Source organism: Dipodomys merriami, unplaced genomic scaffold, assembly GCF_024711535.1.
Source record: "Dipodomys merriami isolate MVZ:Mamm:240054 unplaced genomic scaffold, mDipMer1.0.p SCAF_12, whole genome shotgun sequence".
NCBI classification, from domain to species: Eukaryota; Metazoa; Chordata; class Mammalia; order Rodentia; family Heteromyidae; genus Dipodomys; species Dipodomys merriami.
In genome coordinates, this window is record NW_027202493.1 from 32,732,762 (window position 1) to 33,166,021 (window position 433,260).

The 433,260-nt window shown below is 40.8% G+C and overlaps 2 protein-coding genes across 6 annotated transcripts; one reads left to right on the forward strand and one right to left on the reverse strand.

Annotated features, from left to right (window-relative positions):
• Nucleotides 1-57,108: 57,108 nt before the first annotated feature.
• Cbr4 (carbonyl reductase 4) lies at nucleotides 57,109-71,249 on the forward strand. 2 transcript variants are annotated; one of them, XM_070016509.1, is made up of 5 exons: nucleotides 57,113-57,354; nucleotides 59,505-59,625; nucleotides 60,697-60,833; nucleotides 62,445-62,579; nucleotides 69,051-71,249. In XM_070016509.1, exons 1-5 carry the CDS (start codon nucleotides 57,213-57,215, stop codon nucleotides 69,227-69,229), a joined length of 714 nt encoding a protein of 237 aa, XP_069872610.1. In that variant the 5' UTR covers nucleotides 57,113-57,212; the 3' UTR covers nucleotides 69,230-71,249. The 2 variants fall into 2 exon arrangements, with proteins under 2 accessions (XP_069872611.1, XP_069872610.1); XM_070016510.1 differs by lacking the exon at nucleotides 62,445-62,579 and having other exon boundaries at nucleotides 57,109-57,354.
• A 6,996-nt stretch (nucleotides 71,250-78,245) lies between these two features.
• Palld (palladin, cytoskeletal associated protein) lies at nucleotides 78,246-412,089 on the reverse strand. Of its 4 annotated transcripts, XM_070016513.1 has the most exons (23): nucleotides 411,966-412,089; nucleotides 401,125-402,090; nucleotides 273,868-274,046; nucleotides 265,708-265,774; nucleotides 261,323-261,428; nucleotides 258,982-259,056; nucleotides 254,272-254,413; nucleotides 253,511-253,534; nucleotides 242,556-242,675; nucleotides 239,942-240,284; nucleotides 111,865-112,497; nucleotides 104,683-104,818; nucleotides 101,129-101,227; nucleotides 99,653-99,703; nucleotides 98,179-98,400; nucleotides 96,671-96,820; nucleotides 88,636-88,730; nucleotides 88,180-88,312; nucleotides 84,817-85,024; nucleotides 81,980-82,145; nucleotides 81,322-81,455; nucleotides 81,074-81,120; nucleotides 80,342-80,429 (listed from the first exon to the last, which is right to left on the reverse strand). In XM_070016513.1, the coding sequence occupies exons 2-22, from the start codon at nucleotides 402,012-402,014 to the stop codon at nucleotides 81,107-81,109; spliced, it is 3,987 nt and encodes a 1,328-aa protein (XP_069872614.1). In that variant the 5' UTR covers nucleotides 402,015-402,090; nucleotides 411,966-412,089; the 3' UTR covers nucleotides 80,342-80,429; nucleotides 81,074-81,106. The 4 variants fall into 4 exon arrangements, with proteins under 4 accessions (XP_069872612.1, XP_069872613.1, XP_069872615.1 ...); XM_070016511.1 differs by lacking the exon at nucleotides 81,074-81,120 and having other exon boundaries at nucleotides 78,246-80,429; XM_070016512.1 differs by lacking the exons at nucleotides 81,074-81,120; nucleotides 99,653-99,703 and having other exon boundaries at nucleotides 78,246-80,429.
• Between the last annotated feature and the right edge of the window lie 21,171 nt (nucleotides 412,090-433,260).

Below are 433,260 nucleotides of genomic sequence, written 5' to 3' on the forward strand. Positions count from 1 at the left end.
CACACACACACACACACACACACTGGTCCTAGGTCTGGAACTAAGGACTTGTGCACTGTCACTGAGCTTTTTTGCTCAAGGCTGATGCTCTACTTTCAGCTTTTCAGAGATTAATGGGTGGGAGGTAAGTGTCTCATAGACTTTCCCTCCTGGGCTGGCTTCAAACTCCAGTGTTCCCAGATCTCAGCCTCATGAGTAGCTGGGATTACAGGTGTAAACCAGCACATTATGGTTTTGTTTACCAATCCAGAAACCTTATTTGAAAACCTTACAGTTCCCCAAGAAGCTTAAAGTCTCCAGATACTCCAGATACTTCCTGGGATCTTACAAGGTTTTGTCTTAACCTTTTTCTCCCTTGCCCCTCTTGACAATAACATTCACCCAAAACAATGTGGAGAATATTGCCAAGTTATCTACTCCACAAGTAGCAGGCCTGTATTAACTACATGATAGCCCAGAGGGCTCGACCTGGCACAGAATATAATCCTTAGTCTATGATGTTACTCGTCCATAATAGTTTGTGGGTTCTTGGGGAGACGGTAGTTCCTGGGAGTCAAATCAGTGCGTCCTGTCTGCTGAGTAGTTGCTCTACCATTTCAGGCACCCTACCATTCCATTTTTGAGTTGTTTGTTTTCAAGATAAATTCTTAGTTTATGCCCTGGCCAGTCTGGATTGAAATCCTGTTTGTACTTCTCTTTGTTGTTGGTGTGACATGTGTATACCACTGTACCTAGCCTTTGGTTGAGATGGAGTCTTGCGAACATTTTTGTCCAGGCTGATTTATGAACTACAATCCTCTCATTTCTTCCTCCCAACTAGCTATGACATTACAGGTTTTAGCAATACAAGTATTTTTTAAAGTAGTTTCCTGCCTTTTTTGCTGGTTATTTTGGAGATAGAGTCTCTCAAAATTTTGTGCCCTGGCTAACTTCTATGATCATCTGGATCTCAGTCTCTTGAGTAGCTGGGATTTCAAGCCTAAACCACCAGATCCAGCTCTTCAAATGTTAAATCTCATTCCCTTAAAGTATATTGTAGTGACCAATACCTTTCTAGGTCTCATTGCATTTAATTTTATTCCAGTGATAATAGGCTTTTGTTGTTGTTGTTGTTTGGGGTTTTGTTTGGAACTGTAGGCATATGCCACCATGCTTAGCTTGGGATGGCATTTTTATAACTGCAGATATTCAGGTGGATATTCCAATCCATAACTACATAAAACACTAAAATATGAGTTTGGAAAGTTCTTTTCATAAAGATTGAACTTTTTATATCCATGTGGAATTTTTTAAAGTGTGTTTGAAGCAATTAAAATGTGTTCTTATGTAGACAGAGTTGCAAGCCGTTCTAAGAGAATTTGCCAGCCTCCATTAAATATTTACAAAAGAAACTACCCAATGTCTAAGTTTGGAAAGGAGGATAGCCTTCCCTTATGCTCTTTCCAGACTATAATGGGGGAGTCCAGTGGATTTGCTGTACCCCACCTCTAAGTGATTAATTATCTTTAGGGCCAGGAAAGAGCTATCACTCAGAGTGGTACACAGCCAAAGTAAATGGACCGTTTTCAAATATTCTCTATCTGGATTGTAAATGAACATTGATTTCCTTTGTGTTCCATATTTCGTTAACCCTTGAACAGTGTGGGTTTGAATTCTACAGGCCACTTATCCTGAGCTTTGGAGATTTGAGACAATTTGAAATTTTGCTAATACAAATCACATACCCTAGATATAGCAACCGAAACATAACATTAGCTGTGTCCTGAATTCATATGTATGTAGATGCTAATCTTCCACTATTTACTATCATAAAATAAATCTGTTAGTTAAAACTTACCAAAAGTTACACAAGCACAGTCATAAAGATGCAATGTTAAGTTGTAACTGCATTGTGAGGTGCCCGTGGCTCGGGCCTGAAATTTTAGCTATTTCATGGAGGCTGAAATCTGAGGATCATGGTTCAAAGCCAACCTAGACAGAAAAGTCCATGAGATTCTTACCTCCAAATAACCACCAAAAAGCCAGAAGTACAGTTGTGGCTCAAGTGGTAGATCCTTAGCCCAAAAAGCCAGAAGTGCAGTTGTGGCTCAAGTGGTAGATCCTTAGCCTTGAGTGAAAAAGCTAACGGTGTCAAAGCCCTGAGTTCAGTACCAGCACACACACACACACACACACACACACACACACACACACACACACACACACACACCACGTAACTACCTAAAGTTGACTATAGTGCATGCTATGTCTTTTAGTGACGTCAATTATTGCAAATAGCTGCTTGAAATCTCCCCTTAAGCAGTTCTTTTGAGTAAATTGTGTAAGGCATTTAAAAATGATCTGCAGTTCTTGCATATTAGTCACAGTTTATAACACATGTAAACATATCATCTGTTAATGTCAGTCAGCTGGACACTATGGCATAAGCCGATAATCTCTGAGAAGAGGGCTTACATATGTATAATATGGTTTGGAGGAAGTTAAAAGTTATACTCGTTTTTTACTACAGGTGGAGGCAGGGCTGGTACCCCTAACACCTTCAATTTGTTCAAATGTCAGCTGTAATAACTTTCTGATTGGCTATTTAGGCTTCCATTGATCCAGACTCCAATGACTAAGGAAGGGAACAACGGCAGTTGACATTAATCTTTCAGCCAGGATTCAATACTACTCTTACAGGATCAGACTGCTTTAATGGTACTGTTAAGTCTCCAAAGATAACAGAGTTATTTTCACTACAATCATTGAGCCAGGTGCCATAGCCCTTAGGTGAGCAATTTGGTACCAAGTGATCTTTGACCTTGAAACCAAATATTTCAAGGTCTAAATCTTGTTATAATAATACTAAATCATGAGAGTCTTTGGAGAAGGCCTTCCTAAAAATGACTCAAAATCAGAAACTAGCAGGATACCCAGGGCTCATGCCTATAATCCTAGCAACTCAAGAGGTTCAGATCTGAGGATCAAAGTTCAAAGCCAGCCTGGGTAGGAAAGTCCATGAGACTCTTATCTCCAATAAACTACCCAGAAAGCTAGATGTAGAACTAGAGTACTAGGCTTAAGCAAAAGAAGCTCAGAGACTGCTCCAAGGAGTCTCTCTGTCTCTGTCTCTGTCTCTCTCTCTCTTTCACACACACACACACACACACACACACACACACACTCTCTCTCTCTCTCTCTCACACACACACACACACACACTCAGAAATAACATTAAGGAAAAAAGGTTGATAAATTCAACTACAAAGAAATTGGAAAGCCAAGCACAGTGGTTCGTGCCTGTCATCCCAGCTAGATATTTACCCAGAAGTGTTAATGGGATCTTACTCCAGGTAGGGGACTGGGCTAGGGACCCCATTCAAAAAATAACAAGCCAAAGGGACCAGAGATGTGGGTGGCTCAGCGGTAGAACACCTGCCTAGCAAGGCCTTCAGTTCAAACTGCAGCACCACCAAAATGAGCAAGAAGCAAATATCTATACAACAAAATACCATAATCTGTCAAAAGAATAACAAAGAAATTTCCATAGCAGCTAAAAAGGCAATTTCCTTTAAGAGCACTTTTATGAATAAAAACAAAAATCCAAAGTAACATTAGCCAATAATTTGTGATAGAGACTGCCAGTTGCCTCTCAACAGACCTTTTTCTTCTCATGAGCTGTTATCTGGGTAATATGTTTAGTTAAAAACCTGATTTTCCAGTTTCCCCGAAGGTTAGAATTAGCCCTGTTAATAAACAGGTTTTTGTTTTGTTTGTTTTGTGGGGTTTTCTTGAGACAGTGTCTCACTGAATGCAGGCTAACTTCTAACTGTGGATCCTCCTATCTCTTAAAGCATCTCTGCTCCTTACCTTTCTCCTGAGGGATTGTAGGCATGAGCCACCATGATCAGTTGGATTGGGGTTTTTGTTTTCTAGACAGGTCTTTCTATGTAGTTCAGGATGGCCTTGAACTTGAAATCCTCCTACCTCAGCCTCTCCAGCTCGTAAAGATGAGCACCCCACACCTGGTTCTAAGTTCTTGCTGAAACAAAAGAGAGCGGGGTGGGGGGAGACTTCTGATCCAATTTCTTAGGGGGTAGCACATACCCTTCCTCCTTTTATTGTTTCTTCTTCAAGCCACCCATGCAGACAATATGGCTATCCTCCAGCCACTCCTAGAGACAGAATGACATATGCAGGCCGTATGAGGAAGCTCCCTCAGTGGTGAAACTGAAGTAGATTGGAGCGAAGGGGATATTTAGGTCACTGCTCTTATTGGGGTTCCAAGGATGGATAGTTTGAACAATTGGAGAGCTATTGAGGTGGTCCTGGTCCCTAGCTACCTGGTACCCAGTCCTGGAATGACTAAGGAAGGGGAATGCTGGGATTGACACATAGAGAAGGAGTATATGGCTCAGAGTTGCTTGGTCTACTATCAAAGGCTTGCTCCCCAACGCAGCCCTCCGTTATCTGTAAGAATTGGCTAGTCCCTGAAGAAACTGTCTCTCCTCAGCCTGAAGGGAGTTTTGTGAGCTACTAAAATGTCATAACATACAGAACCTTCTTAAATATTTGTAACACAAGCCATCAGGTGTCTCTAGAGGTGGAAGAAAAAAATAAAGCAGCCAGGTGCTGGTGCTCACACCTGTAATCCTACCTATTCAGGAGGCTAAGATCTGAGAGGATCCCAGTTCAAAGCCAGCCCAGGCAGGGAAGTCCATGAGACTCATCTCCAGTTAACTGCCCAAAAACCAGAAGTAGTGCTGTGGCTCAAGTGGTAGAGCATTCGCTTTGAACTGAAGAGCTCAGGGACAGCGCCCAGGCCCAGCGTTCAAGCCCCATGACCAACAAAAACAAAACAAAAAGAAAGCAATCACACGCGAAGGCTTTATGCCAGCCTAAACTGCTTATCTCCAGACACCTATGAGAGAAGAAAGGAACCCCTTTAGCCGAAGGCACCGGAAGTCTGACCTCTTACCCACGACTCACCAGACTGGTCCCAGCCTGTCTGTTAGAAGCCTTGCCAGCTCTTTCTTGAGGTAAGTGCACGCTAACTGCAGGACATATTTTTCTCCTTGTTTATAGTAGGACAATATAGGAAACGACCTGATGTCCCCCAGTAAGAAACTAGTTAGTTTATTTATATTTTATATGCCATGCTGAATGTGCTTACACTGACCGAGAAGGGAACTTTTCATTTCAATTAATTTAGATTTAAATAGCCACTGTGGAAATTGCTATAATACTGGATAGTGTATTTTTAGGGACTAGACATTTTTTTCCACCATAGTAGTTGGGGTTGACCCCAGAGCCTCACACATGCTAGGCAAGCGTTGTGCCACTGAACTCCATCTCTAGGGCCTTTATTTTGAAGCAGGATTTCACTAAACTGGCCTTGAACTTGCAATCCTCCTATCTGAGTCTAATAAATTAAGATTATAGGTATATCCTACCTTTCTCAGCTCTAAAATGTTTTGAGAGAACACTCAAAAAACATGTTGTCTCTCACCTGTAATCCTAACTCAGGAGGCTGAGATCTGAAGATGCAGTTCAAAACCAACCCAGGCAGGAAAGTTCATGGGATTCTTATCTCCAATTAACAACAAAAGGTCAGAAATGAAGCTGTGGTTCCAGTAGTAGAGTGATAGCCTTGAGCAAAAACAGAAAAATCTCAGGGACAGCACCCAGGCCCAGAGTTCAAAGCCCCAGACCTGGCAAAAAAAAAAACAACAACAAAAAACAAAAAAGAACCCACCAAACCATAGTATTTTATGTAGCTCCATAAGCACAAATGTATACATTAAGAATTGCAGAACTTAGGAAGTAGTGTTGTGGCTCTAGTGGTAGAGCGCTAGCCTTGAGCACAAAGATGCTCAGGGACAGTTCCTGGCCCCTGACAAAAAAAATACAGAACTTAGTTATGGCTCAAGTGGTAGAGCACCTGTCTAGCAAACATTGAAACATTGAAGCCCTGAGTCTAATCCCCATTACCATAAAAAAGTAAATAAAGGATTACAAAACTTAAGTCAGGAATTCTACTGGATATGTAAAACCACAAAAGTTCCTGACTTGAAGCAATAGGGAATATTTGTTGTTTAATTTCAGATTGGTTTCCTCCTCTGATTTCTGACATGCAAAAAATGATTCTTGGAGAGAATCAGATATAGACCACTGACATCCAAGCAAGCAGAGATTTACCATTCTCTGGCCACATCATCTCTATCAGTCCAAACAGTCACTGTGTTCTTTAATCTATTAAGATCACCAGAGTGAACACATGACTCTCAATGCTGTTAGGTCGATGATCAGATGATCCTACTGTGAACTGAATGGACATTTTCTCAAGATTGTGGCTCACAGTGGGGGAGACTGACTCTCCAGCCCTCTAATTAAACTTGAAGTGACATCTTGGGAACAAAAGCCCTGCTTCTTATTCCCCACCGCTAGAGCAAGGTCAGTTCAAGTCCAGGCCAGCTCCCCCCCCCCCCTTATCTTTCCAATCACATCTAGTTCATTTCTTTTGCCAGTGAAAATTGAAAGCTTAATGGAATTACCTACCCCCCTTTTTTTTCTTTTAAGCACTCAAGAGTGCTACATGACAAAAAGCAAAAACGTCCTTTTGAGTAAAACCAATTTCCTTATAAATTATATCACAAAAGCACATTCAATAAATTCCCTAAAGGCAGTGATATAGTAAAGACTGATACCTTGCAGCAGCTCATTCTTTAATGCAAGCTAATTCAACTATCCCCTATGGTCTTAATTTGTGATTCTTCTTTTTCCTTTCCAACCAAGGTTTTGTAAGAATTGTTAACAGCAGTTCCGGTTATGGGTGTAGCTCAGTAGGGCATATGTTTAGCATGCCCTAAAAAAGTTCAATCTCTGGCTTCAATCCTAACACAAAATAAAAGAAAAAGAAACCTGATTCTGTTTGCAAGTTGGGGGGTTGTGGATAGTGGTAGGATTCTACAAATAAAAGTCTCCTTTTATGTTTCATATACAAAATAAGAGCACTAATCAAAGTAGATCTTTTTTGCAAAACAAACAAACAAAAAAAAACCTGCTGGCTAAATTTAGACTACTCATAGTCCATGAGAATGCTTTGGCTGGGGAACGCTCTCTAAATAAAAATGAACACAGCTGGGTGCTGGTGGCTCACACCTATAATCCTAGCTACTCAGGAGTCTGAGAACGACAGTTCGAAGCCAGCCATGGCAAAAAGAATCTGTGAGATTCTTATCTCTAATTAGCCAGCAAAAAGCTGAAAAGTGGAGATTAGATTAAGTGGTAGAATGCCAGCCTTGAAGGAAAAAAAGCCAAGTTTCGAGGCCCGGAGTTTAAGCTCTACTACTACTACTACTACTACTACTACTACAACACACACACACACACACACACACACACACACACACACACACACACACACACAACACACACACACAACACAACAGTAACAAAAAATTAACAGATCTGATGTGCAGCGGTGGCTCATGTTAGGTTGGCCCCAGGACAGTAAAGAAGCCAATAACAGCCTACAAGAATACCAGTATGAGGCAGATGTGAGCACGGCTCTTCTTCCATCCTTCAAGGGAAGTACTAGGCGCCCGCACATCTGGGGAAGTGCCCAAACTGAAACTGGCTGACCACTCACCCCCGTTCTGTGCTCCACTACCCCACACCATTACTCTTTCCCCTGTCCCACTGTTCTGCCAGCCCCCCCTTCCCCCCTTCCCCCTCCTCCCCCCCCCCCCCACCCAGCCACCACGGCACAGTAGGGCAGTTTCCATAGATAGTCCTCATTGCTTAGTCTACATGGGTAGCAATTATGGGATTCCTATGATGTGGTGATGGTTACAAAAATCAAAGTCAGGCTTAGAAGTCTACCCTTTAAACTGAAATGTTTCTTTCCTGTGATTTATGTGCCCAAGACGGATTGTGGGTTTGGCATACTATCCATCAGTCTCTATAATCAAAAGCAAAGTGAGTGGAGATTTCAACAACAGGAGATTGCTACAGAAATGTCTCACGGAAGTAAAGCTATAATAATGTCTCCCTGGGCCATCGGACTCCCTCCAGGGACTTGGCTGAAGACACAGATTCAAAACTTTGAAATTAGAATATTAGCCTTTGATCTTGAACTAAAAATGCATTTTATTTATTTATTTTTGTTCATCATGGGGCTTGAACTCAGAGCCTGGGTGCTGTCCCTAGGCTTGTTCACTCAAAGCTAGTGATCTTCCACTTTGAGCCTTAGCACCACTTCTGGTTTTCTGGTGGTGAATTGGAGATAAGAGCCTCATTGACTTTCTTTCCTGGACTGGCTTTGAACCTCAATCCTCAGATTTCAGCCTCCTGAGTAACTAGGATTACAGGCAAGAGCCACTAGAGCCTGGCTAAAAGTACTTTTTAAAATTTTTCCTTCCCACACTCAGAGTCTGGGCACTGTCACTGAGCTTCTTTTGCTGAAGGCTAGTGCTCTACCATTTGAGCCACAGATCCACATCTTACCACGGTAGCCATTTTAAAACGTACAGTCCAGTGGCATTGAGCACCCACCTCCAGAACTTTCCATCTCCCCAGACTGAAACTCTGTCTCCATTCAAGAGGAACTCTTTCTCCTCTTCTATTTTCTGTGGACTTGGACAGTCGTGGTATTCCCTATCAACTGTATGGAAAATGAACTATGCCACTGTGGGCACGGATGGAAGGGGGGAAACTGGGGAAAAGTAGAGGAAGGGGTAACATTGTCCAAAAAGAAATGTAATTATTGCCTGACTTACAAAATGGTAATCCCTCCGTACAGCACCATAATAACAATACAATTATATTTTTTAAAACTTTAACTTCTTTTTTAGCGAAAAGAGCAAGAAACATGGCTCCAGTGGTAGATTACTTATTTCGCAAGTACAAGGCCATGAGTTCAAATGCCAGTACAATCGAAAACTAAAAAAAAAATAGATTAACCATCACACTGAATAAAGAGTCCCAGAACTATCACAAATTTTTTTTTTCCTTTCCCTTTGTTTTTGGAGAACAGGAGCAGGAATAAGTCACACATCACAGAAGAGGTTGGCAGTCTACATAGCAGCACAGAGAGGAACTTAGAAAGAACCTTGTATTTATTTCCCAATCTTTTCTCAAAGAACCAACAATCCCACTGAATCCCTGAATGGGATGTTGTATCTGACTTTCTGAAAGAATTTGCTCAGAATGTTCTGGAAACAAACCAAGAAGTTCTTGGCAGTTGTCCTGACCATTATTTTTCCTCCTCAGCTTTTTTTTTTTTTTTAAAGATTATTCCTCTTCAGGAAAAGAATGCAAAGATCTCGTAGACCCAATCAAAGTTGAAATGAAATTTCTGTTTTTGCTGTAATGTAATTGTGCAATGACGTGTAAATCCTGCTGGCAGATCATAGAAGGATTGACATGCTGAAAAGGAATGTCTCTAAACTCAGAAAAATCTCATTGAGCACAGTGCAATGTTTCATGTATAAATATGACGAAGTTTTCCAATGCTGATTTTTCTGGAGCAACATAAGATCATTTCTGATCAGCCACTTATCACCCCAGCCCACTGTGCTGTTCCTATAATTGTATGCAGAGAACTTACATCCTGGTATGAGTGGCAATTATGGTAAGTGTTTGCTGCTGTGAACACTTACAAACATCTCCATTTGCTATTTGGATTCACATCTTGGCCAGTCATTCCCTTTATGTGATTTTTCTCTCTCTATCTCTAATAACTTTTTTCTGCTTCTTAATTTACATCTCTCCTTCTGGGCATATGGCCACGAGGGAGGAAGGAAACACACATTGTTTGTGGGGTCTGCAGTGCTGGTGATGTCTATTAGCTCTGCTGGTGATCCTTCAAGATCAAGAACACGGGGTGACTTTCAAAAATGTTTCTTTCCTCACAGAACAAGATGGGAAAAAAATTCCAAGATTGGTTGTTGTATTTCCCCCTTTCACTAAAAGGACATCCTGGGAGTTAGAACAACCCTTTGCTGATCCTCACAGCTAGCAAGTACACACAGAGGTAGTACACACCTGTAATCCCAATACCCAGGAGGTAGAGGAAAGAGGATTGCAAGTTTGAGGCCAGCCTGCTCTACTGAATGAGTTTCAGGTTAGCCTGAGCTGCATAGCCAACTCTCACTCAAAAAACCAAAATGACCATACAATACAATACCAAAAATATGGCAAGTCTAAATGGCTCATTTCCTGGTGCAAATGTATGGAGACCAAAGATTGGACTGGGAGATCAATGGGGAAAAAAGGATATTAGCTTATGTGACTCAAGATCTCCCCACCTCCCACTGTCTGCTGTTATTCCTGTACTGTGAAAATCAGTTATTAAACATAACTCTGAAACACGAAGGGACAGTCAGAAGTGTGGCTGTGTACCAAACCATGAAGCATTAGGCAGGTGGAAGGGAGGTCACGCTCAGATCTGCTTCTCTCCTGGTGGGTAACTGTCAAGCTTCTTGGAGCAAGGTTACTGGAGGGAGGAGGGAAAGCAACTGGAAACTACCTGGCTCTTTTGTAATTATTTATTAAGAATGCAAACCCTCACAAGTGCAAAGTCCACGAGACCCTTAATCTCCAATTAACCAGCACAAAAAGTTGGAAGTACAGCTGTGGCTCAAAGGATAGAGCGCTAACCTTGAGCAAAAAAAGCTCAGGGACAGTGCTCAGGCCCAAGTTCAAGCTCCAAGACCAACACACATGTGTGCATGCGTACACACACACACACACACACACACTAGTGCAAACTCTTCCTAAACATTGATGACAGTATTCTTTGAAATGACGCAGGTAACTCAGATTGGTCATCTTTCCTCAATCTTTTCACTACATGTGATGATTGTTTATCCTTAAAGAGGGAGGCTTGTGTTGCTTGATATGGGAATGAAAACGCATCCTTTTAGAACGGTATGTCCTCTGCTTCAACCCTTTGAGAGAAAGGAAAGGGTGGAGATTGCTTACAGTTGCTTGGTTGGTTCTGACAACGTCCAGCTTCACGGCTTAGGATAGGTGGGGAGTTGTTGGTACTGAATAATCTTGGAAAAACAATGTGGCAACATTCTATTTGCAAATGTTCCAATTGCAGTGTTCAAAACTCACCTTCTAACCATGCTGGGAATGCAGACATTATTCTTCCTGGGCATTTTAATCCCTACCTTTCTATTTGTCCCAAAGATTCCTGGCAAGGAGCCTGGACAAGAGATTGTTCTCGCCAGACTCCACGCCACGTCAGTGTGCAGGGAGAGTGGATTGTTGCGGATGGATCTGACCTGGTGTTAGTGAGTCAAATGGCACGAAGTCCCGAACTCAACCTTGCGGCCCTAGTATGCAGGGGAATTCAGTATATCCCCTGCAGAAATCAATTCCAGTTTGTACCACTTTAAAAAAAATTACTAGCTTACATGAATTATACAGAAAGGAATTTCACTGTTAGGTTTTTTCTTTGTAAAAATTATATTTTTAAGTAGTGAGTTGTAAAAAGGAGTTTCCATTCAATAACTTGGTTTTAAAGTCCAATGCATCTTCATCAATACCACCACTTTCATCTTTCTCCATCTCTCGCACTCCAGCCCCTCCCCTCAGTTTTCTTAATTTCATAGGCTATGAATTGAATATCGGGACTGCATTCTCCACTCCTTCCTCTCTTCCTTTATTGACCACCCTTCCCTTGATCTCCCCCACTACCTTGCGAGTGCTAGTTTCCTGGTGTTCATGTTGCTGGACTGTGAGTTTTTCCTAAGGAATTAACCATTTGCATTGTCCCCCACAAATGCCATACTTGGGTTCATATGTTTGTGCACACTTACATGCAAACCTCAGATGTGTTTACTTGTACACTTAGAAATTCAGTCTAGTTTTCACATATGAGAGAAAAGGTGCATTCATTGGTACATTTCTACACATTTAGAATACATTCCATTCCATCGTACTCCCTCTATCTGGTTGATAAGCTTTATGAGCAGAGATCCTTTTTAAAAAAAAAAAAGTAAATAGTATCTATGGAATTAAGAAACACAAAGCCACAAGAAAAAGGAAAAAAAACCGTAATTTTAATTTTCAAAAAGAGAAACAAGGCAGGTTGTAGAAAATGTAGTTGGGGGAACTTGAGGTGAATTTGACATAAATCCTTAGTGTAAGTCCTGAGGAGAATTCTGGTACATGGTTTCTGATTTCTTAGAAAATGTAGCAATGATTACAAACAGCGGTGGGTGAGTTAGCATGATCTGTCATTCCAGTTACTTAGGAGGGTGAGACAGAAGGATCATAAGTTGCAAGGTACCTTCCCCTCCCCCCCCCCCCAAAAAATGTGTTGCATTGCTAAGAACACATTGTGTCAGGGCTGGGAAGGTAGCTCAGTGGTAGAGTGCTTGCCTCGCATACATGAGGCCCTGAGTTCGATTCCTCAGCATCACATAAGCAGAAAAAGCCAGAAGTGGCGCTGTGGCTCAAGTGGTAGAGCACTAGCCGTGAGGTGAAGAGCTGAGGGACAGTGCCCAGGCCCAGAGTTCAAGCCCCACGTCCCACAAAAACAAAACAAAAACCAAAACTGTACCAAACTGATTCCATCTTTTCTGACAGGATTATTCCACAGACACACTTAAAATGAGATTCTGACATACTGTAGAAGTTGAGGATATGGTGGACCAACGTGTCGCTTGCTGAAGAAAACAGAAGAAGAAACAAAACTCAGAAGAAACAAACTCAGATTAGTTTAAGCGAAAGGATTTCAGTTAAGGCTATAGAGCAGATTCCAGACTCTCCCAAAGGGCTAGAAGTAACCAAGCCTGGCTTATCACAAACTACACCGCAAAATCAGCTAGCTGGTCTTCGGAGGACCAGGCTGCTTATTAGTGCTGGCATGAAGGCCGCACCATGCACCGCTAACACCATTAGCCCTGATGTCCTCCCAAATGATAGGAAGCTGTCCCTTACTCTGTCAGATTGGACTCCTTCAAGTCCCAACTTCTTTGCATCTCCTGCTTCGAAGCTCAGCACCAGTCCTGGTGGAATCCAGAGGCTCTGCCCACATCCTAGAAACAGAGGGGCAACTCGAAGGGAGTGGCTACTATTCTTTACCTTTTGTAGTGGGAAGTGGTGTCTGCCTTCTAAACGACTCATAAGGCTGGTGAGTTTTTTCCCTAAATTTTTTATTGAAAGACAACATACAGAAAATTACACAACATCAGCTGGCCCATGTCTGTTACCCTTCCTACATAGGAAGCTTTGATTGAGAGGATTGAGGTTGGACGCCAGCCTAGTAGAAAAAGCTTACAGGATTCCTTCTCAACTCATAGCTGGGGACAATGGCATGCTGTTTTTCATCCCAGCCACTTTGAGAACCACTTTGTGAAATAGATGGGTTGTGTCTAGGCTTTGGCTGTACAGGACACAAGACTCGATCTCAAAAAGTAACTAGTGCAACAAAAGGTTGGAGATGTAGCCTATACTAGAGTGATTATCTAGCAAGCATGAGGATCTGAGTTCAAACCCCAATACTTATTTTGAAAAGAAAAGAAAACCACATAAATGCTAAGTAGAGAGCTAGATTACTTTTTTTTCCCAAAGTGAGTAGAGATGTAAAGCTTTTACATGCAGAGAATCTAAGGCTGTTAATTCTCCCTGATAGAAAGGGGTTCTGCGGTGGGGCTGACACAAAGAATAGCTCATTTTCTTTTTCCAGGGGCTGAGGGGTAGGGTAGTGGGGTAAGTTTATAACTAGTGAAGGAACTTAGCCAAAGTTTGCTAATTAATTAATCTTTTTTAATCTAGGAGGTTTTTTTTTTTTTTTACTGGCATACCATTGGACTCTATGTTTTTTGTGTGCCACAATTTTTTTCCTCTTTAGCAGAAGGTTGGCTGAAGACCAAAAGTAAGCTTATTGTATTTTCAAGGTGACACAGAGCTAGTGTGGAATGTTAACACCTTCAAGGGCAAAAGCAGCATCCCCAAAGAGTTCTGAAAATCTGCACCTATCCGCCCATATTACAGGACAAAAACGTCCCCGTTCCGTGGGGGACTGGGGTACACGCTCAGTGGTAGGCCCTAGGTTTGATCCCCACCCCTATAAAATAAAAATAAACACAGCAGACTCTGTTTGGGGGTTATAAAAAATCCGATGACTCAAATACAGAGCTGCCAAGAAAGCTAATTAAATCTCAGGCTGCTTCATGGACAGGTAGGGTTAATAGAACCAAGTTTTCTCCCTTGATCTTTACTGGAGAGACCATAGCTGAGCTCTGTGCCAGGCAGAGTGCCCTGATGCCCACCAGGGAACCTGGTGAGTTGCAAGATATTCAGAGGGGTCAGCAGGGTGGCACCTGAATCCCGAGACATAGGAACAAATGATAGAACAGAGGGAGCTTGGCGGGAATAAGATAAAGGTAACACAGCTGTTTGGGAGGCGGAGCCAGGAGAGTCATTTGAGCCTTGGAGTACAAGGTTGGCCTGAGCAAACAGACTTCATCTCCAGAAATTTTTTTTTTTTTTTAAGTAGCTAAGGGTATACCTCATGTCCAGCCTTGTACAGTACAAGGCCCTGGGTTTGATCCCAACAATGTGGCGAGGGTGTTGTTTCCAATCATAGAAAGAGTTTCCACATGGGAGAGGCATCAGGAGAAGCAAATTAGCATCTTCAATCTAAGAAAGACTTTTAAGTGAGCAATCTGATGGCTGAAGTCTGTGTGGGAGAGAATGAGTCACAATCCTGCGAGGCTCATCCGAGAAGAGACTGGTAGGCCAGCATCTAAGGATGCTATTGAGGGACCTTAAACCCCTCACAGTCAATATACTGTCAATTTTTAAAGATTTCACTTTTTAAATGAAGATATAAGGCATTATTACGAGGTAAGAATGTTAGCTTGAATGTACATGCAAACAGTTAAAGAAAAAAACAAAAACAAAAACACCTGACAGGGTATAAATTAGACTTTGCCAGAGAATCACGCAGACCTCTGGGTACAGAGAACAAAGAAAGGTGTATTGCCGGGAAAGGGGCCGCAAGACTCCTTCTCACAAGGGAGAAGTGAGACTCTATTGTCTGAGATGATCTATAGAACCTAGGAGGTTTCGGAGGGGCTAGGAGGGGCTAGGAGGCAGAGACCCCGGTGTGGATGTGTGGGCCAAGGGTTTCATCATGGCTGACTAGGATTGATGGCTGCTGCCCAAATAGTAGATAAGGGGTCCTGCAGCTGCCCAGACCTGAAGGTCACTCTAAGGGGCTCTTGTTGCCTTCTATGGTGGTAGCTGCCCCAGAGAAATGCCATTCTAAGGTAAAGGGGGCTGGTGGCTGATTATTTACTGCCTTTACTACATGGGCCTAGTGTGGCCTAGGAAGGGAGCAGGCCAAGCTGTGGAGAGGGGAAGGGGTGTACTAAGCTATGGGAAGAGAGCTCATTTCTCTAACAACACCTGTTTTTTTTTGAGACAGGGTTTCACTAGATAGCCCAGGCTGGCTTTGAACTCTCAATCCTTCTGTCTCACTCTCCTAGATACGGTGATTTTTTTTTAATTAATATAAAATTTTGAAAAAGGGATAAAATGTTCTATGGATGATTTGAGGCTGAGAGTTTGTGTAGGAACTAACCCAGGAAATTCAAAGGCAGAGAGAGGAGGTTCTTTGGGGTAGGCCTTCATAAAGAGCGAACAGCACAGATTTTTCCCAGGCCTGTTTCATTTGGACTCTGTGAGCGTGGGCCACTACCACAGAGAAATAAATTGCTAGCAGTTTAATTCCTCTCTTAGGGAAGGATTCTGAGCCGAGCTGGGAACCCGCCATCAAGGGAGCACTGTGTCTTCTGGCCTCCCACACCAGCCCTCGGGGCAACCAAACTAGACAGCCTGTAATCTCTCATTTACTCTCCATTGAATACTTGGTCTACACCCAATTCATAACAGGACGTCCTCATTTTACCTACAGGGTTAGCAGGGCTTTTCTCGTTCTCTTCCTTCTGAGTTATTATAGCCTTGTGGATCTGAAAGCTCAGCTTCCTCCTAAGAGAGAGGAAAAAGGACTGAACTTACCCCCCAGAGAAAGCAAACAAAGGCTTCTAGTTCTGGGGACACATAGAGAAACACTATTGCAGCCTCTTACCCATAGACCAGGAGATAAATAATTCACAGGCCTAACAAAGAGAAGCACCGGAGTCACACAGGTTGAATAATACCTGGTAGGCTGTGTCTGTGAGGTTTCTAATCACTGAAGATGGCATCTAGAGTTACAGCAAATGCTGACTTAAAATTTTCTGCTTCCAAAATGTCAGTCCAATTCAAGAAAAGAGGATTTCAAAAAAAAGTCAGTACCAGCCAGGTGTTGGTGGCTCACACTGGTAATCCTATCTACTACGTAGGAGGCTGAAATCTGAGGGTCACAGTTCGAGGTCAGCTGGGGCATGAAAGTCTGTGAGAGTTTTGATCTCCAATTAACCAGCACTTGAGCTGTAACTCAGTGGTAGAGTGCCAGCCTTGAGTGAAAAAATTAATAGACAGTGCCTAGGTGGAGTTCATGCCCCAGGACTGACACAAAAGCAACAAAAAAGTCAATACCATGCTGCTTACCAGATTGTTTACTATTAAGACACCATTGTTTGGACAGTGTTGGGATGACTTACATAAGGGGCTATGGCATGTCTCTCTCAATATTTTCCCAAATTGGATTTCTGTAAGTTCAAACAGTTGTCTGTCCATCACCATGCAGGATTTGCTCCACACACTACCACCCCGCCCGAGTGGGGACCAAAGTGTGCACTAGCTCCAGCTCTTTCTGGAAAATGAAGTGTATTCGCATATAACATTTTCCTGTATACTTTGAATCCTCTGTAGATAACATATAATACCTAATGTAATGTAAATGCTATTTAAATAGTTGTTATAACGTAGTTTTAGTAATAACGGCAAAAAGAAAAAGGCTGTATACATCAAGTACCAAATCACCTTCCCCCCTACCCCACTTTTTTGGGGGGGAGGTCTGTTTTCAACACATGTTTGTTGGAATCCATCGATGTGGGATCCACAGATGTGAAGGGCAGACTGCTGTGCTTATGAGCAAGTGTCTAGTGCTTGTCCTGCTGACCACGCCCCCCAGATGAGGTGGATTTGCGGCTACAGGCAGTTCCTGTACTGGAGCATTATGGGGCAGAGAAAAGGCTGGGTCAAGGTGTCTGTCCCTGCAGTCATGCATCCTTTAGAAGTGAACGCCTATCATGTTAGGATGTGCTGACCCCAGGCTTTTACTGGCATCTTAAAACGAAGACCTTGTGGAATTCAGAACAAATCCCACCTCTTCTCACATTACTTTTTCAAGTCACTGGACTTGAGATGTGAATTCTGTATCTGCTCACTACCTCCCCCAAAGGCTAGCTTTGGGCTGTTTCTACTTTGTACTTAAGCAATAAGTATCGTCGAATCCATGGTGGTAAAGCCAGTGATTCTGAGATGGGAAAGGAGCTCTGTTTAAAAAACTTAAAAATTAGTTTAATTTTTGATAACTCACTTGACTCCACACCAAATAAATGAAGATCAAAATGTGGGAATACAAATCAAGCTGACATCAGTCTAGTTTGTCCCCATTCAGGTGTGGCTTAAGAAAAAGCAGATGTCTCTACTTACATAGGAAGTTGCTAAGTTAATAGTGTTTGTTTTGACAGAACTGGGATTTAAACTCTGAGCGCTGTACTTGCTAATCACGTGTTCTATAGGAAATGCTAGTTGTGACATAATGAGTAAAGACATCACATGAAATTGCATATTGTAAAACAATCTATTATTTTACTCATTAACTGCCCACTGTACTTCTGTAAGATTTTATGCTCTCCTATGTTCTTGAGATGTCTGTTCTTTGGTTATCTTTTATAAAGACAGCAATTTCATAATTTCCTTTGCTGGTGTTAGGTCTGCCTGGGAAAAATGGTCTCTTTCCCTTTGTTTTCCCCCTGTGCACACATGGCCCTCCCTAGAAGTCCCTGCCCTGCACTTGTAACCCAGGTAACGGGCGCACCTGGGGGCAGTGGGTGGTTCCCCAGGCTCGGAGGTCATTACTGTGGCCGCACCTCCTTCCTGCCCTTGGCTGCAGCCATACCTTCTCCCCGCCCTCTCCTTATATAACCAATCTCCATGATTAGTCCTCCCCTTACACTCTTTGTACCCCTTACACCCTCTATTTCATGCGGGCTGGCAGTTTGCCTCCCCTCAATAAATCCTTTTCTGCCTGAACCATGTGGCAGTCTCCTTTCAGGGAACCTTAGACCTAGTCTTTTCTCTGGCAGGGTTGTTTGAAATTTGCTTATGTATAGTTTAAAGTATGATAGTACCATTGAACATTCCAGGGGTTGTGTTTAAATGTGGGATAGCCTCTCTTCGAATTTCCTTTATATGTAAACTGTAAAATGTTCCCCCAGACTGGCTTCTGCCTCCGTGTATTTCAAACCGTTTCAGGTTTACAAGCCATATATTTGTAGTGTAGAAAACCATTCCTCATTTATATCATAATGCCAGGTCATGAGGCTTGGGCACCATGGCTGGCAGTTTTCTTGGAAGCTGCTTCTATATCAGGATGACTAGCACTATGAAAATCAAATAAATGAACAAGTGTCTTCAAGCCCAATTAAATGGATTCCTCACCCCACCCTACCCCCTGTAGCTGGATCTCCAAAACACTCAGGGTCATTTCCAGGCCACCAAACCCAGGAAGTAGTAGAGTGCAATTGAGATGATTCTCCACCTGAAGGTAAGCTACCTATTGTATATCAGTGTTAAGGGCCCTCCTAGGGGCTTCTAGATGAGAGATTGTCTCTACAATCTTAGCTCCATTATACTATGAATGTTCCTTGACCCAATATTGCTCTGACCCCACAGAGCCTATCCTAAGCTGAAAACCACCCTAAGTCCCAAATGCATTGCGTACACCTAGTCTTCCAGACATTCCAGGTCAGCAGGCCGGGATGTGACAAGTGACTGTTCCCTGGGGGAATCGCACATCTGGAAGGACAAGCCAGCCATTTTGAGAGAATTACAGAAGATTTGGAACCTGGGGGAGGACTGGCATTTCAAATTCAGTGTGATTTCTCCTAATGTTGTATAGCAAGAAAACAGAGAAGCCATATTCTGAGAGGTCAAATCGGGAGTTTTTATTAGCTGTCCAGCAACCACAGGCAGACTCTTGTCACAAAGACCCGTAGCCCTGCAAATATACTTAACTGTCAGAAAACTGAGCCATGAAAGATGGAGAGGAAAGAAAGAGCAGACAAACAATACCAACAAACCAGATCAGCTCCACTGGAGAGCCGAAGTGGGATGCCATGTTGACCTGGAGGAGAGCCAGGAGACAGAGTATGAACATTCAGGAGACACGTGGCATGGAGTAAAATGGTGCCTGAGCTGGTCTGGACCTACATAGAGTCAGATCAGGGGGCAGGGTCTCAGGAAGCTTGAGAGTTCAGGACAGAAGACTGCCAGGTAACCTATTGTCCAAGTCCCCTCCCCGGCCTCTAGGAATTCAGACACACCCATCCTCTGGAGGGTGGGACTTCCCTGCCTCTACCATGAAGACAAGATGGCACCAGTTAAACCCAATACTTTATTATCCACCACGTGGCCAAGATGGTGCTGGTTAAATTCAGCATCGCTCCTTCACTAGTACATCTTGCCTTCAGATCCATCAAGTGAAAATGTTTCATCATGAGCTTAGCACTGTTGGTTTACCCCCATAATCCAAGCTTACTTAGGAGACTATGATCTGAGGAGTGAGGTTCAAAGTCAGCCTGGGCAGGAAAGTCCCTGAGAATCTTATCTCTCATTAGCCACCAAAAAGCCAGAAGGAGAGGTGTGGCTCAAGTGGTAGAGTACCAGCTTTGAGTGGGGTAGCTAAGAGACATCTAGGTCCTGAGTTCAAGCCCAAGTACACACACACACACACACACACACACACACACACACACACACAAGTTTCACATACCAGTCTTGTCCCTGGCCACATCTGTTGAGGCGAGATGCTTAACAAAGGCAAAAATGGAATTCTTACTGAGAAGACCCACACAAACGACCTCAGGTCAAAGACTTACTGGCTATGTCACTCTGAAGGAGAGGTGAGGGGTGGAGCTAAAGCGCTGTGAGGCACTCAGAGAAAAAGACAACAGAGACAGAGACAGACAGTGCGCATACTCTGCCAACTCTCAAGCACCTTCCCTCCCCAGTGCCTGCAACAGTCAGTTCACTCTCAGATACCTTAGGGGCCACCGTGACTTTCAAACCCTCAGCTTTTTGCTTTTGTATTATTTTATATTTCTACTTTGTTTGGCTGGGCAAACTTGGTGTTCTGTGATGGATTTGTGCACCAAATGGTGCACTTAAGTAAATCGAAGATGCAGTTGCTCTACCAGTTGAGCCATCCCCCCAGCCTTGTTTGACGTTAGTTATTTTTTCAAATAAGATCTCCCACGCTTGGGTGCTAGATGGACACAGGTGGAGAAACACATTTCCTGGGAGCCCCCAAAGATGGCAATGAGCTGAGGAATTACAGTTGTTACTCATTAGGGTGTATTTTACTCTGCCTGGAAAAGTTAATGAGTTTCACTGTTGCTACCAGGAAAAGCCCTCGGGCCCTGAGAGATGTTGGTTTGACAGTGGCTGTCTTCTGTAACGGTCATTGGTTTTATGAGCACCTTAGGAACCACTAAGGAGCATGAGAAATATACAGAACTGGTTGTGGAGCTACTGAGATAAAGCCACACAGCATTGGGACTTCTTAGGAAACATTTCCTGCCTGATCATTAACGCCAGGATGATGCCTAAAAGGTCAGAATGGAACAGTGGATACCAGTGGTGCCAAGCAATCATGGTGTGCTCAGGACCATTTTCTATTCAATGCCATCTGCATTTTAGTAGTGATGCTTAAGGAATTACTTCTCTTTCCCCCTTTCTTCCTCCCTAGTTTCTCTTTCCTCTGAATTGTTGCCAAGAAACCAGAGTCATATAATTTCAGAGCTGGGAGCCCAGGGAGAGAGGTTAGGAGCCTAGCATGGACAAATCTTGAAAAAGTGTACACAATCGTCAGTTGTAGAGTCTGCCCTTAATAGTTACTAGCCGGCATTGGCATGGGTTTATATTAGAAAAAAATACAGTTTTCTGTGTCCCACATAAGCAAGAGAAAACTTGGGAGAAGGAAGGTGGGTTGAATTTCTAAAGAACTCTGGGTTTTTTTTGTTTTGTTTTTTGTCGGTCATGGGGCCTGAACTCTGGGCCTGGGCCCTGTTCCTCAGCTCTTCAGCTCAAGGCTAGTGGCTCTACCACTTGAGCCACAGTGCTACTTATGGCCTTTTCTGCTTATGTGGTGCTGAAGAATCGAACCCACGGCCTCATGCATGCAAGGCAAGCACTCTTCCATTGAGCCATCTTCTCAGCCCAAGAACTCTGTTTTTGTTTTGTTTTTGTTGGTCATGGGGCTTGAACTCTGGGCCTGAGCACTGTCCCTCAACTCTTCAGCTCAAAGTGAGCGCTTTACCACTTGAGCCACTTCTGGTTTTCTGGTGGTTTATTGGAGATAAGAGTTCCACAGACTTTCCTGCCTGTGCTGGCTTTGAACCGCGATCCTCAGATCTCAGCTTCCTTAGTAGCTAGGATTACAGGCATAAGCCCTACCGGCGCCCGGCTAGAACTCTGTTTTTTATTTGATACCAAACAGATCTTAAGAAATATTTGTTAAGATTTCATCAGAAGTGGTTTTTGTTTGTTTGTTTGTTTGTTTTTGTGCCCAGCACAGGGGCTTGAACCCAGAACCTAAAGGTTCTTGCTTAGCATTTTTGGATTAAGGCACTCTACCACTTGAGCCACATTTGAAAGATACCTCCACTACTGACTTTTTTTGCTGGCTAATTGAAGATAAGATTAGTCTATGTGGGCTGGCTTCAACCTCTGATCCTCAGATCTCAGCCTGATGAATAGTAGGGTTATGAGCATAAGCTACCAGTACCTGGCCTTCACCAGCAGTCTGAATGGCCAGAGAGCATCTGTGGAAAAACATCTGCCAGGATGGAAGCTTTGAAAATTGGAGACATTTGCAACTAACAATTGTTGGGTCTTTCACCTGTTGCTGCTTCTTTCATTATATATACTATTTTGCTCTAAAATTGATTTTGATCTGATATCTTGTTTTGAGTCCTTGTTTTACCAAATCCAATATTCTTTGGATAAATTGCAAATTGGAGAGCCAATACACCAATCACAGCTGAATTCTGCTATTCTTCAGCCCATTGGTTTTTGTTTTTAACTCTGACATTGCGTATGAGGCCCTAGAAACCATATCCAGGATAACTAGTCAGAGAACACAAGGACATTACATATTTGGAACCTGATTGTCTCACATTTCAAATGCTTTGGTTTAGCGAATAGAATGCATCATTTAGGTTTGCCTCTAGGCTCTGCAAGCTGGGACACCTTCCTAGGATACACATGGAGAGGGGATTGATTCTCCCCTAAAGGGGAGTACTGAACAAGTTCAGAGGAGACTGAAGCTAGGCCTGACTTGGGCTCTGTTCCTATGTTCCCTCCTCCTCCTCCTAACATACAAAATAAAAAGTAGTAAAGAGAAAATGATTTCTGTCATAGTGACAATCAATATAAATAAAAATGCATGCTGGCAAGTAGGCACCAGTCATGGCACCAAGCCATTTTGTGTGCTAAGATGAGTACAAGGTCATAAGGAAGAAGATAGCTGGCTCATTCTTATAAATTGTCCAGGAGGGACATTGCATGGGTGTGGGGGGGTGGGAGGGGAGTGGTATATAGGAAGTACAGACTGGAAAAGGAAGATGAACTGGTAATTGTTCAGGGCTTCTCAATCTTAATGAGAACTCAACGATGTTTAGCTTCAGGATCCCAAGAGGCACTGGGACCCCTCGACATCTCAAGAAACTAAACAATTGACAATGGCATATATGGTTAAAAAAAAAAAATCTCTGCTCACTCATGTTCCAGAGTGAAATGCTTTGATGGAAATGAAGCAAGCAGACTTTGGGAGGTCTGGTTTTAGGGGTGGGGAGTGGGGAGTGTGTTTCAAGAGCAGAATGTTACATTTTTAAAAAATTTGTTCCAGAAAGTTCTGGCAACTTGGTACAACAAATTTGATCAGCACCATCCGTGCGACCTGTCTCAGTAATGGTGCCATGCGTGTGACAAGGCTGCTAAGCAGCTTGTGTTTGGGGGGTGTGGAGGGAGGGAGATGACAGACACAGGAAGGAAAAACTGAGAACATTGAAACTGTTCCTAATTGCACAGAGAGCTACTTAGCAGCTCTGAAGAGTGCTTGCTGGCTGCCAGAGGGACGGATCTGCAGGCTTGTTATGTCATCTGACAGAAGAGATAGTAATCTTGAAAAGCCTTGCTGGGGAGAAGAGAAACACAGAGCTGCAAGGGGGAACAAACAACGATTCATTTCTCCTCACTGAGGGGTGGAGAACCCCCAAGGAGATTTTGGTGGAACTCTGGGAAGGACTGTGTCCCCAGTAGGGGTGAGCTGTGAGCCACATGCAAACGGTGTGCAAAGCCTTGCAAATCAAAGGCCAACTTGCTTCAACTTCTGAAAGATAATCAATCAGAGAGGATTTCTACTTAGCTTCTGGCTTGAAATAAACAGCATTTCCTCCTCCCCGCTCAAGATCGAGTATACTTGTAGACGTTTAGGGTTTCACTGGGTGTTCCCCAGAAACACAACTCATAACTAGGGTACCAGGTCAGAGGCCCAACTCCAGGTCTGGCCATTCACCCCCAACCACACAAGAGGCAAAGTAAGCATTGCAGCCCACCTTCTCAGGGTATAGACTTGAGCTTTAGGGTATACTCAGGAAGCCATGGGACAGGGAACAAGATGCATGCATAATTAAACAGTCTTAGTTGTAGGTGTGGTCAGGAGGTCAGAGGTGTGGCCCAGTTGGTCATCATTTTAGGATTAGGCAGTCAGGGAGGGGTCAAGATAAGAAAGTCATTCATTGCTGAGGAGTAGTTCTGACTTGTCAGATATTATGCATCAATCAATCAATCCTGCCCTCCCTGGATTCCAAGATGGATGCAAGGTGACTGCGAAGAGAACAACTCAGAATAAAGACTGATGCAAAATGGAGGCAGAGTGCTAAGCTTTTAAATGTTGCTTCTCATTAACTTATGGGTCTGAGTGATGAGGCCATACTTTGTAGTAAATTAGTTTCTAAGTATACATTCTGATCTTTTTCAGATTTGCGTTCTGGTCTACTGATTCTGTGTGTGTGTGTGTGTGTGTGTGTGTGTGTGTGTGTGTGTGTGTGTGTGTGTGTGAGTATTAGTACTGGGACTTCAACTCACGGCCTCTCTATCTTGCTTGGCTTTGTTTGCTCAAAGCAGATGCTCCATCATTCGAGCTATCTGCCTCCACTTTCAGCTTTTTTGTTGGTCAACTGGGGATACTCATCAAATGGAGTTGTCCTCTAGGGCTGGCTTTGAACCTCAATCCTCAGATCTCAGCCTTCTGAGTAGCCAGGATTACAGGCATGAGTCACTAGCACCGGGATTTCTGGTGTACTTACTCAGAAAAACGGATTTATTGGAATATCGTGATCATCACACTGAGTAGGTGATGTTTAGCAGACAGTGGTATTTCTACCATAAGACTGTTGGAAGAAGAAAAGGAGGTCGGAATTGGTCAGCCTTAGAAGTGTGTTGGGAACCTGAGGAGATGCTCTGGGTTTGACCAGAGGAAGGAAGTGGTTTGGGGGAAGTGGCTTGGAGGAGGAGCCACTCTTCCTTCGTGTTCTCTGTGTTTTCTTGTACTATAAGGAGGATAACAGTCCCTGAGACTCACCGCACACTCACAAAAGCACCATAGTATTACAGAACATAGGACCCTGTCCTTACAACCAAGTCTGAGCAGGGCACAAAGTAGGGGGAGGGGACAAAGAAGCTCTTTGGTCACTGTGCTTTGAGTTGTAGTTCTGACTGTGATATCCTGTGGAATTTTAAGTCCCCGTGGCGGAGATGTGACTTCCTGAGCTGATGGCTGATCTCAAGGGGACTATTATAAACATCATGTGGCCCACAGCCCAAGAGAAGAATTATTAGGTCTCTCCCAATCCCATGACCTCTAAGGGTCTAGTCATTCGCTTGGCCTTTTGTTCTTAGAGGACAAGAACTTTGGAAAGCAAGGTCGCTTCTCATTTCAGAAGGTCATCTTCCCAGACATGCCAGAGTTTCCACATCCTGGTCTCCTACTCTGTCATTCACACACACACACACACACACACACACATACACACACACATTTATACACACATATGCATGTATATATATGAAAGTTTTATTGTGTTTTATTTTTAAATGATGAACTAATGTGTTTCAAGCATATATCAGAATAGAAAATAATATAGCAAGCACCAAATATCCCATATCCCCCACCCAGATTTTTTTAAAGAACATATTGTCCCATTGTATCAGATATTTTAGAAAATGTTGCTAGAATTAAAAACCTTGCAAGTCTATTTTTAGTGGAGGGAAAAAATCATAAACAATCTAACACTAAGTACTTGCTGGCTCTCAAAGTAACTTCCTTTGAGACTTCAGATAATGGAAGCGTTGTGGATGTCGGCATAAGTACTAAGAGATCTGCCCAACCAGAAAAAGTTCATTTCAGATTTTGAACAAATCTCCCCAAGCTTACGTTGTGTATCATTTTCTGCTATTTTGCCAAATGTCCACAAGATCAATGCCCATTCCAGTCTCATGTCAAGACCCGAGGGCCCCCTCCAAAATAAGAAGTGCTCACGGTTTTGCTCCGTTAAATAAGGAAAGATTACTAGATGTTTTTGGAAAGTTAAATACGTCTTTAAACAACATTCAAAACATTTTTAACATCCACAACAGCTAACCCCTTGGAAAACTAAACATGAATTTACCTTCTAGACTATTTAACGGATTATACAAAGACATCTTTCCTGAATTTTAGTCACGGATTTCCAATTTAATTCATTTCCACTGGAGTGTTCTGTGAAGGTTTCAAGCTTGAAATGCCTGAAGCCAAACTCATTTTCTTTCCATCCAATTATCTCCTCTTTCCAATTGCCTCTCTCCCCTTCACCATGAAACATACCAATATTCTTCCAGCCACCCAGATTCAAAGCCTTGGAGACAGGCTCAGTTAGTTCCCTTGTTTCCTTTGTCTTCATGATCCTGGTATTCACTAAATCCTGTGGAATCTTTCCTAAAAATATGTCTCATATCTGTTTATGTCATTCTAATTTCACAGCCACCACTCACGTCAGGCTATTTTTCACATTAATGGATTGGCTATTGTGGTCTAATATTGCCATTCCCCAATCCATTGTCAGTCTCAGATTGATCTTCTCAAACAAAGATTTCACATGATTCTGCTTACCAGATATATACTCAGCGGTTCCAAAATAGCTTTCCAAAGACAACTGTCCATTCCAGAACCTTCAATGTTTCCCACCATCTTTTATACACATCCCCCATTATTATCCCACTGAAGCCTCCGTCCCTAGCACCTGGCTTTACTCACCCTCTCTCATTGCTGTGCTCTTTTTCCTTCTATCTGCATCTTCCTTCCCTTCTTTCATTAAGTGAACCAGCTTCTATTGGATGCCTAGCATGAACCAGATCATATAGTAGGCCTGGAGTACTACGGCGAACAAGCTAGAAGCAGCACCTGCCCTCATAGATGTTACCGCCTGGTAGAGAAAACAAAAGAATACACAGGCAATGGGCATGCCAGGCAAGACAGAAAATAATATGGTAGGAAAGACCAGGCTCTCAGACTCAGGCCTGGGGATCCAGAACAAGCTTTCCTGAGGAAGAGACACCCCAGTCACATTCTTCATGGTGAAGAGAAAAGGCAGGAAAGCAATTTAAGATGGAATTATCCTGCTCAACTCCTATTCATCCTTCAGTTTCCACTCTAAATGCAGCCTTGACTACCCAGGTTGTGTACTGTGACAGGTTAGTTTTTTGTGTTGTTTTGGTTTGGTTTGGTTTGACATGGGGCTTGAACTCAGGGCCTGGGCACTGTCCCTGAGCTCTTTTGCTCAAGACAAGTGCTCTACCATTTTAAGCTGTAGCTCTGTTTCTGGGTTATTCTTTTTTTTTTTTTTTTTGGTCCGGTCGTGGGGCCTGAACTCTGGGTCTGGGCGCTGTCCCTCAGCTCTTCAGCTCAAGGCTAGTGCTCTACCACTTGAGCCACAGCAACACTTTGGGCTTTTTTCTTTTTGCTTATGTGGTGCTGAGGAATCTAACCCAGGGCCTCATGCATGCAAGGCAAGTGCTCTACCACTGAGCCACCTTCCCAGCCCCTGGGTTGTTTATTGTTGATAAGTGTCTCACAGATTTTCCTGCCTGGGCTGGTTTGAACCATGATCCTCCGATCTCAGCCTCCTGCCTAGCTAGGATTATAGGTATGAGCCACCAGGGCAGTGACAGGTTTAAAGTCACACTGATCCAAATTCTAACTGTGACCTTGCTCCATGGTAGTTGTGTAAAAGTTGTGTAAAAATTGTTCATAACAGTCAATCTCACTTGTGTGGGGGGACAGGAGGGAAAAACTGGGAGCGAACGAGAGAAGGGGTGACATTGTCCAAAAAGAAATGTACTCTTTACCTGATGTAGGTAACGGTAACCCCTCTGCATGTCACCTTTATAATAACAATAAAAAGAAAAAATGTATGCAATAAGAATAACAGAGAGTCAATATAATCTTCAAAAAAACAAAAAAAATACTATGTACTGAAGAGAGGCAAACATTAGGAAGATGACAATCCAAGGTTGACCCTGAGCAAAAAGATGAGCTCTACCTGAAAAATAACTAAGAAGGCTAACAAGGGACCAGGGCATGGCTCAAAGCATTTGCCCAGCAGGTATGGGGCTTTGAGTTAAAAAACTCCAGTGCCACAAGAAAATTAAGTTAAAAATGTTAACCGCACATCATTCATTCAATAAATACTTACTAAGCCTAGGATCCGAAGACTCTTCTTCATGCTAAGGATGTACCTGTGAATATGACAGAAATCCCAGATCAGGGGCTGGGAAGGTGGCTCAGTGGTAGAGCGCTTGCCTTGCATGCATGAGGCCCTGGGTTCGATTCCTCAGCACCACATAAGCAGAAAAAAAAAAAGCTGGAAGTGGCGCTGTGGCTCAAGTGGTAGAGTGCTAGCCTTGAGCTGAAGAGCTGAGGGACAGCGCCCAGGCCTAGAGTTCAGACCCCACGACCAGACCACCCCCCCCAAAAAAGAAAAGAAATCCCAGATCTATGGCTTTTACATTTTCTAAAGAATGATAGAAAATGAAACAACTATAATTGCATTGGGGTTGTGATTGTAGTATGTTTATTTATTTATTTGTTGTCAGTCTTGGGGCTTGAACTCTGGTCCTGGGCGCTGTCTCTGCACTCTCCAGCTTAAGGAGAGCACTTTGAGCTACAGCACCACTTCCAGTTTATTTATTTTTGATAATATTGGGATTTGAACTCTGGGCCTTTGGTTCTATCAACTTGTTTGTTTGGCTGGTGCTCTATCACTTGAGCTATGCCTCCAGATCCCCTTTTTTTCTCCCTGAAAAATCTCATGGACTTTTCTGCCTGGGCTGGCTTTGTACATTAGCCCTCTGGATTTTAGTCTCCGGAAGAGCTCAGATTACAGGTGAGAGTCATCAGCTCCTGGCTCTTGATTTATTCTTTGACTATTTGTTTGTTTAAACACATGGCATTGAGAACCTTCTAGGCCCCAGGAATAGAACAGAAGACAACAGACAAAAATTCTTGCCTTTATGACTTACATTCTGGTGGGAAAAGACAAGCAACAAGATAAGAATGGGAAAATATACAGATGTTAGTGTAAAACACACACACACACACACACACACACACAAACCCTGAGTAGATGTATTCAAATATTAAACAAGGGAGGCCAGTTATCTCTAGGGAGAGAGAAGAGCTGATGAAAGATGTGGAGGAAGTCATGAAGGCAAGCCAGGAGAACAGAGGACGAGAAAGCCAGGAAAAGATGCCAGGATGGGTTGGTGCTGTTGTGGGTAGAAGTGGGTGAGGAAGAGAGCAGAAAGAAAAGCTGATAGGTAAAAGTGGCAAGGCAGGTCACCCTGAGGGTTGTTTTAATGACTTTACTTTTTGTTCAGAGCAACATGGAAAGCCAGTTTGGCAGAGAAAGACTGTGTATTTCAACAAGATCACTCTAGTTTCCATGTCAAGAACGGTTTAAAGAGGGAATAGGGCAGAAAGTAGGATAGCAGCTGTAAGGACTAACAGTGGCTTGGACCGGGGCAGTAACAATGGAGGAGGGAAGAAAAAGCAGCATTCGTGTGTGTGTGTGTGTGTGTGTGTGTGTGTGTGTGTGTGTGTGTGTGTGTGTGTGTGTGTGGCCTTACAGTTTCTAGATATTCTACCAGTTTTGGATTTTAATTTTTTTTTAAAGGCTAGGATTCTACTTGTTGAATTAGAGCTCTAGTTATGGATGTGTGTGTGTGTGTGTGTGTGTGTGTGTGTGTGTGTGTGTGCATGTGTGCGTGTGCAAGTATACATGGGCACGTGTCCAGTCCTGGGGCTTGAACTCTGAGCCTAGGTGCTATCCCTGAGCCCTCTTGCTCAAGAGTAGCACTCTACCACTTGAACTACAGCACCACTTCTGGCTTTTTCTGTGATTCATTGGAGATGAGTCTCGTGAACTTTCCTGCTGGTTTCGAACCATGACCCTCAGATCTCAGCCTCCTGAGTAAGTAGGATCCTAGGCATGAGCTACTGTTGCACAGCTTCATTCTGGCTTTTTTTGGTGGTTAAATGGAGATGAGTGTTTTATAGACTTACACCCCAGTGCTGGCTTTGAATTGTGATCCTCAGATGTAGCCTACTGAGCAGTAAGGATTACAGGTGTGAGCCACCCGTGCCTACCCTGGATGTGTTTTAAAAGCAAGATGAATGGAATTTAATGTGTCAGGTTTGGGATACAAAGGAAATAAAATTGATTCCAAGCATGATGATGCACGCCTGTAATCACAACACTTGGGGAGTCTGAGGACGGACGTTTGTGAGATAGCTCAGGCTGTATTGTGGGGCTGTCTCAAACAGTTTCCCATCTACTCCCCAACAAAAGGGATAAAATTAATTCCTTTTTTTGTGTGACATTTTTAGTGAGCTATTCATGGCCATCTTCCCATGCCATTAATTGCACCTGGTATACAGTAGTTACTCACATACTGACTATATATGAATGGAATTGCTCGTTTACAGAGTTGGGGAAACCTCTGGGATGACTAGGTTAGGGAAAAAGTCAGTTCAGCTTTTGAGACGTTGATTAAGGTAAACCAGCAAAGTTTCCCTGCCAAGAGGACAGTTGAGTAAAATCTTGAATGAGACATGAGTCTTCTGGCATCTTGACCGAACCATAACTTAACTCAAGAGCACAGCACAGTGCAGGGCCAGAGTAGCTCAGGCCAAGTCAATTCCATTCCCTATCCATTACAGTCTCCTTCGCTCCAAGGGATTAGTGACTGATGCTTATTCATTGTGTAGACTGTATCTCATCCATTGTAGTTGGTAAATTCTATTCACTTAAATGCATGAAAGAAAAGAATAGGCTACACTCAGTCATGGAAACTATTATAGTCAGATTCCCTTTCTCCTTGCCTTCCAAGGAAGAGATCTGGCCAAGTTGCTCTTGCATGTGTAGGAGGGAAATAGAAGGTCGGTATCCTCCATGCTCTCAGCAATGGTTAACACAATGTGACATTCTCCAAGTATGGCGCCCCCTGCAGCAAGATTAGCAGAGACAGTGGTAACAGGAATTCCTGGACCCATTCCCAGATCTCATTCTGAATTTCCAGAAGGGGAAAACCGAGGTCTCTCTGTTACAGACATGTCAAGTGATTGCTTGGAAATTAAAGTTTAGGAACTACCGATACTAAAGACGATGACCCTTCATTGACATTTTTCCTCAGAGGCAGATAATTTCTGGCCATGATGTGGTGAATTACAGCCACTCTGCAATTTTATGGTAATGTGTGCTCATCACCTAATCAAACTGCTCCAGTTGAGTTAGATCCTGGCTGGCTCGATCCCCACTCGCATTGTCAGGTGATTGCTTCAGCACAAGGCCCTCTGCCAAATACCTCTCAGCTGAACTTTGTAGCTTGAGGAGAGTCGGAGAGAACACAAACACACCACATCTCCTTATGTGTTTAGAGTGTGCAAACATTGAATACCCTTCTACCCCACCATCAAGAAATAGGACAGCGCATCCATTCATCAAAACAAAAAACTTCTCAGTTTCCTCTCATTGCATGACCAGGCTATGCTGTGAAGTGGACTATAAGTCATAGGATGGCTTTGGCCACCATTTTTAATGAGCCATTCATGGTCCATCTTCCCATGGCAATAAGAGTACAGGACATACAGTAGTTATTTGACTAATTAATAAATCCATTTCACTTCCTGAAGGGAAGAGCCAAACTGACATGCATTTCCATCTGTACAGTATCACTGTTTTCCTGTAGTTTATGCTACGGTCTTCACCCTACCAAGTTAAAACTACCCCCTATATAAATCTATGCAGTTTTCACTTAACATATAACTTTCTGGTGACCCCATAAAAAATTGGCAGAAATTCTTGGAAAGGATGAGATTGTAATTGGTCTTGCGGGGGACCCTTGGAGGGATAAATTTCACATTATTCATGTTTCCAGATGGGCCTCAGTCCTCAGGGCAGTCATTCCAGAATCTTTTTCTCAGCATTCAGTTTACTCCAAGAAATATAAATAGTGATTTAGGACTTGATTGCTCCCACAAAAAGCTCCCCTGTTTTAGGGTAGGGTGGGAAGTAGGGCAGAGGGGAAGGCAGCTGGGAAAACAGGATGAGGAGTTGGAGTCCTCAGGGAGGGTCCTGTGTGGAATCAAGATGCTGGTCAGCATTGCCTGGCTAGAAGACCAGGGCTGGGCATGGGGAAGGGCAGCAGGTATCGGCTAGAGAGGGAACTGTCCATAATCGAGTTTGGGAAGCTGCGCATAGTCATATGCCTTGAATGATGTAGATCTTGTGGATTGATGTGGATCCATGCCTACTTTTTCCAAAACAGCAGTCCTTAAACGCCAAGGCCAGTGACCAAGGCCACTCCCAGCTAGTTGGAGTGCTGTACTTCTAAGGTTTAATCATAGTATTTCACTTTTTCTCTTCTTTTAGCTCGTATTGGGCTAGTGTCTTGATACCTTCAACATTTGTGTGTTAGGCTCTGTGCTGAGTGCTGGGAATATAGCCACGAACACGGATGTGAACCAAGTATAATTTGGCCAGTAAATTCTCCTCCATTTCATGGCCTCCCATTCTGGCTCTTGGAAGACATTTCTTGAATACCTGCTATTGTTGTCCAAAGGGAACATTCAGAAGAGGTAAATCAGGGTAAAATTTGTAAGAGTTCTCAGCGATGGGTGAGTGGAACCTTGATATAATAAGGATATTAGGATATTATTTTATGATGAGAAATCATCCAGCCAAACACACATTAGGCATTCAGTTCATGTAAGGCTTAATCAGAATTTCAGGATGAACTTGATTAGATGGAAATTTCATTGTGGAGAGCGGTAGCAAGGCTTGCCCGGGTTGCTGCCCAGTCTTGGAACTGTCATCTTTGCTTCCACTCTGGCTGGCCAGGCTCTATTTTTCCATTCAGCAGCCACAGAATTTTTATCAGGACTCAGTTGGAACCCCTAACACCGCCTTCCTGTTGCAATCAAAATAAAAATCTGGCTTTGTAGCGACCAGGGTTAACATGGCCCTCGGGTCTGATCCTCTTCTCTCTGTGACTTCTCTTGGAAGGAGCTCTGGCCTCCAAGTTCACCTGGAACTCTTTCTCTCTCTCTTTATCTTTGGATGCCTAGATCCCTTCTTTTTTTTTTTTTTGTCGGTCGTGGGGCCTGAACTCTGGGCCTGGGCGCTGTCCCTCAGCTCTTCAGCTCAAGGCAAGCGCTCTACCACTTGAGCTACAGCGCCACTTCCGGTTTTCTGGTGGTTTATTGGAGATAGGAGTCTCACCTGGCAGGTCTTTCCTGCCAGGGCTGGCTTTGAACCGCAATCCTCAGATCTCAGCCTCCTGAGTAGCTAGGATTACAGGCGTGAGCCACCAGCGCCCGGCTCTTATTTTTTTTTTCTAGGACTCAATTTACACATTTTCTCAGATCCTTCTTGGACCCTATCTTAAGTAATTGTATACCTTTCCCCCTATAGCATTTCTATCTGTGGAGCATATTTCATGTTCTTCATAACAGGAATTATATAGCAGGTTATTATAATAAATGTTTATTGAATGAATGAATATACATCACATTTTCTAAACACCCAAGGGCTTTCTAGAGATATCAATGACTCTTAACTGACTGCCAATGGCATGTTTGAAGTCCTATTTGAAAACACAGTACGTGATACAGAGATCTAGTGCCTGGTGTTAGCACAGTGCTTGATAATTTTTGTTAAATTAACTTTAAGGATATTAGTACCAAACCAGTGCCTGGAAAAGAAAACAACAACACATGTGAGTATAGAATTCCATTGTCTGTGCCAGACAGTGGAATAGAAAGAAGAATAGAAAGGCGATTTGTTACAATATCAGCATCTTTTCCATATTTCCTGGCTGGAGATGCAGAGTGTTAGCAAGGCCCAGGAAGCAAGAGGCTACCCAATAAAATCAAGAGCCCCTAACAGCAGCAGGGCTGCTCAAAATGTGGAAGGGTAATGGTGCGGGACCTTGGGCTGTATGTCTTATTGAAACTGAATGTTGGTGAGATGGTGCCATTCTGTAAAGTGGTTCCTAGCTGTGTCTGCTGAATGGACAGCTTCCCTGTTCACAACTGACAATGAGAAAATGAAAGCTTCCTCCTGTCATCATTTCTTTTTTTAAAAAAATTCTGGTCACACATGAATAACCAATTGAGTCTCGGCAGCTAGTTAAGATTCATATTTTCCTTGTCAGGTTTTTAGCAACTGTGACAATCAGGTTAAAACCTCTCCCCTCTCTTTGCTCCCAGTTGGCTAACTAGGTAGCCTTATTTGCATTTCTTTATGTATATGTTTTATGTATATATTTTATTTGTCTATATATAGAGAGACACACACATACATCTATGTGTGTCTATATATCAAGGCAGCACAGTATGAGAAATTATATATTATCTTTACAGATGTTTTATGTTTGAAAGCAATTGCTCTTAGATAAATACAGATACATAAACAGTTTGCATGTATCCAGCCTTTTTAATGACTCCCTGATACAGATTTTCTTTTTCTCAGAAAAATAACTGTCAAAAAGTAAAAAAAAAAAAAAAAAAAAAAAAAGATTAGTCAACCACTGGGAATTTAAAAGTTTTCTAATCCTTCTGGAATGGAAAGTTCTAGACATTGTGAAATAATTTTCCAGTCATATAAACTCATTTACTGATCTTCCAGCAGACAATTGTTCCACTGCCTCATGGGGAAAAGAAGGCTTATGGCAGCTTGGGCATGCTTTTATTTTCACACCTGTGAAACACCTGTCCTTCTACACCTATGATTTCTCAGCTCTGTTCAATGATGCAATTTCAGAACTGTGGAAAACAGCCTTTATGTTAATACATTAATACTCCCTCCCTCCCTCTCCTCTTTCTCTTTCTCTCTCCCTTCCTCCCTTCCTCCCCCCACCCCTCCTTTCTGCTGGGGCTTGAACTCAGGGCCTGGATGCTGCCTTTAAGCTTTTCTGCTCAAGACTAGCATTTACCACCACTTGAGCCACAGTTGCATTTCCAGCTTTTTGGTGATTAATTGGAGATAAGAGTCTCACAGATTTTTTCCTGCTCAGGCTGGCTTCAAACCGCAGTCCTCAGATCTCAACCTCCTGTGTAGCTAAGATTACAGGTGTGAGCCACCAGCGCCTGGCTTCCTTTGACCTTTTCTTTATGTTTCCTATTGGTTCACAACTTATACAGGAGTTCAGCTGAGAACAGGTGGCTTACAGCCACAAGTCCTCCCTCCCAACTGCAGAGAAATACCTGAGTGGCGGAATGAGGGGAACAAATGCCTTGTGGGCATGGCTGGTCACTGTTCTGTGCAAGGAATAAGAATCAGAGAGCAGGATATGAATTTCTCTCACCTCGAAGAACCTGGGAGAGATGGTCCCCTAAGGTTTATAGGAAATTTGTTTCTGACCCTCAGGTCAGAGAACAGGTTAGCATGAATTTTAATTGGCTGTCAAGTAATTGCTAATTCATCTTTGACTCTGGCAGAAAAAAATTAAATGTTAAAGAAATGAAGTTAACAGGAAGATTTTCTTTTTCTTCCCTCTCTTCCTCCCTCCCTTCCTCTTTCCCTCCCTTTCTCCTTTCCTTCCTCCCCCCTCCCTCATCTTGCTCGCTCCCTCCATGTGAGCACAGACCTCTACCTGCTCAGAGGCTAGCAGAAGAGATGATAAATAAATATATGGAGCCCGGGTATAATTCATTCACTTACCTTAAGGAAGGATATATAAGGGCATGATTTCAAAGAGAGCTGATGGAAACTGCTGCTAAGAATAGAATGGGATTACATATCAACTAAAAAGAACAATTGCTAAGTGTTGTGAAACTCCCTGGCTCACCCATCATTGGTGTGCAGCATCTGATGTCTGTCTTTTCATGGTATTTGAAGCTGAAAGTGAAGGAATCAGGAGTTTAAAGATGACGCCAGATGTTTCCAACAGGTGCCTGAAGGTAATGCCCTTCTGGTAGTGTGGTAACAAGCTGATGACACCCATCTGAGGTCATCGTCCAGCTCTCTGCCCCTTTTGTTCCAAATCAGAGACGAGGATTTGGGTTACTTTGGAAGTAGGATGAATCATTGCTGTGGCACTAAGAGGAAGATAATGAATGCTACTCATTAGCTTGCTAAGTATTCTCTGTAACTAGCGGATATTGGGTGGCAACTAAAAAGCTGAGGTTAATTATCTCCTTATTATGGATGAGTCTTAGTTCATGACCCACATCGGTGTAAGGACTGGTTAGCCCAGATAAATAGAGGCATACATACAGGCTAATAACAGCCTCAGAGATTCATGTCCTGTAGTTTGCTTCAACTTTTAGGGCTATAGCTTCCATCTTTTGTATAAATTAGTCACCAAGTCTGGAAACGCATATAATATTACTTTCTCATGTAATATTAATAAATCATTTAGTCTGTTTTTTTTTCTAGAATTTGATTGCCATACTGCAAACACTTCTGGGGGCATTTTTACTAAAACCCAACATTTTGGCAATCAATCCATTCCTTTGTTTCCACAAAGTGCCCCAGACTCCCATAAATTGGATTCCAAAGACTCTGCTTATGTGATGTGCCTCTGGTCTCAGATGATTGGACAAGAGGTGAACACGTGATCCTACTAGGTTCAATCAGATTCTTTTCCCCAAGAATAAGCATGTGGAGACAGTGAGCTAGTCTGTGCTAATGACTGGAATAGTCACAGATAAATGGGTTAGTTGTAGTTCAGCCATATCCAGCCTTCTTGCTAGAGAAAGCTGGAGTCTAGACTTGCAGGATGAAGCAGATGCACTAAAGAAGCAGAGAGAAGGTGAACCAGGAATGTGTTTTGGAAAGGTAGATGCTTTTAGGTCTCAAGTCTAGTCTTCCCTAAGGCCTGGCCACACTCCTGCCCTTAGTTCTTTGACTTACTAATGTATCTTTATACCAGGTCTCTCCTTGATGCTTCAGCATCTGTTAACTTGCTCCAAAGAGTCTTAATGGACTCACCCTCAGCTTTCCCAGAGAATGCCGTTGGCCATAAGGGTCAGGAGGTGCAGGTATAGGTAAGTATGAATCTATTGTCACTGTAGTGGAAAAAATTTAAGCTCATCCCCCTCCAGAATGGCACTCCAGCACCATCTTTAAACACAAAGGGCTGCTCAAGGCTCTTGTCCTGCAGACGAAGGAACATTTCTATTTCCAAATTTCTATTCCAAAATTGACCCTTTTATTTTCCTACTAGAAAAGGGTTTCTCCTAAGGTGTGTACAAAAGAATCTTGCTAACATGAAAAGCTGCTTCAGGTATTTAGGATGGAATTGTTCTTCATACCCTGTCTGCACTGTCCTTCCTAAAACTCAGCATGGAGTGTAACCCAACAGAACTGCTGCCTCCTCTCAGCTCTGTGTATAATGCTACCACACTGTATCTTATTGACCATAAGGGTGATTGTCCTGGTTTTTGAATAGTTAGCAACAGGGAGAGAGCAACACAACTCTGAATTTCAGTGTAATGTCTCTGGCTTATAGCTGGTAACTTTATAGGTGGGCCAGAAAGTGCACCTTCAAAATGGCATAAAACTTTCAATTTGAATGAGCAAGGTAAGACGAAAGGAAAGGAAAGACAAGAGGAAAGGAAGAAAGAAAAGAAAGGAGAGAAAAGGAAAGACTAACACATGGAATAGTTCAACCAGAAGCTGGTAGTAGGGAGTAAATCACTGAGTGAGTCCCCAAAAGTCAACGACCCTTTTGCTCTATAGCCAAGCACTTGGCCTAGCCTGGAATCTGAAAGCAATAGTGTTTGTGAGTGAGCACGGGATTGCATGATCCCATAGAATGAAAGCCAGAAAACTGTATTACCCATTGCTAATAAGACACACATTTGTTTCTGTAGAATTTAAAGTTTTTAATCCTATTGAATTTGTTCACCCAATTCGAGTGTGATATAGTCTCTGGATATTTAAAAAAATATTCTAAAGGCTTGTCAGGCTTCCATGCTTAAAACTTTAAGTGTGTGTGTGTGTGTGTGTGTGTGTGTGTGTGTGTGTGTGTGTGTGTGTGTGTGTGTGTGTATGCTGGTACTGAGACTTGAACTCAGTGCCTCCAGTCCTTGCTTGGCATTTTTACAATCAAGATTGTCATTCTATGACTTGAGCCACACCTTCACTTTCAGCCTTTTGCTACTTAATTGGAGATAAGAGTCTCACAGTCTTTTTTTGCCTGGGCTGCTTTGATGCTTGATCCTCAGATCTCAGCCTCTTGAATAGCTAGCATTACAGAATGGAGTAGACTGGTACCCAGATCGAATGCTATTTTGAATATAGACATGTTACAACTGGAAGATCCTGACCTCCCACTATATATGGAAATAGATCTCACTCTGAACTCTAGGGATTACTTTCAATATTGCAATGGCTGGTCTATTTGGATCACACCACCCTGTAAAGAACAGGACAGGAAGTGTCTCCGACTTGGTGTCTGCAGCTTGGTGCCAGCCCTGTCTTGGGGCACTGGAAATCATTACCACCTCTTTTAATTACAGTCTTTGGAAGAAGAGACTGAACCCCCTCTGATTCTGAGAAAGCCTGGCTCCTTTATCTTATTAACAATAACATATCCCAGTGCTCCAGTAATTATAGACCTATTCCTGAAGCAATCAAATTGCTTATTTGAAAGAAAGACTGTTTCCTTTCCCTAATGAATGGGGACAGCCATCCGAAGCCCCAAGGTGATATGTATGAATGCCCTGCTGTAACAATGAAAAGCGATTATAAATAAATGACACAGAGCTGCTCTGTTCTTAAAAATCACTGCATGATCGATTTGAGAGACATGTGCAGAGATGGTACTCATGAGATTTTGTTTTAATTATTCTGCCCGAAAGAAAATGATACTTTGTTCTTTGCTGGCGCTATTGTACAAAGATGCTTAAAAAGGCTTGGAAAACACTATCTTATTCATCTGTCTCAAACCACTGACACAGTTGCCCTCCTTTCCTTTAGGAGGGGAAACTGAGGTGCTGATGGATGGATGTTTATATTCTTAGGGTGGGTATTTAGATATTTATGTATATCATATCCAACAGATTTATCTCTGTCCTCTTTAACTGCTCTGAGCTGCTCTGATCACTGCTTGCACCAGAAATCCATCAAAATGGACAGATGCTAACAGACGGTTGTAAGGTCAATTGTTGATTGTATAAGCTTGCAACTTCTTCTTCATCTCTTTCTTTCCTTTTTTCCTTTTTGGTGCTAGTACTGGGGTTTGAGCTCAGAGTTTCACACTCTTGCTTAGATTTTTTTTTTTCTCTCAAGCCTGGTATTCTATCACTTGGGCCGCAGCTCTTCTTCTGGCTTTCCGATTTGTCTGCCTGGGCTGACTTCCACTTGGAATCCTCAGATCTCAGCCTCCTGAGTAGCGAGGATGACAGGTGTGAGCCTGGCTTAGCCCACTTCTCAATGCACTATTTAAATGAGGGGTGTTTGTGTGTGAGAGAGACTAGGTGGGCGTGCACACATTTGAGAATATGCATCTTGGTTTGGGAATCCTTTCCGTAGGATGGAAGATGGGTAAGCTGAGGAAATTTGGTTTCAGCTACTGAACACAGGACTGGGTGACTTTCACTAAAGCAGTTACAATTAGGCTGGAGGGGGACTGGATTCCCACAGTCCTGTTGGAATAACGGCTTTTAGAATGTAAAGGACAAACCTGGTTGCTAGTTGAAACATCACCCTCACCCCAACTGAGTCCTACAACTGCCCAGAATGGTAGTTTACGTGTAATATTTCTTTCAGGGACCACACTGTGGACCACCGAGGAAGCCCTTGGAAAGCATATAGATAAACCAACTTGGTTTTACCCTTTGCTATCCAGAAAAAACAAAACAAAACAAAACAAACCTGAAAATTAAATCCATTTGAAAGTCATAATGACCACACTGCAACTGTAAATTTCCAACATGATAAACCAAAGATTTCTCAGGTATTTGTATTTCCAGAGATTTCTTGTGCTGCAGTCTGAGGTTGTCCATTCTTCTCAGCTGGCCTTCTTGATTCGGAATGACACGTGCCTTTGTACAGCTCCTCGCCATATGACATTCATCAGGAGTTGGCAGAAATCCCCCTCCAAAATTCAGAGGAGCCTTGTTTCTGCTTACTTTTAAAAGAAGAGAACACGGAAGTCTCTGGAAGGGTTTTTGGAGCTTGGGTTGACAGTGTTTAGTCAACCTGTGAGTCACATTTACCACATTTTTAGCTAGTTCAGAAAAGCAATCAGCCTGGACTGGTGGATGATCGAATTGATTAAATGATCTTTTAGTTTTTCATTTTCTCTCTTCCTTTCCCCCTTCCCTTCTCTTTTCTTTTCTCCTCTCTTCCATTTCCCATCTTTATTCCTTTTACCCTTCCCTTTTGGGTCTTCTGTTTGTTTGTAGTTTTGAGGTAGTCTTGCTATGTAGTCCAGGCTGGCCTTGAATTCTCTAGCTTCCTGCCTCAGCCCTCTGAGAGCTGGGATTATAGATATGCACTACCATGCTCACATTCTTTGTTGTTGTTGTTTAAAAATATATTTTTTATTGTAAAGATACTGTACAGAGGGATTACAGTTACACGAGTAAGGTAATGAGTACATTTCCTATTGAGCATTGTTAACCTCTCCTTTGTTTTTTCCTCTACCATCCCTTCCTTCTCCACCTCCCCAACTCCCCCCACCACCCCTGCCCCCGAAGTTGTGAAGTTCATTTTCAACATAGTGTCTTGTACATCTCATTGCTACAATGGGTCAACCTGTATTCAGCATTTTGTTATTTCCCTTCCCCTCCCCAAATAAGAAAAAAATGTATATACAAGATGCAGGGCACCGGAATCATTTGTTGGTGATTTTTGTCATTATGTAAGCACAGCTCAAATCAAACAAGTTAGATGATCACGTTAGTGCTAGAGGTAGACTAAGGTGTGTGTGTGTGTGTGTGTGTGTGTGTGTGTGTGTGTGTGTGTGTGTGTGTGTGTGTGTGTGTGTGTGTGCATGCCTGCACATATACCCCAATCCTGGGGCTTGAACTCAGGGCCTCGGTGCTGTCCCTGAGCTTTTGTGCTTAGGGTTAGCACTCTATCACTTGAGCCACAGCTCTACTTCTGGCTTTTTGGTGGTTAATTGGAGGTAAGAGTCTCATAGATTTTCTTAATTGGGCTAGCTTGAAACTGCGATCCTCAGATCTCAGGTTCCTGAGTAGCTAGGATTACAGGCTTGAGCCACTGGTACCCAGCAGGTATTTTACAATGTGAGCATCCATATGGAAAATGGAAAAAGCATTAGGTGGAATCAAATGGGTTAAGCTTACTGAGAATTTAAAAAAGGAAAGGAAAGAAAAAGGAAATAAAGGGGGAAAAGGAAAAGGCTATTCCTATCAGGGAATGAAGTCTCTGCAGAAATTAAGTGAAGGGTCCCTCTGGGCCTTGGAACAATTAGCACTCAGAAAATGAGAGGCTAGCCTTTATGCTTCCGGGGATTCAAGTGAAACAGGTGTCCGCTGTCCCCCAGGACTCTGTTCTCTCATTCCAGCTTCTAATTTGTTTTGGATGCTTGCCTCTGTGGGTAGATCCAAACCCTTGAAAGCGAAAGATTTCAAGTCATCAGGAGCTTTAATAATTGAATTCTTGGAAAACATCACTTTTACAAGATTCCACCACATACACTTTCTGGAATGTTTGCCGCCAATGGAAAAACAAAACAAAATCAAATCCCAAACCAAACAAACAGATAACTCTTTCCTTCTGAAAAATGCAAGAACAAAGATGCCATATTTTCTAGCATGGGGATTGAGAAAGAGGGTATTTCTTGTTTTTCTGTCACATTACTGATTAAATCCTTAGGACAATGTGGGCCTGAAGGGCAGTGGCTCATGCCTGTAATCCTAGCTACGCAGGAAGCTGAGATCACAGTTCAAAGCCAGCTCAGACAGGAAAGTATGTGAGACTCTTACCTGCAATTAACTAGCAAAAAGCCAGAAGTGAGCTGAAGTTCAGGTGGTCGAGTGCTAGCCTTGAGAAAAAAGGCTAAAGAAACAATGCTTAGTCCCAGCACCAAAAAATAAACAGAATACAAGAAACATGAGAGATCATGAACTTTGGGAGAAGAATCTTCTAGATACCTGTGAAAAGGGACTTTGGCTCTTCCCAGTGTGTGGGGGCAGAAAATCCCATCTTAGTAGGGAGGCTACACAGGGAAGTGGCAAAGGGGAGCAATTTTCCCTTCTGAGAAAGATTAGGTTATATTTATGCCAGGATGGGTGTTATTAAATTGATGAAGGACAATCTGACAGAGTTAATTAAGGAGCCAGAGAAACAGCTATCTCCTGCTCTTTGTAGTGGGGCAGAGGGTGTGGGAAAGGTCTAAGTAGGAAGGTGTATACTTTTCCACAAGGGGCCCACAGCCCGTTCTTTGCCTTGAAGGGCAAAAGATTGTACAGATTTTGGAATGAGGGTTAGAATATTGTGTATTTTTAGCAGGTGGTGTGAAGATGTCTCTTGGGAAGAGACTTGCCTTTGGGGGAAACTGCCTCTCCCAGGTCCCTGGGTAAGAACTCAGCCTAAGTTTGGCTAGTCCAAGTCTAGCCCTCAAAGCCCAGGGTAGAGTGGTGTGAGTTTGTTTAATAAAAAAGAAGAAAGCAACAGAAGATGATCCCGAGTGCGGCTCTTCAAACATTTGGAATAGACCAGAAGTGACAGTATCTGGTGGGAGTAATATTAATTACATATAAGTCATTATTTTTGTACTAGTCCTGGGCCTTGAACTCAGGCTCTGGGGGACATTGTCCCTGAGCTTTTGTGCTCAAGGCTAGCACACTACTGCCTGAGTCACAGCTTCACTTCCAGCTTTTCTGGTAGTTAATTGGAGATAGGAGTCTCCTGGGATTTCCTGCCCTGGCTGATTTGGAACTGTGATCCTCAGATCTCAGCCTCTCAAGTAGCTAGGATCACAGGCATGAGCCACCAACCCTTGTTTATTTGTTTATTTGTTTAAGGCTCTCCAAGCTGAGTCCTGTACATGATACATCCTGGAGGGGGTGCAGAGCAGCAGTTGTGGGAAGGAGTTCTGGAAGCAGACTTCTTGGCTTTGGATTCCTGGCTTTGACCCAGACTCTCTGTGCGTCATTTGCCATGTAGTTAGCCTGTCTGCTCTACAGGTGTGTACTGGGGAGAGTCGCTATGGCTACAGAGAGTCCTGAATAGTACCATCCACAAGGGAAAGCTGGATCCAGGAACTGTTTAGTCTGTCTACTTCTGTGTTGTTTCCATTTTGAAGAGTGAGAATCATGAGCAAATAAACCCATAACTAGCTTCATGAGCAGGTGTGACCAGCAGAATTAATCCCTTTCTAGAGACTGTCTGGGGTCCTCCACTACAGTGCCTCTGTGTAAATTCTCAGAGGCTTCGAGAAGGATCCGGGTTCTCAATGCAAGCAAGCCTGTCCTGGATTGTTGTAGTGCTGGAGGCTGAACTCAGGATCTTCCAATCACCTGCGAGGCAAATACTGTACCACTGAGCTACACGCCCCAGCCGCCACAGTCTGTCCTTTCAATCTCAGTGGCACAGCCGAAATTCAGGCTTTACAATAGCTACCAAATTTGAACTTAAAAGATACTAGTAAAGAACCTGCTTTATGATTGACATTGAAATTAATTTGGAGAGCAAGCAGAAAGGGGCCTTGTGAGGCTTGAAATAAACAAAAGTGGAAGCAGGAGAAGAAGGAAGAAAGAGGGAAAAAGGAAAAGAAGAGGGACAAAAGCTGATCTTGGTGGCACATGAGGCAGAGAATCAAGAATTCTAGTCCAGCCTGGAGTACATGGCATGTTGTAGGCCAGCTTGGGATCTGTAGTAGGACCCTGTCTCAGAAAAAAAGCAAGGTCTTGGTGGGGAGAGCACTTGCCTAACGTGATCAAGGCCCTGAGTTTTATCCCCAGCGGTTGGATGGCAGACTAAATGCCAGAACTTTATTTAAGATGATTTAAGATAATTTATTTAAGATAAATTTAAGATGAAGGAAAAGAAAAAGGGAAGCATGAGGGAGACCCCCCCCACGTGATTGCAGGCTTTGGCTCTGAATGGTTCAAGATGAAAACTTGCCCACGTAGGGCATTTTGATCATAAAACCAATAAAGAACCAAGAGGAGCATTTGCCTTCTCAGATTTGCTTGCTGTTTAGTCCTATATGACATCAGGTCGAGGCTGCAGCATGCTTTACACAGCAAACATGGCCACCGTGGAACCTGTGCCCTTTCATGCTTCCTTTCAGGTTTTCCCTCCCCAGAGATGCCTGTAGAATCCTCTGCCTGGCCAATCTTTCCAGAAGCTTTTGACTTCGTTTCTGAATCTTGACACAGCCCCGAGCAGACTCCCGCGATGCTAGGATGCTATGCACTTGGGAATACTTAATGAGGTCTGGAAGTTTTGAACATTCCTGTTGATTCCTTAAGCAGAAGAAGGTGGAAATGCGAGCCTGGAACTTATGGCATGAGAAGAGCAATTCTGTATTGAACTCCTGTCATTTCGATGAGCATTGTTAAGCATTTGAAGGCTGACATGCCATCAGGCATGGGGGGAGATGGAAAGCCTTGGGCTAGTTTGATATATGTTTCCAAAGATCCTAAGACTGTTTTGACCTAATGAAGGCATTCAGGAAGGTAAACAAAGCATGTTCAAGATGGAGATTGTGTGTATGTGTGTGTGTGTGTGTGTGTGTGTGTGTGCATCTGATAAGTTCTCAGAAAAATTGAATGTGCTGTGAAGGATAAATTACAGTGTGATGCTCGTTGTCTTGTTAAAATGTCATGCCTCTTTCCCTGCAATCTACTTCTCCGTCACATCGAGCCAGTTGGCTGGCTCTTTCTAGACAATTATGGTGGTGATTTACTACCTTAATGCTCATTTGTTATTGAGAACGGGGCTGGGGGAAGGGAAATCACATTCCCATCTTCACTTGTCTCTTGGAGGGATGGTCTAGGCCTCCTCTGCAGCTTTAAACACAGCAATAGAAATTGGGGACACAGTAAAGTGTTTTCCACTGCTGTTCTGAGCTGAGATATAAAAGGAGATTTATTTGCAACAATCTGATAGAGAAAATTGAGTCCTGGGAATTGATGTCCTAGAAAGGCTTTTAAGTCACCCAAGAGTTACTATAGGATGTGAGTCACACAGCAAAATATGAGTCAGAGGAGGAGGAGGAATATGAAAATGAGCTCTGACATTTTCTGCAGCCTCTGCTAAAGATAAAGGATTGACTGGCTTGAACAATGTGAAATATGGTCACAATTATAATCTTTCCTGATCCAGTCTCGCCTCACAGTTGGATACCTTGAGCCCTTAAATTGATGCTGTAATTCAGGGTTGTAGTTGTTGTTGTTTTTAAATGCAGTTCTTTTGCAAATGTGATTGAAGTAAACAAAATCCCCACATCTCCCTCTTTTTTCAAAAGATTTAATCCTAGCAAAAAATTGCAAATAATTTGGATGTATCCTCTAGTATTTTACGTTGTATTTCTAAATACATGAGGCATGAGCCACCAGCATCTGGCTTCTTTTCTTTATAAATTACCCACACTTGGGTATCTTGATATAGTAACAGAAAATGAACTAATACATCTCTTATCATCATGTTCATACCTAGCTAGGAGGAAGGAAGAAGGCACTTTCATGACCTGGAAGTTATCTGCATAATTGTTGACTTAAATTCTATTAACTTGATCGGCATTAACAGCATTGTTCCACTTCACGAAAGGGATACTTGGAAGTACGTTCATTGTTCAAAAGAGTCACCTGATTAATCAGAGCTTTGACTGTGGGAACAGCATTGTAGCTACTGGAAAATTGTAGAACTAAGAACAATGGCTTCCAGATTTGGGGTCAGGAAGCAGTGCTACAGTTTAGGGCAGTGGTTCTCCACAACAGGCAACTTTGTCCCCCACAGGATAGTTGACAAAGCCTTGTGATATCATTGGTTGTCGCAGCCGCAATCATGTTCATCACGGGTGAGTAGAAGGTGGTAGATATTCTACAGTATGTAATTCAGTCCCTGCAGCAAAGCATTTATTCAGCTCCAAATGCTAGCCATGCTGATGTTGCCCAATTTGCCTTACAGATCTATTTTTATAAATCTCAGCCAACTGTATGTTAACCTCTTAGAAAAATTTCCAAGACTAGGGCCAGACACTGTTGGCTTACACCTGTAATCGTAGTTACACAGGAGGCTGAGACCTGAGGATCATGGCTCAAAGCCAACTGAGGCAGACAAATCTGAAAGGCTCTTATCTCCAGTTAACCAGCAAAAAAAAAAAAAAAGCCAGAAGTGAAGATGTGGCTCATGTGGTAGAGTGCCATCCTTGAGCAAAGAAGCTAAGTAAGAACTCAAGGCCCCAAGTTCAAACTCTAGTACCAGCAAGGAAAAGAAAAGACAGGAAGGAAGGAAGGAAGGAAGGGAGGAAGGAAGGAAGGAAGGAAGGAAGGAAGGAAGGAAGGAAGGAAGGAAGGAAGGAAGGAAGGAAAAAAGGAAGGAAGGAAAAAAGGAAAAGATTATTTTTTCCAAGAGTAGTGTTCTCTTAGAAGAGATTTAGATACTATCAATACACATCCAATGAATTAGAATTAGAACAAGTTTACTATAGGTCATTTTAACAAAGAAATGAAACATTACCTTTAAGATATGCTCCCACACCAGCCATCATCAACCCAGTTTGGATTCTGAAGATAAAGATTTCCTTCTGAAAGTTTTCCCAAGCTGGTTAATAATATATAATGTCCCACTAATGCAGAGGAAATAAGTAAATCTATTCAATTAAGGACAAGTGTAATTTTGTACAATTAATCATAGCCTTCTTTAGGAGAAATAAAAATAATTTGTTTTTAGTAGGAAGGAACCCATAATTATTCAGTGAGAGAAGAGAACCCATTCATTAATTTGTCGCGTTTACTTTGTGGCTAAATGCCTTGCCATTTCTTGCTGTGCATCCTAGGCGTGAAAAAGTGTGTGTTAAATCTTGTCATGTCGGTTCTGATAATCTGCTTTAATGATAGATTAAAAATGCAGTTTGGCATTTCAGGACATAAATCTCAAATAATCAACCTGAGGGAACCGCTCCAACATCCTCCAGAGAGGTTTCAAGCCTGAGAGGATGACACTTCTTAATAAACCCAGGATTAGTGATGTATCTTGTCACTGGTTCAGCCAGAAGAAACAAGAAAATGACCCGGCTGCTACAGTGTCCATTCAGAAGTTGTGTTCCATAAATCTCCCCAAATCAACTTCTGGAAATTGTCCCTTGGGATGACGGTGGGCCATGTGTCAGCCATACATCACAGAAGCCTTTTCTTATTTAAGGTTGTTGTTTAGAACCCAAGCATTTTTCTTATTGACAGAGACAGGCATATGTTGTTCCTTGGTTCCTCTTTTCCTGCATCTGAGACTTTCCTTCTAGAGTCTTTATAATCAGTTCTCTGAAAACTTCCATTTCACGGGAAGCCACACAACACCTTTGTATTTTTTATTTCATTTCTATCCACTATTTTATTTGTGTTTACTTATTTAATTCTAGGGTTTGAACTCAGGTCCTTGAACTCTTTATTGTTGTTGTTGTTGTTACCAGTCCTGGGGCTTGAACTCAGGGCTTGGGCACTGTCCTTGAGCCGCTCTGTGCTCAAAGCAAGCGATCTACCCCTTGAACTACAGAGTCACTTCCAGCTTTGTCTGCTTATGTGATACTGAGGAAGAGAACCCTGGGCTTCATGCATGCTATCACTCAGCCACATTCCCAGCCGAGGCCTTGTACTTCTGCATAGCTTTTTTCTCTCAAGCTCTAGCAATTCAGCCACTTCTAGCTTTTTTGCTGGTTAATAGGAAATTAAAAAAAAATCTTTCTGTTTTGTTCTGCCAGGACTAACTTCTGAGAGTCTCAGATCTTAGACTCCTAAATAGTTAGGCCACCAGCTCCTGGCAACTGGTGCTTAGTATTTAAGTGCTCAAGGAACATTATCTGGTCTGAGTTACAATTTTACTTATGTGTGTGTTTCCTCAGTGAATGATCTTCCCAATTCCCAATTCAACGAACTGACTTTTGGACTCTTGGATCCCTCGAGTTTTATGTCTGGCACTGGGATATTCCTGAGCTCGCAGTAGACTTATATTGTTGGAATGGTAGCTGTGGGCTGATATTTCACAGTTATAACTGTCATGCCTCTAGTTGAATCCTTGGCTTTCTGTGAAATTCACATGTTGCTTGCTGACTTGTTGCTTCATGTGGCTATGCTGTTTATCTGAAAGTAAGTCTTGGCAAGCGTGTAGAAGGGAGACTGAGAAATCTGAGAGACAGGCAAGTGAAGAGGGTGAGGTTTGAGATCTTCATTTTCTTTTCTTTTCTTTTTTTTCTTACTATCTTGAAATAGTTGTACAAGGGAGATTCAATTCACCCTGTCTATGTGTGTAAGTGTCACCCCTTCCCTCCTCCTCCTCTATCCCAACCCCATCCATCTCCCAGTTCTATTTTCCCATAAGTGTTTTGAGTATTATGACTATATTCACCCATTATTCCTCTCGCCATTCATCTGCCTTATCCCCCTCAGTCAAGACATGTTTCAGCTTCCTGGTATTCATCGTGTTAAACCTTTAATTGTTCAAAGGGGCTGCACCATAAAATCCTGCCCCTGTATACAACTATACTTCAGTCCATCTGGCCATCTTCATACTGCTGCTTTGTAGTTCTCATGGCAATATTTCCCTTCCTAACTCCACTTGCAGGGGTTAAGCGATAGCATCAAGAAGTAGTTTTGTTTTGTTTTTCTACTTTGAGACGGGCTTTTCTTACGGAGGCCAGTCTAGTCTCAAATTATTAGGTGTGTGCATCACGACTGGCTTAAGCAGTGTCTTTTTTTGCAGCTTGGATGCAGCAGAGAAGAAATAGAGCATTTGCCTCAAATTAGTCTCCTAGGGTTTCCATCACAGAAAGCCGCAGATGGGTGGTAAATAAATTTCTTTTGTCACAGTTTTGAGAAGCTGAAAGTCTAAGATCAAGATGTCATCGCGTTGCTTCCTGATGTGGTTTGTCTTCCTGGCTTGCTGACAGCCGCCTTCTCACCACGTCTTCACATGGCCTTGTCCCCTGGGTACGCGTGGCAGGGAAGGGGGATGTTTAAGAAGGAGAACAGAGAGGGAGAGAACACATTTTTGTGAGTATTTTTTAGTGTATTCCTTAAAAAACAATTTTATTATAAGGATGTCATTCCTATCGGAGGTTAGGAATTCAACATCTTAATCTTGATGTAAGAGAGGGCCTGGGTCCTTCAGTCCATAATACACATTGGCTCTACCTGGAGGCCTATTTTAATGAAAAGTTTTTGTGTATGGCCCAAGTGTTCTACTCTGTATTATTATGCCATCCAAATCAAACTGACATCTGTAACTGAGGAACAAAAAGTAACAAGAATGAATCTTCAACGTATCCACATGCCAAAGCCCTTACCTTGCAGGACGGTTAAACTAAATTGTCCTACCAGGAGAACATGCAAGAGTCGGAACTCAGGTGCAGTAAAGGTAGCCAGTCAAAAGTCATCACAGTGGTGCAGTGGCCCAGGCCACCCAGGCCTTGGAGACGGATGTGTTAGTCTGAGGAGCTGCAGCACCAGATAGGAAAAGCTCACTTAGGGCTGGGCAACACAGCAGGTGAGTAGGAGGCCAAGTGAGATTGTCTAGCCAGAAGAGCAGAGCAAAGGAGGCGCCACTCAAAGAGATGGAAATGGATTGGGAGGAGGCAGCGATCCAAGGGTTGAGGCCAATTTCAAAGCTAATCTCTGAAGCACTGAGCTCTCTTGTGTTCTGCTTGGCAGACCTGTTCGGTTGGGATCTGATCTGAAGTATCGAGAGCTGGCTCTAAACCATTTGAAAATTTGGGGTAGGTGACAGAGCAAGAGCTTCATAAAATTTCAGCCATTATGGTTTCCCATAGTCTTTCCCAGTGAAATGTTCAAATGAAGAGATCCCTCTTCTGACCAACAATCTCTTCCTTCATTGAAAAGTGAACCTTTAAATTTAGATTTTATTCCTCATGCATTAATTATTATATCTCCTAGTTAACCTTATAGCATACTAGTATTTTTAAAAATTATTCAATTACTTGAGAACATTATGTCCTCAAACAAGCCTTTTCTGACCTCAGCCCCTGATTATGCCTTCTCCTAACCATCTGTATTTCTCATTTATATGTCCTCTGGCCTTCGTAATTAAATAGTAATGGTGTGATTAATTGTTTAGTGTCTGGCTTCCTTGCCAAATTATTTTCTCAATGAACATTGGAACCAGGTCTATCAAATTTTTCATAACTTTATCCAACATGGGTTCTTGCCTATAGCAATAAATTTTTTTCCATGTGAGTTATTTCATCCGCTCATTTATCATCCACTAATTAGTTTGTTTAGCCCTTACAAGTCCCAGGATCTGTGCTACAATTAGGAAAACAAAAACCAGTGTGAAAAAAGTCAGCATGAGAATGTCTGGGTTCAAACAGTTATATGATTTTCATATAGAAATGTCTTAACCACTGTAGGGAAATACTCTTCTTGAGAACTCAGTGAAAGAGGTGGTTTCTCTTCAAGAATTTCTCATCTGAAATGGGTATAAGATTTTGAGTTTGACTTGCCAGGATCCAAAGTTCCTGGAAGTCAACTGTCTTTAAAAAAAAAAAAATCTCAGGATTTTGAGATAAAGATCTTGAATGAAATAGACTTGTAGACACAAAAGGACAGGAGATAGATTTTTTTTAAAAAAAAAAGGAGCATCACTCCTATGAGCAGAGAAAGATGGCTATTACAAGAGATGTTTGAGCCCTATTTTGATTGACAAATAGATGTCACTAGGAGACATGAGAAGCCTACAGAGACAGGGAAGTGTGAAAGAACACATTACTGCAGGAAATATAACTAGCTGAGGATGAGGGTCTGGGAAGAAGCTGGGGGAGGGAGAGTGGGGGTACAGAAGAGAATATTAAAAGGTAATCACATCAGGGAACCCCGTCCCCCCACCCCCTCCACCTTTACTTTTAAAGCCTGTGGTTGACTGATTCATGGACTAGCTAGTAATACCAGATTTGCCTTTTAGAAGCAGTCATCTGGGGAGTGTCTTTGGGAGTAGATTTAGGAGGCCAGTGAAACAACCATCTAGTCATTCAGATATCAGGAAGAGAGCAAAGGTGAGCAACAGGGTTTAAGGAGGAGGTTCAGGCTGGAGAGACGCTTGGGAAGAATCAGGAGGTCCAGGTAACTGATTGCATGTACGTTTGGGGAGGGGGGTGTATAGGAGCGTGTTGAGAAACAGGAGGAATACACTCTAGGATTAAACCTTGGCAATAGTGTTCAAAGAGGGTGCTTAGGTTAGGCATCTGTGGGCAGAATAGGCAGGGATGCGATTCATTGAATTAAAACTACTCAGAGGCCACAAGCCCCTCATCCCCCAAATGAAAAATACTGTTACATAAATGATAAAAGGACATTCCTTAGCACTTAGATTACACTGTAGATCGGATCGAATGCCAATGAGAAAGGCAACCTTGCTTTTTTTTTCATCACAAAAGTTATTTCTTTGCAGCCACACGGAGGCAGCTTTCTAATCTCTCTTGTTGAAATAAGAGCACCGGCTGTCTTAGATGAAAGGCTGGCCACAGAGAAGCTGGAAAAGGAAGATACACATCACTGCCCAGACTTCTAGGAGAGCATATGCCTGGCAGGAAAGGTGACAATTCATTTATGAAGCTGCCAAGCTGGGGGCCTTTAGTCTAGGGCACGGGGTTAACAGGATTCTCAAGTGATATTCAATCAAAATCAGAAATGTCTTATTAAAAATTTCTTGTACATTTGAAATCTCAGGCTTTACCAATCCTAGAATCCATGGAAGATACAACCCACTTAGAATTCATCGTAGATTCACGCTTCCTAGAACAGGGTTATAGGTTTTCATAAACTTTTTTATAACAATTCTATTAAGATATCCTCACCTGCTATATAACTCACACACTTAAATGCATGGTGTTTCAGTGCATTTTTGTTTAAAACTTTTTCGAATTTTCTGATTACACAATATTCAATTTATAATTAGAAAAATAGTACAAAGAATTTTTTTAAAGAATAGTCCTTATAAACTAATATACAAATTCAACGCAATTCCTATTAAAATCCCAATGACGTACATCTCTGAAATACAGAAAACAGTCCAAAAATTCATATGGAACAACAAAAGACCTAGAATAGCCAAAACAATTCTAGGGGATAAAGACAATATGGGAGGGCTATCCATGCCGAACTTCAAACTCTACTACAGAGCTATAATAACAAAGACAGCATGGTACTGGCACAAAAACAGACCCGAAGACCAATGGAACAGAATAGAAGATCCAGAAATAAATCCACAGGCCTACAGCCAGCTGATATTCGACAAAGGAGCCAAAGACATACAATGGAAGAAACACAGCCTCTTCAACCGCTGGTGCTGGGAAAACTGGGCAGCCACATGCAGAAAACTAAAAGTGGACCCCAGCCTATCACCATGCACCAACATCAACTCAAAATGGATTAAAGACCTTAACATTAAACCTGAATCTCTGAAACTACTGCAGGACAGAGTAGGAGAGACACTTGAACTAATAGGCACAGGAAGGAACTTCCTGAACAGAGTCCCAGGGTCACAACAAATTGGAGAGAGACTCGACAAATGGGACTACCTTAAAATAAAAAGCTTCTGCACAGATAAAGCTATCGCAACCAAGCTAGAAAGACAACCAACTAATTGGGAAAAAATATTTACCAGCAATATATCAGACAAGGGGTTAACATCCTGTATATACAGGGAACTCAAGAAACTAATCCCTCCCAAACCTAACAAACCAATTACTAAATGGGCAAGGGAACTAAAGAGGGACTTCTCAAATGAAGAAATAAAAATGGCAAAGAAACACATGAGGAAATGTTCATCATCCCTGGTGGTGAAGGAAATGCAAATAAAGACAACCCTGAGATACCACCTTACCCCAGTCAGAATGTCCCACATCCACAAATCAGCCAACGACAAATGCTGGAGGGGATGTGGAGAACGAGGAACGCTATTACACTGCTGGTGGGAATGTACACTCATACAACCACTTTGGAAAGCAGTCTGGAGGGTCCTTAGAAAGCTAAAGATTGACCTCCCTTACGACCCAGTCATACCACTTCTAGGCATCTACCCTGAACAACAGGAACCAATATACAAGGACACGTGCACCTCCATGTTTATTGCAGCACTGTTCACAATAGCTAGGATATGGAAACAACCTAGATGCCCCACCACAGATGAATGGATCCAAAAATTGTGGTATCTATACACAATGGAATATTATGCAGCCATTAGAAATGACAAAATAATGGCAATTGCAGGGAAATGGATGGAGCTAGAAGGAATCATGTTGAGCGAGGTAAGCCAAGAACGAAGAGACAAACAGTACATGGTCTCCCTGATAAGCGGATGATGAATCCAAAATGTTAGGTGATATGACAAAACTAACAGGACTTAAGAAACAAAGAACTCCCACTCATCTGGTTGAACCACTACTAAATATCCCCATGCTGCTGATCACGTGTATGGTATATAACATATGAACACCGTTATATATTACAGACTGTGATAGACAATTTGCTCCAGGAAAGTTAGAATGAACGTGTGACTTTAAATGAGCATCATTATTCCACAATACTGTGAATTTCCGGAAATTAAGTAATCACTTAATCACAATCAAAAAAAAAAAAAAAAAAAGAACCTTGGGGAAGGGAGGGAGGGAGGGGATGGTAGGGAGAAAACAATGGAGGGGGCAACAATGTTCAAGAGGAAGTGTACTCATTACCCCACTCATGTAACTGTAACCCTCTGTATAGAATCTTTACAATAAAAAAATTAAAAAAAAAAAAAAAAGAATAGTCCTTATAATAAGTCATTTTGTCTTTTGATTACTAGAGCCAAGAGACAATTATTCACCGTGGGTTTAAACAAATGTATGAAATAGGATCAAATTATTGTCACCAAAGTGACCTGTTTGTTGAAAAGATGGAAGCTGGACCATCTTGATAGCTTTCTTCAATGTCCTGCTAAGCGAGGGAGGCCCGACTTAATTAACACTCTTATGGCATTGTCAGGGAATGCGGGACCAAACTCCCAGTCAAGCATCCTGTCCACTATGATGTGAGAGGTGCATTCTCACACCGACAGTGTTATTATATTAAATAACAGCCCTGGGGCTTAAACGGACAGATGTGTTGAAGGAAAATCTCAACCTACCCATTTACCATCTATACACAGGGAGTAAAGGTGTTGAGAATTCTGAATGTCGCTTCACATCACATGTTAATAATCTCTGTGACAGGTGGCCCAAGATCTAAAAGCCTATATTGTTTTGTTAAGATAACCGTGGGTGGAGAAACACATAACCTGTTCTATACAAAATGGACAGGGTTGGTCTCAAAAATAGAATATCTTTACTTTTTCCTCAAAAATACTGCACGCCAGGAATAGGATTGGCATTTAGGCTGACCAGTAGATGGGTTATTTGTCCAAAATGGATTCTCCTTTCTGAGGTTGTCTGTGAGTGTGTAGTAGGAGAGAGGGGCTCCCAGACATCACTGCTTCACGCCCTGATACCACTGCTGACAAGTGGCTCTTAAATGAAGCTTTTATCTTCCTTTCTTCCAGAGTTAAGGGTCTATAAGGCTTCCCAGTTGAATGATGGCCTATGGTCTATACTCCTGCGCCATCCCAACTTTCCTGTCACTAACCTTCCTTATTGTTTGAGACATACAAAGCCTTATTCTTATGCCTGAATGTTTGCTGATACTGTTTAACTTTCCACTGAATTTGCCTTTATATAATAGATGCTATCCAGATAGCTTTGCTATCATTTATTTGTTCCTCCTATGAAGAACATTGTTTATTATAAAGCTTACTGTGCCCTGAGGAGGTAATGTTGCTCAAACCTCTTTGCTGCCCAAGCGGGATGCAATTACTTCTATTTCTGATGTTGCTTTGGCTACCAGGAAACGCAGAGTCACATAGTACTGAATAGATTTTTGGTTTTTGCAGTGCTGAGGATTAAATGCAAGTCGTTGCACATATGAGGAAAGTGCTTCATCAACTAGCTACATCCTCAGCTCTAGATTATCTATCTATCTATCTATCTATCTATCTATCTATCTATCTATCTATCTATCTATCTATCTATCTATCTATCTACCTATCTATCCATCTGCCCAACTATCTGTGAGTCACGTACAGGGATTTCAGTTCAACATGTCTAAATAGATTATTTTGTATGTGTGTGCCTAAATGCATTCTTTTTTTTTTTTTTTTTTTTTTTTGGCTGGTCCTGTGGCTTGAATTCAGGGTCTGGGCCCTGCCCTTGAGCTTCTTTGTGCTCAAGACTAGCACTCTACCACTTGAGCCACAGTACCACTTCTGGCCTTAACTGAGTAGTTTATTGGAGATGAGTCTTACAGATTTTCCTGCCCTGGCTGGGCTTGAATGGAGATCCTCAGATCTCAGCCTCCTGAGTAGCGAGGTTTACAGGTGGGAGCCACTGGCACTGGGCCTAAATAGATTATAATAGGAAGGCTTCATTTGTTAGATTTTCCATTGACCTTACCTTATTGTACCGGTCTTGGGGAAGAAGGGATACTTCAAGGTGGTCTTTTTGCCTTTTAAAATCACTCTAGCCAGCTGTGGGGGCATGACTGAATTTGAAAGAGGCAGATGAATGATGAGTTTGAGATCAGCCTGAGCTATGTAATGAGAGCCTATCTCTGTATGAGTGTGTGTGTTTGGGGAGGGGGGAGTCAAACATTACTTATGTATTTTTGCAAGCCATTTCAAATCCATTTTGAATGTAGATGGAATTTTTTTAAAAACCCTAAAATTAATGCTCAATCATCTTTTTTTTTGCTTTTTTCTTTCATTCCCCTAATCTCATCACACCCTTAAATCCAGCTTTTCTATTTATTCCTTCATTCTCCATTGACCTTTTCTTCCCTCAAGAGTTTTTAAATCTTTTTTTATATATATGCTTTTTTTATTGTGAAAATACTGTACAGAGGGATTACAATTACATGGGCAAGGTAATGAGTACATTTCTTATCAAGCATTGTAGCCTCCTCCTTTGTTTCCCCTTCCCATCCCTTCCCATCCTCCCCACCATACCCCCCCTTCCCTCAAGAGTTTTTGTGTTAATTTACGTTTGCACTTTACTAAGTGATTTTATGGCCTAGTGTTTCCTGTGTATTAGCCCTGTTGTTTCTGATTCCCTATCATGTACTGGTAGGGCCCATGGCTTATACTGAATCTAGTATGATCCTATTACAAGGTATGTTTTCTTCACTTTTAAACAAGCATTTATTTGAAAGCTTCTAGCCCCCAGAGCACTCAGCACACTTGTTTACTGGAAACAAGAGTATATAGCACATCTTATCTAAAAGTGTAGAAACTCCCTTTTTTCAAGAGCAGCCTAGGTTTGTTTAATTCGGCCCCCTCCCCACCTTTTTTTTTTTTTTTTTAAGACAGGGTCTCTCTATGTAGGTCATGTCGCCTTGAACTCTACCATCTCATTCCCCTCTTTTTTGGAGGTGGGGTGGGGGACTGAAAAGAGGTCCTGGGACCTCTTGATTGCTTAGACAGTTCTCTACCATTGAGTCAAATCTCCAGCCCATTTTTGCTTAGTTTCCCACGTCTCCTGGTCCTCTCCTCGGTTCCCCCCTCCCTGCTTCACACCCCTACTCCTGCCCCAGCCCGCTTCCCATCCCAGATCTAGGGTCGGAGATGCCCACCACACCAACTTGGTTATTGATTGAGATAGGGTCTAAGTTTTCTGCCCACCCTCCCATCAGCCGATCTTCACTAGCTGGGATTACAAGGCTGCAACACCGCGCGGGTACCAACATTCAACAGGTTTGGTCTGCAGCAAAATCCTGGGTGGACGCTGTACACTGGAGCTGGGATGCGCCCAACTGTGCTAACTCTGGGAAAAGGCAGTCTCCGGACAGCTCCGTTCAGAGCAAACGGGGACGACCGATCACCTGAGCTGTCTAAGCCATTCCCAGCACCCTGCGTGGAAAGACAACCCCTTCAAGCTCGTACATCGCCATCGCGCCGGCGCGTATTGGCATTCTGCGTAAAGACTACAAATCCCAGCATGCAGCGCCCCCCCACTTCCTTCCCCATCCTCAGCGGGCCGGGCTGTGGCGCCGCTCTTGCGGGAATTGTGTACGCACTGACGTTAGGCGTGAGGGCGGGGAGTCCGTGCGTGCTGACGTACTTTTCGCGCCAGTTTGCGGCCTCTCACGTGCGGAGTGCGACGCTGGGGCCTAGGGTCGCGTTCCTCAGCCCTCTTCCCTCCGGGCTCGCGACTCCAAGATGAACAGAGTCTGTGCGGTCTTTGGAGGTTCCCGGGGCATTGGCAAGGCGGTAGCCCAGTTAATGGCCCGGAAAGGCTACCGAGTGGCGATCATCGCCCGGAATCTGGAGGTGGCCAAAGCCACCGCGGGCGAGCTCGGGGGTAGGTGCCGAGCCGGGCCGGGCGAGCTCGGGGGTCGGTGCCGGGCCGGGCCGGGCGAGCTCGGGGGTCCGGGCCGGGCCAGGCCGGGCCCGCCGGCGGCAGTGTCGCCTCCAAGGCCGGTGTGGCTTCCAGGGCCGCGCCGAGGGCAGCCGTGCCGCCGCAGGCCCCCGGGCCCCCGCATCCCGCCCAGCCTCGCCCTGCGGCCCAGCCCTCGTGCGGTGCTCCGTCAGACAACGCAAGTTTCGGACCCCAGCTCGGCCTTCCGAGGGGCTGGGCTTACAGGCAGCTCCCCTGGCGCCCGACACCCCCTTTTTTATATCTATTAAGACGAGGTCTTTGCCCTGGCTGGCTTCAAACCCTAACCTTCCCCATGTGATCGGTATGAGCCACCGACCCCGGCCAAGTGAGGGGTTTCATCAGTGAAGTCCCGAGTTCCAAAAGCTCCAAAGGAATCATGTCAGCGTGGACATACTTTGGCCAGCCTAGGCCAGACATAACCATTGTTTTAGCTTTTTTTATTTCTTTATATTTTAGAGTGTTCCGATACCCGATTTTACTTCTGTTTGGATTTTGTGATGGAGACACCGCTTCAGATTTAAATTCGATCCTTACCTACACTCGTGATAACGGTATAATTCTTTCTGAGACAGTGTCTTGCCCTGTAGCCCAGCCTTGTGTTCCATGAGAGATTCTCCTGCAGCCTCTCCCAAGTTGTTGGGGGTCACAGGCTGGTTGGTACTAGAGCTGGCTCTAAACTATTGCAAAATCTGGGGTAGGTGACACAGAGTTTCATGAAATTTCAGCCATTAATGCTGGTTCATAATCTTTCCCAGTGAAATGTTCAAACCGAGAGTGTGTTTTGGGGGCACTTAAAATATTTTTTACAAGTACATGTTTTTGAGAGGTAAATTTTGCCTTTAGGAAGAAACATTTTTATTTTCTGTGTGGGTGTAATTTTAGTTTTTTTAATAGAAATATTTAACTTCCTGTATTGTCTCTCCAGATGGGCAGACTTGAATAATAGTCATTATATGAACAAGGATATATTTGTAGAGCTTAAGGAAAAGCCATGGGTGGTAGTGAAGGCTTTTAATTGCCACCCCTAGGAACAGAGACAGGAGGATTATGAATTCTAGTCCAGCCTGGGACTCCATCTGAAGAAACAAAAGGCTGTGGAGTGTGGCATAGTGCATGCATAGTATTCCTAAAGTCCTGAGTTTAGTCCCCTAGTACTATACTACAGAACAAAACTCAACTCTGTCCTTCATCCTTGGGGGCCGTGTGGAACAATTTAACCTTAAAGAATGTCAAACAAGGGCTGGGAAGGTGGCTCAGTGGTAGAGCGCTTGCCTTGCATTCATGAGGCTCTGGGTTCAATTCCTCAGCATCACATAAGCAGAAAAAGCTGGGAGTGGTGCTGTGGCTCAAGTAGTAGAGCACTAGCCTTGAGCTGAAGAGCTGAGGGACAGTGCCCAGGCCCAGAGTTCAGGCCCACGACTGACAAAAAAAAAAGTCAAACTAAGGAATATAAACCCTGTAAGAATATTGAATTTGGTGCATGAGTTCAGTGTTAAGGCTTTATATGAATCTTAAAAAAGCATTGTGAAATTGAAAAAGGCGCCCCACCCCGACTTCTAAATTAAAGACAAAGTGTAATTGTTTTATCTTTAAAGAGTTTAAAATGCTTTTAAGAAAAATTTTGTGAAGAGTCAGGGTTTTGCTGAATTGCCTAGACTGTCCTTGAACAACCAAAACAACCAAAAAACAAAAACAAAAGGAACAAAACCCAAAAACAAAAACTCCCTAATAACAAGAACAAAAACACACCTAAAAAACAATACCACTGAAACCAATTAAAAAATTACCCTTTTGGGTAAAATTGCCCAAGAAATGCTCATAATCTGACTTAGTGAAATTGTAGCCCCTTTATATAGCTCCTTCAAAATAAAAATATTACCCTTCTATAATGCTGCCCACTCCCAGGCTGGTTTCATTAGACAAGTACATGACAGCAAGAACCCATGATTACCTTTCATATCTAGGTTTAACACAGCTTTATTTTATAATAAGTGCTTGAAAAGTGTGTATTAAGTAAATTCAAAATACAAGTTACATTTTCTAAGTAATTCTGTTTTAACTTTATTTTGTAGGAGATCATTTGGCCTTTGGTTGTGATGTTGCTAAAGAACATGATGTTCAAAATACATTTAGAGAGATGGAGAAACATTTAGGCCAAGTAAATTTCTTGGTAAATGCAGCTGGTGTTAACAGGTTGGTCACAGATTTGAATAAATATTGAATGTCTTAAAAAAATCTTTTTAGTATGATTAGTATGAGTTAATGTCTTAAGCCATTTTTTACTTCTAATTGGAAGACAAAGTACATGTTATAAAATTTTATTAATCCACATATTTTTTCTGTTGTATTGAAATAAATGTCCAATTTGATCACTTTATACATTGTAATTATCCCCCGTATTGAATCACAGAATGTTTCTAGTACTCCAGAAGCTGCTTAATTTTTTCTCAATGACTACTTCTTTATAGAATTAGTAATTCTTTGTCATCATACATACGTGCTTTGCTTCTACATGAACTTGATACTAATGGAATCAGAGGGCAGGTTTGTTTTTTTTTTTGGGTCCGGTCGTGGGGCCTGAACTCTGGGCCTGGGCACTGTCCCTCAGCCCTTTAGCTCAAGGCTAGTGCTCTACCACTTGAGCCACAGTGCCACTTCCAGCTTTTTTCTTTGTGCTTATGTGGTGCTGAGGAATCGAACCCAGGGCCTCAAGCATGCAAGGCAAGTGCTCTACCTCTACCACTGAGCCACCTTCCCAGCCCTTCTTTTTTTAAAATATAAATTTAGGAGAAAATATTGAGAATAACATACAAGTTTTCTTAAGCAAGGTGAAATTGACAGTTGCTTAGGCCTTTCAAAATTTATTGGCTGCTTGTACTATTAGCAGTTAAGGATATTTCACATTCTAGACCATCAATTGTTATTTTTAGTGGCTATGAAGCCCTCTTTAAAAGGATTTTCCAGGTATTCTAACTCAGAAATAACGTACTTTTTTGGGGTGGGGAGAGGGGGGCTATGAATATAGTTTAATGGTGAGCACTTGCTTAGAATATACGAGGTCCTAGACTCTATCCTCAACATTGCCAAAAGGAAAACAACAGCAACAACAAACGCAGTATTGATAAAATGAAACAAAACATTATAGAAAGATAAATTATGAACAAAATCATAAAGTATTTCTTATACTGTATTTTAATCAAAATGCTGCATATATTTTGACTTTTAAATTTGTTTAGTTATTTACATGCCGTTTATCTTTTGTAGGGATAGTCTTTTAGTAAGAACAGAATCTGAAGATATAGTATCTCAGCTTCATACCAACCTCTTGGGTTCCATGCTGACTTGTAAAGCTGCCATGAGGACTATGATTCAACAACAGGGAGGGTCTATTGTTAACATTGGTGAGTTCCCACCTTTGTGGGTTTCTAACTATCCTGTTTTACTATGAAAACATTGAATCTGCTAATTTGTAACTTGCTTGAAACTTGGATGAACTTTAGTATTGTCTGTGGGGAAAAGATTTAATGAACTGATGGTACAACAAGAATCACAAATTTACATCCCTATGAGGGTGAAATGAGTGACACTGTCATGTATTAGTAAATGATAAAAATGTGTTAGATAGATGACCAAACACACCTACGTTCAGTGTCTGCTGGTACGGAATGGGTAGGACTCAGATCCAGTAGATTGCAAGAATGTGGTCCCAAGTTTTCCATCAATTTTGATTTTTAAGGGAACTTGAGTAATTTAGATTATCATGTAAAGCCTATCAAAATATGAACAAATTTTTTTAAAAATTGTGGATACTGTGGACTACACAAATAATTATTGCAGCTCAGTGGTCACTGATAGATCTAGTATAGAGGTTTATAGAGACTTTAAACTTCCAGTAGATTAGTGAAGAAAGTAAACTCTCTCTCCAGTCCAGGGAGAAGATAAACTGTGGAGCTTGTTCCTGTAGAACTTAGAATGCACAATGACTTTAAATTCTACTTCAGCTTAGAAATTTGAAAGTAGTAGCATGCCATTTGCCCTTTATTTTTAAGTGGTAATACCTTTAAAGGCCATAGAAGGAGGATGCTGCTGCATTAAGGCAAATGATCTAAAAATGTGCATTACCCTTAGTAAGAAGTGATGTATGACTGTATGTATAGGCACATATTATAACATTGGGCTGGTTATTCATGAACAGGTAGAATGTTTTCCTAAAGTAAAGTTACCTTATTAAGTTTAATGGGGTTCTTGCTTTATTTTATAAACAAGATTGATGGTGTAGAAAATTACTTCCCCACTTCTGTTTTATAGGCCTTTAGTTGTAAAAGTTGATGTTTGCATTAGAAAATAATCCTTTCATATTTATTAGATGAAGTCACATGAATTTTTAGCAGGCAGTACAAGTTATGATATATAACTGAGTACAAAATTGTACTTTTATGAAAAGTTTGTAATTAAAGCTTTACCAATTTAGCTCAGATTTAATTCAAATGAAGTGTCTTTTAGGTAGAGGTGCATACTTGTCTGTGGTTATAGAAACTTAACGAATCAGCCTTTGTTTTATTTTTTTCTGGCTCCAAACGTTTTTTTTTTCCTGCTGGAAGCTATTATAAGTTACAGAATTTTTAGTCAGAGATTAGAATGGGTCTCCTTCACTGCTTTTCCTCCTTTAGTGATACTGGGGATTGAAATTAAGGTCTTGGGCATGGTAGGCAGGTCTCTGCTACTTGACTACAGTCCCAATCCAGTCTCTCCTGTTTAATAGGTCAGTTTGTAAGCCTGATTCCTGGCACATGTGGTTTTATATCAGCTTATTTCAGGTTCCTTTTCTGTATTTGTCTGGAGGAGATTTGGCCTTAAATCTTACTACTAATATAACAATGGTTGGCATTCTAATTTTAGCATAGGATAAGATAAAATGGGTTTTACCTTTCTGTTTGGTAATCCTATTGTTTGAATTTTCACATAATCCTATTAACTAGTTTGAATTTGATTACTCTTCTTTTTTCTTCTAGGAAGTATTGTTGGTCTAAAAGGCAATTCTGGTCAGACTGTGTACAGTGCTGGTAAAGCAGGATTAGTTGGATTTTCACGTGCACTTGCTAAAGAGGTAGCCAGAAAGAAAATTAGAGTGAATGTAGTTGCACCAGGTCAGTGAACACTTTTATTATTAAAATAAGTGAATTGATGATGGCTTTGCTTTACAGAGAAATATGTCATTAATTCGTCCATTCATGGTAGCCATTACTTGATGTTTAGGCAGAATGGCTCTCAAATTTGTAAAAATAAGTAAGTAATGAACTGATGACCAGAATAAAATGCTTGTGCTTCATATTTTAGGTAAAACTTTTATTAAAAGTTTACATTAATCAGTAGGTAAAATTTTTATTTTTAAAACTTTGCACTGATTATGGGGTAATTTAAGATAATTAGAGATAATTTTTACCAATTATTTTTTTAGTTTAGAAAACTGTGACTCTAATACTCAGCATAACTTGCATTAGGTTACACAGCTAGTTTATGAAGAGCTTAAAAATAATGCTCCCTAATCCTTCCTTTCTATCACAAGATTTAAAAATTTTCATCCTCTTGTTATTGTGTTCTTTTAAACTATCTGGAACCTTTCACGTTTATGTGTTTGATAGTAATCCTGGGAGTTAAACTGCCAAGGATCACTTTTAATTTTGACCAATAGTGAAGCATTGAATTTATTTCTATAGGACACTTGAGTGTTTTGTACCTCTTCTTTTTTTTCTTTGATTGTTTTTGAGACAAGGTCTTGCTATGGAGCCCAGATTGGCTTTAAACTAAGATCCTCCTGCTTTAGCCTCCCAATCCTTAGGTTGTTCTAGTATTTCATAATTTTAGGTTGAAGAGCTTTTGTGTTTACCACTTGATAGAATCTTGTTGATCAGTTTGCTCAGAGCAGATACTACTTTAGGTGCTGTTAGGTGTTATTTTTTTCCTGGCATTAATTTCTCATCCTCCCCTCTGCACAAAATAGACATAGCAATTTATTCTGGTCAAGTTTATGATCTAGTATTTTGGTATGACCTTTATTTCTTTTCTCTCATAAAAGTGTCTGGGGTCATTTTTGCTTCTCCCAGACCTTAGAAATCTAAAGAGAGACATCTGAACCAGCAGGTATATTCAATAGGGCCACATTCCACACTTGATAATAGCTTTTGACGTCCTACTCTAAAATTACCAAATCTAAGATACTTCAAAATTTTATGCTTTTTGAATTGCTGACATAATACCACAGTGAAGATTCCATCCCAGACTTTATGTGATAGGTCATAGTTAAAAGGCAGGGTATAGAACTGTCTTATAAACTTACTTTGAAGCTATGTGCAGAAGGTACATATAAAACATAAATTAATTTCAGTTTTAGACTTAGGACCCATCCCTAAGATGTCTCATACATGCAAATATTTCAAATTTGAAAAAATCTGAAATTCTTCTGGTCTCAAATATTTCTAATAATAGCCTAACATCTTGGTATCTCTTAAATATAAAATCTTTTTTGTATATAAAAGTCTTGAAAGCCAAAGCAGTGACATAGTAATATGGAAAGGAGATATTGCTATTTATACCATATAGCTGGTCAAAAAAGATAAATGATATTTCCCTCAGATTTTATCAAATATAAGTTTTCTTTGGCCTAGAGCCATTCACTTACCGTTCATGAGTGTGAGTTTCTCTGTTCCTGTGGAGTTGATATTTTAAAAAGTGGGATAGGAGGCACAGTGTTAGAGCATTTGTCCAGCATGCACAGGACTCTGACTTTGGTCCTCTGTAACACATAGACACATGCATACACATGTACTTATACACACAATAAAGCATAGTGGGTACATTGTTACATATATACCTGATACTAAAATAGAAGTATTCTTGTTCTAAGTTGGTTGAGTGCATGTCATTTCAGGTTTTCTTGATTTAAGGAATGCTAGCTTAGTAGCTAGTTGAAACCTCTTAAGTGTTCAATAAAGTAATGCAGTAACATCATTTGTTGGACAGTGGCACCTGCTGGTAGTTTACAGTTTTTATAGTCAAGCCTTAAAGTCATTGTAATAAGTAATAAATAGTAAGAGGAAGAAGTAGAGGAAAACTTGCAGATTTTATAAAGAAAGTGAAAGTATGATAATCAAAGTCCTTTGGGCCCAAGGACAGAGAGCAGGAACTGGAAAGAAAGAAGCATAAAGATGGGTGATTATCAGTATCTCTCTTTTGGCCTATGGTAAATGTTGTAGAGACCTAAAGTGTTTGTAAGTAGTGCCTTGGGTTCTGAGTATACTAATAAATGAGGATTATGTGGTATAAAATAGCATTGAAATTTGGCAGGGCCCAGAGTAATTTATGACTGGAAACAAGTATCACATTTCATACTTAATTCTTGGTGAACTGAGACATATACACAAATTTTTGAAAGCCATAGATAGATTAGGGCAGAAAAACTATTCTATCTGATTCTGTGATAGCCTTGACACAATTGATGCTTATACATTTGTTTAAACATGTACAACTACATCCTAAAGAGTGAACCCTCATGTCAACCAGGGTTATCTTTTTTCTTTTTTTTTGTCGGTACTGGGGATTGAACTCAGGGCCTCATGTTTGTGAGTGTTGGTGCTCTACCAATTGATCTATGCCTTCAGCCTGGGGATTTTACTTTCTAATGAATCACTGAGCTCACTGGTTGTAACAATCTACCACCTTTTGATGAGATTATTAATAGGGAAATGGGGAGACAGTGAGATAAGGAGGTATATAGGAACTTTCTGTACCTTTGCTCAATTATTTGTAAACTTAAAATTGTTCTAAAAGATAGTCTATTTTCTAAAAAGTTTCAGATAATGATTAGATAAGTGCTTTTCATATCAGCCATAATCTAAGAGGAAAAAGCAGTATGATGAATGAATTCTTCCCATACTTTGTGTTTATGGTCTGAGACTGGGACTTAAGCTTGGTACCTGAAACTTTTCACTCATTGTCCGGTGCGCAATGAATTGAGCCACACCTTGTCTTTTTTTTTTCATCCTTCAGTGTGGCCTCCCATACTTACTTTACTTTTAGGATTTGATTGTAGTCTTCTGTAGTGGCTAGCAGCTGTCCCATGAAGTTTGTCATTCCAAGAATGTGTTTCATTCATAGGTCTAGGGAGAGGCTGTGGTAAGCCTTCTCTGATAAAATGATGTCTTTCTTTTCCAAGCTTTTAAGGTGGAGGAAAATTGTTCCTGGGTGGCAGAACATTGTGATTGCAGTCAGAGGGCACTGCCCAACTGGACAACAGATCATATTTGTAATCTACAGAGCTGAATCCTGGATATAATGATTAATAAGACCTCAGTAAAAGCTTTACAATATTAACCTTTTTATGTTCCATATATTTTTCTCGCTGGGTTACTTTGGAGGCCCAGTCTCTCCATAGCTCATGTATGTGTAGGATAGATCATCTTTCCATCTTTCTGGGGTTGTTCTTAAACCTGTTTCCCTATCTAAGCTTTGCCTTTAGTATGTCTAGTCTTGTTCTAGAACATTTTTCCAAGATGGAAACATGTACAAATTGCCTCTCAAAAGTTGTATAGCCTTACTTTTCCTCAAAGGACAAACACTTAGAACTAATATCCATAAGACATAGGGCACAGCATGGGTGAAAACACAGAGTAGCACCAGTACTTCATTGAATTGAAGCTATTCGAACCTCCAATGTAAGACTTTTCAGGGAATCTGAATTTTTAAACTAGAGTCAAGAAATCATGAAGACTACTTAATGAGGCATACTTTTCATATTCAGATCGTAGTATGGTGAAGCTAAAGGAAACACAGAGATCTTATCATTTGTAATCTACTTCATTTGATGATACAGAAACAACCATACGGTATTAGATAGTACATGATTTTCCTCAGGTGATAGCTTTAAAAATATTAATGGAGCAGGGAGCATAATCTAGTTTAATATATCTTAATCTAGTCATCATTTTACCTCAAAAATGGTTAGAAGTTGAGCCTGTAATTACCCATTACAAGTTCTTTTTGAAAACCATTTGTTGTGTAAGTGTCTGTTTAGATTAAAATGTATCTGATTTTTCTGCCCAAAGTTTTCAGGAAGTGTTCTATACAAATTTTTCTGGAATTCAAGAAGATCTTAGACTAGAGGACAATTGTATCATGAACCCATTGGGAAGATAACATGAACTTTTTAATGTTACGTTCGTACTTTTAATTCATTATAGCAGATGTGAGGTGAGTTTTTTTCTCAGGTACTTTATTTAGTACCTCTGGGGCACCTTTAAAATTAAGTGTGTACCAAGACAGAAAACTTTGTGTATCAAGAACCCACATGAGCTGGGCACTGGTGGCTCATACCTGTAATCCTAGCTACTGAGGAGGCTGAGATCCGAGGATCGCAGTTCAAAGCCAGCCCAGGCAGGAAAGTCTGTGAGACTCTTTTCTGTACTTAACCATCAGAAAACCAGAAGTGGTGCTGTGGCTCAAGTGGTAGAGTGCTCACCTGAGATGAAGAGCTCAGGGACAGCTCTTAGACTCAGAGTTCAAGCTCTACAACAAAGAGAGAGAGAGAGAGAGAGAGAGAGAGAGAGAGAGAGAGAGAGAGGAAGGAAGGAAAAGCATTTTAGGGTAATTGGATTACCTATTGTTTATTGTGGCTCTTCATTGTAAATTGTTTCACTTATAATTTACTTAAAATTCTGAAGAGTCCGGTTATCATTATATACATCAACTGCATCTTTTACTCTTTTTGTAAAGGTGAAAGGAAATCAAGAAAATGTTGGTTTTCACATCAGTAAGATTTTTTTTATAACAGAGGAAGCTATATTTCACAATATAATTTCATAGTGAAGCACAAATAATACAAAATTAGTTTTGTTATTTTTAGCCCTCATTACAAGACTCTCAGAAATGAGTACTGTGAATATTTTTTCAATAACTTTGTATCAAAACACAAAAAATTATACATCTCATGTGGACAGTTGGAAAAAATCAGAAAAGTATATAGTAAATATTCATCACCTGTAATTCTGGCATCTAATGATAATCAGGTGATAATGTTAATACTTCAGAAGTTTTAGTCATTAGTATATATATATTTTTAGTGATATAACTTAATTTCAGTATACGAATGTTATTTTTTTCCATTGTGATACATATTATTCTGTTGTGAATATCATGGCTTTCAGTTTGTTTTCAGTTTTTCCCCAATAATTTGTCACTGTTGTGATAGACTTTATGACAGAAAAGCTTATGATTATTTATCACAAGTCTGTGAGGAAAGTATTAAGGTTTTTATAAATGAAAGAGTAAATTACATAGTATTTCATAATAAACCAGTGGCCTAATTGAATCTTAATCTAGTAGTTATTTCCCTTTATAAACGACAGTATATTTAAGTTAATGACAGTATATTTAAGTTTGAATGATAAATTATTTACTTTAACATAAGCTAATTTGAAAAATGTTTTTGAAATTATACATTGAATTTTTCCTTTGTGAGACTTGTCTTTAGTCAGTTTCTTTGAAAAAGAACTTAAAATTTTTTTTGTCATGAGTAGCATTTGCTTTCTCTTTTAAAACCTAATGATCGAGGGATGGGGCTGTGGCTTAGTGGTAGAGTGTTTGCCTTGAATGCATGAAGCCCTGGTTCAATTCCTCAGTATCACATACACAGAAAAAGCTGGAAGTGGTGCTGTGGCTCAAGTAGTAGAGTGCTAGCCTTGAGCAAAAGAAACTCAAGGACAGTGCCCAGGCCCAGAGTTCAAGCCCCAGGAGTGGCAAAACAAAAACAAAAACACACAAAAAAAAACAACCACCTAATTATTGAGTAGTGAATAAAATAACTATTATGGGTTAAAATACTGATAAAGCATGAAATAAATAATAAAATACTGATTTGGAATTGTATTAGTAATTTGTATTTATATGTCTAGAACTAATGTTAGAAGATTTTCTTAATTGACAGTTCTTTTGTAGTCATTTAGAATTGACCAGTTAATATAAAGTACTTCATACTGTAGAACTTTACATTTTCTTTGCAAGCTTTATTGTATACATGTACCAATACCAAGTTAAATTTTGAATTTTTGTATTTCTTTTCATCAAAATTGGGTATCTCCTTGGTATTTTTTCTTAAATACATGAGCTTTCCCATCATGAGTTACCTTACTTATACCAAATGTTACTAATTCTTGTTGGAATTGCTAAAACAGTTATATGTCTACCTTTACAATCCCTTCCTTCCCTTAATACCACTTCTCATCCTCTACCCCAACCAATTGAAAATTAATTGTTTCAGTGAGCTTTTGGTTATACTTATATAAAGATATTGAACAGACTTACATAATAAAAGTTTACAAATTATAGATTGCCCAAAGGGAATGGGTCAAATACTTGGGAGTCAGATACATTAGTGGTCAATAAATATTCATTGAATTAAAGTGAAATAATTCATGGACCTAATTACTTAATTGCTAACAAAATCCTGTACTTTCTAAACAGGTTTATTAATAGTCTCAAATTTTCAGGAGCAAATTCATGACTATTTAAGTTGAGTACCTGCTCATAATTTACTCTTTTCCACTAAATAAATATTTCTCTTTTAGGATTTATTCATACAGATATGACGAAACATTTGAAAGAAGAACATTTAAAGCAAAACATTCCTCTTGGGAGATTTGGAGAAACTATTGATGTGGCACATGCAGTTGTGTTTCTTTTAGAATCACCTTATATCACAGGTCACGTTCTAGTAGTGGATGGAGGATTACAACTCACTATATGACTCAAGTTACTCAGATATAATGGTGGTCAGAATTGAGGGCACACTTTGTTTGGTATTGATTCGATACAATTATATACTCATATGGGTGACATTTGATAATAATACATGACGCTACAAATATTGTTTTCTATTTTTCTATGATTATGTGTGGAAAGAATAATGTATGACAAGTTGTATTATATCTAAAAGGTATGTGGCACAGATCTTTATAGGATGCCACAATTTCAGTACACAGCAAGAGATATTAACCAGTATTAATTTATATATTTTGTCTCAAAAATAGAAAATTGTGTTCTCTAATTGTGATAATTATTGGTATATCAGGTTGAATTTTCTAGGAATTAACCTTTTGGGCTGTTGGCAGAATGAGAGTATTTCTAGAACTCTGATTAGTTATCAGTACTTTAGCAAACCTACTGATATTAAACACATAGTTTTTGTTTGAGACAAAGACTCAGACTCACCCTGCTCATTTCATGTTTTCATATGCGTTTAACTTTTATTCACATTAAAAAAATGGCCCCAACTTAGATAAGGTGTGAATTTAGAGTTCATTTCCTTTTATCTTTCCCCTTTCTCCCCTCCCCTCCTTCCTTCCTCTCCCTTTTCAGATTCTTTTTTTTTTCCTTTGTACTTATTTATTTTTCTTTTTCCCTTTCAGGTTCTTGTTATGTAGTTTAGGCTGGCCTCAAACTCATAATCCTCTTGCCATAGTTTCCTGGATTAGAGTTGATTTCTTATAGTGATATTACTCTACATTGAACTACTGAACAGAAAAATCAGCAAATTTACTTAGGAGGCTCAGATCTATGGATAGTGGTTCAAAGCCAATGTGGACCAAAAAAAAAAAATCTTAAAGAGACGATTTCCAATTAGTTTTCGTGTGTGTGTGTGTGCGCGTGCGTGCATGCCAGTCATGGGGCCTGAACTCTGGGCCTGGGCGCTGTCCCTCAGCTCTTCAGCTCAAGGCTAGCACTCTACTACTCGAGCCAGAGTAACACTTGTGGCTTTTTCTGCTTATGTGGTGCTGAAGAATCGAACCCAGGGCTTCATGCATGCAAGGCAAGCACTCTACCACTGAGCCACTTTCCAGTCCCCCAATTAGCTTTCAAAAAGCTGATTGGAGATGTAAGTCACCTATTACATATAAATTCTCAAAGATGATGAGGATTAATCTCTAAGGTTTCACTATCTGGTACAGTAATGAGCTGTATAGATTTGTGAAGTTAATGAGTACATTTTTTTCCAACCAAAATATCAGGATAGTTAGCTTCTTAAAAATAGTATAAGAAGTTGGGTATAATGGGGTACTCGCGTAATCCTAGAATTCAGAAGGCTCAGGCAAGATCCTGGTTTGTGTCATGAGTTTGAGGCCAGTCTGGACAACATAAACTTTTACAAAACAGAATGAACAGTATGAGAAACATAATAGTATTTTATATTTGTGAATATAGGATTTTTTCTAAAATTTTAGAAAGATAAGTAATTATAAGCCACCACCAAAATATTAGATAATGGTGAGTTGTCTTTACCTGAAATAGAACGTTAATCTTTTATTTTCTTTAAAAATATTTTTTGTGTTTCTGGAGATTAACCTAGAGTTTAGCAGATACTTTCTGCTGCTACTGAGCTGCATCCTTAGCCTGAAAAGCATTTCGTCTTAGAAGAGAAGGCACAAACTGAATGTAAATGGTCAGACAGCATCCCTTTTGCACTGAATTGTGGGGAATAATGTAATATCTCAGAGTACTGGATTCATGTTGGTTTTTATTTACCATTTTTCAAAATGACTTAAATACTGCATTTTAAAAGCATCTTTTTACAGCTGGTCTGAAGTTGAACATTATTATTATGTACTCAGATTTAATTATACAATGAAAGTGCAATAATGTGAATAAACATACGAATGCATTCAAAAAGCTCTGTTCTAAGTTGTTTAAATAAGGATACAAGTGGACCGGTTGCAACAATGAGAAGTACAAGTTGTCATGTTGAAAATGAACTTTACAACTTTGGTGGGGGTGGGGGGGGAGAGAGTTGGGTGGGGGGGCCAGGGGAGGCTGGGAAGGGATGTGAAGGATAAACAAAGGAGGAGGCTACAATGCTTGATAAGAAATGTACTCATTATCTTGCCCATGTAATTGTAACCCCTCTGTACAGTATTTTCACATTAAAAAAAAAAAGCTCTGTTCTAAATCAGCCTTCTTTATTCCTAAGAAATATTCTTAATTCATCCTTTACTTAGCTAATATATTCAGGATATGTGAATGTTAAGTGGGAGTAAAGTTGGTATTGAATAAATTGTCTATTAAATACAAGGCGTGATGCTATACAAAATTTATTAGGCACATTTCCAGGCACATATAGAAACTATAATACTCAGAATACTTTCAAATGTAATGCTTGTAAGCTGGGTCTACTTGTGCTTACTCATGGCAGGCTTTAGTTCCCTTTATTGGACACGCTAATACTACAATCATCAATGAGGCTGATTTGACTTCCAAGTAAGAAGATTGCAATGGAAGAGGGCAGCATTTTTTTTTTTTTTTTTTGTCGGTCGTGGGGCTTGAACTCTGGGCCTGGGCGCTGTCCCTCAGCTCTTCAGCTCAAGGCGAGCGCTCTACCACTTGAGCTACAGCGCCACTTCCGGTTTTCTGGTGGTTTATTGGAGATAGGAGTCTCACGGTCTCTCCTGCCCGGGCTGGCTTTGAACCGCGATCCTCAGATCTCAGCCTCCTGAGTAGCTAGGATTACAGGCGTGAGCCACCAGCGCCCGGCTGGCAGCATTTATTTAAAAAGGAAAGAAAATAAAAAAAGAATAGCAATGTATTTCATTAAATTAATGACATTGAGATGTAGGTTGCCGATAGTCTTTAGGTGTGTGTATAACCTTTTAAACAGTTCTCCTCTTCCCCTACTTTATATCAAACTGGTGGAATATGTGTAGAGATGCTGAAACTTTGCTTCACATAGATGAACTGTCCATCTCTTAATATCTGCATTCTGTTTCTGAAATCACTTGCTAGCTCTTGCCTTAGGCTCAAAGTTTTAAAGCTTCATTAAATTCCTAACCAGAACACTCATGGATAGCTGTTGTCTGATGCTTAAGAACCCTTAATTCAGCCTTTGTTTACCATTAAAAAACAAACAAAAAAACAAAGACATTAATGCTAAAGTCAGTTTAAATTTTTTTAAAAAGTTGCATTGAGGTTTTAACATTTGTTGTCTTTTTATACTGTTATACATATTCAATTTGAATGGTTACAACTGCTTTTGAGAGATAGAATTATATAAGTTAACTTTGGGAGGATAGTTTGTGCAAAAATAATCTATATACTTTGGTTATCTAGAATAGAGGAAGAAGACTATAGTTTTACTGAACATTACTGAAACATTTTCCAAGCATTTTGAGTGGAAATATGTGTTGATAAAGATATTATACTACTGCCCTAAATTTGACAAATGTACTTTCTTCAAAATAGATCTTATTCAACAGTATAAATCAAGTTTTAGCAGATACAAGAAAACTGAAATAATTTCCTATATTCCATCAGACTATGATGGAATTAAATGGAAATCAACAGCAAAAGACACTACAGAAAACATTCAAACCCATGGAACAGAACAGTACAGTATTGAATGATGAGTGAGAAACTGAAGAATAAAAGGGAGAAATAAAAAAGTTCCTATATTCAAATAAAAATAATTTAGCAGAATCTTTGCAATACAGAAAAGGCAGTACTAAGTAGAAAGTTTTATAGCTATGATTGTCTACAACATAAGAAAAAAGAACACTCAAATAAGTAGCTTAATATACCTTGAATATACAGAAAAATAAGAACAAGTCAACCCCTAAATTAATGAAGTAAAGAAGGGCAGAAAGGAATGAAAGGATACAAAGAATCAGTGAAAAAAAAAGTTGGTTCCTTAAAAAAATAAGGTTGATAAAGCACTAGCTACTTTGACCAAAACAAGAAAAGGAGAGACAATGAATTTAGAGATGAAAAAGGGAGTATCACAACAAATATCAAATAAAGGATGATTAAGAAGTACTTGAAAAACCTGTACTAGTTCAATTTTTATGGAATTCAGTATGGAGATTCCTTAGAAACCTAAAAATAGATCTGTGTTATGACTCCATCATACCATCATTGAGAATATATTCCAAAGAATGTAAATATCCAAGGAAGATTGTGCATAACCATGTTTATTGCAGTACTGTTCCCAGTGTGGTTGAACCAGCCAAGGTGCTCAACAACAGATGTATGGATAAAAATGAGGTAGATATATACACAGCCATAAAGAAAATGAAATCCTCTCATTTGCAGGAAAATGGAAGGAATTGGAGAATATCATGTTGACAGAAAAACCAACCTCAAAAAGCCTACTGTAGTGATATTTTTGCTTAGATGTGGACATATTCACAGACATACATAGATGCAAAATACCTATTCACACAGAGATCGTAATTCTAATTATTAGGATATAGGAGGATAGGGGCAGGGGATTAAGAGAGATGGAGGTAAATAAATTTGAAGTACAAGGCATAAAGATGGCATAAGAAACCTCTATGAGAACTTTTGAAAAAAAATATGGGGGCAGAAAAAAAATCAAAGCCATTACTCTGCAGAAAATATAGTATATTTATGTGTAGAATATCCTAGTGAACTCGATGCAATTAATACATACCAAAAAAAAAGGCAAACAAGCTTAAATGGGAGGGGGGAGGGGGCTGGTGCCCACAACAAAGAGAGCAAATGAGGATAAATACGATCCATGTAGTCATTCGCTCTATTTTCAGAGTAAATAGAGTAATGAACACAGAGGAAGGAAAATAGAGTAATGAAACCTGTTGATGTAAGAAGGGGGAGTGCGGATGGGAAAGAGCCATAGTAGGAGTGAGCCCCCTCTCCCCCCAGTGTATGTCTTAAAAAAAAATCAGAAAAGGACCTAAGCTGCAATCTGAAAAGTAATTATGCTGTCTTGCAAGAGTATATAGCTCAGGGAATCCCCATCTTTTTTTTACATTGTGTAAATTCAGTTCTTCTATTTAGCAGTTTTATTAACAGTCATTTCCCATTCCTCAGAGAGAATCACTTTAATCTTGGGTTTACTTGGCATTAATCTTTTTAATTCTAATGAACATTTTTCTAGATTTTTGAGAATTAGGCCTCATCTTTGACTTCCCACTAAGGAGTTGAGGACTGATTCCGCTGTGATCAGCACATACCCCACAGTCCCCTAATTAGGATGTAACTATATTATCAACACTAATTTGTTAATCTCAAACAGTGATGCAACTATTCTTTTAGTATATTCAGAAACATTAGGTAATACGTCAGTTCCATATCTTGAATAAATCCTTCAGGTCTTCAGAGTCTCCAGGCTGCTCCATTCTTGACTCTTCTCCAGCTCTACTTCACAGTTATTTTGTGGGCTCTCTCTCTCTCTCTCTTTCTCTTTCCTGTCTCTTCTGTCTCTGTTTCTCTCTGTATTTCTCTGTCTCTCTGTCTCTGTCTGTCTGTCTATCTCCCTTTTGCTTGTGCTGGTCCTAGGGCTTGAACTCAGGGACTGGGTGCTATTCAGCTTTTATGCACACTCTGCTACTTGAGCCCCAGCCCCAGCTCTGGCTTTTTGGTAGTTAATTGCCAAATAAGAGTCTCACAGATGTTCCTACTTCAAATGGCAATCCTCAGATCTCAGATCTCAGCCTTCTGAATAGCTAGGATTACAGGTGTGAGCCACCAGCACCTGACTCTCCTGGCCTCCATTCTATGGATTTCCTTTCTTCTTATTCTTGGATGATGATGATGCTTTTATTTACAGAGCTGGGATTGAGTCCAGGACCTTTACATTCTAGGCAAGTATTCTGTCATTGAGCTTCATCCCCAGCCCCATGTTTCCAGGTTTATGCCATCATTGGAAGAGCACATTTTCTAGCAACCTTCTGAACAAAAGAGTGTGGGAGATAAATTTTTAGGAATAACAATTTCTTTTTCTTTTTTTTTGTCCATCATGGGCCCTGAACTCTGGGCCTGGGCACTGTCCCTTAGCTCTTCAGCTCAAGGCTAGCGCTCTACCACTTGAGCCACAGCGCCACTTCTGGTTTTCTGGTGGTTAATTGGAGATAAGAGTATTATGGATTTTCCTGCCTGGGCTGGCTTTGAACTGTGATCCTCAGAGCTCAGCCTCCTGAGTAGCTAGGATAACAGGTGTGAGCTACTGGTGCCCAGATAGCAATTTTTTAAAATAATGGAAACATAGTAGTATTTTTATGAGAACAAAAGTAAAAAGGGCAAATGGTATTGTGTTACCACTTTGAGAGTAGATTTGACCTTGCTTGCTCATTCATTCTCTCAGGGGTTCCTGGACCATTTTGAGAACAAATGTCATAGCTGCTTTTGTACTGAACTGGTTGCATTGCTCAGAGAAGTCTCCTGCCTGGAATGCTGACTGTCCACATTGCTGACCATCAATCAGTCTCTTGTTGGTAGTTTGGAGCCCATAGGGGGAAAAAGCTGAGCCACTCCCTCTTTCCCTGCTAGTGGCACAGTGTTCTGTAATCACCTGTTCCTGATCTGTCATTCCAGGAGCCTTGTGCTTGGTAGTTGTCTCCTGCACAGGGTATAGGAGAGGATGGAGTCCAATTGCTGTTTCAGTGTTGCCCTCACTTTGATTGGTGGAAGCGCCAAATACTTCTAGTTTGTCTTTTATAAACTCTGTTGTGAAAGTTGGATTGTATTTCAGTTGTCTCCATTGCTGGCTACATTTCATCATTTGTGTCTGCTATAAGTTTAATGCCGAACTTCCATCTACTTTCTAGTATGGCTCATCTCTTACAATTTTCCTTTTAGAAGTTTGCCTTTTTTTTCCCTCTTTTGGATTTATGTATTTAAAACAAATACAAATCTCTAAGTTTGTTTTTGTTGTTTGGGAACATGGTGGAGCTTAAAGCTTGATGACCCCGTGGTGCCATTTAAATGAACGTTTCTCTAGTGCTTTTTAAATTTTGAGCGAACACAGTATTTTTATGGGTTATGTATAGGGTTTGTGTCATGCTCCAATAATCCTTTTCCACATTGGAAAGATTCTGGTGACGTAATCCTGCATACTTGTAATACTGCTGAACAGTAATCAATGATAATAATAAGAAGCAATAAATCACTTAATTCAGCAAATCAAGAGAAGAAAATTCCTGAGGCCTCTTGAAAATTGTCTCATTGGCAGTGGAGAAGACTGCCTAAGTCTAGTTTCATGAGACAACTATAAAAGGCCAACTGCAATGGTCCTTATGCTGCAGGAGGACTATTACACACCCTATAGAGACTCTTTTTTGATGTTCTTTGAGAACATAGTGGATATATACACTAAGGAAGGAGTCAGGATACTGAACTTCATACACCAATGGTTCTTGAGCTATAGTGTGTGTCAGGGTCATCAGGAAGGCTTATTATAATTTAGATGCTGGTCTGTACAGAGTTTCATTCAGAGGGTGGGGAAGGGCTCAAGATTTTATTTATTTATTTTTTGTCAGTCGTGGGGCTTGAACTCTGGGCCTGCGCGCTGTCCCTCAGCTCTTCAGCTCAAGGTGAGCGCTCTACCACTTGAGCTACAGCGCCACTTCCGGGCTCAAGATTTTCTATTTCTAGTAAGTTCCTAATAGCCTAGGAAATCATACTTGAAGAACTTCTCCAAGAGTTGACCTTGAAACTCCCCCAAAGAAGGAATTAAACCAAAGGAAGTCACTTGTAGTATAGCAGCAAGTTTGTTGTTGTTGTTGTTATTGGTTGTGGGGCTTGAACTCAGGGCCTGGGCACTGTTCCTGTGGGGTTTTTTTTTTTGGCTCAAGTGCCACTTTGAGGCACCTCTTGTTTTCTGGTGGTTAATTGGAGATAATAGTCTCACTTTCCTGTTGGGCTGGCATTGAACTGTGATCCTCAGATCCTAGCCTCCTGAGTAGCTAGGATTACAGGTGTGAGCCACTGGCACCCAGCCAAGGCAAACTTTTTAATTAGATAAATTTTAATGTAAAGAATGAAATATTGTATATACATGGAAATCATACAGTATAGGGGACCAGAAATGCACAATTCTGGTCTAATTGAAGTGTTTCCTCAAAGCTCCATCATATAGCTTATGTAAAAGATAAAGGTATTTTCATTCAATGGAGGTTGTGAATCATAGTCACTAGCGTCGTCTCCCTCCTGTCCTATAGCAGAAAATCTTAGGGCTGAATGTATTGTTCACCTGTAGCAGTTATCTAGATATGAATACCATGAGCACAAATGCACCTGAGTGTATGTGTATGGATAGCCTCATTTATTCCTTGTTCAATGAATGTGCTTTTCTTTTAATTGACATGTTACTTTATTTCATGTACCCTGTAATCATGTCACTGGCTAACCTAATATACATATTTGTATGTGTTCCTACAACAAACTGATAGGGGAGGCAGAATTCTAAGCTGGCACTCAGTATCCTTACCTTGTGTCCTATACACACATACCTCCTCTTGGTCATTTAATCACTTAGTTCTGCTTTGAAGGGATATACTTACTAAGGATATAATTACTAAGATATGATTATTAAGATATTAACTATTAAGGTTCAAAATTTGGAGACTGTACAGAAGGGAGATTATCTGTGCGGGACTGATATGATCAGCTCTGTCTTTAGAAGGGGCCCGAGAGTTGACAGAAGAGAATTCAGGTGGGAGGCGGATCAGACTTGAGAGCGATTGTCATTGCCGCCTTTGAAGATGGAGGGGGCAGCTACATGGCAAGGAGGACCTGTGGCCCTAAGGGTAGGGAGCGGACTCTGGCTGAGGCTCAATGAGTCCTTCTATTGCATAGAACTGAACTTTATCACAACCATGAGTGCAGCACTTGACATTGTGAGTTGAGCCTCCCAGTATAGTGAGTGCACAGAGAACCCGCCATATCATGGCCAGACATTTGGTCTACAGAACTATGATCACAAAATGATGTTTGAAGTCTCTTGAAAGATTTTTTTTGCTAATTTATTACAGTAACAATAGAAAATTAAAACAACTTGGTCTTTTGCTTGACAAGGTTGCAACTATTATTTGTTAAATATTTATTGATGTTAAATCCACATTACACCAGCACAACAATCCAAAGTAGTAGGATAGCACTTTATCTATCTATATATATAAATATAACATAAAAGGTGGCAAAGTAATGCTAGTTAATCCCCAACCCAACAAATTAGCAAAAAAAAAAAGTCACATTCAGACAAATTTGGCAAGTAAGATATGACAGAGAAGTCATAATTCTACAATATAGCTAAGTCCATGAGACTCTCTATGGTATCTTAAGTTCCATATTAGCAATGAATATAACTGTGGTCAAAGAAACTTGTACCACGCTGCATAGAAAATCTGCCACCCTGTGCTCAAGCCTATTTATCACTTAAAACTCGGTTGGTGTTCTTAAAAAGAAATAGAAAGTTGTACATGTGAAGCTGTAATATGAAATATATGGGGTGGTTACAGTTATAAAATTATTTTTAAAAATACATATGAATTGAATAACTGAGCTAAGAAAGTCCAACACTTATAAATAATGAAAGCTATATATGTGTTTTGCGTAAGGAATACAGTGTTTTCTTTCCATAGCAAAGTACCATTAAGGCCTCATGTTTTAGTCTAGTTGGCCAAATTATTTTTTTTTTCCTCCAAGAGTTTTATTGCTTCCGACTTAAAACCATCAAGTCTGGTCAGAATCAAATTCAGTATAAAGCTGATGAATCATACACATTCAAAAAAGCAGAGATGCCTTAAAAAATTACTCAGCACCCAGCACCTTCATAAGGCAAGGTTTCAGGGCAGCAGAGAAGCGAAGTGAAGTCCTCATTTCCATCCATTGTATCTTAGTGCCAGTGGGAAAGACATATAGCACCAACTAGTTTCTGGCTCTCTTTAAGTGTCCATTTCCCTCGAGTGGACTACAGGCAGTCTCTCACTACTGCTACTCGTACAGTCTCAGCCCATTTTCAACTTGCTTTACTCGTCCCAGTTCCTCAGCGACTACCCACATTTCAGATCCACTGCCCTCTGTGCCAAACCTGCAGCTTACCCTAGATTCCTTGACCTTTGGATGGCAGTATTTTTTTTAATCTCTGTTTTGTGGTTAATTTTGGAGAAAACCAAAGAAAAGCTTGGCCTCTGCCACGTCTCCTGCCCCTTCTGCTTTTCTCCACATGGCTACAGTATAATTGTGCTGGTCGCTTTGGCCTTCAGCTCCTTCTGACTCCTTCCAAACTCATTGCCACCAAATACTATGCACCGTGGTCGTTTGGGTGGTCCTGATGCCTCTTGTGGAATGGACTGCAATACAGTTCTGTTTTATTCAGAATTGTTTATATTAATTATTTAAATTAGCCTTTGAATATGGATTGTGAAGAAGCTTCCTATCAAGGCAGCATGAAAAGAAAAGTACTACACAAAAGAGGTGAAGAATAAGGCAATTCACCTCACTAGAAAACTCAGGGTATGAATAACACTGAAGGCGTCCTTATGGTTGAATATAAAATAGTTTGCAAAGACAAGGCATTTTCTTGGCTCTCTCCAGCAGACCCTCTTCTCCGTGCACCCTTCCCTATTGCACTTGCGGTCTCCACCCTGCACTGTAGAGTCATCGTTGCATCACCTTAAACATTGCATCCCACCATGCCACATAGCACCCAGAGCTTGTGTTGAAAGGCACTTGTCGATAATATAAATCATGGCTACCTTGGGATAACTGATTTCCTTTAGCATTTTGGCATTTCAGACCACTTGAATCACAGCAATCCCAAATGTTTTGAATTGGACAAAACATGGTGTGACTTTTCCTGTGCAATGTGTACATTTTTTTTATAAGCCTCATCTACTTAAGCTCTCTATCAAGTAAGAAAAGATATTATTTTGGTGGTTTCAAAAAATTTCTTATAAGTCAATTTTACTTAATGTGACAGGACTACATTGGTCAAAGCAATGGCTGTTCCGCATCTCAGCTTTAACAAGTTTACAGGTCTTCACTTTCTACCAAGCCAGAATTCAGTGTCAGGTGAGATGGGTTGGCTTCAGGCTGGAAGGCGGCTTTGATGTCTAGCCCCTGGTCTGAAAGTGCTGCATAGCGACTGGCTGAGGGCCGTACTTTTCTTGGCTTGGTGGTCTGTGGCTGCTGGTGCCACTGGGCTGCAAAGGGAAGGAATAGATTTAAGAGTTGGACAGAGATATACTTGGAAAGTCTGAGATGTTTCAAATACAGACAGGCATATTAGGCATATCAGTTTTCACAAAATTTAGGATTTTTTTCTTGGTCCTAGGGCCTGAATTCAGGGCCTGATCAGAACTTCACAGAGCTAGTGCTTCTCTTTTCTTGTAAAGAGGAGGTCAAAGCTGAAAATAGTTTTCAGTCTTTTTCTAGTGGTTTCCTTGTGTCAGAGGATAAATGGCCAGTCTATAAATTCAGTAGGAATGGTTTCCTTTTTATAATTTAGGACGCATGTACACATATATGCACACCCATACACAAATCTACTGCCGAGCTGCTGAAGATGTACAAATAAGAAAAGCATTAAGCCACAAAAGAATGCATTCTAGCATCAGTGGTACACACGTTTAGAATATATTAGGACACTGAAAATGAGTATAATATAGGAAAACATGTTAAAAAAAAAACAGTTACTGGCAAAACACAGTAATCAGGAAAGGTGAAAAACACTTAGGCTTTTGTCTACTGCTCACTGCTCAGGAATTAGGAAGCCACAACTGACTAGCCAATGTAACAGAAATCAACATGCATATCTTGCTAATAATTCAGAGTTCCTGAATGATACTTGGGTGTTTGTTCTCCTGGTAGGGTTTCACTATTAATGGCGAGAAACTACAAATAGAAAGAAAAAGAACAATATGAATTTTTTTTGGCAAATAGAATTCTGTAGTTGTTTATAAGATAAAAGATATGAGATATAGCTTACATATACCTTTTTATAAGATATAAAGTCCTATAGTTGTTTATAAGAGTAGCATGCTTTACTGTCCAGTTGTGTGATTCAATGAATAAATGCAACAAACGCGCACTCACTGTAAACGTCCAGCCTGGCAGTACACGACACAATCCCTGCTTCATTCTTGGCTGACACAGTGTACCATCCAGCATCTTCTTTTGTGGCTCCCTGAATGAGCAGGCAGATGTAGCCATGATTATCCTGGTGCATGCTAGAGAAAAGGATAAAGCCATTAGGGCTCTAAATTTTTAAAAAGTGCTTTTAGACACGACGCATCATTTTTAATTAGGTCATTAGGAACAGAACTGCGCAAGTAGCAGACAGATGATAGGGCCATACTTATTCTAGAGAGGCTGCTGGCCATGAAAGTTAATGGGAGAGAAGAACAGCCGTGGAGAGGCTGAATAAATACATCTGCGCATGGATTCTTAGTGGACGACCTGCCTTTACAGAAGCCATCACAGCAACTGATTCTGTCTGTTCTTTTTTGATAGAAACACTTAAATGAAAACACTCTCAGGTTAAGTCAGAATTCGCTGTTATCAGCTACCAAATATAGCTGCCTTCTAAAAGCTTCATTCTACGTTTGGGTAAAGAGATAAAATTGTTTTTGATATACCAAACACATGACTTTTACACACTGATTTGCATCTGCACACATTTCTTTTTGCTCTTCATTAGGATCCACACAGTGTAGCAGTTAGAGGTGAGGTGGAGACACTGTGTGTCTCTTACCTTACTCGGTCAGTGCTGTGAGTGAGAGACTCATTTTCTTTCTTCCAGAATATCTGGGGCAGTGGTACACCTGCAATCCGGCACTCCAGTCTCACAGGGTAGCCATCAGCAACTCCTGTGTTTTGTAGCTTCTCAATAAACACAGGGGGTTTGTGTGCTTCTTTAGCTAAGAAAACACGAGACGAATTATCTATCAGTGATAGACAAAAGAGCATCACAAAGAACTCAGGAGCCTTTAGAAATATTGCTTGAAAAGCTCTATTTTATGATACCCTTTTTCACTTCAGGCAGTAAGATGGTCTGTCCGTTTCTTCTCTTATCAAACAAAGGTTTGTATGCTTCTTTCCACTCATCTGTTTCCTCAATTAATTCAAGGCTGATGGGCCTACGCAGTTCACTGGCCATCTGCTGTGAGGAATGCCTGACAGGCTGCAGATTTCTAAGTCACAGCTAGCATCTGCATACCATGCATGCAGCCTCTGCAATCCTGCCACCTAGTGATGATTTGGGGAAGGACAAGTATTTCTAGGACCGATCCACTGTGATTTCTTACTGCCACTCACTCAAAAGTATTTGCTTTGAAGATTTTGCACTTTTGTCACTCTCGATTGAAGTTTTAAAAGGTTTTAAAGCTCTTTGTCTAAAATTTTCTTCTTTAAATAGTGACCTATGAACTAGGATATGCATCTGATGCCTTTAAATTTCAGTTGATATTCTTCAAAAGAAAACACATATATTGGAAATTACACACACACACACACACACACACACACACACACACACGAAAGAAGCCATTCAAAAGTACAGTTTTTTACTTAGGGAAAAAGTTATTAATAACTTCTAATCACAGTGAATATTATTACCCAATGGGAGATTTTTTTTCTCGTGTTAGTGGTAAAAATGACTTCTTAAGACTGTATAAGGTTTAATTCTCTTTTGAGCTACCAAGCAATGCATTTGAGGACACAGTAAGCAATTGGCAGATATTTCAAAGAGGAAAAAAATTCTACCTGAAGTTTTCAGATGCCTAAGACTCTCCCTATTACCTTGACTTATGCAGAGGGTTGTGTTTTTATTAAATTTTACTTACTGACCTAGGGTATTTGGGAGAATGGGAACAAAAGTTCAAGTTATATTCTTTCTAGGTTTTAGTTTTGGAAGGAATAAAAAGAGTGTTTAAGTCGTAAGAACTCATCAATCAGAGCAGCACCATCTTGAAGTACTGCTAAGCAGGGTACTGGGTACAGGAAACTGAGCTTCACATATTTTTTATGATTTAATCCTTATAAAAATGCTGAGATGCATTATTGTGGAGAGCTGCGGGAGCCAACCAAAGATGGCGGGGCCGCATGGCACGGCCATGACCTAAGATGGCGCTGGCTTCCGCCTTCTGCCTTCCGCCTTCCCGACGGCGAGTGCTCTCTGTGAAAAACAACTCCTTATATGGCTATGGCTTGGCTACTGGCTTGCTTCCGTGTTTGCGACCCTATTGGTATTTGCCACGTGGCACCTCGGGATTGGCCATCCAGGAGGCTTATAACCGGAGTGCGTTGCGGGGTGAGAGAGAAGCTAGAGAAAAGCTAGAGGGAAAAGCTAGCAAACAAGGTTCCTGAATAAACTGCTTTGAGAAGAATCCCAGGTCGTGTCTTCCTTGCTGGTTGAGGTGGATGCGACACATTATAACCCCCATTTTGCATACGTGTTTGCTGAAGGTCACATAGCTAGTGGACACGCACTAGTGTTGGAATGGGAGCCAATGGCAAATTCATGGTGCACTGCTATCTGCTGATCAAGGGCTGAGACATACAGGTGTGTCTGTGTGGCTTGGGCCCTCAGGTCTGAGTTCTGAGGATGGATAAAGTCGGGAGGTACAATTTAATAGGAGAAAAACAAATAGCTTTAGTTTGAAGTTAGAGGAATGAATGAATGAAATTGGGAGGAATATAAAGTACTTTTCAAAACACTTAAAAACATGGCTAAAGTAACACTGCAGTCTACACAGCTGCCACATTTTGGTGTGAAAACCATCTTGGTTCCATTGATAGAATCATCATCCAGGATTGTAGAGCCAAGGACTCTGGTTTTATTTTCATTAAAACTCTTCTCGAACAAGTTCAGTGTTTGGAAGAATACTAGAGATCAACAGAGTTCTCTCCTCAGCTTACTAAATGGGGACCCTGATTATGTGGTCACTGTGAGGGCTGACAGATAATATGCATAAGTGTGCAAACAGGGGCACAACAAATAAGTATGATGTTTTGGTATGCCACCTTTTAAGAAAGAGATCAGACAGTCAGAATCTTTACTTAGGCATCTTTCTAAGGATGGCAGAAACTTTTCCACAAGTATATTTTCCATTTAGGTTCCTCAAAGAGTATAGTATTATATAAACACTTACAAAATTTCCCAATCACCAATTAGAAAGCAAATTTCGTTTTAATTAGACTCTGAGATTGGGACAATGTTGCTTAAAAATTTTGAAAGCACTGTTGAAAACTGAGTCTGCACAGCAAACTATGTGTAAGTATAACCTTCAGTTCTTGGAGCCTTTGCTGCTCTTTACCTATGTAATCCTGGTCCCATCACATATATACGAGAAGCCAGAAGACCGCCACAAGCCAAATCATATCCCTTCTTTACTGGGTCAGTGGGAGTAAGGAAAGAGAAATAATAATGGTTGCACTCTAGGAAGAAAAGTTAGTACATCTAGTTTGCAGCCTTCTAACAGGTCCTCAAGCTTGATTTATTTTCCATATTGGTGGGTGATGCAGAATTAGTTGGTGTGTATAATCTGACCTTCAGTGTGGGAATGGGAATGGACTTGTAGAGGAGCTTACCAGCAACCACAAGCTCCAGGCTGAAAGAGTTCTGTCCTGCTCTGTTGGTGGCTATACACGTGTAGATGCCGGCATCTCCAGACGTGACTGGCTCTATAATCAGCGAGTGCACCCCATTCTCACGAACGAGCATCTTGTGAGCACTGTCAGGGCGTATTGGCTTTCCGTCTAGTTGCCAGCTTAGATCTGGGGTTGGTAACCCACTGACCTACACCAGAGAGGAGTTCAATGTAAATTTCTCCAGCAGAAAAACCGTGGTAACACTGATAGCTAAGAACCTGGCATACAAGCAGGAGAGATGGCTTTAAAAATACCAGCTTCTATTATTCTTTGTGTATAACCTTCCCATGGTTTTCCTAAGTACTCTTATCCATTTCTGAACATTTACAAAACAAAGTAGAGATGAGTGAACTGGAGATTAAAAAAAAAAAAAAACAAACCCAACACTTTCTATCATCGTCTCATCCCACCCAGAGCTATAAAAATTCCCGGGATGATGTCAGCAAGGGGCTCCGAGCTCTGGAAATAGAAAGAATGTCCAGCTATAATAACAATAACAAATGCTTAGCTGGCATAGGAATATATTATAAAGCTCCTCATGGAGGAGTGACTATTGCTATGGAGACATTCGTTAATGCATCTATTAGCACACAGAACTATCATCATCATTATTATTATTATTTTGTAATGCTTGACACTGCATAACAATATGAAATTACCCAGCAAGCCATCACAACAAATTAGCATCACAATGGAACCTCATAAAATCTTAAGACCATGACAGTTGTGTTGACCAGAGATGAGACAAAAGGATATTTAATTGCTAATAACACGTTATGCTGGGGGAGGGGAGGAAGGGGAGTTGCCATCTGCCGGGTCTTTTTTTTTTTTTAAATAGTGTTGCCCTTGATTTTGAGCAGGAGAAAAGCTCTGTGAAGGAAGGCTTTATTACCTCTCTGTTCTCCAACTTTACTAGTGGGAAATTATATACAAAGGATGTCTGTTAGACTATGAACTCATTCCTTTGAAGGACTAGCTTTGCCTAAATCAGCCAGAGAACTCTCGAATTCCATTCCTGTTATGTGATGTTTATTCATTTATATACCTACAAGGTGTATACAAAGAAAAAAAATTAAGTATACTTAAATTGTGGGCTAAAAGGATAAAATTCTGGAAACAACAGTAGTGAGACAGCAGCTGTCCACTTGCTGCGCTTCTGGCTCTCCACACGTGCTGCTCTCCCCGTGTGTGGGCACCAGAGGTGACATGGAAGAAGAGACAGGCACCATTTCTGGTTGGGGGTCTAGGCCGGTCCCAAGACTAGGGGCACTGCTGTTCCTCATTGACTAGGGTAGGCCCTGGATAAGCAAGACTACTACAGACAGAGACCACAGTATTCTTATTGGGACAGATAGCCCAAGACCCTGGACACTTTCAAACCATGGACCTATTCCACCGGGTAGAGTTCTTCATGTTCAGGCAAAAGGAAGATGTCTGCTCCCTCTAGTCATGGACAAAGGCCATGTTAGGAGCTGAAGGCCAGCACAAGCCAGTCAGACTTTGAGCAGATCTGTGTGTGCTCAAGGCACACATGGACACGCAGGCGGGAGAAGAGCAGACCTGCTTGCTACCCAAGGGGTTAGAAGAGTTAATTTCCACTAGATTCAGTATCAAGTGAAGAATAGTGTCTATTCACTTTCAAGAATATAATCAATTAATTCATTATTATTATTATTATTGCCAGTTCTGGGGCTTGAATTCAGGATTGTGCTTATCACTCAGCTTGCTCACTCATGGTTAGCACTCTACCTCTGAAGCCATGCCTCCAGTCTGGTGTTTTGTTGGTTAATTCAGGATGGAAACTTGAGGACTTTTCTGCTTGGCTGGCTTCAAACCTCCATCCTCCCAAGTCTCAGCCTCCTGAGTAGCTAGGATTTACAGGTGTGAGCCACTGGCACCCAGTTATAAATACATGATCATTAACTATAGTCGCCATGTTGTAGTACAGATTTCTTGAGCATATACTAACTGAAATTTTGCATCCGCTGTCCAATATCTGACTAGTCTGCTCACTGCATTCATTCTACTTTTTGCTTCTAAACATTGAACATTTTTCTATTCTGTATATAAGTGAAGTCATGCAGTATTTGTCCTTTTGTGCCTAGATTGTTTCATTTAATGTAGTCTTCCAAATTCATCTAAATTGTCACAAATTACTATGTGTTCAATAGTGTTGTGCACATTTAAAATAATTTTAGTGTTGATAGACATAACTTATCTGTTTATAGACAGATATATTGGGTATTTTTAATAATGCTATTATGAACAGGGGAATTAAAATGTCTTTTGGGATATAAGATATTTTTAAGAATTTTTTTTTTCTGTATTCTTCTAGAAACCCAGATTTACAATCCCATGGAGGACCAGCAGAGGGAGCCCAAATATTGTTTTTAAAAAAGGCCTCATTTTTAAGACAGAACTTTGAAAAAAAGAAAAAACAGGGGCTGGAAAGGTGGCTTAGTGATAGAGCGCATGCCTTGCATGCATGAGGCCCAGAGTTCGATTCCTCAGCACCACATAAGCAAAAAGAAAAAAAGCCAGAGCGCTAGCTTTGAGCTGAAGAGCTGAGGGACAGCGCCCAGGCCCAGAGTTCAGGCCCACGACAGGATCCCCCAAAAAACAAACAAACAAACAAAAAAATAGAGGAAGTAAAAATACCTCATAGCAATGGTTCTGAAACATTGTGGCCTCATGTTATCTTGAGAAATTGATGTAAATTATAACACATAAAATTCTGCATATAACTTCAGAGTTTATACATCTAAAACACTGTTCCATAGATGAAAGAACATTGCTTTTCTTTTATAATTAGAAAATGGGAGGAATAAAGAGTAGATACAATGATATATCATTTTATGTTGAAGATATAATAAAGATCATCTAATAAAGTGATCACCAAATGATTAGAACACATTCAAAACACTCATTTCTTCAACAAAGTGAAAAAGGGACAAGTAAAACCTTCCAGTGATTCTGGAATATGGTTTGTTTGTAGCCTTCAGGGTAGATAACATATTAATATATACTTAAAAGTAAAGAGAAAGCATGATTTTTAAAAAAAACTGCACATACACTTTGAGCACATTTCACCCCTTATCTTGAGTTGTTTTTCCTTTATGTGGTACTACTGAGGAATTGAACCCAGGGCCTCATGCATAGTAGGCAAGCACTCTACCACTAAGCCACATCTCCAACCCCCTTGGAATCATCACATACTTTACATAATGTTCCCAATAGAAACTATAGAGCAGTGTCAGTGGGGGTGGGGAGTGAGGCCGTAGTTTTGAGGCAGTACAAGCTTACTTTGCAGTCCATTCTGCAGAGTTTCCCTTCTTGAACAGTCAGATCTCCGGGAGCCTGCAGGAAGTGCGGTCTAAAGAATCGCTCCTGAATTGGTTCGTTTTCATCCCCACTGTCTCTTGATCTAGATCGAGGCCTTAAAACAAGATACATGATAGTAAATAAGTATATACGAGTTATTTCCAGGCTTTTACTCATCTGTAAGGTGCCACATCTTGGTTTCTTCAGGTGTGGAATATGACCCTACTTAACTAATGACAGTGTATCTGAACAATCATGGCATAGATTGGCAATTGTTTGACCCCTCCCCCTTTCCAAATTGCAAAGGGGTGTAATACGTGCACCACACACCGAGTTTGTATTTACAGTCTACCTCCCACTTATGTTCACCTTCATGGTCACACCATGAGTCTAGTAGTACTAACTGGAAACACCCACGGGAAAGGACATCTGAAATACCTTCTGACGTGAGGATGGCCGGAGGGCGAGCGCGGACTGCGACCTCTTTGGTTGACAGCCTGCACCATTAGCCGTCCAGTACAGCTGACACGGCCCTGTGAGACACATCAGGGAAAGACATATTATCTGCTGTGCAGTCACTGACCACCAAGAAGCACCACAGCTATAGTCCTACTTTTTCCATAAGATGATTTCATAACAAGTCAGTGTGCCATTGGTAATAAAACCAACTTTCATACTCCCTGAAAGGCTTCACTAGGCTGTTTGTCTCAGTAAAACTTAAAAGAAGGATGGCCAATAGACACATGAAGAAATGCTCAACCTCCCTAGCCATAAAAGAAATACAAATCAAAACAACACTGAGATACCACCTCACCCCAGTTAGAATGGCTAGAATCAAGAACTCTAATAACAACAGATGCTGGAGGCAATGTGGACAGTGTTGGTGGGAGTGTAAACTTGTTCAACCACTTTGGAAAGCAGTATGGAGGGTCCTCAAAAGACTCCACATAGAGCTCCCCTATGACCCAGCAATCCCACTTCTGGGCATTTACTTGAATAATCACAAACAAGACCATACTAAAGCTACCAGCATAACTATGTTTATTACAGCATTATTTACCATAGCTAAGATATGGAACCAACCCAGATGCTCCTCAGTAGATGAATGGATCAAGAAAATGTGGTATATTTACACAATGGAATTCTATGCCTCCATCAGAAAGAATGTCATTGCCCCATTTGTGAGGAATGGAAAGACTTGGAAAAAATTATATTAAGTGAAGTAAGCCAGGCCTAAAGAAACATAGGTCCCATGGTTTCCCTTATTTGCAATAACTAGTATATGTCTGAGTCAAGCAGAAACGGTCAGGTAAGTTGATGTTAGGAGAAATGAACCCTAAGATAAGGACTAAAATGATTTTTCTTTCTTGCTATTGTTTCTAACATATTTATAAAATGATTTTTTTGTTGCTTTGTATGTCCCTCCCCCACGGTATAACCCCCTGTTTTCAATGTATTTGATGTTGGCATATTTTGTGGAGGGGAAGGAAAAAAACCAATAGTTTAAATAGGGATACAGGTGGACCCATTGCAACAATGAGATGTACAAGACGTTATGTCGAAAAACAAACTTTACAACCTTGTTGGGGGGATGGGAGGGCAGGGATGGTAAGGGGAAACAAAGGAGGAGGCAGAAATGTACTCATTACCTTGCTCATGTAATTGTAACCCCTCTGTATGGTATTTTCACAATTTAAAAAACTTATTAATTAAAAAAAAAGAACACAGATGACAAAGTCTTAGCTTGAATATTAAGTTCTAATGTTTTATCTCAGATGTTTTATCAAACTAACACATAAATCCATGATTCGCTTTTGAGGTTGAGGATAAGAAAGTACATGTTTAGTTTTGTAAAAAGAGCTTCATATGTGCAGACATGGGAGAAAATTTCTTTATAACCTGCTCTGCTTATTGAGTGATAAAATGCATATAGTCTGGATCTATCTAGCTTTCTTTTCTTGTGGAACTCAGAGGATACACCAGAGAAGTTTATGTTAACTAATAATGTATTGGTTATAAAAATAAATAATGTAGATTAAATTCAAACTTTAATCTTGAATTTGAACAAGCAAATATGAGTTAAATATGAACTTGAATTTAAGTTTTGACATTTTCTCATATACATGTATGTAAATATATAGACAGATATTATAAATATGTAAAATATCCATTCATCTTTCAGATGTTACAAGGGTTAAATGTTATAAGATGATCTTATTCTTTTTTTTTTTTTTTTTTTTTTGGTTGTGGGGCTTGAACTCAGGGCCTGGGCACTGTCCCTAAGCCTCTTTGTGCTGAAGGCTAGCGCTCTACCACTTGAACGACAGTGCCACTTCCAGTTTTTTGAGTGGTTAATTGGAGATAAGAGTCTCACGGGGACTTTTCTGCTTAGGCTGGCTTTGAACCATGATCCTTAGATCTCAGCTCCCTAAGTAGTTTGGATAACAGGTGTGAGCCACTGGCACCTGGCTTAAGATGATCTTATAAATAGCAAATATGTAACCATTCATTACTAAATTCATGAAAGCTTAGTACTGTTACTTAGTACTGTGTAATATATATGAGACATTACATATACATATACATATATATATGTATGTATATATATATATATGTATATATATACATATATATGTATATGTATATGTAATGTCTCATATATTATATATATATATATATATATATATATATATATATACACACAATATATATGAGTATGTGTTAATATGATTTTTAGGGGCCCCAGCCAGGGCTTGGCTAATAATCCCAATAAATTTTTTTTTGTCAGTCCTGGGGCTTGAACTCAGGGCCTGAACACTGTCCCTGAGCTTCTTTGTTTTGTTCAAGGCTAGCATTCTACCACTTAGCCACAGTGCCACTTCCAACTTTTTCTGTTTATGTGGTGCTGAGGAATTGAACCCAGGGCTTGGTACATGCTAAGCAAGCACTCTACTGCTAAGCCACATACCCAGACCCCTCCCCACTCAGTAAAAATTCTCAAGTGAATACATTTTTAACTGAGGTGTGCTTTTCCTTTCTTAAAGCAAAATCTCTACTTATTTTAACCAGTGTCTCCCCTTCTTTTCAGTGCTCTTTGTATCTTTTCTTTTAGAGACAGGGTCTCACTATGTAGTGCAGGCTGGCGTGAATCTCAGGATCCTGGTAATGTGTGGGATTACAGCCATCTGCCACCACTCTCAGCTCTCCCTGGGTTCTCTAACCCAGACACGTTCATATGACCATCTATAATTCTACTCACACTGCCTTGGTGTGTAAATTACTCTGTTCTTTACAGTTGAGTGATTTTAGGCAGGCTGTGTAATGTCCCTACTTTGTAGAATAGGGCCATAGGGTTAATACTTCATTATTTAAGATGATTTACATGAGTAGAGATGCAGAAAGCATGTACTACTGTGTTTTGCACATAGCAAATGCTCAAAATATTTAAACACTGTAGGGAGGAATATAGATGCAGTTATAATAACAACCAGATGATTGTTTTAACACAGTTGTTTTTTTCTGCATATGTAGTACTTTTAGCTCAGGAGGCAGACTTTGTAGAAGATTATCATGTGTCCTCTTTGTATGCCTACACAAACCTTGTACAGAGTGTACAGAGTGCTGGTGGCTCATGCCTGCAATTCTAGCTACTCAGGAGGCAGAGATCTGAGGCTTGCAGTTCCAAGTCAGTCCGTGTAGGAAAGTCCAAGAAACTCATGTCCAGTTAACCCTCAGAAAACCGAAAGTGTTCTGTGGCTCAAAGTGGTAGAGCACTAGCTTTGAGTGAAAAAGCTCAGGGACAGCATCCATGCCCCTGAACTCAAGAGAGAGAGAAGGGAGAGGGCCTCCAGGAAGCAGTTACTAATTTGACTAATATAAAGTTAGTGGCTAAATATATTGCTAACTAATATGCGACCAGGAGCATCTCAGAAGGTTTTGAAACTAAAAGTTACATAGTTTTGGCATTAATATTTGAAAAACAAAATCCAGAAACTGAAAGATAGTGCAGCAGTGTTTTAAAGTCTGAGCATCTCCATGAGAATGTCTGTATAGCATTAGCACTGGGGAGACAATCACACTAACATTCCCGCTCACCCTAGTGGGCCTCATTATTGGTTGGCTGTGGTGCTCATCATGCTGTTGTGCTTGCTTTTAACTTTCATATGTCTGTCTGCTTTATTAACCCACAACGACATAACGGAAGGGAATGTTTAAAGGGAAGCTTGAAATAAGCCAGGAAACATAATGCTAAAACAAAACACAATCAAAAGACTAACATTGTACATTTTAGATTTCACTGAGCTCTGTTACTTTTCTATTCTGAAGAGATCCACAGTTTAAAGCTGTAGTGCAAATAAGGTTGTCTGGCTACAGTGTTTCTATATTAAACATCCAGCTTGTAAAGATTACTTGATACCTCATGCAAGGCCAACTATTTACATAAAAGAAACAGGACATTTATAGTCATAGTTTATGAATTTCATTTGTGGCTACAGGTCTTTAGGAAAGCTTGCCACTTGTATACATCATGCAATTTGAAGAAAGAGCAAACTGCAAAACAGCCCTTCCAAATTCTTAATACAATACGAAGTAACTTAGCAACACAGCAAAACAAAGTAAAACATTCATGTTTAGATTCAGTTGTGTCTTAAAGATAGGATTAGAGTCTAAAATAAACTGTTTCTGTGATCCTCATTTTGGCCTTAGCTTTGGTGAAACACTGTACAATCACTCATCATGTTGCTACACTTTGTGCTGGTTTTGGTCTCTAATGAGTTGCTGGAACTGTACACACCGAGTCGGATACACAGTTCAGTGTGGACTCAGAGCTGTGTGTTTTATCCATAGAGGAATTTGAAGACAGACTAACAGTATCCAGTGTGTTTCCCTAAAGATTAGCCAGGTGGAAAAATACCATATTCTATAAAGTATTCTGCTGAATAGTAGTAGTTTTCTTCGGCTCTCATCCTTCTATTGACTGTTTTATGCAATTATTTTCCATGGCTCAGACAGCTCTGCCTCTCTGTTTCATTAGTGAATGAATTTTCCTACTCCAGCCCTCTTTTCTGCATCCTTTGTTCATTTTACTTCTGATAGGATACAATAGGTTAGTTGTCTCCCTTTCAAACCCAAATACTTTTAAACAGTGACTTGTGTCCGTTTCAATCCCATCTTCTTTTCTGAATGAGTAATCTGTTCCTTCTAGCATGTAGATGATAACTCACCAAACTTACATTTGCTACACTCGGACAGGCATATTCTATGTCCCAAAGTAGCACTACATGTATGTATTACATGTTAAAAAAAAAAGGAGTTCATCTCTTAGAATCAATAAGTAGAATTTGAATCAGTCAGAATGATCAGAAATTTAGACAGCTTTTACCGAGTGGGATAAATTAGAAAATTCTCTCACTGCAGGATGATTGGGGATATTCATCGATGTCATCCGAATTCTGCATGTCTCCCTTTATGACTTCCTCAGACTGCCTTTAAAAGTTTTCTTTTCTGTCTTTGGTAGCCACACCTCTTAATTACAATACTGAGAGCATTTAGTATTTGGCGCGGGGAACTGGTGTGATTCTGCATCCCTGAACTTCTTTAAATCCAGGAGACTTATCATAGTCACGTGATTAATCACCTTTGCTTACATCACCATTGGCTGGGAGGGATATTTCTGTTGGAAGGGCCAGGCTCCTTGTTACCTGATGTGAACTAGGCCATTTGTGCTAATGTTGTCATCCCTCCAAAGAGCCAGAGAAGGCCAGTCTGCTGCAATAGAGCAGAATCACTGCTGCTGCAGAGGGTGCTGGGAGCAGGCAGCCGCTTCCCAGGTTCCTGTGTGGCCAGAGCCAGCTGTGCTGTGGGCGTGGCTGGGTCTGCAGCACACAGCTCGCTCCACCCAACCCCGCAGCTGTGGCTGTGTGGCACAGCCTCTTGTGCTGCAGGAGGGTAAGGAAAGAGGCAGAGGTCACAAGACCACACACCAGCATCCAGTTGGGTAGAAATTCCACCCCAGCTGTCCTCAGAGCTCGCCAGCACTTCTGTGGGGATGGGGTACCTAGCACGAGCCTCTCCTCCCCAGCCTGCTTCCACAGGCCCTGGCTACGTCTTAAGACGGGGTAATAAGTTAATGACGTTAATGATAATGAGTAACACTAATTAAAAGAATATTGTGGGCCAGGAAATGGAACGCTTACTTACAGGATGGCTATCTAAATCCACAGCATTCTTATTTTCTAGAAGAGGAAACGGCATGCATGGAGAAGTGAGATACTGCTAAAGGCACATGGGAAATGAATGCAGAGTTAGAGTCCAAGTTGCCTGGTGCCAGAGCTCAGACCTATTTGTTTTGGGGGTGGGGATTTGTTTGTGCCAGTATGGTACTAGGGCTTGAACTCAGGGCCTGGTACTGTCCCTTAGTTTTTGTTTTTGTTTTTTTTTTTTTTTTTTTGCTTATGTGGTGCTGAGGAATTGAACCCAGGGCCTCATGCATGCAAGGCAAGCGCTCTACCACCGAGCCACCTTCCCAGCCCTGTCCCTTAGTTTTTTTTTTTTTTTCCTCTCTCAAGGCTGATGGTTTATCATTTGAGCCACAGTTCCACTTCTAGTTTTCTTGCTTGCTAATTGGAGATAAGAGTGTCATGGATTTTTCCTGCCTAGGCTGGTTTGGGACCACCATCCTCAGATCTTAGTTTTCGGAGTAGCTAGGATTTACAGTCGTGAGCCACCAGCACCTGGCTAAAATGTAACTTCTTAGTGGAGGTTATGATTTTGACTGTTTTAAAAAGTAATGGTTAGGTATTCATTGGTTATAAAATTTGCATGTCAAGAAAGCACATTGACCATGAAGAGTTTGCTTTTTGCTCTGGATAAACTGAGTTTCATTCTAATATTAATATTAGAGAAAAGTATCCTAATGTGATAATATTAGGATAGGATAAGCCTTGCACAAACTTGAAAAACTTTGTAATTTATTTATTTTTTGCAGAACTAGAGTTTAAACTCAGGACCTAGAGCTTGTTAGGACGGCACTCTACCATTTGTACCACAACTGAGAAAATTCAATTAAAGTATCATTTTTCCCCTATCCAGTTACTAACAAGGCTCTACCTGTCATAACTTCTGAGTTCAGGATGGTATGACTGTAAACTGAGTAGTTTATTTAAAGGGAGCAGTGAGATATGGAGCAATATAAATAGATCAAATTTTTTTAAAAGATGACTTTGGATGGTCTTTACTAGTTGTACAATAAAATTCTTAATTTTAGCTTTTTTTTTTTTTTGGGTCCAGTCATGGGGCCTGAACTCTGGGCCTGGGCGCTGTCCCTCAGCTCTTCAGCTCAAGGCTAGTGCTCTACCACTTGAGCCACAGCGCCACTTCTGGCTTTTTTCTTTTTGCTTATGTGGTGCTGAGAAATCAAACCCAGGGTCTCATGCATGCAAGGCAAGTGTTCTACCACTGAGCCACCTTCCCAGCCCTTAGCTATTTTTTTTAAAGTGTATGACTTGCACAAGTTCTGTGGACTCAGGAAAATTACTCTGTCACTGAACTCTTGAAGTGCAAATGAATTTCATATTCAGTTTTTGTGTTCCTTGTACTCAAAAACACATAAGACCCTCAGTAAAGAAGGCTTGGCTTAAATTGGTTAACATGATACATAGCAACCCCTGCTTAAATCCTGTACAGAATTGGGGTTTGATCCTAAATCTAAATTCAAATGTAAGAAAACTGTTTACATAATAACAAACAAATCCTGAATGCTGTGCAAGTTCTAGTCTGAATGATGCAGGTGAGATGCTATTGCTTTAATCTAGGCCAAGAATTGCACTGATGCTTGGGTATTTCTTTTAACATATATTTTTTATTTCTTCTAATATCAACTATCCATGCCTCTCTCTCTCTCTCTGTGTTTCCCTTTGCTTTTTTTCCATAGAACTTAATTCTACCTGGAATTATATAATTTGTTTGCGGGCTGCTTTTTTTTTTCTCCTTTACATGGAGTATAAATGATTTCCTCCATTCAGGTGCCTCCCCTCTGCCTTTCCCCACCCCCAACAAAACATGTTTCAGTTTCCTGGTATTCATTTTCTTCAACAGTTAGTTATTCAGAAGAGTTAGACCATGGAACTCCTCCCCTGATTATGTCTAGGCTGATTTTCTCCCCTCAGGATTCTGTCCTGTCTATCAGCACAACTCTAGGACCTCCATACGCAGTGCAGACAGAGAAGGGTCTTACAGCCGTGGAAGAAATGTCCATCCACGCCAGAGTCAGTCCTGTAGAATACTTGATGCAATAAGTACTCATGGAACGAAGAATTGTTCTATGTGTAAGAGCAACATGGATATCGAATTCGGAAAAACAGTTTCACGACTCAAAGAACTTCAAGTTCACCTTGTAATTAGACAGTTTCTCAGTCTAAACACCGTAAGCACTGGACACCAAAAAAATGCCCTGAGCTATCCCCTTCTTTACCTGAGGGTTGGCAGCCATGATGGTATAGTTGCCATCATCGTCGAGGGTGGAGGCTGCAGTGTGAAGGACACAGGTCCCGTCCAGGTCTCTCTGAATGGTGTAGTGGTCACTCTTTGGAGAAATCTGTTTCCCATCTTTAAACCAATAGATCTGTAGCAGGAAAGATTAATCACACATGGACTCTTGTACGATTTGGAGGACTGATAAAAGCAGTGTGGTTTGTGGAGCTGATCTGAGGGTGAGAATGTTACACGTGAACAGCAAGTTGATGTTTGTGTGGCTCTGGGGTTGGAATTCAGTCTGTGGGAAAGGTTGTAATGGTACCACATTCTTTCTAGTAGGGAGACTGCGCAGAATCAGGAGGATAGATGGTATAGGGCACTTTCCCTCTTCCATTTTTCTGATTCTCCTATTGGCTCCTTTACACTGTTAGTTAACCTTTGAGTCCTGGTAAATGTATTTCTCACTTCTGTATGCTTACTTCATGAATGTGAGTTTGTTTGCCACCCTCTACTCATCTCATAGTTTGTTCCCTTTAAAATTGTTTCAGCCTCCTGAGGGTTGAGATTATAGGTATATGCAAGCATGCCTGGCTCAGAAGTTTCAATCATCTTTTCAAACAGTGTACCTCACCTCACCTCACTTATTACAGTACAAGAAGCCTTGGTTTTGTAGGTTAAAGATTTAAATTTTTCACCACCAGTAAGGAACAGTACTTTTCCGTATAATATAGAGCACTAGGTTCAAGACCAAGTTTGTCCATTTGCAAGTCAGTCATTTGCAATTTGAGATAAACAATGAAAGGTAAACGGCAGAGGTGTGTGAGAGTTGTTGTCCTTAGGGTTTTCTCCCCGCCCCCCTTCTCTTCTCTGTTTGGTTCTGTCCCATCCATCCCGTGAATTCCCTTCTTTAAACCTCACTGTACTTTACCCCTCCCCACCACTCTTTAGTTTCTAAGATCTATGAAGATGGCCTTGTACCTAGAGTATTGAAGCATTTTATACCGTATTGACAAAGCATTGACAAAGCTGCTCTGCATTTCTTCTTTCTACCAGGTTTGGTGTATTTAGGAGGTTCAGTCCTCATCAGAAAGTACAACTCTTGGCATAGTACAGGTGTGTCCCCAGAACCGATTGGCTGGAAACTTGTTTCCCGGTGCAGCCGAGTATGAGCAGAAGTGAGCCAGCAAGGGGCAAGAGACCTCATGAACGGGTGAATCTCCTCAGTGGAGTGATGGATGCGTTATCTGAGGAGTAGCTTCACTGTAACAGTGACTGTCATGCTTTCTCTCTCTGGCCTTGTGGGAACTTTTGCTCTCTGCCATGAGTTAAGAGAGCATAAAGCCCTCACTGGCACCAGGCTTGTAGATTTCCTAGTCTCCAGAATAGACCCCCCCCACACCAAAAACAAAAACAACCCTTCTTTATAAATTACCCAGGCTTAAGTGTTTTGTTATAGCAGCGGAGATAGAGTGGGGCAGTTCTGAAGAAGTCACACTGCAGGCTCACCTTAGGCATGGGCTTCCCGGCCACTCTGCAGGTGAAAGTCACCGGCATCCCCTCAAAGATCTTGTAGTGTTTCAGCTTCATCTCAAAGAATGGCGCTACTCCATTCTCCACAGGCAGATCCCCATACTGAACTTCATCCCCTGATTCGTCCACAGGAGACCTTTCCAGTCTGTACTCGATTTCACTTATGAGTCTTTGTTCACAGCTGGAGACTTTGTATTCCTGTGTCAAACAAAGCAAGTTCAAGTGAGCAGCCACAATGCCTGTAGTACAGTGTGTGTGATGAGTCTTCTCTCCCTGCCCAATAGGGGATGGAAAAGGTGGGATGTTTTTATCACAGAGCTTAAAAAACATCATCGGAGCTCTGTTCAACTCAATAGAAAACAAAAACATCTGGCAGCAAGAATATATATTATTTCAAATTGTCTTCAAGTATCAAACAAAAAAAAACCAGATGAGTTTTTTCCCTTCCTCTTTTCTCTCATGGATAGTAGAGGTGGGAGTTGAAAGGAAGAAGGAAATAAGGCAAAGGGCCACGAATGCCTAAACTGTTCACAAAAGAAAACAGAAAGGAAACACAGCAGGGTAAAGCTGATGCTGGGCTGCACTACAGTTTTAAATGAAAATGGAAAAAAAAATCACGACATTTTCTTTACCCTCCAATGACCCCATCTGATATAACTTTCTCCTGAATCTAAAGCCATTTGGGAACCATCTCTTTAAAAGAAACAAATGTGGCCGATAGTTGTGTCAACACTTCCATTAGAAACATAACCGCAAAACCAAGAACCCATCAGCTTTTAGGGTGGACCCTGTTTTCTTACCTACAAAGTACAATGAAACTGCAGAAGAAGATATTCCCAGTAGAAAGTATTCCCTACTTGCTATTAAATAAGATGATTGTCACGGGGTTTACTTGTAAAAGAAATTACTCAACTCCTTCCGTTTTGGTTTCAGGGAAAGAGTACAATGGTCTGAATAAACTTGAACGGTGCACAAATTGTTTTTTTTTTTTCTTGCTTAGTTACTGTTGAATTAATTACTGAAAGAATTATTCACTTTCTTCTCTTAGAAAAAGTAAATAGTAGGCACAAGCTTTTTGTGATTTACAGTTCAGAGTAGCCAGGTGTGGTGGCATACATCTATAATACCAGCCACTTGGGTGGCTGAGGCTGGAGGATCCTTTGAGGATAGCCTGGACTACATATGAGTTTGGCCTGGGCTGTGTTACACAGTGAGACCCATTCTTAATACAACCACAACAAAATTTCAGAGTATCCACCTGTGCTGGAATTAAATTCGAGCTTATAAATAACTGGCAGGAAAAGTCACAGTGCAGCAATCTTATCTGATATTAAAGGAAAACCAATAGTGATCATCTATTTATAATGAACATATGGCAGTAGAGACAGAGACCCGGGAAGAAGGGAGAGCAGAGCACAGAGAATGAAAGAGAAGAAGGGGAGAGCTTAACCTTTTGACCATCCAGAGGACTCCCTAGAGAAGCAGGAGGAGACCCAAAGCCCTGCAACAGTAGAAAAAAAGAGGTGAAGACTCAGAAATAACAGGACAGAGTGTGATTCCTAATTTGCTTAAGTGAAACTTTTTTTTTTTTTCTGGTTGTGGGGCTTGAACTCAGGGCCTGGGCACTACTATCCCTGTGCTTCTTTGTGCTCAAGGCTAGTGCTCTACCACTTGAGCCACAGCACCACTTCCAGTTTTTGAGTGGTTCTTTGGAGAGAAGAGTCTCACAGGGACTTTTCTGCCTAGGCTGGCTTCGAACTATGATTCTCAGATCTCAGCCTCCAGAGTAGTGAGGGCTGCAGGTGTGAGTCACTGGCACCGGCTTTTTTTTTTTTTTTTTTTTTTTGGTCCGGTCATGGGGCCTGAACTCGGCCTGGGCGCTGTCCCTCAGCTCTTCAGCTCAAGGCTAGCGCTCTACCACTTGAGCCACAGCACCACTTCTGGTTTTTTTCTTTTTGCTTATGTGGTGGCACCGGCTTTTAAGCGAAACTTACGTGACAGGAATATTTAACCTTGAGAAGCTTTCAAATGGCGAAGGATGACCCATTGCTCAGGAAATGGGAAAAAAAGTTTCCTTCATTATTTAGATTTGTTTTAGAAGATTTTTTTTCTTTCAAGGTTGAGAATATAATAGATACTATAAAGTTATTAATATCAGAGCCATGACATTAATATTTTTGGTAGTAGCAGGGGAATGAAAATAACATGAGGTCTTTTGCTGGTTGTGCTTTGTAACTATATATGAAAGAAGACAAAGGCAGTCTTCTCTGTATGTAGATATTTCACTTTGGCTGCTAGTAATGATAGAATGAGATGTTTATTAGCTTATTCTAATAATATCAGTAGGAAAAATGTGTTTTTCCACACAAAGCATTTTTGCCTTAAAGCACAAGACAGGAAACACAAAAGGAAAAATAAATGATTAAAAATAAAATTAAAAAGCTGGGCGATGTTGGCTCATGCCTGTAATCAGAGCTACTCAAGAGGCTGAGATTTGAGGATTGTGGTTTAAAGCCAGCCTGGTCTGGAAAGTCCATGAAACTCTTAATCTCCAGTTAACTACCAAAGACACAGGGAGTGGAACTGTGGCTCAAGCGGCAGAGCATTAGCCTTGACCACAAAAGCTCAGGGACAGTATCCAGGCTCCAAGTTCGAGCCCCAGGACTGGCACACACACACACAAAAAGATGAAAAGCACAGTAATGCTAAGGATGATGCTTCTATTAACCACTCAATGCAGTGTCTGACGCTTCATACCTGCTCCAAAAATAATTAGCTATGAGGTTGATTGATGGTGTTACAACAAATACTTGCCAAAGCTAGGTACTTGCTTGTACTTTTCACAAAAGTTAATTTCAGGAGTATGGGGAGAACAGAAAGAATCACTCATTTTTTCCTAAGGTGTTCAGAGCAACACAGGGCCTACCTGATTCGCTGTTTCTTCTTCTGGCTCTTGGATATTGAAGACAGTTGCACTGTCTGCACCAAGCAATCGGCGTGCCATTCTCTCTTCATATGTTAACCTCTAAGCAAAATAGGTCACAGAAAATACAAACTTAAAAGAGCAGAAGTAGCTATTATCTTAAGAAAAAGAGTTAAAAAAAAACAACAGACATTTTCTGTAAAGATTTTCTCTTCTGCTGCAGACAGCTGTATATAAAAGCAGCTCTTCCTTTCCCTTGCTTCTGTGTTTCCTCCTCCTGTCCCTTCTGATCCTCAAGCTCTAACCTTGGGAAGCCGCCACTGACACAGCACAAATTTAAAGGGAATGATAAGCAACAAGGCAGAGATCCCATAGCAAAGATGTGCCATTTTTATCCTTAATGACAAATACAGAGAGAAAAAAGAGATAACCAAACAGCAAAATAATGCTGTAAAGGAAATATTATTTCCAGAGCCATTCGTAGGCTTCAGAATGGCTGAATAAGCTCCAAGACCAAGTGACAGGAAAAGAAAAAAATATCCAGAAGATAAACAGAAGAGGTCACTCTGACAGAGAGTTGCACCAGTCACATAACACTCTGTCTGGTATATAGTAGATGCTCAGTAAATACCAGCAAAGAATGATTGCACAGGCTGAAGAGGGAGTAGGAAAATGAAGACACCCACCAAAGATTAGGACCCAGTGGCAAACTGCCTGTCTCTCAGGAAGAAATGGCAGTGTTTTCACCTTCTGGTCGACATGGTAGAGTCTGTCAGTGCCATGTCGCCAGACTGATCTTTCCGTAAGTGCCAGCACTTTGGCTTTGTCACTTGGGGTCATTCTTATACTTGGGTGTGTGGGTTCTAAACTGCCTGAGACTTATGTATGGATGTGGGGGTAATGCAGAGCCCCACCTGCTCCCTTGGGTTTGATTAGAAATAGGGAGATGAGTAAGACAGAGTCTTAAATAAGTACAAAGTTATTTCTGATCAACTTCTGAATATTGATGCAAATAGTATTGGTTATTCTCTAATCAGGAAAGTATGTTGGGTAAATTTACAATTTCCAGTAATTGCTGGTTGTAGTTCCAGCTCAAACCGGGAAGTGAAACAAATCAAGTGCCAAGTAACCCTAAAGTTGAACTTATTTCATGAATAAAGCAAGGACAGGGACCAGGAGAGGGAGGAGTGAGTCTCTCAGTGGTTATGGAGTGTTGCAGTCCTAGAATGTTATTAGGCAAAGTCATGTTCTCACTTCTATTCAAATCAGGGAGTTTGTTTTTCAAAGAGATTAAAAAGAAAAAACAAGCTGTGCTCTCATAAAAAGCTTTCCTAATTATCTCATAGTGAATAGCACAAACACCAGGGAAAGCAGGGAATGATTCCCACTCTGTTCCTTGTAAAGGAAAAAGTACCCATTTGCTACCTATTCCTTTAGCAGAATGCACCTGCTACCATTAGAAGCCAGACTTACTTCATAGATTGGTTTCTAAGCTATATGCTATGTATGTAGAAATACAAGCCAAAATAAGTAACATTAGAAATGAACAGGAAAATCCCATTTTTATAAGGAAGTCTTACCCTCCTGTCCTAAACTCTCAAGTGTGAAAATCTATGGAACTTACTGTCATACTGTTTACCACTAAACTGATAAATATCAATCATGTACAATTATATGTAAGAGATAGAATACGTACAGTGGGAAGACAGGAAATATACACAATAGGGTTGAACAGTATCTTTTGGAAGTCTTACTTCCAACCACGAGAATCCTAGGTATATTTAAATAAACAACCACCCAGGGGGCTTGTAGAACTGGAGAGGTGACTTTACCTCCTGAAAAAGTTCTCCTAAGTGTTTGTTTTCATCTTTCAAAGGCTTTAGTTGACAGAACAGGGAAATGTTCCAACATGTATATTTACATGAAAAAAATCAGTTATTTCAGGGGGAAAATACCTTCCCTCTGTGAAGCAAAGGATCTTCTGTACCAGTGAAAAGAGTAGCACAAAATACATTAGAATTTTAATCTTCCTTAATCAGAGTAAGTAACCTAATAATTAAAATCAGATTCACGTCCCTATTCTATTCTCTACCTTTGTATTCAACACAATCTATTTTATATTCTTATTTATAAATGTGAAATGTATTAAAATTTTCCAGAACACATTATTAATGACAGAGCTGTCTGAGGAGGAGATTTGATACACAGAGGACTTTTCTTCTGCTACTGAAGAGCCATGCAGAATTTTCTGGTGCTTTTACAGGACGGATTCCTTCCCTTTGCTTGGGTAACCTTACTTGCTGGACTGGCTTTTCTCATCCCCTTAAAATACTTTGAATATGACAAGAAAAAATTGATGAGGAAATATGGAGTCTAATGGAGAAAATGTCCCATACATTTTCCACCAGATTTATGCATACATTCTATAGTTCTGCAGCCTTGAAATATACTTATCTCCCTTCTTTCCCTTCCCTTTCCTTCCTTTCCCTTCACTTCCTTTTTGTCTTGCTTTTTCCAGTCCTGGGGCTTGACCTCAGGGTCTGGGCACCGAACTGAGCTTTTGTGGCTAGTGTTCTGCTACTTGAGCCACAGCTCCACTTCCAGCTTTTTGGTAGTTTATTGGAAATAAGAATCTCATAGATTTTCCTGAACTCTGTGTGCCTCACTCTCAGCCTACGGTAGCATTACAGTTGTGAGCCACCGGCACCGCTCATACTCAGTTTTCATCTCTAGTTTAGTTGTTTAGTTTCATCTCTAGTTTAGTGGTTCTAGTTTTGCTCTGACAAATTGGAATGGGACTGTGGGACAGGTTCTACACTTTAAGGTTACTGAATCCATAGCTGGCTGGAGCTGGGGAGAAGGGGATTTAACTTCAGTGATGATTTCTCTAGCAAGTGTATTTTGAGTAGAATTCTCCTTGTGGTTCTTGAATTCCAATTCACCACATCAGTTTACAAACCATTCCAGTTCCAACGGCTGCCAGCCAGGATGGAAACTCATGTTTCTTTATCTTTTATATTTTGGGTGGTACTGAAGTTTTGAACTTAGGACCTTGTGCTGTATCGCCAAGGTGCTCTCCTACTTGAACCATAAATCCAGCCCTCTGTTTTAAGATATTTTTTAGATAGAGTTTTGCTCCCCTCCCCCCCAGCCCCCAAGACCAGCCTCAGAAAGCAATCCTCCTCTCGTGAAGCAAGGATTATAGATGCGCACTAGCACGCTCAGTTTATTCGTTGACATGGGACTCATTAGCTTTTTGTCTGGGCTGTTCTGGAACCAAATCTCAGCCTGATGAGTAGCTGGGATTATAGGGGGGGGGGTGTTACTGCATCCAACTTCTTTCCCTTTATGACAGGGTTATTACTTGGTTGCTCTTGCAAGCCTAATTAAAACTGCTCTTCGTTCTTCTAACTCTCTAAGAGGGATGTTGAGATTCAAGAAGTAGTAAATTAATCATGTGGAGGAATCTTAAGAGGCTAAGCCTTAGTGAATGAAAAGAAGAGGTCTTGGATGTGAGTCGCTACTATGTTCTGTCCCTGCCCTCCGCCTCTCCGTACCGGCTGGCCGTTGTTCAGGAGATCCTCCTTGAAGCGAAGTTTTCGTTCTAGATCTTGAATGACAGCATCCTTGGTGCCTTGAATCTCTTCATCGGAGGCGATCCTAGCAGTTCTCGCCGTCTTCTTTGGAAATCCCCTGCAGAGCAGAAAGCGCGGGCTTAAGTACCACACAGTGTTGTAAGCAAAATTTTTATCATGCCTTTAAAATTTTTTTTTTTTACTACAACTTTCCATCTGAGGAAGAAGAGGTGGGTTGTGAAGTCATCTGACAGATGAGGTTGAAGGCAGCTAGCTATTACTGGCACACCCAGTAATCTGAACAACAGAACCTATTTGCACTTCGATGGGGTGGGAGCAGCCCTGAGTGGAGAAGGCCCCGCCGTGTTTCTGTGGGCTGACTGTATCGAGAGCTGCGTGCTCAGCACGCAGGAGAATCAAAGAGGTGAATAGGTGAGTATCTAGGGCAAGAGGGATCATCTAAATGGAGAAGCAGAGAACTGGCATTGTAAATACAATCATTATGACGGGCATGGGTGCACACTGGGCTCTTTGCTACAGTGTAAGTTCTGTTGCCTGAAAAACATTTTTCAATGTATTTAACTCTTCTTGGGAGACCTAGAACTACTGCTCTGGAATATTCTATACAGAAACCCTTTATCTTGGTTTGGGTCCTTGAAAACGCAGGTATTTTTTATCATTTCAAAGCGTATAATTTTGATTGCTTTTGGATCCCCAAATAAAAGCCATTCTCTACTTCTTTTACTTAGAAGATGTAAAGAAGATTGCCAAGATTATATAGGTAGACATAGGGCTCATACTCATAAACTCACACTTTGAGGCCAGCCTGGGTTATATAGTGAGACTGCTTCAAATCACCAAATAATCAGGTGACTGTGGCTCACACCCGTAATCCTGGCTACTCAGGAGGCTGAGATCTGAGGATTGCAGTTCAAAGCCAGCCTAGGCAGAAAAGTCCTTGAGACACTTAAGCTCCAGTTAACCAAGAAAAAGCCAGAAATAGAGGTATGGCTCAGGTGTAAGCCTGCCAGCCTTGAGTAAAAAGCTAAGGGAGAATGCTCTGGCTCCGAGTTTAAGCCCCAGTACTGCAGGAGAGCGAGAGAGCGAGAGCGAGCGAGCGAGAGGGGAGGGAGGGAGGAGGGGGGAGAACTAGCATTAGAAGGAGATTTATGTGATTCTTTTTCCTTCTACCTCCATTTTTAAGATTGTTTTCTCTTGTTTGTAGAGTTCAAGATACTCATATATTCCTGGCTCTGAAAATCAACACTAAAATAAGAATCAGTCAATTGAAAGATTTGTTTAAGTATCAATTGTCCTCTCACAAATATTTACTGAGCCTCTAGCAAGCACAGTGTTAGCCCAGTATACCAGTGCAAATTCTGTTACCCCTAGAAAAAAGTAGTTTGGGAAGAAAAGTGATGTATTTACTTGATGTCATCATGACGTTTTTTTACTATATACTTGAAGTTTTCAAGATGGACTCCTCCCCACCCCCCTGGCTGCCCCCTGTCGGTCTTGGGGTTTGAACTCTGGGCCTGGGCGCTGTCCCTGAGCTCTTCAACTCAAGGTGAGTGCTCTACCACTTGAGCCACAACAACACTTCCTACTTGAAGTTTTATGACTAAAAATGAAGGAGAAAAACTTCATTACTATAATCACCATTACCTGCAAAGAGAACTAAATCCTAAAGTGTGATCCTTCATCACAAAGGGTTAGGTGATCATCTCCGGCTAGGAGTTAAGACCCAAACTTATAATACTAGTCCTAAGTGCAATGGGAGAGAAAGTGCTAGAAAACAATACTGGAGTCAGGCACCAGTGCCTCCTCATGCCCGTTATTCTATTCAGGAGGCTGAGATCTGAGGATCATGGTTTGAAGCCAGCCCAGGCAGGAAAGTCTGTGAGACTCTTGTCGCCAATTAACCACCAGAAAACTGGGACTCAAAGTGGCAGAGACCTACCCTTGAGCAAAAGAGCTCAGGGACACTGAGTTCAAGTACCATGACTGACCAAAAAAACAAAAAACAAAAAACAAAAAAACCCCAAAACTGGATAGAATGAATGCAGAGGACTTTGGAAGAGGCAAGTGTCTGAGACAGACTTTGAAAGATAAGGATGTTAGCTGTCAGTGGTTTAATGCTTGTAATCCTAGCTGCTTACGAGGCTGAGATCTGGGGTCAAGGGCAAGAAAGAGTCAGTGGGACCCATATCTTCAATTAACTCCAAAAAGCTGGAAATAGAGCTGTGACTCAAAGTGGTAGAGTACTAGCTTTGAGCACAAAAGCTCAGGGACAGAGCCTAGGCCCTGAGTTCAAGCCCCAGGACTGGTGCATGTGTTGTGTGTGCATGCCCATGCGTGCAAAGACACACAGACACACAGACACACATACACACACACACACACACACACACAGAGTCCCTCCTCCCCCCCCCCAAAAAGATAAGGATGTTGACAAGTAGTAAGAAGGAGAGGAAGGAATTCAGTCAGCATGAACACAAGATCAGGAGCAAGAATTGTTTTGTTATCACTTAGCTCCAAGTCTTGGGCTGTTGTGTGCTTCAGTGTCCTTCTCCGAAATGTGGAATTACTGGAAACACTCAGAGCGGGTGTACACCAGCACTCAGAGGAAGAATGGACATGCCAAGGCCAGCATAGTCCCCAGCATGGAAGGAAAGCAGAATCGAGGCTGGCCAAGGGGAAACTGAATGAATGAGAGGAAGGAGTTTTAAAAGATGTCAAGAATTCTTGACCAGAAGTTCCCCTAAATGTGCAAATCGCCCTCACTGACTGCCTTGCCAGTGCTCACCAGAGAGCTCAGTGTGGGGAAGATGGGGGGGGAGCAAAACTATGCCCCAGGATTTGCAAAAACCAGATCCTACCGTGGAGATGGCAGAGACAGAGAGGAACACAGGACCAAGGGCCCAGCGCATTCAGGAAGTGCCACAGTGACAGGCACATGAAGCCATGGCTTTATCAGCAGTCAGCCAACCCTCTAAGGAGGTGGCTGTAAATGCCAGGAAATTGCTGCTTGTGTATTGTGACACCATGCAAAGTTCCCAGGGCCAGAATGAGCCCTGCCTTCTCACACTGGTTGTGACCCAGAACCTCTTGTTTTTCTCTGCGAGCATCTCATTAGACTAGTAGATATCCAAAAACACTTTGGAAAGTTGCACTGAAGACTGAAGACAGGGTTTAGGGTTAGCATGGAAGGTTAGTGGTAAGACATCGAGACACAGGAAAGAAAAAGTCATTGTAAGTGTTTTTTTCCCCTTTGGTTTTGATTTGGTGTTTCTCCTGGGCTTAAACTCCGGGCCTGGATGCTGTTCTTTAGCTTTTCTACTCAGGGCTGGCACTCTACCACTTGGGCCATACCTCCATTTTTGGCTTTTTTCTGGTTAGCTGGAGTAAGAGTCTTACAGATGTTTAAAGCCTGGGCTGGCTTTTAACCACAAACTTCAGAGCTCTGCCTCCTGAATTGCTAGGATTATAGGGGTGAGCTACTGGTGCCTGCTGATATGTTTTTGAGACACAAGTTTGGTAACTGTTAATACTATGGTGGAGATGAATGCATGATACTCTAGTTTCTTCCCCAGATAGCATCTGCTTTTGATCAATGAACAACAGCTAATTAACAGAAAATAAAGGAGTAATGCTAACAAGAGATCCTGTCTCTTCATGAGACATGTTCAAAGTAAACTTTTACCCAAACCAGTAAGCAGTTCCTAACAGGTCTCCTACACTAAGTACTAAGTTTGCTCCTGAGCTGTGTACTCCGGCTTTAACAGGAAGTCACTTGCCATTTAAAAATAATATTTGTGTGGCTGGGGTTAAAAAGCTAGAACATACACAGCATCTAGAAGGTGAAACTGTCCAGACTTGGCCTCTATGAGATCCCAGGAGGGTTTTGTTGTTGTTGTTGATTGTAGGGCTTGCACTCAGGGCTTGGGTGGTGTCCCTGAGCCTCTTTGATCTCAAGCCACAGCACCACTTCCAGTTTTTGAGTGGTTTATTGGAGATGAGAGTTTCACAGGGACTTTTCTGCCCAAGCTGGCTTCAAACCCGGATCCTCAGATCTCAGCCTCCTGAGTAGCTAGGATTACAGGTGTGAGTCACTGACACCCAGCTCTGAATAATTTTGAATGTTGCTTTCCCTTGATAGAGTACTATAAGTCAATTCTACTAATACATTTCAGAAACTCAAATCTCCAGAGGATGATTTCAGGATCTCCAACTAAAAGACTTATTCTCCTTAAATTCAGTGAAATCACAAAAAATTCCAGAGTGAGCAAACTCCTTAACAGGTCAGCATTTAGACACTCTTTATATCCAAGGATGTAACATATTCACGAATGCTTACAAAGCTTTGGTGTTAGTCTGAGAGGGCCCTATCGGCTGTTATCTTTTTTGGCATTGTCTATCCCTAGCATTGTGGCCTTTGTTCTCTTGCTTTGTCCTCTGCTACCCAGCAATCAGAGAAAGAGACGGCACAGGCCTTCTAGAAGCAGCAATGGGTCGGGCTTCTCTTCTTCAGACTAAATGAGACCAATGCTGAACACATAAATAGAATGAGACAGAAGACACAGGATTGGTAAGTACAAGAATGGATGTGTCTGGAATTCAGATCTAAGATTTTGGTAAAACAAGGCAGATGGAAAAAAACAAAAGAATTTCTATTGAAAGATGTCTATGACAAATCTGATGAATTTCTATTTCCTAGAGTTCCTCATGCATTTGACATAATTTGACAGGCGTTTGAAAGTTCTTTCAAGGATGCCATAGTCACAGTAGCCCTGAAAGGGACACTATATCTTTGGTAAACGATCTGGAATTATTATGAAGGCCAGATGGCAGCATTTTTGCTTTTAATTCAGAATACAAATGATGGATCTCACAGTACGCCCGAGGAACAACTTTGAAAAGACACATTGCATCAAACCAAAGGAATGAATTCTTCAAGTGTGTGTGATTTAGCAATAGGAAAATTCCTTTGAGACAAGAGGGTAACCACACAGTAATGTCTTGCTGGGCTGGCAAAGCTAAAATCCTGCAGCTCTGCTCATATCGCCACTTTTCTTTGGTGTCACAGTGCTGAACAACTTGAAAGTCTGGCAACTGACTTTGGTTTAGTTTTCCACAGCCACAAAATCTGCATGGTTTCTCCATTAATTTTTAAGAAATGCCAGGAACTACTGGGCTCTTTTGTGGTGACAATTATAAAATAGTATGGCTGCAAAGCATGTCAAGTACTCGGTTACTTGAGGCAAACCCTAACAATGGATACCATCTTAGGCCAGTTTCAAAGTCAAAAATCTGAATAAATCACAGTTTCTACTGAAAATATTTTAAGACCAAGTGTCCAATCAGTGCCTTTAATTGATGGAGTAATCTTTGATCAAATTCTATTAGAAAAGATTGATTTTATGAATCTTAGATTGGCAAAAAGTGAGCTTTGGTACTAATTTAGTAAGAACTATCATGCCATCAACCCCTACTTTGTGAATTTTTTTTTTTTTTTTTAAGCAAGATGACTCCAGGGAGTGGGTGGGGTGGGGAATAAAGGCTCAAACAGAAAAGCCGGGGAGAAAACGGGGAGAAAGTTTCCTCAGGAAAGCTCACTGACTCAGCTTCTCAATAGAAGCTCATTAACACACTATTCCACTCCTTTATTTATTTAGTCATTTCAGCTGTGTTCTTTCCAATAAGAATTTGAGAAGACGCCAGCTTCCTGACAGAATTCATGCAATCAACATTTAGAAAGTGCCTAACAAGAGAAAACATCACTAATTGAAGTTCTCCCATGCACCTAATTAAGGCCAGATACAGCAATGCCTATCTGATGTGACATTAAGTACATATGAATGAAATGGTAGTGCATGCCTGTAATCCCAGTAGTTAGGAGACTGAGGCAGGAGAATTCAGAGAGCAATAGAAACTGCAGAGAGCTGGGAGCTGGTGGCTCCTGCCTATAACCCTAGCTATTCAGGAGGCTGAGATCTGATGATCATGGTTCAAAGCCAATTTGGCAAAGTCCATGAGACTCTTACATACAATTAACCATCAAAAAAAGCTGGAAGTGGAAGTGTGGCTTAAGTGGTAGCATGCTAGCCTTGAGTGACAAAGTCAAATGAAGAGCTCACCGCCCTGACTTCAAGCCCAAGCCCTGCAAAAGAGGACAAACTGCAGAGACCCACCCGGGGAACTCTACTGACCATCTACTAGCCAGAGAAAGACATGATCCCACAACCTCTCACTAGATTATACACATCCTAATTTAATTTGCATCAAATATGGACATCTATTGCCCCCCCCCCAATCATTAGATGTAGAATATAAAGGCTTTTTTCTGGACAGCATTTAGGTTTTTCTGTTTTAATTTTGTGGGTACTAGAGTTTGAATTCAGGGCCTCACATCTGCTAGGCCATAGCCCTGCTTCCGTTACTTTAACATCCCAAGTGTTTGCTTAATAGCCAGGTCACAGCAAAGCCACAGCAATGCAGAATAAAAGACCAAGGCGCAGGGTTGGATGGGAGGGCGTGCATTCTGTCCTCAGAGGTGATCGGATCTGTTTGGTGGAAGCGCCCCTGGCCGAACTGCCTAAGCACTGTCGGCCTGGGTGTCCTGGGTGGGACCGTGACATCTCAGGAACACCATCATTGAGTGCTCCACGGAGATTCGCACAGCCTCTGGTGACAGGATTGGAAAACCTTGCAGAGGGAAGCGGGTACCAGGTGAAGATGACCCTCGGGGTGGAGGGACCACCGAAGCCTCGGTGGGTGGGCTTGGGCGGGGCATGCGAATGTCACTTACGCGGGGTGACTCCCCTGAGTGGGTGTGTGAGCTTGGGGCGGGGCCTGCGCCAGTCACTCACACGGGGAGATGCCCCTGAGTGGGTGGGCTTGGGGCGGGAGCCTGCGGCTGTCACTCACGCAGGGGTGACGCCCGATTGGGTGGTGGACTTGGGGCTGGGCCTGTGGCTGTCCCTCATGCTGGGTCACACCCCTGAGTGGGCGGGTGGGCTTGGGGCGGGGCCTGCGGCTGTCACTCACGTGGGGGTGATGCCCCTGAGTGGGTGGTGGGCTTGGGGCGGGGTTTGTTGCTGTCCCTCACGCTGGGTGCGCCCCTGGGTGGGTGGGCTTGGGGCGGGGTCTGCGGCTGTCACTCACGCGGGGGTGACGCCCCTGGGCAGCCCCAGGGCGTTGACGGCCACGGGAGGTGGCTGGGACGGCAGCAGGGCGCTGAGGAAGGCGGCGGGCGTCTGTCCGTGCAGGCGGGCCCCGGGCGGGGCACAGGGCGAGGCCGGGAGCGGCGGCGGCGGCGGCGGCGGGAAGGCGTCGGGCACCGGGAAGGCCGCGGTGGGGCTGAGGACGGGCGGCGGCGGGGGCGGCGGGGACGGGGAGGCCGGGCCCCACGGGGCGTCGGCGCCGAAGGGCGACGCGAAGGGCGGCGCGGGCGCGCGGCCCAGCGAACGGGGCGTCGGGGACAGGGGCGACGGGAGGCTGGAGCTGCTGGGGCTGGAGGCGGGCGTGGCGTGGCCGGACGCGGGGCCCAGGTTCTGCGCGGCGATGAACTGCTTGGGGCGCGCGTAGTTGAAGGATCCGGAGGACTGCATGGCGGCGGCGCGGGGCGCCAGCGCGCTCATGGGCTCGGGCCCGGCGGGCGAGGCCGGCGGCTCGGGGCAGGCGGGCGGCGGCGGGAAGGGCGGCGAGGGCGGCGGCGAGGGCGGCGCCGGGGGCCGCAGGCCGGACTCCTGCTCCAGGCGGACCTGGGTCTGCAGCTGCTGCAGCCTCGCGGGGTCCCTGCGGGCGAGAGAAGGCGACACGTCAGCCGGGGTGCTGTGCGGGGTCCGAGCCCGGATCGTGTGCGGGGTCCGAACCCAGGGCTGGCATGCGGGGTCCGAACCCGGGGCTGGCGTGCGGGATCAGAACCCGGATCGTGTGCGGGGTTCCAGCCTGGATCGTGTGCGGGGTCCGAACCCAGGGCTGGCGTGCGGGGTCCGAACCCGGGGCTGGCGTGCGGGATCAGAACCCGGATCGTGTGCGGGGTTCCAGCCTGGATCGTGTGCGGGGTCCGAACCCAGGGCTGGCGTGCGGGGTCCGAACCCAGGGCTGGCGTGCGGGGTCCGAGCCCGGATCGTGAGCGGGGTTCCAGCCTGGATCGTGTGCGGGGTCTGAACCCGGGGCTGGCGTGCGGGGTCCCAGCCCGGATCGTGAGCGGGGTCCGAACCCGGGGCTGGCGTGTGGGGTTCCACCCCGGATCGTGTGTGGGGTCCGAGCCCGGGGCTGGCGTGCGGGGTCCCAGCCCGGATCGTGTGCGGGGTCCGAACCCGGGGCTGGCGTGCGGGATCAGAACCCGGATCGTGTGCGGGGTCCGAGCCCGGGCTGGTGTGTGTGGTCAGAACCCGGATCGTATGTGGGATCAGAACCCGGATCGTGTGCGGGCCCGAACTCCGGGCTGGTGTGCGGGATCCCAGCCTGGATCGTGTGTGGGACCCGAACCCGGGGCTGATGTGCAGGATCAGAACCCGGATCGTGTGCGGGGTCCGAACCCGGGGGTGGTGTGCGGGATCCCAGCCCGGATCGTGTGCGGGAGGGAGACCAGCTAGGGTGGGAACTTCAGGCGTCTGCAGCGCCCCAAGGACACCAAAGTCACTACCTTCCCCGGGCCGGGCGGGAGGGGAAATGCCACGGGGTGACCCACCCCGTGCTAACGCTGAACCGGAACCAGAACTAGTAACAGAGAAAAGGCTCCTCTTCCTCTTCTCTCTTTTTTCTAGTACCGGGCTCGGCGCCGGGCCTCGCTTGCGGGCTGGCTTGCCACGCTGGCACTCTCCCACTTGAACCAGGGCCCTGCCCCCGCCCCGCCGCCTTCCTCCCCGGGGCTGGGGTTACAAGGCTCCGGGAACTTCTGCTTTTAAAACAGGGTTCCTCACTTCTCCCTCTTCCCATTTGCAGCCTCGAAGAATTCTATCAGGAAAGAGTGGCAAGCGCAGTGTGCCCCCACCGCAGACGCCAGGCTTTCTTTTTCTGTAGATTTACTTTATTCTCTGAATTTGTTCTCTGAAAAAATCTTTTACTGCAAAACTATAGTAAGAAACAATTGCGAATCACATATACCAACCTCAATAGCCCCAACTCAAGCATCTTTACCATGTGTCCGATAAACAATGCTATTAATTTTATAATGTAGATTTCATCCCCCAAATGGTTTCCATTGAGGAGTTTGAATTTTTATTTATTGCAATACAAATAAGCAGCTAGCAGTTCGCTAGAACCTCACCTTAAAACAACAACAACAACAACCCTCAAAACCTCCCTGTTTAACGCCGGTCTCTGGCCTACATAGGGACCAAAGGCTGTCAAAAGCAATTTCAACAGAAGGCGGCGCTGTAACGATCAGCTGAAACAGGATCAAGTCTAGGAACAGAAAAAACTACACACCTGACTTCAAACCTTAAAAAAAAGGAGAGCAAAACTTACTTATTTATGAGCATCTAATCTTCAAAATAAAGCAATAAAAGGATTCACAGCTTCTGTTAAAAGGTAAAGACTTAGCTCTGTTATCAAGTATTGCAAGGAGGAACACCAGAAGAGTTCTGAACTCTTTCCTGACTTTTATTCCCTTTACATGATTACACTTAAACCCATGAAAAGACAAGAATAACTTCCTTGTGAACTGTGAGGGATAAAGACAAGGCACTCATATATTCTTAATCTGTGCAGAGCACCAACGAGTCCTAAGAACAAAGGTCTCTGTGGGGTGTGCGGGACTCAGTTGTAGCGTTTGAAAAGCAGCCACACACTGCTGGGTTTCACCAGGGCCCCCAAAGCTCCAGATGTCCATGTGGTTTGGGTAGATGGTCCAGCACATGTGTTCCTGCTTGGAGTATTTAGAGCTGGCACAGGAATAGAACTCGTAAAAACCACCCACCAGCTAGCTCTAAACCAGCACTCATTCTAAAATCCCCGAATGTTCCTCCCTGGTCTTCTGCCTTTTTTTATCTCTTCATATTTCCTTGTTACAGAAACACATTCTATTCCTTAAGGCCTCTCCCACCCTCACTGACGGCTCTACCTGGGATGGAAGCTTCTAGGAGGCTTTCCTCAATGCACACTTCCCCTACTCTCCCAGCTTAGACTCACAGTGGCCACTGAGCCACAGCTGTGTCTGGAGGTATTTTAAGCGTGGCCTGCGTCAGCAAAGCGCCCTCGGCTGCACATTCATGGTGTCCTGTGGCTGGTGAAGAGACCCTGCTGCAGGATTACAGAGTGGCTCCTAAAAACCCACCTACTATGGTTCTGATTTCCTCCATAGATCAGTGTACTTGTGAAAGCAGTAAACAATTGCTAACTCATATGGGCCTAGAGCTGGTGCTACTGTTAGTTAGGTGATAGTCCAAGAAATTACAAATGTACTTCAGAAGTTATTGAGGTGCTAACATGTGTGGCCATGAAGAACTTTGCTCTGAGTCTCCAGGTGAAGGATATAATATGGAGGGAATTGGAGGTTGGAAATACCAGGGAAAGGATGAAAATCCAAGTTAAGAGTTCTAACTAGCCCTGGACTGTTTATAGATTTAGTTTTATGACTCATCCAGACTCTCCCAGCTTCTTTTGTTCTCCTCTCCTTAGCATACTTTCAACTCAAAAGTCTAAGGATTTCCTCCATTGTGTGTGTGTGTGTGTGTGTGTGTGTGTGTGTGTGTTGCTCATAGCTGGGTTAGCACTCTACCACTTGGGCCACACCAGCCTGACTTTTTGCTAGCTAGTTGGTGACAGAGTCTTGTGGACTTTTCTGCCTGAACTGGCTTCAAACCTTGATCCTCAGCTCTCAGCCTCCTGAGTAGATCATAGATGTGAATACTACTAATGCCTGGCTAGAAATCTCCCAATTTTAATGATCCTTCAATTCTAAGTTCCTATACTCAAGGAAATGAAAATGACCAGACTTTCTGTTGTGCACATCATGGTCCACTTACAAACTGGAAAAGCGATTAGGAGTTTAGTGAGTAGAGGTGAGTAGCTAGGATCACAGCCTGAACCACTGGCTCCCAGCTTGCGAAAGCTTTTAAAGTGAAGAATTTTACAGTGGGACTTTGGTGGTTCACATCTAAAGTCCTAGTTACTTGGGAGGCTGAGATCTGAGAATAGAGGTTAGAAGTCAGCCCAGGAAGACAAATTATCTCCAATTAGCCAGCAAAATGAAATGGAGGCATAGCTCAAGTGGTACAGCACCAGTCTTGAGTGATCAAAGCTAAGCCAGAGCACAAAGCCTGAAGTTCAAGTCCCATTACTCCCTCCCTCCCCACTCCCTGGCCCTGAATAGCTTTATAGAAAACTAAAAGCCAAGATTTAGACTTGAGCCGAATAAAGGGAAGTGTAAATCCCAATTAATTTCCTAATCCAGCCATGGTTCCTGCTTTACCACATTAAAGCAGGCGTGGAAAAATTCACAGACAGAAAGCCTGGGCAGCAGAGGCGTATAGGCAGAGGCTGGACTCACCGCGAAGCTGTGCTGGCCAGAAACTCAGCTTGGCTGGCCACAGGCTGCGGGGGCTTGGGAAGGATGGAATGAGTACCATGTCTCATGGGGAGCAAACTTAGAAAACACCTTCCACATCAGAAGGAAATAACCACATCAATCCTGGCTACTTTATACTACAGAACTTTAAAAGCTGGGACCAATGTTCCACATCACTCATTGCCATTTTAAGTGGTTGGCAAAGGGGCAGCAGTGGCAGGTGGGGAATTGAATGGGGATTCTGGGTAAAGTGCTAGACAGGTTAAGAGGGCTCCAGCCTGCTCCGCTTCTTTCTCCTCAAAGCCAGAGGGAACCTACAAGGTGCCCAGCACTGATCGGACTCGTAACACACTGGGATGTTATTTTCCTTAATTTTTAAGGTCTCCATGGATTAGTAAGGTCAGAACCTAATTGTGACAGGCAGGTCAGCTCCCAAATCTTTGCATTGTGTGGTTCTCACCAGTGTGTTCAGTTAACAACAAAGGTTTGTGAAAAATGTTATGACTACATTATCACGTTTCCCCTAGAGAACTGCAACCCAAGTTCAAAATAAACGATGTGAGAAGAAACTTCTGGAAAACAACTTTTATGTAAATTGGAAATTCCCCCACATGTCTCTCTCGGGGGCAACATCTGGATTGCAAAAATTAATCTGTTCCCTGCTCCCGCTCACCAAGATGGAGTATTCCAAATTGTCTGGAGAAACGCTGGGGATCAGGAAGCTGGAGCACATTTGTGAGGGGATTATAAATGCCGTGTGTGTGTGTGTGTGTGTGTGTGTGTGTGTGTGTGTGTGTGTGTGTGTGTGTGTGTGTGTGTGTGTGTGTGTGTGTGTGTGTGTAAACGCTGGGGATCAGGAAGCTGGAGCACATTTGTGAGGGGATTATAAATGCCGTGTGTGTGTGTGTGTGTGTGTGTGTGTGTGTGTGTGTGTGTGTGTGTGTGTGTGTGTGGTGTGTGTGTGTGTGTGCGCGCACGCGCGCGCGTGTGCATGCTCTTTTGTTTGATGGTGTAATAATAGGGAAGCCTGTGGAGAGTTGTACAGGCTACAGCCTCTGAACCATAAGCTCCTCTCGTCCTAATATTCATAAGCTACGGGACACCCAACCAAACACTAAACATGGTGGACTCATGACTGTGAGGGAGGTGATGTACAATGTAACCCTCTAGCAGCAACTTCCGAATCTCATGATGTTCATCAGCCATCCTGAGTGGGGTGCTCATGATGTGGGCACTCACCCACTGGGTGGGATTGGAAGCTTTTAAGAACTTCCAAATGGCCAGGTATTGGTGGCTGTAATCTGAGCTACTCCAGAGGCTGAGATCCAAGGATCCAGGTTAGAAGACAACCTGGTCAGACACTCCTTAACTCCAATAACTCACCAAAAGCTGAAGTGGAGGTGTGGCTCAAGTGGCAGAACATCAGCGTTGAGGAGAAAAAAGCTAAGCAAGAATGTGAGAGAATCCTTGAGTTCAAGCCTCAAGAGCACGCATGCACACACGTATGTGAGACACATGTATACATACATAATGCTAACTAAATTGTAGGGTATAACATATTGATTTTGTGAACTTATGAAACTACAGGGCTTCAGTTAAGGTAGAAGTGATTCACTTATCCATTACTAAGTTGATCTCCAATTGTTTTATTTTTATTCAATTAGCTAGGCTTCAGTTTATACCTTTCTAAACAGAAACTGGATCGGCCACATAATAATACCTACTAAGCTGTTTAACACTAATAATACTGGCCTTTGGTAAACATATATAAATTAACAATTGAGAATGATCAGTTACACACTAAAAAAAAAAATCAAACATGACCCAAATGAGAGCCTGGTACATTGGGTTTAGTGGGTTGAGTGCAAAAATAACAAAGAACTTAAATTCCTCTAAGGTTAGGTGAGAGAGCAGAGATAAAGATGTGGATTTTTGTAAGAAGTATCGCAAACAAGAGAACGTAAAAATGAAGAACACGGACCACAGCTTAGGAATGTGCATGTACTTAACATGCATTACAGAGCCACATTCTTTGGTCTTTAATTCATTCTGGGCCTTTTGTACATTTTACTGGCTCGCTCTTTGGATGGCGCCAGAACTGAACACAATTAGTCGGAGTTCAAGGCTGAGTGCTCTGAGCAGTATCGGTACATGTGTGCAGTCTCTTGTAGGAAGATTTGCCCTTTGCATTTAGAATAAGAACCATGTCTGGCTCCACTACAGAAAGATGGTAGCGTTTTATGTCTTAACTCATAAAGTTGATCTCTGTTTAAAGTCATTCCCTGGACCATGAGAAAGAGAGAAAGGGAACAATTGCTTCCCTTTCCTCCTGGGAAATTCTCTTGACAAATCAGAGGATGCCTGTATCCCTCATGGAGCCTGGAGAACAGGGACCACCAGTCTGGGGAGGAGGGTGGGTACTAATGTGAACTGTTTCTGAGACGTGGAATTCCGCAGCTGGCTCCTGTCGGGAGATCTGTGCAGAGCACCTCTCAGACTGGGAAGAGATGGGCGTGGGAGGCGGTGCTAGGGACATTCAAGCCCATTCCCAGCAACCCTGAAGGATACAGACTTGTAGCCAGGCGTCAGCTGTGGAGGGTTTGTGACGGGCTGTGAGGACGCCTGTACTCGGTGCCCCGTGGATCCAAGGACCGAAGGATGGGGCACACGGTGGCCCTGGGGGAGGAATGTGAGGTCGGCTTCGACCCACACTATCTCAGCCTCCCAGCAAAATGCCTCGAATGATTTTCATTTCTACTGCTTCAAAGCCCAGTGAAAACAGCAGGAAGATATTAGCTGCTGATTCTTATAAAAACTATGCTAATTTAGTGGACATGAAAGGAATATAAACTGTTCTGCATGGAAAAGGTTTGGTATTAATCCATAACATAGACAAAGTACTTTTTTTTTTGTTTTTGCAGAAAAATCTGTTTTCTGCCTTTTTTTCTCCCTCTTTGTCAATGCTTGAGGCAAAAATCAGTGATCTCATTTCTAACTGAAACACTCAATCAAGAAAAAGCTCTCTGAGAGACAGATGTTGAGGCATGCTAAGGCCTTAGCATAAAACTTCGCTGAGATTTTAAAATGAGAGGAAAAGATGGGCAAATGCCTTAACTTCCTGTCTTAAATAAAATAAAGGATTTGGCATTTCTTAGTTTCATATGGTTATTGTTTCCTGAACTTTCGATTCCCCCCCCCACCCCTTTTTGGTGCTGGTCCTACGTCTTGAACTCAGGGCCTTAGCGCTGCTGTCCCTAAGCTTCTTTTGCTCAAGGCTGATACTCTGATCACTTGAGCTACAGCTTTACTTCCGGTTTTCTGGTGGTTAATTGGAGACAAGAGTCTGCCGGACTTTCCTGTCTGAGCTGACTTTGAACCAAGACCCTCAGATCTCAGCAAGGATTACAGGTGTGAGTTACCACTATCTAGCAACAATTGAATGTTTCTATGTGAGTAGTTTCAGAAAGAAAGCCACTCTCAGGCAGGGTGTTTTACAAATAGGAACACAGAGTAAACGAGATAGAGGTATGTCTAGGTCATTCAACTCTAGCTCTGCCATGAGTTATTTATGACCTTAAATAGTCCACTTGTTCCTCTGGGCTATTTTTCAATTTTAAAACGGAAATTTATGACGTAATTTTCTGAACGATTTTCAATAAACTTTTAGATTTTATGATCTGTCCTTGTTTAGTCCTTTAAGATTTAAACATGATAAACTAATTTTCAAGGCACGAGTAATCAATGAAACTAGTTCAAATATGGTATTAATTTGTGTGGGTTATTTATATGTGTACTTACATGTATGTGTGTATACTGTTTTTATAGCTACGTCATCTGATTTTGGAAAAATGTGTGAATCATTTTGGTAAACTGAAAGGCACTAGACAGACAGACTCAAATGATCCTGAGGCAAATCACCTAAAGGATGAGTTTGCTCTTCAGACAATCATCGGTGAATTGGTTAACACAGTTGCCTTTTTTATTTTTCTGCTTAAGAAAATACACTTATGGATTCATGCTTCTTAGAAAAACTTCATTTTGGGGTTCTGTGTATCTAGAAATGGTTCCTGGGGTTGGATGCACTTTTGCCGTCACCACTCTCCCTTTAACACACTGAACTACAGCATGTCAGTGACCATCATAGTATACTGCTCTGCTTTCTTTCCACCACAACCTTTTTCATCCTTCGGCCTGATTTTTGCTAATCTTCCAAAACTTCATGGAGGCCACTTTGATCAGTATAGAGATAGGTTTGTGCTGTGCTGGAGACCAGGAATCCAGCGGGGCTGGTGTCTTTCTCTGAAGTTCCTTGCAGCCGGTGAGGCTGAGTCACCCACCTCTGCAAGCTCTCCTCTCCCCTGAGGTCCCCAATCAGCCGTCCTGCTCATCCCACGTCCCATTCCGTGCTTGACTTTCTTCCTTTCCAGCTCTCTAAAGAAGGAGCCTCTCTCACTAAGGTCTAAACTTAGCTCATTCTCCTTTTATTCTCCCTTTGCATAGTCAACTGCTTCGCTACCCCCCCGCCAATCTCTAGCCCACACCATAGTCCTGAATAAATTAAGATTTGTGACCTATGTCTATGCCTCTTGAAACCTCACATGCGTCAAAACAAAGCCTTTCTCACCCCGGTCCGATTTCCCCTCTAACAGTGTCTAATAGTCAAACTTATTTCCACTTGTAGATCTTTTTTTACTTTTTTTGTTGTTGTTGTTGTCAGTCATTGGGCTTGAACTCAGGGCCTGAGCGCCGCCCCTGAGCTCTTTTGCTTAAGGCTAGTGCTCTACCAGTTTGAGCCACAGCACCACCTCCAGTTTTCGGTAATTAGTTGGAGATAAGAAGAGTCTCAAGGCCTTTCCTGCCTGGGCTGGCTTTGCCCCTCAGATCTCAGCCTCCTGAGTAGCTAGAATTACCGGGGTGAGCCGCCCACACTGGGCTTCTTCACATTTTTTGTTCTTCCAAATTGTCCTCACGGTTCCCCAAACTTCCCTTGGGCTTTCCTCCCTCTTGGCCTTTTCTGATGCCCAATCCTCTCTACGGAAGTCCACCCCTTCGCATTGCTCTCCATGTACTGCCTGCGTCTTTTTGCCGCCCTCCCTCTCTCTAGCAGCTCTTTCTGCCTCTTGCAAGTTCCTGCAGCCCACGAGGCAGGTGTGGCGGGGGCCTGGCAGTGGTGTGTCACCACCTCACCCCCAGCAGCCAGGTCACCAGAACCAGGCTAATTAATGTCTTTCGGAGCACAGAGCTCCGCTCACAGAGGCCGAGCCGCCTTCCATGGAAAACACGGAGCAGGGAAATATGTCTTTTAACAACGGGGGGAAAAGTACAGAAAGGTTGACTTACACATGCATATACTTATATGACCAGCAGTGCTGTTACGATCACCGTACTTAATATTCCTGGCTTTTGAAGAGTCCAGACTATGAAGTGCACCTCCCCCAAAGAGAGCCCTTGTGAACCTGGTCACACAGTTCCTAATTTGGCCTCGGTGAGGCCCTCTGGCATGTTCCAAGCAGTGGCAGCCTGTACCCGTGCCCAGTTTCCAGTTTATTTGGTTATCAGTCAAAAACTCACCACATTTCTGTGTGTCTTGGGGAGAAGTGGCTCGGAGATATTTTCGGTGCTTGGTGAGGATGGAAGGTGATGCTCTCCCTTCACAGGGTGCTCTTCCCACCACTACCCTGCTCCACAGCCACACTGTCCGTGCGAGCCAGCCCTGCTTTGTCCCAGTGTAAGCAGACTACATCCCCAGAGAGGAAACGGACCTCTGTGTGTCCCCTGTGGAGCAGATCATAAAGATCCAATGGGGGTGTCCTTCACAAGGGGAGGCGTTGGGGGCCATGTTGGTTTAGAATCTGCAGCCCTGATGTCTGCCTGCCCCAGAGGTGATGCTGATGTCAACACTCAGACTTTAGGTGTTGGGAAAGGGTTGCTAGGAGTTGTTCATGGCTGATAGGGAGCTGAAGAATGTGTAGGCAGGGACCAGCTCCGTCAGGAAGGGCAGTTATGACACAGGACGATGACACGGTAGTAAACATTCTCACTAATAAGTAAGGAGGCACTAAGCAGTGGGGAATTGAGCCGATTCCTCTTAAAATCAGTTTCCCCAAACTTCCACAGGTTGTGAGGACATCTGTTTTTCTTCTCTGCCCTGAGAATGCTGGTAGCAGCAGACTCCCTGCTGACCAGCCCTGCTGCCACCCCAGGCCTTGTGTGTGCTAGTCAGACCCTCCGGCCCTCTGTCCCAGGGTGGACACGTAACTCACGACTAGCCACCGTATGACTTCAGCAAATCATCCAAGAATAAGCGATCAGAAATAAATGATCCTCAGATCTGACCAAGCAAGTCACAAACCCTGTGCGTTTTTCTTTTTCTCTATTAAAGATGGAAGGAGAATGTGTTTCTTTGTCCTTTGACAGCTACCATGGGAGGCCATGTCCATAGAATTCAATCGGTCGTGACTGTTAGCACCACCACAACCACCATTACTACCACTACTACTGCTACTACTACTATCAGTAACAGTGAATACTCACTAGGTACCAAACAGCAGTAAAAGTGTTTTTTCGTTTCACCTAATCTTATAAAATTCCCTAGGCAATGGGCTACTTCATTTTCTCCATTTTACAGATGAGGAAACTGAGTCAAGGTCCGTAAGCTGCCTAGAAGCTGGAAGAAGTGGGGATGGGATCCAAACGGAGGAGGCCACTGGGTTACGGTGTCACTGATTTGTCTAGTACATCAGGACTTGTCTAGTACTGAGCATGAGCACTGTGACTGCTGCCACAGAGGACATGTCTGACTTGTGTCCCTGCCAGGACGATGGCTCTCACTCTGTCACCCTGAGTGAGTTACCAGAGCTTAGTGATTGCTTCAAACAGCCCTCCATAGACAGAGTCTGGCAATGTTTAGAAAGTATTTTACACCCATTCACACACTCACACACACACACACACACACACACACACACACACAACTTTAGGCAGTATGTCTCCTATGCTAAGCTTTAAAAGCTTTTACTGGAGAAAGTATAAGAATGTACAAGCAGCTTGAAGAAGTTAGTTTTCTGAAATCAAGAGATCAGACTTACACAGTTTCCCCTCTCAGTTTTGGTATTATTCATCAGCATCCATTATATTGAAAAACTACTGAATGAAAAGCCAGGTGCCAATGGTTCATTCCTGTAATCCGAGCTACTCAGGAGGCTGAGATCTGAGGATCCTAGTTCAAAGCCATCCAAGTTAAGAAAGTTTGTGGGACTCTTATCTCTAATTACCCAGCAAAAGCTGGAAGTAGAGCTATGGTTTAAGTGTTAAAGTACCAGCCTTGAGTAAAAAAGCTAAGGGACAGCACCCAGGCCTTGAGTTCAAGCCACAGTCCAGGCACTACACAACAACAAAACCAAAATAAAACATTATTGAATGAATAGTGTCTACTAAATACACTCATTTCCAGTTGTATAATGTTAGGTAGAAAGACAGGGAGATAAGACTGATTGATAAGTGCCTTTGACACTTACCTTGCAAGTAGAATCTGAATCCCAATTTCTGAGAATCAAGACATGACAGGACAGCACGGAGTTCTGTGGCACAGGAGTTTCTGCATACTGATAGATAATTCTCTTGTCTTTTAACAAAATGTTTGTTGTAGAAAAAGCAATGGACAGGATAATGCCTACAGCAACTGGAACGGAACTCTCTAAAACGGCTTTGCTCTTGAACTCATAGCTAGCCCTTCTCAGCACCTCTGACCACGGGGCTGCTGTGTGCTTTCCTTGGCAGAGGTGACATGCCACCAAGCATTTCAGTGGTCGGAATTTCTTTATTATCTTGGAAAAAGAAAGTTGGAACCAGTGCCCTTTAAATACTTAAAAACAAAGCTCCTCAACGCTATTAAAAACCACCAGCTAGTCTTTCAAAATTGCACAGCTTAATATTACTCACTGGATATGTGACTCTCTTGAGAGACTGTTGTCACAAAATAGGCTGGAGTTTAGGACTATTGTATTTTCACAGGCCAATAAACAACATCAATTTAAAAAGATGAGTTTGTTCTCCAAGTTCTATTAATGTAAGCCAATCACTGAAGTAAAAAAAAAAAAAAAACCAAACCATTTCTAAGTATATGATATAGTGCCAATAACATTTTCTGCATAGTTCAGTCTCGCAAGGGTGCATACATGAAAGGAATGCACAGTTGGCTCTAGGTATCAGAAGTCATTTATTTTCCCTTAAAGGTCAACGCTCACTGGTGTCAGTGTTAATAGCCAACATACACAAGCCAAGGGTTCTGTGGTGTGCATGCAGGCTTTGCCTGAGCACTGGGCTCTCCTTTGCACCCTTCATCCGAAGAAGGAAGAAGTTCTTGGAAAAAACTCAAAAAATGCACTTTGGCAAGCGCAAGAGATGTAGCTTAGCAGCCTGAATTGAGAGACTCGTGACCAGGGAAAAAGAACCGTACATTCTAAATGACTTTCACCCTTCTTAGCTTTTGACCAGCTAACCTTGACATTCCTTAGAGGCCAAGGGATGCGATGCTGTCATGACAGATCCGGACGACCTCTCCCCTCAGGAGACAGATCCAATCCTCAGCAGTAAATGAAGTCTACCCAAATGTGTCAGGGGAGAACGATAATAAATGAGGTTTCCTCCCTGAGAAATGATGAAAACCATCAAAATAATTCCTAGATGAAGCAGCCCAATTATCGAAAGTAATTTCTCTTCAGAAAAACATGAGGGTATTTATCACAGCCGCACAAAGTTTCCAACATGGTTATATATGACTGCGCATTATCAAGAGTCATTAATCTGGCATTCTATCAAATGGAGTTTTCCTTAATATGGTATTTATAACCCTTTCCAATGCAATCAAAGGCTGCACGGTCTTGGACTGCCTTTCCTCAGAAAGCTTTGTAGTGTGCACAGCTGTGGTTCTGAGCTTATTATACATGGACGGAATGAAGTGTGCTGTAATCCACATCTCGGTTTCGTGAAACTATAAGATTATAAGCATCGTTATAGCATGAAGAGAAGTGGTTTGTAGATGTGAATGAATGCAACTGCTCTTTCTATGATTAAAAACAAACAACAGAAAAAGCCATTCGAGTGAGTGTACTGTCTGTGATGATCTCCATGGTCGTCATGGAGACACATGGAGATGGAGGGAAGTTCAGTCATCTCATCCATGAGAGCAACAAGTTCAGTGAGGACGGATCCATGGGAGCCTGGGTTTGTCTGCTCTTAGTCTCTCATGTGACGACACCCAGCTGGGGACAAATGCTTCATCTTTTTAAGTCATTACAGACAAGGAGACAGAGAAGCATTCCAAAGAGCAAAGAAAAGATGTTCCCATCAGCCAGGTTCCAACAAGAATAGCTTTTTCCCTGAGGAGTGCAGATGAGAATGGAAGGGTGACACAGAGCGGACTGTCCAACAGCTGCAGACCCAGTGACACGGCCTCATTATTTCTGGGTGTGTATATTCATCCACCTATAACTCCATATAGTGGTGCCGCCATCATGCATATTTTCAAGTTTCAATAGAATAACACCTCGTAATCTAAGAACAATAATTTCAGGCAAAGTGCTATAAAGCTATTTAATTGCACTGTTAAGTCTTTAATTGGCCTTTCAAGCATCACCTTATAATGGGATGGTGGCCACAAGAAAAGCATATGTGTAATTTCAGAAGCACAGTCAACTCATACCAGGGAATAAAGAGTAGTAAGAACTTCTGTGGCTTGTGCCTTCTGAATATGATAAGATTAGTGTAACAGATGTTAGTACAGAAACAAAGAAGTTATGGCTCTACTGTGCTTTTATTTTTTTTTGCTATGAGTATTTGTGGATCTCTAAAATATATAGGAAGCTCTACAGAGTTTACCAAAATGTCCAAAGAAGCTCAAAAATCAACATTATTTATGATATGTATTGATGACCTCATCGCCTAGCCCTTTTCTTTTTGCCTTTCAGGCATATTGTGCTCCCATTTAAAAACCAAACAAAAAATTACCACCTCACATCAGCCTTCTTTCCTCTCTTGTCTTTTGCACTTTGGCTCTGCTGTTCCTAGAGAACGTTTTTTTCTCCTGTGGGGGGGAGGGTGGCGTCTGCCGTGTGGACTCGGGTAATGTTCCGAGTGTGTGGATATGAACACTCAAATCAAGGGTGAAGCTCTCTTGGGCCAGCACATCAGCCCCAGCCTTGGCCTGTGGGTTCTCTCTCCTATGTATCTGATTCTCAGCACTTCCTTTCGGACTCCTCAGATTCCAGTGGTTTGCAAATATACGCACAGAGGGGCTGGGAAGGTGGCTCAGTGGTGGAGTGCTTGCCTTGCATGCCTGAGGCCCTGGGTTCGATTCCTCAGCACCACATAAGCAAAAAGAAAAAAGCCGGAAGTGGTGCTGTGGCTCAAGTGGTAGAGCGCTAGCCTTGAGCTGAAGAGCTGAGGGAAGCGCCCAGGCCCAGAGTTTAGGCCCCACGACCGGACCCCCCCCCCAAAAAAAAAATAATGTACACACAGAAAAGGGTTTGATCTCCTCACATACACATCATCCATACCCTTTGGCTTCCTTGCTAATAAATTAGTGAATCTTGAGACCAAGAACCGTCGCTTGGCATTTATTTGCTTAAGCAAATATACAGATGAAGCAGATGTAAAAAAAAAACACAAAACTTTTATTTTGCTTGCTAGAGTTAAAAACAAAACAAAAATCTCTCCTAATGACCAGTCTTACAGTGCTCATTAGGCCACATTCCATATTTTAGCTACGTTGGCTATTATACTCTGGGAGAGACTAATTGTCATCAGGGACCTACTACCACAATATAACTTAAAGTTCACAGAACTCCACTCAGTTGTTTTCATTTCCCCAGTAATTACATTTTTTAAACGTAATACAAGTTTTAAAGAAAAATGAGAATTTCCTTAGTCATTTTTGATCATCAGAAGAAGTATTTTTATCAGAACGACAATCTTTTTTTTTGGGGGGGGTCCAGTCGTGGGGCCTGAACTCTGGGCCTGGGTGCTGTCCCTCAGCTCTTCAGCTCAAGGCTAGTGCTCTGCCACTTGAGCCACAGCACCACTTCTGGCTTTTTTTCTTTTTGCTTATGTGGTGCTGGGGAATTGAACCCAGGGCCTCAGGCATGCAAGGCAAGCGCTCTACCACTGAGCCGCCTTCCCAGCCCACGACAATTATTTTTATAGCACACAGTACAACTTACCCCCCAGTGTCTCATTTAATACCTAAGTGATCCAGAAAATTCCATATCTTCCCTCAACCCATCATCCTGTCTTATTTCACAGAATTAACAATGAAATGGTTGCACGTATGTGTCTTTTGGAACTTCCTGCCTGAATTCTAAACCCTCTATTCCCGCCCCTCTACCAGCCCAGGGGGGGGGGACATTAAGAGGGAGAGCTCTTTGTGGTTCAGGATCTGGAGTGGGGCCTGATGCACAGTAGGTAATCAATGGATTTCTTTCCACCAAATCAACTTCATTTCTACTATCAGGTTGCCTAAGCAGTGTTACTTGGTTTGTACATGAGCCGTGGTTTTCAGATGTGGAAAGATGAAGACGACCAGTTAAAACTATCTAATGTTTCTGCCAAGTGAGTTGGGGGTGTGAAGGTTTTATGTGTACTTGATCTCAGTTCTGTAGACCTCCAATGTTCCAGTATGGTAGCCACCGACCGCAGGCCTACCGAACATCTCAGCAGTGATTAGCCTGAACTGAGATGCGCTCCAGGATAAAATACACACCAGATTTGGACAACTCTGTTCTAAAAGAGAATGTAATCATCTGGCTTATAATTTTTCTATTATTTGCATGCTCAGATAATAGATTTGGAAAGTTCTAGGCTAAACTGTACATATTCAAGTTGATCTCACATGCACTTTTCCTCCCTCTTTAGGAGATTACTAGAAGATTAAAACTGCATTAAAAAAATGGGTTTCCATTTGTGGTCTATGGATGGTCTTCTGAGAAGCCTGCTTCTGAAAGTTCCCCAGCTTCTTCTCACAGCCCAACTCTTCTCCCACATGTGTATGAGGTGCACTACCAAGTAGGAACCTTAGGTTGGAGGGACTTGGCTTTTGGGGGGGACCGCTATTATGTGACAATGATGATGGACTGGTTCATGATGGCGGTGAACATTGTCCTCCAGTTTCTTACTCAATGTCTCATTTGTCTGCTGAGTGCCCAGCAAGTCATATCAGAACTGATTCTACAATTGTGTCTCTCAAACTCAGCCGCTCTTCTAGACATCTGCATGAGGACAGGCATGCGCGAGCACCTCTGTGCTGCGATCACGTTCCTCCTTCAGGCGGTCAGAGGAGAGTCCTTCACCAAGAGCTTTATTCTGCTCAAGGCACTCTATGAGGCTCTGCTTCTAGAAGGAAGTTAGTGCATTAGTAAGCATGATTGATCAAGTAATGGGAAGGAAAAAGACTCAGGGTAAAGGGCAGAAGTCAGAGCAGGCTTTGAAATGGAGAGGAATCTGAATTTTCTCTCATATCCAGGGAAAGGTTTGGGTGGGAACTATGGTTTTATGTTTCAAGTAGGATGCAGACTTTCTTTTTTTTTTTTTTCCTCCCAGTTTATAAAAATTATTACACCAGCAAGAAGGGTCAAAACAAAACAAAACGAAAAAAAACCCTCAGTAATAGTCTACTGTTTAAGACACGGGGGTTACTTTTATACTAAGTTGGGGGGAGTATAAGGTGCCACACAGAGGGTAGAGAATGCTCTTAAACACAGTTAGCTTTCCTGCTAAAGTCCATTCAGAGAAGTTAATAGAATTGTCTTAGCTAATGGGGTTACCATCAAGAATCCATCTTCTGAACCAGTAACCACTATGTCAAGGAAAAAAAATATGCCAAGTGCTAGACAAGATCACAGAAGATAACTTTCTTAATCCCCAAAGCCAAAGTCAAATTTTAGTCAAAGTATTATGTATGCCTCATCAACCTTTATAAAAACAAAGTGCCTAGGAAAACAGCTTGCAATGCATGGAGTAAATGACATTTAAAAAAATGCCTTCCAGTATTACTAACTTAGTCCGGCTAAATATAGTTGTCAGCCCACACGCTCTGGGGTACATTGGCCCCTGGAATTCAGCTAATATAAATAAAACAAACATGGGGAACCTGGCCCCTTCCAGGGGCATTACATCATTCTTCCATATTAGGACAACTTCTGCAAACCTCGGAGTTTGCTCTAAACAATTACAATGGAACTCTCAATGAGTAACTGCACAGGGAGCCACTGTGTTAAGCTACAGCGACTGTGGCTAGCATTAACCAGGTGCATTTAATCCCCAAAGAGGGGATATTTAATGTTCTCTACTGGAATTTAAAATTAGGACTTCCAATTTGCCAGGTAGGTGTTCTACCACTTGAGACTTCCCTCCAGTCCTTTTGACCTCCCCCCCCCCATGAAATTTGTACTCAGGGCTTTGGAATAGCTTGGCTTGTTTGCTTGCTTGCCTGACACACTAATATTTGCAATTTTGCAAATGGGATCTTGTAGATTTTTCTGCCCTGGGCAGAAAGAGATCTTTTGATCTCAGCTTCTGGAACAGCTAGGACACTAGGTTAATTTTGAGATAGAGTCTCATTTTTTTCCCCTGGGGACTTGGTCTTCCTATTCATGCTTCTTGACATAGTTGGGTGTCAGCATGCCTGTCTTTTTCTGTTGAAAAACCAGCATTCCCACCCCCACCTCAAATTTCAATCCTCCCAATCTCTGCCTCCCGAATAGATACATTTATAGACATAAGCCACCAACACCCAGCACCAAACAAATTTCTTAAGCATTACCTTTCCATGGATATAAAGAGCATTATTCCTTAGTTGGTTGGGCCTACGTAGTATTTCACTTGTCTTTCTTCTTGATATCAGGACTATTTTCATGAGGAAAACCAAGAAAAAGTTGAAAAGGGTGTTCTGGGTCTGAAGTCATTACAATGGGGTAATACTGTTGACAAAGCTAACACCAAATCCAAAAAAGTTTTTAAATAATCAGCGTTCAGATGCAATGGTCCTTAGCATGACATGCTAGTGCAGTCATGAAGGCCTTTCATACTCTGGGCTATGTGGCAGGCAATACATAACAAAAACTGATTTCTCATGATCCACTTCAAAATCAGATGAACCACACAAACTCTTCATAAAATGTGGAAGGCGAGGAACAGCTATTAGACACAAGAGTTGTGGAAAAAGGAAACTGGCCTGGAAAGTCAGAGAGGATGCTTCTAGTAGTTTCAAGTTTATATATCTAGATCTGTCCATTAGGGAACTTTTCTAACATTTACTCTTCCAAAGGAAAGGAAAACAAATATACCTGTATCTCTTGTACTCACTAAGTTGAGTGATTGCTGGAGCCATGGTTCAGGCAGTAGAGTACCTGCCTACGAAGTACAATGTTCTGAGTTCAAATCCCAGTACTGATAAATTATATGAGCCTAACTGTGGTCCTTCCTGTTTCCCACAAAGGTCCACTGCCCTGGGCTCCAAAGATGAAAGAAGCAACTACCTATGAAGTGTTTAAGGGTAGATGCTCAATCAAGCCTGCAGTGAGGATTAGCGATGAACATTCAAGATGCCCACATCTAGTACCTCTTGCCTAAAGGTGGACCCTTTTGTTTGTGTCAAAGAGGTTACTAGGCAAATCATCCATCTGTCCTGAGAAAAACGGACTATGTAGTCTAATGTTACATGGGCAGAGAAAATGACTTCCAAAATTAACAAAATTTATGGGTCACTAAGTATTAGGCTGAAGAAGAGATTAGAGGGATTAAGAAAGCTTTAAGAGCTGGCTACTAGCTGCTCGCACTCCTCATTCTAGCTACTCAGGAGGTTGAGATCTGAGGAATGCGGTTCAAAGCCAGCCCAGACAAAACTCTGGGGGACCCTTACTGCTAATGAACCACCAAAAATCTGGAAGTAGAGTTGTAGCTCAAGTGGTAGAGGGCTAGCCTGGAACAAGTGAAGCCAAATCTTGAGAGCAAGCCCCAAATACACACACACACACACACACACACACACACACACACACACACACACACACACACACACACACACACACACACACACACACACACACACACACACAACTTTAATGAACATTGCTAATTTTAAGTGAAAGCATTTATCTTTGGAAAAATTCAACCCATGTCAATTCCTGATCTTGCTTAACTTCCAACTTTCCTTTTCAACACTATCCTAAATATATTGTAAAGGTCAGTTTATATCACGGCCGCCATGTTTTTGTTCTTCTTTGCTCCTTTTCCACGGACGGCAGTGGGCCGGGGAAGCAGCGATGGAAAGGTAGGTGTGAGAGGAGTTGGTTTAGCGAGACTTGCACAGACAGAGCGGTTTCTTCCGACCCTGGGGAACTGTCCCCTGGTACGTTGTCATCGTAGAAACAGAGAAAACATGCCTATGAAAAATGAGCTTTAGTGGAAAAAATTCAAATGGCATTCTCTTTTCTTTGTCGTCTTTTCAAAATAGCACTCTTATGTAAGTTCTTTACTATATATAGTTGAGAGCGGGGAGCTGAGGCGTGGCTCGCTTAGAAGCAGTAGAACTTCCCAACACCGCACCAGCAAAGGGCAGCAGCCACCGGCCCTGAGCTCCAGGCTTCCTCAGCCTCTGATGTTGCTGCTGCTTCTTGCTTCTCAGCGTCTCCATCTATAAAATGGGCACAAGGCCTATTTCTGTCCCTAACTATTGGGGGTGCTTATGGAATCTCAGAGGACACCCGAGATTCTTTCTTGTTTGATTCACCAATGATTTATAACTCTCGTCCTATACCTTCAAGGTTTATCTGAGAGCTAGAATTCTGACATTCCAGTCTTGGCCATCCTACCATTCCTGACCAGTTTATCCAACCCAGGCGATTGTTTATTATCTGGGCTTCCTGTTGGGTTCTTGTCTCCACTGCAGTTGGGATCTCACACGTTTTGTTTGCCAATATATTGTCTAAAGCTTAACGGGTGGTCCGAGAATGGGTGAATGAATGATCAAGAAGTGAAGTAGCTAAGACCTGCCGAATGTTTACTGTGTGATTTTGAATAATCCGCCTCTCTTGTCTATACCGTGGGTTTTAGACATGCTGAGACAGGGCTTTGTAGAAGCCTGAACGAGCCCAGGGCCCAGCCAGGCGATGTGGTCTGTGAGCTGTGACAACATTTTGTTCCTCCTCCAGCAACGGACCATCACAGATCTAGTTTCGCAAGTCAGAATTCCAGGAGTTACCCCATAGATCCGCCCCCTGCCCCCATCTAAACCACAGTCCTGCCTTCCCTCTCCTCCACATCGCCCACGCTGTGTTCTCTTCCAAGCAGATCAGAATTTCAAAACCCACAGCTAATCTTGTGACCCCCTGACCTGGCTGTCCACAATAGCTTCCGCTGCACTTTTGGGATCCATTCCAAATTCCTTCACCTGGCCCACTCAGCCTGGCTGGCTGGCTGGTACTTCTTCCTTCCCTTGCCATTCTTCCAGTCCCGTACCACTGAGCATGCCAGTCCTCCTGGCTCAACACGGCTGCGCCCTTCCATCCATCCATCATCCATCAGATACCACTTCAAAGTCTCTGCCTGAGGAGGGCTGCTTCCTGCGCCTTCAGATCGCACGACGCCCTTCGTTTCCTGCTATCCCGATTCCCACACATTTCTTCCTAGCATCTGCCACACAGGCGCAGCCTGCGTGCCTTGTATCTGTCACCCAGGCACCCAGACCTGGAACGCCTAGTCTAGCTTCAATCACAGGAGACCCATTGGGCAGCAAACTGATAGAAAGACCATCTAGGGCCCCGCGGGAACTTCATCCCGTGGGTGCCCTTCTGAATGTCCCAGTGGTCTGTGGAAATAACCTGCCCATCACTCTTGTACAAGGTTGAGAAATCTGGTTTTATATGATCAGAGGCACATAGGCATTGAGCCTCTGGGTTCCTCCCCTGGGAGACCCTACCCTCTTTTGCTCTACGCTGCCCATCCCTTTTAAGGCTTCAGGAAAAAAAAAAAGAAATCTTTGCACACACATGGGAAAAGCCGGAAGTTCTGCTGGAGGAAGGAAAAAGCGCCCCGGGGAGGAACTCTAGGGTAGCCCTGATGCTTCTTCTCACTTTCTCACAGTTGGCTGGGGGGTGGGGGGGACTCCTGCCCCTTACCTAGCAAGGTGGGCTTTTCTGATGTTTTCTTTTCCTTCTCCCAAAGGGCTATAGAAATGGATTTTAGGAATCCGAAAAAGTCAATTTGATACTTATTGCAAAGCCTGATTGCGCATGCACAATTGGAATTACCAACAACAACGGTAGCAGAAGAGAAGGTACTGGGCGCCAAGCCCTAACGGCCTTGTTGTCAGCAAAACATAGCTCTGTGAGATACCGAGAGAGCCACGGCCACTGGAGTCACTTCAGCCAGCTAAAACCCCATAAACTAAAAGAAGCCCAGTTACCATGGCTCAAGGCAAAACCTAATGTGACTTAAAAAAGTAATGAAAGCGATTCAAGGTTAAAGAGCAACTCCAAAACTCTTTTCCTACTATGAACTTCAGGATGCTTTTCTCCTCCACCCCTTTCCCTCTGCCTTTGTGCCCATTTCTTCCCATGAATCTTCAGTGAAAACATTGGTTGAGCTTTTTACAGCATGCTGATTACTAGGCTCATGCTAGAAGCCTAGGCATGGCCTGATTGATGTGACACAAGCAGTCCAGCTAATGCTATATAGTGCTAAGTTTCTCCATTTCCAGGCAGCATCTAAATAATCTCTTATTCAAGAGGCCACATGGTTGCCTACACAACTGGCTTCCAGTGAGTGAGCATTAGAAGAGGACCTTGCTCCTTAGACACTTCACTTTCTGGAAGACCTTGCCACATCTCCAAGGGATCCGAAGTATGGTGGAGTGGTTCAACCTAAGACTATTTTGCAACTACTTAAGTGTTTTTAATATCACTTAGATACCTATCAGATGTGTATAGAAGAAGAATTGTTCAGCCTTCTAGCATTAATGCTTAGTTGGTGTTGGGGGATCCAGCTAACTTTTTGCCCAGGCCTCTGCATCCTCCTTAGCCAGGATTATAGGTATGAGTCCCATGTGCAGCCTCATTCATGGTTTTTGATCAATCGCCCATTAAGTAGAATGCTAAGGAATAAATCTTTCAATAGAAATGCATGTAGGATGAACAAAAACAAAAGAAAATCCCTAAGAGACTAGACAACTATCAACCATCCACTTACCAAGTACTTTATCCTGCCTCTTTCATCTTATATACTTAGGTCCCTTCTAACTTATGGAGGTACGGGGGAAAAGTAAGTAAGGTAGAGAACCAAAGCTGGTATGGGGCAGTTGGAGACCTGCAGGAAGGGAAGAGAGGATGCAGCTGAGGCGGAGACGAGGTGAGATGCTGGAAATGATGCCTGTGATGCAACCTGGCTGCCGCCCAGCTGGCCTCCTCTGAACTCGGCACTTGGTGATGCTTGGGTCAGATCAGTTCATTCAGCAGGGTGTTTCTGTCTGCCAGTGTATCTACCCGAGGGCATGCAAGAGAAGCAAGATTGAGAAGTTCAGGGTTCTTTTCTGCTTTGTTTTGAGATAAGGGCTTGTGACACGGCTAACACTGGCCTAGAACTTGCTATGTAGTCTATGCTGGCCGTGAACTTGAAATCCTCCTGACTCTCCCTCCCAAGTTCTGGGATTAGAGCCACGTTCCACTGTCTGCCTAAGAAGTACCATTTAACTCCTTCTGAACAAGACCTAGAAGAACTTATTTTAAATGACAGAATTGGAAAATAATGGTAGCAAGGCATTACAGGCTCATGCCTGCAATCCTAGCTACTCAGGAGGCTGAGATGAGATGATTTCAAAGCCAATCCTAGCAGAAAAGGCCTTGAGACTAATCTCTGATACATCAGAAAAGAAGCTGGATTAGTGTGATTGAAGTGGCAGAGCAACAGCCATAAGTGAAGATGCTAAATGAGAACATGAGACCCTCAGTTCAAGCCACAGTGTTGGCATAGAATGGAAGGAAGGAAGGAAGGAAGGAAGGAAGGAAGGAAATGAGAAGAAGAAGGAAGAAGAAAACAAGAAAATAAATCATTAGCAATGAATGATGTAAACAACAGAAGGAGATCAGCTTTTCCAGCAGTGAAATAGATTTGCCCAGGCTTTTCAGATAGGTTTGGAATGTGGGAAACTGTCATCTTTTAGAGGACATTTATAATGGATTTTAGTTAGGCTTCTATATACCATCTTAAAAAGAAGTCATTTTCCTCTTACCTTCTCTTACTTTGGGGTGGGAGTAGAGCTGCAAGGGGGCACCCTGGCCTCCACAGGAGCCTGGGAGGCTGGTCTCGATCTCAATTAGGAGGCAGCAGACTGTGACCACATCTGGGGCTGGCTAATCTCTTACATGGGGAAGCAGGCAAAACGCATTTCCTAGCTTTATGCTCAGATGCAACTCTGTCTGCACATAGTTCGATAAGGGATTTTATTGCTTTTTAAAATTAAACAGGTCCATCGGACAACTGGTAAGATATTTCTTCACTATATTTTAGGGCCTTACATGTTAGTAAATTTGCTCTCCCACCTTGTCTTGTGTTGCTACTGGGGCTTGAATTTAGGGCCTGGTCATTTTGGCTTTTTTTTTTTTTCCTCATTAATTGGAGATAAGACTCTTACAAACTTTCTTGCCTGGGCTGGCTTCAGTTGAGATCCTCAAATCTCAGCCTCCTGAGTAGCTAGGATTATAGGTGTGAGCCATTGGTGTCCATCAAGAAAAGTTAAAATGGGCTGGTTGTGAATTTATTAGCTACCTGGGAATCAGCCACATGGGGTCTGAATCTCCATGCTTCCAGCTAGTCTACATAGACACCACTGTTCTCTTAAGAATGGCTACAGTAGCATTTGCTAGTGAGATTTCCTATAAGATCTAAGTGAGGTGATGAATGTAAAAGTATATCGTTGAACTTGGCTGTCAAGAAATTTTAGTTTCCTTTCCCTTTCCCTCAGTACTGATAAATCATGAAGGTTAAGTTTTGTTTCTACTGAAATCATAACGACTTTTAAAAGCAGATTGTTTTTTCTGTGTCTGTCAGTGAATGTATTGTTACAATAGAAACAATCATTTCTCTTTCTTCTCCTTTTCCCTCCTCAAGAGAGTCAGCCAGAACAATCCCAGAAGTCACCTTAAAAATGCACCCTTCTGCCAGGAGCCAGTGGCTCATGCCCATAGTTTGGGCTACGCTGGAGGCTGAGACCAGAGGTCTCAAGGCCAGATCGGGCATGACGTTTGTGAGTCTTTTCTTTAATTAACTACCCAGAAGCGAAGCTGTGTCTCAAATGGTAGAATACCATCCTTGAGCACAAAAGCTAAGGGAATAGTGTCCAGGCCCTGAGTTCAAGCCCCAGTGTTATGCTTCCCGCTACCCCAAAACCCAGAAACACAAAACCAAAACATCCTTCTGCTGGAGTTGAGACAATGAAGCAATTCTGTACTGGCCTCTCTGAGAAGCAAACAACATATATCCCTAGCACTTAGCTTCACCCCGAGTCTCCAAGAAAGCTGGCGTTTGCACAATGGGCACGCAGAGGTCTGGAACCCATTACAACTCAGTTCCCCCAGGCAGCTGATCTCTTCCTCCGATGCTATCGGTTGCCAGGGAAAGCTACAGACAAAAGTCAACTGTTGCACCCAGATGGAATGTGGGCATGCTCCAGAATGTTGCAACCCAGCAGCGCTCATTTCTGTTGGGATGGGGGAGACTTTGGCAGGAAGGACTGACTCAGGATATTCGGCCTCAAGGGGAGAAATCTGGATACCCTGCGGGAAGAGATGCAGAACCGGACAGTACCAGACTTCCTAACAGGAGTGCTGCTACCAAGCAGGGCAGGAAATGGCCTTCTTCAAACTGATTTCTTTCTGAAATAGGAGCACCAACTAGGTTTTGACACTGCTAAAGTTTGAAAATGAAAGATATTCAGAAAATAGAATCTTGTTACTTTGGAAAATGTTGGGGATTCAGATAATTAATTGATGTAAAATGGGTTTTTCCCCCCCTTCTTTCTCCAATCTAAGCCTTTCCTTTTAATTGTTTAAGGCATGGTCCAAATGTGAATTCCAGATTTTCAGTTTGAATCCTACCAGTATTTATATTCAGAATTCAAATGAGTACAGTGCTAGGTTTGCTCATATACAATGTTTTTAAAAGTTCTCTTCTATTTTTTCCCCCCATTGGGACTACAAGAAGCCAGAGAGAGAAGAGAGAGGGTTGAAGGGAGAGGGAGGGAGAGAAAAAGGGAGAAAAGAAGGAAGAGAGAGAGAGAGAGAGAGAGAGAGAGAGAGACAGAGAGACAGAGAGAGACAGAGAGAGACAGAGAGAGAGAGAGAGAGAGAGAGAGAGAGAGAGAGAGAGAGATTCAAGTAGATCTATGTCTAAACTCGTCTGCCTGGCTCCCAGGCAGGGCTGGTCTCTGCCTACCCTGAGGAATTTGTATTTCAGGCACAGCACTAGTCACTCCCTTGTGCATCTGGCCTCAAACCTTTCCTTTTGAAGACCTGGTCAATGTCATTCAGGTGAACCCTAAGCCTGGAACACATTCAATACATGTTTGCAGAGTCAACAAAACACCTTCGATTTATTTGCTAGCTTTTCAAAATACTAGACTTGCAAGTATAGATTGTCAAGTATGTAGTATTCAACAGTACCTTTTCAATGTCTGGAATTTATTAAGAAGTTGGCAGGGAAGATATGCTGGGGGATGCTACAGTCCAATTTCTGGTTGCACAATTGTTTTTCACTGTACCTGTCTAATAAAAGTTTAGATAAAATTTTAATTCTCTGGGCTGGTAACGTGGCTCCATAGTAGTGCTTGCCTAGCATGCATGAAGCCTGGAGTTTAATTCCTCAGTACCACATAAACAGAAAAAGTCAGAAGTGGTGCTGTGGCTCAAGTGGTAGAGTGCTAGCCTTGAGCAAAAGAAGTTCAGGGACAGTGCCCAGGCCCTTAGGTTCAAGCCCCAGGACCGGCAAATAAATAAAAAAAATAAATAAATAAAATGTAATTCTATGGATTAAAAGGATCCTACAGAAATCTCAGGGTCTTGTGAGCTGAGGCACAGGAGTTCTGAGAGATTAGGCTCTAAGAGTGAGAAAAGGTGACAGGTGCTGGTGGCTCACACCTGTAGTCCCAGCTACTGACAAACCCGAACAACTCTTATTGTCCATGAATCAGCAAAAAGTTGGAAATGGGACGGTGGGTCAAGTGGTAGAGTACCAGCCTTGAATGAGAAAAACAAAACCAAAACCAAACCAAAAACCAGCAAGAGCTCTAGGCCCTGAGTTCAAGCCCCAGTGCTGGCCCAAGAGTGAGTGAAATCCAGCAGAGCTCAGTGCAACCTGACACGGCTAAAGCCGAGACATCTTCCAATTTGAGACTCATTTTCTTATATGTGTGTGTGTGAGTGTTTGACAAAGGCTAGACAATGGTTGTTTGAATTAATCTAGAATGTATACAATGCAGTTCAGAAATCAAAACTGTGGACTTTTGATTGAACAAATGAGTGGAGGAACGGACGCTCTGCACTTGAGCAGAGAAAGGTCAGCCCAGGGCGGCCTTCAACCACAGACCTATTCGATCACAAAGCCTTTCCTTTCCACGCCTTCACGTCCACGGGAGTTCTTGGTGGCTGTGCTGCGTGGTAAGCGTGCTTCACCTTGCCTTGGCAAGGCGTGCTAGGTTTGGCAGGGAAGTTTGATTTCCGGAATATTGTTTCCAGCCCAGGAAATGTCTCAGGTGGCTTGGTATGAGCGCACCATGCCCGCTCTTCAGGCTGGGGCTTGCTACCCACAGATGACATCATTTACTAATTTTCTCACTCAGGTGCCCCTCAGAAGCTCCTGCATTCAATTAGTCTCTGTTTCCTTTCCGAACCCCTCCTGTGAGCCTCCTCATGCCCGGGAATCCGCATTGCCTGATATGGTCGCTCCCAAACTCACGTGCGGAACCACCTTGCCTGGTAACATAGCAAAAGCATGTCTAATGTACATGTCAAAACCGCCACAGAATGGCAGGAATTCCTTTGTTGAAGCTTCATTCTCTGGAACAATGGGCACTATCATACCACACTATGAGCACAGAGCCTTTAGAATGCCTAACTGCCACAGGAAACTTGTTTATCCCAAGTCTAAGAACTATCTGAGACCCCAAAGTCAAGTGCAAATTAAAAAAAAGAAACTCTTTTTAAATTATGTAAGCTTGTCTCTCAACTGAGCTATCATGGAAGGTGAACTCCCAATCAGGCACAGCCTGTTTATTTGTTTGTTTATTTATTTATGATGACTTCAGGGCCTGGGCACTGTCCCTGACTTTTTTCTCTTAAGTTTAGTAGTGCTCTACCACTTGTGCCAAAGCTCTACTTCTGGCTTTTTTTGGTGGTTAATTAGAGATAGGAGTCTCATGGACGTTTTTACCCAATCTGGCTTTGAACCAATGATCCTCAGATCTCAGCCTCCTGCATAGCCAGGATTACAGGCGTGAGCCACCAGTGCCTGGCCTAGCTCATCACTTTAAGTGATCGCCTGTTTCCAATAAAAGTGAAATGGCTTTTAGCAAAATGAACATTACAGAGAGGGATATTGTATCTGAAACCACTCCTAAAGCACAAAAAGGATGAGCAGATTAGTGTCACCTAAAAGTCAGAAGAAAATCCAGAAGTCAGTAAGAAGGAAGTAAAAGGCCCCCAAGATTAGCAGAGCTAACGATGCAACCACACTTTGTTTCAAGATACTCAGTCTATCATATTCTTTGCCAATTTTGCAAATGACCAAATATTAACAATGTAACTGTATTATTCTATGGACGTTCTACCATTACTTTGTTTAAAACCCAGCAAGCCAATAATTGTTATACCGCACAGACTATGAACTAATTTGCTATCAGGGTAAATCTGAAATGCATTGTCCTTATAGATTATGAGACATTTTACAGTACAGTGAGCTGACTGGCGCCGTAGGAACACTGGACAAATATTTAAGAGTCCGAAGTGGTTCGCCTTCTCTTTCATTTTCAGATTGGTATTTGGCTTAATAAGTAACAGTCAAAATGATAGGATTCAAAAATAAATACATAGGAAAGCTGGGCTCCAGGCTGGGTGGAGAAGCCATATTGAGTTTCCATGGGACACTAGAAACACCAAAGAAAACACGACAGCCATGGGGCCCCATGGCTCAGTGTCCACCCATCTTGGCTGCTCCCTTCCTTCTAGCTGCTAGCCAGGGCCGGTGGCCTTGTTCCAGAAAGTGTCCTGCTGGCCACCCCTCAGGCACCCCTCAGATTCTTCTTCTGGAATTTCTTCTTTAAGAAAAACTGGTCCTTGCAATTTTAGTTTATTGTTTTTGTGTTGCTACCGGGACTTGAACTCAGGGCTTGGGTAACTGTCTCTTGGCTTTGACTCACCATCGTCAGACCTCAACCTCCTGAGTAGCTAGGATTACAGGAGTGAGTCACTGGTACCCAGATTGGTCCTTGCAAATTTTCAACATTTAGCATTTCCCCTTTCAAACAACCCTGGATTTTGTAATCACTGGTCTCCATCTGACTTGTCCAGAGTTGCCATCTGTGTTACAGATTTTGGAAACTTTTGCCCTGGCCCTTGGAGAACATTTTCTTGTGGTCATATCACTCTTTGTATCTCAGAGGAGCCTTACTGGGCTGAAAAGAGAAACATAGTTGGACTCAGGAGAGTCAAGTTCTACAATAACTGCACCCTGGGAAAGTTGCTTGTACACATTTCAATAAGCTCTATATAGCAGCGGTAAGAATAAGAACATTGTCCCAACTCAGTTTCCCAAATGGGAAGCCTAAATGTCCCAAGTGATATTTCTTTAATTTGGCGGTATGGAGGATTGAACTCAGGGCCTCTTCACTTAAGCTACATCCAGGTCCTTTTGCTTTTTAGTTTGTTTTCTTGATAGGATCTCTTGCTTTGGCCTGAACCAGTCTTGGACTGAGATCTTCCTAGCTTCACTTCCCAATCCATTGGGATTATAGGTATGTGTCACCACACCTGGCTTGTTTTTGTGATAGAATGTTGCTGGCTTTTTTCCAGGAGTAGGCCTCAAAACTAGGATCTTCCTGCCTCTGCCTCCCAAGTAGCTCAGATTACAGGTGTGTACCACCACACCTAGCTTTCCCAGTATTCTTAAAGGGGAACTTGGTCCTCACAGTGGGTGCTATACATCTCAACCTTGATATTCTTTTGATAGGTCTGCATGTAGGCTTTGAACCGTCTTTTAACATATAGTAGTTCCAAATAACTGTTTTAAATGAGCCATCAGACTATGTCCTTCCCTTGTACCCCGAGGTAAAGAAACTGACCTATGGAAAGGTTTAGCAGCTTCACATATCTGGAAGTTTCCCAGAGCATCAACCACATGCTGCAGAAGAATTCTGGGAAGACAGAAGATGAACCGATATGAAACAGTATAATGTTTTCTATGCTTGTGAGATGACAGCGCTTGCATGTTGTGTATAAAGAAGGGCCAAGGAATTCCGGGCTTGGACCACTGCCGTCTTATCCCTAGATGATTTTTCCTCAAAGAGATGTGCAAATTCCTGTGGACTACTCTGTCTTGTAAATGGAAGCTTCCCCTTGGGAAAGCCATGTCCAACTCCTTATCTACTGTCCCTGAGTGCCCGACTGTCACTTGCTTGGATGGATCTGCATCCTTTGGGCTGGACAGTGTGTTCTTAAACCCTCTATGTTACATAACAACACGGTGTGAGGTGAGACCAGTATGGAGTACATGTGGATTCATTTTGCCTCTTAATAGAAACCAAAAATAAATCTTTTGAAAAGCCCACATGTCACCTTCCATACAAACATATCCATTTTTAGTAATGAAGACAAGTAGAAAATGAGGCTTTACCAGGAAAAACCACACATTTTTCCAACTCCAGCTTGTAATCAATTCGTTTGTGGCTCTGTTGGGCTATGCTTTACTTCAGTATTCTGTCCCTGGACAGATCTGGCAGCCTATTACACAACTTAGACAAATAAAAGATTGGCTTTGCTTAAGCTTGCCATACAGAGCCTGATTTTTCACACTTTATGTGTTCTACTGTTTTCTTGTTCTTTTTTTGAGGCAAAGTCTCTGTCATCCAAGTTTTGGAAGTTTTCTTTAGAAATGGTCTCTTTATGTAGTTTAGCCTTGGACTCACTATGTAGAACAGACTGGCCTTGAACTTGAAGCCTTCCTGCCTCAGTTTCTCTAGTCCTGGAAATACAAGTGTCCACCACCACATTTGGCCAAGACTTGAAATTACCATTCTGTGTTGGTTATCATTCCCATGTTACTGTCCTCCACTGTGACACAGCCTGAGGTGTCTGGCTGTCTCCTGGGTTATTTCCTGGGATGCTCAGATCTACACTTGCCTTTACTCCAAGCAACTCCATCCGCTCCTGGCCTTCCATCTGTGAAAGGTAGTCCTGTCTGCCCACTCTGTGGCAGAGCTTGGGGTTAACCCTAGATTCCCTGGGTGCCCCTCCCTGTTTGAGGACCCACCACCAACCACCAAGACCTTTAACCTTCCCTCCCTTTATCCATCCACTCAGTTCCTGGGTCTCAGGTAAACGTACCTGAGATTATCCCATAGCAATTTCCGGAATTACTCTAACCACCCCCATTGGTTTTCCTGTTTCCCGGCTGCCAGCTTACAACTGGGCTCCCAGTTGTACGCAACAAAGACTGATTCAGTAGAGCAAAGGCATCTTTGCTGGCCTCAACAAAGGCACAACTTGGTAGGAGTGCAATGTGATTTAGGTGCCACTCTAGAATGCAAAAGATCAGACAATGAAGCATTCCTCCATAGCAGCCAGGCATAGAGTACAGTTATAGTATATTCTCTTCCTGCCTCAGACTCTCAGCTACCTGACGCAGGAAGATCACCTGAGTTTGAGGCCAGCCTGGCAACATACACGAATACACTAATGTATAAAAACTGTCTTTCATAGTCTTAAATCCAATTGATAGGAAGAGTGGATTAACCAATGAGTCAACTAGAATAAACTGGTACATATCTGCTACTTTAGAGTCCATATATATATACATACACACACACACACACACACACACACACACACACACATCAGCATTTCAGAGAAGGGACTGGTAGAATTGGGGATCAGATTTAGAGCAAGATAAATGTTCTACTACTTCAGGCACACCCTTAGCCCTTTTTTGCTATAGGTATGTATTTAGGTCTGTCACTTTTTTTTTTGTCTGAGTGAGAGTTGAACCTCAAACTTCCTCCTTATATCTTCCACAAAGCTGGGATTATAGGTGAATATCTCCATGCATAACTTGGATAGAGAAATTTCAATATAATCTCTGGACAAGTCTTTAGGAAGTTTGTCAGAGTAGTCAATGAAGAGACAGTGACTGTACATATATAACTTAAGAGTTATGTAAATGGAAGATAAATAACTCATAAAAGAGTCCCTTTCCTTAAGAGTAAACTAGATAAATATAGAATCCCGAGCGCTAATATATTGTGGGTGTGACAGGTAAGAATCTGACCTTGGATAGACCCCAAGGATATATTTTGTTGGCTACATTCAGGCTTCCTCTTTCCTAGGTAACTGTTACATATCTGCCTTCATAAACTGTCCCCCAAGACTCCCTTCTTGTCCACTCTGAGATGGTGACACAATGCCCACTCCACCTCTACCACATCCTCTGCCTTCTTCCCAGATCCACAGATGAACCCTCTTCGCTCTTTTAGGCTAATGCCAGGCCCTGTGTTGGCACAATAGAGTCCAAACTTCTCCAGGATGTCCCTCTAGCAGCTACCCCCAAATCCTCAACTCTCTGACTTCTGGAGAGTCAAGGTCAAGTCCTTCATGAGTTGCCCTTGATAGCTCTTGTCACTGGCAGAGTATTTCACTTTGTTGACTGCAAGACTCTTTGGCCTGTATTTTCTACTTTGCTGAATTGTAGTCCCAATCTGGCATTCCTATTCTCTTACGTGGCTTTATTTTTTCCTGGTAGTACTGAATCCATGTGAAGTTTATTGTAGTTATGGTTTGTCTTCTACATGGATATATACAGGGCCTACAAAGACAGGATCTTCACAATTTCTCCATTTGGTACATTGCTTTCTTCTGGTAGACCAGCTCCTTTAGCTGCATGACTGGGTCATAGGACTTGCTCAACACTATCTGTTGATTTACTGAGGTCCCAGCCCTTCCATATCTGAGGAAATGTGTGACTTGAAGGAAATCATATCTTATATTCATCCTTTCTCTCTCTGACAGAACTGGGGCTTGAACTCAGGACCTGGGTGCTGTCCCTTTGCCTTTTCCAGTCCAGTCTGATGCTCTACCACTTGTACCACTTGAGCCACTGCTCTATTTCCAGTTATTTATTTATTTGATGGTTAATTGGAGATAAGAGTCTCAGGATTTTCTGCCAGAGCTGGCTTCAAGCCTCATCCCTCAGATCTCAGACTCCTGAGAAGCTAGGATTACAGGAGTAAACACCTGTATCCAGCCAGCATTGATCATTTTTGAAATACATTACATGGAATTGGAGTAAGGATTAAATGATATAAAGGATTCAATATTTTCACACATTTCCTTTATGGTTTAAAGTAAATGAACAAATGGATTACACTCCACCATTAGCTAGAATATTACAATAATCTTTCAGCATCTCAGTTGACCATAAAGATGTCTGTGCAACCTCAGGTTGGTATGGTTTGGGGAATTTAGCATACTGCAATGACAACGCCTCTTTCTTTGTCTTCTGCCTACTATTAAAGATCCTATAAAAAGTCCAGTCCTGATTTAAAAAAAAATTGAACATATAATCAAGTAGTTCTATGTCTGGTCTAGGTTCTAGAGTAAGGCTTAGTTTAATAAGGATGCATTAGCAGTTAATGGGCAGCTCATGTAGAAAAACGAATCATCCATACGAGCCCCACAGGTGATGGCATCAGACACTTCCTCCCATTCCTCTCCGCCCTCGGTTGCTACAAAGCCAGTTGCTACCAGCCTCCTCCCCCGCCCCCCCAGCTCTTAGTTTCAGGGTGGGGTCTGTGTTAGTATACAGGACTATGAAAGGAAATTTATCTCTGTCCCTTTATTTTTCCTCTTGGGGTTTTAATGGAAAAAGAGAAGGCGGTTCCCTTTTGCTATTGTTGCTGGGATTAAATACCTTAAAAAGCTCCCATTGGAGCCCAGTGAATTTTCCCACAACAACCATATTATATATAGTGGCTCCGTTCTATGGTACTATTAATAAAGCAGAACGCTGTGGCTACCAAGTGAGCCTGGGAACCTGACCAGTAACTGTGACAGAGTTTCAGTGACCAAGTGTTCTGAGTTTGAAGGTTGAGTGACATAGATTCACACATAGAACCTAACACATGGAAAAGCTGAGGGGGCCATCTGTACAGACCTGATCATTTCAGGAAGATGCCATCCAGATTGTTATGAACAACAGAGTGTCATACTTAGTGGCCTTAGGAGACTATTTCTATGTGTTTTTTTTTGGTCGGTCGTGGGGCTTGAACTCTGGGCTTGGACGCTATCTCTGTGCTCTTCAGCTCAAGGCGAGCACTCTACCACTTGAGCCACAGTGCCACTTCCAGTTTTCTACTGGTTTTATTGGAGATAAGAGTCTCATGGGCTTTCTTGCCCGGGCTGGCTTTGAACCGTGATCCTCAGATCTCAGCCTCCTGAGTAGCTAGGATTACAGGTGGGAGCCACCGGCGCCTGGCTGACTATTTCTACTTTGAATGGATCCTTGACTCTAGATCTGTAATTCCAGCACAGCACACGTGATATTCATCTCCAAAAATTTGGTGAGAACAAAGGACCTGCTGATTATAGTTTATGTTTTTCCTGGTGCTGGTCCTGGATCCTGAATTCAGGGTTTCACACACTTGCTTAGTTTTATCATTCGAGGTTCACTGCTGTATCACTTGAGCCACTCTTCTATTTCCAGATTTTTGGAGATAAGAGTCTCATGGACTTTTTGGTCTGGGCTGTCTTTTGAACTGTGACCTGCAGGTCTCAGCTTTCTGAGTAACTAGGATTATAGGCGCAAACCACCCATGTACAGCATCATGGCTTTTTAACAAAGGCTGTTTCTCTTCTCTCCCTTCTCCTCCCACTGATGAGACTTGTGTCTATTACTTTTACTTGGCTTTGTGCATCTTCTTACAAGTCTATTTTTAACACTTCTATATTTCTAAAAATGCACAGTTCCTGCCAATAGAAACCAGAAAATGGTTACTGCTCATTTCTTCTGGCTGACACACCTTGTCTGCAAATGGCAACTGCTCCCTCAGGAGGAAATCTTTTCCATCCAACAAGCCTTTCTGCCTTCCAGCAGTCTGTGCCAGGCTGTGAAAATCACCAGCTTTGCTTGCCATGGAAGTGATGCTTTGGCAGTTGGGGCATCATCCCTAGAGTGAGAAAGACTCCAAGCTCCCATTTGCTAACCATCCTACATTTTCAGTTTGTTCCCTGGAAGTCATTCTCCAAAATACGCAAGCAAGAGCAGCTCACCTAACCGGAATGGCTCATGTTACCAATTATGGTTAGCCTTAAAGAACATAACAAATAGACAGCTCAGATCTGCTGTCAGGAAGAGATCTGTGCCTGACATCAACAGCTGGACAGAAAGCTGTCCTGTCACCAGCCACACAATGGTGTGTCTCCCTCCCTTCCACCTCCCTACCACTTCCTGTGTGCTCAACTCCTGTTATCCCCACGCCTTTTCTGTAACAATGGGCCTTGCTTTCTTCTATTCATTGAATCTCTTTGGAGGAAACCCTTTTCACCTTCCATCTGCAATTCTTTATCCTCTGATGTGTAGATACAGAGGTTCCCTGTAAGAGATCACTTGACTCAGTGCTCTCTGAAGTCATCTCTAGAGTCAGAAACTTGGGAAACTGAATGGATCATCTTGTTCTGGAGAAACCCCTTACCACCCCTACACCTTTCCTCAAGGTCTAGTAGAGTCCATTTCTTGCAGTATGTCACAAAAGAACATCACTGGCATGGCCTAACTGGTAAAAGATAATTGGAGCACTTTTCAAAGAAGCCTTCAGTGCTATTTTAATAAATCATTGTTTTAAGAAAATGTATGGTTACTTCTTCTGGTTTCTTGAAGAAGAGGCTTACTGGGCAAAAATATTAAATGGTAGGTTATTTCTGGAGTATAGTGAACTTTTAATTGCCCAAGGGTTATTTAGAGTTCCAGAAGCAAATGCTGAAAGAATAATAATATATGTGAAAATGCACACAAGAGATGAGTTCTTCTGATCATCAAGGATAACCAGACAGAAGGGGGAAAATGAAACATTCTTTGGATAACTGATGAAATTAACAACTTCCTCTTGAAATCAGGCTTTGGCATTTTGAACAGAAGAGATTCTTGGGTAATTTTCAGGAAGTGCTTTTTGTTTCAGTGATAATTAGTAGTTTCAACTTGATGAGAGCTACAGATTTCCTATAACCTGGGGAAGTGAATATATTGGTAAAAAGGAAGCAACGTCCACTCAAAAGTACTATAAGCAAAACAGACCACGACAAAAGTAAAAACCAAACCAAACAAAGCACTAGTTTTAGGTAAAAATTTGAAGATCAAGCACAAGGCCTGGTAATAAAGGCCTATTCAATTTTTCCCCCCTTTGGATATCTTTAGGAAGCTTAAAACCAATCAGCTGGAAACTTTATCTAGAGCTCCTAAGAATATAATGAAGCTTTACCAAGGCTACTATAAAGCGAGGCGTCTTCCTAGTGTCTACAGAGTAAGTAGTGTTCTCACTGGGAGCCACTGCAGACAGGTGAGCTTCGGAACCATTGCCTGCTACCAGAACGCTAGGATTCACGGACTTCAACAATCACAGAAGCCTGAGCTACAGGGTTGGCCACAGTGCTCCCCTTTCAGCCAAAGACTTGGTTGGGAGGTGGGCTTGTTTTGTTCCTCACAGTGCATACTCCATCTCTTCAGCAAGTTGTCTGGGGTCCGGCACCGCCCACTCCCATTCATTTTACTTAATGTAAGAGCATGCGCGCGCACATGTGCACACACCAATCAGAAGAAGAAAAAGTCTTCGGAATTAGTTGAAAAAAAAAAAACCCTCTGTGGGTGATTTAGCTCTTGTCCATTCTTACCAGGCTGGTTGTTTAACTGCCTGATTAAAAAAAAAAAATCTTACAAGCCCCCCAAAGCACAGAGGCACTGTCACACTCTTATCAGTCAGTATCAACAGCCTAGGGGAGAAAAATCAAATCCCAGTCCAATCTCTAGGCACTTAAGAGCAAAAGCCTGCCAGATCTTGGCTTGGGGGTGGGGTGGGGGGGAGGGTCATAAACTGACACTGAGAAAGATGCCACCTCTGAGCCGTGCTCTCCAGAAAGAACCCATCTCTGGGCTTTCCCTCTGGAAGGGGCAGCTCTTGGGCCAGTGCCCACAGAAGCCTTCCTAACCCCCATCAGGCAGGCTGGTTGAGGCCAGGCCTGGGGATGGGGGAGAGGAGGATGATGAGGGAGGCTCCAGAGTGTCCTGGCGACAGACCCTGGATCGGGGCGCTGCTCCCAGGCTCATTACCCAAGTCCCAGAACACCAGGGAGAAGGCTTGCCGGGGCCTGCGGCTCCCCGCTCCCAGACCCAGCTTGGCAGGGTGGGAAGAAGACTGCGGGTCCGAGGCTGGCTGCCCGCCCCTCGCCCCGCCCCGCCCCGCTCCTTTCTGGAGTCTTGGGCCCCCACGCACCCCGGGGTGACATAAGGCAAAAGGCGGGAAGCCCCCCCTCCCCTTCAAGGTCCGGGTGGCCGGCTTCCTTCGGGCCCCGCGGGGGTTGGGGGGGGGAGCAGAGGTCTGCACCCCCCCCACCGGCGGTGGGACCCCCCCCCACCCCCAAGTTAGGCGACAGACTTCCCAGGAATGGCGCCAACACGAGGAGTCCCGTGGAGAAGGCGAGGTGAGGCCTGGGGAGGGGCGAGGGCGCACCCCCACCCCCCACCCCCCCTCGGCTCGGGTGGGAGGGATCCTCCCCCTCCCCCTCCCCCAGCCAGCCGGGGGATGAGGTCATCCTCCCCTCCCAGCCCCCCGCAGCCGGGGGAGCCGGGGGAGCCGGGGGAGCCGGGGGAGGGAGGAGAGCATCGCCCGTGCGCGGGGCCCCGGGGAAGCCAGGGGGGCGGACCAGGCCGTCTGCAGCGGGGTGTGTGTGTGGGGGGGGGGTGGAGGGAGGGAGGGGAAGGGGTCCGTGGCCGGAGATCGTCCCGCGGCTCTGCGCCCCCCCTGCCCCGCCCCCCTGCGTTCCCCCCCCCCCCCGCCCTGCACCCCTGCGCCCCCGCCCCGCACCCCTGCGCCCCCCCTGCCCCGCCCCCCTGCGTTCCCCCCCCCCGCCCCGCGGCTCTGCGTTCCCCCCCTCCCTGACCCCTGCGCCCCCCGGGCTCTGCGCCCCCCCGCCCCGCACCCCTGTGCCCCCCGCCCCGCACCCCTGCGCCCCCCGCCCCGCACCCCTGCGTCCCCCGGGCTCTGCGCCCCCGCCCCGCACCCCTGCGCCCTCCCCTCCCCGACCCCATGCGCCCCCCCGCCCCGCACCCCTGCGCCCTCCCCTCCCCGACCCCTGCGCCCCCCGCCCCGCACCCCTGCGCCCCCCCACACCCCTGCGCCCCCCTCCCGCCCCGCACCCTCCCTCCGCTCCCTTCCAGTTCACACCCCGGCAGCGCACCCCCCCACCCGGCTCCTACCGTGGGTTCTCCAGGCGTGCGCCCCGGGCTCCGCGATCTCCCGTGGGCGCGGCGCGGGCCGGGCCGAGGGCGCTGCGGGCTCCGTGGCGCGCGCCGGGCAGGTACCGGCTCTATATAGCCAGCGCCCGCCGCGGGCGGACCCGGCGTCCGCTCAGCCCGCCTCCTTCAAAATAAGAGTCCAGCGGCGGCCTCGGGTCTGGTCTGCACCAGCCAGGCACCGGAGGCGTGGCTGGGGGGGGGGCTGAGAAGCGGGGGTGGGGGGGCAGGTTAGGAGGGTTCCTGGATCCCTCCCCACGCCCCTTCTAACGTGGTCCCAATCTTTGATTCTTTCGAGTCGCCCATCCCATCCTGGGAGAAGCCACGTTGAGATATGTGTGGCTTCCCTGGAACTTTAGTGAATGGATAACGGGAAAGAAGTAAACTTTTCTAAGCCGTTCAGAGAGGTGGGCTGACGGCTATGGATGATGTTCTTGTTTAATTCGGTGTTTCTTGTACAGACTGGAAAGAGGCGTCCTTGGGGGGCGTTCCGGGGGAAGGGAAAGTTCAGGAAGTGGCCAAGGGGAAGGGAGGACACTCTGGGGGTGGATTTGCCTGGACCAGCAAAATGAAATGTGCAGGTTCAGGTGGAAAAAGCACACGCCAACCCCATGCATGTTTCTTTCCTAAGAAAAAAAAGTTCTCGATTTCCAAAGAATATTTCCCCCATTTCCATGAATGCATTCACTCTGCTCCATGCATAAATGGAGCAATAAGTCTGGGAGTGCTTGTGGCCAGAGATGCATTGTATTCTCATTAAACAAACCTCTAGAACCAAGTTCCCATCCTTCCACCTCCTGTTCCTCTTCTGTCATAAACTGCTGAAGGCCCCAGTCACTTGTTTTAAACTTTTACACCCAGAGGATTTATGTACCACTATGTTAAAGCTGGAAATTGGGTTCCTTAAGTTCCAGAATTAAGGCTGGGTCCTGGTGGCTCATACCTGTAATTTCCTAGCTACTCAGGAAGCTGAGGTCTGAGGATCATGGTTCAAAGCCAGCCTGGGCAGGAAAGTCCATGAGACTCTCATCTTCAATTCACCACCAGAAAACCAGAAGTGTTGCTGTGGCTCAAAGAGGTAGGGTGATAGCCTTGAGTGAAAGAGCTCAGGGACAGTGTCCAGGCCCTGATTCAACCCCCACGACCAATAAAAAAAAATAAAAAATATAAATTCCAGAATTAATTTCTTATGACAAAATTGTGACAGGCTGTGGGCTTAGCCATAAATCCTCTCTCCACCTTAATCAAGGACAGCCTGGCTCTGTGAATAATCCTCTAGTAGCTGGGCTAGCATCTACCTTCCAGTTCTTCCGATCTGTTTCTCTTGCAAGAGTGTATTTCTTAACCATGAAGACACACAAGTGTCCACAAGTGAAATGAATGAATGGGTGAAAATGTATGAACATGTATTGAACCTACATGAGTCCCACTGTAGGCCTTGCTAAGCCAATGGGAGACAGAGCCCAGGCAGGGAGGCGTGGCTAGGAGGCTAATCATCAGGCAAATGCTAATAAACGCCAACTAGATTTGAATAGCTAGAGGACTACTAGTATAAGTGGCCTAGTAATTTGCTCCTTATTTTCATTCCTGATATTCATGACAGGGTTTTTAGGCTTACAATCCTAAACCACATTTGTGTGTGTGTGTGTGTGTGTGTGTGTGTGTGTGTGTGTGTGGTGTGTGTGTGTGTTGTTGTGGGGCCTGAACTCTGGGCCTTGGCACTATCCCTCAGCTCTTCAGCTGAGTGCTCTACAACTTGAGCCACAGCACCACTTCCGGCCTTTTCTGCTTATGTGGTGCTGAGGAATCGAACCCAGGGCCTTGTGCACGCAAGGCAGGCACTCTACCACTAAGCCACCTCCCAGCCCCTCAACCAGATATTTTCTCACTCACTTTCTCTTTGTCCCCTAATCTCTCTTTCTAGATGAAAAATGATGTGTGCAAGATATACAAACCAGAAACCAGAAATGAATGTCATTCTTTCATTTTACTCCCACAAGTAAACACTGTTAACTGTGTAGAGTATATTTTTCCAGGTTTTTGTATGCGTAGCTAAATACAGATGTAGAACATAGATTAGGTCATCATTACATATGATTCTGTAACCTATTTTATTTTTTTTAACTGGCATACCTTCTAGGCATAAGGCACTACTATCTTCAATTCAAAGAGGGCAATAGGCCAACATTTCTCTGGGTGTGGGGGAAAATTTTTAAAGTAGGAAATGCAGCCTTTCATGATGACACTTTGCCCTTTCTTTGAATTTGTAGTTTGTTCATCCCTCTGTCCAATGGCCTTTAGAGGGGGCGACAATGACACTGACTCCACCGGACATCAGGTGGCAGGTTGGCTCACAGGTTGCCATATGACATGGAAGGACAGGCTCTAAAACAATCTACAGACTTATGGTCTGTGTTACGAACTGTGGAACTCTGCTGCTTTCTTACCGACATAGTAATGGGATCCATTTGCTGCATTTTAAAATCATAGTTCTTACATTTTTGTGACTTTAGGGTATGACAACCGAATGCATGAATAGCCAACCATCTGTTACTACCCTTTTCAGGGTTTCCCATCCATGAGAAAGTGAGTGAAGGGCGGAAGAGAGGAGGAAGGTTGATGAGGGAAGAAAACATTCATTTATCAAGAGCAGAAAGATGAGCTCTTAGAGCTGCCATCTCTCCACCTGCCTTCCCCCGGCTACAGGTGTCCATTAGGATGTGCTCATGCAGGCCCGTTTTCATTTTCCAGCGTGGAAAGCACAGAGGACCTCAGGGGCTGATGCAAAGCGAGAACTATTGTAACGTTTTCACCTTTGTATTTTTTTGTATTTTATGAATGAAGTATGGAAGAGGTGTTCAGAGATTAGCAGTCAACTTGGGCAAGGAGAATTTCTGCCAAGCTTAAAAAAACACTCTAAGCTCTTCTGTACTGTAAAGATTTCATTCCACTACTTCCTTTTTCCATGTTTTGCTCCTCATTCCCCTTTAGTTCACATTCAAGGTTCTATGGAGGTTAGGGCAGAGGAAGTACACAGAGAGTAAAACATGTAGGCCTTTCCCTGCCCCATAGCTGTCCTCCTATGCAGATTGAGGGTTAAGTACTGCAGAGTGGCTGAAATAGGTAAATTCAATTTGTAGTAAAGCATTTTGCCCAATTTTCCAAGTGAGTTTGGGGAGATGTGGAACGGGTGAAAGTAATACTTAGAATCATTACTTCTTTTTCTTATTCATAATCTCATAAATGACAACAGTGAATGGTAGGTAGTTAAAAGCTAAAAGGGCAAAAAGAATAGAAAAACAAATGGTATTCAATGAACATGGTGGAGTGAAATCATAGATAGATATAGATACAGATATAAACATAGACAGGTGTGTATGTATGTACTTGGGATAAAATAAGTGCCAACAGTTTCATATATGAAAATATAAATGGTACATGTACATTTAATTTATTTATTTTTTTGTTGGTTGTGGGGCCTGAACTCTGGGCCAGGGCGCTGTCCCTCAGCTCTTCAGCTCAAGGCTAGTGCTCTACCACTTGAGCCACAGCGCCACTTCCAGTTTTTTTCTGCTTATGTGGTGCTGAGGAATCAAACCCAGGGCCTTATGCATGTGAGGCAAGCACTCTACCACTGAGCCACCTTCCCAGCCCCCACGTGTACATATTATATGTATTTATATTAGAAATAACATATTCCATGAAGAGGTATATTAAATGCTATGATTTAGCCACATCTACTGCCGGTAGATACTATATGCTATCCTATAGATGGTTTCTGAGAGTTGTTTTATCATTTGTAAAGTAGAGGTAAAAACATTAACCCTGGACTGCCGCTGCAAAGATATTCTGAAATGTCAGGGCAACAACACCATGTTCGTACAGATGAAGTGTGCTTGCGTGTGTGTGTGTGTGTGTGTGTGTGTGTGTGTGTGTGTGTGTGTGTGTGTGTGTGTGTGTAGTAGGGAGAGAGAACATAGAGAGTTCACAGAATTTACTCAACCAAACAGCTAGCTAGAGGAACTGTGATGTCAGTCATCAATTCTAGAGTCCAAATTCCAGGGAATATAAGATTGGAGTGAAAAGTATATGTGCATAGAAAATTGATAACCTAACGCTCACTACTAAGATCTTGGTTAACAATTTATCACTGCAAACTTTCTGAACAATAATATCTGCTTGACCCTGAATAGTTCTGTCAGCATCTAAAACATGTCCTGCTGGGACATGACTCATTACTGATTATCCTTTTCCAAATCAAAATGGAAGGCTGACCTCAGATAAAATGGTTCATAGATTCCACTAGAATTACTAGTATGTTACTAGAGGGAGAGCTAGAAGTAGGAATTTGCCTTTTTAGGTGGCACTACTGAGTGAATGATTCGTTTTTTCTTTATATATCTATTTGTTTATTGTAAAGATACTGTACAAAGGGGTTACAGCTACATGACTAAGGTGATGAGTCCATTTCCTATCGAGCATTGTTACCTCCTTTGTTTTTCTGCTACCATCCCTGATTAGTTTTTTTATAATCGCTTGACTGTTTAGTTTAACTCTGTTCTACAAAGGAAACTTGTAAGCTTATAAATGTGGTGACAGATACTTGACAAAAATGCGATCATGAGATTAGAATGACATTTCATGCTCATCTCATGGCAGCTGACTAGGTGAGATGAGCAGACATTTTCTCAGCCGATTCTCCTGGAGCAATTACTTCTGGTGACATGGAATTGGATGACATATGTCACTGGGCATTAAGAAAACAGCCAGATGAATTGTCATTATCTGGAGGACCTAGGAATCCAGGAAGTAAGACCACCTTGGTGATGGCATTGCAGTGGGGTTAGCATCTTGTTCAGAAGGATGACGTGAATGCGGAGGAATGCACGGGCTTCAATAGGCTGCACGCATGGAGGGCGCTATGTTTACAGAAGGATGGAGTCGGCCTATCTTCCTAACTCAGATAAACCTGTCATCTCTACAACCTGCTGTAGTGTGAACGTCTCCCCCCAAAGAACAGACTGGAAACCAAATCTCCACTGCAGCAGTGTTGGGAGGTGGGGTGTCATGAGGGTGTAAGGAATGGATTAACCCTGATAGACCAGTGGTGCATTAGTTATCATGGTCCAGATAAAAGGATGACTTTGTGTGCCTGCTCTCCCTTCTCTCGCTCCCTCTCTCCTTCAATGTTTCTTTTCTTTGTTGTTTTCCTTTCTTTTTTGTTGGTTGTGGGGCCTGAATTCTGGGCCTGGGCGCTGTCCCTCAGTTCTTCAGCTCAAGGCTAGCACTCTACCACTTGAGCCACAGCACCACTTCTGACTTTTTCTGCTTATGTGGTGCTGAGGAATTGAACCCAGGGCCTCGTGCATGCAAAGCAAACATTCTACCACTGAGCCACCTTCCCAGTCCTCTCCTTCAATGTTTCTGACTCTCACTCATGCACAATAGCATAATGGTGCCCATCACCCATGATGACCCGACAAGAAGGCCCTTAGGAGATGCTGGGTCTTGAACGTGGGCTTTCCAGCCTCTGAAACTGAGATCAAATTTCTCTTTAAAATAAACTATTGTGGTAGTGTTATAAAAGACACAAACATACCAGAACACCTTGCTACTACCAAACCTTTCACATCCGTGATGTGAGTTCTCAGTACAACTGACCTTGCCATCCCTCCTTCCCTCTTTCCCTCCCCGCTTCCTCCACCCATTACTCTCCCCTCCCCCTTCCTTTTTCTGCTTTAAGTAGTTCTCAACATAGGGACTTACACTTTTTGTCCAGGTCTGGCCTTGGACCTGATCCCTTTTACCTATACCTCCAAAGTAGCTGGAATAACAGCCATAATTCCCAAGTTGTTTGTGGAGATAGGGTCATGTTAATTTTGGGGGGGGGAGGGGCTGGGCCAACCTTAAACTATGAACCTTCTGATTCTCCTGATTCTTCTCAAATGGCTATGATTAAAAGCATGAGCCACAGTGACCAACAAATGATAGACTTTTGGAATAGAGTTGACAAAATAAAATTTGGAAAGTGAAATTTTCAAGGCAAGGGGAAAGAAACAACAACAACATAAAAACTAAATGCAGCCTGGCCAATTTTAAAACCAAGCTCTCTTCAAATAAGTATCTCACCCTGTGCACAAGGCCTCATTAGAGGTCCATTTACGGGCAGTTGGGCAGGTCCCTGTGTTAGCCCTTTGTTACAGCCTGTTCATGAGCTTATAGGTGGTGATGGTTTTTATTCCAGCTTCACTGTGGGCGGTACAAGTAGAAGCTTGACCTAACTTTGGTGTCATTGTTCCCTTGTTTCTTTGTCCTCTACATGACACTTCACAAAGCTGTGTAATCAGTAATGAGTAAACTGGTCTGATCAAAACTCCAGTTGAGAGGATTCAGGCAGATGTTTAGCATTCTAGAGCAATTAAAAGCATGCATGGTAGTCATCCTACAACCAAAAGATTCTACCTGAATAAACCTGGTAGGGCATGGGGCTGGGAGACTCTCTGGCTGTTCTAGACTCTTACATGAATAAGAGATCCATGAGCCTTGAGCTGCCCAAAGCCCACAGAGAAGCATCAGCAAAAAATAGAAGAAATGAGTTAATGTATGTGGTTAACAATGTTCTTTGTTATGGTAGAGGAAATCGTAGACAAGGCTTGTTGTTGTTTTATGAGTGATTTTGCCCACCATCTTTAGGCAGGGCCAATTTACACATTAGATGTGGTAGGTACAATGGGTGAGCCCTCTGCACTTGTGGAAAGCATTTTAATCTCTGTTTAAAACAGTTTATTCTCAGTTAAACAGTTTACTGCTTTAAACCCAGAAGAAAAGAAATGAGTATAAATGAATGACTCTATAATATGTATATATATATATATATATATATATATATATATATATATATATATATAAATGACTCTAACATAATAAATCCAGATTGGATTATATTTATCTTTGTCTTCATAATATTTCTAACCTAGAAGTCTTTTATTTATTTGTTTATTTATTTATTTTTTGCTGGTCTGGGCTTGAACTCTGGGAGTAGGTGCTGTCCCTAGGCTTTTGTGTTCAAGACTAGCACTCTCTACCATTTGAGCCACAGCTCTACTTCTGGATTTTGGTGATTAATTGGAGATAAGAGTCTCACAGCCTGTCACTGGTGATTATAATCCTAGCTACTCAGGAAGCTGAGATCTGAGGATCACAGTTCAAAGCCAGCCCGGGCAGGAAAGCCCTTGAGACTTTTATCTCCAATAAACCACTAGAAAACTGGAAGTGGCAATGTGGCTTAAGCAGTAGAGCACTAGCCTTGAGCTGAAGAGCACAGGGACAGCGCCCAAGCCCCATGACCAACCAAAAAAAAAGAGTCTCACAGATTTTCCTTCCCAGGCTGACTTCACACTACAATCCCCAGATCTCAGCCTCCTGAGTTAGCTAGGATTATAGGTGTGAACCACCAGCACCTAGTTGAAGTTTAATTTATTTATTTTTAATGGAAAAAGGGACCCACAAAGTGCTCAAGACCCATAAATACCATTATAAAGTCCTAATCTTAGGGATCTGATGTCTGTCTGGACCTTTGACACTTTTCCTTTATTAGCAGTAAAAACAAGCTACGCTATCAATTCTCTATTCACGGTTGCATTCTGTGTGAACCTAAACTAGTAGGTGTCACATGCTTTTCAAAGAAGAAAAACATGATCTTTCATTCTCAAGCCCTGTACAATCTACACGAGGAGACAAAATCAGCTGTTCATAACAGGTGCTTTGCAGTTGTTCATTCATTTGGACATTTCTTTTACAAGTTAATTACTCATAACTCTCTTGTGAATAATCTGCACATCTGGGAAAATAAAACTGCCCACTGAAAGTGAATTCCTGGAGCGTAGGTGAAGACGCACAATGGTTACTTCATATGGATACCCATAAAAGGCCTAACAAAAGTCCCTGCAGCACTTAGAGTGGGACTTCGTGCCTAAAGAATGAGTTAACACCATGTGAAGAAGTGAAGCCAGGTTGGCCTTCAGTTGCTGATTCTTCCCTGATCACCTACTCCTTCATTTACATAGCCACCTCTCCCAGGGCTGTCTATTGAAACAGTAGTATTTCTATCTCTTCTGCAAAATACCCTACTTCTCACTTTAAAAATGCCTTAAGATTTCCCTTTTGATTCCAACTCATTTGTGGTCAAATGAGCATACTCTGCTAACAAAATCAAGACTCTAGTAAAAAAAAAAAAAAGCTTGGTTTATTACTATCCTCTACCTACTCAGGCTTTCAATATGACAAAATATTTCATGGAAATCTTGCCAGTCTTCTTGGATATGAGGTCTTGCCACACAGTGCTTTAGTCATATGTCTCCTCATCTGTTCAGTGGAGGGGTTGGATGGTTTGATCTCTCCACCAATCTAGTATTGGAATCAGATGTAAAATTTACCCTCATTTGACATAGGACATTGCTTACACAGACAGCACTCTTCAACAACAGGACATGGAGAGACAAGACGTAGTATCAAAACATCTCTTTATACTTATGCTCATCACCTTTAACTTTTGTCTTAGTATTATTTTTTATAAAATGTATACTACATGAGACATGCCCATATTAACATACCTACATATATGAACAAAAAAATATTCTATTAAAGAGGATAAATGACCCCACCCCAAGGAAAACCTGAACACTTAAATCCCATGAGGTAGAATAAAAGGGACAGAGATCAACAAAAGGGATATAATCAACTCAATTTATCAGATAAATATTTGGTGAAGAGCTTCTATTTCTAGTACTAGTTACTAGTTTACAAATGTATAACTTCAATTCATTCATTCATTCATTCACTTATAGATAGAGCCTCATTATGCAGCCCTGGCTGGCCTTGAATTTGTAATTCTCCTGGCTCAACTTCCCAAGCGCTGGGATTATAGGTATGCACCATTATGCCTGGCATATGTGGAGCTTTAACCTTACAATGCAGTAATATGAAGCCGTTTAGTTCTATGACAGCAACTAAATACCCCAGGCCAGAAGAAAACCTGTGAAGGCTACAGGAGAGGTTGACATCCCCCAGGAGAGGCTTCATCCCTTCCTGTACAACAGAATACATTCTTTCTGGATTACCTGTATGTCTGCTGTGTTTGGAGCTTGGATGTTGTAGACAAGTAGAGCATTTGTCTTCACCAAATCCATCCCCCACTCTCCCTAACCACTGACATAGTAGGATTCATGGACAGCCCCCAGAGACAGAGGCATTTGTTACTTACCAACTCATTCTGAGATTCTCACTTAATAAACAGATATCATCACATCAGCAATTCTTTTCCTGGCATTATATTGTACTATTTCAAACTACCTGTCCATCATAGTTTTCTTTTTTTTTGGGTCCGGTCGTGGGGCCTGAACTTTGGGCCTGGGCACCGTCCCTCAGCTCTTCAGCTCAAGGCCTAGCGCTCTACCACTTGAGCCACAACACCACTTCCGGCTATTTTTTTTCTTTTTGCTTATATGGTGCTGAGGAATCGAACCCAGGGCCTCATGCATGCAAGGCAAGTGTTCTACCACTGAGCCACCTTCCCAGCCCATCATAGTTTTCTTTTTGGAGGTACTCTTTAGAGTTGTCCTGTAATGCTTGTTCTCATATTGAAATTTACAGATTCCTACCTGGAGAACGGTTTCCTGGTGAAGAATGCTATCATCTCAACTAAAGATAGCATTCTTTCTTCTCTCCTACCTTTGGCTGTTTCAAGGGATGTGCCATCTACTTTGGATACTTTATCTCCTGCAGCAATGTGAGTGTAGGCAGAAGAGCTGGTGCTTCGGCTTTGAATTCCAACTTCCTCATTTGCCAGGTATATGGCTTTGACTGAGTTATTTAATCTACCTATGTCTCAGTTTCATCCTCTGGTAAAATGGAGGCCGTACTCTTGCCTACTCCATGGATCAATACAGGATTAAATGAGATGGGGAAAGCATTCTGCAAGGTGCAACTTGGTATGACTACCAAGAAGTTAATGCATTTTTGTTGTTGACACTGTTACCAAAGACGTGATATTTTAAATACTTAACTGGATGAAACACACCGTTAAAATTATTACCATCTCCAGGCCAAATTCTTAGTATGTCAGAACAAGACTGATCTAAATGCTGTTTAATTTCCTCACAGGAGGAGAGCAAGAAGGGAAGGACAGTAAGCAGAGCCCTGAGACAGAAACATCTTAGAGATTTAAATACCGTATTCAACACAGGAGCTGGCTCCTGCCATTAACTCACTGTGGAATCTTGCACAATTCACTTCAAGTCCGTCTCTGTTTTTAGGTCTGCCCTATAAGGGGTTGGATAAGATGATTACACCTAACGGTCTATAATTACTAAATAGCTATTAGAACTTAGGGAATCTCATAAAAATATATTGATTTCTTGGCCTTGTTTTAAGTCTCAATTTTTCCTTGTAAATGGAGTAATTAAAATGAGCCGATTTATAAAAAGCACTTTCTAATCACTGGAATTTTTTTCTAGTGGGTTCCAGTAGGAGAGTGATCATCAGAATGGATGTATTCCAGATTAAGTGAATTTTGCATTTTAAGATTCATGAACTGGAAATCTCTCATAATTTTAGCACTCAGGAGTCTGAGACAGGAAGACAGTGACTTTGAGGCCAGTTTGGGCTACATAGTTGAAACTTTGTTTCCAATTAATCACCAGTCAATCAATCAATGGGTTCTTCTGAAAATAGAGTTTAGAATGCTGAGATCTCAGGTTTGTTTTTTTTTTTTTTTAACTTTAATCAAGGACCTCCAGCATTTGAGAAGGCCAAAAAATCCTTCTCAAAGAATATGGACAGAGTGCAGGTGTCCAGCCTATAAGTGGTTTTAATGCTAAACAGATTCTGTGGGTCTTTGGCTACCTTTCATTATTTAAAGCTATACTAAGAGACACAGAGAATTGGTCCCCATACCTGAAGCAGTTGCTTTTGTTTTTTGTTACTGATTACTATGACTAACTTTGTTTTCTTCAAACATGTGACATAGGCCGATAAATAAAAGGATTCTATAAGCCACAGTCTTGCATAGTGCTATTCACTATACAAACAGAACTTTGTGACTTATGTTTGTTGTGCAGATAACCAGAGAGCCTTGGGTCTTTCCTATTCTGGAAACTACTTCCTATCTGTCTTTTATTGTCTTTAGAAATGTACTTATTTAACAGCACTAATATAAGAACAACAATAAAAATATATACACAATTTACAGACACTATTAGTTTTCCCTGTTTAAAAATACAGCAAAGCATAGGCATACTAATTGCACAATTTTGGCATTATACAGCATTTATTATAAATGTTTCTGCTTTTGTAGCCTTAATCATGACTAGTCTTAGTTGCTGTATAATATTCCATGGATTAAGAGAAGAGAATTAGTTTTCTCTTACTGGCTCCTAGATTTTTTTCTTTCAGAATGTGAAAGAAAATGTTACATCAAGAATTTTCATGTTTATACATTTTTTTCCACTTTTAAATTATTGCCTTAAGACAAACACTGGAAAGTATAGTTTGGGGATCAAATGTTACTTTTATAGCTCTTGACACATGTTGCAAATTTTAAAATTAATTTATGATTAAAGTTTAAGATTAAAATTGCTAATTGGTGAGTATAAAATGAGACATAGTGTCTCACTTTAATATTCAGTACTTTGCTAATGACGATAAACTTTTCTTTTAAGTCCATTTTCTAGAAGAGTGAAAAAAGGTGGCATATTAAATATAGTTTATGTGTAAATTTTAGGGGACTGTATTTTGGCACTGGAGTGTACTGCATTCTAAACTCATCCAGTTAGAAACCAGTGGCTCAAGCCTGGAATCCTATCTATTCAGAAGACTGAGACCTTGAAGATTGTAGTTCAAAGCCAACCTGGGTAGAAAAGGCTGAGACAGGCTCCTTCTCCAATTAACCAATAAAATGCCAGACTGGAGATATAACCAAAATGATACAACATTAGCTCAATACGCAAGCTGAGCAGGAATGCACGGCCTCTGATTCCAAGCTGTGGTACAGCAAAAATAAATAAGTGTAGTGGTCAGTCTTTGTGTGTTGAGATAGTTCTACTCAGTCTTCTGTATTACTAGGCAGTGTCCTAGTGTTTTCTGATACCAGGGTGGTTGATCCAGTTGTGTATCTGGCTTGGGAACAGAAGAGGACATCTCTCTACCTTCTTATGCTAAAGTTCTAATAGTTTAGAGTTACGGAGGATATAAAACGTGGGAGGCATGTTCCAGATTTATCACGAGCTGTGGACATGAGTAGGTTTCTTAGTTACTAGAGAAGTAATCACTTAATGTTAGTTTTATGACACAAAAAAATCCCCCCAGAAAATAAAACCTAAACAGTATTTCTAGTTATGTTTAGGAGTCATCAGAAATTCCTATTCCAAGTCTCTGTCCTCCTCTGTCTCCACACTACAACAAAATGTCCAAAAAGGAATAGTGTTAATTGACATAATGAGTGACAACCATTATAGGCTTCTCTATAGAGAGTGTGAACACAGCGTGAGCAAGATTAAAATAGGCACTCTGAGTTTCTTTTTATATTTGCCTTCATTGGCTATCTTTTCCAGTGAACTCCAAGGTATTTGGATTAGACACTGTTGAATGGACAATTTAGTTTGTTAAGACAGGAGCTCTTATGCCTGAAAATGGGTTTTGAGATTTTTGTTATTATTTTCGGATACTTCCCTTGTCTTTAGCTAAAAAATCCAGTGACCCATACAAAGGATGCTATAGTACTTCTAATGTATAACTTGTGTTTCCCTCCATTTCACAAAAGGATGCTTATTATTTCCGCATTTAATAAAGGTTTTCTAAAGACTCTATAAACATTGGATGCAGGTCTACAAAAAAGCCAACGAAGCAAGATATAACTTACATTTCTCATTCCAGTCTAAAGATCAGAGATAATTATTTTCCCTGTAGATCTTACAGGAGTAAGACAAAAATCCTTTGCCATCCTGTTGCTTATTTTTACTCTCCCTCAGATTGCCTTGAGTCTCTGACACACTTCTATTCTGAAATACTTCAGCACTGACTTCCTTATTTGGTTGCTGGAACTGCTCTTTGTCTTGTTCAAACATTCTGCTAAGCTTGCAGCCTGCTTTCACCCCCCTCACTTTACCCATTGCTCCCCCTTTCTGCACACACACACACACACACACACACACACACACACACACACACACACACACACACCACTCTCTCTCACACACACACTCACAAGAAGCTGGCTTCAACAGGTCACTCTGACTCAGCCTGCTCAGTAGTTTACTAGCCAATTACCCATCAGTTATGCCCATGTAAGGAGTACCTTTTGGAAATCGTAAGTGGGAGAGTTTTCAGCTGTTAGAGGAGGCTCCTGTTGTTGCGTGTACTAGAGAAGTCACTAAAAGCATTCATTTCACACCAATGCCCTTCTCATATGGGTTGATCTGTGCTTATTATTATTATTATTATTAAAGGCAACAGTAGCCTTCACCTAAAACAAACCCCAAACAAAACTAAACACCCAACACAAAACTCCAGGCTGTTTAATTAATGGTTACTTACTCAGTGTTCTGGCACTTAAGTTTGGGCCAACAGTATGATTTTTTTTGGTGTGTGTGTGTGTGTGTGTGTGTGTGTGTGTGTGTGTGTGTGTGTGTGTGTGTGTGTGTGTGTTTGGTTTCCAACTCTCTCCAATCTCTAGCCCATGCCAAATATTCCCATTTAATACTTGAAAGCAAATGTATATCATCAGCCTCAATGGGTATGCCAATAATACAAAGTTGTGTTGTGTTTGTAGGAACACACGCTTGCAATAAATGTAGCTCCCTTTGCCCTCTGGAGTTGGAATTGGCCAGGCATTTGAAGTGCTGAAGGCCAGTTTCTGGTTTCTCTTGTTCAGATGTGCATGGAAAAAGCTCAGCTCTCTGCATTCCCTATTTAAGAAAGAAGCTGCTGTGGTCCATCCAATAAAACAGACCAGTGTTTTCTTACATATAAACAACTGAGAAATTCCTTCAGCAAACACATAGCCTTTTGGTTCTTGGAACAAAGTGGACGGTGGTATTTATTATGTCAAATAAACACATCATCCACACTCCAGAGGGAAACCTGGAACAATAAGCTGAACAAAGCAGTTTTCAAGGATTTAATCCTTTCACAGTTAACTCATGTGGAACTCTACTGAAAATTAAGAATGCACTCTTCTCCCAGAAGAAAGTACCCTTCTGTGATTAAACACCCATACTTTGTTCCCAGTATTTGTTCTGAAGAATCAGAGCTCACTCCCAGAGGTAAGGAATAGAAACATTCAGGATTTCCTATCACTTAATATAATTTCTCCTTTCACTGTAAAGAAATTGCTCTGTACTATCCTTTGGCCATGGTATTCATGACTATAAATCCTGCTCCTTGTCAGATGTTGGCTTGATGCTGTCCAATCTTTACAGCTACCAGCCTGATCATATCAGAAGCAGAACAGATTCTCCAGAAAATACATTCTGTCCTGGCCTGGTTGCCGTGTAGTCAATTTTGCTTATTTGTGTTTGCCATGGAGACCAATGTGAAAATAGCATTCAGCTTGTGAAATTCCCTAAGTGTATTAGCCTCTTTTACTTAGGACAGTTTTAGATTGGCTTGGATGATTCTTATTGGGAGAAGACCCAAATTCCTCTTGGAGGTAGGCAGGGCATAAATTACAAATACATTTCCAATTGATTTCCCCTGCTTAGAGCTTCAGCAAATCTGAATGCTCCTTCTAGCATGGCTTGTGAATTAGGTTTTAGAGTCAATGGAGTTTGTGAGTTTTAGCACACAATTCTATCTATTGGAGGTTCCACGAGCAATTCTGCTAATAGGAAACAATGATATTCTATGCCTGAAAATACTTAAAAACAGTCATAAGTGTAGTCTATGAAAAACAAAATCTGTCAAAGCCCTCCTGATTTATCTTGCTATTTTGAAAAGTGAGAGTCATCTCTAAATGATTAAAATTTTCTTCATTTTTGAGAGGAGCAATTTAAATTTGGAACATTATGCTGTAAGTTGGGTGAGACTTTAAGCGTCCACTTGGAACCCAGCCTTACGGGAAATATCACTGGAGAATGGGTCCAAAGCTGAGCGTGGAGATCTGTGTGCACCTGCCACTTCTCAGAAGCGCAGCTGTGTCCCTTCTCAGGAAGTCATTTCATCAAGTCTTTCTTCTAACAGCTAGAAAATACAGGCCTGAACTGGGTGCTGGTAGCTCATGTATGTAATCCTAGCTATTCAAGAGGCTGAGATAGGAGAATAGTGGCTCAAAGCTATCCTAGACAAGAAAGTCTAGGGGACTCCTACCTCCAATTAACCACCAAAAAGCTGGAAGTGGTGCTATGGTAGAGTGCCACCCTTGACTGAAAAAGCTAAGGGCCAATGGCCAGACCCTGAGTTTAAGCCCCAGTAGCAGCAAAATAAATAAATAAATAAGTAAAAACAAAATACACACACACAGAGGTCATAGAATAGGACTAAAACTCAGTACACCTGATGGTTCTGCTCACTGACTGGCACTCTACCAACTGAGCCATATCTCTAACCCATTAGAATGGCCACATTCTAATGTGTTAAGAGCTCAATATTCCAAACAATTAGAAGAAACACATTTTTACTAAAAGAACAGTCTACTTGCTTTGCAAGTAGACAAATTTGGTCTATAGGTTGATGAATTTAAAATGCTAGAAATCTGAATTCTTAGAAAAAAAAAAAGAAAAGATTAGGAACAAATGTATTTGCTTGAGTTTGGATTATCTTCCCAAACATTAACTCCTAAAATCTTAGGAGAAAAAGGGTCAATGAGCCTTATATTTTGTAGTGTTTGCATTGATGATTACTAAATTCAGCTACAAATGTAGTCTTACATTCAACCTTCATCTTAGTATTCTTGGGAACTGTGTCAGCCCTTCTGAGACTGGCTTGGAACCTTCAAACCTGCTGGTAAAAGCAGGGTAGAGGGCAGTAGCAATGGCACATAGAGCCACTTTACCTTGAGGGAATATTCTAGAGGCCAGAGGGAAAAAAGCTTTAGTCTTCATAGTGGTGGGACAGGTTAGAAGATCTCCAAGAGGAGAGATGTGGATATATTCTTTTCTTCAGTAAGGTTATTTGCCTAACAGTTAGGTAGGTATTGGCTAAATTTCATTGGTAAAGAATGTAAATTTCACTTTAGATCTTTGCTTTTAAGTACTGTTTGGTGTTTTTAATGATTGAAGTTGCCAACAAGCAGTTGGGTTGCTTGATTGACAGCCCTCAAACTCTTTCACCAGCCTGGTCTCAGCAACAACTGGGGGCTTGGGAGGAAAGAGCCAAGAAGCAGGAGGCCAAATGGTGCAGGGCTATTGCTGTGTTTTGGGTCCTGGGACGTGTTGGGCTGGGCGCAACCTTGCTGCTCCTCCTGCTGCTTCTAGAGAAGGTGGCTTCAGCCATTTTGGCCCTTGGGCTTTCACAGAAACTATGGAGCTGTCACTAAAGCTGCATCTTCATCCACCATTTAGGGAGCTGTCTGAAGACTGCTCAGCTCTAGCTGTAGAACCTAAAGAGACTTGGTTCCAGCCACAGTAACTGTCACAACCATCATGGCTGCCACTGAAGCCACAGCTTCTGGTCCAGAGGGACCACGCCCCCAACCCCTTTCCACCTTTAACTTTGGGAACCTTGCAACCCTCTAGGCATCCCAAGGATGGCTCCAGGGAACAGCACTTCTGCTGACCCCATCTGCAGATGGCCCCCAGGCGACCCCACCCCCCAGCTCTGCATGACCCATGCATCTTGCAGCGGCATCGTGGAGGGGCACTTCCTCAGCTCTGGCAGCCATGATGGGCAGTCCTGGTGTGCCTTGCAGACTGTGACTAAGCTCAGTGTCTGTGGTTGGTAGACAGGAATTAGTGCATACGTGCATACGTGTGACCCGATTTATGGGACTGATTCTCTTTAGTCCAGGAGACCCTCTTGTGTAGTCTGTGCTGTAGGGGCCCTGATATTACGACTGATAGAATGGGCTGTGTCTAACGACAGACAACACTGCATGAGGCCCTGTCTGTGGGGAGCTTAGATCCCAGGAGCTGAGATGGTTGACCAGGCACTGGTGGCTCACGCCTGTAATCCTAGCTACTCAGGAGGCTGAGATCTGAGGATCATGATTCAAAGCCAACTCCAGGCAGGAAAGTACATAAAACTCTTGTCATCAATTAAGCAGCAAAAAAGCCAGAAGTGAAGCTGTGGCTCAAGTAGTAAAGTGCCAGCCTTGAGCACAAAAGCTAAGGGAGAGTATCCAGGCCTTGAGTTCAAATCCCAATACTGGCATGTGTGCGAACACACACACACACACACACACACACACACACACACACACACACACACACACACACACACACACACACACAGTGATCTGAGACTGTGGAAGGTTGAAGGCTATGGAAGAACTGCAGGGGCTTGGTCACTGGGAAAGTCCAGATAGCCATCAGCCCCCATTAGCTCTAGTTGGTGAAGAGTACCAAGAGTGGAGAGCTGAGCTATGGTGCTAAGAGCTGAATGCCTCTGGCTTCTGAGGCCAAAGCATGTACCATTGATTGCTAAGGGCTGTTCATTTCACTTGCTCTCAACTGCATGGAACTGTGCCTCTTTCTTTTCTTTCTTTCTTTCTTTCTTTCTTTCTTTCTTTCTTTCTTTCTTTCTTTCTTTCTTTCTTTCTTTCTTTCCTTCCTTCCTTCCTTCCTTCCTTCCTTCCTTCCTTCTTTCTTTCTTTCTTTCTTTCTTTCTTTCTTCCTTTCTTCCTTTCTTTCTTTCTTCCTTTCTTTCTTTCTTTCATCTTTCTTATCTTTCTATCTTTCTGCCTGTCCTGGGCTTGAACTCAGGGTCTAGGCCCTGTCCTCTACTACTTTGGGCCACAGAACCATTTCTAGCTTTTTGTTGGTTAATTGGAGATAAGAGTCTCACAGCCTTTCCTACCTAAGCTGACTTTGAACCATGATCTTCAGATGTCAGCCTCCTGAGTTGCTAGGATTACAGAAGTGAGCCCTAATGCCTATATTGGAGCTATACCTCTTTAAGATGATTAAAGCTCAGAGATGCTCAAGGAGCTATACCTGGTCTATCCATGATTTCCCTTTGAACAGAGCAAAAGGACTTCAGCACAGTGATAACTGTCATGAAAATCCCTTCTCCCCCATGAAGTTGAGTGGGAAGCAAAATTCGGACATTCTCTCTAAAACCTCCAGGTTTTTCAGTTTCTTCACCGCCCCATGCAAATCCCAGGCTCTCATTTTACCTCTTAACTTTTACTTGCATTGTTCCCTTTCCTCAAAAGCTCTTCCTCTTTCTTCAGCGTGTTCTAAAGTCATATCCATGGTTTTGTTTCTGGGTGCCATTGGGCACTGTGCTGTTGAGGCAAAGGCTAATGACATACCATCTCATTACCAGCGCTCAGCCTGACTTCTGGCACATGATTGTCAGGAAGCATGCATTTGTTGAAAGAATTGAGCCTGTACACATGTCTGCATGTACACAACACATACGGATGAACACATTCACATGCACACATATCTTGTCAACAGGCTGTGAGCCAGGAAGAATAAATGTTTTACTCCTAAAAATATTTTACACCTAGACTCTGGTGGCTCACACTTGTAATTCTAGCTACTCAGGAGGCTGAGATCTGAGGATCATGGTTCAAAACCAGCCCGGGAAGGAAAGTCCATGAGACTCTTATCTCCAATTAACCTCCAGAAAACTGGAGGTATAGCTGTGGCTCAAAGTGGTAGCTAGGCTTGAGCAAAATAGCTCAGGGATAGCACGTAGGCCCTGAATTCAAGCCCCACAACTGACCAAAACAAACACACAAACAAAAATGCTGGGCATTGTTTGCTTATCCCTGTGACCCTAGCTACTCAGGAGGCTGGAATCTGAGGATCCCAGTTCCATGTCAGCAGAAAAGTCCATAAGATGCTTATCTCTCCAGTAAACTACTCAGAAAAAGCTGGAAGTGGCGCTGTGGCTTAAGTGGTAGAGTGCTAGCCTTGAGCACAAAGAGGCTTAGGGACAGTGCCCAGGTCTTGAGTTCAAGCTCCAGGATTGTAAAACGTATATCTATGTATCTCTATATCTCTATCTATATCTAAACACACATATATTTTACAAATGTAATTGCTGCTTGATACAAACAACCTATATTAACTGACCGTCTCTCCCAGCTGGAGGAAGTCTACCCACACTAAAAGAAAAAAGCAAGTTAATATACTTTGATTTGTATTGCCAACCAGTGATCAATTTCAAAGCAGTTTACAATTCACATTTACTGTATCTCTGTGCTGAGCTGGATGTAGGCCCACATGCAACCAATACGAATAGGAAATTAAAGCAGATCTAAGGAAATGGAAAATCCTCCCATGCTCCTGGATTGGGAGGATTAACATTGTGAAAATGGCAATACTATCAAAGGCTATCTACAAATTCAATGCAATACCCATCAATATCCAACATCATTCTTTAATGAAATAGAAGCCACCCAAACAATTCCTATAGAATAATAAAAGACCCTGAATAGCAGGAAGAACTTCAAACTCTATTACAAAGCTGTTTGGAACTGGCAAAAGAACAGGCCTGAGGATAATTGGATTAGAACTGAAGACCCAGACCTATGGCCACCTAATCTTTGATAAGGGAGCCCAAACTTCCTCACAAAAAAGCAGGATGGAAGAAAGACCACCTCTTCAACAAATAGTGCTGGCAAAATTGGCTATACATATGTAGAAAACCGAAGGTAGATCCTTATATATCACCCTGCACCAGCATCAATTCCAAATGGATCAAAGACCTCAAGGTAAAAGCCCATACTGTGAAAATATTATAGGAAAGGGTAGGGGAAATACTAGAATACCTAAGATAAAATACCTGCCTGAGAGGATCTCATAGTCTAAGGAGATGGAGATAAACCATGACCTACCATCATAAGGGGTGAAATGCTCTAAGATACCAGGAGAAAAAGAGATAAGGCCTGTCTCACAGGGAGCCGGGAGGCCTTGGGGTTCACAAAGAAGGTCTCCCAAGGATGGATGAGCAAGCAGACATTTAAGGTAGCTGGATGGGGGCTAGGGCATTCCATCTTGTGAAAACACTGTGTACAGAGGTATGAAGTTGGGCAAGAGCCCTGCATTGCTCACATCAGTGAAAAGCAGCTTGAACCTAAACCCAGAGGAAATCCAGGCAAGTTTAAGCATTGAATTGCACCAAGAAAAGGAAAAGTACTCCAGGCTTCAAGTAGGGAACAAAATTCCTTCATTATTTTTCCTATTCTTTTTGTGTTTCTTTCCAATCAGTATCAGGGTGCAGGCCTCTGCCTCTCATAAAGAGAAGGGTTCCTCAGTTGCATATTCTTTTATAGAAAAAGTTACTTCATGCCTAGGGTCAGCCAGCAGCCTAGGAAATACTTGCAGACCTATATGACTGTGAACCTTTTAAATATACAGCAGAGTGAGTTGAGCCTCTCCCACTTCAAGATTTTTGGTTTTGTTCTGGTTCTAGTATTGAGGCTTGAGCTCAGTTCCTGGTGCTCTTGCTTAGCCTTTTCTGCTTAAGGCTGGCACTCTATCATTCAAACCACACTTCCACTTCTGGCTCTTTGGTGGTTAATTGCAGGGAATAGTCTCATGGACTTTTCTGCCCAGATTGGCTTTAAATCACGCTCCTCAGATCTCAGCCTCTCTGAGTAGCTAGGATTATGGCCCTGAGACACTGGATGTCCTGTGCACTTTAAGCTTTTGGCTGTATGAGCTGCTCCTGGTCCTTTTCCTTTACAGAAATCCATGTTTGTTTTTTTTCTTCTGAATATCTTACTCTTGAACAGCACATACTCTTAGGACATTGACAAAGATTTGATGCTGTAGGTCAGAAATATATTACTTACTGAATTACAACCAATGGAAACACTACTTTACCTGCTTAATGACAAGCCATGAGTTAAGTACATGCTTCGGGAAACAGGTAGTTGGGACTGCTAAAATGGAGTTACAATGACAAGACACTTGAATTACAGTTGTAGAATTTTTTTTTTTTGAGAGTCTGACTATGTAGCCCAGGCTGGCCTTGAACTTGTGATCTTCCTGTGTTAGTCTCTTGAGTGCTGGGATTATCAGTGTGTGCTGCCACCCTTGGCTATAACTGTGGAAGTTTAAAAAAAAATACAGTCATCGTGTCCTCAAATACTACATCTAGAAAATCTAAAGGTTGTTCCTTAAAAAAAAAATGTGCTTGGAGGTCTTCAGCTGGCCTCTGGTTATCACCGATAGGCAACAGAGAGGTGACAAAGCCACTGGTGTGTGGCTTATACCAACTTTGAAGCAAATCTACGAGACCATTCCTAGGGGCTTCAGGACAGGCTGTGAAGGTTGCTTGTTGGTTTCTGATTCATGTATTTCTAGCTTGTCATAGACAGAATCCATCTACTTTTTATTTTCATTAACGAAGCCAAATGTGTGAGGATATATTTTCTACCTGGTGATGTGTAGAGTAAGATGAATGTCATTTACATCCAGCATTCCCACACAAAAAGTCAAGCCTGTTTACCACTCCCTGGGAAAGCTATATACTGTAAATGGGAAAGAAAAAGATGACATAAATCACCAGCAGAGGCATGCCCGAACAACATTCCCAGGAATCCATCTGCCACCGGAAAAACAACTGCAAACAAACCCCCTTCAGTCCAGGCAGGGTGTAAATTAGCTTCTGCTGACAGCTGGCTCCATATACCTTCCTGCACAGATGCCTTTTGCCAGGCCAAAGCCAACACAGAGCCCTGAAGCTGTCCTACACACCGTCTCGGTCACAGCCTACAGGAGAGCCAACAAGAATCTTCTACATTCCTGGGACAATTTTCAATAGGCATAAAGAAGTGTGTAGCTCTGGGTGAGCCCCAAAGCACTTTCATAGGTCAGCTAGATGCTTTATTTACAGTCTCTTGTTGTTAAGTAGGATCTGTTGCTCCCACAATGAACTCTTAGAAGTGTGGAGGATCTAAAATTTAGGTCATGTATTATTTACTATTCAGATAAAGAAGGCAGTAGTCTTTTCTCCCTCCCCTATGATTAGAGAATTCCTAATAGTAAAAGTACAGACATAAAGTTATGACAGAGGCTATAATAAAAAGTCCACCTACTCTTCTTCCTCTGAGCACATAGCTGGACGCCTTGCACTTAGAACTCTTATAAGACAGTGAGCTAAAGGCAGTGCTAGTTATCCACACATTTCTCTTGCCTTCTGATTGGGAGTGAGTCTTCTTTTGGATGGCTCTTTCACCATAGGGGGTGGGAGGGGTGAATAGCAAAAGATTCTCCTGAGTCTCAGATGCTCTGCACACATAACTGACAATTATTACAAAATGAGAGGAATTCTAGTCCTTTCCACTACTTTCCTTGGGGTCCAATTCTGAGTGATAACCTGCTTGAGCTTGTGAATGAATATGGGGATAGATCTCTCTTGTTCCTTCTTTGTCTCTTACATAGTTCTCATAAGAAATCGTTCTCATAACAAATCTATCTGCAGATCTTTTAAACAATATTTACAGCTTAACAGAGGGATAGAAAGCAGTTTGGTAATCACTACTACCCAGATTGAAACCTAGAAATAGCCTTTGTGTGACCCTCCTTACACACACACACACACACACACACACACACACACACACACACACACACACACAGGCCCTTAAATAACAAGAGTTACCATTTACTTTCAGTATGTATCTCTTTACATAAATGGAATTCAATGGTATGCATGCTTTGGTTTTGCTTTTTTTTGTTCTATACAAGAGTCAACCATGTTTATTCTGTCTAACTCTAGTTTGTCTATTTTGATCGCTGCCTAACATTTAATTGACTTGGCTACAGTTTCTTTGTTTGTTCTGCTGCTTAGGGGTATCTGGAGTGTTTCCAGTTTGGGACCATGAAGAGCAAAAGCTAAGCACATTCTGGTTACATGTCTCTATGTGCTTTTGTGTATGTATTTCTTTAAGGAATATAGGTAAGAGGAGAATTTCCAGGTCATGGGGTTTGCAGGAGATCCAGGTTTGCCAGGTGATGCCAATGTGTTCGGGAGTGTGGTTTTTGCCAATTCATACTCCCCCAGGACTGTATGGAATATCCTGTTACCTCATATTCGCGTCAGAGCTGGTCTCGACACCCCTCCATTTCCGCCAATAGGGTGGGCGTACAATGGCATTCTGTTGTGTTTTAATCTGAATCTTCTTTATTGCTAATGAGGTTGAATGTCTTTTTATGTTTATTGGCAATTTGGATTTCCTCTTTGCTGAAGTCATTGTTTAGTTTTTCACTTATTTATTTTTCTAGTTGATTGCCTCTTATTATTATTATTACTGTTAAGAGTTCTTTACTTTTAGAATCCACGTATTCTGGCCCAGTGTTGTCTACATGACTGGCAAATGTCTTCCATTCTGTGATTTGTGTTTCTACTCATACTACAGTGCTTTTTTTGATTAGCATAAGTTAATTGTACAAAGGAGTTTCATTGTGATATTTAGATATCACAATTACATTAGAAGTTCTTTGAATGTATTTGAATTACCAATCTTTTCATGTGTTGATTAGAACACCTGGAAGTGATTTTTTTTTAATATATTTATTTTCTTCATGTAGTTGTATAAAGGAGTTACCATTCAACAGAACTCTTTCTGAATAGAGTTCCTCTTGATCAATGTCACCCCTTTCAACATTCTCACCCACCCTTTCCATCCCCACCCCTTCCCTCACTTTCCTTAATTTTTAGGTTATGTATTGAATGCCTTTTGCCATTTCACAAAGCAATTTATGGATACACTGCATCTTGATCCATGTGGCGCCATTCCTATTCCCTTTTAAAGTAGAAGTGTAAATGTTAGCAAGTATTATTTCTAAAATGATAAACTTTTTTTTTTTGTTTGCCAGTACTGAGGCTTAACTCAGGGCCTCTCAATCTCCCTTGGCTTTTTTTGTTCCCAGCTGATGAATCACACCTCCAGTTGCAGCTTTTGGTTGGTTAACTGGAGATAAGCGTCTCTTGGCTTTGTCTACCCAGGCTATTTCTGAACTTCTGATCTTTATATCTCAGCGCAGATAGAATTATGGGCACGTGCCACCCAGTGCCTGGCTTAAAGTGAAATACTTTTAAGGCCCATGCTTTATATTCCCCTCCTTTAATGAGAACATAAAATTTGCCTCTGAAAACAGGCAAGTGGATCTACATGTACTTTGTTCAGGGTCCACCAAAAAAAAGCACCATCTGTTAATTTCTTAATGAAGTAAGAATGTATCGTCATGAGTCTCATGTAGGGAATGTCCCAAGGGTCCCTGATACATTGTAGGAGTACACATATTGCTACTTCACAGATTTTCACCTATTGCTGGGTCCCTGGAATGTAACTCCCTCAATAGGTGAGGGACACTATTTATGTATATATTTAAAAAAAAAAACAGCAATAGAATGAGGGAAGACTGTCCTAAGATTTTGCAAAAAAAAAAAAAAAAATTACAGAGGAATGGGGAAAACAATGAAAAGAGATGACATTGTTCAAGGTGCATTGTACTCATAAACTGACACATTGTATTGACATCCCTTTGTATAACTACTTAAAGATAATTAAAACAATTAAAAAAATCGTCCCCTGTTTTGATAATTCCGAGAGCAACACTTACAAAACTGAAAGCACTCAATCAACTTTTCAAAAATGAACAACTTTCATTTTTCAGTTCTTTCTTTATATGTGATTTGGTATTTTTCTCATTCCATAGATGTACAGAATGTACTGTGGCCAAGTTCACCCATTCTGTTACCCTTTTTTATTGCTCTTTCCCAGATTTTAAGTTTTTTGAATGGTATTCTCATCAGAAGAGTTTACTAAATAGGAGTCTTTTCTTTTGTGTAGTGGAATCATTCAGATAAGACACATTAGACATACTTTATCATACAGAATCGGCTAGAATATACCCCTTATATTTCCTTAAATTGCAAATCCTGACCTTGGACTTTATTGGGATAGGTAGCCTTTACATAAAGGCAAGGCAGATTGTGTGTAGTTTGACTTCTCAATAAGAGCACCTCTCCCTCTGCTTTGATCTCAAACCTCAAGATAAATATCCAGATTGAAATCAGAAAGGAAGTTTCCTGTCTAACTCAGTTTGTTTCCAACTTTCCTGAAAGACTTACTTAATGTGTGATTAATATTTAGAGGAAATATATGCTGTGCAATCACCATGCAACAAATTTGAAAGGGCTGGAGGCTGGGATAGAGAAGGATTAATACAGCAACCAGAGCAACAGTGAGACTACAGCCAAATCTGATTGTGTTTGCTGTGTGTGGAGTTGTTTTCTTTTTACTTTACCTCCTTTTTTTTCTTGTAAACTAACTTGAGTAGTTTCACTTCTTCAGAGTAAAAAGGTGGGAATATAAAATTTGAACCCATGTCTATTTTTATCATAAGAGGTCTCCCTCTTTCTCAATGTGAGAATGATTACAATTCCCTTGGTTATGAAATTCTCCCAAAGAAATGTGTTTTAGGATAATCGGATAACTTCCATTATTAGTAATTGAAGAGTTTCCTGGGAAGAGCGATGATAAACATATAGATGAGTAGTTCTGCTCATAATGTTGTCAGGATGGCGTAGACATGAGATATTTTTGAATGAGTCACAGAAATATTATTACATCATATCTGGAAAAGGAGATTAGAAGTCATGCAAATCTGTAATTCCAGTCATAGTGGGAGAGGAGCCACGAGGATTGAGAGTTTGAGGCCAGTTCTGGGCAAAGCTAATTAGATGTTATCTCAAAAAGAAAAGTAGCTGGGTGCTGGTGGCTTACCCTTGTATTCCTAGATGCTTAGGAGGCTGAGATGTGAGGATCATGGTTCAAAGCCAACTTGGACAGAAAAGTCCATGAAATTGTTTATCTCCAATTAACTACCAGAAAACTGGAAGTAGAGCTATGGCTTAAAGTAGTAGAGCAGTAGCCCTGAGCAAAAGAGCTCAGGGACAGCATTCCAGCCCTGAGTTCAAGCCCCATGACAAACAAACAAAACACAAAAGAGCTACGGGTGTGGCTTAAGCAGTATAACATTTGCCTAGCATGTGCAAAGCCCTAAATTCAATCCCCAATCTCAGCAGAACTAAAACAAAACAACAACAAAATCAAGGATGAGGAACAGAAGCATTTCAGAATAAGCATCATGATCATTCAAAAGTATCTAAAAGTTGTTTGTTTCTTCTCTCTCTCTCTCTCTCTTTCTCTCTCTCTCTTAGCATGTGTGTCTTTTTCAAGGTAAACATTTTTCCAAAAGATAAAAAATTCAAAGACTTGCACAGGTCAAAAATCACAAACTGACACCATCACTTGCTAATATTTTTGAGAGAAAAAAAGATGGAAGATTCCTCAAACTAATTTCTCAGCGTTTCAGGGGAAAGAAAGCAGGCAGCATTTGTTTGTGGAAGCAATGTCCACCACTTCTGCAGAGCAAGCCAGGTTCCGAACTCAGTCCAGGAGGAGGACAGTCAAACCACATTTACGGGAGGGCTCCCACAGAACAAAATGTACTTTGTTCCTTGTAGCTCAGCCTCACCTGCCTTCCAATAAGATGGAAAGCAAGACGTGTTTGCTTTGGTCAGCAAGTTTACCTTGTCCTATCAGAAGGTGAGTATCTCCTTCACTTGATCAAAATGTACCTTTATGAACATTCATATGATCTCATTCTCTGCATGAGAAGCGATCAAAACATCTCTTCAAACAACTAATTGGACCGAAATTCTCTAAATATTTAGAGAATGTGTGTGTGTGAGTGTGTGTGTGTGTGTGTGTGAGTGTGTGTGTGTGTGTGTGTGTGTGTGTGTGTGTGTGTGTGTTGAGATGGAAACTCCCTATGTAGATCAGGCTGGCCCTAGAGTCCTGACTCTTCAAACACCTATTAAGCAGAGTGGAGAGCTGGATCCCTAAGCTGAGCATGTGGCCTCGTGGGGAGTCAGGTGATCTCCCTCCAGTCCAGGAATGAACAGTAAGCATGGTTCTATCAGGGCAGCAGAATCAGTGAGTATAGGACAAACGACACAGCCAAACTAGGCAGTGCTGGCTGATTGTCTTGTATTCCACACTGCGCAGACTGCATGGAAAATAGAAAACATATTCTCTGTCCCTCAGATTTGGGGGGATATGATACTTATTTTCAAGCAATGATTAGGCAAAACCTAAACCAGTTCATTATCATTACTATTCACTGAGGGGAACCGAATGTTCTGTTCTCTACTCTGGAGAGCTCATAAACAGAAACTTGTTTCAGCAAGACCACTTAGACTCTCACATGCTTATTACCAGGGCGGATAACTGTTAAACCTCAGATGCTACAACCTTGCAATTTGTTTACACAGCAAACAATAATAAATTTATTTTAAATATCATAACATTATATGTATGTGTGTACGTATATATGTTACATACATGTTTGGAAATGGATTTTATACAACAATATTATGAAAATACATTCTTGATATTTTGGTTTCTCTTTTCTACTTTTTTTTGGGGGGTCGATGAGACATTTAAAATTATGATAAAGATATATAGAGTTAGGACACCTAAGACTACGCTACATCCTATGTTGTATCCCTCTAAAATGCATGCATTGAAATTCTAAGTGCATATGTAACAGTCTTAGGAGGTCGGGTTCTTGATAGGTAATTATATCCTGGGGTGGAGCCCTCATAAGGGAGATTAGTGTCCTTGTAAGAGAGGGCCCGAAGCCTTTGTCTCTCGTACCACGTGAAGACACAGTCCTATGGACTGAGAACTCAGCTCTTGCTGAGCATTGAATCTAACAGTGCTTTGTTTGATCTCCGGGAGGCTTTATACAGGACTTGACAGCTTAGATAATTGTACTGGACAGAATTTTAATTACAATAGAGATTGAGTTCATTTTTCTGGTGGTAGTCAGATTTGAACTCAAAGTCTCTTGCTCGCTAGGCAAAGGCTCTACAGTAAGCCACATCCCCCCCTGCCCAATGACTGGTTTCTACTGGGAAAACTTCTAGCCCTAAGCTCCTGCAAACCAATGTGATGATTTGGGCTTTCACTTAGAACAGGCAAAGAACAGAACCTCAGAGCAAGAGCTTATAGTGGTGAAAGAAAGATCCATTATTTCTCATTTCATAGACTTTGCTATGTTCTATACACGGAAAGTCAATTGATCAAATTACGCATGTAACCCTTCTAATAATTATGCTATGTTAGTGCTTTGCTAGCTGCCTTTTACAGATGGGGAGACTGATGTTCAGAGAAAGAAGAAGTCATTGCACTAGTGGGTGGCAGGGTCAGGGTTTAAACTGAGATAGTCTTTTGTAAATATTCCTGCTCTTCTCTCTAGACAATTTGATTTGTGGAAGGAGCATAAAGGCAAAGTTGAATAATGCTGGTTATCTTTCTCTGTGTTTATTTTTATTATTTTTATTATTTTTTATTTTTTTGTCGGTCGTGGGGCTTGAACTCTGGGCTTGGGCGCTGTCCCTGCACTCTTCAGCTCAAGGTAAGTGCTCTTCTGTTTGAGCTACAGCACCACTTCTGGTTTTCTAGTGGTTTATTTGAGATAAGAGTCTCTCGGACTTTCCTGCCCAGGCTGGCTTTGAACCTTGATCCTCAGATTCAGCCTCCTGAGTAGCTAGGATTACAGGCATGAGCCACTGGCGCCCGGCTTTTATTTTTATTTGTGATCTGGAGATGGCATAAGTATATTTACTTATTAACTATATATGTGCATTATGTACATTTTATTTTATTTTTTGGGTCCGGTCGTGGGGCCTGAACTCTGGGCCTGGGCAATGTCCCTCAGGTCTTCAGCTCAAGGCTAGTGCTCTACCACTTGAGCCACAGCACCACTTCCGGCTTTTTTCTTTTTGCTTACTTATGTGGTGCTGAGGTATCGAACCCAGGGCCTCATGCATGCAAGGCAAGCGTTCTACCACTGAGCCACCTTCCCAGCCCCATTATATACGTTTTAAATCATGCCTCCCATATAAATTTTAGGACTATAAAACCGAGTTTTATTTTCATTATGCACTAAAAGACATACTTACAAATGGAATTCCCAGATTGTGTACATTTACTTTAATGTGTGCATTTACTTTGAATTTTGTTCCCAGAGTCTTTCTCCTGTGTCTCTCTTACGTTTGTGGGAATGTTTGAAAACAAGGAGGTTTGAGTTGAAGCAGGAAGGGAAATTTCCTGGAGAGGATTCAGGGGGACAAAATTTGTAGATAGGCCCACAAGCCATTGTACAAAATTCTATTCTTCCCTTTTTGCTGGGAACCATCTGGCCACAATTTACCTAAAAAAAGAGTTGTTAAAATTTACATATTTCACAAATTCTGCCTCATCAATGAAAGGAAGTGTTTTCTGCAGAGTGCTAAGTTACTAAAAATAAAATGAGACAAATCTGCAAGATCATTATATTCATTTTTTCCCCCTGGAAGAAATGGCCTGTTTTGGGGGAAGGGCACTGTGCTAGTTGGTTAAGTTACTGTAATGAACACTTTAAGCCTGCAAAGACAACTCAAGATTCATACAGTTGACACTACTCTTTTACAAGTCAGCCAAAACCATAGAAAACACATATACTTGTAAAAACATCAGAAATAGTAAGTATATTTGAAAACAAAAACAATAGATTAACATTTTCTTTCTGCATTCCTTCCTTCTCCAGCTCTTTCCATAGCAAAACAAAATGTGGTGCGTTATCCTTTTAAAAGGTATTATGACAATGTAGTTAATGTGCTGAGTTAATGCCAAGATTTCAAGGAACGCTGACACAAAAAGACACAAATGAGCTTTGTAAACATATTTTTTTTTCAGCAAAGGAAGCAGGATACAAAAGCATATATAACCAAGAAAATGAAACTATAGTATTTAGTCATGGATCCATTGATCCTATAACTGTAAACAAGAGGAAGGGAATATTAATCACAGAAATAATGAGAGTGGTATGGGCTGGGAATGTGGCTTAGTGGTAGAGTGCTTGCCTGGCATGCATGAAGCCCTGGGTTTAAGTCCTCAGTACCACATATACACAAAAAGGCGGAAGTAGAGCTATGGCTCAAGTGGTAGAGTGCTAGCCTTGAGCAAAAGAAGCTCAGGAACAGTGCTCAGATCCTGAGTTCAAGCTCCAGGACTGGCAAAAAATAAAAAAAAAAACAAACAAGAAATAATGAGAGTGGCTTACTTCTCAAGTGTGAGTGTGTATGGGGGAAAGGGTTGTGGAAAGGATAAGCTATATGAAGTAAGGGAGGCAAGGATCTATTTTTTGGCATAGGCGGTAATATATCAAGTCACCTACATCATTACTTTAAAAAATTAAGACTTTTTTGGGGGGACGGGGGATAGGACTGGGCTTGAACTCAGCGCTTGGGAGCTGTCCCTCAGCTTTATTGCTTAAGACTGGAACTCTAGCCTTGAGCCACAGATCCACTTCCAACTTTTTTGCTAGTTATTTGTAGATAAGAGTATCATGAACTTTCCTGCCCTGGCTGGTTTCAAACTGTGATCCTCAGAGCTCAGCCTCACAGGTGTGAGCCACCAGTGCCCGCTTATTGGATTATATTTTTACTGCAGTTTTGGGTTCAAGATTGAGTGGAAAGTGTACAAAATTCCCATACACCTCTCCCCCACCACATACACCCCCTCTAAGATTATTACCCCTCACCGGAGTTACAACAGATAAACATCCTCTCATCTACAGTACATGTAACAACTCACCAAAGGGCTCCTTTGGCTGTTTCCCAGGTGGACAGTTTAGAATCAAGTTTGGGTGGATATACGTTTTCCACTCTTTTAGATGTATCCTGAAGAGTGCAACTACTGGATCTCTATGGCAAGAATGTTTTGGTTTTTGTAGAAAACTCCTAATCTTTCTTCCAAAGTGTAGCACTTTCCATTCCCAGCTCTGAATGAGAGTTCTGTTGCTCCACATCCTTCCCAGACTGTGGTGGTGTTAGTGTTTTTGTATTTGGACCATTCTCATAGGTATAGAGTAGTTTCTTCTTGTTGTGTTCACTTAGAAAACAACACCTAATGACCTTTTGCTATTGAGCATATTTCCATATTCTTATTTGCAATCTATGTATCTTCTTTATGAGTTTTCCATTTTCTGAATTTCTGATACTTGGATCTCTGGGGCCTTGCGCCTAGAAAAATATCCCCTCTGAAGACAAGCCAGTTCTGGGAAGTCGTATGCCACTTGCCTTAGAAGATGCCTTTTGTAAGTAGGCTAAACAATCGAGAGCCCAAACCTTTACCACCTCAGCTATTAGTGGCTCTCACAAGTAGGGTCACTTGTCTCTTGTGGTCCCAGGGCCAGGTACCTGACAATTGGGGAGAGCCTCTGTGGTAGCTAGTCCCTCTTAAATCTGCACACAGCCTGCTCTGGCCATTCCCATGAGAACCACAATAAAGGCTGCTGTCCACAGTTCCCCCCTTTCCTTCTGCCCCCTGATGACACTGTCACTTGCTCCTGTGACCCTCTGTTGTAGTGTGGCTCTCTTTTCTTGGGACAGATAAGAAAATATTCTATCAATGATAGTCATTTCCTGATATGTTAGCTGCATCCTATCGACATAACAAAACCTACACTTGAGAACAGTATATAGGTCTTCCCTTTAGAATTAGTTGTTAAAATAAACATTGGTCAATTATACTTTTTATAGATCTGTTTTTTGAAGTTTTTTTTTTGGTCGTGGGTTTGAACTCTGGGCCTGGGCACTGTCCCTCAGCTCTTCAGCTCAAGGCTAGTGCTCTACCACTTGAGGCACAGCGCCACTTCTTCTGATTTTCTGAGTGGTTTATTGGAGATAAGAGTCTCATGGACTTTTGTGCCTGGGCTAGTTTTGAACCATGATCCTCAGATCTCAGCCTCCGAGTAGCTAGGATTACAGGCGTGAGCCACTGGTGCCTGGCTTTTATAAAGTTTAAAATAGAAAATTTATTTTTCACTTCAGAAGTAGTATTGAGAGCCAGGTCTGAGACTACAAACTTGGAATCTCAGCACTCGAGGGGCTGAGATATGTGGATCCTAAGATGTCAGTCAGCATGGGCTGCATATTCAGTCCAAGGCCAGCTGGGATTGCATAATAAGGTCCATAACCAACCAACCAACCAACCAACCAACCAACCAACCAACCAACCAACCAATCAGCCAATCAAAATCAACCAATCAAGCAGAATAATACAAAAACAAAAGCCTGCAGAAAAACAAAAGCCAAATGTAGTGTTACTATTTTAAGCAACTAGGAAAGTAGGATCAACTGCTATGGATTTATTTTTTTCTAGACTTTTTCCTAAGGAAAATCCAGGCCAATGTAATTGCTGGAAACTTTGGAAAATCCCTGGGCTGTGGTTTAGTGTAGGTTTCCACTCAAATGAAATAGGAACTAGGTCATTTCACATTCTATCTCTGGGAGCAAACAGCATTTGTAGTTAAAAATCACTAAGAGTTCAGGCATCCTCTGCCAGCACAGCAAAAACCAGTGAAATTGACAATCTAACCAAGAGGTCAGAAGAGTTACAGTTTAACAGTGTGACATCACTGAACATGTTTGAATTCAAGTTAAACAGAAGTTCTGCTGTTGTGGCAATCCTCAAGTGTCATTTACAACCATTTTGAATTAATATTTAACCAAACTTACATAAATATACCCAAGTATGCAAATGGATTGAAGTCTGCTCTCCAGAACAGGTGAGAACAAATATTGAAATTCTTGAATGCTTAGTTCTTAGAGAGCTTTGAGCAAGAGCTCAGGGAAGGAGGAACAAAGCAAAGCAAGCTACCTGTGACTATCTGAATTAAATGAAGAGAAACATTGTGAAATTGCCTCCTCGTACCCAAGGATTCTCATCAGTTAAGTGAGGACCAACACGAAGCCAATGTTCCACGATTATGTAATGAACATTTGAAATGTAGCTAGGGTGCTGGTCCTGGGTTTGAACTCAGGGTCTTGTACTCTTACCTGGCTTTTTTTACTCAAAGCAGGTACTCTACCACTTGAGTCACCACTCCACTTCTGATTTTTATTTTTTGCTGGTTAATTGGAGATAAGAGTCTCATGGACTTTACTACCTGGGTTGGCTTGGAACTGTGATCCTTCTATCTCAACCTCCTGAGAAGCTAGGATTATAGGCATGAGCCACCAGTGCCTGGCCTGTTTTGTATTTTTTACAAAATGAGATAAATTGATGTACATAGTAGATAGAGAGTAGGATGGTTGGACGGTGAGTAGAAAGCCCTCTAGATAAAATGATAATTAATAAGTTAGTACACTTGTCCCTTGAATCCTTGGGGATTGGTTCTATGACTCCCACAGAAAATAACCTTGTCTCATGTGCAAGTTCTTTAGGTAAATAGCACAGTATTTGCATATAATCTATGTGCATTCTCCAGTATACTTTAAAACAGTTCTAGTTTACTCATAATACCTATTTAAAAGCTATTAAATAGTTGTCCTATGGCATTATTTAGGGAATAATAACAAGAAAGAAATATGCACATGTTCAGTGCAGATGCAAAGTCTCTCCCAAATATTTTCCATCTGCGGTTGGCTGGATGTGCAGACACATAACTCCTGGACCCTGGTGCAGGCTCGAAAAGATTTTCAGGTGTTAGCCTCCTACTGAGATGCCTCCATTTTGCTTTGGCACCCTATTAAAAGGTACAAGTCAAGATTTAACTTGTTCTTTTAACTGTAGGAGAAGGTGGCACATTTAATTTTTTCTTTTTTCTTTTCTTTCCTTCTTGCTTGCTTGCTTTTTTTATTCTTTTGGTCAAAGACTGGGACTTGAACTTAGTACCTGACAATTTTGCACATTAGCTAGTTGCCCTACCAGATGAACCATGCATCCGGTCCTTGTGGTGTATTTTATATAACATTTTAAAAATTACATATGTTCATCTGCAAAATCACTGTTGAGAAATTTTTCTGTCTATACATCTAGACTATTTTCTTTCTCTTTTTTGCTGACTCTACATATGCATGTACTCGTCTTCATTATTCTAAAACTTAAATTGGCTTATACTTCATAGTCCATTTACTGCTTTTTAAATGGTTCTCTATTGGTAAACACATTTCTAAGCCAATAAGTGTGTTTCTAGCACCAAATTTCAACTACTTATGGTATGTGGTATTCCATTGCGTATAATAGAAATGGTGGATTCCAACACCATCCCTTTGTATTCATTTTTGTTTGTGGGTTTCTGATGCTTCTTGAACAAATTTCTCTCTTCAAATGAATTTCAAAACTCTATGTAAGTGTCTACAATGTATTTGAAATGAATTCTTTACCCCCTCTCCCTTCATTTCAGAACCTATAAGGTAAATGCTAGCCCTCCCTGTTAGGCTACCATGTTCCTTTGAGACTGACTGGATTTTCAGATTTGAGGACAAAAATTAGATCTTTTTTTTTCTACCAGTAAAGAACAGTCTACAAGGTCTAGAATAACAAATGCCAAATTTCTCAACTCAGAGTTGGAATCTCAGAATGAAGAACGAAGCAATTTCATTTCTGATGTTTATTCAGGAAGGTTTAGAAGACTCTTGGTGAATTTCCACGGAGTTACTGCTTCAGAACCATAGAGAACCTCTGAGTCAAAGAGAGAACGCGCCCCACTTATAGAGAAGGTAAGTGTTGGATGACAAATAGCTTGTTCTTACCAAGGCATCAACCAGTAATGAAGGCAGGAGCAAGAACTTTGATTCCCCTCCAATGGAGAACAAGCAGCAAAGTTGCTTCTCCTGTAGTTCACATGCACAGCTAGCACGTGCCGTGCCAGCACACAGAGATCTTGTTACAATGGAATCCCACTGGCTAACCAGTTTGCAAGTCTGCTAACTACTTCCATTCTAACAGCTAGAATAAAAAAAAGGCAATGAAGCACAGCCAGGGCCCCATTATTATTATTATTATATTATTATTATTATTATTTTCTGTAACAACAACTTTTCACTATAAAAGTTGGGACAGGGGATGGGGAAGGCAAGAGGGAGAAAGAATCTGGGGCTTCATTAACAAGAAAATGTCTGGGAGATTATTCTGGATGTACCCACAGCCTAAACATTCCTAGCCAGGCCAAGACTTAAAGAAAGAAGCTACTTCTCAGAGGCAGGGAAGAAATCTACACAGGTGTGATGTGACCAGATTGACAAGAGCACATGGGCAACACTGTAATGGCTCAAGATGGGAAACATTTGTTTGCCTAACTACTGTGCATTTACATCTGGTGAGGAAATCCATACCTGCTTCTCAAGTAGGAGGGAGAGAATTCCTCTACTTTCTCCATCACCCTGCCATCTTTGGATGGACAGCAGTAGAGCTGTACACCTCTCTGCCTTGGAGCTATCTGCCTTGGGGGTCTGCACCAGGACCTTTCACACAAATGAGCAAAAGTTCATTCTCAGTTTCCCCACAAAGCAGCTCTGGGGGCCTGGCTTTCCACACCATCAGTGGCTCTCTATGTGGTACCTGTGAGTCATCTTTTACATTCCTCACATACCACTCACTTAGAATCAGGCATAGAGATGAAGGCTGGCCTTTCTTTGTTCTGAAGGATTTTCTTCACAATATGGCTTCAGGGTCCCAGTGTTTGTGTGGAAAATGATCGTCCTGAACCTGAACTCTGTTTTACCACCTCTTATTAACCAATCACCCTCTAACCAATCACCCTCCCTTTCTACCTCCAGCGTTCCTTTGACGAATATTTATAGAATGCTTACAGTGTGCTGGGAAGTGCTCTCGCTGTCTTACAGATGTTGATATTTTAAACTCTTCAGTCTTATAAGAGAGTATATAGGCACAGAGAAACGATCACCTTGACCAGGGTGGCTAGGTACTTTTCTTACCTTTAAGTATTACTTATTTTCCCTGAATGATGTTGTCCCTCTTATTTTTGGTCTTGTCACCTCTGCCCTAAGAATATTCCCTTCTTTGTGTCTTTACAAATACATTGTATCTGTCCCCTAGGACTCATCTATGGCCACATCTTCTCATAGAGAAGAAGCCATATCCATTCACATCGGCCTTTTCCTGTTCTGAAGCTCTCCTATATGTGTTCTTTGGATTAAGCTGTGTTACTGCTTTGCAAATTTATATAATTGTTTTCTACTTTGAGCTTGTAGAGGTCAGAAGCCACTAGGATGTTCTTTCATCCTCCTCTATACTGGCTTAAAAACACAGCTGACACTCCGTAATGGTTATTTAGCTAAGTCAGAATGATAAGCATTGCCGTTATCCAAGAAAAAGAAGGAAGGGAAACCCACCGTAATTGTCTTTTGCTTTTTTTCAGCCACATAGATGATCTCTATGTAGTTCTCTAGGCAATGGGAACAGTATACTACACATGTCTGTGGGTAGAAATCATATTTTCTTCTATTGATTGTTAGACCTAGGATTGGAAAATTCTGGCCTGTGGTTACAGTGTGGCCATAGTTTTTATAAATAAAGTTTTATTGGCACAAACCGTGCTTATTCACTTCTATCGTATCAGCTGCTGATTTTCCATTGAAGGACACAGTAAACTGTGTGTGATAAAGTTGGTATGTCCTTGAAGACCTGAAATATTTTCTATGTGGACATTTGTATAAGAAGTTTACTTACTTCTACTTCAGACAAAAAGGAGACAAACATCAGACTAGGAAACAATTCTGTTTCTCATGGTTTTTAATTTGAGCTTACTTTTCTCTGCTCATTTTCTGGGTAGTATCTATGTATATTTAAAAACAATTAAGCCTCTAGTTATGGCCATAGTAGAGAAAACAGAGTTGTAAGGACTCTCAAAAGTAGGAGGGGAAGGTAGTGTGCATTGGAAAGTTTCTTTCCCTTCTGGAAAACTCCTGTTGTTCCTCCAGTGTTCCACTGCAGGCAACATTTCTGAATGCTTTCACTCAGTCCTGTGATCGCATTGAGTAACACTGTATCTCACTCACTGGCAGCAGCCTCATTCACTTTGCTTGTGGTTACCTAGATTTTCCATGCCGATGGAGGCAAGAAGGGACATGGGATGTAAAATCAGATCATCTCCAAGCAAACAAGGTAGAAACCTGGTTTGGGAAGGCAGGTAGAAGCCACATTCCTCTTTAAAGGATGCCAAGAGGGTGCTTCTCTTGTTTTGGTTTGAAAAATCAAAGCAATGAGAGAAAGAGAAGGCCTTCTTGCTACTTGTATACAACAATGAAAATCGGTTGATGAGTGACTTTTTCATCACATACTTTCAATAGGATGATGGCATCACATTAAGGTTTTATTTGAATTTTTTTTTTCCTGGGAGGTTGGGGTTCAGTCTTGTCTTTGTCTGTATAAACCAGTTCTTTCTAGCCTGTTTTGCTCTTCCTTTCTGGATCCTTCCTTAACCTAATAACCCCAAGGAGTCTGACTCATACCCAGTGGTTAGGTCTTCACTGTGTTGACAGTTCTCCTCACTGCTGACAGCCTGCGAAACTTCCTCAAATCTCCAAATAGCATTTGCTCCCAGGCTCTCTGTCGTCCTGGGCTGGGATGTGCTTTCCTGCCTCTGTCTTTGGCCCCACACCATGCTGTGAGGTCTGTATTACAGTACCAGCCCCCCCCCCCCAAAGACACCCGCAGTTATTTCTGCCCATGTGTGTTGCATGATTCTCCACCCACCAGTTCTATCCTGAAGTTCTGAACTGGGATTTGCCCATTTTTGACCTGAAACTGGATCCAATGATGGGATGGGAGACAGTTTCGAACTCTCACTAAATCTAAAATACTGTATCCTTATCAATGACGAATCTGGGACGTGTATAGCCAGAGTCCACATTTTTTTTTTTCCGAATTTAATTCCACTTGGTGTTATTAAGTGCTCTGAGGACAAGCCATCTTAACACTCAAAAAATCACATTCCATGGGTTTGTCATCACAAAAATTAAATCAAGCTAATGGGACTGATAGGTGAATTTTATATTGGCATAAAAATGTTTCATTTTAACTGTTTCAATACAGATTCTTATCTACAGCCGTTTCTAAAGCCATGTACACAAACACATCTGCAATACAAATCCCTGACAGTAGACAATAGGCCATTCCCACATAGTCATGAGTTTGCCCCTGGTCACCATTTTCATGACTGCCAGCTAGAGGAAGGAAATAGAATGAGGCTGAGTAAGACGACAATCAATAATTTTACGTGAAAAATTAAGTTGAAGCAATAAAATAAACCATGAACAATACACATCTCAAGAAGAAATAGCAGAACAGTTATTTCATTTCTAACTTTCCATAATAGATAAACAGGTCGAACACAAATCTTCAGAGAACATCAGAGTCAAATAGTTGTTATAAAGAATACTATGAGGCCAGGTGCCAGTGGCTCATACCTATAATCCTAGCTACACAAGAGGCTGAGATCTGAGGAAGGTTTGAAGCCAGCCTGGGCAGGAAAATCCATGAGAGGCTCTTCAATTAACTACATTAAAAAAGCTGGAAGTGGAACTGTAGCTCAAGGGATAGAGCACTAGCCTTGAGCACAAAAGTTCAGGGAGTGGGTCCAGGCCCAGAGTTCAAGCCCCGGGACCAGCAAAAATAAATAAATAAGTAAAAAGGTACTAAGAAGAATTTTTTTTGAATCAAATTATCGATTAAGAACATTGTAGCAACTTCTTAATTAATTATTAATTATTAATTATTAATTATTGTCTGGACTGAGGAAGAAATAAAAAATATGGGAATAAACAGAGTCATACTTTGTAGTTGCATTGAAAGTTGAAAAGAAATCACAAAAGTCTAATAATATGTGTTCGTGGCTAACCCAGAACCCACAAATTAGGTGCAAGAGTGTGTGTGAGTGAATACATTAAAAGACGTTTGCACGAATGTATGCATACACACTTCCTAGCAAAAGCAAGTCAGGAAAGGCACCAAGAACTCTCTTGACTTTGGTTCTTCTTTTTCTTCTTCGCTGTTGATCCCTCACTGTGCCCTCCCACAAAGGTCACAAAGTTTATCCAGGAGGGAGGAAAAGCAGAGGCAAAAGGATACTTAGAGGTGGAGGTGAATGCTTCACCCCTGTGAGTCTTGCAGGATGCATTACAAAATAGCTCCAGCCTGTTAAAAGCCATTGACAGAAGCGTTTTCTTCTCTGCAAGCCAGCTGGCTCCCTGAATTACAGGGCAGGACTGACTGGTGATGTTAAGGGGGGGGGGCGGGTTATTGCCCAAAGTGTAAGTTCTAATTAGCCAGTGTTGAAGGAGCAGGGCGGGGACAGTCCCAGACTGTGTAAAGTGCCATTGTCTGTGGCAAGCTATGACCTGATTGTGAGATGAGGCATTGTCTCCAAGAAAATAAATCACTGCTGAATTTGGGTAGGGGAGAGTGTTTTCTGAATCTGTCATGAGGAAAACAACAAAAGAAAAAGAAAGTCTGATGTTAGACAAACTGGCTCTACAGTCTAGCTTTACTTTTCTCATCTGTAAACTTGGGGAAGTGGCCTTGGGTGTCCATAGCCCTCCCTAACCAGTGAGATTCTCCAAGTCTGGGTGCAAATACTTGGAACCTGCGTGGACTATTTCCTGCTTGTTTCCTGGATTTTCTTTCCTACTTCTCTTGTCTCGTCAAGTAGGTGTCTTAGGATCAGCTTTTAAACTCTGTCTCCCTCATCACATTTACGTGGGGCAGGAAATCCTGGGTCAAGGCTGCCCAAGGGAGCAATACCTGGAATAGAACAGTTTCTGTCATGATCTCCCAAACCACAATGTGACCGTGCTCACCAATTCTTCTCTTTTCCGTTTCTGCAGGTCATGTGACAGTGTGCTGTCACTTTCTGAGTAGACTTAGTCCTATGGGAGCCCCGCTCAGTCAACCGAAAGGTCCTTTGGTTCATAACCCCATTGTTTTTCTGGTAATCTCAAACAGGCCCTCTACATGAGGGTGGACACAGTGTGCAAACATACGTGTGTGTGTGTGTGTGTGTGTTTGCTCCTTAGTTTTCAGTGACCTCAGCCAAATCATCAAATCATACACAATGGAGAGAAAAGTTGTTATTTATGGATAATCAATTATTGTCCTTTATACTACATTATACTATATTATATACTGTATCTATCTATGTATCTATGTTTCTATCTATGTGTCTATGTATCTATCTATGTATCTATCTATCTATCTATCTACTATAGTACATTATACTGGAGCTTAGTGTACACAGATTAAAACAAGCCAGCTTGGGAATCCAAAGGTTCCAGTATACTAGCACTATTTATACATAAAGGAATTAGATAAAGTCGTAGCAATATCCATGAAAGATACCTTGTCCCAAATCCCAGGATTTGTCTGAAGAATGAAGAGGTGGTTTATCATATGATCATTTTAAGAGAAGCAGAAAAAGCATTTAACAAATCCAAGATCCTAATTTAAAAATGAGTAAACTAAGAGCAGGAGAGACTTTGTAAACTGATACAGGTACCTGTAAAAACCAACAGCTAACACCCTAGCGAAAGCCCCAGTGCCTTCCCTTATTATCAGGAACAAGGCAAGGGCTTCTTCTCTGTTTCTACTCCACATTTCACTGAAGTTCTGACCACTGTAATCTGGCAGGATAAAGAAACAGCAGGAATCTAATATGGAAAAGAGGACGTGAAACTACCTTTATTTGCAAATAATTCATCATTTATTATAAACAGCCAACAGAAACTAAAGAAGCATTAACAATAGAGAAATAGTTTGTCCAGGAGACAGAATACTCATAGTCTTAGGTTGTCAGTTCTCCTCAAATTCACCTATAGATTTTACACAACCTCCATGAAATCCCACCAGGCTTTTGGGTAGAAACTGATGAGTTGATTCTAAAATCAAACTCAAAGGATCCAGAGCAGAAAAAAGATTTTGAATGGGAACGGAAGTCATTATCTGATTTTAAGGTATATTATAAATTAGCCAAAACAATATGATATTGGCAAATGGACAAATCTAACTGAGCAGTACAATTTTCCATGTAGAAATAAGTTCATTCATTATGAACAACCAAGTTATACGAACAACCAAGGTTTAATGAAGTTACAAAAGCAAGTTAATGGTGAAGTAGTATGACAAATATCTATATGCAAATAATCAAGAACTTCAACTGATATCTTACACCATGTATATAAAGTTAACCGAAAATAGATCAAATGTCTGGAACCAAGTGTAAACTACAATTTGTAGGAAGACAATTCCAGAGAAAATGTTTATGAGCTTGGATTAAGCAAGAACTTCTTAGATATAATATCAAAAGCCTGATTGATAGAGACTGATAAATTTGACTTCAAAATTTAAAAAAAATGCTGCTACTAATGAGGAAACTAACAGACGAGGAGGAAAAAGGTTTGGAAAGAACATGTTTGATAAAGGGGCTTGCGTCTAGAATATATCAGTGACATAATCAGAAAGACTCAGTATTATGGCAACAAACAATCCAATTAAAAAATGGGCAACAATATGAACAACAGCTCAGTGAGGAGATGACAAAGGCACATCTCAGAAGACGTGCTCGTAATTAGTCAGTAGGAAAATGCACATTAAACCACAAGGAAATTCCACTACACGCCTATGAAATGGTGCCAATTAAGTAAAAGAGATGATGATAGGAAATTCTGGGTAGCGGGTAGAAGATTTGGAGTTCTAATGCAATCATGGTGCAAAAGTAAAGTCATATAAGATTTTGCAATTGTGAACCTGTCCCATAACCTAGTCCTAGATTTTCATCCATGAGAAAAGCATACATTATTGAACTATTTGTACACATCAGCTTTATTTGTAACCAAAAGAACCTAGAAACTGCTTTCTCCCCACTATTTCAGTACTAGGCCTTGAAACTCAGGGTCTAGGCAATGTCTTTTAGCTTTTTCACTCAAGGCTGGTGCTCTACCACTTGAGCCACAGCTCTACCTCCAGCTTTTTGTAGTGAATTGGAGATAAGAGTCTCAGGGATTTCCTGCCTGAGTTGGCTTTAAACCACAATCTTCAGACCTTATCCTCCTAAGTAGCTATGATTACAAGTGTGAGTCACTGGTGCCCAGTTCTGAAACTATTTAGGTATCAACAAGTAAGACTGGGTATGGTGGAACATACCAAATCCCAGCTTCTTGGGAGGCAGAGGTGGGAAGGACTATGGCTTGAGACCATCTTAAGCAAAAAGCTAGTGAGATCCTCATCTCAACAAACAAGGTGGGTGTAATGACTCACTTCTCTTTTCCTAGCTATACATAGTTCCCTATTCAGGAGGATCCTACCTGTGAGGTTAGCTCCAGGCAAAAGTGCAGGGCCTTATTTGACAAATATCTAAAGCAAAAAGTTTCTGGGGGTGTAGCTTAAATGACAGACTACCTGCTTAGCAAATACAAGATTCTGAGATCAAACCCCAGTACTGTCCCTAACTACCCACACCGAAGGCAACAATTGAATGGAGAAACTGAAATTCTATTTAGCAGTAGAAAGGAATGAGATATTGTACAAGCAATGTCACATGAATAGATTTTAAAAGTAATTAATTTGAATGCAAGAAGGGAAGAAAGAGTACCTATTGTATGATTTGATTTATATAAGTCTTTATGATTTATATAAGTCTTTAGAAAATATAAACAAATGCAGAGTAACAGATTGAAGATCACTGGTAACCAGAGGCAGAAGGTGGGGCCCAAAGAGGCAGGCAGGAAGCTTTGAGATGATGGATTGTCACTGGCCATACATAATGCTGAAACTTAGCAAACTGCATAGATGAAATATGTGCTGTCTGTCAATTATACTTCAAATATTATTTCAAACTGCTGAGTGCCAGTGCCTCATGCCTTTACTCAGGAGACTGAGATGAGATCTGAGGATCACAGCTCAAAGCCAGCACAGGCAGGGAAGTCTATTAGACTCTTATCACTAATAAATCATCTCCCCCTCCCCCCCAGAACAAAGTAAAGCGGGAAGTAGAGCTGAGACTCAAGTGGTAGAGTGCTAGCTTTGAACAAAAAGCTCAGGGACAGTGCCCAGGCCTTGAGTTCAAGCAACCAGTACTGATGCACACATATATGTGTGCACACACACATACCCCTTCACCCCCCCCCCATATTATAAACTATCTGCAATGTTTAAAAACTCACAAGGGCTGGGAAGGTGGCTCAGTGGTAGAGTGCTTGCCTTGCATGCATGAGGCTTTGGGTTTGATTCCTCAGCACCGCATAAGCAGAAAGAGCTGGAAGTGGCGCTGTGGCTCAAGTGATGGAGCTCTAACCTTGAGCTGAAGAGCTGAGGGACAGTGCCCAGGCCCCATGACTGACGAAACACATATCCCCTCACCCCCAACAAAACCCCAAAAAACAAAAAACAAAAACTCTCACAAGGGGCTGAGTATGTATGTAGCTCATTATTAGAGTGCTTCATCAAACAAAAAACTCCCCCAAACCAAAAACAACCTCTCCCCAATAAAAAATCACCCCCAAACCAAAAACACCTCCCCCCAATAAAAAAAAACAGGGATGAGAAGGTCACAGGGTTTCTGAGGCATGTGGCAAAGTTGTATTTGTTGAACTCAGAGGTGATATCAGGGTGCTAGCTTTATATTGACTCAGATGCACATACATAGACACACATACATACATGAATATCACATAATTATACGAATTACATAATGAATTATTTATTTTGTGTGTTTTTTCTTCCAACTGCGCTTTCTTTTGTAATAATAAGATTTTTTTTTTAAAAAACAGAAAGAGTTAAGGAAACAATGGCTTTCGAGAAGGGGACATATTGAAAAGTGAGTCAGCTCTGTGATAGGCACCATGCCAAGTCTCATTCCCCCGGCTATACAATACTGAGGAAAAGGAAATTGAATTGATAGGTGGTTAAATTGAAAATGAAGTTTAATAGACTTGAGAAATGGCTGAAGCATTTAAGGAACACCTCCTAAAAGGGAGAGGGGAAGCTAACAAAATGCTATCTCAACTTGGGTGTGTACCCCATGACCTTTCAAACTCAATGGGAGAATGGGCGGGGAGGTGGGCAGGCAGGCGGGGTGGCACCAGGCAGATGCCAGTGGAGCTGAGGAACAGACATGAAGAATGAAGGCAAAGGCCAAAGAAGCAGCACGCTTGAGATGTCCAAGATGGAATCAATACGTGAGCCTGGTTTTGATTCTGGTTCACAGTTCCATTTTACCATTTATACAAGATTCTTGTCTGTGTCAGCTGTACTTCATTCATCTGTCACCTGGTGACAGTGAGATGAACTGCTGTGAATCCAATGAGACCAGAACCTGCCCAGCACTTACAAATGATCAACTCAGTATCGCTTCTCAATTAGCAAAAATAAAAGCAGACCAAAGTAAGAGCAGAGATCATCTGAAAATTCAGAATAGGCCAGGCTCTGGTTGCTCCTGCTTATAATCCTAGCTACTTAGGAGGCTGAGATCTGGGGATTGTGGTTTGAAGCTGACTTGGGCAGGAAAGCTTATGAGACTCTTATCTCCAATAAACCACTCAGAAAACTGGAAGTGGCGCTGTGGCTCAAGTGGTAGATCACTTGCCTTGAGCTGAAGAGCTGAGGGATTGCCTTGAGCTGAAGAGCTGAGGGACAGCGCCCAGGCCCAGAGTTCAAGCCCCACAACAGACAAAAACAACAACAAAAAAGCAATAGCCTTGAGGAAAAAGAGATGGAAAGAGTATGGTCTGAGTGAATCACTGTGGCACTCACTGCAGTGGCACATGGAGTAAGCTCAACAGCCTGTATTCAAACCCTGGAGCTGTCATCTAGAAACTTACTCCTGTGGCCTCAACGAACGCAACTGCTGGGTTCATTCATGAGAATCATTAGGTTAGTGGCTCTAAGATGCACAGATCATAAAGGGTGATGGCTGGGCACATGAGGTGGGGATGATAGCTGCTCTCATCCATGGGCTCCCAGAGTTAGAAACCATTTCTTTTTGGATACCTTGAGTGGACTGTATCCACCTACTGCTCACAAAAGGGCCAATCCTAGGATTGGTAATCTTTGGGGGTGTGAATGGATAGTGTGTGTGTGTGTGTGTGTGTGTGTGTGTGTGTGTGTGTGTGTGTGTGTGTGTGTGTGTGTGTGTGTGTGTGTATTGTGAGAATACAGGCTCTATCCCTTCCACTTCTGGGAGAAAACATTACCAAGCAGAAAGCAGGACCACAATGCACCCAAGCTTGCTGGTACAGGCAAGAGGGTATATGACCTTTGGTGTCTGCCTTTAAAACATAGTTTTAATGTATCATGTTGTATTAGACTTCACTACTTCTCTAGGAGGGAATACTCATTTTTGTTTCTGTTGTATTTTACTTATGTATATCCTGGGATTTAGATAAATGCATGTCAAAGGAATATGCTAATTATTTATGCACCATTATGCCAGTTATGTCACAAAATTAGTATTGGTGAGATTAGGGACTTTGAGGCTTCTGGAGAAATATCTGTTTGCATTGGGTGTTTCAGAGACTGATTTGTAGGAATCTGCTAACTTCATGAAAGCTGGAAGCATTTCCTTCTTATAGGATGGTGAAAAGCCAGGCTCAGAACTTGTCTTTCTGAGGAGTTAGCTCTAAGGTTCCTTATGGCCCTTCTATCATAGGCAATCAGCAAGGACTGAACTGAGTAGGAGTGTACATCGATCTCGATCTGATCATCCCAAGGCTCATCACTGCTGCTCCCCAGATCACAGGGCAGGACTTCAGTCTGGCGGGCTGCAGACTTGTCTGCGCTCACCTGCCATTGGACATTTGAAACAGGTAACAAATTCTTTTTGTTTTTAAACCAAAGCTTGTGCAGATCCCAAGTCTGGGTTATGCACACTACAAAGGGTAGAAGTTTACCAGCTTGAGGGTGGTTATTATTGAGGGAAAGGAACCATTATGACATTTGCTTTTCTTGCCTTCTTAATTTCTCCTTATCCACCATCACACACTTGACCTTCCAAGTCCTTTCCTTCAGAAGCCCTTGCTGTCTCCTGCAGAGACCCGGCTGTTACACTTCAAGTACAGCAAGCTTAGATTTTGGATGTCTGACTGGGGATGGTAGAGGGGGGCGCTGAGATCCGGTACATGGAAGAAAATTCATGTCCGGCTTCATTTGGGAGAGATGGACTGGTTTAACAGCAGTGTTTCTATAGGCAGTCTGTAGATAACAAAAGACCAGCAAGATCTTGACATCAGGCTTTGACATGGAAACCATCACTCACTGTACAGACACACACATTTCATCCCTCTTCTGCATTTCGGCACCGTCAATGTTCTTTCTCTAGATTTTTTCCTGCTCTGGAGGTTTCTGAGTCACCACTGAGGGAGACCCAATGTGATGTCTGGCCAAGTCTTACAAGTTTAGCATTCTCCCAAAAAGCAGACTTGAAAGGTTTCCTTTCAGTGCTCCCTCAGTGCCACAGACCGTCTGGAGCAGACAGAGTGTCCTGGGATCCATGCGTGATAATGGGGAGACCAGAATGACAGCAGGCACTGGGAATTCACCAAGTCTACTGCCAGCCCACCGCTGCACTCCCTAAAAGCCTTGAGGCCAGCCAGTGCTATTTCTCAGACCCCTGCAGAGTTCCCACACACCCTGCTTTCTCTTAACCAGGAAAAGCCCAACTGCCCTGTGAGAGATTCCAGCCTGGACTCCCTAATCCCTTTCCTTCTTCCTCAAGCTAGGAACATATGCAGACAAGGCAAATCTTTCAATGTCACAGGGAGACAGTCCTAATGGATGTCTTTGGGTTCATGCTTGTGGACAGACATATGCACACGCATGATCTCTCCCAAGATTTAAGTGGGCCTGGAAATCTGATTTATAGACGCCAAGGAGAAGAGCTCATTTTGTAATAGTTGACTGGGTTAAAATAGATGTACTTCTCTGGAAAAGTCAGCCCCACATACTCAAACAAAACAAATACCATTCCAATGAGCTGCCTTCCCCTTGATTTATTTATTTTTTGGTACAAATTTAGTCAATGCACTCCAAAAATAAGCTGAATCTATGTTACGCATGCCTAAGGAAAATAATTTTAATTCACAGAAGGTAAGCATATGATTTATGAAGTACAAGTATAAATGTTTGTAAAACAGTTTTAAAAGCCATTGTCCAGAGACTAGTAAACATAGACCGTCATTATTTCTTCCTTCTATACATAACCCTGATCTTTATTCTAATTAGATTTGTCAGGGCTTGGAGTAATGTGTTCTAGATACAGGGTGATTAATATGAACATCAAAAGTAGAGCCATCCTAAGTAGAAGATGTGGCTCAGTTTCTCTCCTTTTGCTGCAGTTTTTAGATGCACCCAGTGATATGGGTCTCTGGATAGGACTTAAAATTGGTCAGGACCAAGAGAAATACAGATATGAGATATGAAGAATTCTAACGAAACAGGGTTGCATGGGGGTGGTGACATTTGCACCACAACCTGAAGGATGTTCAGGAGTTTTCCCAAAGGACAAAGGAGAGAAGTGAGGAAGATTCTAGAAGACTCTACCAATTACACAAACCTGAAGGATAGTGGGTACAAATAACAACTGAGCAATGACTAGAGACAAGGTCTAAGGGTTAAAAACTAGCCTTGGGTTGAGGTCTTTGTTGTGATTATAGGGAGTTAACAAGTAAAACCTTAAGTTCTGATATTTTATGTTACTTCTATAATTTATATTAGCACAAGACAAGTTAATGTCATCTCTGGGTACTACAATTTTGAAAGTCATGTTTTCAGTCTTTTTTAGATTACTACAAAATATATATTATTGTATGGTAAACATGGGGATGTCATTCAAAGCCCACATATAGGAAACAGAATACAGGTTAAAGGACAGCGTGTGTGGAAAGGCCTGACACTGATTAGAGACGCTGTCTGTGGATGATGCTGAGGATGATGATGGTAACTGAAGGAATAAGGCAAATGCAATGTTTCTACATGATGTACAGTGCCTAGATCAACTGCAGATCTGGGGTATTGTTTTAGTCCCCATATTCTCTGTATTGATGAGACAAAGTCTGAAGTTCTGCATCCTAATTCTGGGGACCAGGGTTAAAAATAATTAAAGTTGAATTTGTCTGGAAGAGGGACATTCAAAGCACACATCAGAAAGCCAACACAGACATTAGCCAAGAAATAGACTATCCTGAGGTGTTTAACCCTGAAAAAGGGATCTTGTACAGGTCATTGTAGACACGTTCAAGTGCCCGCTAAGGTGTCATATCAGTGATAAATAAGACTTATCCTCTATACTTTGCTACAGGGCAACCCTTATGCTGGCAGTTGCAGTCAGGCTAGTTTTGGTTGGACACAGAAAAACCTTTTTTTTTTTTTTAAGACAAGGTCTCACTTAAAGCTCAAGCTGGCTTCAAACTCACAATCTCCCTGTCTTGGCCTCCTGGGTATTGGGGATTACAGGTACACAGACCACATGTAGTTTAGGAAAAGCCATTTTGAAGTTCACTTTTGTGGCTAGAAGTGACTAAGATGATATAAAACAACGTCATGGTTGATAAATGACTTACTTTGAGTCACAATGATTTATGTCAGTCGGTCAGTGAAGGAAAAAGGGAGCTGAATGAGTTATTATTTTCTTTTTTCTTTTTGGAGTTTGATCTCAGAGCCTTGTACTTTCTAGGCTGGTCCTTTACTACTTGAGTCATACCTCTCACTCTCCTTTTTGCTGGTTTATTTTGGAGATGAAGTCTAGGGAACTTTTCTGCCTAGGCTGGCCTCGTTTGAACTGTAGTCCTCCAAATCTGCACCTCTTCTGTAGCTAGAATTACTGGCATGAGCTACTGGTACCTGGCTGAGCTGAACTATTTAAAAAAAATTTCAGTATCTACAAATCATCTTGTAGCGATTGTCAATGGCCATCAATGACCTGACCTTCTTAAGTGTGACTCCAGGTTTTGGGAGGTGTCTGTCCAACCACAGGCTGACTGCGTATCTGTTGAGAGTCTTACTGGGAAGATTTATGATGGACAGGAGGTTGCTTTTAAGCTAGAGGGCCATCCTGTGTTCAAGTCTCCATTTCTGCAATCTGAATTTTGGAAAATAATCTGAAAAGTGGAATTGCATTCCATACAGCTCTAATTGTCAGTAGAGAGAAACTTAGGAACTTAGGGACAGAGTTAGTATAGAAGGAAGGCAAAGGAAACTTCTTCATTCAGTTCTCTAGTTTGCTAGGCACACATCATGGTTATTTCTGGTAGTTCTCTGCTCCCACGTGTCTCCCACATCTCACGTTTGGCAGGAGTCTGAGGGGTGTTGGACGGGAGAAAAAGCCAACTTTCTGCTTTGGTCCCTACCCAGTCTCCTGGAAACTCAATCTCTACAGAAAGAAATTGAGTGCATATGGGTGTGCCCTGAGCTGTGGCAGAATGCCACCTGGAAATTGTCACAGAATAGATTATCATAGCACTCAAGGCATTTTCATTCATTTTGGCCAGTGCCAAGAAAAGACTCACTCCCTTTTCCTCTTCCCCACCCCTACCCACCACACTTGAAAAAAAAAATCTACACACCCATTAGTAATTCAGCCATTTATTTGGCTCACAATCATAGGAAAAGGACTTAGCTCACTAACTGCACATCCAGATCCTGAATCTACACTTAACAAGAATGTACAGTACAGGATTTCCCTCATTACCACTGAACTGGAGATGATAAATTCATTAATTAAAAGCTATTTTCTGGCTCCTGAAATGCCTGCTCTCTGGGAAAGGATTAGTACTGGTGTTAGGCAGTAAGTTAGCCTATAAAACCAGAACCCACTACTGTAGTGTGAGCTAGCTCTGAGTTTAATTATCCATGAAGAAGAGGCTGAATTAATCTAAGATAAAGCTAAGTGGGTGTCATATTGTGATGTGATATTGTCTTTACTTTGAGGCTAATCTGCTTCTAAGAACCCCTTCCTGCAGGCATGAAACCATGAGCCTTGTTTGGATGGGTCTTTCAATGTATCTCTCTACCTTCCATCCTTTTTTCTTTCTTAGATGGGAAATCTAATCTCCTGTCCTCAGAGCCATGGTTTGGTCCTTCCAAAATGGCTACTACTTATTGAACAATGTCTTCTCTTCTTTCTCTTTCATATCCTGTCCTTCTCCTCTACCATCTCTGAGTCATTTACTGAACATCTTCTATTTCCCAACATTGCCTTTCATGAATGTATGTTTGACATACATTCTTCCTTTCTTTTCATCCTCACTTTTCAGGTGAAAGAAATTGCTCTGGTAAAAGCTAGTATTATAGAGATGAGATCTGAACAAGTTCCAAGTCTCTGCTACCCCTGATCACCAAGAACCTGAAGAGAAACCTGGCTCGTGGGTAGGGCTGTGTATAACCCTGGCTGCAAGGGAGGAAAAGTTATTAGAGGAAATGAGGCTTGACATGAAGGAAGCTCAGAATATTTTGACCTGGAGAAAGGCAAAAGGCAGATCTGATAGAAGATGCTGTTTAGAGGCCCTGGGACCCAGGAGAGATACGGGAGCTTAAGAAGCAGGTCAGAGAAAGGAAACTTGCTTAGAGATGGTATGGTTTGATTCAGGCCACACAAATGTCTGAGAATTCTGGAAACAGGTCTTTTTTTTTTTTTTTTTGCTTGACACCTGGAGATCATTAAAAATGATTTGAGGTAAAGATGCCTGGATAAATTGTTTTTTATTCAGGAAAAAATACTAAAATATTTCCGAAGAGCCAAAATGTAGAGGAAATTTTCCAGCCTAGAGATGATACATTTACACATTATATTTTAAATTAAAAATATAGATAGAAATATGTCCCCTGTGAGAAAATATCAGAAATACCAAGGGTCACTCATTCAGTTCCTACTTAAGCCATTCATTAGTTTGTTCATCAGCTCTTCACCATTTCAAAAGCCCTGCACCTATAAAAAGGAGACACAGGAAGCATATTCTTCAAAGGGCATTTTTTGTGGAATCACCTTCCTTTTTTTTTTTTCTAAAAGACTGTTGTAACCATTTCCTTTTGCTTTGGAATTTAATTTTAACTCACTTATTTATTAATTTTAAGTAGTTGTCCAAAGGGTTTCCACCCAACATGTGTATACAAGGCATCAAATGGGTGCTCCATCTCACCCCTCCCAACATTCTTATAGATATCAGAGAATATTGCCGATGTGAATTTGGAAGAGCTCTGAGGTTCTGTGACTCAACTTCAGAGAAAGGGAAGAGGCAAAGGTCTATGAGAGGCCTGATCACTCTTTACCTGAAGGAATCTGAGTTCATTTCTTTCTGGTTCTGGATTTCTACACTGGTTGTTGATCTCACACAATAGGTATGAAAGGATACGATGATGTCGACCTCAAACAAAAGGTATACATGCATACAATGGTTCTATGAATCAGTGTTCACCCTGAGCTATGTACCCAAAGTAATTCCAAAGTTTTGTTTTTGTTTTTGTTTTCCTCCATAGTAGAACAGGCTAGTTTGTTTTATAACCTGCTGATGTGCAGCCATCTCTCAGAGAGACAAGGTCTTCGCCTCATTTCCCAGGGTCTTTGCTATACAGATATGATTGCTTAAAAGCAAGGCTTTCATCTACTTCATCCGGTTTCTAAACACTTTAAACATGATGTGATCTGAGACAGCCATCTGTGGCTTCAGATCCTACTTCACATGTGACAGGATGCTGTGGCATCAGCCTCAGTTTCCTCACTGGCAAAAAGGAGATAATACTATGTCATTTTAAGGTTTTTGTGAGAATCAAATGACAGCAATACCTGACGTGATATAGGAGGTAATCTGTAGTGTCTGAAGATCAAGTCTAAATACTATAGGAAAACACTGAAATTCTCTAAGCTCTGAGATTATATCAAGTTCTTCGTGTAACGGGGATTTGAATTTGTCCCCCTTCTCCCCAAAAAGTTCATGTGTAAAGGCTTGGGGGCTGCTGAACAATGGGTCTTTGTGGGAGTGACTGCATCAGGAAGGCCCTGATTTCATTAATGGATTAACCCAAGGATGGATTTATAACATGATGGCTTTCAGAGGAGGTGATGGAGGGCAGGAAGCAGAGTCTGGCTGGATGAAGTGGGTCATTCTGAGTATGCCTTGAAGGCTACGGCGTATCCTGATGCCTTCTGTCTCCCTCTCCTTCCTGCCTTAGGTGGGGTAGCTTTCCTCCAGCACACCCTGTGCACAATGTTTCCGCTTGTCTTGGACCTGAAATCAATGGAACTGGCTGATCACAGTCTGAAGCCTCTGAACCTGTGAGCCAGAGGAAATCTCCTTCTTTGCAAGTGTTTCACTGGGGTGTTTGTAGGGGGAGGCAGGAGTGACTTAACACCATAAAGGAGGGCATGTTTTAAAAATGTGATTTAAGTTCGATAATGTATAAATACTCATTAAATGTTTACAACGGGGGCTGGGAAGGTGGCTCAGCCTTGCTTGCCTGAGGCCCTGGGTTCGATTCCTCAGCACCACATAAGCAAAAAGAAAAAAGCCGGAAGTGGCGCTGTGGCTCAAGTGGTAGAGCGCTAGCCTTGAGATGAAGAGCTGAGGGACAGCGCCCAGGCCCAGAGTTCAGGCCCCATGACTGAACCCAAAAAATAAAATAAATGTTTACAACGATCATATTAGGTACTGATTTTAAATAATCACAACCTGTAAGTATGTACATTTGAATTAGTCTCACAAAATAATATTTGTAATTATTGTGAAATGAATTTTTCATGAATCCTTACAAACAGGCTCGGCTTGTCTTTTCTTCCTCTATAAATGTAAATAATAGAGAAATAAAACTTTTAGATTAGATAGTAGAATGAGTATAACAAAAAAAACACAAAGCCTGACAATGGTTCATTAGCAAAGAATGACTAGAATTCCAATCCTTTGCAGGTCCAAGAAAACTGGACAAAAAAAGAGAATATGATATTTCTTTGCAGACTCTGGGGTAGAAATAATATTTCTTTGTGCCATTGTTCTGTCTTTTATGAAGAAAAAGATGTCAGATACCATATTAAATGCATGCAAATGCTGTAACAGGATGGAAAGAATCTCAAAGTTTTATGTGAGAAGAAAGCAAAGACTCAAAAGTATCCCTACAGAGCCTTGAATACAGGACTCACGGGGAAGACTTCCAGTTGGAGAAGTGTTGTTGTTTAGGTGCCAAAGAGAAACCCTTTAGAAAACATTGTGAGAAAAACATACTTCATGGAAATGTGTGTTCTAAAACTTTTTCTCTCTTCCCCATTCTCTTATTTTCCTTCTTTCCTTCCTCCTGCCCACCTTGGTTTGTAGTTCCTTTCTTCCTCCCTCTTTTCCTTCTTCCCTCTCTTCCTTTCTTCTTCCCTCTCACTCTTTTAACAGAGTATCACTGTGGAGCCCAGGTTGGCCTCGAACTTAAGAGTCTCTTGCCCCTGTCTCCTGGGTGCTGAGATTATAAGCATGTACCATAATGATAAACGTTTTCCATGTGAAAACATTTCATCCTATACATAAGTAGCTTATCAAGATGAGAATGGACAACTAAGACATTTTGGATTGGGTTCAGATTCAGTTTTGGTCAATCTTTGATCCTCCAAATTAGTTCAGTCCAAAGGATGACGAAGAAGAAAACAGGCATCGGAAGCATTTGTAAACACCACAGAGCACATTTCCTTTCTTAGGTAATTCCTATCGCCTGTCACTTCCTACTATTAAGGATGAACCATCCACGCTTCTCAGGAAAGTTGGAGCTCAAAGGATAACGAGAAAGTCATTGCTCAGCTCTGAGTTTAAAAATAGAGTTTAACACTTAAAAGAAAAACAAAGGCATGACCATTTTGGATTTCACTTCACAAAACTTGGAACTTGTGGAAGAAAATAGAACAGTCTTTTCCTGCTTTCCCTTAGCTAGGCAGTAAATATTCAGATCAAATATTCAGACAAAAAGTATTTCCACAGGCTCATACGTGAGGCAGATGTCAGACATGGGGTAGGGGCAGCTGATACTAAAAGGAAGTAGTCAAAATCCTTCCTGGCCTGGGAGAGGGTTTTTCTGGAGGGAATGAGACTACATTTACTTTTCTACTTTGGGCTCTTTTCAGATACCCAGTGTTCCCTACTCTCAGGAGGTAGAGAAAGGAAAGAGAGAAAGACAATAGAAATTTCCCTTAGCCCAGAAGGGAAATCCAAACTCTAGAAAAGCCCTATATCAAAATCTGGCATTGGGAAGTAGGTCACTGCATCCCTAAATGAAGAGAGGGGAATTTAAATAAAACCCATGACACACATTTGGTTGTTTGTTGAACTTGAACACTGGAGACAGGTTAAGATTGATGGTGTCCGTGTAAGGAAACAACCAGCAGCCAAGGGGCTGGGCTCTCCCATGCCTTCGGTCTATTCCCCTAGTGCCCACAGCCAGAGTGCTGAAGGAGGGATAAGACATTTCCAAAGGTTCTAGCAGGAGTGAGAGAAGAAGGCCAGAGATGCTGCAGACCCCCAAGCCTGCCTTGCTATAGGGGCAGAAGTCAACATCTGGAGGGTAAATACTGGGGAGGCCCTGGCTGTGGGGGACCAGCAGCCTCAGGGTCTTGCTCATGGAGCTTTCTTGTCCTTGAAAGTTCCTCCTGCCACCAAGGAGGAAGGCAAGGACGGATGAGCCTAGTCCTCTGAGACCCAATGTGTAAATACTGTAGAAACTGAGTGTATCTGGAACGGCCAAAGTGGACAGGAAGTGTGAAACAGAAAGTGGTATAGTATTGTTCAAACCGGAAGTTTGAAACCGGAAGTAACATAACCTCAATATAAATAAAGGTAATTTTTTTTTTGCCCACAAATGGTACTGTGTATTTAAATAAAACCCATGACACACCCTTAGTTGATTATTAAACTTGCTAACTGGAGACTGGTTCAGTTTGGTAAGATCAGTGGCATCAAGCCACGTCCATAGCTTTAATGGAAGAAATGCATTTGCACAGGCCTACCCCACTAATGTGCAGTCTAGCATGTACTTTTTGGTAAGAGAAGCTAGGGATTTAAACTATGCACAAGTGGGGGAATGTGGGAGGGAAAAAACCCCATTTTAAAACAGTTTAAATTTACTGTTTGTGGTTACAAGTTTCCTTAAGAGACATAATATTTTTTTTTCTCTTGTCTGAAAAAAATAATTTGGACTAACCTCAAAAAAGCTGGGTTTAATGTTTCTCAGACTGTTTCCAAGCAGACTAAAATACCAACAAACTCATATCCACAGAGAGATGTTTCTGGTTCACCAAGTTTGCCTGATTCATGCCGAAGTGCTTATATGCTTGAGATGCATGATGTGTTTTTGAATGCAATATACAGAGTGCACATACCAAAGAAGGATTCCTTACAGAGGATACCTGACCCCAGGACCACTGAGAGACAGGACAGAGTGGGTGCAAAGAAACAAGAGTAGGAAAACTACACTATTCTGGTAGCAGTTTAGGAAATTTAACTTAGATCAATAATAACTGGGCCAACCATTCAACTGCTTATTCAAATCCATTCTCTCCAAAGAAAAAACTCTTAAAAAACATTGTAAAGGTGATATACAGAGGGGTTACACTTACATAAGGAAGTGTTACCCCCTCCTTTGTTTTCTCCCATTTTCCCTCTCACCTACTTCCCTCCTCCCCCGCCCCCCAAGTTGTAAAGTTCATTTCCAACATGGTGTCTTGTGAGTATCTTGGTTGCATTGGCTCATCCTTTGTCCTACTGCAAAGAAAAATCTTTTAAGCTTCAAAATATGAGTTGCAAACATTTTTTTTAGTAAGATAAAGGCTCAAACTGTGAGTTAAATAACTGATTTCATGTCTGTGAAAATTTATGAGTGTGTGTGCCAGTCCTGGGACTTGAACTCAGGACCTTGCATTTTCCATGGTTTTTTTGGCTCAAGGCTGGTGCTCTACCACTTCAGCTACACCTCCACTTGGGCTCTTTCTGCTGGCTAATTGGAGACAAGAGTCTTTCAGATTTACCTGTCAAGGTGGGTTTTGGACTGTGATTCTTAGATCTCAGCCTCTTGATTAGCTTGATTGTAGGTGTGAGCTACCAATGCCCAGCCTGTGAAAGTATTTTTAAAGTGGTACCTTTGATTAAACAAGTTAGTTCTTATGAAAAGGCTCTGTGAATTTGAAAGTGGTCTGATGATAGCACTTGTTGCCATTGTTATTTTCACTTGTAGTAACTGTTGTCATAGGCCAGAGGTCATTTGTCACACATACCTCACTGCTGTGACCCATGTAGCTAGGACAGAGTGTGGAAAATTTGAGGTCTAATTACAGATGTACAAATGGATCTTTTCTGAGACTTGCTTCTATCTGTCAAGAGAATGATTATATTACTTATTTGAATCATAAAACTGTTGTACATAAGCTCATGAATGTAAGTTCTTCTCACATGCACACAAAAATATCTACCATGAGCATCAGTTGCAAATGATGCTAATTTGATCTATAGTTGATCATAGCTCCATAGGACCTGGCCATGTAAGAGACATTCAGTGAACCAGACTTTTGTCAATGGAGGCTTTCTGGATTTCACCCCAAGAGTTGTTTGAACTTACCAATGTTATGGTAGAAGTCCGAAGTACTCTATTATTTATGATTCAGAGAAAAAATATTGGAGAAAAATCACAATTATTGTTGTTTGTCCTCACAAGAATTCTTTAAGAAGTTTTTACTTACTGTTTTGTTTTTTTAAAGAGTACATTTATTTTATTTTATTTTTTTGCCAGTCCTGAGGGCTTGGGTACTGTCCCTGAGCTTCTTTTTCTCAAGGCTAGCACTCTACCACTTGAGCTAGAGCGCTACTTCTGGCTTTTTCTGTTTGTGTGGTACTGAAGAATCGAACTCAGGGCTTCATGCATGCTAGACAATCACTCTACCATTAAGCCACATTCCGAGCCCCTTCTTCACTGTTTTTACTTTCCTTCCTTCTATACTACACTCAGACTTAGTCCTCAGCTTTTCCAGGGCAGCCACTCTTGAACTTCCACCAGGACCCAGAAGACATTCTCAGTTCTCATTTATTTTACACCATTCTGCAGCCCTGACTCAACCAATCAGTCTTCTGGAGTGCCTGTCTTTCAGGATACATCTAGTCATATTCATGCTGAAGAGCTTCAGGGACCATTTCTAAGATCTCTCCACTTAAATTCAATGCCTTAAGAGATCCTTTTAAGGCCTTAGGTACTCTCTGCTTGTTGTTCTCAAATTTACAACTCTAGTTCAACATCTTTGTGATTTGCATTTCCAAGTGGAAATCCATGACAACATTTTAGATTTCACATGGTCCAAACAGTGCTATTGATTTTCTTCCCTCTTCCCAAATTGTTCCTTCCTGTTGGTCATGTCTATAAATGATGTTGTAAATGATGCTATTTTTCCTTCCCATTTTGGAATCAAAACCCAAAAGTCATTCTTGATTCTTCTCTTTACCTTATGCCTGGCATCTGCAAGAAAATTCTGTCATGTACTCTCTTTCTCTCTCTCTCTCTCTCTCATCACTTCTTATCATCTTCAACAACAATCACCACACATATGGCCACTTTAATTTCCTGCCTGAACTAAAATTATCCATGAAGTTTTCTTGTTCTCTTTCTTACCATCTCCAGATTAGTCACCACGCACTGCTAGAGAGAGATTTTAAAAATTAAATTAGATCATATAACTTATTGCTTGGACCTCAGCTGTGGCTTCATCATCACACTTGGAATAAACACCAGACTCCTGACACTGGGCTGTGAGTTTCCTGTTTATTTCCTAATCTTATCTTCTATCTCCAACCTTCTCTCCCATCAGGCACATCTCTCTCTGATCTTCATGCTCTGATGTGTAATCCTCTAAGTTCCTACATGTCAAGCTTCTTGCCACCCTAGGGCTTTTAAACATGATCTTTCTCTGCTAGGAATGTTTTTCCTTAGCTTTTTTGCTCATGATCTGTTTATTTCATATCATTCAGATCTCTGCCCGACCTTTACTTCTTCTCTCCTCTATCTAGAATAGATTACTCTTTTCTTAAAAAAAAACACACACACACACACACACACAAAAGGTAACTCTCTATTCCTTTCCTATGCTTTTCTTCTTAGTACTTATCAATACCCCGAATTATGTTGTTTAATATTATTTACTTAGGACCTGTCCTCCAAATTAAAATCCAAGCTCCCCAAGGCCTTTGTCTTGTTTGTGGTTCATCACATTCTCCCATACCTACACCCATACTTAGCACATTTAAGCAATAAGCCATGCATGACAAGTACTCATTAAAGATTTGCACAGTTGCATCGAATGGCTGGGAGCTAAACATGAACTAGAATGATGGGAGGGAGTACAGGAGGTGGCATGATACATCCACTTGGAGGTACACTGAGATATCTTGATTGAATCCTGATTTTTAATTCTATCTAAAATCATGCCATTGTTTTCCTTCAGCCTGTTCCCATATAAAAATCATCACCATGTAATGAGCATAAGAAGTATCAGAATGGAAAATAATAGTCAGCATAACAACAGTATTTGGAAAGCTACAATTATGATCTTATCTCACATTTGTTCTGGAAAATGTTAATGGTAATTTTACTATAGCACACTGAGGAATTTGTATTCACATCTGCTTATTTGAATGAACATAAAACCAGTCGTTATGTTAGGCATGAAATAAACCATATAGTTGGAGAAAGAAACCAAAAGATACACTTGTATATAATAATCTTAATTAAGAAAGGATGGTTAAAACTTTAAAAGCACAGAATAGAACAGTATTTCTACTTTGGAAAAAAAAAAGTGAGGAGGGGATAAAGTTTCTCCAATATAGATGAGCAGTGAGTTCTTCTAGTTTCTGTTTTATTTTTCTGTACATGTAAGTTAAAGAAGAACAGATGAGTAAACATTGGTTTATCTTTAAACTTAAAGAAAATTACTACTCGGCTCTAAGCATTTAAAAGATATGAATTTCTGTTATCATATACTGATGCATATGTATTGCATAATAAATGTATTGAACCAAAACTTGTTGATTTAAGTCAATAATAAACATGAACTATAGCTTATAGTTTCTCTGGGGCAGGAATTTGGCAATGGTCTGGGCTGGCCAGGCTCTGGGCTTGGGTCTCCTGTGGGTCTCCTGCAGGCAAGACCTTGACCAGGGCCAGCTTCACCAAAGGATCTGACTGTGGCTAAAGGATCCATTTCCAAGGTGGCTCTTTCATTGGTTGGCACTGGTTATCAGTGGGAAGGTCAAGTTCCTACCTACGTGAACCTCCTCACAGGCTGCAGAGAGGCTTCAGATGTAAGGCTGACATAGAATAAACTACTTAAGAGATCAAGCAAAAAGCCACAAAGCATTTTCAAAAATCTGTCTTGCCAAGTGCTAGCGGATCCATCTGCAATCCTGTCTACTCAGGAGGCTGAGATCTGAGGTATGAATCCAGCCTAGGCAGGAAGGTTTGTGAGATTCTGATCTCTAAGTAACCAGCAAAAAGTCAGAAGTCGGAGCTGAGAAGTTGGTTCAGTGGTAGAGTGCTTGCCTTGCATGCATGAGGCCCTGGGTTCAATCCCTCAGCACCACAGAAGCAGAAATAAGTCAGAAGTGGTGCTGTCGCTCAAGTGGTAGAACGCTAGCCTTGAGCTGAAGAGCTGAGGGACAGGGCACAGGCCCCAGAATTCAGCCCCCATGATCAACAACAACAAAAAAAGTCAGAAGTGGAGTTGTGGCCCAAGAGATATAGAGCATTAGCCTTGAGCAGCAAAGCTAAGAGCAGCACATAGGTCTTGAGTTCAAGTCCTAGTAGCAGCACCCACACCCACCTACACACATATCTGAACACAGAAGTGTTAAACTCTTGCCTCCACTATGGTCTGCTGGTAATTCAGACCAACTGTGAGTCAATGTGGGAGAAAACTACAGAAAAGCATGAATATCAGGAACTAGGTTCTTGGTAGGCCATCTTGATGGAGGGCTCCGAGCTCATTCTTTTTACATTTCTCCTAACTCAAAAGGTAAGAGGAAGGTACCAACAAAAGAAAGAAGGAGAAAAAAAAGGAAGAAATGGAATTAGTGGTACAAATGTTGAGGTATCTGAAATTGGGGCCAAGTAGATTTTCAAATGTTAAAAGAATTAAGCATAAATAAATAAATGAAATCTAACTGCACATACATATACACAGATATTTCCATACTTTCTCTTTCCACTTAGAATGGTATTGGAAAGTGAGGTCTAGGTCATTAATAGTCAAAGAAGTCAGAAGACTAATCTTAGCATTAAATATTTTTAGCGAAGTGTTGTTACGTTGCCTCCAAGTTGAGCAGATGAGAGGACCTTTAATTTTAACTGAGATTTGTAAAACAAAATAAACAACCCCCCTCAATGGCTTGCTTTCCATAATAACACACTAAATACATTTTAGGATTTTATTCACCCTTAATGAAAGCTTTTGTCCCAAATCTTGGTGGCTTCGTCTTCTTTCTTCTTTCTTTTCTTCCTCCTCTTCTTCCTCTTCCTTCTCTTCCTCCTCTCCTTACTAGTCAGCCATCTAAACTCCTTCTCTATATTATTTTGTAACTATTTATATGTAATTATTTACATTTAAGTTTTAAATGACTAAATATTGGACATACATACACTGGGAACCCAGCTTAGAGTTATGGAAGTCACCAGTAAGTATAAGAAGCAAAACCCCTAAACCAGTCAAAACAACAAAAAGTAAAGAATATAGAGGCTGATGTTACCATATGCATGGCATGGTTACCGGAAATGACTTAAAAGTATGTGCATGTGTCTTTCATGCAAACACAGAGAATAGAAAAAAAATATTAAAAACAAAGCATAATTCTACCAAACCTCAGAACACAGAACTTAACCCACTTTAAAAGATACAAATCCAAAATCATCTTTGTCTCTGGACCTCATGTATACAACTTGGCTAAGACAATAATCCCTCCTTGAGGGAAGAGCACAGTAACATCTGCCTTTTTATTGGGAAATTTATGGGCACTGATTAGATTACCGCAGGAAATAAAAACAGCTCTGGCATGGTACTCAAGAATCGACTTTTAAGTCTGAGCCTGACCTGTGCATTCTGCATTTGGCAGGAGTGGTGCTCAGCGGAACACTGATCCATCAAATTGTTCCAGCCCCAATCACTGCATTGACTCCTCAGGCTCTGTATAACCCTGACAGCAGTGTTGAGGAAAATTTGCCAAGTTTGCCTCTTTCCGTTTTGTGAAAAAGCCACAGATTGCGATGGACTTCCTCGTATCCTACAATGCCATTAACTCTTTTGCTAGTAGTCTAACCACTAACATCACAAGGAAAAATAGAGACTATAAACATCTCTAGATACAACACGCTATATTTAGTCTAGGTTTGCTAGCTGATGACTGGCCTATGAAATGGAGATGCTAACATTCTAGAACTAATATCCAGGTATGGACTATGATTCAACTTGATGTTAATAGTGGCTTATTTATGGTGCTAAAGAAAGAGTTTAAAAATGTGAATTACAGCCATGAATCGAGATGTTAGGAATAGAACTCCCATGGTACCCCAAATGAAAGCTACTACCATCCAATCTCTACAATAGTGCTTCTCTGATCGGGTAATTTTTTTGAACTTTACATTATTTTTTTAATGATTATTCTCTGAGTAACAAATATTTCTATGGAGATAATTCAGTAGCAACAATATGATATAGTTTGTTATTGTCATTATACTCAATGAGAAATGTTCAATCAGAAAAATGTTGAGACATTCAATTTGAAGGGAAGAAGATTTTGCAAGTACTTCCTGTCATTTTTCTTCTGAGTTGAAACCAGTCTGGGTGATCTTTTGTTCTATGTCAGATGTTTCTGATTCCAAAATGCACTTTGGCAGTAATGTAATGATCTTTCTTTTTTTTTTTTCTCTCTGAATTAAAAGCTTTTATCACAAATAATCTTCCCAGTAAGACATTTTAGGGGATAGAGGAGCCTAACTCACATGTGAAGTGTTCTTGTATGATAGCTTGGATTAGAAGAACGAAAATTCCATCTATGAATACTATAGGTTAAGTATACAAATGGTTTCTCTGCAATATTTACATATAGACACATGATGTAATATGATCAAATTCATCCTATTTATATATTTTTTGTTTTTACTAGGACTGGGGCTTGAATTAAGGCTCTCACCATTTTTCAGCTTGCTTAACTGGTGCTGTACAATTTGAACCAAGCCTCCAGCGCAGTTTTTGTGTTGGTTAATTGGAGATGAAATCTTAGACTTTTTGCCTGGGCTGGCTTTGAATCTTTTTTTGGGGGTGGGGGGGAGGTCCAGTCGTGGGGCCTGAACTCTGGGCCTGGGCACTGTCTCTCAGCTCTTCAGCTCAAGGCTAGTGCTCTACCACTTGAGCCACAGCGCCACTTCCGGCTTTTTTCTTTTTGCTTATGTGATGCTGAGGAATCGAACCCAGGGCCTCAGGCATGCAAGGCAAGTGCTCTACCACTGAGCCACCTTCCCAGCCCCTGGCTTTTAATCTTGATCCTTCTAGTGTCAGCCTCCTAAGATGTGTAAGGTGTAAGCTACCAGTGCCTAGCACATTTCTTTTAACCCTCTGCCCCCTTCTTTTAAACAGTTTTTTTTAGCAAGTTTATGTTATATAGAAAACTTCAATCATACCCATCCTCTCTGATTATCCCACCCTTTCACCCTTTCCCTTTCCCCTTTTCATATACTATTGGTTCCCCTCCTTTCCTCCTCCTCCTCCTCCTCCTCCTCCTCCTCCTCCTCCTCCTCCTCCTCCTCCTCCTCCTCCTCCTCCTCCTCCTCCTCCTCCTCCTCCTATTTGTAGTATTGTAGTATTGCTTTTACTGCTCAGTCATCTATTTGCATGAGTAATAAGTAAGCCAGAGAGCCAGGCACCATTGGCTCACTCCTATAATCCTAGCTACTTATGTGGCTGAGATCTCAGGATCACAGATCTCTTACTCTTTATCTCCAATTAACTAGCAAGAAGCCAGAAGTGGAAGTATGGCTCAAGTGGTAGAGTATCAACCATTAGCCAAAAAGTTAAATAAGAGCACGAGGCCCTGAGTTCATATCTCAGTACCAACATAGAAAAAAAAGGTATGTGTGGGGGGAGTACAACAGTACTGTGTGCATTAAATGAGAGAGAATTCAAACTGAGCATAAAAAACCAGGAGACAGGCACCTTAGTCTGAGGGACAAGATTTTGTGCAACCCAGCTAAATAGGATTTATTTTATTTTATTTTTTAGGATTTATTTTTGTTTTCTAGTCTCACTGAACATTTTTGTGATTGCAAGGAAAATTATCTTTGCTCTTAGCTTGCTAGGACTGTAAGAATTACAAGAATACTTTCTCAGATGTGCTTCACTTTGAAAGAAAAGACACAGTAAAGAGTGGCTAGTTTTGTAAACAAATCATAACTCTGATTTCTGCATGTGGCGAACATGTTCCTAGCCACAAGTCACACCTGTGTATAATCTCTGTCCTGTGATTGGAGGCAGAGTGTATGACTTCTTTCTGACTAATGAGAATATAGAAAAGGTAACAGGAGGCCACTCATTTGATGAGATTATGTTATGTAGTAAGGATGATGGAAAGTCACCTGTAATTAAGGCAGGTCAGGGATGTCTCCCTCTAAAGTGACTATCAAGAGACACTGGTGCTTGCCCTGATACAACTTGCAGATGCTCTCTGTGTGAATTGCCACACTGTGAGCTCCCTTTCCAGAGGGCCATGTGACAGATACCTGTGAGTGGCCTCTTGAGAATTGAGGCCGACTTCCACTCAATGGCCGTAAAAAGGCCTGGTTCAATGCCATAACTTCAGCCAAGTGAATTCTGCCAAGAATTGCTATAAGGGGCGGGTGTCGTACTTCAGAATGAGACACCAGTCTCCCGGAGGTGGGGCTTTCTCCTGGTGACCTGCAGAGGAAATACTGATACAGGAACGTCCTATGCTGAGGTGACTGTCCCTGCGACCCTTCATGAGCAACTGATTTCTGACATGTTGGCCACCTTTACTTCACTGCCAGGGAGAACAAAGACAGAGAGCCCCACAGAGCTTCACACTGATGTTTCTGTCTAGGGGTTCCCCTCTAGCTTCACAGACAGTAGAAGTAAATTCCCATCTGTTACAATTTGGAAATTTCCAAATTCCTCTTACTTATGTTGTGCTTGTTTTGGAAAAATCTAGGCGATATCTACAGATAGACACACAGAAGGCTTCTGAAGGATGTTTTTGAAAGATTGCAAACTCGGATCACAGAGAAAGTCAAAATGCAGACAAGCTCTTATTTTTAGGCTCCATTCCAGATCTGACCAAACAAAACGAGCAGAAAATAAACAAAGACAGCAATTTAAAAATGTCCAGTCAGCAACCTCATTCAAACTCTTTATGGATAGCAGGGTCTGGGGGGGAATGTCTCCAATCAAAGTCCTAAGTTTATTTCATAGACCTAGAAACCTGGTACTGGACTGCTATGGTGTGTTGATGATGAAGTCATCTCCAAAAGGCCTATGTGTTGAAAGCTTGAACCTCAGCTGGTGAATCCAGTCTTTGAGAGAGGACTGGAATATGAGAACACTGACTTCTTCAACAGATAACTCCATTGATCAGCTCATACGAAATGGGCTATTAGGGGAGACGTGGCTGGAAGAAGTAGGCCTCTGGGTGCATGTCTTTCAAGGGTTTAGCTTGCTCTAGCCTCTTCCTGTCTGTCTGTCTGTCTGTCTCTGTGTTTCCTGGCTGCTACAACCTGAGTAGTCATTCTCTATCATGCCTTTATGCCATGCTGCATTGTCTCTCTACTTATAGACTTCAACCTCTAGAGCCATGAATGAAAGCAAGTTTCTCTTCCCTTAAGTTTATTGCCTTGGGTTTTTGTTCATGGTAAGAAAAAAGAAATACCTGCCAACCAACTAGGAACTGAATAAATCGGAGTCTCCTATTCTACATCAAATTGGGATTTGGGGGGAAAGGAATGCCTTTCTAGACTGCCTAATGATCATTCAAGTCTTTTTCCAAAGAAACATAGGCTGTATGGTTTCCTTCATTTGTAATAACTAGAATATGTCTAGGATATTCTTAGTAGAGGATAACAAAAGCGCAATAGCTATGTGCATATGACCATATAAAATAATGCTTATTGAAATGCACTGGAAAAAATGGAAACAAGAAGCATTTATTTTTTTGTCAGTTGTGGAGCTTGAACTCTGGGCCTAGCACTCTACCACTTGAGCCACAGTGCCACTTCCGGTTTCTGGTGGTTAATTGAAGAAGAGTCTCACAGACTTTCTGCCTAGGCTGGCTTTGAACCATGATCCTCAGATCGCAGTAGCTAGGATTACAGGCGTGAGCTACTGGTACCCAGCAAGAGGCTTTTTTTTTTTAAGTGAACTGTTTGCAATTATTTCTTTTTTCTTTCTTTCTTTTCCCTTTTATTTCCTGTCATCACTGTTTTTTATTTCTATATTCTTTGTCTTGTATATAAGTTTCTCTGATTTGGGGAAGGGAAGGAGAATCACAGAAATTGTAGGACAAAGGGTGAACCAATGTAACAGTGATACTCAGTAGACACCATATTGGAAATGAACTTTACAACTTGGGGGGAAGGAGGGGGCAGTGGAAGTGGGGGTAACAGTGTTCAAAAAGAAATGTACTCATTACCTTACTTATATAACTATAACTCCTCTGTACATCACCTATACAATAAAATAGAAAGAATAATTTAAAAAGAAATTAAAGAAAAAGTCTTTTTCCAAAATCTGCCATGTCTCCATAGTTTAAAAAAAGATCTCAGCTGTAATTGATCTATATGATATTTCTGTCCTAGACACTGTACTAGTTGCTGGAGATTTTAAAAATGATGGAAATCTTCACAGATAACAGTGTTCTCCAGAAAACAGCCTTGATTATAGCCTAGTGGTACAACTGAGAATCCAAATAGATAAGTGCCATTCAGTGAGACAATGAACATGACCCATGTGTTAAATAAGCAAATATATATTGAGTGTCTATTATGTGCTAGGAAGTGGAGTAGAAACTGGGACAAAGCAAAGAATAAGACAGATATGACCTTGGTGTCAGAGGGCCTGCATTCTTGCACAGAGACAGCCTTTGGAGAATAATGATGTAGAAGAAATCCTCAGTGCCAGGTGAGGACACAGAGCAGAGTCTGTTCTGTTCTGTTCTACCTCCTGGAAGGCAGAGAATGGTGATTAACCTAAAAGATACCCAGGGCATGTTTGGGCAAAAGAAGAATTCAGGAGAGAATAGTTGGTGGAAAGATCAAGTGTTCAAGAGAGAGAAAGCTCCATCACTGGAAATAGAAAGGAGGGAGGGAGATTGTCAATGCATTCTTTAAAGTCAGAAGGAAATACAATACATTGGCTAAATCACTCAATTTGTCTTTACATTTAATACAAAGCAGAAACTACATAACTATCAATCAAAGCTTAATGATTAGCATATATAAAGTTAATTTAAGGAACTCACACCATTGCAGTTCAATGAAAACACAAGAGTCATTTAAGTTGACCCGAGCAACCTACTAGTTCTTTTGCAATGCTGAAAATGACTCAGAAATCCTTACTACTGATTTCCTTCAACCATAAACACTGTTCTGCTAAGCTAAATTGGTTTCCCAAACATCAGAGTGAGATTTAAATATGCATTTCTTGGTTAGAGGAGGCAGAAACAATTTTTTGTCTTCAAAGTATCATGCATTTGATAAACTATAAGATATTAAGAAAACTTCTTTTTTTGGGGGGGGGGGGAGGTCCGGTCGTGGGACCTGGGCTCTGGGCCTGGGCACTGTCCCTCAGCTCTTCAGCTCAAGGCTAGCGCTCTACCACTTGAGCCACAGCACCACTTCCAGCTTTTTTCTTTTTGCTTATGTGGTCCTGAGGAATCGAACCCAGGGCCTCAGGCATGCAAGGCAAGCGCTCTACCTCTGAGCCACCCTCCCAGCCCTTAAGAGAACTTCTTAACACTAGCATACTACTTTAAGCCAACCTGACTTTACTATAACAGTTTTTTTCCCCTACCAGTGACTAGTTTCAAATAAACTCCTCCTTCTGCCTCAATTTGGCTTCAATATAAAGCCAGAGGTAGAACAGCTAAAGTCAACCTTCTTTGAGGGTTAAACAAAAACAGGAAATTGGAGAGTGGAACCAGCCTGACATTGAATATCAGACTCAACAGAGGACATAGCAATGTTTGCTGGGCTCAACCAGAGAAGTTGTAACTTCCCTGTCAAAACCCATGAATTCATATAAAAAGAATAATCAGGTCTGGACCCATCCATATTGCTGCCTGAGACAGCACTTCGAAAGGGAAGTGTGCCAAGTGGCTGGGCAGTAAGACCATAGGCAGCAGGTCTGCTGGCTCTGTCCACTGTGGAAAGCTAGAAACCGAATGGGCTTTTCCGAGTGAAGCTAGGGCATGATGAAAGAAAGGCAGCCATGTCCCTTTGTGCCCTGGTCTTGGGGCTTTGGGTTTTTGTGTCCTCTGGAAAATGGTAGAAGAGTGCCAATTCCCACCTCCTTTCCACTCCTCTACTATGTTTCTGTTGACTCTCCACGATCTGTCTACCGTGCTCATTCTAAGACCACTGAACCTTACTGGAGGAGGCACGCATGGTCCATGTTATTCAGGATATTGCCTTCCCCCATGTCCCTGGCTATTCTTATTATTTTTTTTAAATCACACACAAAAATAGTAGAAGGAAGGAGTCTTTTTCAGAACATGGACTTTTCCAGGATCTCACAAGCCAGCAAGATCATATCATAGAGATGAAAACAAGAAGAATAGCTTTCTAAACTGTCACAAATCTCTTCATAACTTCTTCCATTTTTGGTGTCTTGGAAAGATGACAGAAACATCAATGGGATCAGAACTGTTCACCATCCAGAGTTGGACTGGGTTGTACAGAAGTGAGCCCCACATAGAAACAGATCATGGAGCCACTGGGAACAATTTTAAAGTGGGGATGAATTTAATCAAGTCCATATTACACTTAACATTCTTTTCTATTAAGTACAGGTCACTTCCTTCAAGATACTATTTCAAGCAAATACGCTTTCTGCAATTCTGTAAGGCTGAAGAAGTTCATTAAACAGCCCAGCAAAACAGAAAACAGATGTCACAGAAGATTTTTTTAAACATTTTTAATGACATTCAGCTTGTTTTCTTGCACTCATTTTTCAGTTGCTATCATACCCTGGAGTTAAGTTCATGAGTTGCTGGACTGGGAGGGTGAATGTCAATCTCATATAATTGGTGGTAGAAAAGCTATTCAAAGAGAAATATAGTTGGGGGAGTCTTGTAGATTTCTCTCTCCCTCCCTCTCTTCTTTCCTCCTTCTCTCCCTCCCTCCTTCCCTATTTACCCTCATAAATACAACCTGACCAGATTTTTTGGCTTAAAACTCTTGAGTTCATTTAAATCAATGTTTTCAGTCTCTAAGAACTTCCCACACCACCAGTTTTGACTAGTTATTTTTCTGATCATTCTTTCTGGGATTCTCATGCTCATTTATCCTGAAAAGCACCTGTTTGGTTGATGAAGAAACAGCACTGTCCATTTTAGCTCAGAAACAAGCAGATCATGGCATGATGAAATGTTTGGAGATGAAAGTCATAGTTAACTCAAGTATAGGCTTCCATGGTTAGATTTTTTTTTTTAATGTATGTTTTCCAAACATTTGGGGGAATGTTAAACCCACAATTCATAAATACAAAGGTCTCTTTGAAGAATCAAAATTTCAGGCCAGGTGTTGTGGTTTAAACCTGTAATCCCAGCTACTTGGGAGGTGGAGATGGTTTGAGGCCAAAAGATAGGCAAAAAGTGAGACTTCATTTCAACAAACAAGCATGGTATGGTGATTCACAGTTGTAATTCTATCTACTCAGTAGATGTAGGTAGGAGGATGATGGTTTGAGACTCATCCTTGGGTAGAAAGTGCAAGATCCTAGCTACAAACAACTAGAACGAAAGGTGTTAGGGGTTTGAGTGGAGTGGTACAGTAAGTGTGACATCCCAGTGTGTGACCACCCACAGGAAAAAAAAGCAAAAATTTCAGATTAGACTCAACTGAGTATGCATGTTTTCTTCCTTCAGAAGTATATTCACTTGACAACAGTGGCTCATGCCTGTAAATCTGAGCTACTCAGGAGACCGAGAGCTAGAGGAGCATGGTTCAAAACCACCCCTGGCAGAAAAGTCTGTAAGACTTCATCTCTGATTAACTAACAAAAATCTAGATGTGATTTATGTTTCAAGTGGTAGAGACCAGCTGAGTACCAGCAGGAGAGCCAATGGAGCATGAGGCCCCAGGTCAAGCCTGGGTACCAGGAAGAAAGAAAATACAGAACTCTACAAGTCCAAATAGGAACTGTAGAGGATCTTTTCATTGCTTTTCTTCTTTGGTAATGTGTCTTTAAAAGCATCATTAAGATAGTTTCCCAGTGTTTGAAGGAATCTAAAGATGACCAGCCTGTGTTTCATATTGTATCAAAAACTTTATAAGAACAAATATTTTGCACAGTAGGCTCTCTCTATACTGCAAAGAATGCATCGTTGTGTTTTCTTTCTTTCAAGTTCTTACTGGCATGCTAAGAGGAAACAATGAATTATAGTGCAGTATCTTGTTTACATAAGCACTCCCATATAGTCTACTAATCAAGAGTTGTTTTAAACAGAGGCAATTATCTCTTTTAAATCAAGGAAAAGATGGTATAAATAAATGGTATAAGTCCAAAGCCAGAAAAACAACGGAAGAATTCTAACTACAGCAGCAATAAGTAGATCTGAAATAAAAACGCACACAGTGAGCAGGTGCCCTAGTATTGGGGAAAGGCTTGCTTCTGGTGACACTTAAAAAAAAAAAAAGTATGCGATTCAGAAACCTGTGGCTTCTATAGTATGCCATCACAATGGGCTATTTTTCCTGCATAGACTTTCTGCTTCAAACTCTTGCATTTTTTTTCCTAAGAAAATCTGTAGTGGGACCATTTACAAGTGCAGATTGTTAGTGTGTCAGTGTTCCATTGCTGTGACACAATACACAATATATGAGTGAAATTAGCTGAAAGGGGGAAAGGTTCCAGTTTTTTCATGGTTTCATGGTCCATGGTTTTTAGGCCTGTGGCAAGACAGAAACTTCATGGAGGAGAGACATGGATGGTAGAGGGAAACTGCTCACCTGTGGCAGCTAGGAAGCAGAGAAAAATAAAAGAACTTGGGAACCAAGTACACCCCTTAAAGGCACACCCCTAGTGAATTGCTTCCTCTAGAAAGACTCCATCTCCGTAACAGTCCAGTTAGCTATGAACTCATCAATGGCTTAGTCCACTGATGAAGCATCTTTGTGATAGCACCAACTGGAGACCTAACCTTCATTCAACACATGAGCCTTTATAGGGAGCACTTCCTATCTAAACCATTGCAGTGAGGTATTACAAAGCGTACAAAAGTGAAACATGTAGAAAGCAGTAGTTTTACTCTTGGAGTAGGTGTGACTCTGTGAGCTTAAGAAAGACTAATGTGTGGTTGATGAAAGGTTAGTTTAGAGTTATGGGGGAACACTTGGAATGCAGATATCCAAGCCTACCACAGGGTGGTGACAATAAGAAAGGAAAAGCAGAGAGAAAACGTACACTAGAAATGATTGCAAATGCTGTGGGTTGTTGATACTTGCTACATAAGAGAAGGCTCCAACTTCCATAGGGGATGGCTCCATCATCTCGCTTTCTTGAGCTCCTTCCTACAAATCCACGATGCAAGTCCTCATTCTACAAAGAGTCTTCTTCAGAACGAGATCGTCGCTATAGAGAATAACCCTGGAAGCATGATTGCTTCCAAATCCTGACGAATCACATGTGTTGAAGTTCCAGTTTCTGACCACAAAGCAATGTACAGTATGTGAATGAAGTGAAATGGCCTTGGAAGCTGAGGGGGCGGGACAAAGGTAATGTGGTTTTGAAATGTTAAAAGAAGGGTGCTCAGATTCCTTCCGTGCTTGGAATTCACAGCTGATACTCCTCTAAACAGACTTCAGAGTTCAGGAAATGCAACAGGAAGCAGATGGGCCAGACAGCTGTTGTAGTCTGTGGTCAAGTCAGTGTGTGTGGTAGGTTCTGCACAGCTTGAAGCCCCTGCCATTATCATCTCAGAAAGTCATTCTGTCTGTGTCTTTGAAGTTAGACTACAGAGTGACTGATGAGGTATTGCGAGTTCTTATGAATCATTCTTTTTCTTTACGGCTTGGTTGCAATCTGCTCATGATGAACGTGGAGTCACCACAGACCCAGGAAATAAGGACAAACAAACTCTGTAAAGCTGAACATGTAACAAGGGATTCACAGAGCTGCCGTGCCTGGGTGCAAACAACCAGATTCTTGCCACAGAATGCCCAAAAGAAGGTCAAGGAAAACTCAGGTGGCACGTCTTGGTTTGGCTGAAAGTTTCTTGTTAAGAAGATTATTTTAGCTGAGTACCACTGGCTCATGTCTGTAATCTTAGCTACTTGGCTGGGACTGAGGTTAGGAGGATCGTGGTTGAAGTCATTCCAGGCAGAAAACTCTGTGAGTTCTTCTTCTCAACTGAGAGTTATGTGCGGTGGCTCATGCTTGTCATCTTATAATGAGAAGCCTAAAATAGGAGGATCACAGCTTGCCTGTACCTAGGCAGGAAGTGAGACCCTATCTAAAAAAATAACCTGCTGACCATTTGCAAGGCCCTGAGTTCCAACAAAAAAGAAGAAAGAAGCAGAATTCTGTCTTAGGAGAGAAAAAAAAGGCATCTGCCATTTAGTGAAGTGAGCATGGTACATAGAGAAAATATTCCCCAAACTCCTCATTACTAACATAGCTGACAATTGTCTTCTAATGTGCCTTCCTCTTGGAAAGAGTGTTTTCCTTAATTTCTTACTCTGCAGATGTTTTCTCCATCTGGCACTCAAAAGTATTGTTACTTGCATATAATTTTACTTTGCAAAAAAAAAAAGCTGGCCTCAACTATGTGTTACAGGAAAGATCTCTGAGCTGTCTTTGAGCTGAGACTATTTTATGCCTCCATTCCATGGTTTTGAGGTCTCTGGGCAAGCATGCTTTCACCCTAGCTGCTTTGCAAGTCTGGATGCTTGAAAGGGAGGAGAGCAAAAAACTGCCATGGAATATTATGTTGCGAATATGGCCAATAGTTTGCCTATGCCAATGATGCTCCAAAAAGATTGTAAAAGCTGCTTTTTGAAAGCATGGGGCTTGGGAAGAATGCACACACACACACACACACACACACACACACACACACACACACACACACACACACACTTACACGTGCTGTACACAATTGGATTCAACCCCTTGTTTCCTGTATGAATGTTTCACAATTCATGCTAATAATCACCCCTCCCCCATAGCTACTCCTCCCAATAGTCTGCTCCCCTCCCCCATGCTTATTTCTCCCAATGGTCTGCTTTCCGCTCCCTGTCACTTCACCACCATTATCAGCACATTTCTGACACTGAGGGCACACAGACTTGAGGGCCAGTCTTGGTGAATATTTTCAAACATGTTGTGGCAGATGCTGTTCTACCTTGAGCTCCTTCACAGCCTCGCGGCTCCACCCAAGTTCAATCCTGATTGTCACAGATAGAATACAACAGAGATCCTTTGCATATTAGGGATTTTGCAAGTCTCCACCAGTCCTGGTGATTTCCTTTCTTTTGCCAGATACTTACTTTCCCACCCTTGCTTAGAATGAAAAAACTGTCTTGAGACATGGTTGTGGTCAATGACACTTAAGGGAATGTCTGCTAACAGGATTTTTTTTTTCAGAGAAGAATAAATAGAGTCTTACAAAACTCATTATGTCCACTCTGTTTTCCTGGCACTGGACACTGGGGTCATGGCTTGGGGTGGGCAGCCCCGGCCACTTTATATTGATGAAAGAAGGATCAAAGTAGCAGGATGTTGGTGGCCTACATCTGTCATCCTAGCTACTCAGGAGGCTGAGATCTGAGGATCCCAGTTCAAAGCCAGCCTGGGCAGAAAAGTCTGTGAAACTCTTATCTCCCATTAACCACTAAAAAGCCAGAAGTGGAGATGTACCTCAGGTGGTAGAGAACTACTTAGCCTTTAGCAAAAAAAGGTAAGCCAGAGTGGGTATCTCTGAGTTAAAGCTCCAGTACTGGTACAAAGAAGGAGGTACAAAGAGAGGGAGGAAGGAAGGAAGAAGGAAGGAAAGAAGGATGGAAGGAAGGAAGGAAGGAAGGAAGGAAGGAAGGAAGGAAGGAAGGAAGGAAGGAAGGAAGGAAGGAATGCAGGCCAAGGGACTCTAAACACACCCTAACATCTTCAATTACTGGCCCAAGCCTGGGCTTCCAAAACATCTCTGTGTGAGATGTTTGCCTAAGTGTGTATACCAAGCAAAAAGCAGGTGTGTTAAACATTAGTGCTAACATGTTGTGCTTGTGAAATGAGACCTCTTTTGAGAAAGGAAAAATCAAAGGCACAATGAGGCAGAGACTAGAGAGAAAAATGACAAGCATGCTCCAAAGACTTTCTCCCTGCAGTGCTCATCATTACTGGCCCTCATCAGCCGTGCAATGAACTCCCACTTTTCTAGAAAAAGGTCCTTGCAGTAACCTATGGAGGACCAAGACCCAAAGCTGAAACTTAACTGCCCCCCACACTCCTAAAACCCCCATTTCCACCAACATGACTATTGCTTGTATCTACAGGCAGTCTGGCAGCAGCACCCAGAAACCACAGTACTCCTGGAAGGAAGGGAGAGAAAAGCTTTGAAAACTAGAGAAAAGCAATTTTGAAGTATCCCTGGGACCTGGGTATAGTAAGGCATACCTGTAATCCCAGTAGTATTCAGGGGCCTAAGCTTATAGGATTGGGATTTTGTTTTAAAAAAGAGAATAAAAGTAAATAGAAAGATAAGAGGGGTGGGGGAAAGATATGGATGAATTTATTTACCTCTCCCATCTCTTTTTGGCCCCTTGCCTGAGGGACAATATTACTAAGCATGAAATGGTGAGATGAGGTAGAAAAGACTCAGAGAGCATGTATTTGGGGTAAGAAAATGACAACTGTACAGAATGTGTACAGACTTATTTCTTGTCATTATTCTCTAAACAATACAATAACTGCTTACAAAGCACTTATCCCTGATTGGGCATTATAAGTCATTTAAGATGGTGTAAAGGACATGGAAAGATGAGTATAGGTTAGTCAAATGGTTAATAAAAGCTAGCTAATTTGCAACATTTATCTACTTAAAAGGAAGAGAAAATATACAAGATTTATCCATAGGCAATGTATTTATAGTTTCTGAGTTAAGGATGAAAATACTTTGTATTTAAGACTCAAACTAAGAATGCCAAGAATTATATTTACATAAGATCCTGAAAATTTCTCTTAGTTGCAAGTTTCTAGTTTATATGTTTTATGGGCCTAATATCAAATTTCTTTTTGTAAGCAAAAACCTTGTACGTTTTCCAATTTAGGCTTAGAAGGCAAAGGTGAAGAGATGCATTGAATGTACAAGAAAAATAATAATAATAAAAAAGGAAGCTGGGTGCCAGTGGTTCATGCCTGTAACCCTAGCTACTCAGGCCCCAGATCTGAGGACTTTGGTTCAAACTCAGCCCGGGCAGGAAAGGCTGTGAGACTCTTATCTCCAATTAACCACTAGAAAACCGGAAGCAATGCAGTGGCTGAAACTGGTAGAGTGCTAGCCTTGCATAAAAGAGGTCAGTTCAGTGCCCAGGCACTGAGTTCAAGCCCCAGGACTGGCAAAAAAAAAAATATTCATGCAGGAGTTTTAATATCACAACAAAACAAGTTTCATTGTTGCATGTAGGTGGCTTATCCTTGTAATGCTAGCTACTCAGGTGGCTGAGACCTGAGGATTGTAGTTTGAAAAAATAAAACAAGTTTCAAAAAGAGAGTCCAAAGGAAAATGAAGAGAAAATTAAAAAGGAAAAGAAACCCCTCTGTCTATCAACTCTACAATTACCATTTTAAAACAAGGAAATGAAGAGAATTTCCAGACTTTATGCACATAAAAATTTCCAGAGTAGCAAAGCACAGGAAGAACCTTCTACACTGTTCCACAGCATCAGGAAACGTCTAGATTTAAAGAAAAGATTCTACAGATTCCCAGAATAGAAAAAAAAAGTAATTCATTTCCAAAATATCAGGCACCAGACCGGCACTGAACTTGGTGCCATACAGCACCACTAGAAACTAGAAGTTGAACTCATTCCTTCACAGTTCTTAGGAAACCCATGTACTGCCAAACCCAGCTGCACAGTCAGTTCTGTAAGAAAATGGAATACAGACATTTTTCACAGAAGCAACGTGTAGGAACTTAATGTGCTCTGCACTCTTTCTCTGGAAGCTACTGGAGAACATGAAAGCAATGAAATATATAGCATTTAGAATTGGGCAGTCTAGGACAGGAAAAGATAAGATGCTCCTCCCTGTGTGATGTTCAAGAAAGTTCCTAGAGGAACAGCTGTGTACTCAGCCTGGAGAGTAGCTGGTCAAGAAAACATCAGTTGATGGAGGAATCTGGGAAGGAGTTTTCTTGCTTCTAAGGAATGTTGCTTTTGGAGTGGGAAAAACCTCATTAGGAAAATAATATTTAATAGCTACCCTGTGGTTTCAGTGAGACCCAACAGAAATTAATATAGTTCAATTTCTTTATATGAAAAAAATGCCATGACCAAAACCGAAAAAAATAGAACAATCTAACTGACTAGATGGATCAGCATGATACTGAAAATATTTTAATAATTACTCCTTATATTTGCATTAAGTTTCCAAAGTAACTTTTGTGACTTAAATAATTTTCTGCTTGGTTATATAAATATAAAGTATGTCTAAGTTCTATAGATTGTAGTAAAGATTTTCTGGAGGGAAAATAAATGTCTACTTGCCTGGCCTAAGTGAATTGTAGCATCTATGTAGAATCTATGCTTCTGTGAGAGATCTAGCACTTGGCTTTGTCAGGAAGAGACTGTCCAGTGCTAAAGGCTCTTAGGTTAGAATCATGTATGGCTGGGTTTTTCTTGGTATTCCAAGAGAATACTGTATTCTGCTTTGACTTTTTTTTTTTTTTTGAGGGGGCTTGGTCTCAGGGCTTTGTACTCTTACGTGGCTGTTTTTCAGCTTATGGTTGGTACTCTACCACTTAAGCCACGTCTCCTGTGTAATAGCTTGATGGCTAATTGCAGATAGAGTCTTATAAGACTCTTCTGCCTCAGCTACCTCAGTAGCTCCTGGTGGAATGAATCACTAGCTCCAGGCAATCTGGCTTCAATTCTAAACAGTATACTGAGTGAAAATGTATGCCAATGTCAACATGAACCCAGACATAAAAACATTTTGCTATCCTCCAATAAGAAATGTTAGTATTGGTCAATTTTATATGGGGGGGGGGGAATAGAACATGAAGAAGAAAACTGATCTCACGGATCTAGTATTTCTATCTGGTTGATTGGCTCATAACCAAATGGAATATAGTAAGAGATAGATAATTCTTATCACCAACATGGAACTTATTCAAGACCACATGCAGTGTGCAATTCAGACCAATAGAGACCTGGGAGAAAGCGATGCCAAATGAATATAAACCTTCCCCTGACACCCACCCAGGTCTGAGGACTGAACTCGGGAACTAAGCACTCATGCTAGGAAGGTGCTCTACCACTGAGCTCCACTTACAACCTAAATCTGAACTTTAGTCTGTACCTTGCAGACAGATACCTGTTTGGGGATAACTTTTGATCACTTTTCAGAAATCAGGCTCTTACAAAAATGATACTGAACTGAGGTGAAAATGTCTCCCAGCCCACAGTTCAGCCTCTACCACGCAGCTTGTCTTCCTGAGAAGACTGCAGCCTGCCCAGTTAGTTGTCTTTTGTTCTTCTTGGCTGGTGTAGATTTTTCTTCTCCTCCTCAATCCACCCAAATCCAGTTCCATCTGCTTTTGGAACTAGATCACAGTTGAGATCTGCAGAGTTGCCTATTTGTACTTCACTAACTTCAGGATGTTTCAGTATGACAGGGCAGCCTCAGGTCTGAAGTGGGAGCCTGGCAGTTACTCATGATGTTGCACCAGACAGAATCCTAGAGACCAGCCCTGCTGGTGTCTTCGTCTTATTTTACTTCCAAGTTATTTCCAGCTGCTGCCATGGTGAAAATGAGGACTGCGGTCCTTCGCATAAATCAAGTCTTTTAACGATGGGACCTTCAGGACCCAAACAAAGGTTTTTTAGAAACCTCTCTGTCTGCCAAATTTTTGGTAAAAATAATTCTTCACTGTATTTCTCTCCAGGACGGCAGCTGTTTAGCATCAGAAAATCTTAATAACGACAATAACCAAATGTAACCCTGTTTTTCAATGGTAGAATAATTAGAAAAGAAAAATGAACTGGAGCTCTTGCTGTTATTCCCGAATGCTTCCTAGTGAACAATCCACTCTGATATATGTAAAATTAGGTTGCAATAGAATAAAAGTAGACACGTCTATTTCCCATTTGATTTCGTGGATGCCTTTTTGAAGCAAGCAATAATCATAAAGGAAAGGAAGGAAGGACCAGACACAAATACAGAATCCTATTGACTCCACCACCCCAGGCTAAAATCATTTGGAAGTCCCAGCTGTATAGTCTATTTAAAGACCTGCATCGAATAAAAGACATCTTTATTTTATTTTTTATTTTTTGCTGTCTTGTACTCAAGCCATGATTTAGGCTTAAATTTTTTTGTTATACACTTTATCGAATGTAGTAATACGTCCTGAAACCAGGTGGCATATGAACTATTTCAACCAAAAGAGAAAGGAGGACAAGAAAATATTTGTGGATTTTCCAGAAATCTTTCACAACTTTCACAGCGAATGGCAATTATTAGGAAAGCAAGTTTGACATTGAAGTAAGGGCGTATCATTACTCAATAGGATCTATTTATAAGCTCTTTTTAGCAAAAAGAATGCTGAATAGCTGTGTCTAGTTGCATAGTATGTTAGTCATTCAATTGTTTTACTAGTTCTCTATTCTGAGACTCGCAGCTGGAGTGACCCTACTATAGATGCATACATTGTTGCATTTAAATAGCAAAATAGAGCCAAAGAATTATTGTGCGGTAGAGCAGGGTACATAGTAAAGGTAGTTCAGGATTTTGGATTGACATAAGGTATAGTAGTATGCTTTAGAAAAACACAGTAGGAGCTGGGGAATCTGTAGTTCATACCTTTAATTCTTGCTATGGGGGAGGCTGAGATCTGAGGATCAGGGTTTAACACCAGTCCAGACAGAAAAGTCTCTGAAACTTCTATCTCCAATTAACCAACAAAAAGCTACACATGGAAGTACAGCTCAAGTGGTAGAGCAGCAGCCTTGATGGATAAGACTAAGAAAAATACAGCGGGGATATATAAATAGATTTAAATTAAATTAGTACACTTTTTTTGGGGAGGAGGGGTCCGGTCGTGGGGCCTGAACTCTGGGCCTGGATGCTGTCCCTCAGCTCTTCTGCTCAAAGCTAGCGCTCTACCACTTGAGCCACAGTGCCACTTCTGGCTTTTTTTCTTTTTGCTTATGTGGCGCTGGGGAATCGAACCCCGGGCCTCATGCATGCAAGGCAAGCGCTCTACCACGGAGCCACCTTCCCAGCCCCTAAATTAGTACACTTATTTACCAAGGTATTTCTTCTGAGCATTTTCAAAAGACTTTACCATCATGTGTATCCTGACTACAGCCTTGATCAAAGAGGGGTCAGCAGTGTTCCACAGGGAACTGTCCCATCCAGAGTTTAGCAGACACAAACCTAGAATAATCTAACAGCGAAGTCTGAGGCTCTGATTGCAATTAATTTATAGTTTCCTTTTGAATAACGAAGCCAAGATGTGTGCTGAAATTCAAATGTGATTTCTCCGGTCAAGTCTTTTCATGGGAAATCTGTATATTTTATCAAATTAATTTAATATGGGCATGATTCTTAAAAATCAATGGAAAGAATATCCATATGCCACATATGGAAAAGGTTTTTGTAAAACATTACACCAATTCCAGTGTTATCCACAAGGTTTGGATAATCAAAACTTTAGCCAAGTAAGGAAATGGTCATTCTTAGGTTTGTTGAGAGAACGTACCGTCTGCTTTTATACATGTAATAGAAACCAACTAAAATAAACCTTGCTCTTACTAATGTTCTCACCATTGGGTGATGTATTAGTTTGAATGAAAAACTTACACATTCACAGAAAATAGATAAATCACTGGTTCTAAAAAAGGAAATTTGGCAACCTAATATATCTCAGTCTGCAGTAGACAGAAATAAATTCTCCAGTAGTAAAAATTGTGGACATGGAGTGAAATTCAGTAATTATGAATTAGGGAGTCATTAGCTGAAGGCAATCACTTAAAAATGATTCAAATATAAGAAAATGGCTTGTTCAATAAAAACCCAGCTCAAAGTCTTACTTGGATAGAAGAGTTAAATAAAGACAGGATGGATCATGGTGCTGAAATGGACCCAGAAGCGAAAAAGGAAATGGATATTGGACCTGTTCTATTGGCTTCCAACTACACATAGTCTTAGTCTTCATGAAAGAACAGCCCATGGTCATCAAGACAATAGTCTTGACAGTGATCTTGACAATAGTCTAACCATCTCAGGAGCAAACCTCACCCCCATGGCTCTCTTCTCACTCCTCTTCCTTCTCTATTTCCCTCTCTGGTCTTTTGCTTTCCTTTTCTTTTCTTTTCTGTCGGTTGTGGGCCTGAGCACTGTCCCTGAGCTCTTCAGCTCAAGGCTAGTGCTCTACCACTTGAGCCACACAACACCACTTCCGGTTTTCTGATGGTTAAGTGGAGATAGGAGTCTCAGGGACTTTGCTGCCAGGGCTGGCTTTGGACTATGATCCTCACATCTCAACCTCCTTAGTAGCTAGCCTGAGTCCCCGGTGCCTGGCCTCCATGGTCTTTTTCTACACCCTTCCCATTTCCTTTGGAATGCCTTGACTGTTCCTAACTGGGGTCTTTATGTGCTCAAACTTCTTTACCACTTTGACCTAAGTGGAATCAGGTTTTCCTTGCTGATGTCACAAATCCCATCATCCTCTTCCCTGAGCAGGAGAGTTCTCCTGCTCCCCCATTTTGTGAAACTTCTCTCACAATGGTGTTGCCAGGATCATTCAGCCTCTGCCTCTCTTTAAAGTCTTTGCATTCCACCTACAATTGAGCTCTTCCCTGACCACCCTGCACATTTCCCTCTCTTCTCAGTGACTTCCCTATTCAGCATCTGGAGTTCTACCATCATCACAGTGTTTCTTTTCACATGTTGATTTTGTGGTTCCTTGGCCTCTTCTCCTTCTGTGACCTTAGGCCTCTACTTTAACTAGGCACTCAAACAAATATGGCTTAATGTTGTTTTATGACTTGGAAGGAGTTTGTTGTAAGATTTTGCACCTCAGTTTCATCCCTTTGATCGTAACTATTGTTGCCTTTCCACATTGTGAAATCTCACATTCCCCTTAGTAAGTGTTGTTCTTGGTGTAACTTATTTTCGTGTGCCTTTCCCATCTCCTGTGTCCATTTCCCATCATTCCCTTTCTGACTTAATCCCTGATCTAACTTATTCTGCTTCTTTTCCTGACCCTAATTGTACTGCTTGGATAATGCTCTAAATGACCAGTTTTCAAGGATCAAGATCAAAATAACGGCCTCCCCACTGGGCCCGGGGCTGTCACGGTCAGTTGCCACCTTCTGAATCTGATGATGGCTAAGAGAAAGTCAGGAAAAGATGCCATTGAATGCAATACAAGTTTCCCTCTTAGGTTTCAGATGAATTCTTCCCACTGCTAGGGAACACTCGCATTCCTTCCCTGATTGTCATTTCTCACAGTTCCATTTAACCTTCTGTTGTTGGCCTTCATCATTCCACAGTGACCACAACTATCTTTCTTCACACACTTGCTGCAATTCTGTTATTTGAACTGGAATCTCCTTCTTTCCTTCAGCATATCTTTTTGAAGTCTTCACCACTGTCTCGGAGGAAAAATCTTTCCATTCGGATTTCTGTGCATTAAGTATTTGTCTTAAAAATCAATCAATCAATCAATCTATCTATCTATCTATCTATCTATCTATCTATCTATCTATCTATCTATCTATCTATCTATCTATCTATCTATCTATCTATCTATCTATCTATTTCATGTCCCTTTTAGCCTAACACTTGAGATGTGTAATAGTTTGGTTTGGAGATGGGTCATTTAGAGGAGCAAAGTCACTTTGGAATGCAGGACATTTGAGGGAGAGGGCTTTCTAGGATGAGTTCATCTTTCTTGCTGTCGTTTTTATTGTACTGATAAAGTACTATGTGATTTTTTTTTTGTTTCTTTTGTATGTTCTTCCCCCATGATATAACCCCTGTTTTTACTGTATTTGATTCCGGTGCCCTGCATCTTGTATACAGATTTTTCTGATTTGGGGAGGGGAAGGGAAAGAAAAAAATGCTGAAATAAGGATATAGGATGACCCATTGTAACAATGAGATGTACAAGTCACTATGTTGAAAATAAACTTTACAACTTTGCAGGGGGAGGGGAGGAGTTGGAGAGGTGGGGAGGGAAGGGATGGTAGGGGAAAAACAAAGGAGGGGGGAACAAGGCTCGATAGGAAATGTACTCATTACCTTACTCATGTAACTATAAACCCTCTGTACAGTATCTTTACAATAAATAAAACCACAGTTGGACTCTTGAGAGGCTGAATTTCCAGAATAAGAGAGGGAGCTTCAAGAGGAGGGGAGGGCAATTCAGTGTCCTGGATTTCTGTTCCCCACTGGGCTCCACACGAAGCTTGAGCATTATGACTTGGCAGAGGGCATCCATGACCGAGAAAAACTGAGTTGAGGCTTGATTGGGAGGAAGATAGAAGAGTAGGCTCAAGAGCACTTACGTCTTTCAATGCAATTATAAAGGTACTAGACATTATCATGGGAAAGTTAGAAAACAGCATGGTGAATAAAACAATACGATCCATTTCAGATCTGATGACTCAATGAACTCTTGGTAACATTTGATGTATTTCCTTCTAGTATGAATATGTTAGTTGGGTAATTTATTTCCTGTAAAATTAGCATCATGTATATTATTTGTAGCTACTATACTGTAGTGCAACATTATTAACAGTTTGGTATCCAATTCCCAATATGACCTCTGAACACACTGTTTATATGTGGCCTCAGAGCTTTACTTCCCTTTCCTTAAAAATGTCCCTTTTATCTGAGAGGGGCCATATTTTTCAACTTTGAATGTTTTTGCTGGTACTGGAGCTTGAACTCAGAGCCTCACACTCTTGTTTGGAGTTTTGGCTCAAGACTAGTACCCCACCACTCAAGCTACACCCCCTACTTCTGGCTTTTTGCTGGTTAATCAGAGATATGAGTCTTATGGACATTTCTGCCTGGGCTGCTTCTGAACCACATTCTTCAGATCTCAGCCTCCTGAGTAGCTAGATTTATAAGAAGGAGCCACTAACTTCTGGCTTTCAAGTTACTCTTATTTAGGCATGGTGCGATGGAAACTTGAAATTGCATTATCATGTATCCTTATGTTATAAGGCACCAAATAGCTAAGGTGAATATAGTATATTTTTATTTACTTATTTGTTTTTGTTGGTCGTGGGGCTGCTTGAACTCTGGGCCTGGGTACTGTCCCTCAGCTCTTCAGCTCAACGCTAGCGCTGTACCACTTGAGCCACAGAGCCACTTCTGGTTTTCTGGTGGTTTAACAGAGTTAACAGTCTCATGGATTTTCCTGCCCGAGTGGGCTTTGAACTGCGATCCTCAGATCTCAGCCTCCTGAGCAGCTAGGATTACAGGCATGAGCCACCAATGCCCAGTTATAGTATATTTAAAAACAAATGGTTGAGTGCCACTTTGGGTGGAGACAGGGCATCTGCAAATATTTCCAGTTAAATATTACACATCAACTAAGACTCCTAGCCATAAAAGTAAGTACTCAGCTTTCTTCTGGAAATGTAATTAAGCATTACCTTTACCAAGAGACGAGTGTAGCAAAGTAGCATTATCCTAATGCCTAAGAATGTGACACTGTGTTAGAGCCAATACTTACAAGAGAAAAAAAATCCTAAGAATATATCAAAATGTTATTCCTTAGTTAAAAGTTTCACACTTCAGGAAGTTCCTTGATTGGACTTTCCACTTCAGGGAGGGGTTGTTTTCAAAGGGATCCAACAGAAACACTGGTACTGTAAAGTCGTCATCACATTGTATTAATGAAGAGATCATATTTGCACAAGCACCAACTGTAGAATCAGGGTCAGAATTGCTTCTATAGTCTGTATTGATTACTCCTGAATGGGCTGGGTGACTGTGTCTTTGTCTGTCTTTGTTTCTCTTTCCCTTTCTCTGAAATTTTATAGAAATCCGGAAAGACTAATTTCTGCCCCGTGTTTTTCCCAGTGTTATTTTGAAGGTCCCTCTGCTTCCATATTTTGCATTTTCCCTGTTATTGGATTGAATTGCTATTGACATTGAAGACAGTGAAAATCTTTTAACCCAAAATGGAGATGGTACATAGGGAATCTCCAGAGTTAAAAGTAGAATGGTTTATCTTCTCAACATTAAACTGGGATAGAAAGGCATTTAGATTGTACTGAATCTAATTTGGGGATTGGGTTTATGTATGTGAGCATGTGTGGATCTGTGTACGTTCTTGTGCATATCTGTGCATGATCTTGGAGATCAGATGATTGACTATTCAAAGACCATGCTTTCAACATTCATTTCAGTGCCGGCACCCAGCATTTCCCAATACCTTGCAGGTGTTTAATAACAGTGAGGAAATCCAAAGCACACCAGATTTTAAGATGCATTTGTGTATATTGAAGAACTTTCTCATAATTATTTGATGATTACATTCTTCGGCTACTTATCATATATTTTGCCATAGGCCATTTTGCTTCACTTTTCTTTGTCCTTCATGTTTCCTTTTGTCTACCAGGTAAGGCTCAGGCTAGATTAGAACCTAGACAACCCCCTGTATTCTAATGTCAAAGAGTAATATAGTGAGATCTTGAACCCTAGCTAGTAGAGGTTAAAGGATGGAAAAATGTTCAGTTTGCTAAATTACACAGTCCAAGCCACACACTGGGGTTTGAGCTCTGGTCCAAGATAAACAGGACAGGAAGGGAGTAACACAGAAGGCCTCAGCCCTTCATCAAAAGTCTGGCATCTGATGAGGGGTGTTAACATGTCAAGTCTACACACCTTGAAACAGCAGCGTTACTGCACTGACATTGCTGACAGGCTTTGCAAATGTGCACTAGAGAATGAACGTGTCCCACTAGTCCTTCCAAAGGTCCCATTTACTCTACAAGGTATATAAGCACCAAGCCCCGCTTTAGACTGTGGGGAGAGAGGGAATCCAAGGCCTAGCTTTCAATGAGCTTACATTATAATACTGGAGGGAAAGCAACACAAATAACCAGAAGGCAAGTACATACACTGTCAGAAATAATTATGTGCTCTGTGATAATTAAAGGGGATGCTTTCCTGGAGTGTGGTTGGGTGGCTACTTTAGGATGGGTGGTCAGGGAAGTAGCTGAGATTTGAAAGGCAAGAAGAAGCCAGTTATTAGAAGAACATTCAGGGAGTAATAGAATATTCCAGGTGAGGGCACAATTTGTATTGATTATTTGTGCCTGGGAGAACCCATAAGGAACTTCCAAATATAGAAGTCCTAATAGAGTTGAGTCACTGATAAAGAGTGATCAAGACTGCTCTTTTCTTCCCTCTCTGACACACATGCTCTCCCATTCCTGCATATGCCATGAAGAGATATCTGTCTTATTTTGAATATGCTGATTGCTCTGAAGACACAGCTTTGCTTTGTCCGCCTAGAATTAGACTGACACCAAAAATCCTGCTATATGGGCATGAAAGAGGTTATGAGATATGCTCTCTTTTGAGACAAAATTTGCGGAGACAGTTGTGTCTAATAATTGGTGTGGACTCAATGAGAAAGAAAGGAGCAAGGTTATAAAATGCAATTATTTTGGAGTGCCTACTTTAACCTAAAATTACTTTTCCCTTCCTTCCTTTCCTTCTCTTCCTTCCTTCCCTCCCTCCTTGCCTCCTACCTACCTACTTCCTTCCTTCCTTCCTTCCTTCCTTCCTTCCTTCCTTCCTTCCTTCCTTCCTTCCTTCCTTCCTTCCTTCCCTCCCTCCCTCCCTCCTTCCCTCCCTCCCTCCCTCCCTTACTTCCTTCCTTTTTTCCTTCCTCCCTTCCTTCCCTCCTTTTTTGGTACTGGGATTTTAAACTCAGGACTTCATATTTGCTAGGCAGGTGCTCTGCATGGAGTCATGCCTCTAGCTCATTTGAACTAGTTATCAATGAGACAGAATCTTGTTTCTTGCCTGGGTAGACATATGAACTGTGCAATCTCTATTTCTCACTTCCTACATAGCACAATAGCTTGGGTGACAGGAGGCACATTCAACTGTGTACTTTTGTATTTTTCTGCCAAAGCTGGCTTGGAACTGTGATCCTCCTGATCTCAGCATCCCATGTAGGTGGAGCTCAGACACGAGCCACTAGTGGGAACCTGGCTCCATTTTTTTTTTTCCTTTAAGGTAGGAAGTAATGATGCTGCCTTTTTCTTTAGAGATTGAGAGAGGGCAATTGATAAGAGCCATTGATTTTAGTGTGGAAAAAATATTTTAAAACATTTTATTATCATTCTTCCTGTCATATGGGCATGGACTTTTATGGCAGTGTCTATAGTTTTGGCATTAGGGTGGCAAATAATCATAATTTTATCTGCTGAGCTGACAATTCCTGGGTTCACAGAGTTGCTCATGATTTCACCCTACAGTCATTTCCCTTTCTGTTATTAATTGTTTTCTCTCTGTGTGTATCTTCTATTTCTCTCTCTCATAAGACAGAAGACCCCACAATAGAAAGACATTAATGGGATTTGAAAATAGCACTTTTATTTACTTATTGTTTGATTGGATAGAGAAGGTAAGCTCATTAGAAAAAAATCACTGCATGGCTGGGCACCGGTGGTTTATGCCTGTAATCCTAGTTACTTGGGAGGCTGAGATCTGAGAATCACAGTTTGAAGCCAGCCTAGGCAGAAAATTCCCCAGGATCCTCTTATCTCCAATTAACCACTCAAAAACCAGAAGTGGTACTGTGGCTCAAATGGAAGAGCACTAGCCTTGAGCATAAAGAATCTTAGGGACAGTGCCCATGCCCTGAGTTCAAGTTTCACAACTGACAAAAATAAAAAATCATGGCATACTTTTCTGTATGTTTTTCAAATCAACCACTGAGTTGAACACTCCCAGGATTTCCTCCCATTGACTGCATTTTCAGGCCTTTAAAGAACTGTTTTGTGTTATTTGGAAAACCCAGAATGGTTCACACTGAGCCCAACATTTAATTTGAATCTTCAGGCATCATTTGTAGAGAAAGAAGTGGATAAGTAGGCAATAAGTTAGATTTACATCTGTTCCCATTTTGCTGACAACACATATGATGTCATGATGCTTTCTTGGTAGTGTCACAGATGATTATGAATATTGGCCACCGAGTCACAGAACTAATGTTTTTTTTGTTTTTGTGTTTTTTCTCCTATAGTCCTTGGTGATTTTCTGGTCTCCCAGCAGGAGGTAAGGCAGTCTGCAAGGCCACTGTGCAGCGCCTCTGGCGATTATCAAATGACCTGCGTTTGGTTATGTTCAGCTGGCACTTGAGGTGCCATGTCAGAGGCAGACACTGGGGCTATAGGAAATGGACTGGCTGCCGCCATGACACCAAGCCAGAAACTCCCCTTGATGGCAGGAAGGACAGACCCGAAGGGAGGTCTGGGGTACTAGCAAGTCTACTGATGATGAATGTACTGTTGAGGATTTGTATTAGATAACTGAAGATGTTATCTAATAACAGGGCTTAGAGAAGTGTTTATGATATTTATATCCCTTCATGACAGTTTTAAATCCCCCCCCACTTTGTATGATCATAACTGGAGCTTTTTTTAAAAATGACACTTTTGCCAGGTACCAGTAGCTCCTACCTGTAATCCTAGCTATTCAGGAGGCTGATATATGAGCGTCAGGTCCAAAGCTCTCCTGGATGGAAAAGACCATGAGACTCTTTCTCCACTTAACTAGCAAAAAGGCTGAAGTGGATTTATGGCTCAATTCGTAGAGCCCCATCCTTGAGTGAATAAAGTTCAAGCCTCAGTAGTGGCACCAAAACAAACAAACAAAACAAAAATCAAAGTCAAAACAAGAACAAGATCATTTCTACAAGTATTTAACAAATTAAATACAATGACCAGATTAACTTCTTTCAAGAACAAGTACTTTACTTTGTATTACTTTCCCCTTCTAATTATTTCCTACTAGGTTGATTTGGAATGATAAACATTAAATATCATAAAACTCTCAGGGATGAACTTCTTTCTATCAAAGGAAGTAAAAATCACAGGGTGATGGATAAAGATGAAAGCAAACCATAGATTTTCCACAGCTGATGATAAAACAACAAATCTCATGATTTGAATATGACATACCATAATGTTTTCTTATCAGTGGATGCAATGGGTAAAGAAAGAGCAAACCTTTTCAGACCAGACCAAACCAGTAGGCCAGATAACCTCAAGAGGGCCAGACACGCAGAACATTTTTCTTTAATTGCCTCTGCATTATTTGAATTGTCACATCACCATGCACTGATTTTATAATGCAAACAAAGCATTATATTTTAATTATTTAAAATTTTCCCAACCAAGAAAAAGTTTTAAAAAAGATAAAGTGTCATCCATCATGTACTATATTCTACCTGGCTAAAGGCAGGTAATTATACAATATGAAAACTGTGAAGCAAAGCTCTAGGGAAATATGTAGACACTCAAAGATTTGACAAAAAAAAAAAGAACAGTAATAAAATCTACTTTAGGTAAATACTGCTTCTCGGCCGCCAGATTTTGTGTTACATGCTTGTTCTGCCTTTTCCCTTATTTCCTCCTTTCAATCTCACACTATCATCTCTTTTTATTGTCTTATTATACATCGGACATCTGACTCGTAAACACATTATAATGTTACTCTTCACATTTGTGCCTGAGCTACCTGTCCCCTTAATAACCACAAAATTGTTCTGCCTGTATTTGTAGACATGCCCCCGTCAGACAAACAGGTATCAGAGCTAAAAACTACAGAATTGTTCAGATGCCCGAGATAAGAAGAGCTGTTAAGGACCGTTAACAAGTTTTCATGTTTACTCTCCCTTGATTTATCACCAATTCATGATGGCTTGTTATAGTAGATAAACTTCACTTAATCAAGAACCAGTCAAGTACCACTCATTAAACACATCACCCTTTCTTTCCCAGGAAAGCAGGGACCTGTCTCATGAAGAGCATTACAAACACATATTTAAAATACACAGAGGAAAGAAGTGAATAGTGGACATTAATTTGACGGCTGGTGCTATAAGTAAGTCTCTTTTATGGCTGCTATTTTCTTTAAAAGCGTATTTTGCCTGTTGAAGCTCTCTACATAGAGCCAGGACATAGGTCGCTTTCTCATTATTTAATGCAACTTTAGTCAGTAGCTCTATCATATTAAAAAAAAAAACAACCAGAAGAAAATAAAAAATTACGTGCTGGGTAGATTTTTGAAACTATGACATGAGATTGTTCAGAAGACTATTTTTTTTATGACACTCTGCCCATTTGTTAATTAAAAATGTTTTGGGGGTTGGTTTGGTAAATAATAGAGGAATGTCAAAATGTAAGGTTATTATTCTAATGTAAGCACGTCATAATCATTTCTCCTTTAACAAGTGAGCCGATCATAGAAAGAACATGGAATGCTTAGGACTAGGGAAACAAAGAATAATACCTATCATCTAGGGATTTTTCTTGCACCAAATCACAAACACCAGACCTTATGGGGGAAATACAAGGGAGTTTCCTAGGTTTGGGCCAATCGAGTGCCTACACATTCTAAATAGCTCATGCATTTTGACTGACCTGTGTCAGAGCAGTAACTCAAGTTACTATGATAGAACGTTTTGAGTTCACTTATTTCTACTTCTCTCTGACATTGTAATGGTTCCATTTTTAATAACTCTGCTGCACAGTGCCAATGGAAATAGCTCATGCAAGCTTTTCCATCCTTATCATCCTAAGAAAATATCAGAAATCAAATAGGAAGGTGGAACTATGCAGTTCCCTGGGATTCTGGAGCCAAGTCACTGGAGTTGAGAAGAGTACTCTACTCTTCTTCCTGACAAGCCTATCTCTGGTTTCACTCCTTCTGCCAGGATCTACACACTGAATTTCCATGCTCAGATTTGACTTGTCTCCTCCTATCTTTATCAGATCTCCTTACTGAGTGCTATAATGAAAATATTTGGTCATATTTTACTAGAGGGCGCTGAGTTCACCTAGCCACCTTTTTCATCTTTACTGGGAGCAGTTACACTCTTGGCTACAAGTTGGAAGGCCATGGAACTCATGCATTATTTTCACATTCAAAACTAGTTACAGCCTTTAATAAAAGGAAGATTTAACTGAGCTTCTCATTCCCTCCCTCCTTCCCTCCCTCCTTCCCTCCCCCCTTCCCTCCCTTCCTTCCTTCCTTCCTTTTTTTTTTTGAAGCATCCCCCTTAAGATCCAGGCTTCATCAGTAAGGGAAAACTTGCCTGGACAAGTTGCCCTGTAGTTGAATTCTGTAAAAAAAAAAGTGTTTTCTAACCAGAGAGGAAAGTAGCAGGAGTATGGAAATTATTGTAGAAGTATGCAGAAGTACTCACAGTTTTGGTTTGGCAAGCAGGGGCGGTGGCTCCTTGGTGGGTGAAAGCAGGACCGCTGGTGTCGGAAGAGATTTATTAGCGTTGGCCTTGCCATTCATCAGTCCATTCATTCCATGGCCGGGGTGGACTCCGTTGGTTTCCCTCTCGGCAGAACTGAATTGCATCTGAAGGGCTGCCATGCTGAGTCCTAAGTCAGGGCTGTTCACCTGCTGGACCTCACATGGTTTCTTGGATGCCAACTCAAAGTTGCTCGTCTCCAAGATTGGAGGGGGCGGTGGAAAGTGCTGGAAGTGGTCATTGTTGGCATATCCCAATGAGTCGTAGCTACAATTTTCAGTGTTGGCTAGGAAAAGGGAAGAAAAGGGAGATGCTACCAAGTCATTTCTCGCCATCATAGGTCTCCTGAGAATCCCTTGTGTCCTGTTCTTAGAGGGGGATGCTGCCCTCACTAGGTATAGAGTTGCCAGCTGGTAGGCCTGGCTTTTCCAGGATTACTTCAAGTGTCTCCCACCTGTCTCATTTCCCAGCTGAATTCAGACACAGAGAAACTACTCATCAATTCATTAACTCCAAATAAGACCTAAAGGTAGAACTTGGTTTAATAATAATAAAAAAAGACTACACAAAGAGTATCAACCAAAATGCTTTAACTTCTCACTTTTCAGTCCACGAGGCTCACTGGAAACCGATCCATGTTTGTGCATACTAGCTCAAGCTATAAAACATTTATGTGGATATTCATTTTATTTTAAAGTGAAGGAAAGAAAAGTGAAATGGATGAAATGTTTTCTACACCAGATATTTGTCACAGCTGTAACTAAATAGAAAAGAGGTGTTTTTGTTTGCTTGTTGTGGGTTTTTTTTTTTTTTTTGCCAAGTTCCTGTGACTCACACCTGTAATCCTAGCTACTTAGGAGGCTGAGATCTGAGGATCCCAGGTTGCAGCCAGACTAGACAGAAAAATCTAGGACATGATTACTCATTAATCTGCAAAAAACAACCTGGAAATGGAGTCGTGGCTCAAGTGGTAGAGCACCAGCCTTGAGCAGAAAAGCTAAGGAACAGTGTTAAAGCCCTGAGTACAAGCCTCAGTGACAGTGGAAGGAAGAAAGGAGACTTTATTTTGTTATCCACAATATTCTCTCTCTATGTATGTATAAATAAAAATATATGCATATATATATATATATATATATATATATATATATATATATATATATTCCCCTCACCTTTCCCAGATCTCAGCAGACCTTCTTTTATTATTGTTCTTTGAGCTCCCCACTACTGGCATAGCCACTTGATGGAATAGTCTTCTAGCCAACTGCAAATGAACATGCCCAATACACCCTACTCTATGACTCCAATGATGACCCTAGCATTTCCACGGAATGCCTACGGGAGTCCTTCATGTTAACCATTTCCCTTTCATTGCCTTTCTCAGTGGAGATGGAAAAGCATATACAATCTTCACTCTCCTTCAGCCCTGGAGCCACTTTTGGTCATGCCTCTGCTGCCACCTAGCCCTGAGTTCTTGCTCTTCCAGGAACCAAATGGCAATGGAGTTCTCCAACGCAGTCTCAGGCAGCAGACTTCCACTTACTGGTTCCCTGCCGTGTGTATTACTATGGGCCAGGCTTCATCAAGAGATTTAAAACAGAACAAAAACCCCAAAAACCCAACTCTGTAAGCTGACTAATCGAGATGGGCCAATCACCATAACTGAAGAAAGCTCATTAATAATAGTAGAAAATAGCCAAGTAAAAGAAATAATCAAAGCAACATGGTGTTTTAGGATGCCTTCCCTGGTGGTATGTTTTTTTGAGTTTAGAAAATGTCCATCTATTTTTGAGTATTGGTTGTAATATTCTAACATATTGCTTTATTTAGAAGTTATAAATTATCATTGAAGTTTGACTTTTAAGATCTTTATTGCTTTTCTGAATTACACTTCCTCCCTTCCTTCCTTCCTTCCTTCCTTCCTTCCTTCCTTTCCTTTCTTTCTTCCTTCCTTCCTTCCTTCCTTCCTTCCTTCCTTCCTTCCTTCCTTCCTTCCTTCCTTCCTTTTCCTCCCTCCCTTCCCTTTCCTCCCTCCCTTCTTTCTTTCTTCCTTCTTTTGTAATTCAGAACCTCATGTACCAGACAGGCACTCTATCACTTGTTACATCTCTTGTCCTACACTAGGATTTTATTGAATTTTTTTCCAGAAGTTTAGTGGCCCAGACTACAATCTAATTTTACCAGTGTCTCAGGACCTCATCCACTGGCATTTCTGAGAAGCATGACTGCACTCTGACTTACTAGATGACTTTCTAGGTGGAGAGGATTCCAGCTTACCACAAAGACTTAGAAAACCAGTTCCATTGTTTCCCCAAATGAGACTGCATTATTAAAAAAAACAACCCCCCCAAAACAAAACAGCCCCCAAAACGAGTGCCTTGTTATCCACAGTTCTGCCCCCTTTCATAGCCTTCCCCCAAAGCCTTTGTTTCAGATAAAACAGTTGATTGTTGGGGGGTAACTCCTGGAGGTACCACCAGCATTCCTAAAGGCTGACTGCTCCTGGGATAGTTGCTTTTGACATGTAGAAAGAGCACTGGGGAACAGAACCACATACCCGAAGTGACAACTAGTTGGGCAGTGCTGGTCACTGAGCCATACTCATTTGTTGCTGAGCAGGTAAAGATGCCAGCGTCTTCGGGGAAAGTCTCAGCGATGACAAGGGTGCAAATCTCCTCTGGAAGGGAAGAGAACAGGGTCATTCATCAGGATAAACCACTGAGTCTTTCTTTTCCAACCACTTTTTCCCCCCAAATCTTCTTAAGAGCAAGCATTTCAGCCTTCTAGAATAAAGCTTTCTTCCTTCAATTTCACTATCAGTGATGTAATGAAGAAATTCGTCTCAAAATATTGTCTAGATATCAGATGACATGTAAGTGTTTAGGGCTCTCTTTTAAATTCAAATTGAAGACCCTTGTTTTTTTCTGTGTGTGTGCTTGTACTGGGGCTTTAATTTAGGGCCTCTACACTGTCCCTTGGTTTTCTTCCTCACGAGTGGTACTCTACCACGTGAACCACAGCTCCAGTTCTAGTCTTTTGTGGATTAGCTAGAAGATAAAAGTTTCTTGGATTTTTCAGACCAAGCTAGCTTCGAACTTTGATCCTCATATCTCAGGATAGCTAGGATTATAGGTTTAAGCCACCTGTGAAACTTATTAACATCATTATTTAAAATGTAGAGAACTGTACACCTGCTTTATCTTCTGTTACTTCATGTGTTTGTACAAAGTTTGTATCATGCATTTGTATTATCTGTTCAAAATACAAATTTATGAATTTATCATAATACAAAGGTATCATAATATAATAGGTATAATACAATAGGTATTCAAAGGAAAAGAAAACTAATTCATGAAACTATGTTTGGTTTTATCTTTACAGACTCAAAGAAAAAGCTATCTTGAAAAAATGGCAGAAAGGGGCAAAAGAAATCCAGTCTTTGTGATTAGGGATAATTCTAGTATAGCTAACATTTGGCCAATTAAAAATACTGCATAGTCAACTAGACTTTTAGTCCATCCAGGAGCCTGAAATAAGTATAAGTACTAGACTTCTTTCTCTTTTTTTCCTTAGGAATGTTTAAATGGTCTATAAATCTTAATTCTATATTCTGAATTCTCAATTTTAATTTTCCATTTTAAATTTCAAGACATTTTTGAAAAATACTACTTTTTGGGGGTAGAACTTGTCTTGGACTTAGGTTACACACTGTGTTTTAGAGATTCAATATTGTGCTTCCATAAAGAAAACTCAAATCAAGGTTACATCCCATGAAACAGGAAGCTGCAGTGTGACGGATAGGAAAGCAATAAAAGCTCACCTAAGCTCACTTCAGTGTCTCCATCAATGACAAAGATTCCCTTGTCTCATGAGAGGTGCACTGTGGGAACTGGGAAAAACCCATGAACAAACCTGTGGCGTGTGATTGACACGTAGGTGATTTTGATATTTTAAAACCAGTGATTCTGTGTAGAGAGACTTAGGAAAACTAAAGTGCCGAAGAATGAACTGGCAGCTATGACACTCATTTTGCGTCTATTCTGCAGTTGGTCCTCATAAGCTCTAGCTATGATTTAATTTTGTATAAACTACAGCGAAGGTACTTGAAATCCTCAATGAGACTGGATAGCTTTTTTTTTTCTCGCATTTTTGAGAGGGACTGTTATGAAATTTTGTGTGGGTTTTCTTGAACATTTTGGATCTTGACTTTTATGGTGGTGTTCCCCAGACTTGTTTGATGATAAGAATCACCTGGAACATTTGTTAAATATGCTGATTTCCTAGTCTTCTGTTCTCCTCGAGAGAGGATGATTCAGTAGATCTGGGTTGGGGCCAAAGAGTTTTAACCAATATGTTTTCCAGATGGTATTTTTTACCTTGTGCAAAATATAGAAAAGTTTGTCCTAAAAAGTGGATTTTTAAACCTTTTAAAACTAGAACTCACAGAAGGAAATTCATTTCATATTCAACTCAGTCACATGTAGAGGTATTAGGGGTGTGTGTGTGTGTGTGTGTGTGTGTGTGTGTGTGTGTGTGTGTGTGTATGTGCGTGCCCACATGCACATGTGTATATGCTATGTTTTAGTCTATTTAAGAAAGGATAATTGCCACTCACTGTATGATTGGTCAAGCAGCTAACAACACTTCCTGTAACATCTGCTATAGTTCCAGGTTCAATAACTGTCCATTAATCATAACTATTTGACAAATGAAGAAAAGGCTTTCAAGATGCAGGTTGAGGAGGTACTTCTACATTTAAAGGACACAACTTTTTTTGATTAAAAGCTTCACTAAATAGAAGGAAAAACAATAGAATAACAGAGAGCATGAGGTAATTCTGTGTTTTGACAATACTGTACACAGTTATTGGCTTTCCAATTAAAGAGGAAGATAGAAAGTGTGGAAATAATTCAAGTTGGAGTTTCACCTAAGATTAATCATTTGAGAAGTAAGATGTAACTGGAGGGGTGCAAGGGACTGGGAATGTTTTAATTGAATTCATATGGTTGTAGAGGGAGTTAAATGTAGACTTAACTGGAGAAGGGTAAATAAAACTTAGGATATAAGTACTCTCAGGGATTTCAGAGTGAGGGGCTCAAATCTCTTATTTCTTCAGGATTGGTTCAAAGGAATTCTCTCAAGGCCATGGCCAATTAGTGCTACAACCCAGATGCTAAAGGTAAGTCACCCGCCTCCCACAGGCATATGGTTTTTTTCCCCCAGTTGTTTTGCATGTTTTCCTAGCTTAGACACAAGGAACTTGGAGGGAAGCAAGGGACTGGAAGATTTAAGCCCTCCTACTCAGTCTCACATGCTTCTGTAAACATTACATTTTCAGAGATTTTTTTTTTAATTTTCTAAATTGGACTTGGTCAGATTTTATCACCTACATGTGGTTTTAGGATAAGAACTTTCCATGAAGGCATGTATCACAACTACAGTGGTACCCATACAGTGGGTACCTTGGTACCCATAGGTACGTGATTCCAGGGAGATTACATTGAAGAAAAATATCACACGCTTGGGACATTCTTTCCCCCCAAATGTTACTCAACTTCCACTAAAGACATGCTACCTTTCAATAAATTGAACACTCTCCCTTGATGCCTTAAATTAAGTACTTTACCTTTTACTTTGTCTTTTGAGCAACATTTGCTTTCAGCGAGTAGATTTTTTCACAGAAAACACACAGTGGGTCCCACAAACATTTTAACAATGTCAAGCACAATTAGGGACTGACCCAGAGTCTCTCTGAATCAAACTGAGCAGAGGGCTTAAACATTTTTGTAACTTGTTTTTAGTTATTTATTTTTATATTTTTTATTGTATGTGGTCAAAACTGTGAGTGATAATCTGTAAAGAAGGTGAGCTTAGTATATAACTAATCAGTAAATAATTCATTATACAGTTTGTTCATTTCTGGTTCCTTGACTGGAAATAATCTCTGACAGCTGAGACCATTTGTAGTGTTGATGGTTATCTATTCTCAGCATTTAGCACACCTCAGGTTCTCTGTAACTATTTTTAATAAGTGTACAAATGAAATTTGAATTGGAGGAAGGTAATAATGTTTGATTTACAGAAAGCCTATTGTCTACAGAATTTCAGACTGATTTTCCTCCAAGCATACTTTGTGTATTTCTAATTTGATTGAGCAAAAGTCATTTTATATGAATATTCAGGAATTGCATGTATAAAATAAGATATAGAAGACCTGATATAGCTAGTAGATAACCAACTCCACATCTAGAGAAGACTTTTTAAAAACAGAGAAGGAAAAAGTATCGTATATTATTTTAGTGATACAAACATTGCTAGACTATAGTGCTTTTTATTGGTTAAAATTTTAGTTTAATGCCTCAAAAGTTATTTGGCTTTTCTTGTCTAGGGTCATTCGCCCTTCCCAGGAGCAGGTTTTGTTCAGAGAAAGGTTCACTATAGCTTGTATGGTCCTGACATTATAAAATGAAGAAAGCCACGAGGAAATGAGATGAGCCAGGATGTAATATTGAATTTTCATCTGGTAGCATCTTACTTGAACAAAGACCATTAAGACATCTGTAAAATAAATTCTGGTAAGGAGTGGAAGTCAGGAAATGACTATTCATGTCAAATAAAGGGAGTTGGGGCTTACTGGTCTGTAGTAAAGAATTGTCTCCAGCATAAGTGGAAAACTTTAAAGTTATTAATAACTTTAATTATGATCCATTTTAATCCAATTTTCCTAAGTTTGATTTCCTGAGGTTTTTACTTGAGGGCATATAATAAATTACTAAGTCAGAAACTATTTTTATTGGTACTAAATTCTTTGCTTTTTTACAGTTGCCTAAAATTTACTTAGTTATAGTATTGTCTCCCAGAAGGCAGGCTTGAATCTCATTCAAGTCCTTGGATGTACTTAACACTTGGCTAAATACAAACAAAACCCAATTTTATTATTATGTTGTTGTTTTTTTTTGCAGAAACTCATAGGAAGAAAGTCAGGAGGAAGCAGGGATAAGATTACTGGGTCTCTTAGGTTTTTGAGGAGACATTGCTTCCTTCAAAGCAATTTATTTGCGGGCAAATGTAATGTTTGTATTGATATTTAATAAGAACTTTAAAAAAAATGGTAAACTCCATCATATAGGAAGATGTGTGTTTAAAAGGCTGGTGGCTCATGCCACCAACTGCCACCCTAGCTACTCAGGAGGCTGAGATCTGAGGATTGCAATTAGAAGCCAGCCTGAGTAGAAAAATCCAAGATTCTTATCTCTAACTAACATAAAACTAGAGCGGAAATAAACATAAACCTGGAACGTCAAGTGGGGCAGCTTTGGTGGAAAAGTTAGGCAAGATCAAGAGGAGCTGAGTTCAAATGCCAGTACTGACATGTATGCACACATGCACACATTCACACACATGAGCTCTGAGTATCTATGAAGTCTAAGACATAAAATACTGCTCATGCTTTAGAATGACTACTGTATCCTCCCTAGTTAATATTCTCTTTTTGAAATAGTGATCCTTCGATTTTCTTTATATGGTCACCATCTCCTCTGTATGTATCCTTAAAGAAATGTGCTCTCTACTTTTAGAAAATAGGGTAACAAGTCAAGTACTAATGGTTTGCACTTGTCATCCTACCTACTTGAGAGGCTGAGATCGGGAGAATCAGAGTTCAAGCCCAGCCTGAGCAGAATATTTCCTGGGAACCCTTTTCAACCAATACTTGGGCACTATGGCACATGCCTGTCATCTTAGCTATGTGGTAGGATGATTTCTGGTGGCTCTTGGTTCCAGACCAGCTCACTCAGAAAACTCCATGCCACTCCATCTCCATGGAAGAGAGTTGGACTTAGTGGTGAATATCTGTTGTTTGAACTATGATGGGAAGCTTACAATAGCCAGATGGCAAGCCCAGAGTGCTGCCAGGAGTACAGAAACAAACAGAGCAAAACAGGGGTAGAGGTATAACGCAGAGATAGAGTATCTGCCTAACAAGCACAAAGGAAGGAAGAAAGAAAATCAGATAACAAGCATACTGTCTAGGGCCATTAACTAGTCTCAACTTGTAGAAAACCTGCCTGGGTCTCTGGGTAGCCAATGTCACAGGTGAGTCCCAGGAAATACAATCTTGTCTCGGTGAGATGGTCTGCTGGGGCTGAGTGTGGAAAAGAAGCTGACTATCTAGCAGAGATCGTCGGTGGCATAGACATCACTGTATCGTCTATGTCTAAACACAACAAGGCCCACTTCTAAAGCTCAGAACACTGCTGTGGGGAAGCAGAGTGTCTTGGGCAGTGGCATGAACATGCGCAGGACAACCAAGGTGGAATAGCAGCTCCTCCAGGTTTTATCATCTCAGTAACGGAGGGAAAGGGCGAACTTCTCCGGGAGTCACTCTGTTGCAGCCTGCACTTCCCCTCCACACCTGAGGCCCCGCTGCTGCCCTGCTGGGGATTCTCTCCTGCTCCCTGCATCTTCATCTTGCTTTTTCTGAGACCCCTCTTTTATGGTGGTAGAGCACATCTCCCACCAAGAGTGGTGGAGGAACTGTTCTGAGACCGTGCCTGTCTGAAAAGTTCTTCAGACTCCATCTTCACACAGCGCCCAAGACTGGACTGTGGCTAGATTCTGGGTTGGGAGTAATTTTACTTTTGACCTTCTGAAGGTTTGACTCTCTTGTCTCACGTGTCTAGTGTGGCTTGGGAGGATGTGTAGGCCTTTCTGATCACAGTTTGAATATAACCTAATTCCTCCCTTCCCCCCCCCACCCCAATGGGGCATTTATACAATAAGCTTCCCTTCCTAGGTATTCTGAATTTCACAGTGATTGCTGAATTTATTTCAAGCATTATATATTAGGAATTTTTTTTCCAACTCTGGAAATGGACAGGTTTCAGTAGGGGCATGCTTTTGAAAACGTTCTTTGATAATCCCATCTCTTCCTCTTCTTTCTTTTCTTTTCCGGGAACCCTAGTTACCCATGCGTCTATGCATCTATGGTCTTTGCAGGCTGGTTCTCTGGTTTCTGTAACTTTCTAAAATCTGTTTTTCTCTTGGATCCGTTCTTTGTCTTGTTTCCCCTGTATTTTATAGGCTATGTTACCAAATTTTCCATTCTAAAACCTCCTTATTCCACCCCCCCCCCTTTGCCCCTTTGCATTGTTCATCATAGTTCTCGGTGTTCATTCTTAGATCACCAATTTTATTATCTGAGGACAGACTTTACAGCTTTGCCTTCTCTCTCTTTCTCTCTCTTTGCAAATCTGCATTCTCCAAGTTGCCTGCAGGAGAGTTGCTTGCTCTCTTCTTTCTCACTCATGTTAGAAGCGTAGCTCAGATGGCGTTAATCTGTTTGCCTGCCTGGGCTCGGAGTGGAGAAGACTCGCTTGTCAGTGATGGTGTTGCCTGTAGCACAATGTGTCTTCGGAGGAGAAACTCCTAAGTCACAACTTTGCTTCCCCCTTCCTTCTCTGCAGGTGCTCAGATTGCACAGAGAAGAGTCCTTCAGTCTCTGTCCAAGAAAGTCATTCTAGGGCTGGGAAGGTGGTTCAGTGGTGCTTGCCTTGCATGCATGAGGCCCCACATAAACAGAAAGAGCCAGAAGTGGTGCTGTGGCTCAAGTGGTAAGCGCTAGGCTTGAGCTGAAGAGCTGAGGAACAACGCCCAGGCCCAGCGTTCAAGCCCCATGACCGACAAAAAAAAAAAAAAAAAAAAAAAGGGTAACATTTTAGAAGCTCCACACAGGAAAAAAAGGCCTTCAGCATTAGAATTCACTCCATTTTCCTTTGGATATACATGCTAGAGTTCCTTTAGTCTATCTAGTCCTTCTTAGATCATGGGAATGTTAAGTATCTCAGCGAGTTTTTCAAAAAATGATGCTACAACACAAATCACTATACCTAATATTTCCAAACAACTGAATAGGATGTCTGAAAGAAATAGGTACTGTTTGGAAAAAATATATACTTGCCACAAAAGGAAATGTTTGTTCATTTTTAAATAACCATAATTATTTTCTATTGGTTGAATGCCTTCGTTGGGCCCTGGATATCCTCTCAGTGTCAGACTGGACATGGTCAGGCTTATTTCATAGTCCCCATAGATCTTTTCATGCGGTCTTTGCTTTATTTCATTACACGTCAATCAAAAGCTCAGTTTTAGGGCTGGAGGGGTGGTGCAGGTGACTGTCTTGCCAGCATGAAACCCTGACTTCAATCCCTAGAGCCATATTCCCAAATAAACACAAACAAATGAAAGATGTCAATTTCACAGAGATCGGATGTTACAGAGAGAGAACCGCCATCCTGTTGTAAACTGGAATTATTTTCAGCTAGTCATATATATGGCTCATCCTCTCAGATGTCAGATATCAATATGTTGAAACCTATGAGAGCCCTCCTGTCAGAATGGAGAGGCACCACAGCAACTCTGCTACTTCATCACATAGTTTGGGAAGCACAGGATGTATATACTTTTGATCCACTCTTCATCCTAGTCTTGAACTTGCATTTCTATTTTATAAATGTACTGATTTATAGCTATCTCAACAAATATTCTTATCATTGCCCCCCCCCCACAACTCAGCCTCTTGGTATTTTTAATTGTGTAGAATTTATTTCATATTCAGAATCACTTTATCAAGTCTAGAATGGGCCACAGTGGTGATCATAACACAATAAGAGATACTGTACTTTTCTATGTATAATTCTCTAACCAGTAAGATACTTTTTGGGGGGGGTGGTTTTCATTTTGCATGCCATTAGACAATGTTATAGGAGTAACTCAATACAGTTTGTGGCTGTTTCCAGACAGCTGAGTAAGCGCCTGAGTATTAACATCTGTCAAATGAGTCTTCTGTAACCCACCCCTCAGACCAGTCTTTGAAGGATTCAATCAGTATAAAGACAGTGTCTCAAAAGAAGGCTGGGGCAGGTAAGATGACAAAGGAGGTTGGTCTGAAGTAAGCCGGCTAGCTATGAATTCACAAAGCAGTCTGAGAAGATTTGTGCTGCAAGCTGACTTCTGTCTAGACAGAGAGGGGAGTGTAAAACGCATTAGACAGATACAACACAGTAGTGACGCGGAAAACCTGCTTCCTTTTCACAAATGTGCTGGAAGGCATCTGCTACTTTCTTCTTTATCTAAATATCTCGTTCTAATGCAGCACTAGCTAGGTATTTTTAGACCTTAAAAATATCGTGCCCATAGATAAAGGAAGAAAAGAAAAAGGAGATAAGGAGAATGAGAGAGTGGACTGGAGAAAGAAAGAGGAAGGGAAGGAAGGAGGAAAGTTGTGGGGGCTAGATATACACAGAGAGAAGAGAGAGCAAACAAAACAAAACAAACAAGACAAAGCAAAAAAACCCAGTGACTCTGACAGAAGGGAAGAGACGGCAATAAAATTTGAATGCTTAAATATTTTTCCTGCATTTCAAAGGCTATTTGGAAAACATTTGGAAAACATCACTGACCCAGTCCTATAAAATTTATCTTCGGCCCCAGATGGACTGTATTCATGTGTCATTTTTGTTCTTTCTAACAAACAGTGGCTAAAGACCAGTTATTAGAGAAGCCTGCTCCTGCAGACTTTGTCTATGGCTGAGTACATCAGTGGGTTCACTAGGTATCGTGATGATCAGGTCATTGAAGAAAGTAAACTCTGAAACATGATCTTTGTTCACTCTGACATGGAACTTCGGGGTCAATGTAAGGAAAATATCAAGCCATTAGCAAAGGAATCATACCTCATTGTGTGAGGCATGCTGCAGTTTTGTTTCAATACAAATCTGCTTTCAAATTTGTTCTAAAGTTTTTATGCATGACAACTCACAAAAGCAATGATTGGAGTTTCACTATTTTGTGTTGTTTAAAAATATGGCTATGTTGCTGGGTGCTGGTAATCCTAGCTACTCAGGAAGCTGAGATCTGAGGACCGTAGTTTAAAGCCAGCCCAGGAAGAAAAGACAGTGAGACCCACCAATTATCCACATGAAAACCAGAAATCAAGCTTTTCCTCAAAGTGGTAGAGCTCTAGCCTTGAGCACAAAAGCTCAGGGACAGGGCCAAATCCTGAGATAATGACAATGGATATCAAGATGATAAGCAATGGGTATTATGAATGTGCTCAGGATACAAAATGTTACATCAAAATAGCCTCCACAGTCTGGGAAGCTATGAAAGTATTTTTTTTTTGCCAGTCCTGGGGCTTGAACTCAGGGCTTGGACACTGTCCCTGAGCTTCTTTTGCTCAAGGCTAGTGTTCTACTACTTGAGCCACAGTGCCACCTCTCTCTCTCTCTCTCTCTCTCTCTCTCTCTCTCTCTCTCTCTCTCTCTCTCTCTCTCTCTCTCTCTCTCTCTCTCTCTCTCTCTCTCTGTTTGGTACTAAGGAATTGAACCCAGGGCTTCATGCATGCTAGGCAAGCATTCTACCACTAACCACATTCCCAGTCTGACGACTCTATTTGATGTGGCAACTGACACACTGCTTGGGATGTCATGCTCTAGTTGTAATTCAGAGGCCACGCATCAATTCCAGTTATTTTCCTTGGATATTGAGTAGCATCTTTTAAGCTTTGGATCCTAATAGATGCATTCTCTGCTTTTAAAGATCCCATGCTTGGACGCAACAGAATCAGGGATGATCAGAGCATTGTGACCTACAGGAGCCCACAAGGAAGCTTCAAGTTCCCAAGCAAAGGTCAGGTCAAGGTCATGATTCCCAAGGAAGGTTTGAGCAAGATTTGCTTGACCCAGAAGTAGAAACAGTAACATCATCCTTTGTATGTTACCCTTTATTAAGAAGCACATGAAACTGTGGCTTTGCTCATGGAAAAAATAATCCCAAGTAAACAAATAATACCAAGAAAACAATACTAAATAGGGCATACTATGAATACCTGGCCAATTTTTTTTTTTAGTCCATGAGGAGTCATAAACAGATAGAAGTTGGAGACAGGGCGATGGCAGGCCCCCATGGATCTCAGAGCATGCTGATGAGGTCAGATGACCTGGTAATTAAGAGAGATTCTCCATGCTTGTAGAACAGTTAAAGTTGATGGCTCATGGCACATAAATGAGACATGCGTGGGGTCCACTCTCACACATCGTAGGCGGCTCTCATTCAAGGCACATTCTCAGCCACGCTGCCTCTCTGTTAGTGGGTTTTTGTCCACAGAAGTACGTAGCAAGCAGAGAGCTCTTTTCTACTGGAATTTTAAGGAGGAATTTTTTTTCCATCATTGGCTTAGTTGCTTTTGGAATATGAAAGACTATATTTTAGAAAGTCTTTAAGTCACCGAATCTGACCTTCTTGTCTAAATGGCACTTAATGTTTTACTAATAGAGAAGCTGAACACAATGCCTGATCCATGATAAAGAGTATTGTCTCCAAGGGGGGGTTTCATATTTCCAGGGTATTGCCAAAACATTGTTTCGTGTATAACTTTAAAACAGAAAACAAAGAACTATTGAAACCCAAAAGATACATCTTCCCTTCCCACCCCCCAAAGAAGAAAATTCTTACCAGGTTCAGCTGTAGATCTGGGTTCTTTTGGTCACAGGAGAAAGAAAATAAATCAGAAAAGAATATTAGGATAGTGTTCTATTAAAATGAACCTACAGCTCTCTTCTTGTTGTCTAGTGTAGAACACATTATAGACAATTTCTACAAGAGAAAGTTCCAGCGACAATGTATAAATGTCTCTTCCTATAAATATAACAAGTTGAGTTCCAGGAACACTTTAAAGTATTATTTAAAGACATAGTTGTTAAGTGGATTATGGACTTGTGAACTTTCTAAAATTATTTGCCTGACTTTGAGTACAAATGTGAAACCTTTTTTTCCCCTCGTCTGTGGGGCTTGAACTCTGGGCTTGAGCTCTTCAGCTCAAGGCGAGCGCTCTACCACTTGAGCCATAGCACCACTTCCTGTTTTCTGGTAGTTTATTGGAGATAAGAGTCTCATGGACTTTCCTGCCTGGGCTGGCTTTGAACCGTGATCCTCAGCTCTCAGCCTCCTGAGTAGTTAGGATTAACAGGTGTGAGCCACCAGTGCCTGGTGTGAAACTCTTTCTAAAGAAAGAACATAGAACTTGTATCAGATTCAAAGGCGCCTCAGTTTTAGTTTCCTGGGCCCTGTTACACAGTGCCTTATTGACTCTTGTGCTTTTCGAAAATAGACATCAACTCATTTGAATTGATTTTCAATCAGCATTTCTCTCTGTTTTCCCTGAAATCAGATGGACTGGGATAGTCAGGTGGGGAGATGCAGTCGTGTCCCCTTACTTTTTTGTAGAATTCGGAAGTCTGGAGAGTCTTGGATCTCAATTCCTTGGCGGGACCACTGCACCTGTAGAGGGGGCGCCCCTCGAACCCGGCACTCCAGGACGACCACCTGGCCCTCCGAGGCTGCCGTGTTCTGCAGCTCCTGAAATTCAAGCAAAAGGCTTTCCCTTAGACGGTGTATTCTTAAGCAGTTTCACAACAGAGATATAATTTACAGACCTCAGTCCCCAAACAGCAAGCAAAACAAAAATCCCTGGCAGAGCTCGTATCCAAACAATTACCTTTAATAAATACCTTTAAGCTATTCATAATTTCTTCATCATGAATGAGTGATGCTTACCACCGTAGGCTCTGAAATACATGTGGCCTATTTATAAATTTGTATTGACTATTTCTTACCTTATTTAATGGAATTAAAGGTCAATGAAACTCTTTGGCAGTACTGGGGGTTTGACTCGGGGCCTTGCTTCTGCTGAGAGTACTCAGCCCTCTTCCCTTTCCTTTTCCTTTTCCCTTTCCCTTTCCTTTATAGGATCTTGCATTTATACCAGGGCTGGCCTGGGTCACATATCTATAGTTCTCATATTGTTGGGCCAACAGGTGTATGTGCCACTATATCCAGCTTTTTATCGGTTGAGATGAGATCTCATGAACTCTTTTGCCTGGGCTGGACAATCTCTTCCTTCAAGTAGCCAGTATGACAAGCAGGAGCTATCCCTCCTGGTAACTTGTTACTTTTTCTTTACATTTAATAAGCTGGTGGAATGTGAGTTTCTTAAAATAATTACACAACAAATGACTATAGATCTTTAGAAGAATCAAATAAGACAAGAAAGAAAAGCCATTTGTTTTCATAAGCTCCAACCTCTTCATGCACTCCCCCTTTATCTCTGCTCAACTTGTTTTCCGTGGCAGCTTTATGAAGCTAAGGGGTTTGGGTAAAATAATCAAACATCTGTACTTCCACACTGACCTTCATTTCCTCCTTCCTTACCACTGCCTGTTGCTTTCACGCTCCTCCAACTCTAGACCAATAAATTTTTACAATCTAAAAGATTAGAAATTAATTTGGCTTCATAGATGCAACGTGGTAAGGCTTTAGGGATTGTTAGGAACCATTAGGATCTATGTCCTCTCTTTCCCTTCCTCCTCTAAGTGGGAACTTTAACCTTTTTGATGATATAAACTTGTAAGCAGAGGACCGGATCAAATACAAAGCATATAGACCTCTTTAAGTAATTGAATCATGATACAATAACTCATCTGTACATAAAATAAAGCAAAAAAAAATCCCCTCTCTCATATTGGAAGAGTGTGTGGACTCCTGATACGTTTTTTTGTGGGTGTTCATTTTAATTGTTTGAGGGAACAATAGATAATCACAACTTCTACAGCCCATGAGAAAAGCAAATGTGGAAACAAATGGCTTGTAGCAAGTGTGTTAAAGCACAATGAAAATTCTGAAAGTCTGCGATGTTGGCAGTGACATGGGAAGTGTAAGGGGAAGTCTGATTTGACATTTGGTAAGAATTTTGGATTTGAACTCAGGGTCTTTATGCTTCCTAGGCAGGGATGCCACGGATTGACCCAGGCTTCAGACTTTTATGTTCTGCTTATTTTTGAGATAACGTCTCAGAGTTTGCCTGGGGCCAGCCTAGACTGGAATTCTCATGGTCTCAGCCTTCCGTGTAGTCAGGGTGACAGGCAAAGACCATTTTGCCTTGCTTTTAGTTGAGAAAGGATCTTTACAATGCTTTGTCTGAGCTGGCCTCAAATCTTTATCCTCTGGAACACTGCCTTCTGAGTAGCTATGATTATATCTACTCTCTCTCTCTTCTTTTTCTTCTCTAGTAAAGCTTACATAAAATACCAACTACTGATTTCATTTCTTCTCCATTCTTTTTATTTCCATTCTTATTTTTAAGTGTAGAAAGATCTCTGGCTTAAAATTAAATTTTGAAAAAAAAAATTAAAATGTTGACTTTGTGATGGGAGCCAAAGAAGAAATGACTTAGTGGCTCAAAGCACCGTTTCACCCACGGGGTCCAGCGTCTATGGGCTGAGCTGTTAAATATCTCCAGTAATGTCCAGGCACCCAAATATTTTTCATGCTTGAGCTTTCAGGCACCAGAGGAGACTGATTTATTCCTAAGACTATGTAAGGTTTTTGGGTTTTTTTGAGAGGAGGGTATTAGAAAGTCAGCAATGCAAAAAATGGGCATATATCAAAGAATGAAGGCAGACCAAAGTCTAGCTATTATTCGAGGACACTTGGCTTCTCTTGTAGAGTGAACACACAATATAAACACACGCGCGCGCACACACACTTATCTTGACAAAAGTCCTGGCTAATCACAGTGAGCCAGTAGAAGGGCCTTCTGGCATATACGGAGAAGCTCTGAAAACACCGAGCATTAAGTTTCAGAGTTTGTGCTTAGTAACATGGTTCACCCATTCATCATCCACTCAGCGAAGCATCTGGGAGTCCTCAACAGTTTTACTTTTTTGTTTGGTGAGAGTTAGTGCTTGTCTTTTTGTGCTTTTCCTCTTCTATTTGTTATTAGTATACATTAACTTGTACATTACAAAAGGATGGTTTCATGGTGATATGTTCATACAGGCCAATACTACAGTATACGTTAATCATATTTACATTTCATTCTTTGTCTGTTATTCTTGGGTGTTTCAGCACACACAGACACACACACACACACACACACACAGACACACACACACACACACACACACACACACTTCTATCCTAGATCGTGTCTAACTGACTTTGTAATTCCTCAGAGGCCCTGAGGGAAGATGTGCCCTGTGGAAGGGGCTATCTGCTGACCACGTGTGCATCTTTGTCAGAACATCCAGAGCACCACAGTTCACACCAGCTCTCTGGCAGGAGGCAAGCCCTTTAGTGTGCCGGGCCGGCAGGCAGAAGCTATGGCTTTGCCTTGGACTGGGTGTGCAGCTGAAGTTACCTTTTCCAGAGGAGTATGAGGAACTGCCAGGATCATGGCCAAGAGAAAGAAACAAGGTGCACAAGGGAAGTGGGGTGTGGGTGTGTTGCGGGGTGGGGAATGGGAGGTGTATTTATCCTATAGCTTGGGATTTCCTAAAAATTAATCTACGTAAAAATATGTCTATTTAGTTTTAGCCTTTTCAAGCTACATTGTTAGCACCCAGAACACTATTCTTTTGGGAAGAAGAAAAGATAACTAAAGATCTGGACATTAGTGGTCCATGCCTGTAATTCTAGCTTCTCTGGAGGCTGAAATCCAACATGACTGTGGTTCCAGGCCAAGTAGAAAACGCTGCAAGACTTACCTTCAAAATAACCAGCAAAAGCCAGCCTGGAGGTATGCCTCAAGTGGTAGGATTTTGATTTTGGATTTTTGAAATATTTACACACACACACACACACACACACACACACACACATATTTTGGGAATGCCCAAAAGCCAAAAGTGGATTTTTACAAATGTTTCGTAAATGTTATATGTTATGCATAGTTTGAATAAATATATGTATGTGTGTGTGTGTGTGTGTGTATATATATATATATATATATATATATATATATATATATATATATATATATGAATTTTTGTCAATTGTGGGGCTTGAACTCAGGGCCTGGGCACTGCCTCTGAGCTCTTTTGCTCAAGGCTGGCGCTCTACCACTTTAAGCTCCACTTCCAGTTTTTGAGTGGTTAATTGGAGATGAGAGTCTCCTGGGGAGTTTTGAAGGCAGGCTGGCTTCAAACTGTGATCTTCAGATCTCAGTCTCCTACGTGTCTAGGATTATAGATGTGAGCTACCAGTGCCTGGCAGAAGGTAAATTTATACAATATTTTGAGTTCATCTATGTTTTGTCTGCAACTTGGAACATGAGGTAAAGTGTGGATTTTCCATGTCAGCATATAAAGAGTATTGGATTTTGGAGCATTCTGGATGAGGGATTCTCAACCTTCATCATAATTAGTATTCATTTAGAAAGTCTATATCTCATAGGACAAGTCCCTTTCCTTTTCAAGCATGACTTTGCTTTTTGTTGTTTTTTTCTTCTCTAGCAGAGCCCTGGCTATAACTGATGATTTAAAAAATTCCTCACATTTTTAAAGAATCAGTTTACTAAATTCTATACTAAAAAATAAACCGAAATTTTAAAAAGCCTATTGGGATTTTTTTAAAGCAAGATTTGTACTAACTGTATAATCAAGGAGTAATGACTTTATGGTCTTTCAGTCTACAAGAATGCTAGATCTCGCTATTAATTTGGTCTTTCAATACAACTTCCAATGATGTTTCATAAATTTCCCTGCAAATAGAAAGAAGAAGAAAAGAGAAGAGAAGAAAAGAGATATGTTTCAGGATCTTAGGAAAATAAAATTACCCAGTATTTTTTGAAATAGGTGAAAACTTGTTAGATATTGCAAGCAATTTCCTTGGGACAGGCAAGGAAGGTCTTAATACTGTATGCGTCTTATTTTTCTTTATCTCACATCCCTGTCTCTCAGAACTTTCCCAGGGCCACAGGCACCCAGCAGGTCCCCAAATGCCTTTTTACCCCCAAAGGTAACTCTTTGAATTAAGTGTATGGATCTGCTCGTTGTACTTTTTAAAAGCTGTGACATGGAAGAAGCCACATGTGAATGAAATTTAAGGACCAAAGCAAACATGGAGAATGAGGTTTCCAGCTGTCAGACCTTTGTAAAAACAGGAGGAAAGCAGGCTGAGGTGGTTCCATCGGTGCGGCAAAGATGTGCAGTTGGACTGTGAACCTGAAAGAGCAGAGACACGCATAGATGAGAGTCTAAATACGTACATCGCTGTAGGGATGGGCTAAACTTACCTTTCATTCTTGGGCTGGCTCCACCTGAATAAAACAAATAAAAGTTTGACCATACATCATGCCCTCGTCTTCTCTTACAGTGTGGACCTTGTTCTGCTTCCTCGTTTCACATCTGTTACTCTTCTCTGTTCAAAAGGATATTCAAGGTAAATGTTCCTTTAGGTCCCTGAGGATCTGTGGGCTCTTAAATGCTATTACCAAATGGATTTCTGTGTGTGGGACTTCCACCAGGGTCTTTTTTAGAAGTTCTCACAGATGTTATATTTTATTTTAAAATACAACCTGGATTTGTGGAGTCAAGAGTATAAGATGTTGGCAGTAGAAGGCAAAGTAGATGATCAAAACAGGGCCCTATGTTATTATTGTTTTTTGAATCTTACACTCTTTCAATAAAATTGTTACAGAAAATAAGGAAAAAGGAAAATTCTTTCTGATGTGCCAATTCTCTCCTCCCCCCCCCCAAAAAAAAACACCCACCAAAACCAACACCATTACCACCACCAGGTATGGAAATACACAGTGGCATTCATCTCTGGGAAAACTTAAGGATTTCAGAACAGTAAATGGAAAACAAATTTTTTTTTGGTGTGTATGACCTCTTATTTTCAAACAATCTTATACAAGTGGTTGGTAGCTCTTCACCGGCAAGTGCTGATGTGATATGATGTGTCTAAAGGTACCACAGGACATCAGAAGGCTTGACCGAACTGTGGAAATGCTGACATAATAATGGACCTTATTCATTGTTTCTGTAAGACTTCACTGGCTTGTAATTCAGGAGGTCTAGGTTTCATCTTTCACTGTGTTTTGAATCCACTGAGAAATATGAACCTATTTTGTGCCACATTGTTTCAAGTATTGTGTCAAGATAAAACTTCGTGATAACCTGTGAGGTAGGTAGTATGAGCATTTCCATTTTACAGATGAATAAAGTAGGCACAGAAGGATTGCATTATTTCCTCAAGGTCCCTCAGTAAGTGGTAGAGCTTGGATTCGAACCTAGGCAGTCTGGCTTCAGGCTGGTCATATCTATATCTCATTGTCTGTAACAAAGTAATGATGGAATTCCCCTGAGTACTTCATTCACCCAGCTGTAAAAGAGAGACGCAGTCACTTTTAACTCAGTGTTCCTGTTGAATTAAGACCACTTAAAAATGCACTCTTCACATCCTTACAGTATTGACATCTATAAGTAAATGTGTGCCTTTCTGTTCTTAGATATCTGTTACAAATTAAGAGGTAATTTAGGTCTGTATTTCCTGTTTCTCAGACAAACTGGAAGTGGTGTTGATGAGGTCTTTTTCTGCCATGGAATGTCTAGCACAGTGTTTAGCATTCAACATTTGTCAATATTTAAACATCAAAGCTATGGATTTAGTCAGAGGTAGTTTGGATATTTTATTATGGTATAGGGGTTTAAAGGAAATCTCTACTAGATATGCTGTCTTTGGGTTACTTCTACTGGTTAATTCTTTTCAAGTTTATCAACCCCCATGTCTTTGCTATATATCATGCACTGTAGTTACCCAGACAGCTCTGAATGCTCGCTACATAGATATTCAAGGTGAATGGAAGGCACCGTGATACACCTGTTACACAGTTCTCAATCAGGCAGGGGTGAGTTCACATTTTAAGAGTGTGGGAGAAAGACTTCTATGAGTGTTGTATTTAAAGATGACTATCATATAAATGATATACAGATTTTTTCTGTAATTTGATGCTTACAGAGTGAATACACCAAGGATTACTTCCCAATAGGTTCTCTTACTGTTCTTTCTTAGACAAAAAAGTATGGTGAGTCAGGTACTGGTGGCTCACAGCTATAAACCCAGCTACTTAGGAGGCTGAGATTGGAAGATCACAGTTCAAAGCCAGCTCATGCAGGAAAGTCTGTGAGACTCTTATCTCCAATTAACCACTGTAAAACTGGAAGTGGAGCATCTGTAACTCAAGTGGGAGAGCACTAGCCTTGAGCAGAAAAGCTCAAAGATAGCACCCAGGCACTAAGTTCAAGCTCCATGACTGTTAAAACAAAAGTAAAGCAAAAACAACCAACAAAACAACCAACAATAAAAACCCAAGCCCCACATTTCAATGGAATGTGCTTTAAAACAAGAAAAAAAATTCAATGTCACAGTCTTAAAATGAAGCAGTTAGTGAATTGACTCCACTGACTGTGGCTCTGGTACAATTACCTGTTGAACAGGGACTGACAAAGGCTGAATCACAGCTGTGGTTACTCCTGTCTTTGGAGAGGATGCTCCTATTGTCAAGGAAACAGAAGTTGTTTTCTTTTGAGCTCTGGAAAATATAGAAGCAAGGGCTCAGTTAGAACATTTTCTTAGAAATGATCTCTTGAAATACTTCTACAGAAGACCTGCTTTTTTTGTTTGTGTATGTACTTTTTTCCCCACAAAATTGCCCAACTATGGAATTGGCCTTGGTATCTTTAATCAAGAATGCATAAAGAAAATGTGGTATACATTTACCTTCTCTTTCACTTTTTATCTTGATTTTTCTTTTTTTTTAAATTTTATTTTATTGCAAGGGTGATGTATAGAGCGGTAATAGTTACCTAAGAAAGGTGATGAGCACATTTCATGTCAAACATTGCTACCCCCTCCCTTGTTTTCTCCCACTCCACTTTCCTTCCTCCCCCCACCCCCTCCCCTGCCACCAAGTTGTAAAGTTCATTTCTAACATAGTGTGAGTGCCGCTGTTGCATTGAATCACTCTTTGTTCTTTGTCTCACCATTTTGTTATTTCCCCTTTCCTTCCACAAATCAGATAAACATATATAAAAGACACAGGGTACCAAAATAAAAAATAGTGACAACAGGGGAAAAACCAAAGTGGGTGGGGAACAAAGGAAAAAAGAAATAACTTCACATTCCATGTCTTGGAGTTCATTTTGATTATCATCACTCTATATGATCATAAGTACATAGCTATTGAGCTAATATGATCCTCTGCTAGGAGTATCGTAGACATACACTAATTATTTCAAATAAGGGAAGCCATGGAGCTTATGTCTTTTCATTTCCTTATGAATGGGGTGATGTCATTCTTTCTGATGGAGGCAGAGAATTCCATTGTGAATATATATCACATTTTCTTGATCCATTCATCTACTGAGGGGAAACTGGGTTGGTTCCATATCTCAGCTATGATAAATAATGCTGCACTGAATACAGTTGAGCTGGTAGCTTTAGTGTGGCCTTGTTTGTGATCGTTTAGATAAATATCCAGGAGTGGGATTGCTGGGTCATAGGGGAGCTCTATGTTTAGTCTTTTGAGGAACCTCCATATTGCTTTCTAGATCTCAATAGATGCAGAAAAAGCATTTGACAAGATCCAACACCCCTTTATGATGAAAGCTCTGGAGAAACTAGGAACCATGGAATATTCTCAATATAATAAAGGCTTTTTATGACAAACCTACAGCCAGCATTATACTTAATGGAGCAAAGATAAAACCATTTCTTCTAAAATCAGGAACAAGACAAAGATGTCCACTCTTCTCCACTCCTGTTCAATATTGTATTGGAATTCCTAGCCAGACAAGAAGGCAAGAGACAAACATAAAAGGGATCTAAACAGGGAAAGAAGAAGTAAAATTCTCCCTCTTTGCAGATGACATGATCCTGTATTTAAATAACCCCATAGACTCCACTCCCATGTTACTTGAGTTGATGCAAAACTTTGGCAAAGTAGCAGGGTATAAAATTAACCCACAAAACCGGGCGCTGGTGGCTCACGCCTGTAATCCTAACTACTCAGGAGGTTGAGATCTGAGGATCACGTTCAAAGCCAGCCCGGGCAGGAAAGACCGTGAGACTCCTATCTCCAATAAACCACCAGAAAACCGGAAGTGGCGCTGTAGCTCAAGTGGTAGAGCGCTCACCTTGAACTGAAGAGCTGAGGGACAGCGCCCAGGCCCAGAGTTCAAGCCCCACGACTGACAAAAAAAAAAAAAAATTAACCCACAAAAATCAGTAGCTTTTCTATATGTCAACAGAGAGAAGAGGGAGGCTGAAATCAGGAAAGCAACTCCTTTTGTAATGGCCTCAAAAACAACAACAACAACAACAACAACAACAACAAACCTAGGAATTAAGCAAAGAGGTGAAGGATCTCTATGATGAAAACTTTAAAAACCTGCAAAAGGAAACTAAAGCAGATTTAAGGAAGCGGAAAAACCTCCCATGCTCCTGGATTGGGAAGATTAACATTGGGAAAATGGCAATACTGCCCAAAGCTATCTACCGATTCAATGCAATACCTATCAATATCCCCGCAACATTCTTTAATGAAATAGAAGCAATTAAAGAATTCATATAGAATAATAGAGACCCCAAATAGCAAAAACAATCCTTAACAGGAAAACAGTGCTAGGGGAATATCATTACCAAACTTCCAACTATGTTATAAAGCTGTCGTAAAAACAGCTTGGTACTGGCACATGAACAGCACTGAGGACCAGTGGAATAGAATTGAAGACCCAGAAATGATCCCACAGACCCTGAAAATATTACAGGAAGAGATAGGGGATATACTAGGGCTCTTTGGCACAGGTTGAAACTTCCTAAATACAGATCCAGAAACACAACAAATCAAAGGAAGGCTGGATGAGTAGAATTGCATTAAACTGTAGAGCTTCTGCATGGAAAAGGAGATAGCTAGCAAGATAAATAGAAAGCTCACAGAGAGAAGAGCTTCACTAGCCATAACAAGGGCCTTATATCAAAACTATACTTAAAGTTAAAAAAAATTAAACCTCCCCAGTAACAAAAACAACCACCCCATTAATAAGTGGGCTAAAAAATTTTAAAGAGATTTCTCTAGAGAGGAAATAAGAATAGCTAATAGATGCATGAAGAAATGTTCAACGTCTCTGGACAAAAAGGAAATGCAAATCAAAACCACATTATGATTCCACCTCGCCTCAGTTAGAATGGGCATTATCAAGAAAACAAATAACAATAGATGCTGGTAGGGATGTGGCAAAAAGGGAATTCTGCTACACTATTGGTGGGAAAGTAAACCGTGTATATACATCTTGTAACTGCAATTGTTTCAGAAACTGGAACTCAACAATCTACAGTTGAAATACCTGTGGTGGCTGTTTGCATAATATAAGATTTGTAGATATTTAGAAAAATGAAAACAAAATTGAAAGGAAACCATCTAGAGTTAACTCAAAGATCCTAAAGTATTAACCATGAAAACCCTAATAGCAACTTAAATCCTTGGGAGAGGTCCAATGTTTATCCATAGAGAGATATTTGAAATCTTCACGATTAGGGTCCTATATTTAACTCAAAGTTTTACATGTCTATTTTAGGCCTAGCAGCTGTTCTTGTGCTGGATTCCAATTTTGTGGAGAGTATCTTGGAATTTTTGTCTTAGTGCATAGATAAGGGCAAGATTAAGAAGAATTTTTGCCATTGTTGAATGGCTGGCTGTACAATCTCAAGCAAGTCCTATGACATCACTGAATTTGAACTTCCTGGTTTAGAGCCCAGGCTGACCTCCAACTCTTTCTCCTCTTGCTGTAGCATCCTGAGTGCTGGGATTGCAGGCATGTGTTTAACTTTGCCTCTATCTGAAATCGATGGTGGAAAAGTATATGATCTTAAAGTATGCTTATAGCATCTGTGAATATTTGGTAGAATGGACATACTTTTATTTTATTTTATTTTATTTTTTTTACCGGTTGTGGGTCCTGAACTCTGGGCCTGGATGCTGTCCCTGAGCTCTTTTGCTCAGGCTAACACTCTACCACTTTGAGTCACAGCTCCACTTCTGGTTTTCTGGTGGTTAATTGGAGATGAGTCTGAAGGACTTTCCTGCCTGGGGTGGCTTTGAACTGGGATCCTCAGATCTCAGCCTCCAGAGTAGCTAGGGTTACAGAGCCACACTGGTAGCTGATATAATTATTTTTTTATGAAGCTTACATATTACCATTGTCTTTTTAAATTGTACAGATTTGTTGTACACAATGTGGTAATTCAATGTATACTGAATGTCTTGATTAGATCAGGGTAGCTGATGTAACAAAGCCATCTGACAGCACATATCGATATTAATGGTATTTTCTACCTACTTCTGGTAGATTTTATTTTTGCAAAAGAATGAAGATAGTAACGTTTTCTGAGCAATCCATATGGCTTTGTAGAAATCACTAAATTTTGTAATCTTGGTGGTATAAGATCTTAGCCAGTAATGGGTTTTACCCAAATGAAAATCAATTTCTGGCTCGAATAGGTATTTTTTGGTCCTCTTTTACATCTTGGCAATGATTTAACTGATTTTCCTCTCCATGTGACAGCTACTTAAATTGAAAATCAGTTCAGTGATTGCTATTGCCATTAACATTGGTAGATTCAGCATATTGATGATGAAATGCAGACTCCAATGTTCCAATTTTTAACTTAAAAATTGTGACCCAATTTCAAATATTTGAGCTCTGATGGGTAAGAGTTAACTGTGCCAGTCCAAGCCCAGCATTCTTGGATTCAGGCCTCAACCGTTGACATCCTTTGTTATGTTAATAATTCAACAAATCAGAGACACTTACTGTGGCATTGCTCCAGCTTTTGATCGGAAAGCTAAACTGTCACTGTCAGAATCCGTGGAACTGGCTCCTGGGAAAACATTAAGGACAGATGAAAAAGTTTAGACGTCAGTGGCACTTACAATTTCATAGTAATGATCCTCATTTGTTTTTATTTTATTGTTAAGTAGTTGTTCAAAGAGGTTTGTATAAGTCAGGTTGTGAGTACAATGCATCTTCATCAATGTCGCCTCTCCTATGGCCCTCTGCCGTTTTCCTCCCTCCCATCCATACTCTGAAGTTATGAAGTTCATTATATACATATATATAATAAATATAATAAATAAATATAATAACTGCAGTTGGTCACCCTTCCTTTGTCCATTCGTTTTTAAAGCAGGAACATACAAAGTCTTATTTTTCTTCAATATACAATGAAATAGAGAACAATAAAGGTGCAAATTATTTTTATTTACTGCTTCTTTTGAAGATCATTTTAAAAAAAAAGGAACAGAACTGCTAGAAATAGCCATCTCAAAAGCAATATGCTTTTAGAGCCAGACCTATCATTACTTGTCTTTATATTAACTTTTCCCTCTCAACCATCTTTTACATGGCTTAAAAACTATGAAACAAAGGTGTTCATAAAAAAAAAAGTTCATAGGTTTAAACCTTAACCCTAAGAGACTATGTGGTGTGGTAATATTACTGATTAATAAGTAAGAAGATATCTTTTGGTACTTGAGTAAAATTGACCATGATAGAAGGTTCATTCTTGAATAAGAAGGTTTTTCATTTTGGATTATGCCCTTTCCTCCTTTCAAACTCATTGGATTGTTATATTCCTAAATGAATGGTCACAACCAATTTTTTTGTCTAAAAGTAATTAAACTTTGATATTTCAGTATTTACATATTGTGCATCAAGAGTTTTTTTTTTTTTTAATTTTTTTGGGTCCAGTCATGGGGCCTGAACTCTGGGCCTGGGTGCTGTCCCTCAGCTCTTCAGCTCAAGGCTAGCGCTCTACCACTTGAGCCACAGTACCACTTCTGGCTTTTTTTCTTCTTCTGCTGATGTGGTGCTGAAGAATCGAATCCAGAGCCTCGTGCATGCAAGGCAAGCACTCTACCACTGAGCCACCTTCTCAGCCCTCAAGAGATTTTTAAGTGATGGATTTAAAGCAATTTTAGTGATTAAAAGTATATGTATAGTGCTTTCCTAATGAAATCCAATTCATTTTTGTCATTTCAATTAGCCTAAAAAATACATCCTGATGGAAAAATATCATCAAACAGCACAGAAGACCAATGAGTTATTTTCCTAAAAAACATTTGACACATTTGGTGTTTACTTTTTGGACAAGTTTAAGATATCAACATACATAAACTTCTCCACGTTTATACAAATGGACTCTGTAATTTATGTACTACTTGCAATTAGTTACTTCTGCCCATCAGTACATTTAGTATATATATGAAGACTCAGTTCTCTTGGCTGACCTCTGGAATTTCTTCTCTTGTTGTCTCCAGTCTTTGTCAACATTGAAATCAGTCAGGATTAGATAATACTGCTAATATTTCCATTGCCCTTTTCTTATTTTTGTAACTACCATTCAGTGTGGGTGTTGTTTACCTGGATCCTGGACTCTTACCTGATTTCTCTGCCTCCCAAATTTAGCTTTGTCTTGCCTAAGAGTAATTCTCTTAAAGCACCCCTTTTCTGTTAAAGAACTACCATACATGAGTCTCAGTAAATGAGAACAGCCAAAAGGCCTTCATGATTTCCGATTTGATTTGGTAACCAGGACTTCCTACATTTCTTTAATCCTCCAGAGAGAACACAGTCAATACTAATCCAGAGAACTGACACAGTCAGTAGTGTATATGGCATAGGAAATGTGGATAGTGCAGCAGAGTTGGCGCACAAACATACACACGTAAATCGCTGCCCTCGTGAACTTTGCATTCTAGCAAGGAAACCGACAAAAGGAGAGAGGATAAAATATGTGATAAGGACCCACTGCAACAATGAGAGGTACAAGTCGTTATGTTGAAAAACGAACTTAACAACTTTGGTGGGGGGTGGGGGGAGGATCGGGTGGGGAGGGGAGGAGTATGGGAAGGGATGGGAAAGGGAAACAACGAGGAGGCAACAATGCTTGATAAGAAATGTACTCGTTATCTTGCCCATGTAATTGTAACTCCTCTGTACGGTATTCTCACAATAATAAAAAGAAGTTTCCAGTGAAAGGGGAAAAGATAAAGCAGAGGAGGGGCAGAGAGGTGGGTGGGGCTCAAACGTTACTGGAGAAATGAGGAAGGTTCCACCAGGACCCAAGGGATGAGAGGGATTTTCTGTCTTGTTTCCCTGTTTATAACTGTCCTTGTATTAGTCACTCCCCTGGCATAAGCCTACCCAGACTTTCCCTGATATTTTATCTTTTAGGATCAGCCCATTTTTTCTAGGCTCTGTCTTCTCTGAGATTCCAGTGTTCTTGACACGATACTTGTCACTTACCATGTCTGGTAGAAAATCATTGTGTCCCTGAGGATTGAGGAGGGGTTGGGAAGACAGTTACCAACTTGTGAATAGTTATTCAATTTTTCTTGTGCCTAGAAGGCTGCTAGATTCCTTACATCATTTGATTATAATTATAATAAACCTTGCTAAGAAGTGAGCTATGTCCAATTTGTACCTAGAAAATACCAGGTACCATGTGGTTAGGTAACTTGCATGAAGTCACATCACTAGAGAGCTGCGGTGACAGGAAGTGTACTCCTGTGGATTTGAACTCATGATGCATGATCATCTCTGTCCTTGGCGACCCTCACCCACTATGCCAGTCTGTCTTCCTTTGTGTACTTAGCTCAAGGTTTACTTAGGGCAAGCCTTTACCTTCTGCTGAAATGAATGCAAGCCAAGGGAACCAGGAAGCTTGTTTGGAGAGAAGGTGTGGACTAGCAAGCTGCTAGAGGGACTGCCATGGGATGGACCTGGTGGAAAGGGACTGCTAGGTCTGCAGTGTCTGGATTCTATTGCCAGGTCCCTGCCAAGGGATTAACCATAGGAACCATCAAAACAAGGTTATGCACAAGGAGGAAGTTTCAATTGATAAAGTGAATGTGTATGTGTAGTGCAAGTGTGTGTGTGTGTGTGTGTGTGTGTGTGTGTGTGTGTATGTGTGTGACAGACAGAGACAGAGACAGAGACAGACAGAGAGAGAGACACACACAGAGAGAGACAGAGACAGAGAGGAAGACTCTTACGGAAATTATCCAGACACATTTTCCCTCTCCAAGCAGTTAGAACTCAGAAACAGAAGCAACTATTGCTCACTGGATTCCAAACATTTAAAATCATTAACAAAAATTTTCTTCTCATGCCCTCTACTTGAAACGCCATTTTGGGGCTGAGGATGTTGCTCAGCTGTAGAATCCTTGCCTATTGTGCCCAAGGCCCTGGGTTTCATTTCCAGCCATGCAAAGAGGAAACAAACAAAACCCCAAATAAAAAGATGCTATTCCTGTTCCTTTTATTTCCAGCGGATTTTCAAAGAAAGAAAGGTAAAGGGTAAAAAGACGTGTCCCTGAGAGCTTTTCTGCACCTGCCCAGTCCTTGTGAAATCTCAATGTCACCTTCTGTCTCAGGTGTCCTGGCAGAGACGCTCTAACAGATGGTGGCAGATCAAATCCTCCAGTTCTGGCCAGCGAGTTCCTTCCCCTCCCCTCTGGGCAATTCTCCCTCCTTCTCCTGTCCAGTGCTCTGCCTCCCTCCCTCCCCCCCTCCCGCTCCTCTGTGGTGCACCTGCAGGTCAGGCAAAAGGAATGTTTATGACAGGAGGAGGTGTTTGAGAGAGAGTTGGTTAACTTAAAAAGAAAAAAAAAAAACAGGGTTCAAAGCAGTGTCCAGAATTAGAGAAAGAAAGAGGGTACAATGTAGTCAGGGTATTCAATGTACACTATAAAAAACATGAACTATGCTACTTGTGGGCAAAAACAGGAGAGAGAAACTGGGGGATAGAGAAGGAAGGGGTGACACTGTCCAGAAGAATTGTACTCTTTTATCTGACTCATATAACTGTAACCTTCCTGTATATCACCTTTACAATAACAATAAAAATGCATTACCTGAGTTATGGAACTGTAACCCCTCTGTACCTTAATAATAACAGAACAGATAGAATATTAATAATAGAACAAATAGAATAGTTAATAGAACAGATATAATAGTTAAAATACTATAAATAAAATTATAGCACTATAAAAAAGTGCAATGTGAACTATACATATATACAGAAAAAAATTAGAAAAGCAAATGTCTTAATAGTGACTGTGCTACCTGGATATCTTTTGGCATAATTGTTACGTGTCTGGCATGAAGCATTTCATTCCCAAAAAGTTATTTCCTACCCCCTTCTTATTATTGGCAGTTCTGAATGTTAGACTCTCCCTCACTACCTTGATGGAGTCAAAGATACTGAAGTATATGATTGAGAATGGAAAAATTGGGGACAGAAATCAGGTATTGGCATTTTTTCCATCTTCATTTGCATATGAATTTTTAATACAACTGATGAGATATAAAGCATTAATGCAAGTCAAAATGTTTCAGTGAACAAGTGTTAGCAGTTCAACCTTATATAGTTATAAATAAATCTGTTAAATTTTTCTGGACAATACCAATATTTGGATTTTTTTAGAAGAAGTAAATTTCTTATTGATGGCAAAAAAGAGGGACTGTGGGCTAGAGGGGTAGCTCAATGGTATGGGAAGCCTTGGGATTGATCCCTGGTGATAGAGGGGAGAGAGAGAGAGAGAGAGAGAGAGAGAGAGAGAGAGAGAGAGAGAGAGAGAGAGAGAGAGAGAGAGAGAGAGAGAGAGAGAGAGAGAGAGAGAGAGAGAGAGAGAGAGAGAGAGAGAGAGAGAGAGAGAGAGAGGAGAGAGGAGAGAGAGAGAAGAGACAAAAAACAGGAAGACAGGAGTTATAGGACAGTGAAATTACATGTGATTTTTATCTATGTATTTTAGAGTTTTAAAAAATGAAAACATACTGTTTTTTGTTCTGGTCATAATAGCCTGTACTATGTGCCAGGTAGCACCAGGGAATTCACTCATTCAATCCTAACAAGAACCTAATTGTCTCCATTGTGTAGATGAAGAAGCCAGATCCCAGAGCCACTGAGCGCTCAAGGTCACAGAACAAGGAACTGAGTTTTTCATAAAATATTATGAACAACGTTATCAAAATAAAGAACGTGAAGAGCGGCCCACACAGTGCTCAGACCCCTTTACATTCTCTTCCCAAGAGTTTGAAATCTAGCAGAAGCAATCAATGCTTAGATTATTCGTCCGGACATCAGGCATCAGAGGCATTGCAGTGATGCCCAACATTATATTGCTAGGATCTGCAGGGAAAAATGACCCCATACCGCAGCACAGCACACTTCCAAATGTCATTTACAGGGGTGCACATTTTATCTGAGTATTTTATAGCATGGAAACCTATCAAGAAATATCAGGCAGAATCTGCTCCCCTGCTCCTTGCTGGTGCATTTCTGGCCCCCAACCCACCCAAGGTTGGGGCTGTTCCCCTCCTTACATAGCTACATACTCCCTTAGCCACACCAGCTGCTTCAATCCAGTTCTTTTGTTCCAATCTATCAGGGCCACACCCCCTTCAGAACTCTTCAAACCACAGTGGTCTGTACAATCCTTTTACAGTCACGAGGAAGGAGGTGGTGGAAGGCTGAGCTGTCCGTATTTATCTTACAAGTCCATATTTACCTTTCCTCTTTACCTTGTGAAATTCTTGGCTCTGTCTCTTTTCCATCTAGCCTTTGAGGGCACCTCTCCCCTCTCGGAAACACTGCACCCGATTCCTTTCCTGTCTGTCCTCTTCTAAGACTGCATCTCCGAACGAGAGAGGGGTGTGAATTCCATCAAAGTAGCACAGAAATGCTGCAGTGCAACCCCCTTAGGGATTTAATATATACAAATGAAAACATACAGAAAAGACGGTATCTCACTCTCCCTCTTGCAAAACCTGTTTCTCTCTCTTGGACTACTTCTCCTGCTCCTTTGGGCATTTCTGCCCCTCTCCATCCAGACTTTTGTACTCCTTCCCTGTGGCTGGTGGAGCATCCTTTCCCCAGGTCTTCTCTATTGACTTGGTATTCTCCACATTCAGGCCTCATAGGAAATACCTTCACTTCAGAATGTCCTTCTGATCAAGTCCTCCCATCGGCCACCTTCATCTCCTGCACAGACACGCCAGTGTTTGGAATTCTTTAGGAACTCCAGGTTTAGTCTTCCTCCTCTTCTAAAGTGTCAGTACTTGTCTTGTTCAGTAATTCATTCCTGGTGCCTGAGCCACCCACTGCCTCTCACTGTAGCCCCCCATACACGTGAGGATGGGTGGCTATGTCCTGGAAATCACTGGATCCAGAGCCTACAGTGTGAACCAGAGTAAGGGAAGGGTCACGCTTCTACCTCCCCAGTGACTTGCCTGTTGATATCGAATTAGCAATGTGCTTTAGGAAGGAGTTCTTGAATCTAATTTAAGGGCTGGAGTGAGTAAACATAGCAAGTCCTTCTTTGAGGGAGTCTAAGAATGTATCTGAGAACCAGATATATATAACCAGATATATCAGATACAGATATATCAGATACCAGAATCAGAGACATCTCTTTATTTTCCTTCGAGATAAAGACATACTAAAATTTCTCACTTAAAAAAAAGTTGACATCTCTATTTTATAAGGGCATTGAGTTGGTTTTCCTGAAGTGCTTTAGGTTAGTATTAGAAGGAGGAATATCCATTGCAGTGCCCGGCTCCTTTCTCTTTTTTTCAATGTATCTGAATCCATATACAGCCACAAATACATGGGCTGATGGTGTGGGCTGTGGAAGTGTGGTGAGTGGGATCTGGGGGAAAATGGAACTGAACAGAAGCAACCATCTTTGCTGGTATCCTGAGTCTGAATATACATCACATATATTAGCAGAAGTGTCTTGCTCCCAGAATGAGGAGTTTGTCCAGCTGATTTCAAAGGCAGAGGAGTATTGGAAAGCCTGAAGTGTTTACACAAAACGTAATTGGTTTAACTAAATAAAATTCAAGGTCATTCTTGTTAGAAACTGAAATTGATTTCAGAGGCAGAGAAACATCTTAATGTGAAGAGTATGTAGATTGTACCTTGCACTTAACTTTTCAACTTCATTAATGTCTTTATGATACTTGCTATTTCTACATATTGCTTATAACATTATGTATTACTTTTATGCCAATACTGGACTCAGGGTCTTGTGCTCTTGCTTTGCAGCTTTTGGTCAAGTCTGTATGCTACTATTTGATCCATGACTCCATTTCTGGCTTTTTGGATTTCATGGATTTCTCTATCCAGACTGGTTTTGTTTATTCATTTTATTTATATTTATATTTTGGTTGGTTATAGGGTTTGAACTCAGGGCCTGGGTGCTGTCCCTGGGCAATTTTGCTCAAGGCTAGTCTCTACCACTTTGAATCACTACTCAACTTCTGGCAATTCATTGGAGGTAAGAGTCTCATGGCCTTTCCTGCCTGGGCTGGCTTTGAACTGTGATCCTCAGATCTCAGCCTCCTGAGTAGCATGAGCCACTGGCTCCTGGCTTACTTAGTGTTTTGTATTCTGATTTTGTTATGTGTGTGTGTGTGTGTATATATATATATATATATATATATATATATATATATACATATATATATATACACACATATATATTATATATGCACATATATGTGTGTATATATATAAATATATATATAAACAAATGTTATATATGTGTGTGTGTATATATATATATATATATATATATATATATATATATATATATATATATATATGTTTTCCCCATTGTGGTTAGATTGAGAATTCCTTGACACACAAGAAAAATGTATTGATCCAAATAAAACAGTAATAATAACATTATAAACCATGATACTCTGATACCAAGTTACCTAATTTCTTGGGGCTAGGTCATATAAAAAAGAAGAAAGAATGAGTGTTGACATTAGACATAGCTGATGTGCCCTTAAGTGTCAGAATCATTGTTCGACTTCTTTATTAGAGCTCTTCAAGAGAAACAAAATTTGAATTGGAAAAGAAGATATTCACAAGCATACCCAAGGAGTGTTGGACTTTCTTACCTTCAATGAACACCTCGGCAGAGGTTGAGTCAGAGCCACTAGTGTTTGTCGCCAGACAGGTATAGCGGCCAGTGTCGTCCTCAAAGGCCTCTGTGATGGTCAGGGTATGGAGGTCCCCGCCCTCAGAGTGAATCTGAATGTCAGGAGTGTTGTGCAGCTCCTTCCCCTCACAGAACCATCTGTAAGCCAAATGGAGGTCAAAGGTCAAGGAGGGTCCAGGAGGAAGTGATGATGTTTGAAACCATAAAGCATCAGCAAAAGAGGAGATGGTGGGCAGTCAGACACTCCCTTGATAAAAAGATCTGGGTCAATGTTACACATGGACGTTTGACATTTTAGACCGTGAAATTAATGACTAGACAATTCCCCACAGGTTTTCGCTGGAAAACATCTTGTCCATTTTCTCCACTTTGACAACATCAAACTTGGAAAGCCCATTTGGGTTACAAAGTGAAAAGAAAGGGAAACGCCAAGTGTCACCCCAAATGCTTGATAGTACATGTCTCTTACGTTGAGTACAATTTTATTTATTATTCTCTTCCAAAAGAAAGATTGAAAAAATCAAAACCGCATGCTGCAAACATCTAATATGTAAAGGGAGTCTTATCATGATGATTACAAAATAATATCATAGGCAGCAATATTTTTCTTGACCCAAAGACTTCTGACCAGCTGAACAGGAACAAGCTTCCTGCCTTCCATATTTCTGAAATTTATAAAACTTTCGAGCAGAGTGTCTGGGCTTCCAAGATGGAAAGAGATGGAGAAGCCAGGCTGTATTTCATTCTTTCTGGTCAGACATTTCCTTTCCCAAACAGCCAGGACCTTGGGTGGTAGGCTGTAGGCTGCCAGACTACTTGAACCCAGGTGCTTTCTCACTCTTTCTTCTATTCCCCCAGCACCTCAAACTCTCAACAGCATTAAATTACAATACAAAAAAGAAAGAAAGAATTTCTCCCAAACCCCCAAATGTGTGACTTATTTTAAAGAAATGTGTCGTAATATGCTACTTACAACTAACAGACATTGAAGTCTTTAGAACTATATTGTCCTTTAGTCTTCCTAATTAGCAGAAAATATTTTCCCTGAGTCTATTTTATAAAATTCTTTGGACCTGGCAAACTCTTTGTTTGAATTTGATTAGATTAGTGTAAGTATTTGTGTATATTTATTTGAAAATGCAGCGAATGGAGCAAATGAGTTTGTTAATACTCAGAATATTAACACCAGAAACTAGTCTGAAATAAAATAATAATCAGAAAACAACAGCTATGACTCTGAGAATTAATGAACACAAAAACAAACAGCTAAAAAATGAATTTGTGGTAGACACCAGACACTGTGTTGGGAATGAACCATACAACTTGGGTGTCAGATAGGAGGGAAAAACTGGGAGAGAGAAAAGAAAGGGGTGACTTTGTCCTAAAAGAAATGTACTCATTACCTGACTTATGTAACTGTAACCCCTCTGCCTATCACCTTTATAATAACCATTAGAAAATAAACAGGCCAACTGAACATTCACACAACACAAATTCAGCCCATATTATTTTGGGGCAACTGAGAAGACCATCTCTTGATTCTGGGTACAATGGGTTCCAGTCTTGGAGAACCATTACGTTTACAGCCGTTGTCTAGTCCCTTTTGTCCAATGCTATATAGACCATTAGCTTTAGTTTTCATTGAGTTCTTCATCTCCAGTAAACAAATTCCTTCTATATTCTGTCATCAGATTAAGGCTCTTGAAACAAACTCTTCCCTTCCCACATCACTCCCTAAGCTTCAGATCTGTCATTAAGGCCTTTCACATAACTTGGACTTAATTTTGTTTTCTAATCCTCTATTTCTGTCAGACTATTTCCAGGGGCTTATGGTTCCTTGTCCATCCCCTAGTGTTGTGTAATAAGCCCCTGGATATATTTCTCCTCCTTGGAATTCTTTCCTTGTTCTCTTCATTAAGCCTGGTTAATAACTCTTCCTTCAGACTGAAGTCTTCTTCCGAAGATTAACTTCTGCCTGTGTGTTTTCTATGTGGAAGGTGTTGCACTACAGGCTATAAGTGATAGGAAAAATGATGCCTGGGAAATTGGGACACTGGGAAACTAATTGAGGAGTTTATATGTCTGTTCTCTTCTATCAGAGTATTTCTACTTTCCATTAAAAAAAGGTATAAACTCACTGTTCCAGAGGCATTAAAAATACAATGGAAATATAAAAGAAAGATTAATTTCTAACAGTGAATCTACTTTGTAGGGAAGACTTGGCCAACATAATGAATGCAGTATTCTAACTCAGTATATTTATGCTCTGAAAGCCTATTTTGTATATGACTGTGAGCAAGAAATGTTTCTTATACTTTGTTTCGAGGGGGTCCTGGGGCTTGAACTCAGGGACTAGGTCCTATCTTTTGAGTTTCTTTCCTTTTTTTTGTTATGTCTTTTTTTCCCCCAAGGTTGTTGCTCTACTTCTTGAGCCACAGCTCTACTTCTGGCCTAATTTGAGGGTAAAAGTCTCACCAACTTTCCTGCCTGGGCTTTGAATTGTGATCCTCAAATCTCAGCCTACAGAGTAGCTAGGATTACAGGCTTGAGCCGCCAGCTGACTTGGTTTTTATACTTTTAAACAGCTGGAAAAAATACAAGAGAAGAATAATATTTTGAAATATTGAAAATTAAATAAAGTTCAATTTTTTGAGTCCATAAGTAAAGCGGTCTTGGAATATAAGCATGGTCTGTTGTTTACGCAGTGACTATGACCGCTTTTATATTACAATGACAGAGTAGAGAAGTGGATGGAACATTCTGTCTGGTCCTAAGTGCCTGAAATAATTATATTTGGGTCTTTTTATCAAAGATTACTAACTCCTACATTTTGCTTCGGAACTCTGAGCAGCCACATCTGCCTTACTGAAAGCTTGTTAAAGATGCACAATCTTGACCCCTATCCCAAATATATATCCGTTCAATTTCCCAGGTGACTTGTGTGCATAAGACTTTAAAGGCTGGGGCTGAAATGTGGCTTAGTGGTAGCATTCTTGCCTAGCATGCATGAAGCCCTGAGTTCAATTCCTCAGTACCATACGAATAGAAAAGGCTGGAAGTGGTGCTTTGGCTCAAGTGGTAAAGTGCTAGCCTCAAACAAAAGAATCTCAGGAACAGTGCCCAGGATGTGAGTTCCAGTCCCAAGACTAGCAAATATATATATATATATATATATATATATATATATATATATATATATATATATATATATGCTGACCTACTATGCTCTGGTCCACAAAAGCCTGCTTCCCAGAGTCCTAGCTCCTCATAGAGATTCTTTACTCCTTCAATATAACAACCATGTTCTGTGTTCTGTGCTTTCTATCTCGGGCTCTTTGCACATAGGTACTTGCAAAATTGTGGGGGTTTTGTTGTTCTCTTATCTCTATTTAAATTTTTTAGATCACTCATTTGACAATTGGTTATTTGCCACTTTTTGATATATTTATTCTGCATTTTTCTTCTTTTTATGCCAAATATATGTATATCTTTTCAACATAGAAAATTGACTTCTTGGTGGACAAAAATGAATCTACTTACACTCTGTTGCACATAGCTGGTGATTTGAAAATATTTATTCTCTGCCATGCATTATCTTAGTCTTTACATATTTCCTAGAGAAAAACAGTGAAAGGATCTGGATGCTAACTGGTTTTTTTTTTTTTTTTTTTTTTTGGCAATGCTACATGTTATATTTTGGTCTTTGATGTTTGCAATTTCAATAAGGCGCTGAAGAATCCTACAGAAGAAGAAATTCATTTAATGTCTGATACAACACTTCTTAAATGTATTTGACCAAAACATGTATCTACTAAAATCCTATGTACATTTTACTGAATACTTCTCTAGAATATTCCATACAACTTTTTTTTAAATGTGTGTATGCTGGTTCTGGGGCTTGAACTCAGGGCCTGGGCACTGTCCCTGAATTTTTGTGCTCAAGGTTAGAGCTCTACTACTTGAGTCATAGCACCACTTTCCATGTTCTGATGGTTAATTGGAGATGAATCTCACAGACTTTCTTGCCTGGATGGCTTTGAACTGTGACCTTCAGATCTTAGCCTCCTAAGTAGCCTGCATTACACATGTGAGCCACTGGTGCCTAGCTTGCAACTTACATTAAAATTTTTTGGGGGGGGGTGGGCTGGGAAGGTGGCTCAGTGGTAGAGTGCTTGCCTTGCATACATGAGGCTCTGGGTTTGATTCCTCAGTACCACACAAGCAGAAAAAGCCGGAAGTGCCGCTGTGGCTCAAGCGGTAAATCACTAGCCTAGAGTTGAAGAGCTGAGGAACAGCACCCAGGTCTACAGTCCAGGCTTCACAACTGACAAAAAAAATTAAATGAATAACTTAAAAATTATAAATTATAAACTGAGTAGTGATAGCTGAAAAATCAACAATAAACCCAACAATAAGCCCAAAATACTTCAATGCATCTGGCTACTTGCAGAAAGATTAAAACAACAAATGCATTTTCTGTGACAGTGGATTTAACACCGTTTTTTTCTTTTAAATCAAACCCACAGAGTATAATTTTCTAACATTCTATTGAAACTTGTTGTTCATGTGCTTTCCCTAACCTCTTAATAGAGTGTATTTTTCCAGAATAAAGACTTCATCTGACTAACTCATTCACTAGATTCCTTCACAGTGTTTGGCATCTGGAATGTATTAATCATGCCTTTTAATTTTCTGTAGTCCTGCTGCCCTGACATCTGGGGCCTTGCTGATCCTGGAGCCTGCCTCTCCCAGGGCTAAGCAAGTTCCTCACCTACAAGAAGTCTTCAATATGGAGGCTAACCAACCCATAGGCCATATTCCCTCTCTTTCTCTACGGGCTCTTACCGAGAGACCATCCACCTGCCCTCATCTTCTCCAGATGATCAGGTACCAGACAATTAAAGGATAACATCTATGCCAAATCTGTTCACCTGGGCTCACCTGTCCCTTCTTTTGAAAGCCAAGGATCTCTCCACTTCTTTCTTTCTTTGACTAACCTAGTGGGTGCTTCTCCCAGTGATTGGGGGGGTATGCGGCCTTCATGTCTTCCTTCTTCCCTTTCTTCTCTCCCTCCCTGACAAGGTCTGGATGTATTTTCCAGGCTGGCTTTGAACTCCAGATTCTACTGCCTCAGCTCCCCCCTCCCCTGAGTAATAGACTGTCTTTTGACTTGTTGCCCTCATCATATTTGCAGAGCAATAAAACTAACATTCCAACACATGGAACATTTCCATTGATTTAACTTCATCAAAGACAAAGAAGCTTACAAATGAAGAAAGGACGGAACAACATGTTTAAATAATGTCTTTCCCAGTTTCTGCTTTAAGATGTACATGGAAAGAAGTTTATAGACTCCCACCCCACACAAATTGAAGTGCACATTAAAAAGCCTAAGATTAAACTCAACACGATCTAGTTGAGAAATGTATCAGAAAAGGAAATCATGCATATCCACAATGTAGCAGGTCAAAGATAAATCACCTTATCTAAACTAAGAGAATCTTGGAGTTATGAAGTTCTGACACCACACATTGGATGAACTGCGTCCGCTACAGTCATGTTTATTTAGTTAAGTTTCTTACAGGTCATAGTTCCAATAGCTCCATGGCAAAGTATTTAACACATTTGGTATTCTTTAGAGAAAAGGCAAAAGTCAGATATGGTGACTTTTTTCCCACATTCAAATCTTACTGCTCAGAAAAAGCAGTAACGGGTGCGGTAAACTAAGTTACTAAGCCCACAAGATGGGATGAAGGAAAGATTTGGTAAATGCATGCGACGTAAAGACACCCTCTTCTTCCTCTTCTGTGGCTGGCATCACTAACTGATTAGAACTGTTCTTTGCTAATGCGATGAGATGTCTTAGAAATCTTAGCACAACTGTTTTGGCAGGTCATAGAGCAACTGAAGTTGAAGGTTGACACGAAACACATTTACCAACTTCAGCGGGTCTCTTTCTAGAACACAGGTGCTTCCTTGTGTTCCAGATCCTACCAGTCCTTTCTATTTATAAGGAGCTTAAGAGGAGGGAGTGGTGGTGGAGAGGGACCCAGGCTTGCTTGTTGAAGAGAGAGTCCACTTGAGATCACTCCCGGGACTTTTGCTAATCCTACTGTTATAGGTATTAGTAAATAATATACTAGATAGTATATTGGAAGATTAAAATCTTACTACCTACATTCCCATTTTCTACCTAAATTTCAACTTCAACCACACTTTGAATTTACAACTGTAAGATTGCTAAAATATACAGGTACAATCTGAGGTTTGGAATGAAGACATGACACAATGTATGGAAACAATGGTAGTTCTTAAGGATTTACATTAATTCAAATTACAGGGAAAAGCATAAATATTTATCAAAAGCTTATTATATGCGATGTGCTTATAGGATCTTATTTTTTATTTTCACAACAGCCTTGTGAAATCATCATGATTCTACTTTTAGATTTGGGCAACTCCCACTTAACCATGCAAAAGAAGGTCATGGACAATTAAATCTAGATAATCTCCAAAATTCCATTTTTCTCAATGCTTTAAACTCTATCTTTCATCACACGTTCTACTGCAGATATAAACAAGTTTTAACACAGTGTACTGATTCCTCTTTTCTAATCTCTAGTGTAGCTGTAAAGCAGCTATGCAATAGGGAACTGAGAAAACTGAAGAAGAAATCCTTGAAAATTAGTAGGCGTGGTAAATCCCCCTTCAAAAGTATTAAGAGACTCTAATGGAAGCCCAAACCAGTTGAGACTAGTTGTCAGATTTCAAGGCCATAAGTAGGGTATGAAAAGAACTTGAACTAATTGGCGATGAAATAGAAAAGGTTAAATGATCTATTCATCTCTTCTTTCTGTTATTCACTCATTTCATCATTTGTACATTCTTCAAGGAATTTATTGCACTTCAACTTCAGTCCAGAAATGACTGGCCATATAGTTATCAGCTCACGTGGGTTTCTTATTTCATGATGCAAGGTCTTCCCTGAAGACAAGCCGATTCCAGGCATAAAGAAATGCTGACCACACTGAATCTAGCAGGTTAGTTCTTCAATCACCTGGAAGCATATACTACAAAATTCTTTCAAAATTGGTTCAGGCTCCATAGTTTTAGACTTAGATTTGCTTTGGATAGAAGACTAAGGTCAAGATCAATTTATTAGAGAGAGGATAATGAAATGGACTTTCTAAGTTTTGACTTTTATTTATAAAAGACTGATAGAATATAGGGGAAAAAGAAATTGTAGGATTCAAAACTCTAAAGTAGGTATATCTATTCTATTCTATTCTGGAATTTGGAATACAGAAGATATGTGTGCATGCATGTGCGCACACGCACACACACACACACACACACACACACACGTGCATGTAATTGCCTTCTCTTTTGCATGGTGTCTTTTTAATCCCACTTCCCTGAGGATTTCCTAAACATTCCAGCCTATGAAAAAGATGGTGCCCAAACTCCAAGGATCATATTAGGCCACCAGCAGGATGTGGTTGGACTGAAATTCAAGAAGGTGTTTTACATAGAACAGATCAACATTTAATTGTTCACTTTCTGCATTTCAAGGAGATGTGAAGTGGACCCCCCGGCGTGGTGTGAGTCTGATGGACAGAGCAGAGTGTTTGAGTGTGTCTGCAGTCCTGGGCCTATTTGGTTTGGGATCAAAAGGGGTCCAGGAATAACTAAAATCAGAAGGATTGCAGCTGCTCCTGAGCAAATGGCTGTCCCTGCAAACCAGCCATTGTTTCCATTCTTGGGTATTGTAAGAAAATTAAAAACCTTACCTACTGCATGGCTTTACTTTCTTCCTGACAACTGACAGTGAGATTCAGAATTGCCCACTGGAGCTGGAATGCTAGAAACACTGATTCTCCAAGACAGGGCCCCAAATATTAAATTTTAGGAAAATAAATTCAACTATTAAGTGAGAGGGACCAAGAAATGCACTGGCAAAATATAATATCCACTTCCCAGTATTATATACTAACATTTTATATTTTTAAAAATCACATATGGCATCACTTGGCTTACAATTGTCTAGTAATACTGTTCTAATAATACCATTAGCAAGAAATATACAGTTCATGAGTGACAGTTTCTTTTGACCATTTGTATTTTATTGAACCACAAGTATGTATCATGGAAATTTGCTGTGCACTGTATTTTAAACATGTGCTTCATAAAATGAAAGAAATCTCAGACCTTGTAAATTGTAGAAAGCTTCACCAATGAATCTTGGCTAATACTCTGTAACTCTGCTAGGCAAAATGGTAAATCTTAAGAGCCCCTAATAGAAACAACCAGGTGCTTATTAAATGAAAACCTCTAAAAACTGCTGAGTTTTTTGTTTTTTTCCCTTCCTACTTGGCTTCTTTCTGCTCGAGGAAACAAAGTTATGTTGGAAGACCTCTATTTTTTCTTCACAATTTCATTGAGTTGTACTTACTAGAAAAGAGATTATCTTCAAAGAGATGTCAGTGATAATTGAAGGAGCTAATTGAGCTCAGCTGTCCCTTCTCCCAAAGTAGACAGCCACATGGTTCATCGATGTCCTTAAAGAAAACTAAAGCAACTAATTTCCTTAAGGCTGTTAAAATGGAAATAAAGGGAAGAAAAAAAACCCAGAGAGATCAGTGGTTCAGCATGGTTATCTTTTCTAGGATTCCTTTCTCCCAAGGGGATGACCATGAACTGGAGAGCCATCAAAAACAAGTTGGATCTCCAACTAACGAGCAAAAAGCTGGACAAAGAGCTGCGGCTCAAGTGGTAGTGCACCAGCCTTGAGTGAAAACCACTAAGGTGAAACTCACGGTCCTGAGTTCAACCTCCAGTGCTGGCAAAAAAACAAAACAAAGCAATAACAACAGCAAAACATCTAAGTTGGCAAGTTATACTCTCTATGGCTTTTGTTTAGGTCTAACCTCAAAGTTAGGCCATCTGTTAGCATTGCATTTCATATATCCTCAATTAAACACCAATTAGTTTTTATGGAGCTCTTGTCTTGTCACCAAAGAGTTCTTAATTTTTTACATGTGTTCCCATTAACCACAGGACACACCATGTTTATTCTGTCATGTGGATTTATAGGCAGATTGAAGTGAAATTAGTCTTTGTCTAAATTTACTATGGCTATAATTTCATGACTGCTTAGCTTGAGGCCCAATAGCTAAATTTGTGGGGGCAACAGATGTATTTTAACCTTACAGTCCAAAAGAGACCAATAAATAGATTTTTTTTAAAAAAAATTCTGAGCCTGGGAAATGATAAAATACATTCTGAACCCACACCAGACTCATGTCAGCTAATTCTTTCTGCAATAATCACTGAATCACTAAGAAATCTTTTTTTTAAAAAAGATAGAGAAAAAAAGAAAGAAAAGAAGGAAGAAAAGGAGGGAAGGAGGGAATTTAGGGAGGGAGGGAGGGAGGAAAGAAGGAAGGAAGGAAGGAAGGAAGGAAGGAAGGAAGGAAGGAAGGAAGGAAGGAAGGAAGGAAGGAAGGAAGGAAGGGAGAAAGAATGGAAGGAAAGAGCCAGAGAGCTGGGTTAGGCCAGATAAAGTTACATTCTAAAATAGATTTTTTATCTAACCAGGTCTCAGTTGCTCAAGCCTGTAATCCTAGACATGCAGGAGGCTGGTATCTGAGGATCATGGTTTGAAGCCAGCCTGGTCAGGAAAGTCCCTGAGACTCTTATCTCCAATTAAGCACCCCAAATGCAGCAGTAGAGTCTGCTGTCCTGGGTTTTCCTTCAGCCTGGTCCACAGAGCAGCAAGGGGTTCTATTATTCAGTCACTTTTTCCTTTGGGGTTTGACTTTTCCCTATTTGTGAAATGTGAGGAATGGGCTAAACTTGCTTGCTTCAAATGTGTCCCAAGAAACTAGTTTTGCAACAAAGTTGACAGATAACATTGCAGAACTTTCTGTGGCCAAATAGGTTTGTGAAACACTGGGTTAAACAAAGTTAAACATCTGTCTTTACTACAGAACTTTTTAAAGCTTTCGCTGTGCCAAGATCTAGGAGAGAGAATATGGCAAGCTTCATTCTAGCTCTTATTTGGCCTGAAAACACAGGTTTGGAGAATGAGGCTGAAGGACCCAGGTTCTGTGCAACACATTTTGGAGAACATGGGGCTAACTTGTCACTAGAATTTCATCTCACATTGTGATAGGGACATTTAATATCTGGCATACATTATATAGCCAGTGCTCATGACAGATGTCCATGATAGAGAATTCCTTGCTGCCCACTGAATTCAGACTTAGCTCCAGACTCCACAAATGGTGCAATGATTAGTATTGGCATCCAAACCAAAACACATCGACTGTTTTAGCAGTCTGAATTTAAATATTGTTTCTAAGCCAGGTACTGGTTGCTATGCATGTAATTCTAGCCACTCAGGAGGCCGAGATCTGAGGACTGTAGTTCAAAGCCAGCCAGGCAGAAAAATCCATGAGACTCTTATCTCCAATCAACCAGAGAAGGCCAGGAATGGAAGTATAGTTCAAGTGGTAGAGTGCCAGCCTTGAGTGAAAAAGCTAAGAGAGCACAAGACACTGAGTTCAAACCCTAGAATCAACACACACACACACACACACACACACACACACACACACACACTATTTTCTTGCATAGGAGTCAATGTGAAATGCTGAGTTCCTCCATTTTTCCTTCACTGTTAATTGTATACATTTTCTGTTTTCTTTTTTTTTTAAACATGCTTCCATCTTGTCATATCACATGAAAATGCCACGATCACTTCATTCCTTCTTCAGAACAAACATGCAATGGACCGTTCAAGCCATGACATTTTTTTCAAGTAACACAAGTAACTGTTAATAATTGCAGGTTAAACAGTCACTGTTCCAAGAGAATCAGGACTCGTATCTGTCTTATTTTAAGTTTGTTGTCAGAACAATTTGAAAATATCACTTAGGTTTGGAGACTATTTTAACCCTTCGCAAATGTGATCCATTTTCATGAGCAGACAAAAGGTAATTTTACAGTACATAAGGGTGAGAAAAAAGGCTGGCCAGCCCCTCGGCCTTTTATTCAGTCACAAATGTGGTAGTTACACCTGCTGGTTAGGAAATAGATCCATCCTTGCTAATTCTCTATGACATGCACAAATAAATCAGCATGACCCAACAAGTCATACTTCAAAGTTACCTGTGCTGTGAACATTTGTACTGAATACATCCACACCCTCGAAGGATCGAGGGAAAGAATGGATTAGACAGAGCAGCTCGAGAATGAGAAATCACAAACATAAAAGAGCTAGAGGTGCACAGTCAGCTATTTTGTTGTCATAGTCACAGCAGGGATTAGCTATTGTTGTAATATTAGCTATTGTTATAACTTGGATTACATTCCGAAGGGGATAAAACGGAAGACGTTTTATTAGACGGTGCTGCCAATCATCCAGGCTCTTGGATCTTGTCCACTGAAATACAACAATTACCTCATTATGAAACACTAAGGGGCCAAAAGCCAAACCAGAGAGCAAGCGACATTGGCTCCTCTTGGTTGAATCTTCAGGTCCAGAATGCTAGAAATCCATGGATCATACTTCATCTGGGGACTCCCAGAAGGCCTAGTGGCCACTTCTTTGCATGTGACAAACAATCATATTGAATGCAGCGTCTCCCTTCCTAACCCTTCATCTTCCTTCAGAGTCCAAGTGTGAGAGGTGTCTTGTCAGTCTCCCCTTGTTCATTAGCAAAACTCTCAGCTTTTTGCCCTATGGGTGCAGCCAGCTACTCACGATTAGGGACGTGTGAGGTGAAATGGAAGTGGGGCCTTCTTTCTAAAAATGCTGACACTGGAGAGCTCAAGAGGTCTCGTTTCTCTGCTTCTCTTCTCCAAATAAGCCTTTAGCTGGTAGAGGATGCATGGACCAGACCCGGTTCAGATGCTTAGATTTGGTGGCTGGTGTCAGAGATAGGGAAGGGCTATATGTCTCTCACAGTGCCCTGATCTGCTCGATTCTAATGATGTCCCAATGTGGCTAATTTGGTTTTTCAAGAACCATGAAACAAGCCCCTAAAGAGAACATGGGTGCATGTGAAATTACACTGTAAACAAGTCCCTTGTAGAGAAATTTGTTCTTTTTCTATTTTTATCCTCTGTCCCCCTCTGCCTCACCCCCAGCAGCTAACTCCTTTCAAAGGCACCTCCTTCCTGAATGCTTTCCCCTTGTTCTTTCATGTTCCTTCTAGAAATGCACATATGCAGGTCAGCTTTCCAAGAAGAGCTATAATAAATGAAGTATCCACTGAAGAGACAGTGCTTTGAATTCAATAATGAAAAATCAGGGGTGGAAGGAATTACACCGCTAGCAAATAGCACTCACAGGCTTTCAGCAAGTATTCTGGCTAAAATAGTGGATACCTTCATGAACATGTGCAGTGGCTATAACACACAGACACACACAGACACACACACACACACATACACACACAATGTACCTACCTGTTGGATGTGTCTGACTTGTTCTCTGAGTCTAGTTTCTGTCGATTCTCATGCACCATGCAAACCACCTTTCTGTAACCACCTTTATGATTCCAGCCACCCCAGTTATCCCCTAAACCTAGCAGTCTCCTTCTCCCGCCATTTGGATCAAATACATACTTTCAAATTTGTAGACACGTGAGCCATTTTCCAGGAAAGCTGCCTCTGGTGCTTCTCCTTAAGCCGGTGTGGGCAGCTACTGCTGGGAGGGGCCCAGGTACCTGAGCTGAGCAGGAAGTCAGGGCTAATTATATCTTGTTTTATTTGGCCATTTGAATAACGTATAAAATGGTAGGTTTCGTTTCACTTGGCTGTCCAGAGCAAATTTTCTAACTGAGGCTGACATTTCATTCTCATAGATGAGATTATTTTTAAGTGTGAAAATAAGTATCAAGAACAGATACAGTCCTCAGTTTCTTTCTTAGAAAAAATGTAGAGATGTAGTGATTGCCTTCCTCTTTATAAGTAGAGCACCCCACAGTGATTGCACCCCATAGTGATTCCCTAGGTACTGTGATCTCACACAACTTCTACAAATTGGCTTTCAGAGACACAGCCTTGGAGAAAGGCAAAAGCAAATAAAATGAGTAAAAATTGCTGCTTCCCAAGGGCCTCCCCTAACTAAAATGTGTTGCTTAGGGGTGAAGGGGCTGGGGGGAAAATAGCATATGATATTTACTAGTTACAGAAGAAATGATAGTTTCTTTACTTGCATAGTAAATACAAATATGTACTTTTAGCTGGGTGCTGGTGGCTTACACTGTAATCCTAATCCTAGCTACTCAGGAGGCTGAGATCTGAGGAGCACAGTTTCAAGCCAGCCTAGGCAGGAAAGTCTGTGAGACTCTTACCTCCTAAAATCTACAAAAAAAAAAAAAAAGACTGGAAGTGGCGCTGTAGCCTTGATCAAAAGAAGCTCAGGGACAGCATCCAGGCCCTGAGATTTTTTTAAAAAGGCTGTTTATCTTTAAAAAGATCCCACAATAGTGCCTGTATATTTTTGCCTTACAGGAAAAGAACAGAATACTGTACTCAAAATTTCTCTCATGGAGCAGGACTTGAACTGATGAGAATAGGTAGTATCTGAACATCTAGATAACAGGGTATCCGCTGAACCACATCTCCCTTTGGAGTTGCAAGTCTGCATAGATTATGAAAAAAATTTTCCTCACCACCTTATCATTCAGGTAATTTTGTGTGTTGGAGAGATTAAAACATATTTTATGCCAGATAAAAGGTGAAGGGACCTATGTATAACTGCTGTTTCATAAACAGTTTTTTTTTCAATTCCTTTGGGCATGAAAATAATAATAAGACTCCCTATAGCTAGTCTATAGTTGGTCTACTTTGTTGTAATGGTGGCTCATGTCTGCAACTCTAGCTCTTCAGGAGGCAGAGATTGGGAGGATTGTAATTTGAGGTCAGTTGATGAGAACTCCTCTTAGTCAATAAGCCAGACATGGTGGCACACACACACACATACACACACACACACACACACACACACACACACACACACACACACACACACACACACACTCACACATACACCTAAACACACATACACATACAAGTAACACACTCACATATACACATAAACACACATACACATACAAATCCTCAATATTTCTCAGTGTGTAAAGTTTGCATTAAAAACAACTTAGTATAAAAACCTGAATTGATTTGCTATTACCGTATTTCCTTTAATAGAAGAGCCTGCCACATTTAATCGTATATTCATTAGTGACATGCTTTGTACTGATGTCCCCAGTTTTGGTCTTAAAGCTCATATTTCTGCTTTCTTTCATGGACACAGAATCTCTAACTTTACAAATAGCTTAGGTTGGGAAATCACACGCTAACTTCAAAACCAATAGGTGTAATTTAATTTCTCAAAAGCTCATCTGAGGGCACTAAAGAGATTTTTTTTTCATAATATACTAGGGCAAAGTTCTCCTGAAATTTATTTTGGATATTGCATGCTGATGGTTTCCTAAATATTCTACTCTTTCCTCTAATTTTTTTGGCATCCTATCGGAGACTTCTTCCACCTTTTTCTTGGAGGAGAGCTTTGCATTTATCATTCAAAGAGTAGAGAACAATTTTGTTTTCTGCCTGGTTCCCGCGTGGAAATATGTGTGGGCTAGTAAAGGGCATGCCTTCTCCATGAAAAACTCAACATGTGGCCATGCTGTCTGTAAGGCTGCCTCTCAAGTCTGTCCTCATCAAACCCCAGCCTCCAGAGAGGCTGATTCTACCCTACTCCCCGAGGCATTGCTTACCCTGTGTGGAGAAGTTGGGAAATACTAAAGGAGAACCAGCCCGTATGTGGCTGTGTACTACTAGCCCCACATTTCGATGGTCTGCATACGTTTAGCAACAATTCTTCTGAATGAGATGCAACGTTTGTACTTTTGTTCAAGTGTAATATACTGCTATTCATAACCCTGACACTCCATTTTTCTAATTCACCCTCCTGTCACAGAGGGAGAGGAAATAGTGCTTCTCTTTCTTTCAACCTCCACCTACCTCCTGCAATGCATCACTGATTTCTAAGTGACTAAGAACCCAGAGTCTTAATAGCTCTCAGATTCTAGTGGGATTAGAGATTTTTCTGGCCCATGACTAAAGAGTTAACATTGGACATTACAGAGAAAATGTTAAATCTGTTGCCAGCTCATTTACTGCAATGTTAAAAGCTGTAGAAATGAGTTTGCCTAACACTCTGGAGCCTAATATTGTAATTGTAATTGGTATACTGTGGAGATGGAGCAGTCTTCTCACACTGCTTTTGAAGTGATTTATAGGTCCCTGCACAATAATTTTTCAGCAATTCTTATAACCAGAGTTTATAGATTTATTCCCAACGTCAGGAAACGCTGACTTCATCTTTGAGCCCTTTGCCTTTTTTTGCGTCCATCTTGGAATTGCAATTAGCGAAGTTAAATCCTGATTCTTGGAAGGCAGTCCCCTTACCCACTTGTGGGTTAAGATGCCATTGTTCAAATTTGGGATTTTATCACTCAGTCTCTACAAAGTCATTTGTAAGTGCATTCATATTTTAGCACATAGCCTGCTTCCTATGAAGGAGGCAATAAAGAGACATCTTGGACTTTGTAACATTGCAACACAAATATGGCACATATGCAAATACTGATACAGCTCTCAGTAGAAATGGTGGCAAAGGAAAGGAGCAGGAGCTTTCTTGGGAGCTATGTGGACCTCCACAAGAAAAAAGAATCCATGTAATTTACAAAGTCACACTCATATACTGAATTTTTTTTAATAATAAGGAACCATGAGTTGATATAAGCTCCTAAGAAGAAAAGTTGGTTAACATTTATGCTGTTGACCCACTCATTTCATTCCTAAGAAGCCAGGCTTGCCTAGAAAAGTAAGTGCATACTTCACATACTGTGAGACCAAAGGAGGATATTCTTAGGAGAGGATCACAAAGTCACAATGCCTATGTGCCTCTGGTCATATAAAGTAATATTTATTAAAATCAACCCCAGGGAATAAAAACAAGAGGGTTTTTTTCTTCCTTGTTTTTGTTCTCCTTTCTTTTTTTCTTGTTTGTTCATATATCTGTCTTTGGGGGAGAAAGGGAGTCACAGAAATGGAGGGACAAAGGGTGAAGAAATACAGCAGTGGTCTTCACTAGACACTATGTCAGAAACGAATTATACAACTTGGGGGTGGGGATGGGAGGGGAAAACTGGGAGAGAGCAAGGGAAGGATGACACTGTCCAAAAAGAAATGTACTCTTTACCTGACTTACACAACTTCAACCTCTGTACATCACCTTTATGTTAACAATAGAAAATGAAAAAAGAGAAAAGCAAGTGCACAAAGATATGAAATACAAAGATCATTCTAACACTTAAAAAAAGTCATAGAAAAATACTGAAATTGCCCTCAATGCCCATCAAAGGGCAAATGGCATTCAATTATGGTACTCCCATACAAACCCATAATATGCAGCCTAAAGATAGGTAAAACCAACAATGCCAGATGAACCAGGAGATTTCTGGAGGGTTGCATGGGAAACTTGGTATTTTATCTTAAGAGGAGGAAGTTGGGTGAAGACAAAGAACTTTTCTTTTAATTTTGGAGCTTTCTGTATTTTTTAAATTAAAACCATGCGCAAAATCAAATATTCTTGAACTCAGGGCCTGGGTTTCTTTGTTTAAAGTGAGTGTTCTACCACTTTGAACCACAGCTCCACTTCCAGGATTTTTGAGTGATTGGAAATCAGGGGGACTTATCTGCCCCAGCTGGCTTCCAACTGCCATCCTCAGATCTCAGTCTCCTGTGTAGCTAGGATTACAGGCATGAGCCACCAGCACCCAGATACTTTATGTATTTTAACTAAGTCTAAATTGTCCAAAAAGGTAAACCTAAGGAGAAATGTGAAATCAGATTATGCAAACTGCAGCATTTTCAAACTCTTTAAAAATGTATTTTTTAGGACAGTTATGTTCTATTAAAATACCTCCTTTATCATTTCATTATTTATTAACTACTGTGGTCTCTTAAATTTTATTTTATTTGTATCTACCTCATAAGGTTGTAAAGAGGTTTAAAGAAAGTAATGAGTATCTAACCTTTGGTGTGGTGTTTGATGTAGTTTACTCAATAATGTTAGCTTGTGAGTGAATTTTTTTATACAATCTAATGGAAGAGACCACTGTAAAGGTATAGAGAGTGCATAGTAAGAAGGTGAGTCTCAAGCATGGTGCTCATGCCTATAATCCCAGCTACTCAGGAGGCTGAAATCTAGAGGATCAAACTTCAAAGCTAGTCTGGGCAGAAAAGTCTGTGAGATGCCATCTCCGGTGAACTAGCAAAAAGCTGGGCTGGAGGTATGGCTCAAGTGGTAGAGTGCCAGTCATAAGCAAACAAGCCAGTGAGCCCTCAAGCTCTCAGTTGAGCTTTGGTATCAACAATTAAAAAGAAGGTAAGGGGCTGGGAAGATGGCTCAGTGGTAGAGTGCTTGCCTTGCATGCATGAGGCCCTGGGTTTGATTCCTCAGTACCACATAAGCAGAAAAAGCCAGAGGTGATGCTGTGGCTCAAGTGATAGATCAACAAAAAAAAAAAAAGAAGGTAAATATCTGACAGGATATATGTAAGTAAATATTAGATTTTTTCCCCTTTTGATCCTATCTGAAAGGATGTCCACTAGACCTGTGTTACTGGTTAATGTGTTTGCAGTATTTTCTTCAGCCTATGAAGCTGTGAAAGGCATGACATAGTTTGTCAATGCATGGTCACAATAAGAATTGCACTCAATTCTACTTCTTTCCCCCTTTCATTCTTCTACCCCTCTCCTCTGACACACAATTTAAAGATAATAACAATATTCAAAAACAGAAAATAGAGAATGTTCTAGAAATAAATTTTTATTTCCTCTAGAAAAAAATTACACTGAACCCAACTAAAGAAAACAAATGGCAGTGTATTATTCCCCACATTTAAGCAAATTGTCCTAAAACACAATCTACTGGTGCAAAGAGGAGATACTGAGAAAATTCACACCAGCCAGAAAGGATCTCAGCTCCCTTCAAATAGCAGGTGAAAAATATCACACCACATTATATAAACAAGGGGATGTAGAATGTGACATGGTGGGGCTGAATTTGGCTGTTTACTTAACTACCAAGAGTTCTTGGCTCTGCTTTGTCAGTATTCCAAGTACAGGAATTTCATCCATAAAATGGTTCTCAAGGATGTCAATAAAATCCGAGCTCCATGCCCCAAGCTATTGGAGCTGGAGCTTGAAGGTCTTGATAGGAGAAGAGAGAAACTAATTATGAAACTAAAGGAAGACTTACAAGTTAGGGGAGGAGAAGACAAAGTGTCTCTTCATAGGCAGCTTTTACTGCAGTGGGATGTGTATGGTGGGAGCGTGGGGGGAAGAAAACAAACACGAAATCTCAGCTACTCAGGAGGCTGAGATCTGAGGGTTCAAACCAGCCCAAGCAGGAAAGTCTGTGAAACTCTTATCTCCAATTTACCACCAGAAAACCGCAAGTGGAGCTGTGGCCCCAGGTGGTAAAGTGCTTGTCTTGAGCAAAAGAGCTCAGGGGCAGCATCCCGGCCCTGAGTTTAAGCTCCATGACTGACCAAAAAAAAAAAATCACATCAATAAATGAATTTCAGAGCCCTATCTGAAATGGCCACACTGTGTGTGCAAGTGCTTGTGCGTGCGTGTGCGTGCGCGTGCACACACAGACAGACAGTGTGACTACATCTACATTAGGTTGGATAGTTTGTGGAATACAGAGGGCATTGGTTGACCCTGCAACACAAATATTTTCCACCATCAGCATATGAGAAGAATATTCATAAAGAAATACTGAACTCAGATGCTTGGGGCAAAAGTATTCCAGGGAGGAGATTTTCTAACAAAGAGCAACACAACAGCTAAATACCCCTGACTCTGGAGTGATTGATACCTGGCTGGTCTCTTACCTTCCAGCCAGACAGTATCTACACTTCCTTTCCTGAGAGCATTCTCTCATTTTAATATACCCACAAGGACTGAAACAGCTTTCACTTATGACTTAACATAGAATTTGAGTCTGTCTCTACAGCATGATGATCCATTTTCTTCTTCCATTAGGCTACAGATTTCTAATTTTTCTAAGTGTCAAGACAGCTGTTTCTAATGAGTGGAGGGGAGATTTAAACGTTAAAGCTGCTATTACATGATGTTATTATATAGCTATTGCCTACAGCTCAGCCTTCTCCTTTGTCTGAATCTTTGGGTGGGCTTTTGTGAATAGGGAAGCCTGGAGAAAGGAGCTTAGGAGTTTTGTAAAAACTGCCTTGTGTTCTCTCTAGAGTACATTAGCTCTAGCTAAGAAATCTACAGAGTGTGGGTCAAGTCACCTTCAGAAGCCATCTGCAAATCCAGAGATTGCCTTAGTGGACAAATGTTACATACATGGGAATTTTTAAAACGTAATGGTTCCCTGTAATAAAAAGATTGCAAACACTCCTGAGTTTCTGGAGACAAAGTGTGCCACCAGGCTGATTGTCAGGGTGTTTGATAATTTCCCTTCGGACAAGTTTTGAAAGATCATTTTCTTTAACTGTATCATGTGAGCAATATCTTCTGCTTTGTTTTTCTTTTGACTAGTGGACTTTTCAATTTTGGGTCTCCGCCGTTGGACCCCATCTCCCACCCACACTAGCTATGGTTTCATAATATTTAATATATAAGTATTAAGTTTTATATGGTGTTAAAATAAATAGCTTATTTTAGGTAGTTTTGAAGCTCTGGATCTAATAATATGTATACCATTGTATGAAGAAGTTATCAGTATTTAAAAAAAATTGTTTTAGTACCAGAAAAGTGTAAATAGAGGTTATGTGTGGTGAAGTGCAATATTCTAGAGTGATGAGACTTAAAGATTATCTTTATCTTGATATGCATTTCTACTTTCTATAATCATTGCCTGAAGCCATGGACGTTAATCTTATGCCACCGATAGGGAGAGGAAGCCACAGGCCTCAAGCTGTGTGATGGCGGCAGGCCAGGGTTTGATTCATTCTTGGATGCCTCATCTACACCATTTCACAAGTGATACCTGGAGACCACTTTAAGTCTGTTTCATTTTAGTGTTAGGATTGGTTTTGGAAAGAGGAATGTTTCAGGGGTGGGTGGTAAAGTTGTAAATAGGGGCTGATGGACTGATACCTTCAAAATGACAGAGCTGTACGCACTCCGCATACTTGTCAAGGCTTGGCAATGAAGCTTAGGTTTTGGCTCAGTCCAACATTAGAATCCTGCTGTGAAAGCAGATTGCTGGTGGCCCCTGAGTGATGTGTGTTGTGGTACCACAAGGAACCCCATCAATATTGTATTTGGTGGGTTCTACCTAGACGAGCCCTTCCCTGCTCACCTCAAAGGAGAGATGGGGAGGTGGAAGTACAGCATCTACCAGGGCCAAGAGGACGCTGGAGATGCCCTGGGATCTGTCTAGGTGAAGTGACAGCCTGCCCTCCCTTGAATAGCAGCCAGGAGACCAACTTAGTCACGTAGTGATGATGTTGGCCTCTCGCCCAATTTCTTCTTAGAACAGCAAATAACATCCAAGGCTCAGCATCCCTCTGAGGTCGTCTCCTATTTTAATAATTCTCTGTATTTATTTAGTGCCTTTTTCCTCTCCCACGAGCTAACTAAAAGAGTGTTCCATATGTTACTTCAATAATCCTCATTACAGCCCCGTGCCTGAGCTGGTTAGCGCATGGTGCTAATGGGGCCGAGGTCAGCACTCGCCTCCCACGAGCCCCCTTCCGAGCAGTCTCAAGTGCGCTGAGAAAAATCTGCTTCATGGCCTCACTCTGCACAGCTAACCAGACCCAGTTGTTTGAAAAGCTTTCAAAAGGCCCTAAGCTCACAGGCAACAACAACAACAATAATAGCATCTAACATTTAATTAGCATTCACTCCGTGCCAGGTATTTCTTCAGTGTTAATCATAGGTTAACTAACTCACCCCTCCCAAAATCTTCGAGAAGGATGTTTTATTGTTAGATCCATTTTAAAGAAGAAACCAAGTTCAAGGGAAGCGAAGTACCTGAGCCTCAGTCACACAGGAAATGGCGGATCAGGACTCCATTGCTCCATTGAAAGGGAGTGAGTTCTTTGAACGGCAGTCCCCTGTCCCTCCCTGTAAGTGACCTTGGGATTGGCCAACTCAGTTAGCAAATCTCTTAGCATATGTTAACCATTTTACTGATTTGGAGGCTGAGGTGAACCTGAGAAGAGAACCACACTCACTAAAGGTACAGCTAGTATTACGCAGAGCAGCGCTGTGCTACTCTGTAGGTATTCTCTGATTTCATTATTACAACAACACTGGCAGGTAGATACTCTTGCCTCATTTTTTCAGATTAAGATTCTGTGAGTCAAAAAGCTAAGTGATTTGAATACTGATATTTCGTGGAAGATCTAGACTTTGTGAAACCCATCTACTTTCCAGGCATATACTATTTTCCTGAAACTCCAGATGGCACTGAACTTTAAAGGAAATCCTCTAAATATAGAAAAAGGGATAGATCACAGAGGAGATGAGGAGAGATGTCAAGAGCAAAAGTGTCCTGGACTAGAACCATGCTTTTGAGCTTCCTTTGCTGAGTCCTCTTTCCTATAACTACACATGACTTTTTGGCTCTGTTCACCTTCCACAGTCTAATAGAAAACATAGACAATCTGTAGGGCCACATGCTAAGTGGTATGAGAGAAAGTCAGGGTTTTTGCCAGTAAAGCAGAAATACTGGAACTTTCCTTATTTATCAGGTAGACATAGATGACATCAGGTGACATAGCTCATCCTTGAATGAGGACAAAGCTAATACTCAAAAAATACATGAAAGATTTCCACATCTAAAGAGCTCCTGCCTGCTATTTTCCTCTGTAGGGGCACCAATTGGTTCAGAAAGAACAACAGTAGGCAGGAAGTACGGTCTTTGGAGCCAGGCACACGTAGATTAATTAGTACATTCCTTCCTGTATGCACTTGGGTACATTAAAATCTCATAGCCTCACTCAGCTTCAGTTTCCTCGTCAGAAAATGGGATAATTACGACTTCTGTCATGGGATTACTTGATCAAAGAAGAAAATAAATGGAAAGGGACTCTGGATCACAGCTCAGTAAATGCTAACCGTTATTATTAAGGGAGAAAATTTTCATGAGAAATTGAAGTGGAGACTGTGCTTAGATTTCTTGTTTTGTTTTGCTGGATCCCTGTCATCTGTACATGGGAGTTCAATGGTGGTGTCAATCTACTGTTTGTGATGTGCTTAATCAGCCTGGTTATGCTGAAACTGTTCATTAGTACAGGGGAATTTGGCTTTTTCAGTGGATAAAGTTTCAAAATGTATTGTCAGGATGTGTCTGGTGCCTTGATTAATGGCTCAGTATATATTCACATTGGTAGTAATGACTAGCATATGTGTATTCGGAGTCATACCCAGCATATTGTGCATTTCACAGTAGGATAAACAGCAGTAAGATCTTAACCAGGGACAGGCTGGGATGCTGGCTGGGATGACTCCTCCCACAGCAAGGCCTGTTCCTGGATTACAAGGTCTGGCAGGTTAAATACCAAAGCCAAAAGAAAGAAAAAACCCAACTTGTTTCCTGTATATCATCCTCAAGTCCGCCAACACAATTGAGATATGAATTCTATACAAAGTAATGCTTCCACTGTGGTTAACAAACAACTCATTTTCCTTTTTAGCTGAACTTGACCTAATTAAGGATAGGGTAGAGAATTTTGTCATAATGCTCTGAGACCTGAAAAAAGTGGCGCAACGTCAGTATTATTCCATAGCCTGCCAAGTTACAACATAACAGGTAGTTGTTTCTTTCAACAAAACTCTACGGTTTTGTATGCAGACAGCGCTATAAAGCTCCAAGTTCTCTGAGAAAGCTCCAACCTACAGCCATACCACCCTGAACTCGCCCTATCTCATCTAAGAAAGCTCCAAACACCTCTTTCTCTCCAGCTCTAAAATCTTGGCTGTCTTCTCAGTGAGCTCTCATATCTGTGAAAGACAAGGCAAGGTGTACGTTTGACACTCACTCAGGAGACTTATGCTTGGAAATCTCCTCTCACGGTGTCCTAAAACAGCAGAGGCCAAGGTGAGTGGCAAGCGAGCAAGGTGAGTGTTATTTGTTGTCAAAATCTTTTTTTTGTTTTTGGCTTCCCAATCCCTAATCAGAGTCTGGATATTTCTGAGGCAGAGTAGGGAGAATCAAGTCTAATGTGGAGAAGATGCCTGCACTTGAAAAAGGGAATGGAAAAGAGGCAGGGAATGGAACAAGTAAAATTTCAACCACTCGCAGTCTGTTTGGAACCCTGAAACTTTTCCTTCGAGACTCTGCATCCTTCTGTGTAAAACATAAAAGCATCTAACCAGGTTGCTTTGCAGACTTAGTTGAGCCTGAAAGACCCAAGGGATTCACAAGTAGTGGGAGTTAGTAGATATTTGTAATTCAAGAGACACACGATCATCAATTGTCCCAAGCCTGGAAAATAGGCACCATGAATATATATACATATACATATATATGCATATATATGTATACATGTATGTATATATGTATACATATGTACATATGTGCATATATATATATATATACACATACCTAGCCATCCTAAATGTGCCCTTTATCCAGAAAAAGGGTAATTAGACACCACTCATAGGGATGCTCATTGGTCTGTTCCACAGGGCCCTATGGGCCTAGTAGAGTACACAGATTGTAGAGAATATAGGGTCCTGAGTTTGTTAGCAGTACAGAGTCTCCCTTTGGACAAAGCTGGCTGTTAAGCCATCCCTCAGAGTACTGTGTAAATGACATGAGGAGGAGTGCAAATGATTACAAGGCCCCCAGGTAAAGTTAGCAGATCCTCTCTGACAATTCTGGGTGCGGGTCTCTTCTAGGGTAGCATCTGGAAAGGCCTGAGGGAGACAGGCTTTCTGATGTGGAGCTGCTGAGATGAATGGACAGTGCCAAAGCTTATCTAAGGCCTGAGTGGGAAGCCAAGGCCGAAGACTCAAAAGATGGAGGTTAACAGGTTGGCCAAACTGAAGGGCTGCAAAGCCGGACTAACCTTGAGGGGTCGGCAGGCTTCAACAGCCATAGCCTGGGAAATCAGGGAGTCTTCCTCATGTATCGGTTTGTGGGCTTCTCTGGCTGGCATTTATGTGTCAACTTTATCACAAGATGTGGGCAGGTCTGTTCTATTTAGATCTGTTGAGCTTTGTTGGAAAAAGGACAGTTTAACAAAAGTTTTTCAAATAGACTACTGACTTACTCAAACCTCATGGAGGAATTTAATAAAATCCAGATCCCAGGGCTCCATGGAGATTTAATTGGTCAATATGTCTTGAAGCCATGGCCCCAGAATCTGTATTTTGGATAAGCATCCCACTCCTGGTAGTTTCAGCAATTCTGAGATTTTACAACCACTGGGGAGTGGGGTGGGAGAGGGAAACAAAGGGGGAATTTGAAGACAGTATATCTAGGTTCTAATCTTCATTGTGTGATCTTGGGATCACGTTAACTTCATTGAACCTTAGCTTTTTCATCTGTAAATTGGGGGAAATGTGCTTTTTTTAAAAAATAAAGGTTGCTTAAACTAATGGAGATAAACATGGTTTCTAAATGCATCTATTTGTAGTTATCACGTTTGTAAAGTAACCATTAAAGATTCCCACCACTATAGCTAAGAGAGAACTGTTAGGTTAGTTAGCTCTAAATTTACCCATGCTGTAAGCCTAACCTATTACCTTTCTTAACAAGTCTTCCTGGTGGGCCCTTACTTTTGCAGTACTCCTGGATCCTGCTGACGTCACTGGTGTTGGAAGCTAGACTACTTGCTTTTCAAATTCTGGAACCAAGAGGTAACAGAGCTTTGAGGGGCCACAGGCTTCAGGGACTTGCTTTCATTAAGAGGAAATTCCAGCTATATGGGACGGTAGCTGAGGTTAAGAATTAAGGAATGGAAGAATGGGATTAAGAGTCCCAATGGAGTTGATGAATTGGAGAAATACTGAGACAAAGGGAAAGAACAGCTCAGTAGGAACACTTCCGGCTGATCCACAGAGGAAATGATCATGATCACAAACACAGAAGCAATGTCTAGCCAAATGAGGATAATCAGCTGGAAACAAGCCCATGTGACAGGCTCTCACTTCAAATGTGGGTGTGAATTCTGGCTGGCTGAAGTCAAGTTTGAAGGAACTGGGTGGTGGTTGTCACTTTATCCTACCTTGATGAGAGTTCTTGGTGCAGTTCTGGGCTTCACAGACTGAGGGGCATGAAGTACTTGGATAGAATTCAACAGACTGAAAAGATGATTAAATTGTTGGAGAATAAGAACTATGAAAAAAAAACAAACCACCAAAAGGATGTGCTATTATTTAACTGAAAGGAAGAAAACGAAGAGGAGACTTAACTCTTCCAGTCTATAAGTTAGAGTTGACAATGACCAGTTGTTCTTGAGGATACATTTGTGTAAATTCAGCTGAAGGGACATAGGTTGAATGCAACAAAACCTTCAAAAACATTTGAGGAGATTTTTGGGGTGTGGGAAAGACTCTTTTCCAAATATTGATCCACTCTACACCTGGCTAGAGAGTGTGGATGTAATAAAAAGCCAAGTTTGCTGGACACCAGTGGCTCATGCCTGTAATCCAGCTACTCAGGAGGCTGAGATCTGAGGATTGTACTTCAAAGCCAGCCCGGGCAGGAAAGTCCATGAAACTCTTATCTCGAATAAACCACAAGAAAACTGGAAGTGGCACTGTGGCTCAAGTGGTAGAGTGCTAGCCTTGTGCTCAAGAGCTGAGGGACAGTGCCCAGCCCCAGAGTTCAAGCCCCATGACCAACCACAACAACAAAAAGCCAAATTTAAACTATTTTGAAAGTAATACTGACTAGATTTGAAATGTCTGTCAATGCTGATGAAGAGCTCTACTTTAGAGGAGGCAATCAACTTTTTTTGTAGCTTAGTTTCTTCATCTGTAAATTAAGTACTTGATGGTTTTTTCCTGTTTGGTTTGTTCATATTGAGTGACGTGGGACAGGAATATGGTGGCTGTAGTTAACAGGATAAAGTTTTCTCCCCATGAAGGGAAAATAGTAAATATGTTGGTGATGATGGGGAGGGGAGGGAGGGTAGTGGATGTTGGATCCCAGAATGGGATGGGGTGGATCCTGTTTGATGCCCTAATATCATGAGGTAAGCAACCTGGGAGGAGCTTTAACATTCTTATGTGAAGGATCAATTCCTGAGAAGAGGGATGTGGTAAGTGGGGGGGGGAGCATTAGACATCAACGAGCCACATAGGAATGAAGACAAGAGAAGGGAAGTCTGTGTAGTGTGTGCTAGGATAAGTGGATTATGGTAGGCAGAATATTTGTGTGGCCCCAGAAATAAGATGTTGAAATCTTATCCCTCAATATTGGGAGGTAGTACCTTTCCAAAGGTCATTAGTTATGAGGACAGAATCCTCAAAGTGAAATTAGTATTCTTACTTATTAAAAAAAAAAAGGCCCCAAAGAGCTTATTAATCTTTCTTCTGTGTGAGGACAGCAAGAAGGCTCCATCCTATGAACCAGAAAGCAGGTCCTCACCGAACATAAAGTCTGCCTGCACCTTGATCTGGGACTTTTGAGTCTCCAGATCTGTGAGCAGCGAATGTATTGTTTTTAAGCTCACCAGTCTGTGGCTGTTTGTTATAGTAGCCTGAACAGACTAAGACAATGGCTGAAATAAAGCCTCAGCTAAGAGACTGAGCAGAATTCTAGGATGTGGCCTAGACTCAAAACAGGGGAAGAAACCACTCAAGGGGTTCCCCTTGAACCAACAGTGCAGGAGCTACAAAGAAAAGACCTCTATTCTTCAGGACCCTAAAACTCTGAGTGTGCATCAGCTTTCCAGACTTGGAAAGCAATCAGCAATCTTACACTTTATAGAATGGGTCTGAAACTAGTCTAATGCTATTAATGATATAAATGGATGCCTACATGACAGATTGACCTTTGTTCTCCCATTAGATCCTCAGACACATTAAACCTTAATGTGGGCACTGTCAGCCAGTTTCAGAGATGAGCAATCACAGTGTACAGTAGATAACACCTTGTAGAACTGCAAGAAGGAAGTCATCGAGTTGAAATAGTTACTCAAGTCTTCTGATTCCAAAGCCTGCCTTTTTCCTAACAAGTCTTTCCTGGGAATAAAAGGGAAGAGCATGGGGGATGGATTAATGTTTCAAAATTTAGACAAATGACTTGAGCAAGATGAGATCAAGCATGCAACATAGTCTGCTTGCTAGCAATTGTTCTAGAACACTGCTGGAAGATGAGGTAAAACTTGGACTGAGGATCTCAATTTTGGGATGAAGACCCCCTTTCCTTGTCACTGTGTCATCAACCCCTATACAACAAGCAAAGTGATGGCAAGATCAGCACCCGCAGGATGAAGAGGATTCCTCTTTTTGTCTCTTTAAATAGAAACATTACCAAGGACTAGCAGTCATCCTTTTCTCCTGTAAGCCCTTAGTAAACTGTAAGACTGAGTCATTTAGCTCCTTTTTCCTCTCAGAGTAACCACCTTTCTGCTGTCTCAACCATTTCCTCCCAGTCAGCAAAGCGTGCTTGTGACTCTCCTTTCTTACTTTAGGCCTGGATCACAGGACTGGACACTGACTTCGAGCAGGCACAACCAAAGCTCATAACCCTAAGAGCATAGACATTCCAGCCAGCCACTGCCATTCGCTTGTCTCTCTCGTCCCAAAGTACACTCAGACAGTCTCTGGGGGTTGGTCCCTTTTCTGCTCTGCTCTAGGGTTATAAGAAAAAAGGCTTACATTTTCCTTTCAAAATAGTTTAGATGGAGTCCTGCTGGCAGCAAGGAATATGACTAAGTGATTTCTTAAAGTCTCTTCCAGCCAGTGACTCATCAGACACAGAACTTTAAGTTGGAATGGACTTCAGTATCTTGTGCCAAATGTCTCATTTTTGCAAATGAAGAAAGTAAGGTCCACGGAGGTTACAAGTTGGGGGGCTGCTGGCTGTAGTGGAAAGAATATGAGATTTGAAGTTTGAAGTTTTTAGTTTGGGATCAAACCTTAATGCTTACCTACTAGGAGACCTTGAATCGAATCAGTCAGTAATCTCTAGAGCTCCAGTTTTCCATAGTTGTAATGTAGAAATAATATGACCTACTTTATCTGCCTCCTAGTGTCATTTTGAAGGTCATATGGTACCATGTTTATGAAGGACATGATAAAATGTAATTCTGTGCCTTGTCAACATATTACATGACTATGGGATTTATATACATGGTGGCAAAACCCAAGATCCTCAGTCCCACTATGGTTTGACTTCTTTCTACCAGGTAATAGTTCCTCTCTGACATTTCTCCAATTCTATAGTCATAAGATTTCCTTTTTCTCATAAGACACCATGTAAATTTGATCTCCACATGGTTTCCCTTAAGCCCTTGGATGTGTATAGCCTCAAACTGTGGGAATCCAGGCTGCCGCTGATGTATTATAGTCCAGCAACTACAAGACTTGTTGGGATGTCTCAAGCAGCGTTCCATTACATCACAATTATGGCCTTCAGACACCAGATTGATGGCTGCCAAGGGTCTGGGCATGTTCATAAGCTAACTTTCCATGTAGCTTCCCCAACCAGTTTCATAACACTAAACTGGGAGTCAGGGTTAGCTATCTGGTAGCTTTTTAACAGACTGCCAGACTATGGCATATATACCTTAAGGATTGAAATAGGGTGGGTGTGAACCACAGAGCAAAGTAATAATAGATATTTTAAGTTTGTGTTGAAGAGAGATTTGAGAACTTGTTCAGTGGTAATAGGTGGTTTACAGTTCCAATTTGTGGTTGTCCGCCTGGGAGAGGCAGGAGATGGAAGCTCAGTCTCACAAATGAAGTCTGGGCCCAAGGGTTTTGTGTTTCCATGGACTTCTAATGAGAAGAGACCACTGTTCTCCGAATGTCGTCATAATCATTGGACATTGGAAAAGACACTGTATTTCATTGGCCTCATTATTAATCGTAGATTATATAAGTCCCAGGAAGTTGACTAAAATCAGTTCTACCAACAGTTGTGGCATAAGTGGCTACCACTGACATTTTATGGCTCTCTGGTAGCCTGGCATTTGTTCCTTTTATAATTAATGACCTCGTAAGTACCAGGCTATCCCACTGAGCCAGAGAGTTTTCTCCATTCATTATTAAACATATATGAGTCTCTTCTTTGCCAATCATGAAAGATCCTACATTCCCCTGTTTTCTTAAGCCTAAAAGGTTGTTCAGACTCTCGGAAATACTGAGGAGGTTGAACTTACAACAAATAAGGATTACAACTTCTTTTTTCTATAAGCAATGAAAAAAGAAAGAAAAAAAAGGGGAAAAAATACAGTGAGCAGGTTCAGCCAACAATTTTCACGTTACATAAAAAAAAAGTTCAGTTGGAGCCATGTGGTCTCAATAAAGTAGTAAAATATATTTTCTCTACCCTACACTTCATGTGCCCATAACCTTCCTTTTAAATCATCTCTAACCACAAATCATTTGGTGGCTTTGGTGTTCAGGCTATGGAATGTGCTGGAATAGACGGAGAGTCGCTACCAAGTGAACTTAGTGGGAGCTTCTAGTCCCTTTGCTCAAGCATAGACCCCAGCAAAGCCTTGAAAAGGTTTCTGAGCTGAGATAGCATATGACATCATAGCTCAATCATTCAGGAAAAAAACTGCAAGGGCTGCAGAATAGCACAACATGCCACAAACCACAGTGGGCAGATAAAGCCAAAGAACAGCTTTTCTTACAAAAACATTCACAAATACCACAGGCAGCTGGCAGAGACACGTTTAATTACATTTACAGAAACTCATTGTATCTATGCAGCACCACCATCTTTCGAGCTGACCGACAAAATGGGAAGGTTGTTGGTACCTTCTCCAAAAGGGACAAGCCAGGGAAGCCTGAAGTGGACGTCAGAGCACTCCAGAACATTCTATAACCAATGTGACCATCTGACAGTTTTGACCTAGCTGTAAAATCATTTGATAGCCTCTGAAAAGATTTCCAAGAGAAGGAGAGCTCCACGGCAACCTATCTTTCAATTTATAGCTGAAGCGTGAGTACAACCCAAGGTGTGATAAATCAATTATTCAATTCATGATTAATTGAAGAGGCACTGAGCGAGGGGTGGGTATAAACAAAGCTCACGCGACTGCCATCTGCCACCACATCACAAGACCCTGTCTTGTAGTTTTGCAAGTGTCACTGGATCTTTTGTTTGTTTATTTTTTTAAAGGGAACTCTTCAAAGAGTTAAGTATACAGACTTTGAAGGGATGGTGAATGTATAGGGTGTGCCTCTAGGCACCTCAGAGAAACAAAGTTCAACATGCATTGGCGAAGTATGATTAAAGCTGGGCTGGGGGCAGGGGGAACACTGTCCAAATAAAAGTGCTCTTTTTATAGAGTACCTAGGCATCATCTTACAGTAATTGCTAAAGTGGGAGTTTGAAAGGAGACTTTACAGAATCTTTAGGAGTCAGGGAGATGCCTCAGTGTCCCCATATACTTGCTAATTTTAGCCCTACGGAACTAAAAATCATTGCTGCTAACTCTAGTCTGTGATTTCACCCAAGGATAGGGAGCTTCTCGACAGAAAACAAAGAAGAAAACCCCAGCAAAAGTACACACAGACAAATAAAAAAACAACAAATGAAAACATGGTTATGATAAAACAAAATCAAGCCTCTTCCCTAAAGGGTTGATGAAAATTGTATTGTAAAGAAATACACTCCTGCCTCCTGCCTCCTAATCTTTTGTGAAACGTGTTATTTTATAGCTTGGTAATGTATCTGGCAATCATCTTTTTCATCAGATACCCAAGGCTGACTTTCCATTTCGGCTGGGGTGGGGGGGCGGGGGGAGTAGGGGTAAGCGCTAATGTATGCTTGTAAAATATCTTCACATAGCCTCTTCAACAACCACCATGGTGATGGGAGACAAACACACACAAACACACATACACAACACCACGCAGGTCTCTAGAGTTACTGAAAATAACCCGTTTGCCATTATGTGGGCAATTAGAAGCTAGGACATGCTTTTGTAAAATTGCTGGGTTCAGGAGAGATTTCCCAGAGATTTTTTTTTTGTTTGTTTGTTTTAATCAGTCACAGAAATAAACAAGCATTCCAACTGAGCTCCACTAGGAAGTTGGAGAAGAGCTATTGAAAGTCTTTGCTCCCTTTGCCAACTAGGAACTGGACAACTGCTAAGATGTGAGGCATCCTGATGGTTTTCTCAATGGTCAGCAAGACCAGAAGAAGCTGGTCCTTGGAGAAGAACCCCTCCTGTGTGGTCCTCACCCTGCCTCTTTTACCAGATTACCCAACCTCTTCTCCTTCATCCAGGGTCACAGGGAAAGGGACTTGAGGGGCCCTGGATCCAGGGCCTGAGCCTTATAGCGCAGGTAGATTGGGGACACACAAAAATGTCTCGGAAAGTTAAACTGGTTCCTTCTACATTAGATCATTGCAAGAGTTCATCCAAACTGAAATACTTACAAAACACTGACAAGCAATGTTTTCCATTAAACACACACACACACACACACACACACACACACACACACACACACACACACACACACACACACACACACACACACACTAATGAGGAATGTTAGCGTTTCTGTTCTCCTTTCCATGGTAGAGGAGTCATCAGGAATGCATTTGCCACTGGCTTCCCGAGAACCACGGCCAAACTGAACGCTAAGGGACAACAGAGAGACTCGCTCAGTCCAAAGAGTTTCCAGGAGGGGGGGGTGCGGTGGGGGGGGGGCGGGAATCAAGCAGAGCAAGTAGCCTTTTGGTTTTTTGGTTTTTTTTTTTTTTTTTTTAGACAAAGGGACTGTCAGACCCCAGAAAACAAAACAACTTTGTGACTTTCAGACAACTGAAAAGCAACAGGTGTGAAAGTCGCCAGGAATTCCGTCCCCCCCCCAGGCAAAGTGAGGGGAGTGGTGGGGAAGAGGAAGGAAAACGACCCGAATCTTCTGTGAGATCAAGTGTTTCCAGCTAGAGTTCATTCAACCAGAGAATCCAACAATTAGGGCTGTCAGAAACGGATGGCTGCGTGAGAGTTTTCCTCCGATTTCAACCCGGGAGGGAGCCGATGACAAAGACTCGAGCAAGAATCCAGAACACCAGCGCCAGCGGGTTGGAAACACAGAAACTTCTGCGCGCATCGTATTTTTAACGGGGAGGGGGGCGGATCAGAGAAAAGGGGGGGTCGAACCTCTCGCTTTTCTCCCTTCTCCCCGTGCAACTAGAACCACCGAGAAATCCTCCCGAGCAGAATCCATCCCCGGCACCCCCAAAAGCGGGGGCGAGGGGTTGCTCAGAAAAAAAGAACATCAAGGAAAACCTCCGAAGACCCAACACCCCACGACACAGTCAGCACCCCAAAACGATACGTGCATGCTGCTTCAGGACTCCCTAAAGCAATGCAGAGGGTTCTGCAAACGGTTGCAGAGTTAACTCTGCTACTTACCAGTTTAGGGCACCACACACCCTTCTGCTCCCCGCCAAGAAAAGGTGCGGGGTGTCTTTCGGATCTGTCTCAGCGTGCCACTTAAAGGACGCGCGGGTTTCCTTTTCCTTTGTAGAAGATAGTAGCTGGGGGGGGGGGGGGGATATCCGAGGTGGGGGACGGGAGAAGGCAAGACTGGTCCCCGGGGCAGGCTGTTTGGGGGCCGCCGTGGGTCCCCGCGTCCCTGCCTGTGCGCCCCGGTACGGATCGGCCGGACTGCAGAGGGGCGCGAGCGAGCGGTGCGCTGGAGCCCGCGCGCCGAGGGCGGCTGCTGGGGAGGGGGAGAGGCGGAGGGTGTGTCCTGGCGAGGAATGCCGCTGAGGGCCAGAAATAACTCCCCTCACCCCAGCCTTGATCATCCTTACCAAGGCTTTTGTTTTGCCCCTGGGAGGGGTAGGGGTGGAGGCTGGGGGAGGGGTGTGTGTGTGGGGGGAACTGCAATCACCCCCCCCCCCCCCCCCCCCCGTCCCTAAAGCTACTCGCCTGCGTCTGGAAGCATTTCCTGCTCACCTCTGATGTGTGTTTGTTTTCCTTGGTTTGTTTGTTCCTTGCATCGAGAGACACCTGGACGGGAGGGGACTCAGGTGGAAGCCAAGAGGGAGTTTTTCTTCCTTGTAAAAGAAACCAAGTTCGGGCTCTGCTGGCTCATGCTTGTAATGAGCTCTGAGGATGGTGGTTCAAAGCCAGCCTGGGCAAGAGCTGACCATGAGACACTTTATCTCCAATTAACTACTCCAACGCTGGAGGAAACTTGGCTCCAGTGTCAGCCTTGGGGGAAGCTCAAGGAAGACACCCAAGTTCTGAGTTCAAGCCCTAGTACCAGCACAACAACAACAACAACAACAAAAGAAACCAGCTTACAACTTGGCCTGCCTCATCATCTCTCTTCAATGATACTTCCCTCCTACTGGGGTCTCCCTGTAAATGCAGACTTCCTATCTACATTACCTCTCCAACATTTCAGTTGTGCCTCTGATAACAGTGTTTCTCCAAAGCTATAAACTGATTACTGCATTACACATGGAGCCCCTAGGAAGGGGAATCCCAAGAACAAATCTGGTCTTTGTTCTTTTCCTAGGTTGAACAAGTCATGAATCAAGTCCTCCTCGCTCCTCCCGATTGTAGGGAATAGACCCAAAGTTGGGACTCAGTGAGGGATGAAGGTAGTTTGGTAGACTGTCCTACAGCTTTCTCTGAAGCATGATGTCATGGTGACTCAGTTACCACAGATGGCTATGATGAGAACAAGGGCAGGAATAAAACCAAGCATTGAATACAAAACTACCTACTTGCCAGCTACAGCCGGGCTGGCAGATGGGGCTGGAGTTTTACACATTGCTAAAGACCATTTCATTACTGCTAGTTTTCCCCATCTTCCAGCTCTGCAGTCGTCCAGTCTGAGAAACAGAAAACCAGGGTTTCATTTGGCAATTTAAAAAAAGAAATTCATCAGGGAACGCATGGAGCTATTAATTTTAATGTAGTGTATAACATGTCAAAGGGGTTGAAGCGCATTGCAAACCTTATCAGAAAGTGTAGTCCACACACAGAATCACGGTGAGAGGTCCAACTTTGGATATATTTTTCTTGAAACAAAAATAAAATGTACGAGTTCACGGCGAATCTTTAGCTCCTATTTAATTGTCCTGAGGACGTTGATGGGTCATGAAACATGGATATTTTTTTCTTCCTAATTAAGTTTCCCCCTTCCTTTGGGAATCAATGCAGAGTTAATAAGACTGGGGTTGCTTTTCAAAAAGAAAATACTCTGAGTTTGGCAAGTTCAGTCTTTCCTTGGGTCCCTTTCATCCCCTTCCTCCCTCTACATTTCAGCTGTAGAGTTTTTACTCTGGTTATTGAATCAAATGCTCTTGTTACTGTTCAGAGACATATCACCAGAGAACAGGGTGGTCTTTTCAGGCAGTTCTAAGACACACTTCAGATTCTAGCCATCTTCCTCAGCTCCAGGAGGGGTTGTTAAAATAATCTTCCCTCTGAGAATCAGAAGAGCATTTTGGTGATTCAAATACACAGGCAAGCTGAGCTTGGTGGCGCATGCCTATAATTGCAATTTGGGAAGTAGAAGATGATCAATGATCAAGGACAGACTTTTGGGGAGGTGAAGTGAAACCCTATCTCAAAGAATAAACTGGATGGTCTTTGTCCAAGCTACATGGAAGTAGGAAGATCTAGATCTGAAGCCAGCCTGGGCAAAAACACGAGTCTCTATCTGAGCAACAAAGTCAAAGCAAAAGGACTGGGAGGTGCGGGTGGTAGGGTACCTGCGAATAAACGCAAGGCCCTGAGTTCATGCCCCAGTACCAGCACCACCACCTCCGAAAATGCATAGGAAAAAGCCGTGCCTGCTCATTATGCACATAGCAAGTAGAGCAGCTCTTTTAGCAACTTTTGCTAAAATGATGAACACGATGAACCTAGAATTGGGTCCAAAATGGAGACTGAGTCAAGATGGCACCCCTTCCCACCGTCCAGTTTGCTTGTGTTGATCAGACTAAAGGATGGTCAAAGTTACTGCTGGCCCTTCATCTCCTGTGCCTGGAAAACCACCTGGTGGTGATGTCTGACGTTCCTAGAATCTCTGTGTCCAGAATTGCTGCCATCTGCCCATTGGTTTGAACTCCAAATGAGAACCATCTCAATGATGAATATTTGTAGTTTCTCAGGTTAGGAGAGAGAGTGGTGACACAGTTCTTAGTGTGTGGCCCGGAGAGTACCCAGGAGGGGGTGGGAGGAAGGGAAGCTTGTGGAAAATGAGCAGAACTACTGTGTGAGGATCTTCCTCTGTTTGGGAGCCATGACAACAGCTTGGGGGGAAAAACCCCAGTGTAATGTGTATTAAGTAATTATTCACACAATTGAAACAAAAGCATGTGTACTAGACATTCTTACCCCTCTTCCCATGTTGCCACAGGCTAATGTTGACGCTGGTTTTCACTGTAGTCTTTCAGGTTTCCTTTTCGTGTATGGGTTAGAACAAATTTGTACCCTTTCGTGCTAGTATTGGGACTTGACCTCAGGGCCTGGTGCTCACTCTTTTTTGTTCAAGGCTGGCATTCTACCACGTGTGTCATACCTCCACTTCTGACCTGCTTTTGTTGTTGTTGTTAATTGGAGATAAAAGTCTAATGGACTTTCCTGCTTGGGCTGGTGTGGAACCATCATCCTCAGAGCTCAGCCTCTTGTGTAGTTCAGATTATAGATGTGAGCCACTGGCACTTGGCTTGCTACCCATTTTTTAAAAAAAATATTATTTATGTACAACACTTACACGCTCGTATCTGGCTCCTTTATTTAAATATGCTTTGGGGTCCCTTCTATATATTATGTTTAATTTTTCATTCATTTGGCAACAAATGCTTAGTTGACACCTACTGTCTGGCAAGAACTGTTGTATATGCTGGTGATGTGGAAGTGGATGGACAAATTGATAAAAGTTTCTGCCTGTGGCATCTTTCATCTCGGAGGTGAGGCATATGAGACAGACAATCAACATAGGAAGGGGAGAAGCCATATATAAGGTAGTAGGAACAATAGAAACATAGACCAAGATAATCCAAAGTAGGAAGAGGGATGGTTCTATGTTGAGAAGGAGTGAGTTTACTGAGAAAGATTTCATGGCTGCTAAGGAACAAGATTTAGGATTATTTAGAAGATTATGAGGATCCAAACAGAAGGAACTGTTAGAAAAGAGATGGTGGGAAGAGGAATATATCTGAGCAACAGCAAAGAGGTCAGCGTGGCTGAAGCAGAGAAATGGGGACAGAGTTAACTGAAGTCAGGGAGGTGACAGGGGAGCTAGAGCATGAATTCTGCAAGGCAGTCTAAGAAGGTACAGTTTTCATTCTTAAGTCCAAGGGCATCCGGAAGGTCATACGCAAGGGAGAGACACAAAACAAGTTATACATATCTTTACAAGTTATACATGGAATGCTATGTTTAATACTACACGGACTTGCTTTGGTTAAATGCACTACAATGTATTTAATCAGGATCCAATGAATAGACATTTGGGTTATTTCCAAACTTGAAACAATGTTGCAGACTTGCCCATGTGATATTTTACACTTGTGCAAGTATGCCTCTGGTATTATTTCCCGCAAGTGGGATTACTGGATTTTTGCATTTCTGATTTTGATAGATACAGCCAAATTGCCCTTCCAAGGGTGGAACCAATCTATGCTGGTTTGTTTCCCCCCATGGTTTTGCCAACAGAGCTTGCAATCAAACTCTTGGGTGTTTGCCAATCTGATGGGAGGAGAGTGATGATGGAGATAGTTGGGGCTTGCATTTCTCTGATTTTTAGTGAGACTTCTTTACATGTTTACGTGCCAATTCTACTTGCTTTGTAGTGGCCTGTCTGTTTCTACACCTTTCCCATATTCTACCACTGCCTAGGTCAGATTTCCTAAATCTCTCCATGTATTAAGGACAGTATCCCTTTGTGTTATGAGTTCCAGATTTTCATATTTTGCCATTTGTATTTTTTTCCTTTTGCCACTTGAATTTTAGCTGGGGAGATGGTATCACATGGCAGGAATAAGTTTGCAATTGTTATGCATTTGGATTTATCAATTTCTCAAAATGTCATAATTGAGCTGGGTACTCATGCCCATAATCCTAGCTACTTAGGAGGCTGAGACCTGAGGATCCTAGTTTGAAGCCAGCCTGGACAGGAAAGTCCAGGAGATCCTTATCTTCAATTGGCTATGAAAAAGCTAGAAGTAGAGCTGTAGCTTAAGAGAAGTAGCATTGAGCACAAAAGCTTAGGGACAGCAATCACACACACATACACGCCCCCCCCCGCCCACACACATCATAATTAGAAAGGCATTTCCTATCCTGTATACTCTTAGGATTTTTATATATTTTAACATTTAAATATTTGGTTTGTTTTTTATTTTATTCCTGCCTACTTTATAAGGTATTAAGGTATGGATAGTGCTTTATTTTTGAATGGTTCAATTGCCATTGTTATCTCTTAAAAAGAATTTCAATGTGGCAAAAAACATATGACAACATTTACCATCTCAATATACTTAGTATATAGTTAAATCACATTAGCTTAGATTCATGGAGTTTTTTCATCTTGCAAAACTGAAGCTCTTAACTGTAGAACACTTCCCTGTGTCCTCAGCCCCTGCTAACTGTCATTCTGTTCTCTGTGTCAATGAAATTAACTGTTTTAAGTAACTCACAAGAGAAATCATAATATATTATATATATATATATATATATATATAATCTCATACTCTATGTGTGTGTGAGAGAGAGAGTGAGAGAGAGAGAGAGAGTGCTTTCTTTCACTTGGCATAATGTCCTCAAGATTCGTATATACTGTAATATGACAGGTTTTCCTTCCTTTTCCTGGCTGAATAATATTCTGCTCTATGTGTACATCACATCTTCATCTATACACCTATCAATAGGTATTTAGAGTGTTTATACTTCTTGGCTGTGTGAAAATGGCTGCTGTGAACAGGAGTAATAAAATAAAACTTTAAGATTCTGCTTTCATAGGTCCCAGGTTTCCCTTATTTGCAATAACTGTATATGTCTGAGTCAAGCAGAAAAGGTCAGAGAAGTTGATGTTAGGGGAATGAACCCCAAGATAAGTATTCAAATTTTTTTTTGTTTTTTTTTTTCCATTCATGCAATTGTTTCTAACATATTTATAAGATGATTTCTATGTTGCTTTGTATGTCCTTCCCCTACAGTATAACCCCTGCTTTCACTGTATTTGATGCTGGTATAATTTGTGGAGGGGAAGGGGAAAAACAAATGGTTTAACTAGGGATACAAGTGGACCCATTGCAACAATGAGATGTACAAGTCGTTATGTCAAAAAATGAACTTAACAACTTTGGTGGGGGGGATGGTGGGGAGGACCGGGTCAGGGGAGGTGGAGGGAGGAAGGGATGGGAAGGGGAAACAAAGAGGAGGCAGCAATGCTTGATAAGAAATGTACTCGTTATCTTGCCCATGTAATTGTAACTTCTCTGTACGCTATTCTCACAATAAAAAAAAAAAAAAGATTCTGCTTTCAGAATCTAAAATTGTGGCATTATATTGAAATTTAACTTTTAATATTTAAAGGAACCAAGAAAACATTCATTACTATTTTTAATTTTAGAATTAAATTTAGACAGTAACAGGGAGAAGTAGATCTTTATTTTTTGTTAAATCACACTGATTTTCTTAGTCAAGAAGAGGGTGGAACTTTCCATTTGTTCAAATTTCACTATGTCTGGACTGTTTCACAATTTTTTTTACATGTGTCTTGCACATTTGTTGTTAAGTTTATTCCCAGGTGCTTTCGAAAAGTATTGTAGATGGGTCTTTTTCTTCCCTATGGTTTCTAACTGGATGCAAGCAGCCGAATACCAGGTTTTCATTGTGCACCATTCTTTCTTGCTAAGTTCTCTTATCATAGGCATTTCTCAGTACTCATGTACTTCTAACTAGACAATAATATCATATGAAAAGAATGACTGTCTGCTTTTAATTTCTCCCGTCAGTTTTGCTGTCTGTGATATCTAGTACCATAAGTAACAATGGTGATAAAGAACATTTTCGTCTTATATCTGATTTTAATGGAAACCCTTCTTATGTCTCCCCAAAGACTGGTTTGTTTTGTTATGTTAAGGAAAGGCATATTAATTTATTCTTATTTTATTAAGTGGCTTTTTGTGATCTTATATGATTATTGGCTTTTGTCCCAAAGTTTTTTTGAGAGTGTTTTTTTTTAAGGTTATTGCATAAGCTTTCTTCTTAGATCTATTAATTGGATAGAAGATAATAATAATGAACTATTCTAATATTGCTGTAATAAAAACCAGTGGGTCATGGTAATTTTTCTTAATGTGCTGACAAATGTTATTTGACAGTAAATTTATATTTAAAGTTTTTACATGGATATTAATAATCTTGACTGTTTTTGTTTTCCTGTCCTTGTAAATCAAAGAATAAAGTTTCTATCTTTTGGAATTCACTGATTTTTTTTTTCCCTTTGTGACTTAACATATGGTCAGTATTTGTGTATATTTTCTGGTAACTTGAGAAAAAGATGCCTTCATCTTGTGATGAATTATGTTATTTATGTCTTTGTGGAGATTCAGCTATTTTGACTTGATTTATCATGGGCAGAGAGATTTCCGATTTTTTCCTTTTTATTTTCTATAATTTGGGTTTTGTAAGGTAGTTGATATGCTTGTGAGAGCCTAATGCCTCGTTTGCTTCTGTGAGCACTAAAATCTCATGAACAAAACATTGGTGTAGGTTATTTATGCTTATATTTATAGTGCATCTTTCATGAGTCCCAGTTATTTCTATAATAGAGTAACTTACATAATCAAGTCTAGATTCAGCCTCAAAATAATTGGCTTGTTGCGATATGGGCGCAGGCTGACATGGATCTCTTTCTCACCATTTCAGACTATTCTGAGTCTGGTAGGACAAAGATTCCCATCCTACAGATAGGAGACATTGAGGTGAGATTTCTCAAAGATGTATTTCCTAACCCAGGAACTGGGGGCTCATATCTGTAATCAGAGGATTATGGTTTAAAGTCAGCCTGGGTAAGAAAGTACAGGGGACTCTAATTTCCAGTTAGCCAGCAAAAACTGAAAGTGAAGTTGTATGGTTCAAGTGGTAGAGTGCCAGCTTTGAGGGAAAAAGTTAAAGGATGGTGCTCAGGTCCTGGCCTCAGTACTAGAACACACACACACACACACACACACACACACACACACACACACACACACACACACACACACACACACACACATGCACACAGGGGCATACACACAGAAAAAGATGTATTTCTTCACCATTTCTTATGTGAGTAGACAAATAATTTAGCTTTCAGGAAAATTAAAGAAAAGCTCGTGGTAGAGAGGAATGTGTTCTCAGGCTCCAAGTTCCAAATTAATAACAAATTAATTAGTTGTGGGCTCAACTTTCTGCAGAAAAGGCTAATATTGTTGAAACACTGAAGGATTTACTTAAGGAGGTCATAGAATCTGCCTTTCTTGGAAGATTTAAAAAAAAACAAAAAAACAAGAAGTCTTCAACGCTTTGAAGAGCTTGAGTGTGGTCCTGCCCCAGGGCACGGGTGACTGCATAACCTCTGGGGTCCCCTTCCATTAGGAGGCTCAAAAAGAACGTGTCAGGGGTCTGGATGATTCATTTTCACATGGAGGCACTAGAAGTATGATCTGTCCAGAGATTGTTATCCACAGCCTTCAGATTTAAAAGCAGAAAGGTGGTTCTGTAACAGGATGCTACCTAATGGAGAAATTTAAGCATCGGCCCACTTACAGCATCATAATGCTGCTTCTCTCGTGGGCTTAGAAATGAGGCGATTATGATCACCTTCCAGTTGCCTTAGGTGAAAAGAGACACAAGAGTTCCCACATGTCTTTTTTCCTAAGCTGAAAGCAGAAAGGAAGAACTACACGGGATCTCTGACCTGGAGAGACCCTCGGGAGAACGTGTCTCCAACTAGAATGTTCCACGTTATCTTGGAATTCAATTTCTGAATCCTGTGACATTGTTTGAGCAGAACTGGAATACTGAGAAGTCTTAGGGTCTTCATTTTAAAAAAATCACCAAATAATGGACAAATGCTTATGTTGTAGACATGTAAAGAACCCCCCTTCCCCCCTGTGATTTGGGATTGAATTTGCTCATTTTATATTTACAGTTTCAACACTGAAAGAATGTAGAATTTGGCATGGGGAAGAGGTTGGGGAAAAGAAGAAAGGATGGAGACCAGGTTTTGTCTGCATGTGAGGGGTGTGTGTGTGTGTGTGTGTGTGTGCGTGTGTGTGTAAATCTGGAGAGTAAAAGACGGGGGGAAGAGGGCATTTCTTGATAGTTTTGTCGATTTGTTTTTAAAGTTGACTCTCCAGGTCTCTACTGCCTGAGAGTGTTTGGAAAAATGTTCTACTTTCCTTGTTAACAGCACCATCTGTTTACAATGGAAGCTTGGCTTTCACTCTTTGGCACACTTAAAAACCCTGGGGTGCCCATTTAAGTCAAAGAGATGAGACATGTGTTCCCAGACCTGCAGAATCAACCTCTTCTTTCTGCTCAGGACTTTCATGGTAGTAGATTTATCAGGGAGCTTCTCTCAACATAAATTCAGGAGGAAGCTCTGGGTAGCAAGGGCGGGTCATGGGTCAATGGCATTCACAAACTCATCTGCCACCTACGGGAGTGAGGGACCCCCAGGCTGGGGCCGCACTTGCCAAGAAAGAAGTTGGTACATGGTCAAAGAGCCATGTGGTAAAAATTCCTTTCATCACTTGTCATGGGATTCTTCATAGTTGTGAGAGAGACTTACACACCCAAACAAGGAAATAGGGAAATAGGGTCTTTGCATAATTGCTAAAATTGACCCCAACTTCCAGATAGAAAGGCACGTTTCCATAAGCAGTCATGTATCAAGCAAGCAAACAAGGAAACTTTCTAGTACCAACTCTGAAACTAGGGTGGGCCTGCTGGGGATGGAAGGAGAGTGGAAATGGGTGCTGGTTTGTGTGGCTAAGTTGCCCTCAGTTGCAGTTCAGTTGCTCCCCACTTGGAGATTGGAGATTTTTACCTTCTCTTCAGAAGGAAACTTCACATGAAGATGTGTCAGATAATGGCAACAATGGATAGCCTGTACATCTTGAAGAATTAGATTCCCACATGTAATGTGCCTGCCACTATTTATGGTTTCTTGAACCTGTCCTCTGCTAGGTAAATCAGATGGAAGGTGGCCATTGAATTCTCTCAGAGGTTGATCAATGGTTGAGTGAGAAAACAAAAACAAAACAAAGCCCTAAACATCTGAAGTAGTTGAAGAATCAAGAATACACCAGTTTATTCTGGAATTGTGGCTTTCAAGTTGTCTGTGGCAGAATCAAACGGGTGTTGATAAAATTCAGATTTCCACAGAACCGTAACTTGGATTCAGAGGACCAGAGCAAGGCTGAAGAATATCAAACCTTAAAGCCTACCATGAGATTTTCTAGAAATGTTCTAATATCTTATCTAAAGAGACATGGGAAGGATATAACATTTGCTGAATTCTTACTATCCAACGTTTTGCACAGGCACTGCCATTTAATTCAGATATAGGGGTTACAGTTTAGTCAGACTCTACATTCCAACTCTGCACTCTTTGCTTGACAAAGAAGAAAAAGCCAGGTATGTAAGGGTGATGGCACAGACATGTACTTGTCCCCAGTACATCTATCTTGGGCCAGCCCTCCTGTGGCATCCATGTGGATTGATCGTGGCCTAAATTTATGCCTTCTTCATTACTCTATGATTTACTTTCTTCCCTAAGTAGTTTAATATCTGGACATCTTTCTGGTTTAGTTTTCTGGATTTTTTTTTTTCCTGTCAGGGTATAATGTCTTTGAAGTGCTATTCATGGAAGAATGAAGTATGTGCTGTCAATCAAGTCTGCTAAGTGCACCGTCGGCAGGGACCCAGGGTAGTATATGGCTGGGGTTTGATTAATTTTGTAAACATTGGTGCCGTGAGTCAGGAAAGGGTGGGGAAGGGTTGGCATAAGGTCATTTATTCCTGCTAGAAAAGCTTCAAGTATACCCTCTATGCCTCACTGATTAAAAGTAAGGTCTCGTGGTGGAGGCCATTTAGGACTACGTTGAACCATAGTTAAATCTGATATTTTAGAAAGTGGTTGGGGACCAGGTTGGCGATGGATCAGATTCATAGGGGGGAGGGGGCTCCTCAGGAGCCCATGAGCAAGACCCAGATCCAGAAGTGCTAGTTCACCTTCAACAACTCTCCAACACTGTGCATGAAAAACCTCCCTGGAGCTGGTTGTGAACACAGCTTCCTCCACCACTCATCCTCCAGCTGTTAGAAGCCATAGATCTCAAGTGGTTCTACAGAGAGATCTTGCGCCCAGTTGATCCCCAACCCTTCCCCTCTCCTGTGCCACGCTGAGCACCACCCATCCTTCTAGTCCACAGCAGCACCATCTTAACATGCACACCCAATGAGGTCATCTCCCCGTTTAAAACAACGAAGTGGCTGTCCGTTGCAATTAGATTAAAAGCTAAAGTCATTGAAATGCCAAACAGAACATGCATGATTTATTTGTCTGCTGCTTGGTTCCCTACCCTCTTCCATCTCCCTTCTCCAATCCAGCCTGCTGGATTTCCTTTGGCTTCTGGTCCCTAGGAACTCCTTCCTGCCACTTAGGGTTTGTGCACTAGGTGCTACCTCTCTTCACATCTGAGCTCTGATGTCAGTAGAGTCCTCCAAACTTCTTCCTCCATATACTCCGCTCTCTCACAACCCTGCAAAGATCTTTGTGTCTTTCTGTAACATGGTCTTCTGCTGAAGGGTGGCCTCGCTGAATGCATTCCTGTCCATAATAGATGCTCTAAAAAGGAGTAGTCAGGACCTGGTCCTAAGCATAAATAACACATTAAGCATCCACATCTGTTACATGTTGAATGAAGAGTATAAAAGTAGTCATTATTTCCTTGCAGAAACCTGAAAGTCTCAGAGAAAGCATCTGTGTGAAAGAGAACCGGAACTAGGATTTACACTGAGCTGTCAGTGAATGCAGTGAGGGGTTAGGGAGGAAGGAAACTTGCAAATAAATAAATACATAATTTGATAGTGGCTAGTATTTTCTTTGGAAGAAATGACTCATTGTTTTGTGGCGGGGCAGAAGGGTCAGGTGGCATTTTTGATCTATGAGGTCATCGAAAAGCATCAAACTGTAGTTTGCCCATCCACTATATCTGGAAAAGATTATTGCATTTTATCCTAATATTCAAATATTGTTCATCTTTCACAATTCTTTCTTTCGTCCTTGGTGTACTGAAGTTTGAACTCAGGTTTTCATGCTTGCTTAGTAGCTTTACCATTTAAGCCACATTCCTAGCTGTAGAGAGCTGCGAGAGGCCGCACCTGGAAGATGGTGCCGGCTTCCGCCCTCCGCCTTCCCGATGGCGAGTGCTCTCTGTGGTAAACAACTCCTTATATGGCTAAGGCAAAGAAGCTGGCTTGCTTCCGCGCACCTGAACCTATTGGTGGTTCCCACGTGGCGTATCAGGGTTGGCTACCCAGCGGGTACTTAAGGCTGTGAGGAATTCTCCCCGGGGTTGGGGTCAGAATATTACTCAAAGGTCCTGAATAAACTGCAGAGAGAAGAGTTCGGTGTCGTGTCTTCCTTGCTGGTCGAGGCGGTAGCGACACCTAGCCCTATTTTGCTATTAGTTATTTTTTGGTTATGGTCTTGAGTTTTTGCTTGGGATGGTCTCAGACTGCCATTTGGCTACCTATAGTCTCCTACACAGCTTGGATCCCAGGTCGATGCTACCAGGCTGGGCTTATTGATCAACTTTTTGCCAGGGTTGGTCTCTCACCATCATCCTCCCAATCTCTGCCTCCCAAACTGCAGGATTACAACCATAGGCCTCTTGCCCAGCCACTATTCTTTTTGTACAATTGAAAGGCGTTAAATAGTCACCGAGATGTGTGTGTGTGTAACTGAAACATATGGAGATGCTTTGAAGTGTTAGTCTAGTGGTTTGCCCCTACACCTATGGGCCTGCAGCCTTCGAAAGCCAGTAGCTAGAGATGACAGTGCCCTAAATTTCTGTTCCCAGAATGTCCCAGATATAGAGATTAATTGGCAGGGAACAGAACTACTTAAGAGAGCACCATCTCCAGCAATATAGCATGAAGTCTGAATATGTTCATACCTACAGCTCCTCAGAATTCTCCCAGCATGTTGACATGGTTATTTCACTCGCTTGTCAACAGATCAACAAAGGATCCATTGTGATCTCTATCCTACAGAAAGGGAAACTGAGGCTCAGGGTATGAATGACTTGATTGGGATCACTCAGAGAGTGAAGTAACTGGAGATGTTCATACTGAAGAACTGTAACACCACGAGGTAGCTGGCTATAATTTCCCTTTCCAAGTCTCATCCTTATAACTTTTTCTTCCTCAAGAAAAATATTGAACATTGCTGATGATTTCTTTGCAAAGCAAGAACAGGAACTTCAGACTTCTATTTAAACCTCTCTCCTCTTCTCTCAACCCCTCACAATATTTATTCTTCAAGGTGGAAGAAAGCCAGGCTGTGGTTTAGCTGGTAGAAGAATTGCATAACTCTACTTCCTGATGCTTCAGCATTTCCAAAAATAATAATCATAATAGGTGTCATTTATTGAGAAATTACTATTGATATACCAGACTTTACATGTTGTGTACACGAATCATAATAACTTTGTAAAGTTGGCATAGAAAGTTCACAGGCACTGGATGACTTACTGAAGGACAAAAGGAAAACAAATGAGGGCCCAGAAGCCACCGTGAGAGACTCTGCTTTTGAAGATTTGGGATGGAGCCTGGTCATCTTCATTTTTCTGGAGTGGCTTACTCATTTGGGAGATTGTGAGGCGGTTAGAGACCCAGCTACCTCAGGAGAAATACCACATGGGGTTCCAATTAGAATCCAGAAGTAGAGAGGAGAGAGCATGAGGAATTCTGGTGAACTTAGGTAAGAAAATAAATCCCATCTGTTTTTCTCCTTGTAAAATTATATACATTATCTGACTTGCTTATCTAGCAGCAAAGTGGAATCCCCTGGCTGAAAGAAATACAACTAAATATTCCTTTGTAAGCAGAGTGAATTCAACAAAATATTCTTTCAAGTCAGTGAACTGACCTTAATCAATCTTTCTGTCTTCCTCCTTCCCTCCCTCCCTCCCTTCTTTTTCTTCCTTCCTTCTTTTCTTTCTTTCTTTCTTTCTTTCTTTCTTTCTTTCTTTCTTTCTTTCTTTCTTTCTTTCTTTCTTTCTTTCTCTCTTCTTCTCTTCCTTCCTTCCTTCCTTCCTTTCTTTCTTTTCCTTCCTCCCTCCCTCCCTCCTTCCTTCCTTCCTTCCTTCCTTCTTGCCTTCCTTCCTTCCTTCCCTCCCTCCCTTTCTCCTTTGTTCATTCCTTCCTTCTTTCTTACTTTTCCCCCTCTCTCTCTTTCTCTCCTCCCTCCTCATTACCTCTTGTCTTTCATTCTTTGTACTAGTACTTGAACTCAGAGGCTAGAGCTTCCTATACACTCTGCTACTTGAGCCATATCTCCAGCCACTTAGTTTTAGATGTTTTTCTGTCACCCACATAGAGTGTCACACTTTTATTCAGGCTCAGATCATGATTCTCCTAGTTTGGCCTTCTAAGTAGCTGAAATCACAGTTTTGCACCAGCACCACACACGGCTAATTTTTGATATTCTTGTTTTTTAGAATTTAGAATCCTTTCTTTAACTTTTTGTGGAGTTTTTAATACTTAAGGCTTGAAATGAAAGTCTTAACTATTTCAAAATATACCTGCAACCATTTGAATCCCTTCTCTGCCTGGTTTGAAGAAAGCCAGTTAAGAATTAGAAATAACACAGGGTAGATGGATGGATCTATCTCTGAGTACAGATTCTCTCTTATCACAAAATTAAACATGACTCCTAGAAATACTACCCAGTGTCAACTCAAAGCTAAAAGAAGCATGTAAAGAATAGGCAAAAAAAAAAAAAAAAAGAATAGGCCAACAAATATTATTGTGGTCAAACCCAAGGACAGTTGTGGGGTTTTTGTTTTTGTTTTTGTTTTTTGTTTTGTTCTTTTCTTTTTTTTTTTTTTTAAAGAAAAAGCTAGGGAAAACATGGTTATATTACTATTCCTCCTCTTAACAATCACATCATAAATAACCTTCCTCATCTGGCAACAAACTGTTTTCGTCCGTGCCTTGAATGGAAAAAGAACCTCATAAATTGACAGGGGATTTGTCCCCTGCTTATCAACAAGACAGCGATTATTTAAAACTGAAGTATTTTCAGAAGCAGTTGCTGGTAGGATTCAGAACAGTGAACAATCATTGCTTTGTTGCCTGACACCTCAAAGATAAGATGAGAGAAATCACAAGCTTCCCCATGGGCTGTGGATGGTCTTGGGGATATCTAAGCTCTCTCTGAAATTCCCAGTAAGATCACTATTATTGCTCCCGATCTACCATTGGCAGAGCTGGCAAGGTAGGGGGACACATGCTTTTGATTATGTAAAGAGATGGAATATAAAAAAAGCAAAACTTAATCCAAGACAGAATGTAAATCTACTCTTTGTGCCCCGTTGACATGTAATGTCAGTACTTAGGAATTCCTTTTGCCACTAAGTGGACACTGGCCAGAAACTGATGCTCAGACCCCGCGTGAGTTCTGGTATTTTCCTTGTGAAATGGTGAGGGGAAATGTCTTCATGATTACCAAAAGTATGTGTGGAGAGATGGTCATGAAGATAAATCATTCTTCTCTTCCCACTTGTGGCATACGCCACATGAAGCTCTTAAAGATGTCACGTATTTATATAATGTTTGAGACAAAGTATGCATCAGAAACATGAACAGGACTTCTATCTTCAGTGCTTTTTATATAAAAAATGTTAACATAATACTTTACAAAAAGTTTTTTTAAAACTCTGTATCTTCCCAAGGAAAGTAGGGCAAAAGTATTACAAAATGCATAACAAGAAATAGGAGCCAAACTCTATGCCCAGCCGTTCATTCTCTTGCCTATCCCTTTAATCATCCAATCCTCATCTATCAACCTTTTAATGCACTAGTGCTATTAACTGTGGCTTCCTCTTTATATTTGAGGAGTCCTGAGACCATGGGGCTGGAAATACCCACCGCAAGCTGCCAATATTACTGTTGTTGGTTTTGATTTGTGCATTCAGTTTTGGACAGTCACTTATTGAAACAGCACTATCTCACTCTGTGTGGTTTGACCTGTGGACTATGCAGGGCATGGAAAGAAGAAAGACCTTTGTTATTAAGGTAGTTTTCAGTTTATTGGACTTTGAGCTCTTTATTTTTATTTTTGCCTCTATTTTAGTTTTCCTATAATTTTTTAAAAATTAATAGTCAAAAATACCCAATACTGAAACATATACAGAATCGGGCTTCAAGGAGAAATTCACTGTAAAAAAGCAAAGCGTAATGCATCATGGGAACATTTAATAAATGCATGTAGAAGTATGCTTGGTACTCATACAGTGTATTTTTTTTTTTACCAGAGTCTCATTTGTTTACTGCTGTCTTGATGGGTTTCCAAATTGGAGAAAGTTATTTCAGAAATGTATGATACACATACAAGCAACTTCCAGATAAGAAGAAATTTCTGGCAAGAAACATTCGGTAGGCCAGCCAGGCCTTCCCTGTCTTTGTCTTTGGAAGGTGGGGAGCTATGATTCTGGGCTTCGGGGTTCCTTTGGTGCAGCATGGCCACTGTCATGGGCCTCCCGTCAATTTATTACTGTTATTACTTTTTAAAGCTGAGCAACAGATTTCACTGTCTTTTGGAAAAAACTTAATAGAGTCCAGGACTTTAAGGAAAAATGGATCAAGATCAATGCATGTTCATGTTATAGAACAAAAAAGAAAGACAGAGAGAAAGACAAGAGGCAGGAACGAGGCCAAGAGGTAAAGAGATTTGTGAGTTTCTTCCTGAGACTGGAGATTGTTTTTTTCTCCTGGAGTAAAGGCGCCATCCATACAGACAGAGTTACATCTGATGGACATTACTCATGACATTACTTGAACAGAGAAAGAACAGCAGACACCAAGTTCTCCAGCCTTTAAATGAATTCCCAACTTGAAAGTCTTCAGGACGCGTAGCTCTCAGACTTAGATTTCTTTATAGATGTTGGCATTGCTCTGGATGATCTATGGATTACTTATAGAGTACCACTACTATGTTTTCAGATCCTCTTTATAAACATGCCTGTAAATTAGTTTAATCTAATTCTCCCACTTTTATTTATAATGAACTCTAGTTTTCATAGCCAATATGACTTGGGGCACACACTGTGTCCCAGAGGCTCATTATTTCTAATTAGCCCCGATCTGAAAGTGTAGTGCTGACCTCACTCCACCAACTAGCCAAAGGAGGGAAGGACTCTTCTCTCCACCATTTCCCTCCCAAATATAAATTTGTATATTGCACAACCAGAGCCATTTCAGCCAAAGCCTAAAAGTAAGGCCGGTATTGGTGTCTGGCATTGTTCTCTGGAATGAATACAGGATGCAACACGATTCCCTGTAGGCAAGTAATGACACACATCCAAAAGATGAGGCAAAGCCGAGGTAGCTAGGCAATGATGGGGATAGGGGGCAGGATGCAGGGCAGGGGATTTTGAAAAGACTGACAGTCCACGCATGGCCATCAAACACATAATGATGTCTGATGAACATCAGAGAAGCTGTTTGTCTCAGTGATGTTTCCGTGTCTCTATCTATCTTGCCCATGGAACTGGGGAGGCCAGTTTATCTTAGGTTGCTCAGATTTCTCTTAGTTACAGTCTTAGGCAAAGCCAAAATGGCTTTCACCTTCTAGGGCACCTGGACAGGCATTGAGATCAGTAAACAGGCCATACTACAAGGCACCAGAGGAGGCAACTGAGATCTGTTGATGCAAATGCGTTTCACCTGACATTAGAAGTTCAGTTTTCCTGGTCACATTCCCTCTCAGGATATTTTCATTCTTCTCTACTAATGACTGCAGGAAGAAGAAGAATCTTTAGCCCATAGTGTAGCCAGCTGGATGCTTGCTCTGTAAGACCAAAGTCTGAATCTGTTGAAGGGACAGTCCAAAGAGCCTTTGATTCTCATTGTGTCTGAGACCTGAATCCTCAAGCACATAAACATTCATTTTCTTTCCACACTCCCTTTTTTTTTTCTGGGGAGGATTCTGCATGCTGCTTTCCTCAAGAATTCTAGGGAGAGAGGGTAAGGAAGTTGAGCACTGTGTGAACCTATTTAGTCTATCCCAAAGGAGCCTCTAGTACAATACAAAAACACTTTAAAGACACTTTTGGTGACTTCTCTGTTTCTTTTGGAATGGGGTTGTCATGTTGAGGTAGACTTTGAAGCAGGTGCAGGAAGTCTGACTTAATTCACCTAATGTGTGGGCGACAAATGTCTTTGATTCTTGGACCCAAAGAATAATGCACAGCTGCTGCACCTTGGATAAAATCATTACGCCAGAACGCAGCCAAGAAATATTCTGAGTGTTGTTTAGCTGTCAGACATAAGGAGCAAGGCAGTTGAGTCTTGCTTGACACAACTCTTAGGGGTGTTATTAGAGAAAACCAAGGAAATTTTCCTGGGATCAGAAGTTCTGCTCTGAGGGAAGTCATGTTGAGTGGGTCCTAGGAATCACCATATGAAGATGGTCATGATGAGATCCTCAGCTACAGAGTGAAGGGATGATATTGGGAAATAAAGGCTGACCATACAGAATACACTCAGATTTCCAGGACCCTATTTCATTATGTCAAATCCATTGGAGGATGTCATAATGAAGTCTGGCTGAACTTGACGTCATTCATTCTGAGCTCTTTTGGTAAGACAGAGACTTGAGCATACTTTGAAATGACTGTTGAAGTCTGCATACTAGCTAGAAAATTCCATGGAAAATAAGATTCAGAATCTTGGTTCTCAGGCACTAATATGATACTAGAAAGGAAACACTTCAGAACAGACAAATACCAGAAATTAAATGCTGTCTACCATGCTAAACATTAGAACTCAGGCATGAAATCAGACTTCAAGGACTTCAGATTAGCAAAGTATACACCCTAAGTTGAGCTTGTATTTGTTTGTTAGTTTTGCTGTTGTTCTCTTCCATGTGGAAAAGGAGAGAGGGAAAAAAAAGCAGTAGCTTTTGTGTTGGGGTTGCAAAGTGTCATGGAACCCAACTCTGAGGATTGCGACAACCAATTCAGGTCAGTAGGAGTGATTTATACCAGAGTGTCTTAACAAGCTTAGACTTCACAACCTGATGGAATGGCCTTGATTTTCATTGTAGATCAAGCCCATTAGAAGGAAGAAAGACAAAGAAGCCGCTGTGGTGACCCTCGGGATACAGGAGTATGTGTCACAGTTTGGCTAAGGCTCTTGGACAGACTTGAGCATGAGAAAGTAACTCTGTTTATTGTAACCCAATCCAGACTAGCAAAGCCTTGCTCACCCAGGACCCAGGGTCCAGCGTGTCTCCTTGCAAACAGGGTTTGACTCCAGGTTTCTTTAAACTGGTCAACTGCCCCACTAAGGGACTAAACTCTAGATGTAAACATATTTATTTATTTATTTATTGTTGGTCATGGGGCCTGAACTCTGGGCCTGGGCGCTGTCCCTCAGCATTTCAGCTCAAGGCTAGTGCTCTACCACTTGAACCCCAGAACCCTTCCAGCTTTTTCTGCTTATGTGGTGCTGAGGAATCGACCCCAGGGCCTCATGCATGTGAGGCAAGCACTCTACCACTGAGCCACCTTCCAGCCCCTAGACATAAACATATTTGATGATGAATCTGTGTCTGTCTGTGTCTGAATTTGGCAGAGGGCCACCCTATATCTTTTCCTGAGGACAAGATAACATCACTCACACCTGATCTTGTCTATACAGATGGACAGGCTGACAAAGTGAAGCTGCGCAGATGGCTGGTTGCTACCTCTCAGCCCAGTCTTCCATGTGCTCTCTTGTAATTTTGTATTCCTGATAGTGGTGTGACTGTCCAAGAATCTCTCTCTTATCAGACTTTGAATCTATAGTTGCAGGCTGCCATAGTCTTCATCTAGGTAGAACTATACCAGAAAGGTCCAAGTCAAGTTAATTTTCTGTTTCTTACAACTGTTCTCACAAATAATTAACATTAGAGAGAATTTATCAGCAGCACAACACAACCCATGGATTATTTGGCTCCCAATTACTGTGGCTCTATAAATTTTAGGCAAGTTTTAGAACCTTTTTGTCTCTACCATTGTTAAGGGGAGATCATTTTTATTAGCATTATAGAGTTGTCATAATTTAATGTGCTCCAAATAAGAAAAAGCACTCAGAACAATGTGTAGCCCTCAACCAATATAATCTAATATCAGAATTATCAATAGGGTGGTTATTAAACCCTTTGTAAGAGTCTGACAGAGTTACTAATTCCTTTATTCACTTACCTTTAAGTAGTTGTACGAAGGTTTTAATTCAATATGCTAGTTGGTGAGTACAAAGCATCTTGATTAATGTCATACTTGTTCATCATCCCCCCCCATCTCTTACAGGCAAAAGTTCACACTGAGTGTCAGGTTCATTTCAACTCATTTTATGAAGCAGACCAACAAACAGATTTTATGGCTCTGGCTACTCCATGCCCCTTCCCACATCTTTCTGCCATGGTGTGCTTGTGAATAAACTACATTAAGTATGGTGGCAACAAAAAGGAGAATGTGGAGAAGGAAACAGGCTTTCATTATTATCCGAAATCTATCTCTACAGACCCTGTATTTCTTAGTCTTCCTTTCAGTCTCTCCTTTGTTTTAGTAGTGTTGTCTCTTTGTTCAATGTCATTACAAGCACTTATTTAGTATTCCACTTTTAACTCCTCAGCTCTACCTTTCAGCTCCTTTTGTGTATTAGATAACATTAGCATAACTCAATTGTCACATTAGAAACATGATGCTTACGTTTCCCCCTCACTTTCAAGAAAAATGGTTGGTGTATTTGAATGTCTATTTAAGTCTTTAGAAGTGGATCTCAGTAGAATATCAGATTTTCTCCTAAATGATAGATCCTTTCATCTTTGCATCTGGCCTTAGCTGTGCAGTGTGTAGTAAATGAATGCTCCTGCCCAGCCGGGCTCTGAAGAGTGTAGCAAAGGGAAGCTCTGGGCTCTTAGGTCTAACCTCTGAGCTCTCGCTGTTTTCTAGAATAAATCGTTGGTATGAGGAAACTGACTTTCAGGAAGCCTGTTCTTAAATTAAGGATCTACCTTGTCTCCATCCCAACCAGGACAAATTGGGTATGGCTGACTTCGTAGCCCTGAATAGTTAGGCTGGAAGTCAGACCTTACAACGTAACTGGGTGAAAATAAGATACAGGTGAGCAAAAACAACAGCAATAACAAGAGCTGCCTTGAGTCTTGCAGCAAAATTTAAAGTTGTGAGCTTAAAAAAAGTATTTGTTCTGCATTCACTTAAAGTTCTAGAAAATACCAACCTATCCTTTTTGATTCCTGTGGGCTTGCACGACAGGTGAGAATAGCATTACTTCTGTAGGCTGGTTGACATAGACATTGAGCACTAGGATTACAAAGTTGCTTTTGACACACTTTAGGGAATTTCCTGTTAAGGGCAGTAGTGATTGCATAAAAAAGAAAATGCATTCTAGAGAGAAAAACAAAACACATAAAACATCTTTATAAATTGGGGATGTGACTAGTTAAAAATGCATTATTTTTTCCAGATACCCTTCAAATTATTTTCTTAATGTGGCATTGAGTCAAACGTTGGTTAACATGGAAGATGTGACCCATCATTTTCAATGAGTGTGTTAGGTATTTGAAAGGAACAAAACATTACTACTAAACTCTTGTGGGAATGGTTACATATGCTATAAGAATAAAATGCCAAAGGGTAAGGCACTGTATTCACTCAGCCTCATAAGTTTTCAACAAATATATATTTGTGTGTGTGTGTGTGTGTGTTTAAATCATCGTAACACAAGGGTTTTAACTTAAAAACAAAAAGCAAACTCACTTTATGAGTCTTTCTTTCTTTACTTGACCAAAGTGGCATGCATGAAGTATCTTTGGGCCAATGTACGAGGATAGTATGACTTGGCTTGCAGAACCACAGAATGTTACAGAAAACTGTATCTATTGAAAACTTTAGTTTCCTACCCTCTATTCATAACACTGAATGGGAATGAGTTTGCCAGGCATTCACTCACTGACTTTCATTAGGCCTGGATCTGAATTTTGGATGACTCATCAATGCCATTGTCAGGTGAAGTCCTTTCTGGTCCCTGACAACAGGAATTCTCAGAGACATGCACTCTATCGGTGTCTTTTGCTATTGGAACACATGAACTGGTCACGTTCATATTGCTGCAGAATAAGCTTAAGTTTCATAGAAAGATGCTTTACAGCCTCCAGTTTCTGTGTGACTTAATCCAGTGTTGTCAGACTGAGAATGTAACTGTGCTCTATTTTGTTATGTCTAGAAATGTTCACATTCCAGTACTTCTCCATCAGTTTTGCAGATTGTGGGCTGATTGTGACAATGATCATGTTAGTTAATTTATACGATTTTTTAAAATGAGATTTCTCTGGGTGTTGGGTGTTTTCTAAGATAAAAATGAGACCTTTTCCTTGTTTGCCTTCCTTACTGGTTTCAATTAGGACCAACAAATACTAAGGTAATGCATATTCACTATATGGTCTCAATTCCTAATGGCTGTTCTTGATGGAGAGGAAAATTTGGCTTATGGTACTCACATCTTTTGTGTCTTTCTCTGTTTATGTAGCTCAACACACAGAGTCCATAGAATTGGTCTGGCTTAGCTAGATGTGGCAGTGCATGCCTCTAAACCCAGCTACTTAGAAACGAGAGGTAGGCAGACTGAGGAGGGAGACGAGCCAGGCACAAGTGTGAGACCCTATCTGACCAGGGGCATGGCTCAAGTGGTACAATGCTTGCCTATCAAGCACAAAGCCATGAGTTAAGCCCCAGGATTGCCCTTCTGAAAAAAAAAAAGAAATAAAAAGAAAAAAAGTAAAAGAATTTGTCAGGTATGTCACTTTTTCCTCTTTCTTACTTTGCATTACAGTTTTCATCAATGAGTGTTTGAAGGGGTTATTTTCAGTATCATTTTCTTGACATACGTTACAATTAGGAAGGAGCCTAGCATAGGGTACGATCTACAGGATATCTACAGGATCATGTTTCATGATTAACCCCACAAGGTATTTATGGCTATAGAAGGGTTTATCCCAGGTTTATCCTGCATGTGAGATGCTGCAGACTTTCTATCTTCTCGGAGATTGATGAAGCACATATGTAGTCTCTAGCACATCTGTAGTGATAAAAGGAACTATCTAATTTCTTTAAAATTCACCATTTCCTAATTGACCACAGGACCCTGGTGCTTCCTGTAGACACTGGGGGAAATGACAAAGGTATAGACCAGTTCAGTGTGTATCAACTCTGGAACTCTAGACCTACAATTTCACTCTCCAAGAAGGATTTGTATAGGAGGATTCAGATTTATTCATACCTCCTGTACCTATAGCCTGAGGATTACCACAGAGATCAAAACTTCCCAAGCAGGGCATAATGAATAGACTTCAGCAGTTGTATCTAGGACAGGAAAAGCTGTAGTGGCCTCCTGAAGTTTTCTTTGTATAAGATGCAGTACAATGTCATTGATAAAATTGTTTATTCATAATTCACTAGATATATTTTTCCACCTGCAGGACATTTGATTACTCTTCTGCAAGCCATCGCGAACAAACCAATAGCCTTCCAAATATTTTAGGATCTAAAGTTTCCTCTATAAAGATTCCTGGATGAATAAAATAACTCCCTTCAATTTTTTCTTTCTCCCTCAGGAAAATAAATCTTGAGACACTCTGAGTTGTAACTTAGCCAGGTCAAGAATGTTTAACTGGCCTATTAAAATGTTGATAAACACCGGACGTTTCCAGATGGCATTGGATTGTTCAGGCTCTTTCAGAGATCCTCATGGTCAGCCCATAAATTAGAGATAAATGGTGGATCTGATAGGAACAAAATCTCTATTTAGAGTGGTTAATCCCCCACTGCATAGTTTAAAAGTGTTTAGCCGGGTATGTCTACCCTCCTCCCCCCTCCCTGCCCCAAAGCTGCCTTCCAGGAATCTCAGTTCCCTGAGATTCGTGGATATGAATAGTCTCTTACTCTTCCAGATAATTTGTATTTTTGTTTCTCTTACAGCATCTGAAATGACTGGAAAGGCATCTGGACATGGATTACAATAAAGACAACTGGAGTAGCTGGCCTACATAGCTGGACTGCAGCAAGCCAAACACAGAGATAAATCTCTCGTGGTTTCATACCTGGCAGTACCTCTGCCTGAGTTTCTTCTACTTTTCTCATCTCAGTGATGGAACTGAGCTCAAAGTTCACAGCTTGCTGTACCTTCTCTGGATTCCCCATTTCTGTGGGTTCGAGACCTGAATACACTTCTCTTGTGGCAGCTGCCACATGAAGTGATACACTTTGGTTTATCTGTTTTATCACCCTCCTAGACTCTAACTTTCTTGAGGTTAAAATCTGTCATTTTTAATTTTTTTTTGGTTGGTCATGGGGCCTGAACTCTGGGCCTGGTCATTGTCTCTCAGCTCTTTAGCTCAAGGCAACTGCTCTACCACCTGAGCCACAGCGCCACTTCTGGCTTTTTGCTTATGTGGTGCTGAGGAATTGAACCCAGGGCCTCATGCATGCAAGGCAAGCACTCTACCACTGAGCACCTTCCCAGCCCATCATTTTTAATTTTTATGGCAAGCAGTCTACCTTTGTGGATCCATTCCCAGTCCCTGTTTTATTGGCATAGGGTTTTACCATATAGCTCCCTGACTTTGAACTCTAGATCTTTTTTTTTCCTATCAGAATCCCAATTGCTAGGATTACATGCATCACAATGCCTGGCAGAGACCATTTTAATTAGCATTTATTTCTGGTAGATAGCAGTTTCCTATACTCAGACCTCAACAAATGATTGAATGACTGATTAAGGCTGGCCAGCAAGGTACTGTCTGGCAAACATGTAATCATCTTTTGCAGATCTTCATCCTTTCTTAAATCTTGTTCTGGAAGATTCTGATGCTTGGTTGCTATGCCATGTACCATGTATATTTGCCATTCCACCCCAATTGACCAAACCAACTGTTTGACTCAAACCCTGATACCTACACCATAGCAACAAATGATAGTCAGAATCTAGTCTGGATTACGGTTGTCCTAGACTAATTTCCCTCTTCCCATGGTTAGATTCTGTGGTTCAAAATCAGAGAGGGGAGAAGAACATGGAAGTGAGAGACTCTGAAAGATGCCATTGCATGCCAGAAATTATGATATGGGAAATGAAAGTGGAGAGAAACAAGACAGATAGGAGTAGAATGAAACAATGAGGAGAAAAGATAGAGGGGAGGAGAAGTCAGGAACTCATCACAGTTGTAGGTTTACTTTTGCAAGCCGGGACCTGGATTTTTCGGCAAGGAATGGATTCCCACTTCTCCAAACCTGGTTGTACAATCACTGAACCTTGGCTTCCCCTTATCTCCCCATTGTATCCTTGTGTGAAGTCTGTTATTTAATCTGAGCATGCCAGGTAATCAGAGAACGCATTTTTACTCCTGTTTGTATCAACCAGAAAGCAGAGGGTTTGTACATATGGGATTTCTTGAGATCAGTCAAGAAGCTCTGTATGAGGCAGGCTTCTCACAAAGCTGAGGTGGTTCTGAGTCAGTGGTAGTGGTGACAGGGCCGGTGGAAGTTGTGGAGGCGGTCATTCCTTTTAACAAGCTATGCATGACATTCTATGCAAAGGGAGCTTGGGCATTATTGCTCTCTGATGACATACAAATTGAACTAATGCTCAGGAAGTCTTTTGGAACAAAATGAACAACAACTTCTAGACCTAGGCATTTTTGCTCTAAAATGCACCATTCATCCTCTTGGGGTGGGAGAGATGTATACTATAATGTACCTGTAGAAACATTATTTACTGGATCTTTTGACATAAATAATTTGTTGGAAAGCTAGGCTTATGGATGTGTGTTGTAACTAAGATTAAGAGAGTCCAAAGGCAAATCCAAACTTGCAGAAAAGAAAATATTGTGACACAAGGAAATAGTGATAAATCATTGATTTCTTAATATCTTTACATCATGTTGAAAATTATGCTAAAGGGAGCTGATGGGCAAGCCTGCACATTCCTTACTCCCCAGGCAAATTGACATTGCATCATGGGTATCACGAACTGCGTTAAGAGTTGGCTTTCTCTTTTTAAGGGAAAGGTTTCTGAAATTATTCTGGTGCTGGTAAAAAGTGAGATCCTATCTTAAAAATAAACAGTGCATAAAAGGGCTGGGTGTGTGGGGCTCAACAGTAGAACACCTGCTTACCAAGCAAGAAACCTCAAGTTCAAATCCCAGTATTACCAGAGAGAGAAAAAGAGAAAACACTGCTTGACAAGAAATGTACTCATTACCTTACTTACATAACTGTAGCCCCTCTGTACATCACCTTGACAATAAAATCAAATTAAAAAAATAATAGAAGAGTGAATATAATCATATCCTAGAGGGGTGAATATAATCATATACTATGTACATGTATGAAAAATCACACTGAAACCCCTTTCTAGAGTTAATATATGTTAATAAGAGCATGAAGTGCATGACACATTCTTAGGATGTGGACATCAATTAAAATAGTATTTAGCATATGGGCAAGAAGGAAGGACAGAAAAAAATTATATTAAGTGAAGTAAGCTAGGCCCAAAGCCAGGCCCATGGGACCCATAGGTCCCATGGTTTCTCTTATTTGTAATACCTTGTACATGTCTGGGACAAATAGAAAAGGTCAAAAGCTATATGCATATGACCAGATAAGATAAAGTTAAGCAAAATGAACCCCAAGATAGGGACACAAGTGGTTTTCTTCTTCCTTGCTATTGTTTCTAACATATTTATAAAGTTCCACATGATGTTTTTGTTGCTTTGTATGTCCCTCCCCCACCGTATAACCCCTGTTTTCACTGTATTTGATGTTGATATAATTTGGGGAGGGGAAGGGAAAAAACACAATGTTTAAATAGGGATACAAGTTGACCCATTGTAACAATGAGATGTACAAGATGCTATGTTGAAAAACGAACTTTACAATTTAGCTGGGGGCGGAAGGAGGGGAGTGTAGTTGTGGAGGTGGGAGGGAAAGGATGGTAGGGGAAAAACAAAGGAGGAGGCAACAATGCTTGATAAGAAATGTACTCATTACCTTGCTCATGTAACTATAAACCCTTTTTCACAATAAAAAAGTTATTTAAAAAAACAAAAAAATTTTTTAGTCATGCAAAAATTTGTATGATACTTCAATTAGTTGTGAACCTGAAACTTTCCTAAACTATCAGAAGTGAAAAAGTAGTAAGCCAGAAAAAAATGACTTGGGCTTTTGTTCTATGTATACAAACTTTTATAAAATTATCTCATGGAGAAAGCATAGCACAGAAATGTAGCGTATCAGAGAGGCATGCATTCTTGTACATTAGTACCTTATATTCTATCAGTACAAATGTTATTTCCTAGATTTTACAATGTTTATGCTATTTGTTATGTTTTAAAAGTTTGTAATTTGGTAGGCTTATGCTCAGTCTAATAAAAACTCAAGGCCATAGTTAATCTTTCTTAAAAAGGTCTCTAAAATTGTATAAACTTCAGGCACAAATGTCAGATCGTCCCACAGGTTTCTGAGAATATTTGTTTCCGTAGACTACTGCTAACTCTTGGGAGTATTAAAATATTTGCCAATCTGATAATGTTTGGTAGATCTTTCTTGTTTTATATTTTTTTAAACTAGGAGTTAAGCTGAAAATTTTCATGTGATTATTTTCTATAGAATTTACTTTTGGGGCTGGGAAGGTGGCTCAGTGGTAGAGCGCTTGCCTTGCAAACCTGAGGCCCTGGGTTCGATTCCTCAGCACCATATAAACAAAAAGAAAAAAAGCCGAAAGTGGCGCTGTGGCTCAAGTGGTAGAGCGCTAGCCTTGAGCTGAAAAGCTGAGGGACAGCGCCCAGGCCCAGAGTTCAGGCCCCACAACTGGACCCAAAAAAAAAAAAAAAAGAATTTACTTTTGCCCATCAATTACCTTAAAAAAATGATTGGTGACAATTTAGGGATACCCTCAATCACATTTCAAATCCTCCCCCCAAAGAGATGTTATTCCTTTGCTTATGATATGTTTTTCTGCTCCTGTATAATTTTTATTATACAAAAATTTTATTTTACAAATTTTATTATACAAAAATTTTATTTTTATTTCATTTTACCAAATGAAAGCAGTATTTTGTTTTGTTTTCTTATGAAATAGGTTATGGCTACATATGCCAAGTTGTACTCAAACTCTCAATAATACTGTCTCAGCCTCCTGAATGCTAGGATTATAGGCATGTGCTACCATACCTAGTGACATCAGCATTTTGAAAAGAGTAAAAAGGAGAAGTTCCAATAGTTTACTCAATTAGATAATTGAAATGAGACAAAGTGCTAAACTCTTTAAATAAGACTAATTCAATGTTCCTCAAACTATTCCAGAAATAAAAGGAACACTTCTAACCTCATTCTACAAAGACAGCAATACACTGATAACTAAACTGGGAAAGATACAACAACAACTATGAGAAGAAAACTATAAATCAATTTTCCTGATGAACAATAAAATATTTGGAAACCACACTACTCAACAACACATGAAAAAGACCACCTGTCATTATCAAGTCAAATATATTCCAGGAATGCAAAGATGGTTCAAGACACACAAATTAATAAATATATTTCAGCATATAAAAATGAGTCACGGATAAAAATCACACAATCATGTTAATAGATGCAAAAATAAATACCCTTTGTAAAAAAATCCAGTATATCTTCACAATAAAAGTTCTGAATGAAATAGGGATAAAAGTCTCATAATTCAATATGATACCTTTATCTGTTGTAAAACAACATATGCATGGTTAACATTACATTGAGTAGGGAGAAATTAGAAATACTTAACATCTTTGGGCAAGTTTCCACTGATACATTTTTTGAGGTTGCTGTGAATGGGATAATTATTTTGATTTCTTTCTCAACATACAGAAAAAGCACTGGTTTTTGTATATTGATTTGTGTCCTCCCAGTTTTCTGATGAAGTCTTAGGGTCTTTTAAGTATAGAAGCATATGATCTATAAAAATTGATAGTTTGAGTTCTTACTTTCCTATTTGTATCTCTGGTTCTTTACCATGCCCTATTGCTCTGGCTAAGAATTCAAGTACTGTATTCAATAAAAGTGGTGATAGTGAGAAATCTTGTCTTATTCCTCATTTTAGGAGTAGGGAAAAACAAAAAATATTGAATACTTTTCAATTAAAATGATAAAACCTAGGATAGAAGATAATACTAGAAGATGAAAGGCCTCCCATATTCATGGATCAGCAGAACAAATATTGTGAAAATAGCAGTATTACCAAAAACAATATACAAATTCAGTGCAATCACTTTTTCATATTTATTTATTATTTATTATCATATACTATTTATCATAGTAATAGAAATATTAATTCTAAAATTCATGTGGAAACAGAAAAGAGCACTTCGTTATCATAGCAATCTGGAAGAAAAAGAGCAGTGCTGGCAGTATCACAACACTTGACTTCAATTGATATTAGAGTCCTAGTAACAAAACCAGCTGGGTACAAAAACAGCCATGTAGACCAGCAGAATAGAAGAGAACAACTAGAAATAACATCAAGCAGATCTAAATCTCATTCTTGACAAAGATATTAAACCATACACTGGATAAAAGATAGCCTCATTAGTAAGTGGTGCTGGGAAAACAGAATGTCCACATATAAAAGACTAAAGCTAGAGTCCTATCTCTCACTCTCCACAACAATCAATTCAAGATGGATCAAAGACTTAATCTAAAACATGAAACTTTGAATCTATTACAGGAAAGCAGGGAAAACACTTCTAAATCTAAGTATAACCAGGTGCCAGTGGCTCACGCCTATAATCCTAGCTACCCAGAGGCTGAGATCTGAGGATTGTAGTTTGAAGCCAGCCCATGCAGGAAAAGTCTGTGAGACGCTTATCTCCAATTAACCAGCAAAAAGTCAGGGACAGTGCCCAGGCTCTCAGTTCAAGCCCACGCACATAAAAATCTTGGTATAGACATTAGTACTGTCCTCCAGGGAATGTGGACTTATGTTTATTCTTCTGGAGTAACATGCCCCAAAGTAATTCTTCTAGGTCTTATCTCTGTATGCATTTTGATGAATATATTCTACCATCCTCATAAAAAAGATGAGAACACGTCTGAGTTATTTGACATTCTCCTACTTCTTATCTTTCAGGGTCCTTTTAACTGCTTCCTCAATAAAACTTTTCTCAATTCCTAAGAACTAATGTGACATTGCCATATTATGTGGCTTATAGATCTCCATAGCTCTTAAGATATATTACAATGCAATGAGTATATACATATTTCTTCTCTATTAGACCATGTACTTCTTGTAGGTATGGGTGTGTCATAGTCACCTTTAAATCCACAGAACTCAGCATAGGCTTTATAACATAGTAATTACTCAAAAGATTGTTTTTGGAATGTGCAGAAAGTCTATGAACATACTTAAATGATCGATGAGAGAGGTTACACAACCTACCCAGACTCTTATTAGAGATGCATCTCTATAATAACACACCTGTGGTATGGATTTTTTGTGTGATAACTGATAGTAGTGCCTTCTGTTGAGACCATATGAATTATGCACACAGGGAACTGAGATTAATTCTTAGGAGTCTCCAATACTGCCCTTTAACAACAGAGTTCATATCCCAAGAGCCAAGAACATTGTCACAGCAATTGTCACATAGTCTTGCTTTGCTGTCATGAGTTAAGCATTGACTCCAATATCATCATACTTTACAAAGTGAAAACTACTAACATCAAGAGAGAAGAATGATTTTGGCATCAGAATGACAGTACACTTACTTTAATAAATGCTTGCTCGTCTGTATAATTATACATAATAAGTATCTTGGACAAAAGCTTCAAAGGTTTTTAAACATTTGTGGTAAATGATGTGATCTGGTGGGAGAGGAAAGAAGATCCCAAGGGGCCACAACACCATGTGAGTCTGGCGCCATCTCATCTGTTGGCTATGTAGTACAGATCTTCTCCATAAATCATTGTGCTTTGGAAGGAAGAGTGAGTGTCTTCTTTATACTTTCCAAAACATAGCAGGGCTGAGAAAGTTAAAATAGCCTGGTGTCTAAAAAGTTCTAAACATGCATGCAGATATTGCAGTCTTCAGGGCTAATATTTGGCATTGTTAAAGGAACCAAATTTTTGATTCAATAAAGACAGTCGAATAATTTCAGGTTCTGTCAATTTATCCTCATGGAGGCCCAGCACGAATAAACACTCACTGTAGGTCTTGAATGACATCTAGTCCATTTATCTAATTCATAGTCTTTTCCTCATTTATCATTCATCTGGGAAAACAAATCCAAAAATGCATTTGACCTTGAGCTATAAAATGGATAATTCATTTACTTGGAAGAGAGATAACTCTGTAAAAAGATTCTATTCATTGGGATTCTTTTCTGAAAGTACTAAGCTTAGCAAGCCTGACAATTCCACATGGAGCTAGTTATGCTAACCCTGCTCTTGACCTACTATATACTTGAATATAATAGAGATTAAAACTGAATTTGGTACAGGTTCAAACACCACAGGGATGTCTCTGGAGACATAAGCTGCAAGACATTACTAATAGCTTCCAGAAACTTAGAAGCTCCCATTTATTGAATATCTAGTTAACACTTGCTGTATATAAACATCTTCATAACAATCCATTGTATATTCATTTGTAATATATCCTAATTGAAGACAAGATCACATAACAGAATTCAAATGCAAGTTGTTCTGACAGTAAGTGTAGGACCTTTCCACATTAAGCACTATACAAATTAGTGGAGAAAACTTACCTCCTGCTATATACATCTAATTTGTGACTATCTTATAAGACACTCTTTTCCCTTAGATATATTTCCCTTAGATATATACATCCCCCCACCTTTTTTCAGTATTGGGGTTTAAACTCAGGACTTTATACCACTTACTAGACAAGTACTATATTGCTGAGTTACACCTCCAGCTCCACACCTCTGTTTTTGTTTTTTCTCTTTCTCTTTCTTTCCTTGCTTTCTTTTTTTCCTTCCTTCCTTCCTTCCTTCCTTCTTTCCTTCCTCTCTCTCTCTCTCTCTCTCTCTCCCTCTCTCTCTCTCTCTCTCTCCCTCTCTCTCTCTCTCTCTCTCTCCTCTCTCTCTCTCTCTCTCTCTCTCTCTCTCTCTCTCTCTCTCTCTCTCTCTCTCTCTCTCTCTCTCTCTCTCTCTCTCTCTCTTGTTGTTGTTGTTGTTGTGGGGCTTGAACTCTGGGCCTGGGTGCTGATCCTGAGCTCTTCAGCTCAAGGCAAGTGCTTTACTATTTGAGCCACAGCGCCATTTCTGGTTCACTGGAGATAAGAGTCTCAGGGACTTTCCTTCGTGGGTTGGCCTGAACTATAATCCTCAGATCCCAGCTTCCTGAGTAGCTAGGATTACAGGCGTGAGCCACTGGCACCTGGCACCTCTGTTGTTTTTAAGGTTACTTCTTTAACAATATCTCTGTCTGTCAAGAATAGTTGCATCAGCTGCGAATGATGTCTTTTTTTGTTTTCTTAGCTTTGTCCGTTCCCCTTTATTCCTTTATTGAGCTCTTCACTAGTAACCAACAGGTGACTTCCATTGTAGACAGTCTTTTTATTCCTTCTTAATTTATCTTTAACTATCTCCTTTATAACTTAACCATCTGCACTTCTGCAAAGCTTGCCCTATTCTTTTTTTTTTTTTAAATCCCTTCTTCTGTTTTTCCTAATTTAATTTGTTATTTCAAGAATTTTCCGGGGGTTGGGAAGGTGGCGCAGTGGTAGAGCGCTTGCCTTGCATGCATGAGGCCCTGGGTTTCATTCCTTAGCACCACAAAAACAGAGAAAGCCGGAAGTGGCGCTGTGGCTTAAGTGGTAGAGCGCTAGCCTTGAACTGAAGAGCTGAGGGACAGCGCCCAGGCCCAGAGTTCAGGCCCCATGTCCAGAAAAAAAAAAAAAAAGAATTTTCTTAATCACAAGTGACAAGGTTAGTAGTGAATAATGAAATATTTAAAACCAAGGGGACATTTAGTGTCTCAAACACTGGGACATGGCTCTTTCCTACCAGCCTTCTATAAACAAAAATGCTACCTAACAATAAATGTTATCTAACATCAATAGGGTTACAATAGATACAATATTTCTAAAAATTTAATAATTTAACAATTCACTGTTTCCATCTGAAAACTTTTGATCATTACAATTATGCTGGTTTTACTTGATCTTTTCATGTATTAAACTGCAGTTATACATCAAGTATCCCACGAAAAATTGAAACAGGAGTTTTGAAGTGCCTGCTTTGGTACACTGTTTCTTTTTTTTTAATATTTTTTATTGTGAACATACTGTACAGAAGGGTTACAATTACATGGGCAAGATAATGAGTACATTTCTTATCAAGCATTGTAGCCTCCTCCTTTGTTTACCCTTCCCATCCCTTCCCAGCCTCCCCCCCCAGTACACTGTTTCTAAGGAGAGTTCTATTGGTCCCAAACAACTGACAAGTAAATTGCAAAACACGACTTTTAAAAATAGAGCACTCATTGTCTTCTATTCAGTGAGTGTGTACATTTTCATCTTGATCATCTGGAACATTAATTTTCTTGTGGGCGCTTCCCTCCTCCCAAACTCCTTCTTTAGTGTCTAAGTTAGACAAATAACTTGGCCCCAAAAGACAGGAGAAAATTGGGAAAATTTGAGATTTTATATTTGATATGCATTTCATAGCTTCATTAGTGACTATCCTTAGTTTTATTTAGATTTTTCTTGTTCTTTTTTCCTAGTGACTAGTAGTCTATTAAATAAAGTCATTTTCTTGGCTAAAAAGACATGTATTAAGTAGAAAAAGAAGTCCAAAGGAATAATTCTGAAAATGCATTATTATTATTTTTAAAATCCAACAGTCTATAAAATAAATTTATAGAGATTTTCTGGGAACCAGTCATCTCACAATGTGCTATACCTGTTTTTTGTAACTATTTTTTTTGCATAGCTGTCTATTTTTTAAAGGCAAGGGGCAATTATATTGCATTTTATTCAACTGTAAATCTCAGAAGCAAAGTCTTTGTTCACATGATTATCTGGCATGGCTCTAAACATGTAAGTCTTTTTAAATTTTATAGCACAGATCTGTCAGGACAATGACCTAGATTCCTCTTCAAGTTTGGTCCTGTAGGACTTCTTGTCCCACAGTAGTGCAATAATAGCACTATTCTTTATAACTTGGCTTTTAGACAGATCAGGCTAAGGTGAACTTCTAAAATATGTATATTTAAAATTGCTACTTTCAAAAGCATATTATAAATCTAAGGAATAAAGAAACACAGAAGAGTTAATGTCAAATGGCTGAGGTAAGAGATTTTTAACTTGGTGCTTTGTGCTTTGTTACAAGTTGGTAATCTCCATGTAGTAGGGTTACTGAATTTTATAAATCTGTCTCTTCTGTCTGTCTGTCTGTCTGTCTGTCTGTCTGTCTCTCTCTCTCTCTCTCTCTCTCTATCTCTCTATCTATAAATCTACAGACAGCACAGAGTTTAAACTCTATGCCTTCTGCTTGCTAAGCAGTAGCTCTATTACTTGAGCCACATCTCCAGCCCTTTTAATTTTAATATTTTTTGATATGATCTTGTGCTTTGGTCTTAGACCAGCCTCATACCACAATACTCCTATATTTGCTTCCTACCTAGCTGATATTATGGGTGCCTACCATTATGCCCAGCTTTTTGCTTGTGATAAACCTTGCTAATGTCTTGCCCAGGGTGGCCATGACCCTTGATCCTCTTTAAATTGCCAGAGTAGCTAGGATTATACATATGTGTCACCATGCCTTTTGTTTTTCTGATCTAATTTTATACTCATTTCCCCCCCTAACAATTTTGTTTTCAAGAAGAAACATCTTAGTATGACTTCATCTAAGTTTTCAGGTCTCAAAGGAAAATACATTTGTACATACTTTAGGTTCTAAGTAAAATTTCTCTTGTCTTGGGGGTAATTCTTTTTTTCCCTATAAACCTAGTCGACACACATAATATATATATATATATATATAATATTTTATATATTATATAATGTTATATGAAAACTAGGGACATGGGATTAGTTAGCTTATCACTTCAGTCATGAGACTACTCCTTATGTCTACTCCATAGTAGTATTTCATACAACTGGTTAGTAGTACTACGAGTAGTGTTTCCATGGCTTATTTAGCACATCTGTATTTTTATGTGACTTACTGGGATTATATTACTCTTAAGTTAAAGCTTCATCTCTTGTTCCTGCTTCTCCAGAGAAAACGTTCAGCATCTCTTGGGGGCTATGCTGAAAGTCGTACTCAGTCATTATCACAAAAGAAAATTCAATTCAGATTTTTTTTTTGTATTTTAGGGGATAAAAAGTTATAGGGTTTGGGGTTAGGAATTTTACAGCAAAAATGCAACCGTATTTTGGATTTTCTAAAAGCACAATTTAAAAAGATGTTACCCTGTTATATAGAAATAGAGTTAATCAGGTGGAAACTTTGAGTGCAATGAATTTCTTAGATTTTACTCAGGGATGAATGTGAGGTTTAATGAATGAAAGGTTATTTGAAGTGGTATTTGGATTGTATTTACAGTGATCCATGTGGTGACTATTTTTTTTTGATTGTCTCTACCCCAAACTATATTATGTACTTACATCTCTGGGTCTCACACCAAATTTACAGGGAGATATTATAAGCTCTCTGAGGAGAATGTAGACTTGAGAAGATAGGATACTCCAACCCCCAATAAAATGACAAGCATCTGACTCACTAGGATTTGAAGCCATCACCGGATAATACAATCCCATGCCTTGTGTACCTCATGCAGACCCATGGTATTAGGCAAATGCTCCAAAGCCATTGTATGGAGAAGAAGGTTACAGCATCTCACCTGATATGAAGATGAAGGGCCTGAGACAATAGCATGATACAAAATGACCACTTTCCAGTTCCTTTCTGAGTGCAAATAAAAGGCTCTTCATTACCTATTTCTACCCACTTTTCCCTCATGAACTTCACCTAGATGCTTTATGTATTTGGACTGAAGTGAAGATTTGCTTCATTATAAGTTTAGGACAGTTGTTTCCAAGATTCTGTGTGCTACCGAAGCCCAACCAGTCTCTTGGTTGTGCTCAAAAATACTTATTATGAATCATCCCCTACATTTACTGGAATAACAGAATTCAAAATCATATGACCTGCCACTTAGAAGGAGCACTTTTATGGAGCAATTAAGACTTCTGGTCAATCTGCAGGAAAAAAACAACAACAAAGAACCCTTGGGCATTAAGTGTGCCAGTCCTGGAGGATTTGGCAAATTCCCCCAACACACATGTGTGCAAAGGGACTTCCTCATAAAAACCAGTGACGGCCTGGAATTTTACCTCTAAGAGGACATGGGACCAACCATACAGAGGCTGTGCACATGGAGGCTGGGGGCGGGGGGGACCAAGATGGACCATGGGAGAAAAATAATCAGCTGAGAATTCTCAGAAACTTTCAGGACTATAAGCCTTTGTCAGGCTTAGCACTGGGTAGGCAGCTTGACTCTCTCAGATGCAAAGGATGCTCAGGTAACAGCTGGATCACAGTACAATTTGGGATTATAATTCACACCTCTTAAACAACCCTCTACCTCTACCTCTACCTCTCCTATCTATCACATACAGTCTCCTCTAACAAAGAACTTTATCTCCTCTCTTTCTCTTCTCTCTCCCTCCCCTGGATGAAAATGGAAGAAGAGAGACAATTTGTTTGTGTGGTTGTGGGGTGTGGGAATGGGTGCTGTGGAGAAGGTTATCCCAGCAAAGGATTTAAGGCCAGAAGATCTTTCACTACAATGTAGAGGCACTGGGAGTTAGAGGAGGAAATGGATAAGGAATTACCCTTAAAAGAAGTTGACTCAGAGTTCTGACTCAGAGGGATTTGGGCCAAATTCTGATCTCATCCTGGAGTGTCTTACAGCACCTGGGCTTTCCTTGGAGGTCTCCTACCTAGACGAGGGCTTAAGCCACACCTGTCTGGCCCACAGGGAATGAAGCTGACAGGAATGGAGCCTGTGGAATGCAGCTCTGCTCTCATTAGATCAGACATGGATCAGAATGATAACTTCTAGAAGCATCATTTATCTTATCTTTCAATCCTGAATGACAAATTAGGGCACATTAAGACGCTTTAAAGGGAACAAAACCTCTCCCTGCCCAGAAAACCAGCTCCCAGGAGGCAGCCAGTTCGGGCTGTCCTGACAGAAATGTCCTGTCATCTAACGTCTTACAGAAACTTTCAAGTTGTGACTTCAATGTGAAAACCTGCTGTCTAGAAACGCATCCAAGGTCCACACAAATTGCAAAATCTCCCTCAAACCAGTGTTTAGCAAAGAAGAAATGGCCTGGAGGAAAGTAATTTCACTTGAAGGGATTTCCAACAGAGAAAGAATAAGGCTGTTTTCTTTAATAAAAAAAAAAAAAAAAAAGAAAAGGAAAAAAAAAACAAAAACTTCTTGCTTTTCCTACATTAAAACAAACTGATTTTGAGAAGTAACCGGAGAAGAATTATAACCAGAGTCTGCTTTTAAGAAGTTTTTGAAATGATTTCCTTTTCCCCAATTACCATCTGCCGACAAACATGTGGGGTTGTCTAGGTGAATAACAGGGTTTTGGGATGCTATGTCTCTTGTCTGTCCCCCCACCCCCCACTTGGGTGTTTTGTATCTCCAGGAGTTTGGCTCCAAGGATTTCCTTATTTATTTATTTATTTTCCAAAAATGTAAACTTCTCTCAGGGCTACCAATGATCCTGGTAGGAATATGGGCATTGGATCAGAAGTGAAGGAAAGCAAGTCAGTGAGTCAGAATTGCACAAGCTTCTGAGATCACTTGCTGATAGGGACGGACACTGCAGGATTTCCCACACCACATGGAGGGCAGCCCAAAGCCAAGAGAGCGAGAGCCAGGCAGCATGAGATTCACCTTGGAGATGACTCAACTGCAGTTTCTGCCTAAAAAAGTCCTTGGCCCTGGAAAAAGCAGTGGGAAGTGAACGTTCTTAGCATCTTATCCCCCACCCACAATTCTCTCTACAGAGTGACCTTCCCATTCAGGCACCCTTTCGGCCTTTTCCATGGGGCTTTCATGAGTCAGTTAGGCCAAGTGGTGACTCTGTTCTTTGGCCATGGAGAGAATTCTCCTCAGTTAGATAATGCAATTCTTACTCCTGGGTGAGCTTCTCAGAGAAACCCAGAGAAAGGTAAAAGAGCAAGAGAGAGAAACAAAGCTCAGCTCAGCCTTCACCACACACAAGGCCATGAGCTTTGGGGACAAATAAAGGAGGAAAAAGTCAGGACATGTTGGAAATTTTGATCTCCGTAGATCTCCATTCTACCCAGCACTGAAGCCTTCCTGAACTTTGGTGTCCCTAGCAGAGCCAGAGCTGGTCAGTCTTTCCAGAGAAATCTGGAGTTTTCTGGTGCTTAGCCATCCAAGCGGGGTTGCTACTGAATGATGTCGGTGTTCTTTGCTTCAAGGGCAGACACTCCTTAGTGTGTTCTAGCACACAAAGTTAAGATGTTCTTCATGTAATTGCTTGATTCAATGCCACCCTTGTGGCCCCCAAAGAAATTCTCCTTTGTTCTTATACAAGCTTGACCTCAAATTTTCCCAAAGTCCTGGACTCTTGAAGACTGCCTTTATCAGAAAGCTGAGCAGATTATTGTTTAGAATGACACACTAGGACTGTTGGATCTCAGCACTGCTACACTGGGGACTGAAAACATACTTTGTTGCACGTGTGTATGCGTGTGTGTGGGGGGGGGTATATTGTCCAGTGCATTGTAGTATGTTTAGCATTGTTGCTGGTCTCTACTAACTTAGATGCCAGCAGAACTCCATTCTCACAGCTGTGACAACCAAACTGTCTGTAGACATTGACAATTGTCCTTCGTGGTGGTGGTGGTGGAGGACAAAATGAGAATCACTCTTCTACACAGATGGCTCCAACATACCCGGGTTTACTATTTATTCACCCTGTGTGTCATCTTTATGCCTTGAGGTAGCTTTTGACTTATTTGTTTTTATTAAAGACAGCCAGGAGAAAATATTTTTAAACTTCATAAAAGGAATGAATGGAGAATAGTGGTTTGTTATAGAAAGGTTTTAAATACTACTTGTGCTTCAATTTTAAACACTTTTTAAAAGTTGAAATAAAGCCTGGTCAACAGATGCTCAACTTGTCCTTGGAACCATGACTGCTTTGAACCCAGGAAGCAATAAATGACTATCAGAAACATTGGATAGTTGAGGTCAGAAATTATATTTATGATATAAACCAGGTAGAGGGTTCTAATTTATAGTTAGACATTGATTTAACTTAATATTTTAGCTGGACTGGCCTCTAAATCTCAGGCTATCTCAATCTACCAGTTCCAAAGTAGAAGCTCCTCTCTTCTCTGTAATTCTTAAATGATCAACGATAGCAAAGCCAATTGGGCTTAGCCTTAAGGCAGTGGTCAATACTGGGTTGTGTTGGGTAAGAAGCCTCAAAATGGAAGTCAATTGTGAGGTGTCAGGATATGGGTAAAATTCTTCTCTGTAGTCCTAAGCAAGGGTTGGTGAATGTACATTTGGGATATTTCTAGTTACCAAGGGTTTACTAGGAAGTTGTTGAAGACTAGAACTAAGGAGTAAAGGATCTCAACTTTCTTTTTCTCTGGGTTTGAAGTAGCACCATGACAGGTATTTAGTGGCTAGAAAGTTACCTTTCCCTTACAAGATCTCTGGTGGGTCAGGAGAAACAATGTAAAACATTGTTGTTATGAGAAAGCTGTTCAAAGCCCTGGCTAAATAAAATTTCTTTTCCAAGGAAATTTCTGCCTAAGCTTCAAAAATGTTAACAGTATATAAAACAACTGATAGCATTTACATAGGATCTTTAATACAGAGAGATCTAGAACATTCCACAGGATTGTGTTGGGTCTCAGGGAAAAGCGTTTATCAGGCCAACAAATCGTCTTGACTGTCACCATTGTGAAAGATACTGAAAGCTTCAAAATGATGTCACGATGTGAAAATTCAAAACCCTCATCCCTTTTATAAAATATAATTTTATTACAAAAATGCCATACAGAGGGGTTACAGTTACATGAGTAAGGTAAGGAGTACATTTCTTGTCCAACATTGTTACCCCCTCCTTTGAAGAACCTATTCCTCTAATATGTTCCCAAGCTTACTTTTACCTTGTTCTGCTAACTTGGCTTCTGTAGGCCACTTAGTTCTACCGCAGGCCGGGGGGCTCTCAAGTGGGCACTGTGTCCCCATGTTGTCTTTGCTGGTGTCTCACTGAGCAAAAGTCTGCTCATGCTGTGGGGCTGGAACTCTTAGACTAAATGCTAAGCTAGGAATACAAACACAGTGTCTGCACTACGGACAAGCTTCCCACTTTCCCTCCCATAGAGAGTGCTTTTCTATGTAATTATTACTGAATAGGTGAGCTATGGAACACCTCAGCTCATATATAGAGAACCTCTTCAAGCTGGCTGTTGGTGGATCATGTTTGTAATCCCACCTGCTCAAGAGGCTGAGATCTGAGGATCAAGGTATGAAGACAACCCGGGAAGGAAAGTTCTTCAGGCTCTTATCTCCAATTAACTACCAAAAACGTCAGAAGTGGAGCTGTGGCTCTGAGCATAAAAGCTCAGCGACAGCATCCAGGCCCTGAGTTCAAGTCCCAGAATGAGCATGCACATGTACGCGCACACACACACACACACACACACACACACACACACACACACACATACACACATACACACACATGCACACACACAATGAACCTTATCAGAGTTGGCTTATTGGAAGGAAATGAGATTTAAATTTTTTTGGGGGGGGGATAGCCAAAACCATACTTCTTCTAGATGGCAGAAATAAATCACATGACAACTAAGTTATGACCTATATTTTCATATGCTGAATATCCTCATGGGTCTTGTTCCCTTTTCCTTTTACATAGTGACACATACAAATATATACCCACATAGATACATCCATGTCACAATCTATGTACACACATGACCCTCACAAAGATGTGAGGACTGAACAAGTTAATACATGGCTGTGAAACAACCTGGAAAACTTCCATGTGTTATAAACTCAAAATTATTATTTTATTATGCATTGTGGACAATCTGTTCTGTGTTCTCTAAATCTGAAAGAGTCATCTCACATCCCACTGGGAATGTATTACCAAATAAAAACTTTTTACAAAGGAAACATGGCAATTCTCTTGTCAATTAAAATTTCTGTCATATTAGCTAATTTGGCTTTTCTCATAAAAAATTGCTTATAGTCTTGGAACTAGTATAATAGCCAATGGGGGATGGGTCCTCCAATAGACATTTCAAATAAGAGTGCATAATTTCTTTGTATGTGTGTGGGAACTTAGTTGAGGGAATCTTTTGCTCATCACTGTACTCTTAGAATCTGGCCTGGAATAAATATTTATTGAGTGAGTAAATGAAAATATATACTTTCTATAACAACTTTCCATCAAACAATCCTCAAATCTATCCAAAATTGCAGTGATTTTTCTATCACACCTAGTCTGCATGACCAGACCCAGAAACACAACTGGGTAGAACAAAAGTTGGCTCATGTTTAGAAGGCAGAAACACAGCATAGATGGAAATAGAAGACATGTAAACAATATTTCTGGCATGCTTGGTGATTAAGCCAAAAAACAATTCTTTTGCTGCTATAAAAGTGACACTTATGTGTCCAACTTTTCATTAAACAAATTACACATTTTTAAATTTCTATTTTATTGTAAAGATGTTGTACAAATCATACAATTAAGGGCGCTAACACATATTCTAATGAGGGACAAGTCAAGAATCTTAATGGAAAGATGACAAAACATGAAATAATTATTTGTGGTCCAGATCCAAGAAAGAGAATTCAGGAATGTGCTATGGCAGCCCAGTACAAATATTACCTAATTTATTTTGTACTGGTCCCTGGGCTTGAACTCAGGGCCTGCTGCTGTCCCTTAGCTTCTTTTGCTCAAGGCTACCACTTTACCACTTGCACCACAGCTCCACTTCCAGACTTTTTGGTAGTTTAGTAGAGATAAGAATGTTGATGGCAGGGCTGGGAAGGTGGCTCAGTGGTAGAGCGCTTGCCTTGCATGCCTGACGCCCTGGTTTCGATTCCTCAGCACCACATAAGCAAAAAGAAAAAAGCCAGAAGTGGCGCTGTGGCTCAGGCCCAGAGTTCAAGCTCCATGACTGGACCCCACAAAAAATAAATAAATAAATAAAAAGAATGTTGATGGCTTTGAACTGTTACCCTCAGATCTTAGCCTCCTGAGCAGCTAGGATTACAGGTGTGAGCAACCAAAGCCTGGATATATCAGTTATTATTTGTTATTGATTCTGTACCAGTGCTATTCCAGATAAACCTGTGAGCTGTAATACAGTGAGTGGATCAGCCGAAAAATGACCACAATTTGTGAAAATTGAGAATTCAGCCATTTGGCTTACGTTTCAATACTGAAATATGATTGATTCAAGGGAGACCTCAAATAGTGTGCTTCCTTTTAAATGAAAGTTCATCAAAATAAAACATCATGAAGCAGGTACTTGAAAGGGGTGGAGTGAGGTGACAGTGCAAAGGGCAGATTAATGAAGAGGAGGACAAGGCGAGAATACAGTCAAGAATCCAATGTATATCCTCCACAATTAAGAAGAAGGAAGCGTGAGGAGGGATAAGACGGGTGAACAGGTTAAAATGGGTGACAGCGATTAAGATGCATTGTATTCATAAACTACTTGGTTAAATAGCAATTCTTTGGAGAAGAGATTTGGGGAACAAAAATGTTTGAGCATCTTAGGATACGAGAGAAGCTAGCTTTGACATAATGACTACATGTGGTGATTCTAGATTATGGGAAACCACATCTAAGTGGAACAAGATAAGAAGGATCAGGATGGAATCTCATATTTATTTTGTATCTACTCCGTGCCAGACATTTTGTTAGGCATGTTATATGTTGTCTTGTTAACTTTATATACTCCTACGTGAGTGTTTTCGTGCTTACAACAGTGATTACAAAAGAAAAAAGAAAAAAAAAACCAAGCCTATGAGCTGCATGGTGGCTCACACCTGTAATCCTAGATGGATGAGATCTGAGGATCATAGTTCAAAGCCAGCCTGAACAGAAACGTCTATGAGACTCTTACTGCCAATTACACACACACACACACACACACACACACACACACACACACACACACACACACACACACACACACACACACACACACACACACACACACCAAAAAACAAAACAAAACACAGAAGAGGAGCTGTGGCTCAAGTGGTAGAGTGCTAGCCTTGAGTGAGAAAACTCAGGAAGAGTGCCCAGGCCTAATTTCAAGCCTGGCACAAAAATAAACAAACAAACAAATAATATCAGACTGTGGTGGTGTGTGTGAGCACTCTCAGTGATTGGTGGAGTTAAGATGGAAACTATGCCTTTCTTAGTAGTGAGAATCTCACCATCAGGTGGAAGAGAAGGAATAATTTGAAAGAAAGTCAGTCAGGTGCTAGTGTCCCATAATCCTAGCTACTCAGGAAGCTGAGATTTAAGGATCCTGATTCAAAGCCAGTCAGGGCAGAGGCATCCAAAAGACTCTTATCTCTAATCAATGAGCAAAAATACTGAGCCAGAGGTGGGACTCAAGTAGTAAAAGGCTAACTGTAAGTGAAATAGTCAAATGAAAACATGAGGCCCTGAGTTTAAGCCCCAGGACCAGCACGTACACACACCAAATACTTCTTTAATTTCAGGAGCAACGAGTATAGACACAGCAAGCAGACAGTTTCATTACAGTAGAGTACTTCCTATAGTAAAAGCATAAAACAATCATTTGTTACATCTACGGTGAATAGTAGTTTGGAAAATGGACTTGGAGAAGATGAGAATAAGGAGAAAGGAGCAGTAAGGAATCACCGAAGCAATTGATACAAGAGGCAATTTATACAACACCATGTCACAGAAGGACCGGTGATGTAAGACAAGTCCGTTTGAAACCACAGTTACCTAACCTGTTAGAGCCTCCAACCAAGGTGATGCAGAATGAATGACTCTTCCATGACAAGATTTTTATACAAGTCACATTTTTAAACTATACAATAAATGCCTGGTGTTTACAACATGTTCTTTTTATTATCTCCAGCACAGCGTGACTGTATTGTTTATTCCCGTATTTGCTTAATTAGGCACCATGGCAATATCAATAAGAGTCTGAGAGCCAGATGTGGCACAGATCTCCAAGGATGCAGCCATCTTGGCAAACTGAGGAGAATCCTTTCAAAGAAAAAAGAGACAGAGATAATCCCCAGACGTTGTTTTCCTCTGAAGAGCTCCAAACCTAAGAGTTTGAGTTTGAAGGAATGAGGAGAATAGCAATGCTGAGGGTGGTTGTAATCTCCAGTACTTAGGAAGACAGTCTTGGGGTTTCTATCCCACACCAGTGTTTTGCCTCTTTCTCCTGTTTCTTATCACAAAACGAAGTGACCTTATTAAAGAGGACCTGCTACAAGCATTGTGCACTTCCTCCAGGAAGCACACTAATCTTCCCAATCTGAGATGGTCCCTTTCCAGCTTCCAGTGTTCTCTTAAAATGCTGCATCTTCAGCCTGGGCACTACTTGCTTTTTTTGTATATATTTTTTATTGTAAAGATACTGTACAGAGGGGTTACAGTTACATGAGTAAGTAAGGAGTACATTTCCTATCGAGCATTGTTACTTCTTCCTTTGTTTTTCCCCTACCATGCTTTCCCTTCCCTTCTCCCCAACTTCACCCCCCCCAAAAGTTGTAAAGTTCATTTTCAACATAGTGTCTTGTACATCTCATTGTTACAATGGGTCAACCTGTATCCTAACTTCAGCATTGTTTTCTTTCCCTTTCCTTCCCTAAACTAGAAAAATGTATATACAAGATGCAGGGCACTGACATCAAATACAGTGAAAACAGGGTTGTACCATGGGGGAGGAACATATAAAAGAAACAAAAGGCCGGGCGCTGGTGGCTCACGCCTGTAATCCTAGCTACTCAGGAGGCTGAGATCTGAGGATCATGGTTCAAAGCCAGCCCGGGCAGGAAAGACCGTGAGACTCCTATCTCCAATAAACCACCAGAAAACCGGAAGTGGCGCTGTAGCTCAAGTGGTAGAGCGCTTGCCTTGAGCTGAAGAGCTGAGGGACAGCGCCCAGGCCCAGAGTTCAAGCCCCACGACCGACAAAAAAAAAAAAAAAAAGAAACAAAAAACAAAAAAAAATCACATGGTACATTACAAATACATTAGAAACAATAGCAAGAAAGATAAAACCTCTTATGTCCCTATCTTGGGGTTCATTTCGCTTAGCATTATCATATATGGTCATATGTACATAGCCTTTGACTTTTTCTGCTTGTCCTAGACATGTACTGTTATTGCAAATAAAGGAAACCATAGAACCTATGTTTCTTTGGGCCTGGCTTACTTCACTTAATATAATTTTTCCAAGTCTTTCCATTTCCAACAAATGCGGAGGTGTCATTCTTTCTGATGGAGGCATAGAATTCCATTGTGTATATATACATATATATTATAATATATATACCACATTTTCTTTTTTAATATGTTTTTATTGTAAAAATACTGTACAAAGGGATTATAGTTACATGAGTAAGGTAATGAGTACATTATACCACATTTCTTGATCCATTCATCTACTGAGGGGCATCTGGGTTGGTTTCATATCTTAGCAATGGTAAATAATGCTACAATAAAAATAGTTGTGCTGGTAGCTTTAGTATGGTCTTGTTTGTGATCATTTGGGTAAATGCCCAGAAGTGGGATTGCTGGGTCATAGGGGAGCTCTATGTGGAGTCTTTTGAGGAACCTCCATACTACTTTCCAAAGAAATTGAACAAGTTTATACTCCCACCGACAGTGCAGTAGGGTTCTGGGCACTACTTTCTACTGCGGACTTATTTTCCTTTCCCTCAAGGCTGAAGGTCGCTATATCAACCTGCCTCACCATCCATCTTCTGAAGGTGAAGAGGGAAGAGTCACTAATGTGCTAGGTTTTATTTGTATACCATAAGAAGGAGAATGGATCCCCGTCCCCTACCCAAATATAGTTTTTAAAAAAGACAAAGAAAAAAGAAAAAAATTAAACTAGTGGGTTATAAACAAGCAGACTCATATTTACATCTTTGGCCATCCTGGGGGTTTTGAACTGAGGACCTTACACTTGTTAGAAAGTACTTTACCACTTGAACACCTCCCCCATAGACTCTTTTATTTTAAAGTTACTTTTTTCAGATAGACTCTTGTTACTGTTGTTGTTTTTCAGGGCAGCCTGGGACTAGACTGTGGCCCTCCGATCCATGCCTCCTGCTTAGCTGGGAATTACAGGTAAGCTCCTTTATGTCTGACCCCAGGTGAATATTTTTCAAAAGTTCACTCTATTATGAGGAACACGAAAGGAGAAATACAGTTTAGAAAGCTGCTCCTGATGTTCTAGGAAGGATGAATGGTGCCCAGGTTTCCTGTGTGAGCGGTAAGAAGTGCTGAAGTTTGGAGGTTTTGCTGGTAGTACTGACTGGTAAAGGAGCTCTTGGAGGAAAGACACCCTGCCATCAGATTTGGCCTTAAACAAATGAAGCAAGGTTTGGATCTCTGCTTCCAGAGAACCAAACAAATGTGATTAGAGAGTGTGATGTCAAAACAAGTACTTGATTTCAGACATAGGATGTCTGAGAAGCTCACTAAACACCGGTACCTATGGAAAAGGTTTGCTAACCAGGACAAATTAAAGAATGAAAGGTCTTAATGATTTTTTTTTAACTGCTAAAGATAAGTCAGTAAGATCCTGACCTCTAGATGGAGAAAGACCTGAACTTACACCCTGCTTTTCCTATTTGTGTGACCATGTTGATAACTACCCTCTTTGAGCCTCAGTTTCCCTGGATGCTGAATGTATCTGTCTCACCAGACAATTGTGAGCTGAGCTCTTTGTGGTCCAAACTGTGTCAACAGGAGAGTGAGTCTACTTTTAGGAAGCAGGACCTTTCTCCTCATGTTTGAAGTTTCTGTTGTGTGAGATATTACCTAAGGACCCAATGTCTCTAAGTTACCATACTGACTGTACAATTTGTACTTCCAATCATGGGGAAAATATTTTTTTCTATAGTTTTACTTAAAGTGCACTAAATATGCATCATATAAAATGTGCCATTTTAATTATACTTAGGTGTTAAGTGGTTAGTAAATGTGTATTATCACCAGCCACTTCCAGACCTTAATTCATATTCCCAGACGGAGACTAAAAACCATTGTTAACAGTCTAACTTTGACAATCGCTGCTCTATTTCTGACTCTAATAACTGACTCCTTCATTCACTTCATGTAAGAGCATTCATTCAGCATTTATCCTTTTGATGACTGGCTGGTTTCTACTTAGCATGAAGTCCTCAATTATCATGTAGTAGCATGGGTCAGAGTTTCCTTCCTTCATGTATATTTTATATTTTATTTATCTGTTCATCTGCCAATCGATACTTGAGTCACTTTCATATTTTAGTTATTGCAAATTATAATTGTGAACATACGTGTACATTATGGGGAGGTTTTATAAATATTCGGTTACTTATTAATTCATCTGCTCATTATCTCTTTGAAAAAACATTTCCCTAGTGCTTATTTAGGCTGGCACTGATAATGTGTGCAAGAAAAAAGAAAAATTAGTGTAACTCAGTTGATCAAGAGGCAATGTGATTATTCAGCACATGACCTTCCCTCTAGGTTTATAATCTTCAGAGAAAATTTTGGTATGTAGTGTTTAGTCAACAAGCAATTGTTGAAGGTTGACATGAAATTTGCCTCAAAAGTCTTGCATTCTGTGTTATAAAACCATTACCCTCAAAACATTAAAACTTGCCAATATAAAGTAAGGAAACTAAACAGAAGTGAATGGTGTGGTTTGTATAGTTAAAAAAATTAGATCTATGAAAAACAACATATTTTGGAAGTCAATTAGAGTTTAAATAATAATTCAGGTATTGCCATTAACTTTTACGTTAAGATATACCTAAAAACTGCTAATGAAATGACTGATAAATTATATACAGAATAATTTTAATGTTAATGGTGGTAGTGAATCAACTATGAAAGCCAATACATTTGATTGATAACTTGGAAATTGTTCTTAACCATAGTTATAAAATGATCCAGTTTGAGTCTCTCACTTAGAATTCACAGAATCACACATAAACAGGCCAATTGACCAAGTGTTCGGAGCTGGTGGTACTCGACAAAAACCAGGGTAGGAAAATGGACAGTGATGGGAAAAACCAGAAGTGAGGAGATAGGAAAAGTGAGCAATGAGAAAGGCAAGGGGAGGAGGGAAGATGAAGGCTGAAATACATCCAGGGTCCAAAAGAGTTGTGAACTCTCTGTGCTCCTCTCTTCAAATGAGAACCCTGCCATAATTCTCAAAGCAAAGAGCCAAAGAAATAAGCTCCAGAGAAAAAGAATCAAGATTACAAGACGGAGTCAGGCATGAGGCCTAAATACATGTTTCTCAGGCATACATGCAGAGTCACCTCTTTGCTATCTTGAAAATGCGCTCTGGGAGGAAATGGCGATGCGAGAACAACATCTCCAATTTTAGGCATGTTGGAGGGGATAGAACTTGATCAATATTCAGGAATCACCCAAGAGTGTCAATCCAGGACAAAAATGAATGTGAACAGCTGTGGTTCACCATCTGACCTCAGGACATTGGATCTTTAGTATTTCCATAATATGACTGTAAAAAATATGTCCCTCTAGCCTTATTTGCTTTCTTTAATGGATAATGCTTCTGGCTTGGATCTTTGGGTGGAAAAAAGGATCTTTTGTCTCTTAAAATGTTACAGATGCTGCTATGGTAACATAGTTTAATTTTATTCCTATCTCAGAAGACAAACATGGAAAAGTGCAATTGGCAATTGAACCTAACATTTAGCATTATCTTTAGGCCCACAGAACATTCTTTTTTTTTTTTTTTTTAAAGAACATTGGCACTTCTGTTAACCTGCTGTACTCAATTAAGCAGAATCCAAAAGCCCTGTCTAAAAGGTATTACTCTACCAACTTAAAAAATATCATGTGGCCAACTTTTAAAACCCACAAGGGAAAGGAGCATGCTGCTTCTATGACAGAATTCTTCATTGGCCAGAATGAGTTTGCCTTGGTGGGAATTTTTCTTTTGGGCTAAAAACCCAAAGCAAACAGCTCAGTGATCACAAACACAATATCAATTTGCTTTGAAATGGAACCTATCTGTTAAGGGACAATTCGTGGATCTTTTTTTTTTTTTTCTATTGGTAAAGCCTGTAGCATACAGCATTAAAACTTTTTTGTATTAAAGCAAGTTGTTTACATTTAGGAAATAAACAAGGCTATTGCATCCAGGGTAGGATTGAAGCCCCAAATTCCCTGTGGAATTATAACAATATACATTTACACTATATACAGAGGTTTTCTAGACTTGCCAGGGTCATAAAACAAGATAAAAAGTAAGCAAAGGGGCTGGGAAGGTGGCTCAGTGGTAGAGCGCTTGCCTTGCATGCATGAAGCCCTGGGTTCGATTCCTCAGCACCACATAAGCAAAAAGAAAAAAGCCAGAAGTGGCACTGTGGCTCAAGTGGTAGAGTGCTAGCCTTGAGCTGAAGAACTAAGGGACAGCGCCCAGGCCCAGAGTTCAGGCCCCACGACCGGACCAAAAAAAAAAAAAAATCAAAAAAGTAAGCAAATCAACAAACAAAAAACCTCACAAATAGAAGGAAAGACACAGGAAATGTGGTTAATAATTCACTGCATGGAGTTAACTAGAAGGTTTTTTTTCCTAATTATTATTACATCTAGGCAGTCAAAGAGTTAATAAAAGTTGTGGTCAATGTATATGATGTTTTAATTACTATCTTGTAGGGGTCAGGTCTAATTTGGATTCCATCTCCCCCCTCCCTTTACCGCCACACCCCCCCCCTCAACCCCCTATCCCACCCCAGGTTTGCTACACTAACTGATTCCAAAACACACTATTCTGCCAATACTTGAACACAAGATTCCTGGTTCATTCATGAAGTGATTTGAAATCTACATCCGGCTTCATTCCAGTCACTCTAGATCTTTACAGAAGAAGAAAATTTGTTATTTACACAGGGACATTTAGAAATATCCTCAAGAAGCATACTACCATGGCAGGACTTTTTCAAACACCAGGCTATATACCAATTGCTAGTCATTAAACTCAAGTGCCTACCTAAGTCATTCTTCATGCCAGCTCCAGCCCTTTGTAATATGTTCCCTGCATAACTGTCCCCAAAGTATTTACAGTGTGAGGATGAGATCATGTGGAACTGGGAAAGCTTAAATGAGAAAGGGAAGGAGAGTGAAAGAGAGGTTGTTCACACTAACACTGCTTGTATTGAAGAGATTTGACAGTACCTTCTTGATCCACATTGGTCACTCAGAAGGCTGGGACAATATTTGCCCAGTTGCTATGCTGGATGGGGGTTGGGGGCCAATTCACTCAGCTAATAAGCCTGAACCTGGCCTTTGCAGATAAGAGTGGCTATTGTTTGACTTAATGTGTATGCTGATAAGACACTCACCAAAGCAGGTACAGAGGAATTTTTCCTTTGGGACAAAGGAGAATAGTGAGATATTTCTCTGCCACTCTCTGAACGGCTATTGTAACAAAGCAAACCTAGAGATGATTTTTGCTTTTCTTTTCCCCTAAGGTTAGTTCCTCCCCCCCGCCAAACTCCTTCAGGAATGCATATCTAAAAAGATCATATTTAAATATTTTTCTTTAAAAGAACACTGCACTTGAGCTACAAGAGAATCAACCATCGACCCTAATTTGCAGAACCCATGACAATATATTTAAAACATCCAATGGTGCATATATATACATAAATGAATATATACATGCAAATGAAGGTTTACTTCAGGGGAGAGGTCCCCAGATTTCAAAGGAAGTGGCTTAGATCTGACAGGTGTATGTATACAGACTCTGTGGCTAAACTGTGAGCATACATAATGCATACATATGGAAGTGAGTTATACAACAGGGCTAATATGAAGCATATGCTTGTTTACCACGGTCAAAAAAATTTAAGACAGATATTTTTTGTTTTTGTATTTAGAGAAACACTCATTAATTCTCAACTAACGATATGCATTTCCATGGCCTTGTATGGAATGGAAGAGTGTTTAGATCCTGAGTTTAACATAATGGAATGAACATTAAACAACAACAACAACAACACAAGCACTTTCCACCGGTAGAGACTACAGTGTGCCTGATATTATGAGAAAAACGGAATACATTGCTTAAAAAGAAGGATGCCTTGTAGTAGTCTACAATTTCTTGAGGAATTTCTCAAGAAGGTTGACTATGAGGTTTTCTATTTATACTTAATTTTTTTCTCTTCATGTGGAGATAGATAAAGCCCACTAAATTCTTTATCTATTTGCTTATGGGCTAACTAGAGATATAAGAATGTATAAAATAATATATTAATAACAATAGATCTACAGAGATGTCCACTCACCCAGAGGTGCTTGTGTTATTTTACACTTTGCTCTAGAACACTGAATAATTTTAATTTCATCTTGTATATTTTTCAAAATTAAGAAAAGTTCTTAGATCACTGAAGAAAGACTCCATGGACAATTCTATAGGTTAAGTTTCTGATATTAAATAGAAAACATATTTCTTGAACTTAGCTATGTGACGAACACATGATACTACTGAACTTTGGTTCTTTTCCAAAATGCACCAAGTTACTGGCGAGTTAGGGAGCAACTGCTCATAGCTAGGGAGAATGTGGTGGAGTGAGGGGAAGGTTGTTTTCCTACGTTGTCTCCTCAATGAAGATATTTCTTAGTGAGCTTAGAAAGAATAGTCTGGTTACTGTATTTTTCTCATCTCTGCTGAGCATGTCTAATCTAAGCTACCCAGAGACTGTTTGTGCTGAACCTGTGAAAATCAGGCTCAGACATGATTCACATGCTTATAACCAATATACAAGTCCTTTTACTTGTCCTTTACTACAATGTCTGGTTATGATTAGACCCATGAGGAAATAATGAGATTAGCAAACCTCATCTATGTGGGAAGAAGCAAGCTAGGCAGCAACAAGCTTCATGCAGAACATAGGTAGATCCTCCTAGGCTCATGAATCAATACAATCCCAAATTCCAAGTGTTAGTACTTAGAACTGATCATTGTAGAGAAATGTCTGTGGAAAACTTGAAGAGTTTAAATCTGGAAGACAGTGTGTTGAATTTGGTGTCTTTAAAAACATATAATACCTTTTAGTAAACTGACACTTGACCATTCTAGAGAATTTCTTTTTTCTTTTTTTTTTTTTTTTCCGGTCGTGGGGCCTGAACTCTGGGCCTGGGCGCTGTCCCTCAGCTCTTCAGCTCAAGGATAGTGCTCTACCACTTGAGCCACAGTGCCACTTCCGGCTTTTTTTCTTTTTGCTTATGTGGTGCTGAGGAATCGAACCCAGAGCCTCAGGCATGCAAGGCAAGCACTCTACCACTGAGCCACCTTCCCAGCCCGAGAATTTATTTTTTCTATTGGAGGATGGCCAAAGGGATCAGTTCAATGGTAAGAGATAATATCTTACATTATCTCTGACCTATTTCACACTTATGATCAAACTATACCCTCTGTGCTCTGAATGTGGTTACAGGAGAGGTCAAAAGTTCTATGGGTGTTTTAAGGAAAGAAAAGTAAAAAAATAAAAACATTATAGAACACTAAACACACTCATTCTATGACAGACACCATTATGTGGCTAGATTCAGAAGAAAAAACTTTCCCAAGGCTATAAAATTTCATGGAGCATTTTAACAAAATACAAAAAGGAATCCACATTCTGATTATGATAGCTTTTCCTTTCAAGTCAAAACACATACTATTCCAGACACCTTCCTTTTTTTTCCCCTCTATGAAGTTTGGAGACCATGACAAGGTCAAAGCCATTACTCATTCACAAACCAGAAATGTGAAACATCAGAATCTTGCTTCTAGAATGGTCTTCTTAGAGCATAAATCTGAACACATATTTTCCTGCCAGAGGCCCTGGGTGACATTTTCTTGCCCTCCAGATGACATTAGCAATGGCTGTATGTCCTCTCTCTCCATGTTCACGTATCCTGCACCTGCCTTTGTAGTTTGTCCTGCCCTAGTGAAGGCTCTGTGTTCTTCCACATTTCCAGATTTCCTATGCTTGGTGTTCTTGGCTCAGAACATTTTTCTTCCTTGCTTTTCTCCCAGCCTTCTGTGGGTCCCAGCTTAGGGTTATCTGACTCCCTTGCTTCGTGACACTGAACCTCACTACTGGCTAGTGTCATGTGCCCACTGGACTGAATGGTTTCTCAGTGTTCTCTGCATAATCTGCTGTCTACTGCACTGTCGAGCATTTGTGCAAGGAATATGTGTGTGAATAGATGCTCATGTTGGTGGCATTGGTTAAAATTTAAAAAAAGAGGAACTAACATTTCCCAAAGGTAACAGAGTATTGATTTCAGGAAAAATATGTGGTCTCTCTATGAGAACAAAGATAACAAGCATAGAGCTGCTGGTGATTAATGTACAGACCTATGACTTAATCTTAATTTCCAATGATTTTCTTTCAAAATACAAAGATATGGTTGAAGGCTGACACACCCATAAATGCCCTCAGGATCTTTCAGGAATTAATTTTATCCATATATTATGTATCAGTATCTAGGCTGTTACTTTTTGTTTCTTTCTATTTTTAGGTTCAGCTCTTAAACTTTTAATTCCTTGATGGATTTCTGTCATTAGTTTCGGTCAAGATATTAATGAAAAATTTATGCCTTCTTTCTTGGTCACAAATAGAAAAAAAATCCTGTTAAGTCTATCTATGATTTCCTTTGTTTAATTAATTTTGTTTTTAGTGTTGACAAATGAGCCCAGAGCTTTGAGCATGGAAGGCCGGCAGGTGTTTTACCATGGAGTTCTATCTCCAGTCCTCCATCAACAATTTTAGATCACTCCATTTTCCAAACAAGCCTTTGAAGACTAGTGTATTTAGTTTATATTTTATTTATAGTTAGTTTATATTTCCATGTGTGCCGAATACAGGCCAGATACTGCTCAGGTCCTTGGTAAGCGAATATCCAAATGAGTGGAAATATAAGCAGCTGTATTTTTATACAAACAAGTTATAAGATTGAATGTGAAAACTCACCATAGACTGATAGAGAATACGAACAGGTCAATCTCTTGGGACATTAGATATGCTGGAATCCGTGGTGGCCTTATTCTAACCTCACCTTAGTGAGGAACTCAGGCCTCATTAACATTGGAACAAGAGGCCTGGAAATGCTTATTCAGACTTCTCAGGAACTGTTGAGTGAATTCTAGGTGAGTCACATTTGCATAGTGTGAACTATGGTAATGTCATTGTGAAGAACATCCAGGCTCAGAATGAGACTTCCTGTTCTAGTGGAATGCAGACAGGTTTCCTCCCTTACCACTTTTGCCATTGCTGCACAATCCTTGGGCTTCGTGTGAACACCAATTAAAAGCTGAGTACCTTGGGAAAGGGACTCCATACATAAGGGCGAACTAGCAAGTTCCTGCAAGGTCTCAGACAGTGCGTCAGGGGAAACAACTTAAATATATTATGTATATTTAAATACGAGAGACCAGTACTTCTTCACATGAACTTTATCTGTGGGTGAGGACTATGTTCTTACTAAAACCTCACATCTAAACATCTGCATTTATTTAAAATCAAACAAAGAATGAAATTACTATCTAAAAATAAGCTGAAGAAAAAAAATCGACAAGAAGTTTTATAGGTGATATTTTGATGGTTTCTTGGTTGTGTTGTGATAAGAGATGGAGAGGGTCAATGGAAAGATATTTGACTGATGCCTTAACATTTCTGATTATGACCCATTTATGGGTCCTTAAGTTATGAGGAACACTGGGAGAACCTTATGTCCTTAGTTCTCATTTCTAGCAGATCAGACCCACTCAGATCCACAACTTCACCTTCTATATACCTCCCTCACCCCCCACCCATATTCTTTATCTCCATCCTTGTCCATCTTGTATTCTTCTCTGCCTAACCACACAAAGTTCTTCAAGCTTTCCCCCTACAACACTGTAGTAAATATAACTCTATGTCACCATCTGCTTGGCCAGAAGACACTCCCATTTTCCTGTTGGATTCACTCCTCTCTTTCACTCTTATGATCTCTTTTCTGCACTCAGGGTATGGAGCTACTTGTAGTTTCTGATTGGCGTTCTCTCTTAGACTGATATAATGGTTTCTTACTGCAACCAAGATATTGATCAAATTCCCTTGCATGGCTTGGAGCCTCCGTTTGGCATGAATCTCTCTGAACTCCCTACCACATCTTTTGTGGTCCAGCCATGTGGGCAGCCTTTCCATACTCCAGACATCTCAGAACTATTCTCCACGGGTTTCTCTTTTCCCTTCCTGAACTGAGGAACTGTTACTTTCTCAGCTAAACCTTCCCCAACCAGGCCATATAAAGTAATCTTGAGTCTCTGATTACCTTTTGATCCTATTTCTTTATCTTTCTCAAGCACTTGAAATGATGATTTGCTGATTTGTTGTCTTTTTCCCAGTGCCTAAACATAAATTTGAAAACACTGTGATCCTTATCTGCTACATTAGTAATTATATCCAAAGTCACCAGAATCTAGACATACTCCAAAGCCTCTTTTAATGACAAACTAATGACTATGCAAATGAATGAATGGATCTTGGGGATGACTTTGCTCTGTTTTTGTTTGCTACTTTACATTAAGAGATTTTGCTACTTTACATCTTAAGAGATTTTGCTACTTTACATCTTAAGAGATTTAGAAAGAACATATGCAAATCACCCCGCATTGTGCCAGACACCTAAAAAATACTGAACAGAGATATTTGGTCTTGTAGAAAAAATGCTCTGCCTGTTAACTCATAACATGCTGGGTGATATTTGATAAAATAAAGTAGTACTTGGAGACTTTAATCACACAAGAATGGGAAAGCAGTGGAGATATTATTCTGATTTGATTGGTACATATTATTCATATGCATCAAAGGTGAGAGTTTTAAAACTGTTTAAATATAGCACTTTACTACTGAAAATAGAAATACATAATTGGATAACAAATATTAAAAACTTGGACAAACTTAAGAGTGTACAACTACTTTCATAGGTGGACATAAAGAAGGACATGCTGATTTTACATCAACGTATTCCTTACTGGATTAACTCTTAGACATACATACTTGTTGGCATCAAAATCTGAGGAGCTTCTTTGCTGCTTGAGTTTAGGGGGGTGGTCTAGGATGTGGCCTTGAAGGGGTGGGGGGAGGGCGGGAAAACTGCCTTCAGGTGTGCCAGTTACCTAGGTGACACAAATTAGCCAAGAAAAGGGAGGAGTCTGGCACACCTTCCTGGGGTGGAGCTTACAGAAGTATCACATGTTACCCCACAAACTTTATTAAATGTTTACCAAAAGTTTAAAAAAATTATTTAAGGAGGTGTAAGTATTAACTACTCTGAATTGATTATTACACACTATTTGCCTATATCAGTTTGTCACACTATATCTCCAAAATGTATATAATTAAAAATTTGGAAAAGTATCTTCAGAAATGAGTGATAGTAGTACTTAGTCATTGTACTTAAAAAGGAAGTTGCTATTTATTTTGCCATACAGAAATAGGGTCATGGGGCCGATCTTTTAACTCCTCTGAGTTTCACTTTCCTTGCCCATAAAGCAAAAATGCAGTTGTTGTGAGGAAAAATGCTTAGGCAATAATGTCTGTAAAACTGCTTAGGTGCAAAACAAATACACATTTAAATACTATGAATAGTGTCAACATTCTGATGATTGATGGATGGAGCTGTAGGAGCTTCTGTTCTCTCCCCTGACATCTCCCTGCAATAGATAAGTCTGTGGAAATTGAAGTCTCCAAACTGACCCCATTGTCCAATAAGCCATAACTGGAATCTACTCTAATTCAATGACAAACTTTGAAAATCCCTTTTCAGGGATTAGAAGAAAAAAAAAACCTAATAGGAACAGGTTGAAATAGGATGTGAATTGGAGGCCACAAATGAAAGTTTTCAGTAAGTTAAGAACCTGTTTTTGATCTTAAAGATAAAAAGAGTCTCAGCTGGGTGCTGGTGGCTCAAGCCTGTAATCCTAGCTACTCAGGAAGCTGAGATCTGAGGATTGCAGTTCAAAGCCAGCCCTGGCAGAAAAGTCCGTGAGACTCTCACCTCTAATAAACCACTAGAAAACCAGAAGTGGCGCTGTGGCTTAAGAGGTAGAGTGCTTGCCTTGAGCTGAAGAGCAGAGAGATAGTGCCCAGGCCCAGAGTTCAAGCCCCATGACCACCAACAACAGCAACAAAAAGATAGTCTCATAAACCTTCCTGCACGTGCTGGCTTCAAACCTTCTCTTCAATCTCCCGAGTAGCTAGGATTATAGGCATGAGCTGTTGGTACCTGGCCTTTATGAGTAGCCCTGCCTGGACAGATTTTGGAAAAGGGTATACCTGGTGATTTGGTCTCCCCTGGGTGTTCATTGACTTGCCTGGAGAGTCCTTTAGTGTATCAGACCAGACTTGCAGGACTAGGCCTCTTGTATGGACTGCCTTGTCTCACTGTCATCTTCCTGGCTCTGGGACCTAACTACAATGTTTCTCTTTTGACTGCAGATGTGTTTTCCTACTTTTCCACTGGCAGTGCTTCCTCTTGTTGTGGATAACTCTGCTTTCCAAAGCCAATGAATCATCTAAATAAATTATAAACAACAGCCTAGCTATGCTAAAATGATAGTGTGTGCTTATGTGTTTGTATGTGGTTGTATGCATTTTTCAAGTAGAACAAATCTTTGTCCATATCCAGAAAGAGTATCCAAATGGCAAATCTGCTTTCTGTGAAAATGTGGAGAGGATTGGGTTTGTCTTCCATATCTTGAGTGTGCTTAACACATTTTAAAGTAGATGACACTTAGTAGGTACTCAATAGGAGAAGGGTGAATTAGGGTCTGGATTAATGTGCTTTTTCTCTGGGCCTCCATGACAGCTTGTATACAGAAGCAGATGCTATGGGAACAGATACTTCCTGGGAGGATACAGAGTCAATGATCATTTTAGTACCTTTCCGTTCATTTGGATTGCTATGAGCAATCACTTTTCTACTACTCTCACTCTTCATCTTCCATATTAAGCAAACCCTTTCAACATGCCTGGCTCAGATTATGTGTGAGCCCCATGCTCCCTTGCTGTGGAATTCTGGATAAGAATGCCTTTATTCTTTTTTTTTTTTTGGTTGGTCCATGGGGCTTGAACTCTGGGCTTGGGCGCTGTCCCCGCACTCTTCAGCACAAAGTGCGCTTGAGCCACAGCGCCACTTCCAGTTTTCTAGTGGTTTTTATTGGAGATAAGAGTCTCACAGACTTTCTGGCCCGGGCTGGCTTTGAACCGTGATCCTCAGATCTCAGCCTCCTGAATAGCTAGGACTACAGGTATGAGCCACCGGCACCTGGCTAAGAATGCCTTTATTCTTAAAAGGACTAAGATGATGGATATTATTATGGAAAACAGTGACTGCCTTATAGGATGAGAGCATTTTAGTGTTTGTTTGTTGTTTGTTTTTGTGTGTGTTGATCTGGTATTTAAACTCAGGACCTCAATGCTGTCCTTTAGCTTTTTCTTTAAAGACTGGTGCTCTACTAGTTGAGCCACAACTCACTTCCGGGGGGCTTCGGTGGTTAATTGGAGAAAGGAGTCTCATAGACTTTTCTGCTTAGGCTGGATTTGAACTCACATCTTCTTCTTTTAGCCTCTTCAGTAGCTAAGCTTACATGCACAAGCCTTGCCACCCAGGGAGAATGAGAGTTTTTAATAGATCATATATTTCACTTGGGATAACAGAACTATTTTGTTTCACAATAAACCACAAATCTAGTTAGCTGTCTTGGGAAAGAATATTCTATACCATTTCAGCATGAAATTATTCCATTGATCATCGCAGTCTAGCATATGCTACCTAACATTATATGCTTAGTGTGTGTTTCAATCATTTCTACAAAACGTATGTTGAAATGTGTAAAATATGCTATTTAAATATTATAGGGACTCAACCCTTTAAAAATAAGCACCAGGTAAAATATACTAGCATATACATCACCATCTTTATGAGATATAACCTTCTTTACAAGCCACCTCTGTATTACCAATGCAATAATATTTTTCTATTTGAAACAGGCCTACTCAAACATGTTATCTTAAAATATTTCAGCTATGTTTAAATTTTGAGTTAACTCTATTTTCCTGAGAACAAACTCCAATGTCAAGGCACAGCCATAGTTTGCCAAGTTAAAGAACAAATAGTTCTTGCATATTTATCAGAAGGGTTAGGTTCAATATTCCATGCTCCATACCTTTGATGGTTCTCTTTTGCAGTAAAACTGTCTAAAATTCATTTTCTTCTATGCTTTTTAGAACACGGACAGGCTCATTTGTTAGCTCAGTTTCCATTTTCAGAGGTTAATGACTTTGGATAAAATAACTAAGAACACTAGCAGAAAAATTAAGAGCAGAAATAGTGTGAAAAACCATAAGTGTTACGACCATAAGTCCAGAGGTCCGTTTGCACTTCACAGTTTTCTCTCCCACCTCCAGCAAAAATATGCCTGCTTTTCTTGTGAAAATACTTCTTCTGTTTCCTGATTTAGGGTGAGTCAAAGGAGGAAATTTGTGACATAACATCAGAACTATAAGGAGCCATTTAAGAGCAAATCAAACCATATGGATAGTTCATCCATTTCCACTTAGTCCTGTGATTTCAATTGCTGTATGGAAAGTTACATTCTACTGTGAACCTTGTCATTATATAAACACAGAACAGAGACACGCCTAGGTCAGGTCTTACAATAAATGGCAGATCATTATTGCTTCCTTTGGTATTTCCTTTGTAATGCTGATTATGATGAAGTCCTGGCACTGGGACAACAAATACCATTCCAAAGAAATTCCATTTTCATTTAGGTAACAGAATGTTGGAATGGGGCTGCTGTGGCCCATGCTTCCACTAAAGCTCAAAGGTGGGAGATAAGAAGCAGCCATGTGTATAGCAGACAGATTCACCTATGTGGAAAACGATAAAGAACAAGTTCCAAGACTCTGAAGTCTTTCAGGGTAGAAACTGGTAGAATTTGGAGCAGGGCTGGGGGTGGGGAAGACCTGGGGAAGACTATGGAAGTGATTTATTTGGAGAGCTGTTACCAGGCACAGATTTCCGACACCCGCGGCCCCCTCCCAAAATACATCCCTCCCCCCAAATCACAACCCCCCCCTCCAAATCACAAACCTGGTGATGAGAGAAGGTCACTTCTAGAGATCTGCAGTATGTATTGGGCACACACAAGATTGGTGCTTGATTTGTACCTGAGAAAGCTGAAGAGTACTGTGAACTGGTATGTCTCTTCTCTTCTAGAAAATTTTCCAAAGAGACATTTAAGTCCCTGCGTGTGGAATGAATAAATATGATTTGATGGCTAAAATTTCAAAGTTAGAGTTCATATTGAAAACCAGGTATACAGGGCATACAACAGTGATTGGAATGGACTCAGCTCCATTAGAATATCTCTGATGCATGAAACTCTACAGGGAAATCATATATGAAACAAAAAAGCAAGTGGAGATATACGTTGAGATCCCAGATAATTGTGATGCTTTCCTGGGGAGGATGATTACAGTTACACTTGCTCTGCTGCCTCCTAATCTGTGCTGAGTAGGTGCCTAAGGATAAAATAAAACTGTAAGCTCTAGGAGGAAGTGACTCAGTGCTTTAGATCCTAGGTCTTCATCACCAAAGAGCATGGAACACTAGCTATTAGACCCAAGGGACAAAAAAGACATTGGGGCCTGGGCTTGCACTTTGACTTGCACTTCCCTCATCTCTTTCTCAGTAGCACAATTTTTTTGTACTTTCTTAATTCCCTCTAAGTCATTTTTTGTTAAGTTACTTGGAAAGTAGAATGCACTGGTTAGTTGAAGGTAATGTATTTACAATGACATTCCTCACAGGTTAAGGGTAATGTCTCAAGATGATAATGGGGATGGAAATGTGTGTGTGTGTGTGTGTGTGTGTGTGTGTGTGTGTGTGTATGGGGTTATGAATTCAGGATTTCTTCATTCAGAATTAATGTACACATATTAAAAGTATCCTGCTGTGCTCTGTTTACTCTTATTGAGTAGTCTAACTTCCTGAGAGCACATTGTTGAAAACCTGAGAGAAAAATGTGAGTAGAAGAAAAAAAAAATCACCTCTTCTTCAACTTCAGTTCCCTGTTAGAAGAGGTGCTACAACTATGTTTATTGCAGCATTATTTACCATAGCTAAGATATGGAACCAACCCAGATGCCCCTCAGTAGATGAATGGATCAAGAAAATGTGGTATATATACACAATGGAATTCTATGCCTCCATCAGAAAGAATGACATTTCCCCATTTGTTAGGAAATGGAAAGGTTTGGAAAAAATTATATTAAGTGAAGTAAGCCAGGCCCAAAGAAGCATAGGTCCCATGGTTTCCCTTATTTGCAATATCTAGTATAGGTATGAGTCAAGCGGAAAAGGCCAGATAATGTGATGTTAGGAAAATGAACCCTTAAATATGTATTTTAATGTTTTCGTTTCTTTCATGCATGTATTTCTAATGCATTTATAAGATTATTCCTTTATTGCTTTGTATGTCCCTCCCCCACAGTGTAACCCCCGCTTTCACTATATTTGATATCAGAGTATCATGTGGAGGAGATGGGGACAAACAAATCGTTTAAGGATTCAGGTGGACCTGTTGCAACAATGAGAAGTACAAAATGTCATGTCAAAACCAGCTTTACAATTTCGGTGTGGGGGGGGGAGGGGGGTATAATTGGGTGGGGGGAGGGGGGTAAAATTGGGTGGGGGGAGGGGGGCGGCAGGGAAGGGAAGTGAAGGGTAAACAAAGGAGGAGGCTGCAATGCTTGGTAAGAAATGTATGCATTATTCTGCCCATGTAATTGTAGCCCCTCTGTACAGTATGTTCTCAAATAAAATAAAATACAATTTAAAAAAAAAAAAAAAAAGAAGAGGTGCTAATAGGAGCCTTCATGATGAGCACACACTGTGGGTTAGAAAATGACAAGAGATAGGCATGTTCTCACTCATCCACCCTACAGAACTTCTAGGTGTCCTGTATATACTCTTCAGAAGAGGAAAAGCAGATTTCAGAAGGTTACCACACGTGTCTTGGGTTACACATTTTGGCTGAGTCTTGGCTTGATTGGAAGCATACATCTCAACAACGAGGCTATGCAGATCTAAGCCTTTGAATAAGTTATTAATAAGGTGTCAAGATGGGCCATGATGCAGAATACATAGATGGATAATGAGGGATTAAACCAACTGCCTTGGGATGAACTGAATTTTGTTTCCAAGTCTGTTATACTTGGCAAGCCTATCCAGAAAGAGAACAGCTGGTCTACTTACTCCAGTGCCTCACCCTCTGCCTTAATTGTATAACGGAAAGCAGGGAAAGTAACGATTGATCTGCTAATAGCAGATCCTTCCTTCTAGTAAATACACAGATCCGGATTTCTAAAAAAAAATGGAACATAGCCTTAAGGTTGCTTTGAAGGAAATCCAGGGAACAGAAAGTCTTCCTAGCAGGTAAGTAAACAGAGGACTTGCTATAACCCTCAGGTCTGAATAAAATGGGTCCAATCTCCAGCAAATTATCCTCTTTCGTACCAGGTAGATTCAGACATCTTCCTTCTTTTCTGGTCCCAGAAAACCTGGGACCCAGGATGGATTTTTCTCAGCATTCATCCCTCCAGAACTGTTTGTAGGTAGTATTGGTTCTTAAAATTCAGTTCTCTGTGCTGCATTCCTAACTAGCATTCACACCAATTTAGCCAGGAGCTGGTGGCTCACGACTGTCTTCTTAGCTCTTCAGAAAGCCAAGATCTGGAGAATCTCAGTTCAAGTCTAGTCTGGGCTGAACAGTCCCTGAGAGCTCACCTCCAAAATAACCAGCAAGAAGTCAGGGTAGAGGTTTGGCTCAAGTGGTAGAGCACCGGTCAAGCAAGTTAAAGCTATGAGTTCAAACCTTGTACTAGCAACAAAATAAAATAGATTCAGTTCTATTATAGGCATTTAGAAGTCATTTAAAAGGAACAATTCTTGGAAGAAGACAAAAGCTAGAGGAGATTCCTAATAATGGAGATATATATACTTTTTCTTTCATATATCATTAGAAGACTATACTCCAGTAAAATAAACTCAATAAAAAATCATTGTTTATTTTTTCTTATGATGTATGTACCTTGCTAAAGATAATTGAAAATTTTCTCACAACCATGCAATCAAGCTTTTGGAATAATCTGGGTACAAAAGTCCATGAGACTCTTATCTCCAATTAATTAACAAAACATTGCAAGTAGAACTGTGTCTCAAGTTGGTAGGGCACTAGTCTTAAGCAGAAAATTCAGGGACAGTACCCAGACCCTGGGTTCAAGTTCCAAGCCTCTCATCAGACTATTAAAAAATAGATTGTGGGATTATAAGCTATTATTTATTTCAAAATAAGATACTTTTAAAATCTGAGCTAAAAATGTCAAGCTTCTCTTGGACTAGATGTTTACAAATCCATAGGAATAAAGAGTAGGAAAATTAATTAATCCATTTATGTTAGCATGTTTCTTAATTGACAGGATCATAACATATAAATGAGTATTTAAGTACACAAACTGCTAGCTAGAATCAGAGTTTGGAGCCTGTACAGAGACATTTGATTTAAAAAAATTATTTTGAACACCCACCAGGAAAAACATCTGTTTTCCATTGAAAACCTTTGTGCTTTTGGGTTTAGACTCTGTAACACTTTTTTCCTTTTTTTTTTTTTTGAAGAGGTGTGACATTGTGAGCAACTGGCAATTTTAGTTATTATAGTGATATTTTTGTAAAAGAAGAAAATCCATTCCTTAACAAACATGGTGCATGGCAGTTTAATTTGCAGAGTGTCAAGTGGAATTCCTGTGGCTTAACTCACCAGCTGGTGGTATTTTTTCCCTAAAACACTTACATTCTCCTTAAGTTTTAATAGCAACTTTCATATTATTTATGCCATTAAGATAATGTTGAAATAATTTTAGAAAGAAACTAATGTGTAAGCCAGTTTGTAAGCAAGAATTTTATTATGTTTCTGTTATAGTTTACTGCATCATATGATGGGACTGTAGATGACTGAACTTCAATGCGTGTGTGTGTGTGTGTGTGTGTGTGTGTGTGTGTGTGTGTGTGTGTGTGTATCAGTCTCGGGGCTTGAACTCATTGAACTCAGGACCTGGGCTCTCCCTGAGCTCTTTTGCTGAAGGCTACTGCTCTACTTCTTGAGCCATAGCTCTGCTTCTGGCTCTTTTGGTGATTGATTAGAGATAAGAATCTCATAGACTTTCCTGCCCAGACAGACTTTGAACCACAACCCTCAAATCTCAGCCTCCTGAGATTATAGAAGTGAGCTTTCAGAATCATCTTGGATAATTGCTTCTTTTCTCTGTATGCACCAGAAAACGAATGTAAAGATAGTCTAAAGGCAGCATGAACGGTTGACAGTGGCAGCGCTTTTCCTTCCTGAGTTACAAGGAAATGCTCAACTTCCCACCTTTTCAGCGGAGAAGAGGAAAGACACACTTCCTCCGTCTTTAAGAGAGGAAAGACACACTTCCTCCATCTTTAAGTCAGAGAACTCATTAGTAAGCTGGATGACATCGTTTCTTTTCCTTTATTCTTTTGACTTCCTTATTCATGACTTTAGATATGATCTTGTGTCCCATTAATTTTTGTACAGTCAACTTGCATTTGAGTCGGCTGTATAGTCTGGTATATAGTCTAGTGTATAGTTGGAATTTGCTGAGCAATTGTGTGGCTCAAGAGCTCACCTGGAAAGAGACTGGGGGCTCCACATTTATTATGGCTTTTTTTTCCAGGGTTATCTCATTTTCAGAGAATGTAAGGGTGCTGATCATGCGAAGGATGCAAACATTTCTGTAATGCTTATTTTAGCTTATTTTCCCAGGCAGCTGATGATGCACACACCTACAAACACGTGTATAACTCTTAATTTGCATTGGAATCTTCAGCAAGTTTACCAGATATTGGTTTTTCTAGTCTACAAATGGAAAAATGAGACTTAAAAAAACCACACAATTGAATAAGTTTTGTAAGGGGAAGAGAATCTGTCCAATAGCAGTGCCTCAATTGATAAAATTCAGTATTCAAGGGCCTAAACTGTAGATCGTAATGCTAGCTTGCTGGTTTTGAATATAAATAACCTTTGAGACAATGAGATTCTAATATTAGCCTGATGCTTGTCAGACACCTAGTCAGTGGTAGATAGGGGTAAGTAAGTCAGGACTCAGAATCTGTGCTGTTTTCTTTTTCTGTTCCTTTAAACCCTTGATTACAAGGTAAAGGCACATGAACCAAATCTGCAGTCAACACAAGGGAAGATGGAATCTGAGCTCCAAAATATCTTAACAGGTTAGAATGAAGGCCCAAAGATGAAATTTAATATGGAAAGATATCAAGTCTTAAGTTTGGATCATATTTGAACATTGTGGCTAGAAGATAAGATTGCGATGGATTGAAATACACAATGGGAACTTACATTACTTTTATAGCCGTAGTAGAAGTACAATACATTTCAGGAAATGATTGGCCTCATGTTCCTCTTTTTGCTGAGAGTCAACTATTAGAAATTTTGTTTCCTTTACTGATTTAGCTACTGAAATAGTCTTCACCTGCATACAATTGTACCGCCTGGCATCCTTTGCTGGCCTTTTAAGCACTCCTGCACACACTAATAGTGATGTCTGTAATACACTATCTGAAAGGAACAGACAGTAGTCCTCCTTATTTTCTATTTTGCTGTCTGGGGTTTTCAGGTACCTGTGGCCCACTGATGTCTCAAAATAGAGAAATGGAAAATTCTAGAAACAGGCAGTTCATCATTTTTAAGTGCACGCTTGCTGTAATTGATGAGAAAGTCTCATAAGTCCCCACCTAGGATGTGAATCGTCCTCTGCCTAGCGTGTCCAGGCTGTATATGCTACCCACCCATTAGTCACTTAGAAGGTATCTTAGTAGCAGTGTCTCATTGCTCACATTGAAATAATCCTTGTTTTACTTAATAATGGCCCCAATGCACAAGATTTAGGATGCTTGACTTGTCCATTTGAATATGTCAAAAAGAAGTCATGAAGTACATCCTTGGAGTGAAAAAAGGTGAAAGTTCAACATCATAAGGAAATAAAATAATTTACATATTGAGGTTGCTAAAACTTCAGTGAGAATGAATCTTCTGATGAAGAAGGGAAAAAGAAAATGGTGCTAGTTTTTCTGTTGTACCTTAAAAGGCCAAAGTTATGGGCACCGTGCATTTCAAGGATGTAGTGTAGACAGGGCATTAATTTGTGAATGGAAGACATGAACAGAAAAGCTGTTCTGACAGCAATGAGTTACACCAGAAAGCACAGGGAATGCAAGAAGGGATCCCATGAAACGTGTGACCCTAGCCAGCTACTGCAGGGGCGGCAGGGAAGTTTGCATAGATTCAGGAATAGGTTGGACTGAAAACCATAACAATAACCAAAGAAGGAAGTTGTTCTTATTTGTCTCTTGCAGAGATGAACTTACAAATTAAACTCTATTGTTAGTAGATGGTAATAAGAAACACAGAGACTCAGGTACTATCTTGGTTCCAGGCATCTAGTGGGGGCCTTGGAATGCATCTTCCATGGGTAATGAAGAACCATTGTGCTATAGTAGCCTGCCTGCACAGTCCCTGTTCTACAGCTTATGGATCTGGGCAGCTTGGCTTCTTGCTCTGATTTCCACAGAATTCTACTCACAGAAGGCTTTTCCGTGCTAAGGGAATTTTACTTTAATTTTAATTAAAAGTCAATACATTTGAATTCAGGAGACCAAGATGGTTTATACATCAGGAATGGTAAAAATTATAAATGGAAAAGCAGACATCCTCATTCTGAAGACTTCTTTTTTTTAACCCCTGGCTGGCCAACTGGCTTCTGGGAATTTCACGATGGCTTTGATACGTTCTTTGGACGGTGATGTTGCTGGTTGCTCTCATCCCCTCTCATTTTTGTTCTTCCTTCACTTCCTCTCACATATCCGCTAGGAATCCCATATGTTTCTCAGATTACTATGTGCAACAATTACCTTTCCCTCCTCTTCACTCTCCAACTCAGCTCCAAGAGAATGTGTACTTATACAAAAGCCCTGGGGATGTTTAGTTTAGCTTTCTCCCCTAACAGAATCCTTTCTTCCCAGAATGGAATTGTGCCTTTCGGTAGCATGTCATTCCTCTGGTAAGCCAGGGAAACAAAGGGCTTGAAAATGGCAGCTTCTCAGCATTTGCTTTAAGTAATTTCAAATGATAACCTTGTTTAAAATTGACATGTCAGGGCTGGGAAGATGGCTCAGTGGTAGAGCGCTTGCCTTGCATGCCTGAGGTCCTCGGTTTGATTCCTCAGCACCACATAAAGCAAAATGAAAAAAGCCGGAAGTGGCGCTGTGGCTCAAGTGGTAGAGCGCTAGCCTTGAGCTGAAGAGCTGAGCGCTCAGGCCCAGAGTTCAGGCCCCACAACCGGACCCAAAATAAATAAATAAATAAAATAAAATTGACATGTCAGCGATCATTCCACCTTCCCCATCATAAGCATTTGTCAATAGAAACTGTCCCTTTTTAACTGTGTAAAAGAGTATCTTATGCAAACTCAGTTGTTCAGTCATTATAAACACCTATCAGTAGTGACAAGAATATCTTTGACCGAGAGAATGTGATGGTTGTACATATGGATGGATCCAGGACACACAGGAAGAGGGTAAGAAACAAAATACCTAGAGTAGTAAAATAGAGGGTTATATAGGAACAGTATAAAGGGATATAATTTACTATATATAATATTCATTGGAGTGAGGTTAGACAGACTGAGATAATCTTGGGTTATTGAGAGACAGAAAGGAAGTAGTCATATATAGGTGGGGACTCAGACTTGGGCTTGCTGGAGAGACTACATATGGTATTTGAATTTTAGAAACTTGAGAGGAAAGAAAGAGAGAAAGTGAGAGAGCAACAGAGAGACAGAGAGAAAGAGAAGGAAGGAAGGAAATAATGAAAGGAGGAAGGAAGGAGGGAAGGAGGGAAGGAAGGAAGGAAGGAAGGAAGGAAGGAAGGAAGGAAGGAAGGAAAGAAGGAAGCAATCAAACAAGATCACAAGGAAACTGTCAGAAATATGGAGTTATTTCTGGAAACTACTGCTTTCCTTTCCTTTTATAGGCTGAGACAGTTATTCTAATTGTCTGAGGATTAAAGTAGCTGGTGAAAGAGATCATTCTTGTGTTTATCTGGGCAGTGCCAGCCTCTACCCAAGCTGAGTGCAAGTTACTTATAAGAAGTTGGTTCGTGTCTGTGTCCTGACTTCACAGCATGGGAAGTATCTGTCCTTCTTTTCCAGTCATCTCTTCTAGTCCCTGCAGATGAGCAGAATAGCACTAAGGTATAGGCTGGTTTCCTGTAACTATGAGAGCCCCTTAACTATGCTAACTTACGAGATCACCTGCAATATCACTGAGCTTTTCCAGTGATCACCTTTGGAATTTTGAGAATCAACTCGACAAATAAAAAGAGATGTGATGTTGTCTACAAATTCTGTTACTAGAAACAAACACAAAACTAAATTATTCTTTTTTTAAATTTTCATAATCCCCTTAGGTGACCAAAGTCTTACCAAGGTAAGAGATAACAGAGTAGCAACAGTTTTAGTGAGTGTCAAAATAGAAATCCAAACCAAACTCCTCAGGCTGGAATCCTGGATGTGCTATTTTCTACCTGGGTGATACTAGAAATGTTACTGAGCCTTGCTGTGCTGAGCTCTTCTTCTTTGTCCATGGTGGGTGAACACTGTAGTTGGACAAATGGACCTGAGAGTGCATGATGACTGATTGAGTTCAAGATAACCTAAGAGTTGGATCACACAGAAATGATAGTGATGTATTAGGTCTGACATTTCCCTTTCATCTCTGAAAGTACAATGCCAGCTCCGGAGGACTGAAAGTTTTGTTTTGTTCACTCCTAGTCAATATCTGCACTTAGTAGGTGCTCAGTAATTATGTCTTGATTGGCAGAGACCATATTTCTTCCTCTTCCTCTGTTTCCTCCTTTCTTCTTTTCTTTCTTCTGCCCTTTCTCCTCTGATACCTCCTTTTCTTCCACTTCATCTTCCTTCTTCCTTCTTTCTTCTTTCTTTCTTAATGGCAGCAAGTGAGTTGGGTAGTCAAATGGCTTATATTTCTTTAAAAACTATATTTGCCATTAAATGAGGAAGAGAGTAAAATCAATGTAAATCTAGTCCCAAATCAATGTAAAGCTAGTCTCCCCAATTACATTAAGTTTGCAACAAATATGTACTAGAACAAATAAATCAGTGAAGAAAGAACATTGCTATGGGATAGCAGTCAGGATTTTGTTGTTGGAAATATTGTCCTTGGAAGCATTCACAGATGAGAGACAGCAGAGGTAAAGGAAGCAAAATTAAAACAAATCTAAACAACAGAAATGGACAAGGAAGGATGTAGCTACCTCCCTGAACATTTCTCTGCATAAATACTGAGCCTTACTAAAAGAATGGATAAACTGTCCAGCTCACTGGATCTTCAGTTTTGATGAATCAACAGAGGCTGAGTGAACACTGACGCATGTTTTCAGCATGTTTCCCTCTGTTTTCTTTGAAACAGAATATTCACTGAAAGGAACTGGGCTCGTGAACAGAGTCAATGCAATCATCTTTCCTTACAAGAACTAGTGAGACACTCTACAGTTTCCATGGTTAGTCAATGATGAGATGAACAATTAGACGAGAGAGCACCTCTATCATCCTTCTACAAGAGTATGACAGGAGACTAAGGCTGGGGTAGGATAAAAATAAGAATGTCAGCAATTCAATAATATGATGCAGAATGGGCCTTCATCCTTCCAAATTGTGATACTTTGGATACAGAGTGTCCCCCCAAAGGTTCATGTTTAGGTTTGATTCCCAGCTGGTGGATCCAAACACTGGATTAGGAAGGCTCTGATCTTGGACTATTCCCTTGATAGATTGCAATGTGATAGCATGACTGGAGGTGGTGGAAATTAGGAGGTGGGGCTTGGTTGAAGGAAGTAGGTCTCTGGGAAGTGATGTATTGGAAGACATGATCTTTCCTCTGCCCCTTTCCTGTCTGGTCCTTTGCTTGCTCTCTACCACATGGTAAACAGCTCTGATCTACCATGCCTGTTCACTTACATGCTATGTCCAGAAACAGCAGAGCCAATCAACCATGGAGTAAGGCCACAGAAAGCAGGAGCCAAAGAAAATCATTCTTCTCTCTAAAGGATTTCTCTCAAGTATTTGTCACAGTGACAAAGACTGATCAACACAAAGAAAACAGCAAATGATTGTCTTATCCCATATGTTAAGAAATTCTGTCCATGCAGGGAAGATGGAGTTCTGTGAGCCTTTGGTTAAAAGTTAGGAAAATGTGTAATACCAGTAAGATTTCTCAGCCTGAAAGCAATGTCTTTATCTTCCAATGCTAAAGATTCATTCAAAGGTAAAACAAGAAACAAAAAGAAAAGGAAGAATGTCAGAGCACACAAGAAAAGTTCCTTCTGTTCTTTTATTTAAACAAGAAAATCATGGATAGGAGCTCATTTTCAGTTTTTGTGTCTTCAGCCAAGAACCCAGTCTCCTGCCTTACTGAAATAGAATTGTCAGCATTCGACATGGCCCTTCACTCCTAGAGGCTGCTTCAGAATGAAAACATAATTAGGGCAATCCCCACAGACATGGAGAGTGTGAGATTCTTTCCACAGTTTTATGTTTCAGAAGCAGAGAAAGAAGCCTTGGAGACACAAGCAGAATGACTGTAGCAGACACAAATCAAACTTAATCACCCACTCACACAACGGGAAACCCTTTCTGATCTTTTAAGCTCGCCTGTAATTTATCTTTGGAGCCTCTGCTTGTGAAGGCGAAAAGTAGAGAAACAATCTGATGGTAGCAGGCTGTGATTGTCAGGAAATGTGGAAAACCCTCATGGAAATGGGTGAAAGCATCCTTGAAGGAAAAAAAAATTAGAAGGGCTTCTGTTCTTGTACAGGGACTGTAAGTGTCTGGTCATAACACAGGATTACAATTAGTATTCTTTTCCAGGTTCTTGGTAGAATATGGTTTTGTTTCCTTCCTAAAGAGTATGGTGAATCTAAGAATACAGCTGTATTTTAGCATGTATGGATCAACAGCAGTGATAAAGGTAATTCTGAGTCAGTTGACTAGGTAATTTTTAAGTCAACGGTTTCTTCACATGGAACAGTATGGTGTCTGTGTTTCATGTAACTTAAATATATAAAGAAATTGCACTGGTGGGGTGCAGGTCAGTGGGAAAGCAGGGGTTTAGCATGTGTGAGGCTATGAGTTAGATTCCCAACAGGCTCTGTCCCACCAGAGAGAAGGACACACAAAAAGAGAGAGGGGAAAAAATTAGAAACTACGAGGTCTCTACAGACCCTTTCAGTTTTCAAAGGAATCCGAATTTAAATTGAAACAGTGAAACAAATTGATTTGTTGGGGAATGGGGGTATGCAAATTTAAATCTGAACTCCAGATTGGAAGGCTTTTTAAATTTTTGAGTTGAAAAGACTTGTCAAACTTTTTTTTTTCTCCCTGAGTCTCAGTTTTCCTTCTTTGGAAAATGGGATAGTAGAATTATCGAGATGATGAAACCATGTATGTTGTTAAAATGCATCCCTTCTTCTAGTAGTACTCAAAATGCTTTTTTAAAATGTCAAATTATAATCCTACAGATGAGCTTTGTTGCATGCTATCAATTTACTGAATCTAAAATGCCTGTGTTTCCCAGTCAGTCAGATTGGGTTTCTTTGGGGGAGTTAGAGAGGCTACAGTCTGAAAGATGTGAGCATGAAGTCATAGCATTCAAGACCTGGGAGACTGTGGCGAAGACAGAGGAGAGACTTTAGAGTTGGAAAGATTTTTTTGTTTCCCCCAAAGGGCTGGAATTATTCCAAAAGTATTCCCAGTGTAATTTGAAATTCAATAAAAAAAAACCCACCAAGATTTATTTTATGTTCAGCTTTGTTATGATTGCCTCCATTCTGGAGAATGAGAAGGAGCAACAATAGATTGTGTGGAGGTAGAATTGTGATGTGAGGCCATCTGAAAGGCAGTGTCTAGAGCTGCAATATTGATTTCATAATTTGATTTAAATTTAAAACAAATTAAGTCTGAATTTAGACCGTCGGGATGTGTATTCAACCATTTCTCATTGTGGTAAAAGCTTTGGCTATATGCCACTCATTTTAAGGGTAAGATCTTGAAAACATTTCACTGTGTAAATCAAAACAAACAGAAAAACCCAATCATTTCACCATGTTCCAGAAAGACCAAAAAGGGGTGGTTTGTTACAACTGTTCAGCATGTTGCACAGCATGTTAATAATCATATACATCATCAGTACTCATTCCCCTCCTGCTGCAACTCATTTTTTAAACTTATCCTACTTAATACCTTACTTGCTTGAGTAAATACTCCAGTAAATATTTACTCCTGGTGCCCATCTATTAGAACAATTCAAGTGAAAACATATAGCTTGTTCTAGGGTTGCCAGTCTAGTGTGCTAAAACAAGAAAAGGATCCAAGAATATAAACTATCTCACAGAAAGTTTCTCAAATGGTTATTCTCAAAGAGGGAGGACAGAGTCCAATTTACTACTCTAATAACAGGTTAAATCTGAAAGTGGCAACAGGCATAAATTATGTTTGACTGGTTTTTAAAGAGAACCTTCACTCATTCTGATGCTCTGAAATCTTTAGATAAAAATTTCACTCTCGTTTTCATCCGCCTTTGTAGTCTGACTTTGGAGCCAAGACTTGGGGCAGACACTACAGTGTGTTCTCCCAAGACATGAGCCAAGTTTCGCAGACTCAAGATGTTTGGAGAGTGTGGAGAATCATCCCAGGTTTTAGAAGCCTCTCTGAGATCATCCTAAGTGCCAAACCTTGAGGGTCTCATTATTAGTGTAAGTATGATTCAATATGAGGTATTTCTGTTCTTGGCTGGTTGATACAAGATAATTAAAAGATCTCTTAATTGGAACTTAATTGGAGATATAAAATAATACATGCCAGTTTATAAAGCCTCACAGCTACACAATTTGCTCCAGTACACCAGAGATGTAGACATTCTTAGAACTGCTGAGGGACAATTATGCAGAATAATTGCTTCAGTCATTGGAAAGATGATCTCGTTTGTGGGTTGAGTAAAGCACATGCTTGTGTTACACTTAGCACCTTAAAAGGTTCTAAGTGAAGATTATTTTATTCTATATTGTGGGGTGTGTATGTGTGTGCGTGTGCATGAAATATTGTCTTGGCCAGTGACACTCTGCCACTTAAACAACACAAAAGCAAAGGTATATCTTGCAGAAAAGATGACTTGTAAGTGCTAAGACCAGGAAACTTTTCAGTTGCTGAAATGTATGAATGGTGATTCAGGGAACTTAGTCTAGAGGAAGGGAGATGTTAAGAGAGCTTGGTCCTGAGAGGGAGAATAAACATGTTACAGAGTCTACTGCAGTCTGAGATGAACATCCTTCCACAGGAAGACATGTCCTTTTATTTTGTTTTGATGGAAGGGAAAGGAGAATTCATTTGGGTTAAGAGACAGGCAGAAGCAGAGAGTCAGAAGTCAATGGTCTTTTGGGAGAGCTCTGGGTAGCAGGAAAGAGTCATAGGTCTGTGGCACCTAGATGATTAAAAACAACACCTGAAGAAAGAGGAACAGGAAGCTTTCAACTTGAAGAAAAGATCCAGGGCAGCCCCACTGAACTCTCCTTTTCATTAAGACAAGGGAGTGAAAGCCAAAATTAACTAAGCAAAGTCTCTAACCGGCACTGAGGTGCCTAGAGTTCTGCACGGATTGTCGTAAATCACACACCATGTTGCTCATGTGGTTATTTATGTGATGATGTAATAGCTGTCCGTTCATGTCGAGAAAGAAATAGGAGTTTAGTTGTAGGCTAAATTCTTGTTCTTGCTTAGTTACCTCCTGTAAGACTAATTTTTGGAGATTTGCCATTCATATGGTAAGTTTCGTATGATTCCCTTTGACTAAACTTGTTGAGTTTCTCAAAAATGGTATTCAAATAGGAGAATTCTTACTGTGCTTTATATCCACCCCCACCCCCCATTAAATACCACAAATACGTTGAAGGTGATATCACCCCGCACATTTTTGGTATCTTCTTGGGGAAGGATTGATATGCCACATTTTCCCACTCAGCCCTCTTAGCTCAGGCTTATCCCTATAGGAGACCCATTGGCTTTTCTAGAAGTTTCTACAACTACCTCTTTACTTAAAGGTTTAATTAAGAGCTGTCTCTATTTAACATTTATTTTCCCTAATGCTTGATGGATGTGTCTTTCTATGTAAAAGATTCCTGTAGTTCTATAGCAAAATTCCCTTTTGTCTTCCTATGAACTTTTCCTCTGTTACAGGTTTTTCCTTTATGGAAGTTTATTGGCTAGGCCTTGGCCAATGGGATCTCCCTCACATCTCTATCCTTTTTCTATGTTTATCATCTTCTCTCTTGCGATCAACATTCTAAGCAACTTTATCACTTTCCCTCCCTCACAAATAATCAATCCTATTTTTATTAGTTTTAGATTAACCTCTTAGATTCCTAGTTCCATAATTCTGTTTTAAATTTTATTATGTGGAACAATTAATTTTTACTTATTTTTAAGCAATACTTAAATACTTAAGCAATACTTCTTCTTATTGTTAATTAGGATTATAATTCTTTTTTTAAAAATTTGGTTTTTTTTCCTGGAAATCTCTTGGTCTTTTCTTGGGCTCTGTTCTATTAGTTCATCTACACAAATGACAAAGCAGAGTTCTTTCATATGGCTTATTATCCTGTAATACCTGGTTCTTGGTAGTGAAATTATGTTTGCAAATGAAGACTTGGGAGGATAGGGCTAAGTAAAGTATGGAGTTTCCTCTGTAGCAAGAAAAGTCTTCTTTCCCCATAGGTTCTTTGTGACATAAGAAGGGTTCATAGATGAGACAATTTCCCTATTCAGACTTAACCCCTATATTGCCCAGGTAGAAAGGGTTTACTCCAGGAACAATGAGTGTTGAATACAACCTCAGCAAAGCACTTGCCTCTGTTGGCCAATGCATTATGAAGGCAGTGTTTGCATCTCCATTGTATTAGAGTCAAGGTTGGGGAGGGTTTTCCTACCAGCTTTCCTTATTTTTGGGTCAAGGTTCCTGGATGTAGCCTGGCTCTTTAGTTCATGTATGAGAATCATGTCCATGAGATGGGAATCACATCCATCATATCCATGATATCCAGATATTTCGGTAAATATCTGCTCAGTTAAGAGACATCACTCAGGAGTCATTCCATGACCATCATTCACTCTCAATGCCTTTCCAGCTTTGCTCCGGCTCCAACTCAGAAGAATGGCTCATAGGTATTGCAGGTTTTTCTGAAACTAGGATTCCATAGGTAGCCCAGACTGACTTCAAACCTTTACACTTTTGATCCTTCTGTCTGTGCTTCTCTAGTGCTAGGATTACAGGTGTGTATCATCATACCCTGCTAGATCATTGATTTGTTCACATTCCTCTGCCTTGGAATGAATTCCATGAATACCTGACATGTCTCCAAAGAGCTGAGGGTAGCCTTTTGTCTCGACAATATATCCAAGCAAAATAATCACAAGGTTTTGGGCCTGACCAACCTCTTTAGATTTATCAGTTTAAAAGTTACAGCCAGACATGATAACTCATATTTGTAATCCCTTCTACTCAGAGGTTAGAGATCAGGAAGGTAGAAGTTTAAGATCATCCTGGGCAAAAAGTTAGCAAAACTCTCTCTGTAAGTCGTGAAACTGGATGTGGTGGTGAATGTCATATAGAAGGCCATGGGTAGGAGGTTTATTATTTGAGGCTTGTCCTGGGTGAAAATTCATGATCCTACCTGAAAAATCACTCAAGAAGGAAAGGGCTATGGGCATGGCTCAAGTGGTGGGTATCTGCTTACCTACCTCAAGGTTTTGAGTTCAAACCCAAGTACTGACAATAAAAATGACATCAATTGATGGGCACCGGTGGATCATTCCTGTAATCCTAGCTACTCAAGAAGCTGAGATCTGAGGATCAAAGTTTGAAGTCATCCCAGACCAAAAAGTCCCTGTGATACTTGTATCTCCAATTAACCACTCAAAAATTGGAAGTGGAGTTGTGGCTCAAAGAGGTAGAGCAGTAGCCTTGAGCACAAAGAGGCTCAAGAACAGTGCCTAGGCCCTGAGTTCAAGGTCCACAACAGACAAAAATGAAAACCAAAAGACATCAATTAAGCAGTCTTATTGTTACTCTAAAGCAGTCTTATTTCTAAACATTCTGACAAGTTGTAGAAGAAAGAAAATTGCCATACAGTCCTTTATATGTGAAAATATATAGCAATACATTCATATTGTTCTAAGGGATCTATAATAACATAAGAACATTATTTTGTAGTCTTTTTTATACAGGATGCCTTGAATTAGGGGTATGTGACAATGAGGAGAATAAAAATGTGATTATAGTTTCCATAAGAATGCCTTCTATGCTAGAAGAATTTGCTGGGTCTATGATGTCAATCTTTCAGAGAAGGAAACATTGTCCTGCCCAGTAGAAGGGAGATAATTTGCAATCTTTATTGCTGACAAATGGAGGATACTCTGGAGAGAGGTGAAAGGGTGTGAAAGAAAGATAAGGACAATTCAGTTCATGTGAAATCCCACAAAAGTATGGCAGCCATTGATGCTATCTGCGACCTACATATCTGAAGATGACCTTTAGTTTCCTAGGCCATCTGCCTCCATGGCCCACTTATTTATTATGTGCATTGCTGTAATGGAAATTCCTCATCTGTCTTTTTGTTCACAGTCTTCTGTGAAGTTTATATGGCTCATAAATGTGAATAACATTTTTAATGTGGAACTCCAAAGAGAATCTTCTCATCTGAGTCAACTCACAATGCAAAAGCAACATGTGCCAAATCCGGATCCCAGCAGAAAAGGAAACACTTGCTGCTTTTCTGGTCCATAACATTGGCAAAGGTAACACACAATTGTATGTATATCTATAGTTGTAGGAATGCTCATTTAGAAGTATTGACATGGTTCATATCTCGACTATGATTCTGGGTTTATTGAAGGCAAGATCTTTGTACCACCAATACCTAACAGAGCTTTACTCTCATAATGTGTTCTAAAGCTGTTTGTTACAAATTTCAAATTCATGCAATCAATGCTCAGTGATACAAAGGCTCTACTTCCAAATAAATGTTTTGGTCCTAGTACTGGGGCTGGAACTCAGGGCCTGCATGCTATTCCTCAGTTTTTTCACCCAACACTGACATTCTATCACTTGATTCATCATTCTACTTGCAGCTTTTGGTGGTTAATTGGAGATAATAATCATGTATTTTCCTGACCTTTGTGGCTTTGAACCACAATCCTTAGATCTCAGCCTCCTAAGTAACTAGGATTAAGGCATGAACCACTGGCACTGGGCTCCTAGAAGGTACTTAATTTAGTGAAGAGTATTATTATTTGTTGTTGTTAGACTAGACTTCTAGTTACCAAGATCTTAATTAACTATTTTCGTTCACTTCCAGTGTAGCAGATAAATTAGAGTTAGCTGTTGTTACCCATGACTTACAAATTACATATATTTACGATTCTGTATATGAAATTGTCATTAAAGATTTCTTCTAATGTTTTACAATTACAATATATAAATATATAATTGTTGCTACACAGAACCTGAGGACCCCAGCAGTAATGAAGCACAAACTGGTTAAAGTATGCATCATCTAAAGCAAATCCAGCGATGTGTAAAAGTTGTCTGAAGTCTACACATATTGTAAGGAGGCCAGATTTTGTCAAAGAGGCAGTGTTTGAGCCAATATTTTATTTAGGTAGAGAAAGTGTTTTGCTTTGGCCTCGGAGATGGCTTTATGTGGGGGAGGGAGATCACTGCAGACAGAAGCCAGGGGTTCATACTTGTTAGGCATGTTCTCCACTCTTCCAACTGAGCTATGTCCAGAGCCCTTTTGTGTTTTAACTTTAATTTTGAGATAGGGTCTGGCTGTTTTGTCTGGATGTCCTCAAACTTGTGATCCTCTATTACCCCAAAGTCTGGGATTACAGGCATGCACCACTCTGTCTGGCCAACAATGCATTTTTTTTTTAAATTTTATTTTCACTTAACTAACCTAGTTTTCATTTTGAAAACCAAAAAAAAAAAGTCAAGGTCCACCAGTTCTGTATGTGATTACTTAAATTAAAATTGCACCTGCTTTGATTTTTGTGATTGTCTTCTACTGTTTACACAAACCTCATGCCAAGGAACTGGGGTCTAGTATGCTTTTGAAAATAAATTGTCTCAAAAGGTTTTTCAACATCGAGGAACTGTTCCTAGGTTTTAATAAAACAGATGTTAAGCATGGAAATTCACCAGTGTAACTTTTTTTTTTTTTTAAGAAATAGCTCTCCTTTTCCATCTTCAAATGGTATAGTTTAATGAGAGTCTGGGAAGCTCAGTTCTTCTTAACTATGTACCACAGAATGAATTTCACTTAGCAGTGTACAGCTCTCCTTCTTTCTCTGCTTCCCACACTGGGCTCTGACACACAAGCTACATGAATGAAAAAGGGAGTAAAATTTTAAGGAGAAGGACACAGTAGTTCTTCATGGTACATCTGATTGTTTTTCCATGTATTCCCTCCTTTCTATTAATGGGACTCTTCTTCCTGTATCACTTTTGACTCTCAGTTCAAATCCTGTTGGACCGTGGTCACTCTGCAACATCCTCTCTTTCTTGTACCTTGTAGAATCTGCTCAGTCCAGGACAATAGAAAATGATGCATTCAAATATACCTGTGATAATCAGTCTTCAGACCGACTAGTAAGTGGAAGAAAATAGTAAATGGCTTTAAGCTACTCAATTTTGAAGTGGTTCACTGTGCATCATTGAATAGTCCAGACATTTCAAATGCATATATCATAATAGTTGCAAATTATTCCATTAGACAAGTTTTGGTGTTAGTGATCTCAGACATACCACTTACAATGGGTACAACCTTCAGTTTCTTCAGCTGTAAAATGCCAAGACAGCTCATGCCTGTAATCCTAGCTACTCAGGAGGCTCTAATCTGCCTGGGCAGAAAAGTCTGTGAGACTCTTATCTCCAATTAACCACCAGAAAACTGGAAGTGGTACTGTGACTCAAAGTGGTAGAGTACTAGCCTGGAGCGAAAGACCTCAGGCACAATGCCCAGGCCCTGAGTTCAAGCCCCATGACTAACAAAAAAAGATAGAAATAACTATAGAACCTACCCTGTATAAGCCATAAAAGAACTAGAAGAGAGAATACATATAAAGTCTGTTGCAAAATTGCCAGGCATATGTAATAGTCAAATCAGCATTGCTCATTGTATTTCTTATTGATAGAAAATGGAGTGACAGAATGAGGATATTCCACAAAAGACATGAAATTCCTTTGTGATCTTCACCAACTAAGTTACAGAACTGGAATCAATGCTGACTTTAAAGGCCTACAGGTAAACAGTTAAAAACTAAGAGCATTTTATGAAATCATCGTTAAATCTTTATTGTAGAAATATCCCATGAGTATGTAACATCTTAGCAGATAATTATACTTCTTCAGCTTCGTTTATGATTCCAAACAGCACGCATGATTTTTGAGCCAGAAAACTTACTGATGAGTAATCCAGAATTTACCTTAGCAATTGCAAGGGATAGCATTTCAAAAATTGACTATGCCATGGTTGGATTATACCAATGATCAATTGTCTCCTGACATGGACATCAGAAAGATGGATGACTTGTGGTCCAAGGTGGGCATAGGCAGTACTAAAACTCAGATAACACAGGAGGGGTTTGTGAGAGGATTAGATCCAAAGATGTGACAGTATGAGGACACCCAAGGGACATACAAGAACAACAAAGCAGGCTTGTCACCACTCCTAGCCCTAAAAAGATCAAGGACAAGTACAGTGTCCTGAACAGAGAAGGACATTATGTCAAGTAGAAATCCTCATAGAAGACAGGATCTAGGAAGAGCCTACTGGACTTCAAGGGACTCAGGACATTGAGGTCTTCTCCTCTGGCCTGCTCAGGTTCTCCAGGGCTGAGCCCCAACCTCAAGCCTGGGGGTATCTATTGTGCTCTACATAGTTTTGGGAGAGGGGATGAATAAAATGAAAGGAGGTTCTGTAGAGACCCATGGAAGACAATCAGCCAGGGCATCACAGGGCAAAAGTGGTTAAGATCAGACATAGGAATCCTCATGTTTAACAGAGTCATGTGTGGCTTAGAATTCCAGTCATCAGCAGACTGTATATATTGAGGTGGTCCCATAAGATTATAATGAAATTATAATAAATTCCCATGACCCAGTAGCATCGTAGGCAGGATAATGTAGAACAATATATTACTCACAGGTTTGTGGTGAGGTTGGTGTAGATAAGCCTACTACACTGCCAGTCATATAAAAAGTATGTGTAATATATAATACTTGATAATGATCTGTGTATTTCCTATTCTATTCTTTTCTATGGTGATTTTAGAGTATATTCCTACTTTTAAAGTAATAGGCCATGTTACACTGGCAGCAGCTCTCATATCTCATGTTTACCTTGCCTCTTGATTGATTACATCAAGAGGCCATATTCAAATGATCCACTGTCCAGGATTTTGTAAGCACATGCTTGACAGCATCAATGAATGATGAAGTCCTCAGAATATATCCTGTTATTAAGTGACACAAGGCAGTACTTGAATCTAATCATTTTAACCCAAGCAGCTTGAGAAAAAGGAATATTTGGTAGAATTCTTCGGGGATCCATTGAGAAAGGTTTTGTCTCTGTACCTGTTCCCCCTAAGGAAGCAATCCCGTTCTTCACTACTCTAATTTGGTTAGCATTACTCTTTTCAAGAATGACTCAGGTCCCTTCAGAAGGATTGATCTCATGTAAGCTGTAACATCATAACCAAACCACTATCTGTTCATGAACAGCTGAGGCAAATGACAGGACTGGTTGGCAAAGAGGGAGGGTCTTACATATTAATTTCTTTGCCTCGAACGTTTGATCTGGACACGTTTGGGATATAGATGGCATGATGGTCTCTAACACTCAACTATCTCCAACTTTGTCTTTTTTTTTTTTCATCTCTTCTTGGATCAGCTTCTTATGCCATCTGCTTCTAATCCTCTACCTTGTCTCCTTCTGAGTTTCTTTGTGGAGCTATTCTTTGCCTCTTGTAGTTAAAAATTTTAACTCTCAACTTGCAGTGTGTTTATTGCTCTGATAAGCTCTTGATTGTTTGTTTTTTCTCTCTGGTTGATTAAGTCACATTCTGAGGGAAAGAAAGGGAAACAACTAGCCAAGGATAAAATGTGGTGGAACATGGTGGCATAACTCAGTTCTCACCTGCTTCGATTTCCCACAATGCCCTGGAGCCCAACCAATGAAAAGAGCAGGGATGGGCAAGGAAAAAGCCTCAGTACAAAGCCCAGGAGAGGAGATATATAAGAAGTCTCACTCTCAGAACTCTGCCCTCTGAGAAGAATCCATCAGATTCTTCTTTGGGGTCCCTCTTCAGATGGTGAGTCTCCTCACTTTCCTTTCTTGGCTTTCCCTTCACTTTCAAATAAACTTACTCTGTTCACTTTATTTGCCCCTTTAATTCTTTCATGGGCAGATAAAATGAATCCATCCTCCTAGATTGCATCCTTTCAGGAGGCAAGAGTCCAAGAATCTCAGGTAACTTTTGATAGTGCCACTCATCATCTATGGGCATTAAGCACAGGTGAGTGGTACAGGTAAAAGGTTATGTTTGAAAGCTGAAAGGGAAACCAAGAAAGACATTTCTGCAAATCCACCTGAGGGTAAGCAGGACTGAAGGAAGGAAATGAAAGCAAGAAGCCAAAGATAACATTTAGCATGGAGAATGAAGGAGGATGGTTTCCACATAAACACAAGAAAGACAGGAGATGGTGAGCTCCAACTCATCTTACAGTTTGGATCATAATTTACTCTAATTCCCTAAATGTGAGAAAAGTTAACATTTCAACCAGAGAGAGCACTAATGAAAGACAGGTTTCAAACTGGGTTTGATCTTTTTCTGATTTGTCAAAAAATCTGAAAGCCAGAAAACCCATCAAAAGGAGAAGAAACACATGTGTGACAGTTGCGAACTGGCGGAAGACCCCATGTGGAGTCTACAAACTGTTGAAGCTCCAGCGTCCATTCTGCATTGCAGGTAGCTAAGAGCTAAGTCAGCCTTGTTGTTCTGAGAACAAACATGCTGTGTGAACACCCACCCACAGTGGGTGTGGCAAGCAGCTCTGTGGGAAGGCCTTGTTAGAGAGGCCACACCTTCAAATTAAGGACGAAAGCCATTTACGCTGGGTGAATAAATGTTACATTTTTAAGGCTTATAGATGAAAGCGACTAGCTATACATGAAATTTTTTTTAATTGGCAACGTAAGTATTGCAGGTATATCTTACATATTACAGAGTGGTCGTAAAGTTACTTTGATTTGGAGGAGGCTAGCCACACTTCGCATTTTACCTGCATTGGCCTGTTAGGGTTTGGAAATACAAAATACAATCCAAACACAATATCTCTCACACATCAGCACTGGTGCCACCCGTTGCTTTTCTGTGGGTTATCTTGTGTTTACACTATTTTTCCTGAAATTAGTAAGAGTGATGACATTTCCAATTTGAAGTAGCACATTGGTGTGTTCTATTAATAAACACCAACAAATAAGTTCCTTAAAGCAGATGCTTCAATCTCCTTCAATTAAAACTTGGCTCAAGGATTAAGAGTTAGGGTAGAAAGGATTTTTCTTATGTATATTTATGGAGCTGATACAAAATACCTTTTTTAGAGAAAATCCCTTGCAGAGTGCTAGCCTTGAGTGAAAAAAGCTCAGGCTCTGAGTTCAAGCCCCATGACTGACAGAAAAAAAACAAAAAAAATGGCCTGCATTTGAACACCTAAACCCATATCCCTACCTCACATGACTTCTGATGAACTTTACTCTGAGTTGAGGAGTGTTTGTCACTTTGGTACGCTTTTAATTAGCTAATGATGACTTTGTTGTTGTTGTTGGTCATGGGGCATGAACACTGGGCCTGCGTGCTGTCCCTCAGCTCTTAAACTCAAGGCTAGCACCCTACCACTTGAGCCAGAGTGCCACTTCCAGTTTTTTTTGCTTATCTGGTGCTGCGGAATTAATCCCAGGGCCTCATGCATGCAAGGTAAGCACTCTACCACTGAGCCAACTTCCCAGCCCCTAATGATGACTTTTAATTAGATAACAACATTGGTATATGAGTTGTATACATGTTAATATGATTTCTTCAATTCACACATTTCATTCTTCATAGTTTCTTTTTGAAACTTTGAACTCAGTAGCTCAAAGTTATGTTTAAAAAGTTGAATTATTCTGCAAAAAATTACCTTATTGTGTTTTGTTTTGCAATGGTCTTTTGTAGAAAAGCTCTAGTTTAAAAAACAATAGAAACAAACACTGGTAGTGGTCTTGAGGCCATTTCTCCCTTAACTTCAGGCACTGATGATCTGTCCTTGTATTTGGCACATAGAGTAATCTGTGGAGCAGAATTATGGCCAACATATGCCAAGGCACTCTTAATTAGAATGCTGGCAACTAAACGTAAGAATTAAATGGTACCATACTGGATTACAAATTGTATTTGTTATGTTCTGTTTGGCATGACTGCTTTGTTTATTAGAGAATGAGAGAGACCAGATCTGACTAAATGGCTTTGCTAAGAAGTCATATGGTCAGGTTTTTGCAAGCTGTAGTACAGGCAGCAGCTTTTATGGGTAAACATTCTGACTTTCCCTCCTATCAGCCCCACAAAGCAGGCTGGGAGTGCACCTGAAAGACCGCTAAATAATTGATCATAGCTCTTTTCTAACCTTAACACTCTCTGGAGCAATGGAAGGAAACCATTTGTGAGCATTTGCTTTCAGAGAAGTAACCAACAACTTCTATGTTATGTGTTTCTAATGTAAGCTGGGGTTCACCCAAACATTGTTGGGGGCACCAGTCTGTAAGAATTGTAGATCTCATTCTGCTGTGTTAGTGTAGTGATAAAAAGTACAGATTCTGGACATTTACTTGACACGTGTGACTTCTAGTTCCACCCATAGCTGGATATTTGGTCAACTTTCTTTGACTATTCCTGTCTTAGTTCCTTATTTTTAATGTAAGATAATCATTACGAAAGGAAAAAAAAAACCCATCTTGTGCTGTCAGCTTTCTCTTGCTGTGACAAAATACCTGCAATGTATCAAGTTAAGAGGAAATACTTGTTACAGCTCATGGCTTCTGAGACTTTGGTCCACTGTTCCCTTGGCTTTGTTGCCTTTGGACCTGTAGTGAGATAGATATCATGGTAGGAGTATGTCCTGGAGGAAACAGTTCATCTCATGGAAGTTAGGTTATGAGAGAAGAGAGAGAGAGAGAGACAGACAGACAGACAGACAGACAGACAGAAAGAGAGACAGAGAGAGAGACACAGATAGAGACAGAGAGACAGAGAGAGAGACAGAGAGAGACAGAGAGACAGAGAGACAGAGAGACAGAGAGAGACAGACAGAGAGACAGAGAGACAGAGAGACAGAGAGACAGAGAGGAAGGAGCCAGAATCACAATATCACCATCTATGTTGAATTCTCCTGAATTACTGCAAAGTCTTCTTCACAATTTTCTTACCTCAACTAGAAATACTTCTCCACTTCCCACAACCAATACTACATGCTATAACTTTAAGAAAATGTTCTTATTTCCTAGGGCATTTTTGTTTATGTTTTCTGATCAGAAAAGTGACTAGAAACTTGTTGGTGCAGCCTAACTTATCACATGCTGACCTATGGAATAAAAGTTTACCATTGGAATTTGTAACCAAGAAAAGAAAATTAGTTTTCACTTTGTGATTTTTCTGTCAGGGAAGGTTTTTAATTGGATTTTGCTATCAAGGGTTCCTGTGACCAGTAGTTTAATCCTATCCCCATAGATATTCAAGATAATATTGCTTGGTTCAGATTAAAATTAAATGGGAAATAACCATTTCTATCGGTACACATCATTTGGACAAGCCAATGGTAGAATAGTTTTGTGGCCCCGTCTACATGGTAAACTGCATCAGATTTCATACTTACAACTGTATTTGCAGCAGTTAGATTTATAAAGAAACTTCTGAGAACCAAAGGAATGTGGGATCTTAGAGGAGTTCTTAAACAACTGTAATTATATTTAAACAGACTCAGTGATTGGTGCTGCAGTACTGCCGCAAGGCAAAAGAAGAAACATGTCAAGAAGTACTTACATCCTCCCTACAGAAACGACTTGAGACACTGAGTGTCTGTGACTGTGAAGGTATCTGAAACATCAGAGTTAAATTCTTTCAAAGCAATTACTTCATACTTGTTTGACTACTTGTAAGTTAAATTTCCAAAGGCACATTCTTATCCTTTCTGGGAGCTTTACAATATGGTAGAACACTTTCTAGGTAAAAAATATAAAGTCGAAGCCAATTTACTTAGCTGGGAAGAAGCTTGCATTTGTGACTCCAATTATTTTTAGAGTTTTCTTCGGGATAAAATTATTTGGGATATGAAAATAGGGAGTGGCTAACGTTTTGAGAAACCACTTTCAATTCAAGTTAGCCAATGCTTAACAAGTGCCCTTGAAGTTAAACCAAGGGGTGAAATTGTTAAGCAACTGAAAGCATAGCAAGAAAACAATAGTCAGATTTGATTTGGAGGAAGATTTCCAAGTTTGACAGTAATGCATAACACATGGCTGATCTTTACAGCTTTGAGGTTCAGAAAGAGAGGAGGGGGAGATAATTAGTTTTGCTTGAGAGAGGTAGAGGTGGGAATAAATCACTTTCCTTGGCTTTGATCCCATCCTTACAGCAATCAAGGCCAAGTAAGGTGAAAGTGCGTAGAAAATGGTAATATACAGAAATCTAGAGGAAATGTCTGAGTCTATTACAGTGGGCTTCATTTTGATCCTGACCCCAAGATACAAATCTAGCACTCACTTCCACAAAGAGGGTCAGAAACGCTCTTCGGCATACATTATATTTATTATAGGTTATCTGTGTTGTCCATAATCTTGAATCATCGTCTCTCCCCTTGGCTCCATTCTATTGCAAATACTTGGCAGGAGGAAAGGAAGGATTTTAAAGAAAGAACGCAGATCCAAAGATTTGTGAGAAGGTAGAGGGTAGGGATTTTAAACCAAATCAATGGTAATAAGCAATAAGAATAACTGTGAATCTTTTAGTACTTGTTCAGGTACTACTTTGTCTCGGACACAGTTTAAGTTCTTTCCCTCTATTAATTGACTTCACATTCTTAACCACTGTAGGAGTGGCTACTAGTTTTCTTATTTGACTAGAAAACTACTGAGGCATGGAAAATTTAAACAATTTACCAAGGGGGCTGGGATGATACATGACAGCTTTTCTTTGCCATATCAGCATTTTTTTTGTTGTTGTTGTTGGTGGTCCTGGGGCTTGAACTCAGGACCTGGGCCCTGTCCCTGAACTTTTTTGCTCAAAAGCTAGTGCTCTACTACTTTGAGCTACAGCTCCACTTCCAGTTTTCTGGTGGTTAATTGGAGATAAGGGTTTCATGGACTTGCCGGCCTGGGGCCTGGGCTTTCTTTGATCTGCAATCCGCAGATCTCAGCCTCCTGAGTAGCTAGGATTACAGGCGTGAGCCACCACTGGTGCACAGCCAATTTTTTATTCTAATAAGATTATCATTGAACATATATATTTTTTCCTTAGATAAGCTTATTTCAGAGTGATTTTCTTCTTAAATGCAGAAATTGACCATTGGAATGTAAATTGATGGTACTGTCTAATCTGACTACTGCTACTTATCAGAAGATACTAGTGACATTCTCAACTTGATTTCCTGAGTACAGTGATACTTCACATTTGCCTTGAATATCAAGCTTGCTTTTTGGCTCACTGAACTACCAGTTTGGGCTATGTTAGCATATCCCAAATGGGCTTATTAAGGCATGGTTGTGTCATGAATTGCCAGGAAGAGGAGGTATAGATGTTCAAATCTTTTAACAATAATTACACAAAGCAGAGGCAATATCTTCTGGTTCAGTGATATCAAGCTAATCCATTTCCCTGAGGTCTACAGAAAATGTTCAAAAGTCTTGTTAATGAGAGCCTGGCAATTAACTCCCATAGGGCAGTCATTTTTACTTTTATTTTTATTTTTTGCCAGTCCTGAGGCCTGAACTCAGGACCTGGGCACTGTCCCTGAGCTTCTTTTGCTCAAGGCTAGCACTCTACCACTTGAGCCATGGGGTGATTTCTGGCTTTTATTGTTGATGTGGTACTAAGGAATCGAACTCAAAGCTTCTTGCATGCTAGGCAAGCACTCTACCTCTAAGCCAACTTCCCAGTGTCTCAGTTTGAGTTTTTCAGGCAGGGTCTCACTATGGAGGGGTCAGGTTGCCTTAAAACTTACAATCCTCTAGTAGCATCAGTTTTTAAAAATCTTAGCCAAGATTAGTTATATGAGAAATTTCATCATGATATTTCTACACATGCTTCCAATAGATTTCAGACAAACTCACCACCCCTCATCTGTCTTATGTTCCTTTCCCCTTCTTAAACCCATTTCAAAGTTGGTTATCTGTGGCTCACTTTTACTCCTGGCTACTCAAGAGGCTGAGATCTAGAGCATTTGTTGTTTGAAGCCAGCCAAGATAGGAAAATTCATGAGACTCTACAATTAGTCATAATAATAAAAATAAGACTGGAAGGAGAGCATCCTCTGAGCAAGATTTAGGCTCCACTTGGATAAAGAACCTGGATTAGTTTTACTTTACCTGACCCTCTCCTTTCGCCTTCCCCTTTCCACATGTTCCTTCTCCAGAAAACCCTGTTTTACCTTCCATTCCTACCTAGTTTCCCCCTCTACCATATATTAATTATACAAAAGGTTTTCACCATGGTACTTTATGCATGCATGTATTATATTTTGATCTCCATTTCTACTACTTTCCTATTAACCAATAGCTTTCAGTGAATTTCCTATGCCATCTTGGTTCATGAAGCAGTTATTTTGATTCTATTTATCCTGTATTATTCTCTTTCTTTCTCCCTGTAGTCATAGCCTCAAACATAGCCTCACATTTATGACCATGTTCTTTCTAAATATGTATATATAAATATGGGGGAAAATTATAAATGGGTATGAATTGGGTAAAAGCTGAGATTGAGAAAGAATGAGAAAGAAACAACACATCGAGAGATCACATGCCTTTTTATCTATTTTCCACAGACAGAATCATCTCTACAAAGGAGTTATATATATATATATATATATATATATATATACACACATACTTATAGATATAGATATGTATATATATTTATGTATATATATATATTCCTTCATAGAAAAGCAGCACTCTCCTAAATTTCTCTTTTGGCTTTTGTTGTGCTCATGAATTCCTCTACATTCTTATCACATCTGTATCCCAGGGTAGAGCTGCTTTGCAAGCGTAACTTCAAATGAATGCATTGATTTGCATAATTTGTGTCTATGTTTTTCCAGCTTGCATAGAATTTGGTTGATGTTGTGTTTGTGATTTTCAGATCTCCTGAAACATACAGCTCAAGTTCATTCTTTGTGAAATTGAGGAGAGAGATGCAGTTGGGAGAGAACCATGAAAAGGTGACCTTATCAAGATGCCCTGTACTCTCAATTTGACATATTGGATTTAAATCCTCTTGTAAAACTACTTAAAGCTAATAAAAAGTAAAAAAGAGAAAAGTGCCGAGATCTTCCTTGCTATTGGAGGTGGTGTGAACTGGTCAGGTTTGGGATATAACCAAGGTGACACTGGCTGGAGCTTTGGATATAATGGAGAAGGTGGTGAGAGAGTCAGGGGTTTTCCATTGACAGCTGGATGGAGGGCTTTTGGACATGATTTTTTTTGGCCAGTTCTGGGCTTGAACTCAGTGCCCTAGGCACTGTCCCTGAGCTTCTTTTGCTCAAGGCTAGCACTCACAGAGCCACCTTTGACCTTTTCTGTTTTATGTGGTACTGGAGACTCGAACCCAGGCTTCATACATGCTAGGCAAGCACTCTACCAGTAAGCCACATACCCAGTCCCTGATTTATTTATTTTTACTCTTTCCAAAATTTATCCCTTAAATTTACTTTTTATAAGTACTTTTTTTCTTTAAATTACCTTACATTGGTTATATAGATATTTCATTGTTTCATTTGGATCCATTAAATTGATATGACTATTAAACTTCAAGAAAAGATATCAAGTAGTCAATTTTGCTTGATAGAAAGGTTTTGTGTAAGAATGTCTTAAACTTACATACGTCTACAACATTGTTTTCTTGAGTATTTTATATGTATTTATGTTTTATATTGAAGTAACAACCCATATATTGCCGGAATGTTTCATATTAATAATCTGATGGTACCATCCGCTACCTTGTTGTTCACTATATATGTTAACAACAATAGTCCTGGCTTAAGCCATCTGATTCTTCACTCTAGAAGCACTGAATGTTCATAACCCACTGGTTAATGGTGCTGTGGCCATATTTTCACAAATCAAACAGTCAGCAAATACAATATCGTGCACAGCAGTTCCCCGAGTTAAGAACAGAGAATCGAAGGCTTGTTTTCAGTTATTGTCTTTGAGGAAGTGAAAACTTCTACAGGCTGTGTTGATAGATTTGAGATGGATAATTCTGTTTTGGCTTTTGAAGGTGATCAAAGTTTTGGTAATGTAAACTAATTGGCTTCATTAGAGGTGCTGCGTTTTTATTATAAAAAGAGAATTTAATTAATTTTAACGACATATTAAATAAAACTTTACAAGGCCAACAGTGATGACCTAATAGGCATCTTATGATTAATTATGAGTATTGAGAATATTAAAGCAGATGCTTTGACTATTGTTGGATTTCACTTTTACAGTAGTAGATGGGAGTCTACAAGTGTTTCATTTCTTTTCTTTTCAATATAAACACATTGACTGCTCAATATGATATTAACCTAAGGATGTGTTCGGACCACTACTCATAACTTTGTTTATATGCTTTGCTTATAGTTTTTTTTGTGACAAATATGCACTTTTCTTTTGTCAGTCATGGGGCCTGAACTCTGGGCCTGGGCGCTGTCCCTCAGCTCTTCAGCTCAAGGCTAGTGCTCTGCCACTTGAGCCACAGCACCACTTCTGGCTTTTTCTGTTTATGTGGTACTGAGGAATCGAACGTAGGGCCTCATGCATGCAAGAGAAGCACTCTACCACTGAGCCACCTTCCCAACCCATGCACTCTCTTATATTAAAAATGTTCTGGGTTTATTTTGATCCACTATTATGAATTTACTGGAAGCAAAAGAAAAAACAAAGGAGCAATAACCACGAAGGCCTGTGGTTCTTTTTCATAGAGAAAAGCATTTCAGAAATCATCACACTGCCTTGTTCTTTTGAATATGGATTCGATGCCTACAAAATGTTCAGGCCTGGCCATTTCACCAATCTCTTCTCATGGAGCTTGTTTGTGAGGCCTATATAAACACTCAACTGCAGCGATGGGGGGGCGGGTATGAGGGGGTGGAGGGAGGGGCAGTGTCCTCTCACCCAGTTCAGGGTCAGGAAGCACAATACTTGCTTTCTGCTTCAGCCTTTCGGATGAATTCATTACATCTTACATTTCACTGGCTTAAGATATATGGTTATCATAAAAGGATATTTTTCAAAGCATGAGGTGAAAATATCAGGTCAACATTTAGAATACTAAATGTCATTCTTGTTGTACTTAAGAGGTTTTACTATGTAGCCCGGGCTGTCCTCCAACTCATAACCCTCCTGCTTCTGCCTCCTGAGGGCTGAAATTACAGTTATGCCCAACCACACCTGGCTTAGAAGTCAATTAAAAATAATTATGACTTGTTAATGAATCTAAAAGGATTAAGAGGTTCTGAAATATGCATGGGACATGTGGACCTTAGGATATCATCACAGAAAACAGGTGAATTCTGACCTGGCGTGAATTCTGACCTGGCTTTGTATGATGTAGTAATTCAAATTACTACAAAATAATTATGCTCTTTGACTACTACCTAAAAGTGTATGGCTCCAAATATATACAAGCACTTTTCATCAGGGTCCTGCCCCCATCTTTGAGACTTTGTTGGACATGAGAAAATGTTCTCTCCTCTTTGTGTTTATTACTAATATGTACCATATGAGAGGTTGAAATGATTGCATATAAAGCAGAAATACCTTGAAATGACTGCCCTGGCTTCTCCTTTTGTTTCTGTTCCTCTTCCTTTTAGCTGGAGCTATTCTATTTACATTTATTCCTTTGCCTAGGCCCAGGGTTCTGGACCAAACACTCCCCGGATCATATTTAAGAGTCTTCAGCTGGATGCACTGTAGGCCAGCCGTGTCTAAAGCAATTTGTTTTCTTCTGTTCTGGGCCCAGCTCACATTCAGTTCTCATTTCATCAGAACCAATCCAGATCTTTTGCTCTGTTCTTGTGTTCTGCTTTGACACTTGTCTAAAGTCATGGCAGGTTGAGTTTCTCTCCTTGCCTTTCTGCTGGCCAGACACCCAGTCCCTCTGCACCACACTGCCTCACTTCTCAGGAAGTATCCCAGGTCTGTGTCCACCCTTCTCAGCCAGTCTCCCTCATTGCTTGCTTCAGATATTACTGACAACTACCCCTGGGGCCTTAGGAGATGACCTGTGAACCCAACAGGTTTCTTGAATGTCTGGTTTCTGGGTCCCCTGGACTGATGCAGTCTGGGCCAGCTTTTCATGCTTTCTTTGTTGACAAGTTTCTTTCTGATGCAAAATTTCCCTCACAATGTCTTATGAGCTCAAAAGAGTTTAGTATTCTTAGGAATTCACAAATGCACAACCAAGATGATCAAGATCCCCAGATCCAGAACGGAATGTTAAAAAAACTCAGTGAGCAGATATACACTATCTCTCAAAACAAAACAAATGAAACAAAAACAACTTGGAAAGGACCAGCTGCCTAAACAATGAAGCATTTGTATCAGAGTCTTCATGAGAAGGGACACAATTTGCAAGGTCCAAGGAATATTGGTCATTGACACGGGGACATTGGAAAAGAACATGAGAAAGCTAGTTAAATATACTTTATTAACTAGTTTAATCATAATTAATAACAACTGTTGTCCCTTCTCTCCAAACAGGCCAAAGCATGCTTTTGTTGGTCTCTAGAAATACCAGATGGTGAAATGAACATCAACACAGAGATTGCAGTCTACTTACTTGAATGAATACTTTGATGGTAAATGGGTGCTTTTGGCAATTCTTGAAAGGTTATGGCTTCCTTGCTATCTTAATCCATTTGGAAACGTACTAATTGGGATGGAATAACACGTAGTTGGAAAATCTGCAGACCTGTGATGTGAGTCTAATTCTATTGATGAGTGATTTGTTCTCAAGATTGGGGGGGGCTTCTAAAAGATCCAAGTAGAGTCTGAAAATAAGTACTCAATTTATTTTTAGCAGGGGAAAATAAATTCTTGTGGACTGCAAAATTTAGGGACCTCATCAAATAAACATATGAAAAAGGTTTTTGCTGCCCCCTGCTGTCAGTTTCTAAAAGAAACTAAGTAAAATTCGACAAGGTCAATTGGTTGGATAAATTGGTTGATTGGAGGGAAATATAATTGTCGGAGTCTAATTTTGCCACATGGCAGCATGAACACTAGTGCTTACGCCATGTTCTTCAATGGTGCTTCGCAAAGCGAAGCAACCAACACTAGTGAAGTACAGAAGGTGTCAATGTTGTGATTCCAGAACTACTGAATGAGGAAATATCAGTGCTTCAGTTTTAGCCACTGCTGTCTAGTTTACTATTTTTCTAAATGTTTTTTCACATTTACTCTTGAGTAACATGTAAATTAGGCGAAGCATTTATAGTTAATATAAGCAAAACTTTCAGAACACATGGATGCATGCTTATTGCAGCACAATCCCAAGTTGAAATGCTCTTTGCATTCTGCCATGTGAAATGAAAGCAGGACATCAACACTATTCCTTGCAACTGGTGTACTGGACCTGTTTCATTATTTCCCATTTAGTTATTTCAATTACCGCAAAACAGAATCAGGCTGGCATTGCTATAATTCCCACTTCACAGATAACAAAACGGAGGCGAAGAAGTGCCAGGTAACTAGTGCCAGGTGCCAGGTAATTAGTGATACCACTAATTACATGCCAGGAGCCCTGTCATGTGATTCTTGGGTACAGGAGAACACAAAAAAAGAAGGAGGATCTAATGAAATTCTAATGCATATGATAGTGAGGATTTTACTGACTGTGTGCGCACATTCATTTCATTCCTATTTTTACCTGCACCTAGACTCTGGAAGGCTGAATCTGCACACCCATAACTAACCTGCAATGCTCTCTACTCTATTTATCCTTAGTGCTCTACCATTTGAGCCACAGCTCCACTTCTGGCTTTTGGCCAGTTGGCCAAATTGGAGATAAAAGTCTCAGGGATTTTCCTGCCTGGGCTGGCTCCATCCTCAGATCTCAGCCTCCAGACTAGCTAGGATTACAGGCATGCATCACTGGCGCTCATCTGTCTCTGTTTAGTAATGGAGTTCTGTTTCCTCTGGTCGTGTCCTCTGGGAGGTGTGTACTTAGGTTTATCTTTACTGAGTGTGTTCTGATTGTCTCCATGCCTTCAACTGCATTATTTCAGCGCTGCTCTAGAAAACTTTTGAGTTCTGGCCAGATTTTCATCATCTTCATCAACGCACATGCGTGTGTGTGTGCGCGCGCACACACACACACGCTCACACACCACTTTTCTCTGGCTAACTCAATTTCACATTTGAAGTATCTGGCTGTTGGTAACTCTAGAGTCGTATATCACAACTTCCTTGCATTTCTCATTTCCTTCTCAAATTTTTGGCCCTTTTCTCAGAGTCAATAGCACAAATGGTTCAGCACCCCAAAAATCATCCTGCCAGAAATGCCTGGAACCATGAAGAACTTCCCTAGGCCATGCTTTTACTTATAAGCCCTCGACAAAACCCTACCTCAGAGACCAGAACACCCCGCAGACCGCAAACCGCACCCCCTTTCCCCTTTTCCGCATTCAAGTGACTTGCAGAGTCAACACCATCCTTGACGTTTACCAGAAAACCGTCTTACCTGACTCTTGGAGTGGGATTCCCCGTGACCCTACACTCCAGGTAGACTCGGCTTCCTTCGGCCACTTCTTGACTCTTGAGCTTCTGGATGAACCTGGGCGCCGAGCGCACGCGGAGCCCGTTTTGTGGCTGCAGGTGCGTGAGGCGGTGGGGCGGCTGCCTGCCCGGGTAACAGGGTCTGGCCTCCATCTCCTGCTGCTCTTCGGTGGGGCTCTGGCTGGCTGTGGCACTCATCAGGGCCGAGGGCTGAGTTTTAGGAGACAGGTACCCACTGTCTGGGGATGAGGACTCCCCGTTGGGGCTCCGGTTTCTCGGCTTGGCTGCTTCCCTGAAGATGGATGTCAGCTCCTCGATGAAGTTAGCGGCCTTGTCGCACAGCTGGCCCTGGGGCCCGGCCTGGCTTGGAGGCGCAGGCTTCGGCTTTGCACTGGGGCTGGGAAATTTTGCCCCACGTTTCTCAGATCTGCGCAGGCTCCGGATATAGCTGGGGCTGGCAAGCAAGGGTGAGAGGGCAGGTTTTCTTCTAGAAGCAGGTGAACTGATGCCTTCAGCTTGCTCCACTGCCAGAGGCTGAATGGGGGTTGGCCTGTGATCTGGAGGCCTTGCAGAAGAGGCCGGCTCCGCCGATTTGATCTCCTCCTCCTCCTCCTCCTCCTCCTTTGCGCACAGGCTGCCCGGAGAGCTGTTGAGAATCTGTGAGATCTCCTTTTCTGAGTCGAAATCCTCTGTTTCAGAGCTGGCTATAGCTCGGCGGGCCAGGTCGAGACTCTTGTTTATCTCTTCCTGACTGAGAAAAGCAGAGAGTCCTGGGAAGTGGTCCACATTCTTGCTTTCCTCCTGCACGTCGGATAAGGAATCGTAGAAGGAGTCGTGGGAGGAAGTCTCTGACATGGCTGAGCCGTCTTCATATACTCCTTGCCTTCAAGACGAAGGCTAAAGGCTCTGCAGCCGGTTTTCTTCTTCCTTTCTGAAAGACAGCAGTTACCATGAGCAGTCATAGTTGTTGAGATGTAGGAAGGAATGATTTTCATTGGGACATTTTCACACATGCAAATAATATACTTTGATCATATATATATATATATATATATATATATATATATATATATATATATATATTTGGTGCTGGTATGGAGCTGAAATTCTGGGTGTGGTGGATAGAGCTGTTCCAGTAGCTTTTGTGGTCAAGCCTGATGTCCTACCACTTGAATCGCACCTTCACTTCTGGCTTTTTAGTGGTTAATTCGGAGATAAAAGTCTCACAGACTTTTCCTGCCTGGACTGGCCAACCTCCCATCTCAGCCACCGGAGAAGCTGGCTACCAATGTCTGGCCATCTTATTTTTATTTATTTATTTTTATATCACTACTAATGTACACATCAGAAGAAATGCTAGGGGAAACAAACAGATCAGGTTTTGCTATTCTATAAGTTGAAAGAAAGATCAAGTAGACTTGTGATGATAATTTATGACTTCCATTTAATAATGGGCCTTGTAAGTGAATCTAAAGTATCTCACTAGCTAGTATCAAATGATTCAAGAGGATGATATATACATTAGGCACTACTCCTTTCTAAAATGTTTTATTTACTTGTGTTTGGTGGTCATTCTGGGATTGGAACTTAGAGCCTTGTGCTGGAGTCACACACCCTGCTCACTTCTACTTAATTATTTTTCAGATAGGGCCTTGTGCTTTCTGCTCAGACCAGTCTTAGATTGAGATCCTTTTATCTATACCTTCCACATAGCAAGGACTACATTGCTTATCAAAACTCTCCGTTCAGTAATGCTATGAGATTAGTTAATGCATCATTATTTTTTTAAATAAATCTGACTTCATTCATCTGACCCTATTCTGAAAAATACATTGTAATGATTTCAATTTTCACTTGCCTTTCATTTCCTTGTTTCATTTGTAAAACAATGGAATAAAAACTATAAATACATGGAATAAAAACTATAAATACACTTAAAAAGGAATCATAGAGATTTAATAGGAGGACTAGCCAGATTATTAGTCTTGGAGAAAAATTAGGTGAATTATTAGTTTTCCAGTCAAATATTGAAAATATTGATCTATCTTTTCCTGGTGGCCAGTCATGTTCATTTATATCCATTCATTCAACAGTATTCCAACAGATACTCATCTCTCTATAATCACTAATATTTAATTATTTAAGTTTCAGGTGCTCATGGTAGAGCTAAATCTTATATCAAGGACTCAGAAAATTGTGATCAGTGGCTAGACAGTAAATATTTTTATGCCACAGTTAGACAGTCTGTTATAATTACTCAACTTGGCAGGGTAGCATGAATCCAGCCATGGGAGAAATGTAAATGACGGAGCATGACTGCATGCTAATAAGGTTTAAGGACACTGATATTAATATTTTTGTGTCATCTTTAGACTTTGTGTATTTTTTACAAGTAAAAATTGCAACAGTTTAAAAGGACAAGAAAAACACAAACACGCATTCCTAGATTAGCTACAAGGATGGATTTAGTCCAGAGGATAAAGTTGGCTTGCTTTTGATCCAGAATAAGGACGTCATCTTTAGGTTCAAGGGATTAAGTTATATGGAGTGATGCAGTGGGGGAGATGGAGATGACATTAAAGAAATGATACAGACATATAATTTTGATAGAGCTTCAAAGGAAAGTGAAAAGAACCTGAAAGCTGAGAGAGATTGAGAGAGAGAGAGAGAGAGAGAGAGAGAGAGAGTGTGTGTGTAATCTAGTCTTGAAGGGTATGTGGGAAAATTATGTGTTTGGGAGTATCATCACAATGAAATAAAAAGCATTTCATTATCAGAAAATAATTGGACAACCATTTAAACTCCACTGCTAGTTTGAATTAAATGTTGTGGGATAATGACCTATTATTCCAAGTATGCTGTTCTTTTTCTACATACTGTTAATAAAATAATAAAAGGAAAGATCTAGAAGGCCTCACAAATTATCTTTGCCTCAAGTTTGGGTCTAGACGTTAGTAAAGAAAGTTCTGGATATGGTGAACCTCAACTTTATAAGGTTTGTCAGGACTAAATCTGGTGGAACATTCCAAAGAAATTGTGTATAAAAGGATTAAATCTGTCTGCTTATTTAGAAAGAGCTTCCCATCCAAGGAAATCTCTAATCTCAAAGAGTATTATGCCAGGGTTAAGGCAGTCTCCCACAAATTTAACTCAAGAATCTATCACTACCTATGATGTATAGAATCTGTTAGTTCAAGCAAAAATATTTAGTACAAGATTATAAAGCACCATTATAGCCTACTATATCTTTCAAAATTAAGTGTTGAACTATTGACTCAGATGTCTTCTTAGAAAGATTGCTTACTTTCTTTGGCCTAAATTCCAAATCTCCATACATTCCGACTGGTATTTCCTAGGAGACTTGGAGTAAATCTTATCAGTCCATTGGAATATTCTTGCCCAGGTCATGTCCTCTTATCAACCTGAATGTTCTGTAATTTTTTCATCTTGTCTTGGCTCCAAGATGGAATTATCCTAATTGGTCTCTGATTATTTCAGTATAGTCCACTGATGCAGAGAAGTTGTATTCAAGACATTTTGAGTACTAATATATGTTTTGCTCATCAGAAACAGTCAAAAGTATGATTTGGAAGAGGCAAAAATTATGGCGAAAGTAAGTATAAAATAAATATGCACTCAGATTTTAAGTAATGATGAAAGCAATATTACAACCATTTCAAAGAAGAATGATAATATTGATTCTTTTTTTAAAATAAGTTTTTTTATTGTGAAAATACTGTACAGAGGGGTTATAATTATATGAACAAGGTAATGAGTACATTTCTTATCAATCATTGTTGCCAGATCTAAATTGACAGGTGGCTCATGCTTCTAACAATAGCTACTCAGGAGGCTGAGATCTGAGGTTTGCAGTTCAAAGCCAACAAGGGCAGGGAAGTCTGTGAAGCTTTTACCTCCAATTCATCATCAAAAAAGCAGGAAGTGGAGCTTTGGCTCAAGTGGGAGAGCACAAAAAGAAGATCAGGGACAATGCCCTGGCCCCTAAGTTCAAACCCCAGGACATGTACATGCACGCACACACACACACACACACACACACACACACACACCCCTCATCATCATCATTATCATCATCATCATTATTATCATCATCATTAATAACATCAAAGGATAAAACAAAGAAGATCAGATACATGCATAGGCAATTAAATGAATTAGATAGTTGATTTAAAACTGATTAATACTTACAGAGCTTTAAAATGTATAGTTTGGCATCATCTTGTAGAGTGGAAAGCAATAGTATTTCTATTAGGAAAAAACCAGCACTAGTGCTTCCATGATCAAGTATGGTTTGCATTGCTATGGGATGTTTATCAGCAAACACAATAGAACACATTTGAATGACTGAGGGACAGGAAGAGCTCTTAAACTATGTAAAGAAAAGAGGTCGTAGGAAGCCTGAACCTGAAGAGGTCTGCAGATGAGAGGGGAGAGACCTGGGCTCAAAGTATATTTATATAATGAAACAAAGCAGACTATGTTTCCATTTCTTAGAAAATTTATTTTTCTTTGGAAGAGAAGACACTGTGTTTTGGCCTGGGAGAAATTCAGGTTGTTTTTTTTTTTTCCCGTGCTTAGGGCTAAAAGATATCGAGGAACATTTTGTGTCTACCCTATCTAGAGCAGGCTAAGTTGAAAATCAAAGTAGATAAATAAATCTTGGATTCTTGAAAGAAGTAACTTGAAACATAAACAGGATAAATATACTACCTAAAAACAATTAGCCATTCAGAATGTACATGTGTACCGTCAGCTGCATGTCCTGCAGTGTGTAGGGGTGGGAATATACCTTCGAAAAAGATGTTTTGGCACAGTAAGAACTCTGTCTACAAGAAAATGAAGTCATAAGCACATACAATTGAGGGTGTCGAGTGAGTAGAAGAAAAAAAGTTTAGGACTAGGTAAGGCGTAGTAGAAGAAATGAAACGGAGATGACACATGATGATTAATTGAATGCAGAACGTATAGGATTGCAGGTGTCCGTCTGCAACCACATGAATAGTGCCATTAGCTTATATGCCACACGTGGGGAAACAAGTTTTTGTTTTTGCTTTTTGTTTTTGTTGGTCATGGGGCTTGAACTCTGGGCCTGGATGCTGTCTCTCAGCTCTTCAGTCAAGGCTGGGGCTCTACCACTGGAGCCACAGCACTACTTCATTTTCTGGTGGTTAATTGGAGCTAAGAATCTCACGGACTTTCTTGCCCAGTCTGATTTTGAACTGAGATCCTCAGATCTCAGCATCCTGAGTAGTGAGGATTATAGGTTTGAGCCACCGGCACCCAGTAAGAAACAAGTTTTAAGGAACAAAATATGTTTAATTTTGATTTGAGCTTTTTGTACTGGAGAGCTTTTTGGTATTGATATGCAGAAAGCAATTTGCGTTGCTGGCTTAGAACCCCAGAAATGAGCTGGTAATTATTGGTCTGCAGAAGGCTCTTTAAGTCACAGGATGAATAAGTCCATCAAGGAAGAAAAGAGTAAAGAAAAGCATCCTCTGGGTGAATGTGTAGTTAAAAGATAGAGGAGCTCCTATCTTGAACTGGTGTACATTTGGACACTTGTGAGGACAGGACGTGATTTGAAGTACTTGTATGGGAAAAAAGAAAGAAAGAACATTTCCTAAGAAGCATTCATTGGCAATGATGAGGGCTAAACTGAATGTAGTTGTGATGCATTTATGTTGTCCTTCTGTGTGATTGTGCAAGTTGAGGATCCTAAGCAACTCCATTTCTCTTAAGACCCCCATCTCAGTTCTGCAATTTAACCCTTGACCCACTTCAGCCCCAAGGCCTGTAATTACGCTATCTGAAACTCCAGAGCTGCTCCTCTTGGGGTCTGGTGACCATTATCTAAACCAGACACCCTGCAGGTTAGCACCTATGCTCTTGAGACTCCCCTGTGGTGCAAGCCAACCAGTTTCAAGTATGTTAGGCCCCGTGATCTAACCAACAACTTGTTTCTGGTCCTTTCCTGCTTTGTAGTGCACCAATCATACTATAGAGTTGTTTTATGATGGTTTGTAGTCATTTGTTACAAGCAGTTATGATGTATGCAAAGCCCTTGCCTTCCCTAAAAAATGTATAAAAAGTGCTGTAACCCTGGGCTCGGGGCCTCTCAGCGTCATGGGCTGCTGCCATAAAAGGAAAATGCAGAGAGAAAAGGTATGGAAAGCTCAGAAGGGTGTAATAGACAATAAATGGTCTGAATGGAAGATTTCAGAAGAAGAGCTTTCTTACTCTTGACTTCATTAAAAAATATAATTTGTTTCTTTCTGAAAAAAATTTGAATCAAGGTATAGTTGACCATTCAAGTAGTCTGTCTTGAAGGTGTAGAGTTGGGTACTGGATACGCATATGCATTGTGAAATTACCATCACCTCAGAGTTACCTTCTCCTTTTTCTCCTTTTTGGTGAGAACACTTAAGTTTTACCCTACTGAGTACAGAAAGAATATGACCATGCCACGGACTTCTTGTGAGGAACAATCTCAGGAATGAGGCATTGAAATAGAGTCCACGAAGCATGAACTTTGAATAGATATTGCCAATTCCTATAATAACACATAAAAATAGAAATGGGAAATCGTGGTCCTGATAATGATCGATGTTTAATGATTGGATGGACTGCTTAGTAGGAGACAAGGATTGTGCAAAGAGCTGATTGGTAGGTTATTTAAAGTATTTATAACAGGCCAGGCTCTGGTGGCTCACGCCTGTAATCCTAGCTACTCAGGAGGCTGAGATCTGAGAATCACAGTTCAAAGCCAGCCTGAGCAGGAAAAGTTCCTGAGACTCTTATCTCCAATAAACCACTAGAATACCAGAGGTGGCGCTGTGGCTCAAGCAGTAGAGCGCTAGCCTTGAGCTGAAGAGCGCAGGGCCAGCGCCCAGGCCCAGAGTTCAAATCCCATGACCGACAAAAAAAAAAGTTTATAACAGGTACCAAGTTAAGAAGAAGGAAACTGAGGCCCAAGACTTGTCCAAGGGAGCTCAGCTTCAAGTCTAGGCAGGACTGGCGAAGCTCATAACCTCAAACATGTGCTTTGTTACACAGCAGCTGCAAAGCTGGGAATCCTGAGCAAGCTAATAGACATCATAAAATTGATGTTCTGAAACTAGAGTTTCATTATTAATCCAATCATATGGACATAATATGATAAAAAATTGAAAGCTTTATGAAAAGCCTTATATAAGGAAGCTGAAAGCAAGTGAATGGTGGAAAAAGAAAAGATTCCATTGTATTATTAAGTAAGGAATGTTTGCCTGAGGCACATTATCTCACCTGCTTATTAACTTCTATTTCAGTTTTAAAGAGCAGCCATTTGATGGGATCCAGTCTCGAGGATTAGAGGTAGCTTCAAAACTGCTTTGTACGGTGAAAATGAAAATAATAGTTTTATAGCCTATCTGCTTCAGATTTAAGGCAGTTCTTGCTGCTGGGATTTGCATATGTTCTGGGGAAAAGTGTTCATGCAACCTAGATGAAGAAAGGAGGTTTCCAGGTGGCCCACGTGCCTAAGAAAATTACCCTTCAGAGATTTCTGTGTCAGTCAACACCACTCCAGTAAAAAGTCATAATCCAAAGGAATGTAATACAACTGCAAACATCTCCATTATTTTCAAGCTATTTTACGTTTTATGTCAAATGGTACTTATAATTCAGTGTGGTCAGCAGAAAACAAACGTAGTAGAGTTAAAAAAAAAAAAAGTGGCTCAGTGGTAAGTGCTTGCCTTGCATGCATGAGGCCCTGGGTTCGATTTCTCAGCACCACATAAGCAGAAAAAGCTGGAATTGGCTCTGTGGCTCAAGTGGTAGAGCGCTAGCTTTGAGCTGAAGAGCTGAGGGACAGCACCCAGGACCAGAGTTCAGGCCCCACAACTGGCAAAAAAAAAAAAGTCCATACTGCTTTTCACGGGTTAAGAGAAAGTGAACGCCAAAAACATTACAGTATTTCAACTTCAGTAAGAAACATTGAGTATTCCAAGGTCTTTTACATCCTCATGACTTAATGTGTGTTGTTCCTTTTATTTTAAATCTCTCTCTCTCTCTCTCTCTCTCTCTCTCTCTCTCTCTCTCTCTCTCTCTTTCTGTTTCAAACTCCATGTTTGGCTTTGGAACTGTGCCATTTTAAAATGAAAATGTTTAATGTTAGATAAAGATTATCTAGCTCCAAGTGTTACCCAATATCAGGTACCATACTGGTGGGTAATTTAGAGTCCAGATAGGGTTTGTGACATTTTAACTGTTATTTAAACACACACACACACATACACACACACACACACACACACACACACACACACACACACACATACACACACACACACACACACACACACACACACACACACACACACACACACACACACGAACTGGCAAACAAAACAATTGTCAAAGTCTAAGCCAAGCAATCGGGTAGTGGTGGTAGAGTGGAGTTCAACAGTGAGATACTTATAGAACATCTATGTTACTTATTTCAAAATCTTTGACTAAAAGCATAAACATTATGAGTGATTTTAAATGTAGCAGTTTGGTTAATTTTCATAGTTTCATATTTAGATGGGTATTGAAAAAGGAATGAAAATCAATTGATTCAAAGTGATGACATCACAAATAATTTAAATGAAAATATGTCCAGGATAGCCAAAATGGAAAAAAGTCTTAGAATTTATTTTCATTGTACTAAGCATTTGACTAAGTCTCTAGCTTGTTCTTTATTTCTCCCTCCGGTTCCCTCTCCTCCCTGTTATCCTTCCTTCCTTCCTTCCTTCCTTCCCTCCTTCCTTCCTTCCTTTCCTCCCCCCTCCCTCCCTTCCTTTTTTCCTTCCTTCCTTCCTTCCCTACCCTCCCTCCCTTCTTCCTTCCTTCCTTCCTTCCCCCCTCCCTCCCTCCCTTCTTCCTTCCTTCCTTCCTTCCTTCCTTCCCTGTAGGGCAAAAATCAAGCAAATTTAAAAATTCTTGTGTAAATTCTTAGTAAAAATACAAGATTCTTTTTCTTCCTCATTGGGTAAATTGCCATAATGAGAGAATACGCCATTTTACCTTGTAGTTTTAGATGGCCCTCCAAACAGTATATTTTATATCAACTTAAAAAATGTAATCTAATAATTCATTTAAAGTCATAACAGCTGATTGTATCATTGAGTATTTAGAGTTATTCCCCTTTATGTCATCTTTAACCAATATACTGAATCTGTTGCAAATATTTAGACTTTACTTCCAATTCACTCATTTCTCACCTAAATGGTTTTATAAAATGTTTACCAAATGTGTTTCCATATTGCTAACATGGTGATTTAGTAGTTATGAATTATTGTCAGAGTTGCTGCTTTGTTCAGCCTGTTTTCTTGGCTGGAATTTATCCTTGAGCTCTGCATGGCCTGATTTCCTATTGGAATGCAGGAATCTCACCCACAACTGACAAGTGGCGACTCTTGCCCAGACCTTTCAGATTTTGGTTGTATCTCTTTAAGAACATGTCAGACTTATTTGTAAACCTGAATAATGTTTCCTCTCTGTAGTCTTTCATTATTTTTTCTTAAAGAAGTTATGAAATGAAATCAAAATGATGATAATCATCCAGTGGAACCTCCATTCTCATTTAGATGTGGATTGTGGTATGAGAACAATTTCAATATTCAGTTGTACTAATTAAACAGAGACACTTGGCCTTAGGACTGAAACCAGGCCCTTGGGATGGATACAGTCCCTAATCAATATCAAACACTCGAATGAGAGAACTAATTCACATTCCAAGAATGTGTAATCATATATTTCCAGAGCAGATATTGGCTAGATAAATCTTAGGTCTTGTCTAATGGTCTCAATAGTTTGTTAGAAAGATTGATTTTGAAAATCTGAATAATTAAGATGAGTATCCAATTGATTTCTTGGAGGAAAACATAGAAATGTATCGTTATCCTGTGAAAAGAATTTATCTGTATGTGCCTGAATAGGTTTTGAATAATCCTATATTGCTGAGGAATGGTTTTTATTTGGCCACAGGATTTATACTCGAAGGCAATTAGTATTTTTAGCAGATACTAAAAAGTAACTTGAGCCTCAAATCATTCTGTAACAACATCAGACGTTTGATTCAGTACAATCACACATGTAACTTTATAAAACAAGATATACTGTGTTGTGAAGTTTAAATTCAGTAGAAGTCCACAAGCTACACCAAACTTTCTCATAAGATCTCATTAAAGATCTCACAATAAGCTTGATCAGCTTGATTAGAAATAAATTTTATGCACAGATATAATTTTCAAATGCCTGCTGTTAACTATGTCAACTAGTTCAATATTTGAGAAATATTTATTTATTTTTTAATCTTTTGGAAGCATAATGAACAACTTAGAATGTTCGCAAAGCCTAAAATTTATTATTTTAACCAATTAATGTTCAGCTTCAATACGGACAAGGGTCTACAATTCCATAGTTTAATGTTTTGTAAAATATAACACATGTACAATATTGACAAATTTGGCTCCATAAACACATCTAATACTTTTTGACTAGTTCCATTGATTTAGTATGCCTAAGATTGTAATACAGAAATAGTTGTCTGATCATAAGGGCAGAGATAAAGCTGGAAGGCAAATCTTACACATGATCAGTTTAGTAGAACTACAATATTCCAATTACTTTGGCTCTCCAAGTAAAATAAACTCAAACATCTTCTAAATGGCATTTTAACTTCAAGCCAATATGCTTCTAGCGTTTAAAAAAGGCCTCTAAAGGTGGCCCTACTAGTATAAGCATTTAAAAATATACCTTACAGACCTTTTCAATGCTTGGTCAGTTGAAAACCTCCAGAAAGATGATGGCCTTCAGATGTTCATTTCTTCCTTCCTGGGAGAGCACAGGTTGGCCTTGCTTATCCATTAACGGCTGCTTGGTCTGCTGTAGCTTTCAGACAACTGTGGCCTCAGACTCTCATCTGTCCTCTACTCCACTGGGCTATATTTGGTAGCTGAACTCATGTTTCAGCAGAGTGCCACACTCAGGAGTTCCAGCAGTGGTCTGGAAGCAACCTCTCTGAGCGCCTGGGTTCTTAGAAATTAAAGTCACCTAGCATAGAAGGAGCTCTATTTATGAACCTAATGATCATGGGATTTAAACAGTTTTCTCTCCCCTCTGACCTTTTCACTTGAGACCCATACCTGCCAGCTATTAACACAAGCTTAATCAATGACACATCTTTGATTTCTAATAGAAAAAGTGACAGACACTCTTGAGGAAGACAGGACTTACTATAAGCTTCTATTTCAGGATAACCTACCATAAGACTAAAATTAAATGAACAAGTTACTCCTGTAACTATTTATAAATGTAGTCACCTGTCACACTGGTGGAGAGTCCCACTGTTTTCTTACTTCATACTGTTAATTTAAAAAATTGCGTTATGGCCAGGTTTTGGTGGCTTATGCCTGTTATCCTAGCTACTCAGGACGCTAAGATGTGAGGATCGCAGTTGAAAGCCAGCTCTGGCAGACAATACTGAGACTCAAGATGGACTTGTTATGTCTGTTTGTTCTCAGCAAGGTACTTCAGATTTGTCACTGATGAATTCACTTGTGAGTTCTGGTTCAATCTGCTACACCTGTGAATGAATAAAGACCAACCATCAGAATATGTAGGTAGTCTTTTGGTCAAATGTCTCTGCTGCTTGAGATGTTTGTCAATCTGGGTATGGGCACAAAAATGGTTAAAGAAAAAGTCTTATTATAGCAATAAAAATAGATTTTAAGTTGTCTGAGAATAGATTGAAGAAATAAATTTATATATAAGTACCAGGCATCAGACAAACATTATGAGCACCAGTCAGAATTATCATGTGTAATCTGCCCTACAGGGCCCAAATTTTACTTAGAGATGAAAAATGGGTAACATCATATTAGCATCAAAAAGTTATTTATTTCATAATATCAAATTGAGTACAAAGGAAAGAATGTACTGGCATTTTTGTATGTTTTTATTGTAAAAATACTGTACAGGGTGGTTACAGTTACATCAGCAAGGTAATGAGTATGTACTGGTATTTTTAAGAGTGATATATCTATAAGAATTATTTGCAAGTAGAAGTCAATCATATGTTTAAAAATGTAAAATCAACAATTGGGATTTATCCAAGTAATAAAGGTGGGACTAATATCCTAAGACTTAAAATTTAATTCATATTAATAAGTCAAAAGATAAAAACCATGTGGTGGTTTCTTTTTTTATTGTGAAAATACTGTACAGAGGGGTTACAATTAATGGACAAGATAATGAGTACATTTCTTATCAAGCATTGTTGCCTCCTCCTTTGTTTCCCCTTCCCATCCCTTCCCATCTCCCCCCTCCTGCCTGCCGCCGCCCCAAAGTTGTAAAGTTCTTTTTTTGACATAACGACTTGTACATCTCATTGTTACAATGGGTCAACCTGGTGGTTTCTATAAATTGTTAACAAGGTTTTGTACAGCATCCACTCTCAATGATAGAAAACACTGGCAAATGAGATAGTTCTACATTGAAACTATATATTAGGGTAAATTATGTGTGTACATGTATGTACACACATTTAACCAAATACAGATACGATGTAATACAGTGTGATAAGAGATAAACCATCAAGAACTGTTACCAATAGCATGTGAGCCTTACCATATACAAAAGATGAAAAGGAAATGGAATAATGGAGTACATGGAACGCTACATCCTAAGCTTGTACAGAAAATTGATTTTTAATGCAATCAGTTTTTCATGAAAGAATCCACAAATCATCTCAGAATAATCTCAGACAGAACGGCATTTTGTTTTACCAAACAAGAAAAATGGGTACAAAGTTTTATTTAGACAAATTTGCACAGCAAACTATTGGGGGAGACTTTGAGAAAAGTGATGAGAATGCTAATGAATTCCTTGGAGTGGAAACACAGGAAGGGGATAATGAATTAGCTAAAATGACATATTGGATTCTTGCCTGTGAAGAACAATAGCTTGAGCTAGTAGCATATGTCAAATAATTAGATGCATTGTGTTTTATGTCTTGGCTTTGTTCAGTTCCTCTGACTTCTTAGTTTAAAGAAACTGGATTTCTTATTAGTTTAAAGAAACTGGATTTCCATTTCATTCATTTAGCAAGATGAAAGTGGCTTTGATTTGTATGATTTGGGAAAAATGAAATCAAGTGCATAAGTAGGGTGGAGTCCTTGGGATAGACTTGGAGTCCTTGGGATAGTCCTTAGGTAGAGTTGGGATACATTCATGCTAGATGAGTGCTTAAAATTGTTATATGTGTTTGTGTAATATTGTCTCTATAACTGTGCCTACACTTGCTCTCTCTTTTCTGAGAGATGAAGGGAATTTTCCAAAGTTTTCTGGGAGAAAAGCGTGATGAGTATTAAGTACATTCAGCTGGGTAATGGGGATATGGAACAGGGTTGGCTGGAAGACTTCCTGCCAATATGCCTGTGTACTGTTAACTTTTCAAAGCAGCAGACATGATTTTCACTATTGATGTTTCTTAAACCCTACTAATAAAAATAATTTTAAGTGTATATTTTTCAAAAGCAGCCTATCAGGTATAACGATATGGAAACGATATCCCAAACACACCATCAAGTGAAACAAATACATGCTTTGCTCGTTTATTATTTCTGAGAGTCAAGATTCAAGTAAACACTGAAATAGTTTCATTTGAAATGCACAGCTGATGCTCTTATACTGACTAGCCAAGATTCGATGCCAATGAAAGGAATATATCTGCCCCGTTGAAATGAACATCATTTTAATTTTTTTTTCAAAACCTTTCCTGATTGAGTCATCTACTACAGAGTACAAGTTTTTGAAGTCCTTTTGAATACTCAACGAAGTTTGGATTCGGTGTGCTTCCTTTTGGGGGAAATTAAAAATAAACTTAACTGATGTTAACTATTGTAAACAAGGTTTCCTCTTCTGAAGGTCAGTTCTTGCCTGCTGACTCTCCAGTCTTCAGTGGGCCATATCTACACCCAAGAGCATTCATCTTTATCTGGCTGCCTGGAAAATGTCATCTCCTTTGACCTACTCTATGCTAGGGCTCTTTTCTGAGGACATGATTTGTCACTTGACACAAAATCAGGCCCAACCTCACATGATTTATTAGAGCAAAAAAAAAACCCCAAAACCAAAAAAAAAACCTCAAAACAACCTAAACGTACAATTTATGGAATGACTTGGTAAACTTGGCATTTTAAAGTAGCCATAAAAAGTGATTTTTTTCACCTGATTTTGTTGTTGTTGTTTTTTAATTAACAAAGGAGCTGAAAGAATCAGGAAGCAAAATAGTTTTACATGTACGTTTTGAAAGTGAAAAATCTTGGCTGGCTGAAAATTGAAGTGTTCAAATTGAGTTGATTTGATATTTAAAACAAAACACAAAATAGTACCCTTCTCATTTTTTTTTTCCTGTGTAGAATGACAAAACAACCGAGTTAGAAATGGCTGAACATTTACTTACCCTCCGTCAACGTTTACAGTGTTTTGCTTCTCCTAAAGTCTGCCTCATTTTTTTTAACCTATTCTAGTGGTACATATTAGTGAGGGACGGTCACCCTTGGGAGTGAAATGGTTGTGTCCAGGTAATTGAGGACGGCTGTGTGACCATTACAGAAACTGCTTCTCAAAGAGGCCAGCTGTGGAAGGGCGTGGGCATTCCTCCTAGGGAAAACAGAAAGGAAAAAAAAAAAAAAAACAGGACAAAGGAGGAAATCAGCTGTTGGCCCAAAGAAGGATTTAAATCCTGAAAAAATGCCAACCATTAAAAACAGTTGCTGTGCCACCCAGTACCGAGGCCCGCCCCCTGCTACTTCTGTTAGCCTAGCAATCTGCTCAGCTATTGCTATTTTGGGAAGGAATTTCCACCGGGTTGGCATATCTTCAGCCTGGGAGGTTTCCTCTGATTGACTGATCGACAGGTGCTGAAAAAGCCTGGGGCAGAAATATCAGAGAAGCAGGGTGCTCCTTTGGCTTTGGTGACTGGGACTGTCGCTTTAGGGGTGGGCCATTTCTTAATCAAAGAGCTTTTCTGCAAGCTAAAAGCTAAATCGATCATTTTCAGGATTTACAGGTACAGCATACTGCATATATATTTTGGAGATAGCACATATTACTTAGAGCTTATAAATTAAATATTGTACTATTGATTATTCAACTGAAACGATTCTGCAACTGAGAAGCTATTAGAACAAGAACAATGATCATATTAGCACTAGAGAAAAAACAAACACAACTATTCCATCAGTGTGAAACAAAATGAACTACACACACACACACACATTTGAACTCATATATCCAAAGCAAAGGAAACAACATGCATATGAATTACTCCAATTTTCAAAAAATAAGAAAATTTAAATAAGGCCAAAATTCTTAAGTAAGGTTAAAATTCTTCACATATTGACTATGACAAAGCCTCTTATATTTAGAGTACTTGTCAAAGTCCTCATTTTGTTCCCTGGGATCAAACATGGTCTCTCTCCTCTTATTCTTGTGACTTGCAATTTCCTCTTCTCTCCCATGATCTTTCTGGTCTTTCTGCTTCCGTGGTACAGCCAGGTCCTCTCTGCCGCTCCTTGACCTTGAAATTTGCAGAGCCAAAATTTCAGGTCTTTCGTTTTCTTTCTCATTATCATCACTGACAAACATCGTGATGTTTTAAGTTTCTAGTTTTACCTGGAAAAAGAAAAAAAGAGGCTGATGGGGAAACTCAAATGGCAGACATTAATAGGACCAATGGGAAAAGTCAAGGTCACTTTCCTCTTGATTTCAATTCTGTGTGGGAAAGGCGAATATCAGGAAGTCGGAACACTTATCTGTGCTATGGGTACAAGCGAGTGAGAGACAGCCTGGCGAAGGGAGGGGGATTAGAATCAAGGTACCTGATGTACGTGCATGCTAAGGGAACACTGAAGCTTGTTGAAATTGGTTTGGGAAACAGGAATCTGGAAGAAGAGAGCCAGAGGAGGCAAGTTGACCCGTCCAGCAGGCCAGGTAATTTGGTGGGGACCCGAGAGGGCACCTCCTAAAGGAACCAAGGGGGGCAAGAGAGAAAGGAGACCAAGCGCATAAAGAAAGACAAAATCAGTCTGAGTCGCGTCAAGGTCTCATTTATTGGTGAAGAAACTTAGGTTTTTATAAGGGTAGAAGGGGAAATACTGTGAGGAAGGGTGGGGTAGAGGGAGAATTTTAATAATGGGGTTAGGGTAAAGTCTTTTTGGTCCAACGGTTTCTACAACAGACCGGCCCAGCCTGTTCCAGGAGCTTAATCATCTTGTGGTATTTCCGAGAATAATTGTTCGTCAAAGTTTACGCAGGTATCTGTAAAAGGTCAAAGCATTCTCAGGCAGGTTTTAGGTCTCCAACAGCAAATGGTCTCAGGATGTATCGTATGCATAAATGGAGATGTTCAAACGAACCTCCTCTTGCCTGGTAGATGCTACTAATCAGTCACTCAATCACTAATTCTGTGTGGCATGTAATTGGTGTCACAAATGTTCACCTTGGATAAAGATACTGTTGGGAAAATGTCACCAATTTTTTCCACCCCTGTTCTCTTACACTTGTGCATGTCCAGCATCTGACAGAAGGAAACTTCCGCACTCCACCTCCCACTTCGTCTTGCATTTTTGTTTTCCATAGGGCCCATTACAATCTCAGATGAACAGAAGTGCTGGGTTGGCCTCCTAGGATAGGATCCATATTCTGCATCCGGGGGGAAAGTGATATCAGATTCCCAGGTGGAGAAAGGAAACAGAAACTCACTGGAAACTCACTGAGGAAGTCTGAACCTTGAGGAGCCTTTCCTGGACTCAAACGTCTTTTGCTTTCTTCTACCCTCTCCCAGGGTCTGGGGTCTGGAGTGACCAGTGGGAAGTACTTTGGGGTGGCAGGGGTATTAAGGCTTGTGAAGGGTGAGGGGAGACCGTGGACCACTGGAGCAGAGATTTCCATTTGAATGGATGGGACAAGGAGAGTGGGAAGAGGCCAGCAGGTGAATGCAATTCAGAAGGCCCTCAGAGGGGCAGGCGATTGATGACTACTTCCTCTAGGAGGTAGGAGATTACACCTGAAGTTTTTCAGATGAGCAAAATAACCCCGTTTCTCCCTTTTGAAAGTGCAAAGATAACTGAAAAGTTGTTCAACATGTGTTCCCAGAAAAAAATTAAGTTCACTCTTATTTCCTCTGAAAACAGAAAAAATAACAAAGAGCACTGAGCATATCACACATCTTTGTCACCGTATGAATTATGGGAGCAAGTTTGTGATTCCGATCCAAACAGCAGGGAGTCGTTCCTAAGTCATTGAAACATGTGCTTGGAAGACTCCTGAAGGCATTAAAAAACACCCAAGATGCTGGTTGTGTGTCCGAGCAATTGGTGTTCAACCTGATTGTTGGAAGATTGTACGTTAGTCAGTACTAACTATGCAGAGGTATTCTTTTTTTCAAAAAAAGATGATATATTACCACATTTTATTTTGATAATCCAAAGATATAGTATTGTGATGAGGACACTTAAAAGAGAGTATGTCTCAGGACACACAACTAGTTAGAGAATTAGTAATTTAATCCATGCATCTGGCTTCGGAATTCATGCTCTTACCTACGATATTCTATGTCCCCTTTTGTTGCACCCTTTGACATTAAACTGTCTTTTCTCTTTGGCAGATTTGAAGTTTTATTCTTTACTGTTGGAGCACTGATACACACACACACATGTGTATATTGTTCAGCTGTGGATTTCTAATTTTTCATCACACTTGATGTGTATTTTAATTGAAGTATTTGTATCTTGTTTAGCCTTGGCTGAGGCCTCTTAAATTACATTTCTCTTCTTTTTTTATGTTATTTCCTCACTCCTCCCCACTCTCCAAATACCTAACATTTCTGTGTAGCACTTCATTTCCATCTTTTTCTTTAAACATCAAAGCCCAGAGCTGAGTATAATAAATCTCTCCTATCTATAATTGTAGCTACTCATTAAATGGAAATCAAGAAGATTGTGGCTTGAGGCCTGTTGAGCAAAACGTTAGTTAGGTTCCATCTCAACATACATCTGACTCCGACTATGAGGGAGCTATAGATTGTAGTTGTAGGCAGATTGGGGTCTGCCTGCCTAGGAAAAAAGTGTGAGACCCTATCTGAAATGCAAAATGAGCTGGCGGATATGTCCCAAATGGTATAAGGCCCTGAGTTTAAACCCTGAGTACTGAAAAAACAGACAAATAATAAACATAACCAGATAAAAAAAAAAAGAAAAAGCCCAGCAATTTCCAGAACTTGCCCTTCCATGTCTCTGTTTTGATCATGGAGCTCTAGCTCCATGCTCATTGTTCCATAGGTCTTTTTTCCATATATTTTAAATTGTTATTATTAAGGAAATGGACAGAGGAGTTACAGTTAGGCAAAGAATACATTTCCTTTTGGGCAATGTCACCCCCCCTTGCTGTCTCCCAGTTTTTCCCTCCCATCCCCACATACAAGTGGTATGGTTCATTTCTTTTTTTTTTTTTTTTTTTGTTGGTCGTGGGGCTTGAACTCTGGGCCTGGGCGCTGTCCCTCAGCTCTTCAGCTCAAGGCGAGCACTCTACCACTTGAGCTACAGCGCCACTTCCGGTTTTCTGGTGGTTTATTGGAGATAGGAGTCTCACGGTCTCTCCTGCCCGGGCTGCCTTTGAACCGCGATCCTCAGATCCCAGCCTCCTGAGTAGCTAGGATTACAGGCGTGAGCCACCAGCGCTCGGCTCGGTATGGTTCATTTCTATCATAGTGTCTAGTGAGTACTGCTGCTGCATTTGCTCATCCTCTGTCCCATCATTTCTATGTCCCTTTACCCTCCCAGATAAACAAACAAGACAAGAGGAGAAGAAAATGAAGACAGCACCAAAGGGGAAAAAACCTCCTGTTTCCATTTCCTGGAGTTCATTTCCATAAATATTATTTTATATGATCAGATGAACATAGGTATTATGTATGCCTTTGTGTTCCTTTCCTAAGAATATCCTCCTTTGGTCTCACTGTGTGTGAGTGTCTAGAGACTTGTATAATTTTTTATGTCCAAGTATATTTTTTTCCCATGCAGTATGTTTACTTGAAGATTTATAGACACAGTTGTGACCAAAGGGAACCCTATTATACTGTTGGTGGCAATGTAAACTTGTTCAACCACTCTGGAAAGCTGCTAAACATGGAAAAATTATATATTTAAAAAAAGACTAAACATAGAGCTTCCCTATGATCCAGCAATTCTTCTGGACATTTATTCAATAGACCACAAACAAGGTCACACTAAAACTATCAGCCCAACCATGTTCATTGCAGCATTATTTACCAAAGCTAAGACATAGAATCAGTTCAGCTCCAGTTCACGAATGGATCAAGAACACGTGGTGTATATACACAATGAAATTCTACTCATCCATCTGAAAGAATGATATTGTACCATTTGTAAGAAAATGGAAAGACTTGGAAAAAATTATATTAAGAGAAGTAAGGCAGAACCAGAGAAATAGCTGCATGGTTTCTCATAGGTGTTTATGATAACCCTATCAGTGTTCAGTGTATTATACTGTAGGAATTACTTTGTTTCTCTGTCATACCCACACATTTTTTTCAACAAGTATAATGTGTGCTTAAAAGGTAGGTGTTCTGCTAAGTGTTTTAGGTGCGAGTGGCACATACCTGTTATTCCAGCTACACATATAATTTGCATTTCTGTCTCTAAACCAGAGTGCTGTCTCCCCAACCCCACCATTCATACAATTGCACTAGTCAAGATCACAGTTATCCTTGACAGCTCAATTCTCTTCTTCTTCTGCATGTAGAATCTATCACAAAACCATACTAAGTTTATCTTCAAAATGTCCCTCTAATAAAACTTGTATCTCTCCCACTTTAAAATATCACCATATTAACTCAAGGCACCCCATCTTTCTCCAAGACTACATCTGTAGCTTCCTGTACACATCCATTCTCTTTTTTGTACTCATGCTAGGATTAACTTTTTCCAAATGCAAGTAGCAGCCAGTGACTTGAATGTTCATGAGCAAGTCTTTGTGCAAACGTAAGTTCTCCTTTTCCTTGTGTATATATCTATATATCGGTGATGGAAATTGCTGTGTCACGTAGTAGATGATTATTTTTATGAAATTAAGATACATGCTTAATTTTATGAAAATCAAAAACAAAAACACCTTGCCAGGTGCCAGGTGGCTCACTCTTACTATTCTAACTACTCAGGAAGACAGATTTGGAGGATTGTAGTTCAAAGCCAGCCTGGGCAGAAAGTCTGTGAGACTCCACCTCTAAAAATATAACTAGCAGAAAGCTGAGCTGGAAGGATGGCTTAAGTGGTAGAGTGCCTGCTGAACAAGCACGAGGCTCTGAGTTCAAATTCCAGTACTAGGAAAAATAAAACTAAGAAAGCTCAGCACTGGTGACTCACACCTGTGATCATAACCGACATTTGGATGATTGGGGCTCACAGCCAGCCAAGGTAGAACAGTCCTTGTGACTGTGTGTCCAGTTAATCAGCAAAAAGCTAGGCTGGAAATATGTCTCAAGTGGGGAGAGAAAGCACCTGCCTTGAGCAAGAAAGTGGAGGAAAAGTGCAAGTCACTGACTTCAGGAACTGGCAAGACCAGAACAGAATGGAACAAAACAAACCACCACCAACAAATACAAACATGTCAAAACCTTCTCCAATGTGGTTGGACTGCTTTCTCCTCTTTCCTCTCAGCATGGACAAGAGTTCTAGTCCTCTGCATACTTGCAACCATTTCTCCCTCTCTTCTCCTCAATGTCTCTCCATTGGAAAAGAATGACTTTTAAGTTTCTTAGCTTGGGATTCAAGGCCCCTCTCCTTTCCATCCCAACCCAGAATGTGAGGTACCCAGAATGTCTCACTTGGATGTCAAATGCTAGATTGCCAGGTCCTGTTCCTCTTCTGTGTCTCTGCTAATGCAGGATTTTGTTCAAGTCTTCCCATAGTTTCTCCATTCTTTTTCCCTGAAACTATATACCACAGTATTTCTAGATTCTGTGACACCAACTATGGGCATCCACTGTTAATTTTTGTTTTCATCCACTCTTTTTCTTCCAATTCCTTGATGATAAAAAGGCTACTTAATAAAAAATACCTGAGTTATTTTACAGCTACCTCAGAGTGGCAGGCATATAAATCCTGCTCAGTCAATATTGGCAAAATGACACTTGCCAACATATGCTGGACATTGAACTATGAGGTGGGTACTTGCACATCATGTTGATGTATTTCTCTTTTCATCTTCACAACATCTTTATGATAAATGCACTGTTTACTCTCAATATGAATGAGGAAAAAGAGGAAGAGGAAGGTTACATAACCACCTCAAGCACCCTGTTCATTATCTTTGTACTAGGACCTAAATACAGATGGCCTATCCCCAAAGCCTGATGCTCTTAGCCACACACAGTGTTATCTGCAAGTGTTTGTGGGTTGAATGCATGGGTGAAGGCTTGATGGAAAGATGTCTCCAGGACTTGGAACTATCATGTTAAAGAGTATGAAAAAGCCAACGGAAGTGATTCTGCCTTGGGGAAGTTTTCAAATAAATGTGAATTATATAGCTTTTTCTTTGCTCTAGAGTAGCTCATACCAAATGTTATGAAAACATAGTATTGCTACTCATGCCTCCTTCCTTCCTAACTGCTCAATGAACAAATCTCTCTCTCTCTCTCTCTCTCTCTCTCTCTCACACACACACACATTTTTAAGTAATCCAATGGCATTCTGACATAGGAAGTAGAGAATTCCCAGGACGTCTGAATTGCATAGTGTTTCATCTTTTTGAATGGTTGAATCGTTTGCTCTGCTTAGGGTACCAGATTATCTTGGAGCAGTAGTGCATCCAGGGGCACGCCGTGTTTTGGATGATCATCAGCCTTGGTCAGAGGCCAGCCTCTAGTCTCAAAAGCTATTAATGGAGTAGCTGGAAAGCAGCAGAACTACTGCAGTGTACTCTGACCCTGAATGACTTCTGCAGGGCTACACTGCTGTGCACATGTGCTTGTGCATATGCATGTGAGCAAGCAAGCACAAGTGGATGTCTTTTTTAGTGTTTATGTCTGGGGACAGAGAGAGACACATTTTAAAAAATGTTTAGGCAACTATAGTCGAATTTATGGGGAGTGCTTTTAATGTAACAAGGTGGTTTATTCAATTGCTCCTTTTCTAGTACAGAATTTATGGGACGAAGTGAAAAATTGCTACATTGTTCCGGGAAGAAGAATACGTTGAGGCCACAAGAGAAGAAAGAAAGGGAATCTTCTGGTATTGGTCTCCTGCTCTGGAAGTGTCTTAGAACTCATTTCGGATGAGCTCAGATGGATGGAGCAGGTTGTCCAGCTGGGGCAAGAGCCCCCTTGGGTATAAGCATACCTTGTCCCTGGGTGAAGATGAGGGTGACACAGGGTTGGCTACAAAGTATGGCGCTGGGAAAGAGGTGCTGCTCAGCTTGCAGAGGGGCTGACAGCATCCGTCAGGCTTGGAAAGGACGGTGGCCTGTTCCTCTCTTTCAGTTCTTCTAATTGCTTTCCATCACCTACAACTTTGAACCCTCTTTTATAATTAGTTAATTAATTTGTGACAAGGGCCTTGTGGTTTGCACATAGGAATGAAGAAAGTGCCACAAACAGTGCTCCTCTTTTACATTTCATCATTCTATGATGTCTTACGTATTCTTGGGCTTCATAAAACTGGGCTGCTAATTACACGGGTAGAAAAGTTGAGTTTACAACACTCTTTTGACAATTTTGATCATATAAAATAACGCCAGGAAATGGAAACAAGAGGGTTTTTTTTTTCATTCTTTGTTGTGTTTGTTTTGCTTTCTTTTTGTCCTGCTTGGTTGTGTGTCTTTGGGAGGAAAAGGGGGAGGCACAGAAATGGAGGTCCACAGGGTAAACAAATGCATCACTGGTACTCACTAGACACTGCTGAAAATGAAGGGGTGACATTGTGTAACTGTAACCCTGCGGTACATCCTTGATAAGAACGGTAACAAGATAAAAACTAACATAAATTATTGATCTATCATGTTTACAAGTGGGATTCTAAAGAAGAGCACCATTCATTGAAGAGGTTGCCTTTTCTCCAGTATATGATTTGGGTTCATTTGTCAAAGATCAAATGGTTGCAGCTGTGCAGTTTTATCTATTTTCTCAAATTCTTAATCATAGCCATAGAATAAATTTCAAAAAGAAATGTTCACTGTATAATAAGAATTTAATTTTTGTACAAAGTGATCAACTGGATCTTTTTAACAAATGATTTTATCTTGCTAGAAAATGGCCTTTAAAATAATCTATACATGCTCATATTGTCATCCTCTTAGGCAATTACCAATTTTGGCAAAAAGGCATGTGCTCAAAAATGATTCAATATTAGCTTCATGTTACTGCCTTCAAGAAAATTTCACATGTAACTTGAAAGCCAATGTGCTTTGTTATTCTGGAATGTTTTAACTGATGTCCGAAGTCACACAACTGCTTTCTTTAGTAAGCTTCAACTTTTTGAAAAACAAATTTGCAAGCTTTGTGTACTAATGTAATCTAGAATTCCTATTCTTACTTCCTTATCAATTCATTAGACCAGACAAACTATTTTCACAAATTCTTTAATAGTGTAATTTGTAATTTCAAATGTTACTAGTATCGCAATATATAATATAGCAATAATATATGCAATATACCAGTATTTAGCCATCAGTATTTAGCTCCACTGTGGGGAAGGTTTATTGTTATTTTCTTAATTTCTGTAAAATATAACACATAAAAATTTGATAACATGTAGCCCCATGGATGATGGATTGTTGTCATAAGTCCATTTCCAGACTTGTGAAAATCAGTTCTAATGAATGAACATATGAGATTAAAAACCCAAGCCATGAACTGGTAATACAGAGTGCTTGTGATTATGGTAAGAATATAATTTTTTCAAATCATGAATAGAAAGCCTGAAAGTCTGACTTACAATTGTCTATTGTTGAAAAACTAGTATTCTTATCACCTTTCCTCTCAAAATAAAAGCCAAATCAAGGCATCTTTTAAGTACAACCTAACTGCAAAAATGATTCCATTATGTGTATTTTTAAAAAGTCCTTAAAATGCGGTAAGCATTTTAACATACATCTTACAGACCTCTTCAAAGCTTGGTTAGTTGAAAATCCCCCAAAAGATGATGGCTTCCAGATGTGCATGTCTTTCCTCCTGAGTGGCAGAAGTTGGCCTTACTTATCCATTAACTTGGTCCTTAGTAGCTTTGAGATGCCTATGACCTCAGACTCACATCTCTTGCTCCACTAGGCTATATTTGGTAGCTGAACTCATATTTCAGCAGAGTGTCGCACTCAGGAGGTCCAGAAGTGGACTGGGAGTAGTGCTGGGAGTGAGCTTGGTTCTCAGGTATTAGAGCCACTTAGTGTAGAAGGAACTATATTTATGAATCTAATAACTGCCACATTTAAAAAAGTTTCTTCTCTTCTTTGATCTCATAGGTGGAAGTTACCACTTGACTTTCTAACACATTCTTACTGAACTATAAGCAGAATGCATGGCATTACAAGTGGAAAAAATAGACACGGTTAAAGACTGCTGTAACCATCAGCTTCTATTAAATGCATTTAAGTCAAAGATAGCAAAGTTGGCCAAAACTAGACTCGTTCAGAAGGATATGCTGATGATATGAAGATAGAAGTGATTCAGGAATTGGAGACAACAGGAAGTTCCTCACACACACTCTCAGTTGGAAACTTGTAAACATGCTAAGTTCAGACAGCTTTAAACAGGGTTTAAAGATTCCCAAAGCAGGAATCTTTTCAATCCTGCTTTTCTCCTGGGAAGCTAAGACAAAAAGCCTCAGACCAGAGGATACACAAGCAGTACCCCCAAATACACACAAATATATGTAGTTTATCTTTTACTAGGCAAAAGAAAAATGACTCCACAGCTAGGAGGCTTAAAACCATATATGAGCACTTGTTATGTTTTTCTCCAGATCTATGATCCTCATTTTTCTCCTTCTTAAAAATTATTATCTTTAAGTAGTTGTACAAAGGAGTTTTCATTTGACAAAGCAGTTTATGAATACAGAACCTCTCAAACAAGCCTTGTCCTCCAGGCTACCTCTTTTCTGTGGATTTGCAAATATTTAGACTGATTGAGTGATTGAGTGATTGATTTATATACTGGGGTTTGAACTCAGATCCAGGTCCGTACTTGCATGGGTTCCTTGTTCAATTGGAGCTCTGCCAAACCTCCTGCTTGGCCCAACCTTTTCTGGTTATTTTGGAGATGAAGTCTGATGGACTTTTCTGCGTGGGCAGGCTTTCAGTCTTGATTCTTGTAATCACAGAGTCCTGAGTAGCTAGGATTACAGTAATACCAGATGCCTAGTTAAGATTCATTTATCAGTAATTTTCTAGTTTATGTGCTCTGGAACACATTTCCAATTGAAAATATTTCCTGGTTAAGTCATAGACTTTGACTTTATTTTACTTTATTCTGAGGACATATGTGAGAGAATCTTAGTTCAACATTATGTATCATATCAAATAATCAGAAACCACATAAAATGTTAATATATGAGATGGTTTAATAAATTCATGGAATGTAGAAATCATCAGACAGTGATGTTTACAATACCCCAGAGAAAGTTCTTTATGAGGATGTTAAAAGAAACTAACTTATTTGTATTTACACAATGAATGCAACACCTAAAAATACTAGCATTCTTCCCATTACAGTTAGTATACCAAGAATATGCTATTGCACATAGTATTCTTATTGCTACACTTACAAGACTATTATCCTCACTACCTTTCCTCTCCAAATAAAAGCCAAATCAAGGCTTCTTTAAAGTACATCCTAATTGCAAAACTATTCCATTATGTATGCTATTATTATTTTTATTATTATTTTGCTGGTCATGGGGCTTAAACTCAGGGCCTGGGTACTATCCCTGAGTTCTTTTTGTTCAAGACTAGCACTCTATCATTTGAGCCACAATTTCACTTCCAGTTTTCTGGTTATTAGAGGTAAGAGTCTCATGGATTTTCCTTTTCCGGGCTGGTTTTGAACCATGATCCTCAGAGCTCAGCCTCTTGAGTAGCTAGTATTGCCACCAGTGACTGGTTAGGTAATTATTCTTACTACCTTAAAAGACTATGTTCTCAACTTGTGGGGGAGAGGATGGAAAGGGAAAATCCTTTCAAAAAGACATATACTCATTTCCTGATTTACATAAATGTAACCTCTCTGTATATCACCATTACAATATAAATAAAATTTTAATATATTTTTTATTGTAAAGATACTGTACAGTTACATGTCAGGTAATGAGTACATTTCCTATAGAGCATTGTTACCCTCTCTTTTGTTTTTCCCTCCCCACCTCTCTAAATCCTCCCTCTCCCCCACAAGTTGTAAAGTTCCTTTTCAACATAGTCTTTGTACATCTCATTGTTACAATGGGTCAACCTATATCCTTGTTTCAGCATTTTGTTATTTCTCAAATAGGGACACAAGAGGTTTTATCTTTTTGTTGCTGTTGTTTTTAATGTACTTATATTGTACTATGCAATTTTTTTGTTTCTTTTATATGTTCTTCCCCTATGATATAACCCTTGTTTTCACTGTAAAAATAAATTTTTTTAAAGAAGACTAGTATTCTTTTTTTTTAGTCATGGGGCCTGAACTCTGGGCCTGGGTGCTGTCCCTCAGCTCTTCAGCTCAAGGCTAGCACTCTACCACTTGAGCCACAGTGCCACTTCTGGCTTTTTCTGCTTATGTGGTGCTGAGGAATGGAACCTAGGGACCCATACATGCAAGGCAAGCACTCTACCACTGAGCCACCTTGCCAGCACCAAAGACTAGTAATCTTAATGCCTATGATGGTTCTATGATCAAAAGTCTGAATGTTTTAAAATGAGTGGAAGTAAAAGAAAACATGTCTGGATGACACTGTTCATTTTTTTATTTTATTTATTTTTTTCCACTGAAGGAGGAAGATAAAGATACTAAGATAATTGGATATTTAGAAATGGCTTTGACATTTATTTGTCCCCAAACATCTAGTGTCTTGTTTCTCTTAAACTTGTTTTTTTTTTAAGATATATATTTTCATTGCAAAGATACTGTACAAAGGGGTTACAGTTACATGAGTAAGGTAGTGAGTACATTTCCTATAGAGCATTGGGAGGGAAGGGATGGTAGAGGAAAGATAAAGGTTGGGTTTTACCTGTCTCCTAGTGAGCACTTACTGAGAGAGCACCATACTTTGGTGGTAGAATGATTGTAGCCTGAAATTGAGAACAGTTGTGACCATTTGAGGAAGCTGCTTCCTAAAGAAGCCTTTATAGGAAGGGTGTGACTGTTTCTGGAAACTCAGAAAAGAACATGACAAAGGAAGAAATCAGCTGTTGGGCCAAAGATTTAACTATTAAAAACACAAATTCAGATCCTTGAAGACAGGTGCTGTGCTGAGTGCCCAGGCTGGTCTGCTGCTACTTCGGTTGGCCTACCAACTTGCTCAAAACTATTTTGGGAAGGAATGTTTACAGAAGTGGTGTATCTCTAACTCTCCATGTTTTCTCTCAATGACTGCTCAGCAGCTGTCAAAAAAGCCTGTGTCAGGGATACCACAGGTTTAGTGAGCACATTTTAGTCTCACACTTGCCTCTGTGGTTTTCTTTGGATGTAATCCTTCTTAAATAAGGAAGCATTTTATTTGCTTCTACTGGATGAAGAGGTTAAGTAAAATGTTGTTGACCTAACAGATTTATACAGATAGGAATTTATGACAACTCAAGGTTTATTTATGGTACTTAAGTTTTTGTAATGATGATCCCACAAAGCAAACTTATATACATGTAGTAAAGAATGAATTCTTTCAAATGGAAACTTGAAATTTTAATTTAAAGTATGCCTGTAAATATCTTGGCTCTGTGTGTGTGTGTGTGTGTGTGTGTGTGTGTGTGTGTGTGTGTGTGTGTGTGTAAGCTATTATTTAGGCTTTGATTTAGGGCCTGGTTGCTGTCTCTTGGCTTTTTAATTTCTCTACTTCTGGCTTTTTGGTGGTTAATGGGAAATAAGAGTCTCATGGACTTTTCTACCAGAGCTGATTTCAAATCTTGATCATTAGATCTCTACTCAGCCTCCTGAGTAGCTGGGATTATAGGCATGAGCCATAGGTGCCTAGCTATCTTGGCTTTAAAAAACAAAAATCAGTAGCATTTAATTTCCTTACAAAATCACATACTGGACAAGCTCTGGAAACAATCACATCAGAATGGAGACAAAGCAACAGGCAACATCATTTGGTGTTAAATTACTGAGCATTTAATTTTATCTATAGACTTAGTCAACATACAGGTGACAATGTATTCCTCCCACTATCCTGTTACTAATCTTGGAAAGAATGGAAGATTTCTTCATTCTTAAGTGGATTACCACTGCCTGGAAAATGTGGCTTTTGCAATGTCACCATTCCTTAATACCCAATATTGTTGAAATACTGGTTCTCTCCAATGACAAACTGACAACTAATTTGCTGGCAAAGATTTGGTTAATGTGTTCTGTTAAGTTTCTATTTAAAATGCCTCTGTGCTACTGGTTGACTTCCCTTCTTAGGAGTAAAATCCACTTCTACTACACTGCTCACTGATACTCCAGTGATCCGGCCACTAAACACCATTCCTATAGGAAAAAATCTTACTGCATCCACCTTTCTCCAGGGATGAATGTGACATTTTACCCCTGACAGTCTCCTCTATGGAGATCCATTTGTGTCATTCTTTCAGGACATGTAAGCATTCACAAACACACTTACAGAAGGCTATTACTTACAAAGGTACAAGGGTTGGTCCCCTGGTTAAATTCCTGAAAATTGTTTGGCGAATGGAAGACTGCTCTATCTTTGACCCTGTTTATACAACTGTCCCTTTCAGTACCCACCAGGGTGAAGACAAGTCCAGAATCTTCTAGTCCTTTGAGTGCTGGAGGTGCCATATTCCATATTTACCAATATGACTTTATTTTACAGTCAATCAGCTGATCTTAAATGGAGGGTCCCCCTCACAAAATGCTGTGACATCTGTCCACACTGAAGCCAGCAGGTCCTGCAGTCAGTAGCCTCAGACTTGGCGAGCTTCCTGTGGTGTTTTGTGACATCTCTGCTACTTGTATTGCCCCTCCTCTGTACTGTGCTATGAATCAGTGAGAACCATTGACTCGTCACATACATACTAGACTCTCCAGAATGCAGAGACATTTGCAGATGCTAAGCCTGCGATTTTTGGTACCCACTTGCCCAGGATGTTTGTGAACAATCCATTAGATGGAATGCAAACTGGGCCATTATTTCTCCTTAGTGTCCAGACAGGAGAAAGAAGAGTTGACTTGATCCCAATTTGTCTAATTTTGGGCAGGGGTAGACACCAGCAGCTGACCCTGTTGGTTAGAGAATAGTTGAAGTGTTAGCTCACGGCCTTCGCCCAGGCAGGACAAACATTCAAGAATCCTAGGAGGCTAAAGTGCAAAGCCCAAAGGGAGAGGTCTGAAAATTAGAACACAATGTAATTATCTTATTTTTGAACAAAGTCCAGGATGTAATCGTGGGAGGTGGAGGTAGAGGATAATCATGGGTGTCTGAGGTGGAGAAGAAAAACTAGTGAGCAGCTTGTATGCCTTGTTTACATACTTTGGGTGTGTTCTACCTGATTCATGTACTAGACACTTAATCCCCAAGGCAATGACCTGGAAGGTAGACCCCAGCTGGAGGTATTCAGGCTGTAGGCCTCCACCATCAGAGGCTGTGACCTGCCTCTCTCCTTCCCTTGCCAGCCTCCATGGTCCAATGTCGCTCTGAGATCCTTTTTCTTTGTTTTTTTTTTGGGGGGGGGTCCGGTCGTGGGGCCTGAACTCTAGGCCTGGGTGCTGTCCCTCAGCTCTTCAGCTCAAGGCTAGCGCTCTACCAGTTGAGCTACAGCACCACTTCCGGCTTTTTTCTTTTTTCTTATGTGGTGTTGAGGAATCGAACCCAGGGCCTTGAGCATGCAAGGCAAGCGCTCTACCACTGAGCCACCTTCCCAGCCCTCTGAGATCCTTTTGCAAGATGCTGTCTTTCTGGAAACTGGACTTCTTAGTCTCCAAATTGGACTTATGAGAACTCAGTTCCATCTCTTTATAAATGATCCAGTCAGTGGTATGCGGTAAAAAGCATCATAACGCAGACAGAGACAGGGAGGAAGATGGAAGAAGATGGGACCATGTTCACACCTGGTCCATCTGAAGTCGAGAGAAATTAAGGCAAATACAGAACATCATCTTTACCAAAATCTTAGCCGTTTCACCATAAAAGAAAGCAAAAGGCAACAATTCCTTCCTTCACATGAAGACTATCAGATATAGGATTTGGCACATGTCTCAGAGAGTTTATGTAATAGAGAATATTGTAAGTAGAAATTTGGGTTAAGCCAAGTTTTGAATCTTAGCACAGTGAATTAATTGTGAGAATTAATGTGACAATAAGTCTGAGGCTATCTGTACCTTTCTGAACACAGTAGTCTCCTGAGGTAACACTGTCTCTTATTATAACACACTCCACTATTTTTTGCTCAGAGCAAATGAGTTATTAGTTTCCTAATATTATTAGTGTATATGGTTATCACACATGCAGTGACTTAAAGCAATACAAAATCCCTGTAGAGCTCTGAGGATCAGTTTTCCTGGGCTCATGTCCCAGCATCATCAGGGCTGGTTCATTAAAGCTCTAGGAGGGAAAAAACAAAACCGAAACCGAAACAAGAGCTCCCATGCTTTTGCCCACTACGAAGACCATTTAGTCTTTGGCTTGTGGTTTTTCCTCCATCTTCACAGTCTTTCACTTCCTGTCTTTACCTTCTCTGAGTCCTTGCCTACCTTGCTTAAGGGTCCTTGTGATTACTGGAGTCAACCTGGCTAATACAGGACAATTCACTTGTCCCCAAATCCTTAACGTAGTCTCAGGAAGTATTCTGTGAGTATGTTCACAGAGACAGCATATTGGCTGGGTTGGAGGGAGGTGGGAAAGGTGAATGTCAGGTGACACATGGGAGGTATCAGTGAAGGTGCATTCCATAACCAGATGGTTTGTGACAGATAATGTGCTACCTTCCTTCCTTCCTTCCTTTCTCTTTCCTTTCTTTCTTTCTTTCTTCCTTCTTTCCTTCCTTTCTTTCCTTCTTTCTTTCTTTCCTCCTTCATTCCTTCCATTCTTCCTTTCCTCCTTCCTTCCTTTCTTTCCTTTCTTTCTCTCTTTCTCTCTCTCTTTCTTTCTTTCTTTCTTTCTTCTTTCCTTCCTTTCTTTCCTTCTTTCTTTCTTTCCTCCTTCATTCCTCCCATTCTTCCTTTCCTCCTTCCTTCTTTCTTTCCTTTCCTTTCTTTCCTTTCTTTCCTTTCTTTCTCTCTCTCTCTTTCTTTCTTTCTTTCTTTCTTTCTTTCTTTTTCTTTCTTTCTTTCCAGCTTCTTTTGATTTCTTTCTCAACATCATCATAAACAACTAAGTAACATTTTCCCCAATAAACAAGGGGATGCATGAATATCTCGTGAATGTGAGAAAGGCCTCTTTCTCACCCCCACCTTTTTCTCTTGAACAAGTTGCCTCTTAAAGTGAAAAAAAGGGGGGCCCTTCAGAGCTCCGGCTGTTCTGTTTTCTGTGGAAACAATGGGGGAGGGGCTTGGCTCCTGTCTTCCAGGCAAAGCAGCCTGGGTTTACTGTTTTCAGCAGATTATCCAAACCCACCGCTCCACCGCTCCACCGCCGAGGATTCCGAGGCATTTATCTATGCGTAGCATCCATGCAATTAGGCACACCAGGAGTCAACAGGTTAAAAACTTCCAAGGGAAAAGTAGAAGACATTCCAGGAAGCAGACTGACCTTTTGGAAAAGTTCGAAACAGGGCTCCTGCAGACTACGACTCATCAGCCCGATCAGGACAGACACTTAGGTAGTCAGGGATCTTACAGTCTTTTTTTTTTCTT

What these genes read in the sequence shown, in the direction of transcription:
- Palld (XM_070016511.1), bottom strand. Translation starts at nt 402,014, where the DNA reads ATGTCAGAGACTTCCTCCCACGACTCCTTCTACGATTCCTTATCCGAC. An exon ending in AATCCCACTCCAAGAGTCAG is followed by an intron (nt 274,047 to 401,124) that starts GTAAGACGGTTT and finishes TTTGGCTTACAG; the next exon opens with ATGGTTCTGTGAGGGGAAGG. An exon ending in TCCTGAACAACGGCCAGCCG is followed by an intron (nt 101,228 to 104,682) that starts GTACGGAGAGGC and finishes TATTTTGCTTAG; the next exon opens with AGGTTAACATATGAAGAGAG.
- Cbr4 (XM_070016509.1), top strand. Translation starts at nt 57,213, where the DNA reads ATGAACAGAGTCTGTGCGGTCTTTGGAGGTTCCCGGGGCATTGGCAAG. An exon ending in CACCGCGGGCGAGCTCGGGG is followed by an intron (nt 57,355 to 59,504) that starts GTAGGTGCCGAG and finishes TTTATTTTGTAG; the next exon opens with GAGATCATTTGGCCTTTGGT. An exon ending in AATGCAGCTGGTGTTAACAG is followed by an intron (nt 59,626 to 60,696) that starts GTTGGTCACAGA and finishes TATCTTTTGTAG; the next exon opens with GGATAGTCTTTTAGTAAGAA.